This window comes from Anolis carolinensis, chromosome 3 (assembly GCF_035594765.1).
Source record: "Anolis carolinensis isolate JA03-04 chromosome 3, rAnoCar3.1.pri, whole genome shotgun sequence".
Taxonomy (NCBI): Eukaryota; Metazoa; Chordata; class Lepidosauria; order Squamata; family Dactyloidae; genus Anolis; species Anolis carolinensis.
Window position 1 is genome coordinate 127,309,750 of NC_085843.1, and position 576,716 is coordinate 127,886,465.

At 40.9% G+C, this 576,716-nt stretch overlaps 2 protein-coding genes and 3 long non-coding RNA genes across 8 annotated transcripts in view; 2 read left to right on the forward strand and 3 right to left on the reverse strand.

The window, feature by feature from the left end:
- The first annotated feature begins 21,348 nt into the window (after positions 1-21,348).
- On the forward strand, positions 21,349-310,056 carry LOC103278298 (uncharacterized). 3 transcript variants are annotated; one of them, XR_010004374.1, is made up of 3 exons: positions 21,349-22,474; positions 189,734-190,020; positions 191,573-192,078. It is a non-coding gene; the product is annotated as an uncharacterized LOC103278298 (long non-coding RNA). The 3 variants fall into 3 exon arrangements; XR_505943.3 differs by lacking the exon at positions 191,573-192,078 and adding an exon at positions 302,092-310,056 and having other exon boundaries at positions 21,350-22,474; XR_010004373.1 differs by lacking the exon at positions 191,573-192,078 and adding an exon at positions 302,092-310,056 and having other exon boundaries at positions 21,362-22,474; positions 189,734-189,932.
- LOC103278300 (uncharacterized) lies at positions 220,694-294,010 on the reverse strand. 2 transcript variants are annotated; one of them, XR_010004372.1, is made up of 7 exons: positions 293,803-294,010; positions 277,285-277,365; positions 272,558-272,638; positions 231,882-231,980; positions 228,742-228,853; positions 221,899-221,957; positions 220,694-221,154 (listed from the first exon to the last, which is right to left on the reverse strand). It is a non-coding gene; the product is annotated as an uncharacterized LOC103278300 (long non-coding RNA). The 2 variants fall into 2 exon arrangements; XR_010004371.1 differs by lacking the exon at positions 228,742-228,853.
- A 3,394-nt stretch (positions 310,057-313,450) lies between the features above and the next one.
- pou4f1 (POU class 4 homeobox 1) lies at positions 313,451-316,642 on the reverse strand. The gene is made up of 2 exons (XM_062975495.1): positions 316,294-316,642; positions 313,451-314,646 (listed from the first exon to the last, which is right to left on the reverse strand). The coding sequence occupies exons 1-2, from the start codon at positions 316,510-316,512 to the stop codon at positions 313,588-313,590; spliced, it is 1,278 nt and encodes a 425-aa protein (XP_062831565.1). The 5' UTR covers positions 316,513-316,642; the 3' UTR covers positions 313,451-313,587.
- A 30,438-nt stretch (positions 316,643-347,080) lies between these two features.
- obi1 (ORC ubiquitin ligase 1) lies at positions 347,081-378,471 on the reverse strand. Its single transcript, XM_003218692.4, has 6 exons — positions 378,193-378,471; positions 367,019-367,154; positions 365,815-365,906; positions 361,890-362,138; positions 359,132-359,220; positions 347,081-349,569 (listed from the first exon to the last, which is right to left on the reverse strand). Exons 1-6 carry the CDS (start codon positions 378,262-378,264, stop codon positions 347,997-347,999), a joined length of 2,211 nt encoding a protein of 736 aa, XP_003218740.1. The 5' UTR covers positions 378,265-378,471; the 3' UTR covers positions 347,081-347,996.
- A 36,279-nt stretch (positions 378,472-414,750) lies between these two features.
- The window catches only part of LOC134297577 (uncharacterized), a 227,084-nt gene continuing 65,118 nt past the window's right edge, over positions 414,751-576,716 (forward strand). Inside the window, exon 1 of the long non-coding RNA XR_010004375.1 lies at positions 414,751-415,094. This is a non-coding gene — a long non-coding RNA (uncharacterized LOC134297577). The remainder of the gene's footprint in view (positions 415,095-576,716) is intronic.

Consider the following 576,716-nt stretch of genomic DNA (forward strand, 5'->3'; position numbering starts at 1 on the left):
GATATTCTAGATGGAACATTCTGAGTAGTGGTCATAGAAGTCTAGTTTTAACAACCTGCTGTTGCGTTCTCTAGAAAATAAAATGGGTTTCAATGCTTTTTGACTAGCCTTTCAGTAAGCGCTTCTACTGGTAACAACAACTCCAGTGTGCTTAGCCATGTGTTGGCATAAATAGGTCATAAATAGCATCCCCAGAGTAAGCAAGGTGAAAAGATAAATAAATACAAAACTTGCATGTCTTGTTTTGAGCATTACAGTTTTGTCTCTCTGAGTTTGAAACTGAAGGATGTTATTGGTTTTTTTCTGCAATTCAGAGGCCAAAAGCAATGGAGCCATGTCTTGATATTTGAAAATTGTTTATCTCTAGAAACCCTCCTTGAGACCAAAGAGGATAGTGCTAAGAGATGGTGAACTGGTTCTTGTCATATCTCTGTTCCCTCTAAGGGATTTCAACACAGCTATAAAAATCACTGAAAAGCAATCACCAGGCAGAAAGATTACATCTTTGGAATATCAATGTCAAAAGCCACTGAACATTGCAAGTTATTTACACCCTACTCTCGCCACCCTTTTGACCTGTTTCTTCTTGTACCGTGAAAGGAAATGTAGTTCTTACTATTAGACTCTTGGGTGAACTGCATTGCTTGGAAAGTTATGTGAGGTCACAGGATGAGGAGTTCACCTCCAAATAACTGTAGAATCCATTGAGACATACACATTTTTAAAAACGACTCTGCATGATTTCTCACTCAAGGGTCACACGAACTATCACCAGCATACATGTGCATCCTAAACTGTTTGGGAAAGTAGCCAAGAAATACTTGTTCTTGTCTAAAAGAACATTTCTTAAATTCTAGTACAAACTTCTGCATCAGATTTTAGGCATATGTATGCACCACTTTAATTCATTCTGTTCTATTTTTCCCAAGGTGTGGGCTGAGGTTGAGTTAAAGGTGGCAGATGAGAGGCCAAAATCTAGGTCAACCAGATGTATATAGAGCCTACTATCATGAAGGTGCAACCAAAAACAAAGCAAATTCAGGCTGATTCAGAGACAAAATCTATAGGTGAGAACAGGTGAAGATGATTATTATGGGTTCTTTGGCTGCCAAACATTATAAACATTTAAATAGGAAGCACATACTATATTTTGATTGTGCTGGTAAGGGACACACCATTGGGAGTACATTGATCCATATGTTATAAAATGGATTTGGAGGCCATCTGGTCACAGGTGTCTGCTTCACCTTACATAGTCTTTTTTGCAATAAAGCTTGATCTCAGGTTTCGATTTGACATTCGAGATAGCTGCCAGTTTATAACCCAAATAAAGAAGAATTGTTACTTCTCTTTTCTTTGCTGCATAATCTACAAATGTCAAACATTTTGAACATCCAGATTGTAGCTATATGCATCTCTCAATGTGTGAGAAAGTAAGACTACCAGAATTTCTTATTTGTTTATTTTTGAGCACATCAACCATATTGGATTTTTTCATAATTAATGCTAATGGCGCAATGGTGAAAAAGATATTGGGTGCTAGAATTAGTCTATAACCTGAGTCAGCATTTTAAAAATTAGTTGGATCCAGATTTTGTCATTCTGAGAATAGGTTCCTCAATCAATGGGACTTCATTTAGCCTTCCCAAAACGTATAGCTTAATGAGTACAACTTAAAATATTTTGGAATTTGAATACAGACAGGAGAGGACTGAATAGATTTTACTGTTTTAATGGTTTTATTCTGTTGTCATATATGTTGTATGTTGTTGATTTGATATTGATGTTTATATATGTGAGCATTGAAATTTGCCATTGATTATTTTGTGAACCGCTTTGAATTCCTCACAGGAGTGAGAAAAGCAGTATATAAATGCAACAAACAAACAAACAAACAAATAGAGATTCCTTGGTGTCTCTTATTTCTCTTATAGTCATGTAGCCACTAGTAGCAAATACTATCTTGCTAATGTATTGGTGCAGGCCAAATTGTTTATTAATTGTAATTTTCTCGTAGGCCACAAATTATCTAACATGTCAACATAAAATTTGTTATATCTTACTCACCACGAACTCTGTAGATAATAATGAATAACAATGAACTTCTGTGAGGCAAAGAAGGTCTAATGTAGAAAGAAATTGTGTTTTTAAAAGAATTTTGTAAATATATGCAGAGTGCTATGACATAATAACAGTGCCTTGGCCCGCAAGAAGACCCAACTAGACCATATTCCAGGAGATAGTGCCCAACTGCTTGCTGGAGGGAAGGATATTGGAGGTAAAGATGAAGTACTTTGGCCACATCATGAGAAGACAGGAAAGCTTGGAGAAGATAATGATGCTGGGGAAAATGGAAGGAAAAAGGAAGTGGGGACGACCAAGGGCAAGATGGATGGATGGCATCCTTGAAGCTACTGGCTTGACCTTGAAGGAGCTGGGGATGGCAATGGCCAACAGGGAACTCTGACGTGGACTGGTCCATGAGGTCACAAAGAGTTGGAAGTGACTGAACGAATAAACAACATGACATAATAAAACCACCTGTAAAGATATTAAACAAATGAAAAAAAACAAAATATTTTGCATAGTTTTTAGAAAACCCTCTGGTTTTTTTTTCTCACACAACATGGAAAGAAAAAATGATTGTCTCCACAGATGTAGATGTTTTAATAATTTTCAACCAAATTTGGTGACAGTATTTTTCACCCTATCTCTCTAAAATGCAGAGTTTTTCATTTTTTATCAGGATCTTCAGTAGAGATGAGAGAAAAAAAATCACTGTCCCTCCACGTATTAGTTAGGGGCTCTGAAATAGTGGGGGATTTTGTTCCCAGTAGGCTAGAGAGTGGTATCACTCTTGTCCATTGGCTACAATTGTTTATTTCTTTTATGGAAACTCTCCCCAGACTGGTGGCTGATGGCTCGTGGACCACCACTAGTCCATGGGACACCACTTTGAGGAGCACTGCCTTGGAACACCTTGTGGGAACTCACCCATCATCATGACTGAGGAAGAACACCTGGAAAGCATTCTTTTTTTGTAAACCTTGTTAATTCATTGAGCACTCTTGGAGTATAGTTGGCTGCTGCCAGAGGGCTAACAGAATCTCTGGTCACAAGGCTAGGGAAGGGCTTGTCTCAGACCACGGAGCAAAATTGCAATCCCAGTTGGGTTAGTTGACAAATGTGACCCTACAGATATTTTTGAGCTACAACTCCCAGCAGTCATACTTGGCATTGCCAATTGCAGTCCAAAATGTCCACAACGACACATTTGCCCACTCCTGGGTTAGATATACGACTAGCTTCATGTGTCCATCAGAACCTGGTTTTGCTTAACCCTGTTAGGAAATGTGTTATTTTGGAAACTAGCTTCCACCTCCTGAGACTGTAAGATGTTTTGTTGCTGATGAGCCCACACTTTATGCTTTGCTATATTTCATATATAATTTAGTCTTATTTTTTGAGACTGTTCTGCATGATGAATATACAAAGAGATCTCTATAATTTATGCCACAACTAATTATACATTTTCTAGTCAAGGCTTACACCACACGACAGAGGGAAAACAGGACCACTTCCTCAGATAGATACCCCCAAAGAGACTCACAGATGTGTCTTTCCTTCTTCAAACACAAAGCTGATCCCAACTGTATATTAATTATAGCAACGGAGGCTTCTCCCCTGCACCACCACAACAATATGCAACAACTGCAGCTTACGTCCTACTGGGCACACTCTCCCACTGATAATTCATTGCTCTGATATCTGTACTAATTGGTTCAATGATCAATAACATTCTAAGCAGCTGCTAGGAAGAAAATCCCATTATATGGCAAATATCGAAGGCTTTACCAAGAGACAAATCTGACTGATAGCAAGGATTAGCTAGCTACCATGTTAGGTGAAACTGCAATGTAAAAGTTTCAAATATGATCTGATAGTTTGACAAAGTAGCTTAGTGAACAAAATACTCCAATGATGAGAAGCCAAGTAGTGAGTCTGTTTGAATGACAAGCTATAAGCAATTGTAAGTTGGGACTAAATGCGTGGCACTTAAGGAAATCAGCAGCTGGAGTATTTCGAAGCATCAGGTTTTGGCCCAGAAACCTCAGGTCTGGGCTAATCCTGAGTTGGTAACCCAAGGTACCATATTTGTGTTAATTATGTACAATTCGTCTTCCCCCCGGAAATTGTCAGAGAAACTGACTCAGTAACTAGAACCAGTCCATGGACCCTACCTTTTAATAACATTATTCAAAGTGCCCCTCAAAGCACGAGAGGGGTGGAAGATTACTGTTTTTGTCCTCCAAGTATGAATAAGGTTCCCACTCTCCAAAGAATTATATAAGTGATCAGAAGTCAAATCTGATTTTGTTAAAAAGGGAAAAAGCTCATGTAGTCTAAATCAACTCTGCGCCTCATTTTAGAAAACTGAATCCCACCTCCATAGCCTCTTAAAGATGCAAGGTATCTTTATTAAAGACTATGTGTGTGCATGTATATTGAAATGCAACATTCTTTCCTTTTAGAGACATACTCTTTCCTGCACAAGCCATGTGGCTGACTGTAGTCTTCCAGAGTGCAAAGAAGAATCTAGATCTGCAGCATAGCATAGCTTTGTGAAATGCCACTGCATGTGCCATTGCATCAATATGCACATATGTTTAATAATTTATCCAGTATTTCCATTTTGATGGAAGTAACAACATCTGATGCATTGAAAGTGTTCTTCACATACTTGTCTACAAATTCTGCATTCAGAATGAGAACTAGACCTTCAAATACAAAGATATCAAGCAAGAAAGAGACACAAGCCCAGACAGAGATAACATGTCCTTGATAACTAAGTTAATAAAGCCAGACTTTGTGGAGTAGATGCAAATACTTCTTGCAGTTGAAGTGTAGATGAGTAGTCAAATACCGAGTCAGCAAAGGTTGATGCAAAAATTAACTTTTCTTAGCATCCTAGAAGAGAGATTGTAAAGCTGCTGAGGTGACAGGGAATGGAATCCCTCTTGAATCCCACCGCTGCCACCAAATTGTACAGAACTGAGGGTGACAGGGAATGGAATCCTTTTGATCCTACCGCTTGCCACCAAATTGTACAGAGGTGAGGCGTCAGGGAATGTGTGACAGAGATGGAATCCCTCTGATCCTACACACACACACAGATACCACCAATTAATAAAGATGTTTTATGAGAGATGATGTTAATTATTTATTTGACTATCTTCTTCTTCGCTGCCACCAATGGAGACGTCAGGCAGATGGTACTGTTTCTTATAAGCTTTCTCTATTTGTTCCACTTCAGGTGTTGATGTTACTTAACTTAATATGAGAGTATGACAGAGGCTTGATTTGAATAAAATCAAAACAAGTTTATTGCAGGTACAGAGCTTGATGGTTTCAGATAACTTGGTAAAGGCACTTCGCTTAATGGTTACAACGGTTATGAGGTGGTTAAACTTTCAAAAATACTTCTTTCTTTAAGTTACATTAAACCCTGATCCTACTGGATCCCCTGGGATTAATGTTCCCTAATCCACAGACTCTACAACTGACCCTAGACAAATCACCTAACTTGCCTAGTCTGGTCTAACCTAAATCTGACTCAAATCTTTCTATTTAAGCCAGTCTGATTCTCCACACAAGAATCAGATCCACCACTGTGACTGGAAAATCAGAGACTGCTAAAATAAATCCTTTTATTTTAGGCCTGACCCAAATTCTTCTGAGTCACCTTGATTCTCTACCTGAGAATCAGTTCCTTCACTGTGGATGGAAATCACAGACTGCTGGGTTTTAAAACCTTCCCCTTTTTCTTTCCAAGCGGCGGTTGGCTCCGCCCCTGTTGCTATGGTAACCTGTTCTAGCATTCTAAGATGGCTACCTTCCCCCATACATATGGTCAATTGAAATATTCACCATTTTAACTTAGCCAAACCTGGCTGTATAAACAAAATTAAATACACATTTCATCTATATACAGAATATAATTATACACTTCTTCACAGAGATGTATGCAGAAGTTCTGAGTTGTGGTTACAGCAGACTGTAACAAATATTCAATTTTCAGTAGTTTCAAAGAAAAACAGAGTTAAGCACCCTCATTCCCCCAAATAATGGTTTCTAGATCAGTTGGAATATGTGTCAAATAGAAATGGTAGTAGTATGCAATGCTATCATCAGCAAGTTTCCATGGCTGATTGAAAATTTTAGAGTCCTCCAATCTTAATCCAACTCTCAAACCACTATACCATACTGGCTCTTTTTGGGAATGAATGTAGTTTAACACCACTTTAACTGCCAGGGTTCAATATTCAGATTTGTAGTTTGGTGAGTCACCAGCACACTTTGTCCAAAAAGGGCGAGGTAGAAATATTGGAAATAAATAAATAAATAAATAAATAAAAAGGCATTGTAAAACTACAGCTGCCAAGATTAAATCTATATTGTAAATGCACCCTTGGTACCCATTTGTACATAAATTCTGCTAAAATATAGTCATTATTCAGAATGATTTGTTATTCATAAAAGTATAATTACAAATTATATTTAAAAAATTAAAGTGGTGATTTTTATTCCTTTGCAATGTATTTTTATTCAATTTTCTGAACTCTCAAGAAGGTTTGATAAAGAGACTAATGTTGAAGCAAAGTACTATCAATGAACACAAAAGAATAATCCCATGGGAATGATAGTACTGTCCAGTGGAATGCCACAAAAGCAGTGATATTTGAGAAAATCCCATGCTTGTCTCTTAATCAGTTCACAATCCACAGCTTGGGAAAGTTAGGGGCTTTTTTTTGGACTACCACTCTTAAAATCCCCTAGGCAGCACAACCAGTTTTCATCATGCAAAGTCTCTTAGCTTGACATACGTGAGCAAAGATTTCTGCTGCAGTGGGACCTCGGGGATTTAGTAAGTATTTGTTAAAGTAACAGTAGCATTTAATCAAATGGAAAAAAACCCTCCTACCCAACCCTTGATTAATAAATAATGTGTCTCACAGAAAGTATAGGCAAGGGAGATAACAGGCAAGGTCCAGTAAATTTGAGCCTTGTGCTTGCCCTTCTGTGAAAGCGTAGAAACATGCCTGCTTGCTTACAAAGATATCACATTTGAAATATTTTATTGACAACTGTATTGAGATTCAAAGCTTCCATCAGCACATGTTGTTCTTCTTTTTGCTTTTTTAACCGTCTTTTTTTCAGGCTTATCCTTCATCCTTGGTATTCCCCTCCAGTTGAAATGTAACTTCTACCTTTTCCTAAAGATATATCTTTTTAATGCTCTTGTCTCTTAGATCCTTATTACACCAGTTTTAAAAACATGAGAAAAGCCTTCTTGAAAGTAGAGACCAAAGCTTTCTGCTTCCAGATATGGTCAGCTGAATGCCCCTAGGAAACTTATAAAGAGGACATGAATACAACAAACCTTTGTTGCTTTTGTTACTAGGCTCTGGTAATCTATCAGAGGTATACTTGTTCATTTGGGAATGTGAAGACTCCTGTTTGATAGTATCTACTTTGGTTTTTTATTAGATCCCTGAGATCTATCTACTGGAGGCAAAGATTTGCACAGTAACAAAGTGTAGGTGAGAAAAGTATTCATTAAGAATTAAATAAGGGTAAAGGGTATCTCTGAGAGCCAGTATGGTATAGTGGCTTGACCATTGGATTATGACTCCAGAGACCAGGGTTAGATTCAGTGCTGTGCTATGAAAACCCACTGTGTAACTTTGGGTGAGTCACACATGCTTAGCCTCAGAAACCCCTATGATAGGCTCACTTTAAGGTTGTCTTAAGTTGGAAACTTGAAGATATGCAACAACAGCAACAGTAAGGCATACCTTGGAACATATGCTTAGCACCTGTATCTGTTTTCACTAACTGAACTCAGTTCTCCGCCTTTTCATACAAAATCAATTCCTGGTTATGCCCTCAAATTTTATTCACTTCAACTTTTAGTATTATGAAACAGTTGGTGTCAATAGATTCTGGATAAGCTTCACCAAGTTACCCAGTGATCTATTCATTAATCATGATCTTTTGCAAGTTAAATATGTTTTAAATATGACAAAGTCTGTATCCAACCTAATAACAATCCAGTGTGGCGAGGGAGCATATTCTCCTGGAAATGTTCTTCTCAGCCTTCAAAATTAGATACTCTTCAGATGTTGTAGACGACATCTTCCATAATTCTTGACCATTGGACATGCTGGGACAATGGAAGTTGCACTCTGAAACCTGGCGGCATTCCACTGGGGAGACTGGGTTGATTTCTCTAAAAGAACACTGCTTTGCTCTGGGGAATGTAAACAGCCTTTCTACATCTTCCTCTCTGTCTCTCTTCGATTAAATATTGCATTTCATTTTTCAACAACAGCATACCTTCAAGAAACAATGAACAAATTGTTTGCCATTTGAGAAATATCCAAGGTATTTCAAGCCATTCATGCTGTTGCGATTTCCTGTCTCTGGGATAGAATGCATAATTTTGCTGTTCTCTTGTCATGTTGATAAAAAAGTGCAATAAAATGAAAACAAAACACTTTCCTCTACGGTATTTATAATATTTAAGACAAGACACCTCTCTCCTATCTCAAAAATATTCCATTGTGAATCAAGGTAAGGCAGGTATCAGTTCATATCCTGATTCTACCTGTGAATTTCCAGAGTGGAAATATGTGAAAAATATCCTGAGATACATGTCATCAGTCATTTGTATGTCTTTTGCTTATATGTAATTATGGATAAAAAGCAAACAATTGAATCAAAATTTGCTAAACTATAGTGAATATATAAAGAAAAAAACAGATTACTTTTATTGCAGTAGAAGTCTGGATGTAGATAAAACAAAAATATCAATTGGACCTTCAAAGAGTATGTCATGAATTACAGTGTCAATTTTGTACTAATTCATCTGTTATAGCTAAAGGTAAAGGTTTCCCCCTGACGTTAAGTCTAGTCGTGTCCAACTCTGGGGGTTGTTGCTCATCTCCATTTCTAAGCCGAAGAGCCAGCATTGTCCATAGACACCTCCAAGGTCATGGGACTGGCATGATTGCATAGAGTGCTGTTACCTTCCTGCCATAGCGGTACCTATTGATCTACTCATATTTTCATGTTTTCGAACTGCTAGGTTGGTAGAAGCTGGGGCTAACAGCAATAGCTCACCCCGCTCCCCGAATTTGAACTGCCGACCTTTCAGTCAGCAAGTTCAACAGCTCAGCAGTTTAATCTGCTGCACCACCCGGGGCTCCATATTTTATACCATTAAAAACAATGGTAACTGTAGCTTGCTGGTGGTTAATCATAATCCTTTCCACTAATTCTGAAACTACAGATCTTGAGGTTTTCTAGAAAAAAGGAATTTACTTTTTTCTCTTTTTCTCTCTAGTGATACATCATTTGTAAACCCCAAAATTTTATGTTTTATATAACAAGAAGTCACAGAAGTCAAATACAAGGGTGAGATGGTAGGGTAAATCAGTAGCACGTGGCTTGGGCTGAGACTTCACAGCAGTACCACTACCTTACCACTGGAATCTTACCAAAATGAGACCTCAGGAGTCATTAAAAAAAAGAAAGATTTTATATATATATATATATATATATATATATATATATATATATATATACACACACACACACACACACACACACACACACACACACACACACACACATATATATATATACACACATACATACACACACTAGCTTTGGCCGGCCACGCGTTGCTGTGGCTTATGGGAATCATTTGTTGGCCAGGTGGAATAGCAGTGAATAGCCTTACAGCCTCAAAGCCTGGCCGTTTTCTGGAGTGGCTGGAGTAGCACCCTCAATCAAAGAAGCCTGGCTTTCTTTGTAGAGGAATCATTGTTTGGCCAGACTGAATTGCACTGAATAGTCTTGCAGCTTAAAAACCTGTCTCCTTTCTACATAGGGCATCCTTGCTAGGCTAAGTTAAATGGGATGGAGTAGCCTCGTGGCTTCACAGCCTGGGGATTTTTCACCTAGGGGAAACCTTGGTTGGTCAGGTTGAAAAGCACTGAATAGCCTTGCTGCTTGCAAGCCTGGCCACTTTCTACCTTGCGAAATCCTTGGTTGGCAAGGTTGAATAGCAATTAATAGTCTCGGTGTGGCAAATATGAATGCTGCAATTAAACCTTGATTAGCATTTATTGGCCTTGCAGCTTCAAAGCCTGGCTGCTTTCTACCTGGGGGAATCCTTTGTTGGGAAGTGTTAGCTGGCCCTGATTGTTTCCTTTCTGGAATTCCCAATTTCCCTGCTTTCAGGGTGTTGCTCTTTATTTACTGTGCTGGTTTTAGAGCTTATATAGTTCTGTATTATTATACCACAGTAATTATTTCATATTATATTTATAATCTTATATTATCTGCTTAGAAGTGGATTATATGAGCCCCCTTCTACACAGCTGTATAAAATCCACACTGAACTGGATTATATGGCAGTGTGGAATCATGATAATCCAGTTCAAAGCAGATAATATAAGATTATAAATGGGTTATATAGCTGTGTGGAAGGGCCTTGAGTCTACTCTGCCATATAATCCAGTTCAAATCAGATAATCTGTATTTTATAGGCAGTTTGGATCAGGCCTAAGTGCACTCTGCCTGTGCCCTGGATGCCATTTTGACTGAGGCTAGGACATGAAGAGGGCGGGGCACAAAGGCAGCGTGGGGTGGTGGTGGGCTAAATGCATCAGAGCCTTCCTTTCTAACTGGCAGTTACAGGGAGAAAGGCTCTTCATCCTCTGTAATTTGGACTATTTTACTAGGTTTTTTTTAATTGAAAGACATTCAATTTGGCATTAGCATCCACAGAATAGATTATCACATGCCATCAGACGTATGAAGAACTCTTTGCAGATAGAGGTATAGAGACACAGAACTCTGGAAGAGAATTCTAAGCACATTGAGAAACTGCAAATCTGAGGCATGTGCAAGCCTGTGCCATGGTGGTTAAAATGGCATCAAAGTCCTATAACTGTGTAGTGTGAAAGAGACTTCACATTATTATCATACACAGGTCTGTTTGTGACAGCATGAAACATTATTTTTTTTTGCAAAGTATTCAAAATATCCTTTGCAGTTTGAATAATAAGCTTTGTGAGAAAGGCAGTTGGTGCTGGTGAGTAATATGCTGAATATGCTCAAACCAGGAGGCTCCTGTGGAGACCCAAATACAAAGGAAACCCAGTCTTCTGTAGTTAAACCCCTGAGGTAGGTTAGGTTATAGAAAGTGGTTCAACAGTGAGTCTACAGGAGATGCTTCGCTTCCTCCTTTCCATCATAGCTTGGACTATTTGGGCCACACTGTCCAAAGAGAAAGAACCCCTTGCTGTACCCCTGTTTCTTTGTTTGTTATCAGTCTCTGCTGATCTGGTTTTAAAATTGTTCCAGAATTCTACCAGGCAGGCTAATGTGTCAGAAGATCATGGTAATTGTTACTGTAGTTCTTGTTTTTTTTAACATTTAATGTTATTCTTTACTACAAGTGGGCCTATTTTTAATTTTAAGACAGTATCAGAACAATATAGTCCCTCCCCTTCTCCTTTCTTTTTATTATTTTAGTTATTCCAGCATTATAGTGAATAAGTGCAATAGCAATGGGTTATAAAGTTCTAACTCTAAATAAAATCCAGGGAGGAGGAGGTGGATTGACTCTCAAAACACAGGATCACCTAACAAACCATCTTCAGCTCCAGTCTAAAAAAAACTCACAGCCTTAATCCATTTCAAACAATTTGCTATAAACAGCATCCCAAAAGAATGGATGCAGAGGTTACAACAGCCAGAAAAACTCATGAAGCTATATGATGAGAACAAAGACTTCTTTAGACCAAACTGCAAAAGCCCTCAGATGAAAGAAGCTGTATGGAGAGAGTGGGAAAAAAAACATGCGAAGAAAAGTTGAAAAAGCTGGGCATGTTCAGCTTGGTGAAGAGAACATCGAGAGATGATGGAATTGCCCTCTTTAACTACATCAAGGATTGTCACACTTCAAGGGAGCAGGCGTGTTTTCTGCTGTCCCAGGGGGTAGGATCAGGTCCAATAGTAGAGTAGATCTCAATTGAACATTAAAAGGAGCTTTCAGACAGTAAGAGTGGTTCAGCAATAGAACCAATTGCCTAGAGAGATGGTGGGGTCTCTTTCTCTGGATGTCTTCAAAAAGAGGCCTGACAGCTACTTGCTTGGAATGTTTTTGAGGAGATCCTACAATGAGCAGGAGGGGTAAGACTCAAGGCACCTTCTAACTCTGTGATTGTATGAATAAACTGGATACATTCTTGGAAGAACTTGTAAAAAGAGCATTGGACCCTCATCAACTGAGGACAATACAAAGGGGTTCCACCCAATCTGAATAAGGTATTCTTTCATCTTGATTGGTTCATAGGAATGTGTTGTGTTGTCATCTGCCTTAAACTAGTTATTAGCTTCTGTCAAATCAAGATGTTGCCTCTCTTAGGACCTCATCAGATGCAGGTGCCTTCCCATTTCCACACAACTTGCCATCAAATGACATTTCACGACTTTTGGGATTCATCTGTGGTGTTCAGTCCTTGAAATGGTTTTGAAGTGTATTGAAAGGGAGAGAAGAGGAGATGGGGAGAAATTATCTTCTGAGTACCCGATGTGCACAAAAATGCTTGAAAACTCCAAAATACATGGGGCGGGAATCTGTCAGATTCACCAGTTGCAATTTGTTTCAGTGATGTGGAGCAGTGGGCATTCCTTTGCACATTATTCTTGGGGACATTGACACACTGAATCTTTTTAAAAATGTAATTGACGGAAATTGCGGAATAAAAAGATGTCAGTATTCTGATATACCTGTGTATTATGTTCTCCCTCTGTAGTTGAAGATTTTCCTGTTTTTTAAAAAGAATACGGAGTGGGTGGAGAAAAAGCTTGCCCATATATTGGTCCAATAGGGAAAAAGCCTGGGGAATGTATGCGTATGATGGGAGCTGTTAACATAAATGATCCGCTTTGGGATGAAGCGCTATGATTTGCTGCATGGTGGAGATGATTCCCCCCCACTTGCCTCTGCTCATGTGATGAAGTCCTACACTCCCTTACCCTCCATTTATGAAAGATGTTCTCATTGCTAGTTGGCGGATACATTTCTCTGAATGTTCTGCAGTCCTTAAGTAGTTTCTGAGAGATGCTGATGGTCATGATAGCAGGGCTTCAACTTAAATCATTACAACACCTACTCCTTGTAATCAGTTTATTTTCCTCTGTAAAGTCACATCACAATTCTCACTCAATCAGTAATAACTTAACTATTTTTGTCAGGCTAATGTAAGTTATAGTTACATTTATAGTTATAGGTTTCAATAAATGGTGGAAAAGGAATATCACCCAAGGGTGCACACTGTAGTATTAATGCAATATGACGCTACTTTAACTGTCATGGCTCACTGTTATGGAATCATGGGAGTTGCTGGTGCCTCATCAAACTACAACTCCCATGATCCTACAGTACTGAGCCATGGCAGTTAAAGTGGTGTCAAACTACATTAATTCTACAGTGTAAATGCATGGTTCAGATGCTGCCACCTTATGCTCTATTGTGAGTTTTGAGATAGGTAGCATTTGGTTTTAAAAAATCAAACAATTTTTTAAAAAAGTACATAGAGAAGGTGACCCTTCACAACAACCCAAGCTGACCCTTCTTTCTTCATAGAAACGGGAAAGAAAAACATTTCTTTATGCAACTCCTGTGGTATTGGAAGCTTTTATAATTATCAGAGATCACTTTAAGTTACATTGCAAAGTAACTTCTCAGTCTCTGGGCGGTAGATCTCTACATTCAAATCTGATTTGTTTCCATCCCAGGAAGAAGTAATAGAGAGGAAAGTTAATAATTTTGGTGGGAAAAAAGCTGGAAGGAGAGGAGAGGATTAAAATGCTGTTCACTCCCCATATTTGATTTTCCACTGCAGATTGCAACATTTGGTGATGGCAGTGGTTTTGTTTAAAAACCGAAGATGACAACACTGGGGAATCAATGCAGGCAATTGCACATTGTGTGCCAACTGCCCCCCCCCCCCTTGGTTGTGCTGGAGAGAAAAAATGATGCAAGGATATACTGTAATGTGCCCTTGGGACAGGGTAGGGAAGATATCTAAATAAAACTGAAATGAGTTATTAACTTGGAAACAATGACTAAAGACTGCTCAGCATGAGATGGATGTTGGTGAGATCATAAAAATCTCCACATCAGGAAAGCATAGTGGTATGGTTTTTTTTTTTTTTTGGTTTGTTTCTACGTGGAATTTACTCCATGCACTAATTAATTCTGATGCCTGTGAATGCCAGCACTGTTAATTTTCTTCTGATACTTAGAAACTCTCTGAGTAATTTATTTGCTTTATGAATTCAATTAGAGGCTGACGTTTGCACTAAGCTGCACCCCGGGTTACCCGGCAGGAGACTATGGAGCTGCGTTGGCTCTGTAAGTTGGTGGGAAATTTACCCTAAAGTATTTTATCATCTTCCCCTTCCCTAGTGTCTTTTATGTAGCATTATTTCTCTACTTGATAACAGGAGCTGAGGTGGAGGGAAGGAGCTGGCATCTTAAAAGCTTGAGAGGCAGGAATGATTGCTATTGACAAGCCGTGGAGGCAAAGTGAAGTGTCCTTGTGGAGAGAATCTTGGCATGTTGATCTGAGGTTTATTTTTCTGTATGTTTATTCAAAATCAAAGGGGTAAAGCTTTTCCCAGCCTGCACCACCAGTTAGGAGGGATTTGAAGGTTCCTCCTGCATTTTGCACAAACAAAATTAGCACAAGAGAGATATAGAGGCTCCATGGTCCAGACTACAGATGGACAAAATATAACCTGTGGGCTGTATACATACCCCAAAGGCCAATTGGTAGTCTTCAGGTCTCTTCACAGATTAAAACTGGAACATAGGAGGACAAAATGGGAAATTTGGAGGTAAAGAGATAAACTGGGAAATGTCCAAAGCAGCTGAAAAAGAGGGAAGTCAAAAAATTAACTGCCACTGTTCCTGACAATTTGGAACAGATGGAAGGTATGGGTTTCTTGCTATCTTCCTGCAAATAAATAAAATGTATTACTTATATTTTTTGTGCTCCTGGCTGCTCTGAAGTACTGGTATATTTACATGAGACGACACAGGTATTTCCGGGCCAGATCTATTGAAAGTCAGCCCTCAGGTTTTTCCCTTATATCATGATGTAAAAGAAGATTTTCCTCCCTGGATGGAGTATGCCAGGATAGGATTATCTGTAGTCTGATGGGTTAAAAGTGAAGTGATTTCCATTTTGGTTCTGCTGAGAAAATTTAACCTGTGGAAGTTGGTATTGATTGACTGATATTGGGATTTTCAACCCAGACTAAAACTCTCCAGGTTTCAGTCAGGCATTCTTCCAGCTCTATCTGAAGATGCCAGGGTCTGAATCTGAGCTAGTCTTTATATAAATCACGTGCTCTGCCACTTTTTTTTTGTATCAGGAGTAACTTGAGTCACTTCTGGAGTGAGAGAATTGGCCGTCTGCAAGGACATTGCTCAGGGGACGCCCAGATGTTTTGATGTTTTTACCATCCTTGTGGGAGGCTTCTCTCATGTTGCTGCATGGAGCTGGAGCTCATCTGCACTCATCCGCACTCTCCCCGGGTGGGATTCGAACCTGGCAGCTTTCAGGTCAGCAACCCAACCTTCAAGTCACAAGGCTTTAGTCCACTATGCCATCGGGGGCTCCTGTGCTCTGCCACTCACATCTTACTAGGATATTTCACATCTTTTTGTGGGAAGTGATCGCAGCTAAACTTTCCCAGACCTCAACCAAAAATAATGTGAATATCCTTGATTTGCATGAAAAAAATACAAAGATAAAACTCTTTCCTTCTAGACTTGCAGGTTCAACTTCTTTACATGGTTTACAGTGTTGGAAATGCACCAATACCTGGGTTTAAAGACTTAGACCCCATGTACACCCCATACAAATCCAGATTATCTGATTTGAACTGTTTTATATGACAGTGAAGTCTCATATAATCCAGATCAAAGCAGATAATCTGGATTATTTGATTTAATAATTACATGGCAGTGTAGATCCAACCTTAAATATTTCTTAAAGCAGCAGCAGCAGGTTAAAAACCGTTTTAGTGACTGAAAATCCCCTCATGTCTTATCCTCCTACTGTAACTTCTCGACATAGACTGATATTCTTAGGGGTCACTCCATCTCTTTTTTCTCATTCCTTTTTGTTCTCTTATTGTTCCAAAAGTAAAACCATCTTAGTCCTCTTTCTATTCTAGTTTAGCTTAGTCTAACCCCTTTAGAGAGCCACTGGTGTCAATGCTCCTTAGTTGTAGAAGCTAGCGATTAAACATATGCATTCTGTATCAAGTACCACTTTAATGAATGATGTGCCTCCCTTTTGATCACTCATTAAAAAAATGTTGTTCACACTTGAGACCAAACTATGCATGAGATGAACCGGTGCCTGGAGGCAGAAACTCTTACATGGCCTGGCTTGTTTACAGGCTATTTGAGTTAATTCAGTAATGCGGAAACAGAGTAAAGAAGGCTAGGTATAAAATGTACTAAGTGTTTCAAATAGAATGCAGCAAAAATAAGCCTTTCTGCAATTGATATCTTTATTATTCCACTATTTTGATATAGCACCAAAATCCTCACTGATCCTATGAATTAATTATATTAACCAAAATCCTCACTGGTCCTATGAATTAAGAAGGAGGTGGGACAGAGAATCATACAAATATTATGTTTTTTGTTTTTATAAACACTAAATGGTGTGGACGTTATCCCCCATTCTTAGCCCTTAATCCTCACCCTTGGTCATTTTCCAGGTTTTAAAAAATCTTAACCCTCTTGCTTGAATCTGCACAGAAAGACAGTTTGTTTTCATAGCTCTCTAAACAGAAAAATCCAGAACTTTCTCATTCTGTCCTAAGCTGAATCTACACCGTCATATAATCCATATTTCATTATTTTTTGTTTCTGGGTTATAAATGTCAATTCCTAATTGGTTCTATTATAAAAACATGGAAAAGTTTTATTAAACTGCAAAAACTTTGTTTTTGCAGGACATCCTGAAGCACATTTTGCTATCGTTTTCTCATCAAGTCTCAACCAATGCAACATAGTCTGTGGCAGCCACAAAAACTAAGATTTTGGGTCAGTTCCCCCCCCCCCCAAAAAAAACTCCACCAGTATTCAAAGTTGGTCATATTGGGTATTTGTGCCAAGTTTAGTTCAGATGTATCAGCTACATGCACATTGCTCTGTTGATGTGGGTGAACTATAAATCAAAACTTCAGAGGTCAGTCCCCACAAAACCCAACCAGTATTCAAAGATTGGCATGTTCGGTATGTGTAGCAAGTTTACTATGTAGTTCCATCACCAGTTTTGTACTGGGTACTCTCTAAGTGTTGGTGAACTACAACACCCAGAATTCAAAAACAGCCCCCCAACCCCAACCCTGTCAGTACTCATTGTTGGACATGTAGGTGGTGTGCCAAGTTTGGTGCAGATCCATTGTGGACTGGGTTCACAGTGCTCTTTGAATGTAGGTTAACTATACATCCCAGCAACTATAACTCCCAAATGACAAAATCAACTCCCCTCTTCCCCACCCGTATTCAAACTTGGGTGTTTTGGGGTATTTGTGCCAAATTTGGTGCAGTGAATGAAAATACATCCTGCATATCAGATATTTACATTACGATTCATAACAGTAGCAAAATGACAGTTATGAAGTAGCAACAAAAATAATTTTATGTTTGGGGGTCACCACAACATGAGGAACTGTATTAAAGGGTCATGGCTTTAGGAAGGTTGAGAACCACTGGCTTTGATCAATGGATTATATGGCAGAGTAGAAGGGCCTTAGGGCCCTTCCACACAGCCATATAACCCAGAATATCAAGGCAGAAAAATCCCAAAATATCTGCTTTGAACTGGGTTATCTGATTGCTCACTGGAGTAAGGCACTTGGAGCATACAACCCCCGTTGCATCAGCTCCACTGGCTGTCAGTCTGCTACTGAGCACCATTCAAAGTGCTGTCTTTATCCTATAAAGCCTTAAATGGTTCTGGCCCAGCTTACCTGTCTGAATGTATCTTCTAGAAACCATCTCGAAATTTGAGATAATCTGGGGAGGCCTTGTTCTTGGTCCCGCCTTCCTCACAGGCAAGATTGGCGTGGATGTGTGATGTCCCATGGCCCTCTGGGTCGTGACCCTGGCGCCATTATGGATCACAGTGATGAAGAAATAGGATTTCTGCCGTTTCAGCAAGAGGCTGTTCCTTTCCAGATGCCTTTTGTTGACAATTCTAGCCCGGAGCTCATTAAAAAGGACCTTGAACAGGCGCCTATTCCCAGCACCTCTCCCCCCCCCTTTGCGAGAAGGGAGTTTTGGGAAGCTAGCCGCTCAGAGAAAGTGCAAACACGAAAAAGCGCCCGATTAGCGGCCAGAGAGAGTGCTAATTAGCTCGTTTCCCCTGAGAGTTCTCAGGGAGGATCGCATCTGGACGAAGATGTTGTTTCAGTTCTTTTCCCTTGGGAAAAGGAGCACTGGACACCTGCTTTGTAGAAAGATTTGAAGTTCTTTAAAAGTTCCCCGCACTGGCTAGTCCTCGCGGAGTCAATGTGTGAATTTGGAGGATTAACTTCGCTTCCAGCCAAGTGTGGACTGCGTTTAAGTCCACTGCCTTCCAGCCTTGTCGTGCTTTGCCAAGCCATGTTCCTTGACTTGTCTTGCCGTGAATCCAGTCTTGTCTTGTTGTGTCGTGTATTCAGCCTTGTCTTGAATTCCTTGCCTTTGGACTTGTTTTGAACTCTAGTGGAAGATTTGGACGTTTTTCCCCAGTCAAACTGCTTGGAAGTTTGAGTGCGTTTCGGTTTTGGATTACAAACTTTGAACTCTAATATAAAATATTGGACAATATATTTCTGGACTATATTTGACTTTTCCTGAAAGGACTATTGATGGACTATATTTTCTACTTGTTTTCATTTTAATTCCTTAATAAAGATATTAGATTGTTTATTGGCCTCAGTGTATTGGTTTCTAGTGCTCTCGCAGCCAGGGGCGTCACAGGATGAGAGACAGGGCCTTCTCAATGGTGCCCCCCCCCAGCTATGGAGTTCCCTCCCAGGGATATTAGATCAGCCCCCGCCCTTCTAATCTTCCGCAAGAGACTGAAAACGTGGCTTTGTGACCAAACCTTTGAAGAATTGGTGTAATAGACATATATGGAATGATGTGCAATGACTTTTGGAATGGCCCGGATTATGCTTGTGGATTACGTGATTAATTGTCAAAGCACTGTTTTTAAATGTGTTTTTAAAATGTATTTTATCATTCTCTTTTAATGTCCATTTGAATTGTACACTGTTTTTAAGGCATCGAACAATTGCCTATGTGTAAAGCTGCCTTGAGTCCCTTCTAGGGTTGAGAAAGTCAGAGTAGAAATGTCGTCAATAAATTAATATCTGAGTCCACACTGCCATATACTCCAGTTCAAAGCAGAAAATGTGGGATTTTATTCAGCTCTGTGGAAGGGGCCCTAGAGGGGACCTTAATATCCAGTGCATAATGACTCTGACTGGCAGCTCAGTCCACCTGGCACGAGTTATGAGACTGGATGGACAAAGGGAAGACCATTGGAACAAAGGTTTTTAAAGACTCAATGGGCAGAAATGTTAGGGGGAAAAGAAAACACTTCAAGGATACCATCCTTCCATCTTGCCATTGGTCAGCCTCTCTTCCTTTTTCCTTCCATTTCCCCAGCATCATTCTCTTCTCCAAGCTTTCCTGTCTTCTCATGATGTGGCCAAAATACTTCATCTTTGCCTCTAATATCCTTCCCTCTAGTGAGCAGCCGGGCGTTATTTCCTGGAGTATGGACTGGTTGGATCTTCTTGTGGTCCAAAGCACTCTCAGAATGCCCCTCCAACACCACAGTTCAAAAGCATCTATCTTCCTTCGCTCAGCCTTCCTTAAGGTCCAGCTCTCACATCCATAGGTGAATACCATTGCTTTAACTATGTGGATCTTCGTTGCCAGTGTGATGTCTCTGCTTTTCACTATTTTATCGAGTTTGGCCATTGCTCTCCTCCCAAGAAGTAAACGTCTTTTGATTTCCTGGCAGCAGTCTGTGCCTGCAGTAATTTTCATGCCTAGAAATATAAAGTCTGTCACTGCCTCCACGTTTTCTCCCTCTATTTGCCAGTTATAAATCAATCTGGTTGCCATAGTCTTGGTTTTCTGGATGTTTAACTGCAGCCCGGCTTTTGTACTTTCCGTGGTCTGTTCTTACTGTGGCTACTTGGTCTTTATATAGATTCCTCAGGAGACAGACAAGGTGACTTGGTATCTCCATACCACCAAGCACATACAAATAAATGGCAAACATCCAGTTCCACAATTTCCTCATTAATATCAAAAGTATAAGATGACAATAACATACATGTTATAATAAAAATTCCACATTAGAAAAAACAATAAATGTAAACATGACAATCAATAAAAACATTATTGCACAGAGCGAGCATATAAGGTAAAGGTAAAGGTTTCTCCTGACGTTAAGTCCAGTCGTGACTGACTCTGGGGGTTGGTGCTCATCTCCATTTCTAAGCTTCCATAGACACCTCCAAGGTCATGTGGCCGGCATGACTGCATGGAGCGCCATTACCTTCCCGCCGGAGCGGTACCTCTTGATCTACTCACATTGGCATGTTTTCGAACTGCTAGATTGGCAGGAGCTGGGGCTAACAGCGGGCACTCATTCCCCTCCGGGGATTTGAACCTGGGACCTTTTGGTCCTCAAGTTCAGCAGCTCAGCGCTTTAACACACTGTGCCATCAGGGGCCCCAAGTGAGCGTATACTTGGACCAATTTAAGTGACCAAGTTGTTGAAAATATTGGCAATTTGGTCTTTTCTTGTTCTGCCGTTTCAAAAACCAGCTTGTACATCTGGCTTTAATATCCAGCACATCATGACTCTGACTGGCAGCTCAGTCCACCTGGCACGAGTTGAATGGGCAAAAGGAAGACCATTGGAACAAAGTGCAGGGTTTTTAAAGACCCAAGGGGCAGAAAGGGGGAAAAGAAGCGCATGAGCCAGAGATAAAGGAGGAGGAGAAGCAAGAGAAGGACGGTTTTGATTTCGCAGCCGGGGAAGAGGCAGCGCTTTCTACGCTTTGAATTCGTTGGGAGCCCTTTAAAAAAAAACAAAAAAAACCCCAAAACTTCAGAGAACTTTTTGTTTTTCTCCAGACCCCAGCTCCCGAGCCTGCTTTGCAATCCGACTGCGTCTGAGAAGGAAAGACTGAAAAACTCCGCTATGTGACGTTTGGAATCTGGGGGAAGAGGAAGGGAAAAAAAGAAAGAAGGAATCAAAAGTCTTGTTTTTTTGTTGTGTGTGTTTTTTTGCTTGCTCCCTCCCTCCTGCCGAAGAAGAGAGAAAGGCCCTCCTCTCCCCCTCCTCCCCGTTGCTCTAGAGCAGAGCAACCCGGCTCCAAACCTCATCTTCGCCAGGCAAACAAAGCATCATTTTTTAATGACTCTCGGAATACATTTGGCGGCGCGCGCGCGCCCGGGCTGGCGCTCGTGCTCGCGGGGCTGCTTTGCCTCGCCCCGCTTGTCATAATGGTTGCTTCAAACGCTTTGGGAAGCCTGTGATGTTCAAGGCCCGAGCCTCTCTCTCTAGCTCTCTCTCTCTATCTCCCCCTCCCCACACACTTCTCTCTCTCTCTCTCTCGCCCGCTTGCTTTTTATGTGTCACACTTGTCAAGGAAAATAGAGCACCGCGCCTTTGTTTCGAGATGGTACCTGATCAATATCATCAATCCGTCTCCCTCCCTTTCTCTCTCTCTCTCTCTTGCACAAACACACACCCGGGCGCACGCTCCCCTCTTCTCTCCCTCTTCTCTCTCTCTCCCTCTCTCTCTCTCTACAGCTGTATCCATTTCCTCCTGGCAAAAAGGGACTTTATGAATAAATGATACTGAAATGCTGAGGGTTCAGATACTAAATAATGAATTTCACCACCAAAAACACAACAACTTCTCCAATCATAAAATACCGCTCCTTCCATATTGATTGGGCTTTGGCGACTGGATGCGAGTGCGAAGCCTCTCATGCGCCAAGGTGCTGCTCACACCAAAAATAAGAGACCAAACCAGGGGCTCGCCAGGGTTGGGATGGATAGGATACCATCCCAGTGGCTAGCAACGCCAGCGAGTCTCTCGCCCGCCTGTCGCTTTTTTTTTATTTGTTTTGGTGGAAACTCCAAATCAAAGTCGCAGCACTGCAGCCGGTCCTAAACTCCTTTTTTTAAAAGGAGCTGCCCCTTTTTTGGCAGGGGATGGAGTCCTGCAAAAGCTTGCCTCTCTCCTTGGGATGGGAACTTTGGCTCCTTGGGACCTGACCGTAAGTGTGCCGTCTCTTCTGGGCTGCTGTCGGGGCGGGCTTTGGCTCAAGGAACAGCTTGGGAGAGAAGCCGGCGGAGGGTGGGGAGGGGAGGGTGGGGTGTGCGTGCCTGTGTGTGCCTGCGAACACGCGTGGGGTCCTGTGCCAGGACAGTAGTGGCTCAGGTCAGAAGACGGGCAGCTCCCTTCCGTGGCTTGTGAGCACTTGCCTTCTTTTTCAGGGGAGGGGATGCCTCTGCTTGGAGGAAGCCGCCCTGGGACCAAAGGTTGGGGAGCCTGCCTTTTGGGCTGCCCAGGTGCTCCCAGCTTCCCTGCGTGTGCCAGGGAATGTCAGGACCTGCTCTCTGGGAGAAGGCTCAGGGTCAAGGCAGGCAGGGAGGAGGGGAAAGGAGGGCCGGAGTGGCGGAGGTTGGCACCAATCTCTCTCTCTCTCTCTCTCTCTCTCTCTCTCTCTCTCTCTCTCTCTCTCTCTCTCTCTCTCTCTCTCTCTCTCTCTCCTCTCGCTGTCAAGTTGGAGGCGAACTTTTTGGACGCGATTGTTCCGCATCTGCCCATAAATCTCCTTTTATTGCCTCTTCATGGCAGAGAAGCCTCCCTCTCTTTTGGTTTGTTTGCTTCATTAGCCGGAACGAGGAGAATTTAACTATGTGTTGTCGAAGGCTTTCCTGGCCGGGATCACTGGGCTGCTGCGAGTTTCCCGGGCTGTATGGCCATGCTCCAGAAGCATTCCCTCCTGACGTTTTGTCTGCATCTATAGCAGGCATCCTCAGAAGTTGCAAGGTCTGTTGGAAACTAGTCAAGTGGGTTTTATATATCTGTGGAAGAGAAAGAACTCTTGTCTGTTTGAAGCAGGTGTGAATGCTTCAACTGGCCACCTTGATTAGCCTTTCAGTTTCCAGATCTGGCTGCTTACTGCCTGGGGGAATCATTTGTTGGGAGGTGTTAGCTGGTCCTGATTGATTGATGCCTGGAATTCCCCTGTTTTCTGAGTGTTATTCTTTATTTACTGTCTTGATTTTAGAGTTTTTTTAAATACTGGTATTTTTTATTTACTATGTAAAATTTACTGTCTAAAATCAGGACAGTAAATAAAGAACAACACTCAGAAAACAGAGGGATTCCAGACATGAATCAATCAAGACCAGCTAACACCTCCCAACAAAGGATTCCCCCAGGAATTAAGCAGCCAGACTTTGAAGCTGCCAGGCCATTCAATGCTAATCAAGGCGGCCAGTTGCAACATCCACACTGGCCTCCAACAGACAAGAGTTCTTTCTCCTACCCTGGACCTTCCACAGATATATAAACCTCACTAGTTTTCCAGCAGACCTCACAACCTCTGAGGATGCCTGCCATAGATGTGGGTGAAACATCAGGAAAGAATGCTTCTGGAACATTGCCATACAGCCAGGAAAACTCACAGCAACCCCATGCCTGCTCCTCTTACAAGCTTTTGGTTCTCCTTTAATACCTCCCCCTCCTCCACTTCTCCTCCTCTTCTTCCTCTTCCTTTACCTTCTCCCTTTTCTTCTTGTTCTTCTTCTTCCTTGTCTTCATCCTCCTTCTCTTTTTCTATTTTCCTCTTTTCTTCCTCTTCCTTTTCTTCTTCCTCTTCTTCTTCCTCCTCTTCTTTTTCTTTCACGGCCTCTTCTTCATCTTCTTTCTCATTTTTTCTTCCTCCTCCTCTTTCTTCTCCTTTTTTCTTCTTCTTCCTCCTCCTCTTCTTCCTTCTTTTTCTTCTCCTTTTTTCTTCTTCTTCCTCTTCTTCCTCCTCTTTTTCTTTTTCTTCTTCTCCCTTGTATTTCCTCCTTTTCCTCCTCCCTCTTTCTCTTTCTCTCTTTTAATTCTTTATTATTTTTGGTATGCATATCTTCAGAGCAGATCAATACAGAGCAAAGCCGGGCAAATTAAGAATCCAGAAGTATTTGCCTTACTATTTTCATTGGGTTGCTATAGATAAATGGAACAATTATCATCAATTTGGTAGTTACCAAAGACCCCCCCCCCCCCAAAGGAAAAAAAAAACAACAGAGAGGGTTTTATATTAAGCAGCCAAGGAGAATCTCAACTCAAGGATTGTGCTACCTGAAACACTTTTTTTATTCTTTGCTTTCTGTTTGTCCTAGGTTTACCTGTTTATTCAAATGAGGTTTTCTAAAAAATATATATTGTCTGCCTTGGTTTATTTATTTATATTTTTCTTCTTCTTCTCTCTTTCTAATGGGCAAAGAAGAGAAATTGAAGGCATTAATTTAGAGCTACTGATGCAATGAAATGGAGGAATATATTTAAGCCATTAGCTGCTTCAATCTCATGCCCACAAATAATTGATGAGTTTCTATTAAAGATTGACAAGCTAGCAGGCTGTGAAGCATTTTTACTAGCGCTGGCTGCATAGGCAGACAATATGCATTGTGCTCCTTATCCTAATGCTTTGGATTCGCCTCTTCTAGAAACCAAGGGAGAACATATTTCTTCTCTCTACCAATAAGAGTAGCTCATCTCAAGCTTGCAATAAAAGAAGTCATAGATATTTTTTTCTTCTGCTCAGAATTGAACTAGCACCAAGAATAACAGCCCCCCCCCTCCCCGCACAGAACATTAAAAACTGCCAACTTAGTATGACTGAGAGTAGATCCCCACATTTCAGTGGGTTGTTTTGAGTTGCAGTGGCCTCTGTAGAGTAGAATATCCCACTCTGTGGAAGGAGAGGTTTAGCACTCTTAGACATGTTCAACTTTTCTGTTAGCTTGTAGGAGTGTTATCATTTCTGAGGATGTGGTCAAGATACAAAATACGTCCATAGTGAATTTATTCTATCAGGTATTCACTTGTATAAAAATATTTATCAATACCAAAACAACTTTGCCGCTTTCATCATGTGACTGAGGAGAGGCAAAAGTGAGCCACATTACTCTGCATTTTGGAACTCCAAAAAGTGCATGTAATATTCCAAGAAATATATGAGAAGTTAATGAAATAATATAAAGGGCTGCAAACGAATCGCCCAAACTGATGGATGTTAATGAAGATATTATGTCCATGTGTAGACAAAAGTAAATACATTTTTTGTGATTTCCCTCCTTTCCAGATATCTGAACCACACTTATGCAAAGTTTGCTCCAATATGCCCAATGGGATTTACTTCCAAATAAGTCTACATAGGGTTCTAAACTTACAATAGCCTTAGGGTTTTTAAAAGATTTTATTCTCAGTTTATTGTCTTTACTATTCATGAAAATAATAGGTCTTCAAAGGTAGAAATGTGAGAAACTTCAAATGAAAAGTAAATGTTTTAGTACTTGTAGATTGGGATACCACTGAGCCTTATTTGGCAATTATAAACCCAGTGGCACACAGTGAGAATGTTGGGCTATCTGAGCTGTTAGGCTCAAAAATAACCCTCAGAAATACACCATAAATATACCAGAATACCAGAAGTAAACTTCATAACCAGCAGAAACTTATGTGTAGTGAGCTAGGATAAGCTTCTATTCCTCTAAATGGTTTAGGATTGCAGAGTCAGAACGTTAAGTTCAAAAATATTTATTGAAGTAAAATACATTCTTGATAGAAAAAGGTCTTGGAGCTAACTAGCTTAATAAATCTGGTCTTCTAAAGAGGTAAAAGGGTAAAAAGTCAGTGCAGCTACATTTTGCCTAGAGAGGGGTAAAATGTGCATCCTCTGTTTTTGTATGTGTTGACAAGAAACAAAATAATTACCTGTTTTCATATCCATGAAGGTTGGAAGTCTGGAAAGAATATTAAGTACCAACTAAAATGTTTAATTAAATATATATGTGTAACTAGCTGGAGTAAATTGTTCAATTTGATCATCTGTTATGAGGAATTCCAATTCTGCACCACATTATTCAAAATAGAGTGTACATTGATCATCAAGCAAATCTGCATCCAGCATTTTACACTTGGTTTTAAGTATTAACTAAATGCATAGCAAATAAATATAGGTTTTAAAGAAAAGTACTTCTAGTACAAATAGAAAGATAAATAAAGATGCCACATGAGTAGATAACTAACTCCTGGATCCAGAACACATTACACAGTTAAGCTGTTGATATTGCTTACGGTTGTTATCATACTGCCTAGTGACATCCTATTAGTGATATATACCAGTGCAACTCATGTGTATGTCCATGTATGTATGCATATGTGTGTGCTCAGTGACCACTTGCTGCCTTAAGTTCACCCTAGTCATGCTCTGGGGAGACCAGCAGAGAAGCATTTAGCTAGATACCTGACACTTAAGTCATACTCCAAAGTATTGCCAATGTGTGTCTGACTGCCCCCTCTTTTCCACAAACCACTATATGGTGTGACCCAGGTGAGGTCACACATTACTTTTAAGGGAGGGGAGACACAGGTTGTAGTTCAACTTTGATGGACTTTTATGTTGTTTTCTGATGCAGAATCCCAGCCAGGGACTTACATAGACATTAGTTGTTGGTATCAACCCATAATAATCTCAATCCCCAGGTGCTATATGTGAGCAGTAGCACCATGTGCAAACTTTCCTTGACTGGACGCAGCCCATTCATCTGATGCAATTTTGCGGCATGTCGCCAAATCTAATTTTAAAGATGTAACAAGATTCTTTGTCACAAGAGATTAACATAGCTATCCTTCCCAACAGATTTGCCAATGCATTTCTCAATGACTGGGGAACCATCGATACAAAAGTAGATGCTGTTGTGGAATTTGTTTCCAAAAGATACCAAACAAAAAAGAGAAGAAAAATAAATTATAGGCAACACATAGGAGTAGAATACAGTGTTCCCTCACTACTTCGCAGTTCACTTTTAGCGGATTCGCTGTTTCGCGGTTTTTCAATAAATTCTAAAAGACTATTATAAATCATAAAAAATTACAATTTACAGCCTTAGGAAGGGAGGAAGGAGAAGCCAAAGGTAGAGAAAAGGGCCGGGCTGTGGCGCAGCTGTTGAGCAGCTGCCTTAAATCACTCTGACCATGAGGTCATGAGTTCGAGGCCAGCCCGTGGCGGGGTGAGCACCCGTCAATTAAAAATAAAAAATAGCCCCTGCTCGTTGCTGACCTAGCAACCCGAAAGATAGTTGCATCTATCAAGTAGGAGATAAGGTACCACTTATAAAAGTGGGGAGGCAAGATTAACTAATTTACGACCTGGAATGAGGAAGTGCCGTCAGTGTGGATGATGAAGCAGCTGCTCCCCCCTGTGGCCAGAATCGAACATCCCCTCAGAAGAAGGTTAACTTGCCTCTGCGTGTGTCTCTCAGTCTCTGTTTGATGTGTTTATGGGCATTGAATGTTTGCCCTATGTGTGTTATAATGTGATCCGCCCTGAGTCCCCTTCGGGGTGAGAAGGGCGGAATATAAATACTGTAAATAAATAAATAAACAAATAAGTGGCAATGGGAGGAAAAGGAGGCGATTTATCAACACACAATTGGTTGATAAAGACTTAAAATAGCGTATAACTACTAAAATAATGTATAAATATTAAAATAAATATAGTGTCCCTACTTCGCGGATTTTCACTTATTGCGGGTGGTCCTGGAACCTAACCCCAGCGATAAGTGAGGGAACACTGTATTATGTAAAGTCAAGACTATCAAAATGTATCAAATCTCTTGGTTACAAGACCTGGACAACTACATTGTGTAGCAAAAGAATACATGTCCCCAACACACTTCCTTTTTTTTCCAATTCCTGTAAAATTTGTTCAGATGAATGTGGAGCTTTTTGGGAACAAGCTCCATGTATGTTTTATTCCCCTTCCAAATATTCCTAACAGAATATGCACATCTACAACAACTTGTAGAAAAGTTATAAATCCCAATCATTTGGAAGAGCAATAGTAGGGGAAACATTCAATTACCCCACTCTTCCTTTGGGATCAATGAATGTACACGGATCTGGAAACACAGCCCCCTTTGCTTTACATAGATATTCAGCCCAGTTTACCAGAATTGGTTAAAGTTGCGTTTTGAACCTATTTAAACCTTTTAAAATGAGATTCCCCTAGCCAGCAAAGTGCATGCTACTTTAGCGGTCCTAAGCAATGTAATTTCAAAAAATTACATTTATAATCTCTCCAATTTACACAGACAGGACAAAGCAGGTGTTAAGTTATTATTCTTGCTTGTACTGTACTCTTTTTGCTGTCCAAATTAAGACTTACTGGTTTCACCATGGCAGGCATTCAGGTTGTGCCAAATTGTAGCTTTTCAGGCCCATTCTACACTGCCATATAATACAGATTTTCAAAGCAGAAAATCCACATTATCATTTTCGAACTGGATTATATGAGTCTACACTGTCATATTGTAGTTCAAAGATGATAATCTGGATTTTATATGGCAGTGTAGAAGGGGCCTTAGTTACAGCTCTCAGACTAATGAGAATGTTCACAGCAACAATGGCCCATATATTACATCATGGTTATATAGAAAAAATTCCCCATGCAGAGTTATTCATTTATTATACTGGAGTCCCTGGTGGTGCAATGGGTTAAACCCTTTTGCTAGCAGGACTGCTGACTGACAGGTCAAAAGTTGGAATCCTGGGAGAGAGGGTGAGCTCCCTCTGTCAGCTCCAGCTCCCAATGCAGGGACATGAGTGAAGCCTCCCACAAGGATGGTAAAACATCAAACATCCAGGTGTCCCCTGGGTAACGTCCTTGCAGAAGGCCAATCCTCTCACACCAGAAGTGACTTGCACTTCTTCAAGTTACTCCTGACACAATTTTTAATTATACTATGCATTTAGGACAATTAGCAATTCCAGGTTAACTATTCCTCCAGTTAACATTCTTCAGGCTGTTGGTACCAAGAATAAAAGAACATTTGGTTCAGTGGTCAGACTAGTAATGTAGATCCAATGAGCGGACACAATATTATTAGAGTATAGCTGTGTTATACCCACTACTGCAGTTTAATAGACATTACAGGACATTAGTAATCTTAAACTATGAAAGATAATGCAAATATTCTTTAACATGGAAACTATGGGATCCCAGTGATTAGACATAAATAACTGGCCCAGATTGGCAGCTCCATAATAAATGCTGGATTAACATATGCAAACTTCCAAGTCTTACAATTGGCTCTGTCTCTTTGCAACTAGGACGATGGTGAAACTGGATCTTGTTATCCAGTTTGTGTAGGAAGAATTTTTGCCTTGCTTATGCTTGCAGCTCAGTGATGTGAGCATGAAACTTATTTGCAAAAATAAGTGACTGGTTGATCATGGGAACTGATAGATATGAAGGAGAAATCATGCTCTTAACTTAGATTTTTCACATACTGCTATGTTGCATTGGGTACCTACTACAACACAAATCGCTCAGGTAAAATGTTGAGAACAGTACAGTCTCAACATGGCAGGAGTGTACTAGACTGCGAGGCAATATCTTTGTTAGATATCATTTTACGGGCTACACTTGCTAGCTTCATTTTGTATTTATGAATATATTTTCAGGAAAAGGATAAATAGGTGAAAATAGTTCACCACCATGTGATTTTTTTTTATTATCCTAAGGCATCGCCTCAGGTTACTGACACAGCCCTGGCTCCTGGTATGGAAAAAGTGAAATGTGCAACAATGAAATTTTTATTAAAATGTTCATTAACCCATTACAGGATGTTCATTTTCAATTTTTTGCAAGAAACCACAATGTATCATTTTGTGTGTGTCATTTGGAGAGAAGGAGAGAGAGGGAGAGAGAGGGAGAGAGAGAAAGAGAGCAAGAAGGAGAGAGATGAGCCCAGCAGAGCACATGGAATGTGGGAGGCGGAGATTTTAATATGCTGAATTATACAAATGGCACGATGCACAATTGGCATTATTAAAATAATTTGTCATTGGATTAAAAAAAGAAATTTCAAGTTTTCTTTGAATATTTTCATTCTGTCTCTCCCTGCACTTTTCCCATTTCTCCCCACCCCATTATTATTATTTCTTTTTAAAGACCACAGCTTTTGTACAGTAAAGGCAGACACATTTTCAGGCAAAACCCATTTCAGACCAGAATTTCTGAGAGCCCTATTAATGTTTCATGCTAATCAAGGAGAGCAGGAAATAGAGCTGACAGGTGCTTCTACTCTGCTTATTCCTGTCTTCCTGCATTAGACGTTACTAGCTAAAAACAGAGCCAGCGTGGCTCCTTTCCAGCACTGACTGTGACAAGGGCAGGGATAAAATGGTTCTGTCCTTAAGTTTACAGTTGTTTTCCTTATTGCCTCATCTGACGACATCGCTGGTTATGTGGCAGCATTGATTATTAATCAAACAATTTGATTTCCTTCTATGACCTCAACAAGGATTTTAGTTTCCTTTCTTGTCATACATTCATCGAGCATCGATGATCGCTACGTTTGTTTTGCCCCACGATGCTCTCACTAGGGAGCAAATGGAGACACTGTTGTACCAAGTAGCAACATAACTAGACTACACTTGTAACTTATTGGAAACCTAGTCATTTATAGCATCCTGCCTAATGTTGGGGTGGGGAGAATGATTTTTCTTCTAATTTGGTTTTTATCCACATAAAATGCAGCATTTTCATGCCACTTTAATGGTTATGGCTCCTTTCTATGGAATCCTGGGATTTGTAGTTTGGTAGAGTACTAAGAATTCTCATTTGCTCATCTGCATTATTAGAGCTCTCAGGCAGAGAACCCTGAGCACTACATAAAACTACAAAATTCAGCTTCCTGTAAAATGGAACCATGTCTGTGTCGGCTCCTGGGCAGCCTTAAAAGGGCTGCTGGGGCCTGGCCCCATCCAGGCCTGGCCAATGGGATGGTGAGGCTAGGCCTGCCAATGATTGGCCAGTTGGACAAGTGGCAGGAATATTTCCTGCCATGCAGGGGACTCCTGGGAAGAAGAAGCCCCCTGCCATCGCCATGTTCCTCTGGGGAACACCCATCCCTGCAACAGTCCTCACCCGGTAAGTCGGGCAAGGCATGGTTTTAATCTCTGGTTTGATACCACTTTGATACCACTGGAAATATGTCATGTGGATAAACTTCAATTCTGATGGAAATAGGGCGGTGGCAAAAGTTTCCTCAACATTTGGATTTGTATATTCGAGCTTTCCAAACAGTGTTTTGCAACACATTCGTGTGCTGGGCTACACTGTGTAGGTGTGTTGCGCAAATGTAACAAGAAATGACAAAAATCTTGGAACTGCATGCTATTATCTTAGAAATCATATATGTTTACAAATATAAATGAAAGCTTTTCATCAGAGAAGTTGTGTCCCCATACATTTCATTCTTACTGTTTGTGTTCATATCTGTTCTAAGAAATTGGTTTAACATCTGGTTTGCTAGTAAAACTGAATTGCTGTGTTGCGAAGTAATGCATGTGTAAAATTTTTGCCAACAACATGAAATGTTTGGAAATATTTGTTTTACATGATGAGTTTGCTCCTCAACTAATGAGATATATTCATACTGATAAGTGGTAGCTTACATTTGTCCATGATCTGGCTGAACCACTGTCCTTGTCACATTTTGTAGCTTTGTTATCAGGCACAGAATTTGTCTGCAGATGCTTCTAGATCCAATTGCTAGCCATTCCATTTAAATGGATCAGTGGTTGAGTTGAAAGAACTTTAGCTGTAATGCTGGAGAAGCACAAGCAGTCAGATCTGAGAATAATGAGCTAAATTAAGAAATATTGTAAGGTAGCTTCTTTTTATGAAGAGAGCTGTAGTTTAACATTGAGGCACATCCTTTGCTGGGAGCAGGTTTTATGTTCATCTCCAGATAAACCAGAGCAAGACCCCTCTTGAAACCTGGTAAACTTCTGCTAATTCTAAAGTAGGCAGTTAGTCACAATACTGAACTAGAGGGAACAGTGGTCTGACTCCCAGGTTCTTCTTATTTCTAATTTTCACTTTTCTTCAGCATAACTTCAGCATATGTGAGCTTTTGAGACACTCAGAAGGAATTTGTGGATTGTCTCAGGGTGGCACAGGACATTAGAAGAGACATGGAACAGTCTCTTTGTTCCCTTTCTCTGGGCATTCTCATTTTGAACAATATGTGATGTGATATTAGTCTGTGGTGTATTCCCTTGTTTCTTCCTCAGATTGCTGACTTTCAGAAGGCAGAAAGCAGGAAAAGCACACAGCAAAATGTCACTTCACATATTGTGCTGAAAAGTATCATCCTGAAATAGATTTTTTTAAAACTCTCCTTGTGAGCAGATGATAGAGTAAGTGGCAACTGTTCCATTGTTGTATCTATACCACACAGTTGATAATTTGGTACTGTTTGGCTGTCCTGGTTCTATTGTTTGGCATCACTGAATTTGAAGTTTGGTAATTAGCTACCATATAATTAACTTGCCCAAGTGGGTTCCAAAATGGAGAAGGGATTCAATCCCTGGTCTCCTGAATCAAAGTCCAATGCTCAAACTACTACCCCGTGCTGGCTCCTTGCCAAACTACAAATCCCAAACAACTGTCATAGTCTGGGATTTGTAGTTTGGCAAGGAGCCAGCACGGGGTAGTAGTTTGAGCATTGGACTTTGATTCAGGAGACCAGGGGTTGAATCCCTTCTCCATTTTGGAACCCACTTGGGCAAGTCACACTTAGCATCAAATGAAGGCAAAGTCTAACACCCTCTGAAACAAATCTTGCCTCGTGAGAACTTCACTTTGCAGTCACCATACATTAGAAATGACTTGAAGGCACAAAACAACAACTATTTTCCAGTTGAGAATTTTTTTTAAAAAAAAAGAGAGAACACTAGTGTGTCCCCTATATTTAGCACAGAGCTGTCTGTCTAACATATACTGTAGTTAATGTTTAGACCAGGGACCGCTTTCACCAGGGACTACTTACCAGGGACCATTCTCCAACATTAGTACCAAAAGGGTCATGAATCAGTTTTTGGTCAACTTTAGATTCAGTTTGGTTATTTGGGGTGCTGATTCAGAAAATTGCATTGGTTAGACCACATCGGCTCTAGTTTCTGATACAGAACATATACCATTCAGTAATTGCCATCTGCTTGCCCACAGAAAACCACATTTAATAATCTAGAGCTGATGTGGTCTATCCAATGCAATGGTCAGCTCTGGAGAAAGGAGTGGAAATAAAATTAATAAAATAAAATAAATAAATCAAAAAGGGAAGGAGGTTCACGGAACAGGTTTTTGTTCTCGTGGCCCACTGTTGGGCCACGGCACACAGGTTGAGAACCACTGCTATAGGCTCAAGGAAAAGCATACTGCTGCAGCTTCTCCTAGTTTGTGAAGTCTTCCTCATTAATAACTCTCACTATCTGGATCACAATGTTGCTTGGCCCCAGTTTTACTCTGTAAAATGTTGGAGGGTATGCACGGTGGGGTTGTCTTGAAGTAGAATCACCATATTCCAGAAGCAGAAATACTTATTTTTGGCCATTTTTTCCAATTTGGAGAGATTGTTTTGGGAATATATGGGGAATACCTGTGGCCTGCAAAAACAGACCTTGGGTGGCACAGGATTTTCACACCTGTCCTTAACTATGTGGGAGATATTTCTGGAGACTGTAGTTTTTCAACTGTTGTAATATTTTTTTCATCTAGATGTTAGAAAACCTCTTATGTTGTTGTTTTAACAACTCAGAATAAATTTGAAGGGGGGAAAAAGGGCTTGTATCTCATGGGTGTTTATGATCAGTTTAATTAAATCTGTTTAAAATAAATATATTCAAAGTGGTGCGAACCCCTGCTGTAGGCATACTTACACTTGTTTGATCCTTGTTTACATTACTCAGTGTCAGGCAAATGCCATCTTCAGTATGGGTTAAATCAGGTGGCAAGAGAATTTTGCTGTACATGAATTATAGTCATAACAGCTATTGTTTGGCTAAATTATCTGACTCTTTTCATGTCGAAAAGACCTAATCTGATTTACAATGTAAAATTATTAGTGTTATTTTTAGATCATACAGTCAAATTTTTGCATATGCTCAGCTGCAGAATAGGGAAATCTGCGAATATATGTCCTTATTCAATGTTACATCTGAACCATGAACATTTTAGGGAATTACCCCAGAGAACTGGGTGCTCAAATGTCCCTCCTCTCCAACACTACCATTTATGACAGTACAGACCTTATCAGATGAGCAGGGGTAAAGAGGGGGACAGCGGAGGAAAGCGGGGGAAAGCGGGGGACAGCAGAGGGAATTGTTAGACTCTCTTCCCTCCCATTGGGTTTCATGTTCTTTGTTCCCACATTGTTTACCCATCTATCTATGCTTTCTCTTCACCTCTCTGTCCCTTCTTCAATGAGGAGTTGGGTAAACATCCAACTTCTCTGGGCTCTGTTTCTCTCCACTGCTGCAAGGCTGCCACAAGAGACCCATGGTGACCCACTGGAAGTAGCCTTGAGACATGTGATATGATACCATGGCAGCTGAAGTGGAATCATATCACTATGACAGTAATGTCGAAGAGCCTTACACTTTCACTAGAATATGCCATAATGCCATGTGCAAAAACGACTAATTGATGTTTGTTGTAACCAATATTCAAAGGGATCTGGTAGCATCTTTCAAATTGAGAGAAATATGTTTGCAGCATAAACCTTTCTAGGCTGGATCTACTTCACCCATCTGAAAAGCTATGCTACAAATATCTTTCTCTTGGTTACTCTCAAAGGTGCTTTTGCATGCTGATACAAGTTAACTTGACTATATCTCTTTTCTAACCCAAATCAGAATCTGAAACCATTGTTGCATCTTCATTTGTTACGGGAATGAAATAAGGGCATTTACAAGCCACAGACTTGCAGTAGCTCATTCCTGATTGCTTAACCAATGGGTGAAGAATCACAATCCTGCCAGACCCAATTTTCTGCATCTGGCATTCTCTGGAATTGCGCAAAATATCAAAAATGTCCATCACATTTAATATAAAACCAAAAAAGTCCACAACATTTTTTAAAAATGTGTGGAGAAGGGCAGAGATGGCAACATATTTGAAAGGTGAATGGCCATTTCCGGATACTTATAGGAGATGCAATTCACCTCTTTTATGCCTGGTTGTCTGGCAAATTTTCTGGGGTCAAGCCAGGGACACAAAAACCCCATTGGGAATCACATGTGCTTGAGGGTTGCACTCTGACCTTATTATTTATGCTAAAGGTGGGGAACCTTTTATTGTTATGGTTAATGGGGGTTTCATTTGTTGTCAACTGCTGTTAAGTTGACTTCAACTTATGGCGACCCCATGAATGAGACCTCCAAGTCACCCAGTCATCAACAAGCCTAACTTGCAGACTCAGGGCCGTGACTTCCTTGATTGAGTCTATTCATCTGTAATGCAGCCTTCCTCTTTTCCTATTGCCTTCTACCTTACCAAGTATTATTGTTTTGTCTAGTGAGTCATGCCTTCTCATAATAAGGCAAAAGTACAGCAGTCTCGGTTTAGTCCTCCTGGCTTCTAGTAAGGGCTTAAGCTTGATTTGCTTTAAGATGCATTTATTTGTCTTTTTAGCAGTCCACAGTATCCTTAGAACTTGTCTTGAGTACTTTTCAAAATTCCTGGATTTTTTGATATAGCTTTATTTTCTGTCTGCTTTTCACAACCATATTTATACATGGAAAATATTATGGTATGAAGACAATTATTTTTATAAATGGGAAATGTGATAACTCTTTTCTTTCATGGCTCCTGTATAGAATCTTTGAATTGTTTCATCTTCTACCTCTGTAGTTGGAGCATAAACTTGGATGGTGGTTATATTGATTGCTTTCCACTGAAGTCTTATTTATATTTTATGGTCAGAAGTTGCATTATATAATTTGACTGCTTTTGCTACATCAGTCCTCACTATTACTGTCACCCCATTTCTTAGATTTTCACTACTCAACATTTCCTATTCCTGTAATCTATAGTTCACTCATTTCAAGGATTTCAATATTTATATGCTTATCATATTCAATGGTCCTATTATATGTGTTGTGCAACTTTGAACTTTTGCCTCTGAGCATATCAACAACTGAATGTCCTTTCACTTTGAGTCCAGTTGCTACTTGGGGTTGTCCTCTGCTGTACCCCAGTCGCTTGTTGAGTGCCATTGGATCTGGGAGTTTTATCTTTTGGCATTTTCCTTGCTTTATTTTGGAATGTCTTATCAGTTTTTGTGAAAAGACAATCAAAGTGAGTTTACTATGCCTCCTACACAGTATTAAAATATAACAACATTTTCTATAACAACAATGTTATAGAACTCCAATATACTGGTGATAATGTAGTTATACTAATTCAGAGGAAGGCCTACAGGCCACTTTAAAAACCTTTGCAGAAGCATATGGCAAGTTTAGCCTCTCACTGACCATCGAGAAAACCAAAAGCGCTCTACTAGCAGGCACCAACCAATCCCTCTGGATTTCAGCAATATAGCTTAATAATGTAATGTTAGAAAATGTTGACCATTTCCACTCCCTTGACAGCCACCTCTCCAAAAGAGTCGACATTGATGTCAAAATACAACATAGTTTGAGCTCTGCAAGCACAACATTTTTTCAAATGGAGCAGAGAGTGTTTGAGGATTGGTACATTGTTTATAAAGCTATTGTCCTTCCAACTCTATTATATGCCTACAAAACCTGGGCCATCAACAATCATCACTCTCAACTTCTAGAAAGATTCCATCAACGTTGCCTTTGAAAAATCCTGTACAGCTCTTTGGAAGACAGACAGACAAAAATGAGCATTCTGTAAGAAGCAAAAACCACCACCACAGAAGCATGGTTTTCTGCCATCAACTTCGCTGGACTGGCCACATTGTCCAGATGTCCAGTCCCCACCTCCCAAAGCAATATCCTTATTCTCAACTTAAGAATGGAAAACAGAATGTTGGTGGACAACAAAAGAGTTTTAAAGATGGGGTTAAAGCTAACTTTAAAAAATGTAATATAAACACCAAGAACTGGGAGGCCTTGGTGCTCGAGCTTTGTCAGTGGATGTCAGCTATCATCAATGATGCTATGGACTTTGAAGAGGCATGAATAGAGGGTAAAAAAGATAAATGTGCCAAGAGGAAGGCGTGTCAAGAAAATCCTTGTCATGACCACCTTCCATTTGGAAATCTATGTCATCAATGTAAAAGACCATGCAGGTCCGGAATAGGTCTTCACAGTCATTTATAGACCAACCGTCAAGAGTGTATCCCTGGAAAACAATCATACTATACCACGGGTGATTGCCCATGACTAAAAAGTGTTAGCTATTTCCTTTTTTATTTGCTACGCTGACTGAGGCTGAGGGGAAATGAAGTCCAAAACAACACGATAGGCAAAGTTTCCCTATTTCTATATTATAAAAGGGGAGGGCCTCTTTTTACCCACGTTGAGTGGTTAAATACCTGCAGTCCCAATGTTTTGAGGAAAATGGGATACAAATAAAAGAACAACAACAACAACCCACCCCTACCACACCATACATGATATTGCCTATCAAAGATTGGCTAGGGTGAGGTGGAGGATGGGAAGTGAACAGAAAACCCCTTTCTCTAAGGAAGGGGAGAATGTTTAGGTTCTTGTGAATTTACAGAGCAAGACTAAGAAAGCGCAAACTGTTTCTGTCTTTTGGAAACCAACATCTAATTGCCTAACCCTTTTATGCTAATAATCACTTGAGTCTAAAACAAAGCAAGGCATATGTGTTACTGTATGCATGACTTGTAGTACAACTTTAAATTATATTATTTCAATCAATAAATAATTTAAATTTACATTTACACTGTGAGATTACTAATCAAGGTAGCCTGTAAGTTCACACACCTATTTTTAAAGAGTTTTCTTGGAATCCAGTTCAATGAAGTTCAGTAATATTTTCTTGAATTATAGTAGAACTGGTGTATTATAGCATTAAAGGAAATAACAGAACTCTCTCACACACTGAGATCAGGTCACTTAGACATGGCAGGCAGTTCAATGAAGGGATGTAGTAGAATTTTATCAGTTTCATTGTTTTTGTACAGGCACAGCAAATCTGCATCTGCCAAACCTATATATGAACCAAAATGAACTTATACAGAGACATCTTCTGTTGTGACTGCGCCTTCGGGGATTATGGTTGATGGTGATGGGATCCGAAGAGGAAGAAAAAACCCTCGTGATGCGGGTTCACTGGAGGAGTTGCACAGGAAGCGACTTGGAGAGCTATATGGGGGATCTTCTGAGGAAGATTCAGATGGGGAGTTTGGGGAAATGGATGCTGAGGAACAGGTGGTGGCTGGGGAAGTGGGCACTGAATGGGCACAGCCACCAGAGATGTCTGGGGATTTGGGGCCTATGGATACTTCTGAACCTGGGGTTTCTGCAGGAGCTGATCCCACTTGGGATGCTTGGAGAAGGGAGGATGGTTCTTTAAGTGTTCATGGGGCTAAGTATGGGCAGGATGATTGGGACTCCGATGAATTGCTAGGTATTCCAGATCCATGAGCTCTAGCTGTGTGGAGTTCGGACTCTGAGTAGATTTGGGACACCTGGTGTTTGGGTGTGAGTGTTTGGTCACCCAGGAGGAAGGGGAATAAAATGGGAATGTTTGGCCAATGCACTTTGCGTGTGGCAAGGTGTTGCTGAGGCGCCATTGGGATCTCTGTGTTTCCGTGAAGACTGGACTTGGACTGTGATTCGGATGTAAGTTATCTGGGACTGCTTTACAGCAGAGGGATGGAACTGTGTGGGTTTCCCTGGACTGCATTCTGATTACTATTTCTAGCTGCTGATACCATCTGGCTTGGCTCTCGCTGTGTCTTATCGTGGACCTGGTTTGGTTGACTGCACCCTCTTCGGACTTTGGATTGAATTTGACCTGGCTTCTGTCTACATTCCCTGACTGACGACTACTCCCGGCTTCTGACTTCTGGAATTTGCTGCTGCCTCTCGACCTGACCTTGGATTCTCCTGACGACGGCTATTCATCATCCCTTTGAAGCTTTGGCTTTATCTGCACCGTGGAAGCAGTTTACTGCTCTTTTAGTTTGTTTGTTTTTAAGCCAGTTTGCTGTTTTTCTTTTGGGAACTGTCCCTTTAACTCCGCAGAGCCGGCTGTCTGTTTTCAGAAACGGTTTGGAGCTAAAAGAAGCTTTTGCACTTTCTGTTATACTCTGCAGCTTTTGGAAGGTTGCAAGCCTTCGTTTATTTTGCATGTTATCTTGCAGTCAACTCTATTTGTTTCTTCTAAGCTGAATTGAAGCGTCCTTAGTTTTTATTGAATGCCAGCATGGAAAAATAGCATGGCTTGTTTTTGTGTTATTTTTGGCTTATCTTCAGAATAAACTCTGTTTTGTTTGTTAACTGGCGTCTGACTCTTGACATCTTCACTCTTCAGAATGTTACAATCTGTTTCACATTTTTAAAAAGGCACACAGGATGTGAATATTGATGAATTTGCATATAAGGTATTTTCTAGGGAAAATGGCTCCGAAAAATGCAAGAATGGGGAAGAAATGCTTAAATATTGCTGCATACAGTGGGTGTAAAAATGATTAGATTAAGCAACTACACATTAAAATAAATACAAACATTGTGACAATCTGGGGGGGGGGGGACATATTTTGTTGTCTTTACCTGCTGTGAACATCATCCAAACAAACTTTCAGTCAAAGAATGAGAAAATTGGTGGAACCAAAATCTGTGGTTTCACTCACGAAGCATATTGCCACATTGTGCCATTCAGTGCCATTCAGAAACTTTATAAATTGTAGAATTATAGAACTGGAAAAGACCACAGGACCATCTGTTTTAAACCCCTTGTCCTGCCATGGAGAAACATACTATGAAAGCACGCCATCCTGCCTATTTAAAAACATCCAGAGAAGGAGATTCTGCTATACTCCGGGGAAATATATTCCACTATTGAACAGCTCTTACTGTCAGAAAGCTATCATTGATATTTAGGTGGAATCTCTATTCCTGTAGTAATGACCTAGATGAAGGAAAACGGAAAATGCTCATCATACCTGTAAATGACACCAAGTGTTGTGGATGAGTCTCTGAGTAGTAGTAACAACAGGGAGTTGGAGGTTAGGCAGTCAAAACGGTCTACTTGGGAGCAAGACTCTATTGAAGAGCAACAGCAGAAGAGAATGCAGCAAATACTTACTGAACCCACTGAGGAGGGGTTTGCTGTGGATGATGGGTTTGGCAATGAAGCAGTTTCTATGAGAAGTGATGGGAGTGACACTGATGGGACTGGGGATGAGATGGATTGGACAAAAGTAGCAGAAGTGAGAGAAGTGTGCGAGGAGCCTACAAGTAGTGACACATTCAGAGGGTTTGCTGGGGATGGAACTTGGGGGAGCATGATCTGTCTGCTGTTTGGGAAGATGTAAGTAGAAGCAGGAGAAGGGCTGCTTGGCAGACAAGGCAAAGAGAAGCTTGGACAGCACAACTGGCAGCTGAGCGTGGGGTGTTGTCTGATTCTAGTTTGGAGGAGAATGCAGGAGCAGCTGAGGGTGGGGCGTTGTCTGATTGCAGCTTAGAGGAAGGTTTGTAATATAAGGTGGGTTGGTTGCAATGGGGACTTTGTGACTAGCAAAGTGTATGCTGAGTTGCCTGCTACGCTGGGTCGTGACCTCAGTGAGTCCTGAACTTCGTGGATCCTTTTGGGATGTTGCTACTGTTTTGGCTGGGACCTTGGATCACTTCTGGATATCGCTTTCGATCACTGGCCCTGACCTTGGACTGGACGTTTGACGCTGTTGCTGTAATCTGTTTGCTGTGGTTGACTCCTGGACCAGCTTGACTACGACCTTGTTACATCCTGGAACGGGTTTGCTGAAACGACAGTGTTTTCTCCTTGCTGTGTATTTTGGTTATTGGGTTGGGATTTCTTAGGATTCTGGGACTCTTTGTTTTGCCTCCATTTGGACTAGTTGGCTGTGTTTTGTTTTTGGAATACTATTTTGCTGCTGTTAGGCATTTTTTATTCTTTTGAGTTGTATCTACAATAAACTGTGGCTACTTTACACTTGGGACTGATTTGTGGCATCTGTACCTTGACACCAAGGTTGGAGAGCTAGTTTATATTTCAGAAGCCAGAATTAGGATTCAAGATAGCTGATTCCCAGAAACCAAAATAAATTTCAACAAAATGCATCGCAATAGTAAAAAGGTAAGGTTATATATTTGCAAGAAAAAAATAGAACAGTAGAGATAATAGAATGTATGAAGAAAATTTAGGAGTTTTTGTAGACTCATGTTTGTTTGGAGATGTATTAAGTGATATAGCAGCAAGTAAACTAAAGGCACATTAACATTGACCACTTAATATGGAAGGGCCATGCATCAGCTTCAGGTGACCGAATGGTGCACAGAGGGTGGTGAAGGATATGGCCACCTTACTATGGCCTTGTCCCATATTAACCAAAGTTGAGGAATAGCTTGATTTCTGGCCCAGAATTTGAAGTGTCCTCCAACTTTGGGCCCATGTTCACAGTTGGGCCATTTCCAAGGCAGAAACAACCACAGTTATTTTCACTACCATCCTTTATTTCCATTAAGTTGCAAATGGAAGTCCCAAAAATGTAAGAGGTTGCATCCACACAAACTATATAGGAACATATGGCCTCAACTTAAAGCCATTGAAGCAATGCACTTTGTGTCATTTGGTATTTTAGGAGGCAGGGCCGGTCCAACAATGAGCCGAATTAAGTGATCGCTTCGGGCACAAAACATACGGGGGCGCAGTCGAGACTGCTTTTTCTGTTGATTTCTTGTAAAACATGATGTTTTGGTGCTTAATTTGTAAAATCTTAATGTAATTTGATGTTTAATAGGCTTTTCCTTAATCCCTCCTTATTATCCAACATTTTCGCTTATCCAACGCTTTTATTTTTCAGTGATTGGTTGGGGGGGGGCGCCAAAATTCTGTTTGCCTACACTTGAAAAATACCTAGGGCTAGCTCTGTTAGGAGAGCATTGATCATATTGGTAAGGCTAAATATGCATTTTAATTAAAGAGGAAATTTGGTTTATAGCCATGCATACTTCATTTAAAATGGAACCCGGTAGAACCTTTCAGAGGTGACTCCTGTTTTGTGGAATGTAGACGTCCCCTCAAAATGTCTTTAATTTTTCATTTCTGACACTTTGTTCCTTTAGCCTTTTGATCAAAGCATAGCTTTGATTCATCTGAGCGTATTTTTAGATTTTGGCCTGAGTATTTTAGTCATCTGCATGTTGCTATAGGATAGTTTTTCACTGTTGGCTTTCCCCTGCATGCTGCCATGCAGATATTTTGGACTATAACTCCCAAAATCACTAACCATGTAGGATGAGGTTCATGTGAGCAGAAGTCCAAAACTTCTAGTTGGGGATAATTATTCTATACCTGATGGTGTCTCTGTTGTGGGTCTTTTTTCCTAATGTATGTTAATTCTGTGATGAGTATTGATTTTAACTTTTTTATTCTGATGCACTACAGTTGCTTCTTTACCATTATATGCAATGAAGGAAGAGGCCCTCCATTAATGCTCAGAGAGGGAATAAGGGATATGACTGATTGGCAGTTTGTTGAATTCATGTGAAGGTTGTCATGGACTTTGACAGAAATACCTTCTGCATCTTTCTGTAGCATTAGGCCCCACTTATCTTTTTAATATGCATACAAAATCTCTTAACTCATTGATTCCTTGGCTCTTGTGCTGCAAAATGAGCTGCACATAATCTTTTTACCAGCAGAGTGAATACTTCTTTCCTCATTGTTATGTGTGAATAAATGCATAAGGATGCCCATGATTTCCTGCATGCAATCTTACATTATGTTCAGTATTAATCTGGATTGAAGTGATCCTGCAGTGAACCAATGACAAAAGATTCCAAGTTTCAATTGAAACAAATTAAACTGTTTATTGATACCTAGTTCCTAATATAAAGACATTAACAAAATAACAGTATGAACTTAAATGATTATGTAATACGGACATAAAGGAAACTCTGCCAAAGTACACAATAGGACTAATCAGGGCAGAGCAATGTGTCTGAATGAATAATGAACAAGACAATTTAATAGGACCAAATTGCCATGCAATATAATGAAACAGCATTTGAATAAGAATAATGGGCTGAACAAGATGTACAATCCTGTCCTGTATCTTGTGTTGTTGTGTTATTATTAGCTGTCAAGTTGAGTTTGACTTATGGTGATCTTATGAATGAGAGATCTTCAATAGCCTGGGTCATTAACAGATCTGTGCAAGTCTTGCAAGCTCAGAGTGATAACTTCCTTGATTAAATTGATCCATCTGTAATGCTGTCTTTCTTTCTCAACTGCCTTCCATTCTGCTAAGCATTATTACCTTTTCCCATTGTCTCATGATCCGTCCAAAGTATGACAGCCTCTGTTTAGTCATCTTCGTTCTTATGAGAGTTCAGGCTTGACCCTCTCATTTTATCTTTTTAGCACTCCAAGGTATCCACAGATCTTTCCTCCAGCATCACATTTCAAATTCCGTGTTAGCTGTCTTCACTATCCAGCTCTCACAGCCATATATTTTGCATGATAGCCTTACATTTTGTAGCCTTTACAATGGTCTCCCCAACCTATTTAGTCTGAAGCAACTCAATATGGTGCTACCCACTTGTGTTAGATTACAATTCTCATCATTCCTAATTAGTATGTGCCTTTATACGATCCTCCTTAGAGTGGAAACAATAGCAATTTTTGTTTTTCCCTATTTTTTAATTGTTTAACATCTCAAATTCTTTCAATCCCAAACATGAAGAAATTTGAACATTTGTATAACTGCTCTGAAAATAATCTGAACCAAAAATTTCCACCATTTCCACTGGCCAAATTCAATAAATAGGTATTCCCACCACAGAAAGGACAATGTGGTGGTTTCTGTCAATATAGATGTTGAAGAAGTGTCCCAAAACCAAAGGGGTGGCAACCCTAATAATCCTAAAATAGTTGACTACAAAAGAATTTGAACTCTCAGCATGGATTTTAGTAGAGAATTATTGCAAAAAGAAAATCTGAAATTAAATTCTTACTTACTCCTAGTGCACAACATTTTAGCAGCAAACTCATAACTACTTTTAATTTTTTTTTACAGCAGGTGAATGTTCTATTTCCAACAGTATACATGGAAAACTGAGAAAAACAAAGAAACTGGTATTAAAGTTAAGAGAAAAAAGTAATGAGCTTTCCCCTTTGGATATAGAAACCCTTTTTTATGTTTATGAGATGAAAGATCAGACTTTTTATTTTGGAAGTGCTTAGTTCTATTTTTATATGTGACCAAAATTTTCTTTGCTGGTTGGGTGAGAGTTGTTTTGGTGTCACCTCTTCTGATGGTGTCACCCATGCACCTCTTTAGTGATGCCACTGGCCTTTATACAGCCTCTTTAGCTAAGATTTCTGTATGAATTTCCAAACAGGAAAATATGTTTTCTCTATATGTGTATCTAAGGGTCCATCCAGACAGGTCTTTAAATATGGGAGTTCCCGTTACAAAAAGAGGGGAGGCTGGCACAACGTCAGCGCTAAATGCATGCTGATTCTGATCAACTGAGGGAAACCGTGGGATAGAAATGTCCCCTTTTATCCTGTTTCTGGCTGAAAGATGTGCATCTTCCTATGTCTGTGTGGCCCTACAGCCTTAAAAATGTGTTTTCCTTCCTTCCCCCCTGTGGAGACTGCTCCAGCTGATTTCCATCCATTTTAAAAAGCCTGAAACAGCAGATCAGCTGATTGGACTGTCACATGGACACACAGATTATTGAAAGGAAGCACAAACGGAGAGCCAGTAGAACTCTCTGAAACTCTTTATTTAACATTGTAAACTCTGTAACACTGTAAACAGAGCTTTAATAAATAATTAGGGAAAGGGAGAAATCCGGCAGAAGATTTTTTTTTAAATTCCTGTTATGTGCTGATCTGTATATGTGCACATGCTTGTATTTATTATATTTGCATGTACACATGTACAGATCAGCACATAACCATATATATATATATATATATATATATATATTCAAAAATTTCTGAAGAATGTCTCCCGTTCACCCTCCATTTTATCCCAAGACACTGAAGGGCTGTGAGGATGGTGGGGGAAGAAATCCTGAGACTGGCAGGTCTGTGTGGGGACCTGCTCTGAGGTCCTGGGTTGGTTTTTTTTTGTTTTTTTTTGCCCCTCTTTTTAATTCTGCGTTTTGGAGCTGTGTGGAAGAGTCCTAAATGAAAACCTGTGAACTGTGGACAGTACTTAATTCATCATGACAATACCAAGGGCTGTTCCTAGTCTCAGGTTTTGGCCTAGAAACCACAGGGCCTGGGAAAATCTTGAACTGGTAACCCTAGATAAGGACCAGGGTGGGGATGGCTGCTGTTTTCTTGTTGTTTGTTTAAATAAAGAACAAAAATGAAGAAAGGAAACTTTTCTTTCCTTTCTTCTCCATTTGCACTTGCCATTGTAGAGTTCTGACTTTGTAACAGAAAACATGTATGGCAACCCCCCCCCCCCCCTCCAATAAATATGTAAGTAGCAAGTCATGATCTGCATATAAACTGTAGGATTAATGCCATTTGACACCACTTCAGTTGCCATGATTCAATGTAATGAAATCCCAGGGTTTGTTATTTGGTGAAGCACAAGCCCTCTTTGGCAGAGAAGGCTAAAGGCCTCATAAAACTACAATTTCTATAATTCTATAGCATTGAACCATAGCAGTTAAAGTGGTGCAAACTGCATTAATACTACAGTGTAGATATATCCATAAAGTATTTAGGATATTGAAAAACCAAACTCAGACAGAATCATTTAATCTGAGATTGGTATCTTAGAAGATCAATTGGCCATAAGCTCTGCTGATATCACTTGAAACTGACTTGCTTGCAGCTGATAGAAGGAGCAGGCCTAGTGTCTGAAATAAATCATTAATGAGCATGTAGCAAGATATGTTTTAATGATTAATTAACATTGCATGGGGTGTTTTTTTTAAAGAAGCCTATTTGTAACATCTCTGTATATCAAATGATAATTGCAATATTAAAAGCCCTCTGATTAAAGCAATTAATTATATGCTTAATTTATTTACTAATTAAGTTTTAATATATGTATAGTTAAGTAATTGCTAATGAATGTTTTGCATTGGTAAAACAGCCCCAGCATTAATTACATAAGAACTGCTATAAAAAGTCTTCCTCTATGGTCTAGATGAAATATAGAACTTCCTCAATTAAAAAGAAAAAAAATATGGGCACACCTGCATTTATTCAGTAACATTGACTGTGGGCATGATACATCAAGACAGTACCAGCTCTGCAGACAACATACAGAAATTGATAGAGTACAGAATTATACATTGAGCCTCCACAGTTACTAGGGTTAGGAACACAGGACCACTGTGGAAGTGGAAATAATGCTTTTTTTAAAAAACAAAAACAAAAAACCTAAGACATATTTCTAGGAATTTCTGCTGGAAGTTGGATTTTATGTTATTATATAATTTTGTTTGACTACATGTAGTTTAATTTATTGATGTTAGGTTTAATTTACTGATATTTGGCTTTAATTTGATGTTAAGTTTTAATGTTATTTTCATATCTGGGGTTTCTCTGGGATTTATGTCAGTGCTTGTTTGCCATTGTATGTTGGAATCCACTCTGAGTCCCCTTGGGGAGATAGGGAGCAATACAAATAAAGTTTATTATTATTATTATTATTATTATTATTATTATTATTATTATTATTATTAAAGAATTGTACTGGAGTAACTAGAGATTCCTAGAGAAATGAACTCTAGGGACCTCATCACATTGAGGGGGGTATTTGCTATGGATTGTAGTGAATCCGGCTGGGCCTGGTCTGAAGTGTGTGGCCTCATCCCTCATCTCATCCTATGGGGGGGGGAGTGTTGCTGCCTGGTTTCCCCTCATTTTTTCCTATGCAACACGGGAAGCCTCCTGTGTTGCCGGTGCTGTCTCTTACAACACTTTGATTTCACTTGAGGCACAGGGCCTTGCTGGAAGTATATCGATGTCATGTGATGGGAACCAGCAGGCTCTGTGCCTCAAGTGAAGTTTGTTTGTGTAGGTGATGGGATTTGTAAAATCTGCTACAAAGAAAGGTATCAGGATAGCAGGGAACCATTTCCTGAGCCTGACTTGTCTGGACTTGCTGCCAGGTCCCACGATTTGGAATCCCACATATTCAATCTGAATTTTGACACTGTTTGGAAGCACCCTTAGTGTCACAGGCTGCCTGCCTTGCAGAAGAAGCTGCCCTAATAGCTATTACAACTTGGGTTCATTGTAATTGCTCATTTTGACTATATTAGCCCCATATATTGTGTGAGGAATCAATTCAGAACTCCTTACTTAATGTGATTTTCATGTAATCTGGTATCCTATTTTTCTGAAATGAATTATGGCTTTCAGCTGAAGCAGAAAATCACTCTGAAGGACCTAGAAAATGCCTAAAAGGAAGTGTTCTGCCTAGGCTTCCAGCAGAAGTCTATAGTCTGGTAGAACTTCTAGCAATTTGTTGATCATAGAATTGCACTGGATGCCTAAGAGAAAATTCTCAAAGCATTTTTTTAGGTTCCCCAAAACAGTTCTATGATATTCAAATGTTTCCACATACAAATGACACCACATTCAATGAGATTTCATAACAACTGAGTCTATTGTACTTTTCACAGGCTATTCTAACCAGTTGATGATGATCAAAAGTGTAGAACAAACAGAGGTGAGGGGTCACATGTTCTCCAAGTCTGACATATGTAGATCAGAAAATTTGGCATTACTTTATGCAGAAATGCTCAGTGTGTAGGACTGAGCTTTATTTTACCACTTTGTAATGATAGCAGACAGGGGCAATTGATTTTTCCTTCTATCTCCCCTTTAGTTCAAATCCTTCTGATGCAGAGTAACAGAGAACTAAGAAAAGAGCTAGTGTAATTGTGTTGATGGCCTGAATCATGCTCATGGTATGTAGAGAAAACCCTTCAGTAGGTTCAGAGAGTCCAGCTGTCCCCACAACCTTTGCATTCTACAAAATAAAGAAGGCTATAATTCAGTAATAAGCCATATGCTTTGCATGTGGGAAGTACTATGTTTTCTTTTCAGGATCTCCAGGTAACATACTCTTAAGAAAAAACACTTGTCTAAAATAGTGTTGATCTAGGTTGTGTAGGCAATGATGTCCTGGAGGAACACAATGCTATCCTGGCTTTGTATAGTACATCTTCATACATTTCATCTCCTAGTCTTTTAAATAGGCACAGTTCAGGGTCCAGTGAGGTGTCAAACCGAATGTCTGGCCAATGTTATTTTGTTTCTGCATTCCTTCATACAGTTATTTCTACTGTGGCATTGGGCTACAGGGATCATGGCTGCTGTGGTCTGAAATATTTAGTTCTGCAGGTATTTTTGGCTTCAGCTGTCAGGATTACAGACAGTTGGCCAGGTTGGCTATATTTCTGGGAACTAAAGCCCCAAATACCTGGAAGACCAAAGGTTTGCAACCAGTGATCTAGAGGGGGCAAAGTCAGGAGAGAATACTGCAATCCATAGCCAGTGGGAGTGATTGGTACAGTGGATCATAGGGGTGAATAAGATGGAGGAAGATCATATGAGTGACTTTGTTCAACTTCCCGTCACCTCCACAAACAAGCATAGAAAAAAAATTTAAAACCATTCGGCTTGTATGATTATTTCTGTTTTTAATGGAAGTTGGGCATCAAAGATTCAGACACAAGTACTGTATAGTTTTTTAAAAAATGTGTTTCCTGGTATGTTTCCATTTTAAGCACACATGATCAAAACAGAAGGGATGTTACTGCCGATTCTTTAAATATCTTCAGACAAAGAAAGAAAGGATAGGCTAATCACTCAGCGTACTATTCAGACAGATATACATTTCCTTAAGAGCATTATCATATTGCCTTCTTCTATTTTGGTAACAAAGTAGGATCATAAATATTGAATTATGAAAAGTGGTGGTGAGACTCTCGGAAATCAGATGCTTAAGGTGGCGCTTATGTTCACTTGCTCTTTTGTCTGTTGCGTTAACCGCAGCTGTCAGTACTTCATAAGCAGCTCTTTTAACATTATAAGGTTCTGTGTGTTTTTGTGGGGTTTAATCATTTTATTTATTAACTCCTAATAAATGTGAAGGTTTATTGTTGGTGCTCAGTGTTTTTATAGCCAGATGGTTTTAAATATATCTTGGCTAAATAGCTCTTGTTCGTTTCTTTTAATCTTTTTGAATAATTTCCTTGTGCTGATAATTTTGCTGTTGTTGCTGGCTTGTTATTCCAATCTGCAGAGATCTGCTCCCAAACAAACCCCCCTTGGAATAAGAATGTGCAAAACTGTCCCCATTTATTTTTATAGACATTGTCGCTTTTCAAACATTTGAATTGCATATTTAGGGCATTTGTTTGCAAAAATAGATCAGTGCTTTTTTTCATACCAGATGACTTTTGATGGTTTCTGAATAATTATTTCACATGGTGTCTTGCAACATTCATGCAAGGGCACTGCATGAATATACCTCACAACCTCTGAGGATGCCTGCCATAGATGTGGTGTAAATGTCAGGAGAGAATGCTTCTGGAACATGGCCATACAGCCCGGAAAATGCACAACAACCCAAGGGCACTGTGATTCTGAGATACACAAAAGGGCTGTATTACTTGGGTTTAAGAAAAGTGCTCCAAAGCAGATTTAAGTTCCCACACCCTGGGAAACAGATAGCTTTTCCCATGGATTGTCCTCATTGCAGCATAGTAACTACTGCAATGGGGACAACCCAAATCCCCCCCCCCCCAAAAAAGCTTTAAAATAAAATAGAATCCTTCTGGGCCACCATTAGGCCTCTCTGGAAGCTTCCTGGCATGTACCAATGTTACGCCAGGAATCAGGGGGGCCAAATGGTTCCTGGCCACCCCCTGCTTCCAGGCACAACATTGGATGGCCCTCACAGGAAGCTTGGCTATTAAGATCAACATAGTGTGATGGTTTGAGTGTTGGATTGCAATTGTAGGAGACCAGAGTTTGAATCTCCTGTTAGAAACCTACTAGGTGATCTTCAGCACATCATATTTCCCTAGCATTTCTGTAAAATAATAGCAAACCCCCTCTGAATAACTCGTGCCAAGAAAACATGTTTCTGCTATAAGTCAGAAATGGCTTGAAGTCACACAACAAAAACAATAACAAAAATGGGCATTAAAGGTCACTTTGGAAAGAACTTTTAGTGGAAATGCTATACTTTTATTCTCCGTTTTATTTTAATGCTTTTAATCCACTTTAAATTATTATGGGCACTTGGTATCTACTGAGGTTTGGTTTCAGGACCTACTGTAGGGAACAAATTTTTTATGATTACTCAATTCCCATTATATGCAATGGTATAGTAAAATGATGTTCCGTGTGTGTGTGTGTGTGTGTGTGTGTGTGTGTGTATGTATGTATGTATGTATATATGGGGCCGGGCTGTGGCGCAGGCTGGTTAACAGCTGCTGCAATAAATCACTCTGACCATAAAGTCATGAGTTCGAGGCCAGCCCGTGGCAAGGTGAGCACCCGTCAATTAAAAATAAAATATAGCTCCTGCTCGTTGCTGACCTAGCAACCCGAAAGATAGTTGCATCTATCAAGTAGGAAATAAGGTACCACTGATCAAAAAAGTGGGGAGGCAAGTTTAACTAATTTACATTGTTGGAATGAGGAAGTGAGGAAGTGCCATCAGAGTGGATGATGAAGCAGCCGCTCCCCCCTGTGGCCAGAATCGAACATCCCCTCAGGAGAAGGTTAAATTGCCTCTGCGTCTGTCTGTCTGTTGTCTCTGTTCGATGTGTTTATGGGCATTGAATGTTTGCCCTATATGTACATAATGTGATCCGCCCTGAGTCCCCTTTGGGGTGAGAAGGGCGGAATATAAATACTGTAAATAAACAAATAAATAAATAATGTGTGTGTGTGTGTGTGTGTGTGTGTGTATATATATACACACACACACACACACACACACACACACACACATTATGTAACACCGGAACCCCCGGTGGCACAGTGGTTTAAATCACGGAGCTGCTGAACTTGCTAACTGAAAGGTCAGAAGTTCAAATCTGGGGAGTGGCGTGAGCTCCCGCTGTTAGCCCCAGCTTCTGCCAACCTAGCCGTTCGGAAGCATGCAAATGTGAATAAATCAATAAGTAGCACTCCAGCAGGAAGGTAACGGCGTTCCGTGCAGTGATACTGGCCAAATGACCTTGGAGGTGTCTATGGACAACATCGGCTCTTCAGCTTAGAAATGGAGATGAACACCAACCCCCAGAGTCAGTCACGACTAGACTTAATGTCAGGGGGAAGCCTTTACCTACCTATGTAACACAATTTTTGTTCCTGGGTTGTATGTCATTTCCTAAGTGGTTCTATCATAAAAACATGGGAAAAGTTTATTAAACTGCAAAAACCTTGTTTTTGTGGGATATCCTTTAGCACATTTTTTTATAGTTTTCCAGTGAATATCTCACAGAGTCTCAACCAATTCAACCCAGTTTCTGGAGTATAACAACTACTGTACTTTCAAAGTAAGTAATGCACAATTAAACAGGAAATAACACTTTCAAACCAGGAACAGATTTTCTTTTCAAATTTTGTTACATAGTTTAATGGCAAAATCAAGCTTACTTTTGAGAATTAATTTTTTCAAGCCATGGATGATCAAGTCCATCGATATAGAATGTGTGGATACTGACCTTTTAAAAATAAGACAGTTTACTTCACTGTTTGTAAATGGTTGTTCTTTCCCCTGCATTTTGTTTTAATTTATCTTATAAGATGCTTTGGATTCTGTGTTGGAAAAAAGGCAGGTCATTAATCAATCAATTAATTAATGGAATATTTTATCACTCCTCTGTCTTCTCTTTAGATCAAATAAAGCCATCTACTTCAATTGTGACCCACAATGCTTGGTTTCCAAGCCCTTTAAACATCTTTACTGCCCTCATCTGGACACATTCCAGTTTGTCAATATACTTCTTAAACTGTTTACTATATTATTATTTGTTTACTAATCCAAACATTGAATGAAAAAGCCACACCCTTCCTCTGCCCATATAGAGGTTGTTTTATACTCTATATGATTCAGTTATTGCTTTAGAATGCTGTTTTGCATATATGAATATTTTACCACTTGGAGCCAAACCGGATTGGCACAAGGGGGTAGCTTAGCCTGAATTCTGCCTGTGGATGGTCAGGGACCTTAGTGTTTTTTCCAAAGGCACAGCAGCATCTCATTTAGCAGTCAGCAATCCTCTCTGTGCCTCCTTTCGTTTTCTGCTCTCCGTCTGCCAGTTTCACCACTGATCTTGTGCAGTAAAGTGTGCCTGTCAACAAAAAATGTCAACCAAGTTTTAAAAGATAGTCTGAGTTAAAACACACACTCACGCGCACATACCCACCCTAAAAAGTAAATTATTTAAGTAGAGTTGTAGTTGCAACTTGAAAGAATTCTGTTTGGTGGTTTTCTTTACATCATCTTGCCAATGGAAGAAGAGATCTTGAATGTCTAACTAGCAAGTCTCTGTCATAACTAGGGCTGACAGTTCACATTGAAAATTCTGTTTTCTTCTTTCCCAGGAAAGCAAGTCAAAGTTAAACTAACAAACTATTGTTGGCAAGTGCCTTTACCTTTGTTTTCAGAGCTTTTTATAAATTAGCCATTTGGGACTTTTCTAGGTTACCTTGACAATATGTTTCTGAAACTGGGGGCTTTTCCTTCCGTTGCCTATGTCATTTTAAAAATAGTAAGTGCTTTTAAAAAAACTGACAACAGGAAGGGGAAAAAGCACAACCATACACCAGAGCACTTAGGTTTGAAACAGATAAGAAGCCAGATTGGGAACATTTGGTGGCACTGAAAACTAAAATGAGAGACATAATAGTCAATTCAGTGTTAAAATGTGAGAAATACACACACAAACACACACACATTTATTCTCACACACCAGCATTGTGTCTTTAGCTGTAAAAACAGAAATAGCTGAGATATTACAATTGCAATGGAAAAATCATATAGTCCAAAAGATCTAGAAGGGACTGTTCCAATTAGTCTTCTGTTGTCCTCTTTTTTCCAGCTGTTTTTTAAATGTCCCTATTCCTACCATTTTCTCCCTTTTCTTCAGTTGCTACAAAATGCAAAAGCAGTGTGGGTGGAGGGGGGCAGAATCTTGCCCTTCTCTGTATACTCAGGCAAAATCAAACTGCCTCAGCCTTCCGAGTCTTAATAATATTGAACATCTTGCTCACACTCTGGCATTGCTTTGTCACACATGTCCAGGCAAACCTGTCACCAAGGGGATGGCTTACGGCTTCAACGCCCACCCCCCCCCTCAATTTTCAGGTTAAAAAACCCCTGGTTTAATCATGAATTTCAACTGGTTAACCAAAGTCCCATGCTATTTCTATCTGAAGCAAAAATAGAACTTCTCCAGAATTGCAAGCACCATCTCAACCAAATGTGATAATTTATTCACACTATAATTACCTTCCTTTCCACCAACAGCAATAGGCAACATACTCGAAGTGAGAACACTTGAAGAACTAAAAAAAGAGTCCCTTCTACAACAGTAAGACTTCTTTCCAAGCTGGACACCTTCTTTTAGCTGTTTTGAATGCTGAATTTGTAGTAGTCCTACACATCCTAAGAAAGCTTATGTCATCATCCCTTCTGTTTAGCAAAACATTACAAAGAGTAGATATGGACATTTTCTGTAGTGTACAACATGTTGACAATCTGTTAGAAAAGGCCAGGGAGATGGGTACAGAAGCTGTGAAAGAATTTCAGGAGATGTTTGACACAGCAAGATCACTGGTGGAGTCTATGGGTGTAGAAGTTAGGATTCCACGCATCTGTTCAAGGCAGATTTGTAAAAGCAACATTCAGGCAACTTTTCTAACACTAAAGGAATATTATAGGCTAAATGTGTACATCTCATTTCTGGACTTTTTCTGCAATCAGCTTCAAGAAAGGGAAGTAGTTCAGGAACTGTAAGTGTTCTTCCCTATTAATTGCGGACATTTAAAATGCAACTTGAAAAAGTGAGCAGAACTTTACAATAAATGCCTTCAAGATACTGACACACTGATGGTGTATAAAATGGAAAAAGATTACATCTTCAGAAAAAATATAAAATGCGCTAGAAGCGTATCATGACTATGATAGACAATTTTTTTCTGAATGTGAAGAAAGTTCTTCAGGGTCAACAGCTACAAATAAAAAGTCACTTTCAACTATTAAACATTTCAAAACATACATTGGAAGCACAATAGGGCAAGAAAAACTGGACTTGCACTCCAGGCAGTGGAGCCTGATTTCTGTTTAAGTGTATTGACATAATTTTCTAGTATTTCTAACAAGCATTGATGTATTCCTTTGTAACCACTAAATTACCAATTAAGAGTCATTTTCAGGGTTTTTTTAAGACTTGAAACTTTGTAGCTAAAATACAAATTTGATTTAATTAAGTCTATAATAGTATGAGTCATAGAATTTAAATTACTTTGTGTTATGGGTCTACTCTTCATGACTTGCTAAAAAATAAATGTTTAACCTGCCCCCCCCCCCTCGAATTTGACTTTTTTTGTTGGCTATGAGCCTGTGTCCAGGTCATTCTATGTGAAGTGTTGGAGGGCATGTGAGAATAACATTAGGTTGACATCAAATGGTTAGGCTTTTGGGGGAGGAGTTATACTTGCAAATATAATAAGATAGCCTAATTTTCAATTATCATAGTGACATGTGTGTGTCACCTCCCTCTTTGGAAGCCAGAAGATGATAGAAAAAATTAACCTATCATTCCATGATGGATGAACTTGGGGAATTGTGGTTTGTTTGTTTAAAGCATAGTTAGTGAGCACAAGCCAGGATCAACCCAAGGTTTCACATCCTGTCTTATTTTGAAACCACAGTCTAAACAATAGATAAACAGTCTCTGGGGCATTGGTGCATTTTTCCAGTATTGCACTAATTTTCAATGAAACTAAAAGTGACTTATTTTGAAGAAGAGTTGTTTTCTCTTGGGATCCCCAGTATATATGTATTTATTTGCTGTGTGTTACATGATTTCCACCTCTGGTCATTTCTGTGGCATCTTGCTTGTATATTTTGCTCCCATTCTTATAGAGCATCATACACCATTTCTAGAAGCTTGGCCCCACAAAAGATAGGGGAGAGTAAAGTGGAACTCTAAAGATGTTATAGCACTTCCTTTCCAAAAATTCTATAATTCTAAACTATACTGGGGCTGCGAAGAGTTTTAGTTACACAACCAGTCAACAATCCAGTCACCCAGTGGTGGCTAGTGGCTCCAATGTCAGTGGCATAGTGAATCTGCTACAGGTTTCATTCTGAGCTTTTAAGGAGGTGTCCAAGGTCCTGGAGTGATTTGGGAGGTAGAGTTGAACATCTTGGACAGTTCCTTTGAAAGTTCAGATTATAACTAGAATCAGTTAACCATCTTACTGCCACTGCTGTCACTATGGGCCACATGAGTTCACCCTTAGAAGGAGCGAGAGTATAAATGGGAGTGGAAATGCTGAAAATGAGAGATGATTCCTTTCTTCATCTCCAGTAAAATTTGTTACTGAGCTAAACCCTGAGCAAGGACTTTTCTGCTTACAGCTTATAGTCTCCACCACTACATTATTCCTGTTTAAGATTTTCTCCAGTGGAACTTATTCTGTCATTTCCATTCATCCAGAATTCCTCTAACCCTTTTGATCTTTTCATTTATTTTGAACTCTCTCTTTTGAAATGCAAAATATTTTGGAATGGCTTTGCCTTGAATGTATAATTAAGACCTATTCCTATTTGTTTGTTTTCTTACTGGATATCTCGCCTTCCTTCCCACAATGGGACTTATTGCAGCTCATAAAAATCCCAAAACGTATAACACAAATTATAACATAAAAGTGCATTACTCAAATAAATAGAATTCTTGGAGTAAAAAAGCCCTTTCCTCTGCTACCAAAAGCTTGGCTGAATCAAATGTATTCAACTGTTAGTTTAAGAACAATGAGGGAAACAGCTTAACCTCCCTTAGAAGGGAATTAGGCTGGATCTACACTGCCCTATATTCTAGGATCTGATCACAGATTATCTGCTTATCCAAAATTATCTAACCATCTAGCCTCATGAAATCCAGTTGAAAGCAGATAATCTGGGATCTCCGGGGTTATAGGGCAGTGTAGATCCAGCCTTACACAGTCTCACAGAGGTTTAAGAAAAGACCTGCTTTGGGTGAAGGTGAAGAGAATGAGAATGGGTGTGCTGATGTGAGTCAACACAACTGACTTTCTTTGTACATGTGTCTAGATGGCATTTAATGCCTACCCCTCTAAATTTGTGCTGTTGTCTGTAGTTGCTACAGTGCAGTGTTGATGCACAGTGCCCGTTATATTTCTAGTCCTTTTTACTTCCCAATTAAGACAAGGAACCGAGAAGATTAAAATTCAATAGTTTAATTCTGCAGAGTAACTAAGGGGGGTGGTCTTCCAATCAATACAAGCCAAGATACCATCAAGAAAAACTGTTTGACTGTCTCTGAATCATGGGTTTTATAGTCTCAATTGACACAAACACACACATATATACAAGCCAAGAAATCAAAACTTTCTTTCTTTCTCTCTGAAATTTTCCTTCTCTCGGAGCTTATTATTTTAGCACTGCTGTGTCTCTATTCTGTTCTGTAATTTTTTCCCTTTTTCTGTAAACTTTTTTTGGTGTTCTAAAACACTTTCCTGTGCATTCTGCTCATTCTTCTTCCCCTACCATCTTGTCAGGTCAGCTTTATCCCTTTCCTGACCTTCTACACACTTCTCCTTAACAACACCTTACCTATCTACATTCCTTCACTCCTTGCTCCTTTTCATTTATCCTCCTTTCTCTTGACCCATTCTAACTTTGTGAAATTCACTTTACATTTTCCTGGTCCCAACAGTAGCATTATGATATATCTTTGGTGAAAAAAATCAGTCCCACAAGGAACAAAACTGGAACAAAGTGCAGGATCTTTTAACTGGAACAAGGGATCCAAACTGCAAGCTTTCAGAAACAATGACTTGGTAATCCAACATCCTCAGGAGTAATAACAGGAACTGGAACAAAAATCAAGATACAAGGCTACAGGAACTTAGCATGAAAGACCTCAGGAACATGAAACAAGATTCCATGAAGCAAGAGTCCATGAAACGGGCATGAAACATGAGTCCATGAAATGGGAAAAACACTCTCAATGAAAATCTCCCTCAGAAGTGGTTCCTCTTAAAGCTGAAATCAAGGCCTCTTTCCATGGGAAGTTTGCTCAAAATCCTTTCTCATTAGCAATCGTCTGCTCCTTCGCAAAACCTCCCTTTCTTGTCTTTGTTGACATATTGCTTTCTTTCTGTCAACCTCATTATTCTGGGATGCCCATCTGCTAAGGAATAACTTGACCTTGACTCTCCCAAGGAATGTGGTTCAAGCTGTCTGCTTGAAATCATTGTATGCCTGCTCCCAGAATCCTCTAGAACAAACTCTGGCTGCCCAGGAACAGCAGCCTCATCCAACTCTGGCTGCATGGGAATCCTAGGCCCCAACCCAGATTCATCTGACAGGTCAGGTGCAGGTGCAATCACAGGCTAAACAGGCTCAACCTCAGGCTCACCTGACAGCTCAGGTGCAGGCTGGGATACAACAGAAGCAAAGATGTTGCCACTTTCGACAAGACTGAAACCTTGAGAACCTTTTATCCTATGCTCATCAGGCAGACCTGTGGGTTGTAGCATGCTCTTGTCTGTATTCTAATAGAAATGGTGCATCAGCCTGATCCGATGTACTGTTCTGGGAAGTTGTGGCTACTGCTGAAGGCTCTTCTGCAAAAACTAAATTAGGCTAGCAAGACTGCTGGGAGCTGCTGGTCTCTAATTCCAACACCGGCCTTTCCAACAACCCCTTATCTTCACTGTCAGAGCTGATCAGGGTACTAACTTCCTGCTCACTTAGGCCTCCCCTGGGTTTAAGAAGTGAAGTGAAAACATGGGGGGAATGCTCTAATTCCATTTACAAAGCGTGGATGGGGGCCAAAATTCTTTTCCCCCAGTAGAAATGCAGTGAGGGGTATGCAGCCTATCTTCTGATACAATAAAGTGCCCCCCAATCTCCCACAGTTGTCCACTCTGGAGACAGAGGGGTGGCATGCAATTCAAGAATCATTGCTATTGTGATAGAATACCTAATGCAACATGACCCACCAGCTATGTGAACTGCAGGTTATTCTGTTAATGTATTGTCCTAGGTTATGTAAGTGTTATTCTGTGTAAGGAATTTTTTAGAAGCACTCTCTCATATTTTCACATTTGATTTTCCCAAACTGGGGTCTTCAGCATTTACATGCATCACCTTTTACCTTGATCAGAAGAATCACTTAGAGATAGAAGGTGAACAGGTAGACTGTCTTTTCCCCAATTGTATTCTCAGGGTACACAGATTTATTCCACAAGAACACCCCAAATTTCTCTCCAATCCACTGGATTCACAAGGGAAGACATTTGCTTCCATAGTTCAATGCACCTGTATACTGAATGACGAATATGATGATTTATTTATATAGTGTAATCAAGGAACATATATACCCATGTCAAATTCAAAAATAATTTTTATTTAAAGGAAGGAAAACGTGACTTACATTGTTAACATTATAACATTTTGTACAAAGTATTTTGTAGGCCTGCTTTTCAACAATTTGAGTATAGTTATGTTACATAGAGGTCATAAAAATTCCCAGCTCAGTTCTTCCTTGGGCCCTTTTCACACTGCACAGTTATAGTACGATGATCCCACTCTAACTACTATAGCAACATCCTATCGAATGCTAGTATTTGCAGTTAAGGAGATCATTTAGAATTCTCATCAAAAGAGCTGTGGCATTAACTGCATCTCAGGGTTCTATAGGAAGAAGCCATAGCAGTTAAGGTGAAATCATAGCATGACTACAATATATCAAAGGGTTACTAGTGGCCTTGCTTGAAGCCTACTGAAATTTTGTCCCAATTAAGGTGGACTCATTCAAACAAATGATACTTGCTACACTAGCACAACTGTTGTTGAATAGTGGATTGATGTAATTAAATTCCAGAGTCTGGGACCATCTGCACAGGAGGAAGGGATTTCTGTCTCTAAGCCACCTTCTTTCTTCCTCTTACATTACTTCTCTGTTGTTTTCTTCTAGCCAGCCTCCTTTAAACCACTCAGATTGGATGTGGTTCAGATTATGTGACCCACTTTAGAGTTATGCACTCAGAAAAAAATTGTGATCTTAACTATCATCAAGGCAGTTATTAATACTGAGGTCTAATCAAGCTTGTCAAAAAATACCATTTGAAAAGATGATAATTGACAGAATCCCCCAAATAGTTATACTTTCTAAGGTCTAGTTATAACAGTTGTTTTAGAAATAAAAACAAATTAGGCAATATGAGTGTGTTGGAAAGTTTGAAAGATAATCATGGATCTCTTTCAGAGTTAGCAAATTGGCATGGCAGAAGCTGAACCACAGCCAGTCCCACACTCATGCCTACACATACACATGAAAATAATTATGTTTTGACTTCTATGTAAAATAGATAAATTAATTTTGTTTACAAATTACTAACACATAGTGAAGTGTATGGTCTGATGGAGGTGTGAAAGAGAGATTGAGAGAGAAGAAGAATGCTTAAATGTCAGAGTGATGCAGGAAGAGAGACACTGGAGTAAAGCAAACAAATAGAAAGTCAACATAATGCTAACATAACACAAACTAACAATTAGTAAGTTTAGGCATACAAAAGATGCTCTTAACAATGCCACATCTGTGATAATCCATTAATCTCCCAATAAATTCTCCCCCAGCTGCTGTTTCTTCCCACTGCATTGATATGACAAGAAAGCTAACAGATCTGGCTAGAAAGAGAGAGACACATTTCAAAGAGTCGACTTATGATCATTGGTGTCATGATATGGAAAACACTCTTTGTCTCTTCTCTGCCCTTAAAATACTAGAAATGGTAGGTTGTGATCTCTCCCCACACATCTGGCAGTTTTCCTTCCTTTGGTATTTCTAGGTATGTAATCTTGCATCCCTCTATATTTTACATCTGGAGAGGAAATTTTAATGGCACACTTTGCTTTTTCTGTTTATTGAGATTTGTGTGCGTGCATATATATAGACAGCTCACCTCTCCCCTCCTGCTAACTGACTTTATCAGCATAGGTTGTAATGTATGCCTGGCCAGTTCATTAAGGTTAATTTGTTCAAAAATATTAGAAGCATTAATTTCTGGCTGGTAGCTAATGGGCTGCCCCCAGCCAGTGTCTTGTTTTGTCATTAGTGTCAGCTTGATTATAACTCACACCCAACTGGTTCCCCCCCCCCTTTTCTTCTTTTCTTTTACACCACCTAATAGAATCAATGGATGTGATGAGTTGACAAGGTGCTTCCTCCACCCCCATCCTTTCTTTCGTCCTTTCTTCTTCCTTTTTTCTTTTTTTCTTTTTGCATTTTGTCATCTCACTAATGCACATGGCTTCAAGGCATTGGCATCCATAATGTGGGGGCAGTGTTGCAGGCAGGCTGGAAGAGGCTGAAAACGGCAAAGGGCCATTTTCATAAAATATTAATGCCATTGAAAAATACACTGGGGTTGAAGGCTTGTCTGTGCAGTGGAAGGTAAAAAAAAGGAGGGGGAAGAAAAAAATCCATTCTCCCCTGCCTTTCTGATGACTGTAATTAGCAGCCCTAATTAAAAATTCAAACTGGGTGTATATTTGAAAGCATGAATCTTCTCTGAGCGTCATGTTTATTTCCTTCTACAAAGTATTTTATTTTACAATGCTAATTGAGGGGGATCTTTTCCTTTAGCCTTGACAGCCACAGCTGGCTTGATCCAGTTTATATATCCAGTGGTCTCCCTAGACTGCTTCCTTTTGTAAGCAATAAAACATCTTTAAAAAAACATGTATATGCTCTCTGTGAGCCATTAACTCTGTGTCCTCCACAACTACTGCAAAACTCCCCATCCACATCCCCCCACTCCAGGTCCACATAGGCACAGGCATTTCCTTCACTTAAAAGTGACCTCTTTGGGGGGGGGAGCTGCTTTATCTCCCTCCACCTGTCCCAAATCTTCAATATTTTATGTGGATTTACTTACATTAAATGACCACCTTTTTAAAGAAGTCTTGGCCCCATTCGGATATTATTTATGGACATCATATGCTGTTAAAAAAAAAGAACAAGTGGGGAAAGGAGGAATCATCCGTGAACACACATTAGTTCTGCTAGAGAAATCCACTTTTAAACCTTACTCGGTGTACTCATTTTGAAATTTGTGGGACAGGGGATAAGAGCCCCACCAGGGATTAGAGGATTTCAGCCAAAGTTCAGAGGGTTATAATCATATTCCTTCAAGAAGGCCAGGGAGCAGGCAAGGGAGGTGGCTGTGTGTGTCTCCACAGGTAGTGAAAGGGGAAAGAGATAAGTTTTGAAAGAAATAATTTGTGGGCTTTCAAGCTTGTGACAAGAACAACTGCACTCTTGTTAGTTCTGATCTAGAAATTGGAGTCAAAAAATCAACCCAAAAAAACTGAGTTGACCTATCTATAGATCAATGTAAGTACTGCATACTTATATTAAAAACCCCCAAACCATTGCTTTTTCTGAATAGAGTGGTGAAATATGAGAAGTTAGTTTGTCCCAGGAGAACCTCAAAGAAGCCTCTATCCCACTCACTCTCTCTGCCATGGAGCCATTTCTGCCCCTTTTGAATGTCTGGGTAGGAAAAGGTTGGCAGTAGTAGCCATGAGAATGACCCTTAACTTATCCATGGGTCATATCAAAATCCATACCCTTGGCCCCAAAACAGCATAGGCATGATGTCAACTTATACATCACTATAAATTGTAGCTGCTTATTCAAAGACAAATATTTAATACACTTTCAGCACAATGTAGGAAAACCTGAACCATTTTAAGTCCCACTGATTTTTCACTATGAATGGAAGCTCCTATTTTTCTTAGAAAAAAACCCCCCAGAAAAAATGGCTTACTTTGTACCTATGACTCATGGAGCGATTACGCATTTTAATTTTATATCCCCTTTGCCTTTTCTCACTTGCTTTCAACATTTTATTTATTCTCCTTGGACATAGTGTCATTTTGAACAATTTAGCATCTTCAGAGTATGATGCTATTGTAGTGATTACATTTATTTTGGTGGATGAAAAGACAAACCTAAGCCATACTTCTCCCAATGCATTCTGGTTCATCTTGGTTTCATTGTATATTAGCAATTTGGTGAGGGTTGGTGCTAGACAAAGTGCTTGTGCCTTAGAGAAGTGGTGCTATAGTAACTTCCCCTGTGTTCTTGCTCCTGTTTCCTAAGCAGTAGCTTCCAAAGGGATATAGAAGACGAGAGCAATGTGTGACTATTCTCAAAGAGTGTGCTTTCTTAAATATTCCTCTGAACACCAGTTTTCTAGTACCTGCCTTTGCCTCTGTACATTGCAACTTCATTTCCTCATTAATCCTGTTATTAATATATTCCGTGTTCACTATTCTGGACTTTTTAAAAGGAAGGGTATCAAAGCTGTTTTAAATAAAGAAATATTTTATTAACCCCTTGGGTCAATATTTTGTAATGCAATGTCTTTATAATGTTTGGGTTAAAGTCCTATACTTGCTTGGAATAAGCACAATTTCAGAACCCTGAATGTCTCCCTGAAGTCAGGAATAAACTCAGAATAGATCCAGTATTGACATGGAAGCATCTTGCATCTGAAGGCAACTGGGAAGTTTAAGGGTTATTGGACTAACTATAGGGTACACACAAGTCTGTGCTCCATAAGATAACAGGCCAGCAGGATCAAGTGCTGAAAGTTACTGTTGGGTGCCTGCATTTGTTCTTTAAAACAGCGATCCTCAAAGTGTGCTCCATGGAGCACTTGAGGCTCCATAAAGCATCTTGAGGGGCTCCATGCTTTCCTCCCTCCCTTTGATTGTGCTTTTCCTGCATGTCAGAAGGGGGTTGGATTGGATGGCCCCTGGTATCTTCCACTGATACCAAGTTTATGTTGATCAATACACATTTGTTATGGCTCCAAGAGAAACTTTTGCTTCAAGGCCTCCATGGTTGAAAATGTTTGAGCACCCCTGCTATAGATAGTTGCCACAAAAACAGCCTGTGTTTTACAGATTAAAGCAAATACTTTGATTATATAGACCAGAGTTTCTCATAGCCCTTCTAGACAGGCCCAAAACACGGGACCAGTCACAGGTAAGCCTGAATTAATCTGGAGTTAACAGGGATTTCCCAGTTTACTCCAATTAATTTTACACCTAGAAAGATCCGGATCTTAATGTAAGATCCGGATCTTTCCAGGTATGGACCCTGTATGGATTGACTCCCAGGACCACTTCTACGATCCTGGGTAGTCAATTCTCACTGCGATCTCAGTTCTTTGGGCTCCTAATTCAAATTGCATTTTAGAAAAAGAGGGAAAACAATGATAAAGTTATTTATGGAATAATCTAGCAAATTGGTTCCTAACCTCTGGTGCTCAGGCATTCTGTGAACCTAAACTGAAAACATCTCAAAGACAAAAGGCTGAGAGCAATTGATTTAACTCATTTTAAAAGGATAGGATGTTACCCTTTACTGAGTTAGTTCAGTATTTGCTTTCATTTGGTGTGAAGCACATGGATGGACAGCTTTAACTTTTTATCATTATTTGGTTCCTACTATACTACGCATTTACAGAATCAAACCACAGAATCAATCTTCTAGACTGCTCTGGGGAATGAAGTGACCCATGGAATCTCCTTTGAGTTTTTTGAACAAAATTTCATGTGGTGCAAATAGATATATGAGTCAGGCTTCGTGTGAGTCATGTTGAGATTTGAGATTTTGGTAATGTTCAGCTCATTGAGGGGTGAGATGTTCCTGCTGAAGGGTCTACATATCGGCCACAATCCAGAGCACATTTCTGTCACATCTGATTGAAATCAATGGGGCTCAATTATGTTTGAGCCTGTGCTTTTTTTTTTGGCCACAATGCAAACTCCTATGAAATACATTTGAGGTACTGGCATCCCGCTAGCAGAAAATAGGGCCAGAGATTTCTAAAGGAATCAGAATGAGCCTTGTACATTTTTCTATGCACTTTTTGCTTACAAATACTGAATGGGGTTAGCACAGCAGGGGAAAATATTATGCGCAGATGTGCATACAGGCAGTAAAAATGGTACAGTGCTTTGTTACTGCAAGGTCATATCAACCATTGTACCTTTTCAAAGAATTTTATTTTGATACTTTTGTTGTTTTTAAAAGAGACAGATCATAGTTTTTTCACTGGGTCTCATTCTGCTTGCTTTGAATTTATCTAAGGCATCATATGATACACACTTTTCTGCCTGATTCTGTGTCTGTCTGCAGCTTCTAGTTTTTTTGAGTCATTGCCACAGTGAAGTACCAGATTGGTCAAGATGTGGCCAAATAGATTACATATATCTTCCCTTAATCATTAGTGTACTTACATATCACTTCATTATTGCCAGTCGTGTTGCTCCCACTGTCCCCAAAATTCTGCTCAGTGATTCTGCTCAGGAGCATGATATATGGAAAGTGTCTTTCCCACCAACAGAATCAAGAACTTGGAAAATATATTCATACCTTTGTACCTCTTAGACCGTGGCATTGTGATTGTGAAGCTGCAGGGCAGTTGGTCTAAAGAGCCAATGCAACCAATCACACGTGGTAGGACCAGCAAACTGAACTCAAACCAAGGCTGTTGTGGTGAAGAAACTCAGTTATACAGCATAGCAAGACAATGAATACAAGGTTGAACTACAATGTTCCTGAATGAAGGACCTTAATAAATAACATGTTTGGAGGCCCCCTTTCCATCCTTGCACAAGCACAATGATATTTCATTAAAGATCAGGATTATGCCTATTTAATTTCTGTATATACACACATTAAGTGGGCACGGTAAAAACCCTTTACTTAAAAGTGACATATCAAGAAAGATTCAGATATTTTATTTTCCACTGAAAACCTTTAAATCGTTTTAGTAATAAAGGTGACACTTCTTGAGCTAATCATAGAAAACCTGGCATCCATACTCTATATGGATGGGATTGAAAATTCTACAAAATTCTCAATTGTACAAAAAAGTTTAATGGTAATTTTCACATTGACACATTTACCTTTCTTTCCCTCGGCCCCAGCATATAATATACTAGCTATGCCCGGCCACGCGTTGCTGTGGCGAAGTATGCTGGTATGGGAAATAAAGTACTGTATTGAGGAATTGGTGGTAGTTAAGGTAAAGGGTAAAGGTTTCCCCCTGACATTAAGTCCAGTCATGTCTGACTCTGGGGGTTGGTGCTCATCTCCATTTGTAAGGTGAAGAGCCGGCGTTGTCCGTAGACTCCTCCAAGGTCATGTGGGATGACTGCATGGAGTGCCGTTACCTTCCCGCCGGAGCAGTACCTATTCATCTACTCTCATTTGCATGTTTTTGAACTTTAGGGTTGGTAGAAGCTGGGGCTAACAGTGGGGGCTCTTTCTGCTCCCCCAATGCAAACCTGTGACCCTTCGGTCCAGAATTTCAGCAGCTCAGCGCTTTACCATGCTGCACCATCAGAGGATATTATTTGCTAAAGGTTGTGAATATACAATATTTTTGATTTTATTTGTCTGTTAGCTGGCCCTGATTGTTTCCTTTGCGGAATTTCCAATTTCCCTGCTTTCAGAGTGTTGCTCTTTATTTACTGTTCTGGTTTTAGAGATTATATTGTTTTGTATTATTCTATCACAGTAATTATTTCATATTAAAGTAGAATCTCACTTATCCAACATTCACTTATCCAATGTTCTGGATTATCCAACACAGTCTACCTTTTAGTAGTCAGTGTTTTTGTAGTCAGTGTTTTAAATTCATTGTGATTTTTGATGGTAAATTTGTAAATACAGTAATTACTACATAGCATTACTGCATATGAAACTACTTTTTCTGTCAAATTTGTTGTATAATATGATGTTTTGGTGCTTAATTTGTCTAATGATGACCTAATTTGATGTTTAATCAGTTTTTCCTGAATCCCTTCTTATTATCCAACATATTCACTTATCCAACTTTCTGCTGGCCTGTTTATGTTGGATAAGTGAGACTCTACTGTATATTGATAATCTTATATTATCTGCTTAGAACTGGATTATATGAGGCCCCTTCTTCACAGCTGTATAAAATGCACACTGAAGTGGATTATATGGCAGTGTGGAGTCAAGATAATCCAGTGCAAAGCAGATAATATAAGATTATAAATGGGTTATATAGCTGTGTGGAAGAGCCTTGAGTCTACACTGCCATATAATCCAGTGCAAATTAGATAATCTGTGGAAGAGGCCTAAGTGAGGCCTAACTCTGCCTGTCCCCTGGGCTGAGTGGGTTGCTAGGAACTTAGCCTTCTAACTGGCAGCAATTGGATAAAAACAATTATTCCTCTCCCTCTAATTAGGACTTTATTTTTCTTTTCTTTTTGTTGTATCAACCTAGAGGCATGGATGATGGGTTGTGTTGTCAAATTTCGAGGTTGGGGGGCCTGTAGTTTTGTTGTTTTGTCAGTCGCCAGGATTCCATCACTCTTTTATATATATAGATTTCCATCAAATTTAGGTAAAAATAATAGATTTATTTTTTTCAGATTTTTCAAGGAAGGCACTGGTCTCTCCCTGGTCTCATGAAATTTTGATTAGAATTAAGGTGTTTACATCACAGTAAAACATACAGCTACAACTGCTGCAAAAAGTTATCAAATGCATACTAACTAGGGCTGTGTGGTTGATAAAAATGTTTCAGAAGTCATTACAAAATTAGAGGGCACTGGCATTTTGTTTCTAAAGTATTGTTAGTGAAAATTTCATCACTTTAATGAGAGTAACAAAATTTTGTTACTTTTTCATTACAGTAATTGTACAGGTGGGAAAATTTCAGAAACTCATTCTCCCTCATTTTACAGCTGTTGAGGTGAAACTTGCTACAATGGTAGAACACATTTGCCACCATTAGCCCATCAAGTTTCAGAAGGTTTCACTTATCTATGGATTTTTGAGGATTTTTCCAAGTTTTTATAAACAACATTAAAAAATTACAAGAGCTATCTATACATTTTCTATACAATGACAAAAGATAAGAGGGGATCATTCCCCCCAACTTTCAAAAATATTCATACATCTACTGATTTTAGGGATTTTTTTTTTTGTTTTGACAAGAAATTTTTTTTTCCAAAAAAAAAAAAGTCACAGCAGCTATCTTATTGAATGTCTCTCATATTGACCAATAATACTTACATTTAGGGATTTCTTCCCAGCCCAGCACTGAGATTTACTTACTAGAAGTATCAGTCAGTCCTCCTCTTTGCAGATTCAACAAGTTATGGAACTCTGGCTGGCAGTTGCTACGGAGGGACAAATCTCTCCCCTATCCTGATTAGGGCTTTCTGATGCTGAGCAGACTTCTAGGAAATGTAGTTTAGGGCAGGGCCTTTTGAATTTTCTGGCATAGGGTTGTCACCTTTCCAAGCTACATTTCCCAGAATTCTGTGATTTCTTAATCTCTTTCCCAGCGAACTCTGCTTTCTCCCTGCTGCTTCCCTCTCCAAATAGCAAGAGGCAATTAATTTAAAGGGGAAAGGATTCCTTTTTTTTTGGCCTTGATTTGCTTCCTTGCACTGAAAATGAAACAGACTTTGTGAGACTTTCAAGATTTACAAAATGCAAGCAAAAATGTATTGGGTAAGTTTTGATTCTTAAGTTTTGGCACGTAAGTATGAATTTAACAAATTTGATATGATTTACAGACTAATGAAAAAATTGCACACCACTAATGCTCACTTTTATTTTGCATCTTGAATGTTAAGTTCTCTAGTATTTTCAGAGTTGTGTCATATTTCAAAGGGAATCTAGAGAATTATCTGAGTAATGCATATTTCTTTAGCTGTGGAATGCAACCTTGGAAAAGCAAACTAATCATTTTATATGGATTATAGTAACTCTGTACTAAGTTTTGTGAGGCAGTTTTGAGGAGAAAAACAGAACTGAGAGAGAAAACAGAAAAGGAAACCACAGTAGGAATTATTTGGTGTAAACTAGCAGACATCATTTTAAGAGGAAGTGCTTGAACTGAAAATTAAGAAATATATTCTACTGGCATCTGTATGAAATGCTTACTGCTTTAGTTGTAGAATATGACTATCATATTAGTGAGACACATCTTCTGCAGTTTCATCAACTGTACGTTTTAGAAGGAATATAATATGTGGGGACTTAGCAATGTGTTTTTTATTCACATACCCACATATTCTTTTGTTTGTTTGAGGAGTGCATTAAAAAAAGTGAAAGGAAGACATGGTGATTATACTGGTCAATGTCATGTATCACATAAGTCAACTTTCAAGAAAGAAAAAACACATTTATGGAAAAGGTGGCATTGCCAACATGAAAACCAAAAGATATTCAGTGATTAAAGATCTGTTAGACACATCAGCCTTAGCTTTCAAATTGTGTTATGGAGCTAGTTCCAAAGTGAAATAAATTTGGGTACTTATCTGGGCAGAGGCCACCAGGGGGTGGTAGAGATAGGATAGTTCATTTTAGTGGTGGGGGAGTTGAAGGAGGAAAACCATTTTCCTTGCTATTCCCCCTTCCCACTTCCTGTGTCATAAAGGAGGGTTGTTTCCATGACAGGGACATGGGTGGTGATGGGGGAAATGACAGGAAAACAGAGGGAAATGGTTTTCCTCCTTCAACTCACCCGCCACCCCCATAAAATGGACTATCCTCCTCACTTTAGCACCCCCTAGTGGTCTAAATTTGATTCTAGTCTAACGATAAGTGTTCCAAATACTGAATGTAAATATACCCTCATGTGCTCTCAAATCAATTTCCGAAATTTCTGTGTGGTGGAGTTTCTGAACTGTGTAAATAATTATATTTTGTAATCCCACTCCCATGAAGCTGTAAATCTTTCTTCGTTTTATTTCTGTGCAAAAGATTGGGATTTTTTTTTTAAAAAAACTCCATTTTGTAAGCATGATTATGAAAGCAGTTTTCTTCATGTTTTTTTTTTTTTTTGCATTTGGGGAACTTTGGGAAGAGGTCATTTATGAAAATATTATTTTTTAAAAAAATTACAATATTTTATACAAAATATTTATATTTTGTACAAATGCAACATGCAAAAAATAAATTATTTTATATAAAAGTATTATTTTGCATACATGCAGCATATGTTAGCAGGAAAATGTTTTAATTTAGACAGACATGTTTTTTGTCAAAAATGAGGAGGAACCCCCTCCTCCATTAGAAATGAAAAAAACTTCTCATAATGTTATCAGTTTGGAGATTTTTTTTCTTGTGTCAGGAGTGACTTGAGAAGCTGCAAGTCACTTCTGGTGTGAGAGAATTGGCCGTCTGCAAGGATGCTGCCCAGGGGATGCCCGGATGTTTTGATGCTTTTACCATCCTTGTGGGAGGCTTCTCTTCTCTCATGTCCCTGCATGGAGCTGGAGCTGATAGAGGGAGCTCTTCCATGCTCTCCCCAGGTTGGATTCAAACCAGCAACCTTCAGGTCAGCAACCCAACTTTCAAGTCATCAGTCCTGTCCACACAAGGGTTTAACCCTCTGCACCACCAGGGGCTCCAGTCAGGAGATGAATTATGGCCTTTCTGGAAGGAAAAAAATACTACTTTGAAAATGCAGGTTAGCTTTTGAATTATGAGCATGCCTAAATGTAAGTACTGTCTCCAGGATACAGTCATGTGATGACTACTCATTTAAATATCAGTGGATCTGTTGGTTGACATGCCATGTCTAGATCTCAAGAACTTGAGTTAATATGTCTGTTTCTAATGTTCCTAATGATGGAACTTCATGGGCCTGAATTCAACAAGAGCTTCTGCATCATGAATATGAGATTTGCAAAAATCATAAGCATAAGCTGAGCACAGGAAAAAGGAGCACCACATACTGCTGCGTGATAAAGGATCTACCCATTAGTTGTACTCAGTTTGTTTGCATTTTGGTTCACTGCTCATTCATCCATGATATTTTGCAGTGTGACTTTTTATGTCTCACTGTATTTTCTTGGACTTGACCTTTAGGAAATGGAAAACTGCAAAAGCTGACATTATGTGGCTTGATCATTAATATGTTTGTTAGGCAAGGGACCTTGTGTATAGCACAAACTGTTCTTCTCCTGTTAAGTGCATTCCCTAGCAATGAACACAAAGTGTCACTGTGACCACACACTATTGTTTAGTCAAAAGTTTAACAAAGTTACTCTAAAAAAGAGGATTTTTAATTCCTTCTCTCTGTGTCCTGATTTGTCTCATTTGGGATTTTCTGCTAAGGTTGGTATTCTGTATTTTCCTCATGTTTGCCATTTGTTAGCCAAACTAACCCTGAGTTAGCTAGGTCCGTTTTGTTCAAAGTATTTTTCTCAGATAGGTGTACATATGCACACTTACCTAGGAATAAGCTCTGTTCAACACAGTATGACTTAATGTCTAAAGGAAAATGTACAGTACTGTTCTACATAGTAAAGGACTGTTTTAAACCCAAGTCTCTGAAAAGCAATGTTTTGAGTGTATACATGCTGGTTGCGGGTTTCTGGGAGTTATACTACAAAAAATAACTTTTTCAGGTGCTGTGTGGGGGTCCTCTTAGGTGCACTGCAGCACAATGACGGCAAAGGACTCAGGATGAGAGCACACCTCTCTAGTGCCCCTTCCACACAGCTGTATAAAGTCCACATTATCTGCTTTGAACTGTATTATAAGGCAGTGTGGACTCAGATAATCCACTTCTAAGCAGATAATATGGATTATCTGCCTTTATATTCTGGATTATATGGCTGTGTGGAAGGGCCCTAGGAATCTCTAGGACCTCCTATGCCATCATTGGAGAACCTAGGCATCCTAAGAAGAAAAATCTTAATCAAATCTGTGAATAATCAAATCTACAAAACTCAGACCCATACATCTGGAAATATGACTGTCCTTACTACTGGTCCAAATTATATAGATATGTGTTGTTGAAGGCTTTCATGGCCGGGATCACAGGGTTGTTGTATGTCTTTCGGGCTGTGTGGCCATGTTCCAGAAGTATTCTCTTCTGATGTTTTGCCCACATCTATGGCAGGCATCCTCAGAGGTTGTGAGGTATGGATAAACTAAGTAAGGAAAGGAAAGAATATATATCAGTGTAGAGTCCAAGAGTGGCAGTGTAGAGTGGCAAGAGTCCTTTGTCACTGGGAAGCCAGCATTAATGTTTCAGTTAATCACCCTAATTAGCATTGGAAAGGTTTTTGTCTCTTGCCTGGGGGCATCCTTTGTTCAGTCATTAGCTGTCCTCTGCCCTCTGAGTGCTGGTTCCCATCTACTGTTTTGATTTTAGAGTTTTGTAATATTGGTAGCCAGATTTTGTTCATTTTCATGGTTTCTTCCTTTCTGTTGAAGTTGTCCACATGCTTGTGGATTTGAGTGGCTTCTATGTGTAGTCTGACATGATAGTTGCTGGAGTGGTCAAGCATTTCTGTGTTCTCAAATAATATATTGTGTCCAGGTTGGTTCATCAAGTGCTCTGCTATGGCTGATTTCTCTGGTTGAATTAGTCTGCAGTGCCTTTCATGTTCTTTGACTCTTGTTTGGGCGCTGCGTTTGGTGATCCCTATGTATACTTGTCCACAGCTGCATGGTATCCGGTAGACTCCTGCAGAGGAGAGAGGATCCCTCTTGTCCTTCGCTGACCGTAGCATTTGTTGGATTTTCTGTAGATATTTTGTTGGGTCTGTAGATAGTTTGTAGGTTGTGCTTATTCATCAGTTTGCCTATGCGGTCAGTGGTTCCCTTGATGTATGGTAAGAACACCTTTCCTCTGGGTGGATCTTTGTCTTGACTCTCATGGCTTGTTCTTGGCCTTGCAGCTCTTCTGATGTCTGTGGTGGAGTATCCATTGGCCTGTAGAGCCCAGTTTAAGTGGTTGAGTTCACCTTGGAGGAGGTGAGGTTCGCAGATTCTTTGTGCACGGTCTGTCAGGGCTTTGATTGTGCTCCTTTTTTTGACTTGCGTGATGGTTGGAGTTTTTATGAAGGTATCTATCTGTGTGTGTAGGTTTTCTGTAAACTGTGGCCCAATTGTTGATTGGGTTTGCGGATGACCAGAACATCTAGAAATGGCAGTTTGCCTTCCTTTTCTTTTCCATGGTGAATTGGATGTTTGGGTGGATGCTGTTAAGATGGTCCAGGAACTTGCTGAGTTCTTCCTCTCCATGGCTCCAAATTGTGAAGGTGTCATCTACGTATCTGAACCAAACAGTTGGCTTTTTGGTGCTGTTTCTAGGGCCTGTTTATATGTCATAAAGAAATAATTGATCCAAGTGCAGGTGATGGCTATTTGTTCACCCCACTTGTTGACTGTTGTGATAATTATGATTCGACTCCAGTTGCAAATGTGGCAAGACTCGGGTAATCTGTAACAAAGCCTAGTGCCTGAGTTCCACAAGCAGGGAACAGGTTGCATTGGAGCCAGAAGTCTTTGCAATGTTAGAGACTTCAATTCCCTAGCCTGATGTGCCACCTTTATGGAAAACAAATTGATCTGTCATAGACAATGTAATTCTAACACCTTGAGGTATATCTCAGCGATGTCTTCTGTGCATAATCAGTGTGCCAAAGGGAAGAGAGTCTGTTCATAACAGTTAAGAGATAGAACAATCAGAAGATCTGGCAGCAGAAGGGGAGATCAGTGAGAAGATTCAGATGTGTGGATTATTTTGTCAGGAAGGAAGAGAAATGCAACAAGTTATACACTATAAACAAAGGCTGAATTGAAAGGGAAGCACATTTCATGGAAACTTTTCACTCATTGAAAAAATACCCTTTCATTTTGATTATTATTTGTGTGTGTGGTGATAACTAGTGAAGTGACTTTGCTATTAAAGGGGGGGGGGGCAAAGGAGAATATCTACCATAGGGTTACAGACAACTACTCACACCTTCAAGAGTAGGCAGATGGTCTAGTAGACTCTCATATCACTTCTTTTCAGCAGTCTGAGTATATAGCGGTAGGAGTACAGCAAACCTTGATACACAAACTTTCAACATAATCCTTTGTGACAAGAAAAAGGAAGCTTACCTATACTACTGTCTCGACTTCCTTTAGTTTTATCTCACCAAGAGGGCGAGGGACCCTCCTCCCTTACTACCCCTTTGACTTACAGTCACATGTCATCTCTTCATCAAGATTGAAGTACTGTTTCCAGGACTAAAAGAAATTTTGAATTTCATATTAGTAATTGAACATAGAATTGACAGGTTTACTTTTAATGCTTTTATTTACATAGGTCATCATTTAGCATGCAGTGCCTACTGTGACACATTTCCATGGTGAAGAAGCAACATTCACAGGCTGACTTTGCAAAATGAGCATGTTCTCATAAAGCTCTACAGGAATCCTGAGGAGTCAACACATAGCTCTAGCTGTCAACCCAAAATATTAAATACTAGCTTGGGGAGGACTTGTCTTGAATCAAGCAGTGTATTTTAAGCAACGAAAGAAATCCAACAAGTGATTTAGCTTTAAAATGTGATTCAAGTATATCTAAAAATATTGTTAAATCCATGTCAAAATTGTTCAGTGGATCGAGGCCCTTTGGAATTCCCTTCCTCCCCAAATCTAGAGTAAATTCTAAAATCTGCTTGAAAGGCTTTATTCATATGTGCCTAAAATATTTACTCTTAAGAGATATTCAACCTGTCTGAAGTACATATGTTTTATCCCAGAAAAAAGTAAAAGGAATATCTTGTTTATGGACAGAAAGAATATTTCAATATACAGTGTTCCCTTGCTACTTTGCGGTTCACTTTTCGTTCCCTTGCTGTTTCGTGAGTTTTTAATAAATATTAATGTACCCATTTATCACAGTATTTTTGCTGTTTCGCAGGTTTTTGCAGTGTGCAAAGGGTTTTGGAAGGGGGGAAGGGAGAAATTAAGGGGGGGAGGGAAGGGTTGGAAATAAAAAGGGTTATTTAGCTTCCATTCTTCTTCTCTGCAGGTATACTATATATTGTAACTGCTAAAATAAAGTACAGATTGCATTGCAGTAAGTGGTCTGAGGTTTGCTCTCCTCCACACATAGAATAAATATAGTGTCCCTACTTTGCGGATTTTCACTTATTGCAGGTGGTCCTGGAACGTAACCCCCGCGATAAGTGAGGGAACACTGTATTCCCAAATTATCAAAAACATGTTTCTCAAGTAGAGAAACCTTGACAATGACAATTAATGTTGGATGAGAATCTTTGAGATTTGGGAATTATTCTGTGTAAAATGTAGTTGTTTTGCACAGATAATATTTCTTTCTTTGGTCAGAGGTTGGTGGTGATACAGTACAGCACTGCTGTGATATCCATCCAAACAACTAGTTAGCACCTTTGAGAGCCCCTGCTCAGCTCCTGTGGAGACTTGAATCCTGACAACTTTGCAGTAATACTTGCGCCTCATGTATATTTGTTCTGAGAATGTGGAGGTCTAATGTCACTAGTAGGCGCAATGCATCAGTGGGGGCTTGGCTTACTTTAGTGAAGCTCCTCTAATTGGCATCGCAAACTAGATTTAGGCCACAATATCCTAAATGCAAGTTGCATCATGACTTCACATATGCAATTGACATTGGAGATAACAGATGACGTTGCCTCTCACACTAGGTTACTTCCCTTTGGAATTGGGAGTTGCAGTTGCTCTCCTTGAGCTTGGTCAAGAAGTCAATCTTGTGGGCCAGAAACATCTTGTTAGTTCTAATTAGAATAATAATCCACTGACTCAATGTTTGGTGGATCTTCTGCTGCTGTGGAAATGTCACCTCTAGTTGCTATTGTTTTGTGCTCCATACAATTATCCATGCATTGAATTAAAAAACTCTGTATACATATGCATAAATCTAGACATTTTTGTCAAAAATCAACCCCACAAAACTGTGTTGGATCAATGTGAGCACTTTACTTAACTCTTTTCAAAAAAGAAACCACCCCTTTCTCTGAATGGAGTGGCAAAAGGCAAGAGAACTTAAAAGAAGCACTGACCCTTGTCTGTTCTCTATGCTGTGGTGACTCTTCTCGCCTTTCTGAATTCCTGGGTGAGAAAATGGTGCTTGTAGTGACCAGGGGTGGATAGCGCCTTAGGGAACACTGGTATTTTCCTTTCTTCATAGAATTACCCTCAATTTCTCCATTGGTCATATCAAAATCCATAATTTTGGTCCCAAAACCTGATCTCAACTTATACATGAAGTCAACTTATATGTGAATACTGTATATGCGGTATATTATTTCCAGGGCTGTCATATGGCAACCAAAAGACTATCATCCTACTAGGCCATATTTTTAGGGGAAGCTGTTTGTAGTTTAGTGTCATTATTGAAAAAGCTCCCAACTAAGCACCTGTACAACTCAGAGTGGCTATTAAAGGCACACCAGTGAAATCCAAATTGATTTACCGCCTCCATGGTGGCAAAGCCACTGTTTGCCCTTGTATTTAACCCCATACTGATCCAGTACTGAATCTATTCTAGCTGGGGCTGACCAACTCGATGCAGGCAGGCTTTCATCTTTTCTGAGCTCTAAAACAAGAGGAATGGGTATTTTGTCTAAGAAATAAATAAGCTATGTTAGTGTTGGACACTTCAGTGCCAACAACGCAGCTGGTTTGGTTTGATGGTTAGAATTGCTATCAGGTTTTTTTGTGATAGCGAGCAGACAAGAAAGTCTGTTCCCCGGCTACATACATACCCTTGAGATGATCTTTTTTTTGGTTACTTTATTGAGACGAATGTTACCACAGAATCCAACAAGACACAAATATGCTTTAAACTGTATTCATCTAACAAAAATGTCATGGAGCTGTACAGGCATATTTAAGACCTGCCAGTATCTATTTATGCAAGAAATGCTCGGAGCATTCATAATTTACAATAGATCATAACAGTCATCCCCAAACACACTTGGAAAAAATGCTCCCAACTTTAAAGTAAATACAGCTCAGAATGCCTTATACAGTTGCCTTGTAAGTATTGAGCAATGCATTTCATAATTACTATGACAATGAATATGAAAGTCTTTATTAAACCTAAAATGGTTTTTAATAAAGTGATCCTCTGAGCACAAATTGTTGGCGTTAATCTACTTCATATGTTTTGCTGGGGAAGAAAGGGAGTGCATATTTACTTCAGCTAAAGTATGATAAATGTGTTTCCACTAATTTCTTGGTTTAAACTTTGCTTAATTTGTTTGCATAGATAAAGCTGCTGATTGCCTCTGTTCCGGAAAAATGCCCAGAAGTTTTTCTTTTTTTAAAAAAAATGTAGCAGCAGGAAATCATAAATGAGAGATTCATGACACACATTCTGAAATGGTTTGCTCCTTACCTAGAGGAATACATGATGAGATGAGTACTTGGGGAGAAGTTATGTTAGAAAGTAAAACTGGCAAGAGTTCTGCAAGAATGATCCATAAAGAAGAGCAGCAGGAATCTACTGTCGTAAAATGAAGGCTAGGCTAAATATTTTCCAGTATCAGTTTCTAGATTGGATCAAGCTATTTCAGAAGTATGGACACATTTCCCGGATAACATGTTGAAGAATATGTTTTGGATCAGAGATTAAATCTTGAATTACTCCACCCAATTTAGAGTCATATGTTTAATGGGATGGTTTGAATCATTCTGGTTGAATCTCCAGTAGGGAGTTTGCATTTCTATATGTAGTAGTTCTCAACTTGTGGGTTCCCAGATGTTTTGGCCTACAACATCCAGAAATTCCAGCCAGTTTACCAACTGTTAGGATTTCTGGGAGTTGAATGCCAATAACAAATTTTATTTATTTTTATTCTTTTTTTTTCAAGAAAAAAAGATATATATGTGGGGGGTGGGGGAGGAAGGGGACACAGGTAAGAGGAAAGGAGTATAATTCCAGAGAAAAATTCATATCCATTTGTTCAAATCCCTGGCTTGTCATATATAACACCAGGATTCAAGAAGTGTCTGCAAATAAACATTTTAATCTCACATTTGTTAGCTCAGCACTTCTGCTCTATGTACATTTCTGTATGGTAGTTGAGTCAAGAGGACCAATTTTAAGAGATTTTTAATCTGAGTCAAAAAGATGTGGCGGAGGCAGTAATGAGATATCTAATGACACATTCACTGTAGAAACAATTCAGTTTGACACCACTTAAACTGCCATGGCTCAATGCTATGGAATTATGGGAGTTGTAGTTTGGTGAAGAACAAATACTCTTTGGCAGGGAAGGCTAAAGAGCTTGTAAAATTACAGCTCCCTTGATTCCATAGAATTGAGACATGGCAGTTAAAGTGGTGTCGAACTGCATTAATTATATAGTGTGGATGCAATTCTACAGTGTGGATATAGATGAATAATTGGTGTAAGCCTTTTTATAGTTCTCAATAGCCAAGATGTTACATGCACATAGTTCCACTTACACAATTCTGTATCCTCTCACCTCCTGGCAGCTGTCAAGGCCTAGAAGGAGCTTCTGCTACTGTTACTTATGTATGGGAAGAGGAAGGAGATAATTTAGACCACAGAGAAGCAGTTTGTCTCAGCTTGGTGGGCAAGTGAAATTAGGATGTTGTCTTCAACAAAGTGCACCCACATTTCACTTTCCCTGAGAACCCAAAGAATTGAATTTCAATGTCTGAATTGCTCCTCCCTCTTTTCTTCTTGAAGTAAGTGACAGCAGCAGAGGTTCCCACCATGGATTGCCAGTTGCCAAGAAGTGAGGCATTTTGGGGCATATCAAAAAGGCAAGAGTATGTTGCATTTATGCATGTATAAGTTATTGATGGGTGCTGTTCCAGTTGTGTTCTATTGGATGACCAGCCTCATTATAATTCTATTCTGAATGTTTTTAGGTTCCTTTCATTGGGGTATTTTAATCTAATTATTTTATCTTATATTGCTGCTATAGTCCCCCCCCCCCACCTTTGAAGTTGACTGAATTGCATTGGTGTTTGATATTATTACTGTTGTATAAACCTTTGTTTTAACTTCTGTTTTATCATCTTCTTGTGTTTTAAACTGTGTATATTGTTAATGTATTTGCGCTGTTACTTTTGTAACATTGTGAGCCGCCCCGAGTCCCCAAGTTTTTATTATTATGCATATAGGGGATTAAAATCTAAGAAACTCTGGTTTAAAGAAAAGTTTAATTTGGCCCTGTTAGTAATGCAGTCATAGTCATATCTTTTCAGACATGTCCCATATAACTCAATATGGCTTATTCCCAGGTAACATCTATATGGAATTACAGCTTCAAAGGGATGCTAAGCATTGAGGATTTTTGCTTCTGCTTGCACACGGATTTCCATACCCAGAGCAGCTGTGTTTTATTCAGATTTCTGTGACAAATCTCTTTTCCTCCTCCTCTTCCACTAATAATTACACTCTTGTCTGAAAACCTCTGAAATGTGCCTAATACGATCCTGCCCATTGGAGACCTTTTACATCATTTTCCCAGGCGAGGGTGACCTGATCAAATCATGTTGTTGACACTGCAGCTGAAACAGCCCTCCAATAAATGAGGCAGGATTAGCCAGACCCGATGGCAAACATCAGCTCATAATATGCATTGGGAAATGTCCATAGCACACCCAATCTTTGCTTTGGAAGATGTGCACCTTGTGCCCGATATGCAAGCATGCATTTCCCTACATGATTGCTAAATTTTATGAAGGGCAAGTAGGCGCCAAAGGGGTGACCGGAGTATTCTGCGGTTTTATAATTACATTATGAAGTGTGGACATTGATACTCAGCATGTTGTGTGGGGTGAAGAGGAGAGAAAGGGGGATTATTAGCCTAAGTACGATAAACCAAGATCCTGGATTAGGAGGTGTATTTTGCTTGCATGACTACAATATATATCTCACTTATCCTTAAACCCACATTTTTTCTCCTTGAGCTCCCCAATGCATTAATGACGGAGTGGGAGGGGGGGCAATATCAGAGAAGGTGGACGTGCAGCAGAAGGCATTGTTTGGCATTTGCAGAGTCTTCTTAAGGTCCCCAAGGATTGATGTCATTACTAGATATCAAAACACAAGAAAACGGTTGGGTGCTTCTTGGTTATTCCCATCAGTCTCTAGCCACTTGGAATTGGGTGTCCACCGTATTTTTCTATCCCTTAAGACCATAATGCTTGGTTTAACTGAAAGTTCTCTGATGAAATTGAGTTGGGCCACAAACATGGCTCAACAGCTAAGACTAGTCTAGAATATGATAGTATTTTCAGTGTGTTGGTTCTCTAGGAACATATACCAGGGTGTATACATACCTTGAAAGTATTTTAGCTTTAAAGTAGGGTGGGCAACTGTCTGTGGGTTAGGAGGATGCTTTAGCTCAACAGGAGACCTTGAAGGGTCATACCAGCACTGCAACTTTTCAAAAATGCAGTAAACAAATTGCCACTCAAAGGCTTCTAAATGGATTTCGGGAACTGCTTTTTACACCAGGAAAAGATATGGAAATCAGCTTCTTCATTTCCTCTTAGGGAAAAATGACCTCATCTGAGCCCCATGTCCCATCTTTGTATAGTGAATGTGCCCTCATTTCCCCAGGCAGCATTTAGGACTTTTTTCAGAAAAAAATGGACTCTAGGTGGGCCTGGACACCATAACATTGACCCTGTGGTGCTTCATACACCTGATGGGACACATATTTCTGAGCAATGTTTAAAGTCAATCTATAATATAATCTTAGATAAACAAATGTCTCACTAATTTTTAAGCGGTCAACCTTGTCTACCACTTTCATAACTTCAAAGTTTTCTACCTAGCTGAGCAGCCCTCCAGATCAGCAGAAGCATCTACCTTGTCTCTGGGTAGCCCAGTTCCATTGGGATCTCCAGCTTTGCTACACAAACACACACGCACATGCATACACACAGCTCAATTTGCATTATTTATGTAGGTGACAATCCTGATGCTCTGAGTATAGAACTGCAGGTTTTTTAGTGCAGAGTTTGCACAGCCCCCGGCTGAAGACTTTTTAAAAATATGTTTTGTTGTCCATATTCAGATAAAAATTGCTGCCTGTTCCAGAGGCATCATTTTCAGTTGCATCATAGTTGTAAACCCACAGTGTTCCATTTCAGGAGAGTTCTTTCTTTTTTTCTTCAGGTTTTTATTAGTTTACTCACTTGAGCTTGTATAATGTCAGAGGAAAATAAATGTGTTATGTCTTCCTTACTTCCCTGAGTAGTGAGGATTTCTAAGGGCACTGATGTTCCCTTTTCTGTCCTTTATTTTGGTGGAGAGAATGGTGAAGATGTGTCTTTACAAAAAAGCTTGAGTATTTGAAATGCTTGGGACCATATTTTGTATTTTTTTAAAATATAGTATCTTTTTGGAATATCTGAAATGGGAGATAGAGTGCGGATCTGTGGAATGATGGGAAACCAAAACTTTTTGCCACCAGCTGCCCGCTTCCACCTTTGAAGTAATGAAAACAGTGTTCCTATTTATTTGTTCCTTAGATTTACAGTCTCTCTCCAAATTTGGAAACATGATCCTAACGAGAAAATACAGATCTGAAGGACGTCTTGAGGCAAAATAGGGTGACAAAAAGGGAAAACAAAAAAGTTTGGGGGAGGTTTTCAGATTTCAACTGTTGGAACAAAGGAGTCTTAACCTGTGTTGCCTTTATTTGCAGATTCATAAGCAGAACATACATGGAGGCAGACACATGCTCCTACAAGGCAGAGGATTTTCTTTTAATGTCCGTTTTGAAGTACAATTGCAGAGCTGTTCTCAAAAGATTTTTCTTTCTGTAGTTTCTGCCATTGTGGCACCTGCCAACTTCCCTGGCAATTAGGTGGCCTTCAGTGGCACAAAAATGGGAATATTGGGCTGATCAGATCAATTTGTGTGGCTGCCATATTTTGTTCCCATAGCACTGTTGCAGGTATAAGATGGTGGCTGCCTGGCACCAGGTAGAGCTAGTGAATGCTTGGATTGCAGCCTGTCATAATGTTACTAGCAGGTACTTCCCATGTGTGTGCGTGTAGGCTGTTGAGTGAATACAATTTAGTTAGGGAAAGCTACACTTACATTTTGTATTCAGTGGCATCTGGTGGACCTGATGTGAGTGTGAGTGGTAAATCCATTCCAAATGTAAATCTGAATAAGAAGTTATTCGAGATGCAGAGACTATTCTAGGAACAATGTTCAGCACCTTGAAGAGCTCCTTTAAGCACTTTTAGTAAAACTTATGCTATTGTAACTCTTATGGGCTAATTGGTTCTGTGAATTGGATGGGAAATCCTTAAGGAAGGAGTTTATGTTAGAAAGTGAGAGCTGGAGAGGAAAGGAGGTCTCCAGTTTATCAGATTTCAATTGATGTTTGCAGGAAGGAATGCAAGAGTTAATGCTCCATCTATGCATTTATACCTATTTCTACATTTATTTTTTTTCTATACTTTAAAAAGTATATTTTAAGGATTTACTGCTGGGGAAATAGTTTTGTATTTTGGATCAAAGTTCAGCAAAGTTCTGGAACTGTTGCCCTTACTTTTGGAGTAAAAAAAAAATCTTTATGGGTCTTTTCTGCAAGCAATTCCTGCATTGGTGCTTAGGTAGATGGCACTCTGGAGATATCTTTCTGTGTAACATCTGGTTCGAAGGATATTATATTGCTATTGCTATTTTAAAATTAAAAATGCTAATTCTGGGGACACTCTAATTGTGCTCACAATATATCCTTTTTAAAAGCTTCATAGAACCCAAGTTGTTGCTACACCTAAGAAACGGTCTGGAAAGACAAAAACGTTATCTGCTTTTGAGACAGAACCCAACAGACCAAAAGTTACTACCGCAGGGCCAGGGTGATTTTGAACTTTAATGGCAGGGTGGACATCATGTGGCCTGTCTGTAGTAGGCAGCTCCTGGACCCCACTTTTGTAGTCTCTACAACCCACACCAGTTTTCCAAAGCCCCAAATGCTCTATTTAAAAATTGCTATGCTTTTCAGCCAACATTTGTTCCCAAAGTACACAAAAATCCCCTGAAATGCATGAAAACATTAAAAAATATTCCCACCCCTGAACCATGTATTATTGTCAAGTACTCCTTTTGTCCAATCCAGTCCTTCTCAAATGGCAGCAGAGAGAGATACAATCTATATATATAAAAGAGTGATGGCATCACGGCGACCCACAAAGCAACAAAACTACAGGCCCCCCAACCTCGAAATTTGATGACACAACCCATCATCCATGGCTCTAGGTTGATACAACAAAAAGAAAAGAAAAATAAAGTCCTAATTAGAGAGAGAGGAATAATTGCTTTTATCCAATTGGCTAAGCTCCTCCAACTTGGTCTCCTGGCAACCCAATAAAAAATAATAAAAAACACTAAAAAATAATTAAAAACACTAAAAAATTAATACAATAAAATACCATAATAACAAAAAATAACTAAAAATTATACAAGAAAATAATAAAATATAATAAATAAAAAGATAACTTACAAAAAAATTAATTAAAAAACACAAATAACGTCAAATAAAAATTTCACAACAATTTTTAACCAATACCACCACCACTTTGCCACAGCAACGCATGGCCGGGCACAGCTAGTCCCATCTATATGCCATTTTGAGAAGGACTGTAGAGGAAAGCAGGTATTTGGGCTTGCTGTGTGGCTTGCAGGGAGGTTAGAGAGGTAATGGCCTTGGGTTCCCATGTAGTTCCTCATCCCTGCTGCATGGACATATGAGTAGGCAACAGTCTGTTTTTGAAGTAATTATGTTCTATTACTGAATGTCAAAAAACATTGTTCTGGATTTCAGTGCTTTTTCTAACATTTCTGTTTTTTCCCATATTTTACTGGCGTAATCAAAGGAATAACTGACCAGTAGTTGAATCGCATGTTTAATACAAAATAACATGGACGGTATGAATGATATGTTGGTGATTATGTGAGTGATACAGGAACTCATTGGAGACTTGTTTCCATTTCCCACATATTTTCTTTTAAGACTGTCATTTACAAAACACTACGCAGAAGCCTGACAGGTCTGCATGATATTGCCACAGAAAGGTTTTTGGTGCTTGTTGCAAATTCATATCACATGTTGAAACCTGCTATAAATTTAGTTTATACTGTTGTAATTAGCATTGACACGGACAGATTGTCTTAATATTCTCACTCCTCTTGCTTAGAGGAGGTCCTTCACAATTTGAATGCCACAAAATATCAATACCGATGTTTTATGGCAAGTTCCCAGCTCAGCCTCAGGGACAAGAAGGAGAGAAGTGATGGCAGTTTTTGCTAGAGAGCAGAGTTTGTTCGGCCTTATAAGACATTTATGAGGTCAGTTGTATGTCATCTCAGACACCAGTAGAGAGAAACACATTTAACCTCTACACACACATACACACAGAGAGTTTTTCACCAGTATGAGTGAACTGTATTCTTTTGCCTGCTAACATTGATTCTCTGGGTAGAAGTCTAAGAGACGTGGGTCTCTAGTGAAGACTAGAGACAGAGAATATATCCTGAGGGGCAAATCAGCTATCAATTATACTGGAATTCCAGGGAAATGGTGGAAGAAAGGCATGATGATTTCACCTGGATCAGGTGAGAGATTGAGACTTTTATTAAATGCTTCAACTTTTTATGAGGTATCTCAGTCCAGAATGTGATTTTTCATTGTAGAACACAGACATAATATTTATTCACAGATAGGAACTCATTAAAATCAACTACATTGACAATTAAATTGGAAACTTTTCAATGAAAAGTTAAATTACTTTTTTTAAAAGACTTTCAACCTCATCACATGTGAAAAAAATAAGTGTCCTAGATCACTTCTACCCCAGTTCACTCATGGAGCCCCATGCTGCCTATCAGATAACACACGGCAGTCTGACTTTCGGCAGGGCTCTGTGAGTGAACTTGGGGGGGGGGGGAGCATTGTAGGGTAGGATGCTGCACCGTCAACATGGTAGCCTCCCCGTGTTCTTTTAGGAACAACAGGACTACTGTGGGATTAAGCCGCTCAGTGACACTTCCTTATGTGTGATGGGGAAGTGTCAGTGGACAGCTAGGGTACCGGGATTGCCCCATTGCCACCCCAATTCCCTGCTTAGGCTGGGAATCATGATGCTGGACCTTATCCATGTGATGAGGTCCTTAGTTGCTTGATTGAAGTTGGAATTTCAGCATTGCCTTAATTCCAGACTTGTTACTTTATTATTTAATTCAATAACTCAATGCTATGTAATCATGCAGGTGGTAATTTTTCAAGCCCTTTAGTCTTCTTTGTCAAACAATACTAATACCTCACCAAAACACAAATCTCAGGATTCCACAGCAATGAGACATGGCAGTTAGTGGTGTCAAACCGTATGAACCCTTCAGTGTAGATGCACCCTAAGGAAACTCCATTTGATTATATTTGTTACACATTTATTATACATATGTAACAATTACAAATGAAATTGCATAAATATATTCTTTGGATTTGACATTCAACAAACTTTCCAAACTCTGTACAATTTAGTCTAAGTGTAGTGTAGTTTGTTTAAAACTTTGTTTAAAAATCATACTTTAAAAATCAATAATTGCTCTATATATCAGGGTCTGGTTAACTCTTTAAAAGAATCTTTAAAAGAATGTAAATTTCATATCTCTGTCAAGCATAGAGTGCTATGTATTATTCAAGTCTCGCTTTCCAATTCTTCTTGCTCCTATGTATACTAGTAGTTTAAAATCGCCTCAGGTGTTCATCTTTGTGAGAGAAATGCAAGCATGTCAATATTTCAGATATAGTACATAGGACCTTATAGTATGACCTCCATACCTATTGGACTGGTACCTGTGGGTTCACATTTCTGTATCCAATAAAATATATCTTCTCTAGCATTTTTGGGTCCTTCAGATTTTATTATATACTTCTGCCAGAAGTTACCATATAGTTGCCTCTATAGGACTTTGCATAGATTTTCCAGCATGACTCTATAATAACTTCCAGTGCAACACATTCATTTCAATAGGGTTTCCACAATATCTTCAGGAATATACCATCCATGGTGATGGTGGGTGTACTGATTTTTGATTCAGATATGCTGATATCTTCCTTTAAAAAATTAATATTTTCAAGACTAAGGGTGATTTTCACATTGTATATTTAATTTATAGCATTATGATTACACTTTAATACCCAAAATTCCATCTGACAAAATCTTAATATTTGCCGTTTTCAAAGGGGCATTTAGAATTCCCAGCCAGAAAGCTCCAGCACCTCACAAATCTATAAACTCTAGAATTTAATAGGATGCAGCATTGATAAGTAAAATGAATTCTAGCACTATAATTTTAGTGTTAAAGGGCCCCTAATTACTAAAATTATAATTCAATAACATAAATCATAATTATAAATTTTATAGTTTATATTTATGTCCAGTTTTTCTTTAAGTGAGTTCATGTTGGTGTCCATAGTGCTGTTCTTCTACACCTCACAACAACTTCGTGGCGGATGTTATAGCAAGAAAGAACAACTGGTTTAAAACCACCCAGTGGCTCAGTGTCTTCTTGTATATTGTCCTTACAAGTCCTAGTACAACACTCTAACCACTACACCACACATTGAAAACTTTGCTTCTCCACTTTGATAAGGAACTAACACAAATTTATTTTCTTTCCAGAAGAACCTTGCTTGGATATTTGATGTTGCAATGGAAGGAAACAAGCCTAGGACTAAATAACATAGAAAATTATAATATTTATGAACAATATAAAATAAAAATGAACATTTCTCTTCCATTGGCACATCAGATAGAGGCATATGTTCACCCAAGGTGTGCCTGTGACTAGCCTCTCATCTTTCTAGCTTAGCTTTTCCAGACTACTGTTACTAGTCCTTATACACAAAAGTCCACTTTTCATTACATCATAGTTATGACCATAGGAGTCTATCTAGAGCAAGTTAGCAGGCCTTGTGACTCAGTGAAGACTCATTTTATTCCTTTGTAAGTAGTTACTGCAGAAGGATTTGGCCCTTATATATCCTTAGGAAAACCACCTATGGAATGTCAAAGGCATTAAAAATATTCAAGGCTACATTTTAAAATATTTCGCTGTTTTGCAGGTATTGTTCAGCTGACCTGAATAAATGCATTCTTAGCCATGAATGTGTGAAGAAAAATTATGTACCCATAATTGTACCCTTAGATATTTTTCTGAAACTTGCTTCCACTTCAATGAGACTGCTTCCAGGGGAGAATTTTGTCTGGGTAATTATGTATTTTTTTCTGGTCAGCAGTTCTTGTTTTCTCTTAAGAAGTAAATATGGATGTTAATTCAGATCCCAATTCATGTTTTTAAGGGCCTTTCCTTTGAAGAAAATGAAACCACTTATTTTGATGTAGAGTTTGCAATTCCAAATCTGATTTTGTTAGCCTCAATCAATGCAAGAATGTCTTTTTGTTCAATGAAAAGGTGGAAATTAAATTCAAATGCTAGTCTCAGTTGATCTGTGATGTGCATGTTTCTAATGTTTCCTGATGCTACTATTTTTCCATTCAGAAGGTAAGCACAAATTCATTTTCATTTAAAGCCTCCTTTGTGCTTGCCTAAAGGTGTGTGCCATAGATTGCAGATACTGCACCTTTTCTCTTTTTATCCCTGGCATTGCAGTTTTCCTGAAAAAACACTTTATCATGTTCAACACCTAAGTAAGACTGAGGTAAGAAAAGAGAAAGCAAAACATGCATTTTAACTCTTCTCATGCCTAGATTACTATCTAATACCTTTGTCTTGCTGTCAGATGTCTGTTTTTGAAGGTATCCAAGCCATTAGTGTTCAGCTGGAGCCTTTAAAACTACACAATTGTATTGATGTGGTTCCACTTTAATTACCTTGGCTGCATTCTATGGAATCCTGTAATTTGTAGTTTGGTGAAGCACAAGAGCTCTGTGGTAGAGAAGCCTTAATCCCGTTCTCTAAAGTTCAAATTACAGGATGGAACCATGTGTAGTAACAGAACTATGGTTTTTTTTAGTTATAGAGCTATCATTTTATAGTATGAAAGGGCCCTTGCTGCTGGGCATCCACAACAGGACAGTGATCTGCCCTAAAGTAGGCTGGTAATAAGAATAACAAGATGGGCCTTTTAATTCACATTTAGATTGAAGGTGACACCTAGTTCTGAAAAGGTTGAAATAAGTTGGATCCCGATTTACTCATAATTAGAGTAAAGTCAAGTTGATTGTGTGGCTGAATAGATTAAGTCCTATTGATTTTCATGAGTATTTTTCTGCTTTGAGGAGCCTAAACCTAGATCCAGTTTTATGATTCTGAGGACTTCATCACACTAGTCTGTTGTCTCACAGTGACCCTGCTATTAAAGCAAATGGCAATACACAGGAAATCACTTTCATACCTGTCTGAATTGTGCTATTGTCCTCCTGTTCCTTTGCGTCTCTTCTCATTTTTTAGTCCTCTCTTTTCCTGGTTTTTATAATCTTCCGCTCCTTTCTTTCTGTAGAGTTTATAAAATGGGTCTTTCCATCTAAAAAAATTAGAGAAGCAGATGTGGGTCTTGCTCTCTCTTTTTCTTTCTTTGAATACCCTTAGCTCTATCAGAGGAACCAACTCTGTTAGCAATAGAGGAAGGAAAGCAGTATGTAATACTTAAGCTCAAAGAAAGATGACATTGGTTTAAGGAGGGGGGTATTTCTGGGGGGCAGGGGAAAGAGGAATGAAATTAGAGCTAACCTTGTTGAACCTTTCTTTTCCTTCCTCAGAACACACTTTTCCTACTTAGGAAAAGCAAAGGGAAGAGGGAGAGAAAAAGGAGAGAATTACATCTACTTACTCAACCATTGAAGGTTTTTTCCCCTATCAATGACAAGATGCACTTCTCCTACAATGGGAGAGATATGACATCATATGATAAGTTCAGACTACAGACTATTATTCTGCTCTAATTACAGTTTACCAGTCTTGTGTAACAAAATCCTAAATCAGGGTTCAGGGAATTGTAACATTTCAGATGTTGCTAAATTATAATTCTCTTCAATCCTCACTATTGGCTATAATGACTGATGGGAGATTGGTGGCCAATAACCTCTTAAGGTCCACAGTTTCCCACCCTGATTTAGCAAAGAGTGAGTATAACTTAGGCCCCTTCCACACAGCTGAATAAAATCCCACATTTGCTGCTTTGAACTGGAATATATGACAGTGTGGTCCCAAATAATCCAGTTCAAAGTAGATATTGTGAGTTTTCTGCCTTGATATTCTGGGTTATATGGCTGTGTGGAAGAGCCCTAAGTTAAGAAAGAGTAAAACTCCCAAATAGCTACAATCTCTGGGTGTATTTTCAGAGAAAGTGGCAGTATGGCCAATAGAGTTGTGTGCAGATCTGTTTTTAGCCGTTTCCTTTCTGCCAATCTGGCTCCTTCGGTTTATTCAGGTGCATGAAATGGCAAGGGCCCAGGTGTTACCGATTCCACCTGGCAGCCGATCTTGGCTCTTCCTCCGCTATTTTGTTTTTTAAGGAAGCCCAGGGAAGATAGCTCTTCCTTACCTGGAAGAGGGAAGCCTCCTTAAAATACCTTAGAAAGAGAGTGTGGTGCATGGGGCAGGCCCGGGAGAGAAAGCCTGCCTGCAGCATCTCTCCTCTAGAGTAGGACCCCCTCCCCCCATAATGGGTCAGATAGAAAAAAAATCTTTTGGCACCTCAGAGCAAAAACGGATATCTGCCCTCCCAAATTCAGGTGGTTCCCAAAAAACCCAGATCGGGGCTCCCATTGGAACTGGGGACACTGAAACAGATTGTGGTTTACTCTTATTGCACAAGCCTAATGGCCAATATAATAAATCACTTGTTTTCCAGTAATTCATACTAGCCTACCTTGAAAAGTTGCTGTGAAATATATAATTATGACATTATGATTTCTATAAAACAAAGGTAAGTTAGAGCTGGGCTAAATTAATTCTGGAGTGAAAATGCCTTCAAATGATAGTTTATGTAGTTATTGCAATTATGTGATGGAAAAAGAGTTTGAAATATCTGGTTCAAGTTTCACTTACGCCATGAATTCAGCAGATGGATTTAGGTTATTTGCTTTGTATCAGCCTTTGCCTCACTCTATCCATGCATGTTGGGGGTGGGATAACATTGAGTTACTTTGCAGGGTTGTTTTAAGGATTATAACTAGATGATACCTGTAAATACTTGAAAATGCTACACGGATGTTATGTGAACTTCAAGGTACATTTGACATCTAAATTTTATAATTCTATAATCCAGAAATAGCAGGATTTCTATAAAAAGAGCCTGTAATCATATATTCATCACTTCATTTGCTCTATAAATGACCTTTTTATAAAAACTGCTGAGCAATTTCTTTCATTCAAGTTATCTGAGAGATGCTTTGAAATCTAGACTAATTATGGAAATGTGGCTAAAAAAGAGTAAAGGTCAGAAAAGTTACTTGTTTGTTTTACAGCTCCCAGAATTTTCATCCAACTGAACTAATGATCCTGCTGGCTGAAGTATTCTGTAAGTGGTGGTCTAAAAATTACTTTTCCAAGCTCTACAAGACAGCAACACTGTCTGAACAAGACAGAAGTTTTGATAACTGAGTCCAAACTAATCTGTTTAAATTCCAATATTGTGTTAATTAGGTATTGGGGAAGCACAATCAACTTGGCCTGAATCAGTAAGAGGAAATCTGTCTATAAGTTTGCCATATCTTTCCCCCCACATTCATTTGGCTTTGCTTGATTCCAGCGGTTACCAAGCATGTTACTAAAGGGAACGGAAATCAAACCTGCTAACCGATTCTCTGTCAGCACGTCAAGAGCCCTAAGCTATTTTTACATGCCAATTTCCCATTTCAATTAGAGTGGATTTTCCAATGGTGTGAAAAATTATCTCATTTCCAGGGCATGAAACAGAGCAACAGAGAAAGAAGGAGAGAGAACGACTGCCGGTGAGGGGGAAAGACGTGGGCTCGCCTTTCCTGTGGTGTGCCATCTCTATTAGACTTTGTAAACTGCAGCAGTTTGAAATCTTTAACCAGCCATTACTAATAAGCATATGTTAATTGTAGCAGAGATCATAAGCAGGTCAATTAGGAGGCAAAGACTGGAACGGAATGAAATGTTCTGCTGGAGGGAGAATTCGGGGCAGGTGTCGGCCAGCATGCACCACCCTGGCAGGGGCTCAGAGCATCTTGGGCAGAGCTCATTTAACGTTTTGATTTGCTGAATTTGCATTTCAGATTTCCATCCCCTAATAGACAATCTAGGCAGCCTTTGTTAATGAGGACTCTGATTACATGGGTTGTTATAATTGGGAATAAGCAGGCCAGTCTTATTTAGGAGATTAAATCCCAAATAAATTGGATTAAAGACAATACTTCAAGAGATACCTTCCCTTCTCTTATCTTATTCTTTGGAGCCAAATCTCTCTCTCTCTCTTTCTTCCTCTTCTCTTTGAATGTGTGAGTGGGTTGGTGTAAGCCTCCTTTTGGTTGGTGCATGTGGCTTTTAATTTTATTTGTGTATTTAGATGGTTGTTTATACTGTTTTCAAAGCTGTACCTGCTTGCAGTTCAAAGGTGAAAAATCTCTGTATTGAGCTGAATGAGTCTGTGAAAGTGATCTAGTGATTGTTAAAAGTATTTGTTTGCTAGGGAAGTAAGGTTAACATGTGTTTATATAAAAGAAGTTTTTAGCTTTTAAAGAACCCCTTTCTAATAGTTGTACAGTACTTGTATACTGAAATTTAATACAAGCTTTAGAATTAAAGACGTTTGTTCCAGATTATAGGTACTGGGGGCCCTTCCACACAGTCATATGACCCAGAATATCAAGGCAGAAGTATTCCATAATCCCTGCTCTTAACTGGGGTATCTGAGGGCGCATCCAGACAGCCCTTTAAAGGTGGGAGTTCCCGCATTTTAAATGGGGGCATCCAGATGATGTGCAAGAGAAATGTGATTGCATTCGCCACAAAGCAGGAAAACACTGCTTTGCGGCAAGATAATTTGATATTGGGTTTCTTCCCCACCTTCTTGAAAGATGGAAGGCAAACTCACTATTTCTGTTGTCTGGACTGCTCCCTTAAAAGTTCTGGACTTTTGAGGGGGCAGGCCAGACAGTAGTTCCACATTTTGCATGTGCTTTTGCAGCTGTTGTGTGGACTACAGTCCACCCTGATCCAGGTTTTTAAACCTGAGTCGAAGCAAACTTTACCGCTGCGTGGAACCGTCCATACTGCCATAGATTCCAGGTCAAAGCAGATAATGTGGGATTTTATTTAGCTGTGTTTAAGAGCCTTAGGGTAGCCACCAGAGCTGGCCCTAGGTATTTTTCAAGTGTAGGCGAACAGAATTTTGGCACACCCCCCCCAAACCAATCACTGAAAAATAAAAGTGTTGGATAAGCGAAAATGTTGGATAATAAGGAGGGATTAAGGGAAAGCCTATTAAACATCAAATTACATTAAGATTTTACAAACTAAGCACCAAAACATCATGTTTTACAACAAATCAACAGAAAAAGCAGTCTTGACTGCGCCCTTGTATGTTTTGGCCACAGGCGATTGCCTAATTTGCCTCATTGTTGGACCGCCTCTGGTAGCCAGTTTAGGAACATTCAGGGCCATGAGATTTTGGGGCCAAAATCTGAGACCTGAAGAGGGCCCCTGGTAATATAATTAACTGTTATTCATTTAGTGTCAGTCACGGTTACCCACAACATGTCATCAGATACACACAGAAAACGTATTTCCTGTTTGAAAATTAACATGAAATAAGGATAGTGACCACATCTCCTATTATGTACCTGCACGAACTTTATGATCCACCAGGGAGGCCCTTCTCTCGCTCCCACCATCGTCTCAAATGCATTTGGTGGGGACGAGGGAAAGGGCCTTTTCGGTTGTGGTGCCCTGGCTCTGGAACTCCCTTCCGAAAGAAATCAGACTAGCGCCCACACTTCCTTCAGGAAAGATCTGAAAACCTGTTTTTTTCAAACCACTTTTAACTAAGAAGAGCATTAGAGTGAGCCCCTACCGCTATTTGTATCCCAACACTTTGCACCTTATCGCTGTCCCATGCCATTAGAAATTACAATACATTTCACTTTATTAAACTTATTCCTTGCCCCTTAGTCTGAAGATTGAAGTACCAATTATATTGCTCCGTGTCATTGAACATGTTTTAAGTTGTTGTTGCTGTATGTTTCTGATGTATTTTTGGTTGTGTTTGGATTTATTTTTACTGTTGCATTTTATTATACTGTTGGGCTTATTATTATTATTATCATTATTATTATTATTATTATTATTATTATTATTATTATTATTATTATTGTATTCTTTCTCTCTTAGGGCTCTTCTACACAGCCATATAATCCAGATTAGCAGAGCAGATAATTCACATTATCTGCTTTGAACTGGATTATATGAGTCTACACTGCCATATAATCCAGTTCGAAGCAGATAATCAGGATTTTATATAACAGTGTAGATGGAGCCTGAGTTAGGTAGATTGGATAAGGAATACTTAGTCACCATCTATACTGCCATATAAAATCCAGATTATCTGCTTTGAACTGGATTATATGGCAGTGTAGACTAACCTAGTTCAAAGCAGATAATGTGGATTATCTGATTTGATAATATGGATTATATGGCAGTGTAGAAGCGGATTTAGTCTAGCCTATTAGGCAGAAGGTGGCTGCAGAGCAAAACAGAACAGATTGAGAGGAGACTGCCTTCTGTGTTTGATGAGTGTTTTTAAAATATAAGAATCGGGTGTGATGGGGTTACCATGTATACTGTCTGAATACAGTATACATCCAGTCCTAAAAGAAATATATGCGATGCATACTGGTATGAATGCAATATATCCCAATGTGATATGGTCCTAAGCAAATACAAAGTGTCTTTTGAAAGTGCAGCAACAAAGCAAATAAACCATTCAAAATTGTAGCTGAGCAGAGATCTGCACACAGTCATATTTTGCCAGGATAGAATCATCGAATCATAGAATCATAGAATAGTAGAGTTGGAAGAGACCTCATGAGCCATCCAGTCCAACCCCCTGCCAAGAAGCAGGAAATCGCATTCATAGCACCCCCGACAGATGGCCATCCAGCCTCTGCTTAAAAGCCTCCAAAGAAGGAGCCTCCACCAGTCCGGGGCAGAGAGTTCCACTGCCGAACAGCCCTCACAGTGAGGAAGTTCTTCCTGATGTTCAGGTGGAATCTCCTTTCCTGTAGTTTGAAGCCATTGTTCCGTGTCCTAGTCTCCAGGGCAGCAGAAAACAAGCTTGCTCCCTCCTCCCTATGACTTCCCTTCACGTATTTGTACATGGCTATCATGTCTCCTCTCAGCCTTCTCTTCTGCAGGCTAAACATGCCCAGTTCTTTAAGCCTCTCCTCATAGGGCTTGTTCTCCAGACCTTTGATCATTTTAGTTGCCCTCCTCTGGACGCTTTCCAGCTTGTCAACATATCCCTTCAACTGTGGTGCCCAGAATTGGACGCAGTATTCCAGATGTGGTCTGACCAAGGCAGAATAGAGGGGGAGCATGACTTCCCTGGATCTAGACGCTATTCCCCTATTGATGCAGGCCAAAATCCCATTGGCTTTCTTAGCAGCCGCATCACATTGCTGGCTCATGTTTAACTTGTTGTCCACAAGGACTCCAAGGTCTTTTTCACATGTACTGCTGTCAAGCCAGGTGTCCCCCATTCTGTATCTTTGCATTCCATTTTTTCTGCTGAAGTGAAGTATCTTGCATTTGTCCCTGTTGAACTTCATTTTGTTAGTTTCGGCCCATCTCTGTAGTCTGTCAAGATCGTTTTGAATTCTGCTCCTTTCTTCTGGAGTGTTAGCTATCCCTCCCAGTTTGGTGTCATTTGCAAACTTGATGATCGTGCCTTCTAACCCTTCGTCTAAGTCATTAATAAAGATGTTGAACAGAACCGGGCCCAGGACGGAGCCCTGCGGCACTCCACTCGTGACTTCTTTCCAAAATGAAGACGACACATTGGTGAGCACCCTTTGGGTTCGTTCGCTTAGCCAATTACAGATCCACCTAACTGTAGTTTTGTCTAGCCCACATTTTACTAGTTTGTTTGCCAGAAGGTTGTGAGGGACTTTGTCAAAAGCCTTACTGAAATCCAGGTACGCTACATCCACGGCATTCCCTGTATCGACCCAACTCGTAACTCTGTCGAAAAAAGAGATCAGATTAGTCTGGCATGACTTGTTTTTGGTAAATCCGAGTTGACTATTAGCAATGACTGCATCTGTTTCTAAGTGTTTGCAGACCATTTCCTTAATGATCTTTTCCAGAATCTTGCCTGGTATCGACGTGAGGCTGACCGGACGGTAATTGTTTGGGTCGTTCTTTTTTCCCTTCTTGAAGATAGGGACCACATTCGCCCTCCTCCAATCTGCTGGGACTTCTCCCGTTCTCCAAGAACTCTCGAAGATAATTGCCAGTGGTTCTGAAATAACTTCCGCTAGTTCCTTCAGTACTCTTGGATGTAGTTAATCTGGCCCTGGCGACTTGAATTCGTTTAGAGTGGCCAGGTGTTCCTGCTGTCAAGCCAGGCATCCCCCATTCTGTATCTTTGCATTCCATTTTTTCTGCCGAAGTGAAGTATCTTGCATTTGTCCCTGTTGAACTTCATTTTGTTAGTTTCGACCCATCTCTCTAGTCTGTCAAGATCGTTTTGAATTCTGCTCCTTTCTTCTGGAGTGTTAGCTATCCCAATACTGTAGGATCCAAATACTGTCCATCAAAACTGAGAATTTGGACCCTTGTTTTCAATCTGAAGATTAGCTACAAAAACTGATGACTCAGGCCACGCCCTGAGATCTGGAAGCCCCAAATGTGACTGACTCTTTCATTAACATCAGTTCTGGGACAATTATGTCTGTTCAAGTCCAATTGGCAGTGTTGCTACACTCATCAGAGTTATCAAGTTTCACAGTGACCAAATTTTCCAAATTATGTTGAATATAGTGTCTCTTAATGCCAGTTTAATTGCCCCACTGACATGGAAAACGCTAGCTGTGAGTGCCTGATTGCTGACTCTTTAAATGCTATTATTACTTTCAACTTATCCTTTTCCACTCAGCTGTATGAAATCCACATTGAACTGGATTTTATGGTAGTGTGGACTCAGATAATTTATTTACGGTATTTATATTCCGCCCTTCTCACCCCGAAGGGGACTCAGGGCGGATCACATTACACACATAAAGGCAAACATTCAATGCCATGACATAGAACAGAGACAGAGACAAGACGCAGGCACTGGGCTGGCCTCGAACTCATGACCTCTTGGTCAGAGTGATTTGTTGATTTGTTGCAGCTGGCTTGCTTTCCAGCCTGTGCCACAGCCCGGTCCAGTTCAAAACAGATATACTGGATTATCTGCCTTGATATTCTGGGTTACAGTATTACTTAGGGCTGTGTGGAAGGGCCCTAAGTAATACTATTGAATCATTGGGTTTACCTGGTGTTGACTCACCATTTAACTTTAGATCCAGTAGATCTGCTGTACCTGGGACTAACCGATTGAATTCAGATCCCTGTCTGCACCTCAGTTTTCCTCACACTCATTCACCTACTTTGCCTCTGTTTCCCAAGAGGAATACTTATTATTACTTCTGTATCCCTCATTTTCATGAATGGTTATTCTTTCTTATCTCTTAGCTCTCCCCTTTTTTACCCCAGCTTGTCACGCTTGCTGACATTATGGGATCCAAGTCTGCTGTAATTCCTCCCTCCTTCCCTCAAGCATTTTACCAAGCCATCTGTTAAAGAAAACCCACACCATAATCCTCTCAGCTCCAAAGTAACTATTACCCAAAGACAGCTGAATGCCCTCAAACTGTCTCCTAATGGCTCCTGCCCTTATGTTTGCTCTAAGGCCTGTTTCCTTGGAACTCTTCACTTACATTTTATAAAATAATCGAAACCTCCCATTAAGTGAGAGCCATAAAAACAAAGCTTAATTTCCTGCTCTCTCGCACTCTCTGTTCCTTGAAAACCATGCTTTTTATTCTTTATGAGGATTTGGCATTTGCTGACTTTGTAAATTCCTTGAAACATCTTGCTTTGTGGCTGTGCTCCTTGTTTTCTTCTGCCTCGGCTTCTAATTAGTATACATCAGATGTGTTTCTTGTCACGGCAGTATAAGTAACATTAGGAAGCCTGCATAGTCAATTTAAGATGAAGGATGCTGATGGGGGCAGAGGTGGGTGGGAAGAAGAGTCATGGCCTCTGTTAACTTCTGAAGAGATGGAAAAGGCATCTGAAAAATAAAGAAAATTCCTAATGGATGTGCTTTATTTGCTTTCAAGAGCACACCAACAGTGGTTTGGCCAACAGAAGAAGGCTACCAGTTTAATGTCACCAAGATACCACGACTGATTAGTTTAGTGGTTCTCAACCTGTGGATCCCCAGGTGTTTTAGCCTAAAACTTCCAGAAATACTGGCCACTTTACTAGCTGTTAGGATTTCTGGGAATTGAAGGCCAAAGCATCTGGGGACCCACAGGTTGAGAACCACTGGATTAGTTAACGCACCCCATAATGTTCCTTCCAGGTTTAGTCTTCGGTTTCTGCAGGAGCTGCATTTGGGTCTGGGAACAAGCTATGAACTTGCACAAAGCCTTCCTTCTACCACATCACCCAGAATAGCACACAAATATGGCATAGATGTCTATCTATCATCTTTGTATGCATGGACTTGTAACCAGAAAACATGTCCCTTCTGGGCCATGTTGCAGTCTATTCTTGTTATTTTGTTCTGGGCTTGAACTCTGGAGTTCAGGATTTCCCACTCTTTTGACCCTTACAATAAATAACCTCCAGATGATTCTATAATCTGTTTCTGACAGAAATTACCAAAGAGTTGACCTGGATGCCCTAGCAAATTTCTAGAGAGAACAGTTATTAAGAATTTACTAGATCCTCCAGGGTGACTCTGTGGTAACTTCTGATGAAAGTTGTTGATTTCAGTAGATTTGCTATCTAGTGGTTTCCATCTTCATGGTTTTTGTTCTCATGGTAATTTCAGAAACATATCCTGGCTCCCCTTCCCATGGATATGGGAGTCACACTGTACAATTTAAGTATACGAAGAGTGGAAGCTCATCTGGACATCTTTCATGTTCTTTATTAAACACACTTCTATCCCATCTTTCCTCCAATGAATTTAAGAAGGCATACATGACTTTATTTCTCCTAATTTTGTCTCAAAACAGCTCAATGTATAGGTTTGGCTGAGGAATTGCGTGACAGGCCATAGTTACCCAGTTAGTTTCACGGGTGGATAGAGACTTGTATCTTGGGATCAAACTGATTCAATGTGTTCCTGGTGCCTTGTACATCATCATCATCATCATCATCATCATCATCATCATCATCATCATCATCATCATCATCATCATATTTATTTGATGGGGCAATTAAATCTCTCCCTTCTTTTATGGATAGGTGGATGTGGAATAAAGCCCCCACAGTTTCCATCACTTGCCGTAACATTTAATGGAACCACATAATTCTCCAACATCCTCTGTCCAAAGTCAGACAGGACTGAGTATCAATCTGGACAGAATCATAAACAGATATTCTTCTCTAGGAAAGACCTTGAGTGTTTATGTTTACAGTGAAATGCTGAAGCACACGTCTTAATGCTTCACAATTTCCTTTCATCCCAATGTCATTCCCTTCGAAAATAAAATAAATGCTTTTACTGCAAACAGCTGCAGGTGGGTACTGACAAAAGTTAGCACCAAAGGGTTTCTCACAGCAATCTCTTGAAATGCATACCACCACTTGCAGAGACAGCATATATGTATGTGGTGGGGGGCAGTGTGTGTGTGTGTGTGGGGGGGGGGAATTACTCATGTAAGGGCTCTTCTCATTCCTTTTTATAAAAATTGACACAAAACTTACTTTTTAGCCCCTTAAATCTAGGGATGTTCTGATAATAAATGATTGGGAGGGTTCTGCCAGGCACCAAAAATATTTTCTTTAAAATCAGCAAATGCATTATATTTTCTTCTAGCATTCACTCAGTCTTAGCCAATTTCTAGTATAGGTTAGCACTATATCAAAAACGCTCCTGAATATTCAAATAAAACTTTCTCTCTGAATATTCAAAACATTTGATTATTCAGATAATTTATGAACTTTCATGAACTATCCAGTATCTGTCCAATGATAATATATTTCAACTTTACATCATGATACATGGTCTCAGTAATAAATATTTAAATACTGATACTCATTGATATCTGATTGTTGATAACCATTTAAATATTTGAATATTTAAACACATTTTAATATTTGATCATATCTAAAAATTGACGTACAATGAAATTGTAAATATACATACTATTTCACATCATATTTGATGTGTACCAGATTTCAAAGTACAGTAGAGTCTCACTTATCCAACACTTGCTTATCCAACATTCTGGATTATCCAACACATTTTTGTAGTCAATGTTTTCAATACATCTTGATATTTTGGTGCTAAATTCATAAATACAGTAATTACTACATAGCATTACTGCGTATTGAACTACTTTTTCTGTCAAATTTGTTATATAACAGGATGTTTTTGTGATTAATTTGTAAAATCATAACCTAATTTGATGTTTAAAAGGCTTTTCCTTAATCCCTCCTTATTATCCAACATATTCGCTTATCCAACATTCTGCCGGCCCGTTTGTGTTGGATAAGTGAGACTCTACTATAAATCTAAATCCAAGGTATTCAATTTTTTTAACTTTCCAAATTCAGATTCATAAAAATGAACCATCTGAAAAGAAAACCCTACTGTCTGGGTAAATATAGAACTTTGCAGACACTAAGTCCAGTTTTCTATATCACTTTTTGGAAATAATGTTGTACAGAATGTTTTACAGATGGAAGACTATTTTTTACCAGAAGTCCAATGGCATGGTGTGGCCATTCCATCTCTTTTGTCTTAATGAAATTTCTGCAACAAGTTGACAGAAGCAGTAGAAAACCAGTAGAGAATTATGACTGAAGAATGGCATCCTGAAGCCCTAAGTAGCCATGACAAGATAATGGAGGCTTCTTCTTTGGGGGCTTTTAAGCAGAGGCTGGATGGCCATCTGTCGGGGGTGCTTTGAATGCAATTTTGCTGCTTCTTGGCAGGAGGTTGGACTGGATGGCCCACAAAGTCTCTTCCAACTCTATGATTCTATGATAAAGGTCTGACCTGAACCCTCTCAATTTCTTCCCTAGCTCGTTTCCTTTTTGATCAAACATATTTGGAAGGATTTTTCTAAGTATCTCATGATCTCCAATGTCTTATGAACATAGGACTGGATCCAGATGAAAAATTGTTTCCAGTAGCTGTCACCCCGCTGATGACATTGATGGGCAAAATTTGGAGGAAAATGAACTTTAGAGAGAACAATGAAAAAATAGGGATGCTGGGGATCTGAATATGGACCATGAAACTTTCCTTACCTTAAATCTATAGAATAAAGAAGGAAACAGCTTGGTTGATCTTCCTCACATGAAAAGGCATGGGGAGAAGGAATCTGTGAAAAATAACCATCTTGGGGTGTATCCATACTATACAATTATGGTGTTTCCATACCATTTTAATTGCCACGGCTACATCCTGAGAGCCCTATTTGAGAAGATACTTCAAATTTGCTGCTAGAGAGCTGCAATGCTATGGTTCAGAGACTATGTACACTATGGAACTTTAAGTATCGTACCCAGCTACAAATCCCAGGATTCATAGGATGAATACATGACACCTAAAGTGTTACCAAGCTACTATAATTGTGCCATACATATGCACCCTCTATTTCATAGCCAGAAGCTTCTAGCGATGGGAAGAATATTCAAAGAGGTATTTTGCAAGTTTAGATAAACACTGTCAAGAAGAATCCTCAACTGACAAGAGTCTTCAAAGTTCATGATTTATTCTGTGTAAAATTTACACATGATTGTTTTGCATAGAAAACAGCATGTACTGTGCACAAAATACTGTTTCCTATGCAAAACAAACACATGCAAATTTTGCACAAAATATGCCTGAAGTACAACATGACTCACATATTCACAGAACCAGTATCTGTAGAGTCATTTAACCATGTCTGACAAAATATGCCATCTGTAGACATTTTCTAGGTTCTCCAGTGTGGCTCTATGGTATTCTTGGACCAGAGAACTTTCATTTCAATAGGTTTTCTATTTGCAGTTTCTCAAGTCCATGTAAAGTCCAGGAATATATCCGTTATGGTGGTTCTACTGTAGTGATTGAAAATAAATGCAGGATCTCTATTTCTAATAGAGAGAAGGCATTGAACAGCTACTCCATCTCTCTCTCTCTCTCTCTCTCTCTCTCTTTCTTTCTTTTTTAAATAGATTGATTTTGGTATGGAGAAAAAGCAAAATAAATTGTGGGAAAACATTGGAAGGTTACAAATTGTTATCTATGGTAAGTGCCATGTAAAATTCTGAAAGACCTGTAAGCTGCCTTGAGTCCCCTTGGGTGGGAAAGGTGGGATAGAAATTATGTAAATAAATAAAAAATTAATAAGTACTTTGGTGTGACTGTCCAATAATGGCTACAACTTGAAAGATTGCTTTTTGGACTGACCATTGCCCATGCTGGCTAGGGATTTTTGGAAGTTGTAGTTCAATCCTCTCCCTCAAGCACTGATGAAAGCGTCACCTATAAACATGGATTCATCTCTGAAATAATTGTTTGAAGAGAATGCATGTCTTCAGAACTTACGGCTTTTGCAGTACTTTCTCAGTTCTGCAACCCCTCCCTCATCTTGTCTGCAGTCTAAAATGCTAGCTTAATAAGAATCAACTATCAAATGTTTCATAAGGGAAGGACTGATGGTGCAGTTTAAAAAGCTTCCCCCCTAAAAACCAAAAACCAAAACTGGTTAATCAACAAGGAATACCAGATGACTTTGTGCAGCAGCAAATGCAGTGAACCCTGACTTAATAATTTACCCCCAAAACATTTTAATTGATACTGTAAAGCTTGTGGCGGTGTCTGGGTGCTCAATGCAGATTTGGAAGGCTTTTAAAAGTATAAAAATAACCCTGCAATGAAAGGAAGCAGTTATTGTGTGTGGTTCTTTTGCAGGAGGAAACAGAGGCTATGACATAGCATCTGAAGTCAATAGTCTAGTTGTTATTATTTATACATGAGTAAAGATTACAAATGCAGGCAGTGGCTCAGATCTCTCACCCCCTGGATCTGTGAAACCTGTCACTCAGTCTCCTGCGGTGGTGTCTTCCTGTCTCCCAGCCATTGGACCACCTGCTGCCGTGACTCTCATCTATTCCATAGCCCGAAGGCCTCGATGATAACAGCATTGATTCCAATGTACATCTAATTACTTCTCATAATCTATTCATTTCACAATAGTGTAGTGAAACATCTGTCACATCATAAACCCTTTAGTACCCTTATCAAACCATCAAAACATACTCGCCTGCCAATTGGCAGCTCCTTAGCTCTCTTTCCCCCTTATTAATATGATGCAAACATTGCTGTGTCGTTTTTGTGGGTCGCCTTCCATGAATTTCCTCAATGGCTGGTGCAAACATTGCATTGGGCAACGATTGCTTGTGTCGGCTTGCCCCGTTTCTAAGAAATGCATTTATGAATATCCTGGAGATATAACCCTAAAAGGACTTTTGTTTCTTCATAGATAAAAGGCTCTAAATCGGGTTCTTAACTTTTACAGCCTTGGAATGGATGGTTCTTTTCCTTGGCTCCAAGTGATGGATTCATTGACTAAAATAAGCATCTCAGAGATTATTGTATTTTAGTGGTATCTTGTACAGAAAAGCCTTTTACCTTTATGGTTTTTACTTTACCTATGGGTAACTAATGCCCATACTCTCTACCAACTTCCAAGTGAGAAATCAAAAGCAATGAGACCCATTAGCGCATTTTTTTTATTATGAAACCGTAGTGATTCTATCTATCCCAACAGTATTGTGAAAATAGAGGTACATCTAATAAAAGGCACTGATTAGTGCACTTGGGGGGGAAATGCGGGGGAGCAGCATGGCAAATAAATGCAGCAAGCCGAGAGGGTTTGGTTTATCACCACTTCCAAATTATTAGGAACAATAAATCTTCCTCCATGGAAATGAATTGTATATTCAGACTGGCTTTCCTTTCTTTTGAAATGGAATGATAAGAAGGATTCCTATTTATTTGCACACTGCAACAATAGAAATGCCCCCAATGTTTTGAGGGATTTGTTTGTATATGTGCATGTGTGTTTGTGTGCTTGTATAAGCACCATGGGATAGGTCAAGGACCAGCTATCTTTGAGGCATTGAACCATTTGTCCCCCTTTTCAGCCTTGAAGGGAATGCTCACTACTTAGAAGCTGTCATCGCCAGTATGAGATATTAGATGAAGGATATTCAAAAGTGCTCTGGAAATGATTTCTATTATGTAAAGAAAACAAGAATTTTGAGCTCCCACTCATTTCATATTCCTGTTAACAATGAAATCAAACACATTTATTTGCTGTTTACTCTGTTATATAGATGTACTCAAGCATTTCACCCTAATGGGCTACGAAAAGGCTAGCATAGAATCTCCTTTTTCACATGCTAATTTTGTGCTTGCAGACAGCACATTAAGTTTTGGAGAGACAGCAACATATAAAAAGCTTTTGTATAATGTTTGTTTTTTTTACAGAGGCAAAAGAAGAAGAAATTGAAGGATTCTATGTGTTGTTCATAAAAACTTTTTTAAAATCTCAAAAATCAGTGGATTTGTGAAATGTTCTGAAACTTTGGGGGTAGGGTGGGCACTGGGAACTGATAAATGTATTCTACAATTTTAGCAAGTTTCATCCCAATAACTCTAAAAATGAGAGAGAAAGGAGCCCTGGAAATTTCCCCACTTGCACAATTACATAATGAAAAAATAATTAAAATGTTGTTATATTGTGATAGTTATGATACAGACCCCTTACAATATTTTAGAAACACTTTAGAATCAATTCACCCCCCCCCCAATTTAGTAATGAGTATTGCAACATTTTTTTCATTGATCGCACAGGCCTAGTGATTATAATCCTTTGAGAGGAGCAAGAGGAATAATAACACCTAATTTAAAAGAAGTCAAGGATGGAATGCCCATTGCTATGCTGCTATATAATTAGCAGAATCAAATGGTCAAGCTTTTTCTGGACTAGACCACTTTAGATCTACTAGGCCTGTGCGATCAATGAAAAAAATTTCAGTACAGTTTTCATTACTTTGCGGTTCACTTTTTCACGGTTTTTCAATAAACTCTAAAAGACTATTATAAATCATAAAAAATTACAATTTACAGCCTAAGGAAGGGTGGAAGGAGAAGCCAAAGGGAGAGAAAAGGACCCCAAGCGGCAATGGGAGGAGAAGGAGGTGATTTATTAATATACAATTGGTTGATAAAGACTTAAAATAGTGTATAACTACTAAAATAATGTATAAATATTAAAATAAATATAGTGTCCCTACTTCACGGATTTTCACTTATTGCGGGTGGTCCTGGAACCTAACCCCAGCAATAGGTGAGGGAACACTGTAGTCATTAATAAATTTGAGGGGTAAATTCATTTCTAAAGTTTTTCTAAAATATTGTAATCGGTTCGTATCACATATCCCCTGATTTTTAGGAATTTTAAAAAGTTTTTATGAACAACATTTTTTTAAAAACTGCAAGAGCTATCTCCTTGAATTTCCATTTTCAATGATTCAACATAACCAGGGCATCATTCCCACCAAGTTTCAGAAAACTTCCCACTCTAAAGGCTAAATGTGAGTGTGGTATCTGCCTGCCTCTTCCTGGGCTGGCCATGTGCCAAAGGGACTCCCCTCTTTGGGGAAAGAGTGGGGATTCTCCTTCCACCCTGGCCTCACGATCATCCTCAGGGCTCTTTGGGGGAACCAAACCCAGCCCTTTTGAGGGAAAAGCAGCGCCTGTGACAGAGACCTGGAGCTATTTATGAGACTTACATAACTCTTCAGAAAGTCATAGATCAGTGTTTTGAATCTTTTTTTTTAGGCCGCCCCTCCTGTTCTTTAATATTTCTTCATTTGTACAAATCTCACGAAATAGACACGACAAACAAATTGCAAATGAAGTTTTGCACAGCTCTAATATCCACATCATATATGAACCTTCTTAAAGGCATGGTGAAAGACGAGCTGAGAAAGCTCTACCCCAGACATGGGCAAACTTCAGCCCTCTGGGTTTTTTGGACTTTATCTCCCACCAGCTGTTAGGTATTGAGGGAGCTGAAGTCCAAAACACCTGGAGGGCCAAAGTTTGCCTATGTCTGCTCTACCCCATTTTCTTTTGGCAGTGCATTCAAATATACATTTCTCTTTGATCTTTCTCTGCAGACCCCAACTGCAGTCTCTGAAGTGACATAACCCAAGGATAGGCTTCTCCCTTCAGTCAAAACTAGGTCTATGCTGAGCAGCTGTAGGTTCTTTTCTGTACTGTTCAGTTGTCTTAATTTCTAGGCTGGCAGCTTGGGGAAACAGATGTGCTTTGTGTGCAGCAACAGAAAGTCTCCAGACCAGCTGCTCTTATACTGGGAAGCGGGAAAGGAATGGTGTGTGCACATCTGGCTTACATGCCTTCTTTTATAGGAGCATGATGGCCACAGATCCTAAATGGAATTACTGTTGCTCTAACACAGAGTTCCACTACGACAGGATTTGCAGCTTTGAAGCAAAAGATGCTTCTCCCATCCCTCTAATTTGGATTTTATTGCATTTTACCCTGGATTGCTTGTCATTTTTGGCCACACTGTAAAACTGAAATCTTTGAATGGAATTGCCAGATGTCTGGTTAAACTGAAGTTTGAAGTTTAAAATCATCTAGAAGACTGCTATCAAACAGAACATGGGGAATAGGGTTGTTTTTTTAAGGTATAGGGGGCTTAAGGGAATTGACATCATTTTATATGAATACAGGAGGCTTAAAACCAGCACTATAGATTTTTGACTTTGAAGTAAAGAAATACTTGCATCTAAGCTCTATGCTATGTATTTAATGTAGTATGTAGTTTAGCCCACAGAAGACCAGTAATGGTCCTCACTGGTAATTCTTAACACATTCATAATGTCAGCCAATACTGTTTTCTGAACCACATTTCTCTATGAACGAAACTTCCTAACATTACAATAATATTTCAAAAGCCATTTCTGCCATAGGAACCAAAGTGCATTTCAACCTGAAAGTATTCTGGAATAGGATTTTAACAAATCTCAGGGTGGCGTGGATTGTAGCAAATACATAAAAGTTTCTGGGGCTTTTCCATGTGTACCCTTATTGTGAGGGTGGACTGGATGGAAACTGGCTAAGCATATGGTTATATAGATACATAAGGCTTTGTTGGCAGCAAAATGACATGTATTATAAATACCAAAAATTCCAATGTCCTTGACAGGAAAGACATGGTTCACACAGACAGCTGAATTAACTTCTCAGAAAAAATAATTTAATGACTGGTAAATTATGTGTATTTTATATGTAAAAGTTTCCTTGAATTGCTTTGGTCTGGTTTCGATTCAGGCTTGATATATTGTTAGCTTTATCTGATTATGCCACGTTGTGCTCTGGGCTGGGGTGGAATCTGGGTGTTTTGTTTTCCAAATAATGTATTTTTATTTATGAACATTGAATATAATTTAAATTTTAAAAGACCCCAGCCTATATACCTCAAATGCACTTTCTTCCTGTAGTAATTTAGCTAGGATGATGGTTAGAGAGTTTGTGCCTGGCAAGTGTATGCTAACCCATTTAGGCCATACAGAGAAACCAACTCACCGGTTTTAATATATATTTTTGTCTATTTAGATATATAGCTTTTGATTAGCTCAAATTTACAGGTCTGTACCCAACAAATATATGGATCTTAGGAAACAAAGGTGTAAGACTCAAGGGACAAAGGTGCTGAACTTGGGTAATAATCAAGGGCTTGGCTATCAATAAAAGAGTTAAGAAATGCACATACTCTAAGTGGCAGACTCTCAGTTTCAAGTGACTTGTATCAACATTTGGACTGGCAAAGGAAGTAACCTACCTTTGCATGCACACAATGAATCTGATGATTATCTATCTTCAGAAATAGCCAGAGGGATTTGCCCAACTTTATCCATTCCCGGGAGACTATCTGAACAAGGACACAGAGGGGTGACTTTTTCTAAGTTACATTTTGATATATTTCTAAGAAGCAGTTTATATGCATTTCATATATAAGAAATAGATACAGTACACAGTTGAAAGATACAAAATCATAAAGTAGATGTAATTTATTAAAGGGTTAGATATGATAGAGTTTAGAGGTTTACAGCTGCTGCTGGTTCGGTTTCTATCTTCTGATGTTTTGGACTTATGCAAGTCAAGAAAGTGTCTGAAAAAAGGAAAAAGAAATGATTTCTTAGCCCTTTGTGAACTAAAAATCTTCCGGGGTGTGCGCGTTACTGTGGCTCAATAACATTCATGCTACTACTTAGTTTGCAGGGGGCTGGTATACTCTTGCAGTTAAGTATAGACTTGTAACAATAAGCAGACATGCAATGTTTCATGAAACACAATTTGTTACTTGTTTATTTGTTTTTTTCTGATTTGTTATGTTCTGGGAAACTTGCTGTTGCTGCTAATCTGTTTCAAATGGAGCAGAAATATGCATACTAAAGGTGTGTGTGTGTGTGGAGGGGGGGAGAGAGAGAGCTTTGGTTTCCTACAGTTAGAATCTAAGCTGGTTTGAAATAGCATCCAGTAAACAACCAAGTGATATTGATCCAATATTTTAAGAATCATAAACTTCCCAAAGTCATAGAATTTGAGAACTTACTTTAAATATATACTTTTGTTACATTATACTCTCCCCAGGTAGTTTATTTATTTACTATACTTTTACCCCGCCCTTCTCACCCCAGAGGGGACTCAGGGCGGCTTGACAATGTGGCAGTAATTCAATGCTTTCAAAACAAAATTCAAAGAAAATCATTTAAAATACACATTAAAATACAATTAAAACACAATTAGAACCATTAACATCACATGATCCAAGAGCAAAGCTCTAAATAGTTCCGGCCCAGCATATCTGTCCGAATGTGTCTCCCGCTACGACCTACCTCAAAGCTTAAGATCATCAGATGAGGCCCTGCTCACGGTCCTGTCAGCCTCACAGGTGCGGCTGGCGGGGACGAGAGACAGGGCCTTTTCAGTAGTGGCTTCCCGCCTATGGAATGCCCTCCCCAGTGAAGTCAGGCAGGCTCCCTCCCTCCTATCCCGTAGGAAGGTTAAAACTTTGTTATGGGGCCAGGCTTTTGAATAATAATTGGCAGCGTTAATTGTTATCATGTACGCTGAACTCAATCGACAGACCCAGTTTGTTTGTTTGTTTGTTTTTTTGAACTGAACATGCCTACCTGTATTTTATAATGTCTCACCTCTACAAGCACCTTGTCCACATCCTTGAACTGAACCAATTGAAAAGAATCCATTAAAAATAGACAAGCAGATGCTCGTGTTACATCCTCAGAAACTGCTGTTAATATGGTGTCAAAGTCGGAACGGATCAGAGGGACTTTGTCCGCAAAGAACCAAGCAAATGCTTCACAACAGGCTGTTGAGTTGTCAGGGATCCTGTCTTGGGAGATAGGATTTAACAAACCTCTGACAACTTGGAACAGCTCCACCAGACAGTTCTTTGCGGATGCAATATTAGCCGCAAAGAAAAATTTCTTTGTGGCATCTATTGCCGCAGCATATGCCCTTAAATAGGAACACAGCTGTGTTTGGTCTGATTTGCTACGCTCTAAATGCCACACGCACTCTAGTTCCCTCTTCTTTCACTTCACCGCTGCCAGTTCCTTGTTGAACCAAGGAGCTGGTTTAGCTCGGCTATTCGAGAGGGGACTTTTCGGAGCGATCATATCTATTGCCCTAGTCATCCCCCTATTCCAGAGAGAGACCAGTTCATCAACAGGATCTACTACCAAGGTGGCAGGAAATTCCCCAAGAGCCGCCAGGAATCTGCCTGGATCCATAAGCCTCAGGGGTGGACCATTTTAATAGGTCCTCCACCCCTGCAGAGGTTAGGGGGTGCAGTAAGCCTAAATCTGATCAGGTGATGGTTAGTCCATGGCAATGGAGCGATGGTCAGCTCCTCCACACCCTTCCCCCCATCCCTGGCAAAAAAAAACAAGTCTAGTGTGTGCCCTGCTCTGTGAGTCGGATCTGATACTAGTTGGGACAGGCCCATGGTTGCCATCATGGCCATGAAGTCCTGAGTCACTCCAGATAGGATGGTCTCAGCATGGACATTGAAGTCCCCCAGCACAATGAGCCGTTGGGACGGCTCGAAACCACCCCTGCTAGCTCAGGCAGGGAGACTGTAGTGCAGCGGGGTGGTCAGTACACTAACAGAATCCCTAATCTGTCCCAGTCACCTACCCTCAGGTGGACACCTTCAAACAAGGTTGACTGCAGGATGGGGCACCTGGTCAGGATGATGGAATTCCTATAGACCACCGCCTCCCTGCCCTCCAGATCTTGGTTGGTGCTGCACGGCATAACCTGGCAGGCAAAGCTGGGTGAGGTTAGCTTCCCCAGCCTCATCCAGCCAGGACTGCGTTATGCACACCAGATCTGTACCTGTGATGACCCATGGGCCTTGTAGTCCTGCTCAGGACATTGTAATTCCTGATGAAGATGAAAACTTGGGTTTTTTACCTTCCCAGTCTGAACTGGATTCTTCTCAGCCAGATCTTTCCCAGGCAGATCTGGGAACCTTGCACCTGCAAGAAAGTTGTCTCCCAGAAGTATGTCAAACAAGCCCAGAGCCTACTTCTCCCGTGTTCTTGCGCCGGGAGTTTTGTAAACAACAGAGAAGTTTGGAATCAGCTTCGCGCAGGAGTGCGAGGATTGCAGCTAAGAATGTGGCCAATTAAGACTGCTTCTTGTGAGAATCTTTGGGGAGTCTCACATCTGGTCTCAGAGTTTAGCTTTCGGTTCTGATTCCCAGAGAACTGCTTCGGCGGGAAAGTTAGACTCTATTTAGGTGTTTTACCCGCGTAGTAACTTCGCGGAGTCAATTCGTCAGCCTACGGAGCGAGTTGTGTCTGGACAGCGCGCTCCGATTCAAGCCTCGCTCCTGCTCAAGCCTTGCCTTGCTATCCAGCCTTCGCCTTGCTTCCCAGCCTTTGTTTATCTACGGACCTTGCCTTGTTTCCCAGGATCAATCCTTGCCTTGTTCCACGGATTTTATCAAGTTATTCCACGGACCTTGTTCTTGTTCTTAGTTACCTTGTTCCACGTTCAAGCCTTGTTTCAAGTATCAAGTTATTTCCTAGCCTCGCTCAAGTTTCATGGACTAAAGGACCTTGTCATCTCCCCTCACTTTGCTTGGCAAAGTGAGTGTTTCGGTTATTGGATTACAACTTTGGACCTTAATATTTCTTATTGGACATTGCTTTTTTGGACTAATTCTGACCTTTCCTGAAAGGTCTAATACTGGACTATTTTCTACACTTGTTTTTATTAACTTTATATATTCCTTCAATAAAGATATTAGATAGATTCTGGCCTCTGTGTATGGTTATTGGTGCTCTGCAGCCTGGGTCCTGACAGTTTGACTCCGCCAACCTAAGCACCAATTAACCTCGGCCAGAATGTCTACCGGAGTCGTACCTGGGCCGAGCGGCCAGCCGATTACCTACACCATCGACAAGGATGAGGTGGACCGAATCCGTGATAAGCTCAATGCACAGGATGGAGAAATAAGGGGTTTGAAGGAACGCGGAATTCGTCTTCCGGCCATGGCGTTGCCAACCAAGTTTACTGGAGAAGCTTCTAAGGTTCATGTCTTCCGTCGCCAATGTCAAGCTTATCTAGAGGCCCGTGCTGCCGAGTTTCCCCAAGAAGACATCAAAGTGGCATGGGTTTACAGTCTTCTAGACGGGCCAGCGGCCAGCTGGGCGACGGCCCTGTACGACCAAGCCTCTCCACACCTAAGATCAGCGCAACGCTTCTTGGACCACCTCAAGGAGACTTGGGGAATCGAGGACAATTTGGAGGCAGCCGGTCACAAACTCCGTCGCCTTTTCCAAGGAGACAGACCTATGTCTCAGTATATAGCCGAGTTCCGAGTGCTGGCCCACAACACCGGCTGGAACGATGTAGCCCTCAGGGGACAATTCCGGGAGGGTCTCAACATTGAAATGCTGGAAGAAATCTCCAAGGTGGATCCTCCCCAGACCCTCGAGGCACTCATTGATCAATGTTTACGGGCTGAAGTCATGATTGCCAACAGGAAACAGTGGGTTCGAGGCCAGGGCGGTAGAGCCGGGGCAAAACCCCCCGCTCCCGCCAGCGTTCAGCCACGTCCGGTCTGGAGACCCCCACCGCCAACCCCATACCCCAGAGGAAGCGAGGAGGTGCCGATGCAGTTGGGCAATGTGCGTCCCAGACTAGATGCCGCCGAGAAGGCCCGTCGTCAACGCTTAAACCTCTGCTGGTACTGCGGGAACGGGGGCCACTTCGCCAGAGAGTGCCCAGCCAAAGGGAAGCCTGCCGCCCGTCTTGCGGCGGCGTCCTCCACGGAGACGAAGACGTCTGAGCCGACTGGCACACAGCCGGCGGGGGAAGCCAACGACCGGGTGTAGAGAGGCTCGCCAACCCGGTCAAAAGATCCATCCAAGAGCCGCCAACCGGGGTCCTGTTCCTTCTCGTGGTCACATTATGGTCAGCAAAAAGGGGACCCGTCATGATCCACGCCATGATAGACTCTGGAGCTACCAACAATTTCATCGATAGAGAGTATGCCGACTCTCTGGGATTACAATATCATGATTTCAAGAATGCCCGTGTGGTGCAAGCCATAGACGGCCGCCCCCTCAAGACGGGCCCCGTAAGTCAGTGGTCGGAACCCACCAGGATGTGGATAAGGGAACATATGGAAGAGATTTCCTTCTTTGTTACCGAGGTCCCCCATTTCCCTGTGATTTTGGGAATTCCATGGCTGACTCTCCACGACCCTAACATCTCCTGGTCCAACAGAGAACTGCAGTTTGCTTCACCGTACTGCCAAAACCATTGCCTCGTAGCCAAGGTATGCCACGCCACAGACACCGAGCCCATCATCACCTTGCCAAAGAAGTACTCCGAGTATTGGGATGTATTCAATGAGAAAGAAGCCGAAAAATTACCCCCACATAGACCTTATGACTGTGCCATTGACTTGGTGGAGGGGGCCCCGATCCCGCGAGGGCATCTCTACTCCCTGACTGAACCAGAGCAAGAAGCTCTCAGGGAATTCCTAGAGACAAACCTTCGCAAGGGATTCATCAGACCCTCTCAATCCCCAGCCGCCTCCCCAGTGATGTTTGTGAAGAAGAAGTCAGGGGAACTACGCTTGGTGGTGGACTACAGAGCATTGAACAATATCACCAAGCGGAACAGCTATCCCCTGCCCTTAATCTCGGATCTACTGGATCGGCTTCGAGGAGCCAAGGTTTACACCAAGCTGGATCTTCGGGGGGCTTACAACTTAGTTCGCATCAGGGAAGGGGACGAGTGGAAGACCGCCTTCCAGACCAAATTCGGATTATTCGAGTCCCGAGTTATGAATTTCGGTTTATGCGGAGCCCCCGCAACGTTCCAGCATTTTGTCAATGACATTTTTCAGGACTATCTAGACAGGTTCTTGATAATCTACCTGGACGATTTTTTGGTGTTTTCTAGATCACAATCAGAACATGAGAACCACGTCAAAATGGTGTTACAACGATTGCGGGATCATGGACTTTATGCCAAGCTGGAAAAATGCGCCTTTGATCTGCAAGAGGTAGATTTCCTTGGTTACCGCATCTCGCCTCTAGGGCTTTCCATGGATCCAGCCAAGGTTTCAGCAGTATTGGAATGGCGGGCGCCAACTAACAAGAAAGAGGTGCAGCGTTTCTTGGGGTTCGCGAACTATTACCGCAAGTTCATTCCAGATTTTGCCCGCTGGTCCGACCCCATCACTAGCTGCATCCGTGGAAAGCAGCCTTTCCGCTGGACTGATCAAGCAGAGAAAGGGTTCCAGCAACTAAAGAAACTATTCACCTCCCAGCCAATTCTACAGCACCCAAATCCTGGAACCCCTTTTGTGGTGCAAGCGGACGCCTCTGATGTGGCAATTGGGGCTGTACTCTTACAACCGGTGGGAGATCACCTCCATCCCTGTGCCTTTTATTCTCGTCAACTAACCACACCAGAGAGGAATTACACCATTTGGGAAAAAGAACTACTGGCCATAAAGGCAGCCTTTGAAACTTGGAGACATTGGCTAGAAGGGGCCAAATTTCCCATTGAAGTCCACACTGATCATCGTAATCTAGAACATCTAAGAACTGCCCGCAAACTAAATCAGAGGCAGCAACGTTGGGCTTTATTCTTTGAACGTTTCAACTTCCAGATCCATTATGTGACCCCAGCCCAAACCAAGCAAGCAGACGCCCTGTCACGTAAACCGGAATACGCTGCAGGACGCAAGGAGACCTTTGAATCCCAACTGCTACAACCCGAGAACTTTGCCACGCTCACGGTGGGGAACACCAAATCCATTCCCATTGGTTCAACTTCCCCTACTCCAGGACCCATCTGTGCTCAAGAAATCAGGGCTAGTCAGCAAGCAGATGCCTGGGCGCAGGACCAACTTCGCCAAGGTCTGCATTTTCCCTTTTCGCTTAAAGATGGACTGCTTTGCTATAGAAATCATGTTTATATCCCACCCGGACCGGGCAGGGAAAAAGCGCTTCGTCTGTGTCATGACTGCAAACCAGCAGGACACTTCGGACTATTTAAAACTATGCATTTGATCCTAAGGGATTTTTGGTGGCCCAAGATCCGCAAGGATGTGGAAAAATATGTCAACACCTGCCCAGTATGTCAGCGCTCCAAGATACGAAGGGAGAAGCCCTCAGGGCTTTTACACCCCCTTCCTACCCCATCTCGCCCATGGGAAATAATTTCCGCGGATTTCATCACTGACCTACCACCTTCCTGTGGATTCACCACGATCTTGGTGGTGGTGGACCTTTTCACCAAGTTAGCCCATTTCATTCCCTGTGAAGGCCTCCCCACGGCCAAAGAAACTGCGGATCTATTTCTTCAACATGTTTTCAGACTACATGGATTGCCCAAGAGTTTAGTCACAGACCGTGGATCTCAATTCACCTCTCGTTTTTGGAAGGCACTACAAAAACTATTGGGCATAGACTCTCGCTTATCTTCAGCTCATCATCCCCAAACAGATGGGCAAACGGAGCGCACCAATGCCACTTTGGAGCAGTATCTTCGCTGTTATGTAAACTACCAACAGGACAATTGGGCTTCTCTGTTACCACTGTCTGAGTTTGCCTACAACAATGGAGTTCAAGCTTCTACAAAAGAAACGCCGTTCTTTGCAAACTACGGCTTCCATCCACGTTTCTTCCCCCCTGTCATTGAAACTTCAGAAGTTCCCGCAGCAGAGGATTGGCTGCAGGAACTCACAGCGGTGCAACAACTTTTGCTCCAGCAACTGGATCAAGCCAAGGAGGACTATAAACGCCACGCTGACAAACATCGCCAGCCGGGCCCCGAAATCAAGGTAGGAGATCGGGTTTTCCTGTCCACTCGCTTTCTGCCCTCCCACCGCCCTTGCCGGAAGTTAGATGCCCGTTTCATTGGCCCCTATCCAGTGGTGGCGCAATTAAACCCCGTGACTTTCAAACTCCAACTTCCGCGTTCAATGCGCATTCACCCAGTGTTTCACCGTTCCCTGCTCCTTCCGGCGGATGGTGTGCGACCTGATACAGACCAACCGGCCCCCCCTCCTGTTTTGATGAATGGGGAGGAGGAGTTCGAGGTTGAGGACATTTTGGATTCTCGCTTTCACCGCCGCCGCCTACAATATCTCATTGACTGGGTGGGTTTTGGCCCTGAGGAACGCTCTTGGGAAGACGCCTCCACAGTCCATGCTCCTGATCTAACCCGTCGCTTTCATCAGACCTATCCCACCAAACCGCGACCTCGCGCCTCGGGGAGGGGGCCCCAGTTTGGGAGGGGCCTTGAGGAGGGGGATAGTGTGATGACCCATGGGCCTTGTAGTCCTGCTCAGGACATTGTAATTCCTGATGAAGATGAAAACTTGGGTTTTTTACCTTCCCAGTCTGAACTGGATTCTTCTCAGCCAGATCTTTCCCAGGCAGATCTGGGAACCTTGCACCTGCAAGAAAGTTGTCTCCCAGAAGTATGTCAAACAAGCCCAGAGCCTACTTCTCCCGTGTTCTTGCGCCGGGAGTTTTGTAAACAACAGAGAAGTTTGGAATCAGCTTCGCGCAGGAGTGCGAGGATTGCAGCTAAGAATGTGGCCAATTAAGACTGCTTCTCGTGAGAATCTTTGGGGAGTCTCACATCTGGTCTCAGAGTTTAGCTTTCGGTTCTGATTCCCAGAGAACTGCTTCGGCGGGAAAGTTAGACTCTATTTAGGTGTTTTACCCGCGTAGTAACTTCGCGGAGTCAATTCGTCAGCCTACGGAGCGAGTTGTGTCTGGACAGCGCGCTCCGATTCAAGCCTCGCTCCTGCTCAAGCCTTGCCTTGCTATCCAGCCTTCGCCTTGCTTCCCAGCCTTTGTTTATCTACGGACCTTGCCTTGTTTCCCAGGATCAATCCTTGCCTTGTTCCACGGATTTTATCAAGTTATTCCACGGACCTTGTTCTTGTTCTTAGTTACCTTGTTCCACGTTCAAGCCTTGTTTCAAGTATCAAGTTATTTCCTAGCCTCGCTCAAGTTTCATGGACTAAAGGACCTTGTCATCTCCCCTCACTTTGCTTGGCAAAGTGAGTGTTTCGGTTATTGGATTACAACTTTGGACCTTAATATTTCTTATTGGACATTGCTTTTTTGGACTAATTCTGACCTTTCCTGAAAGGTCTAATTCTGGACTATTTTCTACACTTGTTTTTATTAACTTTATATATTCCTTCAATAAAGATATTAGATAGATTCTGGCCTCTGTGTATGGTTATTGGTGCTCTGCAGCCTGGGTCCTGACAGTACCTTCCTCCAGGGTTAAATCCTGGATAATAGCTGTTTTTCCATTTACAGATCTGGCATTCAACAACATCACCTTTAATCTAGAGAGACCGCCATCCTGGGTACTCAGTTTTACCATGCCAGGAGACCGATTTGGAACTATGAGTATTCTCTCTCTTTCCCTAGGCTGAATTAATTTAGGTATCCCTTTCCTGTATCTCCCCCTCCCAGATATCACTTCTATGGGGGTCCCCGACCACTGGAACTCCCCTCCCCAATGCCCCACCTCCCCTATGATCTCCAGGCTGCAGCTCCAGTCACAAACTCCAACCTCCACAAGGCAGCCAGGCCATGACTCCGTAGAATGGCGAGGATGGCAGGTGAGGGCGACAGGCCCATGGTGAAAGGCAAGCCAGAGAATGGGCCGAGCAGGGCGAAACAGCCACAGACAGCGGACATGGATGCACGGCAGTTGCAACAGGTGACCCCAGCAGCATCAGTGCAGCAGAATGGTGAGCAGACCCTCCTGTCTAGCCAGAGCAATGGAGAAGGGCAGCCCTGACTTGCAGCAACAACTGGTGGTAGCTTTCCTTAACCTTAGGTGTTCGATGTTCAGGCCCAGGATCACAACAAGGCCAAAGCAGGGACCAGGCACCAAGTAGATGATGTCGAAGTTGTTAAAACTTTGGATGTTTAGGGAACTTTGCAGAGCGAGAAACAGGGAACGTTTCGGCCGTGGTTTAATGGTGGCCGCGCTCTACCCTCGCTCTACCTGGTCTTCTTCTTCCTTCTTTATTTGTTGTTTTACTGCTCTAATATGTCCCCCCAAGACCTCCTCCGAAGCCGCGGGTGGTCATATAGGCAATCAAGAAAGATATTTGTTGAAGGGGTGACCCAGGAGGACAGATTACTTTGGATAGAAATTACTTTTCCTCAGAGCTCCTGCAAGTCCCTATTGCCTTGGCACCATCTGAGTAGGCCTGCTCAGCAGCAGTTTTTGCACTTCTTGTGGTTTAGAAGTCAGGCAGCAGGAATGCTGTTGCAGAAGCTCTTACCTTCTGGACTGTTCTGGACTAGTTAGCATTATTCTACTATTTCTGTTTCATTATTCTACTACCCTAGGAGCCCCGATGGCGAAGTGTGTTAAAGCACTGAGCTGCTGAACTTGCAGACTGAAAGGTCCCAGGTTCAAATCCTGGGAGCGGAGTGAGCACCCGCTGTTAGCTCCAGCTTCTGCCAACCTAGCAGTTCGAAAACATGCCAGTGTGAGTAGACCAATAGGTACTGCTCCGGCAGGAAGGTAACGGCACTCCATGTAGTCATGCCGGCCACATGAGTTTGAAGGTGTCTACGGACAACGCCAGCTCTTCGGCTTAGAAATGGAGATGAGGACCAACCCCCAGAGTCAGTCATGACTGGACTTAACGTCGGGGAAACCTTTACCTTTACCTTACTATTTCTATGTCCCATGTTCTTAAGTGCTGATAAGATAGTTATTTTATTTTAAAAGCCCCTGTATGCTACAGTCTGCCCACTTTTACTATCTACCTGGTTGTTGCCTGAGCACCAACAATATAGTGAAGGCAGAAGCACCAGACAAAACACGAGCCAGCATTTCAAATATGTAATATCCCTCTACTATTATTTTGTAAATCCATATCCCCTTCATTGTATATGTAAATGAAACAGTTATAACATAAGAGGGAGTGAATTTCCCATTTATGAGCTGAAATCATTTTGGTTTGATTGGTTAGATTGGATCCATTCAATCAGTTGCTGAATGATGAGTCAATACATAGGTAAATCTAATTAGTTCAATGGGCCTACACTGATGGGAATAGCCAAAGGATTTAAGCTATTAAATTATAATGATAATGTAGTTATATCTTCACTATTGTAAAAATAATTAATTACAGGTAACATTTTTGTGCAGTGCCCGAAGATCCAAAATAAATAGTGGACTAGACAGTGAAGTAAGCTGATAGGAAGAAAATCAACTCATTTTAAGGGAAGCTTTTTGGATGTCATGGACTACTGAAAAGACAAATAAATGAGTCGTAGAGCAAATCAAACCTGAACTCTCCCCAGAAACCAAGATGATTAAACTAAGATTGTCATACTTTGGTCATATCATGATAAGGTATGACTCATTAGAAAAGAAATAATATTTGGCAAGAAAGAAAAGAGTAGGAAAAGAGGAGCGCTGCATTACAGATAGATAGCCTCAGTCAAGGAATCCACAGCCTTGAATGGGCAAGACTTGAGCAGGGTTGTTGATGATAGGGTGATGTGGAAATCTCTCATTAATGAGGTTGCAATAAATCAAAGTTGATTTTATGGCAGTTAACAGCAAAATAAATACTTTAATAAATAAACAGGATTTACTCAAAGTATGAAAAATTGTTATAAAAACAACATAAAGCTTGTTACATTTTTAATTTCATCCAGTGAGCTCAACTCTGACACATGATGCTTAGCTTTTATCCTCACAAAAATCTTAGCAACTCAAGTAGGTTAGACTAAGAGATAACTATTCTGTGTTCACATAGTAATAATTTTGTCAATGAGTCCTGATTTGTTCCCAAGACCAATCACAGATTTTCTTTCACCTAGAAACTATGACTGTGCAGCTTAATAGACATAAGAGAAATATGAAGACTTATACAGTTGTAGCTTTCTGTATTTGGACTGCCTTATTTTACCACATCAGCACATTAACGGTATTTCCTATGGTTCCTTCTGACACCACCACAGAACCCTATAGCAAATGATACCTATTTAAATGTGAGCACTGTGTCAAACTAATATGAATAATGGAGGGAGGGAGAGGAAAAACAGTATGGTGTAAGCACTTTGTGTTTATCTTGTATGTGTTCCTTTTAATATCTAAAATATTGTTTTTTTAAAATGGAAAGAGTGGATTGATGTACGTCTGTTCATTGTCATGTCTAGACATTTCAAAGGCTTTCTACACAGAACTAGGAATCTAGGAATAAACTGCAATATATATATATATCAGAACTGAGAAACTAGAATATTAATTTAAGATTACCCCCACATATACTCCTTTTACACACAATTCCTTAAATAAAGGGCCACAGGAGAGGCTACACAACTGCCTTGATGATAATTCAAGTTATGCGACCTTAGGAAGAAAGATCAGCACCCTGGTCCCAACAGAGATCATATCATTTCAGTAGAATGTAGGACTTAACTTCCTTGCATATCAGAGCAAGCCCTAATGTTAGGTAAAGGGAGGCAACTGCCCCAAGAAATAGGGGACAAGGGCACTCTTCCAGCCATTCCCATCTGCAGGAGAACAAAGCAGTGTGCAGCATATGGACCATGCTTCAGCTTCCATATTGTCCTCAGGAGCAGTATAGAAAACAGAGTCCTGTCTCTAGTGCCCAAGTAACATTCAACTGTGTATCCAAGTCAGGTATTGTGCATCGTAGAATGAGGGATGAAGCATTACCCTTTGCCTCAGGCAGCACAAATCCCTGATACTGGTAAAGAGATGTCATAAAGATGTCATTTCTGTGTCAGACTCCTGTTAAAAGTACGTATGAGAGCAGTGGTGTGGATGGAGGCAACAATTTTGTTTTGTTGTTATGTATAGCCTCAGATCAGAAAATTATACCTAAACTTAATAATCTCATCATTACACACTCTGAGTCTCAAGTGCCCTGTCCAGGCCAAGTTAAGTTGTGCATCACTAGAAAAAAAAAGTATGTGAAAAGGGAAAAAATAAATAGAAATTGAATGCTTGTAAAGCTGTATTTTCATGCTTTCCATCAAAGGAAAAGCTTCTTTGCTCTTATTTGTACTTTTGTAATTCCCTCTTCTCTTTTGCATCTCTCACTTCTCCTTTGTTGCCTTCATTTTTGATCTGTGGAGAGTCAAGTCAAAATCCCATTCTCTGGGCTCCTCTTGTACCTGGATCTAACAAAACAATTGTGGAAATAGCGTTAGGATCATGGGGAGCTCTTTTCTCCCTCCTCACTCCCTAAGCAAACTTTTTTCTTTTTTCCAACCCCCCCCCCCCCCCCCCAATATCTGTGTGGAATCCAACAGATGCACCAACACTATATCTCACCTGATTCCTACTTTTTTGTCAGTCTTTGAAACTTTGGTTCAAATCTGGGGAGCAGAGTGAGCACCCGCTGTTAGACCCAGCTTCTGCCAACCTAGCAATTTGAAAACATGTAAATGTGGGTAGATCAATATATACTGCTCTGGCGGGAAGGTAATGGCACTCCATGCAGTCATGAGCACATGACCTTGGAGGTGTCTACGGACAATGCCGGCTCTTCGGCTTAGAAATGGAGATGAGCACCAACCCGCAGAGTCGGGCACTACTGGACCTAATGTCAGAGGAAAACCTTTACCTTTACCTACCTATTTGTCAGTATAGTCCAATCATGAGACTTTCAGTGATGGTTTCAGTGATGCCTAATTCACCATATTTGTTTCATTTTTAAAAGAGTTCCTCTTGCTTATTTTCTATGTCATTAGTGTAGAGACATCTAAGACCAGTAATCAATTCTCGTAGCTGGTTATGTTAGTTTTTTCTTCCTTTCCCACTGTTCTCTCTATAACATTTGAGCTATTATTTTGAGCACTTGATGAATTCCTGCCCTCAAGATTATTGTCCCCCTCCCCCACATAACTCAGTTTAAAGCCCCCTGTTCAGGCTTATGAAAATTATTATGTTGATAGTGCCAGGCTGAGGTTGATGGTGAGGCAGAAGTTAGTGAAATTATGATGAAACTGTATTAAAGTTAGCAATCCTATGAATAGATTTGACTTGTGGCAATTATGTCACCCTATTTTCAATAGCCCTGCTCAGGTCCTGCAAATTCAGAGCTGTGGCTTTTCTTAACTTAGTTTATTTACCTGCAGTGTGTTGCAGATCTACGTTAAAGTATACTGATATTTTCGGGGTTTGGAAATAAATTCAGCCACCAAGCAGAAAGATATTTTCCCAACCTTCATCTAGATTTCCATTCACACATTCCTTTATGGATGCTGTAGTGATCAAATGAAGAATATGCACATGGGAACTATCCTTCCTTGGCAAGTGCACCCTGAGAAATGCTCCATTTCCACTGCTTTCTGCTTATCCGTTTGCTTCCTATTGTCTGAAATGAACTGTCTGCTTCTAATCTTGCATTTGAATGCCCGTTTGGATTTATGTTTTGAAATATTTCCTTTGTTTTCCAGAAGCAGAAACCCTTCTGGAGCCTCTATTTATTTTGACATTTCTTTTTCTTTCCCTGTTTTTAATACACATCATACACAGAAACTCTTGTCAAAGCTGATATCATAGGAGGCTCTGGGAATGAGGACTATTTAAAGCAGAGGGTTTGTTTTTAGAAGTTCTGCACTACTTTCTTCTTGCCTCCCTGTCACCATGATTTAAGAAAAACATACTTACGGGCAGGGAGCAGGCAGTAAGAAAGGAGCCAAAAAGAAAGGAGAAGAGAATTAACAAATGAAAATCTTTTGTTCTTAATGACAGGATATAATGGAAAACTAATCTCGCATGCTATATTATTATCATCAGGCAAACTAGTTATACATATAATAAGGTTTTCCTCGTATAAATTATGAATGGAATAAACCAGCCTGTCACCATGGTGTGCAAAGAATACACCACATGTTATATGTAAATATATTAGTCATCTGCCTTTTGTTTATGTGTCACAGGATTCCATTTCTTTTGTGCAGTATTCTCCCCCACCCTGCATTCTTCCCTTTCCTCAGTGTCCTCAGTGAAATCATTTCATCACGTCCCATTCCTTTAAAGTGGAATTAATCTAGAAGCTGTTGTTGTGCATTTTCTGCCCAGCTTTGAGAATGCCTTAATGCTTGCGCATGCATACTCTGGTTTCATTTGAAGCCACACATAATAACAGCCAGGAAAGGGGGAAGCAGTAGGAAAGGCGGGGGAGTGAGAAGAAAGCTGTATGCTCTGATGTTGCAACGCAATACAGAAAACCTCTACGAGTTGCATTTGCACATGATCAGTTGCGTTTTTCTTTTAAAATAAAGCTCCAGTTTCATGTGATATTATGCATGTATAAAGAACACAGGTTGTGCATCTCTTGTCTAGAATTCCAAAATCCCAAATTCTCCAAAATCCAAAAATTATCTAAGTAGGTGCCTGAAATAGTGACATCTTTGTTTTCAGATTGTGTATAAAATTTCCTTCAAACTATGTGTATAAATCTATAAAATATAAATGAATTTTGTGTTTAGACAGGAGTCTCATCTGTAAGATACCTCATTATTGACATATATTTAAATACTGCTATTCCAAAATCTGAAACACTTCTGGTCCCAAGCATTTTTAATAAAGGATAAACCTCTATGGCCACACAAAAGCCAATGCTCTTTCACATTTTGTTTAAACTGGACCCATGAACAAAGTTAGCCTTCCATCATGGTATGATCCCGGGCTATCACTTTTCGCTAACATGAAGAATCCTGTTTCCATATTACATCAGTCATAGAGGGATAGAAAAAAAAAATTAGTAAATATCCAAATTCCAGATGAAAAGGTGGGATTCTGAGTGTCATGATTTTTTTCACATAGATCTTTTTGCATAGAAAATTGCATGCGCAGAAAACAGGTTTTATAAGCAAAATATTTTTTTAATTTGGGGTTTATTCTGGAATTTTCACAGAATAAATCCCAAACGGAGATTTTAAATGATTCTTTAGAGCATGGAAAGGATAAAAATTTCTTTCTAATGACACTGACACCTATGATAACCTATGATGATGAAAAATCAAAGTAAAACCTCTTCTGAAAAAGTCCAAAAATATGTAATAGGTTTGGATTAGGGTCACTTAGGTCAGAAATGACTTGAAAGTATGCAACAGCAACAAGAAAGAAAAACTACAAAATGTTGGAAAGAAAGCTAAAGCATTTAATTTTTATTTCAACAATGATGCATGTTTTGCTTTACTACATTGAATATATTGGATTTCTCATTAAACGCTTGGTACAGTGTCTCATTCCACAAAACTATTAATGAAAGGGTTAATACTTTTTAGGGATACCCTTTATATTGCAGTTCACAACCCAACATGTGTCACGACCCAGGCTGCAGAGCACCAATAACCATACACAGAGGCCAGAATCTATCTAATATCTTTATTGAGGAAATATATAAAGTTAATAAAAGCAAGTGTAGGAAATAGTTCAGAAGTAGATCTTTCAGGAAAGGTCAAAATTAGTCCAGAGAAACAATGTCCAATATGAGATATTAAGGTCCAAAGTTGTAATCCAATAACCGAAACACTCACTTTGCCAAGCAAAGTGAGGGGAGAAGACAAGGTCCTTTAGTCCATGAAACTTAGGCAAGGCAAGGAAATAACTTGATTCTTGGATACAAGGCTTAATTCAAGGCAACAAAGAACAAGGAGCAAAAACAGGATCCGTGGTAAATTCGTGGCGAGGTCAAGGAAGGCAAGGCTGGGTCCGTGAAGCAAAACAAGGTCCTGGGAAGCAAGCAAGGCTGGAAACGGGAGCGTAGTCCACACACAACCTACTCCCGTAGTTGACGAATTGACTCCGCAAGATTCCTACGAGGGCAAAACACCTAAGTAGGGTCTCGGTTTCCCGCCAAGAGCAGATTCTCTGGGGAACCAGAAGCGAAAGCCATTCTCTGGGTCCAGATGCATGACTCCTTAAAGTTTCTCATGGGAAGCAGGCTAATCAACCATTTGTTTGGCCGCGATTCTCAGGCTTCTGCGATTAGCCTGTTGAGCTCCTCTCTGTTGTTGACAATAATCACGGCGAGAAAAAGGGGGAGATTTTGGCTCAGGGCTTGTTGGGCAAACTTCTGGAAGGCAAACCTCCTGCAGGTGCAAGGGTTCCAGTTCTGGCTGAGAAAGTTCCAATTCTGACTGAAACGGAGGAAAACCTAAGTTTTCCTCTTCATCTGTCACAACAGCGCTAGGAACGGGACTACATGGCCCATGAGTCATCACACTATGCCACTACTTCCAAGAGAAGGACTGTGAAAAGCAGGTCAAACCTGGGAAGCCTTACCATTGTGGAACTTTCTTTCTTAAAATATGAATATGTGTATTGTATTCTAGTCATATATGTGTGTGATATATTTTCAAAGGAATTTCTTAGTAAGGCAGCAGTAAAATGTAAGGAGAAATAAAGATATCAACAACTGGAACATGTCCAAACAAGATTATCAGATGTCTAAAAACCAAGTCTTACGAGGAACAACTGAGGGAACTGGGTATGTTTAACTTGGAAAAGAAAAGAATGAAATGTGACAAGACAGCCGTCTTTAAACATCTTAAGGGATATCATGTCAAAAATGGAGTAAGCTTGTTTTTTGCTGTTCCAGAAACTAGGGCATGAACAATGGATTCAAATTGCAAGAAAAGAGATTCCACCTTTAAACATTAGGAAGAACCTTCTAATAGTAAGAGCTGTTTAATAGTGGAATTAACAACAACAATGGGTAGTAGATCTCCATTTTTGGAGGTGTTTTAACAGAGATTGGGTGAGAATCTTTCGTTGTCAACTAGATTGTCCTTGTGAACCCTGCCAATTTTCAGATTCCATGCTTCCATGCTACCTTTGAAATACTTGGTGGCCCTCTCTCTCTCTCTCTCTCTCTCTCTCTCATGCATGCACACACACACACACACACACAAACCCTCACAATTTCAACTATTATCAGGGCAGTGTACAGAGCACTTCCCCATTTTTGGACTCATGGTAATGGCCCTATGAATGTAGTGTAGTGTAGATGAGGCTGCAAGAAAATGATTGCTCCAAGGTCACCTAGTGAGCACACTATACTACCGTTATGCCTGGGCTAAACCATCTAAATCAAAATAAAGCACTGTGCAGGGAGACAAGTCAGTTTGGTGATCAGTGGCTAGGATACTGCTCATTTCTACAGCGAAAGGAAACACATTGCAATTATGTCGCTCTTGGTCACTGAGTATGTTTTTAGATTGTTGATGCTGTATGTTATACTTTGATGTATTTATTGTTGTGTTTGAAATTGTTTTTTTAACGTATTTTATTGTACACTCACCCCATGTGAGCCGCCCTGAGTCCCTTTGGGGAGATGGGGTAGGATACAATAATTTAGTATTATTATTATTATTATTATTATTATTATTATTATTATTATTATTATTATTATTTTATTATAACACAGCAAACAAGATAGATATGCTGGATTTCATATCACAAAATCACAGGTCGAACACTTCCCAAGTGTCTAGGACTGTGTGATGTATTTTCAGATGATGCACGCAGATCCCAGCAGGGTGGCCTTTTGCAGTTGGCAGATCATAATTTTGTCAATGTCTATTGTTTCCAAATGCCGGCTGAGATTTTTTGGCACGGCACCCAATGTGCCCATCACCACCGGGACCACCTGCACTGGTTTCTGCTAGAGTTTTTGAAGTTCAATCTTGAGGTTATTATTATTATTATTATTATTATTATTATTATTATTATTATTATTATTATTATTATTATTATTGGAAGTTCATTTATTTAGTTCCAGTACTTGGGGTTCTGAGCTAGGTCCTTGCCCTAGCTTGCAATGTTTGGGTCCTCTTTGGCTTTTTTTCACATCATATGACCTCGTCATATGATTTTCCCAATGGCTGGAGTCCCAAGCCAGACATCAAACAATGTTGTGTGACTTCTGGTGGAGATCCCACCCCCAGCTGGGATGAAAGTGTCACTGGATCTTTCCCCCAACACAGGAAGCTTCCATTGGAGCCAGCATGGGGCCTTGTCAGTAGGGTGACACTTTCCCCATGTGATGGGGAAAGCATCACTTGAGAGAAAAAGTTGCATGCGGAGTGACAGATTCACCCCACAGCCCATCTCTTTTCTCCCGGATGCTGCCTTTATGATGAGGCCCTTACTGACACACACTTTATGCAAACATACTCATAATATCCAGAGAAGATGGCTATTGGCACTGCTCTTATGTCTCTGCCCAGCCCTTGTGCCAGTGCATTCCGAACTGGGTGGTTAAAGGTTCTTATGAGGCCAATGCCATCTTTATTTTGAAAGGCGATTAAGTGGTCTGTCTCTTTTCTTACCCAGAAAAGAGGGAAAATATGCTCTTAGTTGTCTTGATATGCAATTTTCTCTCTGCGCAGGACTTGGCTGCAGAGACAGTGGTCTGAAATGAAATACAAGAAAGAGCCCTCTTACTGCCTACTTGCCCACAAAGTGGACTGTGGAATTAATATATGAGATGTTATTTCTAATTTATTTATCAGTGCACAATTTCTCCCTCTCTCCTTCCCTCTCCCCCTCTCTCTGTGTAGCATATGTACTCTCAAAAGCACTTACATATTTGCAGTCTGGAGCAGAGACAGCAGCTAATGGGAATTGGTTTGCTTGTAGAAGCGCTCTACTTGAGTGCCTAGAAGAGGCTTCTTTTATCAAATATTTCACTTGAAATGTTTTACAGCATCTTCTCCATGGCATACCACAGAGTACAATAAAATCTATGTTTTTTAATGCTCTCTACCTGTATTTTCCCTTTGATGATTAGATCCAAATTCATAAAAGACCTTATTTCAATAATAATAATAATAATAATAATAATAATAATAATAATAATAATAGAATTCTAGTGTAATCTTTTCATTAATCCAGTCCTGTTTGCCTGTTATTAATAGACCACTATACAATAGATTCGGCTGCAAAACTCCACCAGGCATGACTAATTCAGATAATTAATTTGCCAGAACATTAACACCATCAAATGAGCCTGCTAAACCGGTAAATTTAAAGTAAATTAAACTTAATTTGCAGGTTATTGCAATTAAGCCTGCCTTGCCTTTCTGAGGGATTTTGACATCCTGAGTATTTAATAGGCAATCATCATGCCTGGAAGTGGGCGGGCCTTTGGGCTAATTAACGCGGGAGCCTAATCTGCTTTTCAATTAGAAAAGGTGGGAGGGATGTTTATAATGTTCCGGTGACAGTGTTGCCATTCAGGGCCGCCTAACAGGGATCGCATGGCATAATTATAGCTGAAAAGAAAAGCTCACACCGGGCCTGTTTAGGGGTTAATGAGACACCGGCAGCTTCCCGCTGAGGAGATCGGGCCTGTTTAGTGCGGCTTCAAGAGGAAACCACCCATAGGGGTTTCCTTTGAACTGTCAAAAGGTCCCCTTGTTCTGGGTGGCTTATGTTTCATTTGTCTGAGTGGCATATCAAAAATGGATGAGCTGCCAGACGCAGCCTTCATGCCATTAATTCACCAATTGTGTATCTAATAGTTTCATCCTTAAATACATTTGGGTGAAGGTAAGGCTGAGGAAAGGAATATATATATATATATATATATATATATATATATATATATATATCACAAAGGGCTCCACAGTCCTCAAGAACGGGGTCCGGCCTTGTGTAAACCAATCGGCAGCAAATGTTAATGATGCAGATGACCTACTCCAGGTGTTATTAGCAAGAGGAAGACAAAGATGCATTGTGGCTCGTCTCTGAACTGCATTCAGATTGGAACAGTGACAAAGGGATGGCATTCATCGCCACAGAGTTTAAAAGGAAGGGGAAAGAGGAGAATAGGACAAATTTAGCCTCTTTCTTTCTCTCTTCCTTCCTTCCTTCCTTCCTTCCTTCCTTCCTTCTTTCTTTCTTTCTTTCTTTCTTTCTTTCTTTCTTTCTTTCTTTCTTTCTTTCTTTCTTTCTGTCCTTACCTCTATTAAAGATATTCTATTCCTTTCCCATAATTGTCTGTACTGTGCTGTACTGTATCAGAAGAAATGGCTTTATATCCACAAAGGCTCATGCCAAAATAAGCTAGCTTTAAAGGTAGTGCCCCCTTCCTTTTCTCTCTCTCTCTCCCCCCAATTCTCTCTTGGAGGTATTCAAAAATCAGGAATACAAGAACTGGTTAGAGCATGGGCAAAGTGCTAAGACTATGGTTGGTTTTAATAAGGAGATCTGGCCTCCTAGTCCTCTGAGTTGCCCTCTAAAATTTAACTTTCTTAGTTCGAACAGAAAATTCAGGATTGTATAAGATGTTTTATACAATAGACAATATCCAAAATTTAAACTTTGGGTTAGCCCAAAACACTTATTTTTTTACTCATGATGGCATTGGACATCCATCTTGATATATCCATTTAAGCATTTTTGCTTGGTTCTGAGCCACATTGGCTCTCAAATTAATCACAGTACATCTGCATTTCCATATTCCCAGTCTTGGACTATTTCTGATCTCCCCATGTTGTCAATTTCTATCAGCAAGGAAGAAGATCAAGAATTACTGGTAAAGGAGCAGGATTCTACTTCCATCAGAGTGAGTCACCATTAATTAAGAACAGATTCCAGTATAGCTGCCAGGAAACCAGAGGTGGTTGTTGGCTTCCATGATAAGGATATGTGTGAGTCCATTACATTCTTTAGTCTTGAACTTTTCAAGAGCTATTGTCTTAGTTACTCTTAAATTCTCAGCCCAGTATGCATAATGAGATTTGATCTGATCTGCTTGTGTAGAACAGTAAGGAAGAGGTCACTTCTATCTGAATCTGTATGTTTGGGGCTTATTGGGACTTGGTTTCCACCAACTCTCTACCTATATGTATTATCCATATATTTATTATTCATTTATTGACCATTTGAACTAAAATTTCAAATAAAAATGTGTTATACTTTCCAGTTTCATGGAGTTTTTAAACTCTCATTTAAAAACACAGCTATAAATGCAGGCCATAAAATTTCTTGTGCTAATTAGCATTAAGAGCAAAAACCTTTTCACATAAATAGATAGCAGCATGATGTTGAAAGCTGTACAATGAAGGGGCCAAGCTGGTCTCAAGTGGAAAGGAGATTTGCAAATCAGGTTAGAAGTTTTGCCTTTTGTAGCAATGCCTCTCCAACAGATTAATGAATGGTAAGAGGCACATTAATTGGGGCCCTTGGTGGCACAGTGAGTTAAAGCGCTGAGCTGCTGAACTTGTGGACCAAAAGGTGCCAGGTTCAAATCCCAGGAGCGGAATGAGCACCCGCTGTTAGCCCCAGCTCCTGCCAACCTAACAGTTCGAAAACATGCAAATGTGAGTAGATCAATAGGTACTGCTCCGGCGGGAAGGTAATGGCGCTCCATGCAGTCATGCTGGCCAGATGACCTGGAGATGTCTATGGACAATGCCGGCTCTTCGGCTTAGAAATGGAGATGAGCACCAACCCCCAGAGTCAGACATGACTGGACTTAACGTCAGGGGAAACCTTTACCTTTAAGAGGCACATTACAAAAGGCATTCTGGACCTTGAAAGATAAAGCTGTCACCACAAGTTAGAACTGGTATATTGGTAGCTAGCATAATCATGCTAATACAGCATGCCATATTCTCTGTTACACCCTTCAACCAACCCAGAAGAAGCCATGCTCTCCACTAATTAAATTAAACAATATTCCACACAAAATATTTTCAAGGCTAGGACAGCTTGACTTAAAGTATATTATAACAATTTAGATGGAGGAGTAAAATAGTGCTTTCTGCGTATATGATATGAGCAACTGGGATCCCCCCCCCATAAAGTGCCAGTAACTACTCCCATAATTGTACCCAATGGCTACATCTGTCATTTTTCTTTCCTGCAGATTGGCAGTTGTGTGGGTGGGACCTGTCCACAGAACATTCTGAATAGCACTGACCTAGGTCATAAGGAAGAGAAATTGAAGATAAGAGGAAGGAAGAAAATAACTGACTAGATCAGTGGTTCTCAACCTGTGGGTCCCCAGAAGTTTTGGCCTTCAACTCCCAGAAATCCTAACAGCTGGTAAACTGGCTGGGATTTCTGAGAGTTGTCGGCCAAAACACCTGGGGACCCACAGGTTGAGAACCACTGGACTAGATAGTTTCACTGATACTGTGTCTCTGTGTTCACTTTCAAGTTTAGGTGTCCATGATCCTGAAAAATACCCCCAAATAGGTTCAGCAGTTTGGATACTTCCTTTAGCATTTAGACTAAACCTCACAGTGGATTCACAGTTCAACTGACATCAGAACCACCAGCCATCATTGGATGACGGCCATTCAAATATTTCCTAAACCACTTCCATCACCTGTGCACCTAGTTAGATGGTAATAGCCAGGAAGATTCCAAGATCTTTGATCTTTTATGGATGTAGCATCATTCAGAATTTAGAGTGGTCCAAAAGTTCTGCAAATACTGAATAAGCATCTTGGGTTAGCATTTAGCTTCATTTTCTAAACTTTGCTCCAGCCTATCAGAAGTCACTGTTTTTTCTGGCCATGATATAAATGGAAGGAAAGGACCTGGGAGTCACCAGCATTTTAATGGCTTCCTGATGCAATAGTTTACAAGTTTCCAGTACCTTTGTTCATATCACATCTCATAGGATAAATCTCATGAGATAGTACAGGCTTCTGCCATCTGTTTCCTAGAATGTGAAGTACTGGGCATGTTTAGAAGAGGACAGCATACTCAACTAGGGGAAAATAAATTTTCAAATTTGTATTGTTTTATTTACATAAATGCACATGCTTTCACTTGAGATAGATGTACTATAACACTCTATACACCCCACTAATTATTACTGCAGTCTGGGAGCTGGGGAAATCAGTTGCAAAGATCAGCGAACAAATTGGTGTTTGTGAGCAAATTGCCTTAATAATCCTCCATTCCAGCAATGCATTGATGAGGATTAATATTCTTGTTGAGTAAGAGTGCAGAAATTCAAGACTTTTCCAACATGATTAGTCTAATTGTGGGCAGAAGTGGGGCATTTTTTGTAATACTCCCATTGGAATCTTGTATGAAACAATTTGCTTAAAGAGCAGCTGATGCCTTCTGGAAAACTTTGAAAAATGTTTCTGTTAGAATCAGTTTGTCTGTGTGTCACATGCTTTCTTATTCTTAGCTCATCATTTTTATTCTCAGGAACAGGAATATACTGAATGTTCACGGGGTTTTCAAAAAAGAAAAGAGTAATTACTCAATTTCTTTTTACCTAAGATTCATTTGTCTTTCTTAGGGCCCTTCTGCACAGCCGAAAAATGCAAGAGGAAATGGGATTTTAAATCCCACTTCCTCTTGGGATGGAGGCCACATAGCTGGACATATCTTTGGTTTTTTGGGGGGGATGCTCACCCCTGCTGATTTGAGATTGGCATTGCTAGCTTCCCTTCCTGCTCTCCATTTTCCCTTGCACTTACCAGGAGAAGACTCCGACAAGGCCTGAAAACTTTTCCCCTCACTCCCCTGTTCCTTGAAAGAGTTGAAAGAAGTCTTTGGAAGTGGAGGGGGGTTTCTCCCCTTGTTGGTTCTTCTAGGGAGGAGGAAGAGGGGGGAAAGATTCCAGGCCTGCATCAGAGGAAGGCTCCAGTAAATTGAGAGAGAAATGGTGGCCATGGAGGTAGTCTACAAGGGGGAAGAAAGAAAAACACATGTTTTCCATGCCTGCAGGGATATGCAAGCATAGAAAGCTGATTTTTTTAAAACAAGGAATTGGGTTTAAAGGGTACCTTTCTAACACATGTTTTCTAGCCCTTAATCCAATTTCTCCTGATTCCTCCCACATTTTGGCTAAATGTCATTTAGCCACCCCCAACTCAGTTTAACCTGGGTTATAATACACGTGTAGAAGAGCCCTTAAAATTATTGAATGAGCTCAGTCTCTTCTTAATGCAGGGTACACAATGTATCCTTGATGTAATTGTAATGCACATGTTGTATGTTTTCTCTACATTGACCAATAGGAAAAGTGTTTCTGGGGTAAAAAAAAGACCTTAAGTAACTGCTAAGCTACAGCTGGGGGCCCCTGGTGGCACAGTGCGTTAAAGCGCTGAGCTGCTGAACTTGCGGACTAAAAGGTGCCAGGTTCAAATCCCGGGAGTGGGATGAGCGTCCGCTGTTAGCCCCAGCTCCTGCCAACCTATCAGTTCGAAAACATACAAATGTGAGTAAATCAATAGGGAAGGTAACATGCAAATGTGAGTAGGTCAATAGGTACCTTTCTGGCGGGAAGGTATCGGCGCTCCATGCAGTCATGCCAGCCACATGACCTTGGAGGTGTCTACGAACAATGACAGCTCTTCGGCTTAGAAATGGAGATGAGCACCAACCCCCAGAGTCGGTCACGACTGGACTTAACGTCAGGGGAAAACCTTTACCTTTACCTTAAGCTACAGCTGAAACCTTAGGCTAGCTAGTAATCCATCACCAAAATTTGCATAACCTTTGCAAATGAAAATTTATTGGTATTTGGGCAGTAATTTCAGTAGTAAGAAAACATATCTCAGTTTAGTGGCAGGATTATAGCCAAGTGACCTGTGTGACTGCAAAGACCAATCTCTATCTGCTTTGTAGTTGATGGAAAAGATCAAGATCTATATTCTCTCTTTTTTTGAGTCCTTGTCTTGAACTTAAGTGAGTCTTCAACTGGACAAGACTTGGGGATAGAGCAAGATTGCTGACAAGCATCCCATGGGGTATTTACCATGCTGATCTCGCTTTGTCATTTCTGCTGAAATGAGTACTGCAACACAATTTTTCAAACTGTGATATTGTCAATATCCTTTGCTATTGTCTTTGGAAATGAGATCATGATCTTGGAATCCTCTTGCAGTTTTGTTACCACAAGGAGTGAGCATGGTCTGGATGCTGCGCATGTACAGTTCCCAGAATTCACTAGCAAATGAGACCAGTTCTAATCACTGCCCCTGTGTCTGAAGAAAGGGAGGATGAGAATAAGTGAGTTTGGATCACACAATGGCAAACCATCTTTCGTTGGGGTGCTTGAAATGAGCCTCTGTTTCTCTTTCCAAGTGCATTCTATTCTGACTGGCAGTGGCTTTTCAGAGGCTCCAGGAAAGGTTTCCCGTCGTATTGTTAGTTGGAGACCAAACAGTGCTCTTCTTCATGGAAAGCACTCAGTCTTCCTCAGAGTTCTGCCTCCTTCCCAAGATGTTACAGAGGGAAGGGGAGAGGAAACTAGATCTACCACTTCTAGGACCATATATTTAAGGTAGCATTTACTTTGCCCTCAAAACATAGCGCTACTAGAATGTTTAATTTTCCATCTGCTTTATGTAGGTTGTGTATGAGCTGTAGGGTAACATTAAAGAAAGTGGCAAGGGGGAAATTTACTGAAATGGTTTTGGAACCTCTTAAAGGGCATATATTTTGGTGTGGGTTTTATTTATTTTTTATTACTATTTTTTGTTTGTTGTTCTGCCTGCAAGGTAAACTTCTGCTTCTTTGGTTAGGAGTGTAAAAAGAGGAAGGCAGATGAAAGCAACAGTCTTTTTCTTTCTCAGGCTGTGACAGAAATCAAATGCAAATAGAGCTCAGTTCAAGACTGTTTGTTAAGTGTCACATCGGTGAGCATTAAATGCAGTTTATGTAGTTTTACAATGAGCAATACTGAATGAGAATTTTATTGATTTTTTTTCAAAGAACATACACAGAATAATATGCCCCTTTCAGTGCCAACTTACAAGTGTATCTTTATATTTGTGAATGCATATACAGTAGGCTTGTGAATTGTGCTCCCTTGTTCTATCACCTTGTTGAGGTGATTTATTTCATGGTTCATATTATAAAAGAAAGGGGGAATGCCTCTCTCTCTCTTAGCAAAGCTTTGTCTTCCCTTAGAGCCATGGTTTTCTAGCTGTGTTCCAGGGAACTATGGATGCCCTGAAGTTTCTCATTTTTTGTGACAATTGCATAGCATTTCTAATGAAAAAACAACAGTAATTTGCGATTTATTTATTAGGAAGACACCATGAGCTCTCAGTTAGGCTGCAAGCCCCCCGGTGGCACAATGGGTTAAACTCTTGTCCTAGCAGGACTGCTGACCAATAGGTCAGAGGTTTGAATGTGAGGAGAGCAGGGTGAGCTCCCTATGTCAGCCCCAGCTCCCCATGCAGGGACATGAGAGAAGCCTCCCACAAGGATGGTAAAATATCAAACATCTGGGCATCCCCTGGGCAATGTTCTTGCAGACGGCCAATTCTCTCACACCAGAAGCAACTTGCAGTTTCTCAAGTCACTCCTAACAAGAAATAAAAAGTTAGGCTGGGTCTACACTGCCAAACAATGCAATATAAACACATTTCTTACGGATATCATTACACAGCCCTACTGTTAAAGGTTTCCCCTGACGTTAAGTCCAGTCGTGACCGACTCTGGGGTTTGGTGCTCATCTCCATTTCTAGGCCGAAGAGCCGGCGTTCTCCATAGACATCTCCAAGGTCATGTGGCCAGCATGACTGCGTGGAGTGCCGTTACCTTCCCGCCAGAGCAGTACCTATTGATCTACTCACATTTGTATGTTTTCGAACTGTTAGGTTGACAGGAGCTGGGACTAACAGCGGATGCTCATTCCGCTCCCAGGATTTGAACCTGGGACCTTTTGGTCCGCAAGTTCAGTAGCTCGGCGCTTTAACACACTGTGCCACCAGGGGGCCTACTGTTAGACAGAGTTAATTGTCAGCTTTGGGCAGCAGCTTTGACAGGGCAGGGTCATGAAAGGACAGCAAGTTGTTGGTTACTTACATTATGACTTTGATCTTATTGCTAGAGATAGAGTGTTTTGTATGCCTTTCTGATTCAGGTGTCAAAATAAGCAGGTGCCAGATGGGTTTTATTCACCTTGACTTGGATAAGCGTGGGTACCATTTGCTATTCTGCCTCAGGCAGGGAAGTACTTTGGGCTCGCCCTGTTCAGGGAAAACTGTTCCTCTTTGTCTCCCTCTGGACACCTATCAGCAGCAAGATCCAGGATGAGATATTGTAAATCCATCCTTGAAGCAGACTCCAAAATACTGATGTGGAGAAACACAATCTATCTATCTGCAAAGTGCATAGCGACACTCCCACCCTGAAACTCTCACAGGGTGGTTTTCACATTGATTTTCTTTGTGAATATACTTCAGGAAATAATCTTTTAATCTGCAAGAAAGATATGTTTTTGACAAGCTTTTCATCTTTACTTGTTGATAAGAGTGACATTAAACCAACAAATCATTAATCCAGGTTCTCTTATGCTTGTATCAGAACAATTTCTTTCTACAGGAATGTTATGAGCTGATGGCAGTGTTGGTGGGTTTTTCTTTTCTTTTTGAAGTGGGGGATAACTCATACTATTTAAAATCATATTAACAATATTAGCTTCTGTATGTCTCCCTAGAACTAAGTTCCACTTACTCCCAGATAATTGTGTATGGGGTGCTGCCTAACTGCAATATGTATCTCTTTGCCCACTTTTGATACCATGTTCTAAATTTCTTTGTGATTGATAGATGCTCTGAGCTTGCCTAAGGGCCCACTCACACATATATGTAATCCCTTGATTTGATGGTTCATGGCTCAATGAACAGAAGTCGCTTGAGAAGCATTCAATTAGAGTTAATGCAGGACTGGGAATATGTGGCCCTCTGGATGTTTCTGGAGGTCACCCCTCATTACTCTAACCAGTGGGTAAGGATGATGGAAGTTGCAATCCAACAACATCTGAAAAGCCCCATGCTTCAATTCCTGAGCTAATAAGAAGTGATTTCAAGAAATGTGATGTGTGACATCTGGTGTTCCTCGAAAACAAAGTTTTAATGGCTGTGAGAGTCCTAATCCTAAACACTTGAATGGTACTGAAGTGGGAAAGTATAGTTTAAACAGTCTGATCCAGGCTTTCTGGACAAACAATGGCTCTGTACCAAGGATCTAGTTCTTGGCTTGTCTCTGACTGAAAAATGCTATTTTTTCTTATGTGACTTGTAAGATGATTAGTTATTTCTGACTATAAGGGTAGATTTACACTGTAAATCAATGCAGTTTGACACCACTTTAATTGCCATGGCTAAACACCATGACACAACTCACAGGAGTTGTAGTTTGGTAAGGCACCACACTATTTGGCAGGGAAGCCTTAAGACCTTGTAAAACTACAACTCCCATGATTCCATAGCTTTGAGCCATGGCAGTTAATGTAGTGTCAAACTGCATTCATTCAACAGTGTAGATCCAGCCAAAGAGTGTTTTTGCTCAAACTGACAGTCAGACTGCCCAGATTACGATAGCTGCAGACTTGTTATGTGGGCATGTACAAATTTAAAAAACAGATGATTTTTGTGTCTTTTTTCCTTCAGCGAGGCAGACCTTGTGATTGTTGTATGCTTTTGGTTTATTTTATGAAAGGAAACAAAATACATTTGCACAGAGTTTCTGTTCAAAATTATGGAAATCCTGACATGAAAAACAAAAAGGAATCATTCTCATGATGGAAATAAGAATTTTTGCAAAGATGGCACCTGTCTTGTTAAGAATGAGAAATGTTTTGATTGTGTTCTGAAACCTTGGCTAAATTAAACCATGGTCTGTCCTTCTTGAATAAAACAACAATCCACTGTTGGTTTAAAACTGGATATAGATGCTCCTGATTTCATTTTTATTGTACCAGAAACCATCAGAATGTGCTATATTATAAGCTTGTGCAATTTAGCCAAAAGACATGCCATTTCGAGGCCATTTTCGGCTAACCCCTTATTCTGTTTACTAAGAAGTTACTCAAATTGGGGGGAGTGTTGCCGTTTTCATTTGGCAAAGATTCAGCTCATTGGCTATAATGGGAAACATTAAAGCAATGATTCCTAAAGTGGGTGCTACTGCCCCCTGGTGGGTGCTGCAGTGATCCAGGGGGCGGTGATGGTCACAGGTGCATTTGCCATATGCATTAATACATATATCTTTCTGTTTAATTGCTATTAAACATTTTTTTAAAAATTAATTTCCAGGGGGCGCTGAGTAATATTTTTTCTGGAAAGGGGGCAGTAGGCCAAATAAGTTTGGGAACCACTGCTTTAAAGGCTCAATCCTTAGTCATTTCAAGGCCTATCTGCATGAAACCTCAGTTTTAGACCCCATTTACAATTGCAGGCCTTCCAAGTTACAGAACAATTAACCAATCTACTGATTTTTAAGAATTATTTTAAGTTTTTACCATAACATTTTAAAAAATAAGACAAACTGCAAGAGAGGGTTCTGGTAATTGTAGTCAGCGGTTGTGTCTATTCTCAGCCAATCAGAGCATGGACACAACCAAGCCTTTTATTGGCTGAGGAACACACACACAGAGAAACTTCAACTCCCATCATGTTCCACTATATTTGTAATGTTACTTTTAGGAGTGATTTAAGTACAGTTTCTTAAATTCTGACATTCTGTTTAGTTCTCCATACATTCCTGTTTGTTATTCATACTATTTTTATTTATTTTGTAATTATATTTTAATACTCTTTATTTACACTTTTTGTGGTTACCTTTGAGGTTTATTTGGTTGTGCTTGAGACCCTGACCTTCCTTCTGTGTTTGATTTAAATTGCTTCATTCCATATACATATTTGGGCATAGTATCTTCAATTTCCAAAGAATTTATTGTGACCCTGTTGTGGTTTTTAAAAAAATAATAATTTGTTTACAGTTATCTCTGTGCAGTTCTGATTCCTTTGTTTGATTCTAAAGTTCCCAGATGCAATCAATGTTGGAGGGCAGCGGAAGGTGGGAAGAGGTCAGACATGCAGGATACATACAAATGAACCATGAACCCTTCAAGTTTCCATCTCTCCAAAGAGGCAGTAAGAGGAGAGGCAGGAAACATTTCAACAAGGGATGGACTATATTTCAAAGAAACATTTAGGAATACAAGTAGTTATCTGGTTGAGAAATAGGAGTAATTCATCAGTTTGATTTTTTTTTCATGAATGTTGGACCTGCTGAACCTATAAGGGAACCTCAATGTTATGATGCACAACTCAAAAACATTTTGCAGCTTTCTCATTATTTTTGTTTTGGTTTTACCTACATTTTCATGGTTTTGCATCCAAACTCTTTCCTAAAATATCCTGGTTATCCCTTAGTTTCTCCTCTCTTTTGTCTGTCCTCCTCCCACCACTGATCATGCATCACATTAAAACTCTGACAATGTCCACTTGTTTATTATTATTCTGCAATTATAGTAAAAGTGTTAAAGTGCTTTAGCAATATTACACTGGATTAAGCACTGGGATCATTTCTTTCATTTTCTTTCATTGCTATGATTTCTCTTTTCTGCACTTGAATCAGGATTCTGGGGGAAAACATTGCTGTGCTTCTTAGTAGTGATCCTCTTAGATAGTTCTGGTATAACACAAATAGCTAGCTGTGGAGAGATTCCATTTCAGAAATAGTGGGTTAATTTAAACTGACCTGGGGAGTGGATCTGAAAAGTCGATGATAATACCAGGATGGTGCAAATGTCATGTAGATGTCTAAAGTAAAGTAAAATCTGGGACTTTCAGAAACTTTTTTATTGTCTGGAAAGGCTCATAGATAAAATACCTTATTATTAATGAAGGTAATTTGTAGTCAGAAATTTACTTCATTTATTTACAGTATTTATATTCTGCCCTTCTCACCCCGAAGGGGACTCAGGGCGGATCACATTATGTACATATAGGGCAAACATTCAATGCCCATAAACACATTGAGACAGAGACAACAAACAGACAGACGCAGAGGCAATTTAACCTTCTCCTGAGGGGATGTTTGATTTTGGCCACAGGGGGGAGCAGCTGCTTCATCATCCACTCTGATGCACTTCCTCACTTCCTTGTTCCAACATTGTAAATTAGTTAAACTTGCCTCCCCACTTTTATAAGTGGTACCTTATTTCCTACTTGATAGATGCAACTATTTTTCGGGTTGCTAGGTCAGCAACGAGCAGGGGCTATATTTTATTTTTAATTGACAGGTGCTCACCCCGCCACGGGCTGGCCTCGAACTCATGACCTCATGGTCAGAGTGATTTATTGCAGCAGCTGTTTACCAGCCTGCGCCACAGCCTGGCCCTTGATTCTTATTGCTATATGAAATTCAACCTTTTGTCCTAGCATTTGCCTACAAAACCATCTCTACTATGTCTGCTCCAACTGTTATCCTGCTCCTTGGCAGGGACTTGGACTGAATGGCTCATGAGGTCTTCCAACTCTATGATTCTATGAGTATGTTACCAACTCCTATTGTTTCTGTGGGAGGTTTCTTAACCTCTCTCAATGAATTTTTCTTTGCTTAAGTTGATGCTTCCGCTTTCTGTCTCTATTTCATTCACCTTCCTTTAGGTTCCATCTTGCAGATCACTGCTTACCCCTTTTCTCTTAGCTTTGTTGTCTGTGGTGTTCACAACCCCTTCTATGTTCTGGACCAATGCCCCTGCTGCTTCTTGTACCTGAGAGAGATGTCCTTTCACCCCAATAGCTTTTTCTTCTTTCAAAGGATCTATCATTCTTCCTATCGCAAAAATGTCTTTTAAAATGGCAGATAAAAAAGACTACTCTCAGTCTGGCACAGGAAGTAGAAAGTAGAGTTGATTGTTGCTCTAACAATGAAATCTAGTTTATTAATTTACCCAGTGTCAGAGCCACAGTGGCACAATAGGTTAAACCCTTGTGTCGGCTGAACTGCTGAGCTGAAGGTTGCTGGTTCGAATCTGCAAGACAGGGTGAGCTCCTGTCTGTCAGCTATAGCTTGCGGAGATATGAGAGAAGTCTCCGATAACACACCTGGGCAATGTCTCTCATACCAGAAGTGATTTGCAGTATGTTCTCAAGTCACTTCTGACATGATACAAAAAATTATCCACTGAAATCGTTGTGTGGCAATGAATGTATCTTACAAATCTTGTATCAGTTTCACCTTGGAAGAATACTTTCAAGATTTACAAAAGTAAAATCTACCAGTTTAGGGTGACAAGTGGCCCTGCAAATGTTAGATTGTAACTCCTATCTCTCGTTGTCATTAGCACTGCTGGCTGCAGCTGATGGTTTCTAAAACCCAAAGAACACAGGTTTGCCACTACCCCAAGTTACAGAAATAAACACATAACAATGTGCATACACATCATTATAAAGGATTTTTGATAAGTGCAATTGTCTATAATTTCACTGCTCAGATTTCAGTGTTTCTTGAAAATGTCTCAGAACTTAGAGCATATCTATCTACTTCCATTATACTTATTACTTGTGGGATGGCAGAAAGTTTTAGTTGCCATTGTTACTAAAATTCTACTGCGAGCCCTTCCCTTGCATAATTAAGTTCATGTGTCAATGTTCTATGACATCACAACAGTTCAGCCAATGATAATATCAGTTACTTCTTAGGCAGGGTGCAAGGTCATGATTTTAGCTTTCTGCTGATCTTGTATTTCCCTAGGTTGCACATCAGCAGATGGTAGAACATAATGATAGGCAGCTGATTATTTCCCCCAGCTTTTGCTTTTTTACACACATGGAAATCAGGGTAAAAATTGATATAGCTGATGTTGCTACAATATAAGTTAAATCATATATAAGCCCATGAATATCTTGCTATCACATTGGCATTTCATGTGAACCAGCCTTGTAGCTTAAAACTAACAAAGAAACAAGAACGTAAGTTGAAATATAACCATGTATGTTGACTTATAAGATGCATTTTCACTGCATTTTCTTAATAATAATACTAAAACCTAAACCTTTTTATTTTACAAAAGACGCCTCTTAAATAAATAAGCCAGATTGGGTCCAATATATATAATGCCCATCACCCACTCCAAGAGGAGCTGAACTTGTGTGAAGCTTCCATTTCCAACTCTTGTCAATTTGTAGGAGCTGTTGTGTAAAAGCACTTTAGTAGGAAAAAGCAGCAATCTCCATGCATCAAAGTTAGATGGTGGCGGGGTTATCACTCCGTGAAAATCACATAAACATTCCCCATATGAAATATTATTCATCAGGGCAAAGCTCTCCAAGGGTTTCGCTGATGACAATGGTGTCAAGAAACCCCTTTTTGAAAAAGAGAAGAAATGTATTTTATTTCTTGGATTGCTTCTGCAGCCTGGCAGCCAGCAGCACCGTGAAGGAGGGAATGAACATAATTGAGTTGAGAATTAGCAAACCTTAAATATCTGTCGCTGCAATATCATTACCCATAAACTTGCCCTTTTCCCACCCCTTTTCTCCCCAAAGACCAGCATCCCATAACTGCAGCAAGACGGAATATGTTCTTTCGAACAGCTAAATCAACAAGGTCTCACATGAGTAGTGCTGAGCTGGTGTGGTTGACTGGTTTCATGAAAAACTAATCATGTATTCATCATTGAGATCAAACACTCCCCAAGTAATTACTATCAAAACCAATCTGAAGGGGGAAATACTGAAGAGGTAGCATGGCTGATCTAATCAGCTGGAGAACAGAAATAGTTCTCCTTTTTTCAACATAAGATTAGGTTAAAAAAATAAATAAATCACAAGATGGTAATTGTATTTTTATAATTAAAGAAGAGAAAGCTGTCTTCTAGTCATCAATTTCTTCAAACCAACCATTATGACTTTAGCTTCAACTGCTTGCGTTCATTATGATCACACATTTGCGAACTGATTTTTTTTCCTTACCATAGCATGTAGCTAATAACATTCATGGAAGTAGTGTGTTTTGCTATGACAGCTTGCAAGATAAAAATATTGAGAGATCAGAAAGTTTTCTGATGAAAACTAAGAGCTGTGGAACTGAAAGATGCAAGTCTTCACAATGTTATGCTAGACCCCCCTCCTTTTTCTGTACATCAGCATGGTTGTTGTTTTTTTTTTTAATTTAAAAAACCCTTAATGGAATGATATGGAATTCTTTATGTTCAGTCTCCCATCATTACACAGTCTCAATATTATTCAACAATAGATTCTTTTTAATAAGATGACCCACATGTGTGTGTTTGTTATGTAAAATGTGCAATAATATTTTCCCCAGAGAGGTGCATGGTAGTGAGTCTCCTCTCAAAATATAACTCCTATAAGCAAGAGGCAAAAAAATAGTTAACCATCAGTTAACCATCAGTGAAAGTAATACAACACCTAGCAGCATGCATTTCCCTCAACATTTAATTTTACCTACAAAGCAGCTACTGAAGCTGACAAACTGATATTGGAATTTCTCAATTGAGCTATACCATGCCCTGTAGAAGTGAAGAACCTACCAGAGCTGTGCAAAAAAACCCCACCATTTGTGCCTTGTATACCAAATCTATTTCATAAGATTCATACATACAATGTGATATTAAGAAACCCAAGTGGCGCCCACACAAATACCTAAGATTCAACACTCCAATCTATGATTTTTCAGAAGAGTTATGTAAGTCTCAAAAGTGGCTCCAAGTCTCCATTGTGGGCATTGTTTCTCCCAAAAAAGGAATGGGTTTGGTTCCCCCAAAGGGCCCTGAGGAGGATGGCAAGGCCAGGAGTTGGGGGAGAAGCCTTACTCTTTCCCCAAAGGGTGTGCAGGCAGGAGGGAGGCCTGTCTGGATGGCCAAGCAAAGAAGAAGCCCTTCTGGTACATAGCTGGCCCAGAGAGACACAGGCAGAGACCATCACATTGAGGCTTCAGTGCAGGCAGCCCCGGTATTCTGAAGTGAGCAGAATTCTGGGAAGTGCTGTTTAAGGTGGGGCCTTTTGAATTCTCTGCCACAGAGGTCCTTGCCTTCCCAAACTACATTTCCTAGAATTCTGTTCGCTTTAGAATACCGGGGTTGCCTGCATCAAAGCCATCTTACGTCCCCTCCTCCTCCTCCCTGAAAGTTTTGGTGGGGAAAAACCTATGTTCATTCTCTAAAGGATTTCAAGATCAACCCTTTGATGTAGGCAAAGTCGAGAGGTAGTAACTCCATTTCAAAGGCTGAATGGGCATGTGCTGGGGATGTGTTGACCATGCTTTTCCTGCCTGGCTGGATGGGGTTGGACTGGATAGTACTGTTAAGTTTATGTTGGTTAAAATTCCCTAAAAACCAGTGGATGTACAAATCTTTCAAAACTTGGGGGGGGGGATGATGCCTTGGTTATGTTGTATCATTGAAAATAGAAATTCAAGGAGATAGCTCTTGTAGTTTTTTTTAATGTTGTTCACAAAAACTTTTAAAATTTACAAAAAAATGTGGATATGTAAAATGTTCTGAAACTTTGGAGGGTGATAACAGTGGTAAATGTTCTACCGTTATAGCAAGTTTCATTCTGATAGTTCTAAAAATGAGGGAGAAAGGGGCCCTAAAGGCTTCCTCGTTTGTGCTATTACCAGGGCCGGCCCTAGGTAATTTTCAAGTGTAAGCAAGCAGTATTTTTGCCCCCCACCCACCCACCCACCCAAACCAATCACTGAAAAATAGAAAGTAGAAGGTAGAGGTGAATAGAATATATACCTCTGTGTGTATAACACACACACACACACATATGAAGCACATATGGTCCCAGCATACACATATACACAATGGGGAGAATATGTGGCAAGGTAGACAGATAAGTAGGGTGCCACGACGGAGGAACCTTCCCGGGAGTAAGGCCTAATAATAATAGTATTCAATCACCCCAACAAAGGATTCCCCCAGGCAGGAAGTAGCCAAGCTTTGAAGGTGAAAGGCTATTCAATGCTAATCAAGGTGGGCAATTGAAACATTTACACCTGCCTCCAACAGACACGAGATCTTTCTTTCTCCCACCCTGGACCTTCCACAGATATATAAATCCCACTTGACTAGTTTCCAACCTCTGAGGATGCCTGACATAGATGCAGGCAAAACATCAGGAGAGAATGCTTCTGGAACATGGACATACAGCCCAGAAAGCTCACAGCAACCCACTTGTTTTTACAAATGTAACACACCTCAATTTTGGCATAGCCATTTAGGCAAAAAGGTGTGGCTGGGATTGATGTAAATATGGTAGTTTTAGCCTTCTTACTCAGATAGAAGCTTGAATAGGGCTACAGTAACTAGGCTTTGGCATTTTTGAGAATATGCTCAGCATGATAACTATGGTCCTTTCCCTCTGCTGAGCATGGGAATGATGAGCAGACCTTCTTCTCAACCTCTGACAACTCTGATGGCAAGGCTGGGGTGACTTACTTGAAGTGGCAACAAAGTTAGTAGATGTGGGCTAAACATCAGTATTTTAAAAACTCTAAAATCAGGACAGTAAATAAAGAACACCACTCAGAAAACAAGAGGAATTCTAGACAGGAAACAATCAGGGCCAGCTAACACCTACCAACACAGGATTCCCCCAGGCAGAAAGCAGCCAGGCTTTGAAGCTGCAAGGCTATTTAATGCTAATTAAGGTAGCCAATTGCAACATTCACACCTGCCTCAGACAATAATTCTTTTTTCCACCCTGAACATTTCACATATATATAAACCCCACCTCACAACTTCTGAGGATGCCTGCCATAGATGCAAGTGAAACACCAGGAGGGAATGCTTCTGGAACATGGACATACAGCCTGGAAAACTCGCAGCAACCCAGTGATTCCAGCCACAAAGCCTTCAGCAGCACAATAAATTTATCATCATTCTCCTCCTAGTTATGAAGAGATGGGTAATAAATGTATTATTATTATCATTATTATTATTATTAGGCTAGATAAGGAGAGACAGTTAATACATTTATTATTATTATCACATCAGATAAAGACAAGGGGTAATAAATTCATTATTACTATTATGGGAGGGAGGGAGGGAGGGAGGGAGGGAGAAGAAGAGGAAGGAAGGAAGGAAGGAAGGAAGGAAGGAAGGAAGGAAGGAAGGAAGGAAGGAAAGAAAAAAGGCAGGAAGAAAGGAAAGAAGGGAGGGAGGGGGAAAAGAAGGATGGGAAGGAGGGAGAAGAGCAAGGAAGAAACAAAGAAAGGGAAGAGAAGAAGGAAAGAAAGAAAAAAGGAAGGAGAAAAAGGGCTTCTGCCTCCCTTCTGGTCCTCCGCCCACAGCGCCCTCTGCCCAGGCACGGCCTCTCGCAGGATGGTGAGTGGCGCACCGGTGGCCCAGCTGAGGGTGGGGAGGGCTGAGCTGTGGGAGAAGAGTCACGCGGGTGGTCAGGGGAGGGAGGGAAGTAGAAAGGAAGGAAAGAGTGAAGGAGGGGAAGAGAAAGAAGGAAGGGCAGAAAGGGAGAGGAGGGAGAAGAGGGAAGGCGTCAGGGGATCCTCAGCCCCACCCCACCTCCTCCTCCCCTGGCAGGCCACTCGCTCAGCACTAGAGGTTCCAAGGGACTCCTGCCAGGAACCCCGGGAAGGAAGGGAGGGAGGGAAGGAGTCCCTGCTCACCCTCTCTACCTCCCTCCATCCCTGGAGGTCGCTCTCCTGCCCACACTCCTCTTCTCCCCTGGCTCAACCCTCTGCGCCCTCGGCTGGGCCCCAGTGCACCACTCACCGTCCTGCGAGAGGCGGAGCCTGGGTGGAGGGCGCTGCGGGAGCTGTGGGAGGAGAACCAGGAGGGAGGCAGAAGCCCAGCAGTGGCAGTGGGAAACAAAAGACTGAGCTGCTGCCCCTGCTGCTGCTGCGAGTGATGATGTGGGTGTTGGAGGGCGGAAAAGAGAGAGAGGTGCCCCGGGGACATAGTTAAAGGGACAAGGTGCAAAGGGGGCAGGGGAGCCAGGGAGGGAGGGAGGCGCCAAGGCACCCCTCAGGCACAAGTTTGTGCCCCCTAGCCGATTGTGCCTTCCGTAACCACGTAGTTTGCATATAGCTGGAGCCGCCCCTGGCTATTACATAGCAAAAAAGTAACAAAAAGTAATGTTATATTGTTATAGCTGCAATACGGACTCCTTATGACATTTGAGAAACACTTTAGAAACAATTTGCCACCACCCCAGTTTAATAATGATTGAAACAGCAACCCAGTATTGAAACATTTTTTTCATTGATCACGCAAGCGTAGTACCTATATTTTTTCATAGGATAGAATGCTGTGCTAATGCAATATGAAGGTGAGTGAAGAATTTTTAGGGCAGGGGACAAACTGAAGGAAATAAACAAGATAGGCAAGCTTGTGCCTATCATGTATATTTCCTTCAAATCCTAAAACAATAGTGCAACATATCTTAAGAGCTTGTTTTTGCTTCCTCCATCCTCAGTATCTTGTCTAAGTGTCAATATATATGAGTTTGGGTGAAAAACACCTTTCTGTTTTCACAGCTCCATTTTCAAGATTTGAAAATGGGAGGACATTTTTTATTATTTTCTCAGAGGTGAAAAATCTAGAAGTTTGGGGAAGGGTAGAAGGTCCTTTGATAAAGCATTAGCGCATTCTGCCCTTCCACACTTCCTTCACAACAATATTCTTACGTATCAAATGTTGTTGTTATGAGCAGAAAGAAAAAACTGCTTGTTTCCCCATAATAAATACTTGTATGATTATTTAGACACAGGCTGCCAACTTTCAGTAACTGAGCAAGTCATTAAAGGTATGGCTTGCCTTCCTCTGCAGAAATAAGTAAGAATAAGTTGCACCATGTATGTATATGCTAGCAATGTCTGAGCCTAATATTTAGGACATTCATTCTCAAAGACTTCCAATTCTAACCTCATAGTGTGCTTTCCTTCATGAATTGTGAAATTACAAAACTGAAAATATATATCACATTTTGTATTTAATAAAGAGGGACATTTAAATGCCATAAAATCTTCACTGGCCTTTCAGTAAACTCTGCCCAAAGGAAATGCAGATCTTGGTTGACAATTAAAAAGGAAAAAAAATCTATAACACAGAATCATTTCTGTCTTTTGTAACTAATGAAGAGCTTTTAGTATTGACCTGCTACCAGGCTAATAATGACATTGACTCCACTCATTTAAGTCATAAATTTAAAGACATGGCAAGACCTATATTAGTATAATAAACTCAAATGTTCATTTCAGTTTAAGAAAACATCTGGAAACCAATTGAGCATTGCGGATACTCATGTTGCATTCATTTCGATAGCACCATATGGTTTTAACAAATGGTGTAATTCTTTCTTTCTTTTTTTAAATAGCAAGAGACAGATAACAGTTGTGTGTGGATTTTCCACTCACCCAATAATTAATGAAAACTAGGTGAGGTGTAATACTTGTAATTACACCATAGAATAGGCTCTACATCAGTGGTTCTAAACCTTCCTAATGCCACAACCCCTTAATAAAGTTCCCCATGTTGTGGTGACCTCCAACTATAAAATTATTTTTGTTGCTACTTCATGACGGTAATTTTGCTACTCTTATGAATCGTAATGGAAATATCTGATATGCAAGATGTATTTTCATTCACTGGATCGAATTTGGCACAAATACCCAATACGCCCTAATTTGAATACTGGTGGGGTTGGGGGGGATTGATTTTGTCATTTGGGAGTTGTAGTTGCTGGGATTTATAGTTTGCCTACAATCAAAGAGCATTTTCCACCAACGATAGAATTGAACTAATCTTGGGACACAAAACTCCCATGACCAACAGAAAATATTGGAAGGGCTTGGTGGGCATTGACCTTGAGTTTTGGAGCTGTAGTTCACCTACATCCAGAGAGCACTGTGGACTCAAACAACAATGGATCTGGACCAACTTTGGCACAAATACCTGATATGCCAAAATTTGAATACTGGTGGGGTTGGGGGGGGGTTGATTTTGTCATTTGGGAGAAGGACAGGCAGAGAGATCTTCAGCATCCTTTGCCGAAGGGGTTCCTAAGACCATCAGAAATATGTGTTTTCTGGTGGTCTTTGGTGACCCCTCTGACACCCCCTAACAATCCCCTCAAAGGTCCCGACCCCCAGGTTGAGAAACACTGATCTACATGCAGTGTTTCTCAACCTAGGGTCCTCAGATGTTTATGACCTTCAACTCCCAGAAATCCTAAAAGCTGGTAAACTGGCTGGGATTTCTGGGAGTTGTAGGCCAAAAACATCTGGGGACACCAGGTGAAGAACTACTGCTCTACAGCCACAAAACAGGACATAAATATGTGAGCAAGGAAGACAAATGCAGTCTGTGAGATCAGTGGGAGTCAGCCCTGCTTTGGGATGAGATCCATACTTTATTAGATGCCTGGGGTGGATTACAGGATGCAAATTGGGATGAAACTATTTAGTTCTTCACTAAGACTGTTCCAGAACTGACCTAATCACCTGATCTTCAGGCAAAACATCCCCAATTCTCATAATCATTCCTTATAGAATTTGGTTTCCGAAGTACTTCTGGTCATCCATCGACAAGAACCCCATAAGTGTAGACCAAGAAGAAACAAAGCCCCTTTCCCCTTGAGATTTTTGCTAATTTCTAGGTTGCTCACCATGTTGACACCTGATGTAGCTACCCTATTGGGTTAGTTCTGAATGGATCTTTGTTCAACACAGAAATATGACTTACGGAGTCATGGCAGCTGAATAGATGCTCTGAAGAAGCAGCTCCTTTTGCTGAGTTATTGCTTCCTTCCTTTTTCCATTTAAGGAGATAATGCTGCTATGAATAAAGGGAGCATGTGGTTGATTCTAGAGTTCCCCTGGTTATATATTGCATGTAAATTTGTGACTGGAGGTGGATTCGTTAATAAAGTCAATAAGGAATTTATGTCCTCGACCAAGGCAGACATAACCATCAGAGACTATTTCTATGGAAGACATTTATGAAATGCATTTAATTTGCTGATTTTATTTGAATGGAATAATTATTTAGGGGATTTAAAGTGATGTTTGTAAAAAGTAAGATATATTATGCCATATGAAGATGGAAAGGCCTACTATCTCAACAAAAGAAGAGAAAATAAAAAAACTGTAATAGATACAAATTTTTAAGAGCAGATTAATGTGATATGAATGAAAACTTCAAAAACACTCATTGTTGAATAAATATTAATTGCAATTAGTTCCTTTTCATAAAAATTCCAGTATGATTATATTTCATTATGACTGTAGCATAACAAAGAGGAATTCAGTAACATTTCAGTTATGTTTATAGTTAAGGGCAGTGGTCTCACTAAAGTGTGGAAGAGGAATATCACATGTCTCCAGAGCTTGGGAATAGTTTATTTTTTACATATGGTAATTTACAGAATCCCAGTGGGAACTGGTCCCAATGGGAGATGTCATGCATCCCCATATTGGGAGGAAGACAAGATAAAAACAAATAAAAAGTAAATAAATAATGTATTGATAAATCTACTCAGAGTTTTAATCTAAACATTGAAGTTATGCAGTGAATTGAATGTATCCCCCATATAGATTCAGCACCTTAGATAGCTCCCTTAAAATTGATATTGGAGTCATTAATCAATGCTAGAATTGGAAAGGATTGGAAAGTATTGAGAAACCTTAATGATGGGTATCATCACAGGTCAGAAGTTACTCTGAACAAACTTTGCACAGGGTTAATTTGCACAGAAAACAGCTTTTGTGTGCAATAAAAAGCATTTTAACTATAAAAAACAATATTTCAATGCAAAAATATTCATTCTTGCACAGAAAATGTTTTCTGTGCAGAAAATACTGTAATTGGGGTTCATTTGGCATAACATTTGCTAATGGTTGATCTGCATGGCAGAGGGTTGGACTGAATGGCTCTTATGAACTCTTGCAACTCCATGATTCTATGAAAACAGCATTTTCTGCATTGTGATATCATATTTCACCCAGATATTGTTGTTTTGATTTCAAAGAATGGGTTTCCCACATATGAATTCTGACAGAAAAAATCTTGAATCATTAATAGCACTTAAAGGGTGCATTGTTGTCAAAGGTGTTCTTGCAGTGAGAGAAAAAAGCTACCTTTGAGAAGAAACTTAGGCCCTTTCTACACTGCCATATAATACAGATAATCAAAGCAAATAATCCATTTTATCTGCTTTGAACTGGGTTATATGAATCTGCACTGCCATATAATCTTGGTCAAAGCAGATAATCTAGATTTTGTATGGCAATATAGAAGGGGCCTTAGTGAAGAACAATATTTCTAGTCATTACTGTAGAATCATTTAGTCAACATGACCACAATGTGTGAAATTATTTTGTTGGCTTTGGATGGATTCAGGTCTAAAGATATTACCTCCTGTATGGTTTAATGAAGCTAAGTAGGTCTGCATGTAGACCTATGTTATGCTGAACCATAGATTACTACTCTTTACTTATTGAAGAGTCTCTAAACCCTCTCCCTTCCATCCATTCTTTCATTCATGGGAAGCAAGCAGGATCACTTGAGTATCTGGCTACATTAGCCAGACATAAACGATTCCAGGAGTGCTGAAACACCCAGAGAAACACAGACATATCTTAGTGATTATACCATCATTTGATGGCTAGCTATGGAGAGACATTTCTATAATCTTGCTTGCTCACCTCAAAGCAGGGGATGGTCATGGAGGGAGGCTTCCAGGGATTTTGAGAACGGTAGAAGGTGAAAAACCCTTTCTTAAATGCTTGGAGATGTATTCCCTGATTGATTGTGGCGCTCTAATTTCCATGTGTATGAGTGTGTACCCATGCATACACTTTGTATTTTAGTTATCAACATCTGGTATTTCAACTTGCTGGATTTAAGCTTTTGTTGTATGAAAGATCATCCATGGAATAGCTTAGTGGCTCTTATTTATTCATCAACTTAAACCCTGAACCATTTTGTTTTTTTCCATATTTGACACCAGTAGGTGATATGGCCCCACCAAAATCTCTTTTGTTGTGAGATAGTATTAATCTGAATAAAGTTGGTATAGCTTTTTTATGACTTATGTGGAATGATAGAGTTAGAAAGGACCTCTCTGTTTATGTAGTCCAAACTCTACCAATCTGGGAAAATCTACTGCTATAATATATAGGTTTCCACTGAGCCTCTGCTTAAAATCTACAATGAAGTAGAGTCTACTATCTTCTAAGGTGTTCTACTATCAAACAATTGTACCATCAAGATCTTTTTCCTAGTGTTCAGCCACACTTCCTTTTCTTGTCATTTAACCCCATGAGTTTGGGTCCTCCTTTAATCTGGACCAATAGAAAACAATTGGAAAGAAATTGCTGCCTTATCTACGTGGTGGCTCTTTAAATATTTGAAGATGGCTATTTCCCCTTTCATCTCTTCTCCAGGCTAAACATACCAATTCCTTCCATTTTTCCTCTTGGGACATTCTCCAGGCCCTTCCCCATCTGCCTCACCCTCCTCTGGACTTGTTCCAGTCTGTTAATATCCTTCTTAAGCTCTTCAGAAATGGGCACAGTACTCCAAGGGAGGCCTGGCCAAGTATACAATTAGTGTATGCTGCCCAGGCAATTTAAGTAGAGGGGGCACTAAAATGTATTCACTCATGACTGAGCCAAAAATATGATTCTCATGCTGGAAAAAGGGGGAAAGAAAAAAATAGCATTGACCTACTGAGCTGTCTAGCACTAATGAAATATTAACATCCTTTTAGTAGTGCAAGGGATATTTAGAATTATTAGACCTGTTCTATGCCTCCATAACTTTTCATTTAAGAATGTGTTTTTTCTCCTTTTTAAAAATTGGCAGCTAGGGGTCATGCTATCCATTTTTGTCCTTATATCCAGGCAGTATAGATGATTCAGGCTTCAAACTGGAGAGAATTACAGGGCGCGTTCAACACCTCTGTTTAAGGAGCTCCATTGGCTGCCGTTTATTTTCCGGGCCCAATTCAAGGTGCAGGTTATCACCTACAAAGCCCTAAACGGTTTGGGACCCACCTGTCTTAGAGACTGCACCTCCCCCTATGAACCCGCACATTCTCTTTGCTCGTCGGGGGAGGCCCTCCTCTCGCTTCCACCACCCTCGCAGTCGTGGTTGGTGGGAACGAGGGGGCCTTCTCCGTCGTGGACCCCCAGCTTTGGAACTCGCTCCCCAGAGAAATCAGGCAGGCCCCTACCCTCCTTTCCTTCCGGAAGAGCCTAAAAACCTGGCTCTTCCAAAAGGCCTTCGATGATTTATCGTTGTAGGTTTGATTTATCTGCCCATTCAACAATAGCTCCATCGATAATGCTTTGCCATTATTATATTGCACTTTATTGACTATTTTAGCTGTGAAACTATCTCTCCCCATTTTGAAATATTCTGCACTTTGGCCCAGATCCGTGTATTAGTCTCCTGTTTTTAACATTTTATTCTGTATGTTGATTTTTATGACTGTTTTATTGATGCTTTTTTATTGTTGGGATATTTGTTTTATTGTCTTGTTGCTGTTGTTATATTATTGTGTTGGGCAAGGCCCCATGTAAGCCACCCCGGGTCCCTTTGGGGAGATGGGGCAGGGTATAAAAATAAAGTTATTATTATTATTATATTTTCATGCATGCATGCATGCATGTAGGACCCTCTCTCCTCCAAGGTCCCCCCAAGTAAACATATTAAGTAATGGCACTATACAGGATGAGAAACAATCTTTTATGAGTCTAAACTTCTTTTCTGTAGAGTCCTATTTCAGTTGGTTTATACATTTATTCCCATCTATAGATCTTAATTTCAAGCAACATCTGGGAAGGAATCATGTGGTCCAAGAACTACATGCAACTTTTTTGTAATGTTAGGTGTAGTCCTTCAATATTTTCTGGCTGTCACCCCTATTTATTTTTGGTCAAAAAGTTTTTGGGTTAAAAATACTGTTTAAGAGGCTGAAGACCTTGGCGCAGCTGTAGTATAATGGGTTACTCTTGTGCCGGCTGAACTGCTGATCTGAAGATCTGAAAGTAGGTGGTTCAAATCCACAAGATGGGGTAAATCCCATATGTCAGCCCCAGCTTCCCATGCAGGGACATGAGAGAAGTCTCCCACACGATGGTAACACATCCGGGCATCCCCTGGGCAACATGTCTGTAGACAGCCAGAAGTGACTAGCAGTATATTCTCAATTTTCTTCTGACATGATAAAAAGACCTTGGTGTTATGGTTGACTCCCCATCTTGAAACATTCCTCCAAAATATTTGAGAAGTAACTGAAAAAACTGAAAATGATGACTCATCACTTCCAATCACTCAAAATTGTGGTTATGGTGATATACTGTGGCCTGTGAAATTGCATATTACAGAGTGCAGTCCTCCATGCTCTGGGTCATGTCCGCCTTTCCTCATTTAGATCTTTATCTGTTTTATCAAGGTAAATGGATAGGTTTTAGTATTTCAAAAAGGCTTAGCCATGGGCCAAGCATGCCAAGGAGCACAGGACTCCATATTGCATGGAAAGCCTATTAATGTAGAACTCTATAAGAACATGCTTTTAAAAAAATCCTATTTGGACCTTGACCTATAGAATATGATGTGACATGGGAGTCACATGGAGAGCTTCACTGGAGCAAAGACTAGAAATAAACTCTATTATTATTCCTGGCCCAGTAATTTCTCCTGGGATCTATCCCATACTGGCAACATGAAATGCCATAATGGAGGAAGTCCCTGGTTTGGATTCTAACATACTTCTCAGGCTTTTCAGTTCTTACTCTTCTGATGGGTAAAATGTGAGATACTTTCTTGGTGGCTGTGGGCTTGTATGCATGTACATACACACATAGGCTGTAAAGCTGGAGAACTGATTCAACAGGATCTGGTTTAACTGCATTGTAGCTATGCTGATTCTAGGATTCTGGGAGTTACTGTACAAAAAAGTAACCTTTCAAGACTTTGGATATACTCATTGAGGACAGGGCTTAGGCATTTTCAGAGCATTTCTACCATTGTCACTACAGTGTACCTCACCATCTTTCTTGTCTGATCCAGGGCTAAGGCTGATACTCAGAGTGAGGAATTCTACATACATTCATATCTAATCTATCCCTTTCTATTCAAAGGCAAGACCAACAATACAGTTCACTCATAGTCCATCCTTGTTTTTTAATCTTAAATTAAATGGAACCCCAACATCACTGGGATAGAGATTATGTCTAATTATTTTCCTGAAATCACTCCCCAACATTGCGGCAAAATCCGAAGACTAACCACATTTTCACATGGGGCATTTTTGCCCCATTTTGCCAGTTTGCTTCGCAGCAAGGATAGGGGCTGCTGGCGACTTTCCTCCCAAAGTCAGGGGAAGTACCAAAAGGTGCTTCCTCCACAACTACAGGGAGGAAAGTGTATTTTGGCTAGCTCCAATGGAGCTAGCCAACTTTCCACACTTTCCCTTCCATTTCCCGTGTGATGGCAGAAAGGGCAGCAGAGCAATGTACATTGCCGTGCATTGCCACTTTTTTGCCATCTGATGAGGGGAGGGAAAGGGTGCCAACACACCTTCTCCCATCCTCTCCATGTAATGAGGGGAGGAGGGAGAGCAAGCAGACATCATGAGCCGCCTCGTGTGTCTTCCTTTCCTTCAGCCAAGTGAAGAGGTCCTTTATTAAGTCATAGCACAAATTCTCTAAATGAGAAGAGTGTATTCACATTGCAAAATTGAAGCCACTTTAACAGCCATCTTAGGGCTGCAGAGTAGTTTTGTGATATATTTCGCCCTCTCAATCCAAGTATTCTACTGCTAGTAAAGGTAAAGGTAAAGGTTTCCCCTGACGTTAAGTCCAGTCAAGTCTGACTCTGGGGGTTGGTACTCATCTCCATTTCTAAGCTGAAGAGCCGGCGTTGTCCGTAGACACCTCCAAGGTCATGTGGCCAGCATGACTGCATGGAGCACCGCTACCTTCCTGCTGCAGCGGTACCTGTTGATCTACTCACATTGGCATGTTTTCGAACTGCTAGGTTGGCAGAAGCTGGAGCTAACAGCGGGCGCTCACTCTGCTCCCGGGATTTGAACCTGGGACCTTTCGGTCTCCAGCTCAGCGCTTTAACGCACTTCGCCAAAGGGGCTCCTCATCATATTGCTACACCAAGATGGCAAAGACCATATTCAAAGTTGCCATCTAAAATGTGCATTTCTTCTCTTTTCTCTTTGGGCTTTTAAAAAACCATGGAAGCTCTGTAGTAAAGTTTTCAAATAAATCCCAAACATTTTGGATTATATTGTGGAAAAAGTAGACTACAGGGAACATTACAAAATATTAGTCACATATTTAGATTTTCTAAGGAGGTGGGAGTCATTTCCAAAGCTGGCTGAAGTAACTACAGTTCAATGCTGCAACTGTCTTATGGGTGCCTTTTCCTTCACTGCCCTTTTGGTTGAGCAGTCCTTCCCCCACCTCTTTCCTCTCCATCCTCCATAACAACAGGATGCACAATGAAAAGTCATGTTTACAAATCTTGCATGCAAATGACTTGTGAAAGAGCCATGATATGCAGCAATTTAAATTTGTTGACAGAGTTGCCTAGATACGACCCCTTTTGATTCTCTGAAATTCTGTTTGATACCGCTCTGTGCGCTGACAACTGAAGTTATTGAACAAGAGTGAGGACTCTTTAAAAAGGTGGGGAGGGAGGAAAATCCTGACATTTGCTATGTTTTTGGAGCCTGTAACACAACATAGAATTTTTCTTTGGGTGTCGGTTTTACTCAGGTTGGATTCGACACCGTGCTGCTTTTCAGCTTCCCTGTATGGTAATAAATGGTTTGAGCACTGAATTCCTCTGCTCCTCCCACATGCATATAGTTGCTTCACAAAGGATTTATGAATCTCATAAGGTTCTTTGACATCTCCCTTTTAAGTCTCTGTATTTTTACTAGGTGCTCTTGAAATATTCATTCTCTAACATATGTACATATAGAGGCTAATGGGCAGCAGGCACTACATTCTCTGCTTTCCCTGATCTCTGATTCAGGAAAGAGGAAGGAGAGAGATACTCTTCTCAAAGAACGATATGCATGTAATAATAATAATAATAATAATAATAATAATAATAATAATAATAATAATAATAATAAGTCTCAAGACATTTTGCAGCAGCAAATGGAATTATGCTCTATAATAGTCATCAGCCTTCCATAACCACAGATTCTGCATCTACAAATTCAGCCATCCATGACTTGAAAATATTAAAAGAAAATTTCAAATAGCATGCCTTGATTTTGCCATTTTGTATAAGCAACACCATTATACATAATGAGACTTGATTATTCATGAATTTTGGTATCCACAATAGATTCTGAAACCAAATCTCAGTGGATACAAATGCCCCACTGTACTCAAAGCTGGCTGAGTTGTTCTGGCATATTTGATTGCAAAATAGTACAAGCTCCACATCTTCTCCTGGCAATTACAATACAATAATAACAGATTAAATAGATAACACGATGATGCCCTTTCATATCATCAAAATCTGCTGCCTGAAGTTGCTCTTCCTACTGTCCAATAAAATAATGAGGGGTGGGAAATCAAATTGAGTTCAGTCCTTTGGCCTACATGAACATTATTCTCAGTTTTTTAAATACCTTCATAAACAATAACATGTTTATCTGCTTGTTAAAATGGGAAATAATATCTATGGCACCTAGAACTGAAAGTATACTGTTCTGTTTTATATGTGGATTGAATTTAGAGAGGACAACATTTTACTGTCTTTGTGTGTTATGTGATAAAGTGCTTCAACAATGGCCCCTACTACACTGCCATATAAAATCCAGATTATCTGCTCTGAACTGGATTATATGGCAGTGTAGACACATATAATCCAGTTCAAAGCTGATAATGTGGATTATCTGCTTTGATAATCTGGATTATATGGCAGTGTAGAAAGGGCCTAAGTGCACACTTACACTGACACTGAGGCAGTGTCAGCCCTGTGGTGTCTAAATGCCACATGGGGATGATTTGACCTAATTTTTGGAAGGGGGGAGCCAACTTAACACAGCTTTTTTCAGGTTAAGCAAACTTGGCAGAAATTGTTTAGTAAAATTATTTCGTACAAACTGGATGTGTATATTCATACTGGCTGAAAATTGAAGTAAAGATGCCAGTTTGCAATTTGACATTAGAGAACCATGCTTTGTTTTTGAGCTAGGACATGGACTGAGTTTTGATGTTTTAAAATCAAAAACTTTTCTTCATTGTCCCCCCTGAGCCTTCCCCCCCACAAGTGATTGCCAATGTCACTTGTTTTATATATGTTCCTTTTTTCATTGAACTGCATCTCCCATGTTACTTTTATGGGGATGGAGCATTCTAAGCTAATGGATATATAAAATAAAAAGACACCTGGCAATCCTAGGAGGGGATAATATGGTAGAAAGGATAAAAGGCAAAGCTCAGATTTTGACCCGCTTCCTCAAAGTTGCCCTTTTAGCATCAGTTTATCACCACCATTCATCTTTAAACACACTCATAGTGCAAGAGAAATGCTGGAAGCTCTTCTGGTGTCTGGATTCCTCCCCTCCCTTGCTTTTTTGCAAGAGAAAGGAAATTGAATGTGGCAGCTTGACTAGGAAGCACTGCTGGGAGGGCAGAGGCGGCAAGGATTGTGAGAGCTGGCAGAGAAAAGCAGAGCCCAGGTAGATAGGAGGAACAGGCATCACTGGCTTCCCGCTGAAATATTCAAGAATGATTTGAACATACACCTTTAAAAGGTGTATGTTTTTTTTCTGCCTTTGTCTTTGTTTTCCATTAAGGTAGAGATTACTACAGACAAAATCTATATTGTAGGTAAATTCATGAATATCTATCTGGTGAGAGCCACTTTCGTAGCTCAGGCGCTGTTGGTGGTTTGGGGCATTTTGGAGATCAGGGTTAAACTCCCCACTGAGCCATGAAATTAGATCTTAGAGACCAGCCTTTCTCCCATTCTCCTTTTCTCTTGCTCATTCACTCACTTGACTTACCTCACAGGATTTTTGTGAGGATGAAGGTGTGGGGGAAGAAAATACTGAGGAATGTACACAGAGGTCATTGGAGAAAAGGTGAGATATAAGTGTAAATGTACAAATAATAAAGGGAGTTTGCAAAAAAGTCACTGAAATTATGAACCACCCCATGTGCATGAGGAAGATTTCTGGAGATTCTACTTCCTGCCTTCTGGCAGATGATTTTTAGTGATACAGTAACTTTTTCAGTGAACTCTGTAAAAAGGAATGACTTCTGCCAAAAGTTACCATAGAGTCATTTTGGAGGACCTAGACAGTTCATAGGGAGGTATCCTATGTAGAAATTTGCTGGCATGACTCCATTATCTGAAACCCAGACCCCAAAAACTTGGAGCCCCAAGAACCCCCTGCTGGGAAGCTCTGTCTGTCTACACTCAATAGGTGTAGGTCAGCAAAAAATTAAGAACTTCCTAATCAGCCTAAATCCTGCTTCTTGGCAGGGGGTTGGACTGGATGGCCCATGAGGTCTCTTCCAACTCTATGATTCTCTATTATTGGGCTGGGCTGAGGCGCAGCTGGCTAGTAACCAGCTGCAACAAATCACTACTGACTGAGAGGTCATGAGTTCAAAGCCCGGGTCGGGTTAAGCCCCCGACCATTAAATTGCCTGGCTTGCTGTTGACCTATGCAGCCCCGAAAGACAGTTGCATCTGTCAAGTAGGGAAATTTAGGTACGCTTTATGCGGGGAGGCTAATTTAACTAATTTACAACTCCATAAAACTGCCAGCAAAACACGAGGAAAGGAATGAGGAAGTACAGCCACTAGTGGACGGTGAAGCAACAGCTCCCCCTGTGGCAGGAATCATGAAGCTGGAAAAATGTTAAATGCCTCTGTGTCTGTCTATACTGTATGTTGTTTGTCTGTTGGTATTGAATGTTTGCCATATATGTGTTCATTGTAATCCGCCCTGAGCCCCCTTCGGGGTGAGAAGGGCGGAATATAAATACTGTAAATAAATAATAAATAAATATGATTCTATGATTCTAACATCACAGATTGGGATGCAGATAATCGATCAGTTGGCAAGTTAATTATACAAGGGCATAACAAATATTCCCCCAAACTCCAAAACACATCACTGCAGCCCCATTCCCCATTGTTCCATTAAGGGAACTAAGGATCATTCCACCCTGATAATGTTCGCTGTCATTATTGTCCCCAAATAACACTCATTTTCCCTCCCAGAAACCCCCCCCCCCCCCCCCCCCGGCCAGCAGAAGGAGATGGACGCAAATGCTGCAGCAAACTCAGGTTTTTAATCTGATAATTTTTATTAAGGTTCCCACCATACATATCCACCAATCACAAGCCACAAAATATGACAACAATGAATGTACATTAAACCAAGGAGAACATGGATCATAATTTGCACCAATCAGAACAATGTCTATTATTTTGAATGTCTATAAAATGCTGATGTCTGGTAATGAAAGGCATGTCAGATCTTGAAATTTCCCTTGGCATTATTTTCTGATCACTGAAGCAATAAAGGTGTCTTTGATTCTGCTCTCATCTATGTATTTTCTGGGTTGTTGTGTGTTTTCTGGGCAGTATGGCCATGTCCCAGAAGTATTCTCTCCTGACATTTCGCGCACATGTCAGGCATCCTCAGAGGTTGTGAGGTATATGGAGAAACTAAGCAAGGAAGATTTATATATCTGTGGAAGATCCTGGGTGGGGAAAACTCTCGTCTCTTGGAGGCCAGTGTGAATGTTGTAATTAATCACCTCAATTAGCATTAAATGGCCTTCCTAGCTTCACCTCCTGGCCTGGGGAAATCCTTTGTTCAGAGTCGTTAGCTGTCCCTGGTTGATTCATGTCTGGAATTCTTCTGTTTTTAGCGTGTTGTTCCTTATTAACTGTTCTGATTTTGGAGTTTTTTTTAATACTGGTAGCCAGATTTTGTTCATTTTCATGGTTTCCTCCTTTCTGTTGAAATTGTCCACATGCTTGTGGATTTCAATGGCTTCTCTGTGTAGTCTGACATGATAGTTGTTGGAGTGGTCGAGCATTTCTGTGTTCTCAAATAATATACTGTATCAAGGTTGGTTCATCAAGTGATCTGCTATGGCTGATTTCTCTGGTTGAGTTAGTCTGCAGTGCCTTTCATGTTCCTTGACTCGTGTTTGGGCGCTGCTGCGTTTGGTGGTCCCTATGTAGACTTGTCCACAGCTGCATGGGATATGGTAGACTCCTGCAGAGGTGAGAGGATCCCTCTTGTCCTTCGCTGAACGTAGCATTTGTTGAATTTTCTTAGTGGGTCTGTAGATGGTTTATAGGTTGTGTTTCTTCATCAGTTTGCCTATGCTTTCAGTGGTTCCCTTGATAAGAACACCTTTCCTCTGGGTGGATCTTTGTCTTGACTCTCATGGCTTGTTCTTGGCCTTGCAGCTCTTCTGATGTCTGTGGTGGAGTATCCATTGGCCTGTAGATCCCAGTTTACGTGGTTTAGTTCACCTTGGAGGAGGTGAGGTTCACAGATTCTTTGTGCACGGTCTGTCAGGGCTTTGATTGTGCTTCTTTTTTAAATTGGGTGATGGTTGGAGTTTTTATGAAGGTATCTATATGTGTGTGTAGGTTTTCTGTAAACTGTGTGGCCCAATTGTTGATTGGGTTTGCAGATGACTAGAACATCTAGAAATGGCAGCTTTCCTTCCTTTTCTTTTTCCATGGTGAGTTGGATGTTTGGGTGGATGCTCTTGAAGTGGTCCAGGAACTTGCTGAGTTCTTCTTCTCCATGGCTCCAAATGGTAAAGGTGTTATCAACATATCTGAACCATATAGTTGGTTTTTTTGGTGCTGTTTCCAGGGCTTGTTTTCCAAAGTATTCCATGTAGAAATTTGCTACTACTGAGCTGAGAGGGCTCCCCATGGCCACTCCATCTTTCTGTTCATAGAATTCATTGTCCCACTGAAAGTAACTTGTGGTGAGGCAATGGTGAAACAGGGCTGTGATGTCTTCTGGGAAGTTTTGTTTGATTAGTGCAATGGTGTCCGCTACCGGGACCTTAGTAAATAGGGACAAAAATAACTAACTGTATGGTAACTCCTGGTGGAAGCATATAATAGAATTGCCTGGAGGACCTAAAAATTGCTAGAGATGGCATATTTTGTCAGGTGTGAATATGTGAAACTATGGGTACAGGTCCCGCGGGTGCAGAGATTGTTTGTATACATACCACCAATTAGTATGCACCTGATGGAGCAAGTATTCATTTAGGGTTTCACAAAAGATTTGCAACTATAAGCCCTCCTGAAGAAGAGTAGGAACCCTTTGCCACAGCTTTCCTCAAGCTTTTATCTCATTATTCAGAAATTTGCTAGTTCAGAAATTTAGAAATCCTACTATTAGGTAGAATGGGTGTCAGTTTCAAGTTATTGATGTTGGGAAGCAGAAGCGAATTACTAGAGGAGAAAACGGTGTGCTAAGAAGCCTGATGACCACTCACTAAGCCAGTCTACTCCCTTTGGCTATGTCTGAGGATGATCTTCCATCACCAGTCTTGAAGAAAGATTCAGCTGCCAACCTTCTCAGTGGTTGTACATGGAAATGAAGGGGATCCCCTCTTGTTCCTTGCTTCAGGCAGGAAAATACCATGGAACAGCCCTAGAATTTGCTCTGTTCTCTTAGAAATGAATGGTTAAGCAGAAGATGAATGCAATAGCTATAGCTCTTTTTGAAAGTGCCTTTTTTAGTCCTTCCTGCCTTTTCCCTGTGATATGGGACACTCTTGTGCTACTGAAAAAGTTGTGATGTATGGTAGGCATGCATATTGACTGTTGTTCTATGTCTTAGAACACATTCCTAATTGGCAAAAAATGGCCAAGGAGCAGCTCAGCTAACGCAAAAGTTTTTTGTATATAGTTGTTGGAAAGTGCTTTGGACTCGACTCATCCCAGTATTTTGGATAGATCCAGCCTCACCTTCTCCCTTCCCCTTCCCCTTCCCCTTCCCCTTCCTCTGGCTTTTCTGTGCTCAGATCATACGTAGCACAACATTTCTGCTGTACAGATCTTTCTCTTGGCACATTCTTGAAATTGGGTGGAAAGGGGTGTTTCTCCTGGCAGAAGAGTGCTTTGTCTAATCCGACTGTCCCCTCCCCAACTGTCCACATTGCCCACTATAAGAATCCTGCTGGATCAGAACAAAGACCTCACCTGTCCATCCCCCCAAAGTATATAATCAGAAGAATCTTGGAAATATCATGATCAGGACATGAGTGAAACCCTTGCCTGCTGGTATTGTTACCTAGAAATGGATTTTCCACCATTGGAGAACCTTATCCTTTGCCTCCACTACAAGCAGACATTGACAGACATGAAATCACTAATTCTTCATCCTTTACGAACTGGTTGTTGTTTATTCGTTCAGTCGCTTCTGACTCTTTGTGACCTCATGGACCAGCCCACACCAGAGCTCCCTGTCAGCCATGGGAGCTCTGCCTTGGGTTGGTCCATGAAGTCATGAAGAGTAGGTCACAAAGAGATTCTACCACAACTGGTAGAATCTCCATTTTAATGATCTCTAAGTTGGTAGTAATAACTCCATCTGGTACAACATAAATTATATAGTTTAACTGTGTGCTGTGTGAAGCTTTCCATTTAGTTACTCTTTTCTGGCATACTACAGTTTAGTCCTGTGTGAGCAAGCTTCACAAATAGTGGGATATATGTTCTAAGGAAAAGTTAACAGATTAATGAAATGGTGCTGGAAATGTGACACGTATTTGTTCCATGGGCTGGATATGTTCACTTCTCGTGTAACCACCAGTCTACAAGTGCATACTCTTAACGGTACAAAGGAATGTATTGATCACTGAATGGTATGGATCCAAGGGAAGTGTGATATTCTTTTACTCATATGAAGTCAGAGGCAGGTGTGATTACCATTATGGAGAAATATAAAAACTATTCATATGTGATGTCTTCTCAGCACTTGCCTCAGTATGCTAAAGTCACATTAGAGCTTGGAAGCTAACCAGGGCCAGCTCTGGTTAGCAATTAGATGAGAGACTCTCTATGAATACCAGATAGTATAGGCAGTGTTTCAGAGGAAGGAGGTGGCAAAACCCTCTCTGAGTATTCCTTTCCAGAATGCTTCTCTATACTGGCAAAATAAACTACTCACTGTGAATGCAGTGCTGGCTATCTTCACAAATGCATAGCAGCCTCCAGGAATATTGTAGGGTTGTTATTTTTTGTGGGTTTTGTGGGTTTTAAACCTTGTTTGAACCAAGGTTGGGGGAATATTCCATACTCTGCTGAAAAATTGGGAGTATCCCTTGGCTTTGGGCAGTCTGAACAGTGGTGTTAGGTCTGATTTGGCCCAATCCACTCTCCAGGTTAGACACCAGTGCCATCACTTTTTCCCTGCACTCATCAGTGCATGGAAAGGTATATGGGATCATTCTGCTGCCGTTGCTTCTCTTAGCCAGCCAGGAGTTTCAGCCACGCTCCTGACCATTGTGAGTGCCTCTGTTTATGTCAGAGCAGGGCATCCATATGACAAACATGAAGAAGGTGATCACTCCACTCTTTCTTACTGCTGGTGAAGGCATCCATTCTGACATCAGCAGAAGCTCCCACCATGGTCATGAGCTTTGCTGAAACTCCCTAGCTGGCTAACAGGGCCGGTTGTTACTAGGCGGCCGCGTCAGCGGCCGCCTCGGGCGCAGGGCCCGGGGGGCGCCGTCAGGCTTCCCCCCTCCCAGCGGGGACCATGAGCTCACTCGCCGGCGAACAGGAAGGCCTGTTCGGTGACGAGCGAGCTCATGGCCGGCTGGGATGGCCCTGGATGGCCGGCCTGTGCGCCCTGGCCCCGCCTCTCACGTTGTGTGAGAGGCGGGGTCGGGGTGAGCTGCGTGGGAGGCGGGGCCAGAGTTGGCCCCGCCTCCCGCGCAGCTCAGCCTTGCCCGTCTGGCCTTTTCCAGGCGGGCAGACTGCACCGAAGGTCCCTGCAGGCCGCGATCGCGGCCTGCAGGGACCTCCGGTGCAGTCGGCCTGCCTGGAAAAGCCCAGGCCGCGCGGGGCGGGAGGCAAGGCCCCGTCTGGGCGGAGCCCTGCCTCCCGGCCTGTGCGCCCCGGCCCCGCCTCTCACGTTGCGTGAGAGGCGGGGTCGGGGTGAGCTGCGTGGGAGGCGGGGCCAGGGTTGGCCCTGCCTCCCACGCAGCTCAGCCTCGCCCGTCTGGCCTTTACCAGGCGGGCCGACTGCACCGAAGGTCCCTGCAGGCCGCGATCGCGGCCTGCAGGGACCTCCAGTGCAGTCGGCCTGCCTGGAAAAGCCCAGGCCGCGCGGGGCGGGAGGCAAGGCCCCGTCTGGGCGGAGCCCTGCCTCCCGGCCTGTGCGCCCCGGCCCCGCCTCTCACGCTGGGTGAGAGGCAGGGTCGGGGTGAGCTGCGCGGGAGGCGGGGCCAGCCCTGGCCCCGCCTCCCGCGCTGCTCGCCGTGACCCCGCCTCCCACGCTACGTGAGAGGCGGGGCCAGGGAGCAGGAGGCGGGGCCCGCCGGCGCCGCGGTAGGCGTGGCCATGTGCCTCCCGCGGCACATGGCCACGCCTCCCGCGGCGCCGGTGGGGGGGGGCGCAATTTCCCCCCTCGCTTTACATATAAATTTATCTCCGGCCGGCCCTGCTGGCTAAGAGCACCTGTCTCTAGTATGGTTTACTTCAGTGTTACAAGAAGGGCCCAATTAGTGTTTGTTTGTTCACTTGGTTTTGCTGAAAACAACAACGTTGTTTGTTTGAAAGCCTGGCATAATTATTAGCAACCATTCTTTCCATTTCCATGGCTTCACGAATAATCTAACAAGCAGCTGCCCTATCAGAGATGTGGGCTGTATGTACATTGGTTTTACATTGTGTGTGTTAGTGCTTTTGGCTGAAGATTTTTCCTACCAAGAGAGTCTTTATGAATAAAAAGTGAGAAGATCTCTCAGCACCTGCCAAGGAAAATGGGCACCCAGCAGAATTAACAGACCTTTGGCTTGGAGGGCACCTGCTCTTTTTGAAAGGGTTTTGATCACAGTGCTTTCTTATTCAGATTTGACTTCACATTATAGTTAATCAATACCTTGCAACTGCCCAAGTCCCTGGTCAGGCACGCATCTCACCATCAGGCAGGAAAGCCTCCTAATTGAAGAAAAGTCAGAGACACAGGTACCACTGCCCTGGGGCCATCTTCCTGCCTCTGCTCGCTCCTTCTCCTTCACACGCCATTCATCCTCCTCTTCCCTCCACCCGCACAGAATCTGGGAAATGGTGGAAATAAAATTTAGAGACATGACAGGAATGGGAAAGAGGGATCAATTCCTGTCACTTGCCACCAGTGTTTACTGCTTGCCTATGTCCGCAGAGGTTTTTATTTATTCCCCATCCTCTTTGCCTCCACCCTCCCTCTCTTCTGACTTAGAGGAACTTAACCTTTTGTAAATGGGAAGCTGGTATCTTCATGCATTTTAAATGGCCTCATCTCCCAGTTTCAAGATGAGTTCAGTTTTCTGTGAGGAAAAGATTGGAACGTTGGCATTTGTTTATTAAGATGTTCACCAAACATTTTGCCCTTCACCCCAATCCCCACCTCCAAATCTGCTGACATCTGATGCTTCAAGATCCTATCCATGATCATCCAAGGAAATCTTTTCTGTTAACTTGATGAAACTAAGCTGAAGTCACTGTAGAGTGCAGTGTAAACAGAGAAGTGTATCATCTATTCTCTTCAGCTATTCCTTTTCCCAACTGTAGCCTGCTTGGGGGCGTGAGGATTGGCCTTTGTACAAATCAAACATAATTTTCCCTACATGCCTTTCAGCTAGGAAAGGATCCTTTTTTATTCTGTCATTTGCAGAACACTCTTTCTGAATTTTTATTTTCATACACATTTAGTGTGAAAAATAGTTAGCAAAATAGGACACATTTTTCAACATGCTAGAGTATAGTAATGCAAAATCACAGACACTTAATTGTAAATGCAAAAGCCTATTTCTTCCTCCTCCGGTCCTTTCAGAAGTAATGCAAAGTTTTCCACAGGAACATATGTAAATGTCTCTGCAACTGTTGAGCGCAGCAGACCATTCCCAAACATTCACATTTACTGCTGAGTAAAGGAGAACACTACCTCTCTGTCAGAACAAAGGAAAATCCAGTGGCATTCTGTGGCAGATTCTATGACAACTAGCAATCAAATTAGCTCTCTAATTAGAAATGTGGGAAAGTTAGGGGATCAGTACTTGTGTACAGTGATAGTAAAGATATCTGCTACAACACTCAGTGGTAGTGAAATTTTCATTCCTTTGAAGTGGCACTATTTTTTTTCTGGGTTAACATTGTAGGCATCCTTGATCTTTACATTTTCAGAGGTTTACATTTAGGCTATACCCTGAAATATATATACTAGAACACATACTATGCTTTTTAGGAGCAACCCTACCATTACACCAAGAGAAGTAGCTGCATCAGGCAGCTGATATGATATGTCAGCTGCCACTGCAAGGAGAAGATGGGGTGATGGTGACAGGGGATAGGGAAAAGGCAGAATTGCTTAATGCCTTCTTTGCCTCGGTCTTCTCACACAAAAAAAAGCCATCTTCAACCTCAGCAACATGGAATGGATGAAGGATTGGGGGAAATCCAACCCCAAATAGGGAAACAAGTTGTCCAGGAACACTTGGCTGCTCTAAACGAATTCAAGTCGCCAGGGCCAGATCAGCTACATCCAAGAGTATTGAAGGAACTAGCGGAAGTTATTTCAGAACCACTGGCAATCATCTTCGAGAGTTCTTGGAGAACGGGAGAAGTCCCAGCAGATTGGAGGAGGACGGATGTGGTCCCTATCTTCAAGAAGGGAAAAAAGAACGACCCAAACAATTACCGTCCGGTCAGCCTCACATCAATACCAGGCAAGATTCTGGAAAAGATCATTAAGGAAGTGGTCTGCAAACACTTAGAAACAGATGCAGTCATTGCTAATAGTCAACACGGATTTACCAAAAACAAGTCATGCCAGACTAATCTGATCTCTTTTTTCGATAGAGTTACGAGTTGGGTCGATACAGGGAATGCCGTGGATGTAGCGTACCTGGATTTCAGTAAGGCCTTCGACAAAGTCCCCCACGACCTTCTGGCAAACAAACTAGTAAAATGTGGGCTAGACAAAACTACGGTTAGGTGGATCTGTAATTGGCTAAGCGAACGAACCCAAAGGGTGTTCACCAATGCGTCGTCTTCATCATGGAAAGAAGTGACAAGTGGAGTGCCGCAGGGCTTTGTCCTGGGCCCGGTTCTGTTCAACATCTTTATTAATGACTTAGACGAAGGGTTAGAAGGCACGATCATCAAGTTTGCAGACGACACCAAACTCGGAGGGATAGCTAACACTCCAGAAGACAGGAGCAGAATTCAAAATGATCTTGACAGACTAGAGAGATGGGCCGAAACTAACAAAATGAAGTTCAACAGGGACAAATGCAAGATACTTCACTTCGGCAGAAAAAATGGAAATCAAAGATACAGAATGGGGGACGCCTGGCTTGACAGCAGTGTGTGTGAAAAAGACCTTGGAGTCCTCGTGGACAACAAGTTAAACATGAGCCTACAATGTGATGCGGCAGATAAAAAAGCCAATGGGATTCTGGCCTGCATCAATAGGGGAATAGCGTCTAGATCCAGGGAAGTCATGCTCCCCCTCTATTCTGCCTTGGTCAGACCACACCTGGAATACTGTGTCCAATTTTGGGCACCGCAGTTGAAGGGAGATGTTGACAAGCTGGAAAGCGTCCAGAGGAGGGCGACTAAAATGATTAAGGGTCTGGAGAACAAGCCCTATGAGGAGAGGCTTAAAGAGCTGGGCATGTTTAGCCTGCAGAACAGAAGGCTGAGAGGAGACATGATAGCCATGTACAAATACGTGAGGGGAAGTCATAGGCAGGAGGGAGCAAGCTTATTTTCTGCTGCCCTGCAGACTAGGACACGGAACAATGGCTTCAAACTACAGGAAAGGAGATTCCACCTGAACATCAGGAAGAACTTCCTCACTGTGAGGGCTGTTCGACAGTGGAACTCTCTCCCCCGGGCCGTGGTGGAGGCTCCTTCTTTGGAAGCTTTTAAGCAGAGGCTGGATGGCCATCTGTTGGGGGTGCTTTGAATGCGATTTCCTGCTTCTTAGTGGGGGGTTGGACTAGATGGCCCATGAGGTCTCTTCCAACTCTACTATTCTATGATTCTATGAGTCATGGAAAAGCAGCAAGATACTTTAGTTTTACCATAATACAGAGAAGTGGTGGTTCTTGTGGATTTTTTTCCAGCTATCCAGATAACTTGAGTAGCTTTCCATACTGAGAATTTTAACTTTTCAGGGTTAAGAGGTATTTGCTATGGTACCTTGGACAGTCCTTCTAGGAATTAAGATTAATTTAACACAGAGGGACTTTTAGTGAACATGCATAAGAAATGAAGCACAATTACAGCACAGTCCTGGAGTTCTTTACTCAGGCCTCATCTACACTGCCATTATAATGCAAATAGAACTGCATTATATGAGTCTACAGGGGTTCCCAAACTTATTTGGCCTGCCTCCCCTTTCCAGAAAAAATATGACTCAGCAAGTTGAATTGTTTATTGTACTAGCCATAGACCATGACATCAGTAATATACAACCTTTATAAGCACTTTTCAATATAAACATTAAAACTTATTAAAAAATTAAAACTAGCTCTTTAAAATTATGATAGCAGCAACATAACAATGACAGTGTCTGATTTGTATCATCCAAAACCATCACCATTTCCATTTCTGACCTCAAGTATGGATTTTGCTACTTTAGCTCTGATCTTTTGGGCTGCAATTGCAAATCAGCAACCCCTGGAAGGGGGGCATGGCTTAGAGGGGTGGGCTTGGCTCCTGCTCAAGAGGGCGGGGCTGAGCCTCTCCCCTAGTCTAAGATGCAGGGCTGCGAGGGGAGGTGGGCAGGGCCACAAATGGGTGGCCAGGACTGGGATGGGCGGAGTTACAAGCTCTGAGGCAGGGTTGAGCTTCTATCTCTGTTCTGCGGTGCTTGCCAGGACACAGGAGGCAGGACTAGAAGATGGGTTGGGGCCTCTTCCCAAGTGCCTGATGGGGCTGAACCTCTATACCCCACCCCCGTGTTCTAACAAGCGCCTCAGGGAAGGTATACAGAGGCTCAGCCCTGTCTCGTGCTCTTGGGAAGAGGCCCCGCCCCCACCCCTAGCCCTACCCTTTAGTCCTAAAAGGCCTCTCAGGAAAAGTATAGAGGCTCAGCCCTGTCTCGGGTTCTTGGAAGAAGGCCTTGCCCCCTTCCCTAACTCCGTCCTCTGTGTCCCAACAAGTGCCTCAGGAGTGGTATAGATTCTCAGCCCTGTCTCGAGCTCTTGGAAAGAAGCCACACCCACTCCTCTAGTTCTGCCCCATGTGTCCTAACAGGCGCTTCAGGTGCTCAGCCCTGTCTCCGGCACTTGGGAAAAGGCCCCGCCCTTCCTCTGGCCCCACCCCAGTGTCCTAATAGGTGCTATCACTGCCCCCCTGGATCGCTCCAGCGCCCACCCAGGGGGCGGTAGCGCCCACTTTGGGAATCACTGGTCTACACTGATCATGTAATGTAGTTCAATCTGCATTATAATGGCAGTGTAGATGGGGCCTCAGAGATCAGTCTCCGGTTTGTTTATTGTCACAATTCAAAGTACTGATTGTTATCTACTAGAAATGGGCGAATTTATCAGAATCGTCATAAATCAGAATAAAATCAGATTAAATGCACAATTTTGAAGTGTTTGAGCCCATTCTTGTAATGGGCTCATTATTTGTTCGGAAATAAAGCAATGCATTTTTGAAGCAACCAAACTTGGTTTTCAGGGAGGTGCAGCCTAGCCTGGGCTTGCCTCCCTGACCAATTGCTGTATCTACAATGCTCTGTACAGCTCAGATCCAAGCTATCTGAAAACCATATCTTCCTGTATGAGTCTGTCTGTGTTCTGAGATTTCAACAGATCACCTTCTCAGTGTCCCACTAACCTCATAACTATATCTAGTGGGAACATGGGAAAGAACCTTCTTGGTAGCTGCTCCCAAGCTCTGGAACTCCTTTAACATTTACTGTTATTTTTAATTGAATGTTTTTAATAGCTTTTATTTTGACATAGTGTTCCTTCAAGTAATTTCTGACTTCTGACAACCCAAAAGCAGAAGGGCTTTATCTTTGTCTTCCTCTAACTCTGAGTGACTGTGACTCACCCAGTGGGTTTCCATGGTTGATTCGGGATTTAAATCCTAGTCTATGGAGTTATTTTCCAGCACTATGCCATTCTGGATGTCTACTTTTGTAATTTAACAATGGACAGTCCCATTCTGATACTCATTCTGTCTTGTTGTAGTAGAGTCAAGGATAAAATGGCCAAATTCTCTAACACTTTTTGATTAGCAGGTACTCTAAGGTTCAATTAGTTAGGTGCTCTAACTTCATCTGTCCTTTTCCCTTGATTCCTGTTTCCTCTGAAATCCTTAAGGAGAAAAAATGTACTGTTATTTTTGTTGCAATCTAAATTTTTGCAGGTGATTTGATCTTAGGAGCAAAATATTAACTTTAAAAAAGTCCTTCTCTTGGCAGAAATAAAGTATCTGAGAGAGAGAGAGAGAGAGAGAGAGAGAGAGAGAGAGAGAGAGAGAGAGAGAGAGAGAGATACTCACACATTACAGTATGATTGTTCCTTAATGTGGCATAAGGGTATGGAGTTGGGAAGAGCGTATTTTGTTTCACAGTCTTATAGCATCCAGGATGTTTTTTTTAAAAATAATAATAATAATAATGGTAAGAACTATTTTGGCCTTTTTGACAAATAGGTAAGCAGTTACTTTAAAAAAGCAAAGAACTCTAATAGCAAAATTAAAAACATACAAAAGGTCAACATTACAATCAAATTAAACTAAAACTTGTATTAAAATATACACTCTAAAAAGATTTTAAAGTTAAACAATGTCATGGAATTTAAAGCAATACAAATCTTATGCAGTTCTGGATCATTTCCCCTTCTTTTTTGGGGTGGGGGTTAGGGTGATGAATTGCGACTTTTTAAATCAGTCCACAAGCGGCCACCTAAATGCAGAAATAGGAGAAATTGGACGAACATCTCTGTACTCCTAGGAAGTCACAGAAATCTCTTATGCTTCTTTTGCATGGATGTAATGCTTTGCATGGGACCTGGCTTTAGATTGGCCTTGGTTTCAACATTTAACTTTGCTGCATGTCAGCACTGCAGAGCTTAGTCTACAGGAATATCTCCCAGAGGGTTGTTCTTTAGGCCTTCATCTGCAAACAGCCCTGTTTATCCCACATGAGCAAAAATCCATGCATTCCTAAATTCAAAGAAAAACTGCAGGCTAGCTTGCCTGTTAATTCTTTCCATTATATTTTTGTCAGCTGGAAGGAATCAATTGACAAGAAGGTTTTCTTCGTGTTTCTTCTTCCTCCAAGGAGAAGACCAACAAAGTTTTCTTTTACATAGCTTTACTTGACCACTTCTTTTGGGGTGTTTCTTTTGTTCTTCATTTAAATTGTTCACATTTTGCACTTTTAAAAGAAAATTTTAACCCCCTCCCCACTAAGGATCCCATTAATTACATTCCATTTTTTCCACTTTAATATCTCATTAAAATCTTATAAATGATCATGCAGTGACCTTGAAGGGCATGCATAATACATGAAAGTAAACCTGCAGTAAAATGTATTCTTTCACTCCTGACTGCCTTCATCCCACATTTCATTCTCCCATCCCCAATGACCCCAATATGGAGAAGCAGTAGTTAACGCTGGCTAGCTGCACCAAGGCATGCGGTGGTGTGCGAAACCACCAGTTCCATTAGCTTTCCCCTCCTGATGACAGCTGCAATATGTTAATGGGCTTGTGTGTTTGGATGCAGTGGTGGCCGCTGCTACTTAGGGCACGATGCTAATTACCATAAGATGGTGACAACAGGTGCAAGTGTCACATCGAATCAGTGTCAAGTTGCATAAGAAAAAGAGCTTACAGCATCCAAGGGGAATGCACAGAAACTTTTGCCAACAGCCTGTGATTCTCTGAAGAATCCTCCATTATAAGGATCCATATATCTGGAAATATATGCATCAGTCTTTCTGTCTGCCTAATTGCCTTCTGTTTTGAATTTCATTGCTTGTAGAGGAAGCAAAGAGATACTTAAGGACCTCCCTGCACACTCCTTCACCTTCAACCTTGGGCAGGGCCACTTCTCAATGTCCATTTCCCTGCATATAGTTCAACTGGAAGGAATGCGCTTTCATTATGCCTTTGCTCCCTCCATCAGAAATATCAGGCAGTCTTTAACGTTTTTGGGCAGGAGTGGGCATATTACCATTATTTTCTTGAATCCAATTCATTTTCAATTCATGGCAACCTTATCATGGGATGCAGTTCAGAGAGGAGTAGCTTCTACTTTTCTCTAGGCTGAGAAAAGCCCCATCTTGACAGCCATATAATGTGGTTTGAAATTGCATATAAAGTCAGTTTATAATGCAGTTCAGTGCATTAGATAATTTCAAACTACATTACAGGCAGTGCCTGGATTATAAACAAGATACATTCTGTAGGTTTGTTCTTAAGTTTAATTTGTATGGAGGTAAGAATAGGTCCATTTTAAAAGTGATACTCCAGTTTTTCTATCTACATCCCTGTTCAGAAGATTTCATCTCACTTTCTGTCCGTGTGGCAATTGGATTTTGAAATTTTGGGACTTTTTGTAGAAACAAGAATTAGCAATAAAGCTTCATTAGAGACACCTTTTCCCCATGGTAACTCTTCTAGAAGTAAATTTCCCTTCCTTGGGTTAGATTTTGCCCCACTTCCTGATGTCTCACCCCCATTCTTAACTATGAGTCATTTGTAAATCAGATATTTGTAACCTGGGGACTGCCTCTATATTGCAGTGTATGACTTGTACAATGTTATATAGTGGGCTTCCATGGCTCTCAGGCTGGATCTACACTGCCCTATAACAAAAGATCTGATCCCAGATTATCTTCTTATTCCAGAATATCTGACAATGTAGACTCATATAATCAAAGCAGATAATCTCAGATCAGATCCTGGGATATAGGGCAGTGAAGATCTATCCTTACCTTTTGGACTTTCTAATGCACATGCACTCTGGTCAGGCATTGGATTGCTGTCTGAAATCCGAACAGAGGATGGGTCGGAGATGTCAATGCCTTGGTCCTTTCATTACAGGCTGCTACTTCCTGACAGATGTCAGGTGATGCAAAAACACTGCACAAGAATTTTATGGACAATCATTTTGGTGTCACATCCTCTGACGGTGTCACCCAATGCTGCCCACATCCCCTTACAGACACCACTTGATGGAAAATTACATATCTGAAGATCAATTCCCAAAATTTCTTGCTTGGAATAGCAACAGTAACTTTTCCAAGCTCTGTATTTTGCTTCATCCTGCTTTCAAATAGTTAGGTGAAGGTCTGTACTAATGCACCTCTTTGGAATTCATGGCGATGCCTTCATGAGCGATTTAAAATTGTGTTTCAATAGCATTTCTTTATGGGGTAGGTCAAACCAAAGGCAGAAGGCTGGAATTTATCCAGGATGGCTTATTGAATAAAAGTTTTCCTAAACTACATTTATGGCCATGTTAGAGTGGACATAATTTCACAATTGATGGAAATGTTCTGCCCATTGAATCTTGTGCTCTTCAGCTCAAAACCCACATTATGCAGAGTTGTATGATTCCTCACCATATGCTTAAAACAAAGCGACGTGGGATTCTGACAATCAAGATAACCAACCTGGTATCCTTCTAGTATTTTAGATTACAAAGCCCATCAGTCTGAATCAGTATGGCAAGTAGGCAGCCATTATAAGAACTGTACTTCAAAACATTAGGGAGGTAACAGGTGACCTACTGCTGGACTAAAGAGAGAACAACCAGAGAGAAAATGGTAATTCTTCGGGCTCCATATGCTGCTTTCCCCCCTCACAGTAATGAGGAAAATGCTCCATATTCTTCATTTCTCTTTCTCAACAGTTGGCAAAAATGCAATTTGCAAACACAATCTGTTGTTCAGGATGATGGAAGCTTCTTGTAGCTACTTTGGTGTGAGACTTTCCTCTACTCAAATGATAAGCTGCTGCTGGAAAAAATGTATAGTTATGCAGTAGAATTTGCCACCCTAAGAAGGACTGTGACTGCCAATTTGAACAGCATTCAACCAAATTCATGGAATGCTTACTAATCTTTAAGGATAAAAACTCCTTTCAGTACTGGAAACTATGGTCCATATAATCTACACTGGCATATAATCCAGATTATCAAAGCACATAATTCACATTATCTGCTTTGAACTGGATTATATGAGTCTACACTGCCATATAATCCACTTCAAAGCAGATAATCTGGATGTTATATGTCAGTGTAGAAGGTGCCTATACTTCAGTATGGCCATTGCTGGGATTACTGTCCTGTTCACTTTCCATGATAAACACATTGACCACTACGTGAAGAGAATATTGGACCATATAGTGTCTTTTTATTCAGTAATATCCCTTTCAGCAATATACAGTATATCAATTGATGCTGAAAGGAACAATAAAGGAAAACATGGAAAGTGCCATGTTGTTCTGACAATACATATCTTTAATTTGGTTCACTTTTGAGGTGCTACTTTGTATTCACTAAACCTGTTAAAAAGCGTCACAGACTGAACATTTGCAATTCTCCCCTATATACTTGTGCTGTTCTGTACTTTTCCAGCGATTGTAGGCAAAGAAGGAAGGCTATTCAGAACACTGACTTAGGTTTAAAATGGTTCCAATCACCTTTTTTTTGGGAAAGAAGTTGAAACCTATCAAGAGCACCCCACTGATTTGGGAAGCTTGGCCACAGTGTCAAAACTTGCAAGAATGCTAAATTGTGATTACATAATTGAAACATTTGTTAAGAAAAAAAAAACCCAAAACCTTGAAAAGAATTGGATTGTCTTATAGATATAGAGATCATAGGCTGATGATCAGTCATACACAGTGTGTTTTCATCTAACTATATTAACACTACTAATTAAGTTGTTTAGTACTATAATGTAATAGTACTAAAAATATTCAGTTTTATTTATTTTCACTTGGGCTTGTGAATTTTGTTTAGTAAACATATTAACTACCTAAATTTGATCAATGTTTTTCATTTGTTTTCTTTTGTTCTCACCCCAAGTTAAACCTAAGTCATTTAAAAATATTCATTTAAAGAAAGTAAAGTTTGATATGGATGATAAGGATGATTTAAGGCGTATTAGCGCAGGAGATGAAGAAATTTGCCAATATTGTTTTGTTGCGGCAAGACTGATAATCGCAAAAACATGGAAGGGGGAAGAAGAGCTAAGTATTAAAGACTGGAGAGACAAACTGGGGGGTTACATCCAAATGGCCAAGCTGACAAATAGCAACAGAGGAGGAAATAATGAGGAGTTTGCAAATAAATGGAGGCTGGCACTTGGGTATTTGGAAAAGAAGACAAAGGTAGATTTGACGACAGCCATAAAGGGGATTTAGCGAAAGAAGATACAGGGGTAGTTGACGGTTAGTTACGTGATTCTTACTGAGGGGTATCGGAGGTCTAGGGGGTCGGGTTCACGGGTGAGGGGCAAGGGGGACAAGGATAAGTTAAGGTACAACAATGGTATAGCAAATCTGTGATCATCCATTAGTTTAGCGACATTACAGTGCAAATTGTTATACCTGTCTGTGTCTTCTTCTTTTTTTTTTTTCTTCCTTTTTCTTCTGCGGTTGTATATGGATACATGTTACTCTATTTTTCGTTTTTCACTTTCATTAATAATAAAAAAAAGATAAGGATGATTTAAGCATGGCAAACTGAATATACCAGGCTCAATATCAAATCTCAGTGAGAGGATGGAGAAACGCATCTTCCCGTGATCTGTTGCCACTAAGGGCACTTCCAGACAGCACCAAAACCCACGTTTGAAATCAACGACAAAAATCCCTGGACCTGAGAGCAGGTCCCCTCCATCCTCACACACCTCTTTTGAAACAGATCAAGATGGAGGATGAACGGGGGACATCAGATGGAAGATTTTTTAAAAATTCACTCTGATATGCACTCAACTGTATATGCGTACATGCAAATATCTTAATATAAGTATAAGCAGATTCACATGTGCAGATATGAGGTCCACCGCATAAAGGAGGGAAGTTTTTTTTAAAAAAACTTCCTTCTGATATCTCTCTTCCCCCAATTTTTAATTCAAGCTCTGGTTAAGACTATAAAGTGTAAAATAAAGAGTTTCAGAGAGTTCCAATTGCTTTCCATTGGTGCTTCCTTTGAACCACCTGTGTGCCTATTTGATAGCCCAATCAGCTGATCAGCTGTTTCGGGCTTTTTAAATGCGGGCATGTGCTCGAGCAGTCTACATAGGGGAAAGGGAAGGAAAGCATGTGTTTTTCATGACTGCAGGGATATACAGTGATGCGAATATGCACATTTTTTGACTGGAATTGGCATATAAGCAGACCTTTTAAACACAGGGTTTTTTGTCCATTGCTGTGAATCAGCATGGATTTATCATGTCATTTAACCACCACCCCTTTAACCCTACACTGACAGAGAAATGAGAGAAGCCTCCCACTGGATGATAAAACATCAGCGCATCCCCTGGACAATGTCCTTGCAGACGGCCAATTCTCTCACATTAGAAGTGGCTTGCAGTTTCTCAAATTGCTCCTGACATGAAAAAATTATATACACTGACCATTTAATGCAGTTCAAAGCTAGCTTCAAACTCCACTGACTAGACAATGAATTCCCATAGAAGTGCATGAAAGAAAGTGGTTAAAGGGCTGCAGTGCTTTGTGGTTTCTATAATCACCATTGGGTCTGAAGCTGGTTTCAAGATTTCCTATGGAATCATCTGCACAGTGAAACCCCCTATCTTCAATACTGGTTTGAAACTGCATTAAATGATCAGTGTAGGTTGGAACTTTCGATGGGGCATACAAAAACTAAAATAAATTCTTGCACATATGTGGCTAGGACACAAAAGAGAACATCCAGTCACTGAAAGGGCAACCTTTGGTCTTCAAGATGTTGATATGTGAAAAATCCCTTAATTTCAAACAAATAGCTGTTAAAGCAAGGACTGCTAGGAATTAGAGTCCAACAACATCTAGCAAATCACAGCTTCCTCACCTCAGGCTCATTTTCTGGGACATATTTGAAGTGAGGCAGCATTTAGTCATAAAGGCTTCAGCCTGCATTTTGTCCCAAGATGGCTATTTCTTGTAAATCATGACTGCTCATCACATTTGATCTTCAGAATAAGCAGATATCTAGCTCTCATATATTATTCTTTTTTAAAGTATACTTTTTACATATAAAGAGGTTATGTATAGCTGTAGAAATCAAACTTTTTTTCTAGATTATAAATGTGATCCTGGATACAAACTGAGCAATGGATTGTGGTAGTATTTTTTCATGGGCCCATTTTTATTCCTGCACTTCTTTGCCTTCAGTTATGTTTCATCCTTGGATTCTTTTTCTAAACAAATCAAAGCTCTTAAGGAGGCTTCTTCATTCAAGAACATATTCTGTTTGTATAATTTCTGGAATCAGATTGGTCTCTATTTTATTCCCCCTGATGAGCCTGAGACAGAATGAATTGTAATGGCAACATGTCCAGCCATTTGGTAAATAATTTCCATTATTCTTTCCATCGTCACAGAAGCCCATGTTATGTGCATCAAGCTTTCACGATGACACATGCTCCCCAAAGCTATTGATTCTGCTGCAATGAGGGTTCTTGTGTGGGCAATATTGTGACATAATTTGTCTCCAATTTAACACCTTGCTAATTTATGTACGGTAATCTTCTACAAGGTAGTCAACATCCTTTTGGGTGAAAGCTAACATTTCCCTTTTACGGTTCCTCATTATTTTGCATATGATTACATTGTGCTCATGTGATTCCAAGATCAGCACAATTTTATTTATCAAGATGGGCTAATTTCCTAGCTGTAGGTGCAGAGGCGCCTCTGATCATGAAGTTCAGTCAATAAGCTGACTTGAGTAAGTAAGCAATTATGCACTGCCTCTGGGAACACTCTCCCCCCACCTTACCGATTTTTGCATACTTTTTATCCCAGGAAAGTATCTGAGAAATTAAATTTTGCCATGATCAAAGTTTCTGTTTTTTCTTATCAGGATTTCTTTCCTGTAAACAAGGCACTTGTTACACTTACTCTCAACACAGTTTACAAGCTAAAATGTCACGAGTGTTTATTATATCACTTTCCACAACAACACCATCTTGGTGCTTTTAAGAACACATCCATTTTAGTACTGTGTTGTATATAGGTCTAGGTAAGCATGCACATGATTTTAAAAGGGCAAGTGCATTAAAAGTGCAGGCATTTCTGTTTTGCTCATCTATTCAGATTTCCTTTTAAAGCAGTTGAGTTCAAGAATATACATCCTGATACTCTTACAAGTCAGACACCATCTTTCCCAGAGATGGGTCTAGATGAGCAGAAGGTTTATCAAGGGCCAAGTGAAAGATCTTTGGGTGATAAGAAATAGATTAACAGGAGTTCTTGACCCCCCAGTTAGTTCACAACAGGAATTACAAATTAACTCCCAGATGATTTCACAACAAAATTATGTGGAAGAACTGTAGGCTTTTATTCATGTCACGGAATGTCTGTTACAAATATGAGTCACTCAGAATTTTTTAAAGGGACATTTACGTTGTGTTATAGTTCTAATTTCATGAAGGATTGAATCACACCTTTTGCAATAGAATTGTAATTTTCAAATTACAAGTACAGGAAGGTTAATCTCACTGAATGGTAGAGAAAGAATGATGCCAATGCTGCTTTTCACTGTTGCCTCATGGTCATTGTGAGGACCACAGATAGAGAACCCTGCCCAGGGAGAGATACACTATACCAGATCCTTTTCAAATCAAAAACACACTCACCAGGGTTGAAAGCAGCCACAGAGGTTTAGTCACAATCCGACCAGAAGGGATACATTCAAGGCTAGAACCAAGAATACATGCATAACATGGATACAGAGGGTGCAAGACTTTATACATTTGACAGCTATTCAAAACTTCCTGCTCTGTCTGCTCCCTTCCCTGATTGGCCAGCAGGAGGATAGGCTATGATCCCATTGGCCACTACTTTGATGACATTGCCGCCTCCAGACAGGGATTCCCTGGTGGAAGGGAGAAGTTGAGGGGGATTGGCCTGAGGAAGACCAATTAGCTGTTGAGGGGCAGCTTTTCTGGGAGGAGGCGAGCCCTGGAAAAGTCTGAATCCCTCCAGGGATTCAAATAAGTCTTTGATTGTTTTTTAATTGTCCTGGTGTTGGATAAGGGGAAGGTTTTTTGGAAGAGGTGAGGGTGAGGTGCCCTGAGACAAAGGGTGATGATCCCCTTCAGTTAAGGCTTAGGTGTCAGACAAAGGGACCTGATATGTGTGTATCCTTGGGAGTTCCAGTTTTCCATGGTTGGCTCAATAGAAGCAATCAGTAGGTGAGCACTGGCCTGTGGTTATCTGATTTTGCAGAGGAAGTTGTGTGTTGTCCAGCCTGTGTGCATAATGGGTCTCAATTGTCACCTTTGTCTCGGGATGTGCCCTTCCAGATGTCCCAGGAAATTCCTTAGATTAATAAGGGATGATGCCTTCTGTGCCTGGCGTTGTGCATAAATCACATTTGATGAATATATTTCATAAACTAGGGTATAGAGGTAAAGGGTACAGTCTAAGCAGATCGTATTAGCTACATTTCATTTTAAGAAACATTGTTTCTATATTTTTTGTTATTGCTCTGCTCATGCACCTGTATAAAACTATAGGTAGACATATAAAAGTAATGGTTTCCCCATTGGTTCGACTGTGGGGTGGTGTTCATCTCTGTTTCTAAGTCAAAGAGCTAGCGTTGCCTCCAAGGTCATGTGGCCAGCATGACTGCATGGAGCTCCATTACCTTCCCACCAAAGCGGTACCTATTGATCTACTCACATTTGCATGTTTTTGAACTGCTAGATTGGCAGAAGCTGGGGCTAACAACAGAAGCTCACCCCGTCTGTGGATTCAAACCACTGATCTTCCAGTCAGCAAGTTCTGCAGCTTAGCGGTTTAACCCGTTGCACCATTGTGACCCCTATAGGTAGACATATAGGCATATGGGAAAGAAAGCGAGGGAAGACGGGACGTGGCGTAGGAATAGATAGGAACGAATGCCTTGGAAGAAGGGAAGGATACCTTTTTTCAAAGAATGGAGGATTGGGTTTGTAGTATAAGATCTGCTCCAGCAGATTCTCTTTGCATGTTCGCTGGTATGCATCAGTGCATTTCCATGGATTTTAATAAAAATATATATAAATGGAAAGAAGGCCTTGTCTGAGGTACTGTCTGCTGCTGGTCCACAGCAAGGTTGCAGAGGATCTGTGGAAAAGGAAAACATTTTATTTCTTTTCATTATGATATCCTTGGTGAACTACAAATCATTTGGGGTGAGAGGTGCTGTGTTCAAAAACAATTGCAGTTGCTAAGATAACAACCAGATAGACAAAAAGTGTTTTGTATCTCAAGTTAGAGGCTAGTAGTTTTCAGAATTTTACTTTTTGAAAAATGGGCAAGAAAAGAGTAACAGTTGGACCTCCATATCTATAGATTCTGTATCCATGGATTCAACCATCCATAGTTTGAAAAAAAAACCCCAAAGCGCATTATATTTTTGCCATTTTATATAGAGGGGCACCATCTTATGACACCGTTGTATATAATTGAACTTGGGAACCCTTGGACTTTGGTATCTGTGTGAGTCTAACCCCAGTGAATACCAAGGGCTCACTGTACTTCTAAAATGTAACTATAATCATGAGTAATTTTTTTTGGGGGGGGGGAACTATAATTATTTTGAAAAGTAGCTTTCCAACATCTGATTCCATTCTTCCAACAATGGCAACAACAAAACCAAACTTCAGGCTTGGAAATCTGTTATTCTGAATGCTTGTCACTGGTTGTAGTATCACATAATTTTCTCTGTGTGTGTGTTTAAATATGCAAAGATCACTGAAAAGTTATTATTGTGACAATCCCATCTCACTCAGAATTCTGGAAGTTGAAGTCCACAAAGTACTGGTAACTTTCTCAAGATCTGAAAAGTAGATCTAACAAAGCCACCACGTTTCCCCTCTGGAAACACTGGGGGCCTTCTACACTGCCATATAAACTCCAAGTTATCTGAACTGGATTATAACACAGTGTAGACTCATATAATCTGAATCAAAGCAGATACTGTGGATTATCTGCATTGATAATCTGGATTATATGGCAGTGTAGAAGGGGACTGGGTTAGGGCTATCTAAGTGGTTCTTGTTTATTCTGGAGCCTCTACCTCCAGGAAACTTAGGTGTCCTTTTCAGAGCACTGAATTATAGGAACCTTTTCTATCTGACTTTTGCTTCACATAGATATGCAATTCTTTTAAAAATTTAGTTTGAAGGTAAGACTTACATTTTTTGTTATTATTTGTAATCTTTGTTCTTTGAGAAATTAGCCAGCAAATGCCTTACATCAGTGATTCGCAACCTGTGGGTCCCCAGATGTTTTGGTCTACAACTCCCAGAAATCCTAACAGCTGGTAAACTGGCTGGGATTTCTGGGAGTTGTAGGGCAAAACACGTGAAGACCCACAGGTTGAGAACCACTGCCTTACATAAATACATGCATTTTTAGACATCAGCCTAAAAGAGCTCAGAATGCAACCCATGAACCTTATTGACATTTCAAGATTTTAATGAAACTGATTTAGACGAATAAGAGATGAAACTTCCTCCATCTTCCTTCCTAACATCACCCCCAGCCAAAGCATCTTCGCTAATCTTATTCAAGATTTTTAAAAAATCCTTCAGCATTTCTATAGATGTTTTCCCTAAGTGACACCCTCCCAGTTCACCTCAGATCTTGCAAAATCAGCAACAGCAAGAGATGTGAAGAATTCCTCCCCTGAGAAAAGTGTTTCTGATCTTATTGAAATCCTTCGAACATTTAATTATTGACCCCACTCCAGAGCAATGGTGTTGCCTGAGTAGTCGTCTCTGCATTCTCCACTGGTTTCATGTGTGGCAAAAGCCACTGTCTCATCTTAACGGGAACTCTTTTAACATGCCATCTGAGCTCTTGTAGAGGTTTCATTTGAGGAGGGCTCTCAAAATGTCACTTTACAGTTTTGACATTTATAGAATTGTGGAACAATCCTAACAGATTATTTCATAGGACCACTGATATAGGGTGGGCTGCTCATGGTACATGGGTTGAGTGTGGGTTGGTCCAGGGCAAATATCTTCCTAGTGTAATGGAAGTTTCACCCTGGCTAGAGACTTCTCCCTATAACGTCTACCACCAAATGATCATGTCCAGAGAATAGTTTGCTTCCCCTTCCGACTACAGCAACTAGCTACTGTGTGTTCAACATTATAGCTTCCTGCAACCATTGATGCATATTGAAACATAAGATGAAACTCTTGGCAAGCTGTTTCAAGCACTCGTTCCCCTCCTCCTGATTGCCTCCTTTATCCATCACTCTTTTCTGCAATAGGCTCAGTGCCAATTCTCTTGATTAACTTGTCAGTCTTCACAGTATCATTCTTAACCTTTGACCCAGGAGACAAATCACTGTCTTGTTAGCTCAGCTCCTTTTAGAGACATCACTATTTAAAGCGCACATGGCTTCTATGGCCGATCTTTCACTCTCATTTCATGCCGCCACTTTCTCCGACATAATTTCCCTTCTTTGTTAGTGTGCTCAGCACTTGCATTTGCAATTCAAATGCTCTCTGTTTGTCTGTTTTCTACAGCTGTTATGTCTTTTAACATAAGGTGAGTGGTGTGAGTCTTCATGAAAAAGTAAGTGAACATGGGGTATGATAGAGGTGCATATACTGATATGTGACTTGTTCTAATTTGGTAAGGGAATTTTTTTCAATCCTGTCTCATAAAACTAACACTTAGGAACAACTAAAGAAGCTGAATGTGGGGAATTCAAAATGATATCTTGGTGTTTCATATAATTAACTAGCCATGCCTGGCTACATGTTGCTGTGGTGTAGTCTGGTGGTATGCTGGCCAACAAAGGATCCCCCTAGGTAGGAAGCAGCCAGGCTTTGAATCTGCAAGGCTATTCAGTGCTATTCAGACTGGCCAATTGCAACATTCACACTTACCTTAAGCAGAAAAGAGTTCTGTCAACCACCAGTGGCTTGCAGTTTCTCAAGTCACTCCTGACTCCATGGCTAGGTCTCACGTGGCACCTGGCCAACTCCTTCGCAAGGGATGGCTGTTTTTTTCCCCTCGCACGGGGGGAGGGGTGGCAGGGCCAGAACAGTAGTTTTCCCAATTGCAACATTCACACTTGCCTTAAGGAGAAAAGAGTTCTGTCATACCAGAAGCGGCTTGCAGTTCTTCAAGTTGCTCCTGGCTCCATGGCTAGGCCTCAGTCGGTGCCCGGCTCTCATAGCAGGGATGGTCAGCTCCTTCGCAACGGGTGGTTGGTTTTCCCTTGCAAAACAGGGGGGCGGGGCTAGAAAAATCATTTTTGAGCATTAGCTGTAATGTCTTCTTGCTCTTTGGGGGTTTTAAGTCCTTGTTGGGTTTTGGTTTTTTTTTGAGTGATGGTCACACATTGGATTGATAGGTGTGTTGTGGCCAAATTTTGTGCCATTTTGTCCAGTGGTTGTTTTTTTTTAAAGTTATGTGCATCCTAAAAATGAACAATATAGATAGATAGACAGACAGATTATATAGTGGGACCCACTATGACATGAAGTAGCAAGGGCCATCATCTTGGATATATTTAGAAAGGGGGTAGACAAATTCATGAAGGATAGGGCTATTAATAGGTAATAAACAAATCACATAACATTGCTTGTTAAAAAAATTATAAAGAAAATGCTATTGGACCCATGTCCTGTTTGTGGAATTACCATAGGCATCTGGCTTGCCAGAGTGGGAAGAAACTAGTAGTTGTGGCATGCCTTTCATCTCAGCCTGCAGGACTCTTCTGATGTTCCTAAGCAGTAAGCTGCCCAGAATAAAATCATGTCATATTCTGAGGAATAGTCACATCTTGTGTCTATTCATATTACACGATTATAACATTATTATTCCACTTTCAGTGCCATAGTTCTATTCCACAGAATCCTGGGATTTGGAATGGAGGGATCAGGATTTAGAATACTCAGCCAGAGTGCTCCATTGCCTCCCTAAACTACATGGAACCATGGCAATTAAATGGAATAATTATGCCACCATCACCCTTTGACATGTAAGCTATCGTCCCTCACTGTAAAAATGGCACCCTTACAAACAGCCTATAGTTTAGCAGGAACTCATAGCATGGTATTCTTAGTGGATCATAATGTGTCAGGGTGGAAGTGGCATTGAAACTCCTGTTAAAACTGGACACTGTTACTGTCCATAAAGCAAATACTTTGGATTATCCGAATTGCAGACAATTCCTGAATTTCAAACTAGTCCCAAGAAAATAGTTTAAAGTTCTCAATGTGGTCTTTGGTGTGCACATCCCAGAAGTCAGTGAGGGCAATACATGAGACTTTCTAAGGGACTCATTTGACATTTGGTTAGGTTTAATAGTGGAATAACATAAGAGAGAGATGATATCACCTTTGAGCTTTGCATTAGTTATACGATGTCAGGTATGAACTTTACCATGATGAGCCACTTAAACTTTTATAGAACCTCACTGTACAGGCACATGAGGATGGGTGTTTTACAGTCAGGATAAAAGTTAATTTGCTCTGTTGTATATTCTTAGCAAGTAAAGTAGCATATATAAAATATATTATTCTACATAGAGCAAGGGGTTATGGAGGGTTTTTTTAAATTCATGTCAAATGACAGGCTAAACCGTAAGTGCATTTCTCAGAATGGGGTTGTTGAAAGAGAGCCAACTAACATAGTTATCCAGGGTTTGGCTACTCAGTTGTAAGTCCCATTGACCTGAATGGGGGCTTACTCCCAAGTAAGAGGATTAATGTAAATTGTAGGGGCGATGCAGATATTTGATTTGGTTCAGGATCTTGACCCCTGTTAACAGCTTCCTTATTTTAACTTTGGTTGTAATGTGGATTGTATGTTGTATGTGTTAAATGTGTTTGTCAAATGTTTTGATAGGCTAATCAATAAAATGTATTTGTAGGATATAGAATTGCAACACAATCTTTTTTTCTGAAGAAGTCATTAACTGTACTCTATACTTTATGTGTTTAATTCATAAATAAATATTATGAATATTATTGAACCTACCATTTCAATAATATTTTATCAGCATCTTTGGGTACCAAATTACATTAAAACACACGTTTTTTATTTGTTGCATTTATTTTTATTTACTTTGGAATTTCAAAGTTATTTTTAATAATCAAAATACAATTTTAAACCAATAATATAATAGCACAGTTTAACTGATAAACAAACAACAATGTAGACCACAGTGTTGCCCAATATGATTCCAACCTAATGCCATGGTTAAAATCCTATTGGGCAACTTGTAATCAATCTATTGGCCTTGAATATTTTGAAATTCTGTGATTTTTTTCCAATAAAAATAGTTCCCGTGTTGATACCGATAGATTTAATTCCATGTATAAATGCTGCAACAATTCTTACTTAGTAACCATCTTCTTGGTGATGAACCTACAAAGTGGAGTCTCACAGACTGGAATTCAATGACACAGCTGTATTATTCTAGATCCGTATGCAAAGGGATCTTGTAGTATCTTTTGAGACTGACTGGAGAAAGAAATTGGCATCACAAGCTTTCATAGACAACTGTATTGTGCATAAGTTGCATTAGAAATACACTCAAGTCTACAAAAGCTTGCATTTCCAAGTTCTTTTCCGTTAGTCTCAAAACTGCTACAATTCTGTTAGGCTGGAATTGTATTGGTACACAAAACACAATACAGTTGGTTATGTATGTACTTGCACCCCTCTGTGCTCACAGAAGAATTGTTGGTGGGAGCTGGGAGAAAAGCAGAATATCTAAGCCAGAGGTCCCCAAACTAAGGCCCGTGGGCCAGATGTGGCCCTCCAAGGTCATTTACCTGGCCCCTGACCTAAACTTTAGACTTAGGGTTGACTTAAGTTTGAAACGACTTGAAGGCACACAATGACATCAATCCTAATCCTATTTCATCATAGTCTGGCCCCCCAACAGTCTGAGGGACTGTGAACTGGCCCTCCACTTAAAAAGTTTGAGAACCCCTAATCTAAGCTTTCAGCTCCTCCAATTCATAGCTTCAGGAGCTTGTTTGTTTTCAGAGGAAAGGTGCTCTGGGGAAAGTCATGTGGACAATTGCCCCTCTCTCTCTCCCTCTCTCTCTCCTTCTCCAACTCTCACGACAACTGTTTGGTTGCTGCTGTTGTCTCCGCCACCGGTGGAAGAACCCAAAAGGATTTTAGCCATAATCTAATTCCAGGTGATACTTGATGCTTTTCTTCAGCTGGTGTAACCTTTGAGAACTGGTGATCATATTAATGGTACAGTAAGGTAGTGGAGTAGTACGTTTTAGAGAATTAGTGATCACACTAAATTTGGGTTAAATTGTTCCCTTTTCCCAGTTTAAACATTTCATTAAAATGATTGTTTAAAATCAAATGACTGCTACTCCTTTAATCTGAAGCTACATGTCTGTGCTTTCTTTCAAATGCATTCTGCTTCTGGAAGTGTAAGAAAATAACAGCAATGCTACATGCTTACCTTGGAGTAAAACTTATTGAATTCAGTGGGCCTGAACTCTGAATAGACATTTTTAGGATGACTTTGCTTATTAAATTTGCCTGTCTGTATAGAAGATGGAATGCTATATGATGTCATGTTTCAGAATGAATGATTGCAAATGTGAAAGAAGAAGCAGGACATAACATAGTCTTTTTTTCGGCACCCAAACATACACTTCATCTGGTATATACAGTACATTTTTATTTACGGTAATCAAATTTAGAAAATTGTGTAGCAAATTTCTCTTTATATGTACAGGAGGGGAAGATGAGGCCTGTAATGACAAACCCTGTGTATTTAGTTCATGGTAATCTATGCATTGATTTACAAAAATTCAGTCCTCTAGGGAATGCCTGCAAAATCGCATATTTTCACCAACCGCTAGCTTTTACACTGGATTCTTTTTTTGGCTGAGATTTATTTTGTAAAAATAATAATAATAATAAAATCTTCATGCAGCCAATTGGTTCTCTAGTGACTCAACATCTGAAGAGGCTCAGTAGCGCAAGTGATTCCAGCAATTCTATGGAATAAATTACATTTCTTAATGCATTTTCTGATCAGACTGTGGAATAATTTATTCTGTCAGGCAGAACTAGCTAGATTTGCAAATCTGAAGAGAAATGTTATTTGCAAGAGAGGAAAATCTAAGCAGTTCTGGTGTATAGAATGTTTGTACTTAGGGTGGCTAAACCTGTAGCTTGTTCAAAGGCAAAAGTTTTGCAGGATGGATTTGTGAGTCTACATCATTGAAGTCAAATTTAAACACTGCTAGGCTTTCAAATATCAAATTTTAGTACTGCATGCTGCTACTTCAATATGTAATTGTTTCAGTTGTGTGCAAGCCCAGTTACAAATATTGGAATGCAGAAATATGGATGCCTATTACCTCAGTCTTTCAAAATGTGTCCAAATGAATAACTAGGATTCTCAGTCCTGAAAACTAAATTGAGGATTCTCACGTTTGAAGCCTCAATTTTGAAATACTGATGTTTATACTGAAATCCAATAATTAAGGTCAATTTGGGTCATCCCAAATCGGTTTTCAACTTTAGGACAATTATTTGGTTATGTCATCTGCCCGTTAACTGGTGTAATAAAGTAGCTAAGATGTTCTTAGTCCAAAGCTGACCCCAAGTAGGAATTTTCATAGTGGCTCCAGGTGAGATTATTTTACCTTCCCCACACCCTTGGAACTATCCTACTTCCAAAATTGTAAGTTGCTGCTTGGTGTCCCTTAGCTGAAAATGTATAGAATTTGAGAGAGTTCTGAATATTCCAGTGGGAGCAGCATACCTCACTCATCACTGAAACACCCAAATACAAAAAGTTGTTGACACAAGCAGCCTGTGCTGACCTCATATGCTGCAGATTATATTGACCAGGGATGTTTTCACATGACCTAATTGTAACACTATAATTCCCCTTTAACTACTATGACCACATTCTGTGGAATCCTGAGATTAGCAGACTGGAGAGGCAATGGAACAGCTTTCTGGCTGATGTTTTGGTTATCTATCAATCCTGACATAGGCTATCAATTGTTTATTTCTGTAGGAGCAACTTATTGTGTCAGGAAGCCACTGATATATCTTAAATGTATCTTCACTTGCTATCCTAAACATTTCTGGAAGAATTCTATATTATTATTATTATTATTATTATTATTATTATTATTATTATTATTATTATTATTATATTGAAGCCTATAGCAAAAGCTAAGGCAAAGCTATGTTAGATATTTTCTCCATGAAAACCACGGCAGTCAAAGTGGAATTATAGCTCTATAATAGTGCAGTGCTAAAGAACCCAGAGTTTTCTATAGAGATAAGGGCAATTAATAGGCAGAGCAATAAATAAATCACAGAACAATTACTGATCATAGGTAGAGCACATTTTTGGGATAGATGACATGGTATTTTTCTTCTCTATAACCTCAACTATTTGGCATAACTTTCCAAGGAAGTAAATTGGTTATTGGTAAGTGTAGGAAGTCAATCATACCTTTTTGTGAGGAAGGATGATAACTGTGTTGTCGAAGGCTTTCATGGCTGGGATCACAGGGTTGTTGTATGTTTTCCGGGCTGTATGGCCATGTTCCAGAAGTATTCTCTCCTGACATTTCGCCCACATCTATGGCAGGCATCCTCAGAGGTTGTGAGGTATGGAAAAAGTAAGCAAGGAAGGTTAATATATATCTGTGGAAATTCCAGGGTGTGAGAAGAACTCTTTGTCAGTTGGAAAGCCAGTGTGAATGTTGAGTTAATCACCTTAATTAGCATTGGAAAGGTTCATCTCCTGGCTATTTCTGCCTGGGGGCACCCTTTGTTCAGAGTCATTAGCTGCCCTTGTAACTCTTCTGTTTTCCGAGTGTTGCTTCTTATTTACTGTTCTGATTTTTGAGTTTTTTAATACTGGTAGCCAGATTTTGTTCATTTTCATGGTTTCCTCCTTTCTGTTGAAGTTGTCCACATGCTTGTGAATTTCAATGGCTTCTCTGTGTAGTCTGACATGATAGTGTTTGGAGTGGTCAAGCATTTCTGTGTTCTCAAATAATATACTGTGTCCAGATTGGTTCATCAAGTGCTCTGCTATGGCTGATTTCTCTGGTTGAGTTAGTCTGCAGTGCCTTTCATGTTCTTTGACTAGTGTTTGACCTCTGAGGATGCCTGCTATAGATGTGGGCAAAACGTCAGGAGAGAATACTTCTGGAACATGGCCATACAGCCCGGAAAACATACAACAACCCAGGATGATAACTGGTCACATTGGAGGAAATGGGTGTATGAACATACCTTAAGAAAGAGTGTAAAGGTTATTAACCAGTTGCAGAAATCTCCTTGTGGAACAAGGATATCAACAATGCATTGGGAGTCTAGGCAGATGAGCTGGACTTATTTCTGATTCAAGATCTAAGTTTGTCCGCACAATAGCCTTGATTGTCATTCTAGAGTGATCTCTGTTGTGAAATAACCTGGCTGGGATACTACTATCAGCATTCTTTTGCTCTTTTTCTTCAAACTGCCATGGGTTTCTTGCTCATGCACTTTTCCTCACAACTGAAGCTTTATTTTAAAAAGTGTTAGAAAGTTATCAAGAAAAGTACAAATTTCAAGCTACAGTAGAGTCTCATCCAACACTCGCTTATCCAACCTTCTGGATTATCCAACGCATTTTTGTAGTCAATGTTTTCAATACATTGTGATATTTGGGTGCTAAATTCGTAAATACAGTAATTACAACATAACATTACTGCGTATTGAACTACTTTTTCTGTCAAATTTGTTGTATAACATGATGTTTTGGCACTTAATTGGTAAAATCATAACCTAATTTGATGTTTAATAGGCTTTTCCTTAATCCCTCCTTATTATCCTACATATTCGCTTATCCAACATTCTGCCTGCCCGTTTATGTTGGTTAAGTGAGACTCTACTGTACTTGCTTACAATCCATTATGACTGAGCTTCTTAAAGGGAGTATGAGATAGCATCCTATAAATAAGAATTGACAGCTTATCCAAAGTTTTTTTTTCTCTTATAAGGCAGAAATGAGTCATGCCATAATATGAAGACCTGGAGATGAATCATTGAGGTGAAAATGGAGAGTATGGAAGTGAAGACACTGACTGGAACATTGCTTCCTTTGAACATGAATGTGCATCAAGCATTATCTCAAGTACATTGTGATGAGTCATCCAAAGCCAGTGCTTCATTTGAAAATTTCCTCTGAGAGTTTAGGAGGTAAGACCAAGCAACAGACTGGAATCATGATGAATGTAGGCGTATCCCAAAGTTAGCAATATGCCATCATTAATGTCTTCATTAACAGGTAAGTAAGTTTTGTTATATATACATCAAAACATAACATCACATAGATATGAAATAAATAATCTGTTGCCTGAATGGCATTGTTGCAGTCTATGAATAGAAGAGAGGGAGGGCATTTCAGGCAATGAATTAAGACCTTCCTGCATGCAAATGATCATTATATGCCCATGCAGGAACCTAGTTGCCATTAATTCTGCCTGATGCCATGTGCATAGTAGAAGAAGCAGTTCATAAATTCAATCCAGGATTCAGTTGGATATTATTTCCTAAAGACATAGGCAAGGCATGTAAAGAGTATTCTCAATTTTTCTCATGCTCAATGAGAAAGGGCACTTTTTGAAATACACACAATGATGAATGTTGGTTTATGCACAAAAAAATTATGGTTCTGCGCACTTTTTCTCAACATTTTGGTGCCAAAATCTTTTGTGAACTTTTTTGTGAAAAGTCCTGAAAAAATACAAAAATTCAAAATGAACAGGGATTAAACCTTTGAAATGAATACTTATTGAGTGTGAGAATAAGTAAATAAGTAAAAGTTTATATCCCTAGCATTGGCTAATATCTACACCTCCTTGGCATTTAGAGATGGAATAGTATTTCTGCTTCCTTCAACATATGTCAGATCCATCCTACCATTGGGCAGAATAAGCTTCCTACATTTAGTAGATGTGGGTTTTTATTAATGGGTAGCAAATTATTATTTGCTTTACTAGTGCTGTATTTTGACTGGCATGTTTGGTGGGGTCTATCCCTCATGTGTACCTTCCATCATTTCACTGAATGGTGATGAAAACTGGGACACACGTGGCTAATAATATGGGCTCCTTCCACACGGCTGAATAAAATCCCACATTATCTGCTTTGAGCTGGAATTTATGGCAGTGTGGACTCAGATAAGCCAGTTCAAAGCAGATATTGTGGGATTTTCTGTTATGGTTGAGCCTCATGGCTCTACTACTGGGAGACGTGGGCGTAAGACTCCTCGAGAGTCAGATACTCTCGAGGAGCGAGAAAGGAAGCGGCTGCGAGATATCTTTGCAGAACCATCTGACGAAGATTCTTTTGAGGGGTTTACTGAGAGAATGGAGGAAGAGGTGGTTAGCTCGGAAGAAGATGATATGGAATGGACTCGGGTAAGGGAGGATTTGGGTGCCACTGGCAATGATACTATGGAAGACGATTGGGGACCTTCAGGATTAGACCCGTGGACAAGCTGGAGGGATGGGACGGGATCCACAGCTGGGGATGCTGTGGGGCGTAGTCAGAGGTGTTCCAGTTCTGATGAGGAAAGTGATGAGGAAACGCCCGGGCTAAGGAGAACAGCTGATAGTGATGAGGACTTGTAACTGGCATAAAATGGGGTTTGGGAGCAATAGCAAATTGCGTTGGGCAAGGTAATCTGGACGAACGCTTGGGATCTGTGTGGGAAGTTTTCCTGAAGACGGGTGTGATTCGTTTGCTGACTACGTAAGTTATCCTGGACATTGGGCTCAGACGGCGGGAGGAATTGTGTGGGGTTTTGTTGTGCAACCTCTGCTTAATCTTAATAGCTTTGACCTTCCGTCGTCTTCTTGACGGACGCCATCTGCTACTCTGGATTTACGGACTGAACTGACTACGGCCTCGGATTCTCCTACCTGTGTCTGTCGTTGGAACTGGTGAACTACAAACGTCTGCATCTGCCTTACGACCTTCGGAACGGACTGGGACTACGCTGACTGCTTCAACCCTCGTCTGCTGTGTTTGTATTGGGAATTTGCCTGCTGTGTGGAGGAGTAACCTCTAAGTTACTCAAACATAGTTTTTGGCAGCAGAGAAGCATCTGCTGCCAATTAGTTGCATTCTTTTGAACCTTTTGTTCACCAGCTTCTGTTTGTTTAATTCCAGGCTGAAGCAAGCTGTTTTGATTTAGTCCGAATTAAACTCCGGTTTAATTCGGTTTATCTTTTGAACGTTTTTCTTGTCTCTTTTTACTTTTAAGGCCAGTGTTTGCCTAGCCCTTGTCTTTTACGGGCATTTTTGGTTCTGTAACTCCAATAAACTCTGTTATCTTTTATCTTGTGGCGTTCTGTCTTTGACATTTTCTGCCTTGATATTCTGGGATATAGAGCTGTGTGGAAGGGCCCATGGTGAGGATGGTAAAAGTTATTGAGAAAGAGCACACATACTAGGAGATGCTGGAGCAGATTGCTTTTGCTTGAGCCTAGAGGTGATGATGGCTGTATTTCAGAGGAAGAAACTAGGAAAACCAGCTCTGAGTATGCCTTGCCTAAAAAAAAACTATGAAATGTATGGGGTTACCACAAGTTGACTGGCAACTCAAGGGCAAAATTCCATCTCCCTGTCTCTTCTCCACTAAGTTGAATTAATTGAGTGCAAATTATTTTTGTACTTGAAGTAAGCTGAGGACAAAGGAAGAATGTGGGAAGAAAAGAGAGAATGTGGGACATGTTGAAGGCAGATGAAAAAGTAGAAGGACATAAGATTAAGAGTTATTCCTGCCAAATCAGGAGAGTTGGAGTGAATGTTCATGGACCAAAATAACTTGTGGTTAGCTTTTAGTATTCAGCACTTTGATTTGGATTTTTCAGAAGGAAGGCAGTAGGTGTGCCATTGCTGGCAGCAAAACATTTTGGCACTATATACAGCGGCTGCTTCCTTGTCAGATTAAAATTTGTTGATATATAATCCTGCTTTCATATGTGTTATGTCAACTCCCTTAAATCATAGGTCTGAATCATACTGTTTGTCTTAGGTAGAGTTAGGACTGAGAGACTTTACATAGAAGTCACTCATCATTCAACAATTGAGTTAATTGGTGTACTTTAGTTGGGACGCTATGTATTAAATATGTTATCCATTTCAAGTTTTAATCTGGACCCCAGTGAACTGGATGCCTCCAATGAACCTGTTCTCAAACCATTCAGGGTTTTGTCATTTAAATCCAGACATTGTAGATCACATACAGTACAAGCAATATATTCTGGCTCTCTTGTTGCAGTCAACAACATTTTGCACCATGTGATGTTTCTGAGCATTTCTCAGGCTCCTTCTACACTGCCATTTAAAATCCATAATATCTTATTTGAACTGGATTATATGGCAGTGTAGAACGGGCCTCAGGCTGGATCTACACTGCCCTATATACCAGGATCTGATCCCAGATTATCTGCTTTAACTGAATTATATGGGTCTACACTGCCAATTGATCTGTGATAAACAGATAATCTGGGATCAGTTGCTGGGATATAGGGCAGTATAGATCCAGCCTCAGGCCCCGTCTACACTCCCTTATAAAATGCAGATTATCTACTTTGAACTGGATTATATGGCAGTTTAGACTCAAATAATTCCATTCAAAAAGCAGATCATATGGATTATCTGAATTAATAATCCAGATTCTATGGCTGTGTAGATCCAGCCTCAGTCAGTCATCATAAAACCATGAATGCCTTCCTGTCCTCCAGTTTTATACTGGTAGCCCCCATACCCAACCACCACTTTGCCATGCAACACCTCTTTATGCCGCTGTGCTACACGTGGCAATGATGTGGCTCTTGCCACTGATGTACCACCAACACAAATTGCTGTACCAACATATAGACTAATGATCTTCCACAAGCCATAAGACATTACACCAAGCTGTTGCACCCAAGAATATGAAAATCTCCACAGTGATTTCCAGAAGCTCATCAGCATTTCCATCCAGTCCTGGTTCTATAGAAGAGTAACTACATTTCTGTTTTTCCACAAGGAGAAATCTGCATAATTTGGTAAACATTTTCCTAAGGTATGCACACCTGTATGCATTTTAGACTGAACAATATTAGTATGTACCCTTATTTTGTGCACAGTTGTTCTTTGCCAGAATATATTGAAGGCCATACATATACCCAAGAAAACAGACACTCTATCCCATTGCCAATTCAGGAATATTCAAAACTGATATTTTCCTAGAAAATGTAAATGGCTGCAATAAATTTCTTTTCCACTTCATGTCATCCACCCACTCCGCTCCATTGGTGACAATTACACCTAAACTGCTAAACAATGGATCCATAATGGCTTAAATAGAGCAGCCAGCTATAGTTTGTTTGCTAATTAGGTTAGCCAATTTAACACAGATTGCTTGAGTGCATCCATTCTTTCTATTGACAATGACAATAAAACACTTTACAGTTTCACCCAAACCAGTTGTCCTTTGTCTATTTTATTGAAATAGCCACAGTCAATGCCATAGCCAAGGTAGTGTGTGTTTTGGGTTCAACTCCCCTCCCCCTGAAATTTTTCAGGTTGAAAGAAAAATCTGTTTTACTCATAATTTTTTAATAAAGTTTTTAATTGAAGTTTTACAATATTTGATAAAACAGGGAAGGGAAGAAAAGTTGGATTAGGGGGAAAGGAATGGATTGGAAAGGGGAGGGGAATGGTTGGGTATAAAAGGGGATGGGAAGATATAGTGACTAGGGAAAGGGAATTTTATACTTCCGTTCTTCTTCTCTGCTGTGTAGTCTTGTTCTATTAGTCTTTAATTATTTTTCTTTTTACATATCATTTTCTCCCCAATTCATCTTACAAAATAGTCTTTCCTTCTTCCTTAGTCTATTCTTCTTTTATTCAAATTGCTTGGGGACCCGGTGGTGCCCGGGTTATTAGTAGACGGCATTGAGTTGTTTGGGGATGTGAGGAAATATCACTTAAGTTTTGTCCAGATCCGTCATCAGCTGGGTTCAGTGCTGTCTGTATAAGGGTAAACTACAACTCCCAGAGCCAAAGGACAATCACCCCAAAATCCTGCCTGTATGCTCAGTTGGGCATGATGAGGCAGTGTGGCAAGTTTGGTCCAGATTCGAAGTCGGCTGGGTTCAGTGCTGTCTGTTTAAGGGTGAACTACAACTCCCAGAGCAAGAAGTTAGTGATGCTACTTGGTCCATCCTCCCCCAATCTGCTCCAGGACAGAAAGGGTTTCATAGGGTTTCTGTGTGCCAAGTTTGGTCCAGTTCTGTCACTGCTGGGCGTCGCAGTGGCCTGTGGGAATTGTAGCGATTGAAAGTACTACAAATCCCAATACCCATGGGCCATCGTCCCCCAAATGGCACCAGGCCATAAAGTGCATCATGGGGGTTAAGTGTTCCAAATTTGGTCCAGATCCGTCATTCCTGGTGGTCTCAGTGGCCTGTGATAGTGGCGACCAGTCAGAAAGCTGGCACATACACAGATACATACATACATACAAACATACATACAAACACTGACTTTTATTATATATGTATAGATTTGTCTCTTTTTGTCTTGTTTTCATATATTCTTTGAAAGGTCGCCAGTAGTTTACTCATAAATTTTAATTGGTTAAGGAAATCTCCATGCTAAGTCTATGAGAAGTAAAAATTAGAGTTTTTTCAGAACTGCAAGCACTATCTCAACCAAATTTTGATAATTTATTCACACTATCAATACCTACCTTTCTGCCAATTTACATTGCAGTATGTGCAATAGCTGACAAAATGAAAGCAACCAAGTTTTGACATTGTGAATGCTTAATCATCATTTTCAATGTGAAGGCAATGTAATCCACTGAAACTGACATCAGAATTGGACTCCTCGGGTCTAACTCCATAAGAAAAACTTAAGTTTAAGTACAGTTTACGATGTCTACAGATATATAACTGTTCCGTCCCCCAGGACGATGGTTTGCCTTACCTATTGGTCGTTTGTTTGTTTTCCCTCCTTTACATTTTGTTTGAGCCTCTGGCTGCAAAGGCCTAGGAAAGGTGGCTTGGAATCTGCAAGAGCTGGCTGCAGTTTTCTTTGCAGTGATTGGTCAAAGAGTGCAACATCTTAGGACCGCCCTTTTTACCAGGGTCTAGTCTCCATTTTGGAGCTTCATTCTGGCTATAGTCTTCCAACGTGCTGGAGCTGTGCAAGGCTAACTGGGACAAATCATCCTCAAAACCAGGCCAATCTAAGCCTATCTAAATTAGATAAGTATTGAATTATATTGATCTGGAATAGGAAATCTAGTTAGAGGAGCAGAGTTATTCCATCGCTTCTAGAACTAATCTTTGCTGTAAAGATAGGGAAGGAAAGAGTTTCTCCTTCTAATATAGGCAGCGTGATTAGGGTATAGTGGTTTTATAATCACTTTTGCCTTCTGGAACCAGGGATAATTCTGCAACTAAAACCTATGGAAATTTGTTTCATTTTCTGCAACTTTAAGATCTGTGCCAGGTTTACAACCTTGTATGAATAAACATCCTTTTTTGAAGTTATCCAGACTCAGTCGTTCAATATCTATAGGACAGCTTATAGGGATTTGCAGTTCGCCCGGATAAAGGACAGCACGTTTCAGTTTTATAGCTTTTTATTGTCCGGCGGACGGCACAGTTTTGAGGTCGATCAGCGGTTTTTCCGCTTCAGCTAGCTTGCACGGCTTTATAGTTTTTATAGTTTAGGAAGTTTTAGTATAGGCTGCGGCTTTTCCGCCTGAGCTCAGTCTGCATACCTAAAGACTCTACCAGCGTCTGAGGCAGTGGAGCCCGCTCTCAGACCTGAAGGAGTCAAATAGTGGGGCTCTATTTCCTTGCTATTTGGCTCGCGTGTGCGCACGTGGCCCAGTGGCTTTCTGGGTTTGCACAGGCTGTGCAGTTCCCAGCAACGTCCAGGGCTCCCTCGGCGGTAGACCTCGAGCCGCGGAGCACCAGCGACAGTTCTTTGGCTGGCTCTGAGGCGTGAAGCCCACCAGAACCAGGCTAGAACCTGGACAGGCCTGGCAACGCTGCTGCGAGTTCGGCCGGAGCACTCGGCCGGCTTCGACCTGCCTCATCGTCCTGCGGTGGTGACCTGCCTCATGGTCCGGCGGTGGTGACCTGCCTCATCGTCCTGCGGTGGTGACCTGCCTCATCGCCTGGCGGTGGTGACCTGCCTCATCGTCCTGCGGTGGTGACCTGCCTCATCGTCCTGCGGTGGTGACCTGCCTCATCGTCCTGCGGTGGTGACCTGCCTCATCGTCCTGCGGTGGTGACCTGCCTCATCGTCCTGCGGTGGTGACCTGCCTCATCGTCCTGCGGTGGTGACCTGCCTCATCGTCCTGCGGTGGTGACCTGCTTCATCGTCCTGCGGTGGTGACCTGTTTCATCGTCCTGCAGTGGTGACCTCCCTTCACAGCGGGGAGGAGGCGTCTCTTCTCTCCTCCTTTCCAAAGCCAGCCTCGGTGCTCCTTCGGCGGCAGGCCTCGAGCCGCAGAGCACGAGGTGCTTGAAAATTTGGCGAAGTCGCCATTTTGGCAGTTTACGTCACTCGGGCAAGGGAGGTATCAAGTGGCAAGTTGCTGTCAGTTGGCATTTTGCAGCTTGCCCACTAAAATCTGGCGCCAAAGGTCACAATCTTTGTAAAGTATAGTTACTTAGTGATATATATTGCTATGGTTAAGTGTTGTGCATTGTATTATATGTTGTATTTGCTTTTGTTGTAAATTTACTTGCTATTAAGAATACATAATGTCTATGCAATTTCAAGATGATACAGATGGTATACCTCCTTCTGAGGCTGAAGGTAGGAATGAAAGGCCCCAAAGGATAAAGCACCCTTCAGCCAAAATGCTAGCCCATCTAATAGACGAAAAGGAGCTCCTCCATGTGAGGTTAGGTTCGGCATGGGAGCGCATCACAACATTAATGGACAGAATTGAGAGCTTGGGTATTACAAGGGTGCCATCCATATTACAGACAGACCTTGAAGAGACCTTCGGTATTTGGAGGGGTTTGGTGTCTAAGATAGTCCAGGTCCTCGAGCGCATTAACGCCAAGGATTCAGAGTTAGAAATAGTGAGTGTCTTAGCTGACACTAATGAGAAAGAAAATAAGGTGAGGGCAATTCTAGATGCCTTGGAATTTAGTTCTCCACCTGTTAATCTAAGGTCTGAGCCAAAAGGAAATCAGTCTTCCTTATGCAGCCATGAGACCAATCTTTTAAAATCACCTGCTGTGGCACTTAGTCTTAAGTCTAACCGCTCTAGCCAGGTATCTAAACTAAGGGAGTGTGCATCATCTAAACATAGCCACTCTAGCAAGTCTTCTGCTGCTGGGAGTGCCATCTCTTCCCTAGCTGCCTTGCACATTAAGGAGGCTGCACGTCTAGAGCTAAAGAGCAAGGTAGCGGGGGCGGAGGCTGATGCTAAGGCAGCTGATCTCACCCTTCCCTTTAAAGAAGAAGAGCAACGACTGCAAATAGAACAGGCCCGTAGACAAAGCGAAATGCAAATGGAACAGGCCCGTAGACAAAGCGAAATGCAAATGGAACAGGCCCAAAGACAAAGCGAAATGCAAATAGAACAGGCTCGTATAGAGATGCTTAGAATAAAGATGGATGCCGCAGCCAAAAGGGTAAGGGCTGAGACTTTGGCCAAGGCCCTAATTGAGCCACTCACAGAAGAAAATGTAAGCCAGTTACCAATACAGGACCCTTCTGCCAAAGTGTTTGCGCACCTTGGCAGCATGTACAGCCAGTTTTCGGATGAGGAACAGGAAGACTTCTCTCCTTACCCAGAGCAGGGCCCCAAAGTCACGTTTGAGTTTCCTGCAGAGCAGAGCGTCATAGCGGGGAGCTCACCCTTGCTCGAGCTACCTGTGCCTCCTGCTAAAACCCTAGGTCAGTCAATCAGGGCCCCAAGGCCGAGCGCTAGTTGGCCCCTACAGACAGCTGCACAGGGAACCATCGATTCGTCAGTGGTCGATGTCATCCCTCCAAGAGGCCAAAGGTTGACGCAAGGTACACGGTGGGAGTCCACTCCACAACAGCAAACTCCTCAATTGTTCCCTTCGACGCCAGAGTCCCAGCTTGTCTCCATCATCAGAAGCCCCAGAAGAGATCTTAAGGACAAGGGTGTCGAAAAGTTTTCGGACAAGCCTGAGGAATTTCTTCTCTGGAAGGCCACCTTCCAGAGAGCAATCAGAGACTTAAAGTTATTGCCTGAGGAAGAACTGACTCTTCTGGCTGCATGGTTGGGCCCAGCCTCATCCTCACAAGTTAAGAAGATCTACGCAGCCCACGTAGCCGATCCCGACAAAGCCCTGGAAAAGGCCTGGGCCAGGTTGCAGCAGAGGTATGGGGCCAGCACAGAGATTGAAGCATCTCTTATGGACAAGCTCCAAAGGTTCCCAGCTTTAAAACTCAAAGACTTCAAACTCTTGTGGGACCTCAGCGAGCTCCTTGCGGAATTAGAGTCGGCCAAGGAGAATCCAGAACTGCCCGGTTTGAAGTGCCTCGATCAGCACCTGTCCCAGAGGCAGATCTTGACCAAGCTGCCCTTCACTTTGCAAGAACGCTGGGGACAGGAGGTCTTCAACTACAAGGAGGCCCACTCCCAGGCATACCCTCCATTTTCTCATTTGGTCCAGTTCATCACCAGGGCAGCCAGAGAAAGGAATGATCCACAGACGGGCCTCCCCACCTTATACCAAGGGATACCAAAGAAAGCCAGAGAAGGCACCTGAAGTGGACAAGAAACCACCTAGAGAGGCCAATAGACCTGTCAGCGTAAAGGCAGTCGAAACTCAACACAAGACTGACGAACCCAGGTCGGAGGTAAAGGAGTTGCTTTGCCCTATTCACCAAAAGCCTCACAGCTTGGCCAACTGCAGGGAGTTTAGTAGAAAGACGTACAAAGAAAGGCAACAGCTAGTTCAAAGGCAGGGAATCTGCTTTAGATGCTGTGGAGCAACTCCACACTTTGCATCCAACTGCAAAGAAAACATCAAGTGTGAGAAATGCAACAGCCTCAAGCATTGCACCGCAATGCACAACTCCAATATCATCTCCCACCCCAAAGAGAACGCTTCACCAAAAGAAAAGTCAGCAGTCGAAGACACCGACAAGCCAGCCGCACCAGAGATGCAGGTGGAAGTTTCAGCAGTCGTCTGTACAGAGCTGTGTTCTGACTCGCACCAGTACAGAGTTTGTCATCCTATCTGCCTAGCGGATGTATATCCAGCCAAGAGCCCTTGGCTTAGAAAGAGACTCTATGTGGCCCTGGATTCACAGAGCGACGCCTCCCTGGCTACTCCAGAGTTCTTCCGCATGTTTGACCTTAAAACCAAGATGGTCGACTACACTATGACTACGTGTGCAGGAAAAAAGAAGTTGCAGGGTCGCATAGCATCTGGCTTTGTTGTCTCTTCTTGCGACCAGAAGAGACAGTTCAAGTTGCCAGACCTGATTGAGTGTTCCTCCATCCCTCGGAACAAAAAACAAATTGTAACTAGAGAAGTTGTGGAGGCTCATCCACATTTGCGACGGTTAAAGAATGCCATACCAGCCTTTCAGCCAGATGTGGACATTGCCCTTCTGCTTGGTGCGGACTGTCCGAACTTGTTCTATGTGAACGACCAAGTTAAGGGACCTCCAGGGGCGCCCATTGCTCAGCTGCTACCACTAGGCTGGACAGTTACAGGCCCAGTGTGCATAAACAAGATGCACCCACCATCGTCGTTGGACTCCAATCAAGCACAGGTGCTTAAAGGTGGACGTCCTACACTTGTGCGCAGTTGCCTAAGTCACATCTCAGTCTACTGCCAAGCAATAACTCCAGAGTATTCCTCCATCTTCAAAGTCTCTGAGAGAGACGAAGCCACAGCGCTCTCGAAAGATGAGCAAAGGTTTTCGGACATTATGAATGCTCAAGTCTCACGAAGTGCAGAGGTGAAAGTTTGCAAGATGACCACAGAAATCAAGATGGGCCAAAGATCTTGCCTGGAACCACACCGTTTTGAACGTTTTTCGGAGTGGCACAGTCTTCTTAGAGCAGTAGCTAGGCTTATACATCGTTTAGCTTGCAAAGATAGTGAGCCTTTACAGGTCCAGGATATGATAAAGGCTAAGAGCGTCATATTCAAGTCAGTACAGAGATCTGCTTTCAAGCAGGAAATAGCTAGGCTAGAGCAAGGGCTCAACATCCCTAATCAAAGTCTTCTAAATGAGTTAAACCCATTTCTAGACAAGGAGGGTATTTTGAGAGTTGGAGGAAGGTTAGCCAAAGCTAAACTCAAAGTGTGTATAAAGAACCCTATCATTGTACCCCCCAATAGCCATATTGCTTTGTTGTTGGTTCGTCACTACCATGAGAAAATCCATCATCAAGGTAGAACTCTGACTGAGGCGACCCTTAGAAATGAAGGCCTGTGGGTGGTAAATGCTAAAAGTTTGGTCAGCAGTGTTATTTTTAAGTGTGTCAAATGTCGGCGACTCAGACGTAACTGTCAGAGTCAGCTGATGGCTGAGTTACCTCAGGACAGGACTTTGACAGACCCCCCCTTTTCCCATGTGGGAATCGATGTGTTTGATCCTTGGGAGGTTGTCACTAGGAAAACCAGGGGTGGTGTTGTAAATAACAAAAGATGTGCGGTTTTGTTTACTTGTTTGTCAGTACGAGCTGTCCATATAGAGGTTGCAGAGGGAATGGACACTTCATCATTCATAAACGCATTGAAAAGGTTCATAGCCCTCAGAGGGCCAATTAAGTCAATTTGGTCGGACTGTGGCACCAATTTTGCATGTGCAGACCTTAGCCAACCACTTCTGGAAGAGGTGGAAGGCCGAATACTTAAGCCAGCTTCCAACCAGAAGACTCTGGCAAACCCCAAAGGACAATGCCAAGGTGGGAAACCTTGTGTTGCCAAAGGACAAAGACTTGCCCCGCTATGCCTGGCCTATGGGCATTATACTAAAGACCTTTCCTTGCCCTGACGGTAAGGTTAGAAAAGTTCAAGTAAAGACTCATAGTAAGGACAAAATGTCTGTCCTGGACAGACCAATTAGTGACCTCGTGTTGCTTATTGGAGATGTTTAAAGTTTTATACTGTTGTATTGTTGTGTATACAAAGGTGTTTGTATGTTTTTGATTGGTAAATTCCCACATCCTGGGAATTTAGCGGGGAGTGTTCCGTCCCCCAGGACGATGGTTTGCCTTATCTATTGGTCGTTTGTTTGTTTTCCCTCCTTTACATTTTGTTTGAGCCTCTGGCTGCAAAGGCCTAGGAAAGGTGGCTTGGAATCTGCAAGAGCTGGCTGCAGTTTTCTTTGCAGTGATTGGTCAAAGAGTGCAACATCTTAGGACCGCCCTTTTTACCAGGGTCTAGTCTCCATTTTGGAGCTTCATTCTGGCTATAGTCTTCCAACGTGCTGGAGCTGTGCAAGGCTAACTGGGACAAATCATCCTCAAAACCAGGCCAATCTAAGCCTATCTAAATTAGATAAGTATTGAATTATATTGATCTGGAATAGGAAATCTAGTTAGAGGAGCAGAGTTATTCCATCGCTTCTAGAACTAATATTTGCTGTAAAGATAGGGAAGGAAAGAGTTTCTCCTTCTAATATAGGCAGCGTGATTAGGGTATAGTGGTTTTATAATCACTTTTGCCTTCTGGAACCAGGGATAATTCTGCAACTAAAACCTATGGAAATTTGTTTCATTTTCTGCAACTTTAAGATCTGTGCCAGGTTTACAACCTTGTATGAATAAACATCCTTTTTTGAAGTTATCCAGACTCAGTCGTTCAATATCTATAGGACAGCTTATAGGGATTTGCAGTTCGCCCGGATAAAGGACAGCACGTTTCAGTTTTATAGCTTTTTATTGTCCGGCGGACGGCACAATAACAACTACGATCATTTGTGTTTGCTTTAAAAGTTTATACTGTAATTTTTCCTAAAATATCAAGTATTTTTATATAATCAGGTACCAGATTAAAGGAATTTTATGTAGTTTCTAAAAATGGCATAATATGTGTGGGTCATACATCTTGATTTTTCGATATTCCAATTTAAAGTGAAAATATATGTATACGAGCTCTTTCAAAATGCTGTACCTCTAGTTCTAATCAACATTTTTCATGACATTTTAACACAATTACAGATTTTATTATGTAGTTTTATTTGTTTTTACCCCATGTAATTATCTTTAATAGTTTTTGAAATATTATTTTAAAAAACCCTGAGAGTAGTCATGTCACTGCTCTCTTGGTCTTCCCCCTTTCAGAGGTCTCTCTTATGTCTACCTTTTTGTTCCTCCCACTGGGGTATAAAAGAAAGGCATGAAAGCAGCTGTTGGTCATTCCAAACACAGTTGTCTTAGTGTACAATTGTCTGCTAGCTTGAGTTGTTATTTTGAGGCTTAAAGCCCTGTTTGTTGTTGTTAGTGTTTCCTTTCATCCACCTGACTCTAGAAGATGCCTAAACGTCTATCAAAGCAACTGAACATTTAAAGTTTATGGCAAAAAGAAAAAAAAGCGAAACATTGAAGACCAAGAAGGTAGCAGGTTGAGAACCACTGCAGCAGCTGATACTGATGAAGACCCCAGAACATGCAAACCTGGACTGCAGGTGAAAATTGTGGCAAATGAGTTGTCTACCACTGGTTCATCTAATCCAGTGGTTCTCAACCTGGGGTCCCCAGAAGTTTTTGGCCTATAACTCCCAGAAATCACAGCCAGTTTACCAGCTGTTAGGAATTCTAGGAGTTGAAGGCCAAAAACATCTGGGGACCCAGGGTTGAGAACCACTGATCTAATCCAAACCTTGCCAAAGAAACCATGGAACAGGAGCAAAGACAAGATATAAAGACCTTGGACTTTATATCAATAAAACTGTTTCTGATGACCAATCCACAAACTCCATTGCCAGGATGCATATTTCCTGTGGATAAGAAGAGCCAGCTAAGTTTTCAACCAAAGGGTTCAACAGATTTCCCTGGATAAGAAAGGCTGACTGAACTTGCAGTGTCCACCAAAGTTTATCGATGGAGCCTGATTTCTTTCAAAGTGTATTGACACAGCTCTGAAGTGTTTCCAACAGGCATTGTGGTATTCCATTTGTAATCACTAAAATACCAATAAAGAGTCATTTTTAGGGTTTTTTAAAACTTGAAACTTTGTAACTAAAATCAAAATTTGATTTAATTAAATCTATATAAAATATAGAATGAGTCATAGAATTTAAATTATTTTGTGTTATGGATCTACTCTTCATGACTCGCTAAAAATAATCATTGGTTCAACTTCCCTCCTCCTGAGGCTACAGGCCTGGGCACAGTTCAATGTGTACAACCTTTGTAATTTATCATAATTTATTGGGCTATGTACTAATTAACCAAATTTTTCATCCAGTTAGCTGCACTCCTATAATAGATGAATTAATATATCAAACACTTCTTGTGCCATTCCTTATTCTGGACAGCTACTAAAAGAGGCTTGATTATATTCTTGGAGGCAGACTAATTAAACATAACATTGCAGTTGGTAGCATCATGATGGAAATATGATGGTCCTGTTTCAGCAAGCCAGGGGCAGATGTCAATAGATTCAGCTAAGATTGTCAAATGAGCATCTGGATATACACCTGAGTTACAAATCATCTGGGCCCTGTTCAGCTTGCACTGAGCACTTGATCTATTTTTAGTGCATATGAAGTTTTTCTTTCCCATCTGGGGGATATGACTTGATACTTGCAACAAAGTTCCAACCGCTTGGATTTTCAGGGAAGGAATCATGCTGGCATATCTTTTCTACAGTTTGTATAACTCTACCAACCTTCAAATCTTTGTCTTTCTCAGATTTTGTACATGTACAGGGAGGCTTGGGGACCCAGGCAAGTAGAACTTTGATCTATAGCCGCCTTATCAAATCCAAGTTACCTAACAGCATCTCCAGAACACAGAATCCAAAAAAGGCAGAAACCCAAACAGAATTAAGCAATAGAGACCAGATATGGATCAAATCTATCTGTACCTGTCTGAAATATGCCTGAAAACCTACTGGTGCTCAATCCATATACTGGCTTGAATCTGCTACTTCCATTTAGAGTAGATCCTGGAATCAATGAAAATCTAAGAAGGCAACACTTACCTAGACTCCACTTAGTCTGTTTTAGTTGGGACAGTGGGGTTTAATGAAAATGTCGATCATGTCCCTTACTCCAGCTGTTTATGTCATTCTCAAGCACTCTTGATATTAAGAAATATTTGATGAACAGACAAAAAAGAGTCCCCAAGTGACAATGAGAATTCTCTGATGATGATAATGTTTGCAGTTTGTGACTTACCTGTGCAAGTATTTTATTTTTATATGGTGAAGGAATAAAAGGAACTCAGAAATCTGCTAAATAGACTCATGATGGATCACTGTCTATATTTGTGTTTCTAAAACTAAAGCTTTCTAATCAATAAGTGTTTTTATTTTATTGAGGTAATGGTTTATTGTATTGTTCTATGTCTCTTCCTTCCTTCACTTCTGGGAAACTGAAGGCTACTCTTACAATGTGTATGTTTTTTAAAGAGATGCTGGTGCATTTGAAAGAATTTATTTACAAAAACAAACATGGAACAGGCTTTATTTTGAGGTAAGAGAAAGGAACAAAGTTGAAAGAGCAAAGCCTCACACCAGAAACACCAACACAGATCTCCAAATGTAAAACCAAACTTTCAGTCCCCATGTGTATGGTTTCTGTGAACTTCCTTTATTTTATGCAGTAAACAGCAATAGAAGCATACAGAAAAGAAATCTTAATATTGTGTTGTTGAAGGCTTTCATGGCCGGAATCACAAGGTTGTTGTGTGTTTTCCGGGCTGTATGACCATGTTCCAGAAGTATACTTTTGGAACACGGCCATACAACCCAGAAAACACACAACAACCCAATCTTAATATTGGCATAGCCTCCACTGCAATTTTCCCCAACCACTTTTAGATTCCTAGAGTTGGATCCAGAATTTGTCATGTATACATTGTGTCCCAGTGGGCCTCACAAATACGTGTAAATCTGGGTTGTAGTTTAAATCACAAAGACATCCAAATGTTGGCTATCTCTATAAGAATCAAAAGGATACACCTTACATTCTTTGAAATGCCCTCCCCAGAGAGATTTGGCAAGCACCCACGCTCAGGAAGGAATGGAAAACTTGGCTTTTTAAACTGGCTTTTGACAGTGGCAAAATGTAAGAACACTCAATAATTATCAATCGGATTTTATGGCTTATTTTGCCATAGCAATGGCTGGGATTTTTAATGTTGTTCTAAATGCTTTATATAATAATTGTTTATTGATGTTTTGCATTAATTTTTTTGTTTTATCTTAATTTGATATGTTATGTGTTTTGTTTATATTATCTAATATGTTTTATTTCATGGTTGTAAGCCACTCAGAGTCCCTTTTTGGGAGATGGGGTAGGGTATAAATAATAATAATGATGATGATAATAATAATAATAATAATTATTATTATTATTATTATTATTATTATTAAATGATCTTTGTCTTATTGATTAATTGTGTCCCTGAAATAAATAAAAATCCCAACAAAGCCACTGTATTAACATTCTTTATGCAGGAACAATCTGATTGCTTTTCCCCTTCATTTGGCATTGTGTAAAACCTGGCTTGTGAACAGTTTTGTTACCATTTGTGTCAACAATAAAATGGTTTATTATTACAAAATCTGCCCAAGGGCTCCTGTAGCCAACCTATATATTACAGCTTGATTTTTTTGAGAAATATAAATCAATAATATATCTGCAAGTTCCTTTTACCCAAGGGATTGAATACCATTGCAGGTTTAAGTGGCTTTCAGGTACTGTGGTTATTGGAGCTGTAGGAGCAGACATGAAAAAAATGCACAAAGGACGTCAAGATAAAAATCCTTTTAAACATCCATTTTCAAAAAGAGAGAGAGAGAGGGAGGGAGGAGGGATCATGAAACAGATCCAAAAAGCCATTTCAGTCTTCCTGATCAATCCTGTGCTGCACATTTTATAACCACCAATAAAAGGATTTTTAATAATCCCGTGGATAGAAAATGCAGAGGTTATAATTTTGGTTACATCTGCAAGGCTCACACTGTACAATGCAATTAAAATGCAAAATTCATACTAGTATTCGGGGACCCTTCAATTGTATGCATGTCTCATTGACATTATGCAGAATTATGTAGCATGGCACAATCACAATGCAGAACATACATTCAATTGCTCTGCTTTGCTTTTTTGGGACAAAAAGGGCAAGGAGTCAGATTTTGTTCTTGGGGGTTTGTTGCAATCTCTCAGAAACCTTGTTCCTGGTTCCCCATTTGCATATTTCTTGAGGAGATTGTTGTCACTCCTGTTACCATGATGTAAGTTATTAGCTACGAGTAGCTTGGTGAAAACAAAAATATGAGAAACTAAAGTCAGATTGGAATAACTGGAATCCTACACAATAGCACTCCTTATATCATATATTGGCTGGGATCCTGTTGGCCTGTCCCAGACAAAGGAAATTATTTCAGCTCATTGTTGATTAACAAGTCTGCACACAGGAAACTGATTAATTCAATTGTTCTGCTCCATTCGAGATGAACAACAGGATTTAGGTGATTGTTATTTCTCTAGATGATTTGGACTTCAACTTCAGTGAGCTCTGACTAGCATCCCAATGATCAGGAAATCTCAAAGATGTAGCCTAAAACATTCAGATGGCACTGTGTTTTACAATACACTTAGAATCAATGGCTGGAATTCTATTGGAATCTTAATTTTTCAAATGTGGACTTGCATCTGCAGGAGATTGAGCCAAGCAGTTCCATAATGTCCATATCTAGTTAAGAGATATGGTTACATTACTACATACATACTACAATGGAGTGTGCATTGATTGTGCATCTATTGTGTCATGTGACCCTGGCTAGGGAGAGCCAAAGCACATTGAAATATTCTTACCAGTGTCCCAATACATATTTTCACAATTCTCTCTAACAGCATTTCTTAGCCCCTTTGCAGTATAGCTAAGTATACATAAAGTTATGTAATGTACACCATGACAGATGATTCTGGCCAACTTGTCCACCTCTCCTAAAAGTGCTGGTTCAAAGTAACAAATTCAAGCAATAATGTGCATTAATGTGTTCTGATTTTTGATGTTGCCATTTGTCACAAATCAAATAGAAGTTTGGCCTAGTTTGTAAACCCATCTTCCCCACTTGATAACTGCATATTCAAGTGAGGATTTGAATGTATGAAAGAACTCTTACAAAGCACTTCCAGATGAAATGTTTGTACTTCTCACGTCACTTTAATTGTAGTGCTTGGATCCCAATCCCCCCCCCCCATTGCTCTGTAGTGGATCATATGATAATCCATAAAGTGACTTATATAGGCAGTGTGAATTAGCTCTTGAATACCATATTTTCTCGAGTCTAATGCACCATCGAATCTAATGTGCATCTCAATTTCCAAAACCCGGAAACAAAAAAATGTTGCCAAATGTAATGTGCAGCAGCAAAAAGTGCACTCTGTAATTTGCCCAAAAAGGTGTGCATTACAGTTGGTGCCTACTTAGGATTCTTTCTTTAAAAGTAAAAGTGTTAGAACTCCATAGCTTCCAGGATTAGGGGGAAAAAACATTAGGGTGCATCTATGCTGCAGAATAAACCCAATTTAATTACCTTGGTTCAATGCTATGGAATCATGGGGGCTGTAGTTTTATAAGGTCTTGAGTCTTCTCTGCCAAAGCATACTGATGCCCTACCAAACTACAAATCCCAAAAATGCATATCATTGAGCCATGACTATTAAATTAGAGATGATGTCCTTGAAATATGCACCATAGGTGCTCCTGAAGCAGCTTCCCCTTTTGCATTGGCTCTGCACTAAGATTATCATATTACAAGAATTTAATGAGCACCCTAATTTGGGTGAGGTAATTAAGCTAAAAAAGGTGAGCATGAGATTTGAGTAAATAGAGTGTTTGAAGGAGTTCAACCCATCAGATAGCTATGTCAAAACTCACAAGCAAACCACACAAATTGTATTTTCTCTGCAAAGTCTGTAAGGTCACCAGAAAAAGTTATACTGGACATCCCTATGAGGAATCTCAAAGTTGAAACTGGCAAAGATAGTGACATAGAAAACTGCCCTATATTGAATCAGACCACTGGCCCATCTAGTCCAGTATATTCAACTCTGGAATTTAGTTAATCTTGGGGAATTTAGTTAATCTTTCCTATCACTATCTAAAGAACCCTCATTCACTGGGTACAATCCCTGTTTAGCTTCTGAAATCAGACAAAATCTTGTGCATTCAGGATGGGCATCTGCTTTCCAAGCAAGGGGAAGAGCTCTAACCCCCACATCATTTTGCCTGCTTAAAGAAGGAAAGGAAACAGGTAATCAGATAATTCAGACAGGACAGCCCTAAGTCCATGGACCACATGCAGTTTGAGGTACTCTTAACACTTTCCTGTCTCTGAAAGGTTCACATGGTTCTCTTGCAGTCCAAGCTGGGAGAGACCAGAACAATGCTTCCAAAATGTATGTATGTACCCTGTTTCCCCGAAAATAAGACAGTGCCTTATATTAATTTTTGCTCCCAAAGATGCACTAGGTCTTATTTTCAGGGGATGTCTTATTTTTCCACAAAGAAGAATTCATATTTATGGTTGAGTTGTTTAAAAATGAAAATGTATTATCTACTGTACAGTAGTTGTCATCACAGACCAGCATAACCAAACTGTGAATCCTTTCAAGAATTTCTATATTATATTTAATTGCTATACTGTTTTTAAATTATTGTTTTAAATTTCTGTTTGTATGTAAATTTATGCTGTTGTTGGGCTTGTCCATGTGTAAGCTGCCCTGAGTCCCTTCTGGGAGATGGAGATGGGATATAAGAATAAAGTTATTATTATTATATTATTATTATTATTTCTTGTTACTACCTTTCTTTCCATGTACAACAATCTATGGTATGCACATTTACCAATCCTGTATGCTTCCAAACAAAAACTTTACTAGGTCTTACTTTCGGGGGAGGCCTTATATTTATCAATTCAGCAAAACTTCTACTAGGTCTTATTTTTTGAGGATGTCTTATTTTCAGGGAAACAGGGTATGTATGTATGTATGTATGTATGTGCATGCACATGTATGTTTAAAGGGGTATCCACCATGAAAAACTCTTAATATCCTTGTACTTGTTGTTCTGGCCATCAGAACTCTATATTCCCAGAAATAAAACACATTAAAGCCTTTTACTGAGACAGAAATATATATACTGCAGGTTCAGTGGACTGGATACTGCAACACCTTATAACCATTATTTCCAGTCTGTTTGAAATAATTCATGGAAAGGAAATGTATTTGGCAAGCCCCCCCCCCCCCACTCCCAACTGCATCCTTCTCTGCAGTCTTACATGTCAAGCACAAAGGTCTGAAATGAGATTTGAAGTGTCCTCACTTGAGAATACATAGAGTCACATTCATAACTTCATGCTGTTGCAGCTTAAGACATTTTGCTGCCTGACCCACCGACAGCAGCTCTTACTACACTCTGTTGTATCATGCTCTACTATTTTAATGAGTCACTGCATGTGTTCTGGGTTTGCATCTGATTTTTAAAGGAGTTATCTAGAGTCTTGACTGCTATTCCCAAATAGATAGACCACATATGGAGGTGGCAGGTCATTTCCAACTGTTAGGAGCTAGATCGTACGACACACATATCTCACTCCTCCAAGAAATGGGAAAGATGAAGAGGTTCTGAGGAAGAGAGAGAATCTGTCACCTGGAAAGTTGCCTAACCGTTGGACTACCACAGTGCTAATCAAAGGCCAAGAGTGGAGGTAGTGAGGATGGGGACTGGAGTAACATGAATTATATGTGTGGCCCATAATGGCTTCATACAATATTTTCACACCACTAGAAAAAAACAAACAAATTAACACCCGAATAGATCTATTGTCCTACCTGTCTGATACATATCCTGCTAATGTCATCCTAATTGGCTCATAGACAAAAATCTCGCCTGAAACCATTTGGCTATTTTTAAAACATATCAAACTCCACAATTGTGCCCCTTGAAAAGTTTGGTAAAGCTGGCATTTTGACACATTTCCCAACTGCTACTTTTGACTTGGCACTTCAAATGTTGTTGTTGTTTTTTTCACTTTCCCCTTTCATCATAAGACCCTTGTTAATGCAATCAACAACCTCCAGGATTGCTGAAGGAACTGTTAGATGAAGAATGAATAATTAATTAAATGAACCAATAATGAGGTGAATGTGTGCTGAAAGTTGCTAAACATAGTTGAATAGCTTGAATGAATGTTTTGGCTTTGGGAACATGTGTCTTAAACAGGTTACAAGACATATTCAATGTGCAGTTGAATTTTTTCCCTAACAGTGGACAAAATCAGGCAGAAGTAATGAGGCGTCTGATGTTAGGGTTCAGTAAATCTGGGCTTTAAAATTTGTACACCTGAGTATTGTCGCAATAGATATATTCGTTCTATTTTTATTCTGCTTTTGAAAAATGGCACCAGACCCCATCACAATGCTTACCTTATCCTGCTAAATTCTCATCCATTATTTTCTAGCTTCTGCTCTAGGAAAATTCTTGAGCCACTTGGTTCTCTCTTGTTATTCCATTAGGTTCTACTGCAACTTTGTCCAAGGTCACCTAGATTCTCTCTAGCTGAACTCTCAGCCTGTTAGTCTTTGTTCCTATTCCTGACCTGACCTTTGTGCCCGTGTTTAGGAGACCTGTATTTTAGTATCCAAAATTTGTCAGTTTCAACTGAAATACATGCAATTGCAAACAGTGCCAACAAAGAGAAAAAATAAGAATAGTGTAAAGAAGCCAGAATGGATATCCAAAGAACTTCAAACTGGGTTAAGGCTCAAAAGAGACATACACAAGAAGTGGAAAAGGGGAGAAATCACCAAAGAAGAATTCAAATGAATAACCAACTGTAGGGAAGAGGTTCACAAGGCTAAAGCGAAAAATGAGCTCAGGCTTGCCAGGGACATTAAAAACAATAAAAGAGCTTCTTTGCTTACGTAGGTAGGAAAAGGAAGAACAATGAGGTGATTGGACCTCTGCGAGGAGAAGATTGGGAAATGTTGACAGGGGATAGGGAAAAGGAAGAACTATTTAATGCCTTCTTTGCCTTGGTCTTATCACAAAAAGAAAGCCATTTACTTCTTTGCCTCAGTCGTCTCACAAAAAGAAACCTCAGCAAAATGGAGTGGATAAAGGATTAGGAAAAATCCAACTTCAAAAAGGAAGACAAGTCATCCAGGAATATCTGGCTGCTCTAAATGAATTCAAGTCCTGAGGGCCAGATCAACTACATCCAAGAGTATTGAAGGAACTAGGGGAAGTTATTTCAGAACCACTGGCAATCATCTTTCAGAGTTCTTGGAGAACAGAAGAAGTCCCAGCAGATTGGAAGAGGGCAAATGTAGTCCCTATCTTCAAGAAGGGAAAAAAGGACGACCCAAACAATTACCATCTGGTCAGCCTCACATCGATACCAAACAATAATAATAATAATAATAATAATAATAATAATAATAATAATAATAATAATACTCGGTGCAGCTAACACAGGACCAAGCCCAAAGGACATAATGTAAACAAGATAAAATATAAAACAAGACAATAAAAACAAGTAACAAGCAATATAAAACACAAATGAATAAAGGCACAATTTTAACAAATACATAAAACAATATAAAAAGTTTTAAAACAATATCAGCTTCAACCACCAAAGGTCAGGAGAGTGAAGCGGGTCAGAGTAAAGTGCATAATAACAAGGTTATCTCCTAAAGTGCCTGGCCGAGGTGTCCAAGGTTTCCTTAGATGACGTTGGGGGTAGGATGGGGTGGGGTCAGAGATAAAATACAGAACAGCAGCATGGTTGTCAAGGGGTCTATAGTGTCTGACAAGATTCTGGAAAAGATTGTTAAGGAAGTGGTCTGCAAACTCTTAGAAAGAAATGTGGTCATCGTTAATGGTCAACATGGATTTATCAAAAACAAGTCATGCCAGACAAATCTAATCTCTTTTTTTTGATAGAGTTACAAGCTGGGTTGATGCAGGGAACGCCATGGATGTATCATATCTGAATTTCAGTAAGGCCTTCTACAAGGTCTCCCATGACCTTCTGGCAAACAGTCAAATGTGAGATAGTCAAAACTACAGTTAGGTGGATCTGTAATTGGTTAAGTGAATGAACCCAAAGGGTGCTCACCAATGCTTCCTCTTCATCCTGGAAAGAAGTCACGAGTGGAGTGCCACAGAGTTCCTTCCTGGGCCCAGTTCTGTTCAACATCTTTATTAATGACTTAGATGAAGAGTTAGAAGGCATGATCATCATGTTTGCAGATGACACCAAATTGGGAGGGATAGTTAATACTCCAGAAGACAGGAACAGAATTCAAAATGATCTTATCAAATAAGAGAGATGGGCCGAAACTAACAAAATGAAGTTCAACAGGGGCAAGATACTCCACTTAGGCAGAAAAAATGAAATGCAAAAATACAGAATGGGGGGGCACCTGGCTCGACAGCAGTATGTTTGAAAATGATCTTGAAGTCTTCGTGGACAAGGTAAACATGAACCAACGATGTAATGAAGCAGCTAAAAAAGCCAATAGGATTTTGTCCTGCATAAATAGGGGTATAGTGTCTAGATCCAGGGAAGTCATGCTCCCCCTCTATTCTGCCTTGGTCAGACCACACCTGGAATACTGTGTCCAATTCTGAGCACCACAATTTAAGAAAGGTGTTTACAAGCTGGAATGTGTCCAGAGGAGGGTGACCAAAATGATCAAGGGTCTGGAGAACAAGCCCTATGAGGAGCAGCTTAAAGAGCTGGGCATATTTAGACTGCAGAAGAGAAGGCTGAGAGGAGACATGATGGCCATGTATAAATATGTGGGGAGAAGTCATAGGGAGGAGGGAGCAAGATTGTTTTCTGCTGCCCTGGAGACTACGATGCAGAACAATGGATTCAAACTACAGAAAAGGAGATTTCACCTGAACATTAGGAAGAACTTTCTAACTGTGAGAGCTGTTCAGCAGTGGAACTCTCTGTGTGGTGGAGGCTCCTTCTTTGGAGGCTTTTAAACAGAGGCTGGATGGCCATCTGTCAGGGGTGCTTTGAGTGTGATTTTCCTGCTTGGTTGGACTAGATGGCCTACAAAGTCTCTTCTAACTCTATGATTCTATGCTTTCAGTATGCTTTCTGCTTTTTCTTGAACAATCATCCCCATCTTCAGAACCATTTATGGGTAACATGAGCTACTCACACTGGGTAATAGCAGAAGGAGCTAAATAACAAAACCTATAGACTATATGAACTGTGGTTTAGTGTATTGTTTGCAGGCACTGATTTTTTTGCCTATTTATTGTAAGCCTCCTTGAGTCCTCTCGGGTGAGAAAGGCGGGGTGGGGTAAACATACTGTAAATAAAATAAATAAATAAATAACAGCTGAATGCTCCCAGGTCATTGGCCAGTGAACCTATTTCAGGTTTACAGAACTTATATAAGGCTGGATCTATATTATTCTATATCACAGGATCTGATTCCAGATTATCTGATTTGAACTGGATTATATAAATCACTGCTATATATCTAGGATAATCAGATAATCTGGAATCTGGATAATGTAGATACAGCCTTAGATAAGTTCTGCAAACTTGAAATAGATTTTGATGTTAAATTTATGTTGAAGGGTTGTTTTCAGTAACATGGATAGTTCCTTAGACTAAAGCATGGAGGGGATTCTTTATCCCATTGATTCAGAAACCACTAGCTGCCACTGTCTAGAGATAAGTAAAATGTGTGTGCATATTTCAGAAATGTAGTGACTCAAAATCAGAAGCAATACAGAAGGAATGCAAAAAAAAAAAAAAAAAAACCACTCCTGTTCAGGAGTCTCCACCAAAAGATTCATATTGTGAATTAACAGGATATAAGTTATTAGATCACTCAAAGGAGGGAACATAGTTTCCAAAAAGGAAATCGAATACTTCTCTATTCAAGATACACAATTTTCCATCATATGAAATTGGGACAACTCAGATTAGGTAACATAGCAAATATAGCTCTAACCATTCCAGGCCCCTCGGCATTTGCTAGTGGGACTGGCTGCTCCATGGTAAGACCACTGTAGCAGGATCCCAAATGCAGTAGGGCTGTCTAAGCACATTTTAAATGGAGCTCCCGGTCATGCAATGGGTTAAACCCTTGTGCCGGTAATACTGCTGACCAACAGGTTGGCGGTTTGAATCCGGAGAGAGCAGGTGACCTCCCTCTGATAGCTGCAGCTCCCCATGCGAGAGAAGCCTCCCACAAGGGTGGTAAAACATCAAACATCCAGACGTTCTCTGGGCAATGTCCTTGCAGACAGCCAATTCTCTCACAACATAAGTGACTTGCAGTTTCTCAAGTTGCTCCTGACATGAAGGGAAAAAAGCACATTTTAAAGGATTTGAAGTGTGAAAAATTACTACAATAGTGGAAGCTGTTTCAACAAGTGAATGTAATCTTTTTCTTTCCCCTCTCCTACAAATCCTCTTTTTTTCTCCCTTTCCCACTCAGTTGTGCAGCATCCATAAGACTATTTACAAGACTGTGAAGGAACTTAACAACCAATGAAGATACGAGCCATTCAGTTGTGATCAATTGCTCATTTCCAATGACTCTTAAAGAGATTTGAGTGATATAATGTGCTTAAAAGAGGCCTGCAAGGCATTGCCATCAAAATGACAACAAAAAGCATAATTCACACTGGGGCTTTGGTTTGTTTGCTTCTTCCCTCCCTCCCTCCTTTCTTCCTTCCTTCCCTCCTTTCTTTCTTTTATTGTGGCCCTTGGGTTCTAACTCTTGATGCTGCAACCTCCTATTTCTACCATCCCCCTTCTTGACCGTTAATACTGATAATTATATCTGTATTTCTTAAGAATATTATGAGTTGCCATTTCTGCATAGTAGCAGATTGAATTTATTCACCTTACGGATATATTATTATCACAGATAATAACTGCAGCATGATAATTATCATTAATTATTCATTTGGATTAAGAGGCAAATCGGCTCCCATTCAAGATTCTTCCAGAGAATCAGCTCATTGTTACAGGAGCCCTGTGTGGTACTATGACATACATACATGCATACATACATATATATATACACACACACACACACACACACACACACACACACACACACACACACTTTTTTCTTCCACTGACATTTGACTAGCCCTTTATGTATTCATTAGAAAATATTAGAAGAGGAATAAATGTCTAATTTTGAGGACATGAGCACTAAACGAGACAGATGGGTTCTGGTTGTGCTTTTTGAGAAAGGACGTGGAGCTTTCGATTACAAGAGCTGTGTTCCCAGAACATTGTTGCAATAAATCTAAACAGCAAACCCTTTCCTGAGGCATGTGCTTTTTAGACTGGCCATGCTAATTTGATAGCTTTTCATGCAAATAATAATCAGGTGGGAAACAGTACATTGTGTCTTTTGTTGAAGACTTCAAATTGGGGTTTGCTGTTGTTAATTTACAGCCAATGTGAAGATAAGCAAGTCTGTTTGGGTAGATGGGATGTTGGAAGGAATATTTTTTTTAAAAAAAAAGAAAATAATAATAAGGGAGCAGGAGAATGAAAGGATTTTCAGCAACACAAAGATATTGCTATGGACTCCTTTCTGATTGACAAGCCACTCTCTTCTTGACCACTTGCCCACAATTCTACACAGACATAATCTTAGCATATTGTTATATAAACTATTTTAAAGGCAAAAACATTTTTTAAAAGTGAGGATCTCAAAGACAGGTCCAAAAACATTCAGAATGGCTTTTCATTATGCAGTGGCTGAACAAATTGGTGTCCAAGTTTCCAGAAATAATCTGTTTACCTGATTCATAATTTGGACAGCTCTTGGTTATTTTGCATAGTTAATTCCAGTGACAAAGAACGGCTTTTGAGCTTTCATTTCTTTTAGCCAATTGTTTGTGCTTGTGCAGAACACAGAAGTGTTGTTTCAGGAATATATGGATGTCTAGCACAGAATCTAGTTTTTCTAAAAGTGCAGAATTTTGCTCAGGCCATTGAAACTCAACAAGAGGGCATGGTGGCAGAGTCCTAGGTTTTTATCACATCAGTCTGTTGTCTCACAGTAATCTTATTTTTTAAACAAATGGAAACAATAATTTTCATACCTTATATCCAATAGTGTTTTGATGCTGCTTCAGTGGTGTGTGCTCCTGCAATCATCTTCAGCCATGCCTTCCTACCACATCCATCCTACACAGTGCATGTGATCTCTTTAATGTTTTTTCCCTTATGCTGTGATTGTGCAATTGTGCACTTTTAACAGTTCTTGCAAATGGAGGGCAGCGTCGTAATCATGCAATGGCAACTCATCAGCACAGTGCAATTCTGCAATTGTGACAAAGCAAATTTTAAAAATAAAATAAAATCGGGGAATGGAGTTAAAGCAATGTTGGTCCTATACATTTTTTTGTCCGGAAACCTGATGTGGCATGACTTCACTCTGTGTGGGGATAAGGAAGGGACAAATGGGAGAACCAAGCCCACTTACATCACATGACTGCTGGCATATCAGAAGTGCAGTGGGATGAAATGATAGTTCCAAAAACAATAGCTGAATAGCTGTAATATTGGAACCAATGAGAGTTTTTTCCTATCAGTGAAAACATATAATCCAACAATTATGGAAATGAAAAACAGCAATGGGAAAAAACATGATGTCATGGGATAAATCCCAGCCAAAGATGCTTTTATCCTGCTGTAATTGCGATTTACCACTCCCGAGTGATAAAGATCACACATGATGAAAGAGTAGACTATACCATTTCAGATTGCAACTGGGGTTACCTTTTTTGAATTCTTTTCTATGGGGAGAAGGCTTCTTGAAATAAAATAAAACTCCTAGAATATCAGAAAGAAAAGCCTTAGGCTAGACAACATCCTGTTGCAATACTTTTTCTAATTGCTTGAAGCTGGTTGTGTAGAGGGTAGATATAAACTATTTGATCTACTATCTACATTCTGAAGCAACAGAAAGTATTCTAGGAATGTGATACTATGGCATCTGAGCTCTCTTGAGTTTGTTTTCACATGTTTTTCATATGCCAGATAGAAAGGAATTAACGTATCTTGGTAGCTTTTTTTAAAAGACAAATTTAACAGATATAGCTATTTTTAGCATGAAGAGGTCCATTATTAACCTGACTGCTGGGGATATGAGAGCTAGTTGGGATTAAAAAAATGTGTGTTTCGACCACAAATAGAATCCCTTTAGCTCAATGTTGTGGTCCTGAAAAATTTGGCAGCAGTAAAAATTTCCTGAACATCCCTTAGGGCCTCATCAGATGGCTCATCCTACATTGCTTTCACCCCTCTTCAGGCACAGAGCCTATCGGCTCCAATCTCACAATGTTGATCTACTTCTGGCAGAGCTCCGTGCCTGAAGAGTGTTGAAATCAGTGTTGGCCGTAGCAACATGGGAAGCTTCCCCTGTTACATAAGGAACAACAGGAGAAAGCCAGGTGGTGGATGCTTCCCTCCGTGGGATGGGGTAAGTAGCAAAGCGGACAATGCAGGGTGTGGGGCAACAGGTTCCCCACACCTCATAATCCATGGCAAATCCAGTGGTTAATGAGATGAGGTCGTTAATGGTTGTTTTAGACATTTACATAAGTCTCTTGTGCAGTGCCTGCAGTAGACTCTGCACAATATGCTTCAGTTGTACTTAATAAAAAAGAAAATTGGCCTGTTCTGAAACCCTTGCAAATACTGCTTTGTTATCATTAAATATATGATTTTTAAACTTATTTTACATACCTATATGCACAAAAATTTCTTGGGCCAAAAGGCTTCCCAAATCGAAAACCAAAGTCTCCTAGTAAATTTCATGGTCATCCAAATGTGTGTTTTCCCTGGCTAAACTCCATTACACCATCCTTACCCGTTTATCATTCTAGGACTGTCAGAATTCTATTATGTCCAAAATCTGCTCAGTCTACATTTTGGCATGAGGCAGTTACTATGCCAGAACTGTTAACTGCAATTGAACGCAAAAATATTTTTGAATATTCAGTACAACCCAAACCCTGCCTCCACATAAAAAGATTTATCATTATTTGTTTCCGATTTTAAGAAATTGCCTATTTGTCCGCAGCTATTTCAGTCAGTGAAGTTTTCCCATTGTAGCTTGCAGATTCAGAGAACTCTCAATGTACAAAGAAAAAGGCATTCCAATTATTTAGGTGAAATTGCTTAGGAATGAGACTTTTCAGTTCGCCTCTAGTATCTGCTAATCAGGGCCATTAAGAGAGGCTTCTTAGACGATTTTTAATTTATTTATGGAGAGAGGTATTTTTGCATGAAAACCCAGTTAAGCTTGACAGCTTGTTTACAATAGGGCCCTGAAGACACATTATACAATGCACAACAATATAAATATACATTTGAGATGCACACTTGAGCTCATAACATTTGTTAAACATCTGAAGTGCATAGCGATCAGGTATTCAGGATGGGCTAATTCCCCACTTAAATATGATGTTGGTTAGGGGACTGCTTTGTGCCTTGATAACACCAGAATGATGTGTTGCCAGGTGTGAATTTCCTGAATAACAACTATTAGTCATGGCAGATACAGAAAGAAGCCAAAGAACTGGCAGGGTATTTCAGATTAAACACATGTAAAAATGCACCTCTTTTTTGACTAGAACTATCTTTTATCACCTCTTTCCCCAAATAACTTGATCCACATATTTCTCCATTTCTGTCATTTCTATGTTCATCCAGAAGTCATCTGATTCCATTTTGCACTATTCTGAAATTTAGACACCATCTACATTTAATGCAGTTTCAAACTGGTATTGGTTTTGCTGTGCAGGTGGTTACACAGGAAATCCTGGAACCAGTTTGAGATCAAGATGGTGATTACACAAACCTCAAAGCACTGTTGTGCATTATGAACATTCCTTCTCACACTTTTGTCTGAGTTTATCAGCCACTGCAATTTGAAACTGCATTAATGTTCATTATAGATGGGACCATACAAATACGTTCATATCACTACCACAGACTATCAGACTAGTGCCCACCCTGGCCATATTCCGAAAAGAACGGAAAACATGGCTGTTTAAAAGTGCATTTGAATAAATCAGCCTATACTTGACTGCACAATTCCAAGTGCTCTTACTGGATTTACTAGCACTTTATGCCACCATGGTCCTACTCCCATGTTGCACAGCCTGCCCCGCCATGCAATCTGAAAATTCTACTTCATTTTTAATTGATATGGTTGTGTTATTTTAAGATGTTTAAATAACTGTTGTGTTGTATTATGTCAATTCTGTAATGTGTCTTACGTTTTTAACTGTATAACAACTGATGTTTTTAGGGCTTGTCCCCCTGTGAGCCGCCCCAAGTCCCTTCGGGGAGATGGAGGCAGGGTATAAGAAATAAATTATTAAATTATTATTGTTAAAATATAACCTGCACTATGTTTGAGCAAAGTCCTTCATCTCCACCTATAAAATAGCATGTTTCTATACACAATTTACTCTAAAGTGTATGTTATAAGTTTCTTGAGACACCTTAAGGACTAAAAAAAGATAGCAGTCTTGTGAGAAAATGGAAAGATCATTGTTCTCATAGATTGTGTGTATAAGGGAGCATCTGTTCTGATGTACAGGCTGAGTCTCTCTTATCTGAAATGCTTGGGACCATAAGTGTTTGGGATTTTGAACTTTTACAGATTTTGGAATACCTGCATTTGCATAAACATGCACAATGAGAAAACGTGGAGATGGGACCCACGTCTAAACATGAAATTTATTTAAGATTCATATACACCTTGCACACAGACTGAAAGTGATTTTATATACATTATTTTTAATAATTTTATTCACGGAACATAGTTTGCGAACCATCAGAAAGGAAAGTTGTTACTATTTCATCTACCTTGTGGACAACTCTGGAATTTGGATTCTTTGGGATTTCAGAATTTTGAAGATGGGATGTTAAGTGTGTGCCAGCCATTCAGATAGCAGGCGAGTAGACAAGGCAGACAACCATTATTTAAGTTCCAATGTGTGAACCAGTCTTCGGATAAACTGAAACATTGATAATGTGAAACCTAAATTCAAACAACTTTACATTTTCAAGATTAAAGAGTTTTCAAGTTGGAACTTCTTTCACTGGATTCCAGTGTTCTTACTAGAGCTTTGTGTGATGATTTGTTCAGGTCCATGTAGAAGATTAGCAGGATTTAGTATCTGGAGAGGAATACAAGGGTTGTTTTTGTTTTGTTTTTTTAGTTTGTCGGCATCTACAGCTATATATTTTAAAAGAAAACTTCTAGCCCATGTGACTGAAGACAGGCTTTAAACCAGTGGGTGACTCAGTAAACTTTCCTATGATGTGGCATGAGGTTTTATTGTCCTGCATAGTAACCAATATATTTTGCAAAATATCATTACTGGTTGTGTACGCATTTCCATGCAAAAGTGTATGTCCAAGCACTCTGGTGTATTTCTACAGTGGCATACAATCACAATTTAAAGGAGTTAGAGAAAGGTAGAGAAAGGCGGGGTATAAATAAGGTAAATAAATAAATAAATAAATAAACAAAAGGATATCCTATATGGTTAGCTGTGTCAATCATAGTATGTCAATCTGCTTATTCTGCGTAATTTGTACAAGTCATGAAATCTGGATACTGTGTGTACAGAACTTTCTTTCTTGCTTGCTTGCTTGCTTGCTTGCTTGCTTGCTTGCTTGCTCAGGCAATAGACCATATAACACTTTATACAATATCCTGCTCTGCATAAATCATACAATATATGTTATGGGTTCATAAATGTACCTGGCCTGACGCTTGCCATAGGTTTTATAGGAGCTGTGTGACAAAATTTATATTTGCACACGTGAGTGCTTTCTGGACTCTGTTTTGTTCTGCAAATTTTCATGTTTCCAAATCTTAGGTTTCTATCAGTTTGGTTGAGAATATTCATACCTACCCATTTTCAGTATGTACCAAAGTATTTGCTGCCACGGTGCTGGAGCTGCTTTCATAGAGCTGTGTTGGGAGCAATAGCAATAGAGTTAGAAATGTTCATTATAAAATTAATTGAATAATTAAGCAAACGGTGACCTCTTTGTAGATATTTTGTGAACACAGAAGACCGTTAAATTCTGTGTGCTGAATTATTTATTGTGAATGATCGAGACAGATCTAATAGTTCTTAATTTTAAGTGCTTTTGGTTAAGGAAACAGCTACATAAATCAGTCAACAGTTTTAATCCATTTTGAAGCAAACTGGATATTCCTGATTCATGCACCTGTCACTTCTGCATGTGCCTTGTTCTCTTGCCACCTCTGCAACTCCAGTGAATTGATCTTATTTGAACAATTAGCAGAAGGGACAGTCCTTCTAATCTGTAAAATCTTTCCTATGGTTTCTATGCTGCAATTCATAGATGGAGGCATAGTGGAGCCAGTCTTGCAGGATCACTGTCCCTGGACATCTTGATATTTTTCATGTCAGGAGCAACTTCAGAACCTGCAAGATGCTTCTGGTGTGAGAGAATTGGAGGTCTGCAAATACCTTGCCCAGGGGATGCCCAGATGTTTTGATGTTTTTACCATCCTTGTGGGACGCTTCTCTCATGTCCCCGCATGGAGCTGGAGCTGATAGAGGGAGCTCATCCATGCTCTCCCTGGGTTGGATTCGAACTGGCAACCTTCAGGTCAGCAACCCAACCTTCAAGTCAGTTACAGTGGTCATAGTAGCTGGAACATTTTTACCCCACCCCACAATCATCTTCCTTTTCCTTCTTTGGTTGCTGACTCCACAACTGCATACCCTTAATCTCAAACATCTTTCTGGATTAACCATTGTTTAATTATTTTTGGTTATCTACCAAATCTGCAGAATGTCAGCTGATGGTGCTGTTAATAATAAGAATGATGGCACCAGTTTTCCTTGAGATTTGGTTGGAGGTTCTTAGAACCTCTCCTCGGAGGCTTGAAGTAACGAATAGCTTGCAATTAATTCCTTTTCTCAATAAGAAATGGTGTAGCTTCTTTATCTTATTATTACAAAATAATAAGGCAATAATTTATCTTAATAACTTATCTTAATAACTGTTTGCATTGAGAAGAAATCCTCCCCTCCCCCCCCTCTCCCCGATTCCAATGGCAGGTTTCCTTCCAGCATAAAGAGCATTTTTGTAAGAGCTCATATCTGGAATTTAGCAGTTTAACAAAGTGTTACGTTTTCTCTTCTTGCATGATGTGATCTTCGCAATAAGCAATAGCAGCAACAGCTGCTACCACAGTATATGCATCAGGAAAATACTAGTACCTATCAGATGCAAAGGCCTTTAGGGAAGCTATTCCTTTTAATCTTGGTCTCCCATTGGAAATAATAATGCTGATGTACCTTTTTTATTTTAATCTTGAAATTTTGTTTATTTCATTTTCCCATGAAAAACAACAACGATTTGGACAAAATTACAAGAGACTGGACATTTTTGATGATTTCTCAGGGGATAAATTGGAAAGGGAGTGTAAGAAACACAGCCCGGGCTGTAGTGCAGGGGGGAGAGCAAGGCAGTGTAATTAACTGTAATGAATCACTCTGACCAGGAGGTCATGAGTTCGAGCCCCGCTCGGAGCCTATGTTTGTTTGTCTTTGTTCTTTGTTAAAAGGCATTGAATGTTTGCCTATATGTGTAATGTGATCTGCCCTGAGTCCCCTTCGGGGCGAGAAGGGCAGAATATAAATGCTGTAAATAAATAAATAAATAAATAAATATTTTGCACAACCCTCATTTTTCAAAAATGTGTTATAAATGTCGGGCTAGCATAGCAGGTTAAACTGCCTGCTATAGAAGATCCTGCTGACCGGAGGGTTGGCAGTTGAAGCACGGGTCAGGGTGAGCTCCCGCTGTCAGCCCAGCTTCTGCTCACCTAGCAGTTCAAAAACAACAATGTAAGTAGATGAATAGATATTACTTTGGCGGGGAGATAAAAGGCAACCTGAAAAAACATGTCGACAGAATCCAACCAAGAAAAGCATCCATGGATGACAGGCAACTTGGCATGGAAAATAAAACAACAGCACCTCCCCATGGCCAAGTCGAGCACGGTCAGATGTTGGAGATGAACAAAGGGAAGCCTTGCCTCTGTTTATGTACTGTCTGTCTCTGTCAATTGAATATTTGAATATTGAATATTTGCCATATTTGTGCCTGTAATTCACTCTGAGTCTCCTCGGGGAGATAGAGAGGAATATAAATGAAGTATATTATTAAATGTCATCAAATGTGAAAATGTTTACATGCTACATTGGAGTATACATGCTACATTGGAGAAAATGTTTACATGCTACATTGGAGTATTTTTATACAAGGCATCTCTCCTTTGTCATGATGGTCATATTTTCAGATCACTAGACACAACTAGGTTCAGTAACTCATGGTGGCATCCCTATGGATCTCCCCCCCCCCCCCCAAAAAATACAAGACCATACCACAATATTGCAATAATAGCAGAAAATTTGACAAAATCAGTGTCTATAAAAAGTCTGTAGTGATGAAAATAACACTATGGGCTTGTAATGCATGCGGGTGAGACCACCTGATTCAGACAGCTCTGCCCAGAGTACATGCACATTGGAAAGTTTGAAAAGTAAATTGGCATAAAGTTTTAGTGTTGTTAGTATATTGATCGAGCACATGTAAATTGGGCTTAGGAAAATCTTTCTTGTGATTATATCAAACTATTTCTAACCAAACTCCATAGCTTGACCAGGGAGAATCTTTTTTAAAAGGGAGAGTTTTTTCAGAGTGATACATTTCTAGTGGACACTGCAGAAGAATACAGCCACAGGGAACAAGTGGATTTAACCTTGTAGCTCTTTATTTTGCCACAAATACAGAACACAACTGTCCAAAAGCATTCAGAGAGTATGGGCACTTCCCTCATCTTATATATAGCTTTAATACTCCAAGAAATAAAAATGCTGAACTGGGGCCTTATATCTCCCTATGTGTCTTAACTATCCTGAGTTAAAGACAACAGATGTTCTATGGCTGCAAAAGCTTTCATCCAGCACAATCATAGAGCATTTCCATTAAAAGCTGAAATCTAACTATGGCGGTCCCATTGCTGCATGATTAATTACTTTTCTAGGTGACACAGTGCATTAGGGAAGTGTCTAGTGCCCTCAGGGTATGGCTTTTCTGGCCTTTATATGTTTGCCAACCTCTGTCTCTGTTTTTTCTGCTTTCTTTTTTATGAACTCAAATATTAAGCAGGCATCAAACTGTTGGCAAGTTGGCTTCCTCCCTTTCTTCCTTCCTTCCTGCCTTCCTTCCGTTGAAAGCACTTTTCTTGTTTTGAATCTTTGTTTGTTCATTTATGGCACCGTACAAAATAGCAGCCACTTCCAGTTTTCTAGTGGGGGAAAACAGGCTGGAGTGGAGAAAATATTGTGGGATGCATCACAAATGTTTGGAGCAAAAACTGGGTGTTCAAGACAACACAATTAGTGGAGTGTTGGGCTGGATTCCAAAGTTTGTATCCATTCAGCCATGGTATTGTGGCTCCCACCTTTGTCTCTTTAGACCAAGGGACCATTTGTCTGGTAACTTCTATCTGTTTGGAGGTTAAATTATGCAAAATATATACTGTCCACATTAGCCTTCTTTAACAGTGAAAACCCACTTTGTGACCTTGAGGAAGTCCCATTTTCTTAGCTTTAAAGCAACACTATGCGAAAACTCCTCAGAATAAATCTTGCTAGCAAAGCATCCTCCCTATAGTCCTGATCTTGCCCCCATAAGCTGTCACTGCTATTGTCCCCTCTCTTTGTTGCACACCAAGGAAGTTACAGAGGGGGCATATGTGCAAACAAGCACATTTGTAAGGAGAGCACAAGCCTGAAGAGCAATTGTAATAGTTGTCATTGTGTATCTTCAATTCATTTTTGACTTATGGTGACTCTATCATGGGGTGTTCATGCCAAGGATATGTTCAGAGAAGGTTTGCCCTTGCCTTTCTTTGAGAGAACATGACTTGCCCAAGGGTTCTAGTTCAACACTGAAATCACTACACCAAAGTCATTCTTAATTAAACATTGAGTGGGGCATTTCTATGTGTTGCACTGGACTAGACTGGGCAATTTGGAAAGTGCTGAATAGATTGCACTCTGGCACCACGAGATGCAGAGCCAACCTTAAGAAATGGGGCCACAAAGTGGAGTCCACGACTGGTGTGGACTGGTGTGGAGTCCACGACTAGTGTGGAGAAGAGCAAACCACATTACAATGCAGTCTGAGTCCTGCCACATGCACAATGAATGACCTTCTTGTAGCAACACTAGAGGCACTCCAAGTGGCCAGCTACTGGTCAAAAGACATTTAATATAATGCCAAGTTTTTAACTCTGTATTTTTAAATACATTACAACTGTACCCTCAGTTCGCTTCTGATACGATAAATAAATATTGGGCTGCTGAACTCTAAGCTGTATTCCTAGACTAAATGTGTTAAGACTTGACAAAACAGTGTCAGTTTTGCCCACCTAGGCCCGTTCTACACTGCCATATAATCCAGATTATCAAAGCAGATAAACCACATTATCTGCTTTTAACTGTTTGTGCTTCTCTTGTTAGATCCAAATCCATATTTAGGGACTCCTGAAACTGAGACCCCTTCTACACTACCATAAAAATCCAGATAATCTACTTTGAACTAGATTATATGCCTATGTAGACTCAAAAATTCAGTTAAATGTGAATTATTTGCTTTGATAATCTGAAGTATATGGCAGTGTAGAAGAAGCCTTCATTTCAGGAGTCCCTAAACGTGATGGGTCTGGATCTAACGAGAGAAGCACTAACATGCTGTTCAACTGCCATTAAGAAGTGAATCAGCATTGTTCATCTTGCCAGCATACAACTTAATAACAGCTAACCTTCCAGTTGCATTCTCCCATATATTGATCAGAGTAGTTTGAAAATGTGAGTGTAATTATTCTAACTAACTTCTTGGAGGAAACAATGGGTCATTTAAATAATTTTTTCCCTGCAAGAAAGACATTGAAAGCAGATCAGTTTTCAAAGATTAGTTGTAGTTTGAGCTTTTATCCTTGCCTTTTCTTACACTGCTTTGAGTCCCCCCAGGGGTGAGAAAAGCGGTATAGAAATGCAATAAATAAATTATAAACAATAAATAAAAAAAATGTGTGTGTATGTGTGCGCATGTGCGTGTGTTTGTAGAGAAAACAAAATTTTCTCTGGATTTTTTGTGTGCAAAAAAGCCCTGTGTAAATACAGAAGCATGAAGGTTCTTCTCAATGCAAGATTCATCTTCCTAAGGTCCACCAACACTTGAGAAATATGTTTTCCAGAAACTTTTTGATTTTATAAAAAAATACTCTTTTCAACTTTTTTAAGCTTTAAAAAGTTCCAAAGTGTGTGTTAATGTGTGTACTTTTACAATATATGTTTTAGAATATTCTACAATACAATGCATTAAAGATACAAATTTTACATTAAAATGTGTATGAAATGAATATTTGATAGAATATGAGAAGAAAAATACATATTTATGGGGAAATTAATATAAAATGTGTATTTTATGAAAAACCAGGAATATAATACTTGCAAATTTTAATACAGATTTTTCCACCCTAACTGGAAAGCTCAGCAAATGAATGCAGAATAGAAATGTGACAGACATAGGAATGGATACATAAAAATAGTCAAATTTGTCTATCCCTATGTACAACTTTATTTGAAGCTACAAAGAAAAATATCCTAAAATGCAGACTTGTATTTTGTATATATTAGATGAGCTATGAGCTATACACTCATGATCTGTATAAATGTTATGCTAATCGTATTTGGAAATTAGATACTGTTTTGAGTCAGGAACAACAAAGTGACTTGAGGGTATTTTAGAACTTTGACACAAAGAAAACATGTTTGTAAAACTCAAGGTATGTTCTGACAAAAGTTCCAGGCATTATATAGAGAGAAGGGGGGAAGGGGTTTCTGAAGGTGCACACCAAGATTACTAGTTCTTGTTATAGTAACCCATTTTAGAACAAGATTACTAGTTCTAGCTATAATAACCCATTTTAGATATTAATCAAAACGTTCACTCAAAACATTCTACTAGGTTTAATTAAGGTTATGGTTGTTCAGAATACCTGATAATCAGGACATAAATGTTTAACACTGCATGACAGCTGAACTATTTGTAGCAAACTATGAATTCAACCTTTAATGAATTGGGATGATAGAAAAGCACAGAGTAAAATTTACATCTTTGAAGTTCACAGGAGATAAGCAATTCATAATTCATTATCCGGCATCCATAAAAGTGTAATTTGCTGTTTAGATTATGGACCTCCTCATTTGTTTAAGGCATAATTCTGTTTTTGGTGGCTTTTGACAAATGTTAGCTAAGGGCACCAGTCCTATATTCATTGGGTTTCCAGGTAGGTTCTCTTGGTGGTGAGGCTTATGGCAGAGGTCATCCACAAGTAATTATGTGATTTGCACAAAATGACTGGTCCAGTGAAATAGTATTCTTGTCATTTGAAAAATAAAGATGGTAGGTAATTGACACAGAGAGAAGTATGAAGATCCAGAACTGGAATCAGTGTGATAGGATTCTGAAAGCCTACTAAAGATACTGACTGCTGACACGATCACTATGGTGATTTTTAATAGAAGTAGATGGGGCTGACTCAAGGCATTTTGTTGTCCAAGGCAATATGGTACAAACCACATACACACACACACAAACAAATTACACATACAATTGAAACAGTCAGTGAATCTTACTTCAACTCTGGTGACAGGATAGCGTGGAGGGCAAAGAGAGAATTGCATAGGCCATTCAAAGCCCTATCCCCCAACAGCTTGGCACCAATCTGTATACTTCAGAATCTGTTGCCTGAAGCAATAATAATAATAATAATAATAATAATAATAATAATAATACTTTATTTATATACCGCCCTATCTCCCGGATGGGGCTCAGGGCGGTTTACAGTCATAAAAGCAACACAAACATTACATAACAACATAATACACATTATTAAACAAAGTAAAATAATACAATTATAACAATAAATCACACTTACATGACCAGATCAAGGGGACGGGAACCATAAAGGGAAATCTTATGCAATATATTCAGGCTCAGAAATCGGCGGTAGTCCAATATAATTACTCAAAAACCTGCCGACACCACCAGGTCTTCAGTTCCTTACGGAAATTGGATAATGTAGGGGATTGCCTGATCTCTTTTGGCAATGCATTCCAGAGCCGGGGGGCCACTGCCGAGAAGGCTCGTTCCCTCGTCCCCACCAGCCACACTTGAGATGGTGGTGGGAGCGCGAGAAGAGCCTCCCCGGAAGATCTCAAGGTCCGCACTGGCTCATAGGAGGAGATGCGATCACGGAGATAGGTAGGGCCCAAGCCGTGTAGGGCTTTATAGGTCAAAACCTGCACCTTGAATTGGGCCCGGCAATTTATCGGCAGCCAGTGGGGCTGCTTTAATAGGGGCATTGTGTGCTCCCTATAGCCTCACTAATGATAGATCCAACCTTGACAATGGGGGGGAAAAATCTTGACATTCTCTCTCTCTCTCTCTCTTCCCACCCTTTAGTGTTCACACACACACTTTTAGCCAATGAGATTTTGGGTTTCATTTAAGGTGCCAGTTCTTTATTATTCATCTTGGCCCATGGGAAATACTGTATATCTTAGAGAGCTCTTGCCTATTTTTTGTCAATTATTGTCATCCAGAGAATGCTGTTCTGAGTTTATTCTTTTTAAAAGGTAATACCACCTTCTCCGAGGTTATCTTATTGTGTTGACATGAACCAGCTAAGACATTCAAGGTTTCTCATTTATGAAAAGCTGTGGATCTTCAAAGGGAGGAACAGATAATGTTCTTTATGCTAGCATATTAGATCCCTAGGGTCAATCAGCCCTCTGCCCACATCCCGCAAATACACAGCCAGACCATGACCGCAGGGTTTTCTGAAGGGGAGAAGCAAGAAAAAAGCATGTAGACGCCCTCACCAGGAGGCATCAAGACTAACCTGGGAGCAGCCCCAACAGCAATGGCAACATGATGCTACAAAAGAAGAAGAAACTGGAGTGTTGACACCTCCACCACTGCATCATGGGAGGTAGTGTGAAGACTTCCTCTTTGTTTCACCTGGTCCTGCATAGTTTTGTTGATGAGTGTCAGTGCATCAGACAGCAGGGACTAGTCAGCCTTTTCACTCAGGAAATCAGGAAAAAATCTCCTTTCTCCTACTGGAGACCAAGGCAACTCTCACCGGGAAGAAGGGTCCATGATACATGTGACACCAGGCCCTCAACTTCCACTGTCGCTTCCTGGGAGCGACACCAACTTTAGTGATGACATTAACCCATAGATATGCTGACTGAGGTTTTTTGAGTTGATTTTTTGACCATTTTTTTTATTTCTGCATGAGTGCATATGGTAATTGCAAATATTAGAGGTTTGTTGTTCTTGTGTGTCTTCAAGTCATTCATGACTTGTAAAGATCATAAGATGACCCTATTATGGGGATTTCTAGATTGAACATATATGGTATTTGCCTTTGCTTCCTTTTGAGCCTGAGTGTGGCTTGCTCAAGGTCACCTGGTGGGTTTCTATGGTTGAGGTAGATTCAAACCATGGTCTCTAGAGTCACAGTCACTACAACATGCTGAGTCTCTGTGAAAATTTAAGTGACCTAATTTTTTAAGAAATAAAGAAATTTAGAAACTGATTTGGAAACTGGGCTGTTTAAACCTGAAAATGGAAAAAATGAATAGAGAATGATACACCTTTTTGTATGCACATATAGATCTACACATCTGCCTGCCCATGAACTAGGAATCTAAATCTGCACTTGTTTATTCTCACATATGAAAACAAATTGTTTTGAAGTGGTTCCCACACATATACACTTCATATGTATATGAAACCAGCCATTGATTAGCAGATTACCAGTTATATGTCTGCAAATGGATATCGAGTATTTACTTATACCAAGGGTATATTTGTAACATACATGTATTTGGATAAACTGTATGGCATGATGCATGTGAGGTTTTTTTTACTGTTTCTTCTTGAAATGTTGCCATTCTTGGTCCAAATATATAATTGAGAATTCACTTTGCTAGGATTTATAACCAGATGTTAATGTAACATGTCCATCTTTATTGTAATCTGTTCAAACTCTTGCTGATTAGAATATGCCCAGATTGTGCCAGAAGATTTCAATTCAATCATTACACCAAGCTATTAACTTCATCATCTTTTAAGCAACCGTCTTACAAATTAGTTTTCTTTTCATTATAAATGCCATCCCTCACTCTCCTATTATCCTCACCAGAGATCCTAATGGCATGTCACACTTCTCACCATGGCAATAATGTATTTTGTTGATTAGCTCCTCCAAAGGATGCTCTGTGTGTGTATGTATGTGGATTAGAGGCAGGCACATTTCTATGAGGAATAGAGAAGCTTTTAAAAATATTTCCCCAAATTACAGCATTGGATCCACTTTTTTAAGAAAAGCATGGCAACTTTCACCGGGCAGAAAAATGTTTGTTTCGGGGACGGTAAAATTTACTTTTCACAAAAGAAGCCTACAGTAATAATAATGCATTCAATTCTATTTCCCAGAATGCTTCTTAAGTATGTTAATAAAGTCTTTATTGTGTCTGCTTATAAAAGTCGCCACCATTTCCCATTAGAAAGTCTCTGTTTATTCATCAAACATTTACTGACAGTGACTGCTGGGAGCAAGCTCAGATTTCCACTCCATTACACGTTTGTGGCATAAAGCACATTAATTATAGATATATTACAATATTCAACTCATTGAGGAAAAATTAGATGATCAAGGCTCATTTTCCTTGACAATAAGCAAGTTAATGAAAATACTAATTACCTGATGATGAAGTGGAGCCTCCAGGATTGAATGTTTAGCATCTGTAGAAGAGGTTGGTGAATCTAGTGCTGCATATTAAAGCCAGAAACATGGGCAAACCTGAAAGATGGTTCACAAGGTCATCAAGAGTTTTTTAATCACAAAAGGGGAGAAGTTTGTTTACAGCATCAACCTTTATATATATTGACTGCCAGAAGCCATGAACTAGAATACAAACATTATACACCTTGCTTTGGGTTCCCATTACGATCAAAATTCTCTGGCTTTGCAGTAGTTTGTTACCAGAGAGATGATCAACATTTTCAGAAGGGCTGGAGTCCACCTTGGGTTGAAGCACTCCAAGACAAGTGTGTGATGGGATGGAGGTCATGCATCTTCAAAGGTCTCTTTTCCTTTGGAATCTTAACAATGGCTATTATTCTGTCAGACATGTAATTTTTCTACATTTAGAAAAGCTTCAGCATAGGACTTGATCCAACCATCCATTCCCCTAACTGTACTCTTACTCTGAGATAAAGCGGGACCTTCTGATTTTTTTAGAACACATAAGATAACAGTATGCAATGAAATCTTGTAGCCCCTTTGAGGCTAGCTGAGTGAACAAAATTGGTAGCATAAACTTTCACAGAATAAATCCTCAGATGCATGACTAAATCTTGCTCAGGACAGAGGCAGAAGAAAGTATGAGCAGCTAGACATCACAGGCAAGAGCAAAATGTTATGAAAGCAACCCTGTCCCTTCAAGGGGCTTAGTTGGACTCTTCCTGGAAGAGATGGGATAGGGGAAGTATGAGAACATTAGAAGAAAATTTCAAATGTGAGCCTATGTCATCAAATATTTCAAGGAAGTTCAAAGAAATTGTCACCAGTTGGACTGCTAGTAATGGATAAAACATGCTTTGTCACCCTCCCGATTTTGCATCATTGAATCTCATCAGTGTGTATGTTGGTGGAATACAGCAAAAATCTTTCTCTCTTCAAATACAGTAGAATCTCACATATCCAACATAAACGGGCCGGCAGAACGTTGGATAAGCGAATATATTGGATAATAAGGAGGGATTAAGGAGAAGCCTATTAAACATCAAATTAGGTTATGATTTTACAAATTAAGTGTCAAAACATCATGTTTTACAACAAATTTGACAGAAAAAGTAGTTCAATACGCAGTAATGCTATGTAGTAATTACTGTATTTATGAATTTAGCACCAAAATATCATGATGTATTGAAAATATTGACTACAAAAATGCTTTGGATAATCCAGAATGTTGGATAAGTGAGACTCTACTGTATGTCATATCATTATAACATATTTTAATCAATCTGACCTTTGTCCTGTTAAAGCCTTGATGTGTTATTTGGAGGTTAGGGACAAAGTCCCAAGAACCTTATTTAGTCATGCAGACTCCCTCCTTCATATGAAACTTCAGTTTTGGATAGTTATGTCTAAAGCATTGTAGGAGATAGGCTTGCAGGGGTCAATTTTGGCATGCACTCCTTTAGGATTGGAGCAACATTTATGGTAGCAGCTATGGGTTTTAGCACACATAACATACAGCACATTGGGAGGTGGTATTTGACAGCCTTTCAATGCCACATGTGTAAAAGTTACTGTTTAGGGATGTTTAGCTTTTGTTCAATGACTACATTATCACTCCGGGGCTTTAAAGTGGGCAGCCCCACATTTCTGCCATCTGCAAAATTCTAGTTTGAGAAGGAAAGGGCCTCTGTAGTAGAGAATTCAAAACCCTAAACTACATTTCCCAGAATTCTGCAGACAGCAGAAATGTGGGGCTGCCCGCTTTAAAGCCCTGGTGTGATAACATGGTTTGTTTACAGTGACTGTGATGAGTCCTCATCTGTGGACACAGTTTGATGGAGTAATCCTGCACAAGGGCATTGTGTTCAGCAGCCAGAGCTGTACAGGGCCGATGGGGTGCACCTGTCAGAGGAAAGGAACATGTTGTTCTTGGATATTTTCAAGGAAGAAATCAAGAACATAGTAACTAGTCTGGTGGGGAAAAGTACAAAGCAGACGCCTGCCCCTTTTGGTGGCTTGTAAAAGGTTACATAGTCCTGGTAGGCACCATGACACCCACCTTTGTGGGTGAATGGGGGCTTCCATAACAGTCTCTTTAGGACCAGGTTTTCTGTCTCGGGGGTGGGAGTGAGGGCTTCTCATTCTTAAAAACTTTGAGGTTTGGAAGGGAACATCCTCAAGATGACTGAGATGTACAGCCAAAGATTTGGGGTAGCCCTCAAAATCTTGGTGCTAGTACAAGGACAGTCCTTGGAGGTGGTAAAACGAAATGACACCTGGCCAAAGGACCTTTCCCCCAGATGGCTGAGAACAAGTGGTTATCTCTTACAAGGTCTTTTCCCTGACAAGTTAATTCAGCTTACAGATTCTCACAAAAATTCTAATAAATAAACAAATAAGTCAAGAAATTTCCCTTTTAGCACCATGTTTTGTGTTTGGTCTCTTTATTTCATGGTGGGAATTCAACCTCTTTACTACAAGCCTAGATTGACAAAACCACATGATTTGAAATGTCAATGAATGCATTAGAAGGTTCAAAAAGAAAATTAGCATTGCATTCTAGCCTTGTAGGTATAGGTTGAAGATCTCTTATGCAAAATCTGAAAATACACCAAAATCTGAAATGATCTGTGTAGGTGGCTAATAGGGTGACACCTTTGTTTTCTGATGTTTCAGTGTTCACAAACTTTGTTTCATGCATACATTGCTACAAATATTTAGTATAAAACTACCTTCAGACTATTTGTATAAGATATATATGAAGCAGAAAATAATGTAATGTTTAGACTTGGAGCCCTTCTCCAAGATAGCTCATTATGTATATGTATGCAAATACAGCTATTCCAAAAAAAAAAAATAGAAACAAAATAGAAAACTTCTTTCCTTAGCATTTCAGATCAGGGAGACTAATTTAGACAATGCATGTACATGTAAGCTGGGTTTAGGAAAAATGTTTTTGTGGTTACATAAATTACAGGGAAGTTTTTATTTTAAAGAATACATTTCGGATGAAACACTGCACATAACATTTTTATACACTCGTTTTGTTATCACCCCTTTTGATGGTGCCTCCCAGTATTGTTTGCACACACATACGCTCATAGCCCACACTTCCCCAATGATGCCATTGCATCAACCTTGTGTACTACTCAAGCTGCCAGGGCTGCAGCCAAGGAGGGGGGGGGGGACAGGAGTTCACACCACCCCCCCCACCCCCCCCCACCCAATTTTTTTCGGGTTAAAAAAACCCTGGTTTACTCATTAAAAAAACCCTGGTTAACCAAATCCCCATGGGTGTCCACTGAAATTTATCTGTCTTGAGTGTCCACTGAAGATGATCAATGAAGCCTGAATTCGAAATTATTTTACATTATGGAACTACTCTTCATGATTTGCTAAAGCCTTGCAACTTGCATATTACTGTACTGTACAGGTCAACATATACTATACTGATGCAGTGCATTTCCTCTTAGAGCTTAGCTGCAAGGTTGGTCTAGCTTAAGGTCTACTATATCTTTGCCTTCCATTTCCTCATTTTGTATTAGTTTCCTCATTGCAAAGAAAAACAGACATAGAGAGAGCCCTTTTTTATTTACCCAAAGAAGAGGGCTTATGTTTTTGAAGCAGCTTTTCTCAGAGAAGTCAAGAACTACCATGACACATGATTATGTTACACACAAAGAAATTATCAATAGCCTGAAGCAATTGCATGAAAGAGGGCTAAAAGCTTGTTCCTACTTCTATCTGAGCACGCTTGTCAACTGCTGAGACTCCAGTGAAAAGTGACCACTAGGGATAGGCTGGAAACAGATGGTAGGGGAGTCCCTTTTGTTTTTATGACAGATTATTAAGATAGGTTCCTGCCTCAACTACCATTTGCAAATATGGTATCAGCAACCTTTGAATAATATTTGAGCTGTAATCCTATCTGCTTACCTGGGAGTAAGACCTTTGATGACAAGTGGGACTTATGTCTAAAGAAACAGGCCTAGGACTAAAAAACATGTGCTTTGCAGGTGTTCAAATGGACACTTCTTTGATTGGAGTTGGATTAATGCATGCTAATTTTGTCTAATAAAGCCAGCTAATATGTTTGACCACCATGGGACGGATCTATATGCATATTCCAGTAATAATAATAATAATAATAATAATAATAATAATAATAATAATAACTTTATTTTTATACCCCGCCCCATCTCCCTGAAGGGACTTGGGGCGGCTTCCATGGGGCCTGGCCTGATAAAACAAACAAATAACAGTAACAAAGCAATAAAACAATTATCCCAGTAAAAGACACCAACATCAATAAAAATAATCATTAAAATCAACAAGCAGGATACAGTGTTAAAAACAGGAGACTAATTCGTAGATCCCAGGCGAAATGCAGACTGTTACGAAATGGGAAAAAGAAATTTCACAGTTGAATGGACAATAAAGTGCAGTATAAAATGGCAAGACAACAAGAATGGGACTATTATGGAATGGAGTGGGTCACTCCAGATCAGCATTGCTGGAAGCTAAACTTTATGCCTCCAAGCCAGTTCAGGAGCTGATGGTGGGTGCACTGCATTGCCCTGAACTGGCCCAGCAGTTGGATGGTGGTTATATGGCCAAGCAGCACTGGAACAGCAATCCTTCATTGTCAATCTGCTGTTTGCAGTGCCTGCCAGGCATGAAAATGATACTGGATACCACTCCTTGTCTGGTTATCTTAAAACCAACAATACACTCTTAAGTGGAAATACTACTGTATGTTGTTCTAAGAGACATGGAACTAGAAGTAGGAACCCTTTTGCCTACCTGATGGGGGAAGGGAGCTAAGCAGAAACTTCTCTCTTGTCTTTAGCATGTAATGGAGAGGGGGAGGGAAAAGTTACAGATACAGTGAACATCTTGGCACCCTTTGGGGGGTGTTGGAACTGGAGGCGGTCTGCCTTTGTAACTTTCAATGAAGGGAGGCCAGGTAGTTGAACATCAGGTGTGACTGCATCAGAAAGTTGAACATCGGGAGTGAAATTATAGAACTGAGAAATACGTGGACCTCCCCACCTTCTTCACACAGTCTCTTTGACATCAAGGCTCAATCCACCCTCCTGCCTCATTACAGTATGAGTTTTACTGATTTCTTCAGGTATGGGTAGGAACTTTCTCCCTTTTACCTTTTTTTGTCTAATCTACATTGTATGGGGGGAGCTTTGTTAATCAGATAAAGAGGGAGTCTGTCAGCAGGTGGTCACTTGGCAATTAGTGGAGGGAAGGAGCAGCAAGTATTTGGCATCTTTTTAGTGAATAGAAAAGCTCTGCCTCTTTAAGTCCTGAGACTCGGGGAGGGAGGAGACTATATTTGGGGCTGGCCTGGGGGTTTTGTCCTCACTTTAAGTCCTACAACTTGGGCGGAGGGTGTCCTCTGGTATGTTTTCCTGTAGATGGCTAGATGGGAACCATCCAGTATTGGATTGCCCTTGGGACTCATTTTCACCTGGGGAAGTCTGAGAAAGAGGTCAAGGAATGACCCCTCCCTTAGCTGATTCTGCACTAGGTTCATTTTTCTTGTTTGCTTCTTTTCAGGTTCAACACATTTTAAATTGGCTCTAGATTAAATAACCCAGCATTTTTATTTGGGTGGCCAGAATTGTTTATATAAATAGCTGGCGAGAGAGGCTTTATTTGGTCGCTCCCTTCCCTTTTGTTCTTCTGCTTACCTTTTGAGTTGTGAGTAGCACACATGGATATAGTAGGATCACCTAGTGCAGAATCCCATTTTCGCCCAGCGCTAACTTTTATTTTAATATTTATTGTCAGATGTGCTGCTGCAACATATCATAAAATGTGTTTCTCCAGCCCGCTTTCACTATCCTCCCATTGGCAATGCTGCTAAACAATGTCCAGATAGACAGATGATGGGGAAGAAGAGGCACCATAACAAGACCTTATAAAAAGGAACTTCTTTATCAGAGGCTTTTATAAGGGTGTGAGTGGCTGCTTACCATTTTCATGTCTGAATAACACAAACTTAGGAAAGAATTACCAGATAAAAGGAAAATAATAATTTTGAACACACTCTCATCAGGAAATGTGGGTGTTAAATAATGGAAGAAAAATAATCACATTGTGTTGTCCAGGTTTCAAGTGCACGATGGAAGGAAACCAAAAAGGTACATCAAACAAAGATATGCACTGGTCATCTGGGGACAGAGCATGGACTATTAGGCGGCATTATATAGCCTTACTATGGATCTGAGATTCCATCATAAAACCACTGTTGAGACATCTGCGGATTGCCATGATTGACTGTTGTGTCATTTTATCCCCTGGCCTTCCCTATTTCTTCACTTTGGGGGATATCAACAGTAGGAATAATCAGGATGGGATCAATTGATTATCTTAAAATTTTGCTTTTGTCCTTGACCACAATAGGGGAGAGGGGAGAAATCAGCCTCTGAATTATTCAAAATGAAAATATACACAGAAGAAATCAATAGGGCACATCTGATATTAAAGACAAATTAAAGCATGCAGTATAGGCCGGCCTAGGGGCATTGGATGCCTGTAAAGATGCTACTGAGGAAGCATTTAGTGATTTTTAAAAGACAAGAGCATCCCCTTCTTTTGTTGTTGTCATAGTAGGGGCTTAAGTGGCCCTCTTCTAACCTGCTTCAAAACCATCCTCTTATGAATGGAATCACTTAAGGCCTACTTTTTTGTCATATTCTTTGTAAATGTTGAGATTTAACTCCAGACTGTTGCAATCATTTCTTTGTATCCCCACAGTCCTTTTAACTGAGCTGTAGCACACCATGCTGGAGGGTTAAAATCACAGAAAAATGTGCAGGTCTGGGGAGAAAAATAACACATGAACAAATATCTACAGCTAGGCATTTGGCCTCTGAAGAATTAGAATCTGTAGGAGATTAGTGTAGCAAAACATCTTTGCTTCAAGAAGAGTTCCTGTTTTAACATTAGGGGAATCTGCTTATTTGGATAACAAGAATTTTGCTACCCTTCAAAGGCATGTGTGTTCATGTGTTAGGGCAGGGTTATCTACCATTCCTCTCTTAAAATTGTCTCCCTCTCTCCCTCTCTCTCTCTTGCAAACCACAGTGAAATTAGCACTCCAAAGGGAATTCACCTCCTATCGCTTCCCCAACCCCCAAAGCATACTCTACTAAGGCTAAACTAAACTAATTTTATTAGTGTTTGATATGATTAGTAACTTGGAAGGCTAAAATGAATATTTGATGGGGACTGATAATTCATTTCCATAAATTCTACAGTTCTGAATCTGTAAGATTTTTCTCAAGTTTGATAATTTTCTACTAGTTAAAATATGGGTAGGATCAGAGCTTGAGCAGAAATCGCAAATGAAGAAGAAAGGCTTGAAAGGCAGTGTGCATAGAAGAGAATGGGTTGTGACCATGCTCACACAGGAATTGTTCCTGAACCATATATCTAGAAACTATTCATCAAAATATTTTTGAATTGTGATTGGTTGAAGCTATGGATACAATTCCATAGATTTGAAGGGGTGACTGTACCTTGTGTGCATTTAGACGGATATGGGGAAGTGGCAAAAAGAAACTATTTTGTGGCTAAGGTTCAAATACTTTAAATTTTAGACTAAAGTTTAGAGTAGAGTCATCATTACACTGACAAGGAAGTCACCAGCTACCATGACCTCAATCCTTGAAAAAAATTAAAGAAACAAAAAATGAATTTCCATGCAATTCCCCCTTACATGTACAATTTCTCCTAATGTGTCCATTTTTGTAACTCTTATTTTTGTATACTCTTTATCAGTTGCAGAATTCTACTTTTGCTGGCACAAAATGTAATTTGTTGCACAGATTGTGTTTTTTTGTTTGTTTGTTTGTTTTTAAAGCAGACTTATGTATTACTCAAGTTACTGTGTCTATGATCATCTTTGAATGTAAGGTGGTTATTGATTCTGTGAAGGTTCTAAAAGTCACTGCTTTACACTGCTGGCATATGGTCGCTGGCTTAAGTTGTTCCAGCTGACAGCTGCCTACCACCAGGTTGCAACTTCACCTATCAATCAGATGCTGTTTCCCATTTCCACTCAAGCCTTTCCTTCTTAGATGTCTGCAATGAGAAAGGAAAAAAATATCTTTGAAAATGCAAAATGCAGTCGATGCCAAACCGGGGGGAGGGGGGGTCAGATACCCTTATAATTTCCTGGAAATAGCATTAATCCTACAGTACAGATGCATCCACAGACTAGGAACCATTCTGTGAAGGCGATGATGGCATGATTTACAACAACATCAGGTAAAGTGTATATTAGGGTGTATATTGGACTGCAACTCCCATCATCCAAAATAGACAGTGATGATGGATGATGGCATGCACAGTTCAGGAAACATCTGGAGGGCTTCAAGTTCTTGTAGGTAAAGGTAAAGGTTTCCCCTGATGTTAAGTCCAGTCATGTCTGACTCTGGGGGTTGGTGCTCATCTCCATTTCTAAGTTGAAGAGCCGGGATTGTCCAAGGTCATGTGGCTGGCATGACTGCATGGAGTGCCGTTACCTTCCCACCAGAGCGGTACCTATTGATCTACTCACATTGGCATGTTTTCAAACTGCTAGGTTGGCAGAAGCTGGAGCTAACAGCAGGCGCTCACTCCGCTCCCGGGATTTGAACCTGCGACCTTTCAGTCTGCAAGTTCAGCAGCTCAGTGCTTTAACAAACTTTGCCACCGGGGCTCCTTCTCTTTGTCTTTGCGGAGAGGGGAGCCATTTATTTATTTATTTACAGTATTTATATTCCGCCCTTCTCACCCTGAAGGGGACTCAGGGCGGATTACAATGAACACATATATGGCAGACATTCAATGCCAACAGACAAACAACATATATAGACAGACACAGAGGCATTTAACATTTTTTTTCCAGCTTCACGATTCCGGCCACAGGGGGGAGCTGTTGCTTCACTGTCCACTAGTGGCTGTACTTCCTCATTCCTTTCCTCATGTTTTGCTGGCAGCTTTATGATGTTGTAAATTAGTTAAATTAGCCTCCCGCATAAAGCGTACCTAAATTTCCCTAATTGACAGATGCAACTGTCTTTCGGGGCTGCATAGGTCAACAGCAAGCCGGGCTATTTAATGGTCGGGGGCTTAACCCGACCCGGGCTTCGAACTCATGACCTCTCGGTCAGTAGTGATTTATTGCAGCTGGTTGCTAGCCAGCTGTGCCACAGCCCGGCCATCCTTGACTCTGTAATAAAGGTGTGGATAGGAACCAGTGTCACGTAGGGCCCTGGACTACGATTCTGGAGAACAGAGTTCGAATCCTGTTCAGCCACATACTCTCAGCATCAGGAAAAACCCATCATAGGATCACCATAAGTTGGAAACTATTTGAAGGCAAACAGCAACAAGAGCCCAAATGCAAAAAAGAAAAGAATAGGACTTCTAAATCTTTGATAATAAATGAAGAGGGAAACTCAAATAGACAAGCTACATCTCTTGAATTCTATTATGTACCTATTAAAGGGATAAGGAACTCCCTGAACCTCACCTGATGAAGTTTTTGATATACTTGGTTTTATATATATATTATTTTGAGTGTGTTTTATCAGAGTTGTTATCTTTTATGATGTTTTTTATTTTATTTTTTTATTTTTTAGTCTTTATTTTATTTAATTTTGTTTATTAAGTTACAGTTACCTTGTTTGTATTGTCTAATGTGCCTTGTATTGATGTAAACTGTTTATATGGGTTTCTTTTAGCATAGAATGGTTGCCATATACTGTAGTTGGAAACTGCCCAGAGTCCCTTTGGGGAGATAGGGTAGTCTATAAATAAAGATTATTATTATTATTATTATTATTATTATTATTATTATTATTATTATTCATGTTCTTTGGTTTTGTTATAACTTTCTCTTTACATAATGCTGGGATTAATGCAGCTTGACACCACTTGAACTGCCACAGCTCAAGGCTGTGGAATCCTGGGAGTTGTAGTTTTACCGTCAAGAAGATTGCTCTTAGGTTTAATCAGAATGTCTTTTCCTGTGGATTGAAACCATGAAATGCAGTCTGAACTTCAACTGCCATGGTTCTAGGCTATGGAATCATGGGATTCATAGTTCGGTGAGGCACCAGTCTAGAGAAGGCTAAAAGACCTTGTAAAACTACAACTCTCAGAAGACAAGATGGAAATGTCTTCCCAGATTCCCCTCTTTGCCCCAGAACATTTGGTTGGCCACTGAAAGGGATAGGCCTTTAAGAAAACTCTTACCACTTCAGACAAACTTTTTTGTGTAGAGATGTAATTTTGTGTAATTCTTCAGTAATTTTTATATTTAAAGGAACAATTAGTCATTTCAACAATTTTCTTCCCTCTGAGAGGAAGCCATCAAACGCTATGCAGTTGTCAAAGCATCATCACAATCCAGGACATTGTAAAACAAAATGTGGCTGTTTTGTGCAAGGAACAGCATGACCTGAGGATTAGAAATATTTTCTGCACAGAAAATTCTGTTTCCTATGCAAAACCATCTTGTGAATTTTTTTCACAGAATAATTCCTGATAACAACCTTTTCTGTTTTCTGTGCAGATCAACCACATGCTAAATTTGTGGAGAAAATATACCAATCTGCAATGGACTCTTCCTGTCTGGTTCTCCAGACACTCAAAAATATGCTTTTTCAAATCATTTCATAAATATTTTCAAATATCCTTTCCATCACTATGCCTTATACAGTCAAAGGAAATATGAAGGGGGTTGTGTGATTGTAGGGGACAGCCCTATCCTCCGCACACCTCCAAGAGCTGCATGTGTCTAATGTTAGAAGGGTTTTGCTATATGTCCCAAAATAGGTGCATAGAAAAAAAATAATCTGAAATAAGTAACATGGGGGAACTTCCTATGGTCTTAGATGTCCCTACACTAACGAACAGGGTGTGAAAAATAAACAAGATGAGATTGTACTCTTACTTCAGCAAAGCAAACATGAGACCAAGAGAAGTTCCAGCAGACTGCAAGCGGGCAGATGTCCCCATTTTCAAAAGGGTGGCGGGAAGGACCCATATTGTTTCTGTCCAATCAGCCTGAAATCAATACCAGGAAAAATCCTAGAGTAGATCATTATACCTAGCAACTGGTTCATCTTAAAAGTTAGTATTGCACTGCCCATCTGAATTCTTGAATAAAAAAAACAGTATTCAATTTAATGCAGAGAACAATATTTTATAGCTTAAAAGTTAAGGTTGTAATCTGATGTCCAGTTGCATGGGCCCATTTATCTGATCACACTGAGCTATGAAAGAGGTCTGAAGCCAAAATTTCTATGTCTCCTTCATTTACAAGTTAAGTTAAATATACAATTGCATCTTACCAAAACTAATTTAAGTTTCAGGAATTGTAGATTTATCTTGAAAATGTGAAAAAAAATACAATATAAACTTAGTGGAAATATTCCAGTTGATTAATGCTCCTCCCTGATAACAACAGCCTTTTCGGGGGGGGGGGGGGAATTACTGCTGCATCTTCACTGTGAGATCAATGGTATCTTTGCACTGATTTGTGTGACTGTTTTTAATATAGTAATTTGTAAAAGTCTGCATAATATGACTTTTTCAGTGACTTTTGTGTCTGAACCATTTTTCAACATCACATTTTGAAACCATTTCAAATATGAGTTAAGATAGAATATTATGCCTTCTTTGTTTAAATATATTGGAAAACCTGTGTAACCATCTCACAATAATACATAAAAGAAAAAAGAGTTGCTGCCAGAACCGTTTGCTATAAATATTTTCCATACTTTGAGGAAGGCCTCTTTCGTCAAAACTGATATTATCCCAAAAATGCTATTTTGAATATATTTTTCTATAAACTGTATAAATTTTGATTACATTATTAAATTTATATATTTTCATGTATTAGTGTTGTGTGTGAATTTCAATTCTTTTGTCTTTAGTTTTTGGCACCTCTGGTGCCATTACTATTGTGTTATTTTTTTTTTACAAATTGGTTATTTTTACAAGCATTTCCCAATATCAGAATACACCGGGACAAATTGAATTGTTAATTGCAACAAATGGCTCTATCTGGCTGTATAACTATTTATTCAGAGTATATATGCACTGTAATTGGACTTTAATTCAATAGTACAGAAAACAGTAAAATTTGTCTCTGACTAATCTGCAAGTCTGAGTGAGATTCAGTCTGAATCTCAGTTCAGAAATTCACATCTTTGTGACTCCCACTGAAAATCAACAAGGGACTATAACCTTTTCATGGATGAATTTTGCAAATATGGCAGTGTCTCAGGATGAGATTATGAATATTAATTTATGAGAAATTGATATAGTTAAGTTTCAGAAGAATAACATCCAGAAATTTTTGTGTAAGTGTTGCCTTTACTATTTGGATATTTCCAGTAGGGAAGGTACTTACAATTCTAGAGATTGTGCGGGTTCTTGTTCTGAAAATTGTATGAAGATTTAAGAAATATGCAAAATTTCAGAAGGACGGGTGAAGAGGTTAGAGTGATGACAAATGTAAAAAAAACTTAAGGATTTTAATGTACAGTAGAGTCTCACTTATCCAACATTTGCTTATCCAATGTTCTGGATTATCCAATGCATTTTTGTAGTCAATGTTTTCAATACATTGTGATATTTTGGTGCTAAATTCATAAATACAGTAATTACTGCATAGCATTACTGTGTATTGAACTACTTTTTCTGTCAAATTTGTTCTATAACATGATGTTTTGGTGCTTGATTTGTAAAATCATAACCTAATTTGATGTTTAATAGGCTTTTTCTTAATCCCTCCTTATTATCCAACATATTCGCTTATCCAACATTCTGCTGGCCCATTTATGTTGGTTAAGTGAGACTCTACTGTATTTTGTTTACTAACACTAGATTAATAAAAAGTGCCATAGGACAGGGGAGATTTTGATATACTCATGCCTAGGAGAGCTATTTCTCAAGTGGAGGAATTGAGGCACAAAGCTAAACCAATGTAGAGGGAATTCCAAAAAGATGTGGGCCTTTCCTCTCATGTTTGCATGTAGCTGGGCAAAAGGGTCATTAGTAAAGCTTGTCTGATATTTACTGATGTTTTTATACGTCAGTACCAATTCCCTCCCAGTATAGTTTATGTTTGCTGGTTATCAGTGGTAGTTTCCATGTCAGTAGTAATGAATGTTGTCTGGGTTTTAGTCTCACCACACACTGGGGGGAAAATGTGATGGCCAAGCTAAACTCCTTCTCCTTTTCATGTCTTTTTCTCTGTATAGAGATTTCTTTTTATAAAGGAATGTTCAATTTATCTAATAACTCATCTGTCCTCTCTAGTGGTACAATCTAAAAATAGTTCTCCTACCCACTGTTCATGTACAGCAAGACGGAGCTCAAATTTGGAGCTGATTCCCACCTCAAATAGCAGCAGACGGAACTGGCTGTTAAATAGATTATACCTAAATAGTTTAATGGTAAATCCATTGAGCACAAAGTAAAAGAGTAAATTGGCAGCACCAGCTCAGATTCCCATGGATAACTTATTTATAAATCTCTCTGTGATTTATTATTAATCTCCTTATGCAATAATCACTCATGCATATAAACGTGGATTAGCTTTAAAAAAAAATAGATTCTGCTTCATGTTTCTTTACAAAAGAGATGTTTTGACTCTACATCTCAGTTCATCACTGGTTTGAAGATTTTAAAGACATTAAAGTCTGAAATTATGGCGGGGGATGTAATTTTCATTAGTTCCAGGTTCGTTTATTATTCCATTCCCCCTCCCATTGCCATAAATGCAATTGCAAAACCATTGCCCTTGATCACTTCAAACATTCCTCAACCCAGCTCTACTTGTTTTAATTAGGATTAGTTCATAAGAATTTAAGCAATTTAATTTTAAATTAGGAGGGAAGTCCTCAAACAAATAAAAAAAAGTGCATATGTGAGATACACACACACATATATATGGAAAGTTTTTCCCTCTCATCAATATTAATCACCCTCTTATGTTGCAAACATATGTGTGATATGCTCCAATTATTTTCAAAAAAAGTAGGTCACTGCAATTTACTTCAGTTTTCTATATTCCCTGGATCACAGAACATGATCCAATGTATGTTTAACAGTCATGACAAATTCAACTATAAAAGGACTGGGCATAAAGAAATAAACTCAGTGGCTCTGAAGGTTTACAATTGCATCCCTATGAAACAATCAAGAGGACCAAGTGGCTTCAGATCTTCTGTAATCTCTATAATGACAGTGTCCTTTAAGACTGTGCTTTTGTTGTTAAAGGCCAACTTCACCACCAACTTGAATAGGAAATTGAAACTGAAATTTCTTGGGGTCTGATCATTTTTTAAATCACTTTAAAAAGAACCCCAAGAGCACTATGAATGTATAAGTACCATGAACTTTTAACGCTAGATGATCCAGTAGATTCCCTGAAGTGCCAAATTTAAGAGTGTGGGCGGTACAGTTGGCCCTCCATATCCACAGATTCTGGCTTGAATTTTTTTTAAAAAAAATCTAATCTTTGATATAAGGGAAACCATTTCACTACATCATTCTGTATAATAAGACTTGATTATCCAGGATATTTGGAAATACCTTGAATCACAACTGAACTTGCATGCTGCCAACCCTCTAGGGACCTCTTCATACGGGGCTAAATAGCCTCATTTTGGTGCCTTTGCCCAAGAGTTGGCCAGGACCTGCTGAACGCCATCAGATAAGACTCGTCATGCCCCACCCACATTCCTCCAAAAATGGAAGGGAAGCACCAGAAGGCACCCTTTCCTCCACCATGGGGAGGAAAGTGTTTTTCAGATAGCTCAGACAGAGCTACCTGCACTTTCCTCCCCTTTTCCTCATATGATGGGGGAAAGGGTGGTGGGGCAAAGCATGTTGCTGCACGTTGCCACCCTTTCTCCCATTTGATAGGGACAGGGACAGCACCCTGTGCCGTTCCCACCCCGTATGCTTTCCCTTTTGCCAGTGATGGCTGGCTTAATGGCATGGTCCCTGTGGGCCATGTGAAGAGATCCTAGGATGCGAAGTTAAGCATCAATGTCCATTCTAGACAATCACCTTTTCTACTGCCCATTCTACACTGCCATATAAAATCCAGATTATCTGTTTTGAACTGGATTATATGGCCATGTAGATTCAGATAATCCAGTTCAATGCACATAATGTGGATTATCTGCTTTGATAATCTAGATTAAATGGCAATGTAGAAGGAACCTACAATTGCCTGAAGTGAGGCAAATACCTAATAGTATGGGATTTTTGCATTCTAATGTCCTCTTTTTCATTCTAATAAGAGGATTGTATGCCAAATTTGTAACTAACGAGAAGGTGGGGAATCACATTATCTCCATAAAAAGATGGCCTTAAATAACACTGATTTTTTTTTTGCTTCTTTAATTTGGAATCATTAGTTTTCATTTTACTCTCACTATGGAAAGTTTAGAGTGCATCTACACTCTTGGATGAATGCAGTTTGGCACCTCTTTAACTGCTGTGGCTGGAGCCCCTGGCGGCGCAGTGGGTTAAAACGTTATGCCAGCAGGACTGATGACTTGAAGGTTGGGTTGCTGACCTGAAGGTTGCCGGTTCGTATGCAGCTCAAGGAGAGCGCGGATGGGCTCCCTCTATCAGCTCCAGCCCCATGCGGGAACATGAGAGAAACCTTCCCCAAGGGTGGTAAAAACATCAAATAACATCTGGGTGTCCCCTGGGCAACATCCTTGCAAGACAGCCAATTCTTTCACACCAGAAGAGACTTCCAGTTTCTCAAGGCTCCTGACATAAAAAAACTGCTGCGGCTCAAAGCTATGTAATCCTAATATTTGTAGTTTGGTAAGGCACTATACTCTTTGGCAGGGATGGCTGAAAACCTTGTAAAACTATAATTCCTAAGATTGTGTGTGTGTGTGTGTGTGTATATGTATGTATGTATATGTGTGTGTATACATATATATATATATATATATATATATAGAGAGAGAGAGAGAGAGAGAGAGAGAGAGAGAGAGAGAGAGAGATCCCACCCCCATATATAGAGAGAGGGGGTGGAGATTTTATAATAAAGACATTGCCCGAGAATTCATTTATTTTCCATTCTTGATGGATACTCACAGAGCATTATGAGATTTCCTTCTAAAACATATGCATTAAGTTGCATGGAAAGATAGGAATTATGTATTAGATTTACAATGACTCATATCCCATCCGTCCACAATTTATGGCACCTGATTCATAATACTCAATAATCAACCAAAATGTAACTTGCACTGATGTGCACACTATATTATAGCGAGCAATAAGTATTTATATAAAAAGCATATCAGATAATGTATCTATAAGAGATTTCAATTACAAAAATGCATTAAATATTGGTTAGGGCTACCAATTAAGGGAGAAAAGTTCTATGAACTTGTTTAGTTTAGTCAAGTTTGTATAGTGTTAGAACTTTGTGGTGTGTGATTGTTTGCCTTTTCTAATAGTTTTATGTGGTCTTCTATATAAGAAATCTCATGTTAATTCAAATAATTTTTAAAAACCAAAATTTCTCCATATCTGGGATCTTAAAAAATAGAATGTGGGAGAAAGTGGAATTATCTATCTCACTTTGTAAATTCTCTATACAGAGAGGCTGGACAAGTTATTTTCAGATCCCAGAATCCTTCAGTTGACTGGGAATCTGGGGGAGTTTTAGTCCAAAATAGCCCATTCTCTGCATTTACTGTTTCTCAAGTTGTCACTCCTCTGCACAATTTATCCTAGAAATTTGCACTCTGTTTATCTGGCTATACCTGGGAAGAAGTCGTAAGATAGCATGATGCATGGGCTTCACCCTTTTGTGCTGTCTTCCTTCTGAACTGAGCACTTCTCATACTGTTTTTTTTATCAAAAGTAGGCCTGCTCAGTTCAGTAAGATGTTTTGCAATGACAAGCTGTATAAGCAAGAGAGGGAAAGAGGGAGAGAGAGAGGTTTCTACTAGCTGTCAGAATTGTGCATGATTTGCAGGTTACACATTAGGTTTGATCGGAAGTAGGTCAGTCTCCAGGAATGAGATCTTCTGCCTTTCTTTTCCTGCTGCTCAGGTTTTATATCTCACTCATCATTACGGTGTCAGAGTGTGTAGTGTAGCCTCAGGCCTTTATATGAGGCAGCCAGATGTAGTCAATGGTTTTCTACCACTCCCTCTCCAACATCTGTCAGGAACACTGGAATCAGAATACAACATTGTTCTGAACTCAGACATATACCTGTAATCCTACATGGCAGGATATCTTTTGGGGGTGAGGTAAAGATGTAAAGCCATAGGGATAAAAAGGCAGCATCTAAGAAGCTACAATTTTTTGTGACTTTGGGGGCTAGTCATAATGGTCTCTGCTTATATTCAGAGCTTGGAAAAGTTAGGTTTTAGGACTTCCAGAAGCCCACAGCCAGGATGGGCAAAGGAAATTAAAAGAAAATGAACTACATCTGAAAAGTCAATAGGACTTCTTAAAAGACTTAAAATCTGCATTTCTGTATCTTTTTCCTAAATAATCAATGGGGCATATTTCTATATTGATGTGTATAGGGTTTGCACTGTTGATTATACGGCATTCCTAAGCATAATTACTTCTGAAGGACTTAGGGCTCCATTACATGGGCATTAAAACCCACTTTCCCCCTCAGTTGGTGCCTGGCTGTCTTCACAATGTTCCTCCACTTCTGGTGAGTATTGTGGGTTAATCTGGGTTAATCGGTTTTTGTCCCACTTCAGAAAAAGTTGGGAGAGTGCTACAGAGTTTGCTTTGGGGCAGTGTGGACAGTTGAATCGGGTCCCATTTGAACTGATCCACTTTTCACATGAGATACCACCAGTGTCACTTTTTCTTTGCCCCATTCTAACATCAACAGAAGCATTGGCTTTCATTCTGGACATACGGGCACCTCTAATGAGGTTTCTGGGTTATATTATTTCTGCCTCTGCTTCAGGTGCACCTTTTCTGGCATGACCTTGGACACCATCTAATAATCCAAAGATAACAATAACTTAATTCAGTGGGATGTGATCCACAACAAGCATGTGTAGAACTGGTCCTCCCTGATTGCAATTGGGCTGCCATATTTTTCAGAAGTTGACCTTTATATCATGCCACCCTATGGAAATCTTTTATTTTGTTATTGAAAATTTGCAGCACCACATACATACACAAAGTACATGAAAGTTCTAGTTGCCTCCATCTACAAAGACTGTTACCTTCAGTTTGAGCTTCAGCTAGAGCAGGCATAGGCCAGCTTTTTTGGCTTGGGCAGCATCGCCGGGCCAGAAGGGAGAAGGGCCATTTGCATGCTGGGTGGGGCGGGCCTACAAGGGGTAGGGGCCAGGAGGGGGGCAGGGCTAGGCCTGGCAGGGCCGGTCCAACAATGAGGTGAATTAAGCAATCACTTCGGGCGCAAAACATATGGGGGTGCAGTTAAGACTGCTTTTTCTGTTGATTTCTTGTAAAACATGATGTTTTGGTGCTTAATTTGTAAAATCTTAATGTAATTTGATGTTTAATAGGCTTTTCCTTAATCCCTCCTTATTATCCAACATTTTCGTTTATCCAACGCTTTTATTTTTCAGTGATTGGTTTGGGGGGGGGGCAAAATTCTGTTCGCCTAAACTTGAAAAATACCTAGGGCCGGCTCTGAGGCCTGGTCATCCTCAGGTTGTCCTCACAGCATAAGAATGGTGCTTCTTGCCACATCCTTATGCTGGTAGTAAGGTGGGACACGCAGCAACTGCCCCAATCCTCCTCCCCCAATCCTCGGGCTGTCTTCTTAACATTATGCCAAGAAAGTGAGACAGGAGGTGGCTGAAAATGCCTTCCTTGAGCTGTCTTCCTGGCATAAGAATAGGGCTTTTTGCACCATCCATATGCTGGGAGAAGGGCAAGACACACAGTGGCTGAGAGTGCTCCAGAGGGCTCTCAGCTGCTGCGGGCTACTGTGTCCCAATGCTAAAAGAACAGGGTAAATGAGGAGGCCTTGAGGTAAATGCCCTGGGGGCCACAGCCAGCCCCCAGGCCTTAGTTTGCCCATGCCTAGATAGAGTGACCAACTCTCCTATATTTCTGCTATTTTGGGGATCTTCCCAGCTCTCATATTGCTCTTCCATTTCTTCCTTATGTTTAGAAGTACAGACTTACTAGGGTTACAGGAGACAGAGAGAATGAGGGGAAGCAAAAAAGCGAAAGGGAGAAAAGAAAGGAAAGGAAAGGAAAGGAAGGGAAGGGAAAGGAAAGGAAAGGAAAGGAAAGGAAAGGAAAGGAAAGGAAAGGAAAGGAAAGGAAAGGAAAGGAAGGCAGGCTGACTTACTTACTTCCAGGGGAAAAGAACCCACACATAAGCCCCTCCTCCTTTTCCTTCCCTTCCCTGTTGGAGAAAACCCGGAAGGCTCCCCTTCACTTGCTTCATGCCTCTCCCCTGCCTTGAGGAAAGCAGGCAGGACTTATGGTGTCTCTTCCTAAACCCACACAAGAGGAGGAGGAGGGGGGGGAGGGAGAGGAGGAGGAGGAGGAGAAAGAGGAGGAGGAAGAGGGGAGAATAGAAAAGAAGAAAAGGAGGCGAGGATAAGGAGGGGGTAAGAGAAGAGAGATGCAGGGAGGGGAAAAGGAAAAGGAAAGGGAGAAAAGAGAAGCAGAGGAAGAGGAAGAGACGTTTCCATGCTCCCAAAAACTTTTCATTTGTAACTAACAAAGTACATACATGAAATGAAACAGCCAGTGTGGCTGCAACCCAACACTGAATATCTATGTTTATCCAGGCCTATTTCACAACCCTCCTAATGCCGGTGGTAATAAAAAAAAATCTAGCTAGGCAGAGGACAACGAGAAAATGTGAAGTAGGGCTGCTGGGCAGCCTTTGTTTAAAAAAAGAGTTTAACTGCCAGAGAATTAACAATGAATTTTTTTGTTTAATATTATCCATTCTATGAACATTCACTGAAGTGACACCACTCTGCTAAAAATGTGCAAAATCTGTTGCGCCTAAATCTCCCTTAAATTCATGGCTGAAAGCTGGTCACCCTAGCCTCAGCTATTACTCAAAGAACAGTGTGAGAATCAGCTATCTGTGACTTTTCTATATGTGAAGAAGAACATGAATTATTATACGTCATGTTATTCCAGGTCTTCCAGTGTCACCTACTTGGATCTCCTGTGTGGTTGTGAATGAAGCTAAATATGGTGACATATGAGAAACTGAATAAGAAAGCCACAATGTTCTTAGAAAGTCCCTACTACTTGCTTGTATAAATACATATGCTTAAAAACAGAAAAAAAGAATAGTACTAAATTATCAAAAAAATAAAATCACTTAAAACATTATTTTGAAACACAGGATAAAAACAGTACATCACCTTAAAAATCCCTTTCTTTAGAAAACAACCTCCTTTCGAAACTTTGCTGGAGTCAAAAAAGTTCTACATAACAGCCATTCCAGGTCAGGGCAACCTGGAGACAGTGGCGTTTCCTATTCTTTTGCAAATGATGGATGTAATGGCACAGTCTTGGGATTTGCCAGGCCCCCAACAGAACACATTGTCTTGATAGCTAAAATAAATAAATAAAAATCACAATTCAAAAATACATACAAACAGTTTGGGTGACTGCTGTTCGGAGTTTTCTTCGGAGCACAGCATCACAGCTGCTCTGTCTTCCCTCACAGCTTTCAAACATGATTAAATACATGGCACATAAAAACCCCCTACATTACTCATCTCATTTCGCTTATATGACGAAAAACCCTAGAGGTGAAGGGAATTAACACACCGATCTATTCATACAGTGAGAAGAATCTCATTGTTCTGTTGGTATCCAGTGAGAACTGCAGTTGAGTTAATTTCGGATAACCATTTACCAAACCTTTCAAGTGTCTTTCTAACCTTGATGGAGACAGCTTGAACTTCTGATGGTTGTTGTTTAATTGAACTTGAAAGAAACTGAAATAGAAATGTCCCCCCCCCCCCACAACCCAACAGTCTAAGTGGCTGTAACCTAACAGTGTAGGGCAGCGTTTCTCAATCTGGGGGTCGGGACCCCTGGGGAGGTCACAAGGGGGGTTTCAGAGGGGTTGCCAAAGACCATCAAAAAGCACATATTTCTGATGGTCTTAGGAATCCAAATCCCTCCAGTATTTTCTGTTGCTCATGGGAGTTATGTGTGGGAATTTTGGCCCAATTCTATCGTTGGTGGGGTTCAAAGGGCTCTTTGATTGTAGGTGAACTCCCAGCAATTACAATTCCCAAATGTCAAGGTCTATTTTCCACAAACTCCACCAGTGTTCAAATTTGGACATATTGAGTATTCATGGCAAGTTTGGTCCAGATCCATCATTATTTGGAATCTGGAAGTAGGTGATCTACAACTCCAAAACTCAAGGCCAATGCCCACCAAACCTGTCTAGTATTTTCTGTTGGTCGTGGGAGTTCTGTATGCCAAGTTTGGTTCAATTCCATTGTTGGTAGAGTTCAGAATGCTCTTTGATGATAGGTTAACTACAACTCCCAGGAACTGTAACTTCCAAATGACTAAATCCCCCCCCCCCCAAACCCACTAGTTTCAAGTTTGGGCGTATCAGGTATTTGTGCCAAATTTGGTCCAATGAATGAAAATACATCTTGCATATCGTATATTTACATTATGATTCATAACAGTAGCAAATTTACAGTTATGAAATAGCAATGAAAATAATTTTATGGTTGAGGACCACCACAACATGGGGAACTGTATTGAGGGGCCACAGCATTAGGAAAGTTGAGAACGACTGGTGTAGGGAGTTGGTCTTTTATATTGAGTCAGGTCATTTGTCCATTTATTTGTGAATTATCAACTCTGATTTACAATAGTTTAAGGCAGAACCATTTGCTAGCCGGTGGCATCACTAGAGTTGGCATCACTCTCTGTAGGAACACATGGTGTGTCGACATTGACTGTCCCATCCCTCCACATTGCTCTGCCCATAGCATAACATACCATAATATTGTAGCTAAAATACCAGAGAACTTGAAAAAAATCATGACTTTAAAAAACCATAATGAAAACAATAGTACGTGCTCATAGCGGACCTCCATTATTTTGACATTTTGAAGGTGCTAGGAGACATTGAGAACCTCATAATATGATGTTAGGGTCACATGCATTCATTGTGCTGCATTTTCACCACCCTTTTCTTATTACCTCTCAGTCTCATCATCCTGTGATCTCATTCTTCTGGTGCAAATGAAGTTGTATTTGTGAAAACATAAAAATTATTGCTGGGGGGGAGACAATGTAGCATTCAGTTTTGCAACCAGTTGAAACAACCAGTTGAAAAATTGATTGGCCACAACTTTTACAAGAACAATGTGCCTAGGGACTACAAGAACAAATGTTTCACTGTTTGCACATCTGAAATAACCAAGTGCTTTTCTCCATGAATATTACATTGGATTTAGATCATAAATATCTACACTGTTACTTTAGACAGAACAGTGAAGAGATGGGACAGAAGAGTGGATGGAGGAATAGGAAAGAAATTGGTTTAGTTATATTACTTTCATTTAGAATCTTTCCCCAGCAAATGTGGCCAGTGATCAGTGTTTCTGGGAGTTGTAGTTCAACAACCTCTCTATATAAAAGATCACAGGTGGTATTCAAGACAGAATGTGGTTTCAGGGCATGAGTCTTAGTCACAGTATGGTAACCTATATCATGGAATAGACTGAATTACATGCACATGAAGCCAATACAGCCAAATGCCCATTATCAAGATCTCCAGAATGGGTCTGCCATTTGCATCCTCTGCCTCAGGCCCCCAAATGTGTTGGGCTAGTTTTGTGCAGATGGCTGGAGCAGCTGAGCCATCCAATAATGCTGAGGAGGCTGGGAAAGTGTCCAGTGTCACCAGCCAACCAGGTCTGTGAGGGAAAGACACGCATTATGTCATTAAACAGGCTTGGACTCCCACTGAACAAGTGGCATGACTGTAAAGGGCTTGTTTGGAGACCAATGTTTTCTTGTTTTAAAAAGCATAGTTTTCTCCCTCAATCAGTTTGTTGGCAAGCCATTTGACACCAAATTCATAACAGATGGGGTTTAAATTGCTGCTAACCACTCTGCTGAAAATTGCCACAGGCTTTACAGTGGAATGGCAAAGTTTAAAATGAAGATGGGATTAATCACATATTTCTCTTTTCTACAAAAGCCAATACTTCATGTGTAATGTAAAAAACACATGGCAAGCTTTAGACAGTACATTCTGCAGGCCTGTGTACACTTACTATGATTCAAATACACAAACACTTTTTTTCTAAATTGCATTGTATTGTTTGAATGTAATTGGCCAATAATCAACTGAAACTTAGATCAGTGAAAATTAAATAGTGGGGGGATTATCTCCTCAGATCTATACCCTGTTGACCTGCCATGAATAAGTTCCTGCATCTTTGATTTTTAGGGACCTCTGAGCATAAGCAAAATGCTCTTCTTACTTACTGGCAGCAGATATGCCAACCAGGAGATTGTGGGTGTTGTTATAATACCACAAAATAATGTTTCTATGGTTTGTTCTCATGACCTATATGATATTATCAAGAAGACAAATCAGAGTAAGGGAAGCAAGCACTGTCCTCAGTTCATGTTGGTTTCATTAGGGCACCAAACATATTGAAGAAAGCATATTGTTTACTTCTTTGGGAGTATCATTTTCTATGGCAAATTATGATTAGGTTGTGCCAAACAATTGCTACTGGCCCAGTCAATTCTGCAAGTCTACTGGTATGGTGATTTCATTAGAAAACAATTTTGAAAACTCTTTCAATTATTCCTAGAAACATTTGAACTTGTAATTAAAATAATAGTCCAATCTGAAAGGTTGTTTTTCCCTGGGGATTCAAATGTGGAGAAGGATTGTGCATGAAGCAAAAAAACATAGTTATGATATTTTGTGAATATAATAATGTGGAAGAGTCAACCTTGCCCAAATTTGTGTACTTACTGACCATAATGTTATCGCTAGACTGTGGGATACTTTTTCTCAACACAAGTAATTGCCTGAAGAAGTAGGATATAAGTGGGACAAAACGGGGCAGCTTGTAATGCCTGCTGTGCTCAGACATTAGAATCTAGAACAAAGAATACCAGTTACTGTTGTGGCTCAGCCTTTGCCTTTGTGTGATTCTGATGTGCCTTTGCATGACTCTGATGAAGATTCTGGGTTATATGTGCATAATGATGGGATTCAGGATGATGGGATTCAGGATGAATTTGAGGATGGGAATTATAGGAGCATTCCAGCGGTGGGAAATGAAGAGCAGGGAGTTGTTCCCATGGGAATAAATCATGATGTTGTTTCTAACGAGGAATTTCAGGTGCAGGGAGTGGAAAGGGAGGATAGCACTTTGCCGCCTGATGCCAGTAATGAGCTCAGTGGCGTTGACTCTGGGGATCTCGATTGGGCTACGAGACTGAAATTTAGAGGGTTGCGGAGAAGCCTTCGCATAGCCAATAAACGAGAGTTCAAAGGGTAAAGGAATGCCTTTACATCATGCTTTTAAAACAGTATGCTCGCAGAGAGCTCTCTGTCAATGCAACTCCATCGCTTGATCTAGAAGCAAGCCTGTTTTCCTGTGCCAAGTTTGCCTTCCTGTAATATCTTGTGGATATATTCTGTTTGCTGGGACTTTTGGCTTCCATGAAAAAGAACTTGTTCTATGCTCTATGTTCCTATGGACTTATTGCTTACAGCCTTGGTTTTGTACCTATCTTTTAGAACTTATCTTTTACCCTTTTATGAACTATCCTTTGCCTATTTTCTAAATAAACTACAAAAGACTACTTCCTGTGTGTGGCTTGGTGTCTTTAGCAAGGTGAAGCTAACCTGAGGTGTGACAGTTACTAGCAAAGATTGGGTTCTGAACACTGCTATGATAATTCTGCATTCAGCAATGGCAAGGAAAGCTTCCAAATGCATAACCTATTTGAGAATATTATTAACTACAAGGAAGAAAAAACAAACTACACCAGAAAATGCAACATTAGGTAATATTATAGACCAGCTCATCCTTTCTCTGATTTTATCACTTCTCAATTATAGTCAGAACACTTCCTACTGGGAAATATGCTTGTCACTTAACGTTTTGGAGGTTTTTCCTGTCCTCTAATTGGAGCTGGACTCCCCAACCATAACATGTGGCTTTGAGCCAATGGAGAGCATGTTGCAGATTTCTGCCAAGGCATGCAGAGGTTTGCACATCCACTGTTTTCTCTTTTTGAGAACCACAATAAATTTCTAAATAGAACAATGTTCTCAGTCGCTGTGGCATTTTCTTTGAAGGAAGCTTATTGGGAGGGGGTCCCTGCTGTGTTGCACTAATGCCTAAAAGCAAAGACCTTTCATTTATCTGTTCAACAGACAACCAAAGGAACTTGTAATGAAGGAAGTGGAAGAAAAATGTTTATTTTAAAATTTTAATTCAAATGTGTTTTAATATTATATTTTTCATCATTACAGATTTTTATTTTTATATGGGTTTTTAAAAAATACTTGTTTGTGAGTAGTTTTGTGTCCCACTTAGTCCCAGTGGGTTATGAATACAAAATGCATACATACATTTGTATAGAGATTTGAATTATTGCAGATCCATCCCAAGGTAGCAGACGGGTAGATGAACAATGAACAAGCTCGTCAAAATAAAAGAAGCCATGTCAATCATCTCTACTACCTGCAACTATTCCAACATAACATCACAAATCATGGATGTTAAACCATCAATTACACGCCAGTCAATATGCAGGGAAGTATTTTGGAACATGGTGGCAGCTACACTAATGTACCTGAGATGAAACTGATTTTCAAGTTGGTCAGCATTTTACACATCATACCACCTGAGCGCTGATGGTTTCCTAAACAAATGCCAAAGAATCTGAGGATGAAAGAAATAGCAGACAAGGCAAGGAATGCAAAAAGAAAAAGAAAAAAAGATGGCAATAATTTCTGAAAGCCAGAATCGATGCAAGAAAAACTTTCAGACATAACGGAGCCATAATATTGCAGACAGAACATGATTTAGAAAGCAGAACAGCTTCTTCTGCACTCCCTTATATCGCAGTACAATTTGTTTGGGGTTGTTTGGTTGCTTTTGTATCTAAAATGTAGGATGTAGCCACATCCCTTCTAAAAAAAAACTCTTGTGTGTGTGTTTTTTAAAGTGTGTTTCGAAAACCTCCCATCTTACATTTTGTTTCAGTCAAGAAATGCCAACCTGTTAGCCTCAGCACCAAGAAGCAATATTGCATTTTGGTCATTTTTGTCTCTGAACTGAATTGCTTTAGAGGGCCTTCCACAACCACACATATATAAATGACGGCATGCATTGAGCATTGGGCTACAACTCTGGAGAACAGGGTTTTAATATATGTCTGCCATGAAAATACACTAGCAAGTCACACACTCTTACCCTGAGACACCCCTGTGGTAAATACACCTTAGAATCAGAAACAAAGGCACTCAACAATAAAACAATGTATTTTTTGCTATTATTTCAAAATATGATAATCAGGGATAAGTGGACTTGTCAAGTTTCCATTCTCCCACATTTTCTTTTTTTAAAGAAACTCAAATTTTGGCATCCTGTTTTCAAAGGACCTCATCACATGAGGAATTTTTAGCATTATAAAATGCTTCTGCCCCAGTTCAGGGATGGAGGAGCATGCAGCCCATCACAGGATATCCTTCAACTTCTAGCGGAGGCCCTGCCCCCAACTTGCATGGAAGCATCCTCATCAACATGGGAAGTCTTCTGCCCCAGTTGGACGATGCTTCCTCTGTATAATGGAGGAAGTGTTGCTTTGCTGGAACGGTACATGGAGAGATAGAGTCATTTCACGTGCCTGCCATTTCACCATGCTTGCTGTCTAAATGGCACTAGGGTGTCTGTGTGTGTGTGTTTGTGTGTGTGTGTGTGCATGTGTGTAATAAGATTGAAAGAGTTTGGAAAGTTTTAACCTGGAAAGAATGTAATTCTCACCTTTCCCTACTGTTGGGATAATGGATTATGACCTGTTAGGATCATAACCTATTGGGTAGCAGAGTTACAGACGTGTTCCTTTAAGTATTGGGTAATGGAAAATCACTGGGCGTGTAGATATTTTTTTCTATTTGATGCTTTCAGCAGACAAAGATTAAAGTAGACTTCTTTAAAACAACATGTTTTACTCATAACTTCATGTGTTTATACAGGTACATTTCTTGTCAGGTTAAGCTTTAAAATGTTGTTTCTTTAACTTATAGTCTTGAACAGTCTCTTCAAAACGATATTGCTTTGTACAACTCTAACAACTTTCAAGGAACTCAAGCTTCATCTGACTGATAACTTCTAACATTTGCTTCTGTACTCAAACAGACTTAAGCCTCAACTGACTTCTGTCATCCTTTTAAAACTGAACATTCTAAACAGTCACTTAACCAGTCACATGGTCTGCAGCCCATGTTATATTTGGAAACTTAATGGAGCCCTGAATTTTGGCCTCAAGGCTTTATCCCCACTGTACTATTGGCACAAGGGCTTCAGGCAAATTTCCTTTTTTGTGCTTTTCAACCAAAATTTAATTTAAAACTACAACCATTCCCTTTTAAATGGTAAGAGCCAACTGTGAATACTTTAATACAGTGAGGCGAATTAAGCGGTTGCTTCGGGCGCAAAACATACGGGGGCGCAGTCGAGACTACTTTTTCTGTTGATTTGCTGTAAAACATGATGTTTTGGTGCTTAATTTGTAAAATCTTAATGTAATTTGATGTTTAATAGGCTTTTCCTCAATCCCTCCTTATTATCCAACATTTTCGCTTATCCAACGCTTTTATTTTTCAGTGATTGGTTTGGGGGGGGGAATTCTGTTCGCCTACACTTGAAAAATACCTAGGGCCGGCTCTGAGTGGAATATGGAGGAAACAAGTGTTTCCTATACTTTTCCAGTTCTTTCCCACTGTACAGTCCCATTGATTCATTTCTACATTCAGGAAATATAGTAGCATTATCATAATATATAAGTATCTCTCTTGTACTATAGACTTGCATTGGTTTTATATCATTCCCATTTCTGAGACAACTCTGATCAAGAGCAGCCCTAGGTTTTTTTTAGTAATTAAATTACGCCCCCCCCACTCACCCACCCAACTTACCAGTGGCGGCAGCAGCGGTGGCGGTGACCATTGGGTCACTCGCCGCAGAACAAGTACTTGGTATCCTCGCAAGATTTCTGCGAGATCTCATGAGATCTCACAGAAATCTCGCAAGATCTCGTGAAATCTCGCAAGAATACCAAGTATTTCCTTGTTCCGCTGCCGCCGCAGCTTCAAGTGTGCCCAGCAAGGACTGCACCCAAAGCGGTAGCTTCAAGGGCCTCTATAAAGAACCAGGTCTGACTCTGATAACTGCAGGTTTGCATCATAAGTTAAGGACTTCTCATAGGGGTGCCCTAATACCCTCACAAGGAACAGTTTATTTTTGGAAAATTGAAATAGTCACAGGAATTTAAAACCAATTTTAAATCCATTCTATAGTATTTGTTGTATTCCAGATAAGATGAAGTATCGGCACTTTTCTTTTTAAGTGAGCATTGTGCTATTGAAATGCAACTTCCAATACTCTTCAGCATTGGTTAAGGCTACTGGAAGATGCACTTTAACAACATTTGGAGGGCCACAGAGTTCCCATCCTGGCTTCAGAACAATCATTCACCTCCTCTTTCTTTATAGTTCATGCTCCTTAAAAAGATAGGGGATACTTTTCTGCAGCTCTTGACTAATGGGCTTATTTAGTGCAGCATGCTATCTATAACAATGACCACTGACTGTCTTTTCAAAAATTTGCAAGCACATTCCTTGAATATATCTGCCAGGAAACATCTATCATCTCTCTTCTGCAAAGAATGCTGTGAGTAAATAGAAGAGAACTCCTCAAAGAAACTGGCATATAGCAATATATCAAAGCACTAATTTACAGTGACAAATTAGTTATACTAAGTGCAGGATGCGTCTATTTCTCTTCAGAAATAATTCCCATTAAGCTTAATAGATCTTACTCCTAGGATTGTTGTCATGCTTGAGAGCCATGAAGTAATTTCCATGTTATGGCAGACCATAAGGCAAATCTATCATGGTGATTTCTTGGTCAAATTGTTCAGAGAGTGGTTGCCTTTTGAGTTTTGCTGAGGCTGAGGGAACATGACTTGTCCAAGATCAGCTGGTGGGTCAGCTTGCAGGCACAGACACATATGCAAGGCAGCAATGTCAATGTTTAACGTTTTCATGGTTCAGACAATCTTTAGACCTGAAATTTCCCAGAACACATGCACCCTGTCACTCTCAGAATTACATGAAACAAGGCATCATTAACCAACCACCTTACCACCCTGAACACGTGAAGATTACCACAAAACATCATATTCCTTAGCAGACTAGGAAAGGCCTTTGCCTGAAAACCCATTGATGGCAGTCAGAGTTGATGTTATAGGGCTTGATGGGCTAATGGTATGAAGCAGGAAGACCTATTCTTATGTGCCTACTAATAAGTATTTGATAATATTCCTGGTGTCTCCTTTCAGAAAAGATCCCACAGCTCCTCGAGATGTTTCTTGCCTGCTTGTGAACTGTGTGTGAATTAGTTTAGGATTCAAGTCAGCTTGTGGTGGCTCCACAAATTTGGTAGCAAGGAACAGTCAGGGTGGGTTTGCCTGTCCCTTCCTCTGAAATATAGCCTTCAGCTTCTGGTATTTGTGGGCAGTCTCCCATCCAGGTACTAACCAGAGCTGAGCTGCAGCTTGGTGTAAATGTGGGATTTTTGCTATAGGATGCCAGCGATTGTGCTGGGACCGCTAAACTTATTTCACTTAAGATGACAAGCTGGACCAAGTGAGAGGGCCCTGGGGTGAAAGGCTACTTCTTTATCCACTAAGCTAGGAAAGTAATTTCATTTTTTCTATTAAACAGCAGCGATGGGAAAGATTGTTCGGTGACTGAAAGTGCACCGCAAATATCAAGGTTACCAAAAGTCACAGAGAAACCTTTAAAATAATTTAAAGTGATGATAGGACAAGTAATACATTGCATTTGTACTGATGCAGCAGTCATTAACCCTACACCTTCATTCTTACTTTTGTTAAGAAAAACAGGAGGCTTCCATGAAAGGGAGGTGTTGCTTATTTTGCAAAGCCATGAGGCAGGAAAAAATGTATTGCTTTGGAGTATGTGTTGTAAGGAGTACTTAATGTCTGCCCTGCATTCCAAAGCAAGGATTATTTTACAGACCCACTCCATTGGTCTAATATACTATCTCAAAGGTTGGTTTCTACTTGCACATACCTCATTCAGTCTCTTGCCCTTGACTACTGTACATTGCACAGACAGCAGGGAGATATATTAAATCTAGGTGGACAATCTGCCAATGTTCTATTTCTCTCTCATTCTCATATCTTCTATTTCTAATCTTAAATTAGAATTCTAAATTTGTTTTTAGCATTGATGAATTATATCTGTTTCACAAATGAAAATAGTATTATTAAAAGGGGGGATTTTATTCTGAGTTTGATTTCACCCAAACCTTGGGGATTTATTTGGTGTTAAATTTAGTTCACCTAGAACATTTGTATCAAACTTCATTGTATCTTTTGCTGAAGAGCGAATTTCAACAGATACCTGAGTTTTTGGTTCATGCATTGGGAACATTTCTGAGAACTTTATCCCATGCAATAAGTAAAGTGTTGGGGATCGTTGTTTTTCCCTTAAGCTTTGCAATACCCCATTTGGAAATTAAATACCGTATATACTCGAGCATAAGCCGACCCGAATATAAGCTGAGGCACCTAATTTTACCACAAAATACTGGGAAAAAATTGACTCCAGTATAAGTCGGAGGTGGTAAATTTCAGAAATAAAAATATATACCAATAAAATTATATTAATTACATTTGAATATTTACATAAAGCTCAAATTTAAGATAAAACTGTCCAACTCTGATCAAATCATTATTCTCATCTTTTTCAATGTAAATGTGCTTATGTATCCTTTTAATAATAATAGAGTAACATAATACATGTAATAATAATAATAATAATAATAATAATAAATACAGAAAAATAATACATGTAATAATAAATAGAGTAAAATAATAAATGCAATAATAATAATATCAGAGTGAAATAATAAATGTATTAATAATAATAATAAAAATAGAGTAAAATAAATGTAATAGTAGCAACAATAATAGAGAAAAATAATAAATGTAAAATTACCAATAATAATAGAGAAAAATAATAAATGTACCATATATTCTCGAGTATAACCTGACCCGAATATAAGCCAACCAGGACCCTCAACCGAGTATAAGCCAAGGGGGATATTTTTCTATGCTGTATTACAATTTATAAGTACAGATACCTTTCAATTCAAAATGTAACTCTATTGATTTACATTGTTTTTAAAAAGATATAATTTACTATTCCTTCCCCCTCGGTTCTAAAGATTTTGACAGAAGAAAGGACTCTATACTACCCATCTTGGCTCCTCCTTCCAGAACAACATAATAGTTAGCTTTACAAGTGGACAATGGAGAATTCTTATCACACGTTACATTTCACATTTTTACACATCTCTATGTGGGGAATTTAAAAAGAAGTTGATTGCTAATCAACTTAGGAAGCGTAGGAAAAAACCACTTTAGAAACAGCGAAATACCTGTAACCCATAGTACGAGCTTGTGTTATCTGATGGGCTCCATCAGTAGCCGTTTCTTAAATGTGTAGAAATGCCAATTTTATTGAGTGTGATGAAGTCATGAGTGAGATATGTGAAGCCCCAAGGCTGATTTTTCAGCCCCTCAAGACACTCACCCCTTTCTAATTTTTCATTTATAATTATTCAAAATTCCTTCATGCGCTCCAGAAATCATGGGGCAATTTCAACATGCTTTTCCCCTTGAGCTGTACGGGGAAAGGCCTCACTTGAGCCTAAAACACTACAGGAGGAAACCATAGCAAAATTATACATAAAGAGACGAGCTGTGGGAACTGTCTCGCAAGTGCTTGGAGGCATTACGAGTAAAAACATTTCAATGTCTATTTAAACAGGGTATACAGGGAGGAGGGTAGCCTTCATTGATTGAGAAATGATGCATGCAACCACTAAAAGTAAAAATGAGGTAATCAGATTCTCTCTCATGCTCATAAATTTAAATATCCCCCATCCTCTCCAAAACTTAGAGTAGTGGGAATTTTGAAGAATGCTTGTGTTTTGGTTGGTGTGTTCATTCAACATTAGGTAATAAATGCATTTTAACATGCATGCATACATAACATAGTTTGGATTGACTTCTCTTTCAGCCAACTTCTCTTTCATACACAAAGAATAAGGCACATCTAAGAACACTGAGGGAAGAACTAGTAGAAACTGGCAATTTCTGTTGGCCAGACTGGAAATCTAGTGTGAGCAAAAAACAAAAATGCTACATATCCTGTACATATAATTGAAGTACCTAATTTTGTTACATAAATGTGACAGTTTAATCACTACAGCAAAGGGACTTTCTTAAAACTGATGGTGGACATACTACTGCATAAATATATATACCAGCCTTTTCCAGTTTAGTGCTCGCCAAATGTTTAAATTTTAGCTCGCATGATCATTCACCATCCTCCATGTATTGGAGCTCCCTGCTCCAAAGCATCTGGATTAAGATAGAAAAGGTTAATTTAAACCAATATGGATTTGTACTAACCTGATTATTTATTTATTTATTGCAAGCATTTATATCCCAGCCTTCTCACCCCCAAGGGGGTGGCTCAGGGCGGCCTGATGCCCCATTGCCTGAGTTATTTGTTTCTGAACCAAGGGTAGCACTGAAAAAATAGCAAATAATTTCTTGATTTAGTGCTAGTCTTCTTATGGCTGTTTCATGTTCAACAGAGGTGAGTAAAGCATCAAGGGAACTCCTATTTAATTTGTCACAATTAGAAAAAATGGTAAAATAGGAGTGCGTTTGGATCCAATGGCTTGCCACCATTTTGGGACTTGCCCCCTCAAAACAGACTGAGAATGGAGCATCTTAAGCAAAGAAACATATTTAAAAGTCTGTGAATGCTGAACAGATGTACCTTAGAGTACTCTCAAAATGTGTAGCCCAGTTATATATTAGTTCATTTGTATATTACTTTTATGGAATTTGCTGCCAGCCAATTCTTCATGGTTGGATTCAAGTGGAGCTGGAGAGAGCATCTAAAAATGGATCTAGTGGAACATTATTGCATTAGAGCTTTAATGCCAAGAAAGAAACTGCACTAGAGTGGCAGCATCCAGGTGTTCTACTTAGTGCATGTCACAGCTGGTTAGGTTGCTATCCTACACATATTTGTCTGGCAGCAAACCTGTTTGAACTTAAAGAGACTGTCTTCTTGCTAGATGTGCATAAAATTGCAAATGCTGTATACATAAGGAAGTATGTCTGTTTTGGTATTTTGCGTGGCAGTTTATGTAGTTTGCGTTTATGTATTGGGTTTTTAAAATAACGGACTTTTACATTTTCTTACCTTTTTGTCATTGGATTGCATCAGCCACTCAGCCAGGAAATGCTCTTGAAAGGCACTTAAATTTAATAAATAAACACAGCCACCAAGACTCACAACCAGTGATGCTACTGAAGAACATCAATGTTTGCAGTGGTTAACTTGTTGCTAAACTGTAACTCCCATCAGGCCTATGGAGAATAGAGAATGATGGGGATGATGGGAGTTGCAGCCCAATAAGATCTGGAGGGCTAGTAGACTAAAAGAAAGTTGTTTCTCTCCTACAAGCTTTCCCAGATCTGGTTAGTTTAATTCTTTGAGAGTTTCAATCCCAGTCCAACCTTTAGGAAAAGACAAGACTATAATACCAGCCCTGCAATTCCAGTTTAGGTTTTTGTTTCTGGTGTTAACTGGGTAGAATGTCTCTTGGAAGCTCATGAGTGTTCTATTTAGTGATCCATTTGACTACTATATGTTGGTGCATGTTTTGTGTAGTAGCTATCACATGACAAGTGGTAAAAATAATTTGCAAGAAATAGGGGGCAGTGATAATTGTTACTGGCTATGACAGCTTATACTTCTATCATTCATGCACTATAAAATTACAAATGTGTTGTTTTAATTTAATGAAAAAATTAATTTCCAGGAGAAGAATGACCTGGGCTAGAGGGAAAAGAATAAAACTATGAAGCCCGTCATTTTCAATTAATTAGAACTGTGCTAATGAAAATAAACAGCAAACAAGTCCCAGCAAGAAAAAAGCAAGGCTAAAATTAAAGCAGTAGGGGTGATTTACAGTAAGAGGCTCAGAGACATGACAGAAAGTCTCAGTACACCAAAAGGAAAATCTTGTTTGCTCAAATTATTTGTTTCTTCTGTCTAATGAACGTAATTCTAATATACAAGTGATAACACTGGCATTTCTTTGAAATGTTGATTCAGTTTAATTATAAAAATCACCAAGGTATTTTCTGGCTGCTGCATCCCTCCCTGTACTAAGATTAATCACATCAACATCATTCATTTAATCTTCAAAGAGGAAGCAGTTGTCCACAAAAGCCTTCAAATAGCTTCATTAGTGCAATTTTTCAGACTCAAACACTTAGCTGGCAGCATATGATTGAGAGTGAGGAAGGTCATTTGATTAATCTAGTTCCTAATCCAATTGACTTGTTTAATGTTTTCACATTTCCCTGCAAAGCTCTGAGAAGCCTAAACTCTAGATTTTCTTGTTTTGGATTCCTTTTGTTTCATGGCCTGCCCAACCCACATCACCCCTTGTTTAGAGACACCATAGAAAATGTTAGTCTGTGATCCTGAAAATGAAACCGAATGGGGCTACATCCTTAAAATCTGTCAGACTAATTATAGCCAAATTGGCATGGAACATGTCAGTGTGGATCCAGTAAGGAGCAAACATTTCCATTTAGATATTGGCTTGAAAGAGAAGGTGTTCAACAAGTGTTGGTCTATGAGATAGCAAGAAACAAGGAACAAGGCCACAGCAAGGTCTACTGCAAGCTGGTGTCTAGAGACCTCACGCAAGACCTCATACCAGAGTAAGAACAACGTCTTGCGATACAGTATACTACCAGCCTTCACCTCTCCTGCTGCTCCTAGAAGTGTACTTCTAGATCTCCCTGTAGTAAAGGTAAAGGTTTTCCCCTGACATTAAATCTAGTCGTGTCTGAAGTTGGTGTTCATCTCCATTTCTAAGTCGAAGAATTGGCATTGTCCATAGACACCTCCAAGGTCATGTGGCCGGCATGACTGCATGGAGTGCCGTTACCTTCCCGCCGAAGCTGTACTTATTGATCTACTCACATTTGTATGTTTTTGAACTGCTAGGTTGGCAGAAGCTGGGGCTAACAGCAGGAGTTCACCCTGCTCTCCAGATTCGAACCGCTGACCTTTTGGTCAGCAAGTTCAGCAGCTCAGCAGTTTAATCCACTGAACCACCAGGGGCTCCGAATCTCCTTATATTCACTCCTAATAGGGCAAGATCTGCTAATGGTTTGTTTTTTATTGTACATGAGGAGGATAGTGTACGGACACAAAGGACAAGGAAGAAAGAGCAAAGTAGAGAGGGAATAGGCTGGATTTACCATTTCCTTTTATCTTCCCTACCATCTCAGTAATTGGCCCTTTGAAAAGATATGCTGTCTGCCACACGTGGTACTGGCATAGTTCAGCTATATGCATGGGGAAGTAGCAAGGAGAAGGAGGTTGGCCATTAGTCCGAGTGGAGCAACTGCTTCAGGTGTCAGCAGTACTCACCAATAACTTATCCTGAGCTCCACTGCCATCAACGCCATTCTTCTCAATGTCTAAAATAGCATGCAGTCCTGAGGCATAATAGAGGGCATAATCCCTTCAACGATGTTGAAGTAAAATTCAGCTACCAGACTTGTACCAGAACTTGTACAAATGAAATTATTGTGGTACGTGAACATGTGTGTGTGGGAGAAGGGACAGGACCATCTTCATCATGTGTCTCAGTCAGCTAAATGCCATGGAGTTGGTTTGCTGCTGCGTAGATCTATTCTCTTCCTCCCATCCACTCCTGTCTTCATCCTGCAGCACAACTTCTTATAAACTATGTACATGCCTACCTCTCTAAATACATAGCAATGAGCTGAATCCAGAAGAATAGTGTCACCCAAAAGTCTTCCAGATACATTTGTATACTCAAGCCTTGTTAACAATGTTCTGTAGGGGAAAACCCTAACCCAACTTGATTTTCCTACATCATCTGCTTATTTTCCCCATTCTCTTATGACTTTTGAAATAAATCATTTTGATAAAAATAGAGATGTTTCATTTGCTTTTTTAAAGAAAAACAAATTATTACCTATTTTGGAATATTAAATTGGTATTCAGTTATGAAAAATGACATCCGGTTAACTGGGGCCAAATACTTTTTTTCCAGAGTTGTTCATTGCCTGCCCGCACTCCTCGGCTGAGACAAGACGGTCTTTCACAATTATTGTCTTTGAATGGTGCTAAAACACGCCGCTGATCAAAATTTACTTAGCCTTATTATCGAGAAGCAAAACTGCCACTATGATTTTTACACGCTATAAAAAAGAGAGGCTTCATTAAACTTTCTGCTAACGTACTTGCCAAAATTCATTACCCTGCAATATTCAGTGAGTCTGTCTGAGCAAAAGAATAAGTAAGCTAACCAAAGGAGCAGGAAATGTAATGTAACCAAAAGCTGATCATGCTGGTTCAAAGCATTTAAAAATGTGCAGAACAAACATGCCAGCCGTGAGTTAAGTGTACACCGAGTTTAGTGTACATTTAGCTGGTTTGTGTCCACTGAAATAGAGTTAATTTTGCAAACAGCAACTTCTGGGATATCTTTGCCAACATGACCACTGACCAAGCTGGGAATTGAGATCAGCTGAAGCAACTGTTTGTGTGTCTGCGAAGGATGTGATCCATGGTTGTACCAGATGGGACAAGGCCTTGTCAATAGCCCCACTTTAAATGTCTATCCTGGTGATCATTCATCTTACTGGTACATTGTGAAAACAACATTCAACCATTAAAAATGTATATATTAAACAAATAAACATGTACATCTAACAAGAATGTTTTTGTGCAATAGTAAGACAATACAGAAAGCACGTGACTCCCTTTTTAAAATAGTTGCACTGGTTTCCAATTAATATAGTGTGCATTGACATTAGGGTTTAGAATTAGAATATCTCAAGGATTTTGCTTTCTCATGTGGGATGATTGATCAAATCAATCCAGTTTGGATAGTTCCTTGTGAAATAAATATGACAGGCTGAATATAACACAGGTAAGTAGGAGAAGAATGATGATCTGTATCCAAGAGTATCATCCTACAACTGCTTAACCACAATTCTGGCCCTACTTAGCTAGATAACTACCTTAGTTACACAGCTAAGTGCTGCCTTCCAGTCTGATCTCCCTTTTACCAGATAGCAACCACTGGGAACAACAGGAATCTGTTCTCCTATTGACTAGAAAGCAGTTGACTGAGCAACATTCAGAAGCAGGGTTCCTATTACAAATCATTTTTACACTGGAGATTGCTTGTGGGAGGGAGGTGAACATATCAATCAGCTGTTTCTTGATCAACAAGGAAACAGATCCCTGTCATTCTCAGTATCTGCTTAAAAACTAGAAATGGTGACTCTTCAGTTTTAGGATGAATATTAAAGAAGGCAAAACCTCAAAGGGAATTGTGACTCCATTCACATGTAAGCCATTGCTGCTGCAACCTACATCTCCCTTCCAAAGGTTCTGCATACATGAAAGTGATCTCCTTTCAAATTTTTCACTGAATATCACATCACACATTTTCCACCAAAAAGCAAAACACATGTTTTAAGAGTGTACAATGGATAAACTAGCAACTGGAAATGAAATACAAGTCTGATTTCCTAGCAAAGACATCTAAGATCTACACCGGTCTCCTAAACCTGATACCCTATAGTTGTGTCAAACTACATTTTTCAGTTATGTGTAGCCAACAAGGCCCTGCTATTTTTATTATCATGCCAGGAATGACTTGAGAGATTTCAAGTCACTTCTGGTGTGAGAGAATTGGCCGTCTGCACGGATGTTACCCAGGGAATGCCCAGATGTTTGATGTTTTACTATCCTTGTGGGATGTTTCTCTCATGTCCCCACATGGGGAGCTGGAGCTGACAGGGGGAGCTCACCCACTCTCCCTGGATTTGAACCACTGACCTGTCGATCAGCAGTCCTGCCAGCACAAGGGTTTAACCCATTGTGCCACCAGGACCCTGCTGCTTGGACATAATGGGGATTGTAGTCCAACCCATCTGGAGGGTGCCAGCTTGGAGAAGGCTACTCTGCATTGTCAATGCTCAAGGCATTGTCAAGGCAACATAATTACATTTAATGAAATATAGTATCATCCTTGGGTTCTCACCTGTTTGTGAGAACAGATTTAAACCTCTGCATTTGTGGGAAATAGTCATGGAAATACTTCCAAAGTAATGTCCATCAGAGAACAACCTTACACATTTCTTGAAGACAAAACCATAACTGGAATAAGTGTCATACTGGTGATAAACACCACGGAGGGAATGCTGCTATTTTTCCCCTTAGTTTTTTCCCCCTAAATGCATGCTAATTCTTTCCCCCCCCCTTTCCCATTTATATTGACAAGAGTTAGGTTATACCATCTTATCAGCTTATCTGGAAATTAAACTCAGTAGGATGTACTTTTGAGAAAACATGTATAAGATTGCAAATTATTGTCCCCTACCATAGAGGGGAATATATGCAGTCCAGGCAGCAACAAACTTCAAAAAACAAATTTGACATTTGGTTCTTCAAGGGGTCAGTCCCTGCCTTTTTTTTTCATTAACTAATATTAAGCATATGCAGAGTTTCAATCACACCAGGAGCCTAGAGGAAATGCCTCTTCACAAAGCTAGGCAATACTGATTCACCTTTCTGACCACTCTCTTTTCTGCCTCCTATCTATCCTCATCAAATATTTACCATTCTCTTGAATGACCGGTCTGATTATCCTTACCCTGCCTTTCACATTCTCTGGTGATGTCACAGAATGTTAAACCCATTATGCTAAGTTAGTGCCTCCATCCCGCCTGACCCACTGACATCAACCCCGTAAGGACAGTGTGGCATTTTTGCATAAAGGGCCCTCAAGAAATAAACACAAAGTACACTTTTAAAAGCCACACTGGTAAATAATACTGAACAAAGGCCACATCAAAATAATAACTGCGATTCATCCAGCATTGACTCAAAAGTCAAGGAATAAAAGGTTTGTTAAAAGGGATCAATTTATTCAGAAAGAGGGGAGAGAAATAGAGGAGGGAGAAAGAGAAAGAAAAGAAAAGAAAAACTGTTTATGTAAAAAGATAGATGAGTAGAAAGCCAGAGGTAATCTTTAATCACTAGATTGATTGACTAAAGCTGCAAATGCTTTGTTGGTTTGGATACATATTAAATTGACAGAGCACACAATTTCTGTATGTATTTTTTTTATTCCTCTTTTCTCCCAAGGCTAGGATGCAGGACTTCCAACATAATTGAAAAATACTTTAAGTAAAAACACAATAAGCATATATTAATATACAAATTAAATCAACCATACTATTAAAACAAAAATTAGATTGAAATAATTTGAAATCCCACCCTAATAATAAATCGAAATTGAGATATCCAAAAGTCCAGCACATACATTTACAACCTCTGAATGTAATAGGGAGCCAGAAAGGAAGAACAGAAGGGCATCAGGAAAAAGACAATTTTAGCCTGCCTTGGAAGGGCACTCAATGGTGTGGGAATAGCCATTGCGGTCTAGTCTTGCATTCTCTTTTACCTCTGAAGGTATCCGGACCAAGACAAGGCCAAGGAAGGTTAATATGTGAACCTTATATTCAGCAGGAGTGTAATCTTAATTTCCTGGCTCTGTTTCTCAGCAGTCATGATTAGTTTTCAACTTGTTCACTCTCCTCCATCAGATGTTGGTTTGGAACTAGAATAGCCTTTGCATATTTATATGAGGTTGTTATTTTTATAATATACTCTGTAATGTTTCTATAATAGGATATTATAATGAAGTGTTGTATGGGTGTGATCTAAACATAGCTGTATAGCGTATGCTAAGCAAAGTTGCAAATGTCTGGAAGGCACACCACATCGCAACAACAGCAACAACAATACAATATAAGCTATGTTTCACTATCAGAAAGGGGCATCTGAAGTGGATAGAACTCATTGCATGGTTCCAAGTAAAGATAAAGATTTTCCCTTGACATTAAATCCAGTCGTGTCCGACTCTGTGGGTTGGTGTTCATCTCTATTTCTAAGCTGAAGAGCTGGCGTTGTCCTTAAACACTTCCAAGGTCATGTGGCTGGCATGACTGCATGGAGCGCTGTTGCCTTCCCGCCAGAGCAGTACTTACTGATCTACTCACATTTGTATGTTTTCAAACTGCTAGGTTGGCAGAAACTGGGGCTAACAGCGGGAGCTCACCACGCTCCCCGGATTCGAACCACACACCTTTCGGTCAGCAAATTCAGCACCTCAATGGTTTAATCCGCTGCACCACCAGGGGACTCCATGCATAGTTCCTATAGTACCCTAAAAGATATATAAATTGCAGTTTCTTATTTGAAGTTTAGATAACTGATAAACTAAAAAATCTGTAAGATACTGACAATTAATATATACCCCACGCACACATACACATGTAATGATCTTAAAAGTAATGCTTCAAATCAAGCATATATGTTAATTAGAAACCAAAGTTTAGGGGGCTAAAGTATGTTTTCCTTCCTGCTTAACTGCAGTCTTGCTCAGATGAGCTCTTGCTATGTAGATCTTAAATGTAATACGTAGTTCCAAGTAGAACCTGCATGTCAAGATACTGCACTCAATTCCACTGAAGAATGAGTTTTGGATTTATAAACAAAATAATGGCTGTATTTGCCAGAGAAAGACAAAGTCAGAAACAACAATGTAAGTCTTTGTTCTGTAATAGTATTTTAAAAAGGATGTCTCTAAGGAGTCTGTTAAGAATACAGTTATTGAGACACTAGGTATTCTAAGCTTTCCATGTAGTAGAGGGAATTCTGTTAGGTGTGGCTTTTCTTACTCCTCCTTGGGACTACCTGTCAGAAGTTACTTTCCAATATCACTTTGGAAAGGTCATAGAGAGTCTGCATGAGCAGACTGAAGTCACCCTGAAATCACCTTAACCAGCAAATTCCTTCCGCTGTTGCTTATGAATGGAGCTAGTAAAAGTCCAGCAATTGGGTAATATATGTGCTGTCCAAGGCTCTCAAATTTTCAGGGCCAGGGCAATGAAATGAATGTATAGCACATGCTATTTAGAAAATATCTCATTAATTTCCTCTCCTGCATAGCATACATTGATGAACCAGGAGCCCAAGCACCATTGGTGGAAATGTGAGAGAGGGTCTTCTCCTTGCCTAACTGTAGGCTCGGGAACTCCTTTTTGGGAGTGGGGACAGAATGTGCTACTTATTCCTTGTTGCCCTTCCAGTGGCATATATGCAAACAGGCTTTTAAAACAGAATATTTTTTTTCAGAACAGGCTAGGGGTGCTGTATAGTTTTAACTGAAGTCTTTTAAAGAACCTTTTTATCTTTTTATTATCCTTTATTCTGATCTGAATTGTTTTGATACTGTAGTTAGGGTCATTGTCTGGTTAGCTAAATATACTTTTACATGTGCTGTTCTTTTAAATGGTGAGCTGCTTTGAACCTCAATCTTGGTAGAAAAGTGGAATATAAATAGATATCATAAAGAGGAAGAGGAGGAGAAGGAGAGGAGAAGGAAGGAGAGGAGGGGAGTGGAAGGGGAGGGAGAGGGAGGAGGAAGAAGAAGGGGAAGAAAAAGACCAAGAAGAGGAGGAGGAGGAGGGAGGGAGGGAGGGAGGGAGGGAGGGAGGAAGGAAGGAAGGAAGGAAGGAAGGAAGGAAGGAAGGAAGGAAGGAAGGAAGGAAGGAAGGAAAGCAGGCAGGAAGGAAGGAAGGAAGGAAGGAAGGAAGAAGAGGGAGGAGGGGGAGGAGGAGATAATAATAATTATTGTATTTTTGGATCCCATCTCCATCTCCCCGAAGGGACTTGGGGTGGCTTACATGTGACACAAAGTGCCTAAAGCAGGGATCCCCAAACTAAGGCCCGGGGGCTGGATGCGGCCCATCGAAGCCATTTATCCGGCCCCCACGGCAAAAGGGCAGAAAGGGGGTTGGGCTAAATAACCCAAGGGGTCTCTTCTTCTCTTACAACCCTTATTATTATTATTATTATTATTATTATTATTATTATTATTATTATTATTATTATTAACATTGAGGCTGGGTGGCCATCTGTCAGGGGTGCTTTGCTTGTGCTTTCAGTGCACAAAGGCAGAAAGGGATTGGACTCAATGGCCCAAGGGGTCTCTTCCAATCCTTCTTCTTCTTCTTCTTCTTCTTCTTATTATTATTATTATTATTATTATTATTATTATTAACATTGAGGCTGGGTGGCCATCTGTCAGGGGTGCTTTGCTTGTGCTTTCGGTGCACAAAGGCAGAAAGGGATAGGACTAAATGGCCCAAGGGGTCTCTTCCAAAACTCTTTATTATTATTGTTGTTGTTATTATTATTATTATTATTAATTGTTATTATTATTTATTATTATTATTGCTCAGTGGCCAACTATAGTCCGGCCCTCCAACGGTCCGAAGGATCGTGAACTGGCCCCGTTTAAAAAGTTTGGGGACCCCTGATATATTGTATGTACATACAACTTGTAAGCCGCTCTGAGTCCCCTTCGGGGTGAGAGAGGGTGGGGTATAAATGCAGTAAATAAATAAATAAATAGTTGTTGTTGGGTTGGTTTGGTTTTTTTTTTTTTTGCACTACAAATAAGACATGTGCAGTGTGCATAGGAATTTGTTCGTATTTTTTTTCAAATGATAATTCAGCCCCTCAACAGCCTGAGGGACCATGAACCGGCCCTCCACTTAAAAAGTTTGAGGACCCCTGGCCTAAAGCAATACATAAAATAAACCCACAGTATAATACAAAAGTAAAACCAATAGTATATAAAGCAACAATTTAAACTGAGAACAACGTCCAATAACATGTAGTGGCAACTGCCGTAAAACATGGCCAAACTGTAAACAAGAGCAACGGAATGGGATAGTGCAAGTTGTAGATAAAGAACAGGGGCATAGGATGAAAGTGCAGTGCTGTGTCACTAAATGTGGACCATTGGGGCTGGACAGTATTTATTTATTTATTTATTTATTTATTACATCATTTCTACCCCACCCTTCTCACCCATCAGGGGACTCAGGGCGGCTTACAATATAAAGACATACATAAAAACAAATTACATCACAATTAAAAAATCCATTTAAATAAAAAAAATACATTAAAATTAAGAACCTATATTAAAAACCTGCATAATTATGCACATAGACATTCTCAAAGGTTTGTTTAAACATCCAAGTCTTCAAATCCTTCTGAAAGGAGGATAGTGTGGGGGCCTGTCTAATCTCCCGGGAGGATGTTCCAAAGCTGGGGGCCACCACCGAGAAGGTCCTCTCCCTCGTCCCCACCAACCATGGCGGGACCACAAGGAGGGCCTCCCAGGCAGATCTTAATGCTCACACAGGTACATGGGGGGGATGGTGTCATGAAGATAGGTAGGCCCCGACCCATTTAGGGTTTTATAGGTAATGACCTGCACTTTGAATTGAGACCTGAAACTTATCCACAGCCAATTGAGCTGCTTTAATAGGGGCATTGTATGCTCCCTATAGTCAGCTCCAGTTAGTAGTCTGGTTGCTGATCTTTGTACCAATTGCAGTTTCCAAGCTGTCTTCAAAGGCAGCCCCATGTAGAGTGCATTAAAATAATCCAGTCTTGATGTAACTAAGGCATGGACCACCATAGACAAATCCGGTAGGGTCGCAGCTGCAGCATAAGCTTCAACTGTGCAAAGGCCTTTCTAGACACCACCCACACCTGAACTTCAAGTGTCCGTGCTGAGTCCAGGAGGACCCCCAGACTGTGGACTTGTGTCTTCAGAGGAGGTGTAACCCTGTCCAGCACAGGTAGCCACCGAATATCCCTATGACCTCTGGACTGACCAGGAGGACCTCTGTCCTGCCTGGATTAAGTTTCAGCTTGTTAGCCCTCATCCAGTCCATCACAGAGATGGTGGAAGGGAGGTGGTGGTGGAAGAGGAGGAAGAAGAAGAAGAGAAGAGGGGGAGGAAAGATTCTTATCTCCTTCCCAACCGGTTCCCTCGACCCTGCCAGCCAATGTTTGCCCTTAATTTTGTTTCATAGAAGCGAAAGAGTCAGCAAAGAAGACGCTAGAAGGGGAGGCGAGTTTCAAGCAATCTCCTTGGCAGTCCTTAAGGGACTCCACGACCAACTAGCTTTCCCCCCGTCCCCTCTCCAAAGCAAACAGCCTCCGTCCAGGTAAAAGTAAGATTGCCTTGGATAATAACTTTATTTCCATTACGCCGACCTGGGCATTATTCCGAGGTCCTCTCTACCCTCCTGACATAGCATGTGCTGTGTGGAGGGCGTTGAACCTATATATCTCTCTGGCTATAAATCAGCTCCCTGACTTTATAAAGTTTCTGGCAATTCAGGTCTTTCCTCCATCTGTCTCCGCCGCTTGGCTTTTTAAAAAGATATATAACGGTGGTTCAACAGAAGTTTGCACCGGATGACAGCCTGTAGGGGACAAGACGTGAAGGCCAGATTCTGCTGTGCGAAGAGGAGGGTTTTCTATGGGCCTTCTCCCTGTGCTTTTGCATTTCAAGGCACGGTGCTTAGATTCTGCCTAACATTTTTGGCCCACGGATTTTGTCGAGGAGGCTGCCTTTGGCCAGACTAAGGCGGTGGCGAAAGCAGCTCAGCGGCGCCCCATAGAGGCGGGCCTTTGCAAAGACAAGGCGAGGGACGGAATAGTATGGGGGCTCTGGGATTGGTCTCTTCTCCTGCTCCTTTTCCTTCCTATATAAAAGACTCTTCCCCCACTTCTCCCTCCCTCTCTTTCAGTCTCAATCTCCTCTTCTTACCTGACCACTTCCCAGCTTCTTTCCTCTAAGGGTGCAACTACATTGGGTTCGAATTCCCCCTTCAGCCAGGGAAGCCCACTGGGTGACCTTGGGCAAGTTATACTCTCAGCCCCAGAGGAAAGCAAAGGCAAACTCAAGAAAACCGAAGAGGAGTCATTAGACGTAAATAATACCGTGATTTGCCGTCGGAAGCAGTCTGGTAGCATCCAGTTTGGAGATGGCATGCAGGCGGGATCAAACTTCATTGTCTTAGCCTAGAGAGAGAGTTATCACATTCAGCAATTGTCCCTCTTGGAAGAGACGATGCCTTCAAGGAGCTCAGGGTGGCCTACATGGAGTTGCCCCCCCTTTTTTCCCACAACAACCCTGTAAGGTAGGTTAGGCGAACCAAGAGTTATGTTCTGGGTTGAATATTAGAGCGACTCTCCGATTCATAGATTCATAGCGAAGGTCCCTTTAAGTCTGCGCAATTCTAGGACTTTGGTCCCACTCCAACTGCCAGGGCAGCATCTTGCAGAATCCTGGGATTTGTAGTTTGGCGAGGGGCTGGCAGGGAATTCTAAGTACAGACACCTCCGTATCTACGGATTCCACCATCCGCTGCTTGAAAATACCGCCCCCGCCCCCCCAATAAAAACTTTGCTATTGTATAGAAGGGGCAACATTTTGCTTCACTGTTGGGAGAATAGGCTTAAAATAACCCTCAGTTGGGGCAATTCCACCAACATATAGCAGGTCTCCTTGAAGTGACTGGCATGACCTTGAAGGAACTGGGGACAGCGACGGCCGACAGGAAGCTCTGGCGTGGACTGGTCCATGAGGTTACGAAGAGTCGGAAACGACTGAATGAATAAACAACAACATAGCAGAGTACTAGGAGTAAACTCCTTAATAAGCTTCTATTCCTTAGGATGGTTTAGGATTACAGAGTCAGAATTTTAGGTTCAAGAATATTTATGGAAGTAAAAGAACTACTTGGGAGAGATAAAGAAACGAAGTGGGGCATAAATATAATAATAATAATAATAATGTATGACCCTGAGGAAGTTTTTTTTAAAAAAAAAATCTAAAGCAGAACAAGAATTCTCAAGCTGGGTTGCAGTGAGTCTTCCAGCCTGTATGGCCATGTTTCAGAAGCATTCTCTCCTGACGTTTCGCCCACATCTATGGCAAGCATCATCAGAGGTTGTGATGCTTGTCATAAAGGCGGGCGAAACGTCAGGAGATAATGCTTCTGAAACATGGCCATACAGCCCGGAAAGCTGACAGTAACCCAGTGATTCCGGCCATGAAAGCCTTCCACAACACAATTCTCAGGCTCCCTCCCCCCCCCTTTTTTTTTATTTACCCCGGTTCAAGGCTATTGATTTAAATACTACTGAGTAAGGGCAGGCGAGCCCGAGGGTGGCTTTGCAGCATCACAGAGCTCCTTAGCCCCCTCCTCTTTTCTCGGAGGAGTCTGGCTCTTCAAATGGGCCGACCTCATTAGCACCGGTTTAGCGCTTGAAAGGGCGGCTTTCGAGGCCCCAAATCTCTTCTCCCCGTGGAAGCAGCCATGCGCGAAACCCAGGACACCCGCGTTGAGCAAGGATCCGTTCCGAGAGGGCTCAATCCGTGATCAAGCCCCCGTTTGTATTAACAGAGCTGGATTGCATCCTGGAGAAAGGCGCCTTCGCTTCAGACGTGCTCCTTCCCAAACACAGAGACGTCCTCAAACATTTTAACTCTTTGATTCTGTATCTGAACCTGATCTTACTGCTGTATGGCCACACTGTATGGCCATATTCGAGAAGCATTCTCTCCTGACGTTTCGCCCATATCTTAGAGGTTGAGAGGTTTGTTGGAAACTAAGCAAGTGAGGTTTATACATCTGTGGAAGGTCCAGGGTGGGAGAGAGAACTCTGGTCTCTTGGAGGCAAGTGGGAATGTTGCAATTAATCGCCTTGTTTAGCATTGAAAAACCTTGCAGCTTCAAAGCCTGCCTGATTCCTGCCTGGGGGAATCCATTGTTGGGAGGTGTTGGCTCTAACAACTACACAGAGAAGCAATTGAAATTCACAAGCATGTGGACAATTTCAATAGAAAGGAGGAAACCATGAAAATGAACACAATCTGTCTACCAGTATTTAAAAAACTCTAAATAATAAAGAAGAACACTCAGAAAACAGGGAATTCCAGACGGGAAGCCATCAGGGCCAGCTAACATCTCCCAACAAAGGATTCCCCCAGGCAGGAAGCAGCCAGGCTTTGAAGCTGCAAGGCCATTCGATGCTAATCAAGGTGATTAATTGCAACATTCCCACTTGCCTCCAAGAGACAAGAGTTCTTTGTCACACCCTGGACATTCCACAGATATATAACCCCCCCTTGCCTAGTTTCCAACATACCTCACAACATTTGAGGATGCCTGCCATAGATGTGGGCGCAGCATGGCCATACAGCCCTGGAAACTCACAGCAACCCAACCTCCTTGTTCCTAATCTTCCAAATACTTTGTATCCTGAAATACACTTTTAGGGAGAAAGTGGTTAGTTAGGTTTGTTGTTGTTTTTGGCTGGGACTTTCAACTGAATCCTTTCATCCATCATATTCAGCAAAGGATGGCTTCCTTGTACAAAGCACCGACCCTCCTCTCTGTACAATTTAATCACCCGATATTTAAAATAGACATTTCCATCTAAAATCCAATCAGAAACCCACACCTTACCCCGAGGCAAGGAGACGTTCATCTCCACTTTGCATTTGTAAACTGGGAGGAATAAATGGGACTTGTGGATACCAAAGAGGTCAAGTGCGGCTGCTCAAATATTTTTCTTACAAAATGACGGATTTATTAGACAAATAAGTAGCCCGGCGGATGCAAAACCCCCAGTGATTGAATTTTGACGTTGAGTCAACAACAACTCGGACTACATCGGTGTGCCAAGATTTAGTTATGATGGTAGAGATTACTGAACAAATAGGAGGCAGAAATGAATACAGATTTCCTGGGATGCGCCCCTGGCAGCCTTCCCCTTGACATTCTCCTCCATATGCTACCCCCTCGTTCCCACTGTATTCTAATTAAAGGACTAGACGAGGACTTGGGGTTTTACAAGAACTTTTAAATAATTAGTCGTGAGTGTGGGAGATAGGGGAAGAAAGAGAGAGACAGAGACAGAGAGAAAGAAAGAAATCTTTTCTCATTTTTCCATCTATGCAGATTCAGAAATGCCTCCTGCATGCATTAGAACTCGCCCAGGATGCAGCTGCACGTGTAATGAATGCAGTTTGACTCCACTTTACCACCATGGTTCAATGTTATGGAATCCTGGGAGTTCTGCAAGAAGTTGTCGAAGGCTTTCATGGTCGGAATCACTGGGTTGTTGTGAGTTTTCCGGGTTGTATGGCCATGTTCCAGAAGAATTTTCTCCTGACGTTTTGCCCACATCTATGGCAGGCATCCTCAGAGGTTGTGAGGTCTGTTGGAAACTAGGCAAGTGGGGTTTATATATCTATGGAAGGTCCAGGGTGGGGAAAAGAACTCTTATCTGTTGGAGACAACTGTGAATGTTTCAATTAATCACCTTGATTAGCATTGAATAGCCTTGCAGTTTCAAAGCATGGCTGCTTCCTGCCTTGGGGAATCCTTTGTTAGGAGGTGTTAGCTGGTCCTGATTGATTCATGTCTGCAATTCCCCTGTTTTCAGATTGTTGTTCTTTATTTACTGTCCTGATTTTAGAGTTTTTTAAATACTGGTAAAATCTGAGGATGCTTGTCATAGATGTGAGTGAAACGTCAGGAGAGAATGCTTCTGGAACATGGCCATATATCCCGGAAAACTCACAGCAACCAGTTCTACCTTCTCTGTCAAGCAGTCTTGGTGTCTCACCAAACTCCCAGCATTCCATAGCATTGAGCAACAACAACACTGGCCAACATAATTTTGGTGCCTCAAACGTTAGTCCTGTTTCTGAATATATTTGACCGGCTGATTCCAAAAATCTCACCAGTTCTCCCATATCAGCTCTAGTTTTTGAGACACAGAACATTTGGCATCTACCAGTTGCCCTCTTCTCGCCCATAGAAACCCATAATAACCATACCTAAGAAACCAAAGCTGGTGCAATTTTATCCCAAATTAGTACCCCAAATAACCGCAGGAACAGGCCTAAAAACCAAGCCACCAAGAAAAAAAGTTGGACCGTGTAATAATAATAATAATAATAATAATAATAATAATAATAATAATAATAATAATACAGTAGAGTCTTGCTTATCCAACTATCTGAATTATCCAACGCAGTCTGCCTCCCTCCTGGATCCACAGCTGTTTCTCTAGGCAGCAAGGATTGAACCTTTTACGGATTTAACTTCCAACAATGTTATTACTGTAAGTTCATCTTTATTTGTAGTCAATTTTTGGTAGTCAATGTTTTTGTAGTCAATATTTTCAATACATTGGGATGTTTTGGTGCTAAATTCGTAAATACAGTTGTTAATACATAACCTTACCATGTATTGAACTGCCTTTTCTGTCAATTTGTTGTAAAGCATGATGTTTTGGTGTAAAATCATAACGTCATTTAATAGGCTTTTCCTTAATCCCTCCTTATTCAACATTTTCGCTTATTCGACCGTTTGTGTTGCATAAGGGAGACTCTACTGTAATAGAATCCTGTTCATCTTTTCTCTCCTGTGTTTGCGTTTTTGAAGAAGGAAAACTGGGATGTAAAATAGTTTCTGACACAAACATGATTAGGATGCATCGTCCTTTCTTCTCCTCCCCCTCAGCTGGACTGAACCGCACTGATCCACTGATCCAAACTGGGCCCAGCCCTCCTCTCTGTTTTCTTCTCGCTGTCCCTTTCCTCCTTTTTCCACGTCTGCTCCCCAAAGGCTCCTTCCTCCTGGAGGGGGAGTCGTTCTCCGGCAGGGAGCTGTCCAGCGTGCTGAATGGCGAGGGAGAACGCCCTGTTATTCCTGCTTCATTTCCCTTCCTTGAAGCGCGCTCCTTTTACTTGCTAATCACGGAGAGGCGCTTGAATAATTGAGAGTACGTTTAAGCAGAAAGCAGCCCCGCTTCTAATCTTTTCAGGGGTAAAGGAACTAATGTGTACCTGCTGTGAGAGCCTTTTTAAAAAAATATCCGTGCATTGCTTCAATCCTGAACTGGACCACATACATCCTATTGCATTTCAAGGAGATTTCGTGTACAGACGAGGAGTTTGTCATTTCTCACAGTAGGATTTTAGCCTTGCTGAATGTTGGCCTCCAGCTTTGGTGCCACTGTTTCCAGCAGAGCAAAGAAAAGAGACTAACACAGGGCAACTTCTCTCCAGGCTGATTGGTTTTCTGCTACCAAAGGGAAAATGTTTGCCCAATCGTTAGGAAATGAGAAAACTTCTTTCTGATATTATTATTATTATTATTATTATTATTATTATTAGTATTATTGGAGCCCCTGAAGGCGTAGTGGACTAAAGCCTCGTGACTTGAAGGTTGGGTTGCTGACCTGAAAGCTGCCAGGTTCGAATCCCACCCAGGGAGAGCGCCGATGAGCTCCCTCTATCAGCTCCAGCTCCATGCGGGGACATGAGAGAAGCCTCCCACAAGGATGGTAAAAACATCAAAAACATCCCGGCGTCCCCTGGGCAACGTCCTTGCAGACGGCCAATTCTCTCACTCCAGAAGCGATTCAAGTTGCTCCTGACACGAAAAATTATTATTATTATTATTATTATTATTATTATTATTATTATTATTATGTTGGGGTGTCTGCATAACGTGTTGTCGAAGGCTTTCATGGCCGGGATCACAGGGTTGTTGTATGTTTTCCGGGCTGTATGGCCATGTTCCAGAAGTATTCTCTCCTGACGTTTCGCCCACATCTATGGCAGGCATCCTCACAATCTCTGAGGATGCCTGCCATAGATGTGGGCGAAATGTCAGGATAGAATGCTTCTGGAACATGGCCATACAGCCCGGAAAACGTACAAAAATCCTGTCTGCATATCCCTTGGATTCCGATGCTTCCAGTGCTTCCTCTAATGGCTTTGAGTCTCCTGCAAGAATTGGTAATTAAGAAGAGTAATTAACTGTGTTATCGAAGGCGTTTTTCATATTATTTGACGACACCGAAATGCTGGACCACTCTAACAACCACCATGTTAGACTACATAGAGAAGCCATTGAAATCCACAAACAAGCATGTGGACAACTTCAACAGAAAGGAGGAAACCATGAAAATCAACAAAATCTGGCTACCAAAAAACTCTAAAAGCAGGACAGTAAATAAAGAACACCATTCTAAAAACAGAGGAATTCCAGACATTAATAAATCAGGGCCAGCTAACACCTTCCAACAAAGGATTCCCTCAGGCAGGAAGCAGCCAGGCTTTGAAGCTGCAAGGCCCTTCAATGCTAATCAAGGTGGCCAATTGCAACATTCACACCGACCTCAAACAGACAAGAGTTCTTTCTCCCACCCTGGACCTTCCATAGATATATAAGCCCCACTTGCCTAGTTTTCAACACACCTCATAACTTCTGAGGATGTCAACTATAGATGCAGGTGAAACGTCAGGGGAGAATGCTGCTGAAATATGGCCATACAGCCCAGAAAATTTACAGCAACCTATTTGCCAGTCGTTAGGAAATTAGAAAACTTATTTCTGATATTATTATTATTATTATTATTATTATTATTATTATTATTATGATCTTGGGATGTCTGCATATCCCATAGATTTCTGATACTTCCAGCGCTTTTTCTAATGGCTGTGAGTCGCCTGAAAGAATTGGTAATTAAGAAGAGTAATTAACTGTTTTTTGAACCCCTTACTTCCTTAGGAATGCAGACTAGCAACCTATCCATCTAGAACTATGATTCTATATGTGGTACTAAAGCCCATGGAAGTCAATGGGATTTTCTTCTGAGTAGATTGCTCAGTCGGTCAAACATAAATGTCGCAAAAAAACCAAACAGGCAAGGCTTTCTAACAAGGAAATACTGTACTTTCAGTCGTTCTTTTGTTTTGTTTCTCTTTCTTAAACACACACAACCACTGCAACTCTTCTCTTTGGGGATCTGTCTGCCCATCTTGCCTCAGAGATTCGCTACTGTTAATTTTCAGACTTCTGTGGCCGCAGCCTATTTAGGATGCAAAGGTTGGAGAGAGAAGGGGAGGGGGAGAAAAATCCTGTCAAATTAAAGTGAGCCTTCCTGTCTTGCCTGCTTCCAGCAAATAACTCGCAGAACCTAATAAATCCAGATGGAGTCCCTCATATAGCCTAGTGCCGAAATAATAATTGTCCTGCTTTGTTTCATGTCAGGGGCCTCTTTGGCTCATCTGTCATGAAACCAATTTCACTTTATTTACATCCATTTGCTAGTTTAATTACTGGGCTGATGAATAGCCCCGAGGAATTAAGTTACGAGTCTTCGGAAACCTAAAGCGACAGATATATGGGCTTACCTTTTAACGGAGATGGGGGGTGGGGAGAATAAAAAGGTTGGAATTAGATGCCAAAATTTAGAAGGAGAAAAAAAGTGTGTGTGTGTGTGGGGGGGGGGGGGGGCATAAGCGCCTTCCCCGACCTGAAAGGGAGCGCAATCTCTGCCTTTCTTCCTGTGTCATTTATTGGATCTCATCCTATATTCATCTCTATCTTGATGGGAGCCTTTGCTTGGGGATACTCGAACAGGCTTCTCTGGTTTGAATAAAATGTTCATTAAAGGAAACATATGGTTAGAAGATGGGCACCGCAAACCTGAGTACTAATCATGCGACAGACCAGAAATAATCGATCATCAAAGACTAAAATAGGAGAAAGACAGTTGGAGGAGGGGGGCGAACTTACTTCTGAAGCTATCCGCTTCCTCTGCGTGGTGGACAGGCGGCTTTCTCCAGGCACTTTCTAGATGCTGCCCTCACTTTTCCAGGCCTCGGGCATCTTAAATGTTGGAGGCATCAGTCCTCCAGAACATATGTTGGAGGGTTTGGCGCAAATGCCAATGCTCCTGCCGCTATCAAGAGGAAATCCTGGTCTTTGGAAGGCTGTTTGCCTTCCCTCCAGGGATGAATTGGTTTGCCCTGAATGCTGGTGCGACCTTCTGAGAATCTCACAGTAACAATAACATCAACAACAACGTCGTCGTCACCATCATCATCATGATCAAAAATATTTTTCTTGGTGTCTAGGTTTTTAGGCCTGTTCCTGAGACTCTGATTCTGAAAAGTGTATAAACCGTATCAGTTCTAGTTTCTTAGATATGTTATCATGACCCTTACGTAGATATCATGCAGACTAATCCAACCAGACAAGTCTGCCATAGCAGAGCACTTGATGAACCAATCTGGATACAGCATATTATTTGAGAACACGGAAATGCTGGACCACTCTGACAACCACCACGTCAGACTACACAAAGAAGCCACTGAAATCCACAAGTATGTGAATATCAACAAAAAGGAGAAAATCATGAAAATGAACAAAATGTGGATACCAGTATTTTAAAAAACTCTAAAATCAGGACAGTAAATAAAGAGCAATACTCAGAAACCAGGGGAATTCCAAACAGGAAACAATCAGAGCCAGCTAACACCTCCTAACAAAGGATCCCCCAGACAGGAAGCAGCCAGACCTTGAAGCTGAAAGGCTATTCAATGCTAATCAAGGTGGCCAACTGAAACATTCACACCTGCCTCAAACAGGCAAGGGTTCTTTCTCCTACCCTGGACATTCCACAGATACTGTATATAAACCCCACTTGACAACATAACTCATTGTCTCTGAGGATGCCTACCATAGATGCAGGAGAAATGTCAGGAAATAATGCTTTTGGAACATGGACATACAGCCCAATAAACTCACATCAACCCAAAAATATTTTTCTTAGTGTCTTAGTTTTTAGGTCTGTTCCTGGGACTCTGATTCAGAAAAGTGCACAAACCGTATCAGCTCTAGTTTCTTAGATATGTTATCTATGGCGAATGGTAGATGGCACATGTTCTGTATCTCAAAAACTAGAGCTGATAGAAGAAAACCGGTGTCGTTTTTGGAACTAGCAGGTCATATATACTCAGAAACAGGGATAACATCGGAGACACCAAAATGTGTGTCAGCCAGTGTAATAATACCTTATGTATTAGGTATTATTACACCAGTGTAATAATACCAATACCAGTGTAATAATACCAATACGTTCTACTGTTTTCCATGGAGAGGACTTTTCTCCTTAATTCTATGAACAGAAGTAAATGTCATTGACTTCTACGGGGCTGAGTCAGGACCATGGGATCGGTCCTTCACAAGGAATCGTGCCCTAAGTTATGGATGAATGATAGAGTATTTATATAAAAACATATATAAACATCTCTGCACAGATGCCCACCTTTGCCAAGATCTTTCAGTGATCATTCAAAATCCCTTATGCTTGCATCCCTGTAATAAAGGGCGCCGATCATAACATTGGTCTTCCGTTCTCAGCTTCTCAGAAAACAACAAAGTTCAAGTTCATTCGGATCACACCATTCTCTGCCCCAGGGGTCAAACATAACAAAAGAATCCAGGGTTGTCTTCCCTCTCGGTATCTGAAACCACAGTCTGCCCGGCTTGGAGATCTAAGGAAAGTTTCCTCTGGACACCGTCCTTTTCTTTAGATCTCGTTTCTGCCTGCTCTTAACTCTTGCCTCCTAACTTGAAGGTGTGCACAAGCACCACGAAAATCGATAGAAGGTGCACCATTGACCTCCGAGGGACGTAAATTTCATCCTTAAAGGATTCCCTCCTTCACCAGATCTGGGTTCAGGTCTGCCAACTTTCCTTCCACTGAAGGAGAAAGAAATTCTGACTTGCATTTCCACCGCATACTTTTTTAGTAGGATGTATAGGAGTCGTAAATAAGTGGATAAATTAATTAAATGTCTGCTCACACTTAGGTGGAGTATTTTTTTTATTAAAATGGTTAATATCTTCCCTTCCTGAACACAACTGAACACAACTTTATTATATCTCCCTATGGGGAAAAATGCAGATTCCCACAGAGATACCCCGCGGTCCAATAAGATCCAGCTTGTCTCCTTTCAGAAGGAAACTCGCCTCCTTCTCTCTAGAAATAAATGCTCTGTTTGGGTTACAGGGGAACATCAAGGTTTCTTTGTCTTTCTGCCGGTGGTAGTTTTTTTTTTACACTTTTTTTAAGAAGTGGGGGAAAAGAAAGAGAGAGAGAGAGGAAAAAAAGAAGGGGGAAAATATGTAATAAAATAAGGCGGGGGTTTGAAGAGCCTTCTCTTCTCTCTCTCTTTCTCTCTCTCTCCCCTCCTTTCCCTTCTTCCTCCCTCTCCCTTTGATTAATAGATCCATGTGGCTAACGGCCTGACATATGGTGTGCGAAGCAGCTTGAGACGCTACCTTAGGCATCCCCTACGGCCATTAACATATTAGAGGCTTCTGTGCAGTCAGACAGTCAGGCTTCATCTCCAGCCCGGCGCAGGAAAAGGCTGCGCCCCAGAGCTGTTGCATCCAGGCGTTCAATAATGCATCAGGCCGGGCGGCGGCGGAGGGAGCTGTTCCTGGTGCTGAAACGCCCGCCGACCCGCTAATCAGCTCCCTCCCGCAACAAAAGAGCCACCGAAGGGGGCGGCAAACTGGGGGAATGGTGGCTGTCCCTGTGTGTGTGTGTGTGTCCCATAGGCGTGTGTGTATATCCAATATATGTACATTTCAGACCTATCGGGTGGCACGCGTGGGCGAAAAGAAGGGGACAACCCAGGGGAGGAAAGAGGCCTGTCTCCCGAAACTAGCTAAAACCTTCCCTCTAAAAACCACACAAACAGAGTCGTTCAAGCCTTTCTAGAAATCAAGACAAATGGATTGTGTTGGGTTTTTTTTCAATACACACCAAGAGCTGAAAATAATCGTAGAACACCCAGACATATACTTTGGTGTTGACTATGACTGGACCTACACTGGCTTGAACTGCATTATATGGCCAGTGTAAATGCACTGAACTGCATGGTGTGGATGCACATCAACAATATAATGCAGTTCCAAACTGCATTAAATACTACTATGTTATTGCTGATAATTAGCTTATTCGCAGGTTTTACTGCATTTTGGGAATTTTTATAATTCTTATATATATTTTTACTGGGATTTTACTTACAATGTTGCTTTTATGCTTATGTTATATATTTTATATTTGTTTACTTGTGTACTGTGTATTGTGGTTCAGATGCGGCACTACAGTGCTTCTGTGAGTCGCCCTGAATCCCTCTGGGAAGATGGTGGCGGGGTACAAATAAAGATTTATTATTATTACTATTATTATTCTCATAATAATAATAATAATAATAATAATAATAATAATAATAATAATAATAGAAATAATTTTATTATCCACCTCTAATTGAGGATTGAATGTAGATTAATTGTTTATATATAGATATAGATATTTTAATGTAGCTGCTCTGTTTCCATTGCATTGTATATAGGAAGACAGGTGGAATAAAAATAAAGTAAGTAAATTAATCAGTGTTGATCAACATAGATAAAACCATATGAAATTAAACTATATATATACATACATATACATATATTCGGACTAAGACCCACCTAGTACTTCTGGGCAATGGTCATATTATCTGTTGTAAGCCGAATTGAATCACAAACTGGGGAAAAGGTAAGATGATGATGATGATGATGATGATGATAAAATAATAGAGGAAAATCACTAAAATGAAGTTGTCTTTAAGACATGAAGTTTGATTCTAAACCTGTCTGAATCCTTTGAAGTCAATGGGTTTCAGGGAGGTTATATCATAGTACTACTGCAGAAGAGAAGGCTGAGAGGAGACATGATCGCCATATACAAATATGTGAAGGGAAGTCATAGGGAGGAGGGAGCAAGCTTGTTCTCTGCTGCCCTGGAGACTAGGAAGCGGAACAATGGCTTCAACCTACAGGAAAGGAGATTCCACCTGAACATCAGGAAGAACTTTCTCACTTTGAGAGCTGTTCGGCAGTGGAACTCTCTGCCCCGGACTATGGTGGAGGCTCCTTCTTTGGAGGCTTTTAAGCAGAGGCTGGATGGCCATCTGTCGGGGGTGCTTTGAATGAGATTTTCCTGCTTCTTGCAGGGGGTTAGACTGGATGGCCCGTGAGGTCTCTTTCAACTCTACGATTCTATGATTCTATGATTCTACCTCTATAGCTATTTACTTGGAATAAATGGGTGCATCTACATTGTAGAATGAATGCAGTTTCCCCCCACTTTAACAGCCATGGCACAATGCTGTGGAATCCTGGGAATTGTAGTTATATAACGTATTTAGCCTTTCCAGCCAAAGAGTGCTGGTGCCTCAACAAATTGCAGCTCCCATGATCTCACAGTTCAAGCGGTGTCAAACTGCATTAATCCGACAGTGCAGAGCCAATCTCTTTTTTCACCTGTTTCAATACACACTAAGACATATACATATACATTCATCTGCAGTTAAAACTGTATGTATGTGTTTTTATATCTGTTGCAAACCTCCTTGAATCCAAAACTGGGGAAAAGATGAGATGAGGATGATGATGGTGATGAGGCGGACGATATCAGAAAAAGCAAATTAGAAAAGAAAGAAAATGAAGTTGTCTTTAAGGCGTGCGGTATGTTTTCAAACACTTCTGACTCTCTTGGGTTTCAGGAAGATTATATCACAGCACTTCTCCTATGACTATTGCCCGGAATTACTTGGTGGGTCTCAGTTTGATGTTCATGTATGTAATGTATGTATGTATTCGGACTAAGACCCACCTAGTACTTCTGGGCAATGGTCATATGTTATATTGAATACATCCTGACCCTAAATCAGGATGCTGATCTGCTCCTTTGTCTCTCCCTTCCTCCCTAGTGCATTCGTCCATTCACACGTGTCATTATATAGGGATACCACAGCAGGATAGTATCTATCAAGTGGATCCTGCATCTTACACAATGTGAAACGTGTCTAACAAAATTATATACGAACCCTGTGAATCTCATGTCTCCGCTGTGAAAACAAGGAGGAAAGAGGAGGATGAGGATTTCTGGTCCCCATGACTGCCCTTGCTGTGTTGTATAGCGAAATGTATTGAAGCCTCGGGGTGCATCTACACTGTAGAATTAATGCAGTGTGCTATTATTTTAACTGCCATGATGGAATGCCGTGGAAACCTGGGAGTTGCAGTTTGATGGGGAACCAACACACTTTGGCTGAGAAGTTCAAAGACCATGTAAACTACAACTTCTATGATTCCATAGCATCGATCCATGGCAGTCAAAGAGGTGTCAAAGTATTTATTCCACAGTGTAGATGCAATTGGGTTAACCAATGGACTGCTTTCCCACGTGACGATTTCCAGAATTAGTGTTAACGAGAAGCAGGCTGAAGTTGGTTGATTTGGGTTCTCTTTCGCCTTAAGAGGGAAGGAGGGAGATCTGCATATTAGCTGAAGCCAAGAAAGGAAGTTGCCAGCATCTCAGGTTTCAAATCAGTTGCAAGCAGTCCTACCCCTGACGTCCCTTGCCTCCGACTTCCACCAGATTAAATTCAAATGCATTCCTGTGCCTTGAACCCATATTTTGGGGACAGACGTGAAGAGCAGATATGTATACACGATTCATTTGCACGCACCCCCCCCCCCCCCACACACACACACACTTCTTCCCAGCTCTTATAGGGTTCCTGTGTCTTTCAAAGCCTAGCCAATATGCCAATAAATACTTTTAAAAAAAATCTAATGGCGAATGAGTTTTTCTACCAGCCCCTTAGTTTCACAACTTTGGAAAGTTTGCCTGTCACAAAGGCAGAGAAGCACTATCAGGGTAAAAAATTGGCAACGTTGTCAGCCAGGGTTTTTGGTTCACATTGAGTTCCCATTTTTCACTTCCGAAATGAACCATTGAGGGTTATGAAGGACAATGAATGGCAACTCCACCAGTGTCTTTCTTTCCCTTTATACTCCTCTCCTTCTTAACCTCGCAGAATGTATCTACACTGTAGAATTGAAGCGATTTAACACCATGTTAACTATCATGGAAAATGCTATGGAATCCTGGGATTTGTAGTTTAATTAAACATCAGTACCCTTTGACAGAGAAGTCTCAAGACGTTATAAAACTACAACTGAAGTGGTGCCAATCTGCATTAATTCTAAAGTCTGCAGGACCCACAATCAGGGCCAGCTAACACCTCCCAACAAAGGATTCCCTCGGGCAAGAAGCAGTCAGGTTTTGAATCTGCAAGACCATTCAATGCTAATCAAGGTTGCTAATTGCAACATTCAAACCTGCCTCAAACAGTCAAGAGTTCTTCCTTCCACCCTGGACCTTCCACAGATATATAAACCCCATTTGACTAGTTTCCAACAGACCACACAACCTCCTAGGATGCCTGCTATAGATGTGGACGAAACGTCAGGAGAAAATGCTTCTGAAACATGGCCACACAGTCCGGAAAACTCACAGCAACCCGACTTCACATTTCCTCAGATGTAAATTCAGTTTAATTAAGGAGGCGAACTCTCAGGGCAGCATTAAAACATTTAGAAGCTCTAGTCACTTAAAAGATTGTTGTGCCCCTATAAATATCTTACTCAAAATATAAGCCACAAGAAACCATAAGACAAAAGTTTATTTCTGGAAATGAAAGAAATAATGTCTATTGTTGATCCCCACTTTGTTTTTATTTGAAAAACTTTCTCCTACTTTTTTAATTGCAAAGTTTTTTATGTTGGGAACCTCTTCTTGAGAAACCGGGTTCTACACCATTGAAGTCGAGGTAAATCTGGCAAAAGGGGCCTCTACACTGTAGAATAATGTAGCTTGATCCCACTTTAATAACTGCTATGGCTCGATGCGATGGAATTCTGGGCTCTGTAGTTTTTCAAGATCTGCAGCCTTCTCTGCCTGTTGGGGAATCTGAGCTGTTAGGCTCAAAAATAACCCTCAGTTGGGGTGATTCCACCATAAATATAGCAGGGTTCAGAAGTAAACTTCATCACCAGCAGAAACGTGTGTGTGGTGAGAGGATAAGCTTTCATTCCTCAGGACGGTTTAGGATTGCAGTCAGAACTTAAGGTTCAAAAATATTTATTGAAGTAAAAGAAATGCATTATTGCTAGAAAAGAGTCTTTGAGCTAACTAGCTTACTAAGTCTCATTTTCTAAGGAGGTAAAAAAGGTAAAAAGTTCATAGAGCTACATTTTGCTTAGAGTGATGCAAAATGTGCATCCTCATACACGGAAAGAAAAGCAGAAGACTGAAACGTGAGGAATGGCCACATGGCCAGCCCAGGGCACTAGAACTTAGAAAGTTGTCTCACAGAATTGCATTGCTACATCATCAAAGGGGGTGGGGTGGAGACAGTGGCTAGTAGGGAGATGAAAGACAAAGCCCTTTTGGGGGCAAAACGTGCGTCAGAATGTAGGGAAAGGAACCCCTCAGTTTGTCCCTGTCTCTAGACTAGCTACTCATTGAGGACTGGAAACTTGATGACTCAAGAGACTTGTGCAGTTCAGAGATGAAACCCAACAACAAGGTGCACCCACAGTCTTTCTTTAACCTTGGAAACGGGGTGTGTGTCTGCCAAGGCACAGTCCACTCGGAATTACTAGGACCTTTCCACCAGTGAAAGAGGGAGGACACCTCTCTGGTGACGTCACCTGCCGAAGCCCCGCCCCACCCGTCCTCCTTTTCTTGTACTGCAAACCCCACGCCACAGCTTTCAACCCCAGTAACTGCCTCTTCCGAACTGTGGAAATCCACGGGACCCACTTCTAAAGGGATATGAGGAGGGTCTGGATTTTGAGGTACCAGATTCTTCCTGGTCTTGGAAGCAAAGCAGACTCAACCCTGGCTTGCCCTTGTATGAGAGACCGCCAACGAATCCTTCAGAGGAAGCAACTGGCCAGACCACCTCTCAGTATTCCTTCCCCGATAAAACCCTACGAAATGCATACGACTTGAAGACTCATGCACATGCATACACACAGAACACTTAAAAAAAGAAAATAAGCTAGATTGAAAACCCTGCTCCCTTTTATCCAGGCAAAACAAACTAACCAAGTCTAGGTCAAGACCTGATCCACCAACTGATGTCCAAATGATCATTGAGCTTTTTGAGTGTTCTTTGGATCGCTTTAGAAAATGAGTAACAGGACTAGACTATTTGCTGTCCCGGATTCAAATTCACATCCTGAAAGTGAGGACCCCAATCCCGTATTATTATTATTATTATTATTATTATTATTATTATTATTATTATTGTCATCACCATCATCATCATCATAACAATAATCATCATCATCATTACTATTATTAGTTGCGTTCTGAAGCCAGCCGACTACTTCTCTTTAACCTCCCCTCCCAGTGCTCTCTCTCTGCCTCTCTCTCTCTCTCTCTCTCTCTCTCTCTCTCCTCTCTCTCTCTCTCTCTCTCTCTCTCTCTCTCTCTCTCTCTCTCTCGGTCTCTCCAGCCTGCCTTAATAAAGTCACCGAAGTGGAGTGGAATTAACATAAATCATTATTAGTTCTTCGGATTTGCTCCAAAGGCACTGCCCCATCGAAAACAGCTGCTCCCCCGAGCCGTGGAGCCCCCCTCCCGGCCCTTTTGGGGGGAAGGGATCTCCAGGCCTCGGCTGGCCACCCCCAAAAAAGCAAACAAGCCCCCTCTGGTACCCACCTCCTTGGCCTCTCTCTCTGCCTCTCTCCCCCATTCTGCCCTCTTCCTCGGGATCTGTTTTCCTGGGCTCTCCGCCGCTCGAAGAAGCTCAATAGCCGCCTGAAAATATTGCGTTTTATATCACCAAAGGGCGATTAATATTGCATTAACTGTATTTAACATTTTTTCCATCTCTCTCTCTCTCTCTCTCTCTCTCTGCCTCGCTCTCTCACACACACACACTTTAACCAGCAGCAATCTGAAACGAGTTAAGTTTCTGTTTCTAAAAAAAGGTAAAAGGAGGGGTGGGTGGTTGAGGAAGGGAAGAAAATGTCAGAAGCGGCGCAAACAGCTGCAACTATAAACAGGTTATTTTGTTTCCGACTTTGTATATGATTTTTTTCTCCCCCTCGCCATATATCTAATGTTAGGGGTCTGGCGTGTTGGTGCTTTTGAAGTGAGGAGGACGCCTCCATGCTAATGGTCTGTTTAAAGTATTCTGACACTGTCTGGAGACACCCGAGACTCTGCCTTCATTAAATGTTTATTGTCAACACTTCAGTGAGGAGGGGAAGGGAAGAAGAAGAAGGCATGGAAAAAAGGAGAGGGAGGGAGGGGAGGAGAAGCAGAGTCTTATGTAAGGGGATTTACACCCCTCGGCTGCTGTCAACGCTTTGTTATCTTCGGATCTGCAGTGTACAAAAAGAGTGTCAAAGTGAAGCAGAAGCGAAACCCAGCCAGGGGTGGATCTACACTGCAGAATGAATACACCACTTGAACTGCCACAACTCCATGCTATGGAATCGTCTGGGTTGTAGTTTAGCAAGTCTTTAAACTTCTATGTTTAAGATTGTTGGTGCCTTACCAAACTACACACCCCATTATCCCACAGCAGAGAGCCCTAGCAGTTAAAGTGGTACAAACAGCATTCATTGAACAGTGCAGATGCACACATTGTTGGGTTATCTAGCAATCATGCATGCATTTTCAATGTGGGATGGTTTATGTAGTTAGTTTTGTTTGTTGCTTAGTAACCTAAAGCCAAAGCTGCATTCCAGAGTTGATGGCACCATGAAAAACCCGCATGTGATGTAGGAAATGGGAGTATACTTCCTGGAGACATACAGGAAGTTACATATGCCTTTAGAATTTGGGGAATAAAAGGGGAGACTTTTTTTGTTCTCTCTCTTCCTGCTTTTTGATCTTGCCATGTTGATGTTACTTCTTGTTAAGAGATATATAGTATCCTGAACTGTATTCTTTTGGAACTAAGATGTTTTTACCTGTATGACCATCCTCATACAAGATTGTGAGTAAACATATTTTTACTATTTTACTTTTGATGTCTCTGATGCTTATTTTATGCACATGACTCTTTAAAGGGAAAGGGAGGCTGGCTATTTTGTTTTTTCTAACCTCTGCTCACATAAACCCCTAGACTTCTGTATTTTTGTTAATCTGCACCAATATCTGACCATATTGGTATCATAATCCTAAACAGGTTATGAATATATTCCTAATAGACTTTCTCACCCCTGGGGGAATTCAAGGCGGTTTACAGCATATTAATGGCAAAAATTCAATGCCAACATACATGTAATAAAATAAAATCCCAATAGCTAAACACTGAGATATAACTATAAATTAAAATCCTTAAAACCATTAAACATCTGCCTATACAACATGTAAATACTAAGACAAATTTTAATATTCTAATATAAATAGACTATCCCTGCTCAGTTATTTCAGTGACAGTTTGGAACCCTTTGAGAGGTAATGTCTTATTACCTCTTATTACTATTCTCGTATTATTTGAGAACACAGAAATGCTGGACCACTCTAATAACCACCATGCCAGACTACATGGTGAGAAGCCACTGAAATCCACAAGCATGTGGACAATTTCAACAGAAAGGAGGAAACCATGAAAATGAACACAATCTGCCTACCAGTATTAAAAAAAACCTCTAGAAGCAGGACAATAAATAAAAACAACACTAAAAAGGGGGGAATTCCAGACAGGAAACAATCAGGGCCAGGTAACACCTCCCAACAAAGGATTCACCCAGGCAGGAAGCAGCCAGGCTTTGAAGCTGTGTGGCTATTCAATGATAGGCAAGGTGGCCAATTGCAACATTCACACTTGCCTCAAACAGATAAGAGTTCCTTCTCCCACCTTGGACTTTCCACAGATATACAGTAGAGTCTCACTTATCCAACATTTGCTTATCCAGAGTTCTGGATTGTCCAACGCAGTCTGCCTTTTAGTAGTCAATGTTTTTGTAGTCAGTCTTTTGAATACATTGTGATGTTTTGGTGCTAAATTCGTAAATACAGTAATTACTACATAACATTGCTGTGTATTGAACTGCTTTTTCTATCAAATTTGTTGTAAAACATGATGTTTTGGTGCTTAATTTGTAAAATCATAACCTAATTTGATGTTTAATAGGCTTTTCCTTAATCCCTCCTTATTATCCAATGTATTTGCTTATCCAACATTCTGCTGGGCCAGATTATGTTGGAGAGAACGCCTCTGGACCATGGCCATACAACCTGGAAAACTCACAGCAACCCAGGTAATGTCTTCTTTTCTTTCAAGAGGTTGCCATTCAGTGCTCCTTCTGTTGCATGAGGTCTTTCAGTCTTTATGCCCCCACCCCCAGTTCAACTCTAACACCACCATGCTAGCAATTCTGCCAATTGTTATAATTATTTCTACCATAGAGCAAGCATCCATTTGAGCATTGGACTGAGTTCAAGTCCCTGCCCAGTCACTGAAAACCACTGAGTGACCTTGGGCAAGTCACACTCGCTCAGCTTCAGAAGAAAACAGTGGCCAACCTCCTCTGAACAAAGTATTCCATGAAAACCCAGTGATCGTTTCTGCTTAGGGTCATCATCAATCATAGATGATTTGAAGACACAAAACAACTAGTAACCCTACAAAGGCACCTAATTGCTCCATCCTTGACATATACTGGTATTTCTCTTTCCTTCAAAATTTTTTACATGTAAGCAAAGCTCACTCCCACTGTCCCAATACTACATCATGATCACTGTCCTCATCTTGCTCATCCTCAGATTCTATTGAATCACCTCCCTTCACTGTTTAGTGATGGAAAGTGCTCGATGTTTAGTCTGCAGAGGGATAGAGTTCCTCTCTGTCTGTCCTGCTGATCTCATTAAGCCTTTTAGTAAATAAACAAACAAAAATTGGCTCATATCTTCATCTGTCACTGTACAAAAGTATCTAATCATCTCTTAGAAGCAGGAAACAATGATATATTCCACTAAAGCAATCTTCACAGATGCCCATTTTGTCTCTGTTTTAAGACCTCAAAAGAACAGAGTCCACTACTCCTAAAACAACCTATCCTATTGTCAAACAGCTCTTAAAGGGAAGACATTCTTCCTAGTGTTTATGTGGAATCCCTTTTCTTGTGTTTTGAATCCACTGGTTTGTGTTTTAGCCTCTGAAGTATCAAAAAGAAGCTGGTTCCATCTTCTTCATGACACCCTGTCAGATATTTAAAGATGGGTCACTTTGATGTCTTTTCCGCCCCAAACTAAACATACTCACCTCTCAAAAGGCATTTTTCATAAAGCTTGGTTTCTGGATCTCTAGCCATCTTGTTTGCCTTATCTGGACCCATTCCAGGTTGATAATATTCTTCTTGAGCTATGGTGCCCAGAACTGGACACAGTATTCTATGTGAGGCCAGAAGAAAGTGAGATTGCTACTTTCTGTGATCAAGACATTACACTTCTATTGATGCAGCCTAGAATTGTATTTCTCTATTGGAAAGTATGCTGTATGTATGCTTTTGGCCATTGTTATTATCCACCCACTACACAAAACAGGCCTACAATAATGATAACCTTACTTAATAAAACTCATTGATTTGGCAATAAGCCAAGCCCAAGACGTTGGTTGTGGTGAAGTAGGACATTTAAAACATTTCAACAGTAAGGCAAAAATATAGTATTGTAAAATCTTCAAGTACTATTGCATAATATAGGTAGGTCACAGTTAACAAAGCTTTTGAGAAAGAGGGACCCTTTTATAAAGTCTCTGTATGACTATTCAGTCCCTCTTCATCTTCTAATTTAAAAGTTAGAGGGTTTTAAAGGGGTTACAAAGTAGCATAATCATGGGAAGGGGTGAAGGAAGACTGGACTAAGGCAAACTTTTGGTATCAGGTTTCAGCAGTGTACTGTATTTTAGTAAACAATGCAATGCACAAAGCTTGAGCTGGGAAAAACTTATCCTTCTGTTGCCATGTGCACTTTCTTGCAACAAGCCAGATAAACAACCTCAAATCCCTTACTGAGCATAGCAGATAAAGCCTGGTTACTGCAGCCTCAAATATGTCTCTTAAAGCATAGCTCTCAAAATTTGGCCACCACAATGAAAATGATAAGAAAAATAAAAGCTGGTGCAATAAAATATCATTCTTGGGTGGATTTTGGAATACATGATCTCTAGAAAATTCTTGTGTATTCATGCAAAGCTCACCTGGCATAGTTGTGTCATTTCACATTTGCATATCTTTAGTTCTGACAAAAATGTTTGCAGGGACATATTCAAGTTCTTCTTCTTTTTGTGGGATAGAAACCTATCCCCAGACTTTTCATATCTTTCTGACTATGGCACCAAAGTTAAAGAAACACATTTGCTTCATTAAGTGAAGTATACCTGTACTATTAATTGACTACTCATTAAAAATGTAAGCTTTTGAGGCCTCCAGGGCTCTTTTTTAGGAATGAAGTTGCAGAACTTGGGATGCAGAGAGAGAAAAATAGTTCCCCAGATCATCCTGGCTTTTCTGTTTCTACCCTTATCCCAAGTTCTGTCATTTACCGTCTTTTTATTGATATTTGGCTGATCTAATAAAGACATTCTCCAGCACTGATTCTGGGTGTAATGCATGTTTAGAAAAGTTATACCTTTCCTCCTCTAAATGTCTTAGCCTGCATTTTGACCTCTAAATTTGTGAAGTCTGGCTGGGGTTAATCTACATAGAGTACAAAGCCTTCTGCTCCAAATCAAACATACTTTCATAACAAAGACTGCACCGTGCATGCTAATTTTGCTGTTCTAATTGCAGGCCTGAAAAAACTGCTTTCCTATCCAGAGGTCAGATTTAGACTCCCTCCCATCTCATCTGCCTGATTTTCCATTTAAAAAAATTATCCCCACACTTAAGCACAGGTCTAGATATTTTGGCTTTGATGGGTCAGCTGGAACCTGACAACCTGTCCAGCAGAGCTGGCCCTCTCTTGAAATGTCAACACATACAATGGACACACAATGGAGGGAATGAGGCTGTTCAAGCCCAAAGTGTGGGGAAATGTATGAATGAAACAACCCCCAACAACAACAAAAATATTATTTGGGGTGCTGATTCAAAACATTGTATTGAATAGACTGCATCAGCTCTAGATTCTTAGATATGGTTATCATGGTTTTCTATGGGTGAGCAGATGGTAAGTGGTAGATGGCATATGTTCTGTATCTCAAAAGCTGGAGCCCAGAAGGGAGAAAAGCCCACTAGTGTTCACTTAGAGCCATTGAAAGGTGTGAGTAGGCGACCTAACAAGATATCTTTTTGTTGGCTGTTGTTTTGCACTGTGGAAACAAACAGGAGGAATATAATGGAAGCTGTGGAAGGGGAATCACTCCCGTTGCAGTGAAGTGGAATCAGCACCAAAGCTTTGGACAGCTCCTGCAAAGCAAAGGTTTCTCCTTTAGGGGGGACACCAGCTTCCACAAGGGCCGGATCTACACTGTCCAATATAGTGGGCTGTGTGTGGGACGCCCCCTGTGGGACTGATCCGCCTCTACACCGACCTAAGTGGCCAGTACAGATGTGGTCAAAGGAAACCTGCCTCTTTTATGGGGTGAGAAAGATCTGAGGTGTCTGTTTGCATAAAAATAGATCCACTAGTTATTAGGGAGATCTTGCTGATTTTTTTTAAAAGGCAAGAACAAAAGGGTAAGACTCTGCCAGTCAACATTTTTCTCCCCTCTGGCAGAAATGCTAGGAGTTCTGATCCTTGCATTCACCCAATCAAATTTCGGTTGGGAATTCGGGAGTTTGACTTTTAAATGCTAGAGATCTCTGGGTGAGCATTGTAAATACTTCTCCCTTGGCAGCCTGTGTCAGAAGTCCATGAGATAGATTGAAAAGTGAATATTGTTACAGTTGTGTGGTGTGAAAGGTCCTAAATGGCAATCGCCTACTTCAATAGGTGTGTGGTTAGATTTGAGAAGGGAGGAAGTGAAATCAATTCAGACTGCATAACATAACATAACATAACATATTTACTATAAAGCTTAACATCCACTGAATATAGAACAATTTCCTTGTAAGTCAATATATCTATTCTAATCATTTGATTTCTTGCAATGTAGGAGATTTGCCACTTCTCTGGATGTGGTTTAATTTCTGGAAAGCTTGAGGCCAGTTTCACTTGCCTACCCACTCCTCTTTGGGGAAGAAATCCCACTCCTACAGGAAGAATCAATGGGTTGGAACCAGGTTTAGGCCAAAATCTCAAGCGTGGCAGTGGGGTTGGACTGGATGACTCTTGTGGCTTCCTCTGACTCTGTAATCTCTGATTTTAAGCGGAACAGTCTTATCAAATTCTTCACTGAAGTGGGAACAAGATTTATGTCAATCCCATTAATGCAATGCGTCTACTCTACCTGGTAGTTGTCACTGCAGCTGGACAGGTAGAGTATGTTGCAGAATGGAACAAAACAGACTAAGGCTTGTTCTACACTGACTATATAATGCAGTTGAAACTGCATTGAACTGCTTCATATGGTCAGTATAGAACAGTGGTTTTCAACCTGTGGGTCCACAGATGTTTTGGCTTACAACTCCCAGAAATCCCAGCCAGTTTACCAGCTGTTAGGATTTCTGGGAGTTGAAGACCAAAACCTCTGGAGACCCACAGGTTGAGAACCATTGATGTAGAACCATATATACAGTTTGAACTGCATTGAACCACATAGAACTAAATGATATGGTCAGTGATCATATAATGTAGTTTGAACTGCACTGAACTGCATTAAATGGTCAATGTAGAAATCATGTATGTGTTGAAACTGCATTGAACTGCATCATGTGGTCAGTGTATATATATATAGTTTGAACTACATTGAACCATATAGAAGCCATTGATGTGGTCAATGATCATATAATGTAGTTTGAACTGCACTGAACTGCATTATATGGACAATGCAGAAACCATATAAGCAGCTGGAACTGCACTGAACCACAGTGAACAGCATTGCAAAGTCAGTGTAGAACCATATCATGCACTTTGAACTGCACTGAACCACAATGAACAGCATTGCAAAGTCAGTGTAGTCACTAAAGTACACAGAAATCTATAATACGTGTAAAGATACAGTTGTCCTATTACTAACTAATATACAGAATAGAACAATGGTAACAGACAAATTATAATCCTGCGCCTGTAAGGATTATAATTTGTCTGTTACCATTGTTCTATTCTGTATATTAGTTAGTAATAGGACAACTGTATCTTTACACAAAGTCAGTGTTGAACCAAACCATGCAGTTTGAACTGCACGGAACCACATTGAACAGCATTGTGTAGTCAGTGTAGAATCATATCATGCAACTGCATGATGTAGTTCTACACTGACCATATAATGCAGTTCAAAGTGCAGTGTATGGCCAGTGTAGATCCAATGTATCTTAAGGTTTGAGGAGATCTAGTAGGGGGGAGGAATGTGAATCCAGCCCATTCCTGCCACCTTCTTGTCCTCAAAGAGTCACTTTCCTTACCTGGGTCCTCCTTCCCCAGGAGCAACAACCACAAAACAACAGGAACTTTTTTGGGGGGAGGGATCGAGAGAAGCAGGAAAGGGAGGGGAGAGGAAAGGAGGCGAAAGGGTCTTGTTGCAGCAAGCCTCCCATCAAGCCGTCTCGACAACAATTACTAAAGTTTTTAATTAGCCTCTTGTTATAATTCATTTTATTAATTTTCCAAATCTCAGCCCATGAATTATGCAGAGGGCGGCAGTGTAATTGTGTTTGCAGCCGGTTCTTGGGGGAGGAGGGCGGCCACGTGACCGGCTCGTCTCTCTCTCTCTCTCTCTCCCCCCCCCCCCTCCCCATAAGTCCTCCTGGCTCCACGCCCAAAGAGGCCCGAGTTCGAGTCCTGGCGGAGGAGGAGGAGGAAGGACAGGGGCTTTAAAAAGCACAAATATTGTATCAACCTTTGAAATCACAGATTAATTAACGCTCCTCTGTGGTCTGTCTCTTGCAGGTGGGAGCAGGTCCCCAGGCGTTGGAGGAGATTTGCGGTAATTTGGAGAAGAAGGGGAGACAATCAATTAGGATTTCCCACCTTGAGTAAAGCGGGGAAGGAAGCAGTAGGTGATTAAAAAAAAGACATGAAGAAATGTGCTAAGCTGGGAAAATAGGAAGAGGGCGCTTTGGAGCACTGGAGGAAGATGAAATCGCCTGGAACAACCGGGAAGTGTCTCCTATTATGATCATTGAATATTATTTTCTTTTGGGTCAGGGAGGGAAAGTGGGGGTAAGGAATACAATTCACAGACCTACAAAAAATATTGGCGTTTTGTTTTTTAGGCCTGTTTATGTTGGAAATAGCAACCTCCCAAGCCACTCACTATTTGTTTTCTGATATATATATGTATTTGTTAACCTGTATTCTATGTGTATGTTGATTTGCCAGTTTGACTGACCTCTTTGGTGTGGGAGGGGTTATAGACATGTGATTGTACTGAGCATGTTCAGACTCAAGACTCCATTTTGTATTCACTAAGAGTGCGTTTGGTCTTCAATGAATTCAGGCGTATGTGTCATGTCCAGACCCCATTGGAGGTGAATGCATGTTGCTGTTTAGAGACTTTAATGGATGCATGTATGTTTATGGACTTCAGTGAGTACAACTATACTAAATTATGGACTATCGATTAAGAATGATACCCTGTGTACTCAACACAGAGACGCTTCATCCTATCTATAACTAAACTTTAATACGAAATGTGCCTGTATGGTGAATTAATACAAGATGTTTATGAGTAAACAAGGTATGTTATTTTTCAAAGAAGACTTTGTTTTTGTTTTTTAATCTCTTAGTGTATATTTTAAACCAAGAGGTTTCAAGGGAGTGTATATGTTTTGGGCAATTACAACTGCAATGTCAACTGCAAAGAAACAACCATCCTTTGCTAACCAAATATATTTTAGTAGTGGCATGTCTTTGTCCTTGGCAGTTTAAAGACATGGTTCTTCAGTTTAACAGCTGAGTTACCTGTGTGCCATTACATGAATGCTTATTAATATCACTAGTTCAAAGAGTTGAATTCTAACAAGATCATGCTTTTCTCTACTAGTGGTTTTCAAAGGTGGTCTCCACATATTCATTTACCAAAAGGATATGTGCCCAGAGACTGGGTGCAGTTATTTTCCAATAGTTTAGTGGGTTCTTTGGGGCATTAATTCAGAAAATTGTATCGGTTCTGGTTTCTTAGATAGGGTTGTTCTTGTTTTCTATGGGCGAGCAGATGGCGACTGGTAGGTGGCATATGTTCTGTATCGCAGAAACTGGAGCTGAGAAGGGGAAACTGGTGCCATTCCTGAAATCAGCAGATCAAATATACCTAGAAACAGAGCACCAAAATATGCATTGGCCAGTGATGTAGTTAGGATTTGGGGGCCTTTTCTGATTCCTTGAAGGGGGAACCTTTTGACTTGTTGAACTAGGACCGGATTCGGCGAGAATGGAAGGAGAGAAGCCGAGAAGGAGGGAGGGGGGAAAGAAGAAAGGGAGGGGAAGAAAATCAATACCAAGCCCCGCAGTCGGGTCTGTCTATTATTCATTTATGACGGTCTAATCTAAGTTGAAAGCAATTTCAGAACAAGTGTTAAACAGACATTCCACAAGTCTGAGGGGGACGCGGGAGCAAGGACAGGCTGGCGGTGGGGATGGGGTGGGACTGGCCAAGGAGGAGGCACCGGAGGAAGCTGCCCTGGCCTGGAGGTGGGTCTCAACGCCCTTAACCCGGGGCAACGGGGCACCCGACTCTTTCAGGCCTCGGAGCAAAACTAGTACCATTGACGGAGTGGCTCTGACTTCCGGGAGGCTTTGCAGGCTCCGGGTGAAGAGCCAGGGTTTGGTCACTGAGCCCAGAAAGAGGGCAGGAGCCTATTTGATCTGCACAGTCCCAGGGAGAGTTACTCCGAATGCGCTCCTACTCTCACTAAGACCCCACTTACCCACTGAATGCAGTTCCAAGCCAACTTCAAACTTTTTTTTTGTGTCAGGAGCAACCGGAGTTGCTTCTGGAGTGAGAGAATTGGCCATCTGCAAGGACGTTGCCTAGGGGACGCCCGGATGTTTTGATGTTTTACCATCCTTGTGGGAGGCTTCTCTTATGTCCCCGCATGGACCTGGAGCTGATAGAGGGAGCTCATCCACACTCTCACCTGGTGGGATTCGAACCTGGCAGCTTTCAGGTCAGCAACCCAACCTTCAAGTCATGAGGCTTTTATCCCCTAGGCCACCGGAGGCTCAACTTCAAACTGCGGGATCCAGACACAACAAACACAAAAGAAAACCCTTAACACGCACCAGTGCTGTATGGGTTGTGTCATCACCATTTGGGCCTCAAACTGGTTCCAGGACTATGTGTTGGGGAATCTGAGCTGTCAGGCTCAAAAATAATCCTCAGTTGGGGTGATTCCATCATAAATACAGCAGAGTACCAGAAGTAAACTTCATCACACGCAGAAACTTAGGTTGTGGTGAGCTAGGATATGCTGGCTTATCTAAGCAATCATGCATGCATTTCCAATGTGGGATGGTTTATGTAGTTAGTTTTGTTTGTTGCTTAGTAACCTGAAGCCAAAGCTGCATTCCAGAGTTGATGGCACCATTTTAGGGAAATGGGAAATGTGGGAAATGGGAGTATACTTCCTGGAGACTTACAGGAAGTAACATATACCTTTAGAATTTGGGGCATAAAAGGAGATAATTTATTTTGTTCTCTTTGGCTTTCTTTGGCTTTTCATGCTCTTCCTGCCATGTCATGCTGATGTTACTTTTTTGTTAAGAGATATGTAGTATCCTGAACTGTATTCTTTTTGAACTAATATGTTTTTGCCTGTATGACCATCATCATGCGGGGACATGAGAGATGCCTCCCACAAGGATGGTAAAACATCAAAACATCCGGGCATCCCCTGGGCAACGTCCTTGCAGACGGCCAATTCTCTCACTCCAGAAGCAACTCCGGTTGCTCCTGACACGAAAAAAACAAACAAACAAAAAACAAAAAAAATCATACAAGATTGTGAGTAAACATATTTTTACCATTTTACTTTTGATGTCTCTGATGCTTATTTTATGCACATGACTCTTTAAAGGGAAAGGGAGGCTGGCTATTTTTCTTTTCTCACCTCTGCTCACATAAACCCCTAGTCTTCTGCGTTTTTGCTACTCTGCACCAATATCTAACCATATTGGTATCATAATCTAACAGGTTATGAATATATTCCTAATAGGATAAGGTTTCATTCTTCAGGACGGTTTAGGAGTGCAGTCAGAACTTTAAGTTCAAAAATATTTATTGAAGTAAAAAAGAAATACATTCTTGATAGAAAAGATCTAGGAGCGAACTAAAGAGGTGAAAAAGTAACATCCATGAAACTACATTTTGCCTAGAGAGGAAAAATGTGCATCCTCACAGGGAGAAAGGAAAGGCAGAAGAGACCCTTTACAAAAGGTGGAGACCACATGGCCAACACAGGACGGTTTAAATGGAAAAGGAAGTTCCTTCATAGAAATCCCATTACTAAGTCATCAAAGAGAAGGTGACAGTGCCTAGCAGTGAAGAATAAAGACAAAGAGAAACGTGCATAGGGAAGTGGGGGAAACACTTCCTCAGCTTGTCCCTGTCTCTAGACTAGCGACTCATTGAGGACTGGAAACTTAATGACGCAAGAAACTTGTGCAGCCCAGGGATGAAACTCAACAGTTTGAAACTACAGTAAATGGTCAGTGTAGATGGGGACGGAGAGTATTAAAATCCTAAGGATGAAGACATGGACAGGCATCCCCCTCCCTGCGCTTTTAGAACACATCTACACCTCCAGATAAAATCCAGATTATCATCTTTGAACTAGATTATATGACAGGGTAGGCTCATATTATCCAGTTCGATTCAGATAATCTGGATTTCATCTGACAAGATAGAAGGGGCCTAAGCCACCTTTGGAGGACAAGTGCCAGTAAATTCCAACACAAGCAACTTTTAAAGAAACTATTTCGAATGGAAGCAATATCAGTTTGGAAATAATACACCACCGACCATTCTCCCCAGCTTTGGTAGTTCTGTACTGACAGAGGAATTCCAGACATGAATCAATCAGGGCCAGCTAACACCTCCCAACAAAGGATTCCCCCAGGCAGTAAGCAGCCAGACCTTGAAGCTGAAGGCCTATTCAATGCTAATCAAGGTGGCCAATTGCAACATTAAAACCTGCCTTAAACAGACAAGAGTTCTTTCTACCACCCTGGACATTCCGCAGATTTATAAACCCCACGTGACTAGTTTCCAGCACACCTCATTACCTCTGAGGATGCCTGCCATAGATGCAGGCGAAACGTCAGGAAAGAATGCTTCTGGAACATGGCCATAAAGCCCGGAAAACTCGCAGCAACCCTATATAGTGCAAGTTCATATAATCCATCATGCATGGCAGTTTATAACCAGCGTTTGCGTTTAGGATCCAGTTACTGCGGTCTTGTGTGTAGTTATTTCAGACTGGATCCCAATGAGTCTAACAAATCTTACTTCCGAATAGGTGAGGGCTACTTTATTTTCTCTGAACCATTTTGCTTGTTGATCCTTATGGGTAGCGCCTTCATTTGTCTTAAGAATGCATACACGAAAGCTCCTTCTATTTTCCCCCAACACTACACAGAAAAGGATTACTTCTTAACCATTTCTCATTAATAGTAGATCTGGAAACAGCGCAAAGTTTTGATAGTTACATCTCAAACATGCTTTCCCCCTAATTATCAACAGTATTATCAACACAATGGAAATCCTGCAGGGCTCCTTTTCTCGAGTATTTGTCGATGGTGACCTATCACACATTTGAATTGGATAGTGAAAATAAAAGATACGACTAGATATCCATTTTATGTGGTCATTCCCGGTTACTCAGAATCATGAGATCCGACAGAACCCGTGTATAAAATCGTCTCTCTTTTAAAAACAAATCAATTTATTCAAAAAGTCAGAAGACATTTCGAGTTCATGACACAAGAAACAAATCTAATTTCGGTGAAATAATTGTACTTTTTTTTTAGAATTTTTTTTAAAAAAAAAATTTAAAGGAAAAAAATATTTAAAGTGCAATCATGTGCATCTCTACTCAGAAATAAGCCCCATTTCGCACTTCAAGCAAATGGAGATAGGATTGCAAACTCCTTTTGCAATTTGTGGATGGAGGTTTAATTTTTTTAAATCACAGCCTTTGAGGACTGTTAGTTTTAGTTTACCAAGCCTTTTGAGTCACAGCTTTGCGGCCAAAATGAAACGAAATGCGCTAAAAAGAGAAGTCACCAAAGAAGTAAAAAGATCCCACCTTGGAAGCCATGTTTCTTGGCGCAGTTTGGAAGCACCCCAAAGTCAGGTTCGCCTTGTGTTGTGGAAGGCTTTCATGACCGGAATCACTGGGTGGCTGTGGGTTTTCCGGGCTGTATGGGCATGTTCCAGAAGCATTCTCTCCTGACGTTTCACCTGCATCTATGGCAGGTATCCTCTGAGGTTGCGAGATCTGTTGGAAACTAGTCAAGTGGGGTTTACATATCTGAGGAATGTCCAGGGTGGGAGGAAAAACTCTTTTTTGTTTGAGAACACAGAAATGCTGGACCACTTTAGCAACCACCACATCAGACTGCACAGAGAATCCATTGAAATTCACAAGCATGTGGACAATTTCAACAGAAAGGAGGAAACCATGAAAATGAACAAAATCTGTCTACTAGTATTAACAAGCTCTAAAATCAGAACAGTAAATAAAGAACAACAGTCAGAAAATGGGAATTCCACACGTGAATCAATCAGGGCCAGCTAACACCTCCCAACGCAGGATTCCACCCAGGCAGGAAGCAGCCAGAAATTGAAGCTGAAATTCTATTCTAATCAAGGTGGCCAATCAAAACATTCACACCTGCTTCCAACAGACAAGAGTTTTTTCCCACCCTGGACCTTCCACAGAGATATAAACCCCATTTGACTAGTTTCCAACACCTCACAACCTCTGAGGATGCCTGCCATAGATGTGGGCGAAACGTCAGGAGAGAATGCTTCTGCAACATCCCGGAAAGCTTTCGACAACACATTGCTTTACTCACTTTGGAAGCACCCCAAAGTCAGGTTCGCCTATTTGAATACTCTTCCAGTTCAAATGAGCCCCAACAGCCACAGCCTCACAATATTTGCTCCCAAATGAACTTCATAGACCTAGTTCTGTTTCAGACCGAAGCTAGAAAGGTATATCTATTTTCCTGGACATTTTGGAGAACCTTTGTCCAGACTTATTTTCGAAGAGAGAAATCTGGGCGAAAACCACCCCCAAGATCAGCTGAAAGCTCATATAATGCAGTTTGATCTACATTATACCGTTTACATCAGTGGTTCCCAATCTTTTTTGACCAGGGACCACTTGACCAGGGAACACTCTCCAACATTAGTACCAAAAGGGTTACAAATCGGTTTTTTGTCAGGTTGGTTATTTGGGGTGCTGATTCAGAAAATTGCATTGGATAGACCACATCAGCTTTAGTTTCTGATACAGAACATACGCCATCCAGTAGTTACATCTGCTTGACAGAAAACTGTATTTAATAATCTAGAGCTGATGTGGTCTATCCAATGCAACTTTCTAAATCAGCACCCCAAATAACCCCAGGAACAGACCTAAAAATGAAGACACCAAGAAACATTTTTGTTGGGTTGTGTTATTATCCGTAGTACTAAGACCATATTTTAGTTCTTGCGGACCAGGGGAACCACTGGTCTACATTGACCGTATAATGCAGTTCCAACCGCATTATATGGCAGTATGGATCCAGCCCAACTGCCGCTGGCCCCGGCCCCCTTCCCTCCCCTCCCCTTGAAGAGAAAGAACTGCTGGCGACCAACTCCACAGAACAACATCCGGAGAGCTCCGGGTTTTTTTGTGATTTTCATATTTATTAACCAAAAATAAAAATAACTTGTCCATTTATGTTACATCAGGTGCAATATATATATCAGCCGAGAGAGCTACTCTAACTTGGTTCGCTTACAGATATTTTTGCGGATGATGAGTCGCAATCCTATCAGCAAACTTTTGCAAACAAAACACAAAGGGAAACAGAAAATCCTCAAGAAAGAAACCATATTTTTAAGAGATCCATTTTCATTTTTGGCCTTTTCCAAACCTGGGTTTTTTTTCTGCACTGACACCGAAGAAAGGTCAAGAAACACACTCGGCGAATATATAGAGTTCATTTTATTCAGAGCATCCACTTCCACAGAAGAGCTCTCTTATCGTCAGGAGTTCTGAACCTTGCAGAAAAATACAACTCTCGATTTGTTAAAAATTGTGGGTTGTTGTTTTTTTTGGTAGACTCTGTCTCTCATTCTTCTCTCTCTCTTTTCCTTCTCTTTTCCTAATTAAATTTTTTTTTTAGCAGCTGTGTGTCGGGTAAAGGGGGGAGGATGAGAAAAGGAAGCCCTTCGTAAAGAAACAACGAGGAATCGTAATCACTTGTTTCGTTTTGTTTTGTTTTCCCAGGTTTGTTTTATTCGTACACATCTCCCTGCTGTACTGTTTGGCATACAGAGATACTGCCGATGGGGATGAAAAGGTGGAGAGAAAAAGAAGCCCCAAAGACATCCAAGAAGACCAAACCAAGGAGAAAGCTCAGCACACGGACATGGATCAGATACATCCAGGCAGACACTTGGGTGGCCTGTGGGCTCTTCCTTCCTAGCCATGATTTGCCCCTTCTGTGCATTAAAGAAAATATTTACAAACATCTTTTTTTCCTTTTTTTAATCAGTTTTTTTGTTGTCGTCTCTGTTGGTTAAAAAATCTAAATACAAGCAACGTGAACAAGGACTTAGGTGTGTTTCTGTGTCTGTATTTATGTGTATTTTCGTGTCTCTGTGCATTATGTGTGTTTTCGGTGTGTGTGTGGGGGGGGGGGGGGGGAAACAGGCAGCCGACTGTGTTACAATCACATCCATCCTTCTCCAAGAAAGAAAGAAACAAACAGAAGGGGGTGGAATGGAAGAAAACATTGTCGGAAACTAGTCTAAGTCTTATTATTATATTTTTTGTCTTTTTCTTTTTGTAGTGCTCAGTTTCGAATGCATAGAACGTTTGCTCTGCAAACAATGAATGGTACACACGAAAAGGACCAACCCAAAATATAGATATATATAGATATATATAGATATCTCATTCGACACGCATAATAAATTATTAAACCATAAATAAATCGAGAAGTCAATAAATAAATAAATTAACTAACAAATAACACGTCCATCCATCCTCCCGAGACCTGATCATTGAATCTTTCCAAGATTTCCCTTCTTTTCTTTTCTTTTCTTTTTTTTTCTTTTCCAGGGCATGCATGCATCATTTCCATCTCCCTCCCCGACTTTTTCTCCCTTTTGGTGATGAAAACAAAAATTAAAGCATTTCCTGTAAGAAGATCCCAAACATTCTCTTTCCATCGTTCTCCTTTGCCCTCCCTCCACCCCGCCATCGTTTCGCTGTACATTAATACCGTTTTTGAAAAGAAAAAAAAGTATTATTGTGATCACTTTCCAAAAGTGAAATAAAAAGTCATCGATTCGCTCTGCTTTGTCACCAGCCTTTGGAAGTACGACCTCCCCCCCCCCCAACCCACCCCTCTTTTGGGTCAGTGCAAAATTCCTTGGTCCTCAACATTATCTCTCTTGTCTAACACGTATTATTTTGGAATAGAAATAACCATCGCGTCCCCTCTCCACTTGCTTTTTTATTAAACCAAAAGGCGGTTTGGTAGAAGGAGGTGGGCGAGTTAGTTCCCCTGAAAGCAACAAACTCCCCCCCCCCCCCAGAAGTCAGTCTCAAGGAATCAATGGGGTTTAGGAAAAAACTGGATGGGGCTGAAGCCTTCCTGCATCAAGACCAGACCAGACCAAGTCACAAGGAAGAACTGAGAAGGGACGTGAGAGAAGCCTTCCACAGGATGATCAAACATCAAACATCCCGGGCGTCCCCTGGGCAACGTCCTTGCAGACGGCCAATTCTCTCACACCAGAAGCGACTTGCAGTTTCTCAAGTCTGCTTCTGACGCGAAAAAAAAAAAAACCCTGTGAAGACATACTCCAACAACTTGCTTCTTGTGAGTTTTCTGGACCACATGGCGATGTTCAAGAAGCATTCTCTTCTGACCTTTCACCTGCGTCTATGGCAGGCATCCTCAGAGGTTGTGAGGTCTGTTGAAAACTAGGCGAGAGGGGCTTATATATCTGTGGAAAGTCCAGGGTAGGAGAAAGATATATAAACCCCTCTTGCCTAATTTTTAACAGACCTCACAACCTCTGAAGATGTCTGCCACAGATCCAGGCGAAACTTCCGGAGGGAATGCTTCTTGAACATGACCATACAGCCCGGAAAACTCACAGCAACCCAGTGATGCCGGTCATGACAACAACGTGCTTCTTATTTCAAGTTACAAAAAGAGTAGGTCAGCTCTACTGGAACCAGCTTTTCTGACTTCTAAACCACGCGTTATCCATTTGACAGGAGACAGACCACGAAGAGCCTCAGTCAATGTCTAGTCCCAATAGTAGTAGATCTATGAAATCAACGGGATTTCCATATGCATTGTCGAAGACATTAATGGTCGGAATCACTGGATTGCTGAGAGTTTGCCGGGCCGTATGGCCATGTTCCAGAAGCATTACCTTCTCATTCGCCCACATCTATGGCAGGCATCTTAGGAGGTTGTGAGGTGGGATAGGATTTAAAGCTCTGACTAAACTCGTTGGGTACATTCTGTTACAGGAAGTATTTTAAAACAGAATGCTTCTGGAACACGACTATACGGCCCGGAAAACTCAAAGCAACCCAGGGATTCCCATAAATCAACAACTGATTGTCAGCGGATCGACTCCGGTTGGGATATAGCAATGGCATTATTTTAAAATGAGTCTCAGGCTGGATCTACATGACCATATAATGAAGTCTGAACTGCATTATATCGCCACTGCGGACCCATATAATGCAGTTTCAACTGTATTGAGTTGCACTATATGGATTTATATTACACTGACCACATGAATGCAGGGTTAATGTGATTTTTTTGGGCTGTATGGCCGTGTTCCAGCAGCATTCTCTCCAGAATGTTACATTTTTCCGTGTCAGGAGCGACTTGAGAAATTGCAAGTCACTTCTGGTGTGAGAGAATCGGCCTGTCAGCAAGACGCAAGACGTTGCCCAGGGGACGCCCTCATGTTTGATGTTTTACCATCCTTGTGGGAGGCTTCTCTCCTGTCCCCACATGGGAAGCTGGAGCTGACAGAGGGGAGCTCACTCCCCGGATTCGAACTGCCGGACATGTCGGTCAGCATTCCTGCCGGCATAAGGGCACAAGGGTTACACCCATATGCTACTGGAACATGACCATACAGCCCGAAAAACTCACAGCAACCCAGTGACTCTGGACATGACAGCCTTCGACAATACATCTGAATGCAGTTTCAACAGCATCTTATGGCAGTGTAGAACCAGCCCTCGTTTCTGTTTGCCACAAAATCAGCCAAGAGACTTTCTAACCACATTTGGTCTGACAACGCTTCTCTTCGCAAAGCTGCAAACTCCAAACCGCCACCAAATTAAAAGAAAGGGAAAAAAGATAAATCCCAAAAACTTCGCTGAAAATAAAATTGGGAGCCGGGCAAACATTCAGGGCCCTTCCACACAGCCCTATAACCCAGAATATCAAGGCAGCTACCCACAATATCTGCTTTGACCTGGGTTATCTGAGTCCACACTGCCATATACCCCAGTTCAAAGCAGATAATTTGGGGTTTTATTCAGCTGTGTGGAAGGGACCTCAGGAAACAAATAATGGAAATCCAACCAACAATAAAAAGCAAAGGGAGACAAACCCTAACCGCAGTTTGACTGTGGGAGACCTTTCCTTTCCACTGGGGGGAGGGGGGGTGGAGTGTCCCGCGTGGCCCTGAAGGGGACCCGGTTCAAAGCAGGGGCGCCCTTTTCTTCCCTCTCTCCTCCTTCTTCTCCGCCTCAGAAATAATCATAATCATAGGAACAACCACACACACCAAATTTGTAACGACTTGGGATTCTTTTGGGGGAGCGATGCCGGTGCCAGTGTCCCTCCCCCTTCTCCTTTGACCCCGTCCCTCCCCTATTTCCCCCGCGGTCCTTGGTCCTTGTTTTCCTCCTCTGAAGAGTCCGAAGTCCAAACGAGAAATCCTTCCTTTCCCTTCCTTCCTCTCCCTCAAAATATTTTCCCCTCTCCAAGAGTGAGTGAGTTTGTTTTGGGGGAGGGAGCGCCTTGCGGGAAGAGTTGTCTCTGTCTCGATCTATTATCTCTCTCCCCCGCCCTTTCGTTTTGTTTTGAAAGTTTCTTTTCGTGCGAAGGTGCGAAGGAGGAGTGTTTTGTTCCGTCCTGGGTGGGTCTGCCGGCGGGTCGGTGGGTTTCCCCGGCTCAGTAGGTGGCGGAGAATTTCATCCGCTTCTGCTTCTGTCTCTGGTTGCAGAACCAGACGCGCACCACGTTCTTTTTGAGGTCCAGCTTCTCGGCGATGGCGGCGATCTTCTCGGAGGAAGGCCGCGGCTGGACGGCGAAGTAGGCCTCGAGGGAGCGCTTCTCCGGGGCGGCGATGGAAGTCCGCTTGCGCTTCTTCTCGCCGCCGTTGAAGAGCTCGGGCTTGTTCATCTTCTCCCGCTGCGCGCCCTCGGCCTCCTCCAGCCAGGCCTGCAGGATGGGCTTGAGCGCGATCATGTTGTTGTGCGACAGCGTCAGCGACTCGAAGCGGCAGATGGTGCTCTGGCTCAAGGAGCCCACGCCGGGGATCTTGAGGTTGGCCAGCGCCGAGCCCACGTCCGCCTGGGTCACGCCCAGCTTGATGCGCCGCTGCTTGAACCGCTCCGCGAAGGCCTCCAGCTCCCGCGGGTCCGTGTCCGAGTCGCACAACGAGGCCAAGCCCGCAGCTCCCGCCGCAGCCGCCGCCGCAGCCGCAGCAGCTGCCGCCGCCGCCGCCTGGCCGCCCGAGCCGCCGCCTCCGTGGTGCGCCGCCACCAACCCCGCGTGGGTCAAGCCCGAGGGCATGTTCATCGCCGCCGCCGCCGGGTGCGCCAAGTGGCTGAGGCCGTGCATGTGGGAGTGCGGGTGCGGGTGCGGGTGCGAGGAGGTGGAGATCAGGCCCCCGCCGCCGCCGTTGGAGCCTTCGTGGGCCCCGCCGCCGCCCCCGCCGCCGCCTCCGCCGCCACCCCCGGTCATGAGGGCCAAGGAAGGCGAGGAGATGTGGTCCAGCAGGTCGCCGGGCTCCAGGGCCTGGTGGTGGTGGTGGTGATGGTGGTGGTGGTGGTGGCCCAGCGGGACGGTGGAGGTGGAGGTGCAGGGCACGCTGTTCATGGTGTGGTAGGTGGCGTCCGGCTTGAACGGGTGGCTCTTGCCCTGAGACACCGCGATGTCCACCGCCGCCAGCGCCTCCGCCCGGGCCAGCAGGGACTCGTCCAGGCTGGCAAAGAGGTTGCCCTGCAGCTGCGGGAGGGAGCGGGAACGGGAAAGGAAGGGGAAAGGGGAAAGGAAAGAAGGAAAGGAAAGGAGGAGGAAGGGAAGGCAAGAAGGAGAGAGAAGGACAGGGCAAAAAAGGAAAGGAAAGAGAAAAGAGAAAAGAAAGGGAAAGGAAAGAAAAGGGAAGTGGAAAAAAAAGGGAAGGCAAAGGGAAAGGAAGGGGAAGGAGGGGAAAGGACAAGCAAAGAAGGGGAAAGGGAAGGACAGGAAGAGAAAGGAAAGGAAAGAAGAAGGGAAGGGAAGGGGAAGGAGGGGAAATAACAAGAAAAGTAGGGGAAAAGGAAGGACAGGAAGGGGAAAGCAGAAGGAAGGGAAGGGAAGGAGAGGGAAGGGCAGGACAAGGAAGGAAAGGATGGGGAAGAAAAGGGGAATGGAAAGGACAAGAAAAGAAGGGGAATAGAAAGGACAGAAAGAGAAATGAACGGAAGGGGATGGGGAATGAAAGGAAAGGAAAGAAGGAGAAGAAAGGGAAGGGAAAGGAAGAAGAAGAAGAGGGAAGGACAGCACAGGACAAGGAAGGAAAGGAAGGTAAAGGAAAGATAAAAGAGAAAGGGAGGGAGGTTAAGAAAAAATAGAATAGGGTAAGGAAGGGAGAAGGAAGGAAATACGGAGAGAAACAAGGGAGGAAGGGGTGAAGGAAGGAAGAGGGGGAAAGGGAAAAAGAGGGGAGAAGGCGGAGGAAGAAGGAAAGAATGGGGAAGAAATAAAGAGAGAAGCAAGGGAGGAAGGAAAGAAAGAAAGACAGAAGGAGAGGGAAGGAAGGAAAAGGGTGGGGGGAAGAAGGAGAGACGGGAAAGGAAAGAGGGGAAGAGTGAAGAAAGGATGGAGAGGGAGAAGGAACGAAAGAAGGAGAGGAGGAAGAACGGGGAGAAGAGGGGGTTAGGGAAGGAAGCAAAGGAGAAGCAGTAAGGGAAGTAAGGGAGACAGAAGGAAGGAGGGAATAATAGGGATGAAAGAAAAAAAGGAGCAAGGGGAGAAAGAAGGCCGTTAGAAAAGTGAACGCGGCGCGGAAGGGGAAAGTCAAAAAGACAAGAAGGCAGCGAGGAAGGGAAAAGCCCAGAACAACAACAAGAAGGGGATGGAAGGGAAGAAGGAGACGGAAGTGGCAAGGAAAAGCGGTCGCGAAGGGACATGGTGGCAGAGAAGGAAGGAAGGAAGGAAGGAAGGAAGGAAGGAAGGAAGGAAGGAAGGAAGGAAGGAAGGAAGGAAGGAAGGAAGGAAGGAAGGGGAAGAAGAGGTGAAAAGGCAGCGGAGGAGAAGAGGCGGCGGGAGAGAGATGGAAGGGGATCCGAGAAGGACGGAAGGGTACCAGGCGGAAGACAAGGATGTGGGGAATGTGGATGAGGAAGAGAAAAAAGAACCCCGTGGTTAGATGGAAGGACTGTGTGCGGAGAACTTTTGCTTTGCGATTGTGAATCGAGAAAGGCGGGCGACACGCTGCGAGAAAGCGCCGGAACCGAAGAGGAGGGACTGGCTCTGGGTCGCGCAACAAACAAACAAGCAAACAAACAAACAAGCCCCCCACAAGACCCAGAGAGAGAGCGAGAAGAGGGAAGACGGGGCCGCGAGGTGTGAGGGGGGTCCGCGGTCTGGCGGTGGGTCGGGCGGGCTTACCGGCGGCGTGGGCAGGCAGGCTCTGCGGATGGCCTCGGAGCTGCTGTGGAGCGAGGGGTACTTGTGCTCGGGGAGGGTGGGGTGCATGGCGAAGTGGGGCTGCTTGCTGTTCATGGACATCATCTTGGCGGCGGCTCGGAGGTCGTCCAGGCAGCGCAGGGCGAAGTCCCGGCCGAGGGGTGGGGGTCCGCCGCCGGCCCCGCCGCCTCCGCAGCACATCCGAAGCGGAGCCGAGCCGGAGCCTGAGCCGAGGAGAGCCGAGCCGAGCTGGGCTGCGCTGAGCTGCGCTGGTGGGAGCTCCCCGGGAGCGCGCGCGCACGCCCTCCCTGCCGCCCGGCCGCCCTCCTCGCGCGCTCTCCCGGCGCCGGCAGCCGAGGCGCTCGCCTTACACCTGCGCCCCACCTCCCGCGGGCTCCCGGACGGGTCTCCCTCTCGCGAGAACTCGCCGCGCCGCTTTTGACGGACGGGCCTCCTTTCCCTGCCCCCTCCTCCTCCCTCCCCTCCCTCCTCCTTGGCCCCGCCCTCGCCTCTTCCTGTGCTCCTGTGTGTGTGACAAAGGGAGGGCTCCCGCCCGCGCGTGGGACGCTCTCGAAGTGCCCGGCCTCCCAGCTTATTTCCCCCCTCGCTTCCTTCCTAGCTTGTTTGCTGCCATTGTTACGTCATCGCGCCCATTCTTTTGCAAAGTGGGAGCCTCGAGACGCTCGGGTAGGAAATCCTTTCTCTTTGCTTTGTGGTCGTCCTGAACGAAGAGCGATGGAAAGGGTCCTTCTTCATTCAAGCCTCAAAGGGCGGTGCTTCGGTTGGCTCCCTCCTCGCCATCCCGCCGGATCTTCGGAGGATTGTTTCCCAGGGATGTTCTTCCAAACCCTTCTTGGGAATGAGCTTCCCTGTATTGGCCAGGATTCAGAATGAGCAGGGGCTCCCTTTTTAGGCTACGGATTGTTCTTCCTCCGGATTGCTTATCCCCCATAAACCCTTGTTAAACCCTTGTTAGACCGGGTTGTTGCGCATTTTTCGGGCTGTATGGCCATGTTCCAGAAGCATTCTCTCCTGACGTTTCGCCCACATCCATGGCAGGCATCCTCAGAGGTTGTGAGGTCTATTGGAAACTAGGCGAGGGAGGTTAATATGTCTTTGGAAGGTCCAGGGTGGAAGAAAGAACTTTTGTCTGTTTGAGGCAAGTGTGAATGCAATTGGTCACATCGATTAGCATTGAATTGCCTTGCAGCTTCAAGGCCTGGCTGATTCCTGCCTGGGGGAATCCTTTGTTGGAAGGTGCCTAGTTTCCAACATACCTCACAACCTCTGAGGATCCCTGCTATAGAAAAAACCTTCGACAATACAATGGGACTTATAATAATAATTTATTGTGTGGGGCTCAAGCCCTCTCTGGTTCAAAGGTCTATGATGAACGTCTTTTCAATTTCTTGGAAAATTCTGCAATGAAATGTATTGCTTATGACTTCTTCTCATGTACTCATTCTTTTCCCTTTCTAGGTTTCTTCTCTTTTCCTAAAGGGTATCACCTCATTTGGACTTCTCCCACAAAGCCTGCCCTGGTGAATTCCCTCCTTTTCTTTTCTGGGCCCAATAAAGATAATATTCCCATTTATCACTCACTGGGACCTCGCTTTAGAGAATGAATGAATGCTTTTTTTCCGACGTGATTTTCTAGAAGGGAGAGGGAGGCCCTTGAAGGTCAGCCCCTCTGTGGAGCTGAATACACTTCCTTCCCAATCTGTAGGGGCAGCTACACTGTAGAATGAATGCAGTTTGACACCATTTTAATTGCTATGGCTCAATACTATGGGATCCTGGGAAGTAGATTTACATAGTCTTTAGCCTTCTCTGCAAAAAGGGCTCCTGCCTCAGCCAACTACAGACCCCAAGCTTCCATTACATGGACCCAAGGCAGATAAAGTTGTGTTAAACTGCATTCTTCCCTAACTTCCTCTCTGCAACACATATTCATTTCCTAAATGGTCAGAAGATAACACAAGAGCAGTGGCGATTATTGCAAAGGAAGGAGAGGATAAGGGCGGAAATAAACCCAAGTATTCAACTGAACTTTAAAATGCAGAGAAATATATGCAACAGGCAATTACTCCAGATCAGGCAAAATGGTTTAAATAAAGGTAAGAGGGAAAGAGACAATGCAAGTCAAGGAGCGGTAGAGAGAGACACGCAAAGACACTGCAACAACCCACGCTTCCCTCGCAGGCCTTCCTTTCGCCTTTCTTCTCTCTCGGAGAGCTCTTATATTCCTTGGGTTTCCTCACTTCGGATTGATCTCCGTGAAAGGATGTCCATGGAAAACAAACATCTTGATCCGTGTTGAAGAGTGAGGGCTAGGAGAGGAACACTGTGGTTGATCGAGTTAAACTTAGATAGTTAAGGATGTCTTCCTTATTTTAAAAAGCCAGGACGGGCTCGAGAGACCTTGGGTGCATCTACATTGTAGAATGAATGCAGATTGACTCTACTTCAATTGCCATGGCAAGGATATCGATCATGGAAGATAGAATTCTTCAAGGTCTTTAGTTTTCTGTCCCAAAGCGTTCTCTCCAACTGTTCTCCAACTCTTCTATGATTCCATAGCATGGAGCCAGGACAGTTAAAGTGGTGCAAGTCTGCATTAATTCTGCAGTGTAGATGCACCCGTGTCCCGGTAAAGGCACAAACCGAAGTTGTGGGGAAAAACAAATATTCGAGATCCGGAGAAATGAACATCAGATTCACTGGTTACATTTTTTTTTATGTTTTGCTAATGACAGAAGTTTTTGCTTGCTTTGTTCGTCGCACAATTCGGGCTTCACTTTAATAAAATCCGATCACCCATGAGACAAGGGAACAATATGCCCATTTAGACCTTATTAGTGGCTGGAGATGGTCGGTGCATTAAAGGAGCTTGGTAAGTGACTGACATGAATTCTCGAAAATATATTCAGCACAGAGTCTTCAAACAGATGGAGTAAGGAAGTGAACGATGAATTATGAGATCCTTAGCTGGAATTCCCTCTCTACCAAGAAGCTTTAAACCAGCCACTGCCTTCTAGCCTCAGTCTACACTGTAGACTCGATGCAGTTTGACACCCCTTTAACTGCCTAAGTTCAATGTTATGGCATGATGAGGGTTGCAGTTTCACAGGGCCAAAGTGTGTGGGTGCCTCGCTGCACTACAACTCCCAGGATTCCATAGCATTGAGTTCTGGCAGTTTAATTGGTGCCAAACTGGATTAAGTCTACAGTTGTATACACCCTATGTCGCCGGGGCACAATGTGTCTAATTTGTTTTGCATTTGATTGGGTTTTTGAAAGGATTAAACGTTGATAATGCAGGCTAAACGCTTTGACTATGTTGTCCTTGTTGTTGTTGATGATGATGATGAACATTAAATTTATTTACATCTCCTTTTTCTTCCAAAATTAGAACTCTGGATAGCTGATGGGTGGGCAAGATTCTCATCCTCATTGTCATCATCATTCCTACCAAGAGTGAGATCTGTTAGGAGACGGAGCCTCTCCTCAAAGTGAAGTCGAGGCCTTTTCAGGAGTTTTCACTGCTGGACAGCTCCCCGTTTCCTCTGGTAGAACGAATGAAGTTTTACATCCCTTTAATTGCCATGACCCAAAGAGATGGAATCATGGGAGTTGCAGTTTTGCAAGATCTTCAGGCTTCTCCGCCAGGAAGTGATGATGCCTCATCAAACTAGAAATCCCAGCATTCCATCGGATTGAGCCATGATTTTATGTTTTCATCTATGTGTTGTAACTCAGCTGTGCCCGGCCTGGAGTCTTTAGATGAGGCGGGTAAGAAGTAAAAGATGATGACGATGATGATGATCATTATGAAAACTACATTTCCAGTTTCGATTTGCCTTGCCCTTCTGTGGACTGGATTCCCTAAACCATCCTCTCCTCAAAGCCTTTCCCAAATCCCCCCATCCACAGAAACCAGGAACTTGGCTGACCCGACGCCTGGCTCTCCCCTGGGCCTCCTAATCTATTGTAATACTCCCTGTTATCCCTAATGGGGAGCTCTTCTGTGCTCATGAATACTGATGGCTATAAACTCTCAGGCTTGAAGGGCCTGCCTTCATCTGCTGAACTGGAGTCCATATATGTGTGTGCGTGCTCAATCAAACCAGTAAAATAAACATAGCTATTTCACACAGAGCTTTATTTGGATGCAAGTCCCGAAGATGCAGAAGGAATGCAGTTTTACACCACTTTAACTGCCATGGGTCAGTGCTATGGGATCCTGAGGGTTGTAGTTTCACATGTTTTTCGCTTCTCTGTGTCGCAATAAACGACAACCCCCTTCCCCCAAGGATTCCATAATATTGAACCATGGCAGCTAAAGCGGTGTCAAACTGCATGAATTCTACAGTGCAGATGCACCCTTAGTATTAGAACGCCAACCCAAGTGTGCCTACTCGGAAGTAAGCCCCAATTGGAGCTTGCTCCCAGATTCTATGCACTCCTAGTAAGAAGTAAATATACCCCATTACAATACATTGCTTTGTATGTGTTTGAGAAGTACAATAGGAATGACATTTCCACAAATTTCCACTCTGAAGCTCATCTAAGGCCAATAGGGATGTGTTGGAAGGTGTTAAATGGCCCTGATTGTTTCTTGCCTGGAATTCCCCTGTATTCTGAGTGCTGTTTTTTTATTTACTGTCCTGATTTTAGAGTTTTTTTTTAATTCTGATATTCAGATTTTGTTCATTTTCATGGTGGTTGTTAGAGTGGTCCAGCATTTCTGTGTTCTCAAACAATATGCTGTGTTCAGAACACAGAAATGCTGGAGCACTCTAACAACCACAATTGTCAGACTACACAAAGAAGCCAGTGAAATCCGTGGACAATTTGAAGTAACAGCGGACAAGAGTTGTTTCTCCCGCCTGGACATTCCACAGATATATAAACCTCACTTGCCTAGTTTCCAACACCTCGCAACCTCTGAGGGTGCCTGAGATGTGGGCAAAACGTCAGAAAAGAATGCTTCTGGAACATAGCCACACAGCCCGGAAAACTCATAGCAACCCATCAAAGAAAACTATTATTAGAGACCTGGCCATTATTTTACCTAGGGATGAAACAGCCTCAGAGCCATGGATATTAGAGGAGGACTCCACAGATGGATTCGCCATCTCTCAACCAGCCATTTTTGTGACCCTGGGAAAGAGAGATAGTCCAACGCAGGCCTGCAAGTAAAGTGTGAAAAGTCCAGGGATGTCCCTGGGAAGCTGTCTTGGGGTGGAGAAGGGCGGGGAGGGGCCCACGACCCCTGCCTTCAAGCAGCCGCGTCTGGTTGAATGAGCAAAAAGTCTTTCCATGTCCTAATGAGGATTTTCCCTGACAACAGCAAGGCCTGGCTCATTAAAGCGAGGCGCAAGCTGCAACCACGGCTCGGGCTGCCAAAGTGTAGAATGTTGTCCTATTAAATATGGAGAAGCTGGGTTGTGATTTCCAAATCCCAGGCCGGTCTCCCAAATCCCCTTCAGGGAGGGGGGCGCCGAGGGCGGGCGAGGGCTTTCGGTCCAAAGGGCTGCTTCTGTGTGCAAGGGATGCGTGCCAATGGAAGGATGCGTTTCCCACAAACACAGCACAGGCAGCAAAGGGAAGGCTGGCTGGCTGGCTTCTCCACAGCCCCATCCCATAATCGCCTTCGCACAAGTTGGGAGTTCAGAGAGGTTTGATCCCAAGGTAGCAAGCGATTGTCCAGATGTGACCCTTCATCTCCTTGGGATTCTTGGAATTGCAGGTCAAACCACTTCTTTCCAGAGCTGCCAAATGAAATAAGAGACATAGGTCTTCTTAGAATTTCAGCAGGCGTTGCTTGTCCGCTCAGGGTAAATCTACACTAATGCAATTCGTGCCCTTTAACATTGTAGTTTTGCAAGGTTTTGAGCCTGGTGCCTCACCAAATCTCAACACAACATCCAGCTATGGCAGTTAAAGAGCTGTCAAGCTACATTCATTCTCTAGTGTAGATGCACTTAGAGCCTTGACAATAATGTCGAATCTATAAAGTTCTGACAAAATAGTTTGATGATGATGATGATGATGATGATGATTGAATATCACAATATCAGTTGTTCCACCACAAAACCCATACTGAGCTGACTTACAGGTAGGGCTTCTAACTAAAGTAATTACTTAGCATTGAAGTAGTGTCAAACTGCATTAATTCTACAATATATTGCACCCATGACCTGCTAGCATAGAAAAATAGTCACCTATCCTTTCAAGCTGACAAATAAATTCGACAGGCAAGCTTCGAAGTCCAGAGTTAATTCAAAAGAGGATTCACACATGCAAATCCATCACTATATTTATCTTTCCAGCCACTGGGACTTGAACAGAGAAGTGGGAAATGATCTGATTGAAAAATCAATGAGTCTGAGGGGATAGGACAGCTCTGCATTGCTTTGTTTTCCTCTCCAGGGCCCTTCCAGTCAACCACTCACAGAAATCTTCACTGAGTGTTGCAATATCCAAAAGTTAGACTTGTGTGTATCAACCATCCTTTGTCCTACCATGAAGATGAAGGAAGTAGTGACTTTTATTATTGGATTCCTAATTCCCATGAGTCCCAGCCTGCACCACTAATGGTTAGGGATGATAGGCACACACAGCTGTTATCACCCACAGACTCCCCATATCTGTTGTATGGTTCCCAGGATTAGTGCTGTCCAGGTGTTGCAACTTACACAGTCAAAGGGTGATGGGAACTATAGTTTTACAGCAGATGAAGCAACATGTGGAGATCCCATTTCTCCTGTGGAGCCATCCAAGTGAAAGACTTATTGTAGGGCCATTTTATTTTTTATCTATCCTCTGTTAGGACTAAAGTAGCAGCATGGAGGTTATACCAGGACTATGGAGTCCAAACTGCCTTCTCTCAAGTCTCCGAGGAAGACAATGGGAACAGAGAACAAATCTTGCCAGAAACATTCTATAATATTTCACTCTTGTGTCTGTCTGTGTCTCTAAGACCCCTTCTACACTGCCATATAATCCAGATTATCAAAGATGATAATCCACATTTTCTGCTTTGAACTGGATTATATGAGTCTACCACATAATAACCCCATATGATCCAGTTCAAAGCAGTTAATCGGGATTTTATATGGCAGTGTAGAAGGGAAGGGGCCTGTCACCTGTAGACATATGGCAGACCTATGGATTTTAAATAATTAGGGTTTTCTTCGGAAGAGACACTCAGAGGTGGTTCTGATAGTTCCTTCCTCTGACACACAGCCTACAGCACCTGCTGTTTGAAATTGTCAGTGGTCTCCCACCCAAGCTCTAACCAGAGCTGACACTGCTTAGCTTCCAAGATCAGGCAGGATCTGGTGCCTTTAGGGCTGCATCTGCACTGTGGAATTCATGCAGTTTGACCATTTTAACTGCCATGGCTCAAGGTGGGAGAAAGAACTCTTCTCTGTTTGAGGCAGGTGATTAGCTGTTTGAGGCCACCTTGATTAGCATCGAATAGCCTTGCAGCTTCAAGGTCTGGCTGCTTACTGACTGAGAGGATTCTTTTGTTGGGAGTTGTTAGCTGGCCCTAATTGTTTCCTGTCTGGAATTCCCCTGTTTTTGAGTGTTGCTCTTAATCTACTGCCCTGATTTTAGAGGGTTTTTTTAAAAAATACTGGTAGCCAGATTTTGTTCATTTTCATGGTTTCCTCCTTTCTGTTGAAATTGTCCCCATGCTTGTGGATTTCAATGGCCTCTCTGTGTAGTCTGACATGGTGGTTGTTAGGATGGTCAAGCATTTCTGTGTTCTCAAATAATTTGCTCCGTCTAGGTTGGTTCATCAAGTGTTCTGCTATGGCTGACCCCTCTGTTTAAGTTAGTCTGCAGTGCCTTTCATATTCCTTGAAAGGCACATATTCCTTGCCATGTGTTCATGTGCAAGCAGTCAGACCTTGAAGCTGCAAGACTATTCAGTGCTAACCAAGGTGGCCAATTGCACCATTCACACTTGCCTCAAGCAGACAAGAGTTCTTTCTCCCACCCTGAGCTTTCCACAGATATACAAACCCCACTTGCCTAGTTTCTATCAGACCTCACCACTCAGAGAAGTTGAGGGGAAAGGGGGGGCTGAATTAGAAGGCGAGATGTAAACACAATACCGGGGAAGCAGGGGGCTTGTCCAAAAAGTCCAGGAGGAACCAGCCCGGCGCCCTCCCGCCCCCTTTCCCCCTCCCTCCTCGCCTTTTTGCCAATCCGAATCCATTCAGGGGGAAGTCGGAGCGAGGAAGGGAGAGGCGGAGGAGGGAGGGAGAAGCCTGGGCAAGAGTTGCTTTGTCATGTAACACATTGCGCTGATTTATTATAAAATTTTAACGAAATCATGCATATTTTAACAGCCTTTAATCACTGCATGAAAATTTAATTCATGAACTGTAGCACGTTTAAATAAATGAAGTGTTAATTCATTAGGATTAATTAATTTGTTAAAGGATTGTGGGCAAGGTTAAGGTGGAAGGGAAACTCTTTTGTTGGTTTCGCGCGGTTTCCTCGCCAGGTTTTGTTAGCAGTCATAATAATAATTAAAGAAAGGGAGAGAAAGAAATGGGCTTGGAAGAGCGGGATTCAACTCCCTCGGAAACAAGACAAACGTCGGGGTTAGAGGGGGAAATACACGGATCGATGGGGTACCCAAACAATCCATATCCCTCCACACTATGGAATGAGATTGGGGGGAACCATCCACACCAATAGTTCTCACCCTTCCCAATGCAGCGACCCCTTAATACAGTGTCTCATGCTGTGGTGATCTCCAACCATAAAATTATTTTCGTTGCTCCTTCATAACTATCATTTTGCTACTGTCATGAATCATAATGTAAATATCTGATATGCAGGATGTATTTTCATTCTCTGGACCAAATTTGGCACAATACCCGATATACCCAAATTTGAATACTGATGGGGTTGGAGAGGGATTTATTTTTTCATGTGGGAATGGTAGTTGCTAGGATTTATAGTTCATCTACCATCAAAGAGCATTCTGAACCCCACCAAGGATGGAATTGAACCAAATTTGGTACACAGAACTGCCATGACCAATAGAAAATACTGGAAGGGCTTGGTGGGCATTGACCTTGAGTTTTGGAGTTGTAGTTCACCTACATCCAGAGAGCACTGTGGACACAAACAATGATGGACCTGGACTAAACTTGGCACGATTTCTCAATATGTCCAAATGTGAACACTGGTGGGGTTTGGGGAAAATAGACATTGATATTGGGGAGTTGTCGTTGCCGGGATTTATAGTTCACCTACAATTGAAGAGCACTCTGAAACCAGCCTACAATGGATCTGCACGGAAATTGGCACACTACCTACATGGCCAACATTTAATACTGATGGGGTTGGGCGGGCTGTTTTTGAATTCTATTAGGAATATATTCATAACCTGTTAGGATTATGATACCAATATGATTAGATATTGGTGCAGAGTAACAAAAATACAGAAGTCTAGGAGTTTATGGGAGCAGAGGTGAGAAAAAGCAAAATAGCCAGCCTCCCTTTCCCTTTAAAGAGTCATGTGCATACAATAAACATCAGCGACATCAAAAGCAAAATAGTAAAAATATGTTTACTCACAATCTTGTATGATGATGGTCATACAGGTAAAACATCTTCGTTCCAAAAGAATACTGTTCAGGATACTACATATCTCTTAACAAGTAATAACATCAGCATGGCAGGAACAAGAGAGGATGAAGAGGAGAAGAGCAGAAAAAGAGAGAGAACAAAAGAAAGTCTCCCCTTTTATGCCCCAAATTCTAAAGGCATATGTAACCTCCTGTATGTCTCCAGGAAGTATACTCCCATTTCCCACATTACATGCAAAACCCCAAAATGGTGCCATCAGCTCTGGAATGCAGCTTTGGCTTCAGGTTACTAAGCAACAAACAAAACTAACTATATAAACCATCCCACATTGAAAATGCATGCATGATTGCTAGATAACCCAACAAATTCTGGGAGTTGTAGTTCATCAACACTTAGAGAGCACTCTGTACCAAACTCGTAAACTTGCCACACATACCCAACATGCCAAACTTTAAATACTGGTGGGTTTTCAAGGGGACTGACCTCAGAGGTTGGGAGTTATAGTTCACCCACATTGACAGAGCAATGTGCACCCAATTGATGGATCTGGAACAAACTTGGCACAAATACCTAATGTGACCAACTTTGAATACTGGTGGAGGTTTGTGAGGGGATCTGAACCAAACTGGGTATACAGAATACAGGTGGGATATTGTATTCTATATATGAGAGTTGTAGTCCACCCACATCCAAAGAGCACTGAACCCAGCTGAGGACAGAACTAATAAATAGCATTACAAATTACCTAAGCTGCTTCTGCTGCTGCTGCTGCTCCTGATGCTGCTGGGCTACTCTCAGTCCCATGTCATGCGGACTTCTCTTAAAGGAATTGGACTAAACCTCCCTCCAGTGGAGCATGCCTGCTCTCCCCTTCCCTCTTTGAGTCTCAGAAGCAGCCCTCCCCTTGGCTGAGAGGCCAGCCAGTCACAGCAGAGGAGGGCTTTTGGTGGGAGGATTTGAAGTCTGGTTCCAAAAGGAAGAGAAGGACAGACTAAGAAATCTTCAGCCTTTTCTGCCAAAGGGAGAGAAATATGTGTTTTCAGAAGGTCTTTGGTGACCCCTCTTAAATGAACATTTGACCCCTCCCCCCGGTCGCGACCCCCAGGTTGAGAAACGCTGATCTATACTGTAAAATTAATACAGTTTGACACCTCTTTTACTATCGCTTAATGCTATGGAATCCTAGGAGCTGTAGTTTTACATGGTCTTCAGTCTTTTCTGCCAAAGAGCTCTGGTGTCTCACCAAACTGCAGCTCCCAGGATTCCACAACATTGAGCCATGATAATTAAACCACTTTAGTTCTACAGTGTAGATGTGGACTAAGACACAATCTTTGGAAATCACCCTATAAATATGCTTGGATTGCAGTCTAAATTACATACTAGAATCAATTGTGGGAAGAAATCAGATGAGAACATTGTTGCTCGCTGTCACGACCCAGGCTACAGAGCACCAATAACCATACGCAGAGGCCAGATTCTATCTAATATCTTTATTAAGGAAATATATAAAGTTAGTAAAAGCAAATGTAAAAGTTAGTCCAGAAGCAGACCTTTCAGGAAAGGTCAAAATTAGTCCAAAGAAACAATGTCCAATATGAAATATTAAGGTCCAAAGTTGTAATCCAATAACCGAAACACTCACTTTGCCAGGCAAAGTGAGGGGAGATGACAAGGTCCTTTAGTCCATGAACTTGAGCAAGGCTAGGAAATAACTTGATACTTGAAACAAGGCTTGAAACGTGGAACAAGGTAACGAGGAACAAGAACAAGGTCCGTGGAATAACTTGGTAAAATCCGTGAAACAAGGCAAGGTTTAGTCCTGGGAAACAAGGCAAGGTCCGTAGGTAAACAAAGGCTGGGAAACAGGAGCGAAGGCTGGAAACAAGGCAGGGCTTGAGCAGGAACGAGGCTTGAATCGGAGCGCGCTGTCCAAACACAACTCGCTCCGGAGGCTGACGAATTGACTCCGCGAAGTTACTACGTGGGTAAAACACCTATATAGAGTCTAACTTTCCCGCCGAAGCAGATCTCTGGGAACCAGAAACGAAAGCTAAACTCTGAGACCAGATGTTTGACTCCTTAAAGATTCTCACGAAAAGCAGACTTAATTGGGTACATTCTTAGCTGCTATTCTCGCACTCCTGCGCGAAGCTGCTTCCAAACCCCTCTGTTGTTTACAAAACTCATGGCGAGAGAACACGGGAGATGTAGGCTCAGGGTTTGTTTGACATACTTCTGGGACACAACTTTCTTGCAGGTGCAAGGTTCCCAGATCTGCCTGGGAAAGATCTGGCTGAGAAGATTCCAGTTCTGACTGGGAAGGTAAAAAACCCAAGTTTTCTTCTTCATCAGGCATTACAATGTCATGAGCAGGACTACAAGGCCCATGAGTCATCACACTATCCCCCTCCTCAAGGCCCCTCCCAAACTGGGACTCTCTCCCCGAGGCGCGAGGTCGTGGCTTGGCGGGATAGGTCTGATGAAAGCGACGGGTTAGATCAGGAGCATGGACTGTGGAGGCGTCTTCCCAAGAGCGTTCCTCAGGGCCAAAACCCACCCAGTCAATGAGATATTGCAGGCGGCGGCGGTGAAAGCGAGAATCCAAAATGTCCTGAACCTCGAACTCGTCCTCCCCATCCACCAAAATAGGGACAGGGGCCGGCCGGTCTACATCTGGCCGCACACCATCCGCCGGAAGGAGCAGGGAGCGGTGAAACACTGGGTGAATGCGCAGTGAACGCGGAAGTTGGAGTTTGAAAGTCACGGGGTTTAATTGCGCCACCACTGGATAGGGGCCAATGAAACGGGCATCTAACTTCCGGCAAGGGCGATGGGAGGGCAAAAAGCGAGTGGACAGAAAAACCCGATCTCCTACCTTGATTTCGGGGCCCGGCTGGCGATGTTTGTCCGCGTGACGTTTATAGTCCTCCTTGGCTTGTTCCAGTTGCTGGAGCAAAAGTTGTTGCACCGCTGTGAGTTCCTGCAGCCAATCTTCTGCTGCGGGAACTTCTGAAGTTTCAATGACAGGGGGAAAGAAACGTGGATGGAAGCCGTAGTTTGCAAAGAACGGCGTTTCTTTTGTAGAAGCCTGGACTCCATTGTTGTAGGCAAATTCCGACAGTGGTAACAGAGAAGCCCAATTGTCCTGTTGGTAGTTTACATAACAGCGAAGGTACTGTTCCAAAGTGGCATTGGTGCGCTCCGTTTGCCCATCCGTTTGGGGATGATGAGCTGAAGATAAACGAGAGTCTATGCCCAATAGTTTTTGTAGTGCCTTCCAGAAACGAGAGGTGAATTGGGATCCACGGTCTGTGACCAAACTCTTGGGCAATCCATGTAGTCTGAAAACATGTTGGAGGAATAAATCTGCAGTCTCTTGGGCCGTGGGAAGACCTTCACAGGGAATGAAATGGGCTAACTTGGTGAAAAGGTCCACCACCACTAGGATCGTGGTGAATCCACAGGAAGGTGGTAAGTCAGTGATAAAATCCGCAGAAATTATTTCCCATGGGCGAGATGGGTTAGGAAGGGGGTGTAGAAGCCCTGAGGGCTTCTCCCTTCTTATCTTGGAGCGCTGGCATACTGGGCAGGTGTTAACATATTTTTCCACATCCTTGCGGATCTTGGGCCACCAGAAATCTCTTAGGATCAAATGCATGGTTTTAAATAGTCCGAAATGCCCTGCTGGTTTGCAGTCATGACACAGACGAAGTGCTTTTTCCCTGCCCGGTCCGGGTGGGATATAAACATGATTTCTATAGCAAAGCAGTCCATCTTTAAGCGAAAAGGGAAAATGCAGACCTTGACGAAGTTGGTCCTGCGCCCAGGCATCTGCTTGCTGACTAGCCCTGATTTCTTGAGCACAGATGGGCCCTGGAGTAGAGGGAGTTGAATCAATGGGAGTGGATTTGGTGTTCCCCACTGTGAGCGTGGCAAAGTTCTCGGGTTGTAGTAGTTGGGATTCAAAGGTCTCCTTGCGTCCTGCAGCGTATTCCGGTTTACGTGACAGGGCGTCTGCTTGCTTGGTTTGGGCTGGGGTCACATAATGAATCTGGAAGTTGAAACGTTCAAAGAATAAAGCCCAACGTTGCTGCCTTTGATTTAGCTTGCGGGCAGTTCTTAGATGTTCTAGATTCCGATGATCAGTGTGGACTTCAATGGGAAATTTGGCCCCTTCTAGCCAATGTCTCCAAGTTTCAAAAGCTGCCTTTATGGCTAATAGTTCTTTTTCCCAAATGGTATAGTTCCTCTCTGGTGCGGTTAGTTGACGAGAATAATAGGCACAAGGATGAAGGTGATCTCCCACCGGTTGTAGGAGCACAGCCCCAATTGCCACATCAGAGGCGTCCGCTTGCACCACAAAAAGGGTTTCAGGATCTGGATGCTGAAGGATTGGCTGGGATGTGAATAATTTCTTTAGTTGCTGGAACCCTTTCTCTGCTTGATCAGTCCAGCGGAAGGGCTGTTTTCCACGGATGCAGCTAGTGATTGGGTCAGACCAGCGGGCAAAATCTGGAATGAACTTGCGGTAATAGTTCGCGAATCCCAAGAATCGCTGCACCTCCTTCTTGTTAGTTGGCGCCCGCCATTCCAATACTGCTGAAACCTTGGCTGGATCCATGGAGAGCCCTAGAGGCGAGATACGGTATCCAAGGAAATCTACCTCTTGTAGATCAAAAGCGCATTTTTCCAGCTTGGCATAAAGTCCATGATCCCGCAATCGTTGTAACACCATTTTGACGTGGTTCTCATGTTCTGATTGTGATCTAGAAAACACCAAAAAATCGTCCAGGTAGATTATCAAGAACCTATCTAGATAGTCCTGGAAAATGTCATTGACAAAATGCTGGAACGTTGCGGGAGCTCCGCATAATCCATAATTCATAACTCGGGACTCGAATAATCCGAATTTGGTCTGGAAGGCGGTCTTCCACTCGTCCCCTTCTCTGATGCGAACTAAGTTGTAAGCTCCCCGAAGATTCAGCTTGGTGTAAACCTTGGCTCCTCGAAGTCGGTCTAGTAGATCCGAGATTAAGGGCAGGGGATAGCTGTTCCGCTTGGTGATATTATTCAATGCTCTGTAGTCCACCACCAAGCGTAATTCCCCTGACTTCTTCTTCACAAACATCACTGGGGAGGCGGCTGGGGATTGAGAGGGTCTGATGAATCCCTTGCGAAGGTTTGTCTCTATGAATTCCCTGAGAGCTTCTTGCTCTGGTTCAGTCAGGGAGTAGAGATGCCCTCGCGGGATCGGGGCCCCCTCCACCAAGTCAATGGCACAGTCATAAGGTCTATGTGGGGGTAACTTTTCGGCTTCTTTTTCATTGAATACATCCCAATACTCGGAGTACTTCTTTGGCAAGGTGATAATGGGCTCGGTGTCTGTGGCATGGCAGACCTTGGCTACGAGGCAATGGTTTTGGCAGTACTTTGAAGCAAACTGCAGTTCTCTGTTGGACCAGGAGATGCTTGGGTCGTGAAGCGTCAGCCATGGAATCCCCAAAATCACAGGGAAATGGGGAACCTCAGTAACAAAGAAGGAAATCTCTTCCATATGTTCCCTTATCCACATCCTGGTGGGTTCCGACCACTGGCTTACGGGGCCCGTCTTGAGAGGGCGGCCATCGATGGCTTGCACCACACGGGCATTCTTGAAGTCATGATATTGTAATCCCAGAGAGTCGGCATACTCTCTATCAATGAAATTGTTGGTAGCTCCTGAGTCTATCATGGCGTGGATCATGACGGGTCCCTTTTTTGCTGACCATAAGGTGACCACTAGAAGGAACAGGACCCCGGTTGGCGGCTCTTGAACGGGTTTCTTGACCGGGTTGGCGAGCCTCTCTACGCCCGGTCGTTGGCTTCCCCCGCCGGCTGTGTGCCAGCCGCCTCAGACGCCTTCGTCTCCGTGGAGGACGCCGCCGCAAGACGGGCGGCGGGCTTCCCTTTGGCTGGGCACTCTCTGGCGAAGTGGCCCCCATTCCCGCAATACCAGCAGAGATTTAGGCGTTGGCGGCGGGCCTTCTCGGCGGCATCTAATCTGGGACGCACATTGCCCAACTGCATCGGCACCTCCTCGCTCCCTCTGGGGTATGGGGATGGTGGTGGGGGTCTCCACACTGGACGCGGCTGAACGCTGGCGGGAGCGGGGGGTTTTGCCCCAGCTCTACCGCTCTGGCCTCGTACCCACTGTTTTCTGTTGGCAATCATGACTTCAGCCCGTAAACATTGATCGATGAGTGCTTCCAGCGTTTGGGGAGGATCCACCTTGGAGATTTCCTCCAGCATTTCAATGTTGAGACCCTCCCGAAATTGTCCTCTGAGGGCAACATCGTTCCAGCCGGTGTTGTGGGCCAGCACTCGGAACTCGGCTATGTACTGAGACATGGGTCTGTCTCCTTGGAAGAGGCGGCGGAGTTTGTGCCCGGCGGCCTCCAAATTGTCCTCGATTCCCCAGGTCGCCTTAAGGTGGTCCAAGAAGTGTTGCGCTGACCTTAGATGTGGGGAGGCTTGGTCGAACAGAGCCGTCGCCCAGTTAGCCGCTGGCCCGTCTAGGAGACTGTAAATCCACGCCACCTTGATGTCTTCCTGGGGAAACTCGGCATCACGGGCCTCTAGATAAGCTTGGCATTGGCGACGGAAAACATGAACCTTAGAAGCTTCTCCAGTAAACTTGGTTGGCAACGCCATGGCCGGAAGACGGATTCCGCGTTCCTTCAAACCCTTTATTTCCCCATCCTGTGCATTGAGCTTATCACGGATTCGGTCCACCTCATCCTTGTCGATGGTGTAGGTAATCGGCTGGCCGCTCGGCCCAGGTACGGCTCCGGTAGACATTCTGGCCGAGGTTAATTGGTGCTTAGGGTGGCGGAGTCAAACTGTCACGACCCAGGCTACAGAGCACCAATAACCATACGCAGAGGCCAGATTCTATCTAATATCTTTATTAAGGAAATATATAAAGTTAGTAAAAGCAAATGTAAAAGTTAGTCCAGAAGCAGACCTTTCAGGAAAGGTCAAAATTAGTCCAAAGAAACAATGTCCAATATGAAATATTAAGGTCCAAAGTTGTAATCCAATAACCGAAACACTCACTTTGCCAGGCAAAGTGAGGGGAGATGACAAGGTCCTTTAGTCCATGAACTTGAGCAAGGCTAGGAAATAACTTGATACTTGAAACAAGGCTTGAAACGTGGAACAAGGTAACGAGGAACAAGAACAAGGTCCGTGGAATAACTTGGTAAAATCCGTGAAACAAGGCAAGGTTTAGTCCTGGGAAACAAGGCAAGGTCCGTAGGTAAACAAAGGCTGGGAAACAGGAGCGAAGGCTGGAAACAAGGCAGGGCTTGAGCAGGAACGAGGCTTGAATCGGAGCGCGCTGTCCAAACACAACTCGCTCCGGAGGCTGACGAATTGACTCCGCGAAGTTACTACGTGGGTAAAACACCTATATAGAGTCTAACTTTCCCGCCGAAGCAGATCTCTGGGAACCAGAAACGAAAGCTAAACTCTGAGACCAGATGTTTGACTCCTTAAAGATTCTCACGAAAAGCAGACTTAATTGGGTACATTCTTAGCTGCTATTCTCGCACTCCTGCGCGAAGCTGCTTCCAAACCCCTCTGTTGTTTACAAAACTCATGGCGAGAGAACACGGGAGATGTAGGCTCAGGGTTTGTTTGACATACTTCTGGGACACAACTTTCTTGCAGGTGCAAGGTTCCCAGATCTGCCTGGGAAAGATCTGGCTGAGAAGATTCCAGTTCTGACTGGGAAGGTAAAAAACCCAAGTTTTCTTCTTCATCAGGCATTACAATGTCATGAGCAGGACTACAAGGCCCATGAGTCATCACACTCGCTTATGTTTCTCTTTGCGTCCATTACAATATACTTTGGGATTTAACTACTTATTGTGGATATCCTTAAATAATCCTGAAACTATACCCTTGCGAAATTGCACCACAGTAACATTATAGAGTTGTGTGTTTTCTGGGCTGTATGGCCATGTTCCAGAAGTATTCTCTCCTGATGTTTCGCCCACATCGATGGCAAGCATTCTTAGAGGTTGTGAGGTATATCCTGTGATTCCGGCCATGAAAACCTTCAACAACACATATAGTAGTCTCACTTATCCTACATAAATGGGCGGCAGAATGTTGGATAAGTGAAAATGTTGGATAATAAGGAGGGATTAAGGGAAAGCATATTAAACATCAAATTACATTATGATTTGACGAATTAAGCATCAAAACATCATTTTTTACAACAAATCGACAGAAAAAGCAGTTCAATACATGGTAACGTTATGTAGTCATTACTGTATTTATGAATTTAGCACCAAAACATAGCAATGTATTGAAAACATTGACTACAAAAACATTGACTACTAAAAGGCTGATTGCGTTGGATAATACAGAACATTGGTTAAGTGAGGGTTGGATAAGCGGGGGTTGGATAAGTGAGACTCTACTGTAGTAACATTATAATCTCCAAATAACATCCACTCTTCTCTTGGAAAAAAGTTAATTTTGGGACTAAAACTCCCAGAAGCTAGGATAGCTGGGGGATATGGAAAGTTCACAAAAGAATTTACATTCTAAGAGTTTTCAAAGGAAAGGGGGTCAGGGATATCAAAGTATTTTCTCATGAACAACATTTCCTATGTGTTGGGATGCATGGGTGACATGACAATAATGTGGCATAAATTCAGTATAAATTTGGCCAGTGATCATGCTCTTAAACATCTATCAACTGAACTAGCATTTCTATAACTGATTAAACCAGGCTTCAAGGATGTATATCATTACTATGGACACACACTCAAGGAATATCCTTATAACGTGTACAAATATTGTGGGCAGCCAAATCCACATTTTCTCTTCCAGCAGTCACCAGCCAATTCTGCAATGCTAGAAATACAGCTTAATGGAATAACATTAGAAAATGTTGACCACCTTTGCTACCTTGGCAGCCATCTCTCCACAAAAGTCAACATGGACACTGAAATACAATACTGCCTGAACTCTGCAAGTGCAGCACTTTTCTGAATGAAGCAGAGAGTGTTTGAGGATCGGGACATCCGTAGGGACACTAAGGTGCTTGTTTATAAAGCTATTGTCTTCCCAACTCTGTTATACACCTGCGAAACGTGGACTGTCTAAAAATGTCACACTCAACTCCTGGAACGATTCCACCAACCTTGTCTCAGAAAAAATCTCTTGGGAAGACAGGCGGACAAATAGCGTTCTGGAAGAAGCAAAGTGATGCTCCTACTCCATCAACTCCGCTGGACTTGCCACGTTGTCTGAATGCCCGATCACCATCTCCCAAAGCAGTTACTACTCAACCCCCAAATCAAGAATGGAAAATGGTATGTTGGTGGACAGAAAAAGAGATTTAAAGATGGTCTTAAAGCTAACCTTGAAAACCGTGGCACAGACACTGAGAATTTGGAAGCCCTGGCCTCTAACTGGAGGTCAGCTGTGACCAGCAGTGTAGTGGAATTCAAAGAAACACGAATGGAGGACGAAAGGGAGAAACATGCCAAGAGGTAGGTATCAAGTCAATCCTGACCAGGACTACCTTCCACCTGGAAACAGATGCCCTCATGGTGGAAAAACATGTGGGTCAAGAATAGGGCTCCACAGTCACCTACCTATCCACCGCCAAGACACTACATTTGGAAGCTAGCATACTTGGACAATGAGGGATCGCCTAAGCAAATTAAGATGCTGACATGATGACACTGTGGATGGGAGAAGAGTCCATTTTGCATCTCAGAATAGTTGTTTGTAGTACTCAGCTTTTAAAAACCAATTACTTTGGCCAAGCAGGGGAAATAGAGAAAAATGGTATCTGTAAAAGCACCACATCCTATTTGTTTTTGGAAATTAAGCAAGGTCGGCCCTCTTTGGTACGTAGGTGGGAGACTGATAAATACTATGAGTTGTAGAGTGTCTTTCAAAGGAAGGAACTGACAAAACCATCTCCGCATGCTCCTTGCCTAAGATAGCTCTAAAAATGCATGGGGTTGCTATAGGATGTCAGGGAACAAAGGCACATACACACACAACAGTAACTTATAACTCAGGGGACTGACTGTATGATAATAACTAATTAGAGTTAGAAGCCCTACTTATGAGTCAGCACAGTATCTTGTGGTGGAACAGCTGATATTATACAACTTACAAAAGAAGAAAATGCACAGGCTAAAGCCTGTCAGAACACTGCAGATTAATCATGGTGGCCAAGGTTCTGTCTTCTTGGCTATTGTTTTGTTATCGTCAGTTATTGCAATAACAGCACTTTGATTGGTCAGTCTTCATGTCTTTTGCTTGTGATTAAACTGAGTGTTATTGTTTCCACCATATTAGAGGGCATATGGATCTACAAAAGGTTATTGTTCACCTGGACTCTGTGCTAAAATCCATCACTTTACACCAGATTACACATATAATTTTGGGGCTTGAATCGAGCATCTAGAGATGTACGGTAAAAAGGGATGCAAAAGCTTTATACAGTGTTCCCTCACTACTTCGTGGTTCACTTTTTGAAGATTTGCTGTTTTGCGGTTTTTAAATAAACACTAAAATAATAGTATAAATCATAAAATAATATTATAAATCCCTCTTTCTACTTCCTTTCTAAGGAGAAGCCTAAGGAAGGGAGAGAAAAGGAGGCTGAAGCAGCTTGTTTTTGTCTCACAAGGCAGTGGTAGCAGTGGGAGCACGCACGCATGTGCTTGAGAGGCGAGGAGGGGACAGAGACACTACTTGCAAACAATGCAAATATAGCATCCCTACTTAACGGATTTTCACTTTTTGTGGGTGATCCTGGAACGTAACCCCTGTGATAAGTGAGGGAACACTGTAAACCAACTTGGGTATAAAAATTCTTCAATTACATTAAATCGTATAACGCCTTTCTAGTCAAAATTCTGGAGAACCTCTGTTTCTCTCATCTTCTTTAAACAAAAGCATAGTATATTTGATACCATGAAGGCAATACTTAGTGATTCTCAAAAGACGAGACAAGACATGCCATGTAGCAAGATGAACCAATTTGCTTCTCATGACTACCTGGTAGAAGAAACTGGTATATGACAGCACAGTTTTGTACATGCCCACTTGAAGCTAGTGAGACTTACTATAAGGTAAGTGGAAATTAAATTACTATCTATTCTGCCTTGGTCAGACTACACCTGGAATACTGTGTCCAATTCTGGGCACCACAGTTGAAGGGAGATGTTGACAAGCTGGAAAGCGTCCAGAGGAGGGTGACTAAAACGATTAAGGGTCTGGAGAGCAAGCTCTATGAGGAGCGGCTTAAAGAGCTGGGCATGTTTAGCCTGCAGAAGAGAAGGCTGAGAAGAGACATGATAGCCATGTACAAATACATGAGGGGAAGTCATAGGGAGGAGGGAGCAAGCTTCAAACTACAGGAAGGGAAATTCCACCTGAACATTAGGAAGAACTTCCTCACTGTGAGTGGAACTCTCAGCCCCAGAGTGTGGTGGAGGCTCCTTCTTTGGAGGCTTTTAAGCAGAGGCTGGATGGCCATCTGTTGGGGGTGCTTTGAATGAGATTTTCCTGCTTCTTGCAGGGGATTGGATTAGATGGCCCATGAGGTCTCTTCCAACTCTACAATTCTATGATTCTATGAGGACAAAGGATGCTCCTTTCTTCCTCCTTGGTGGTAGTACTGTTTGTACTCTAATTCAGGCAGGAAATGCCATTAGCTGCACTCATTAAAAAAATCATAGAAAACTGATTGCTCAGTAATAGTTGAGACTCAGGGCTCATCAGATAGACTGAAACATCTTGAAAGCCCCTGGTTTTGTTCCTGTTCTTTTGTCTTGGAAATCTACATTACACCTCTGCCATTCCAGTTTCTCAGGTCACTTTAAATTAATCCAGTATTTCCCAAACTGAAATGTTTCTCTCCATGGCTGCTTGTCTGTGTTATCCCAGACCTAGTATACATGGCTGTCAACAATGCTTCATATACACCAGGAAGATTGCTCCAGTGTGCATCTGTCCAAGAGCATTGGCCTTGCAGGGAAGTCACCTTATCCTCCATATTGCCACCATTTCTCTACACCAATCATGGAGTTCACTGTGAGCAATTATTGCTGGTTATGTGGGCACTTTGTTCTGAAATCAGCAGACATGGCATGTGACGGCTAGATGTTCACAATGAGCTCCATCGCGGCGGAGAGCAGCACAACAACATGGAGTATGAGCCATCCACTTTGTGTTGATGAGCACAGGGAAAGGGTGGTAGCAATGCCCATCTAGACAGGAAATCAATCTGAAATACATTTGATCCAGCTTTCCAAATTGCCACAATGTTTTATTCAGATTCCAGAGTCTCCCTCAACGTTGTGAGGCAAAGTCAAGTTAAAACCAGAAAATCTAGATTACTCACCAGAAGTCCCCAAGTGTCATGAAGGCAGTCAGGTGGCAACTCAAGGTGTCTCTGTTTTTGTTTTGTTTTGTTAGTACAGACAAACTTCAGGGAACATAGTGACATGTTCTCAGGACAGCAAAATTTGCAGAGATTGAGGAAAGAGGAATGGTAGCAATAAGAGGAAACAATCCTAATGCACAACTAGTGCACTATTGCGTTGATTATAATGCTTGAATAATAACTTGGTGGAAATCAGTGAAAGTCAATTTCTGGAACATTATTGGTGTCTAGTGTGACATGTTATCAGTGGGAGATCTTTCAACCTCTATCATTAAAAAGTATGATTCTAAGGCCTCTTTTACACAGCTGTATAAAATCCAGATTATCTGCTTTGAACTAGATTGTCTGGCAGTGTAGACTCAGATAATCCAGTTCAAAGCAGATAATATGGATTATCTGCCTTGATATTCTGGATTATATGGCAGTGTACAAGGGCCCTAAATCGGGGGTTCTCAAACTGTGGTCTGTGGAGCCTTTGGGGCTCCACGGATAATAGGGAGAAGTTCTGCATGCGGCACCATGGTGCTTCCCGCCTCCTCCTCTTTTCTCCTTCTGGGAAATGCAGGAAAATTAAAGTTTTGAGCTGCTGAAAACAACAAAAGCATCAGCATCCTCCCGGAGCACAGACCCTTTCCTTGCTGTTTATCCAGACCCTCGCCACCCACTTTCTTTGCTTCCAAACCCATTTCCCTCCCACTGCTCAGGGGGTGCTTTGTATTTTTCCTGCATGGCAGAAGGTAGTTGGTTTGGATGGCCTCTGGAATTTCTGCTATTGTTGTTGTTGTTATTGTTATGATGGCTGGATGGCCATCTGTTGGAGGTGCTTTGATTGTGTATTTCCTTCATGGCATTTCATTGTCACAGCCTTGCTTGTTCATGGGAAGGAGGGTCGGAGATGTCATCCACCTAAGCCTTGGTTGCCAGCAGAATGCACCTCTTTTGCCTGATCTGATTGCTGACTTTTAGGTAGGGCTTGGGGATAGGTTGGGCTGGTTTGACCCCACCAAACTAAGACTCTTGTAGCAATGACAGAGCGTTTTCCCAGTTGTGTACTCCATTTATGGAATGCCCTTCCCAAAGCAGCTGGTCTGGCAGCCACATGATCCTTTGCTGTGAGCACTGTCTCTTGCAGTTCGCTCTTTGAATTGTATCTGTTTAAGTAATTGGGGAATGTTGAATTTACAATTGGTATTTACTTCTGTTAACTGACCTGTTGGTATGTGTTGTTCTTATTTGAACTTTTGAAATGTTCTAAGTGAATCATAACTGAATTAATTTTAGAAAGCATTACAATTGTAAATTTTGTTATTTGATCTGCTTGTTTTTGTGAACCACTTTGAGCTCAGCATATCATGGAAAATGGGACATACAAATAAACTGATTATAATTATCTTTTTGATATCGAGTAAAGAGATTTGTGTTTTTCCAAGCAATGTAGATTTTAAATGTTTATCACTGTAATGTTATTTTCTGCAGTCTTTTACATTTTGAATTAAATTTTGTTGCTTTTAATTCTTTTTGAATTGTTTTTATTGTGCTGGCCCAGCACAATGTGTTGTTATGTGATAGTATATTGTAGGATTCCCACATCCATGGTGGAAATGTTCCAGTACTTTGTGTGGGTAAGTGAAACCACTGATAATAACAAACCATATTAAAATAAAATACTTTTGCTCCCACTGAAGGCCCTAGAAAATGTTAGAGAGCACATATTTTGTTGAACATGGATAAATGAAACCATAGACACCAGTGTCGTCAATTTGTGTGTGAGTGTGTTATACCCTAGCACTGAGACACCCTTTCACCCAGAACCACACCATAGTCCACTGATACAGTAATAAAAAGTTTATTGAAGCAAGTATATAAAAAGAGAAAAAAGGGTAAATCCAAAAGAGATAGTCAGAATATAAAATGCAATCCACAAAATAAGCCAGGGTTCAGTAGCAGTAATAAAAAAAAAATGTCAGGGTAAACCCCAAAACCCAGGAATGCAAGAATACAGAAATAATCCAAGGTATTTCCATGAACATGAACTCAGGAACCTCTCCAAGGTAAACACTCCAAAGGTACATAAGCACAGACAGGAACATGAAACAAGAATCTTGACAATATAGGAACTCCTGAGAGGCTTTAAACCAAACCACTCGATTTAAGCTCATCCAGGCACCCATGGCACCATGCCAAACACATCTGGATTTCAAAGTCTTATCACAAACCCATTGGAAATATCTAGTTTGCCTGCTTTTCATGCCCTGTATTCTCAAGTCCAATCTACACTCCCTTGAAAGTCTTCCCAAGGCTGTTTCTCAAGGGAACTGGTGCTTTCAGTTTCCCCTGTTGCCTGGGAATGATCTGAAGAATTCCAAACCTTAGCCTCGTCTGCCTATAATTCCCCCTGAACACTCACAGACACCTCATTTTGAAACCCAGCATCCCCCTCATCCTCTGAACATTCAGAAAAATCCTGACGCTTGCAAACCACAACAGTGTGTGTGTGAGAGTGGGTGTACATTATAAATATCAGTTCATAAATGTAGATGTTATATATATTTTTAGTGAATGCTTCGTTGCTTGTTCTAGTTTGCTTTGAAATCTTTGTGTATAAGTGCTAGCTAAACAATAAGATATAAATAAATATGCAACACAATCACTTATCAATCACATTTTATCCCATACAATAAATTTTGGATTTGGGAGAAGAAAGAACTCTTTTTGTTTCGAGTTAAAAATATTTTGTCTGCAGTCCAAGTTCAAAATTGTCCTCAAAAGACACCTTTACTTTCTGATGGTTTAATGTACACAGATTTTCATGCAAAAAATATTAAAATATTGTATAAAATTACTTGTAGGCTATGTGTATAAGTTGTACATGAAACATAAATGATTTTCATATTTATACTTCAGTCCCATCTCCAAGAAATCTCATTATATACAGGTATTCCAAAGTAATAAGAAAAACCCAAAACATTTCTGGTCCCAAGCATTTTGCATAAGGGATACTCAACCTGTATTTCCTCAAAACGGCTATAAACAAGTATCATTTTCATCATTCTAAAGGGAGAGCACCACAACATGAACAATCCCAGGATATTCAGCCTGGAGAGGAAGGTTCAGTCAGTCTGCCACATTATGATGTCTATGGCCCACAATGCTCTGCAGTTTAACACAAGCAGAATAAATGATGCGGAAGTGATGAGAATAATTGACATTGGCTTGAACATTTTCTTTTGAAAGTACCATTTGCCAAACTCAGTAGTTCTATCAAATATATGTAGTTCTGGTTCCATTAAAAATTAGGAATGTCATCACCAATTTTCATATGCCATTTCTTCCCCTCTTTTCTAAGGCAGGTTGCTAACATTATTTCAATGTACCAAGAGGGCATTCCCAATGAATTTGGATAGAATGTTGTTCACCCCATTGTTGTTATCATCAATCATGGCTGGTTGCTCTTATCAGTGCAACAGTGAATCTGCTCTATGCTTTCCAAGATACAGAACCGAGATTGAGGACAGGGTTCAGCACCTTGGCTAGCTGCTTTAAAGTTTGGACTAATACCCAGAGCGGACCTGTCAGCACTATTGGCATGGAAACCATCAGCCACACTGTGCACCATTGAACCAAAGCCAAACATTTTGATATCCACAACCCTTCAAATGCTTACCTGAGAATAAGCTCCACTGAACTCATTTTCACCACCACGAAAAGATGCAGATTGAGCTGCAGATTATGAGGGGGGCAAGATTTAAACCAGAAATGGAGAATATCAAGCTCTCAGCATAGGTTAGCCATTAGTGGTGGTGGTGAAGAAAGAAATGGAGTTGCTATCACCTTCACCTTGCCTTTCTAACAGTGAATGGGAAGAAGATGTTTACTTGAAGGCTGAGAAACTGTTGTGTGTAAATGCAACTGAGGAATCTGCTACGTATAATTATTGAGCTCTGGTTGAAACCCACATTCAGCTGTTCCACTTGACCATTGTAGCAAGTAAAACCTAGCTTACTGCACCAAGCACATACTGTGAGGCATGCATTCATGGGCTAGAATCAACCACATCAGACAGAGAAGTGGTCTACTGTAGTCTATAAAAGCCAATATAGGCTCCAGGATGTTTTGCTGGCTGGGTGGGAGAAAGGCAAGGTTTGTGCAGGCTGGTATCAGTAATCTCTGTATGTGTACTCAACCACTATTGCTGCTGATTGCTCATTTGCCTCTTCCTCTGGGCCCAGCCACTATCACCTCAGAGGAAGAAGATAAGCTACCAAGAAGTTGCTGCTCCTTCCCTTTGACTTATCCACATATGGGAAATGGCACAAATTTTCTCCATGGATTGGCAGTGTCTCCACTCTTTTAAGCTGGGACACAGCCTCATGACTCTGACTATGCAGCTAAGAAAGTTTTGGACTGGAGTTTTCTAATGGAAGTGTCCACCATGTCATATGCCAATTTGCACTTTCAAGAATTTGCAACACTATTATCAGTCACCTTGTGTTTACAATATTTATATGGTGTACCTTACCCAGTCTACTTTTACAACCTCTCAGTTTTAATCCATGTTTTTATTAGTTTTTGTCATTTGTTTTTATTGGGTAACATTTAAATTTTTATAATTGTGCATGTCTCTTGTCTATTGTTATGTTTTATATTGCTATTGTTTTTATTCGGGCTTGGCCCCATGTAAGCCGCCCTGAGTCTCCTTTGGGGAGATAGAGGTGGGGTATAAAAATAAAGTTATAAAAAAATAAAGTTATTATATGCCATGTCTCCCTTTTAGTTGGATGCAGATAGAACAGGTATCTTTGGCATCTCCATGTGAGTTTATTGTAGGCCTTGGTAGAGCTAGTTGGTATAGATCAGCTTCGATCAACTTGTAGAGTACCATAACTCTCATCATTCCAGTCAGATATAGGAGTTGTGGCCCAAAAGATAAATATCCAAGCTAAAGAAGACTAGTATAAATAATATTGCCTCATATAGGCAACAGTATAATGTCATTAACACTGTAGTAGAAATGGAAAAAAAATCAATTCAAAGGGGGAAAAAAAACATATTCCATTAAGCATGCACATGGCCTTGAGCAAACTGAAAGTAGTTCTTTGGCTCCTGGGCAATCACATTTGGAACTCTAAATCTGGCTGTACTGTTTCTTGATGAGCAATGGCGCCCAAACTCCAGATGAAAATGAAAGAGGGTCTAGTGAGCCAACACTGTGCTTGTCTTTTCCATTTTGGTGAATGCTTATAGAAGACGAGAATCAACAAAACCAAGACAGCTTTATTCTATGCTATTAGGATGACATGCAAACCACCATGAGAACTTTCAATTACTTGGCATGGTAATTTTAAATTAAATATGTAGACTCAAACAGGGTAACAATAGTTTTTGATATTGGAAAGCATGCAGGTGGTCAGAGGAAGAATCAGACAAGCTCTGTTTGTGTAACCGGGGTAGTCCTGCATTTGTAGTAACTATTTCGATACGCATCAGTTTGTGTGCAAACTGTACGTGATTAAATATTTAAACAATGTGCACAGAGATGAACATGAAGCATACGCTATGCCCTTGAGTGGGTCATGAAAGGGAAAGATTTGAATTTAAAGTGGCTATGTTAATGCTGTTGTTTCCATTTGTGTAACCCTTTTCACACCTGGGTTAAAAGAGATGCATTAATTCTTGTGTTTGGTAAAGAGATATATTGTTCAATCAAGGAGAACAAGCTCTGGATGTGAAAAGACTCAGCTTTACTTTCTGACATAAAAGTGCCAGGTAAAGGGGAATGTCGAAAAAACACTGAGATTTTGGGAAACAGATTTGCTATATGGCTTCTCAATCAACAAGAGCTCCTGAATAATAGAACCTGTATAACCACGTCCCATGTCTTAGTAATCACTGAAACCATGACTTAAAGGCATGGTGATAACCATATATGAGAGTTCCCAAAAGGCAAGTAAAAAGTAGATATTATCATCAATCTTTGAAAAAGTCCACGACAATACAAAATAAGTTATTCAGAGGCAGTACTTGACTATGAACCTTGCCTCTGCTCTCAAAGTGGCCTTGGGCTAGTTCTGCTATTTTGGACTCAATTCTCTATCTAGAATACTTTCAGAAGCCTGCTGTGTTTATAGGGTTGTGATTGCATGTGAAGTTCTTAGGACCCAAAGGTATTACATAAATGCCAACTCTAACCACTATACTCAAGGTTCGGTGTTGTAATGTAAACCTCATAATACAGAAGCTCCAGAGATTTCTCATGCAGACTGGATGCATTCGAATGTTACAAAATGACTAACTCAACACCTGGGGAAAATCTTATCCCTAATTCATGGATTACTGCAAGAATTCCAAACCCCGTTTGCCAAAACGAGGTAGAGGAAAATCTCTAACACATGGATTGCATATAGCATAAATTGAGCTGAAGTGTGTGTGTCTTCAAACAGCCTGACCACTTCATATATTTCAGAGGGTTTTCTTAGGCAAGAAATATTCAGAGCTGGTTTTGCCAGTTCCTCCCTTTGAAATGTAGCCTACAGCATCTAGTAATAAGTCTAAATCTGTGTATGCTTACTGAACAGAAGTTACTTTCCATGTGTATGTAAATTAGATGAATCAGATAATACTTAACTGCTACTGGAGCCAATTGGTAATTCAACAGTTTATTTTGTATGTTCATAATGAAATGGAACATACTTAAGTTTGGAAGACAAATGTAGGAGCTGTTTTCTTTTGAAAAGCAATTGAAACATTCAATAAATTTTGAAGGCTGGCAGGAAAATTTTTGTGACACAGGGTATCTTCCACATGGGTTAGTTGCAGAAAGACAAATCCAGCTCATCAATGCAACAAATGGCAGGGGCAACAGCAGGCATACTGAGATCACTTCTCTCTCCTTCCTCAACCGCTATGCTAAATCACTGGAGCATGTTGTACATGAACACCCTTCCAAAAAAAAAAAAAAAAATGAAGTCCTGCTTTCGGCCATATTGACTGCCACAAGAGAGCACAAGGAATTTATGATGAATCAGGTTGTGGGATCTCTGTGAAACTCTGAACAACCGAACGGGGAGTTTGGAATCAAGTACCTCCTGAACATACACTTTCCAGTTAATGATCTTGGATGCTTCACAATTGGTGCTATTGTTCATATGGCCAATTGAATGGCCGAAAGCTGTCAACACCAAAACAGCTTTTTCTAAGTCATGGGTAGGAATCGTGTGGTCCTCAAGATGCAGATCAACTTCATCTCTCAACATTCCTCCTGATAGCTAAATAGACTCAGGTTACTGCAGTAGTTCTCAACCTGTGGGTCACCAGATGTTTTGGCCTTCAACTCCCAGAAATCCTAACAGCTGGTAAACTGGCTGGGATTTCTGGGAGTTGTAGGCCAAAACACCTGGAGACCCACAGGTTGAGAACCACTGGGTTACTGGTTATGCTTGTCTTAACCACATCTGCAGGCCTGAAGGATTCCTACAGCTGCTGTTATGTTCCTTCTGTATCCTATTATAACGCACTGCCACACAAGGAAACAGGAGAGATTTGGTGTCATTTGCTACTGCTAACAGACCCAGTATGATATCCACCACTCATTTCTGCATTCTTCCACCATCTGGCTGCTTTCCATTTATAGAAAGCTGGCAGAATAAAGAAAATGTCAAATTGGTCAGAAGAAAGAAAAAGGGTTGGGGGGGGGGAGGGAAGAGGGGCTACAAAGGCACAATACTTCCCAAGGAGTCCCCTAAACCTCAGAGCAACCTGTTTTGCTGCTGGAACAAGGGCTATGGAAAAAACACACATATGTGATGAGCCATATATGATCTGCTACACATTGTCAGTTGACATGGGATCCAAACTAGATTTTATGATTCTTCAGAGAAGAGCCTTTCAAATTAGTGGCATATATATTGAACCAATACTAATTTACATCCAAATGATTTGAATGTGCAAGTATTATCATGAATAGGCTGGGAGCACCAAATGTTCTTAGACTGTAATTCCCAACAGCTCTAACCAACAATGAGGAATGTTGGGAGTTGCAGTCCAACAACTGGAGAGTATACAATAGTTAGTTGAGGCAGTCATTCTCACTCTAAACCCTTGTTGAAAAGGCTATTTTCAACATTAACCTTGATTCTCTATTTATCATCCTGATCTCAACGAATCTAGTAACACAAGCTAAGTATTCTTATGTGGAATTCCAAAATCTGAAAAACTCTAAAATCTAAAATGTAACACATGTATGGTTAAGAGAATAGCACTTTTGCTTTCTAATGGTTCACTGTATACAATTTTCTCTCATGCACAAATTTATTAGAACTATTGTGCATACATTTACCTTGAAGCTATGTGCATATGGTGTATATGAAATATAAATGATTTTCATATTTAGATTTGGGTCCCATTCACAAGACATCTCATTATGTCTATTCAAGTACTTCAAGAATAATCTGAAATATGGATTAGTGATGCTTAAACCTATAGTAGTGTAGTAGTAGTAATTATTATTAAGAGATATCAGATGCATAGTAGAAATCTAAGACCACATTTGACCAATCTTAGATGTGTTCCTTTTTACAGAATACAGTCTGATCAAAAAAATAAAAATAAAATAAAAATAATCACAAGCAATTCTCAATCCTTCCTATGCTAATTCAATATCTGAGGCAACAACACCATGGATTACGGTGCTTGTGACTTTCTTTTTATTCATTCCACATAGAAAAGCATGCAGTATTAATGTAAAACAGTACAGTATTCATGTAAAACACTCAGTGCACATTCAGTAAACAAGCCATTAGCATATCAACTCATTTTTATGAACTACATGGGCACAAATAACATGGCCCTGTACAAGTGGAGCTTTTTGTCTTTTTGGGAAAAACCAAAAACAGTGTTTAATTAAAAAGAAGAGACGAACACACATACACAAAAAACAACTGGGTTCTCCGTCTTAACAAAATAATTTCTTTTCCAGATGAAAATTTGCCAAAGAAAGAAAGATACTAACAGTTAGACACTGAAAGCTCAGATGCAACAAGAGAGAGGGAAAGAAAGAGAGAGAGAGAGAGAGAGAGAGAGAGAGAGAGAGAGAGAGAGAGAGAGAGAAAGAATGAGAATTATACAGGCATTTTTTATTCTGAAAGCCATATTGTGCTCAACAGAAAGTATCAACACATTTCTGCACAGGTAAAGAATCTGTTCTGTAGTCTTCACCCCAGTAAAGACTAGTTTCCATAAGAAACCAGTTTTGAAGATTTGTCACGCTCACCAACAGGATGTTTAAGAGCTCTTCGCAAGACAGAAGACTTCATATAACCCGATTCTAAAACAATAGCAAACTTAAAGTATCTAAAAGTGACAACAGCTATGAAGTAATGGATGCTGTGAAGAGTGCACCCTCAGCAAAATAGCTTGAGACTCTAAAAAGAGAATATTGTCAAACTCCATCACTCAGTACTGAAGAAGTGGACAGACTGAGATCAAAGGAGAAGAGGGGAAGGACTCCCTGTGGGGTGGAGGGTGGGGTGGGACTGAAGATTTCACATTGGCACTAAATATATTTTTACTTAAGAAAAAAGAAAAGTCAACAAGGGAATCAGTTCTTGGTGGTTTTTGATGGGCTGGCACTAGACAAGCTACTGTGAATTTTCCTTTTGGCTGAGGTGTGCATATTTTTGGTTTTTTTGTCTGGTACAAAGGAAGATGACCAAGGAGACTGGAGTTGGCTTTGGAGGTTTTGAAGCTCAGGAGCCACTTTAAAGAGAGGAGAGCCAAGTTTGTGCTCTTCAAATGATCCTCCTCGAGAGTTGTTGAAGAGAAAGCTTGGAGAAAGCTCTCTTTGAAATAAGAAACTCTGAGGCTTTATTTCATTCACTTCAGAAGTCCGACTTGCAAAGAGTGGGAAAGGCTCAGTTATGTCTAAGGCTGTGGGAGAAAGGATTGAAAAATTAGCCGATTTCCACTCGTTCCCCTCTTCTGAATGATCTGCAGGCAGAGGACATTTGAGGGAATTTGGCTCCTTCCTTTCTTTCATATTCTTCTCTTTTTCACTTAAGAGATCAGGAGATGGCGTAGACTTACAACCATTATCCAGGTCAGAAGACGGCTTGGAGGGATAATAGGGGCTCTTGCTATTGTCCGATTCTGACATCATGGAATCCAGTTCAGAAATTTTGTCAAGATATGCTGCATCCATAGAAGCCTCACTAGATGTTCTGGTGCGGTTTATTTCTGCAGAACGGACAGAATGGAGTTTCTTCGGCACACCGGGAGTGCGTATTTTCTCACTAGATTTTGACGAAGACTCTCCAGAGTCACTTGAGACCACGTTTGGCTCTGAGCCTTCAAAATCCAAGTTCTCATCATAGCGGGACTGACAACTGTTCCAAAACACCTGCTTGTCGGTAGCAAAACAGGTTGCCTTGTTATCGCTGCTCTCAGAACTGCTTGCGCTGTGCTCTGGGGAGTCTTTGTTACAGTCGTCAGATGCCTCATCAAAATCCTCAAATTCCAATTTCCTGAGAAAGTTCGAGGGCTCCCTCTGACTCTCCTCTTTCACTGTAGGACTGTCCTTGTTGCTAGGAGTATTCAACTGGAGGCAACTGAGTGATAATGGTGTGCACGGATCTGGAAGTTCATAAAGTTCTTCTTTATATGGTACACAGTCTTCAATTTTATCCCATGTTTGCTCCGAACAGGTGTCCATATCCGAGCCTGCAATATCCAAGAGACCCTCCCGTGATCCTGCAAAAACGTTCCTTTCATCAGAGCCCTGGGCAACAGATTCATCCGAACAGCCCTGGCTGGTAGAATTTAAGCAGACATCATTGTTGGTACTTAACAGTCCACTAGCCGTTGACGGCTCAAGATCGTCAGGGGCAAGGCTAGCACACAAGCAGTTTTGTTCTGTGTGCTGCTCTTCTGGGTTTTCAAGCAGCACAATCTCACTGGGTGCACATTTGCTCTCTTTCTCCTCCATGGGAACAGGAACATCACTTTCAGACTGTGCATTTTTCCTCTGGTCACGTTCCCTTTTGAGCTGAGAAATCTGCAACTCCAGGTCTTCTATATAGGAATCACTTCTTTCCAGGGCTTTCTTAAGCCGGTTCGTTTCACGCTCGCACTGTTCTAGCTTGGACTGAAGTGCTGCTACAGTAAACCTCCCATACCTGCAAGAAGCCAAAAAGACAAGAATCTGAATTCTATTAAAAGTAAAAACAAGGAAAATAGCAGCATAGGGTGGGAATCAGGTGATGCTCTAGATTTTGTGGGACTGCAATTCCCAGCATTCCACTTCATCGGCTATGTTAATCAGGACTGATGGAAATTACAGTCCAACTCCTACCTGTCATTAGGAGGACTATATACATATTTTGACCTTCATCTATGCTGGAATCTAATGTATCTTCTTTGTTATGCTTCACTGAATTGGGCCTTGTGTCTTCAAAGTAATATGAACTTTAACTATGGGTTATTCAGATGGAGAACCCAATAGACTCTCATGGCAAATCATGCACACTTTGGTACTATGCTAAAACAAGAACCGATCATGTCTGCACTTTTTCAAATTAACCAACACCTTGTGTTATAACGCTGTCAAAAGCCTTACCATTGTGCTCCCATTAGCATAAAATCCCTTTTATTATAAAAAAAGGAACACCCCTCTCCACTTCCCAAAAAGTCTACGGTGGAAAATTAAACCATTAGCAGAGCTAAGGCAATAACAAGCAGAAGATTACCCTTCCAGGGACTGGACCTATCAGTTCGACTCAAATATGCATGAAGAATTATCCCCTAAAACAATGGCAGAGATTTATGATAACATTTGAACAGCAGTCCACATCTTGAAATATTTACATTCAATCATTTTCTTACAGCACAGCAGCATTTTACAATATACATTTCATCCACAATGTCACCTTGTCAAATATAAAAATGCTAGTATGAAATTCAGTAATTGTCACCATCCTTTAGAGGTTTTTTTTTTTAAAAAAGGAGATTCATTTGGAGTCTTGTGATTATATTCCCCTCTGATGTATAGCTTTTGCTCAGCCTCCATGGGGATAGAACTGCTATATATATAATAAAATAAAACACAATATCTGTTGCTGATTTCTTTGTTCTCTGCCGAGAACTTCAAAAACATAGCAGCCACTTGTGCTTAGAAGTGTTGTGAGAAGGGTTTACGTCGATTCTCAGATTACTTTGTTTTACAGATTTACTTATTTACAATATTTCTGGCCTCAATGTTAAAAGCTGGTGGTTGCCTAAGGCTCTTTCTATCCAGATTATCTGCTCTAAATTGAATTATATGGCAGTACAGACTCATATAATCCAGTTCAAAGCAGGTAATGTGGATTATCTGATTTGATAATCTTGATAATATGGCAGTCTAGAAGGGGCCTAAGTGAAGGGTGGGGGAAAAAACAGCTGTTTTGGCCTAAAACCCACATCAGCCCCACCCATCCAGGCCAAGAGTAAAGGATTTGGGAATTTGCAACCCAAAGTAAACCCATACAAGAATGGTCTTTAAGATTCTAAAAACCTGCAACTGATGAATGAAGACTGCGGGGAAACAAACTTTGACTAAATGTCAGGAAGAACATCATAACCACAGGAGCAGTTTTGATAGTGGAGCCAGCTTCGAAATGGGAAATGACAAGTTATCCTTCATTGCAGGTATGGGAGAAGAAGCATGATAGCTTCAGCATAGAGGATCCTATAATATACTTGTGTGTCTGTGCTTAGTCCAGGTGACTTCCAAAGTCTCTTCTGATTCTCTGATCTTCAAAAGTTCTCCTTAAGTACCACCAGAAGCTAAAGATGGCAACTGGGGAGGGTATTGGATATGAGGGGTGACTCATATCCAATGCCTCCTTAAAGCTGAGCTAAGATATTTTTCTCCAAATCTATCAGGTCTCTGAAAATATCTGGCAGACCCATTAAGTATTATCTCATACTGTGGATCATCTGCAGGGGAAAAATCAGTCTAAGGGATCATACACCTTGATAGCTGACCTCATGCGGTAATTCAAAAGTTGAGGCACTTCCAGATAATCTCAAAGGAGGAGTGCAGAAAGCAAGACCCTAGGGTTGGAAGTAGCTTCCCCAATACTGTTGTTGGGGCCCATGACTGACCCAGAAATCCAGGAGTACCAGGTCTCATTTCAAACAGGGTGCATTATTTGTTGTTTGTTTTTTTAATCCAGTTTTTCAAACGAAATAGTTAACTTCTTGTCAGTTCCATTTTAGTCAACCTCCCTCACCTATTTTTGGGGCAATTTTTGACAGCTCAAATGCTTCTCCTCTGTGATTGCGTGGAGGCAGAAAACTGACCCCCAGAACTGCCAGAGTTGCCTATCTTTGAGCTTGAGGCTGGTAAAGTATTCTCCAAAATAACCAAACTATTTGAAAAAGGCAAGGGATGAGAGATGTGTACATCAAGCTTGAAAAGGCAAGGAAATAAGTATGAATCAAAAAACTTCCACACTAGACAGAAAAATAGATGAGTGGAGAAGTTTAAAATGCAACTTTATGAGAAGTTTATACCTCAGTGAAAAATCTAACTACAGAATTATAGAATCATAGAGTTGGAACAGACCAGGGGCCATCCCACTGCCAAGCTGGAGAAGCACAATTAAAGCATCCCTGACAGATGGCCATCCAGCCTCTGTTTAAAAGCTTGCAAGGAAGGAGCTGAGGCAGAGAATCCCACTGTTGGACAGCTCTTGGAGTCAGGAAGTTCTTCCTAATGGTCAGGAGGAATCTCCTTTCCTGTAATGTGAACCCATTGCTCTGAGTCCTAGTCTCCAGGGTAACAGAAAACAAGCCTGCTCCCTCTTCCTTAAGACTGCAACTCAACATGAAGATCACTCATTGTCCCTTGTTATACCTGAGGCAGATGCCTCACTTCTTTTTCTGCTGACAGTGACTAGACAGATGATCTCAGAATCTCCCAAACGAAGTTATGATAGCAACTTCCATTCTGGTTGTCCATTTCCAGCCTGAGAAAATTTCTCCACTTTCCCATTCAGTTTCTCTCTCATTATAAAATCCTAAGCATGACTTTTCCCAAAGCAAAAATTGAGTGTCACTGGATTGTCTGTCTTTATTTCATTTCTTTTTAAATAAACAATCAATGTTTATGTAAATCAGAAATATGGTTGTCGTATAAGACATAATTCAAGAAAATTATGTGTTGTTATTTAAAAAAACACACAGAGAGAGCAACCAATACCGCAAAACATGCAACAGATAAAACAGTTTTAAAAAGCAATGATTAAAAATGCCCAGGGAAACAAAAAGTTTCCCAGGATTCCATAGCACTGAGCAATGGCAGGTAAAGTAGTTTTAAACTGCATTAATTTTCAATGTAGATACACCTTTAGTTTTTCTAGAATAACAAGTAGGCTGAAAGGCATTTCTAGTTTCACCTGACACTCATTCCACTTCCCTGCAAACATTCCCATTTTTGAAAAAAAACAACAACAATGATACCTCGAACAGGCTTCCATCAGAGAAATCATTCTTCAATGCATCAGTGCCTTCTGTTTTTAGAAATTTAGATCTCTTTCTTAGAATTCAGCAAGGTGAATGCCTCTTAGAACTGATTAACAGATTCCCAAGGGGAGAAGGGAGGGGTATTTGCATCTTCCTTGTTTCAACATACTGAAGGAAAAGAAAGTTTCAAAGGACAAACACACACATGCAGGGATATATATACTTTCTTTCCAGCAGGCTAGCCAACCTTATTCCATTCACAGTTAGGACTAAGACACAGGGGGGGATATTGCTAGTGGAAGGAATGGAGGAGATGACATTTCCACCAATTCCCATCCCCCCCCCCTTTCCTCTCATGCAGCCCCAACACAAATTTTGCTTAGGCCAGTATCACACTAGAGCTGAAAGAGAAGGTGAATAGTGTGAATCCCATCTGAAATCCTATAGCTGCCTCTTGCAGAATTCTGGGGCTTGTAGTTTAGGGGAGGGGCCTTTTAAATGCTCAAGCAGAGATGTCCTGGGTCTCACTAAACTACAAGCCCGACTTCTGAGGGGGGATTTCTGATGGAATGCTTACTCTGTATAGTCTGATAACACAGTTAAACACTATCCCTTGGCCAGTAATAAAATCAAATCCCTATTACTGAGAGGACCAACAGGGCATCTGGGTTGACATGCATTCTCTTCCAGGCCAAGTCAAATGGAAGATGGTCTCCTAAGGCTAATACAGTACAGAACAAAGAAGAAAATCAAATTGCACAAGCATGAGCTATCTGCCACCTCATAGCTATAAGAATTGTAGAAGCAGGTTAGTAACAGAGAAAAGTCAATTCCTCCATCAATTCCCAGACTTCACAGCCACATCCAGCCTTAACTACAAAGCAAATGCAAAGTAGTATCCAACAAAGTCACTAATATAAGCTATCTCTTTCACTCCACTGGACAGGTGTTAACATTTCAGCAGGATGCTAACAGGGACTCTAAAATCCATCTGCCAACCTAGATCACTGCAACGTGTTTTATTCTCTGTGCTTCACCCTTACGATTCTTTGCTGCAAGGCAGGATATAAGGCTTTTAACAAATAAATATGGGAAAATTAGTTTGTAGTAGGGTTAGAACTGCTTTGACCCTTTCTGAAGGTGAAAATCTGCTTAAAATCCAGAGGAATACTAGTACTGTCTAACCAACATACTGTTTTATTTTCAACAGTTGTTGGCTTCCTGTGGAGTATTAGGTGATCGTTTTCCTTTCACAATGCCCTACCCATCTATTCCAATGTATATACATATAGTCCCCGAATTACAAAAATGCCCAACTTACAAATGACACAGCAGTGAGATAGCAGGAAGTGAGAGAAATCTACCCCTCGGAAGAGAAATTCACTCCTGAAAGAGCTATCATGGGGAAAAGGGGACTAAGTTTTATCACCAATCCTTGTTTCCACAATAAGCCAAATTGGTCAAAATCTAATTATCACAGGAACAGAAAGCGAAGTCTTCTGAACAGAAAAACAACCACCACAGGGGTGTTAACCCTTCCCTATGCTATCCAAAGCTAAAAAATAAATATTTTAGCTGTAATTACACTTAAAATATGTACCTGTTCTGATTTACAAACAAATTCAACTTAAGAACAAACGTATAGAACCTATCTTGTTCATAACTTGGGGACTGCCTGTACAATATTCCCATCTATATGCTGCATTCCCATCTATAATACAGCAATTACTGCCTAACCTGATACGATCTTTGTAAGGAAGAAGTAGACTGTGCTATTCGAAAGTACTCTGTGAAAGCATAATGGGTGAGAAGACCCAAGTTGATCGTCTATGACTAAATCATGGCCAAAGAACCAACTGTAGCTCCTGTGGAAAAGTGAGAGTTGACGATTAAAAAAATTGCAGAAGTTTAGGATAATTCACTTATATGCAGATACAGCAAAAATTCTCAATGGAAGAAATGTGTAATATGTTTATTTAATGCAACCTGCATTAGAGCCAACCTCTAATTTGCTCACCAAGAGAAAGCATTGTAGTCTCAAGTGAAACCTCTCTTAACAAGTAATCTTCAGCCAAAAAACTGAGGCACATTCTCCAAAGAGAAGAGCCAAAATTTTAGCAGCCTGAAGGGAGAAATCTAGAAAGCATGGATTCAGAAGTCCTACCTCAGCATTTACTGGCCTCCCATCAGGATATTTCCAGTGAATTAAACACTGGAACGTATCCGCACATGACCCTACATAGTGTTTTTCAAGTTGAAAACCAAGTGGGAGAAAACTATAATCTCTCTTGTGTTGTCATTTTAAGAGGTAAACATTTTAAGCCAACACACTGAGATGAGGGGACTTCTGGCACTCTAGATCAGCAGTTCTCAAACTTTTCGGTCACAACCTCTTCCGAATACTCCCCCCCCCCCCCGCGGAATCCTAACTCTGGCCCTAATCACAGTGAACCCACAAAGTTCTTCCATCTACTCTGGCCATCAAGGAAGAGGAGGAGGAGGAAGAGGACAAGCGGCAGGGCAGCGCAGCCCCCAAGTGAGGCTTGCATGCTGCCCCCGCCACTGTTGCTGGCAATCCTCCTCCTACTACTCCTACCCCTTGGCAGGCTGGCCATCGAGGAAGAGGAGGAGGAAGAAGAGGACAAGTGGCAGGGAAAGCGCAGTCCCCAAGTGATGCTTACATGCTGCCCCCACTGCTGTTGATGGCCATCCTCCTCCTCCTCCTCCTACCCCTTGGCAGGCTGGCCATCGAGGAAGAGGAAGAGGAGGACAAGCGGCAGGGAAAGTGCAGCTCCCAAGTGAGGCTTACATGCTGCCCCCACTGCTGTTGCTGGCCATCCTCCTCCTCCTTGGCAAGCTGGCCATCAAGGAAGAAGAGGAGGAAGCTTCTGCTGCCGCTGTGCCTTTGCCGTCCGCCTGTACTCCCTCGCTTGCTGGCTCATTCCCCGGGCCAGATCCCGGCAGCAACGGCAGAACCAGGACCCAACACAGTGAGTGAGTGAGTGAGTGAGTGAGGGCGGGCGAGCGAGCAAAGGAGGGTGGCAAAGGCCCTCCCTCCCTCGCTCGTTCATTCACCGGGCCGGGTCCCAGCAACGACGGTGGCAGCGGTGGCAGAATCAGAACCAGGCCTGGCGAGTGAGCAAGGGAAAATGGCAAAGGTGGTCACTGCCGCCACCTTTGCCACCAGGAGGAACGGGGTCGTGAGCTGGGGGTCCGAGGAGGCAGGAAGGCGAGGCCAGGCTCCTGCTTCTGTCGCTGCTGCCGCCTTTGCCACCCGCCCTCCCTCGCTCACACAGAATCAGGACTCGGCTAGCCCAGGAAGGCAGGTGAGTGAGCGAGCATGGAAGGGCCCTGGGCATCGGATAATAAGGTGTGGCAGATGAGCGGAAGTCGGATAAGTAGGACTCTATTGTACTTTGAACTTCAACAAGATCTTCATACTGTGGCATGGACTTCCAAAAAAGTTCTTTAAAAGGATTTTTGTGGAATCCCTACAACACTATTGTAGACCCCTTGGGTTCCACGGAGCACAGCGTGGGAACCGCTGCTCTAGATGTTTAGGACTACAGTAGAGTCTCACTTATCCAACGTTCTGGATTATCCAACACATTTTTGTAGTCAATGTTTTCAATATATCGTGATATTTTGGTGTTAAATTCATAAATACAGTAATTACTACATAGCACTACTGCGTATTGAACTACTTTTTCTGCCAAATTTGTTGTCTAACATGATGTTTTGGTGCTTCATTTGTAAAATCATAACCTAATTTGATGTTTAATAGGCTTTTCCTTAATGCCTCCTTATTATCCAACATATTTGCTTATCCAACATTCTGCCGGCCCGTTTATGTTGGATAAGTGAGACTCTACTATACTATTTTCTTAATTCTTTCCATGCTGGGTGGTGCTTCTGGGAATTAATGAACAAAAGCACAGCCACCTTGGATTGGACCACAGGTCTTTCTCTTCCAGCATTCTATTCAATGGCCAATCTGATGCCATAGGAAACTCTCACATGAGGACAATCCCTTTTGCTGCCTTTGAACCTGGAAGTACCATACAGCTGTAATAACTAGTAGACAATGACTAGTATATGCAAAGAACTGAGATATACTCTTCTATATTCTGTACTGCAAATAAAGCAGTCATAGGCCTCATAGATCAGACCATAAAGCAGATGGATTTTCCCCCCTCTATACAATTATTGCACATTCCTATGGGAACCCTGTTGATCAGATGAGCAATTACTACTAGTAGTAGTGGAACTAATAAATAATAATAATAATAATAATAATAATAATAATAATAATAATAATAATAAAACACCTGGGCCATACCTGTCATAAGATGCACTGCTGGCATCATAAATTGCACACAGGTGGAACTGGACAATTTGGACAGAAAAACAAGAAAACTCATGACCATTCATCATTCACTGCACCCTCGCAGTGATGTTGACCGGCTATATCTGCCTAGAAGATCTGGTGGCAGAGGACTCTTACAAGTAAAACAAGCAGTCAAAGAAGAACATGCTTTGGCAGAATATGTAAAGCAAAGTGAAGAACTTGCTTTGATTGAAGTCAAAAATCAGAAACTCCTCAAAGCACAGCAGACAAAAAACCAGTACAAGAAAACCGCACTAAAAACTAGAGCTGACAGCTGGCACAACAAAACATTGCATGGAAAGTTCCTTGACAAAATTGAAGGAAAAGCTAACAAGGAGAAGACCTGGCTATGGCTCACAAATGGGACACTGAAGAAGGAGACAGAAGGCCTGATCCTTGCAGCCCAGGAGCAAGCCATCAGAACAAATGCAATTAAGGCCAAGATCGAAAAATCAGCTGATGACCCAAAATGCAGACTGTGCAAGGAAGCTGACGAAACTATTGACCATATCCTCAGCTGCGGTAAGAAAATTGCACAGACCACAAACAGAGGCACAACTATGTGGCCCAAATTATTCATTGGAACTTATGCTTCAAGTACCACCTCCCTGCAATAAAGAACTGGTGGGATCACAAACCTGCAAAGGTAATGGAAAATGAACACGTAAAGATACTGCGGGACTTCTGAATCCAAACTGACAAAATTCTGAAACACAACGCACCAGACCTCACAGTTGTGGAAAAGAAAAAGGTTTGGATCATTGATGTCGCCATACCAGGTGACAGTCACATTGACGAAAAACAACAGGAAAAACTCAACCGCTATCAGGACCTCAAGATTGAACGTCAAAGACTCTGGCAAAACCAGTACAGGTGGTCCTGGTGGTGATCGGCACACTGGCTGCCATGTCAAAAGATCTCAGCTGGCATTTGGAAACAATAGACATTGACAAAATTACGATCTGCCAACTGCAAAAGGCCACCCTACTGGGATCTGCGTGCATCATCCAAAAATACATCACACAGTCATAAACACTTGGGAAGTGCTCGACTTGTGATTTTGTGATACAAAATGCAGAATATCTGCCTTGTTTGCTGTGTCATACAATGTTGTTGTGTCAATAATAATAATAATAATAATAATAATAATGATAATAATCAATGAGAAGCGACTGGAAATGCTTATGCGATACAAGGATTTAAAAATTGATCTGCAAAGACTCTGGCACAAGCCAGTAAAGGTGGTCCCAGTGGTGATCAATACACTGGGTGCAGTGCCTAAAGACCTTGGTCAGCACTTTAAAACCATTGGCACTGACAAAATTACCATCTGTCAGATGCAAAAGGCCACCCTACTCGGATCTGCATGCATTATTCGCCGATACACCATATAGTCCTAAACACTTGGGAAGTGTCCGACGTGTGATCCAATACAACAGCTAGCATAGCGATCTTGTTTGCTGTGTACTAATCTTGTTGTAAATAATAATAATAATAATAATAATAATAAACACCTTTCACATATGGACTGCTCAGCTCTTGGATGTGTTGAGTGTGTTGGGTGTTGGCTGTATACTTTACTGGCATACTTCCAAGTTGTGGTCTAATTCAGATTTCATTCTGAATCTGCCTTTTACTAATTTGAAGTATTATGGACACATTTTCAGATAGAAAGTTGGGCTAGGCATTAAATAAGTAAATAATTTGCTGATGCACCCCCACTAGAAAGGGGAGCCTGACCCCAGCTCTGTGTCTGACAGGGTTGTAACACTGTGTTATGGCCCTTCAAGAGTTAAATATGGTCAACTGAATAATGCATGATCAGGTTTAAAATATTTACATACTTCTGGGGCGATCGGCTTCCAACCTCAGCCTTTAGCCGCAAGTTTTCCCTCACAAGGCTCCCATTTTCAAGCCTCAGTTTCTTATTTACCTATATGGAAGGAAGAAAATGAAAGCATAAAACCACCGCCAACACCACAGCCAATCTCAACATAATGTAACTAACATTTAAAAGGAAAACTGCTGGAGATTTTAAAGAAAGGACATATTTGAAATAGCAACAGTTAACCACGACTGCTTTCCCTCCTCCCGCAATCCCGCTCCGCCAGACAGGGACACCACTTAAAAATTACCCTGGGAAATGGCTTGCAAAAACTGAAGAGAGAACAGGCATTTTTAATTTATATTCCCAAAATACGCCGCAAGGCTTCTATCCAGGGAAATAAACAGAGCCGTGTTAGCTCAGTCTGACAGTCATTAAGGGGGATATACTAATGGCAATTCCATGTTTCCCCCCTTTTCCTCCACTTGACTAAATACTTTAAATGCATTAACATTACAATGTGCAGGTATCAGCAAAATGAATGTTGAACAGCTTCTTTACTCTCCCAACTAGACTAAGCTTGCTCAATGGCTTTACAACTTTTTTTTTTTAAAAAAAGATTAAAATGAATGCCAAGGAAATCTATGATGACAACTTCTTTGCCATTTCTTTTGCTTCCAGAATGTTGCTATTAATAAGCCTCTTGACCCTCTTGCCTCACTCAATGGAGCCATCCCAATATTCCTTCCCCCATTAGACCCAAATTCAGAAAGGACAATAATAAATTGAGAAAAAACCCTCATCTTCATCATGATGTCACATTTCTTTCAAAAGCGGAACTCAAGACAGCATACAATTTAAGTCTATTGTTCTGTTTCTTTGCTTAAAACTGGATGCTCCCTCCAGACATTGCTAGACTGCAACATCCATCATCCCAGTCAGTGGGAAAGCATTATGGAAGCCATTGGTGGGCTATATAAACAGCCTTGGGGAGCGGTGTATGCCCAGTGGATTCACATTCCTGATTTAGGCCAATGATTTGAAGACTACAAACAAGAAGTTAGAATGCCCTGTCTCCCAACATCCTGTACATACCGTGTCAGGGAACAACTTCTTCTGAATGTGCTTATCTTCTACATCAAGATCTCTTTCTGAGTGAGAATGATTCAACATGTCTCTTCCAGACCAGTATCACTTTGGTACACTGTGGCACATTTTCCAGGGTTCAAGAAAAGCCGGGTGCTATTTGCTGAGTCCTTCTCCACTTCCATAACATGTTTTTGCAATATACCAGTGAATGTGTATGTTTATATAGTATTTAAAATAAATACTTTACAACTGCTTATGTTTTGTATACAAGGGTATGTTTTAGTTGCCTTGTAGATTGCTTTATACCCTCTTCTATAAATTAGGTTTTCCTAATTATTTTCTCTTAAAATATATGCTTTGCCATTGTGTGCTTTCAAAAGCATTTGGTGTGATTTAGTTTGGTTTCTGACGGCTGCCATTTCGTATTATTTGTGTTTGGTTTCTTCATAGCCACTATACTATTATTGTCTACACTGGTGCAGTTATACCGGCTTAATGCATAAACAGAATTCTACCCATTTCCTACATCTTGGAATAGAAACATTATCATTTGTATGAACTTGACTCCAAAGCAGTATCTCTTCCAGAACTGATGTGTGTTGGGTTTCATTGCAAAACTTGGAAAGTTAGTTTGGAGATTAGAGTTCCCTGGAGCCCAAAAAAAATTAACTCTTTCAAGTGCTATCCATGAACTATGTACATTTTTATATCAGCTCACACATTTCCAGTCAACCAATGACAGCAAGAATGTATGACCTTTCCCAGCCAACTGGACAACATTTGCAAATCAAAAGGATGCCTATCAGATACATCTCATAGATTATTGGTGGAACGAAAGGACATGAAAAGACAGTCTGATACAATTAGTTGGACTGGCAAAAAAAAAAGGTCTGTGGACAAAACAGACAATTAGTGACACAAATTGTCAATGTCTGGCTACATGTTGTCCAGAAGGATGAGGAGGGGATCAACTGACTGATCAAACATTGCTACAGCACTGAAAACATTAATGAACATTTTGACAGAGCTGTTGTTCCCAAAAGCAAGCAGACTGACAATCTTGAGTGTGTCTCCTTAATTCAGTTTTCTCCCCAGAGGTTTGGGTTCAGAGCTTCTGTGATATAGAATTTAGGCTGTGAACGAGCTGCAGCTTTTATTGGATAGGAATGACTTGGCTACCATGTCTCATGAGGCCACCATAAAACTAGTTCTCCCCATTCTCTACTTTTGGCCAAGGTCCCAGCTCAGTGGGGGGAAAGTGGAGGAGAGACACAGATTCTCCAGAATCAAAATGACAAAATGACTCCTGATTCTCTATTCTCACCAAACATTCTAGATCTCAGCAGCTTAACAGGAAAAGAAAAAAATATATAGTTCAACTACTGAGGAGCAGAAGCCTTCAGTGATCAACCATAAATCATCAGGAGTAATCCAAAAAGTAACTTTTTCAAGCTCTGCTAAAGAACATTTTTAAAGTGGGGCTGTCACTTATGCAGAAGATTTTTTGATTTCATTGAGTTATTTGACTGTGGTCAAATAACAGAAGGTCAACTGCCCAGCATCCAAGCCTTATTTTGCTTTCTGAAATATCCAGGAATTACTCAGAGGTCACACAGTCCTTTGCCCCCGCCTGTCCAATATGAAATATTTAAGACAGCTGCCCAATCAGCTTAGCAGACATTTATTACCTCGATTAACTTGTCCATGTCATCCTTCACTTTCTCATACATATCATTTGCAGCCTGAAGCTTTTGAGTCCACGTTGCCAAAGTCTCAGGGTCGACTCTATGCTCCTCGGATGAAAGCTCAGGACTTTCTGGGGTTTTGTCCGACACCTCCACTGTCAAGGGCTGCAAGACAGATTTCAGCTGGGATTCCAAGCTGGAGTTTTTCTCTTTCACCTCTTCCATCTCTTTTTGCAAAGATTCAATTTCATCCTTCAGAATGCAAACAAACCAATTAACAATTGTGTTGGAATTTGAGTGCTTTTTGTGATGGCAAAAGAAAAAGATACACAACAACATCACAAATTGTTTGAAAACAGAGATAACTACATGACAGCCAAGGAACTGGATAGGAAAATATAGTTCAATCCCAAAATGAGTCAGAAAATTGAGGAACATCCTTCTTTTCACTTGCTAACTATCAACACTTGTGGTAGTTAGCAAGTGAGGTTGCGAGTGGGATTTTTTGGAGCGGCGAGATTGGGTGTTTTAAAATGAATTTGTATTGTATTTATTGTATTTTAACTGTATTATAACCAAACACACACACAGCACTGTTTAATTGGTTTTTTTTTTTTAATTTTTGTATTTGCTTTGTTTTAATTTGATAAAACTGTGTCACTGTTATTCGTTTTGAGTCCCCTTGGGGAAGAAAATGGGATATAAATAAAGTAAGTAAATAAAAACCATTCATCTCCAAAACTCTTCAACAGCTGCTTTATTTTTAAAAAGGATTTGGAAGGCAAACCTATCTTGACTCTGAGGGTATTTATTATTTGCTGAGAAGCTGCAGACTTCTTGTGGATTTGCTTGTTTTTGCAATTAGCAAATGGTTATTTTTCTTTGGTGGTGTCATTTATCACTGGTTTATATGTGAATGTATGTTTTGGCAGTTCACTGACATGCTTTCTTTTACTGAAGTGGAGCTACTTCACATAAATAACATTATTAATGATTCATATTAACTGCATTTATACACAAAACTGGAATTCAAGGTGGCTAAGGTAGAAATCTTGTTTCCTGTCAATGGTTATTATCACCCTGGCTATTGTGTAGATTTTGCAATTATGGCAGGTGTCTCTTTCCCTGCCTAAAGATTAGGATCTACTGGGAGGGTTGGCGCCTTTGTGTCCCATCAGTGAAATCAATACACTGTTTTGTTGGGACATGGGAGCCATGGCACCCAAATTGTGGAATGCACCAACAATCATATTCATGTGTTGTTGAAAGCTTTCATGCTCAGGATCACAGGGTTGTTGTGTGTTTTCTGGGCAGTATGGCCATGTTCCCGAAGTATTCTCTCCTAACATTTTTCCCACATCTATGGCAGGCATCCTCAGAGGTTGCGAGGTATAACTATATTCATTTTGTCAAGCTTAAATGTGGCTTTTCATCAAATAATAATAATAATAATAATAATAATAATAATAATAATAATAATAATAATAACTTTATTTTTATACCCCGCCCCATCTCCCCAAAGGGACTCGGAGCGGCTTACATGGGGCCTAGCCCGACACAACCAGCAATAAAACAATGAAACAAATATCCAGCAATAAAACATCAGTATCAATAAAACAGTCATAAAAATCAACATACAGCATAAAATGTTAAAAACGGGAGACTAAAACACGGATCTGGGCCAAAGTGCAGTATATTTCAAAATGGGAGAGGTAGTTTCACAGCTAAAGTAGTCAATAAAGTGCACGGTAATAATGGCAAAAAATCCTATTATTGAGTGGGCAGATAGTTCGAACCTACAATAATTAATCATCAAAGGCCTTTTGGAAGAGCCAGGTTTTTAGGCTCTTCCGGAAGGAGAGGAGGGTAGGGGCCTGCCTGATCTCCCTGGGGAGCGAGTTCCAAAGCTGGGGGGGCACGACTGAGAAGGCCCTCTCTCTCGTCCCCACCAACCGCGACTGCGAAGGCCTTTGGGCCTCAAGAACTCACCCAAAATATGATTTTAAACTGTTTTAGAATTTGAAAACCTGTTTTTAGATTATTTAATTTTATTGTTTTAAATTGTGTAACTTGTTTTAATGTTTTGTGTAAGCTGCCCTTACAGGGCAGGGGGAGCCAGTGTGATGCGGTGGTTTGAGAGTTGGACTAGGAGAACAGGGTTGAAATGCTTGCATGAATAAAAACTAGGTGACCTTTGGCAAGTCACACACTCTTAACCTCAGAAAAACCCATGATAGATTTGCCTTAGAATTGCCGTAAGTCAGCAATAACTTGAAGGCAAACCACAACAACAAAGATTTTTAATACATAAACAATCAATCAATCAATCAATCGAACAAACATTGGGTAATATTTACTTGTCTATTCCTTTACGGTTTTTGTGCTACACCTTGCATATTTGTCTGCCTATTATCAATTCTGTACTTATTTCAGGTCAGCACTTTTAATGGGATCTGATGTGGAAGAGTGGCAGGGCTTTCTTTACGTTATGTCAGGGACTGGCACCAGATTTCCACCTGCTGACTACGACTCTTTCTTTCTTTCCTAGAAACTCACCATGAACAGTCAGTATGCTGTCGTTTTTTGGGCATTCTCTCCTGACATTTTGCCTGCATCTCTGAGAATGTCTGCCATAGATGCAGGTGAAACATCAGGAGAGAATACTACTAGAACATGGCTGTGCAGCCCAAAAAACTCACAGCAAGTAGCTCACAGGCCAGAACTGGTCACAGATCACCATACTGTGCAGCAGTGCTTTAATATTTGGAAAAGCTTATATAATATTTCTGTGGAATGACCTGCTGGAAAAGATTTGACAGCTAAATCACCTGTCAGTATTTAAGAGAAAAGTGAAGAGCAATTTTTGACTATGAATTTTAAAGTCACACCCTGTCTACTGTATTTTAATCTTTGTTCTGTGTATTTTAATATACATTTTATAGAAATATGCTATAATATATGTATTTTACTGAATATTTTATGATGATGTGTGTTTAAAATATGTTGTGCCCCACCTTGAGCGATGAGGCGAGGCAGGTAAGAAATAAAATGTATTATTATTAGTATTATTTCTATTTTATGTTGTTATTCAGATAGATATTTTTCTGTGTGTGTGTGTGTGTGTGCGCACACACACCTTCATGTTTCCTGTCAAACTGTGGAGGCCGCATGCATTTCATGGGGTTTTCATAGACAAGAAATACTGAGAACTTTTTGCCAGCTTCTTTCTTCAAAATATAGCCTATGGCACCTGCTATTCCTTTGCAATCTCTCATCCGAGTACTAACCAGAGCAAATCCCTCTTAACTTCCAGAGAGGATTTGGTGCCTTTAGGATATTTTAGGCCTTTACTGCTTAATGTTCTCATCCACAGTGGGCATTTTTGTCTGTTTACTGCTTATTCAATAACTTAATGTATTATCAATATCACAGTTGTATATTTCCTTATGTATACAGATGAATGACATGCTTGACTAAATCCAAAGTACATAAACCTGTTTGAATACAGCAACTCATTTTCTTCTCCCAATATGTGCAAGTTTCTTTCACTTGATCCTCTACATTAGGGTTGTTGATCCTCTGGTTGTTGCAGGACCGCAGGTCTCAGCACTCTACACCACTGGATATGCTGTTTAGAGTTTCTGGGGGGTGCAGTTTAACCACAACCGGAGGGTCACATGATTGTATGCATAATTTACATAAAATGGGCTTCCTAAAATGCTTCTATCTTAGCAAACTAGTACTATTTGAAACACTTCTTGAAAAGAAGTGCAGTCTCCTTGACAAAGTCATTTAATCCTCTAGTCTAAAAGATGGAGGGAGGGATGAAGGAGAAAAAGAGGGACCATGTCCCAAAATAAACACTGTAACATAATGAGATCTTGATGATTTGCCACCTTTTCACCTTCACCTCTGCACACTTTCCTACCTCATATTCTTTGTGGAGTATCTCGAGCCTTGTCTTGCGGAGGTGTTTCCTGATCGCAGGACTAAAGACTGGATTACTTTCGCTTGTTCCTCCTGCAGAGACACGAAAATGTTTGTCTGACAATGTTTGCTTCAAAAATCCAACATGGACAAGAACACATTTTTTTCTTAATAAATACTTACCAACATAGCCATATCCTTCAGGCCACCCTCATCCTAATCCCAGTTTCTGTTCACTCTGCAGTTAAGTGAGTGACAGTGTATACAGCCCGTGACTTCACTGCAAGGTATTAAAATGTTTTATGATGGTGAGACCATTATAAAAATGTCTGGCCAGGACTAGATGGGAACGATTTCCAAAAGCTCTCTTTGTACTGCTGCTCACATTGATCTGTTTGGTCCCCAGCAACCCACTGCATACAAGAAACATGACAAAAAGGTGCTGATTGAGCATGACTGCATAACACAGGGTAATTAAAAAGGGATTGTATGCAAATGTGTGGGTGTGTGTGTGTAAGAGAGACAGAGAGGAAAGGAATTCACTTAGGGACATCCACATGTGTAAGTGTTCCTTACACATGTGGATCTCCTTTTTTGGGAACTAGAAGGTTGGTATTACTTTCCTCCTTTCACAACACCCTAAAACACCTTCCTCCCCTTACTTTAAAGCCCTGAATGTACCTTACATGTTCATTACATTTTTGCAGTTAGCAGACAGGGATGTGGGAATGTCTGACTACATCATTGTAGTCAGATGTAGAATGATGACATAAGTGCTGAGACCCCTGGAGGATCCTGCAGATGACTCCAGCTCTTGTCCAGCTCATTTGAAGCATGGAATGGCTGTGTGAAGCAGCTTCAAGGATTTACAATTAAGTCAGGGGGGTTAGGAATATGGCTTAGCACAGAATAGGTCCACGTGCAAATATTAATGCTATACTGAAGGATATTAGACTGACACATCGGAATGTTAGAAGAGAAAGAGTCTGAGAGAGACGGGGAAGATGTAGAAATAACAGCAGGAGCGAGTAGATAATATGCTACCACATCCACCTTTGCTTTCAACATGTTCATGTATGGCTTCAGCTCCACCGATTGGGGTCTGCAGCTATTGACAAAAAACAACTTTTCCCCATCTATACAATGGACATAAAAAGCCTTGTATGTATTCACTGGGGAAGGTTGTGTAGGAAAGGTTATCTTACCTAGAACCTCTTTGCAGGGATTTTCAGGGGTGATGGGGATCCTACAAGCAGGACACTGGCTGTTGTTCTTCAGCCACACTTCAATACAGACAGAACAAAAAACATGATTGTTGGTGCAGATGACAGGCTGGCGGACCTTGCAAGTGAAAGAGAAAAAAAATCATGATTAAAAGATTTTCTTACAAAACAGCTACTGCTAATTACCCCAAACTTTCTTGACTAAGGACTCATTTTGTTGCTTGTTTCAGATGTTACTGCCAGTCAGGGTAATATAATAATAATAAAACTTTATTTCTATTCTGCCCTATCTCCCCGAAGGGACTCAGGGCGGATTCCAACAAACAACGGCATACATTCAATGACGTCAAAAAACAGATAAATATTGGCATAAATTCCCAACAAGACCGCACATATGAATACAGCGTTAAAAATCTAACATCAAATTAAACCTAATATCCATGAATTGAGTATAACATCAATAACGGGTACCGTGGAAACTCTGATTTATTGTGATTATATCAGTTAACACTTGCCACCCAACTTGGACCAGAAGCAGATAAGCAACCCAAGGACTTTAAGTTATGTTTTTTGAGATTGATGAGAAAACCTGGAAGTTGTTGATGCAAATGGCTTGTTTCTTCGTCTAATAGTGCCTCCCTTTAGGGCCACAGTCTAGTTGTAGGAGCCAGCCTGGTAAAGTGATGGAGCAGGGCACTGAGAGACCAGGAATGAATCCTGCTCGGCATAGAAACCCAGTGGGTGACTTTGAGCAAATCACGCTCTCTCAGCCTCAAAGGAAGGCATTGCCAACTCCCCTACAAACATCTCTTGCCAAGAAACTCTTGTGACAGAACCACCTTAGGGATGCCATTAGTTGGAAATGACAGGAAGGAGCACAACCACCACCACCATTTTTGTATTGACTGATGTAGAACTAGAACTTTTCTTTCTACAATTTTACATGACACCTAGGAGTTTCTAGCTTTCCAGAGTGCACGAGGAAGGGGCTGGAGGAAGGATGTAGACTGCAAATTCTGGTGAAGACAGTAGGATCTACTGAAAATCTTGCCTGATGTTTTTTGTTCCTTTTTTCTCTGACTTTCTGAGGATGGGACAAATCAGACCATCAACGGCTATTAGGTTTGCAACCTAACGAAGCAAACCAATGACCAAAGGCCAAACCTTATTTAGCCATTGCAAGTGGGAAGGACTGAGCAGAACACACCTGCTGCTAGTTCATGAGAAGCTAAAGTCCCCAAGATCCCTGGCTTAGCATGACATGAAAATTTACCGTCTACAGCAGATTACTCAGCTCTAACAGTAATTTCTGATCTAACTTTTTGTTGCCCAAGCATAATGGATAAGAACAGCAGGTACATCCTCCGTTCAAATTTCACCTTTCTCATGAACAAAATAGATGTGTTTTAAAAAGTCTGTATGTATTTCAGCCTCCAACTGCAAGACTGGAAAGAGGAAGGGCCTACAAGTTCACCTTTCAGAGCTGAGCTATTGTGAGAGTCATGACAAAACACAAATGAAACATTCTGAACGTTTTAAAATGTATACAATGTATACCAACATCATTATTGCAGCAATATAAATCCCATACAACATCTTCTAGACATTTTAAACTTCAGCTTCCAAAGTCCCACCTAGCACAGTTGAAGATGAGGATAAGATAAGGAATTATGAGATTTGTAGCACCAATCATCTGGAGGGCCAAAGGTTAATCATACATCATAGGAAGAAGATAAATAATGCATTGATCTAAAGCAAACATCTGAACATTCCTTTAGGTACTGGAAAGATCTAGTTTCTGCCTATCAACATTTAAATAATAAGTTCATAAGTACTTTCAGGGTGCTTCACTGGATGCTTCATTGTTTTTCTTACAGTGGCGTATCTCAATTTGGCTTCAAGGACTGGCATCAAGCTGAGGACTAGACCCTTGTAGAAAATAAATGAAACCTAGGACTCTTTAAAGCTTAGGTTCAGTGCTGGGTGTATTTTGCATAATCCTAATACAAAAAAAAAGTATAGTCACTAGCCTCAAAACTCAGCTTAATACTGAAAAATCCACAGGGCAAAACCTCAAAATACTTTGTCTTCTACTTGAAGACAAAAGTGAGAAAAGTTTTCCTTGGGGGACAGAGAGGTGTTATCAACCCTGCTGAGATGTTCTGTGCATTGATACTTAGCTAGTCCAACATGCTGTATTGCATAAAAGGAAAAAAACAGAAGCAGCTATACCACAGAGGATTGGCTTTCCAGTGTTTATAACTTAACAAGATACTTATGTATTTTCCTAAAGGACCAAACAGTTTACTGAGATAGGTTTCTAAAAGAAATATTACTAAGAAGATCACTCTTTAATTGAAAATTCTGCTTGGAGTTGAGTCCTGGGATTCAATAATGAACTAAAAAAAGAAAAAAAAACCCTCTATATTTCATAATGTTAACTTTGCCTACCACAAAAACATTTATTTTGGTTTCTGTAAAGAAGTCTTTCAAGGTCTTTAGTAATGTGCAATTCTGAACTCTGTTTTGCTTTGAAATGAGAAACCAGTGTCTGAAAGCTGATGATTTGTGATGATATTTTTATCACCACCATAAATTTTCAGCCACTGTGTTCTGATATTCTTTCCAATAAAAACAAATGTAGACTTCAGTAATGCTTTCTGAGAACCCTAAAGTTGCCAGTTAAAGTGGAGAAGGTTACAAAAATCTGTTTGTGAATTGCTTGTTTGGAATTCCTTGGTGAAAAGGTGTCAAGGTCCAGGTAAATATTTTCTGGTACCATCAGAGAAACAACTACACCAGCATTTTTGGTCTTTACAACACATATTCTGCTTGCTATATGTCAACAGAAACGTGTAGAAAAGGCTAAGGAGTATTAGGAAAGGGGGTGGGAAGGTTGAGAACAGTCATTTTGTTTGACTGCATTTGTAGTCAATACAAATTCTAAGTAATGAGGTAGACTCTTACCATCTCAAAAATATAGAGACAAGTGCAATCATGAAAGGAAGAGAAACAACTATGGTGGTAATAAACAGGGAAATATGCAAGAATTTTACTCGCATATATTTGGCCTTCATTACAGTCCAAATTATCATACTGTCTCTTTCTGGGGAAAAGGTGGGCTGCCTTTTCTGAAAGCAGCAAATCACCTTTTAAATAGGTACTGGGGTCATTCTATACTATTTTGCCACCAAAATCTGCTAAATTAAAAAAAAAACAACCAGAAATGGATTTCCAACCCTTTCTAGATTTGCTTTGCTTTGCTTTTTGGAACTTGAGCAGCCCGTGTGACCCCCAGGAGGTCCTGGATCCATTTCCCATCCCTAAGATGGAGGCCCTTTCCACACAGCTTAATAAAATTCCACATTATCTGCATTGAACTGGAATATGTGGCAGTGTGGACCCAGATAACCCAGTTCAAAGCAGATATTGTGGGATTTTCTGTCTTGATATTCTGGGTTATATGACTGTGTGGAAGGGTTCGGAGCTTGAGCACTCAATCTTTTCAATTGCCTACTCTTGAGATAGGAGTTCTAGCATTCAATCTCTTCAGCTGGTCATCATTGAAGTAGGATGTTCAACTTTTTCAGTTCCCCACTCTTGAGGTAGAGTGCTAGCACTTAAGACTTGTTCCAAAGGCAGCATGGTTAAGGAGAGACACATAGGACCGCTCACAAAATAGTACTGTGTGAAGTGCTCCTGTTAGGGGTTTCAATCTAGCTAGGTTCTCTTACTCTCCATTTCAAATTGTTTTTGTTGCTTCCCTCAGAGAGTCAACAATCTACACCCACTAAGTATGCTCAGTTTTTACCAGGTTATTTGCATTTTCCTCTTTTTGTGTTTTTATATAAACACATAGACACTTCTAAAAACCCTATTGTGTCTGCTTCCTCTACCTGCCCTTTTGTGCACAGATGGTGCTGTTTTGATCACACAGATTCAAATCTCTACAGAAGATAATTCACTCTCCCTGAACTCCACACTATAAGTGGACATCAGAAGATTGTATGCAATTTGGGAAAGCACAGCATGAGGAACTGACTATTTATTTTGACTACTCCTGAGAGGCATTACAGTCTCAAGTAAAACAAAAACAAAAAAACAATGCAATAGGGCACATCAATAAAAGTCAACACAACAAAAATCCAGCCATGCCCACCCTGTGCACCTGGTCCAGGAAAAAAAATTGTGCCCCATGAGCTTCTGAGAAGAGGATTTCAAATCCTTTCTTCTAGTGACAGAAAAATCCATTTATAGGATTATATGATATGTGAAGCATACTTACAAACTCAGCTCTCCTTCAGGTGGAAGCTTATACAAGAGCTATCCAAAAGTCTATGGCCTGCAGGCTCAGCAATCTCATGGAAGGTGAGCAGATCTGAGTCTAGTTAGTGTTGGGATGGAAGATCCTCTGTCGCTCCGAAGGACTCAGATTGACATCAGAGCTGTGATAAATACTTAACGTAATATGTCAGTATAAACCCAACTACATGGTTGTTGTATGTCTTTCGGGCTGTGTGACCATGTTCCAGAAGTTTTCTCTCCTGGAGAGAATACTTCTGGAACATGGTCACACAGTCCGAAAGACATACAACAACCCTGTGATCCCGGCCATGAAAGCCTTCGACAACACAACCCAACTACAGTTTCCAGCTGGCTCCCCGCTTCAATGAGGAGAAATAAACCTGAAACTATGGCCCCTTCAACACTGCCATATAAAATCCAGATTATCTACTTTGAAATTGGTTATATGGCAATATAGACTCACAAAATCTAGTTCAAAGCAGATAATGTGGATTATCTGGATTGATAATCTGGATTATATGACAGTGTAGATGGGCCTGAAGATTCAAGCAATCTTGGTAAGGTAGACAGAGATTATTTTAATCAAGACCACAAATTTTAACCAAGAGAATAATGGTTTTAGCTAATTAAGACCAATCAAGTGGGTGGGTGGAAAAATGATACCATTGAAGTCAGGGCAGGCAATACACAGACCTCTTAAGGGTTGTGCAGCTCTCTTCCCTGCAGCGGTGAGTCTTGAATGCACTTGTGAATCCTAGGCACTGCCCTGTGCTAATTTTTCCTCTTTCAAAAGGAGAATTATTCTTTCTGGAAACCTAGAAGAGTCATGATTCCACTTTAAAACAAGGTGAGCACCCTCCATACACACACGTCTTGTTTTGCTTTGAAAAAATATTTACAAGCAAACCAACATCCAGCACAAATCTCAATGTGAACTTCTGGCTACTTCCATTTTTTTGGGTGGTGATTTGGGATGGGGAAGTCATAGTCAGGTGACGCTTGTTTATTTTAATAATATGACTGTTTATTTCAGTTCCTTTGCATACTGAAACAGGAACACAGTGAGTCATTGCTTACACTTCGTAAACAAGAGCTCTCATCTCTAAGCCTCAGCCTCTACTTCTTTTCCTTAGTTTTTATTTCAAACAGTGGCTTTATTTTCACCCACTGTTAAACATTAAACATATTTTAAATTCTTTTCAATAAATATGAAGTTTTCAAAAGTAAAAGAATGAAGAGTTCTAGTGTTTCCTTTAATATCTTAAAAGAGGCATCCATGCTCAGGACTAGAAATAATGCACATTTCAACTGATAAAACAAGCAGTTCAAGGTGGCAATCGGATGACAGATCTATTTTAATATGCACCAGTTTCTTACTCGTTTCCATATCTGAACACCTGTCATATACTTGAATGAAATGTAATTTACGTTTATGAGGGCAAATACAGGTCAGTATGGGTTGTGTGTGTCTTGAAGACAGGAAAGTCAGGAAGACCATTCCTACTCATAATGATCCAGCAGCAAGTCTTACTGAAGTTGAATAGCCTTGGCATCCCAATATGTGGGCACAGGATTGAGGCACTGGCACTCCTGTACCCATAATGTTGTTGCCACTTGAGATACTTCAATATAAGATCAATTTGTTTTTAATATTTTTTAATTCTAAGAGTATGTAATATCACATTGTGATCTCAACAAAAAGGAAAGAATGCCAGTTTCCCAATTCAGAGCAGAAATGGAGAAAATGTAGACACCAAATGTTGTTAGATGGCTAGTCCTATAAGAGGACAGCACTGATTGTATATATTTTGACATGTACCTTTTTTTAAAACACACGAAAAGATGAGAACAGGGATATAAATATTTCAGAGAAGGGAGCTGAAATTGGATTTGAGTCACCACAAACAAGAAGAGAGGTTCCATAAAGTTGAAACAACTCCCTTCTAAGTCAAAAACTATTTTGGGAGTATGGGGCACCTTATACATTTTGTGGGAGATCTGGGGCAATTTAGGGCCTGAAGAGACTTTTTTTAGAAAATCCCAAAACTATGGGATTTCTAACGGGAGCCGGCTATAGGGAGCACACAATGCCCCTATTAAAGCAGCTCCACTGGCTGCCGATAAACTGCCGGGCCCAATTCAAGGTGCAGGTTTTGACCTATAAAGCCCTGCACGGCTTGGGCCCTACCTATCTCCGTGATCGCATCTCCTCCTATGAGCCAGTGCGGACCTTGAGATCTTCCGGGGAGGCTCTTCTCGCGCTCCCACCACCATCTCAAGTGCGGCTGGTGGGGACGAGGGAACGAGCCTTCTCGGCAGTGGCCCCCCGGATCTGGAATGCATTGCCAAAAGAGATCAGGCAATCCCCTACATTATCCAATTTCCGTAAGGAACTGAAGACCTGGTGGTGTCGGCAGGCTTTTGAGTAATTATATTGGACTACCGCTGATTTCTGAGCCTGAATATATTGCATAAGATTTCCCTTTATGGTTCCCGTCCCCTTGATCTGGTCATGTAAGTGTGATTTATTGTTATAATTGTATTATTTTACTTTGTTTAATAATGTGTATTATGTTGTTATGTAATGTTTGTGTTGCTTTTATGACTGTAAACCGCCCTGAGTCCCATCCGGGAGATAGGGCAGTATATAAATAAAGTTTTATTATTATTATATTATATTATTATGGTGAAAGTGTTTTATTTTTCACATAAAGTACCCCAAATTACTCTACGTTATCTAAGAAGGCAGCAGCTTATATCACTTAGCCATTCTGAACTCCCAAACTTTTGGAGGACAGGGACGGGACTGACACCCCTGAAAACACACAAACACACACCAGCCAAAAATCACCCTAAATAATGATAAGAAATTATTCTGTGTAATTTATGGTGTAAACCATAAGATATGTGTCAAAGTTGGCCCCTGCCACCTCTGCACAACTGTCCCTCATTTTAATGGTTTACCAAAAAATTTCCTGTATAACAACAACAACAACAACTTTATTCTTATATTCCGCCACCATCTCCCCAAAGGGACTCAGGGTGGCTTACATGGAGACCAAGCCCAACAGAAACAGAAATCAAATATAGCACAAATTAAAAACATTACATATCAATAATTAAAACAATAAAACCAACAACAGACATCATAAAAACAAAGTACAACATTAACCATCAACCAGTAGCCGAGAACAGCGGGCATGTTCAGATCTAGGAGGGCGGGGGATACAATGTATGAGAAAGGGGAACACAATGCTCCCACCAAAAGGTGGACCAGCCTCATGTATATATTATTTAAAGTCTTTAGCTTGAGCGGAGCTATCAGGGTTGAAAGACTGCATGCCCATGGGCAATGCAAAAGATAAAATAAGCATGTCAGGACTTAGGAGCATCTGTCAGGATGTTATTAGGTCTTCGGGTGCTGCTGTTGCTTCAAGAGACACCCATGACAGAGACCGCAAGCAAGAACAAGGTTGTTAACCTTAGAATATCCATACAGAGTAAGCTCAATTGAAGGACTGGGAAAACTGCATGTCCTAAATCCCAAGGAATCCTGTTTAGATACTATTACATGAGAAAGAGGACAAGATAATCGAAGGGTTATCCATTCCCAACTGCCTCACTTTCACACACCCCTTTTAAAGCATCATACATGGTGTATGATAACCACGTTTTCATTATTTATGTAAGTGTAAATTCTGGTTTGGGAATCCACTGAGTAATGAGATTCATCCAGTAAGCTTGGGGCAGTCATTTTCTCTAAGGCTGACCTACATCACAGGGTTGATGTGGGGATAAAGTATGGAAGGGGGGAGACATGTATGCCACATTGAGTTCAATGAAGGAAAGGAAAGCAGCAGCAGCTGGCAGCTCCCATGTCAGCAGATAATGAATCTGCTCTGTTTTATATTTTTATTAAGTAAGCAAGCAAGACGTAAGGTAAACGTAAAGGTTTCCCTTTAACATGATGTCTAATCGAGTTCTAAGCTGAAGAGCCGGCGTTGTCTACAGACACATGTCATGTGGCTGACATGACTGCATGATGTAAGCAAGACGTACAGGGTATAAAATGAACAATAAATACAAGGTACAATCAATGTCACTGTGCAGATCGTATCACAACACAAACTCACAGTATTGTCCGAAATGATTGTTTACATCATAAAAGTACATCACTCCAAATGTTCCCATGGGGTGGGAGATTGTTGTTAGTACAGGCAGTCCTATAATTACAAACATCCCACTGGCTGGAGTTAACACTTAAAAATGTACCTGTTTCAACTTACAAATTCAACTTAAGAACACATCTATAAAACCTATCTTGTTCGTAACTTGGGGACTGAATGTATAGCTAATAAAAAAGCCAAATGTCTACAAAATGTCTGTGTCTATGTCTCCATTACATTCCTTAACGTTTTGCAATACAGCAAGATCTCAGACTTCACATACTGTTAGCTGTTCTTTAGATAGTCAGTTGTTTTCTAATTACGAACAATGTAATGTGAATTTGAAGGAGCTTATGCTAAAGACCATGAGCCCCCAGCCCCAAATAGGTTCAGCACCATGGATAGCTCCTTTAAAGTTCAGACTAAATGCTGCTGTAAGAACACAAGCACCACCAACTGATAGAGTAAACAAATAAACCAGCACCTGACTAAAAGTATCTTATGAAGTGAATGGGCATTTACTCCCACTCCCACCCAACAAACATTAAGTAAAATTCTTCTGAGGTTTAAATACCCTGAAGGCACCAGATCCTGTCTGATCCGGTAAGTTAAGAAGGGTCAGACCTGGTTACAACTTAGATGGGAGACAAACAATTAAAACCTGGGGTTGTAGATTATACTTCAGAGAAAGAAACTGGCAAAAACACCACTCAGTCATAGAGTTGGAAGAGACCTCATGGGCCATCCATTCAAACCACCTGTCAAGAAGCAGGAAAATCGCATTCAAAGCACTCCCGACAGATGACCATCCAGCCTCTGCTTAAAAGCCTCCAAAGAAGGAGCCTCCACCACAGTCCGGGGCAGAGAGTTCCACTGCTGAACAGCATTCACAGCTAGGAAGTTCTTCCTAATGTTCAGGTGGAATCTCCTTTCCTGTAGTTTGAATCCATTGTCATATGTGAGGGGAAGTCATAGAGAGAATGGCAGCAGAAAACAAGCTTGCTCCCTTCTCTCTATGACTTCCCCTCACATATTTTTACATGGTCATCATGTCTCCTCTCAGCCTTCTCTTCTGCAGGCTAAACATGCCCAGCTCTTTAAGCCCATCCACATAGGGCTTGTTCTCCAGACCCTTGATCATTTTAGTTGCCCTTCTCTGGACACACTCCAGCTTGTCAACATCTCCCTTAAATTCAGAATTGGGACACAGTATTTCTTGCCTACAAAAAACTCTATAAAATTCAATTCAACAAGTGGCTTGAAGGCACACACAAGCAGTATTCTACCAAGCCAAATATTTCACTGTTCAAATTACGTGAAGACGGAAATGGTGGACCAGGATTAGGGCATAGCCAGGACCAACCAAGTCATTCTGACAGAAGATAGTAAAAGCAAAAAGGCCAGGTTAAAGAGCTTAGGATCACAAACCACAGAAAACAAAACTGCAAGTTCGTAGTGAACTAAGGGCCCTTCCACACAGCCACATAACCCAGAATATCAAGGCAGGAAATCCCACAATATCTGCTTTGAACTGGGATATATGGCAGTGTGGACTCAGATAACCCAGTTCAAAGCAGATATTTTGTGGGATTTTCTGCATTGATATTCTGGGATATAGGGCTGTGTGGAAGGGCCCCGAGCTTCTTAATTCTGAGAACAACAATCAAGAAACCACATGAGCATCAATAAGTGACATGTGTGATGAGCCTGTGACTCATCACACTTGAGCATTTATCCACTCCTGCAGAATTCTGGGGTTTGTAGTTTGGTGAGGCCCAGGAACTGTCTGGCTGAGCTGTATAAAGCCCCCTCCCTAAAGTGGACTTAAACTGGATCCAAACTCTAGTGTGATGAAGCCCTAGGAGAACTGATGGTTTCCATGGCTGTGTTTAAACCAGGCATGGGCAAACTTTGGCCCTTCGGGTGTTTTGGACTTCAACTTCAACTGAGGGGAAAAGGAAAGGACCCGAGGCCAGGAATTGTGGGAGTTGAAGTCCAAAACACCCAGAGGGCCGAAGTTTATGGTCTAAACTGCAGAATGAATATAGCTTGACACCATTTTAATTGCCATGGCTATGCAATCATGCAATCTGTAGTTCTACAAGGCCTTCAGCCTTTTATGACAAAAAACGACAACTCCCAGGATCCCACAGCACTGAGCCATGGCAGGTAAAGTAGTCTCGAACTGCATCCATTCTACAGTGTAGATGTACCAGCGATGTTATCTGGCCTGCCTTGTTATGGGCACCCGTTATAAAACCTCCATTCAAAAACAACAATGGCGATACAAGGAAGTGGCCTGAAATTGTTCCAAAATACTTGAAAAACAAGGCCCTTCCACACAGACCTATATCCCTGAATATCAAGGCAGAAAATCCCACAATATCAGCTTTCAGCTGGGTTATCTGACTCCACACTCAGATAATGTGGGACTTTCTGCCTTGATATTCAGGGATATAGGGCTATGTGGAAGGGCCCCCATTGTTACAAAACACTAGGATTTAGGAACAATGGGTTTCGTGTCTGGGAAGGGTGGTTTCTTTTTTTTTTTTTTTGGTCAAAGGATTTTGAACCTTCTCTGCTGCGAGAAGGGCCATGTGGCCAGGCTCATAGACAGCCTCCTAGGGAGTGGCGTGGGAGTGGAGTGGCCCCGCATTATTCCCTCCCGAGCGCGAGTGGGGTTACCTTTCCCAGGCAAATGTGACAAGTGATGGGCAGCGTGAGAGACAGTGTGACGTTCTGAACGCTCTGGGCCATTGCGGCGCGCGCGAACGCTCCAAGAGGCAAGCAAGCAAGCAAGGGAGGAAGCGCCGCAGCTCGCGGCCAAAGGCGGACGCGGCTCCCCGGCGCTCACGCGGCGCTCACGCTGCCTCGAGTATGGCAAGCCGGCGAGGCCAATCTTCCTCTCCTGGAACGAGGCCGCGCTTTCAGCGTTCCCCTTCGAACCGGGAGGAGGAGCTGAGCACTTAGAGAGTGAACGGCGCGCGCCCTTTCCCCCGGATTTGGCCTCCTCCCACGGCGGGGAAGGGGAGGGGGGGAGGAGGGAGCAGCGCGATTGCACCAACAGCAGGAAAATAAAGTCACTCCAATCACTCCTGTCAGACCTTGAAACTGAAAGGCCATTAATGCTAATCAAGGTGGCCAATTGCAACATTCACACTTGCCTCCAACAGAGTTTCTCCCACCCTGGACCTTCCACAGATATATAAACCTAGTTTCCAACAGACCTCACAGCCTCTGAGGATGCCTGCCATAGATGTAGGCGAAACGTCAGGAGAGAATGTTTCTGGACCATGGCCATACGGCCCGGGAAAGTCACAGCAACCCAGTCACTTAAAAAAAACAAAAAAACAAATGGCATGAATTGTTATGTACTTTTCTGCACTTCTTTTTGAAATCGAAGGGTCCAAAATGTAGAATTAATGCATTTTGACACCGCTTTAACTTCCTGCCGTGGAATCAAGGGAATGGCAGGTTTACAAGGTCTTTAGCCTTCAAAGTGTTGTCGAAGGCTTTCATGGCCAGAATCACTGGGTTGCTATGAATTTTCCAAGCTGTATGTTCCAGAAACCCCAACAGGAGTTAACGTTGGTCATGATGGGTAAATGTGCCAGGTTTGGTCCCAGATGCATCGTTGGTGGGGTTCATAGTACTCTCTGATTGTGGGTTGATAGGATTGCAACTCCCATCAAGTTAGGTCAGTTCCACCCAAACCCCTCTGTTGGTCATGCAGAGCCTGTGTGCCAAGTTTGGTCCAGATCCATTGTTTGCGCGAGTCACAATGCTCCCTGGAAATGGGAACTATCTTGGGAAATAGATACATAGATTAGATACAAACTTGCATACATACGCGTACATACATACATATTTTCACTTTTATATGAAAAGAAGGAGAGAGGTCTTGAGACCACACTCAGGGAATTTCTTCTTCCCTTTTTCCTCTCGTGTACAGTTTGAAAGTAGGAAAGTTTTCTAAGTACATATGAATGGAGATTTTTCATTTTAAAATGTAGTGATTAGTTAACAACATTTTTAAAAAGAAAAATCACTGTATCTTGTTTTCATTATTTTTTTAAAAAAATAGAGTTGAAATTGCAATTCCTAAGAGCTCCTTCCTGCCACAATAAAAGCCCTCCCGACAGATGGCCATTCCACCTCGACTGAAAAACCTCCAGAAAAGGAGACTCCACCAGACTCTTAGGCAGCATATGCCACTGTCTGAAATGACTTGAAGGGACACAACAACAATCCTAATTAACTTGACTATCTAATCAGCCAAAGCAGGCCCCCACTTTCCATTGAAAGACTGGTACTTTTATGTTGGTTAAACTTGTTCTTCATTTTATGTATTGTATTGCTGCTCACTGGACGGAAGGATATTAGAGGCAAAGATGAAGTACTTTGGCCACATCATGAGAAGACAGGAAAGCTTGGAGAAAAGAATGATGCTGGGGGAAATGGAAGGAAAAAGGAAGAGGGGCCTTTTTGACCTTGGAAGGAGCTGGGACGGCTGACAGGGAGCTCTGGTGTGGGCTGGTCCACGAGGTCACGAAGAGTCGGAAGTGACTGAATGAATAAAAACTACACATTATTCTTGTACTATAAACAGGACATATGCAGTATGAATAGGAATGCATTCATGTTTTTTCCAAACTATAGACTGGCCTTTCAGCAGAATAAGGGACCGTGAACTGGCCCTTGGGTGAAAAAGTTTGGACACTCCTACAGCCTGACTATATACTGGGGAAAGAAGTTGTTCCATTATGTTGAATGTCCAATCAGTCAGTTTGAATGGATGTTCCCTAAGGGTGCATCTACACTGTAGAATTAATGCAGTTTGATGCCATGGAATCATGGGCACTGTGATTTTACAAGGCCTTTAGCTTTCTCTGCCAGAATATAGGGATGCCTCACCAAACTCATCAAACTACAAATCTAATGATCTCATCACTTTGAAACATGGCAGTTAAAATGTTGTCAAACTGCATTAATTTATTTATTTCGTGTCAAAAGCATTACATAATAAATACATTTTAAAAAGTAACGAAGTAAAGGAATCACAAGCAGCTAAATAGTTTTAGACCAAAAGCGGGCAACAGCGACAGTGTAGATGCAGTTTATTTTATTATGAGAGGGAGAGAGACAGAGGGAGGGAGAGAGGAAACACATACATCCAGTTTCTCCAAACCACTGTACAGGCAGTCCCCTAGTTACAAACATCCAACTTACAAATGGCTAATAATTGAGAACAGGAAGTGTGAGAAATCTACCTCTAGGAATAGACTTTCACTCCTGAAAGAGTTATCATGAGGAAAAGGTGTTTCAACTGAAGCTTTATCTCCAATCCTTGTTTCCACAACAAGCCAAATTTTTCAAAATCCAATTCTCACAGGGACAGAAAGTGATGTGAAATCTTCTGAACAGGGCCGCGGACAGCAAAACAAACACCACAGGGGTGTTAAACCTTCCCTGTGCTAGCCAAAGCTAAAAGATATAGATATAACTTACATACAAACTCAACTTAAGAACAAACCTACAGAACATATCTTATTCACAGCTTAAGGACTACCTGTACTAGGTTCATCATTTATTCACTTTTTTCTTAACCTGAAGGAAAAACAGTTGCAGCTCGAATCTTGGCAGCAACAGAGCAATGGAGGTGGAACTTTTAGATTTTGCTTGCCAACTGGCCAGCAGCAGTTTGGAGAGTTGCATGTGCATATTGCTTGGTTTGGAGCACTGATGCTGCCAATGCTCAGCAGGAAAATTTGCAAATAAGCAGTCCCATACATAGTTGAAGTCTGAAGGTTTGGGAGCCCTTCCCTACAAGGGATTGCACTATGTCATTACTGCTGCTGCTAATTTTGCCATTGAACACCAGCAGTTTGGTGGCATGAAAAATATCAGTTTTTCCGCCTTTAAAAATGCTGTCTTGCCTCTTGACAAGCCATGGGTTTCTCAATGTATCATGAGTACAGCCAGTCTTTCGGGAAGGTGGTTCTGCTAGTCAGTGAGATTGGCAGCAAGTCCATGCCTCATTTAGAGCCAAAATAGCGCTTTGAGAGGAGAGCGGTCACATATAATAATAATAATAATAATAATAATAATAATAATAATAATAATAACAACAACAACAACAACAACAACAACAACTTTATTTATATACTGCTCTATCTCCCCGAAAAGACTCAGGGCGGTTTCCAAAATAAATACAAAACAACAAACAGTAGAGTCTCACTTATCCAAGATTTGCTTATCCAAGGTTCTGGATTATCCAAGGCATTTTTGTAGTCAATGTTTTCAATATATCATGATATTTTGGTGCTAAATTCGTAAATACAGTAATCACAACATAACATTACTGTGTATTGAACTACTTTTTATGTCAAATTTATTGTATAACATGATGTTTTGGTGCTTAATTTGTAAAATCATAACCTATTTTGATGTTTAATAGGCTTTTCATTAATCCTTCCTTATTATCCAAGATATTCGCTTATCCAAGGTTCTGCCGGCCCGTTTAGCTTGGATAAGTGAGACTCTACTCTACAAGTAAATTAACACAACAAATAATACATCGTAAACAAAACACAGCAAAATCAGTTAAAATAGCAGTCACAGTCAAGGCCTTCAATCCAAGGAGCAGGAATCATTGGTCAGGGCGAGGCTGGCCTTAATCCATTTTTAAGAGTAGATAAGAGCTTATACATGTATCTTAGGGGCAGGAGATGGGCAGTGTACCAGAATCTAATTTGAATGATGAGACTAATCTTGGTCAAAAACTTGTTGAAACCACCAGGTTTTTAGCTCTTTACAAAAAGTGAGTAAAGTGGGGGCCTCTCTGATCGCTTTAAGGAGAGCATTCCAGAGTTGGGGGGCCACTACCGAGAAGGCCCGTTCCCTCGTCCCCACCAGTCACACTTGGGACGATGGTGAGAGCAAGAGTAGAGCCTCCCTGGCCGATCTCAAGGCTTCGTAGGGGGAGACGCGATCACAGAGATAGGCAGGGCCCAAGCCGTGTAGGTAAGTACCTGCACCTTGAATTGGGCCCGGCAGTTTATCGGCAGCCAGTGAAGCTGCTTCAAATTTTATACTACTGCAGCTCTGCATTTCAACAGAATAAATGGTGGCAGTCATTATGTTCATATATCAGGATTCTTAAAATCCTCCCCCCAAAATGCAGGTTCACCCGCAGGTAGAGTTTAAAAAGCCTGGAACATCTCCCCCCAAAAATCAGAAAAACAAAACCAGTTTCCACCTTTGTTTTTCCCCAAAGATTTTTTCTACACTTACAAAAATTGGGGGGAAAGGGAATAATTTCTTTTAGAATGATAAATACAATGTTGAAGACAAAGCTTTTATATCTTGAGTGCTCGAAAATCATTTCTAAAAACTATGTAAGAAAAATATTACATCTAAGACAATGTACAGTAACAGATCGCTATAACTGCCATTGAACTGCATTATATGAGCCTACACTGACCATATGATGCAGTTTTAAACAACATTATATAGCAGTATAGATGGGCCTCACGCTTCCAAGCAATGGCTTGGAGGAAGATGCAAACTCCACCAGTCTTATTAATGCACAGAGTGTCAATCACATAAAGTGCAGAATATGAACTAATGCTTTTATATGGGACTTCTGCATATGGCCACCATGGTTAGTTGTAGCATTTCCCCAACTTTATTTTCTTGGAAAAGATCCCACTGACCATAGCTGTTTATGATTGAGGGCCATATAACCCAGAATATCAAGGCAGAATAACCCATAATATCTTATTTGAACTGGGTTATCTGAGTCCACACTTCCATATATCCCAGTTCAAAGCAGATAATGTGGGATTTTATTCACCTGTGTAGAAGGGGCCTGAATATACTTCTAGGCTATTGGATTGGGTTTAACTAACAGAACAAAAAACACTCTATATCTCTCCAGGAATAGGGTATCTACACACACACATTTTAATTTAGAAGTTGGTGTGGGAAGGGGAGAGAAAGATTGTTTGATTTCAGTTTAGAACGAGTGCGCACACATATAAAAATTGAAAGCATGCTATTTTTTCTGAAGTTAAAAAAATAAACTTGGATCTGAAATCAATATTTATGAATCTGTGATTGACTGACAGATGAGAAAATGATGACAATGCCAGGTCTGAAACATCTACCCAAATGGATTAGCTCTGATTCATACACACGTATATACACTAAATAGGTCAATGAAAAAGTGAAGTCAATCAATTTTTAATAGCACTTAAGATTTTATGATTTTTAAACTTTCCTTTTAATAATTAATCAGAAAAATGAATCTAATTTACACAAGGTGGTGGAAGGTGTTCTGTATCTATTTGATGGTGTTCTTAATGAGGGAATTCAATTAAGGTGGACTTTTCATAATAAATCTGTTAGGATTAATGGAGTCTTTTGATTGGATGAAAACATTTCAGATGGGAAAGATCATGAAGGCAGACTCAGCAGATATGATAGTAAGAGTTCACTCATGTGTGTGTATATGAATACAAAGATACAAAAATATACCACACAAAGAATGTTCTAATTTCAGTTTTATTGGCCTTCCCACTTTTTTCTTTTTCATAAATTTGTAGGATAACATTTCAGTTTTGTTATATTTCAGAAAAGCACTGTATTGAGCTAGGCTTGAAACTTGAGGATTTTTTATGACTGGATATTATATGGTGACCTCACAGTAAAATCTCTACCACATTCTAGTGGTATGTATTTCTTAACATTAGTAATACTAATTGGTACCTTCCAAGATGCTGCAGAGGCAATGCTGGGATAAAGTGTTTCTATTATTAATTTATCACGTATGTCTGTAAGTTTGATCAGATGATTAGTCACATAAATCTTTAATTGACAAGAGGCCAGTTTTGATCACCTAAAGCAAATCTAACCTATTGGTTTGGTTTGTTATATATATTTTAAAGGCTACTTTTATGCAGTTGGGTTGCTGTATTTTTGGGATAATTCATTTTGATGGGTTACTAAACTATTATTATTTAAGATATCCTGTTGAAAAAACACTCAATTTTATTTTGTAATCTGAGGTATTGTCAGTTCATCCCATAGGACTTTCTTATGAGTATGAAGGAGACTTCACAAATCTACCATGATTGAGTTTCAGCGTGAATCAAATGCTAAGCATTTTGATCAGCTATTTTACACATTTAGCTTTGACACACATTAATAATACAGTTTGTGAATGACACACATGTGTATGCTAGCTCAAAGCTTGGAAGTAACTACCGTATATACTCGAGTATAAGCCGACCCGAATATAAGCCGAGGCACCTAATTTTACCACAAAAAAACTGGGAAAATGTTGACTCCAGTATAAGCCGAGGGTGGTAAATTTCAGAAATAAAAATAGATACCAATAAAATTACATTAATTGAGGCATCAGTAGGTTGCCTACTGAATATTTACATAAAGCTCAAATTTAAGATAAGACTGTCCAACTCTGATCAAATCATTATTCTCATCTTCTTCAATGTAAATGTGCTTATGTATCCTTTTAATAATAATAGAGTAAAAATAATAGATGTAATAATAATAATAAGAATAATAATAATAAATACAGGAAAATAATAGATGTAATAATAAATAGAATAAAATAATAAATGCAATAATAATAATAAGATCAGAGTGAAATAATAAATGTAATAATAATAATAATAATAATAATAATAATAATAGAGTAAAATAAATGTAATAGTAGCAATAATAATAGAGAAAAATAATAAATGTAATAATACCAATAATAATAGAGAAAATAATACATGTACCATATATTCTCAAGTATAAGCTGACCCAAATATAAGCCAACCAGGACCCTCACCCGAGTATAAGCTGAGGAGGGCTTTTTCAGTCTTAAAAAAGGGGCTGAAAAACTAGGCTTATACTTGAGTATATACAGTAGTTATTTGTAATTATGCCTTTTCTCAATAATAAAGATATAATGTATAATTTAATGAAATGATATCTTTATTATTGAGAAAAGGCATAACTTGGTAACAATACTCCTTCCATGGGTGTGTATGTGGGTGGGCTTTTCATGCCCCTCAATGCCCCTTCTGTTGTCATTACTATTCAGATTTCTATCTTCCTTTTAAAAATGTTGCCAGTACTTGTGCAATTTTGAGCCTTTGAAATTCTGCAATTGCGCAAGTTTTAATTTTTTTAATTAAAAAAAATCTTTGAAGTGGGCACTTTGTGAATGACCGATTGGGAGGAGACAACAGCTGCCTGTGTGTTAAGGAACACAGCACGTGGTTTACCTATAAATGGGCAAAGGCGCGCATCCTGTGTGAGGGGGGTGAGTAAATTCTCCATTTTCTTTCAAGATGGAACTCCATGGAACTCAACAGGAAAAAGATGCTATCTCCACCCCACTCCACCCCCAACCCTCCCTGGTGTGATGAGGTCCTAAATGACTAAGCATGTGGGTGTGTTTGTGTGTACATACACATATAGTAATTGTCATCAGGCCCTTCCAAGAATATTAAAACCTGCTTGCACATTTACTTGGGTATCAGCTACCCAGAACACATGCAGGGAATTTCAACATATATATTATGCTTGGAAAAATCTTTTGTTTAAACATGTTTCAGTAGCAATAAATGGGGGAATAATCTTTTTTCTCTCTGCAAGTACTTGAGAATCGATAAAAATAAAAATAAGCTGGCTTCTGAAATTGAGTTTCTGATCTCCTCCACTCATGCCTTCCCTAGTGAAAACAATTCTGGCCTCAGAAGTCTCTAGTGACTATTCAAGTTATTTTGACTAGAAGAAGCTGTCCTTATTAATATAAATGACATCCGACACAGTGCACTCCCTGGTCATCAAAGGAAGTCTTGTAGTGCCTTTACAATAGACAGCTTTACTTTCAGATGAGATGTCATAGAATGTGATCCTTGGATTCATGGAGTAAAATATTCAAGCCTTTAGGTATATATGCCAGTCTACTATTGCCATGTACATTGGGCATGTATACCTGAAACTTGAATATTGTACTCTATGCATCCAAAGAAGTGAATTACACACACATGGATAAGATCAAGGTAAAACAGGATGCAGAATAATGGCAATCCGTACATTTTCAAATGGGTAATTAGCCAAAATATTATAGCCTGGATCTACAGTTAGCAGTAGGACTATGCAGTTTTGGTTGTGGACTCTGTGTGCAGAGAGACATCCTTTTGCTCTTTTTTGCCTGGGAAATGCAACAGGTCATCTTAGACACTAGTTAAATGCTCCGGTGCAGTTTTTCATTAGCCAAACCTCTGATTCATTGGCCAACGGGGAGGACTTAGATCTTCTAGCCAGATGCCAAAAGGGCTCATCGTGCTGCCACCATGCTTGCCACTTCCATGGAGGAGGAGATGAGCATATTCAGGGATTGTTGTATTGGCTATGCAATAAAATACAAAAATGTACAAAGAAGTGATGTTTTTATTAGTAACAGGAATAGTGGCCAAGAAGTCACAGAATGAAGAGGCAGGGGCCAGTGAGCTGGAGAAGGAATAACCTTTGACAACACCATATCCAAGGGACACCTGAAGTCTGCCAAATGGCCCTGTCCAAGATCATCAAATGGCAAGTGACTTTTCAGTTACCTGTACTCTTACATTGAATGGATCATTTGGTTTAATTTCACATGGTTAGAAACAGTTGCCACCTAGATCATGATTGTAGATGATCTGTACTAGATTTTGGCAGCTCGCAGTGCCATTGGCCTTGCTATAATTTTGTTCTATGTATCTGGGTTCCTTGAGTAAGAAGTACTGCTTTCAAGTGCTTTTTCTTCTACAGAAAATGATGTTCAAAGTTCATTCCTCTTTCTCATTGCATCTGTCCTGCTGAATTATGTGTGTTGAATTTGAGTATAATGCTTTTGAATACCCACGTAGAAAACATAGAGTGGAGTCACTTGGAGTTTTGTAGCCTGATGCAATTAAATGACATCACACAGTTATATTTTTCCTTTCCTTCTGCTTCACATCTGACAGGGCTCTTCATCATGTATGATGGCCTGAACTAAATGAGTATGAATAAATAGAATTTTAATTCATACAAGATGGAAATATTAATGGTTGGGGCAGTGACTGATGTCCGGATGAGAAATATCCTTCCTTTTAATAGAACTGGACTCTCCCAGGATTGCAGCTTGGGAAAATGCCTAGATTTGCATTCTTCTTTGGACATGCAGAAAAAGTGAGGCATGAGTCCTATCCCCCTAGCTTTGACTGGTTCACCAGAAATGTCCCATTAGGAAAGCTAAGGCTCTAAGTCACTTCCATGGACACTTGTAATTTCTGCCCATCTTTTGATAATGCAGCCTATATAGAATGTAGTGTTTTTAAATTGCCCTGGTTCCTTATTTGTATCACAGTCCAGGTCATTTTAGTCATCATTAATTTCCTGGGTTTTGTGATATCTGTGGCAATACTCCCCTCCTGAATCTAGTACAATAGTGGTTGATTTTGCAATGATGGTTTCCTTAACTGACTGAATTAAAGTTGTCTTCCACAAAGAATGCACCTACACTGCAGAATTAATTCAGTTTGACATTTATTACTTTAACAAGCATGGGTCAATACTGTCCTGGAAATTGTAGTTTGGTGAGGCATCAGTATTCTTTGGCAGAGAAGACTAAAGACCTCAAAAAACGACATCTTCCATGATTCTATAGCATTGAGCCATACCAGTTAAAGAAGTGTCAAACTGTATTCGTTCTACAGTGTACAAAATGCACCTATACAATGAAGTCTCTTCAGCCGGATAAACTCTTGCTTTATTTGTTTGTTACATTTCTGTCCCCTGCTTTTACTTTTAAAGAGGTCAAGGTAACTCGTGCATGGTTCTGCTCGCTTTACCTTCATAACAATGCAGTGAAATAGGCTGGAGTGACTGGCTGGCCCAGCATCGCTTAATGAGTGTCACGGCTGAGTGGGGACTTGAACCTGGATCTCCCACTGGCTTTCTGATAAAATACTATGCAAGGGAGATCTGTCAGGCTCAATTGTTATTTACACGTAATTAGTGAAAGCTCATCGCTTTCACAAAGTGTTTTATGACCTTAGCGCTTTTTATTACCCTTTAGAGTTCCACATTTTATTGCTAGGTTGCTTCTGCTAGTTTTAGGTGTTCTAGTTTTTGCATTTGACTGATTTGGCTATTATGATCGATCCATTATCCTCTTGATTCCTGCATGATTGATCCTTTAAAAAACAAAAAGCTGCTATAATAGCAATTTTTACTAATTTTCACTGATTTTTAAAAGGGGAGGAATAATAAAGTTTTTTTTTAAACCTAAGCTTTTGCAAAAGCAATGAAGTGTGAAATGCACAAATACGCCTTAATCAAGGAGATGTTTCTGCTAAACCATTTAAACCAATGGGTTCCTGCTAATTGGGCAAAAAGGGAAAAAATCATGTTCTCCATTCTTAGGGCTATAAAAATGGTTCATCTGTTCAGTCGCAGGCCATTTAATTTTGGATGCATCATTGCCAGTTGGTAACAGTAATTAGCATTCCCTGTACTGTGGCAGCTTCCCTGAAGCTATGCTAAGTAGGGTTGCCCTTTTGTGTGGAAACATAAGCAGGGTTGTGCAAATGAGTCTGGCCACCCATCTTAGAGACAGACGCTCCAGCTACTGTTTCTTGGCTCAGGACCGGGTACCTTCAATGCCCACCTGCAGATCTTATTTACTGATTATTAATGACAGGAACTGTCGGCAACTTTGAAAGGCACAGCATGGCAACATGAAGCTTCAGTCCCAAACTATCCTCCACAGGGCAGCCGTTTCTTTGAATGACATCTGATTTTAATTTCCCCCCTCTTCCTCATCTCTTCTCCTAATCCATGTTTTTGGGAAGTGAAAGGTGAGATGTGTTTATTCCTGGGAATCTGCAATATGTGTTTGCTTTTTTGGTTTAGTATTGCAATGAAATTTGCAGCATGATTAATTTAAGATCTCCAAAGAGCCTCAATATTCCATCAAACTGAACAGGATTTGCTAGCAATGCCATGTGCTATGGTTGCCTTGCCTTTGCACACCCTCCAGCTGATTTGGCAAGCACAAAAATATTAATCTTCTGTCTTGCTTTTTTAGCTGATTTTGAAATGTCCCTGTTTCTCTCTCCTTCTCCCACTTCCCCCAGTCGTGCAATGGGTTAAACCCTTGTGCCAGCAGGACTGCTGACTTAAATGTTGGCGGCTTGAATCTGGGGAGTGGGGTGAGCTCCCATCTGTCAGCTCCAGCTTCCTATGCAGGGACATGAGAGAAGCCTCCCACAGGATGGTACAACATCTGGGTGTCCCCTGGGCAACGTCCTTGCAGACGGCTAATTATCTCACACCAGAAGCAACTTCTGACATGGGCCACCACTATTCATCCCCATATCAAATTCACAGGCAATATCAATTCCAACAGTGTAGCAAATGTGAATGTAAAGGTTATTCAAGATAACAATAAACTGATAGTCAACAATTACCGAAAACTCTCCAACAGAAATGCATTTTTACATTATAGCAGTTACCATAGTTTACCTCTAAAAAACAACTTACCATTTGCACAGATGTTAAGACTCAAACGTAACTGCACCCTACCACAAGACTTTGAATATAATTTGGAAACAGTGAAAAATCAAGTGGCCTCGAGAACCACTATATTAGAAGACAAGATCAGACCTAGAGATAACAAAGTAGAGTGCTCTCTTACATTGACCAACTTATCTAAACATGTAATAAAAACAGTGAGAAAATACTGGAATTTGGTAAGTGACATACCAGGTTGTGAACATCCCCTCTTATTGCCCACAGTAAAACACAAAACATCAGACATCTTGATTCATTCAGATTTAGATTCCAAACAATACATTACTAAATCCAACTTGATAGGTAATTTCGCTTATCACCATTGCTCCATATGTCCACAATTCATACAAGCAAAGTTTTTTAAGAATCATCACACTAAATTTCAATATGAAATAAACCATTTTGCTACTTGCTCCACTGAGGAGGTAATTTATGCAATTACGTGTCCCTGCTCATTAATGTACAAAGGCCAAACGGGCAGGGAAGTCAAACTCCTCATTACAGAACATAAAAGCAAGATCAGGAAATATTCTATTGATTTGATTTTCTATAAGCATTTTGAAGATTTAAAACACAATCTGGATTCACTCTTGGTCCAGATTTTAGAGGTTGTCACACCTTCCAAGGACATTGATTTCCAGACGAAGCTCCTACAATGTGAATCCTTTTGGATTTTCACGCAATGCACATTAGACATGTATTCTGAGTGTTGATTGATACCATACTTCTGTTTCCTGTTGCTCATACCATTCTGATCAGCTATTATAGCCATCAAAATAGAAAATATTAAGCTCCAGTATCAGAATGTGTCTATCTAAGGCATGTTTTTCAGCCTGGGAACCAAATTCCAATTTGATTATGAAAATTAATCATATTATTAAGCAATAAATGTAAACATTGGATTAAATCATCCATAACATTAAATGTTTTTAAAACTACATTTGGAAAGCTAAATTACCATCAAAAGATAAGGAGTGATTAAGGCAGAAGTGCCTCAGAGGAGACCACAGTCCAGCAATGGACTACAAGCACAGAGCCGGGCCAGAGTAGAAACATTAGAGCCAATGTTAATTCTTTCCTAATTTGGACATGATCTCAGCAAGTATACAAAGTGCAGCACATCCTTGCTCAGGAGTATAGCCCAGGGCAACATCTTCCTATGTTGCAAACAGAAGTCATTTATATACAGTAATTCCACAGGGTGCAAATGAGGGCTCACGTCCACATAAAAACAACATCTCAATATGCCAGTAGGAGTGCAGTTCCATGCAACAACTTTTGGAGATTCAAACAAGCCCTTATCTTTGACAATGACTGAAGACACAATACAAGAAGCTTATCGCTGATGGAGACTTCCCAAGGGCGGAATCTAACCCCAGGGTTGGAGTTCTCCATCCTCGATTTAAAAAAGCAAATGATAATTGTTATCAGTAATCTACCATGGCTTCCCAGGATTTGTGAAGTTTGGTTATAAGTATTGAAAACTCTATTAAACAGAGACCTAAACCCAACTGAGACTGTTATACATCATAGGAAGGTATGATTTATTAAATAAGACACCAATGCTTAGTAAGGTAAGAGGCAGTAGGACAAGAGGAAGACCACCTTATAGGTGTGGAGACTCAGTCAAAGAAGCCATGGATCTGAGTTATTGATGACTTGGCTGTCTCCCATTCATAGGGTTGCCATAGGTCGAAGTAGACTTAATGGTCATTAAAAACAATGGCAAGCTTCTCTCTCAATTCTTGTGGTTCAGGGGCTGAGTGGCTATAAAAGCAGTTAAAACTGCACTACAGATTTTCTGGAAATCAGAGCTGGCAACCACATTGGAGGCGGGGCTTAATCCCTCCTCTGAATCTCCCAGTGTGTTGCATCACTCCAAATACCTCAGTGTTTCTCTGCAGGCTCTCTCAGCGTGCTAATAGAAGTGAAATCCCACTGCCTCCTGCTTCCATTTTGTGAGGTGGTGCAGAGCAATTGGGGTATTATATGGGTTATGGAATGCTTGTAGGGGGTAGTAGGGATGCTTTGCATATTTGCATGCATTTGGGAAGCCCTACATGGTTTGAGGGCTAAAATGCCTTAAAACCATGTTCTCCTCCCAAATTTGGAGAAGGTCGGATGACTTTGGGGCAGTTGTAGGGGGCTCCAAAGACCACAAAAGTGGAGTCTAGGAATCAAATGTGGCCAGTGCGCCACATGTTGCTCACTCAGGCAAAATTTAAAAAGGGGCATTCCTCCCTTGTTTGTCTGTGATTGATTTATAGAACTAAAGTGTTATACCATGAAAAAGAGAAAGCTGCTGGCAGTGATGGAATGCCATCTGGACTGAAACAGATTTTTGTGTCTGCCTGCAGATAGTTTCTGTCAGTGCAGGTGCTGTGTGCAGCCTACAGTGTGATAATAACACCAACAAGTCACCTTACAGAGACAGACATACACATGAAGGATGATTGTTTTTGTTACAAAATAGGAGACAGGAAATTGTAAAAATGGGAATAAGGTAAAGGGTAGATGGGAAAAGGCTTGTGTGTTGCAAAGTTGACATGCATCTACCTTTATTCAAATTCAGCATATTATAATTAGAGTAATTCGCAAATAAATGAGCTACAAGGCATTCATTGCAGAATATGCAAAAAATCAGAGATGACAGGAACACCGTTTAATAATACATATACCAGTGTTAAATCATCTCACGTACCAGAGGACTAGAAGTAAGTCAATGGAAGCTGAAATTTTAAAAATCAGATATAGTAGAGATCCAGGAAATTAACGCTAAGAGCCCAGGCCCAGTTTCTAGTCCTGACTAGCACAGACCAAATAAATTGATGGAAATATTCAAGCATTGTGTTATGCAATTCAGCGATCGATTCAGTGGATTTTCTTAAGTTTGGTGCCTCTTTTTAAACGCTGGACAAAAGAACAAGCCGTTCTGTGAGAGCATCAATATGAAGTCTGCAAATGATAATACTGGTTTTCTTATTTAAGATTATTTTCAAAGACATAACCTTGTTAGTCTCCTGCAGCACAAAATAGTGCAGTGGTTCTCAACCTGTGGGTTTCCAGGTGTTTTGGCCTACAACTTCCAGAAATTCCAGCCAGTTTACCAGCTGTTAGGATTTATAGGAGTTGAAGGTCAAAACATCTGGGGACCCACAGGTTGAGAATCACTGAAATAGCGGAAGAGAAGAAAGTTGCTGTCACATTTCCTTTTTCTCCCCTCCCTTTTTTTGGAAAATCTTTTGAAAGGGTCATGAAGCAAGAGGATAAACAAAAGACATCATCCTAATATCTTAGAATTAGAAGGAATCCTGGGGCTATCTAGTGTAACCCTCTGCCATGTCGGAATACACAACTAAAGCACTGATGAAAAAAAAAGGCCCATCCAAACTTTGTTTAAAGACAACAAAAATGTCAGAGTCCACAATACTCCCCAATATGCAATCCGTTTCACAGTCTAACAGTTCTTACAGAAAAAGGATTCTTCCTAATGTTTGATGGAATCTCATTTTTTGTATTTTGCATCCATTGGTTTATATTCTGATCTCTAAAGCTTTTAGAAAACAAGTTGGTTCCCTCTTCTCCATCACAGGTGATGTCACCTGTTCTAAGCTAAACATCCCTCCCTAACTCATTCCTTAAAGGGCTTGGTTTTCAGATCATTGATTGTCTTGGTCACCCTCTCTAGATTGGCTTGTCAATTTCCTTTTTGAAATGTGATGGCCAGCACTAGATACAGCATTATGATTAATATCTCTTATAATATCATTCATATGATAAGTTATAGGCGTATATAGAGAACTTACAAAAAACCTTGAAAAATTCCTGGATGGGTTTAACAAACCTCTATGTGTTAATCATTAATTGCTTTAAAAACAGGCATGGAACAGGCAATATTTAACTTTTATAAATAATCTGGTGATGTGAGTAATTGTGATGTAGTCAAAGTTGTGGTTGACATTCAGGATGGTAAAATCCAAAGCAGATGAATATTCCCAGATAGCTCCCTCCAAAATGAGACAGTGGGCAATGAAAGGCCGAGCAAGATATCTGTATGTCTATAACTATGCATTTAGAGCAAGTTTGCATAACCCACCCACTTTCTGCCAAAAATGGCATTCAAGGCAGCTTACAAGAATATCAAAGTGCAGCAGTTGACAACAGCCACAAAACAGTGTAAAAATAGAATAGATCCAAAGACGGAGAGTGCAGAATGATTTTCAAGACTAAACATCCTCATTTGCTGTAGGAATTCTAATATCATAAGAGGTTGCATTATCAATATTTTGAAAAATAATTAAGAAATGTATTGTGATAGACCCTAATTTTGATATGAGTCATGTGGTCACAGAATAGGTGAAATCCACATGGAGATACAACTTGGGATAGAAAATGCTTTGAGCCAATGAATTGGGGGGGGGGGGGTCAAAAATCAAAACAAAAAACAGGTATTATGGATGCTAGTCTGCTTTCAAACATGAGGGGAAGTAAATTAAGAGGCTTCCCAAAACAAACCTGAAATTCATCAGGGCACAGTATGCAAGACCTGGACAAACTGGTGTTGCCATACAAATTACCTGTCAACTTTTTTTTTATCCTCTGCAAGAAAAAGTTGGAACTCACAGGTCCAAAAAAAAAGTGCAATTCCTATGAGTTTGCATATGATTGTCTGATATATATGTCTGTATGTAGTCTCTGTGTTACCGGTGTACGTATTTATAAATGGTATGTGTGTGTACGGCAGCTAGTGATTCCCATGTTAAAAGGAAGACAATTCTGGTCCAAGTGTTAATTTGAGCGTTAAAGGAACTATCCAGAGTGTTGAACCTATTTAAGAGATGGAGTTCAAAATGTGGAGATCTTTTTTTTTAAAAAAAAGTTTAGACGAAATCCCAAAACACAATCTGTATGTGTGTGTGTCTTCAAGTCCCATGACAATTTATGGTGACTACATGAATTTCAAACAGTTTCTTAGGCAAAGAATACTCAGTGGTGATTTTGCCAGTTCCTTTCTCTGAAACATAGTCTGAAGCACCTGGTATTTTCTTCTAAATATTAAAAAGAGTTGACCCTGCTTAGTTTCTAAGATCATCAGGGAACTGGTGCTTACAAAAATAAAAAAAATTGCAAATAAGGATAATTTATTGAAGTCATATAACTGAATGTGGATTTTGTTGTCGTTGAGATAATTGGTACAAACTATACCTATGTATACACATGCAATGTTGTAGCTGAAAATTCCAAACCCTCCAGAGATGGTCAAGGTGGGACATGGGAAACTTTTATGAGGATGACTGATGACTGAAATTGACTGATCCTGTTAAACCAACCTTGCTAGCAAGGCCTCACTTCTAAAGATCCCAACCATTTTACTTTACAAGATAAAGACTATATCAATATGCTGTTGATTCACAGCCATTTTGGAGAACTGTGATGTTATACAATAACACACCATGTGAGATGTCCCATTGTCCAATAGAGCTCCCATTACGCAATGAGACCCTGCAAAATTTGGGGACATTTTTCCAGCATGGCATAGATACCTGTGGCATTCCAGTGCACTCTTTTCTGAATTACCAGTGCCCTGTGCAGGCCATTGCCTCCTCTATCATTGAACCAGGGGAGCTTGCCCAAGAAATGGCTATAGTGTGGCACATTGCAACTACTGCATAACAGTTATAATGCTCATTCTGCTTATGCAATGGACCAACAGCTCAACTATAACTATGCTCCCCTTCTTGGATTATGCCAATTATTTAACACCATGATCCTCTACTATGCAGTTGTATGTTGGTTTACATCCTCTCCAGTCATAATACCAGTCAAAATGATCTACAAAACAAATCATGGTTCTGTTCTCCCACCCCTCTATTCCAATCTTTTAATGGCTCTTGCAAAAATATAGTGAGCTGACCTAGTATAAAAGATTGCTATACATTTATGTAATTTGTAAAATACTAGGGAGGAGGAAGTTCGAACAAGCAGGTGAGTATGAAAATATGTTGATTTTGGAAATAGAAGAAGTGTATAGTAGTGTGTTATGCATATTAGTCTTCAAAGGCAATGGTGGCTGTATGGTTTGGGCTGCAGAATCTATCAAAAATGAGTCCCACACAAATGTTTTATCAGTTTACGTATTCAATAAAATAGACTGATTGGTATAACAGAGTTTATATGGCTCTATGATGCAGTGATTCTTCTGAACCAAGGCCATTTTCAGTTTGGCCCACTCCTGGATACCTTGAACACCTTACAGGAAAGATTCATCTTAGATTTATAACAGTAAAAGAGAATAGCAGTATGTCTGTGGCAGCCATAACTCCTCAGGGTATTAAGCTAGTCACCTCAAAATTTGACAGTGTTTTTGCCTGTCATCCAAGGTGCAGTGCTGAAATTCAAGCTGAAATTCCAAACGTACTTGCTTGAAGCTAGAAAAGAACAAGACAGAGATGGTACAGCCATGACTCACCAGCCAATCATAGTAACCACTCAAAATCTGCCAGTTTGGTTGGTATCTAAATTGCACTACTCTTTCAAGACAATCAGTAAAAATAGGAGACTTCCCAAAAGAAAAAAATGTGGGCTGCTATAACTTATCTGGAATAGTGATAGAATCTCCAAATAGGATGGTGTTTTCAGTTGTCATCCAAAATCACTAGTTGTCACTAGCTTCAAGCCAAAATTCCAAAGAGAATTACTTCCTAGTAGGAAAAACAAACAAACATACAAACAAAACAACATCACAAAACAGAAGGATCTATCATAACTCATTGGTACATTGTGGTATATGCCTCATAATTTGACAGTGCATTTTTGGATGTTGTGTAAGTTGCTCTGTGGCCAATTTCAAGGAGACTTTCTAGGAGAAGAAAACCATAAATCTTTTTTTTTTTAGGAGTGGATTAAAAATAGGGGAGGGCTTTCTGAGAACATGGCATGTGACACAGATGGATGGCAGGCTATTTAAAGCCTGGTGGTCCTTTCTAGTGTAGCTTTGATTGTGGGGATTGTGCTCTCACTTATGGGGTCCTGGAATTTGAGTGCGAGGGCCCTGGAGGAACAACCTAACTATGGGACTGCCCTCAGAGCTCAGGTGTTGTGCCCAAAGGAAGGCTGAGGAAGTAATCTAGGATAGATACCTGGCTTAGCTGGACCCACCTTGGATTGCTACCGCCTCTTGCTTCTTTCAGATCTGGTTTTAGTAGGATTTAGGTAACTTTTATTTAACCCAACTTACTGTGTCTGATCTCATGATTACATGGTTGGTCATCAATTGGAGAGGGATCTTTGAAGTACCACCAGAGAATTCCCATGGTAAAAAAGAGGGGCAATCCCAGGAACATTTTTGGGTATTAGGTTCAAAACTGGGCAGAACTTAGGCACAGTTTGCTTAGAAAACAAGAGAGAGCTCTCCACGACTGCTGCTTAGATTCCTGAGGCAAGAGGGAACAGCAGGAAAACATTATAATTGTTGCTGCTGGCGGCATTATTTTCCTATTGCAAATCTCATCCTGAATTCTCTGGAATGAGAACCACAATTTTCCCAAAATTGCCATCCAGAGAAAAGAAATTGAGAATTATCGCAGAAAAACTGTTAAAATTAAAAATATAATGACAGGAAAGCCAAATTTTCACTTAGAAGCCTTTCAAGAACTTCTTTCCCATGAGGCAGCCATAACATGTGAAAATGAAGTAGTCCATGAAGAGCTAGACAGCCTATAAAACGGCATTCTGATGTATGGAAATATACTATGACTTGGGAGTGCTAAGAATAGACTGGTTACATTCTAAGGGATTCATCATGAATCCAATAGATTCCCATGTGTCTGCTCTACACATGACCCCATTTGGATCAAATCCAGTGAGGTTTATTAATCAACTATTTGTATGACAGACCTGTTTCAATTTAAGAGAGTACCACGCTCTTTCCCTTTTTACAAAATAATAATAATAATGCTATTGAGTTTTGAACATTTTCTGAGCTGGACTGAGAAGCAAATTCGGCATGACCCCCCCCCCCCCCTTAAGGAAGAGACCCTCAAGAAAGATACAGCTCAGTTTAAGATACACATCCTATATATTTTCAGCTCAATGGACCAGGCACCAGGTGATGGGAAAGACCCATGCCTAAAACCCCAGAGAGCCATTGCCTGTCAGAGGAGACAATACTGGGATAAATGGACAAATAGTCTCATGTAGTGGAAAACAGCTTCCTGTATTCCTTAGGGAAAACATAAAATGGTGCTTCATCATGAATGATATCTTGCAACCTTTACAGAGCAGCCTTGGATTTGCAAGGTAATGGCTGATGTGTATTCCAAATGGATTTTCCAGTTTGAGTTCATTTTATTCCATATCTTAGAAAAGTTGCTTTTCTGGGCTATAGAATGAAAAAAGCAACTTTTCTAAGATCTGATCTCAGATCTCCATACCAGTAACATCAGTTAAGTGAGTAAATAAGTAAATGTGCATCATCTGAAAGCATTTTCACACATTGTAAGTAAATGTGTAGCAGCAACATTAATAGAAAGTATGCTAGTAAACCATAAGAAAAAGTGTGTATAAAGCTGTAGATCAAAGTGAGGAGGGCTTCTGTAGACCATCCTAGGTCTACTATATAATTAGGTAGACAAAATATGGCAATACTCCCAGGGTGAAAGAGCAAACAACATGAAGCTATGTATGGATGTATGTATGTATGTATGTATGTATGTATGTATGTATGTATTTTAAGAAGCAATTGGGAAAGGATTATTGAGTGGGCAAGCAGCCAGAGGCTTCATCTTTGCATCTTTCATCTTCCGCAATAACTCTTTTTTCTTCTGTAAACTATTCTGCAAGGTGATTTTTCCACTCTGGTGTTTCAGATTCATATATATTCTCACAAGGGTGTGTCCTGAGTCCCATTAGAGCAGGGGTATCAAACTGAGGCCCCATCTACACTGCCATATAAAACCTAGGTTATCTAATTTGAACTGGATTATATGGCAGCATAGACTCGTATAATCCAGTTCAAAGCAGAAAATTTGGATTTTATATTGCAGTGTAGATGGGACCTCAGGCTGGATGTACACTGCCTTATATTCCAGGATCTGAACCCAGATTATCTGCTTTGGATTATATGAGTCTACATAGTCATACAATCCAGTTCAACGTGGATAACCCATGACTGGAAATTGGCAGTATAGAAAGAACCTCCCATTTGTAATTCTAAGACTATATAAATGTAATTATGTTGCTTTGACTATGAAAGCCTTGCGGGCCACATAAAATGATGTGACAGGACACATTCAGCCCACAGACCTTGCATTTGACATGTGTGCACTAGAGGTAATGCTTATTTTTATGTGAAAGAGACAGAGCTGATGCAAGAAATCAGTCAAGCAAAAAATATTGCGCACTCTGAGAAATCTTGATTTTCCTACAGTGGTTCTCAACCTGGGGTGCCCAGATGTTTTGGCCTTCAACTCTCAGAAATCCTAACAGCTGGTAAACTGGCTGGAACTTATGGGAGTTGTAGGCCAAAACACCTGGGGACCCACAGGTTGAGAACCACTGAGCTAGAAACTCTTTTCTCCTCCTTCGCCATTGAACTGTGGATGCATTTACACTGTAGAATTAATGCAGTCCGAAACCTCCTTAACTTCCATTACTAAATGTTGTGGAAATATGGGAGTTATAGTTTTACAAAGTCTTTTGCCAAATAGAGCTGATTCCTCAGTAATCAAAAACCCACAATTCCATAGCACTGAGCCATGGAAGTTAAAGTAGTAGAATTAAACTGCATTAATTCTACCATGGGAATGCGCCCTGAGTCCTTTTCTGCCCTGGTGTTTTACAGAAGGGGGTGTTATGTGCAGGTGAGAATGATGGGAGCTGTTGACACACGTGTGACTGCTGTGCTCCAAGACCAGTTTGAGGACTCCTGAGCTTCCGGTCTATCAGTTCTCATTTTGTAGCTAAGGCCCTGTAATGAGCAGCCTGTGGAAGAGAAGGTAGATAAAGCTGTCATGCCCACTGACAGTAGCAATAGTGCCTCTGCTTGTGTTTTGTTCCTCCTTGGACTGCAGATTTAATATAGCCCGCCCATATTTTGCTCCTTCCAGTTAAACATGTACCAGCTGCTGGCTCCCCTATTCTTTTAAAAATGTGTCTTGTCATATTGTTTAGCACAAGGCCTGCTTATTGGAGTCGGGAGGGAAAAAGGCACACACAGAAATAGCATCCTGCTACAGTTGACAAGATTTTTTATTTTCATGATTACTTCTGTCCCCCTTCCCTTTCCCCTCTCCCCCCTTTCTTTTTGCCTGCAGGCAAAGGTTGGCATACATGTCAAGAGAATGTTCTCCAGCTGGGGTCTGCAGTATAGAGAATTGTATATACCCGAGCGCTCCAGGGACCTTACACAGACTATTATGGTAATATTGGAGACTGTTGTCCTCTCCCTCCCACAGCTGGGCTGCCTCTCTGATTGTAAGTATTGAAGCAATATGTTTTGCAAATTATACATTGGGAACAACAGGGACCCAGTAAAGTGAGCTGGAAGAGAAACACTGTGTTTCATTTAATATAACATTTTCCTTTCTTCATCAAGCAGAAAAGGGGAAAAAAATAAAGCTTTAATTTTTTAAAATTAAATGAAGATCATATATCGGAGAGTGGGTATACTAGAGTCGTTAGAAATAAAACCTTAATACTGACTTTATTGGATCTGAGTTTTAAGAAAATACTGTTATAGGCAGATTTCATGCTCTTCCACTGCAAGGAAGCCAGTCTTGGAGGGCACAATGGCTGTTTTCTACTGATTTTCCAAAATCCTTTTGAGTCCAGTGAAATGGGATTAGCCAAAAAAGAGCCCAAAACAAAGCAAGCCCCTGCACTCAAAAATATAATTTTAATTAGTGCTAATGGGATCCCGTCATGGTCCAGCTGTTTCTTACTGGATGCAAATCTGTATCCTTTTATTAGCAAAGCTATCACACAGAAAATATGTCTGATTTTTCACCAATATAGTATTTTAGAGACATATATTTAACACTGATGTTGTATTCCAAGATGATACATACTTTTCCCTTTTCAAAACAAATGAATAAAAATAACACAGAACTCATCAGAGTCCCATTCCTAGCCAAAACATATTTATTGTCACAACCTCTTCAGAAATGGGAACACAGAATTTATGGACGGATTGTTGTGCTGCTGTGATTTCCAAGATCATCTGGCAATAAAGAACTTTCATCTGGATTTTACATCTGGGAACCTTTCTACACTGCCTTATAAACTCTATGTAGATTATCTGCTTTGAACTGGATTATATGGCAGTAAAGACTGAGCCCCCTTCTACACTGCCATATAATCCATATTATCAAGGTGAATAATCCACATTTGAACTGGATTATATCAGTCTACACTGCCATATTATCCAGTTCAAAGCAGATGTGTATTAACTGCTTTGATAATCTGGATTATATGTCAGTGTAGAAGGGGCTTGGGTCTTTGAAAAGGTCCTGAACTCAGACGCATTACATATTTGTACTACAAGTCTGAGATTCTTGCAGCGATTGGATTTGCAGTCCAAACAAGGGAATTTTCTGAACTTTGTAGAAGTCTACCAGGGTGCTATCATATCAGTCTTCCTGAATCAAGTAGTTCTGTAGGGAAATTCCAGGATACCAGATCAGATTACCAAAGCATTTAATAGATTACTTTAGGGATGTGGGACTTTGACCTTCTGGGTCTTTTAGATATAGCCTTCAGAAGACCCAGTCAGTATAGCTAACAGTAAGTTATGACCAAACTTCTTGTTCAAAACACCTGATGGCCCCAAAATGTCCTTTCTTCCTCTGTCAGGTCCTTTGATAAGGTCTTCATCCCTTCATTCAAAAGCTTGCAGATCTAGCTTGCAGATCTAACTTCCTTCCTTGTAACAACAAGATGAATAACAAGCACCATCAGATTGCTGGGTGATGTCACATTGAGATGGGCATAAAATATCACTTCTAGTAAAAATAGTTTTCTGCATATCGCAAACTAACATGTCAGGGAGAAGGTTTGGGCATGTTCTTCCTGACTTTCTAGTCTGGCAGATGAAGGAATCTATAGTTGCGTGTAAGAAGAGCTCAGACACCTATTGCCCCACTGACAGCCTGAAATAGTACAATCTCTATCAAGAGCTAACATTATTCAGAATGACTATGAGAGGCATTCTACTAAAGAGGTTCTTGTACCCTCTTGTGTCTTCCCCTTACTTGCTCTCAGGTCTTGTCTTGAACTGCCTTGTTTCCTGTGTTGGGAGCACGACTGGATGTCAGAATGTTGCAGAATGAAATGACCATAGAATATAAAGACAAGAGAAGAATCTGAATCACTTCATTTAACATATTATAGGTTTGCTACATCTTAAGGCACAAGCTAAAGTATGTTTCCTATACTCTGGCACAAAGAATCTTAGGATCAGCAGCACTGGAGGAGGAAAACAATCCTATTTTTGTATGTGGGGTGCTTCCCCATTCCTTGCGGGCACCAGGGCTCCTGACAAAACATGAAGTTACTTGTATGTACTTTGTGTTTGTACAGTCTGGGCATTATTTGAAAATATTGTGCTTTGACTCATCACACCACAAAACCTGACTGATCCCAATACATTCAAAACCCCCCTACGTCACTCCATGACCTTTAAAAAAATGGTGCTGATGGAATGCATAGAGATTTTCCTATCACACGCAAAAAGAGTGCTTCAGCAATGGAAAAACCCATAGTATTTCAAAAGGCACAATTAGAATTCCATCTGCAAATAATCAGTTTCTGTGACTCTTTCTGCGATCCTACGGAATACTGTCAGGATGGGGCAAACATCATATGATGGGACGTGTTCAAAATCATTCTCAGTTTCAGAAATTGATAAGGTCTATAGGCATACCCTCCACTCTGCTTTCAATTCTGCACCCTCTACTTCACTGGGACAAACTGCTGTGTAGCTTCTCTACTCCTAGACCTAATTCCCTGCACCCCCGGTCTAATTTTTCTACTTGATCATTTGAACAGTTATGGAATACTGATTATGTTAGAAGTGGCAATTGAATTGGCTAATTTATATTTTCTCTCTTCCCCACTTGTTTCATGTGTTTTGGATGTCACATCCAGGAGGGGGAAATTGTTTTCTGCTCCTCTGGAGACTAGGACAAAGCGCAATGGATTCAGATTACAGGAAAACCAAAACAGTAGGAAGAACTTTTTGACAGTTAGATCCATTCAGCATTGGAATATGCTGCCTCGTAGTCTGGTAGAGTCACCTTTTCTGAAGGGTTTTAAACAGAGCCTGGAATGCTGTCTGTTGTGAGTGTTTTGATGTGTGTTCCTGCATGGCAGGAGACTGGACTGGATGGCCCTTGGGGTCTTTTACAACTCTATGATTCTGTAATTCTATTAGATTATATGCTATTCATTTAGACTGCAAATCACTTTGTACACACTGAAAGAAAAAGGGTATATAAATAAGATTTTTTTCTTCACTGACCTGCTAGGTTTTTGTTTTTATTTTTATATATGTGAGTGGGTACAAATCATATTTTACCATGTCTTGTATCACATTTTAACCATTCTCTGTACTTTCTTGACAGTCATATAAATTAGTAATGTCCTATGATATGATCTTTAAGAGGAATATGCTCAATTTAAGGTTATTATAATGCAGCCTTGCATTCATGCACAAAAGCCAAGTGCTGCACCTTAGACATCTGAACATATCTCTGAATTAAGCATAAGCAGTTGAAGAAAATGTTGCAACTCAGTTCTGCACTCAATTATTTTTATGTCCCTTATCCCAATTGAGACGTCTGGCATGAACCATTGTTGTACATTTATTTTTAATAGCTTTATTCCTTTCGTCTGTGTTCTCTTAAAAGGTTTTGCCATGTATAACATTGGTTGCATGCTGATATATTTATCAAGTATGTGATTCAGCTGGGGTCATTCTCTAGGACATAAGCTTGTTCCTATATGTATTGATGCTGTGGGTGTTCGTTTCTGACAATACTGTTTGCAACATAGATCTCTATAAGGCAAATTAAAAATCTCAGTGAGTTTTAAGAATCAGAACTGTAACTAATTTTTATACTCTGTCATGGCTTCCCCAAAGAAACATACCTCATATCAGGTCAGAGCCAGGTGAGAGTAGCAGGAAACAGTATTAGACCCAGGGCAAGCCCCCACCTAGCAATGAAACTTACTGGATGACCTTGGGCCTCTCTCTCTTTCTCCCTCTGAAATTAATCTACTTTATAAGTTAGTTGTGAGGAAGCAGTAGAGAAGAGAAAAGCTTTGTACTAAGTTGGAGGAAAAGTAAGATATGGAGTGAGATTTTGCTGCCTTCAACCCACCATGAAAAACAGAGTAACATGTGAATGCTTTAAGAAAAGAAATAAGTAAAATGTAACAAATATTTTAAATGTTAGGTGAATAAACAAAGGATTTCACTACATTAGCCTTTCTTGTTTGGTGCCTTCCAAATGTGCTGGATCACAACTCCCATTGTCTCTAGCCAGGATGGCCATTAAATACAGTACTCTGACCACAGAACGAAAGCAAATTGGTAGAGAAAAACTGTCTGCTCTCCGTACTGATTTTGACAAGGAAGAGAGGTCTATCCTATCACCTGTTATCTGATCTTATTTTACTGGAGTGAGATATCTGGACTGAATTTGAGATCTTTTCCATGCAAGAATGGGGTGTGTGTCGCACCTCAGACTAAATTCACCTTGCTAAGATACCCAGTCAACACACAATAGTCTTTTAAAGTCTTTATTAAAGCAAAGCAATATAGATGAAGCAAGCAATCAATGATAAGTCCAAATATAAAGAGAATGTCCAAAGGTAGCAAGAAGTCAATAAAGCATAATAGTCCAATAGTTCAAGAGGCAAGGTCCAATGATTCAAAGGCAAAATAATAGCAATAATCCATGAGGCAGGGAGTTAGTCCAAGAGATCCAAAACATAAGATCTTAAATCCATAGAATCCAAAGACATGAAGTTCAGAGCACAAAGTCTTAGTCCACAGGATCTATAGTACAGGTTCCAAAGGCAAGAAACAGGGTCCAAGAATGCAGGAAGTCCCAGGGCAAAGAGTAGTCCTCAGAAAGCACAGCACAAGGGTGAAGCGATGAAATTGCTCTGACAAAGATATGGTCCGAAGAAACTGCTTTTTAAAAGCATCCCAGGAAGGCGTTCCTTTTGCCACAGCTTGAATCTTTTGACAGTTGACTTTTGCGCGCCAAGCGAGCGCTTCTGCAAAGCTCCGAGCCCCGCCAAGACAAACGGTCTTCCCTGGACAACTCAGGGTCACTGTTATCTCGCACCTGGTCTTCAGTTGCCCCGGCTCCGTCATTATTTGTTAGTCCTCCAGTTACCTCCTCATTATTTCTCATAGCTGCCGAATCCTCCTCAAAAACTCCCAAAGGAAGAATGTCAGCTTGACCGGTATCTGACTCTTCTGGAGCCAACAGGTCATCTTGCTGAAAGTGAAACTGCATGTCTTTAACAGAAGGCTCAGAGTGCTGCAAAATCCCCAAACCAAAATCCTCTTCTGTTTCATCTTGGAAACCAAAATCCCCTTCAGTGTCATCATCTTGAACGTGACCATGGCCAGCCTGTGGCTGGGATATAACAGTGTGTGAGCCCCAAAACAAAGAATGTGGGAACTAAGTAATGCAGAATACCCAGCTGGGGTCTATTCCAGCATTACTACGATAATGTAGGGAGGCTATTGTTCATTGTCTTCTTGGGTCAGCCTGCAGGCTTCAGGCTATGGGAAAATAAAGGAGTCATCATAGAATCATAGATTTGGAAGACACCTCATGGGCCATCCAGTCCAACCCCTTGCCAAGAAGCAGGAAAATCGTATTCAAGGCACACACCCCTGCACAGATGGCCATCCAGCCTCTGTTTAAAGCCCCCAAAGAAGACGCCTTCACCATACTCTGGGGAAGAGAATTCTACTGTTGAACAGCTCTCACAGTGAGGAAGTTCTTCCAAATGTTCAAGTAAAATCTCATTTTCTGTAGTTTTAAACCATTGTTCCGTATCCTAGTCTCCAGGGCAACAGAAAACAAGCTTACTCCCTCCTCCCTATGACTTCTCCTCACATATTTGTACATGGCTCTCATCATGTCTTCTCTCAGCCTTCTCTTCTATAGGCTAAACATGCCCAACTCTTTAAGCTGCTCTTCATAGGGTTTGTTCTCCAGACCTTGACCATTTTAGTAGCCCTCTGCTGGACATATTCCAGCTTGTCAAGATCTCCTTTAAATTGCGGTGCCCAGAACTGGACACAGTATCTATTCCTTATTCCTTGATATCACCATTAGAAAAGAAGACAAAGTAAGGCACACATAGTGTGACATTTAAAACAATTATTAAAACTGAAACAGAAATTCAACCCATATAACTATTGTGGGAGAACTGAAGTGTGGTTGCTCAGTCTGTTGATGGGTAGTTTTGACTTCAAACTTCTTAGGCTTCTTTAAGCTGGAGATATCATCTGATAAAGAACACCTGCAAAGAGAGGACTATGCTTGGGCAGTCCTTCAAATAGGCCACCATTTGTGGGAGTATCCTTCTCAAGCCATTTTGGGGGAGGACAGCGAGGGCAGAGGGAGTACTGAGGCTATGGACTTGTACTACATGATTTGATAGCATTGAGATGGCCTATAAAAAACATTACAAAGGCCCCTAAACCAGTGATTTTGCTCCAGAGTGGAATGTTTAGGGCCTCATGCTAGCAACAGACAGGGTCACTGTTGACATATACCAGAGAGAGGGTGGGGGGGGGGGGGGAGAGAGAGAGAATGAATAAATAGTATGGGGTCCCCACTCTCTCTCACTCACTCATTCACACACACACACTGGTTATTTTCATGTGCTCTGGGGTTTAGTCCAGACTTTTTTTTAAAGCTGTCCACAGTACTGTGAACTTTCAGCACCTGGATGCTTTCATTAATGCTCAAAGTAACAATTGAAGTGGATTTTTCTCCCCACTGACATGGGAGCCACTGCACACAGACATCTTTTATCAATATGTATACATGTAACACAGAGACATAGACACAAACCCACATATAATCCATTCCCCCTTTTTGGCAAGGGATAAGATCCTTAATTCTTTCTTCACAAGTATCAATTTCCAAGGTTCCCTGGGAAGCAATCATGATTATGGAGTATTTTTAATGCCAACACATCTACAGAAATGAAGGAAACCCTGATACATACTTATCCTGTTCATGACCTGTAAGTGTTGATGTCTCCCAGTATTATCTCTAGGTGACCAAAAAACCCCCATAAATATTGTTTTGTTACAGATGAAGTAGTTGCCTAAAACCACATAAGCATATATGCTCAGCTTTCTGTATTTTTCAATACTGAGAAAACTGAGCAGAGCTAGTATTTACAAAGTTCAAACAACAAATGGAAGTGTAGAAGAGAGATTGGGAGCCCCGTCCCTACCACTTGTGTTCCTGCCACATATTTTCTTTCCTTACAAGAGGCACATGTTTGCTTCACATAAACTGTGTTATAGGGATACTGATGTTTATGTACAGCAGGGGTCCCCAAACTAAGGCCCGGGGGGCGGATGCGGCCCTCCAAGGTCTTTTTCCTGGCCCCCGCCCTCAGTTTTATAATATAATATTTTTATATCATTTTCATAATATATTGTATTGGACCAGTCGACGCTAGAGATAATAATATATTGTATTTACATATAATATTGATAGTAATATTATAATGTTATACAATATAATACTAATACCATATAATAATATTAATTATATGTCATATATTACATATAATATTACAGTATAGTGCAGGGGTCCCCAGACTAAGGCCTGGGGGCCGGATGCAGCCCTCCAAGGTCATTTACCTGGCCCCTGCCCTCAGTTTTATAATATAATATTTTAATATCATTTTTAGTAATATAATATATTGTATATACATATAATATTGATAACAATATTATAATGTTATACAATATATTAATAATAATATCATATAATAATATGAATTATATGTTATATATTACATATAATATTACAGCATAGTGGTATTGTTCAATATAGTAATATATAATGCTATATTGTGCTATGCTAATAATATAATATATTGTATGTACATACAGCTGCTCTGAGTCCCCTTCAGGGTGAGAAGGGCGGGATATAAATGTAATAAATAAATGTAGTAAATGAATAAATAAATAATTTTAGACTTAGGCTCGCCCAAAGTCTGAAATTACTTGAAGGCACACAACAACAACAATCCTAATTCACTTGACTATCTCATTGGCTAGAAGCAGGCCCACACTTCACATTGAAATCCTGATAGGTTTATGCCGGTTACAATTGTTTTCATTTTTAAATATTGTATTGTTATTTCATTGTTGTTGTTTTGCACTACAAATAAGACATGTGCAGTGTGCATAGGAATTTGATCGTTTTTTTCCCCTCCAAATGATAATTCGGCCCCTCCACAGTCTGAAGGATTGTGAACCGGCCCTCTGCTTTAAAAGTTTGAGGACTCCTGATGTACAGAGCCCTTCTATGTAGGGGACCATCCTCATTCATGTATGTATAATCAAACCAATGCAAACTGGCCACAGGTTCCCTTGTCAGAGGAGCTCTGTGTGTGGACTGGACAGGGCCCGTTGTCCTTTCTGCTCCCAAGGGAAATTTTAGATGCTTTCAATGTGTCATGAGCAAGTGTTGAAACATCCTATGATGTGACAGCACTATATTCTGCATTTCCTGCTTTCACCCTGCTACTATATAAGTGAGGGAAAAAAGAAGAGAAGGAGAAAGAGAATTCAGGACTGCTATTTTCAGAGGAGAATGTACCCTTCCCTGAAAGTGCCATTTCCTCATCCATTTGCAAGTCCAAAGACACTGCCTGTGGCTTTTGTTTTGATTTATGTTTCATTAGCAACGCTTAGTTATTGAAGTTGTGCTGGAATTTGCAGCAATAATAAACTTGCATTCCAAGACTTTGTTATTCTCAAAGTCTGGCGATGTTACTTCTTGGATTACAAACCAAGAATCCTCCAGCTTTCAAAGTTACTTGTGTTATCACCTCATTCTATTGCATGCGTATATCCAGCCACAGCCTGAAGGAACCAAGGTGCCATGGGCAGGAATTTGAGGGAATGAGAGAGAACATTTGCCAAGCTGTTATTTTATAATGTGTTGTATCCTGTATTCTTGAGACCTAATTACTAGCTCAGCACTCATTCTCATTCCTTTACCTGAAGCATGAATCCTCTACACCCGCCACCCAACCCTGCTTGCCTAGCTATCCTTCAGGGCAAATTATCAGTGGTGTGCTTAGCTGTTGGCACAAATGATTTGCAGCATTTCCCTTAATATACATGATGATACCAGTTCCTCTGCCAGCTATCAGAAATGAAGTACGGTTCAATCTGGAATAAATGTCTAGATCCCAGTCTTTGTAGAGAAATGCAAATCATCTCCTGCTGGCACCCAAGGGAGAGAGATGGGAGCAATGGTTTTATGGGTTTGGAGTGTCTCATGGCAAGAAATGTAAAGATGAGAACAGTTAAAAACCAAAGCCATGGAAACATTTAATGATTAGCTGTACAGGTGGGGAGGGAGGCACTCTGCTATTTAGATAAAGCCTTGGACCCATTATAGATAACAAGCCTCAGAAGGCCATCAAGCATATATTTTCTACTGCATTTTAAAAAACTTAAAATTGAGAAACAAATCAAGGAACCAGTAATATGAATTTGTGGCTACATGTTACCATCTTCCAGATGAGGAAGCTGGTTTTCCATATATGTTATAAAGATTTTACTTCATTTGGATGGTATATATATACAGTAGAGTCTCACTTATCCAACAGTCGCTTATCCAACATTCTGGATTATCCAACACATTTTTGTAGTCAATGTTTTCAATACATCATGATATTTTGCTGCTAAATTCTTAAATACAGTAATTACTACATAGCATTACTGCATATTGAACTACTTTTTCTGTCAAATTTGTTGTATAACATGATGTTTTGGTGCTTTATTTGTAAAATCATAACCTAATTTGATGTTTAATAGGCTTTTCCTTAATGCCTCCTTATTATCCAACATATTCGCTTATCCAACATTCTGCCAGCCCGTTTATGTTGGATAAGTGAGACTCTACTGTACTATTGAGATTTGAAACAAAAATCAGCCACAATATTTTTTTTATCTGCATATTGTCTCAATGAGTTCAAAGTACTTTGCACACGCAGTTTAGTTTACTGTTCCTTACAGCAACCCTGAGGCTGGGACAGAGCAGCTTGCCTAAGTCAGGTGATGTGGTGAGTGCTGAATGAGGTATTATACTATTTATAGTCTCTTAGTCACTATGTTGTATTGTTCTCATGGACCTTATTCCACAAAGGTGGCAAATCAGCATTGAAGCAGAACTGTCACCCCATGATGCTGTGCACAATCCATTATGAGTCTTCCACCTTCCCTACTTCATCTCATCCCCATCTCATCTCTCCTCTCCAGCTATATTTGTTGTTGTGTGCCTTTAAAATCATTTATGGTTTTCTGAGGCTGGGAGTGTGTGACTCACCTAAAGTCACCCAATGAGTTTCCATGGCTGAGTGGTGAATTGAACCCTGGTCTCCAGAGTCCTAGTCCAATGCTCAAAACATTATCCATATAACTTCTGATGTTTTATCCCTTGGTAGTTGGTGGTATGGCAGTGTCAGTATGGCAGTGTATTTGCTCTAACATTTTGCTCTAATGTTTTGTCCACACTTTGTAGGAACTGTTGAAAATGCTGAATAAGGTAGATGCTTGCATAAATCTTTTAAAGTTCTGACTAAAACTGCTGTTCTTGCATAGAAACCACCAGCCACCATTGGTTTAATCCTTAACAAAAAGAAAAGACTGGGTTTTTCAGCAGAGCACTTTGCCTTAAGATATTGAGTTTTGTGTGTTGTGGTGTTTAGCTGATGTGACGTCAGCATTATTGATTGTCATTGGGGTTAAAAATACTTCAAGCAAATGTCATTTGTGTAGGTCATTGTCAACAGAACAAAAACAGTATATATGAATTTAATATTTTTGTTGTGATCAAACCTGCTTTAGTATTAGATAAACCTGCCCCTTGAAACACAGAAGAAATGTAACCATTACTTTTAAAGCTTTGATATGATATGACTCAGTGAGTTAAGTGAAATTGAAAATTATTCATGAAAATAGTATCAATGGGGATATGGAACTGACTGTTGAATTACATTGCAACTAAACACTACACTGTACGGCATACAACATGTTCCCTGGAGTTGAATTTTATTTTCTAAAATACACCTGCATTTAAATTAATTCAAACTGGACCTTAAATTTAGGCACTCCCTTCCAAATCATTTTTCTAGTTGAGTTTACAGCTTTTCTGGCTACATTTTTGGAGGAAAATAAAGTCAAGAACAACACCTTGTCACACACAACTTGGTGTTCCACACAGACCCCCACTGGCAATATTTACTTCACATCTATAATTAGTTTACTTACAGCAGTGTTCCCAATCTTTGCTCCTCCATGTGTTTTGGACTTCAGCTCCCAGAAATCCTAGCCCTCTTACCAGCTGTTAGGAATTGTGAGAGCTGAAGTCCAAAACACCTGGAGGACCAAAGGTTGGGAATCACTAACTTAGAGCAAGCAGGGAAGGCATGGAATTTTCAACATTTCTGGATTGCAACTTCCAACATCCCTCACCATTGGCTATACTGGCAATTGCTGAGAGTTGCAATATGAAGGAGACGGCTGAAATGATTTCACTTGAGCTAACTTAGAAATTTGACAACATATGTTCCCCTCTCCTGAATGGATAAATTGACCATAAGCCGTCTTAACACTGCTTTCAAAATTTGGCTTGCAAGATTTGGTACAGAAACTACCATTTCTGGAATTTCTTGGTATCTGAATTTTTTCTCCTCTTCCTCCTCCATCTCGTCCTCTTTCCGCTTCTCCTCCGCCTCCTCCTGCACCTTCTGCACATCCTTCATTTTTCCAAATTAATAACTCTCTAACTATCATGGTTGCAATTAAAACTCTTAAAACTTACTGATTCTTGAAAGATTGCAGGATTTGGGAGGTATACATTTCTTGTGTAGAGTAACTCATTATTTGTTCTCCGTTGAATGTTTTCTTCTGGACATTCTATGGACTTGGTATGTATGTGTCATTATGGCTTTTAATAATCCAGTTAATTTCTGTTGCTTAGTTGAGATAGGTCTTATACGTATTTGTAGGAGAATTCCAGGAAAATATACAATTTGCGAATGAAACAGTATGCATATAGGATTCCAGCAGGAAACTATTTTAATTATGACCAATGAAGGGAGTGAAACTGTTAAAGAGTCTGCTGCTCTCCTGGCCATAGCATCCATATCTGAAGGTGAAATCCAGCCTTTTTTTGGACTTATTAAATTACATTTTATGAAACATCCATAGGAACAAATCAAAATTGAATGTTTTGCCAATATTAATCCTCTAACAGTGGTCCTGACAAAGAGTCTTCTCGCCTGGGCAGGTCCAGTTCCTTAGGGAAGTAAAGGGAGTCAATGATTTACTGATAAATCTGCCCAGTATATACATCATCTACGACCCATACATCAATGTCACAGGCAACAGCTTGCTTTGCTAAGTGATTCTGTAGAGGGAGATTTTGGAACTACTTTGTCTTATACATGACACATCCCACAAACTAATGTAAATACTGTCATTGGAGCATACACAAACTTTAATTGGCAGTTGATTGAGGACATACAAAATATGATGCTTCTTCACGTAAGTACTAGGCAAATTCAGAGACCATATACTGCCATGTATAAAGACAATATACTTGTGAATAAAATATTCTGGGGACAAATAATGGTAGAACATATGACTTTATGGGCATCTGAGAGGGAAGATATTCTTACTCTTTTTTGACATTGGGTTTCCTGTTGTCAATTGAATGTAGCCCTCAACTTCTTTCTCACAAGAAAAAGATGTGCACATAAAAACTTTAGAATTCTGGGCATATCTGACCTGCAGATGTGTACAGATTTACTGCAGTTTCTCATGGTTTCCCCACAGGATTTTAGGAGTTGTGCTTTAGTAGGAGTGCTGAAGAAACCTCTTTAAAAAAAATCTCCAGCTGCCTCTAAGAATTTGCTGACAAATATTCCCAGGCAAGTGAAATACAAGGCACTGCCATTCAGTTACGTCACATTTCTAGTATAGATATGGCTTATGAGACATACACCACATCTGAATAAAGTCCTACTGAGTCAAGCTGGTCAACAGTGCAGCCCACTGCCCTTTCTCAAAAACTACTTTGTCCCTGAATATTTTGGTCTTGGCTTTCTGGGCCAGGCAGGAGCTGTCCAGCAAATTCACAGAAGAAAAGAAGTTGCCACAGAGCTAAACACAGTTCTCTAGAATTCCATAGACTACAATGTCTGCTCAAAGTATGTCTAATAGTCAATCTATTCCTCCTCAAAAGCTAAAGTTCTACTGCATCCATGAAGATGTATTTCTTAGTGATTAAGTGTAGGACAGTCTTTCCCCACCTAGATGTCCAGATGACATTGGGTTGTGATTCCCATGCTTTCTGGCCATCATGGTTAGTGGTCAGGAGTGATGGGAATGACAGTCCAAATGTTGGTGGAGCTTAGGCTGTAAAAGGCTGTTTTAAGATTTCAAAGCTGTCTCAGGTCAAACTGCTGAATGATAATAGTAATTAACATTTCAATAAATAACATGAAGAGAACTACAAAGATGGAAAACAAAAAAGCAAAAATGTTGGCTCATCGGTTAAAACCAAACCAGCAGTTGGACAGTGTCTCTGTTATGCACAACTACCCTGGCATCTGGTAGACATTAAGAGATGTGCTGTTGCCATGTATGTATGTATTATATAGGCTTACCTTGGATAGATATATAGACACACAAACACACACAAATATACATTCTAACGTTTTTATTTACACATCTATTTTCTATATATCTGTCATCTGTCTATCAATCAATCTTCCTTTGAGATATCTCCCCATTCTTGCTGCAAACTTTCCTTAAAAGGGTTTTAAGAGAGTCAACAATAGACTACAGCCTAAGGAAGAGATCTTGTCTTCAAATACATTCTTGAGATATTTAGGGGAGAAGTAACATTTCGATATTTTGAAGTCCTTCTGTAAGAAACCCTTAGTTTCCATATCACAAATTGAACAGGGTATTTCCATCATTTTGGAGGAAATTTCCCCAGCCTGGTTTCTGTATCAGTGCTTATTAATAATTTGTAGCTGAATGACATCCTACTTTGAGGACAGGGACCTACTCAGTGACCATTATTAGCACTTCCATATTTTGGAATTACCTCTATTAATAAATGCATTCCACCAATATGCACATGCTATTTTCTTCTTTCTCTTCTCCTTCTCCTTCCTGGTGCAATATTACCCAAAGCATCTCTTCTCTCCCTGTACACAGGACCAAAAGTGCAGGCACATCATTTATTGATAAGACAAAAAGAATGTAATGAAATTATCAATGTTCTTGAATTAATTATGAACATGATTAAGAAAGCTAAAATCTCAGGAGCCTAGATCTCATTACCCATTCAGTCTTAGGGATTGCTTTCATTCAGCACGGCAAAGAAGCTTTGAGCAGCCCTACAATTGCCTCGCCTCTTTCTCTCCTTTTTATTTGTGATAGCAGCACTAAGGCTTATTTGTTTTCTTGGTGTGCGCGCCTTCTTGAAAAGAGCTGTCTCTTCTCATAGTCCTACTTTGAATGCCACATCCTTCCTGTGTCCAAGAAGAGGCGTCCGTGGGGCCTATGTGATTGTGAGGTCCTTCTGATCCTACACACCTCCTTGGGAAGGCAATTCATGTCGACTTACATTGCTGGAGGAGTTCCTCGACATCTTTTCAAGGTAAGCCTGAGACTGTGTAGCCAAAAAAAGAAAAAAAGTTCTTCTAGATTTATGTCTGCAGCTCACTGCTAGGATGATCTTCATTTCCATTCAGCTTGGAAGTTTTAATGACATCATTATTACGCTGTCTGAACTTGATTTAACTCAGAGCCTGTTACTGATCTTCACTTTGGAGGAGAATGAATTCTTTAAAGTTCTTTTAAGACAAACTAACAAACCACTCTCCTCTACATTTCCATAAATGAAACCCTAGAAATTGGAGCAGCTGCAGCAAGCCGAAATACAAAGCTGGAATAAATTCATAACTGCAATCCAGAAGTAGTAATTGGGTTATGAATTTTCTCTCTTCTGCTTAACTGTATCAGTCGCATCTGCCACTGTCCTGATTTTGCTAAAAGAGTTTTAAAGCAGCGTTTGAATAGAACACCTTCTTTTCCTTGTTTTTTTTACAAGGCCCCTGTGAATTGAACATTGCTGTTGCTGCTGTTGTTCTTGTTGCATAGTTTGGCCTGAAATGATTGTCGGATGTCATGTAGGAAATAAAATGGGATAATTAGCTGGCTTCAATTATTGTGACTTGATTGTAATAAAATCAGTGTAAACAGTGGCAGTGTGAGGTTTAAATTACCCTGAGTGGTTGGTGAATGTTTTGTTCGATGTGACTCAGAGTTTAATTTTAGACACAGGCTTTAATTTTAAAAGTAATCTGGGCTGGTAAAGAAGGGAGGAATAGGGAGACGTATATTAATGGGGTCTTGACCGAGTCTGGTATTGTGGAGCAAGGACATTAAAGACCATACTTTGGGTCATTTAGCAAGTGCTTCATGGGACAAATGAGCACCACTGACTGCAATTATTTTCCATGTTAGTTGTTGGATAGATAGCTTAACTACTCTGCTAGAGTGAGAACAGAGCGAGAGAAGTGGGGGTCAGAGAGAAATTAGTTCTCTCAGTTAATTTGCACAGATGGTACTCGCTGGAAAGAATAATTCTCTGTAGAAATGGAGGACAGAATGTTAGCATTTCCCTTACTTAAATCAAACTTTTAAAATATGAAACTGAATGGGTGACAGAATGCAAATGACTTAATACTGACAATTGTAGGACCACATTATTATCATGAATTTGCAAGCAGGTAGAAAGCAGTCTCAGAAAAATTATGGATGATTGACATTTCTAAAAGTAACAGGGAAATACTGAATTCATGGGTTCAATTTCTTTAGCTTGCTTCAGGTTGTTTCAGAAGTTGATCAGCAAAAAGCTTAGAAATACTGATAGGAGTTCTATCGTAGTTTTATAGGCCTAATTATTTTGCTTTTGTGCTAATCACGAAAATATTCTTTTTAGCCATGCAAATAGTCCTTTTCTCTGCCTGAAAAATTATGTTACATTCATTATGTGGGGAAAAAGATTTCGAAGTACTGTAAAATTAAAAATTATCTATCTACCTATCATCTCAGCCTATCATGAAAGGAAATACTCTGAAATGCTATTCTTTAAATGTGTTAATCAAAGAGCAAAAGAAGGATTTATAGTACATTTTTTTAAGGAAGAACAATTTGATACACCCCAGGAGTGAAGTTTACTATATTAGTAGTACGGAGTTGTCCTTATCAACAGTGAGGCCTCTTTTACTTCAGGAGGGAAAACAGCAAGGAAAGCTAACACAATACAAATAGGGTAAATACTGAATTGCTATTGTCAGTGAATGGGGCTTAGTTTCTATAGAGAGCAAGAGAATGCAAGAAGGCCTCTCCACACCTTCCCAGACTGGATGTTTCTGCACTTTTAGAAATGTTGTAGTTAGTTACATTTATCATTGCAAGTTCACAGAGCTGTTCTGACGTTCCTCAAAATTTTGAAAGTGACAGGAAGATCTACTACACAGCTAATAATGGATGTACATTTAAATGGGAGCACAGATGTACAAGAGCCTGGAAATATTGAAAATTCATAGTAGTGGCCAGCTACAATGGCAGATATATAAAGGATTGTGTTTGTTTTGTAGTTGTCTTTTTACAGGAATGAACCTAGTGAGTAGTAAAAACACACACACACACACACACACACACGACAGTACTTGCTATCTGTCAGGACCAGATACACTCCTCCTCCAAGATCCCAAGCCAAATGAAAATGAGGAAGAATAAGCATAAATCTGAGGTCATAGTCATAGGCAAACTTAGGGACATTTTGCTTCAAGAAGCTGGCTTTTCTGTTATCACATTTAAGACCAGGCTTTAAATCTTGCAACAAGAATCACAAAAATGGGAAGAGATGTTTAGAGAATTGTAAGTTAACTATTTTTATGATAAAGCCACTGATTCTTTTGGTAAGGAAAAAATAATAATTGCAAGTCGTGGGAAATATGATTGGGTGTTTGTAAATGATAAACTGGCCTTTTCTTTCTTTTGAACTAATGTAATGCTTTAGCAAATGACAACCAAACTCTGAAAGAAGAGAACATCTCCTAGTTGCAGGGTCAGGAAGTGGAATTGAGATTTGGCTCAATACTTATATGGCCATATAACATATGCAGAAGCTGCATAGTTCTTAGGACTTGGTTATTTTCCCCAGGCTATCCAGCCTCAGTGGTTTCTCTTTAGAAGTAGGTTTTTTGCAGTCACACTATTTGCTGGATCCTATTTGACATGGCCTGGAATATACATAAACTTATGAATATCTGCTAACCACAAATTATTGCTTTCAGTGGGCATATATCTTTGAAATCATGTCTCCATCCTAGCTGTGTTGGAATTAGTTACTCATCCATCCATTTTTCTTTTAAAAATTTGTCTTACTTAAAAAAGGCCTGCCTTTAAAAAAGGCACTGGGGAGTTTGGCAGTGTTGTCTGTAATTCTGATATATTACAAGATAACAAAAATGCAGCCCCCTCTCTATAGATTGACCAATTGAAAAATTCTCATCCAAATTAGATCATAACCCAGAAGCAAAACAAACATGAAAATAGTGGAATATCTATATTTGTATGCATTTGATTAACAGCACATTTCTGTACGCAAGGCCTAGCAAGTTCAGGGTGGCAACATTCCTAGAAACTGTTCACAGGATTAAAGGAAAACTCTTTACTTTACAGACAGTGTAATCATTATTGGCAGTCCCACCGTCGAAAGAAAAGAAATCAGCTGCAGCCATTTCACCTGTGACTATTATGGTGGCTGCAATTATTGTAGCAGAATATTCTTATCTTGTATGTTGGTCTAGTTCATGAAACAGATAACTTTGATCAATTTTTTATGTTTGCACTTCAAGTAAACAAAAATTGCTGTTTTCTTTAAAAATGATGTTATTCAATTATAGTTTGATTTCTTAATAGCTTTGCCTGAATGTTAGAGGCAGGGTTTTGGAGATAGTAGTAGTAGTAACAATAGTACCAAAATAGTGCAATTTGCACACACCCTGATACTCACCCTCTCAATCAGTTGATGTATTCTGTAGACATATGCTTCATCTTGCAACCTGTTGTACCATCAAAACAAGTATTTCCTTGTTGTCAACATTTGCTGAAGGCAGTCATGCCAGTGTGTATTTGGGTCTGGCTGCTTGCGTGTTATCCTTCACTTTAAATCGGTGTCAGGAATCTCACTATAATGCTGCTGGTTTCATGTTTTAGAGATAACATTTTCTCTTTTTTGTTTGGTTTTTGCAATTGCCTGTAAAATATGCACTATGCCTGTTCATGCTGAAACAGCTGCTCTTCTGTTGTAGTTGCTTTAAAAAACACATTGACCTTATTGCTTCACTATTTCCCCATTTTAATGGGGATGTTTTATTCCTCTTTTTAAACCTGTTTTTAAAAATGTTTTAATACATTTTTACATTGTTTTAATTGTTTGAAATTTAATTGTGAATTTTTTTGTAATTGATTGTTTTGGGAAGCTGCCTTAGGCTTCACTCTGGGAGAAAAGTGGCATAAAAATGTATTAATTAAATGTAAATAATTAAGGAGCATGATACTACTTTCAGAGCACCATGTACCATCTGAAACCTGCCGAAAAAGAAAATATCATTTCCAATAGGAGCTTGTCAAAACAGAGAAAGGGGCAGATCTCTCTGCATCTGTAGAAGTTTACAGGCCAAATTCTGTGAGCGAATGCAGTTATGTCTACTTCAGCGCCATATGTATTTTCCTGGTAAAAGCTAAATGTGCTGTTAGAAGTTGAGCATTGATCCGAATGGGTTAAAAACAGCCCCTTGCTTTAGATTGATTTAAATCAGTAATGGATCTTCTCATAAAGCTGCTGTTACTAGATATTACGCTTCTATCTCAGTCCTTTGATAGCACCGATAAGAAGTGCTTACCACGAAGGATGCTCCTAGAGGACAGATATTGTTTCCTGTACCGCAGGGAGTAGAAAGCCATACTGCTGGATCAGGAACTTTTCCTAACAGCAAGTAAATTCAGGCCTTATCAAGTTCCAGCACAAACTGCACTCTTGTTTTATTATTCTCATTAGAGATTTAAGGGCTAATTCCAGTTGTTAGTGCTTAGCAGTTTAATGTTTTCCATAGATAAGAATTAAGATTCTTCTGGGGGATTTTTTTATTTGCTAAATCTTGCAGAGCATAGTCCTGGATATGTAAGAAATCCAAGTACATTTAATCAATGTCCAGAATGTTTTTGAAGGTATACGATACTGTTTTTAAAATAAATTAATTAATTAATAAATAAAGATCTAGTCAATGCTCTAAATATTCTGCTTTAATTTATGAAGAGATTTTTAATACTGAAAGCAGAGCAGAGCATTTGAAAAAAAAGAAAAAAAGTGAAAATATTTTTCATGGAGTTTTATGTGTTTTACATGTGTTTCTCTATAATTAACCCTTTCAAAACAAATTAAAATTGGCTTAAAATGAAATTAGAACACGGGAGACAGATGCTAAAATATTTTCGTTTGCCCACTTTCTTTGGTAATTGATATCTTTTAAAAATCAATAAATAAAATAACATGCAAGCTACATTGCCTACACATTCTTTAGTAGATAACAAGTGCTATAAAAGCAGTTGCAATGGGGTGAGTATTATAACATAAAATAATCAACAAAATGTCATAAAATATTCTGAAAGAGCTAAATAGAAGCTCAGTTAAGATTATTGTGCCAACCACCTTTTGACTAACTATTGATTCACCTATTGATTAGGCTTGTGGATTTAGGCTGAACCTCACTCTATTTCTGCTATGAATTTCAGGGGACCCGTTGACCCATTTTTGCATGCCTCCCAAAAACAGATGGCCATCCAAATGTCCATTTTTGGTCCGCAGATGGAAAATGCAGCTAGATCCGGCCCATAGGTGGCAATGGGGGGCTTCACAGGCTCCCCTTCCTGTAATTTTTAGGGCTACCCGAATGAAAATGGCCACACTTGAAGGACACATCTACCACTGCTGGCTGACCAAGTTTTATAATGTTTGGGTCATCCCCTGATTTTTAGGAATTTAATTTCTTTTTAGAAATAAAATCTTAAAATTCCCAAAAAGGTATTTTCTGTTGGCCTTGCCCTGCAACTTCTCCAGGAGCAGCAGCAGGGCACCATTCCTTTCTGCCAAATGTCAAAGAAGCACTTCTACATCACACAGCCCACTGTTAAATTTTCTTTACTAATTAAAAAACAACAGTAACGACTTCCAAAATTTTGCATTTCTTGTTCTCACAACATACTGGAAAAGGCCAGAAGCCCACGATCCACAAACAAGCATGCAAGCAGCATGTCCCCTTATTAGAAAAACACTCCTGCGTGATTCACTGAAGTATATAGAAGAAATAATAATAACAATCTTTTATGTCCTGATGGAGGTTGGAGCTAGAGACGATGGGTTCTGTTGGCTTGAGAAAGCTTGCACAGAAGCCTATTATTATTATTATTATTATTATTATTATTATTATTATTATTATTATTATTATTAGGCGGCAACAGCCAAATCATCATCATCATTATCTTCATCATCATCATTATTATTGACATAAAAACATAGTATGACACAGCAAACGAGATCTATATGCTGGATTTCATATCACAAAATCACAAGTTGAACACTTCCAAAGTGTTTAAGACTGTGTGATTTTTGGATGATGTGTGCAGATCCCAGCAAGGTGGCCTTTTGCAGTTGACAGATTGTACTTTTGTCAATGTTTATTGTTTCCAAATGCCTTCTGAGATTTTTTGGCACGGCACCCAGTGTGCCAATCACCACCGGGACCACCTGTACTGGTTTATGCCAGAGCCTTTGCAGTTCAATCTTGAGATCCTGATAGCGGCTGAGTTTTTTCTGTTGTTTTTCATCAATCCGACTGTCAATAATCCAAACTTTTTTCTTTTCCACAACAGTGAGGTCTGATGTGTTGTGTTCCAAAACTTAATAATAATAATAATAATAATAATAATAATAATAATAATAATAATAATAATTTATATCCTGCTTTTCTTCCTGAATGGGACCCAAAATGGTTTTATTTATAAATCCACCCTATCTCCCCGAGGAGACTCAGGGTGGTTTCCAAACAAAAAGTGGCAATTTTTTCCTATTTTTTTCTCTTTTCTCTTTTGACTTTGATTCTTTTTTGAGCCTTTTTAAAATGTTTACACTGCTACTCTGATATCTCTTTATTCCTACTATTCTTAAACTTATATGTTCCCCCACTTTTATTATAAAAAGAAAAACAATCTTTCTCTTATTCTTTTAGTTACTCTTTATTCTCAATAAAAATGATTAAAAAGAAAAACTGGCAAACATTCAATGCCACAATGAAAACAAAAACCAAATCAAACCAATGAATGAAACAACATCAATATAAGCTTATAATAGCTAACCAAAAGTAAGTAAATTAAAACAAAATAATTAATTAAAAACATAATAAAATCTCATCAAACTCATTTACATTGTAATAAAATCTGACCACTAAAGCATATTAACAGTGTAAACTGGTTTACAGCCACCAACAGAACCAAGGTGGGTTTACAGCATCCAAACGAGGTTGTATATTAAGATAATTTAGTCCTTCTCTTCTGCATAGTCTGAAGCCCCAAGATGGGGTTTTCAAAGCTTTTTAAGGGAGAGGAGAGAGGGGGTCATTTTTATTTCTTTGGGGAGGGAATTCCAGAGGTGAGGGGCGATCATAGAGAAGGCCCCCTCTCTCGTTCCCACCAATTGTGCTTGACACGGGGGTGGGGCCGAGAACATGGCCTCCTCCACAGACTACAGCGTCCGTAGTGGTTTATATGTGGATATGCACTTAGTCAAATAGCCTGGGCCTGAACTGTTTAGGGCTTTATAGGTAATAACCTGCACTTTGTATTTAGCCAGGAAGCGGACTGGCAGCCAGTGGAGCTACCACAACAGGGGAGTGGTTCTCTTCCTATATGGTGCTCCAGTTGGTAACCTGGCTGCTGATCTCTGTTAACTGAAAGTTCACCATAGGATCATACTGGAGGACCTACAAATGCATAGAGATAAGGCTTTAGTAATCTCTAGGTCTTCCAGAGTGATTTTGTGTTCAGCATTCAGTGGAAGATGAGCATAGAATTGCACTGGGGACTTAGAGATTCCCAGGTATAATACTTAAGTCAAATCTGCAAATAATCAAATCCACAAAAATTTTACAAATATGGAGGGATAACTGTAATTAAAATGGACTCGTTACCACTGATGAGAAGGCCACCATTCTTTGCATAGATTGCTAGAAAACAAATGAAATGACTATACGTAGCTCTCCAACTATTCAGCTCCTCTTCCTTTCTCCCATGTGCTGTGCCCAGTGTTTTAGCTTATACCTGCCAGAGATCTAGGATTGGTTCAAATTGTGGCCTCTTCAAATGATCAGTCTCTCTGGGCTTCTCATTAATCTGATCATAGTTTTACGTTTGAATCAAGAGACTGTTGAGAGGGTTTTCTCCCCTCTTTGCTTGCAAAAGGTGAGGAGCCTAAATTCCCAGGTATTATACCGGGTGTTATCTGCTTCCTCGACAGGAAATAAATTTATTATGAAGAACTCCCAGCAGAGAGCTTGGAAAACTTACACAGAGCTGTGCTGCCTCCAAAATGCTGCTCAGTCGATTTTTCCAAAGCACCCAGGTAACAGCTGGCACAGGCCATGTGCCAAGCCTGACAGCCCATATGCTCTCTTTAGTGCAGTAATTATCTCAACACAAAACTCTGATAACCCAGCCTATGGGGTCCAGTTTCACCAGGTTAAATTGACTCAGTGGCTTTGTTAGTCAGTTCCTTTGGCACAGCAAGAACTTCATCAAGAGTTTAAGCATTGTGGCAGCCTTCAGAAAACCAAGAGGGCTGTTAGTTTCGAGGCAGGTGTCTTATTAACCCAGAGAGATTGAAAGTTTCCATTCATTAGAATGGCACCCGGCAGCAGGCCTGTAGTTAATGTTCTGTCATTGTTTCCGCTGGGCATCCCTGTCTCATTTTTTTAAAAAAATAATAAAAAGGTGATAGGCCCCGTACAGTTTTAAAGGCTTTGGGTAGATTTTAAATGCATGAGTACCCAGCTTGAAGGAATTCAGCCAAAATTGATTGCCATTGCTCCCTCCACCCCCAATATACTCTTGAAAATAGATTGGAGAAGGCTTTTAGCAGGAACAAATAACAACAGTTCATTTCTGTGAATTGCAAAAGGCTGCTTGCTTGCCCCAAAATCTCTCCAAACCTGAGGTGGGACATATGTAGCTCTCCAATTGTTCTTGGACTGTGGGTGCATCTACACTATAGTATAAATGTGATTTGACACCCCTTTAACTGCTATAGCTGAATGCTATGGAATCCTGGGATTTGTATCTTGATGAGGCACCTGCACTCTTTGGCAGACAAAGAGTGTAAAACCTTGTAAAACTACAAATTTGACTATTCTGTAGTATTGAGTCATGGGAGCTAAAGTGGTGCTAAACTGCCTTCTTTTGCCAGTGTGGAAGAACTCTATGAGTGAATTTTTAAGACACAGATACATTAATTTGCTACTTTTGAAAATGCCATGGCACCATCCTATAGTTGTAATTTGCTTGGAATTTTCTATTGGAAACTCCGGGGCTGCAGTGAGTGGACAAGAATTTTGTATTACAATACAGAATTCTCATGAAAGATTGTATATGTCCATAGACTAAAGATTCTTATAGACATATACAATATCCTCCAGCATTCCACAAATAGAAATGGGACACACGTACCCATTAGAATGTGGGCAAGATGTTAAAAGTTATTAATGAGAAGAGTAGCCTGTGTATGATTACAGCTGCCATATTGCCCTACATACAGAAGTGAAAGTATATGGTTATTCTGTCACAAGAAGATTGGTTGATGAAATTACATAATATTGTAGACAATGATAAATTAACAATAATAATTAGAGAGATGGCATTAAGGAGTTTTAAAGATTTGGAACTAGTAATTTGTTTTTTAAGGGGTTATTGGGGAAGAACACCAGCTTTAGGATTTGAAGACTATATGTAAAGCTAAAAGTTTTCCCCTGACATTAAGCCTAGTCGTGTCCGACTCTGGGAATTGGTGCTCATCTCCATTTCTAAGCTGAAGAGCCAGCGTTGTCCGTAGACACCTCCAAGGTCATGTGGTCGGCATGACTGCATGGAGTGCTGTTATCTTCCAACCGAAGTGGTACCTATTGGTCTACTCACATTTGCATGTTTTCGAACTGCTAAGTTGGCAGAAGCTGGGGCTAACAGTGGGAGCTCACCCCACTCCCCAAATTTGAATTGCTGACCTTTCGGTTAGCAAGTTCAGCAGCTCAGCAGTTCAACCTGCTGTACCACATGGGACTCAGTAGTAGGATAATAATATGTAGAAATTCATATAAGGTTTATAATTAGAGATGGTAAGATAATTGACTAATTAGAACTATTAGAACCATTAACTGAATACTTGGAAGTCATTGTGTTTTTCCCTCCTTCATTTTTTTGTACTGTGAAAATTTTTGAGTTGGTAAGTTCAGTTGTGTAGTGTTGTTTTATTAATAGTATATGCGTGCTTTGTATTTTGCCTTTTTGTAATTTCTCCTTATATCTTGCTTTATGTTATATACAATTTTGTTGTGCAATAAACATATTTTTAAGGGGCAACTAAAGCTCTGAACAACAGATTCCCCCAGGCAGGGTGAAGCCAGGTCATGAATCTGGCAAGGCCATTAATGCTAATCAAGGTGATTAATTAAAACATTTATACTGGCCTCCAACAGGCAAGAGTTCCTTCTCCCACCCTGGACCTTCAACACATATATAAAGCTTCTAATATGCCTCACAACCTCTGAGGATGCCTGCCATAGATGTGGGCAAAATGTTAGGAGAGAATACTTCTGGAACATGGCCATACAACCTGGAAAACACACAACAACCCTGTGTTTCTGGCCATGAAAGCCTTCAACAACATATTTTAAGGTTATTAATGAGAAAGAACACATGCTGGGATAGGTTAGGTAAAGGTTTTCCCCTGATGTTAAGTTAAGTGGGGGTTGGTGGTCATCTCAATTTCTAAGCCGAAGAGCCAGCATTGTCCGTAGACACCTCCAAGGTCATGTGGCCGGCATGACTGCATGGAGCGCCGTTACCTTCCCGCTGGAGCGGTACCTATTGATCTACTCACATTTGCATGTTTTTGAACTGCTAGGTTGGCAGGAGCTGGGGCTAACAGCGGGCGCTCATTCCACTCCCGGGATTTGAACCTGGCACCTTTTGGTCCGCAAGTTCAGCAGCTCAGCGCTTTAACATACTGTGCCACCAGAGGCCCCCATGCTGGGATAGACTTCAGCAATTTGCTTTTGCTTGAACATAAGAGAAGGCGAAGACTCCATATACTTCCCACCCCTCACTTCTGCTGAGCTAATGGAGTACAAACTATTTTTGCAATTTGAATAAAATTTGCAGCAGTTGAAGAGAGCTGTGGCTAAAGTGGAAAGTGGAGGAAGAGAGTATTACTTGGAGAAACTGGGACACTTTCAAAATGGCTGAAACCTGGGATAGAAGATTAATTGGGGCTGTCACTGCCAAATTGGATGTCCCTAATCTTGTATTATTCCAGTGGATATGCCTGACAGAGGGGCAAATGGTCACATGTTTTGCTATGTGAAATCTGGGGGAAGATAAACTCAGGGATACTCACAGATATTTTCTGTAGACACTAGCTTGCAGGAATATTGTTTGGAAGGAAGGGATGCATCCACCCTAAAACTCATTTAGGATCTCATCACATTGTGATCCCCAATCTATGTGATGGGGGATCTGCCTTGGGGGGATAGCGGGGGGGGCATGTTTCCATGAATCATGGCAATCCAGCGGGTCCCGGCATGAGGAACCTGTCCCCCTGCATCACTCCTCACCTTATTCTATGAGAGGAAGCATTTTGGCTCGGCTTCCTCCTGTTGTTTTCTTTGCCACACGGGAAGCCTCCCATGTTGCCAGCGCTGCCTCCTGCAATGCTTGGACCTCTCTTCGGGTACAAAGACCCACCTGAAATATTGACATCATGTAATGGGATCTGGTAGTCTTCAAGATCGCTTGAAGAGAGATCCAAGTGTCATAGGATGGGCAATTTTGTCCATTTGATGAAATCAGTAATCTAAAAGAAGAAAATGATATAAATCAAGGTGATCTTGAGACTTTTTGTCATCACAGAGAATAAATCAGGGGTTCAGGAGAGAAAACTCGTTGTTGTACCTTTTGCTTTGTCTTTGTTCATAACCTAAAAGGTAAAGGTTTTCCCCTGACATTAAGTCTAGTCATGTCCAACTCTAGGGGTTGGTGCACATTCTCCATTTCTAAGCCAAAGAGCCAGCGTTGTTCATAGATGCCTCTAAGGTAATGTGGCCGGCATGACTGCATGGAGCACTGTTACCTTCCCACTGAAGCGGTAACTATTGATCTACTCACATTTGCATGTTTTCGAACTGCTAAGTTGGCAGAAGCTGGGGCTAACAGTGGGAGCTCACTCCGCTCTCTGGATTCGAATCACCGACGTTTCGGTCAGCAAGTTCAGTAGCTCAGCGGTTTAATCTGCTGTGCCACTGCTGGCTCCCGATTCATAACCTACTAAACAGAAATCTACACTGCCATAAAGGTAAAGGTTTCCCCTGACGTTAAGTCCAGTCGTGACCAACTCTGGGGGTTGGTGCTCATCCCCATTTCTAAGCCGAAGAGCCGGCGTTGTCCGTAGACACCTCCAAGGTCTTGTGGCCGGCATGACTGCATGGAGCGCCGTTACCTTCCCGCCAGAACGGTACCTATTGATCTACTCACATTGGCATGTTTTCGAACAGCTAGGTTGGCAGGAGCTGGAGCTAACAGCAGCTGCTCACGCCGTTCCCGGGGTTTGAACCTGGGACCTTTCGGTCTCCAGCTCAGTGCTTTAACGCATTGAACTGGATTATATGACCCTATGATGCAGTTCAATCTGTATTATAATGGCAGTGTAGATGAAGCCTGAATCATAAGTGTTGCTTTAGATTACTGATACTTTCAGTAAGTAAATTTTTACTCTCCTTAAGAAATCAAAATCTACTTTATGTAACTTAGAACTGCTAGAGAGAAGAAATGAGAATATTAATGCAAGACAATAAATTGAATTCTTTTATCCTATGCCTTCTGTTTACCAGGGTTTTCCCCATGGTACAATGGGTAATGTGTATGCCGTATATAGGGGGTACTGAACATTTACATTTTAAGAACGTTTGGGTTTATTATTCAGAGGTATTTAGAATCTGCGAGGTGGGGGTGAGCTCCCGTCTGTCACCTCTAGCTTGCGGTGACATGAGAGAAGCCTCCTAGCAGGACGGTAACACATCTGGGAGTCCCCTGGGCAACGTCCAATTCTCTCACAGCATAAGCTACTTGCAGTATGTTCTGAAATAGCTTCTGACATGATAAAAAAAGTGAGTAGATCCCCATAATCCCTCAGGCAGTGCCAGTTGGGAAGTGCAGGACTATTGATCAACACTATGGAGAGGGACAAAATATAGTAAAATGGCCATCATTGAGATCTAGTGTTTTGCAAATTCAGCCTGTAGAATTGCCTTCATCCATAAGAGTGACATGAACTCACATTTCTAATGCAGCAAACAATATATATTGGTGACACCTTTGAAGCTATACATTTTTTTTCATTTTTCTAAAAATGAAGGTAAGGTTTGTCATGTCTGAGACTGTATTCAGATGTAGGGTTTTTTTTTTCATCTGAAGCTATAGCTGGCTATCTAAGAAACAACTTTTAAAACAGAGATCTTTTCCACCATTTTTTGTATCCAAATTGATAAATTCTTATCATACCTACCCTGATCTTGCTCTATATCAGTGGTTCCCAAACTTATTTGGCCTACTGCCCCCTTTCCAGAAAAAATATTACTCAGCGCCCCCTGGAATTTTTTTTAAATTTAATAGCAATTAAACAGAAAGATATATGTATCAATGTTTCTACCTTTTTCGTAAAATATAGTGAAGAAAGCTGTAAATTAGAAACATTGAAGTTTGAAATTATGAAACTATTTTTTGAACTCAGAAAGGTAATACAAAAAAAGTTAAAACGTGTGGCCATCACCGCCCCCCTGGATAGCTGCAGCACCCACCAGGGGGTGGTAGCGCCCACTTTGGGAATCACTGCTCTATATCCTTACTGTCTATTGTCCAGACTACTAAATCAATCTTGGCTCTACATTCTCACATATTCCACAGCTTCACACCTCCAAATAACTATTTGCCAACTGCCCAGCACCAGGTTCAGTCTTCTCAGTCACTCCACTAATCTGCAGTGCACACTCTGATACTCTAGATCAGTGGTTCTCAACTCCTTTGAATAGATTTTAGAATAGATTTCTATGGCACAACCCCTTAGGCCTATCCTATGCCGTACAAGTTAATGGTGTCGCGGAGTAGTGTTATGGGAAATGTAGAGGATTAGATAGTAAAGGAATGTAAATTATAGAGATACCTAAACAATTGTATTTTAAAAATTTTGAAATTTACTATAATATCTTCATTTATTCTCAACTACCACCAATACACCTGATATTGGGCCCGGGCTGTGGCGCAGGCGGGAGAGCAAGCCAGTGAAATTAACTGCATTATAGGTTATGCTTTAAAAACATTATTTATATCATTGCCATGAGTAGTTACCAAATTTATTGACTGGTACATTCTTCTTTGCAAATAAGTTCTACCCTAGATTTAGTCGTATTATAATTAAAATGATGGGGTCTTTAATCTTTTATGAATTTTTAAATTACATTTTGAATATAAATATACCATTCAATGGGAATTAAATTCATCACTGTCAGGTAACTGTATGAAAGATGAAATATTTCTCTCTGAATATGATCAGCCAATAAAAAGCTCATTATTCCCACCCTGTGCCCCCACCCCATTTGGGCCCAGCAGAGTACAGAATTCTGTTGCCCCCTTTTCCAGATGCTTTTATTTAGAATTTAGTTACATGGCTGAGAATCTGGAGCACAACTTATTTCTGCTTATTTCTGAGTGCTTACCTCTTCGATCAGCATGGATGGTGGTCAAAAGAGTTGTTATCTCCTAATTGCAGGAAACCGTATTTTGATAGTACAAAAAAAAATCTTCCAAAAATCCCAAGGGATATTCCATCCTGGTGTCTAGAAAGAGGTGTTGGTGTATTTTGGTGTAAGGGTGAAATGTTAAATCAAGTGTTTTGTTGTTGGAGTTTTTCAACTGTATATTCCAGCATGCTTTCCAGCAGCACACGGGTTAATGGCAAGCCAGCTTGAATGATAGCCTGCCTAGCCAATAGGTCAAGCCTTCCAGTCTCAGAAGTGCAGACAGGACGTTTGTCATTCTGCTATCCCCATATGAGGGACTTCAGTGTACTTCACACCTTCATCCTGCCAAAAAAAGCCCCTCAAATAAAGTGGAGATTGATCTTTATAAGCAACACACTAAAAGAATATGTTGTTTATAATGCTAAAATATCAGCAATACCAAGTTATAAGGCATGGAAGCATCAAATGGGACATTTCATATTTTTAAATATTGTTTCACAGCTCAAAAAAATATATTATGATGTCCAGCTAGCCTTCCTTGTCACATGCTAGTTTTTTTTATTGTACTCTATTTTCTAGATCAAATTCAGCCTCATGCATTTTGCTTCTCTAAAGCAAAACCAGATTCCTTCTGTTCTTGGTTTATATGCAGGAGGGATCCAGCGGATTTTATGACTGGAATTGGGAGTCTTTTAATCACATGGTTTCCGGCTAGATTCATTTTGGAGCTCGCATTGGGAGTGGAATGTTTACTGGACACACAAACCTTGAGCCAGCTTCAAGTCAGATTTTAGTATCTGTGAAGATGGGGCCTCAGAGAAGCACTACAAGCACTACTTTGGATGATGCTCTGTGAAGTGACACCACAGGAAACCTCCATGTATGTTACTGCATTTGCAGAGCTCATCAAAGAAATTTGGTTATCTAAGAGTGCATGTACACTGTAGTTTTATAAGATCTTTTGCCTTCTTTGCCAAAGGATGCTGGTGTCTCAACCAACTACAAATCCCAGTATTCCATAACATTGAGCCATAGCAATAAGTAGTATAAAACTACATTAATTCTACAATATAGGTGCATCCCTAGATAGCATATACATTTTGGTTTTCATCTGTAAAATTTTTGACAGTGTAAAGTGACCATTTACACTTTTCAAAAAATGAGGACAACAGAGGAAATCAACTTGTATAAAATAATGTATGCAAATTTATGGATAGATGCAAAATTTAAACTAGTGTTTTAACAGAAACAGAATTATAATGCATCTCTTCCCATTAGAAAAGATCATGACCTTCATGACTAATGAATCTGCTGACCAAGTACTTACAATAGATAAGCAAAAATTAAAATTCCTGTTCTCTTCTCTTAATGGAGTTATTTATTCTTGAATTAGATCAGGATACCCTTCAAAGAGAGGGATATGCCAAAAAGAGCACTGATCTTGTACAGCACTGCTTATTAAACTGTAGGTCCCAACCCTATATGGGGTCCCTTTAGCTCAATGTTGGACTTGTGAAATTTTTGGCAATATTAAAAAGTTTATGAATGCCACCTACTGCCTCATCACACTAGAGCATGAATCCACTTTAAATCCAGTTTCTGCCTCCTGCAGAATTCTTGGGTTTGTAGTTTGGTGAGGCCCAGGACCTATCTGGCTGAACTGTTTATAGCCCCCTCCCTAAAGTGGATTTAAAGTGGATCCAAGCTTTAGTGTGATGAGGTTTCTAGACTTTTACACACTTCTGTTAGCAACAACATGCCGTATTTACAGTGGATTCTGCAGAAAATGCTTCAGCTGTATTTTATAAAAAAGAAAATCGGTATGCTAGAAAGCCTTGCAAAGGCTGGTTTATTATTAGTATGTTTGGTTTTTAATATCTATTTTATATACCTATATATCCAGGAGTTTATGAAAAAATGTATTGGATGGAAAGGGGTCATGAATGGAAAAAAATTAAGAAGACCTATCCTCGAGAACTGATTTCCAAAAAGAGGCCACATGGCCACACTAGGGATAAATGAGCAGCCAGCACATTGACATGCTATTTTGTCACACAAACAACCGCATGCACACACGCACACACCCAGCAGGTCTTGCTTTCATTTGCTCTCCTGGGGAGCAACTGCAATCAATGGAAAAAGCTCTCCAGGCCTTTGCTGTGAGTCTTGAAAGAAGACACTGGAGGTTTAAACAAGACTCTTCTGGCAGGTCTCCTTTGTGCTGAAGGATTTGATTAGGTGGAAGAGTATCATAATGTTCATGAAGTCCCGCAAAAGGGAGAGGACTAGAAAAGGAGTGCATTTGCAAAAACCCCTTTCCATCCTCTGCTCTCCCCAGCCCTCCCCTGCTCTTCAATATCATTTCAAAGAGGAGGGGGCGAGGCTGTATTCCTTGGAGTGCTGTTTAAAGTCAGGAGGAGCAATATTTAAGCACATGGTAGGGCAGGCGCGTTTGAAATCCATGCCTCCCCTTTCTGGTGTACTGATGTGCCTTTAGGGGATGCTTGCCTGTTTGTAGTTTGTTTTCTTTTGTGTAAGGTTTCAGCTAGTGCATTGACTAATGATTATATAGCAGTAAACTCTCGTCCCTGCTAAATTCAGAGGTAATGCCTCAAAAGCATTTTCCCCCTGTGTGACATAAAACCATAAAAGAACGAGACAAACCCCTTTGAGGAAGAATCATCCTTTGTTTAAAGAAAGAAAAGGCACTCTCTTGATGCCAAGAGTTGGCGGGTGGGTGTCGAATTCAAATCAAAGATAGAGCTAATTGATAAAAACATAAAATAAAAGGCACGCAAGCTGATCCTTCAGAGGCAAGTTAGTGGTGGAAGGCTGTTGTTTTGTTTTATTTCTTTGTATGTATGTGCATGTATCTTTGGTGATAGCAAAGCTGGCGATATTAGCTTTGTTGTTTTTGTATTACAATAGAGATTTATAATTATATTTTTTGTGGATTTGGTTTTCATCTCACCTTCTAAACCAAGGCTGGCGGTATTATACGATCTTGCATTCACACTAGGAATTAGAACATTATAACCAATATCACATCTAAATAAGAAAATTCTTTTCATTCCTCAAATCTAATATATCAATTTTCACTACAATGGATGAATGAGAGATGTAAAAGAAGATACATATTGCCTCAATGATAAGCAACATCTTACCAGTTGGGCAGCTTCATGAATAGTTTTAAAAGGATCAGTTGTGAAAAAAATACTTTAAACATTATTATCCAAATACACACGTAAATGGCATGCAAACAATCCCCTTTTCAAAACCAAACCCCAAACCTTATATCATTGAGTATGGTTGAAAATATATCATCTCTTTCTGTTACATAATGAAATCTGGCACAAAAGGAAATTAGGACCAAATATTTGTTTTCTTATTAAGCATTTATAAATATTTTTACTGTTATATTTGCAAAAAAAAAACATTGAATAGGAACTAGATGTATTTTTGTCATTAATAGTCTAAAAAGAACTGTCAATTCCTAATTAAAGTAGAGCTACAGAACTACATTCATTCGATGTTTAATAGCCACTTAGTAGGCCTGCAGTAGTAGATTGTGTGCAGTTGTGTAGTTCTGTAGTTGTGCAGTTCTGTAATTCTGTAGTTCTGCAGTTATATATATAACTGAAATTCACTTCTGTGTGATTTTTTTTACATACATTTGTATGTAAGAATAATGAATATGTGTGAATTATAAAGTTTTAATAGTACTGTAATTACACATGACAATAACAACACCATACTTCACTCATGCAATGATAAAGTGAGTGAACAATCCCACATTCTTGAACGTGTCACTTCAGGTGTGACAGCGAAAGTCGTACAGAATCAGCTTTTTCGACCTGCAGTACCTATATGATCCCTCGACGGCTTTGTGTATATACAGACATGATAGAGGGGAAATATACTAGTGCATCATACTACTTGGCATCTTTACTGTGTAAAAATATATGCAAGATGGTTTTGCTTATTTCACACAGACTTGAAATAATCAATTGGAAGCCAGTGGAATTTATCCACTATAACTCTGAATTTGTTCAGCTATTAGTTCTGCCCTCATCACTGCTACAGACCCATGGCATACTAAGGCAAATGATGGGACTGCTAGGTGGCCTAGTTTCATAGCTTCTTTTGGGACTCTGCATATGTACATTTCTTCAAGTCACCTGTGGATGTACCGTGATTCGATGATTTTCATAGGGTCGTCTTAGGCCAGGAGTACTCAGATTGCCTTCCTCTCAATATAACCTATGACACTTGGTATTCTTTGCTGGTCTTCCATGCAAGTATTCACATTGGCTGAGGATAGCTCTCTTAAGGGCACTGTGCCCTAACTTTCCTTACATGAGATCTTAACTGACAGCCTACAGTTCCTTCTCTCCCTTCCATCTTGCTTGTTGGAACATGGGCTGAATCTACACTGTCATACATGCAGTTTGAATCTGCGTTATATGGCCAGTTTAGACCCTTATAATGCAATTCAATGCAGTTAACTTGCATTATATGGGTCTACACTGACCATATAATGCAAATTTAACCAGCATTATATGGGCAATTTAGATCAAAGCATAGATTTTTAACTCAGCAATCAACCAACCAGAAGTTATGTTGTCATTGCTTGTTTTATCAAAAATGCAGAACTTGGGACTTTCAGGTTTTGAAAAAAAAAAACCCCTGATTTACTCATGAATTTTAACTGATTAACCAAATCCCCATGAGTGCCCATTGAAGTTTATCAATGGAGCCTGATTTCTAAATTAGTTTGCATTATGGAACTACTCCCCCCCCCCCCGGGGGCTATGGTTCTGATTATATATAATGGTGTAGTAAATTGGCTTCCCTTATATAAAATAGCAAAAGCATGGTTGGTTTACTGGATTTCTGAAAAAAAAAATTCAAACTTTGGATAGTTGTATCCATGGAAGCAGAAACCGCGGACAGAGAGAGCCGACAGTAATACTTGACACAAATAACTAGACAATGCAAAGAATAAAACTAGAAAGGCAATTGAATAATTCTTGTGCTCTCAGAGCTGTCTCCAGTCATGAAGAACAGGAACTTTAAATTCAATGCTACAATGGGAATGCAAGGAGTAAATACACCACATGGATAAGCAAAGGGGACCTTAATGGGGAGTAAACACCAATCTAAAGTATAACTGCTAAACAGTTGCCAGCTCTGTTAGTGTAGTGGAACCAAGGCGCATGGGGTCAATGTGCTAGTATTTTTTAAAGTATTCTTAGCAGGTATAATAAGATAATTGCTGCCTCCCCCTTTCTCCTTTCCTTCTGAGATTAATAAGAGTTCTCATAATGTGAGGTGGGGATTTTCCTCTGAAACAACCCATTATTGTGAGCTCTGCCTTTCTCTTCCTGTACTTACATACACGTACAAGTATTCTTTTATATGGATCACTGCATCCGCCTGCACTTTTAAAAATCTTCTTGGTGATTCTGGGGATTGATGGGATGAGCGACCACACTTCAGAATTTAGTATACTCAAATCAAGGAAAAGCTTCAGGAGAACCACCACTCTTCTAAATGTTCCCCCAGCAACAGCAAGAGTATCCCTGTGGGCAGCTAAACCAAGCAATCCCAACTGGATGGCCGCCCCATGAGGGTCTTCCTCCAGGGGCAAACCAAGAATGGGCAACTTGGAAGTCACTGAACAGACTCAGAAGCAGAGTGGGCAGATCAAAAGACAACCTGGCAAAAAAACAAAACAAAACAACAAAAATAAAACACTACCTAGAAGAATCCTCCACCTTGTGGAGCAAAACAAACAACTCTGCATATGTATGCTTGTCCACAATGCTCTGCCTCATGCACAGAGGAAGAAATGTTTAAAGCCACAGACAATGCAGTTGCTGTTGCCCGTTTTTGGTCAAAAATTATTTAATTGCTTGTGTTCCCTCTATTTTTCTCAGTTTTATACTTATTTATGCAATGCTTTTGACACAAAATAAACTTCAGAATTTTCCCTTATGCTGTCCATTTCTCTGTTTAAATTTTCAAAGGGAAACAGTGCATTCAAATAGATAACCAAAGAGCCTCTCCTTTTCTCCACTACACTGAATAAAATGGTATGTCCTTCAAGAGATCATGGTAGTGTTTCTAAAAATGGGACACAAAGTAAACAAGACCCTTCATAGAGAAGGACTCTCTTCTGGCTCCTGAACCCAGGTAAGCTGCCATCATGATTGAGGATGGCAAGCAGTCTTTCACTAACATACCTATCAATGTGACCTTTTAGAGCTGATGCCTGACTGTGAGTCTGTGTTCTTATTCTGATTCCTGTGCATCAGGGGTGGAGTTTATGCTGCCTTCCAGATGTTGTTGGACTGCAAGTCCCAGCAGCTATAACAGCATAGTCAATGGTATATCATTGTCCACAACACAGAATGCAATAGAATTGAAGTAATGAAATCATACAAGTTCAATTAATTATAATTAGCAGGACAAGTATAGGAATCAAAAACAAGAGACATATGTTCTAGTTACCTTAAGTGAGATATAATATACTAATTGCCACTCCATGTACAGATCGCTTGATTGTGGGCTGCAGGCAGCTACTGTTTTTGATTATTCCTGGACTCATTCCATCTTTGCTGTAGGTGGTAGATTATAGTAGATGGCAGGCATCTGGCTTTCTTCTTCCTGCTTGCCTTCCATTGCGCTGACGGCCAAGAGCTCTTTGTCTCCATTACCTGTTAAGTGAACTTTAAGCTGCATGGGAGAAAAAGAGAGATGTCAAACAGCACGGCAAGAGCAGAACAGTGGGAAAAGACTATAGAAATCCTGAGTGTTCTTTTCTGTGGATGAGAACATTACTAGAGAGGACGATATTCTCTCCCCATTATATTTTTTGATAAGTGTTTGTGTGTGTGTTGGGGGGAAGGAACTAAAATGTAGGCTGTAGTAAAGGTTGTAGTTGTGTGTAATTGGCACATCTGAGGCAATTGGATTTGCAATTAGAAAGAGAAAATTAATTTCCAGAACGGAGACTTGGAATATTACAATAAAAAGGGTTGTATTTTACCAGCAATTAGCTGAATCGCACAATTGCTGGTGCTGTGATTTTAATTACTAGAGGTGCCTCAAAATCTTAGCATGAAATCAAGAATCTGCTGAAATTGGTGGCAATCCTCCCTTAGCTATGTAAGGCTTTATCACACCAGCCTGTTGCTTCATAGCAATCATGTTGTTTAAGCAAATGGAAAGTTACTGATATAGGTAAAGGTAAAGGTTTTCCCCTGACATGAAGACTAGTCACATGCAATTCTGGGGATTGGTGCTCATCTCAATTTCTAAGCCGAAAAGCCGGTGTTGTCTGTAGACACCTCCAAGCTCATGTGGCTGTCATGACTGCATGGAGCGCCATTACCTTCCCACCAGAGCGGTACCTATTGATCTACTCACATTTTCATGTTTTCAAACTGCTAGGTTGGCAGAAACTGGGGCTAACAGCGGGAGCGCACTCCACTCCAACTTTTCGGTCAGCAAGTTCAGCAGCTCAGCGGTTTAATTCGCTGAGCCACCGGGGGCTCCTAGATACTGGTATGGAAATGGTCAATTTCAAATCTTCTCTGCAATAGTGCCATGATGCTGCTTAAGTGAAATATGTTTCTGCGATCAATTTTTTGTATCATTTATTTATTTATTTATTTATTTCCATCATTTCTATCCCGCCTTTCTCACCCGAAGGGACTCAGGGCGACTCACAATCTGGCAAAATTCAATGCCAATATACAGTACAGAAAGATAAAACATAAGCAATTAAAACAATTAGATAATTTAACAAAATACAATAAATAGATTTAAAACCATACATTATAAAATACTTGAGCCATTCGTCCACAAGACCTTCACTTGATTCTACTATCCTGTTGTGACTGCACCTTCGGGGATTATGGTTGATGGGGATGGAATTCGAAGAGGAAGAAAAAACCCTTGTGATGAGGGTTCACTGGAGGAGTTGCGCAGGAAGCGACTTAGAGAGCTGTATGGGGGATCTTCTGAGGAAGATTCAGATGGGGAGATGGATGCTGAGGAACAGGTGGTGGCTGGGGAAGCGGGCACTGAATGGGCACAGCCACCGGAGATGTCTGGGGATTTGGGGTCTATGGATACTTCTGAACCTGGGGTTTCTGCAGGAGCTGATCCCAATTGGGATGCTTGGAGAAGGGAGGATGGTTCTTTAAGTGTTCATGGGGCTAAGTGTGGGCAGGATGATTGGGACTCCGACGAATTGCTAGGTACTCCATATCCACGAGCTCTAGCTGTGTGGAGCTCAGACTCTGAGTAGATTTGGGACACCTGGTGTTTGGGTGTGAGTGTTTGGTCACCCAGGAGGAAGGGGAATAAAATGGGAATGTTTGGCCACTGCACTTTGCGTGTGGCAAGGTGTTGCTGAGGCGCCATTGGGATCTCTGTGTTTCCATGAAGACTGGACTTGGACTATGATTTGAATCTGCTGTTATCACCTAGCTTGGCTCTCGCTGTGTCTTATCGTGGACCTGTTTTGGATGACTGCACCCTCTTCAGACCTTGGATCGGAATTTGACCTTGCTACTGCCTTCGCCCTGTGATTGATGACTACTATCGGCTTTTGACTCCTGGCTTGCTCTTTGGACACCGCTGTTATCTCCTGACCTGACCTTGGAATCCCGGACGACGTCTTTTCACCATCCTTTTGGAGCCTTCGGCTTTATCCACATTGTGGAAGCAGTCTACTGCATTCTTAGTTTGTTTGTTTCCTGACCAATTTGGTGTTTTCTTTTGGGAACTGTTCCTTTGAAAACTACAGAGCCGGCTAGCAGGGCTTGGACTCAGAAAGTTTGTTTAGCTTTGTTTTTACCTGCTTGTGTTGCTGAATTACATTTTTGTTTGAACTGCTCTTGAAGCACTGATAGTGAAGTGTTTCAAAGTTTTTTCTGTGTTAACATTACTTTTTGGCTTATCTGCTGAATAAACTCTATTTTTGTTCGCTAATTGGCGTCTGACTCTTGACAATCCTACTCATGCATGTTTATAATTTTCTTTTTCTTTTTGCATAGTTTTATCACTTTCCTAATGGCGTTCCATGCAGTCATGCCGGCCACATGACCTTGGAGGAGTCTATGGACAACGCCGGCTCTTTGGCTTAGAAATGGAGATGAGCACCAACCCCCAGAGTTGGACACGACTGGACTTAACGTCAGAGGAAACCTTTACCTTTACCTTTACCATCACTTTCCACAAAAGGAGGGTGCTGCTATATTTTCATAATTTGCAGTATTCAACCCCCACCACCACCAGTGGTATAATTGTGAAATTATGACAAAACTATGAGTTTCATTACTCAGAAAGTAATGAAGCTATATGACTTTCCCCTACTTGGAGTTATGGAGAGAGAAAGGAGATTAATGTCAACACACACCACAGTACTGCAAAAATGTCAGACATGCAATTAAAACTATTGTATCAGAAACAATGGTTTCTACTGCAATCATATTGGAGCCATTGACATATTTTTCCTGTTAATGAAAGATGCGATCAATTGTCATGTGCATTCAGGGCAAACCTTGATGTGTTTTGTGTCCCAGCTTTCCTTGAGGGCAGATATTTGTTCTTCTGTCTTTGGTGCTGAAAGATCTGTTTTCTTTTGGCCCATTCTTGGGGGGGGGGGGCTTCACCTGTAGTCGAGTGTTGAGTAAGGAGCGCTGCGAGGCCCAGGCACGTAGGCCCAAAGCCTGCACCCATAGGCCCAAAGTGCCGGGTTACCTACAGCCTGGAGCTTTGGGCTTACGTCGATCCAAAAAGCAGGCTTGGAGTCAGTACCTGCTCCTGCCTGCTTTTCGTATTGAGTTGATTTTGGTTTTAGGAGGGGCCTTCCCGTTTCGTGCCATCTGAATGGACAGTATGAAATAGAAACATGAATCAAACAGATGAGACAAATTTCGGGCCCATGTCTAATAATCAATTAACGATGGAAATGCAATACAACAATGGGAGATCAAAACAATACAACATCATAATGAAAATCAATCACAGAACAAACACAGTCTAATTGTACAACAAACCTATTTGTGTGACAAAGTCCAAGGACCAAGAGCCCAAACTGTGTAAAAGTGAGCTTGGAATGTTAATACAGTAGAGTCTCACTTATCCAACATAAACGGGCTGGCAGAACATTGGATAAGCGAATAAGTTGGATAATAAGGAGGGATTCATGAAAAGCCTATTAAACATCAAATTAGGTTATGATTTTACAAATTAAGCACCAAAACATCATGTTATGCAACAAATTTGACAGAAAAAGTAGTTCAATATGCCGTAATGCTATGTAGTAATTACTGTATTTACGAATTTAGCACCAAAATATCACGATGTATTAAAACATTGACTACAAAAATTGGATAATCCAGAACGTTGGATATGTGAGTGTTGGATAAGTGAGACTCTACTGTACTTCAAAGTAATTTGATGTATTTCTTATTTTGCAATCTTTAGAGTCAACGGATTGCTTCATTTATTTTGGTTACCTTACCACTGTAATTGTGTTGCCATCAATTTATTTATTGCTGTGTAGGATGTATGCTTTATTTCAGTCCATAAAATTGGTGGAAAGGATGTGTTTTAAAAAAAGAAAGTTTACTTTAAATAAAGCTCCTGCTTCCAAATTCCATCTCAATTATCATGCAAATTAATGTAGAATGATGTTATGCACAATGTCACAGTTTTACAAGGTTTTTATCCTCTGCCAATGAGTTCTGGTGCTTAACCAAACTACAAATCGCAAAATTCCATAGCATTGAGTCATAGCAATCAAAGTGGTGTCAAACTGTATTAATTCTACACTGTAGATGAAGCTCTTGTCAGCATGATGTGACAGGTGTGGAAAGTGCAAGACAACTGACCCAACTGATTTGTCCATTTTACATAATTGGTTTCTATTCAGTATTAACTTTCTTGTTCATTGTATTCCATGTGTTCAGTGAGTTGTAAAACTCACTCCTTTTTTTTCAAAACCTAGTAGTTTTTTTCCAATTAAGATTGGTACTCTTTAGGAAGATACAAGCTAATCTGGGCCTTAAATCTGCAGTTCTCAGCTTTGTGAACGGCAGCTCCAAGCATCAGCTGTAAAGCTCTCGATAAGAAAGGTAGGGTGCAAGGTGCAGGTCCCTCTGTGATAACCTTCTGACTCCGACATTATAGGTCTTTCTGCTAGAATTGAGTTCTACATCTTCCTCGATAGGTTATTGTCATGGATGAGTAATGGATACTCCCCCTCGCTCTCCCATGGTACTGGGGCCAGTCCATCAGGCCATCAAAGAGGCACAGCTGTGAGCCGCAGGGGCAGGCAGATAAAAGAGAGGGAGAGGGGGAAAGAGAGGCAGAGAGTCTGTTAAAGCTACAAGGACCACCAGTGAGTGCATGGCATACCTTCATCTCTCCAAGTAACATATCAGATCTCCCTGTACTCATCTGAAACTTCATTAATCAAACTGCTCCCTGGTTTTGCATTAGGATTTAGATAAAGTAGGTAAATTTGTGGTGGGGGAAGGAGGTAGAGAGATACACAGTCCATGGTAAGAAAATCTTCTGGATAAAAGCACTTCAAACAATGAGAACAGAAGTGTGTGCCTTTCCTTTGAATGCTTAATTCTAAGTACAGGGAAATATCAATACAAAGAAAAGGAAGTTGTTGGAACATGTGGGACTGAGACTAGAACACTCATGGTTGAAAACCCAGCATTGGCCTAACTGAAATGAGCTACTTCATGGCAGTGGTGACAGACAAGAAATCATTCTTCTTTGCAACCATTATGTTTGCACAGTGTCACCCAGCGGAGCTGTCTCATTTTGTCAGGACTTATACATTCTGCCCTACAGAAGAATCCTAGAGGCTACTTGGCAGCCCGCTGTGAAGAGTTTACGTGACACTTTGGACATACAATGGCATGGATACACTCCAGCTTGGATGCTGTAGTTGATACAGGTCCAGTGGATGTATTCTTAACTCCCGCTTATCCTAGGTTAATGGATATGTTTCAATTTGTGCAACCTAAGGGTTTGGAAAGCACCCTTGAAGAGCCACCACACATGCATTGGACCCTTGCCCTTCTTGGCTTATAAAAGGAATCTGAAGGGGACTAGCTGAACGGGTAACAGGAGTAGTTAGGGCCTCATTGTCACAATGCAAAGTTCCAACTTTTCCAAAAGAAGCTTTTGTGAGGCCCCTCCTTAATCTGACTACATTGGATAACTACTGGCCCAGTCCCCATATTGCTTTCCTGAGCAATGTTCTGTAGCATGTGGTGGTCTCCCAGCTCCACACATTTCCGAATAAAATTGACCCATTTCAATCTGGCTTCAGCCTGGCTATGGGATGGTGACAGCACTGGTTACCTTGGTAGATGATCTAAGCAGAGAATTTGACAGGAGAAATGTATTCCTGTTGGTTCTGCTGGACCTTTCATTGGCTTTCCACAACACTAACCATGATATCCTCTTGAGGACGCTGCCTTGGAGGGACTGTTCTGCAATTATTGTCTTTGAGGGGTGGTGCTGGCAGACTCCTGTTCATCTGCATGGTCTTTGATATGTGGGGTCTCCAATGCTATTTAATCTTAGCATGAAACTGCTGGGAAGGATTATTTGGAGTTTTGCAGTTGAGTGTCAGTTGTATGCTGATGATATCATATTCTATCCCTCCTTTCCATTCACCAGTGTCTGCTGTTGGTAATTGACTGGATTAGGGCAAACAAATTGAAACCTAATCCCGTCAAGATGAGATATTCCCAATCAGTCAAAAGCCAGATCAAGGAAAAGGGATTCATTCTGTGTTAAATGGAGGTTACACTCCTCCTGAAATCTTTACAGCTTCAGTGTTTGGACAGCTAAAACAGGTGTGTCTGATGTGCCAATTCCTTGAGACATCAAATCTGGCTATATTACTTCCCACTTGGATTACTGTAACATTATTGCAGTGATCCAAGTGAGATTACTATTTGAGAACTTCAGAAGGTCCAAAATACTGCATCCAGATTGCTGACTGGTGCATGTCTTCCTGCCAACAGGTAGCCTGGGTTTCAGCAACAGGGATAAGAAAGTACATTATCCGGCCCATTATGAGGGGACTTCCCAGGCTCCCTTTCCTGTCATTTAGGCATTATTTGTCCTTATATCCTTCATTAATACCTGGATTAAAAGCATCTGAGTGAAGATACCATTCTTTCTGCAATCCTTTCCTTTCTGTCTGTAGAGGAGACCAGGTTTAATGCTCCATTAAAGTTATTTCTTTCTACTCTAGAGGAGACAGGCTGCAGGTGTGCATTGTCTCTCCCTGCATGCCACTTTCCAAGGCATTTAAGGAGGCTTCCCAATTCCCAGGCAAGAAACAACAATTGACCTGGAGTTATCACCTCGGGATTCCTGTAAAAAGTCCTCTCTTTTCTTTTGATTACAGCCCCCCCCCCCATACTTTCTGTTTCAGGTTTAATGCTTCCTTAAAGCTGTTTCTACTTTCTACTCTAGATGAGAGATAACTAGGTGATAGTAGTTTTCTGAGAATGAGCCTTTTCTTTTTGTTTGCTGGGATTACTATTATTAATAACTGTTATCTTTTAGAAGTATTTTCTGAAGGAGAGGAGGGGAGTAGAAAAAGAAGCTAAAAGGGTGACTCTCCAAGCCCCCAAACACACACACACCTATCCCGCACATTCCCAACTCCCAGCCAGTCCCACTAATAAAAAGAATCTAGAAAATAAAGGAAAACCAAAAAGATTCAAGAGAGGCCAAGCCAAGGCAAACCATTAAGCCTTTGCCTGCCACGTGCTCCCGAAAAGCAGAGGAGGAGCTGTGATCAGCTGTCACGTCCCATTTCGGATGGGAAACTGTGATGGCTGAGCCCTTGCCCTTATGGCCACAAGGCCAAGCTGAAGAAGCCAGATTGGCTGAAGGAAAATGGCTAAAATGGATCCATGCACAAGCCTAGAAGAGATGATTGAAGGAAGCTTTTGGTTTTTAACAGTGTGGGAGACAGTTTTTAAAGGGGTTATGCCTTTATGTTATTATGTTAAAATGTTTTTGTGCTGTTTTCAATTAGCTATTTTAAATTGAAATTTAGTTTGTTTTAACTTTTGTGTTAAATATTTTTAAATCTATGTTTTAAACATGTACCCCATCTTTAATCCTATGCTGGGAGAAATATGGGCTATTAAACGAACAAACATATTCAAGATGATGATGCATCTTATTTAACAGCTTATCCAGCTCACCCATTTCTTTTGGAGTCACCCCCAATGAACACCAAACTGAATATCATAGAATAATAAAAGCAGAATCAACCATGTAAAAGGATTTCTGATTTTAATGTATGATGGTGAAACCTGAAAGGAAGAGAATCTATGAATTTGAAATGTGTTGGAGTGAGTTCTACAAATGCCATAAACTGGCCAAAAGAAAAAAAAATGGGTCTGAGAGAAAATGAAGCCTGAATTCATTTATTTCTTTTATCTTTATTTTTATTCCATCTTTTTCCTGATATAGGGACCCGCATAGCCTGACCTTGTGCACTTCTAATCTATAATTTTAAAAATGTTTTTAAAAGCAAATTCTAAATTTCAGATATTGTTAATAAAAAATTAAATACTCTAAAAATACTGCCTTGGGAATAGCGAGGGGAAGGGGAAGAACCCCACCTCCTGCTATGACTTCAGTATCAATGTGTTGGTACAGAAGTGGAACAGCCCCACCCCACAGGTATGATTGACCGCTATTGATGGGCTTGGGCAGTCAATAGCAAAGGATTGGTTAATCATGGGAAGGAGGCAGACCAGCAATTGGATGTACATGGTTGCAATGCCAGCTTGCTTTCTCAATGTAATTAAGTCCAAAATATCTTTGACTATCCCCTTTTTTGTCCACTACTGTAGCTTCCCTGTCTCAGTTTAAAACTGTGGTTCCCAACTAGTGGTCCATCAACCACTCTTGGTCCCTAAGAAACAGTCACAGATGCATACCCCCCCCCCCCCCATGCACACACACATGCTTCTTCTCCTTCTTGCTCTCCTTTCCTCCTTTGTCCCATACAGAGCCTTGGCTCTTGCTAGCACCACTGGCCCAGCCAAAGGGAGATGAGAGTGCCCATGTGCTTCCTTCCCTTCCCTTGCTTCCTCACAAGAAGCCAGTGATGATGGAGTTATCCCTGGCTCACACCTTCACTGACCTACAGGCTTAGGCTGCCTCCTCCTCCTTGCAGTCTAGGCTGAGAATGGGGCTTCCTTTCTTCCCTCAAGAACAGGTAAGGAATGAAGGATACAACACCCCTTCCTTTGCCCAATGTTGGATACTTACTTCCTTGCTCATAGAATCATAGAATCATAGAATAGTAGAGTTGGAAGAGACCTCAAGGGCCATCTAGTCCAACCCCCCGCTAAGAAGCAGGAAATCGCATTCAAAGCACCCCCGACAGATGGCCATCCAGCCTCTGCTTAAAAGCATCCAAAGAAGGAGCCTCCACCACGGCCCGGGGGAGAGAGTTCCACTGCCGAACAGCCCTCACAGTGACGAAGTTCTTCCTGATGTTCAGGTGGAATCTCCTTTCCTGTAGTTTGAAGCCATTGTTCCGTGTCCTAGTCTGCAGGGCAGCAGAAAATAAGCTTGCTCCCTCCTCCCTATGACTTCCCCTCACATATTTGTACATGGCTATCATGTCTCCTCTCAGCCTTCTCTTCTGCAGGCTAAACATGCCCAGCTCTTTAAGCCTCTCCTCATAGGGCTTGTTCTCCAGACCCTTAATCATTTTAGTTGCCCTCCTCTGGACGCTTTCCAGCTTGTCAGCATCTCCCTTCATCTGCGGTGCCCAAAACTGGACACAGTATTCCAGGTGTGGTCTGACCAAGGCAGAATAGAGGGGGAGCATGACTTCCCTGGATCTAGACGTTATTCCCCTATTGATGCAGGCCAAAATCCCATTGGCTTTTTTAGCTGCCGCATCACATTGTAGGCTCATGTTTAACTTGTTGTCCACGAGGACTCCAAGATCTTTTTCGCACACACTGCTGTCAGGGCCGGTTGTTACTAGGCGGCCGCTGACGCGGCCGCCTCGGGCGCTGGCCGCTAGGGGCGCTGTTGAGGCGTCGACAGCGACCCGTAGCGCCACCGACGCCTCCGGTGTTGGCGCGGGCCCGCGGGGCTTCAATCCCCGCGCCCACGCCAAACCGCGACAAGCAGCTAGGCCATTTTGCCCTTAGTCAACAAACTAAGGGCAAAAATGGCCTATCTGTGCTGTGCGCATGCGCACAGCCAGATAAGCCATTTTTGCCCTTAGTTTGTTGACTAAGGGCAAAATGGCCTAGCTGTGCTGTGTGCACGCGCACAGCACAGCTAGGCCATTCGGGCCTTACTTCCTGGTCGCGGCCAGGGCACGCTGGGCGGGGGGCGGGGCCAACTCTGGCCCCGCCCCCGCACTATTCGCCCTGGCCCCGCCTCCCACACAGCGTGGGAGGCGGGGCCAGGGCACGCTGGGCGGGGCCAGGGCGTGGGAGGCGGGGCCGGTGGCGGGGGCGCTTTTTAGCACCCCCGCTTAACATTTAAAAATATCTCCGGCCGGCCCTGACTGCTGTCAAGCCAGGCGTCCCCCATTCTGTATCTTTGATTTCCATTTTTTCTGCCGAAGTGAAGTATCTTGCATTTGTCCCTGTTGAACTTCATTTTGTTAGTTTCGGCCCATCTCTCTAGTCTGTCAAGATCGTTTTGAATTCTGCTCCTGTCTTCTGGAGTGTTAGCTATCCCTCCGAGTTTGGTGTCATCTGCAAACTTGATGATCGTGCCTTCTAACCCTTCGTCTAAGTCGTTAATAAAGATGTTGAACAGAACCGGGCCCAGGACGGAGCCCTGCGGCACTCCACTTGTCACTTCTTTCCATGATGAAGACGACGCATTGGTGAGCACCCTTTGGGTTCGTTCGCTTAGCCAATTACAGATCCACCTAACCGTAGTTTTGTCTAGCCCACATTTTACTAGTTTGTTTGCCAGAAGGTCGTGGGGGACTTTGTCGAAGGCCTTACTGAAATCTAGATATGCTACATCCACGGCATTCCCTGTATCGACCCAACTCGTAACTCTATCGAAAAAAGAGATCAGATTAGTCTGGCATGACTTGTTTTTGGTAAATCCGTGTTGACTATTAGCAATGACCGCATTTGTTTCTAAGTGTTTGCAGACCACTTCCTTAATGATCTTTTCCAGAATCTTGCCTGGTATTGATGTGAGGCTGACCGGACGGTAATTGTTTGGGTCGTTCTTTTTTCCCTTCTTGAAGATAGGGACCACATTCGCCCTCCTCCAATCTGCTGGGACTTCTCCTGTTCTCCAAGAACTCTCGAAGATGATTGCCAGTGGTTCTGAAATAACTTCCGCTAGTTCCTTCAATACTCTTGGATGTAGCTGATCTGGCCCTGGGGACTTGAATTCGTTTAGAGTGGCCAGGTGTTCCTGGACAACTTGTTTCCCTATTTGGGGTTGGATTTCCCCCAATCCTTCGTCCATTCCATGTTGCTGAGGTTGAAGATGGCTTTCTTTTTGTGAGAAGACCGAGGCAAAGAAGGCATTAAGCAGTTCTGCCTTTTCCCTATCCCCTGTCACCATCACCCCATCTACTCCTTGCAGTGGCCCTATCGCCTCCTTTTTCTTCCTTTTTCTACCAACATAAGCAAAAAAACCTTTTTTGTTGTTTTTTATGTCCCTGGCAAGCCTGAGCTCATTTTGCGCTTTAGCCTTGCGAACCTTTTCCCTACAGGAGTTGGCTATACGTTTGAATTCTTCTTTGGTGATTTCTCCCCTTTTCCACTTCTTGTGCATGTCACTTTTGAGCTTTAGCTCAGTTAGAAGTTCTTTGGACATCCATTCTGGCTTCTTTGCACTTGTCTTATTTTTCTTCTTTGTTGGCACTGTTTGCATTTGCGCCTTGAGTATTTCACTTTTGAAAAACTCCCATCCATCCTTAACTCCCTTGTTTTTTAATATCGGCGTCCATGGAATGCCGCTCAGTAATTCCTTCATTTTTTGGAAGTCAGCTCTCTTAAAGTCCAGAATGCGTGTTTGACTTGTCTTAGTTTCAGCATTCCTTTGTATTGCAAACTGCAGGAGCACATGGTCACTTGCCCCTAAGGATCCAACCACTTCAACTGTATTGATCAGGTCTTCCACATTTGTTAAGATTAGATCAAGAGTTGCTGATCCCCTTGTTGCCTCTTCTACCTTCTGGACCATAAAATTATCTGCAAGGCAAGTGAGGAATTTGTTGGACTTTGTACTCTTGGCTGAGTTTGTTTTCCAGCAGATATCGGGATAATTGAAATCGCCCATGACTACTATATCTCTTCTTTGTGCCTGTTTGGTCAGCTGTTGACAGAAGGCTTCATCAAGTCCTTCATCCTGACTCGGAGGTCTGTAGTAGACACCCACGACAAGATCTTTTTGAGTCCCGGTTCCCTTGATTCTTATCCAGATGCTTTCAAGCTGGTTTCCCGGATTACAGTCTTGCATTTCTTCTGCAACGTAACTGTTTTTGACATATAAAGCTACTCCCCCTCCTCTCCCCTTTGTTCTATTTACGTGAAAGAGGTTATAGCCCTCAATGGTTAAATTCCAGTGATGGGAGTCATCCCACCAGGTTTCAGTGATGCCTATGACATCGTATGTGTGGTGCTGTGCTAGGAGTTGGAGTTCGTCTTGCTTATTTCCCATGCTCTGAGCATTAGTGTAAAGACATGAGGAGGCTGCTGCTACCAGAGCCCCGTTTGCAATTTCCTCTTTGCAACCCAGCTCCGCACTGCCTGGGCCTGTAAGGAAAAAAGGATCCAACATCAGGCAAAGAGAGGGGGGCAAGAATGGCAGTGTTGGATCCCTTCTTCCTTGCCTGGGCTTGAAGATGCTGTTGCTAGAGCCCCATTTTCAGGCCCAGGCAGTGGGGAGCTGGACTGCAAGGAGGAGATTACAAACAGAGCTCTGGCAGCAACAGCCTCCTCAAAAACAAGAAAGAAAGTAAGTACAGTAGAGTCTCACTTATCCAACATAAATGGGCCGGCAGAATGTTGGATAAGCGAATATGTTGGATAATGAGGGATTAAGGAAAAGCCTATTAAACATCAAATTAGGTTATGATTTTACAAATTAAGTACCAAAACATCATGTTATACAACAAATTTGACAGAAAAAGTAGTTCAATACGCAGTAATGCTATGTAGTAATTACTGTATTTACGAATTTACCACCAAAATATCACGATATATTGAAAACATTGACTACAAAATGTGTTGGATAATCCAGAACGTTGGATAAGCGAGTGTTGGATAAGTGAGACTCTACTGTACCAATGCTGGGCAAAGGGAGGGGTGGGAAGGGAACTATTGGATCCTTCATTTCTTTCCTGGGATTGAGCCAAGAAAGGAAGCTCAGTTGAGAGAAAGAGGAGGCAGCTGAAACCAGAAGGTTAGTGAAGGTGGGAGTTGAGGGAAGCTCCATTACTGGCTCCATGTGGAGAGAAAAGGGAAGGGCCAGGGAAAGAGGAGCTCTCAAAGCCCATTCTCCTGGACTAGCTCTTGAAGCTTAAGTGCTAATAGGAACCTGGGCTCTTTTTGGGAGAAAGGAGGAAGCTGCTGAAGCCAAAGGGAGGCCTTAGACAGCCACACTGGTCAGAAAAGGCTAGGGATTCAAGTGAGACCTGGTTTCTTCTGTGCTCCTCGAGTCTAATGTGCACCTTGATTTTGTCAAAGTAATTTCACTGTTCTTTGGGCTTGGCCCCATGTTAGCCACCTTGAGTCCCTGTGGGAAGATAGAGGTGGGATAGAAAAATAAAGTATTATTATTAATAATAATTTATCTTTAAAAAGATACAATTAGACTCATTGTGGTGTTTTGTCTTTATATCACAAAAGAAAAATGTATATTTAAATATTAATATTATTAATATATTCTAGTTATTTAAAAACTGATTTTATTTCTTTGTGTGCAGATGGTGGGGAGAGGGGTTGATTGATCTTGATGGTCCATGATGTATCCAATTTTTGCTTCAGTGGTCCACGGTTTCTTACAAGTTGGGAACCACTGGTTTAAAGGGAAGGACTCAAGTACCTGGATGTGGAACTTCTGGCCAGAGAATGAATCAATCAGGGCTAACACCTCCCAACAAAGGATTCCCCAAGGTAGGAAGCAGCCAGAAACTGGAAGGCTATTCAATGCTAATCAGGGTGGCCAATTGAAACAGGTCTTTTAGCAAAAATCATGGTGATTGTATGTATAAGTGCAAGTTGGAGGCATCAGTCCATGTTTTAGCATCTCCAGTTCTTCCCTGCCCGCCAATGGACCTTTTACACTCTCACAGATGATCTTACAAGGCCCATCAGACATCTGAAGGAATGTCCATGCTGTTGCTCATTTGGAAATTAACTAAACAATTATAAATTTGACCCATAAAAATGTCAACATCCTCAATACATGTGATACAGCCAATGAGCACCAAAGCGTCTTTATATTTTTTCCAACACTGTGTTTTTCAAAGTCCTTTTTATACATTGTTTATCACCAATAATAATCTATTGTATTTAATGGTAAATGGGTGCATCTAATGTTCTCTCCTTCCCCACCCTTACTGCTCTCCCACTCTTTCCCTGCCCAAGCGCTGAAATGTTCTGCCATGTTTGCTGCAAAGCAAGTAAGTTCTTGTTTGGGCCGAAGATATAAGAGGGATATATATTTCTGCCGAGCAATCTCAGGCTTCTGCATTCCCTAAAGTGTATCCCCATCTGCTTTGGGGAGCTCTCATTGCAATATGCAGTGATTGCAGGATAAGCACACCATTTGCCTGTCAATACTTTCCTATTAGCCTCTTGGATCCATACATCATCGTCTTGCTAGCCTGCAGTTTGCTTATCTTTGTCTCCGAGGCTGCCTTTGATTTATCTAACGCCCAGGTTAATGAGGCATGGAGCCCAGGGTGGCTCCAAGGATAATGCACTCTTGTATAAAAATGCTTAAGGAAGGGATCAAGTGATAATCCATTCTAGACTAAAAGGCCGAGCTCTTCAACAAATGTTGTATTTCTTAATCACTAAACTAAGACGATAATAGCTGCCCCTTAAGCTGCTATCATTCATAAAAATGATATTGCCAAACCTCTTAAAATTTAGGAGGAGGGGCAGGAAGTACAGAAAATGAGATTTCAATTCAAGTTTTTTTTTAAAGGGAAAAAGAAATGCAAAAGAGGTTCATACCTTAAGAACAGTTATTATCATTATATGATGTTGCTCTTATGGAAAAATAAGTTAGCTTTAATATTTAATTTAGCGTAATAGTTTTTTATTCCCTCCTTGGGACCTCTGTTTTTGTAAAGACAAAAATAACAGAAGGAAGAATGTTACTATGGCAGAGATAGATCAATTTAGTGATTTCAATAATGGAGGTAATTACAAAGTGTATATATGACAGAATGTACAGAGTAGTTAGAAGTTGTTTAATTAACATAAAATTTCATGCTTGGCATTAAGGGTTTTTGGCAGGGGAGAATCACACAAAAGCGCTATTAAAAAGATATCTTCAAATAGTCACACCTGTTTTCAGACAGTTTGTAAAGCTGATACATTTTTTTACATTCCTTTTCTGTTTACTTCCCTTGGATACAGAAGTGTTTGAATGACTTTTGGGATTATGTTGAAGGTTCTGAGAGCGATTCCCCATTCTTATAGTATGCCTCGGATAGCCTTCTGCCTTTCCTGGCCTTGGCTCATCTTTTCTACTATTGATCTGCTCAAAGATTTTATGGGAGACCGCCCCTTTTCCCAGAAATGGCTGCTGTCCATATAGCACCCAAGGGAAGATATTTTGCTTTATTTTGTACCTTAACTATCCTGGGTTCATCCACCCCTCAAAGGACCTGACCCTAAGTAATAAAGTCCCCTACTGGTCACTAACCTACATTATTGAGATTTTCATGACATGACATTGTTACGAATTGTTATTGGGATGCAAATGATCTTCCTGTAGTTTATTTAATGTGCACAGGGAATCCCTAGCTTGGATTGGGCAATAGCTATTGATTATCCTAGCAATTAAGAAAACAAAGCAAATAAATTCTAGCATTTGAATGTGATCTTTTTAAAAGGCACTAAATGGTGAAGAACAATGTAGCAGATCCCATAGGCATCATATGTTATGTATGTGTGTGTGTGTGTGTGTGTGTGTGTGTGTGTGTGTGTGTGTATGTGACTTGAGATAGTTAATCCTGATAGATTTGGGGTTATAAATTATTTTTTTCTCTATTGAGTTTGGAAAAAAGTTGATTTCTTGGACAAAACCCTTGAAACCTTCCAAATACTAGGCATGTCCGATCGATGAAAAAAATGTTTCAATTCTCACTTCTAAAGTAGGGGGTGCTGGTGCTTCGTTATAGAAACTATTTCCGATTTTTTCCCCTCAAAATTTTCGGATATTTACGAAAATTCATAATGTTTCTAAATGTTTCTAAAATGGCAGATGCGCAATCGCCAAAAAAACAGCATCCAGGGGGGACTTTTACAGGGCAAATTTTCATAGCTTTTATAATAAACTATTTTTTAATAATTGAAGAAATCTGTTCCTGGTTTGAAAGTCTTATTTCCTGTTCAATTGTGTTTTTTTCACTGTGAAAGTCCTTCTTCTACTTGTGTAACTTTGTTTCTGTGGCTGGAAATCCATGAAAATGGTGGACATTGGTGGACACAGGACACCCCCCTGCCCCTATCTAAAAATAAACAAGCACAATGCAAAGTAACTTTGGAAACTAGATATTCCTTTTGTAATAGTTTGGTTAAAAGGACACTGGAATTCAATGGTATTTCTTGCTATGCCCTCCCAGAATGTCCAGCCCAGTTCCTTGTTTTGGGAATGGACGAGTGTTTCAGCAAGGCAATGCTCCACCAAGCACAATGCAAAGTAACTTTTGAAACTAGATATTCCTTTTGTGATAGTTTGGTAAAAAGGACACTGGAATTCAATGGTATGTCTTGCTGTGCGCTCCCAGAAGGCAAAAACTCAATGCCTTTTTTAAAACTTCTCTAGGTAAAACAGGTGTGTGCAATCTTTTCCTTTAAACAGACAATAAGATATCTTGGGACAACTCTGGGCGGTTTTTAACTTTTATCTTAATATGCAGAGAAGAGTGTGTGAGAGAGAAAAACAAAGACATTCTGGAGACTGTAGTGAAGATGAGATTGTTGTTTGTTGTGGCTGCCTTGGTCCTCTCCTTTGCTAGTAGCATTGCAGGTGGTTACTGCTCAACATCCAGTATAGTTGTCGTCTTTGTCTGGGACATAAAAGTGATACTCTAAAGGGCATGGGTTTGCTATCAAAGGAGGTGACATGGATGGGAGATTGTCCTTTTGGAGAACCACTTGAGGGGTAAACAAGTGCAAGGATCTGTCCTTTTGCCCAACAGAGTCAATATATCGTTTGCTATCTGCTCTGCCTGTCCCTACATTGTATTGGTTTGTATTCGAAGGCTTTCATGGCTGGAATCTCAGGGTTGTTGTGTGTTTCCCAGGCTGTATGGCCATGTTCCAGAAGTATTCTCTTCTGACATTTCGCCCACATCTATGGCAGGCATACCTCAAAAGCTCAGAGGATGCCTGCCATAGATGTGGGCAAAACGTCAGGAGAGAATGCTTCTGGAACATGGCCATACAGCCCGGAAAACACACAACCGCCATTGTATTGGTTGTTTTAATAGCTGTTTTTTCATCTATCCAATACAGGAAGCATGTGTTTCTTGTATTGGAAGAAAGACATGAACAGACAACCCTTCTCTTGTTTCCCCCTCATTTTCTACATTTTCCACAGTTAAACCATCATATGTCTTTTGTGAAGTTTTCCTAGATGTATCACCACACCTCCTAATAATAATAATAATAATAATAATAATAATAATAATAATAATAATACTTTATTTATACCCCGCCACCATCTCCCCAATGGGGACTCGGGACGGCTAACATGGGGCCATGCCCAGAACAATACAATATAACAAAATATAAAACAACGTAACATAGCACCATTAAAAATACAATAAATGATAATAGGCATTACATCAAGAAATCAAAAAACAGTAAAACAAGGGCAGGCCACGTGAACACAAAGATAAAACCTGGAGTGAGAGGGACATAGGGGTACTCCACTGCGGGCAGGGACATATGGAAGTGGGGTAATCTAGAGGATAGATGTTCGGGGTGGGAGTAACACAGAAGTAACAGAAATTACTCACCAAAGGCACAGCGGAAGAGCCATGTTTTCAAGTCTTTCCTAAAAGCTAACAGCGTGGGAGCTTGCCTAATTTCAGAAGGTAGTGAGTTCCACAATCGGGGGGCCACAGCAGAAAAGGCCCTCTCCCTTGTACTCACAAGGCGGGCCTGGGATAAAGACAGTGGTGATAACAGGGCCTCCCCGGATGATCGTAAAGATCGGGCAGGTTTATGGAAGGAAATACGGTCACGGAGGTAGGTGGGTCCCAAACCGTTTAGGGCTTTATAGATGATAGTCTGCACCTTGAATTGGGACCGGAAAATGAACGGCAGCCAGTGGAGCTCCTTAAACAGGGGAGTGGATCTCTCCCTGTACCTTGCCCCTGTTATTAATCTGGCAGCCGAGCGTTGGACCAATTGTAATTTCCGGGCCGTCTTCAAGGGAAGCCCCACGTAGAGCGCATTACAGTAGTCCAGTCTAGAGGTAACTAAGGCATGGACCACCGTGGTCAAATCAGACTTCACGAGGTATGGTCGCAGTTGGCGCACAAGCTTGAGTTGTGCAAAGGCCCTTCCGGCCACCGCCGACACCTGTGCTTCAAGCGTCAACGCTGAATCCAGGAGGACCCCCAAACTGCGGACCTGTGATTTCAGGGGGAGTGCAACCCCGTCCAGCACAGGTTGCCACCCAATACCCCGATCCGACGCACGATTGACCAGGAGGGCCTCTGTCTTGTCAGGATTGATCCTCAGCTTGTTCCTCCTCATCCAGTCCGCCACAGCGGCCAGGCACTGGTTCAGCACCTGAGGGGCTTCCTTGGAGTCAGATGGAAAGGAGTAGTGGATTTGCGTGTCATCTGCGTAGAGATGGCAGCGCCCTCCAAAACTCCGGATGACCTCTCCCAGCGGTTTCATGTAGATGTTAAATAGCATGGGGGATAAAATAGACCCCTGCGGAACCCCACAGGCCAATGGCCAGGGGTCCGAGCAGGTGTCCCCCAGCTTCACCATCTGGGAACGACCCTCCAGGAAGGACTGGAGCCACAGCAGAACCGTGCCCCCGAGCCCCATCCCGGAGAGCCTCCCCAGAAGGATACCATGATCGATGGTATCGAAAGCCGCTGAGATATCCAGGAGAACCAGCAGGGTCACACTCCCCCTGTCCAGCTCCCTGCGGAGGTCATCCACCAAGGCGACCAAAGCCGTCTCGGTGCTGTGCCCAGGCCTGAAGCCCGACTGCGAGCGGTCCAGAAAATCAGTGTCATCGAGGAACTCCTGGAGCTGCGTGGCAACCACCCGCTCCAGAACCTTGCCCAAAAATGGGAGGTTGGAGATTGGTCTATAATTGTCACAAACCGATGGGTCTAGCGAGGTCTTTTTTAGTAATAGTTTTACCACCGCTTGCTTAAAACAGGATGGAAATGACCCTTGACCCAAGGAGGCATTTATTATAGCCACAAACCACTCCAACAACCCATCTTTGGCCAGTTTAACCAGCCAAGAGGGACAAGGATCCAGAGCACAAGTGGTCGCCCTCACAGACCCAAGAATCCCCTCCACGTCATCAGGAAGAACAAGCCGGAAAGAATCCCATAAGATCGAACCGACAGGTGCCTCGGTTACCTCCGCTGAAACCACAGTCAAGCTGGAGTCCAACTCACGACGTATCTGAGCAACTTTGCCTGCGAAATAGTGTGCGAAATCGCTACACCGAGTCGCCAAGTCATCGGGAAGCTCCCGGGCCTCAGGAGGCCGCAGGAGCTCCCCAACAACTCGGAACAACTCCGATGGCCTATTGGCTGCAGACGCTATGCGGGCAGTCGTGAAAGCTTTCCTGGCTGCTCGCAGAGCCACGGAGTAAGCCTTAATAGTGGCTTTAGCCCGTGCTTGGTCGGACACATCCTGAGATTTCCTCCAGATGCACTCTAGTCCCCTCCTCGTACGCTTCATCACGGCCAGCTCCTCAGTGAACCAAGGAGTTGACGTGACTCTACGCAGCGAGAGGGGACGTTCGGGAGCGATCGTGTCCAGTGCCCTTGCTAGCTCACTATTATAGTGATCAGCCAGGACATCAACAGGATCGCCAGTCTCCAGAACAGGAAGATCCCCAAGAGACCTCAGGAGTCCATCTGGATCCATCAGCCTCCTGGGGCGGACCATCTTAATGGGTCCACCACCCCTGCGGAGGTTAGAAGACACAGCGAAACTTAAACAGATCAGATGATGGTCAGACCATGACAATGGAAGGATGTTTTGTTCTTCCACTCTGACTGTCCCACCGTCCACAATGAAGACAAGGTCCAACGTGTGTCCCGCCTGATGTGTGGGCCTAGATATAACTTGAGTCAGCCCCATGGTCGTCATGGCAACCATGAAATCCTGAGCTGCACCTGTTAATGTGGTCTCGGCATGGATGTTAAAGTTTCCCAAAACTATGAGTTGTTGGGAGACCAAGGCCGCATTAGAGACCACTTCTGCTAGTTCAGACAGGGAGACTGCTGGGTCGCGGGGTGGACGGTACACCAACAGAATCCCCAAGCTGTCTCGGGCTCCCACCTTCAGCAGGACACATTCAAACCTCGTAGATTGTGGAACGGTGCATCTGATCAGGGCGATGGACTGCCGGAAGATCACCGCAACTCCTCCTCCCCGCCCCTCAACCCTGGCCTGCTGATGGACCCCGAAACCCGGTGGACACAGCTGAGTGAGATTCACCCCACCCAGTTCATCCAACCATGTCTCGGTAATACATGCCAGATCCGCCCCCTCATCCAGGATCAAATCCTGGATGATAGCTGTCTTACCATTGATGGATCTGGCATTCAGAAGCAGGACGTTAAGGTTGAGGGGTCTGTCCTGAAGACTACCACACCTATTCCTCTCCAGGGTCGCAATAACTCTGTTGCGCTTCTCCCTGGGTCGTTGGTGACCGTTCTTCCTTCTTCCTAACCTGGCTAGCAAAAACAAGTATGAGCATATGAGGCAGTTCACATTACTTAGCATGAAGTTCTGTAGTGCCAAGAGTATATGCTTTAATACATTAAATGCCAAAGCCCTTGTCCTTGTCCAAAGATATGTTGCTTTTACATCTTTGTTGTACATGTTTCCAAAACTAAAATATTATTTAAAACACCAAGAATGATTCAAAAGCTTCTTTTAATCAATCCAATATCATTCTTCTCAGGATATTTTTCCCCCTTTGGTTTTCTCTTCTGAAAAGATCATTATGCCGCACTTTATAAGATGTGACAGACAGCAATGTTCAAATCTTCCTTGAAGCCAAGACAGTTTTCTTGATCTTAAAATTCTAGCCTTAAATCAGCTAGTGGGATGTTTGAGCATGTTCCGTATCATTTTGCTGACTTTTTAAAAACTATTAGGTAGAGGAATAAAAACATCTCTGGTGTTGGGTTGGCCATGAATAGGTGTGAGGAATGGGAAGCCAGAACTATATATGTGTGTGCCAAATATTGCCAGTCTGCCCTACTCCTAAATACAAAATATATGTGCATATATGTATGTGTTGTATGTATGGGATAACTATCTTAGAAAATTGCCTTGTCAGATATGGAGCTAAAAAAGTAAAGTCAAGGAAAATAGAGAATGGCTAATTTCTCAAGGGCTCCAACTAAGAGGAACCGTGTTACAGATTGTGACATGGAGATCCAAGTGTGGGGATGTAGCCAATATCATCAATGGGGATTTCAATTAATTTTTTCAATGATAATTTACAGGGGGAAATCAAAACCACACATTTCCTTACATTTGCGACAGAAATCACTTGAAAAAGATAAAATTTTAAAAGAAAGAATGTTAAAAACTTACTTTAAATGTTAATGTTAGTAAAATTGAAGCAGATAGATTTGTTCAATAAGGCAAAGGGCTGCAACTGTTTACATTTTAAACATCTAAGCTTGGATGCTATATGCAACCATGCTAATTCTGAATTGGGGCATCTGTCTCCTTTTCTTCCTTTTTAACTGAAATATTTCTTACCTTTCACACACATATGGCAGATATGTCTCCCTCTAGGCCTGAAAAAGTCATACCTATGGGGTTTCCTGAAGAAGAATGCCAAAATTCATAATCAGGACAGAAAGAACTAGAAAGTTCTTTTTTTTTTTAATGTATGTGGGGGGGAAGTAAAACCAGTAGATGTTTTTCATCCCTGGTTAGGAAAATGTAATATTTTTCTCTTTGGGATTGTCTACATTGAGCCATGAAAGGACCACTGTCTGTCTTCATGACATGCAGCAGCTTTTGGTGAGTATCCGTGGTTTTTCAGCTATCCTCCAACTTTACCCTGTTTTAAGGAAAATTGTTGGGTGCTCTGGAATTTGCTTAAAACTTCACAGCATCCTAGAGATCAAGTCCAATTCACTCCAGTTCATTGTCTAGTTGGACATTACTGCTATCCCACTGCTCAACATAGGGAAAGGTGGTGACTCATGCCCATGTCATCAGCATCACTTCTTCTAGTTGGTCATAGCAGACACCTCTGCTGATGTCAGAATAGGGTGCCCATGCAACCAGCAAGAAAGAGCAGAGATCAAACCCCTCTTTGATGTTTGCATGAGGGTACCATTCTGACACCAGCAGAGGTATAAATGTGGCCAGAAGCTCATAGAGCTCCATGGCTGGGTAGGAATGATGTCAACAGCAACATGGAGGAGATGAGAGCCCAGCTGGTAGATGTGGTACCTGGCTGTCTGGACAATGGCCCCGGATTCACTCAACCTGGCCAATGCTTACATGCCCTTTGTAGAGCTGTATCCTGCATATATGCTTGCTGTGTGCTGTCTCTTGATATTTGTTCGTCTCCAAGCATCCAATAATATGCAGTCCCTTCTCTTCTTTTACACATTTGTCTGCTAGCACATACCAATCGTCATCACAGTAGGACATTTTCCCCAGTTTACAGTATGCATCTTTTTCTTACAGGCAACTATCCTTTAGAATTTGACTTTAAGCAGGAATCTGCCTAATATGAAAATATATAATGCTGGATGTCCTGCTCCCTATTGTCTCTCCCTATCTTCCCCTTGCTTCTGGCAGGTGTATGCTATAGTCACTGACTGCTAAATACTTTGTAATTAGTATGCCTGGGAGCTCTCACTGTCATCTTACATCTGTAACTGGAGCGAGGGCACTGTTAGCATGACTCTGTTCACTTCTCTTGTGTCCCAAGCCTATAGACCTATACAAGGCAGCCTGAAGGATAAGTGTTTGATGTGTGAACCTCAGGCAGACCTCAGAAATGTATCTCATTATATTCGTAGCTGACTACACTCTTATAGCAAGATGTATTATTCATAGATGGGGCAATGAAGGCAGGGTGGGAGGGGTGGGGAGACTTGGCCATTCAAGGATTGGACAGTCCTGTGTATATCATCAATTATAAAGTTCAGCAATTGTTTGTCTATATCCATTTAACCTGCAGTAAACAGTTGTGTTTGTGGTCTATTCCCATGGTCCTAAAGGGGATTACAGAGAGGCTGGTCCTTAATCTGGTAACCTCCAAGTCTGCTACTGGAAATAGTCACATATAGGTGCTATGTGTATGAAAAAGTATGAAGGCTGAATATTTGGCTATCACAATCAAGGAAGCATTTCTGAATCAGTTCCAAGATAGTTTACACAGCCTCCCCACCTTCTGTTTTATGTTATGATGGTTGTGAAAGTGCCAGATCAGGAAACAAACATCCTTGGGATGGCTCATTGTGATGTCACAGAATGGACGTAGGAATAGAAAACATCACATTTAAGAAATGAAGATGCACACACTTTCTAGGTCAGCACTCTTGCCCTGAGATTGCCCTCTTTCCCTTTAAGAATTGAGGGAAAGAGTTCAGACAATGAAATCTTAAAGCCCTTCTCATGGAGAGAAGAAGAGGGAAAGAAAGCAGAGTAGAGCCGCTCTGCAAGATAGCTTTTATCACACTTGGTCTTCAATGGCTGGTCTTCCAGTAATAGCTTTTATTACTGTGCTTGTTTTCAGTTCACCTGACCTAGGCTTCAAACATGGTTTACTGCTTTTACATCTTGTGCTTCTTCTGTTGTTTTTGCCTTTTCTTGATTTTGTTGCAGCTTCTCCACCTGCCCACCCAGCCTATGGCTCATATATTTTGCCATTTTTATTCCTGCCCATAATGAATTACTGGGTTTTTTAAATCATCAGAAGACAGGCAGCCCACCCACCCCACCCCCAATGAACTTCTTCCCATCTAGGAATCCAGACCCATGATTTTCGCTCAGCACAAACTGAGGACTTATTGCTTCATTGCTTAGATCAGGGCTTAATTTTTTCCACTCATGACCCCTTTCTACCTAAGAAAAAAATTGTGAGCACTTTCCGCTCGAGAATTTTTTATATTGAGGTATAGGTTAGGTATAAATATCAAAAATTTACTGATAATAAAGGAGCATTTGCAACTCTTGCTAAACAGTCTGATTTCCCCCCTTTTTTGAAGTACAGCTGAAGCAATTTCTACAGAGTCCACTGCAAGCACTTCAGGTTCTTACTAACACAATTGTGTAAATTTGTAGGTTCAAAAACCTTTTACTGTGGCCAATTTTTTCATGACCCCAATATTGAGTTAAGGGGATCCCATTTGGGGTTGGGACTCACAGTTGAAGAAGCAGTGGCTTAGATCTAGGGGGTCAAAGGATCTCTAATAATCTGCCCTCTTCTATTGTAGTAAACAAAACATTTCAAGCTATTGACCCATGTACAGGCTTGGATTTTGTTTTTGCTTGAAAAAGTCTTGTCTAAATGAAATGTGTCTTGCGGAAAATCATGCACATTTTAAGAGCTCCTCTGTAAAATATTTCCTCCACCTTTGCTTGGACACAATGAGTTGCAAATCAGGTGTGAAGTCTTTCCATTGATTGTTTCTTTAAAGTACAGCGTTGATCACATGTATTTTAAAGACAAGAAGTGGCAAAATGGACATGTGTATACACACAGCCATACTTCACACCTCGCATATACTATGCATATTTTCCACTTCCTCAAATTTCAGTAATACTTACTGACAACATGGTATTTTTCTTCTCATACCACATTTTTATCTCTTTTCTAATTCAGCATTTGTTTGTATGCACCTTCATTTTTTCCTTTGTTATTCTTTCTTTTCTTAGAGTGAACTGTCCTGCTTTTAAATCTCTTTAAATTCCTCACACTTTGTGCTCAGGGGATTCTCTGCACTTTAAGAACACTTGACATTCTGAAAAATACTGTGAATGTATGTGTGTGTGTATCTGTAATCAATGGTGACACAATATTTACAGCCCAAAGGCCGAACATAGGGTATTTCTTTAGAAAGACTAGAGCTCAGAGGATGGCTGTTTGCTGCTAAGCTGTAGACATCAAAAGATGGAAACTACACAGTTATAAATTCAATGGGCTTGAATGGTGTCTGACATCATTAAGTAAAGAAATTGGTTCTTTTATGGCTCTTTAGGCAGCAGAATAGATAAAAGCATCCACAGCTTATGGGAACCTAGCAAACTATTGTGGTCTGGTCTAAGTTTCATATCTTTTGCAACATGCACATTTACAGATGAAGAACAGGTTTATGCTGGTGAAAGGTTACGATGCTTCCCATTATTATTAATAGTTTTGTTGTCCTTCTTTACCCCTTCGTGGAACTTGTTCAAGAGCCAGTTTAAATGTTACACTTGTAAATGCGGTTAGCTTCTCATGGTAGGTTTCACATTTCCAAAAACTAGAGATATAATTCTTCAGGAATTCTTGAATGAAGCAACAAGTAATTTTAGAAGTTTTCCCCCTGATACAATAAAGTTTCTATTATCAGTTCAGGATTTGATCTGTTCAAAATTCACATAATTGTTGCTCAGGAAAAATATTTCTGCATTGAAATCTTATCTTTAATAATAAAATACCTGATCCTGTGCATGTATTACGGAAACCTGGTTGCAGGAGGGCGATGAGGTCCTCCTTCAGGAATTATCATCTCCAGACTTTGTTATCACCCACCAGATGCAGGGAGACGGGGGGGGGGGGGGGGAGTGGCAATGCTCGCACGGGACAATTTATCTCTGAGGGCGGCTCCCACTCCGAACATTTCTGGTATTGAAAGTGTCTGCCTTGTGTGGGATTCACAGGAGAGTATAGCCTTTCTACTGGTGTACCATGCGCCTAATGCACCAGTGGACAGCCTATCACAGCTGCTGGAGGTTGTGTCGGAGTGGGCCTTGAGGTTCCCCAGGCTTATTGTTTTGGGGGATTTCAATGTCCACACTGATGCAGGCTCTTTTTCCTCAGCAGCTGAAGACCTGGTGTCGACCATGGCGACACTAGGACTCTCACTTTATAATACGGAGCCTACACATCAGGCTGGTCACACACTAGGTTTGATCTTCGGAGTTGGAATCCAAGTGACACTAACCTCTGTTCTGGAGATTCCATGGTCTGCGCCCTAGGAATCCGTATAGAGCATACCACCTCACCCAGTCTGGGCACCGAACCTATCTGGGTTCGCCCGAAGAGACTTATGGAACCAGTCAGGTTCCTGAATGCTCTGAAGGCCATGGAACCTTTCAGTGACTCACTAGACGTGTGAGTGGATACTTGGAACATCAATTTATCCAATGCACTCGATGAGATCACCCCTAGACATCCGCTCCGACCCTGCAAGAATCAATCTCCTTGGTTTACTGAGGAGCTCCGTACGATGAAATGGGAAAAGAGATGGCTAGAGGTCGTGTGGTGGGAATGCCGTGACGAGGAATCGGAATCAGCTTATAAAATTTTCAGAGTCTTATGAGCAGACTATCACCAAGGCAAAAAATTCTCATTATGCTTCCTTAATAGCGTCTGCGAGTTCACACCCAGCACAATTATTCAAGATTATTAGATCGCTGACAACAATTTCTTCTGTCCAAAACAATAATGAGCTGGCCCCTTCTGCTGAGGTTTTCCAGAGCTATTTCGCAGACAAGATCTCGCTGCTCCGCCAGGAACTCCCTGCCACGATTGATACAGTAATTGAACTTGAGACCCCATGGCCACTTGCTGGGCCCATCCTGGACCGGTTTATCCCGCTGGATACGGAGGCTGTCGATAGGATCATGACTGCAACTAGACCGACCACCTGCTCCCTCAATCCGTGTCCCTCCTGGCTAGTAAAATCTTGCCTGGAGGGATTACATGAACCTCTGTTGAATATAATAAATAGCTCCCTTGAGCAAGGAGTTTTTCCAGAGGGTTTAAAAGAGGCGATGGTATCTCCACTGCTGAAGAAACCAGACTTAGATTGTTCAGTTCCCTCTAGCTACTGCCCAGTCTTGAATCTTCCGTTTCTGGGCAAGGTGGTTGAGAGGGCAGCAGCGGAACAGTTGCAGCAGTTCCTCAATAACACAGCCAGACTTGATCCCTTCCAGTCCGGCCTCCGTAGGGAGCACGGGACGGAGACTGTGCTAGTTGCCATCACAGATCAGCTTCGCTGCCAAAGGGATCAAGGCGGACCGGCACTGCTTGTGTTATTGGATCTCACAGCAGCATTTGATACGGTCGATCACAATCTATTGACCCACCGCCTAGCCATGACGGGGGTTAGGGGGATACCCCTTAAATGGGTGTCCTCCTTCCTCCAGAATCGGGGACAGTGGGTGGTGAGGGGAGGGATGGTTTCCGAGTGGTCTCTGCTAACTTGTGGGGTCCCACAGGGAGCTATTCTCTCTCCTCTATTATTTAACATCTATATGCGACCGCTTGCCCGACTGGTGCGGAGCTTTGGGCTCGAGTGCCACCAGTACGCTGATGACACTCAGCTCATTCTGAGGATGGAGGGCCGGCCGGACTCCGTACCCGATAGTTTCCATCAGTGCCTTGAGGCCGTTACTGGATGGTTGCGTGCCAGCAGGTTGAGGGTGAATCCAGCGAAGACGGAGATCCTTTGACTGGGCCATCCGGGTGGGAGGGAGATCCAGCTGCCTACCCTGGATGGCGAGACACTACGTCCATCATCTTCTGTAAAAAGTCTTGGTGTCTTATTGGACCCTCTGCTCACAATGGAGGCCCAGGTCTCTGCTGTGAGCAGATCTGCGTTTTTCCATCTACATCAGGCTAGGCGACTGGCTCCCTACCTATCTAGGAACGACCTGGCTACGGTGATACAGGTGACAGTCATCTCGAGGCTCGACTACTGTAACGCCCTCTACATTGGACTTCCTCTGTCAGTGATCCGGAAACTGAAGCTGGTGCAAAATGCGGTGGCTCGTCTTCTCGCTGGGGTGCCAGCGAGGTGGCGTATCACCCCAATTCTACAACAGCTGCACTGGCTACCGATTGAGTACCGGATTACTTTCAAGATACTGGTACTAACCTTTAAGGCCTTATATGGTTTGGGGACGGCGTACCTGAGGGCCTGCTTATCCCCTTACCAACCCCAGAGATTACTTCGGTCCGAAGACCAAAATTCGCTTGAAGTCCCTAACATACGGATTGATCATTTGTCTTCTACTAGGCAGAGAGCCTTCTCGATTGTAGCCCCTCATTTATGGAATGCCTTGCCAGTTGAAACTCGAACTATCCGAGACCTACTTGCCTTTAGGAAAGCCTGCAAAACCTTTCTCTTCTGACAAGCTTTCGATGGGTGAAAAATTCGAGGCTATGTCTGTTTTTATTGTTGTTTTTATTGTTATTTTAAAGCTAAGTGTATTGTTTTAATCTATTTCTGTAAACTGCTCCGAACCAAACTGGGAGTAGCGGTATACAAGTCTAATAAATAAATAAATAAATAAGTCCCCAACTATGTCATTTTCTGCACATGAAATGGCATGTTCTGCACAGAAAATTATTTTCTTTACAGAAAGTGTGGTTTTCTGTGCAGAAAATACTATCATCTTTGTGAACCATGTGCAAATCTTGCATGGAATAAATTTAAAACTGTGAAGATTCTCAACAAAAGAAGGGTTCTAGCTGCCTGAGTTTTCTGACACTTGAGGAACTTGTTTTTATAAAATATGTTTGCATCCCTAACATAAATTAGGATCACTATAGAAAAATGGTTCAAACTATTATATAGAATTGGTCTAAAGACATGGCCAATTTATTACTTCATGACCTCTCTGTATTTAGGGGGCACATTGCTATCAGGATAGGCATTTTGTCCTTTTGCTTGTGGTCATGTTCCATAACAAAATTAGAAGAGACAGAAAAGGACAGTTTGGAAAAGTGTATTTGTGGGACTACAGCACCCACCATTCTCTCAGCGTCCATGGTGGCACTGGCTACAGGATTCTGGAAGTTGTAATCTAAAAGGATTTTCTCCAAGGTATTATCGAAGGCTTTCAAGGATGGAAACACTGGGATGCTGTGAGTCTTTCGGGCTGTATGGCCATATTCCAGTAGGATTCCCTCCTAACGTTTTGCCTGCATATGTGGCTGGCATCTTCAAATGTCCCAAGCTTTCTAGAGAAAAGGGAATGGATTCCTGTTTATCACAGCGGCTGCTTCCTGGTATGTATGTATGGCGCAGAGAGCAGTAAGGCTAGCAGGGCCGGTTTGACCTATGAGGCCCGCTAAGCCGTGGCCTCGGGCGCAGCCGCTAGGGGGCGCTGTCGACGCCGTGGGAGGCGGGGCCAGGGTTGGCCCCGCTTCCCGCGCTACACACCCTCGCCCGTTTGCTGTTATTGGAAACGGCCGGGGCCTGGGCGGGCGGTGAAGATCTCGAGGCGCCGCCGGGAGATGAAGCTGGAGTGGCCCATGCTCACGTCCACCGAGCCCTGCGAGGAGTTACGGCCGATGGTCACCGAGCGCTTCTTCATGAGGTATTCGAACTCGCGGCCTTCCAGCCGGGCCACTGCCGCCGCCGCCGCTGCTGCCGCCCCCGCCGCCATCTTGGCCGAGACAGGGCACGAGAGCCTGCCTGCCAGCCAGCCAGTCAGCGCGCTCACGCAGCCCCCTCTCCTCCTCCTCCAAACCCGAGCGCGTGCACGGCCCCCCTCCTCCTCCCCTCGCGCACCAGCCCCAGACACCGACAGGCACAGGCAGCGGCCGCCCTGCAGCCTATGCTCACGCAGATCCTCCTTGCAAGCCTTTGGAGCTGCTCCCGGTTCGCCAATCACGAGCGGAGCCGGGACCAGCCAGGGAGAGGGGCGGGGGGGGGGGGGGTAGGAAGCAAGGTAGAGTACACTTCGCCAGAGGCAGCCAGGCAGCCTGGGCGGTGGAAAAACGTGGTCTGGCGTTCTGAAAATATTCGGAGAGGGTCCTGCTTGCCGAGAGTCCCAACTCGTTGGAAGTAGCCTTCAAGAAGAGTTGAAAGTACATGAGGCGAGGAAATTATTTCCATGCTTGCGCACACATTTCTATCTTTATTTTATTATCACACAAGCATGTGGATACTGAGTTGCTGTGTTTTTTCCTGTCTGTATGACTATGTTCCTGAAGCATTCTCTCCTGACGTTTCGCCTGCATTTCTGGCAGACATCCTCAGAGTTTGTGAGGTCTGCTGGAAACTAGGCAAGTAGGTTTATATATATGTAGAATGTTCTGGGTGGGGGAATAAAGAGGTTTGTGCATAGTGATTCTATCCTCAGAAGTTGTGAGGTCAGGAGGAAATGTTTTCATGTTTCATGTTTTCCTCCTTTCTGCTGAAATTGTCCACATGCTTGTGGATATCAATCGCTTCTCTGTGTAGACTGACACGGTGGTTGTTAAGAGTGGTCCAGCATTTCTGTGGGGAATTCCAGACTCAGAAACATTCAGGGCTAGCTAATACCTCCCAACAAAGGATTCCCATATGCAGGAAACAGCCAGGCATGAAGCTGCCAGGCTATTCAGTGCTAATCAAGGTTTATTTATTTATTTTGTGTCAAAAGAATTGCATGATAAATAAGTTTAAAAGTGATAAAATAAAGGAATCACAAACTAATCAAGGTGGCCAATTGCAACATTCACACTTGCCACAGGCAGACAAGAGTTTTCGCCCACCCTGGATATTATTATATAAACCCACTTGCCTAGTTTCTAACAGACCTCACAACCTCTGAGGATGCTTGCCATAGATGTGGGCGAAACGTCAGGAGAGAATGCTACAGCCCGGAAAACTCACAGCAACCCAGTGATTCCAGCCATTAAAGCCTTCAACAACAGCATGTAGACAGTTTCGACAGAAAGGAGGAAACCATGAAATTGAACAAAATCTGACTACCAGTATTTTTAAAAATAAAATCAGGCCAGTACATAAGGAACAACACTCTGAAAACAGAGAAATTCCAGACATGAATCAATCAGGGCCAGCTAACACCTCTCAACAAAGGATTTACCCTGGCAGGACACAGCCAGGCTTTGAAGCTGCAAGGCTACTCAATGCTAATCAAGGTGATCAATAGCAACATTCACACCTGCCTCAGACAGACAAGAGTTTTTTCTCCCACCCTGGACATTCCACAGCTATATAAACCCCACTTGCCTAGTTTCCAACAGACCTCATAGCCTCTGAGAATGCCTGACATTTATGTGGGTGAAACGTCAGGAGAGAATGCTTCTGGAACATGGCCATACAGCCAGGAAAACACACAGCAACCCAGTTATTCTGGCCATGAAAGCCTTTGACAACATACCTTTATTTCGTTTACAGTGAGGAAGCATCAGAAACAATTAAGGATTATTTGTGACTTAGAGTGCATCTTCTACACTGTAGAAGTAATACAGTTTGACACTGTTTTAACTACCATGGCTCAATGGTATAGAATCATGGGAGTTGTGATTTTACAAAGTAGCTTTCTCTGCAAAGAATGCTGGTTCCTTTTGTTGCCCATACTACACTTCCCATAACATTGAGCTATGGCAGTTAAAGTACTGTAGTACCAGACCATTCATTCTGTGGTGTAGATCTTCCATAAGTCTACAAAGATGACTACAGTATTGTCATCCACATTTTCCAATGTACTGTAGCTCCCTGGCACAGCACCCACTTTGCATACGAAAAAGTTTCAGGTGCAAACATATCTTATGTTGCCAGAAGAGTGAATACCATCTTCTGAGTCTTCCCTGGCAAATTGAAAAACAGAGTCTTGTACAATATATCTGTGATTTATTTCAGACATGCTTGCTTAACACTTCTGTATACCCTTTTCCAGGTATAAACAGAATCCCAAAGCCATTTACAGAAATTTTAAGGATAGCATTTAAATTCAATCAGTAATGGAAAGGCTAGCAACAATAAAATGCAAATTCATATTGTAAGTACAATAATCATATGTACTAAAAGCATTCTTTATAGTGAGCAACTGTGGCCCTGTTTGTTGCGTTGTCTCCAAGCCATTTCCAACTTATGGCAAACCCTAAGGCCAATGTATCACTGAGGCTGAGAAAGTGTGACTCACCTAATGTCACCCAGTGGGCTTCCATGGATCAGCAGGAACTGAATCTGCTGTTCAGCAGGAACAACTCTAGAGTTGTTGTCCAGTGCGCAAATCACTAAAGTACACTGGCTGTTGTGGCTCCCTTAATTGCTCAGTGTTGACTGTATTGTCCAGGACTGGTTTAGGAAATGGGCCAAAACATGTGGAGGGACACCAGAGCTCCTCATCTGAAGCCTAGGTAAATAGCAGGGGGGGAAATCAACTGGCTAATGTTCCAGAGACAAGGGGCCACAGTGGCTAAAACCCTGTCATCAGTCATGGCATACCTATCCAAATGCAGCAAAGGGATCTACAAAAAGACCTTTGATGTAGGTCCTAACAGTAAACAAATGTATGTGGTGGGTGGTCTGGTTTTGAAGTTATTTAAGGAAAATTGGCTTGCATCACCACTCCTATGGAGCCGCAGTGGCGCAATGGGTTAAATCCTTGTGCTGGCTGAACTGCTGACCTAAAGGGTTAGTTTCTATCTGTCAGCCCTAGCATGCAGGGACATAAGAGAAGCCTCCCAGCAGAATGGTATCACATCCAGGCGTCCCCTGGGCAATGCCCTTGCAGGCAGCCGATTCTCTCACACCAGAAGCAACTTGTAGTATGTTAGCTTCTGGCACAATAAAAAAACACTATGGATTTCTGTCTATCCATAGATAGACATCTGTGGTGCAGTCTTATGTGTGTTTACTTCGCAATAAGTCCTATAGAATTACAGTATGTCTGCTCTCAAGTGTATATGCATAGACAGACGGTTTCAAGGTTTCAAAATACTGGGGCTGAATTGAGTGCTGGTACAACTTTTTCAAAACAGGTAGATTGTGTTTCTTTCATCAGATCCCAATAAGTAACCAAGTTTCTGGAATATGTAATACTGTATATATCTAAAATTCTATTAATATATATTACTAGCTTTGCCCGGCCATGCGTTGCTGTGCCTTATGGGAATCCTTTGTTGGCCAGGTGGAATAGCAGTGAATAGCCTTGCAGTCTCAAAGCCTGGCCATTTTCTGGAGTAGCTGGAGCTTTTTGTTGTATGAACGTAGAGGCATGGATGAGGGGCTGTGCTGCCAAGTTTAGTGTTTCTGGGATGTGTAGTTTTGTTGTTTTGTCCTAGGCTGAAATTTAATTACTCTTTTATATATATAGATGAAAGTGGAATTTTAATTATAATTAATAACACTTTTTATGTTTACATGTGACATTTGAATTTTAGGAAATATCTTTCCTGTTTGTGTATCGTAATACATAAATACTGTATCTTCCCTCTCATTAAATGCTTTACTTTCCTTAGAGAAATAGTAAACGAACTCACAATTTTCTTACAGTAGCGTGTATACATAAGAACAAAACGTCAAACATAAAACAACAATTATTATCATTATTGTTATTATTATGTTTCTTTGCTTTTAAGACATGCTTTCCTCCCATACAAACTAAAAATGGGGTGTGTCTAAAAATGGGGTGCCAGCTAGACCAGGGCGCACTGGGCGGGAGGCGGGGCACCGTCAGGGCGGTGCCCCGCCTCCCGCCCAGCGTGCCCTGGTCCTGCCTCCCACGCAGCGTGGGAGGCGGGGCCAGGGCACGCTGGACGGGAGGCGGGGCCAACCCTGGCCCCGCCTCCCACGCTACTAGCCCTGACCCCGCCTCCCATGCTACGTGGGAGGCGGGGCCAGGGGACGCTGGGCGTGAGGCGGGGCCAGGGCGCGGGAGGCGGGGCCCGCCGGCGCTGCGGGAGGCACATGGCCACGCCTCCCGCGGCGCCGGCGGGAGGGGGGGCGCTTTTCCCCATCCCCGCTTACTATTGTAAATTTTCTTCGGCCGGCCCTGAAGGCTAGAAGTAATTATGCAACCATGTAACTATGGTGGTTGCGCATTCATAACCCTCAATAGGATTCCAGCTATTACTTTCATTCCTTACTCAATATGTTTTGAAGTACACAGTTCCTTCTTCAGAGGAGCTTTAAGCTTGCATGTTTTACAGAATGGCTAAAGAAGATGGTGTCAGACTGATAGTCAAATCTTATTTCAGCAATGGAATGTCATTTTTCATTTCATCTGAAGGTAGCTACGTAGATATTTAGAGAGTGTAGGATAGAACGGAGTGTCAGGACCTATCCTAGCTTTAGTAGATTGAGACTATTACCTGAAGCAGCAGATATTTGGTGTTATGATAAGAAATGGTAATTTATTCTGCTATTTACTATTTGTAATTTGAAATAGTACATCATTTATGGTGGTTATTATATTTTTGTGCTAATGTTGATCTCATTCTGGTACCTGGATTTTTATATACAAGTCAATGAAGCGTAAAGACTTCACCCAACCCATCCACAAACATATTCTTAAATTGCTTGAATGTTAACTTTCTAAACCATGTAATTGTTTAATATTCTTCAGAATGTTTCAATGACTTTATTGTTTTACATTTTATTCTCTCATTTTGTCCCACATTTTAAATTGTCCAGCTTATTTACTATAAGCTACCCAAAGATCTTATGAAATGGAGATAGAAAAATCGCAAATACTTTTTACTGTTATGTACTTTGAATATGAAGGCACTCTTGCCTTCCATCAATACAGAGACATACACACATAGCATATCAGAACAATGAGTTAAATTTGCTATTGCCAGAATATTTAATGTTCCTAGATTAATTTTGGCTAGAGAACCAAAAAGGAAAAAAATACTGCTAGGCATTTATTTCCTCATTAGAAACCATATTAAACATCTAGGGAATACAGTGTTATTTGGCTTGTACATTTGACCTCTCCTCATTATTAGTTGCTCTTTACTAAATCAGCAGAAAGAGATAGGTCGGTAATGACTATTACTGAGCTAATAATAAGTGTAAGAGCAAAACACGGTTATTGATGTTTCGGACATAATTTCATATGCTCTGTTCCTCAGTCACTGATTTGGTTGTTTTGATCCTCTTAATCAGTGGGGTTTATTTTCATCATTATGAGGAGTGAACTCTCTTTGACCTGTCATTTGCCATTCTAAGGTGGATCACTTGCTCAAAGTAGTTAACTATGAGACCTTCTTTTGATATTGCAAAGGGTGCAGGGGCACTATAAACAACTACACTGTGACACTGAATGAGGATTCCATTTCACGGCTCCAAAAGGAAGCATAAAAAACGACAACAGAACATTAGGAGGAAAGTATTGATCGACAAATGGTTCAGATTTTATTTTATTTTTTGAACCAGCCAGAATGTCTAGGAGCCGGTTTGGAAGGAGGGAGAAGTGGAGACAGAGTGCAACAGTAAGAAGTGGTATCCTATCTTCTTGACATTCTGATCTTCCTTTGTTCCTTCTGCTACTTCCTTTCAAGTTGTGGATAATGGGGAAGTACCTAGAAATGATCGTGTCTGACTTGTGAGATTTTCCTGTAGTCAGCAATTGATGAGAGGCTGACAACATGATCTGCGAGGAAAGGCTTGCTTTCAGATCCAACACAATCACACGCATGTTTGTTGGGGACACAAGAAAAAGCCTTCATGGTGGCTGCTGATCTCAAGTTATGGAGTTCCCTCCTAGGACTCTCTTTCCAGGCTGTTCTCTTTCTATATTTGGCTCCAAACTCAATAGATGAAATATCTTTTAATGTGATGTATTGCATTTTTATGAGCCCCCGGTGGCGCAGTGGATTAAATCGCTGAGTTGCTGAACTTGCTGACCAAAAGCTCAGCAGTTCAAATCCAGGGAGCAGGGTGAGCTCCCGCTGTTAGCCCCAGCTTTTGCCAACCTAGTCGCTCGAAAACATGCAAATGTGAGTAGATCAATATGTACTGCTCTGGCAGGAATGTAACGGCGCTCCATGCAGTCATGCCAGCCACATAACCTTGAAAGTGTCTATGGAAAATGCCAGCTCTTCAGCTTAGAAATGGAGATGAGCACCAACCCCCAGATTTGGACATGACTAGACTTAATGTCAGGATAAAACCTATTGTGTTTTTATCTTTAATATTATGTTTTACATATGTTTGTGCTTCAATAAAATTGCTTGTTTCACTACAAAAAACAACTTTAGGATAGTTAGATTTTAACTGTACAGTATGATCCCTGCAGGGGCCTCTGGTGGCACAGTGTCATAAAGCGCTGAGCTGCTGAACTTGAGGACCAAAAGGTCACAGGTTTGAATCCAGGGAGTGGAATGAGCGCCTGCTGTTAGCCCCAGCTTCTGTCAACCTAGCAGTTTGAAAACATGAAAATGTGAGTAGATCAATAGGTACCGCTCCGGCGGGAAGTCATGCTGGCCACATGACCTTGGAGATGTCTATGGACAATGCCAGCTCTTCAGCTTAGAAATGGAGATGAGCACCAACCCCCAGAGTCGGACACGACTGGGGTTAACATCAGGGGAAACCTTTACCTATGATCCCTGCACCTGAAGGACTAGTATCCATGGTTTCACCTACTCTCATCTGATTAATGGAGCTGTGGTAGCACAATGGGTTGAACCCTTGTGCTGACTGAACTGCTGATCTGAAGGTTGGGTTGCTGACCTGAAGGTTGCCAGTTTGAATCTGTGAGATAGTGTGAACTTCTGTCTGTCAGCTCTAGCTTGTGGGGACATGAGAAAGTCTCCCAGCAGGATGGTAACACATCTGGGTGGCGTCGCCTGGGCAATGTCTCTGTAAACAACCAATTCTCTCATACCAGAAGTGACTTGCAGCATGTTCTCAAGTCGTTTCTGATACGATAAAAAAATCTGGTTAATACACTTGGAAGTAATGAATCCAGTTTTGGAAGTTTGAAGCCTTCTATAGTACCAGATATTCATAGTAAAAGGGAAAGGTTTCCCCTGACATTAAGTCCAGTCATGTCCGATTCTGGGAGTTGGTTCTCATCTCCATTTCTAAGCCGAAGAGCCGACGTTGTCCATAGACACCTCCAAGGTCATGTGGCCAGTATGACTGCATGGAGTGCCGTTACCTTCCTGCCAGAGCGGTACCTACTGATCTACTCACATTTGCATGTTTTCGAACTGCTAGTTTGGCAGAAGCTATAGCTAACAGCTTATTCTGCTCCCCGGATTCAAACCTGCGACCTTTTGGTCCGCAAGTTCAGCAGCTTAGCGCTTTGGCACACTGCGCCACCGGAGAAGTTTGCAGTCTTCTATAGCAGCCAGATATTCATAGATAGCCTCTTTACCTGTTCTGTGCTGCATTTCTTTTGCAGCAGCATCTATTTTACCCTCTCCAAGTTGAATATTGTTTTTTTGTTTTTTTTGGTTGAAAACTTAGGTAAAGAAGTTGTTGGGCAGTTCTGCCTTTTCTCTGTCTCCTACTAGAACTTTGCCACCATCTCTATGCAATGGCCCTAGCATTTCCTTGTCCCTTTGCTATGGACATAACCAGAAAGCTCCTTTAAAATTGTTTTTATTTTCTCTAGCAAGCTTCAGTTCATTTTGCATTTTGGCTTTTCTGGCTTACTTCCTATACATGCTGACTTATTCATTTTGATTCTAGTTTGGTGATTTCTTCCACTTTCAATTTCTTGTACATGTACTTTTTTTGTTAGCTGGACTATATCACTACTGCTAGCAGACCATAAGAAATGGATGGTGAGTTGCATTTACCTTAAAGGATTTGTTAGTCTTAGTGAATGAAACCAGACTGGAAGATGACCTCAGTGAGAAACTATTCTTATTGCATGTGCATGCACAATTTGTACAATCTGTCCTGAATCTGATTGTTAATTCCAATTAGAGTAGACTCAATGAATCAATGGAATTTACATAAGTATTGACTCACCATTCAATAATTGATTCAATGAACAGTCATTATTTGAGATTATCAATAGGATCCAGGCTATTGTGCCTCTGAATATATTATATAGGGATATGCAAGATATCTTCTCTGGAAGAATTTTGAGAACAGTATTGGGTACCAGTAAGAGAACATGCTATATTCCATAATCCACATATGCCAGCCAACTGCAGAAACATCCAATACAATGCACATACATTGTATAAAAATGTATGTATTTTAAAAGCACACAAAAATATGGGACAAATATACTTAATTCAGTGGAGGGATGCATAAGCAGTATGTACTGCAGGGTGAGTATAGTGTATCTGAAATGCTTGGGAGAAGTGTCAGATTTATTTTGGATTTTGTAATACTTGCATTTACATAATGTGATATCTTGAGATGGAACCCAGATCCAAACACAAAATGCAATTGCATGTGTACCGTATACATATAGTATAAAGATTATTTTATACACAATTTTTTAAATCAAATTTGTGCATGAACCAAAGTGTGTCTGCATTGAAACATCAGAGAGGAAATGTGTCAGTATCTCAGCCACCCATATGCATGATTTTGGAGTATTTGGGAATTTGGAATTCCAGATAAGGGATTCCCAACCTGTAGTGAGAAAGTATGCACAAAAATGAATATATTTTCAAAAAGCACCCACATCTCTTCAAGGGGGTGGATTTTGGCCTATAAAAATAAAATAAAATGAAATCAAGTGAACAAAATGAGGCCTAGACATGGAGATGAAAAGGTTTCTCTTTTACAACTTTCATAATCCCTTAGAAGCTAGGATCCCAAAAAGTATATTTTCCCAGCTCTGAGAAATGAAGGAGGCCATGGACGTGGGCTTGATCAATATACACAATACTCTTCGGAGTGTCATTAAAATCTCTGTTTTATAGAACATTCCTCTCACTAGTATACACTTATACTGATAATAATGAGGAGGAAACAACCCAAGCGCCATCTCCTCTGCTTCTTAATGAGCAGTGCTGCTCATCTGAAATGACCTCTGCTTTCCTAAACACACAGCCATCTAATCTGAACCAGTGTGCCAATTACGGGCCTCTGTGGAGCACTTTGCCGTGAAACAATCAAGTCACAATAGGATTAGAGTGGTGTTGGAGGAAGACCACAAGGGAAGGAGGAAGCCAACATAACTGCCGGCTGGTTCCTTTCAATTGTCAGTAAACACAGCCTTGATAGCCACTTCAGCAGCACCTTGCTATGGTTCCTTCATAAATACTCAGCCAAACAGCACAAAGTAAATAGATAAGAAGAAATACATCATTGTCTCTTTACTATAGCATCCATTTTTCAAATAACACCCAGAGGCACTGAGTTCTATTATATGTTAAGAAGTACAGATATCCTGAGAACCAATGTTATATAGCAATCTGAGTTTTGGATTAGAAAACCAGAAGACAATACTTTACTTTAGACGAAGGGTTAGAAGGCACGATCATCAAGTTTGCAGATGACACCAAACGGGGAGGGATAGCCAACACTCCAGAAGACAGGAGCAGAATTCAAAACGATCTTGACAGACTAGAGAGATGGGCCGAAACTAACAAAATGAAGTTCAACAGGGATAAATGCAAGATACTTCATTTCAGCAGAAAAAATGGAATGCAAAGATACGGAATGGGGGACGCCTGGCTAGACAGCAGTACATGTGAAAAAGATCTTGGAGTCCTTGTGGACAACAAGTTAAACATGAGCCAGTAATGTGATACGGCTGCTAAGAAAGCCAATGGGATTGTGGCCTGCATCAATAGGGGTATAGCGTCTAGATCCAGGGAAGTCATGCTACTCTGCCTTGGTCAGACCACACCTGTAATACTGTGTCCAATTCTGGGCACCGCAGTTGAAGGGAGATGTTGACAAGTTGGAATGTGTCCAGAGGAGGGCAACTAAAATGATCAAAGGTCTGGAGAACAAGCCCTATGAGGAGAGGCTCAAAGAGCTGGGCATGTTTAGCCTGCAGAGGAGAAGGCTAAGAGGAGACATGATAGCTATGTACAAATATGTGAGGGGAAGTCATAGGGAGGAGGGAGCAAGCTTTTTTCTGTCGTCCTGCAGATTAGGACATGGAACAATGGCTTCAAACTACAGGAAAGGAGATTCCACCTGAACATCAGGAAGAACTTCCTCACTGTGAGGGCTGTTCGGCAGTGGAACTCTCTCCCCCAGACTGTGGTGGAGGCTCCTTCTTTGGAAGCTTTTAAACAGAGGCTGGATGGCCATCTGTCGGGGGTGCTTTGAATGCGATTTCCTGCTTCTTGGCAGGGGGTTGGACTGGATGGCCCACGAGGTCTCTTCCAACTCTACTATTCTATGATTCTATGATTCTATGATACTTTGACTTCTGCTGTGCCATGGAATCTCACTCATGGACCTTAGGCAGGTCACGCTATCTCAGCCCCAGGAGAACACAACTTCTAACTTCCTTTAAACAAATCTGGCCAGGAAAACCCCATGATAGTGTTACCTCAGGGTTCCCATATGTTGGCATCAACTTGAAGGGGCATAACAACAACAAAAGCAGAGCCCCCTGTGCCTTTTGAGTTTAGCAGTAATCCCCAAAGGAGTTGGAAGGGAAATGGATTCTCCCACAGCAATGCATTGTTATGAGCTATCCCTGTTTTAAATACTGTTTTAATGATTTGTATAGTACAACCCTATATCCGTGAGAGAGCTATTTCAGGACTTTGTGGGGATATGCACAAAACTGTGGGTAACAGGGAACCTGACTGAGGCACCATCCCTTTACTCCATCAGAAGAGGCATGGCCAGGATGGCTGCACCTGTCTTAGCCAACTGCAAATAAGGCTTTGGCCAGACCTCACTTGAAATATTGTGTCCAATTCTGGGCATCACAATTCTAGAGGGACATTGACAAGCTGAAATGTGTCCAGAGGAGGGCAACTCAAATGATCAAAGGTCTCAGACCATGGGAGAGGCAATGGGTTAAACCCTTGTGCTGCTGAATCTGCTGACCTGAAGGTTGTTCGTTCGAATCTGCAAGACGGGGATGAGCTCCTGTCTGTCAGCCCTAACTCCTTGCCATCCTAACGATTGAAAACATGAAAATGTGAGTAGATAAATAGGTACCACTTCTGCAGGAAAAGGCAAAGAAAATAGAGAAAGAGCACCTTCCAGAGCCAGAAATGAGCACCACTTACAAAGCCGGAAATGAAAGGAGAAGCATTTGCCTTTTTTGTGTTTGTGTTTGTGTAAAGGCATTGAGTGTTTGCTTATGTATGTAAATGCTATAACCCACTCTGAGTCCCCTAGGGGAGAAGAGCAGAATATAAATAAAGTGTAGTAGTAATCCATGTTCTATGAAGAGCTGGGTATGTTTAGCCTGTAGAAGTGAAGATTGAGAGGAGACATGATAGCCATTCATAAATATATGAAAGGGAGTCATAAGGATGAGGGAGCAGGGTTGTTTTCTGCTGTTCTGGAGACTAGGACTCAAAGCATTGGGTTCATATTACAGGAAAGGCGATTCCATCTGAACATTAGGAAGAACTCATTACCAAAAGAACTGTTCAACAGTGGAACTTTCTCCCTCAGAGTTTGGTGGAGTGGATGGAATATGGTTCACAGAATCTCTGGATCCAACCAAATATTTAAAAATTATTGCCCTTATTAGTATCTGAAGTCCATCAACTTTCATATTACATTGGGAAGAACTTAAAATGTGTATGCTCATCCTACATGCTAGACACAGCTTTCAAAGTGCTGGTTTTATAACTTCACTGTGTTTCAATGATAAATCATGCTGTGAGCTGTCTTGAGTTCCAGTCCAGGGAAAATGATGGGATACAAGAAAAATAAATCAATGAATATTAATTTATTCAGATTGATTCACAGACTGTCCAGTATGTCAGGGGGGCAAACTGAAATCTCCCATTCACATTAATGGGAAATCGACAAATAGCCTTTTTACTATGTGAGAGAGTTGGGTGACATTTGCAAGCAGAGAAGGAACACAAACTGCCACATTTAAGACAATATGTACTAGAAATCTTTAGATTTATTTTTAGGAATTGTTGATGACTTTTACAATAATTCTTGAAGGATTGAATGAAATGTCTTCTTTCTCAGACAATCACAACTAGCATATTCCTAACGGTTAGGCTTTTGGGGAGACATTCCGGTAGAGCAGAAGGCCAGTTACTTCACTGCTATGATAAGTAATTTCTTCAGTTACTTTTAAAAGGAATTTGAAAGGCATTTTGATAGCTATTTTTCAAGCTTCATGTTATTCTCTTCAAAAGAGGGGTTGCTGTTAGTACTTAAATTGTGATACTTTAATGGCTGTTCCCACCATGCCAGAGTCTCAGAGCTACTCGAAGTCATGGCTTAGTGGCAAGGCCTGCACTGATTTATCCAATTGCCAGTTGTCTGACATATTTTACATATATTAGCATGTACCATGTTCCATATACTAACTCATAACTTTAGTCTTCCAGCTGTTGCTGTGAATTGGTATTCTAGGACAGTCAAGGAGGATATGTATTACCTTCCATATTGCCAAGTGGCTAGGAATGAACATTTCTACCCATTCCCAATAGTATGATTAGGAATCTCACTCAATGCTTCACAACCAGATGAACATCTGAGCATATGATAGAAGGAATCACATAAAGGAATCTATGGCTGAAAATACGGATGTCTCCCATTTAATCCCATGCTGGAATAAAGGTGGTATATAAATCAATCAAACAAACAAAAATACTAGCCAAGTAAGCGAACAAACAAATAAATAAATGGGACATTTATTTATTGCAGTTGCAACGTTGTAGATAAAAAGTATCAATGTGAACTCAAATTTGTGGAATTTTCAGAAATAAATATGCTTACCGATTGCCATGTGAAGTGGGGAGATAAAGGGTCAATACTTTTAGGGTTCATTGGTTTTAATGGAAGGAAAAAACACACATACACATTTGCACTAAACTCTTCTGTCCCAAACAGAAAAGTAATAGACTGGAATAGCTTAGTCGAGTTGAGATAAGATAGCTAGAGCTTAACGAGAGGATGCTTGGTCCTCCGGAAATTATTTAACACAGACATCCAAAAATGTTGATGGGAACTAAAGCAAAACATCTTGGACTGCCACACATTCCCCACTTTTTCTGGTGATACATCTAGTATAGATTTAGACGCTTTGGTTTTCTGTGTACTTCAGATACCCATCATTTCTTAACATGGGTCATGTGCTGTGGCTAATGAGGTAGCGCAAATCATTTTTAGACCTTGTGTAAATAATACTGCATGGATGATTTTCTTTCCTGATTTGGCTGCATCCATGCTGTTCTTTAAACATAGCTGCATCCCCACCAACTGGCCACATAAGGAGCATTGTGTGGTGCTGAATTTTGCTTCACTTTCTTTATCAAATAGCTGGGCCATCTGAATCTGATTTTTTTCTTAAGCAATTATGTATGCACAGCTCTTGCTGCTGTATACATGTTCTATTAGATCAAAATCAGCATCTTTACTGTATCTAAAAAGGCTCATGTAATCAGTCTGAATTAATATCTGCTGGTCAGATCAGTGTTTATACACTTCTCTCTCTCTTTCTCTCCCCCCCCCCTTCTTGAATATCATAATATTATTGAAACTGAGAAAGTGTCCAGTCTAGGAAAAAGGAGTAAAAATAAAACCAATCATAAATGTTCTTGCTCACTTGAGTATCCACAGATGATGAATATTTGATCTCTTAATTGTAGAAGTACCCTGAATGACATTTTAAAATCTCTGATTTTATTAAGTTTCATCTTAATAATTTAATTAAGAAAAAAAAACTAGATAAGAGGTTTAGTAGCATGCATTTTGAAATTAATGAGCTGAGTGCCAGAGGATGAACTGTATATTACAGGCTAGAAGTGCATATACAACCCTAATTAATATAATCTAGCTTTGGTATAAGTGCATTTGATAATCCTACTGTGTGCAGTACTTACATCTACTTTACAAAGAGCAATCAGAAAGCCTGAAATAATGAAGGCATAGTTCAGAGCTGTCAGCATAGAAAAAAATAATTGTTTTTAATAAGCAATTCCAAGATTAAAGAAATATAAGGTTCTCAAAGTTTTGAAGTCATTTTTATTTTTAATTAGAGTGGTTACACAAGCTTTGCATTCGATTTCAGAGCCTTGCAGACCTATCAAAGCTTTCTAGCCATGCAAACCACATTAAAGCAAGCAATGGAAGGTTTTGTTTATTAGATCAGTGAGAGATGAAAATGAGGCCATAATAACCTAAATGACTCTGGATGTTTCAGCCTTGTAAAAATAACAACACTGCCCATATATTGAAGATCTATATCTATGGATTTATCTATATCTTCAAATTATACACAGTGTGTGAATGTGTGTGTGTATAATCATTGCAACCTTGAGACAAGGAAACTAAAAGAGAACTCAGACAAATTCTAAAAACAACCTCTTTACAACAATAAAGGCAAAGAGCATGGCTTCGCTCTTTCTGTACAATCCATTTAAGAAGACAAGGAGGAAAGGTAGGTCTTCAAGAAATATGCACTCATTATTATTGTTTTTTCCATGTAAACCTAATAGACACAATCCTGGGCTTTTAAAAATCTTATTATGTAGGATTTTATTTATCTCCTTAGTTACCTTATCCCAAAATACTTGTATGGTCACACCGGTCCACCACATATGGAAGAATGTCCCTTTCTGTTTCCTACACCTCCAGAAAATACCTTGTTGTGATTTGTTTATTTTTACCAATGTTGCTGGGGTGATACCAAGAAATATACCAACATAGCTTTGCTGCGGCAAGATTAACTGTAGCCAAATACTGGAAAGGGGAAAAAGGTTTAACTAAAAACGATTGGAGGGAAAGAATGTGGGAATATATGCTAATGGCTAAACTAACCAATAATAAGAGGAACAAAAGTAATGAGGCCCTTTTGGAAAAATTGAAGTTGCCCATGGCATAGCTGAATGGAGAACCAGTGATATAGAGGAGCTCCATTAGGAATTTAGGATTACAGTAGAGTCTCACTTATCCAACATAAACGGACTGGCAGAACATGTTGGATAATGAGGGATTAAGGAAAAGCCTATTAAATATCAAATTACTTTATGAATTTACAAATTAAGCACCCAAACATCATGTTTTACAACAAATTGACAGAAAAAGCAGTTCAGTAAATGGTAACGTCATGTAATTACTGTATTTACGAATTTAGCACCAAAACATTGCAATGTATTGAAAACATTGACTACAAAAACATTGGCTACTAACAAATTGACTACAAATAAAGATAGAATTGCATTAAATGAACTAACAGTAACAACATTGTTGGAAATTAAATGCGTAAAAAGTTCAGTCCTTGCTGCCTAGAGAAACAGCTGTGGATCTGGGCGGGAGGCAGACTGCGTTGAATAATCCAGAACGTTGAAAAAGTGAATGTTTGATAAGTGAAACTCTACTGTACTATGAACAAGGATAGATAATTTGGCTTAAAGGCTTCATAGTGCTTCAGCATTTCCAGGAGGTATACAATGCTGTTTATAATAATGCCTTGAGAAAGCTGAAGGAAATGTGGCATATACGTCTAACTAGTAAATTAAAATCAAAAGCAAATACTTGTGTCTCATCAAAGACAGGAGCAATAAAGTACTGTTAAACCTAGTTGTCCAATGATTTAATGTGAACGTCTCCCAGAATCGAAACAAAAAAACAAAAGAATGCATCCGAAATAAAACTACCTTTCAGACATAGGAAATTTCAAAGCTATGTGATACAATACGTTACTTTTAAAAGCAAAATGTGTAGTCCAACACATTTTACAATAATTTGTTGCAAAACTCATTAACAACCAGAAATGAAGAAAGTTAAGTCTTTGCTGAGGAAGGTTATCTGGATGGTTTTTCTCTTTAAAAAATCTACCAGAAAATGTACACTTTAACATGAATTTAACACCTTTTCTCTCCTCCACTCATAAATTTGAAAATTTGTTGTGAAAAAAATGTGCACTCATAAATTTACCATTTTGTAAAATCTAAACCGCTAGTGATGAGTACAAATATTCCTAATTCTACTAAATTGGTACTACAGACTGGATATTGCCTTCCTTTCCAGGAGGTATACAATGCTGTTTATAATAATGCCTTGAGAAAGCTGGAGGAAATGTGGCATATATGTCTAACTAGTAAATTAAAATCAAAAGCAAATACTTGTGTTTCATCAAAGACAGGAGCAATAAAGTACTGTTAAATCTAGTTGTCCAATGAATTAATGTGAACGTCTCCCAGTACCAAAACAAAAAACAAAAGAATGCATCCGAAATAAAACTACCTTTCACACATAGGAAATTTCAAAGACAGATAGGTGCTTTGTCTTTTGTAAGATCAATTTTACCAAGATTAGTACTTTATGCAGTATGTCAAAAAGACATGGAATAAATCTATCTATATAATCCTGCCTAAATGTTAAGATCCTGAGTAGAGAGCTTTGGGTCACTTTCACATAATCACAGGAACATTTGGTGAGGATATGGGCAGAAGCTTCCTGGTGGCGGCTTTCAGGATCTAAAAATCCTTGTCCACGGGAGGTTCAGTTGCCTCCTCAGGCCCACACCACTTTCTTTTCACAAACAAGCAAATATACTTTTATGCATGCCTTTGGCTCTTAATTCATGTGCGGGAAGTGTGTTTTTAATGTGGCATGCTATACTTTTTTATTCTAACCCACTTTTATCTTTTTCATTATAACCTACTTTTTATTGCAGCCCACCTTTCCCTCACTGGATCTTTTCACACATACTTATACCCTGTCTCTGATGCCTCCTGGTGTCTACTGGTCCTATCATATGATGCAAGGTCCATTTCACTAGACATCCATAGCCACTTGTAGGCAAAGAATCTGCTGTGTGTACGTTTTGTAAAATGGGATGCAATCAACTGCATTAAATTGCTCCATGTGTGTAAGAAGCACATTTTTTTCTGTGTCATGGGTAGACCCACCTGTAGCTCGTTCTCTATGCTAGTGACGTGTCTTTCAGGTTGTGTTTTCTGGACAGACGTTTCATTCCATTTGATTCTCCTTTGCTGAAATGGCTGGCAATTCAGTTCTGGTGGCAGTCAGAAAATGACTATGAGTAAATCTATAAATGTTTTCTGTTTTCCCATTGTTGTTTTCCTTTTTTTAAAAAAAATAAAGAAATAAATTTCAGAACTGCTCAGCTCTGTAGAAACAAAAAGTTGATTTTATGTTTCTCCAATGGGACAGAGGTCACCAACTTGCGTGGTTATATAAGATCTGCCACCCTACCCCACCCCCCACCCCCCGGAAGAACATGGCATGGTTTGATAGCAGTCAACATATGGCAGCTAGATCATTTTGCTGGCCAGAAACAGGTTTCTAGAAGTGATATCATCAGCAAGATTCTGCTGGGGAGCTGTTTTGGTCGGTGAAACAGCAGTGGTCTTCAAGAGCACAGGACACAGATGTTAATGTGCTGTCAGTCTGGCTAGCCATATGGACTGCAAAATGTATTTGGGATTCTTTCATGCTTATATATGTGGACTCCCCATGGTCTATCTGGGGCAACTTTGGAGTAGACTCTTAGATCTCATACCATGAGGAAAGTGGCATATTAAATAAATCAATAAATCATCTTCTGTTACCGTAGAATAATGCTGCTGGGTTACCTGCTGCCCTCCACCCCATGCATTTTTCCAAATCTTGTCATCTTCATTTTCCATATATAATCACTGTCTGAAATTAGACGGATGGTTACATGGAGAAACGATCTTCTTAGTCATGATGTTCTAGAAATACCTTCTCCAGTATATACTACATGGCAGAGGCCCTGATGTTCTTCTGGTGTGAGGTGAATCCTTTTAAATTATCATTTGCCCACAATTTATATTGTGGTGTTGAATGGCCTGGTTGCTTTATGAGATGACAACACTGCTAGTTGTGCTAAAGCTAAACATTGCTTATTGTATTGTTTTATTCTTTCAGCACCTGCTCTGGAAGTCTGTCCTGAGAGGCACTTTATCAATTTGCTGAATAAGTTAAATATAATTAAATACCCAGAACAATTCATTTAAAGTGTTATATGCATTACACACCTCTTTATAGTCCTAGGCATGTCTATTAAGGTCTAGTCAATGTAGCTCACTCATTTGTAAGTGCTTACAGTGTAGAGTTAGCCTGAAATATCAGCCCCACAGTATCATCCCAGGTAGGACATGAAACTACGATGAGCCTTGAAACTAAACAGGAAGGCAGATAAGATTTTATAGGTCTACAGAGCTATTGAAAAAGAGACAAAGTGTGCATGAGCAATTGTTGTTGTTTATTCATTCAGCCATGCAGTCATGCCGGCCACATGACCTTGGAGGTGTCTACAGACAACGCCGGCTCTTTGGCTTAGAAATGGAGATGAGCACCAACCCCCAGAGTTGGTCACGACTGGACTTAACGTCAGGGGAAAACCTTTACCTTTTACCTATTCATTCAGTCACTTCTGACTCTTCGTGACCTCATGGACCAGCCCACACCAGAGCTTACTGTCAGCCATCGTCGCATGAGCAATATCTAGTGCAGAAGTGGTAATTCTTATCTAAGGTCTATGAGACCTGCACAGAAAGTTTATGACAATGTTCTTAGGGTCTGGCACTGTAGTCATAACATCAGATGGGGTGGCTGGAAGGTGTCTTCCTAGTGGCAGGAAAGCAAATGCAGAGAGGAGGGGGATATCTGCAGGAAGGTTCCTTAAGCCCCTCCCCTCTGCCAAAAGCCAGGGACCCCAGCCAGAACCAACTGGTCTTTTGCAGGGGGATTCAATTGCTCCCCTCCAGCCCTTTGGTTGGCTCCTTTTGTCTGGAAGTGCGTGTTACACAAAGAAAGAGCATTGGTGTGCATTAAGGGCTTTCTTTTGTACCATTTTGTAGATGTCTAGCTGCTGAGGTTTGAAGCCCATCAGTGCTCTTTGTTTTGTGTAATTACTATCTGTGTCTCCAACTGATTCTCGGATTTGCTGTGTAATCATCTGCACAGAGACACTACTTTCTTCAATACTGGTTTCAAACTGCATTAAATGGTCAGTGTAGATGGATCCATCGTCTGTACAGCACACAGGATTGCATCCAAATGTTATTGGTATGAAGTTTTAAAGTAATGTGCTTTCAGATTTATATGTATGGAATCCACAGGCCAGATTCACTCTATATTGGGAATGTGATAATTTAGACAAATTCGTTACAGTGTTCAACAAGAGACTACATGCTTTCTCAATTATTCTCATGGGAATGGATCCAAACTTATCCATATTTAAGATAGATCTCTTGAAATCAATTGGGTCAACATTAAGTTTGTTGTTCTTGTTTATAATTTCGTTTCCCTCTTCCTTCTGAATAAACATTTCAAACATCTCCACAGTGTCTTTAGGGAATTTTAGAATTGGAAATTGGTTCAAAAAACATTAATCTTATCCAGATCTGGCAGTATAAATCAATGTAAAAATTATGAACATGTACTTTTTTCTTTGGAAAAAGTTCCATGTTAATTACCTTTCAAAAACACTTTGACTCTCTTTTTAAAAAATCTGTCACTAATTAAATGTAAAAAGGGAGAAAAGGGTAGGAATGTAACAGCACTTTTTAGACTTTTTTTATTTTTATCACAAACTTTCATCAATATAACTTTTTCAGATGCATACAATGATATTAAAGTCTTAGATTTTAAAGCATATTTATACAGTTGTGGAAGTAGGACAGAATATAATAGTATTCAGAAAGCTACAAATTATGCCCCTTCCCTAAATGTTAAAAGGCTGGGTGAGGAAATCCAGGTCTTAATGTCAGTTTGTGTTGATGTGTCAAAGCAATAAATCAGCTTACCAAAACTCAGTTTCATCTGGTTCAAAACTGCAAAGATTCCGTTTGTTATATGTGGAATAGCAAGGGAACTGGTATAAGTGCATGTAGTGTGCCCTGAAGTCATTGCCTTGCTTCTACCTCTACAAATGAATTGGAATTTGTGGATATAATTAAATTAAATCATCTTTGTCTTCCTTTGTAATTCCTTTGTTGAAGAACTGCAACTTGTAAATTCCTTACTGTATGTCCAAGGAAGGTTAATATTGTTCTGCAACTAGTTTTTGGAGTATTGCCATTTCTAATGTCAGATTAACCTGCAGTATTGCTAGTATAAATTGCTATATATCATATTGGAGAAAGAGCAAGTAAATGCACATTTGATGTTATTGGCACCTATAATATTACTCCCAGAGTTGATATGGGGACAAAGGTGGTGCCCAAGAAAGTCTGGCAGAGGGCCATAATCACATCTCTAGAACTGCTGTAGAAGAGGGTTACAGGTGAAAATAGAGTAACAAAACCACAGATGCTATCTCTGCGAATTGATGCAAAGAGAATCCCAGAGTGAAAATTTGGCTTTGACAATGTTGGGTGCGAATTTGCCAAATATAAAATTTGGTTTTTGCATAGACAAACACACTTAGTTAGAAAGGAGAACTGATTCTGTGAATTGAAACTGAAAGGAGAACCGAAAGTAGCCATGGCAGACTATATTTATTGTTCAAGATTTACTATGTGATATTACTGAGTTTTAATAAACCTATATGTGCGTTTCTTTTTAAAATCTTTCTTTGGCTGACTCTATTACACCCAATAAAAAAAGAGTTAGGACCACACCTACTATAAGAAATACAGCCACCAGTCCACATTTAAAGGATCACTTTGAGGTCCAGGAAGCCTATCCAGGATTCAGTGGGAGGAGGAGTGGCGAGATCCCTGGGAAAAGGGGTCTGCCACAGGCAGGGTCCCAAGGAAAGAGAATTTCGTAAGCAGATTTATTACTTTCATAAATCAGTTCTAACTGACCACTCTATGACTTTACCCTTTAAAAAATTATGGCAAGGGATATGCCAGGCATGGGCAAACTTTTTTCCCTTGGGGTGAGACAGGCAATATCTGAGATCTCTCCAAAGGGCCCTCAGCCACTGCATGCCTTCCTTGGGCCATCCTCTTGGCATAAGGACAGGGCCGTTTGCCCCGTCCTTATGCTGGGGGGAGCCAGAGACATGTGGTGGCTGAGAGCGCTTCCGAGGGCTCTCAGCTGCTGCGTGCCTTCCTCCCCTGTGCTTTCTGCATAAGGATGCAGCAGGCCACTATGTCTTTATGCCAAGAGGACAGGAAAAATGAGGAGGGCCTTAGATGAGTGCCCAGGGCACTGCATCCGGCCCCTGGGCCTTAGTTTGCCCATGACTGGGATATGCATTCATCCTATTACATTTTGTTCTGCTCCCACAACTATTTAAATGTGTTGTATAACTTGAGGCTTTAATATTATTCTGTAATATTATTCTGAGGAGGTGAATTTATATCCACAAACGCTCATACCAAAATAAAATCTAGTTAGTCTTAAAGATACTGCAGAGATCTAGTTCTCCCTTGGTATTCTGCGTTTCACAGGGGAGTTTTTATGGGAGTTATCCAAAGTGCTTAACCCTCCTCCAAGAATAGGTCCTGCACTGTGGATAGCTCTTATAAAAATGTTCTGTATTCTCCCATGTAAGCCTATCTGTGCTTTGAGATTGGCAGAAGAGGCTCTTTTCTTAGTCTCACCACAATCAAACTACAGAGGTGTGTTTGTGACAGTATAGCCAAACCCCATCCTGTCATTTCACCAGCAGAAAAAGATTTTGACACAGACCTTTTGCAACTGACAACCAGCCATCATCTGAGATTTCAAAACTGAAGTGCTGGGCTTTTAAATATTGTATTGTTTTTTATTGTGAGAAAGTTGGACTATAAATATAAATAAATAAATACACTGAAGTAAGTCACATTGAGTTGAAGAAAACCTCCTTCTCTGTTGACATGCATAGGATCACACTGTTCTTTTTCTCCCTTCCTTCCTTCCTTCCTTCCTTCCTTCCTTCCTTCCTTCCTTCCTTCCTTCCCTCCCTCCCTCCCTCCCTCCCTCTCTCTCTCTCTCTCTCTCTCTCTCTCTCTCTCTCTCTCTCTCTCTCTCTCTTTTAACCTAGCATAGAGGAGTAATCCAGAGACATTAAGACCCCAAGCATAGTTGGCATTCTCTTACCTTACACCCAGGACAGTTATCTAACCCTAATACCAGACTTGCTCTAGTTTGTAATATTTGCTTGAGGGAATCTGTCTGTAATATTTTGAATTAGTCAGTTTCAGATTTAGTCATATTTAGAGTACATCTGTTGTAATTAACTGTGGAGGGAGGGAAGTCGCTGTAGCAATCAGTAGTCATGGGCCTGAAATTTGTCTCATTTGTTTAATTCATGTTTTAGTTTTGTGCCATTCATTCAGAATGCATGAAACGGTATACCCTTTTCCAAAATGGAAATATCAGTGAAATGGAAAAATGTGGAAATGGTAGCTGTTTGTTTGGCTGATTTTCGATGCGCTGGCAGGGCCTACAGCCAAGTGCCGAGCGCTCGACTCTCGTAGGCCCAGCTGGCAAGTCCTGGCTTGCAGGGCCTACAGCTGAGTGCCAGGCACTGGGTGCCTGGTGTGCAGCGCACTCAGATGTAGGCCCTGGCACTTTGCCGCCAATGGGCTGAAAATCTTTGGGTTTTTTGGACCTTGGATGGAAAAGCTCATTTGCATAGGCACCCATTTCTAGAAGTGGAGGACGGAAATGGGGCCATACGAATGGGGCAAACAGAAATGGATAGAGATTCCATACAAATGCATGTGACTAGTAATCAGCCACAGGAAGACATTTGGAAATACACTGAAACATGTGCAAAAATAAATGGATTATGGAAATGCATATGGATACATGCACGTGTAAAATCACACATGATGGAAAATGCATATGTATTTTTCTTACAAAAGTTCAAAATACTAGAGAGTCTTGTAATTTGATATGAACAAAAATTTGGAAAGGAAAGAAGTAAAATTTCAATGAAAATGAAACTGCAACGTTTTCATATCTTTATCATGTCAGCACATGTAATGAGCCATTACCACAGGGCTGAAGGATAGTGAATGGAGGCGCAGCAAACCACATGGAACAGAAAGCTCTGCCCATTTGGTGCCTCTTCGTATTTGCTGAGACAACTGTCTCACTCTGCCTGATGCTGGAGCCAAACCATTCTTCCACCTGCATGAAATTCTTGTCTCTGGCTTCCATGCAAGGGTTGAAACAGAAGAGCCACTAGTCTCCTATGATATTACTTTGTAAAACTGAATATTACAGATAATTGAAAGGTATTGTGTAGGCATCAGGGATGGGCAGATGAACAAAATCTCTGCCCTTTCATGGTATGTGAGAGTCTTTCCTCTATCATTAGAAATCACATCTGTTTTACTGCCTTGTTTCCTCAAAATTTTATGTAGAATTTGCAAACAATGACACTGATATAATCATCATAATCTGAAAGAAAATGCTCCCTAGGTCCAAGCCTTGTAAATTTTCATTCTTCTAAATTTTCATAGTGGAGTAAATTTTTACAGCTGAGCGATAAAATCCAGGGTTTAAAGAAAAGGCAGGGTTTATATTGGAAAACACTGACAGACCTTTCACTATAGTGGCATGACTGGTGCTCCTATAATGAGCAAAACTATTGCTTGGATTCAGTAGAGCTCTATTCTTCTCTGGGCTTCTCTCGTCCCAACCCCCCTGGAGTACCATTCCAGACAATGATGAACTATGGTCCCAATTCCCTTATTAGCTGTAAGCCCTAAAAATTATATGTGCAATTAAAAGGCAAAATGCTGATATTACTCATAAGAAGCCCTTTGTACATTAGCAAGGTACCAAAGTCTGCTGACACTTTGCAACCGAGATAGTCAGCACCGCAGAAGATTAATAGAGCCTCATAAATTTGCAGGGTGAATATAGGAGATAGAGGCAGAATAAGCATGTTGTGTTAGAGATAAATAAAGGGCACAGCCATCATGACAAAACATTTAACAAGAACTACAGTCCTTTCTCTTTTCGGCAATTTGCTTGGCTAGCATGATCCTATTTTATAGAACCACACTGCAGCCATTCCAGCCAGTATAACTATGGCCAGATTACAATACTATGCTCCACAACAACATAGAGGAAGAATTGGCTTAAAAGGAATACCAGCAACATTTTTTTGGAAGAACATATATGCGTATTATAATTATATGGGAACACACAAGAATTCACAGAATATGATGCCTGTCTGAGAACATCAGGACAGTCTTAGCTTTCACTTTGTTGAGAATTCCTCTTTTTATCCTTGTTCAATTAAAGGAGCCCCGGTGGTGAAGTGCATTAAAGCACTGAGCTGGAGACCGAAAGGTCCCAGGTTCAAACCCCACGAGCGGTGTGAGCGGCCCCTGTTAGCTCCAGCTCCTGCCAACCAGCAGTTCGAAAACATGCCAATGTGAGTAGATCAATAGGTACTGCTCTGGCGGGAAGGTAACAGTGCTCCATGCAGTCATGCCGGCCACATGACCTTGGAGGTGTCTACGGACAATGCCGGCTCTTCGGCTTAGAAATGGAGATTAGCACCAACCCCCAGAGTCAGACATGACTGAACTAAATGTCAGGGGAAACCTTTACCTTTTTTATCTCAATTAAAGGCTGGTTAAAAGATCGAGCAACAGGAATGTTGAAACGCAGCTTGGAGAAGTTACTCTTTTGGACTTATTATGCTACATGGAAGATACTCTGTAGCTTCATCCAAAAATATATATCATTTCTATAATCCATCCTGAAGTCATCCATTCACACATTTGAACAGCAGACTGAGAAGAATTTAGATTGATATAATATATGCCCCTCTCATGACTTGTATTATTATTTATGTTGAAGTCTACATGTAAATTTGGACCTACACATTTTAGATAGCATATTCAAATATTGTGCAAATCTGTATACACCTTCGGTCTCCTTTTGGTGATCCCTTTCCATTCTTTTGGCAATGTGTAAATGATCATGGTATTTACAGAAGTCTCATGGAAAGCAGGGAATTTACTACATAACATTCAACATCATTCCCAATATAAGATAGCTCATATATATTGCAGAAAACACACACACAAAGGCAGCCAATGGTTCCTTTGTCAGTGATGTGGTAAATCTGCTCTTGATTTAACCTTTAAAGGACTTATTCAAGGTGCTGAATCCTATCTCCAAAATAGTTCAAACTAAAGGCTGGAGTGGCTTTATGGTTCCAGTACTGTGGGAGTCACTCTTTTCCACTGCTTTCCCATCAACCTCACAAGCCAGGTTCATCATAGGATGAATCCAAAAACATTTATATCACACTTTCAATGCTCTAATGTGCATGCTGTCTTCAATTGCAATGATCCTTGCGTGGGTGATGTAGAAAGGATTAATCAAATTTGAAAAGGCCTCACTTTCTTTGACTAATAGCTCTCAAAAGAGTTTGTTCAATCATGCATACCTATATAGCAATTTTATATATACAACCTTTTTTTTCTCCAGTTTGGAGAATTCATTAAACTATTTGTAACCCACCTCTCTGTTCCCAAAAGTGTATCAAAGGCATCTCTCAAAGCAATGGGAACAGCACATAACCCTGCATCACTGACTGTTAGGCATTTGTTTGGTAATGACAAAAAATCAATAGATCTATCAGCTATTTCAAGCAAATCAGAGACAGTAGTGAAGTAGAGAGAGAGTATCAGCTCACTTGAACCAATGCTTTTTCTTCTGGACCTTGGAGGCGAGCAAGCAATGATCGTACCCAAAGTTTGGGTGCCACCATTGAGGAGGCCTTGTTCCTGCTCCCTATTCAAGTTATGACACATGGAGACATAAGCTGTATAGAGCGCAGAGCTTGATAAAGTTGTCCCTGTTTTTTGATTACAGAATCTCACAACAGCTCAGTTCCAAACTTTGGTGGAGGCAGTGGACATGGGCTCCAACTCAACCTGAACATTTTCCACTTTTGCATTCCCACTCCCTTCCAGTCTTATATTTTCTGCACTACTGGGGTTCCTAACCACAAACATGCATCTATAGCAATAAAGAGATCAATGCCTTCTCAGCATTTCCCTCCCAAATCTTCATACATAATATGTAAATACTGGGTATGACTGAGTGGAAGTGCATTCTTAGGAGCATTGAAAGCACCACCTATATATACTATATACTTGCAGGTTTAAGCTGTATGCCAAAAGCTGGTTGCATTATGAAAACAAACAAGAAACACAGAAACCCCCTGTTTCCAGGATATAGTGCTTTTCTACTGTTTTTTCTGACCTATATTTCCATGCGATTACCATATTTATCTGCAGATATAGAATTATTCCAAATACTTCCAAAATCCATATTTAAATGCATATCTATCTCACAATATATGTTTAAATCCAAGTTTTCTACATATAGAAACAGCTACAATTCAGGAATGTCATACATAAATTAGGAAAGGCCCAGAAATGTATCCCTATTGCCTCTTTTTGTGAGCCGGAGGTAGTCAGCAAGGTAATAATCCTGCAATCAAACCGTTTTCGATTTAATTTGTTCAAAAGTGCTACTTTCATAGGTTCTAGAAAGTTATCATAATTGACCTTAAGTTTTTAAAGCTATTTTGTTAAGTAAAGAGAAATTATTTATGAGGTTCTTTTTTTAAAAAAAGTCCACTTGAAAACCCACCTTGTTTTTTCACTCCAGAGGAGACCTGTTTTGTTAAACCCTTCCAATGAACTTGTGCTTAACGTTATTTGTCAACAGTAAGCATTCTTTAAAAGGCTTTTTTAAATTTATGAACTAAATAATGTACCCATACTTGGGGAATTGGTGCACATTAGACTTATTGCAAGTGACATTAAAGAAGAACTATAACCATTTACATTTTTAAATAAGGTTGTTATGCTAAATATAATCAGTGCCTGTGTTGATCGGCTTGTTCTAAATATGGCTGGCAAAAAGCCTCAACTAAAAATAACATGACATTTCATTTGTACAAGACAGAATGCTTTTTACCCAAAGAATAGAAGCTTAGGAGCACCTTGTTGCACTGACTCTTGCTTAATATGGTCTGAATTTAAGCAATTAATTGGGTCCATTTATGAAGCCTCTGTTCAAGATTTGTGGAACTTCCAATAACAGGTTTGGGGTCAAGATTCATCTAGAGCTCATTGTCTGGAAAGGAACACTCCAAAGCAAGATGGTATTGTGCCATGGCTCTGCTATTCAGTAGTCAACCATTTCAGACCACAGTTGGTGGCAGACTGTTACACTTGAGCATTAAGATGTGCCATTCTGTTGAAAGATTGTGTTTGGGCTTCCTTAACTAGCCCTCCACCTCAGGTGCCACAAACAGGATGATTCATTTTCCAATCCCTAGTTAGCAAGTGTACATGAAATTGACACAGGACACTATTCGTCCTTAAATTTAGGAAGCAAAATATCTTTAGCTCACCCTATGGAGTATCTTCCCCATCACAGCTGGTATCTAGGAAATGCCTACAAATTCACACCATGACAGTAACTTGGATTTTTTCCCGAATGAAATCTTTCATTGCTATAAAAAGTTGGGTAAAAATATCTTTTATATGTTCAAAGTTTATATGTATATTTTTATATAAAATATGTTCAAAGAAAGGCAAAGGTACAGATTCAGTAGGATCTACTCCATATCTCTGAAAAGCCAATATATGGATAGATCATAAAGGTCCAACTGGAAGAGATGTGGAGTGGAAGGTCACTGATCAAAATTTGCATGAGTTTCTTAAAATCTAACCACAAGGAGGCTCCCAAATTGGATTATGGTGAAGATTAAATATGAAATGCACTAATAAGGGAAGTTTATGAGCATATTAAAATGTTGAATTTATTGTTAGCTTGAGATGCTGTTTTATGCTGAATAATACTGATTTAGAAGGATATAATATAGGTAAGCTAAATGAAGGTAGGGAAAATATTAATATTAGGATTTGGAAATAATATTTAATTTCCAACTTTCAAAGACACAAGAGTTATTTTGTTGGGGATGAATTTTTTTGATGTCTGAAAGAAGTGACTGCAGCTTTGGGGATAAAAGAAAAAGCTTGGTAAAGGTACTTTTAAAGATGACAACTCCCAGAATTCTCAAATCAACATGGCAATGGTTGGTAACAAACTACAGTCCAAAAAACGAGAGGGAACTTTGCCAGGCTTTAGAAAAAAAAGGCCTATTAAATGCAGCACTGCAGATTATGGCCAGCTTGAGCTAGGCTCTCTCTTCCCAAAGTTGGGTCTACAGATATATATTTTTTCCTTTTTGCATTAGTCCATTATTTTTCTGGCATTGTTGGGGATGGTGCTTGTGAGTTTCATTTCTGTAATAGCTTTTTGGCAATCAAGGAGCTCTCGCTAGCAAATTTCCATCCATTTGAAATCCCGGGGTGAGCTAGAATGAATGTTTGCCTTGCCATTATTTTTAAAATGTGAAAGGCCTGAGTGAAAAGGCTCTTCATGGCAAATTGTGCTGCAAAACATTATTATGAGCGTGTTTCTTCCCCCAGAGCCCGTCTCCCATTCTTCCTCCTCTCCCCTGAGGGTGGCCTTCCGGTGTTAAACTGTCACGTTGGCTTTGCAGGTACCGTAGTGAGTTCTTTTTGTCATTCCAACTTTTAAGCATGCAAATAAAAGCTTTATATATAATGCCAATCTCGCTTGCTCTCAACTACCCACTCCCACATGGCTGATAAAAAGGTAATTGACTTCTTCAAACTCACTTAGCCACGTTCCTCTTGCCTTTAATGGAGTTACTCAAGGGACAAATTCAGATCCACTGTGTCCTATGATAGAAACCAAAAAGATATTATCCACAATTGTCTTCTGCTGTGTCTTTTCATGAACAGAGTTAGAATATAGGAAAGATCACATGCATGTCATCATGGAAATCGTTTGATCCTTATTTTCACTTATTTTAGTTTTGTTGATTATGCTTCACATGTTTGACAATTGAACTACAACTCTGGAGATCAGGGTTTGATTCCCCACTTGGCCATGAAACCCACTGGATGACTTTGGGCAAATCATACACTCTCAGCCCTTAGATTCACCTTAGGGCCATACATTGGAAATGATTTGCACACAACAACAACAATAACAACAACAACTACTACTACTACTCAGGGCTGTTTTTTCTATAACCCAGAGTATGATAGCAACTCCAGGCAGCAAATCCTTTTGGATGGCAATAGATCATCATTTCCCCATGTAGGGGGATAAAACTGTATATGTAACACAGCCTGTTTTGTTCCACTAAACTGGCCTGCTGCCCTCAGGTTTGGTGGATGATACTATTCCATTGCCTGTATTTAATTGGTAGTTCACTCAACATCAATGTGTAGAATGTGTGTGGGTGCACTCCATCTTATCCATACTGGCTCTAGACAATTGTCTAAAATGTTCTACATGTAGAGTATCTGGATTATTAGTAGGGATGCAGCTCCATTAAGGAAGCTATTCGGCTAAATTTCATGTTATCCTCTCTTACTGTTCATTGATTTCTCAAACTAGGTCCCTTTTTTTACTACAGCATTGCTTTTGTAGTCTTAAAATTTTCAAGCACTCAGTCATTCTAGTTCTGTGCATTTTCTCTGTGAATCAAGTCTGGGAGGTACCAAAGAAAGCTGCCCATCACAGCACCACTCTGATGCCCCCTGTGAAAATAGATGGCTATGATTGATCAGAACTGTTTCATTTCATGTTTCTCTGCTGATGCCACTCACTATTACAGCTAGTGCATACTACTGCTCACCTTCATAACATTATTAGGTGAATGTTATCAGGCTGTGGTTCTACTGCCACATGGAACAATGAATCCACTTGGCTTTGTGCAGGAGACATCTAGGTGCTGGGCCATATTCTCATTCAATGCCATTTATTTTCTAGCAAAATGTATAGGATAAGCATTACTCCATATTCTAGAGGTACACATGGCATGGTTAATTAGGAAAAGGAAGAGATCCCTTTCTGTCACAAGATTCAGGAAATAGAACTCTCAGCCATGTTGTTTGGCTACATCTCTCAACTAAAGTCTGCATTTAATCACAAAAATGCACAAATACAGAGGTATAAAATGGGAAATACTTGATTTAGTAGAAGTGCATGTAAAATGATGGGCATCTGATGTTAAAAAGAATATAGACATGTTGGAAGAGGTTCAGAGAAGGGCAACAAGAATGAAAAGAAAGAAAAGAGAACATTGAGGGAAAGTTGAAAGAAGTGCCATGTTCAGCTTGGTGAAGAAAAGACTGAGAGGTGACATGACTGAACACTTTAAATATCCAAATAACTATTTATTTATTTACAGTATTTATATTCCGCCCCTCTCACCCTGAAGGGGACTCAGGGTGGATCACAATGCACATATACATGGCAAACATTCAATGCTATTAGACATACGGCATATAACATTCCAGCTTCTGGCTTCATGTCATGCCCAGGCAGCGGAGCACTAAGAACCAAACACGGAGGCCAAATAAAATCTAATATCTTTATTAAAGAAATATTATAGTAGAATAAAAACAAGTAGAAAATGTAGTCCAGCAATAGACCTTTCAGAGAAGGTCAAATATAGTCCAGAAATATATTGTCCAATATATAATATTAGAGTTCAAAGTTGTAATCCCAAAACCAAAACACACTCTACTTCCAAGCAGTAGAGTGGGGAAACATCCAAAGTATTTCTAAAGTTCAAAGTAAGTCCAAAGCAAGAACTGGAGACAAGGCTAGATACTTGAGACAAGATCCAAGGCTGGAAACACAATGAGATAGTTCATGAAAACTTGACAAGGCAAGGCAAGGCAAGGAAACTGGAGTTGCAGACTTAAAACGCAGTCCACACTATGCTGGAACCGAAGTTAATCCTGAAGCTGATCTGTTGACTCCGCACGGATTCCTTGGTGCGGGGAACTTTTAAGGAAGTTCAATCTTCCTGCAGAGCAGGTGTCCAGAGCTTCCTTTCCCAAGGGAAAGAGAAGCGAAACACATCTTCCTGCAGCTGCGTTCCTCCCTGCAAATTCCCAAGAGAAACTTAGCTAATTAACGTTCTGCCTGGCTGCTAATCTGGTGCTTTTCCTTGTTTGTTCTTTTTGACCCCGACTCGCAGCATAGGACTCTTTTCTCGCAAAGGGAGGAGAGGCGCTGGGAAAAGCTTGTTCAAGGTCCATTTTAATGGGCTCTTGGCAAGAATGGTCAACAACCGGCATCTGGAATGATTCCGTCTCCTGCTGAGATGGCAAAAAATCCATGTTGTCATCTTCATTATCCATGATGGCGCTAGGGTCAGAACTCTGAGGCCCATGAGACATCACACTATCCCTCCCCTCAAGCCCCCTCTCCTCAAAGGCCCCACCTCGAGATCCACGGGGATGTGGCTTGGAAGGGTAAGCCCGGTGAAAGCGGCGGACTAAGTCAGGGGCATGCACTGTGGAAGCATCTTCCCAGGAGCGTTCTTCAGGTCCGTAGCCCACCCAATCAATCAAATATTGAAGGCGGCAGTGATGCAAGCGAGAATCCAAAATGTCCTGGACCTCGAATTCCTCCTCTCCGTCCACCATTGCAGGGGGCGGAGGTGGGCGTCTCACATCTGGATGGACGCGCATGGAACGCGGAAGTTGGAGTTTGAAAGTCACAGGGTTAAGTTGAGCCACCACTGGGTAGGGACCAATGAACCTGGCATCTAACTTCCGGCAGGGGCGTTGGGAGGGCAGGTAGCGAGTGGATAACCACACCCGATCTCCTACCTTGATCTCGGGGCCAAACTGGCGATGGCTGTCAGCATGACGTTTGTAGTCCTCCTTGGCTTGATCGAGTTGCTGGTGTAGCAAATCCTGCACTGCCTTGAGTTCCTGAAGCCAATTCTCTGCTGCAGGAACTTCCGAAGTCTCCACGAGGGGAGGGAAGAAGTGGGGGTGGAAACCGTAGTTTGCAAAGAACGGGGCTTCCTTGGTTGAATTTTGGACACCATTGTTAAAGGCAAACTCCGAGAGAGGTAACAGCGCCGCCCAATTATCCTGTTGGTAGTTGACATAACAACGGAGATATTGTTCTAGAGTGGCATTGGTACGCTCAGTCTGCCCATCCGTTTGAGGGTGATGGGCTGAGGATAAACGTGAGTCAATGCCCAATAGTTTTTGAAGAGCTTTCCAAAAGCGAGAGGTGAATTGAGTTCCCCGGTCTGTGACCAAACTCTTGGGCAGGCCATGTAATCGGAATACATGTTGAAGGAAAAGGTCTGCGGTCTCCTTGGCTGTAGGAAGCCTCTCACAGGGGATAAAATGGGCCATTTTGGTGAACAGGTCCACCACTACTAGGATCGTGGTAAATCCGAGAGACTGTGGCAGGTCTGTAATAAAGTCTGCAGAGATTATCTCCCACGGGCGAGATGGTGTGGGAAGGGGGTGCAAAAGTCCTGCAGGCTTTTCCCTTCGTGTCTTGGAACGTTGACATGTTGGACAGGTGTTGACATAGTTCTCCACATCTTTACAGATTCTGGGCTGCCAGAAATCTCGTAAGATCAAATGTATAGTTTTAAACAGTCCGAAATGCCCAGCAGGCTTGCTGTCATGACACAATTTGAGGGCTTTCTCTCTCTCAGGCCCCGGAGGAATATAGACGTGGTTTCTGTAGCACAGTAGACCGTTTTTTAGTGAAAATGGGAATTGTAGTCCCTGTCGGATCTGTTCTTGGGCCCAAGTATTGTGATGACTCATGGGCCTTGTAGTCCTGTTCCTAGTACTATTGTGACAGACGAAGAGGAAAACATGGGGTTTTCGCCGGTTCAGCAAGAGCCGGAGTCTCTTCACCTGCAGGATGTTGATGTTTGCCCTCAAGAATTCAGCCAAACAGGCCTTGGGCAGAACTCCCCCCCCCCCGTTTCCCAGGAGGGAAAATTATTCTAAGGATAGGGGAGTCAGGGAGGCTAATCGGAGAAGCCTGAGAATCGCTGCCAAACAAATGGCTGATTAGGTCTGCTTCCCTTGGGAAATTCTAAGGAGTCATGCATCTGGACAGAGTTGGGTTTCGCTTCTCGTTCTCTAGGGAAAGAGTTCTGTTGGCGGGAAAACGAGACCCAATATAGGTGTTTGGCGCGAGAGATTCTTTGCGGAGTCAATTGATCAGCTTGAGGAGAGAGATCGTGTGTGGACTTCGTAATCCCAGTTCCTTGCTTCCCGGATCAAGCTTCAAGCCTTGCCCTATCTCACGGTTCTACCACGGACTGTGTTTCATGCTTCATGTTTGCCTCGTCTTCAGTCACGGATCTAGCCAAGAATCAAGTTTATTTCCAGCCTTGTTGTCAAGCTTCATTGGACTTTAAAGACTCTGTTATTTCCCCCACACTATTGCTTGGCAAAGTGTGTGTTTCGGTCAAGTGGATTAAAACTTTGAACTCTAATATTTTATATTGGACAATACATTTCTGGACTATATTTGACCTCATCTGAAAGGTCTGCTTCTGAACTATATTCTTCACTTGTTTTTATTGACTTTATATATTTCTTTAATAAAGATATTAGATAGAGACTGGCCTCTGTGTAAGGTTATTGGTGCTCTGCAGCCAGGGTCCTGACAAGTATCTGCCTGCTGACTGGCCTTGATTTCTCGAGTAAAAGGGGAGTCTGCGGTCATGGGGTCCGGAGTAGATGAAGTTGGCTTAACTGAAGTAGATTTGGTATTCCCCACAGTGAGTGTGGCAAAGTTTTCTGGTTGTAGCAAATGGGTCTCTGGGATGTCCTTTTGCCCTGCTGCATACTCCGGCTTCTGTGATAGGGCGTCTGCTTGTTTGGTCTGGGCAGGAGTCACATAGTGGATCCGGTAATCAAAACGCTCAAAGAACAAAGCCCAGTGCTGGTGCCTTTGGTTTAACTTCTGTGCAGTCCTTAAGTGCTCCAAATTTCGATGATCAGTATGAACTTCTATAGGGAAATTAGCTCCTTCCAGCCAATGCCTCCATGTTTCAAAGGCTGTCTTTATGGCTAAGAGTTCTTTTTCCCAGATGGTATAGTTTCTCTCCAGAGCTGTTAGCTGGCGGGAATAATAAGCACATGGATGGAGATGTTCTCCCACTGGTTGCATTAACACCGCTCCCACAGCCACATCTGAAGCGTCTGCCTGAACTATAAAAGGGGTCTTGGGATCAGGATGCTGCAGAATTGGCTGGGTCGTGAACAACTGTTTCAGTCTCTGGAATCCTTCCTCTGCCTGCTCAGTCCAGCGGAAAGGTTGCTTTCCCCAGATGCAGCTGGTGATAGGATCAGTCCAGCAGGCAAAATCTGGGATGAACTTTCGATAGTAGTTCGCGAACCCCAAGAAGCATTGTACTTCTTTTTTGTTGGATGGCGCCCACCATTCCAATACGGCCGTTACCTTTGCCGGGTCCATGGATAGCCCCAGTGGCGAGACGTGGTATCCCAAGAAGTCTACTTCTTGCAAATCAAAAGTGCACTTTTCCAGCTTAGCATAAAGCCCATGGTCCCGTAATCGCTGTAGCACCTGTCTGACGTGCTGGTCATGTTCTTCTTGGGATTTCGAGTACACCAAAAAATCATCCAAGTACACCAGCAGGAAACGGTCTAGATAATCTTGGAAGATATCATTGACAAAATGTTTGAATGTGGCGGGGGCGTTGGACAAACCGAAGGTCATGACTAGGGACTCGTATAATCCGTATTTGGTCTGAAAAGCGGTTTTCCATTCGTCCCCTTCCCTCATACGGATCAAGTTATAGGCCCCACGAAGGTCCAGTTTGGTGAAGACTTTTGCTCCTCAGAGTTGGTCTAATAAATCCGAGATCAATGGCAATGGGTAACGATTCCGTTTCGTGATGTTGTTCAGAGCCCGATAGTCCACACAGAGGTGCAGTTCCCCTGACTTCTTTTTTACAAACAGTACAGGAGAGGCAGCCGGGGATTGAGAGGGTCTGATGAACCCCTTGCGGAGGTTTGTCTCTAAGAACTCCCTGAGAGCTTTTTGCTCTGGCTCAGACAGGGAGTAGAGGTGTCCTCGAGGAATTGGGGCCCCCTCTACAAGGTTGATGGCGCAATCATAGGGTCTGTGCAGAGGTAGTTTCTCGGCTTCTTTCTCGTTGAACACATCCCAAAAATCCGAATATTTCTTGGGCAAGGTGCTGATGGGCTCTGAGTCCGTGGTATGACAGATCTTGGCTACTAGACAGTGGTTGTGGCAGTACTTTGAAGCAAACTGGAGTTCTCTTCGGGACCAAGAAATGTTTGGGTCATGGAGTGTTAGCCAGGGAATCCCCAAGATCACGGGGAAATGAGGAACCTCAGTGACAAAAAATGAGATCTCCTCCAAATGCTCCCTAATCCACATTCGAGTGGGCTCGGTCCATTGGCTAACTGGCCCTGTCTTCAGCGGCCGACCATCGATGGCCTGCACCACCCGGGCATTCTTGAAATCATGATATTGCAACCCCAACGAATTAGCATAGTCTCTGTCGATAAAGTTGTTGGTTGCTCCGGAGTCTATCATGGCATGAATCATGACGGGCCCCTTTTTGACTGACCATAGCGTGACCACCAAAATGAATAGGACCCCTGTTTGCGGCTCTTGGGTGGAGGCATTGACCGGGTTGGCGAGCCCTTCTACACCCGGTCGTTCCCTTCCCCCGCCGGCTTCGCTTCGACTGCCTCAGCGGCCTCCGCATTCACAGAGGACGCCGCCGCCAAACGGGTGGGAACCCGCTTCTTCGCTGGGCATTCTTTGGCGAAATGTCCCCCATTACCGCAGTACCAACACAGGTTCAGACGCTGTCGTCGAGCCTTCTCTGCAATATCCAGCTTGGGTCGCACGTGGCCCAGTTACATCGGCTCATCCTCGCTCCCCATGGGAGTGGAGGCTGGTTGCGGGGGTCTCCAAACCGGCCGAGGCTGGGGATAGGCAGTGGAAGGGGTTTTTATCCTGGGCCTTCCACTCTGGTCCCGGACCCATTGTCTCTTGTTGGCGAGCAGGACTTCTGCCCGTAAACAGTGGGCGATAAGTCTCTCAAGGGTCTCTGGGGGGTCCACCTTGGAGATTTCTTCCTGCATTTCATGATTAAGACCCTCACAAAACTGGCCCTTAAGGGCTACATCATTCCAGCCTGTATTTTGAGCCAGTACACGGAACTCGGCTATGTACTGTGACAGCGGTCTGTCCCCTTGGAATAGGTGCCGGAGCTTGCGGCCAGCCGCTTCTTGATCATCTTCAATTCCCCAAGTGTTCTGGAGATGGTTCAAGAACTGCTGTGCAGAGGCTAGGTATACGGATCCTGCATCATATAGCGCCGTCGCCCAGGTGGCCGCAGGTCCATCCAAAAGACTGTAGATCCAAGCCACCTTAAGGTCCTCCTGCGGAAACTCTGTGTGGTGGGATTCTAGGTATGCCATACACTGGCAGTGGAATACGTGGACCTTGGAGGCTTCTCCGGAGAACTTGGTTGGCAACGCCAGAGCTGGGAGCCGAACCCCGCGTTCCTTTAAGCCGCGAATCTCTCCCTCTTGCTCCTGGATCTTGTCTCGAATCCTGGTGTATTCTTCTTGGGAAATGGTGAAACTGGGCACGGGGGGCCCGGTCGGCACACCTGCTCCGGCCCCTGCCTGATCGGTCATATTGGCCTTCGGTTACCTAGTGCTTTAGGGTGGCGGAGTCAAACTGTCACGCCCAGGCAGCGGAGCACTAAGAACCAAACACGGAGGCCAAATAAAATCTAATATCTCTATTAAAGAAATATTATAGTAGAATAAAAACAAGTAGAAAATGTAGTCCAGCAATAGACCTTTCAGAGAAGGTCAAATATAGTCCAGAAATATATTGTCCAATATATAATATTAGAGTTCAAAGTTGTAATCCCAAAACCAAAACACACTCTACTTCCAAGCAGTAGAGTGGGGAAACGTCCAAAGTATTTCTAAAGTTCAAAGTAAGTCCAAAGCAAGAACTGGAGACAAGGCTAGATACTTGAGACAAGATCCAAGGCTGGAAACACAATGAGATAGTTCAAGAGAAGCGAAACACATCTTCCTGCAGCTGCGTTCCTCCCTGCAAATTCCCAAGAGAAACTTAGCTAATTAACGTTCTGCCTGGCTGCTAATCTGGTGCTTTTCCTTGTTTGTTCTTTTTGACCCCGACTCGCAGCATAGGACTGTTTTCTTGCAAAGGGAGGAGAGGCGCTGGGAAAAGCTTGTTCAAGGTCCATTTTAATGGGCTCTTGGCAAGAATGGTCAACAACCGGCATCTGGAATGATTCCGTCTCCTGCTGAGACGGCAAAAAACCCATGTTGTCATCTTCATTATCCATGATGGCGCTAGGGTCAGAACTCTGAGGCCCATGAGACATCACACTTCATGAGGGTATGCTCGATTCCGGCCAAAGGGGGAGCTGCCACTTCACCGTCCATTTGTGACACCGAGTCCTTGATGGAGTACTTCCTCATTCTTCCGCGTGCTGCTGGAAGGTTTTATGGTGTCGTAAATTTGTTAAATTAGCCTCCCTGCATAAAGTGGTACCTAAATTTCCTATTAGACAAACGCAACTGTCTTTCGGGCTGCTTAGGTCAATAGCAACCTAGACTATTTAATGGTCGGGAGCTCAATCCGAACTGGGCTGGCTTCGAACTCATAACCTCTCGGCCAGTAGTGATTTATTGCAGCTGGCTACTAACCAGCTGCACCACAGCCTGGTCCAACTATGACAGAGAGAAGGGTGCAATGTTGTTTTCTGTTGCCCAAGAGGTATGGCAAGGTCTGATGATTATAAGTTAAAGGAGGGTAGATTTCAATTGAACATTACAAGGAAGTTCTTGATGGTAAGAGCAATTCAGCAATTGAACCAATTACTTACAGAGGTGTTGATTTATCTTTCTCTGAATGTCTTCCTCTGATGCTCTAGCTCTTGCACTGGTAGAGGGGTTGGACTCAATGGTCCATGAGGTTCCTTCCAGTTGTATGATTCTGTGCTTAGATGATGATCATATGTAAAAAAAATGTTAAAAGAAATTTAAACTCAGCCAATTAAGACTTGTTTCTCACTACTTCGTTAATTAAATGCAATGTTTTTAGAAAGAACATTTTTTTTAAATTGCAAGAACCTTGGGCCATTTGAGTGAGGCTCTGCCTCTATTTTAAGGAGATTGGAATAGATTTCTTAGATGCAACATGTCTGGGCAATCTTTATAGCATCTGGAGAAACAATTGACATGAAAGCTTTCACAGCCTCAGGACCACAGAATCGGTAGCCTATTTCGTAGTGATGGATCTTTCATTCAATAAATGAAAAGTGTCCACTATGCACTAAATCCAAGCTATGCAGAGACAGGTTCCCCAAAGGAGATGCAGGAATGGCTCAGTGAGGGACCAATTGTTCCATGCAATTGCCTTGAAAAAGGTTTATCTCGTAGTGCAATTAGACAATTGCCTCCAGGGATCAACCCAAGCAGTGGGTGTCATTCCATGCCTTCCATCCTGACAGATGTCATCCATAGGCCTGCCTCTTTAGGTATCTTTCCTTACAGCTCTCAGAGACTAGATACTGTCCTAGCACACAGAGATCAACAGGCCTAATTTAAACATGCCAAAGAAACCCTGTGGCATTCTAGATGCCCACATAAGGTTGGTAAGGATTTGGGAAGTAATATGTTAAAAAGTAACACACTCTTTTTGTTTTAGCAAGGAGAGTTACTCATATTATTTATAAGTATTATGCAGTACAGGTTGAGCACCCCTTATCCAGAATTCCCAAATCCAAAATATTCCAAAATTTAGTGTCTACATGGATGACTGTGGTAGTGACTTTGCTTTTTAATGATTCAACATACAAAAACTTTGTTTTATGCACAACATTATAAAAATTATGTATAATATTACCTTCAAGCTATTTGTATGAGGTGAAACATAAATTAAATGTTGAAACATAATGAATTTCATGTTTAGACTTTGTCCTGTCATCACAACATCTCATCATGTATGTGTATGCAAATATAAGTATTCCAGATAACAAAGGAAATGCAAAACACTTCTGGTTTCAAGCATTTCAGATAACTTATATCACACTGCAATGAAAATGATGTTACTATTAGAAATTGTTTATTAGTGCAGAACTTTATTAGTTTATTAGTGCTTTGGAGAGGTTGCAGGCTAGTCGTTAGAGTATTCTCTTCTTTTTATTTCTTTTACAAACACATTAATGTATTACATGAGTAGGAAATAATGCACTATTTGAAAGATCTATTAAGAAAATACTTACTGTGTTGTCGAAGGCTTTCATGGCCAGGATCACAGGGTTGTTGTATGTCTTTCGGGCTGTGTGGCCATGTTCCAGAAGCATTCTCTCCTGACGTTTCACCCACATCTATGGCAGGCATCCTCAGAGGTTGTGAGGTATGGAGAAAACTAAGCAAAGAGGTTAACATATATCTGTGGAAAGTCTAGGGTGAGAGAGGTCAGTGTGAATGTTGTGTAGTTAATCACTTTAATTAGCATTGAAAAGCTTATCTGCTGTCTTCTTCCTGCCTCTGGGGCATCCTTTGTTTAGAGTCGTTAACTGCCCTAGGTTGATTCATGTCTGGAAATCCTCTGTTTTCAGAGTATTGCTTTTTATTTACTGTTCTGATTTTTGAGTTTTTTAATACTGGTAGCCAGATTTTGTTCATTTTCATAGTTTCTTCCTTTCTGTTGAAGTTGTCCACATGCTTGTGGATTTCAATAGCTTCTCTGTGTAGTCTGACATGATAGTTGTTAGAATGGTCCAGCATTTTTGTGTTCTCAAATAGTATTCTGTGTCCAGGCTGGTTCATCAAATGCTCTGCTATGGCTGATTTCTCTGGTTGAATTAGTCTGCAGTGCCTTTCATGTTCTTTGACTCTTGTTTGGGCGCTGCGTTTGGTGGTCCCTATGTAGACTTGTCCACAGCTGCATGGTATCCGGTAGACTCCTGCAGAAGAGAGAGGATCCCTCTTGTCCTTCGCTGACCGTAGCATTTGTTGGATTTTCTTCGTGGGTCTGTAGATAGTTTGTAGGTTGTGCTTCTTCATCAGCTTCCCTATGCGGTCAGTAGTTCCCTTGATGTATGGTAAGAACACCTTTCCTCTGGGTGGATCTTTGTCTTGACTCTCATGGCTTGTTCTTGGCCTTGCAGCTCTTCTGATGTCTGTGGTGGAGTATCCATTGGCCTGTAGAGCCCAGTTTAGGTGGTTGAGTTCACCTTGGAGGAGGTGAGGTTCGCAGATTCTTTGTGCACGGTCTGTCAGGGCTTTGATTGTGCTCCTTTTTTGACTTGGGTGATGGTTGGAGTTTTTATGAAGGTATCTATCTGTATGTGTAGGTTTTCTGTAAACTGTGTGGCCCAATTGTTGATTGGGTTTGCAGATGACCAGAACATCTAGAAATGGCAGTTTTCCTTCCTTTTCTTTTTCCATGGTGAATTGGATGTTTGGGTGGATGCTGTTAAGATGGTCCAGGAACTTGCTGAGTTCTTCCTCTCCATGGCTCCAAATTGTGAAGGTGTCATCTACGTATCTGAACCAAACAGTTGGCTTTTTTGGTGCTGTTTCTAGGGCCTGTTTTTCAAAGTATTCCATATAGAAATTTGCTACTACTGGGCTGAGAGGGCTCCCCATGGCCACTCCATCCTTCTGTTCATAGAATCCAGTGTCCCACTGAAAGTAGCTAGTGGTGAGGCAATGGTGAAACAGGGCTGTGATGTCTTCTGGGAAGTTTTGTTTGATTAGTGTGAGGGTGTCAGCTACTGGGACTTTGGTAAAAAGGGACACCACATCAAAGCTGATCAGGATGTCCTTGGTGCTTAGATTGAGGTTGCTGATCTTTTCTATAAAGTGTGTAGAGTCCTTGATATAATGTGCAGTGAGCCCAATGTGGGTTTGTAGCTGTGTAGCCAGAAATTTTGCCAGGTTGTAAGTCGGCGATCCAATGGCACTTACAATGGGTCTGAGTGGGATGGAGTCCTTGTGGATTTTGGGGAGTCCGTAAAGCCTGGGTGGGAGGGCTTCTGATTTGCACAGCTGTTGGCGTATGTCAAATTTAATGGAGGAGTTCTTGATTAGAGTGCTGGACCATTCTAACAAAAATGCTGGACCATTCTAACAACTATCATGTCATACTACACAGAGAAGCCATTGAAATCCACAAGCATGTGGACAACTTCAACAGAAAGGAAAAAACTATGAAAATGAACAAAATCTGGCTACCAGTATTAAAAAACTCAAAAATCAGAACAGTAAATAAAAAGCAATACTCTGAAAACAGAGGATTTCCAGACATGAATCAACCTAGGGCAGTTAACGACTCTAAACAAAGGATGCCCCAGAGGCAGGAAGAAGACAGCAGATAAGCTTTTCAATGCTAATTAAAGTGATTAACTACACAACATTCACACTGACCTCTCTCACCCTAGACTTTCCACAGATATATATTAACCTCTTTGCTTAGTTTTCTCCATACCTCACAACCTCTGAGGATGTCTGCCATAGATGTGGGTGAAACGTCAGGAGAGAATGCTTCTGGAACATGGCCACACAGCCCGAAAGACATACAACAAAATACTTACTGTTTTTAATACTTTCCAAGCAGAGTAAAGATTTCTTGCTTATCAGCACACTAGGATCATCATGGGTGTTGGATCATCATGGGTCTCATCTAGTACATCAGGACCTTGTTTATTAGCCCACTAAGGCCAACATGCCTGTCATGAGTCTTGGAGAAGCTGTTCTGTGGTGCTCCAAACAGCATTGCTATTTAAATATGTAGTAGTGGGAATATAACTGCATTGTTTAGGAGCAGTAAAGGGATAGCATATTATATAAGGCGATAAGCATGAACTCAGTTCTACAACAGCAGACTAAGGGCTCTTGAAGAAGAATCCAAAGGGCTCCTCAATTCAGGTATGATTAGATATCATCCAGTGGGACACCAGGAATTCTTATAGAGAAGTGCTAAATCATGTTCCTCCACTCTATTCCATATTACTACATATCCAATCTCAATTAATTTGTGAAACTAAGAAGAACTATGCGTAGCTAGTACAGTATGACCCCCATATCTATGGGGGATATGTTTGCAGATATGCAAAACTACAGAAAATAGCAAGCCATATTAAAATGAAGGATATCTGCCTGAAGAATAACTTATAGTCTTACTGGAGGGCATAGAAAATGGCTACAGGACACATATTTGATTAAAAGCAGTTACATGAAACCACTGATGCTGGGCCTGTATATATGTGGGTCATACTGTATGTACTTGGATGTGAGACTGTCAGGAAATACTAAGGTTCCACAGATAAAGACATGAAAGAATCTTGCCTGAAGCACTAGCAGGGCACTCCTAATCAAATTGATGATATTAGGCAGATAGAACAAGATTATCACTCTGATACAGCTGGCCTCTTTAAAAAATACCTCAGTGCTAGCATAACCTCTTGAGGTAGGTTCAACTTTTGGACAGAAAATAGTAAGAGCATTTGAGGCTTCTGTCATTTCATATGTCAGGATAATCCCGGCCCTTCATGTTTGTACCATTAAGAGTCTAGCTTATTCAACTTTTGAAAGACAAAGAATATAGCTTTGTGTTCAAATGGGTGATGTTTGTTTGTTTGCTTTATATATGTTTTCTCCCAAAATGAGATTCAAAGAGGTTTACAATATATATTTTTAATTAAGAGCATGTTACAGTAGTTCAGACTGGATGTAATAAAGAAATGTGTAACTATTGCTAGATCTGACTTCTCGAGTAATGAATGTAGCTGGCATGCTGGTAAAATACCCTGTTGACCACAGTTAAACACTGGGCATCTAGACTCAAATCCAAGTCCAGAAGTATACTCAAGCTGCAAACTTGAGATTACCACTTTGAGTTTTATGGCAGCCTTTACAGGAGCTATTGGGGTGCAGATCCATATTCTTAACTTAAATACTTCCTTTAAACCAGGCCTGCACAACCTTTAACCCTCCAGGTGTTTTGTACTGCAGCTCCCACAATTCCTTACCTTTGAACAAGCTCCTAGGGCTTCTAGTAGTTGTCAGAAATATTGAAAATTAACAGTGTATTTTTAATTACAAAAAGTGATGTACAGGCACTTAAAGAGTTAAAATGGTGCAATGACTAAGCAAAACCAGTAGGATAATATAAGCAGGTGTGCCTGTGAGTTAGTGGCTCCTCCTGTGTGAAGAATGCTTCGGTGTAAAGAGTGCTGTGTTTGGCTGCTCCAATGAGAGAACTGCTTCAGTTTGAAGATTGAGAGAGAAGCCCAGCTTGAAGGCAAGAAGCTGAAGCAAAGCTATAACAAGAAAGTATAAAGAATTTTGTTTATGTTATGGAAACCTTGTTTTTGTTAATAGTACAACCATATTATTTTTCTACAAGAAAAGCCTCTGAAGGAAGATAACAATAGTCTGTGTGTTTTTATTTCATCTTATACTGGCTACTGGTTCTGGGTCACGCTGCTGCTGCTAAATAAGCTATTCTGCTGTATAATTTTATGGTTGAGGGTTTTTTGTTATTAAGCTCATTTGCCAAACAGTAGTTGGAGATCCAAATACCTGGAGGGCCACAGGTTATGCAGACCTGCTTTACACATTATATTCACAACACTGCTGACATGGAAGAAACTGGAGGTCTCTGTGTACTGCTGTTATTTTTCATGTTCAACATCTACAAACATGGTAGATAAATTACTGAAAATGTACAAAAAGAGGCCAAGCTGAATGGGCAACTGGCTTTAGAACTCCAATATATGACATACTGATTTTCATTTTTTTAAGAAAAAGATTTAAAAGTTAATAATCTGCCTCATACATCTCACCTCAACAACAAAAACACCTAAGGCAGCTGTCATTCAGTGAGACAACTGATTATTTGATGGGTTATTTCCTAGCTGGATTTTCCTTCCTTGGAGAATTGGAAAATGTTAACAGGCCTGATAGCAATTGCCCTTCTTCTCCAATTCACCTCCCCCGCCCCCAATACACTACTTTGTTTGGGCTGCTACTGGACTAGGAAGAGACTGAGTGCTACCATCTGTCCATATTTTGGCTTGATGATAGCCACTCATCTTAAGAAGCATCACTAAGATTTGAGAAAACACTGCCCTTTCCAGTTGGTCCTTTCATGACTTACTGACGTTATGAAAATTGATGCTAAAGTGTGCAGTCTTCAGTAGGGAAACCAAAGAATGCTGTTTATAAGTAATTTAAATAGCTGAAACAAATTTGGTTCATTTAATTTAAAAAAAGAACAACTAAATGGTCTAAACCTTATTGCACTCTATTCAACTTTAGTAAATTCATTGAATCATAGAATCATAGAGTTGGAAGACACCTTCTGATATGCAGGAATACACAGTCAAAGCTCTCCTGACAGATGGTGATCTAGCCTCGGTTTAAAAACCTCCAGAGAAGGAGGCTCCATCACATCCTGAGGAAGCATGTTTCACTGTCAAACAGTTCTTACCATCAAGAAATTCTTAATATTTTGGTGGAATACCTTTCCCTTCAGTTTATGTCCGAATCTTTGAAAAAGCAGAAAACAAGCTTGAGCCATCTTCAATATGGCATCCTTTCAAATACTTAAACATGGATATATATATATATATATATATATATATATATATATATATATATTCTTAACTTTAAGCTAAACATACCCAGCTCCTTAAGCCACTTCTCATAAGGCTTGACTTCCAGACCTTTTATTATTGTGGTTGCCCATTTTTGAACATGTTCCAACTTGTCAATATACTTCTTGAATTGTGATTGGGCATAGTATTCAATTGTTGAATAGTGCTCAACTTACAGGTTGAGTGAAAGGGTTTACTCTAGCTTGAATGAAATGGAATTTAAGAACCCAGCATTTCCAATCAGATGCAATGTACTTCCAACAGCATATTGTTGTTTGTTCAATAGGTGTATTTTTTCTCCAGTAGCATATGCCAAAATGAAGAAGGAAGAGCCTACATTTCAAAGAAAAGTTAAAGTACTGTTCTTCTATTAAGTGAGGGTGTTTCCAGACAGCACCAAAATGCGTATTTTAAATCTAGGGCAAAAAATCACAGGACCTGACAGTAGGTCCACACACAGACCTGCCAGTCCCAGGAAAAGGTCCTTCACCATCCTCACAGCCTTCCTTTGCAGTAGATGAGGATGGAGGGTAGATGGAGGACATCCAGTGGAAGGGTTTTTTTAGATTACTCCGTTATGCGCTCCACATGCCAATATTTCAATGTAAACACAAGCCAATTTGCATTTGTGCATATGAGGTCCAGCGCATAATGGAATGATTTTTTTTAAAAAAAACTTCAATTGGATCTCTCTTTTCACCCAATTGTTAATTCAAGCTCATTTTAATATTATAAGAAAAGAAAAAGAAAGCGTCTCAGAGAGTTCTAATGGTTTTCAATTTGTGCTTCTCTTGAGCCATCTGTGTCCATGACTCCATGTTTTGACAGCCCGATTAGCTGATCAGCTGTTTTGGGCATTTAAAAAGTGCACGTGTGCTGGAGCAGTTCACATGGGTCAAGGGAAGGAAAACACGTGTTTTGCATGATTGCAGGGATATACAGTCATGCAAAGATGTGCATTTTTCGGGTGGGATCAGATTTTAAGTGGCCCCTTTTAACAGGTGCTTTCAGCTGTTAACCCGATTCCACCTGCACTTTGACTAAATGTCCTTTAGCCACCCCACCACCCTTTTTAACCCAGTTACTTCCGGGGTTTTAGCCATGTGTAGCCCTGAGACTTTATTTCTCAAAGATATTTCTATCTTTGCTTTTTGATTCTTGTAAAAAATTAATATGTTCTAATACTACTGTTGGTAGATGGTTTTGGAATGTCAAACACTATTTAAAATTAATGTTCCAGTCCAGTGTCACGCTCACTTCAAAGGATCAGTCTGAACGCAGATCAAAGATAGCTGCTCTCAAATCCAATCTTTATTGAAGAATACATGACTTTGGAAAAGTCGAGAATGACCTAATGTTTACATACATTCAATTTTATCACTTCTGATGCAACGTAATAGCACACGCAAATATCATCATCAAACCCCACCCTCCGGATCACATTACTACCATTCCCACACACTACATCAATTATAATTGTTTATACTTTCAACCCTGAGTTCCCAGGCTCATTTTATCTTCTCCCGCCAGGTGCTTGCAGGGTTGTTTTATGTTATGAAGCCAGATTCAGGGCTTGGAAATCCAGCCCTGGGATTTGGCTCCATGACATGGCGCCCTCGTTTTCTTCGTCCTCCTCTCCGGTTCTTCTTTCATCATAGTCCTGAAACAAATCAAACAATAACTCTATGTGTCCATTTTGTCCAAAGTCCCCATATACTTTTTCAGTAAGCTGCGATGGAATACTGGGTGTATTTTCCCTAAACTTTTTGGCAATGCCAACTGGAAAGTTACTTCATTGATAACACCCTGTATTCTGAATGGTCCAATATATTTGGGGCCCAATTTTCTCGAAGGTAGCCCCAATTTGATGTTTTGGGTACTTAACCACACTAGATCTCCTTTATCCAATTTATCGCCTTCCACCCTCTTTCTGTCTGCGAACGCTTTATACTTTTTGTGTGCTTCCTTTAAGGATGCAGTCACTTGACTCCAGCATTCTAGCATTTGCGTTTTCCATTTTCCTGCCTCTGTTTCCTCATTCTCTGTCCATCTTGGCAACTGGGGCAAAGGCTGTATTTCATACCCGTAAACTACTTCAAAGGGGGTTTTATTTGTTGCTGAATGTATAGTCGAATTAAAAGCTAGTTCTGCAAAAGCCAACCACCTAGACCAGTCATTTTGTCTCATGTTAGAGTACATTCGAAGGAACTGCCCAAGTGTCTGCTGAGTACGTTCTACTGCCCCGTTTGTCATGGGGTGAAAAGCAGAACTTAGACTCCTTTCTGCTCCTAGCATTTCCAAGAATTTTTCCCAAAATTTTGCTGTGAATTGTACTCCTCTGTCACTGACCACTCTACTGGGACATCCATGCAGTTTGTAAATATGGTTTATGTACAATTCAGCTAGTTTCTCGGCCGATGGTAGTTTCGTCAGTGCTATAAAGTGGGCCTGTTTAGAAAACAGGTCTAATACTGTCCAAATATAACGATGTCCTTTGCTAACCGGCAGTTCCCCCACAAAGTCCATAGCTACACATTCCCAAGGTCTGGTAGGTTCCGCTACTGTTTGTAATAATCCCATAGGCTTCCCTCCTCTCGATTTATTTCTGGCACAATCATCACATTGAACAACATGATTCTTTATGTCCTTCCTCATTCCTGGCCACCAACAATGTTTTGCTATTGCCTTCGTTGTTTTTGTAATTCCTGTATGACCAGCGCTCTGGTTATTGTGAAAACGATGCAAAATCTTAATCCTTAATATTGCTGGGATATACAGTTTCTTGTTAACAAACCAAAATCCCCCCTTCTGCTCCCCCTTTTCTGCGTTGGATGCGATCCACTGATCTCCTTCATAAGACTGTTTCAGTTCGTTTCCCCAATTATCTTCCCCGTCGAGTTCAACAATAGCCGTGTTCTCCTTTTGGGTTTGCGCTCTTGTCCTGACAGCTAAGCCCCATTGTTTATCAGAGAATATTGTCCCCTCTTTTGCTGTGGTTATGCCTTCGTGTTGAGGCATGCGTGAAAGAGCATCTGCCAAGACATTCTGCTTCCCTTGAAAAAATTTTAATTTATGATATGCTTCAATTAAATCCAGTTTAGTAAATATGCTCCCTTTCTTCAATACGGTAATTAAATCCTTTACTAAGGGCATAGGGTATTTATTGTCCTTAGTAATTGCATTTAAATTTCGATAATCAATGCACAATCTTAGGGAGTTGTCTTTCTTTCTCCTAAATAACACTGGGGCCCCGAGAGGAGAATTGGATGGCTTAATGAAGCCTCGCGCCAGGTTTTTATCAATATATTTCCTCAATTCCTCCTTCTCCTGCACAGACATGGGATACACTTTTGGTTTTGGTAAGTTTGCTCCTGGGGTTATTTCAATTTCTACTTCTATATTCCTTTTGGGAGGTAATTTACTTGCTTCTTTCTGATTGAAAACATCCACAAAGTCTCTGTATTCAGGTGGCAATAGCTGTGGGTCTATTTCACCTGCTTCATCTCCCTCGTCCTCCTCTTCTGCAATTTTGCTTATCTCCCATTGCGTCTGCTGTTCTTTAAATGCTAGGCTCTTTCCTCTCCAATCTACTTCAGGATTAGCCTGTTCGAGCCATGGTATCCCTAATATTACGTGGTATGCGGCAATAGGGGCTATCACAAAGGATATTCTTCCTTCCCATTTGCCTATTTTACATGGGACCCCCCGTATTTCCTTTGTAGATACTTCCCCAGCAGCAACTGATCCATCTAGCTGCGAAAATGCAATTGGGGAGTCAAGCGCCATCTGCTGGCACTTCAGCGCTCCTGCTAGTTCCGGAGTTATAATGTTCCTAGAACAACCACAATCCACGAATGCCTTGCAGGTGGCCCGATTCTCTAGCCCCGAGATGCAGATTGGCACTACTATCATGCGTTTGTCCCGACTCACCAGTTTTTCCGAAGATTCTGGGGCTTGCACCTCCTCCTCCGCACGCCTCCCGGTTGCTGGCTTGGGTTTTGAGGGTTTTGGTGGCTCCCCCTTCCGTGCCCAACATTCTGCTGCTCGATGGCCCGTCTTCCCACACACAAAGCATCCCGGTTTAGGTTTGTTGTCGTCTCCTCTGGAGGGAATCCCCGGCCTCCCTCCGGACCTTTCCTGCTTCCTCGTTTCTCCTCGGCCTCTTGCCACCGGTCTTTGCTGGCCGCCGCTGCTCCTGAAGCGCTTCACTTGGGCCAGGGTGGACTCAACGCGCCCCGCTAGTTGAATCCATCCCTGGAGCGTTTCGGGGTCATCTCTGTGCGCTGCCCAGCTGAAAACCTCGGGGCGTAGTCCCTCTTTAAATATTTCCACTTTGGTCACTTCAGACCACTCTGGTACCCTTTCCGCGAGGTGGAGGAATTCCTCTGCGTACTCGGGCACCGTTTTGTCCCTCTGCTTTATTCCTTTAAGCTGGTCTCGAGCCCTCAATTGCTCTAGCCGGTCTCTGAACCGGTTTTCCAGTGCGGCGAGGAAGCGGGGCACTGACCTCAGGCATGGGTCGCGTCTGGCATGTAGTTGCACATACCAGCTTGCAGCTCCTCTCTTTAGTGTGTTGCCGATGGCTCGAACCCTGCTTGCTTTGGAGGGGAATGTGTGTGCATTGTCTTCCATGTATCCTCTGATGCTAATTAGAAAAAAGTTCAATTCAGCTGATTCCCCTCCGTATTCTAGTTTGAGATCTTCCCTCCTTGGCATCCATTCTGCGGCCCGTTGGTGCTGTCTGGGAGGCAGGGGGAAGGGTTGCATCGGGTTTCCTTGGACGGCCCCTCTGAACACGCCGCGCCCCACTCCGGTGGTCATTCTGCGCGGCTCCCGAAATTCTGCCGCCGCTGTCGGCCCTTCCACCCATCCGCATACGGGCCTCGCTGTAGCCCCCGCATCTCGTCTTCCCTCGTCGTACAGCACATTCTCCTCCTCTTCCTGGATCTCCTGCTCCTCTCCGCCTTCGTCTGCTAATCCACTGGACCCGATCCCTGGCCCCAGTGGTCTTTCCACCCCGACGCCCATTCGGGGGGTTGGGAGCTCTGTTGGAGATGGCGGCCTCAGAGTTCCCAGAGCTCGCTGGCGCTCCACTTCGCGTGCCATTCTGTCTCGGAACTCCAGCTCCTGCCAATATTCCTCATCTCCCTCGCCCCTCGCCGCCATGGGACTCTGCGTTGATGCTCGCTGGCCCCTCTGGCTCCAATCTCCTTCTTTACTTGGCTCTCTCTCGGCGCCATATCGGATGGGCTCCTTTTGGAGATTCTCTTCCAATAGTGGCACCAACCTCCCTACGGTTTCCGACAGCCTGGATAAATTTGTTTCCAGGATGGATAACCGCAGGGCCACGGTCTCCGGCATGCTTCCTCCAGATCCCCAACTGGTTTCCGCAGCCGCAGAGACGCCTCTTCCTCCCCTGGGAATCCTCTGGGTCACGCCGTCCGGCCTGGGGTACCCCGTAGAGGAAGCTATGGCTTGCAGCGTCTCTTCTCCCAACGGCCGGGCCCCTTGCAAAGGCCTCCCTGCTCCATTTGGGCTTTGATCTCCTTCTCCACTCATTATCACTTCACTGCGAATTCCGCAGGAGGGTGAGAACGGGATTCTCGACTTAAATGTCACGCTCACTTCAAAGGATCAGTCTGAACGCAGATCAAAGATAGCTGCTCTCAAATCCAATCTTTATTGAAGAATACATGACTTTGGAAAAGTCGAGAATGACCTAATGTTTACATACATTCAATTTTATCACTTCTGATGCAACGTAATAGCACACGCAAATATCATCATCAAACCCCACCCTCCGGATCACATTACTACCATTCCCACACACTACATCAATTATAATTGTTTATACTTTCAACCCTGAGTTCCCAGGCTCATTTTATCTTCTCCCGCCAGGTGCTTGCAGGGTTGTTTTATGTTATGAAGCCAGATTCAGGGCTTGGAAATCCAGCCCTGGGATTTGGCTCCATGACAGTCCAGTATCTCCTTCTTGTTGGGAAAATAGAAACAACATATTAAGAAGGAAACAGAATAGCCAGAAAATTGTGATGTCGAAGGCTTTCATGGCTGGGATCACAGGGTTGTTATGTGTTTTCCGGGCTGTATGGCCATGTTTCTGGAACACGGCCATACAGTCCGAAAAACACACAACAACCCAGAATAGCCAGAAAATTGTTTCTTCATACAATCTGTTTGAATTTTCAATTAGCTGTCTAAGGATACATCTACAGCACATGTGTCAAACTCAAGTCCAAATCCAGTCTGCCATGTCATTTTATGTGGCTGTTTAGATGCTGGACTACAACTTTTGTATTCTTCAATAGACATGACTAATTCTGATGGAAATTGTGATACAGCAACATCTAGAAGGATGCAGTATGTTCTGCTTCGTCACACTAGTGTGGTTTGAATTTAGATAAAGGGCTTGTGAATATGATGTCTGGCTTCAAAATGTCCTTTGACCTTTCTCTAACATCAGAGTCACAAGTGCTCATGGGTCACAATTCCCATTTTCCCCAGTCCACATGGCAGATAATCAAAAGTAATGGGAGTTATTGTTCAGTAACATCTGAGGACACAAATTGGGTAGAAACTAAAGAGCACTAACAACTATGTAAAAAAAAGTATCATTGGCCCTCTAAATCCATGGATTTTCTGTCAGTGGATTTAATAGTCCTTTGAAGGCAACCACAAAGCTGTTGTGGCTCTCAATTAAATTGTGTTTGATATCCCTGATCTACACTGTAGAAACAATACAGTTGGACACAACTTTAACTGCTATGGAGTAAAGCTGTGGAATCCTGGGAGTTGAAATTTGGTGAGGCATCAGCACTTTTTGGCAGAGACGGCCAAAGACTGTAAAACTACAACTCCATAGCATTGAGCCATTGCAGTTAAAGTGGAGGTGATAGGGCAGGATAAAAATAAAGTTAAACAATTAATTAATTCTACAGTGTAGATCAGTGGTTCTCAACCTGGGGTCCCCAGATGTTTTGGCCTACAACTCCCAAAAATCTCAGCCAATTTACCAACTGTTAGGATTTCTGAGAGTTCAAGGCTAAAAACATCTGGGGAACCCAGGTTGAGAACCACAGGTGTAAATGCACTCCAAATCCTGAATTTGTTTTGGGGATGGGCCTCAGCTAAGGGAGCTAAGTTCAGAATAGACCATAGAATGGATCCTCCAACCGAAAGAAAGGGAAGCTAATATTATCAACTCTCCTGGAAATTATGCTATCCCACCATGCTTTAAGAATTGTCCCATGCTGATATTGATAGCACTTGATATTGTCTCCTTCTTTTCACCTTTTATGGCATGTAAAGAGCCACCATCCTATATCCTAAAAGAGAAATAATCAACAACAAAAAGAGCGAGAGAGAGCAAGAAGGGGAAAGGAGAAAGGCGGGGAGAGTAATCATGTCAGGGTAAGGTGGCTGAACAGCCCATGTTGTACAACTGACATGTTTGAATTAGTATAATTTAAGTAGTAATTAAAATTTGATAAATTAATGTAGCCCAGAGAACTCAATGAGCTCTCTGGAAACTAGCTAATTTATCCAGGCTGAAAGGTTGCCATTGCATCTGCAATAATCTTGGAGCCTCAAGGGACAGCTAAGCTTCGGCTGAGATTCCATCTTTAGATCAGTGTGAAGTCTTCCCCTTCTCCTTTTTTAAATCCTCAAACTAAAAAGGTCATATTACTATATCTATCTATCGCTCACATCATTTTTTCCTCTCTTAAAAAAATAGTGAGTGATATCAAATGAACCTCTTAAATACTTTTTGACAGACTAACAGCAGGCAGCTTGTTGACCTTTCACCTCATATTGATTTGCCTTTCAGCCGTTATTCTTTGGTGATTTCTACTTTTCCTGCCTGCCCTTTCACTGAAGAGGGAATCTGATAATTTCCTTCTTGCAGGAATGGCAGCAGCAGCTACGACATCTTTAGCAAGAAGGCATTGCCCAAATATATCAAAGTCTTTCTTCTTCTGTGGCATTTGCTTTTCAAAACAATATACCAGTCTGTAAAGTTGAATGGACTTACATGAATGTAAGCACCATTAAATACAATGGCTTGGCTTGCATTGTTAATCTCTCATCCAAAAATACCCCAAGTATTACAATATTAAAACCATAGTAAAACTATACACATACACAATCAGAAAGGCAATACAACAAAGAAAAAATGTTCCATCCCTTCCACCCTGATAAATTCCTGTTCAAATGCTTGGGTTCATAAAAACTGCAAAACCAAACAATAGACAGACCGGGTATTATGAAAAAGAGAAGAATTTTGTTTTAATAAAAGCTTGCCATATTCATCCTTCTCCAGCATTTATCTGATCACTATGCAAATCAGACCATGATTCTCAATGATATTTGCATTTCTTTGGGGTTTGCAATGCAGCTCTCATACCCACCCCCCTCCAAATGCATTGAAAATTGTGTATATTGTGGCTAATTTTTGAATATGTGAAAAACTATTTTTTGAAAACGGAAAAATGCATAGAAATTAGTAATATCAATATAAAATTGGCCCCAGGCAAAGATTGGATATGGATTCAAGATGGATTTTATAAGCAATATAATATAATATATTGAGAGTAATTGAACCAGTGCACCATATATAGTGTTTTTAGTATGGAATGCTTGGGCATATTATACAACAGAGAACCTATGGCCTTTTGGATGTTTTTTGGTCTTGCTGCTGCCATCCCTCACCACTGACTATATAGCTGAGACTTCAGGTGTAGTTCTCAGCAAAATTAATCTCCGCACCCCTATCATTTTTTACAACATGGCAGACTGAAGCCAGATAGCAGATTGTTGACAAAGTCATTTTTAAAAATATTTCCAATATGAAAAGAACTTCAGTCATTCTATAGAATGAGTTTAGGAATGGAAAACTGAATGCTTATGGTGATGGGGGAGCCCTCGGTGGCACAGGGGGTTAAACCGCTGAGCTACTGAACTTGCTGACCGAAAGGTCAGTGGTTTGAATCCAGGGAGTGGGGGTGAGCTCCCGCTGTTAGCCCCAGCTTCTACCAACCTAGTAGTTCAAAAACATACAAATGTCAGTAGATCAATAGGTACCATTCCGGCGGGAAGGTAATGGCGCTCTATGCAGTCAGCCAGCCACATGGCCTTGGAGGTGTCTACGGACAACGCCTTTACCTTTACTTATGGTGATGGGATGGAATAGCTAGGAAAAGAGCTCAGGGTGCATCACAATGCAATATTTGCTACAAGTTCCATTTGTATCAACACTTTCAACAACCCAATGGGATTTTGAAATTTAAGATTGTGGTTGCCATCTTTATGTGGTTCATGTGTGGTATTCATATTTATGATAATTACATCCTTGTCACAATAGTGAATGCCACCCAAACTTATTTTAAAATCCTGAGAACTTTACCAAAGAACTGAGTTCAGTAGAGAACTGAAAAATGATATGTTCAGCCCTCTCTCACTAGTGAGTAGTTGCACAAAGAGCAGTTGTAAGAAGACTTCAGAGGGCTCCCTGTTTCTGCTTGTCACACTGTTGCTTGGTAGCAGAAGGGTGTTAACTTGCTCTATGAACTCATTTATTTGTCTTTTTAGCAATCCATGGTGTCAGCACCACATTTCAAATGAGTTGATTTTCTTTAAATCAGCTTTATTCACCATCCCGCTTTCACAACCATATCTAGAAATGGAGAATACAGTGGTATGAACCATCATAACTTTAGTATTTAATGATATACCTTTACAGCTCAGTATCCTTTCTAGTTCTTTCATAGCTTCCCTTCCTAGTCCTGGTCTTCTGATTTATTGAATATGGTCTTTAGTCTAATTAATGACTGAAGCAAGATATGGGAAATCCAGAATGATTTCAATATTTTAATCATAGCTCCTCACCCAAGTTATCTCACACATTCTGCTTTATAGTACCACTTGTACTGTTATTTTATTTTGTTTTCAAAGATCTCCTAATACCTATTTCCTTAGTAGGGTGAAACACAGGAATGTCTAGACCCTGGTTTTCACATTATGCATGCTTTATTGGAAGAGATTCCCTAGATAATACTGTTTTTATGCAAACAATTTATAATGTAAACTAAGTATAAGAAAGCATCATAACTTTTGGTATCATAACACCCATAAAACTCTGTCAGTAAGGCTAATGTTCAGAAATTTTAGGAGTTGCAGTCTTAAACATCTGGGAAACCTCTTGTTACCTACTGTTGCCATTAAGGCTATTTAAGGTTTATATTAGAAATAGCATTGGAAACTATAGCTCAATATGCTTTATTATCATCGCTTACACTACCAAGGAAATATGAAGTCTTTGGCCCCATAAATACAGGCACCGTACTCCTGCTTGAAGCAAGATTGAGGTTGAGGTGTCCAGATAATATTTCCTCTTAATGTGACCTCCAATTTGCAGAAACAGCCTGATAAAAAGACTCACTAGAAATTCCAATTCTAGACAGAAAATATTGTTGCATCTTTCCTGTATCTGAAGAAGGCTCAGGAAAGAGTGAATGCCAAATATGGAACTCCCTGTAGGAAGGTAAATGAAGCCCCCCCCCCCCCCCCGGCCAGTGTTCCCATGGGAATGCTCGAATCTATTGCCTTGTTTTACAGAGATGTAAAGCAAATTCTGGAAAGCTGTTTGCCAGGAGGTAAGGAAAAAAGGATTGTGGTGGAGGATCAGAATGTGGCTTAAGAGGTATGTGGATTCTCTTTGATCTTTCACTCATTTCCTGGGGTGCCTGTGTAGGCACTCCAGAGCAAACCAGATCTCGTAAATCCACATTCTGCCCTGAATTCTATAGCTTTGTGGAAGGATCCTTTCTAATAATGAGGAATTATATTTGCAGAGGTGATTTTTCTCCCCACAACCTGATTCCTATCAAGGTATGATTATGTCCCTTAACATGACTAGTGTCCTGATCGTAATATGAGGCAAGGCTCTTCTACTTTGCACTTTTGTCATTTTTCTTGAAATGGGAGGTGGGATGAAGCATTTTCTGTCTGTACTTTTACATGCCAACAAGACAAAAGTGAGAAATGGAAATTATCCAGATCACACCTAATTAGCATAGCTAAGTCCATAGCCAAGAGAGCCCACTCTCCTGTTCTTATATAATACAAAGAAAAACACAATCCCTCAAAGGTAGCAGCATCAATATGCATGGTTAATGGCTATTTCCTTCAAGTAATTCTATTAATAAATTGCTGGAATCCTAAATCAGAATGTAACAGAACCTAACAGGATTATTTTATAAGCTTATGATCCAGCTTATTACTTAAGATCATGTTTTGTTCTGATTGTAATTAAGGCTGCTAATTAGGTGTGATTATACATTCTCAATTACTAGGACTGCAGTATTACCCAGGTGATCATATTTTACCTGGAATCTAGACATGCTGCCTAGTGCCTGGATTCCAAAGTTTCATCAAAAAGGCAAGTCTCCAACCCTTGAAATATGGGGCAAATCTTACAATCAGTAGCCTGATTCAGCTATTTTGATCAAATATAGGTAATGAGGCAGTGACTGATTTGAAAGCCTGGACAGCCACCTGTTCTGCCCAACCTCTTCCACCTCCCCTATGATCCAATGAGAATTATGCATGACAAAATTGTTTCATTTGTTTGGCACCGACAAAGTACTTTATATGGTTTACCTCTATGCATTAATTCCCATAATTTAAAACAGAATTCTCGCGAAGCAGGGGATTTGAACTTGAGTATCTTGGTTTCAAGTCCAGCATGCTCACTATTACACTATATATTGGCATCTTTACACCAGCACTTACTGTATAAATGATACCATGTTTGGAAAAAAATGCAACAATTAATGTGCTTAATTTGCATAAAATGCAAATATGTACAAGTGTGCAGTTTAGGCACCTATGCCTGAGGAACTGGAACATATTTCATCTCTGTTTCTTACAATATGAAGTACACAGAAGACTTCTTTGATGCCCCCATCACTGTCCATGTTGTTCTCTCAAATGATGCATGATAATTACTAAATTTAATTAGTATCTTAGTGATGTTTAATTAGACAATGGAATGTCAAATAAAACAGTATGTGCAAGACCCTAGTAGCAATGTTTATCTTTACACACGGCCAGGTATTTGCTGACCATAGTCAACCTAATTTATAACAGTATTTACACAGTGGGCACTGGTGGGATTGAATGGTGATGACAGCAGTGGGTGATATTGCTTACTTTCCAATTGATATGCATATGATCCTTTGCCGCAATATATTGTTGGCAAAATGATTGTCAACAGTGTCTTAAGAAAATCTCTCTGCCTTTTGTATTGGAAGATTAAAATTTGATTCGGAATGACAGACATCTTGATGATACACAGTGTTTTATGTGGTTCTTTTGCCTTAGTCCGAGTTGCTGTAATTTCCATTCACTGCAGGAGTAGAAGGAGAGAAAGAAATATCAAGTTTCACAGTAACCAAAGGGGACAGATCTGTTTACTTGACAGCATTAATTGATTAGTTCACTTTGCTGCCGGGTCACTGAGTAGTTCTCCCATCAATGAAATGATATCTCAGGCTGGAGTTTAAAACCTTTCTTTGGTGTTGCCTTTCGTTAGATACATCATTGGGAGAAACCTGCAATGATTTTTCTTTTTAAAATATGACAAAGATAATGGGCAACCAACTATTTTAACTAGCAGATGATATTAGAAATAATCAAACCTCCAAAAGCTTTGACAAAGCAATGCACTCTATGAGGATGATAGGATTTCAATGCGTCACTCCATTTTAGATAGAGCGAGTGATCAGGAGGATTGGGGAACAGCCAAGAATATTTTTTTCTGTATGTAGGCAACATGAGATCAACACTGCTCTATATTAATAAAATTATAAATTACTTAAATGTTGTTAATGTTAAACACATATCACAGCAAGTAACACTGAATGGTGACACTTGTTGAATGAAACATACAAGCCAGACATCTGTCCAACCTCCTATGCCACACCAATCCACAAAGCAAAAAATAGAAACTGCAGTGAAAAAGTGAGTTTGTAAAACTTGGAGAAAAATCTAAAAGAAGCATGTTCAGTGTTTGTTATAATTGTTTGTTGTGTGTTTCTTTTTAATTAATTAATTAATTAATTTGTAAACACAGGTTGAATAATTTCAAAATTAGTTGCCATTTCAAAATGCATACAGAATGTTGTTCTCTTGTTACTAAATATGTGTAATATTATACAATGATAAAATATAATTGTAATAAAAATATTAATATAATATAAATTTTGTTTCTTGAGTGTTCCTATAGCACTGGAATAAAGATAAGTTTGGAGTTCTTTTCTTTTTCTTTTTTGCTAAAAATAACTGATAAAACTGAAGCAGCAGAAAATAGGGTGCATGTCATAGGTAGTAGAACTATAATCTGGTGATAAAAGAATTGAACAATATATGTTAATGATTGCCAAGGGATCAAGTGGATGGCCATCCAGCTGTTGGGCAGGTTTCTCTGTTCAAAGATAGATTAGCCATTCAGTGCCTTTCATTTAGCTTTTGAAACATGAACATGGAGAACATTCTTTGGAAAAATCCTGATACATTTAATACTGCAAGGTGTTGACTTTTGTGCTGTACATTGGTCTTGGTAATTGATCCCTTGTACTCAGGCAATACAAAATGCCTTGGGCTGAAAGATTTTCTGATCATTTGTTGCCAAGTTTCCCATAATCCCCCAAACCCCAGAGGAAAAGGTGGAATCCATCAGTTAGTACAGTGCTCAGGAAAACTAAGTACAAATCCTTGCTTAGTTTAAGAAGCTTAGAGGATAAATCTTTTGCTTAGGGCAAATCTTAGCTTAGGCCACTTTAGAAAGTTGATGGGAGGCTGAAATATCAGTTTGGTAGTACAAATAGAAAAGACAGAAGAAAACAATATGGATTTTTCAGGTGCTCATAAGATATACTCATATTTATTATGGAGAGGAATACAGTTTTATACCTATACAAATATTCAAAGACATAGCTGTTTTAGTCTGGAATATTAGGATGGAAGGAGATCTTTTAGCACCTTAAAGCCTAACTAAGAAAACACAGTTGGTAACATAAGCTTTGATAGATGAGAATCTTATCTACACTGGGCAGTTTAGCCCAGTGGCAAGGTACCTTGAAGAGACCCAAGACCCAACATTTTCATGTCAATGCTGGGGCTGTTGTTCATCTGGCTGGGGAGCATAGCTACTCTGCTGGAGTGGTACAAATCTTGTTTCCTCCATATAACTACCACCACTTCTAGCTGGCCATTGGTAGAGGTGCTTGTGTGAGAAGGCAATCTCTCCTTCTTTTTGGTCATAAAGGTGTGCCTGCCAATGTCAGAAATGAGTATCTGGATACATCATAGAATCATAGAGTTGGAAGCGACCTTGTGGGCCATCCAGCCCAACCCCCTGCCAAGAAGCAGAAAAATCTCATTCAAAGCACCCCTGATAGATGGCCATCCAGCCTCTGTTTAAAAGCCTCCAAAGAAGGAGCCTCCACCACATTCTGGGGCAGAGAGTTCCACTGCTAAACAGCTCTCAGTGTCAGGAAGTTCTTCCTAATGTTCAGGTGAAATCTCCTTTCATGTAGTTTGAAACTGTTGTTCCGCATCCTAGTCTCCAGGGCAGCAAAAAACAAGCTTGCTCCCTCCTCCCTATGACTTCCCCTCACATATTTGTACATGGCTATCATGTCTCCTCTCAGCCTTCTCTTCTGCAGGCTAAACATGCCCAGCTCTATAAGCCGCTCCTCATAGGACTTGTTCTCCAGACCCTTGATCATGTTATTTGCCCTCCTCTGAACACACTCCAACTTGTCAACATCTCCCTTCAATTGTGGTGCCCAGAATTGGACACAGTGTGACTCCAGGTGTGGTCTGACCAAGGCAGAATAGAGGGGTAGCATGGCTTCCCTAGAACTTGACAGGCTAAAATCCCATTGGATTTTTCAGCTGCTGCATCATATTGTTGGCTCATGTTGTCCATGAGGACTCTAAGATCTTTTTTTTACACAAACTGCTATTGAGCCGGGTGTCCCCCATTCTGTATTTTTGCATTTCATTTGTTCTGCCTAAGTGGAGTATCTTGTATTTGTCCCTGTTGAACTCCATTTTGTTAGTTTTGGTCCATCTCTCTAATCTGTTAAGATCATTTTGGATTCTTCTCCTGTCTTCTGGAGTATTGGCTATCCCTTCCAATTTGGTGTCATCTGCAAACCTGATGATCATACCTTCTAACCCTTCATCTAAGTCATTAATAAAGATGTTGAACAGAACTGCACCCAGAATGGAACCCTGCGGCACTCCACTTGTCACTTCTTTCCAGAATGAAGAAGAAGCATTGGTGATCAAGAAGAAATAGGGGGGATTGCCTCCCTACTTCATGCTAGTCACGTGGGTCCTTCTGATGTCAGCAAAAGGCACTTGAGTTAGCCATTGAGCTTCATGGACAGCTAGGAGTGGCATCATCATGGCTTAATCCATCCCCTTTCCACAGAGGAAAGGGAGATGGCACCGGTGTCCAGTCTGGACAGTGGATCAGGCTGAATCAGATCTGATCTTGTTTCCAAGATAATCTTAGTTTTTTGCAGAGTTTTTCTCAACTTTGCCTGAAGTGGGGAAGAATGAGATTAAATCAAAAACCCTTGGGATACTCACCAGAAGTAGCTGTGCATCAGTCTTCTATTTGAGGTGAGTCTGGGGTTATTTTTGTGTGTGGCTAGTACAGATAAACTTTAACCCCGCTTCCTCAAAATCCCTTTGCATATAGAAATGTTGCTCATGATTGTGAATGTGGAAGGGGAATGGACTGTTTGCCAGAAGTAAACATACTTCAGATCCCTAGCCAGCATAACTAAGTTCTCTTTCTCTAGAAACTTCTCTTTCCAATACAACCAGAATGGATCTATAGTTTATAAGGTAGAGAAACCACAATTGCTATTAGTTGGATGAATAGCCGAGACTCACACCCACAAAATTGTGACAAAAGTTGTTCTCTGGAAATGGTTCCATGGCTTTGAGAGGTTGAATTTTGGTTTATGAATCAGCCTTTATTGGTTAGAGCCAAATGATCCAAACAGAGTTGCCTGGAAAGACACATACATATTTCTCAAGAGCAGTGGGAGTCATCCTCTCTATTATGGGTGGAGTGAAGTATACTGAATTTGACACGCCAATAATGCATGAAGAACCCAATAGTCAACCTCATAAGAATTCCTATGTATCCTAGAATTATACCATAGACTATGTCCTATGATGAAATTGTTAGTCTTTAAATGCCACGGGAACTCATCACTGGATTTGCAGCTAGACACTAAAGCTACTCTTCTGGAAGCAGCTCTCTCCTAGTCTGAAGTGCTGCAGTTCCTTTTGAGGATTGTACCATCTGTCACATTATTAGGTTTTTTTGTACAGTGTGCATATTTAGTTACACCATTTTGGAAAAATGCTAGGGTAAATCTCTGGAGGACAGCCAAGAGCTACAATAGGCATAGCGAGCCAAAGTTAAGCTGCTTTTAAGCCCCACTAATTTCAGTATATAAAACTTTCTCAATGAAAGAAGTAAGTCTTTAACTGGTATATGGCATAGTGGTTACAACTCTGGAGAACAGGGCTCAAATCTCTGTTCAGCCATGAAAACCCACTGGATGACTTTGGGCAAGACATAAACACTAGCCCCAATAAACCCTGTGATAGAATCATCCTAAGGTCTCCATAAATTGGAGACAACCTGAAGGCACACAACATTTTAGATCTGTATTTGAGATTTTAACAGATTTATTTCACATGGAAATTAAAAGTCCTTCACTTTGGCTGAACTATGTCACATTTTAAAAAACTAAATTAATTTAATCATTTTCTGACTTTTCATTCTGTTCCAAAAGGACGGCTGATGTTTTCAGTTATGAGGAGTATGATGGTTGAAGATAGTGTTGAACAAACAAGACTTGTTTTTCTTCTCACTTACTGCAACATGGGTAGTTTTTTTTTTTTTAAAAAAAGAGAGAGATAGAGATTGTATTATTCTCTCCCTGTATGTAGGGGTCCAAATAAAAATGAATGCAACCAATGCTTACTATTAAATAAACAATTCATATTGTGATTGAAAGCCAATTATTTAGGACTATAGATACTTCAATCCTTAAAATGACCAGTGAGGGCAGTCCGAGGGGCATCTGAATCTCTATGCATAAGGCATACTACTTTCTGCATAGCAATAATGTATTTCCATTTTATTTTGTGGAAAGGATATTCATTGGCCAACTGCCTTCTGTCCCCCGCCTTCCCCCCATTCTCCTGGCTTCAGAAACACAGCATTAGTGAAATGTCAGTTTGTGTTAAGATCAGCAGTGGCCTTTGCCACACACCATCTCCCATGTTTCTGCACAAAGATAGCCAAGCACTGCGGAGCCTCAGCTCCAGAGATCGATCGGGCCTTCATGTCTGATATTAACTTACATTGCGAGGGCCAGGTTGGATGTGAGGAAGGTGGGTTGGGATGGTGTCTACGCACTGAACCTTGAGGTGCAGCTTTAGTGAATGGCTGAGCTGCTTTGAGTTGCTGAAACAACTGCCGTTTGGGTTCCTGTTTCCCCTCCTCCTCCCTTTCTAGGGTTTGCAGTGATAAGAGCAGCTCTCTGAGGAGTTGAATGTCTGAGCGATCTAAACCCAGGGCAGCCAAGCTGAAGCGGATGTGTGCACTAACCTGTTTGCACTGAATCATCTCCATCAATAATTTACTGCCGTGACTGCTCGCTATTATTACAAAAAAATAAAAATTGCATTTTGACACTTGCATCCTACTTGTAAGTCAATAGACACTTTCTGCCTGACAAATATAGACCATGGGAGGAAGCATCTAGCCATGCGTGTTTTGTGACAATGCAATTCACTGGAGGGAGCATGGTGGGAAAGTATGAATGATTTCTAGCAATTCTCCTTATCATCATTTCTTAACTAGCATATACATCCTTGGTTGATTTGTATTTCCACTCTTTTGTGCTTTCACTTGCAAACTCCAGGGTTGTTTTATTAAATAGCCTTCTTTTGCTGTAGTCATGAAGTAATGTATTCCCCTTCAGGGGGTTCTGGGGTAGGACACTCATTCAGCTTCCAGGCCCCAAAGACTCCTGTCCCCAAATCAGATTTAGTGAACAAGCAGGCTATAACAGAACTCAAGATTACAAGGTGGCTTTCAAATGGTATGGAAGGAAGCAGTCAGTACTTCACCTGAAGGCTTGTTGGAAAACAAGTGTTAGTCCTGAAGGCTTGTTGGAAAACATTAAGAAACTATTTCATTATGATTCGATTAGACCTGAAAAAGTATTGCTAGCATTGGGGATACAGTTCTACTTATATTTTGCCAGTGGGCTTCCCATTGGCAACTGGTTAGCCACTATAGGAGCAGAATGCTGGACCAGATACATCAAGATATGCACCTTCTGGAGCCCAGTGTGACAACTGCCTCTATATTTGGCTCCTTTAGTATTCTGGAGATTTCAACACACAATTAAAGCTGCCATTTTGGGCAACTGGAAGCTAAGTCTTATCACTTCCTGTTGCATTTTGAGATTCCCACAAATAGTAATGCAAAGACTTTTAAAGTTTCTGTGCAAGGTGGAGTGGGGATGGAGCAGGTTGGTAGGAGTCTGCAATAAAAATATGGATGAATGCTAGGGCTGTTGGGGCACATTGGTAGAGGTCTCAAGGACTGAGCTGGACCTCATAAAAGGACCAAATGTGGTCCATAGACCACACAATTCCTATTTCCAAGAGACATTGTTAGTCTGGTCCAACATGACTGTTCTTGTGTTTCCCATGGATTTGGCAGATTATAGAGTTTCTACAAACTCAGACCTTTTGAAATGAGCTTTTCTTTTGGCAGGAATTTGAGAAAACACATTGCACATATATTATTTAAAGAACTTTGTTGTTGACGACCATGCTTTTTAAACATATAATACAGATTTGCTTGTTCCTACAGAACTTTTTCTGAAAGGGCATCTATGGGTGTTTCTACACACACACACATTATAATGTAGTTTGAAGACAGCTCAAGGGCGGGGCATCCCCAAAACAGGCACCCCTAATGTAGCACAGATCAAGCCAGATACAGCATGTTTCAAAAAAAAGTCATCAGAAAGTCTGGAACAAGCCAGATAATGTGTTGTAGCCAAAGGAGAAGTTGAAAGGAGGGAGACACAAAGCCGCAGCTTTCAGAATAGCTATAGGACTACCATAATATTTTGTTGGATGGATGCTTTCTAAACTTTTGCCATCAACAGCAAACAAAGAAAATAATTCTGGCAGGACTCATCACATTTAGAACAAGCATACAAAAATAATACCCTACACACACCCCAAGGAAGAAAAGAATACTCCAATCCTAACACTGAAATTCTGTGCACACTGACTTTGGACTTCTAATATTATTTCCCAGCAAACTTGCATGGGCTTTGAATGAACAAAAGGCAATGGATACTATGAAATGTATAATTTGAAATAACAGTGTTCTTCCCCAGAATGAATCAATCAATCTGGTCTCTGAGAAAGCCAAGTATAATGACACACAAGGCTGGAGAAATGCAATGTGGCTTTGCACTTAGAAAGTGAAATTACTTTTTCTTCCAATGGGAAAAGAGTGTGCATAAACGACACTGTTGTAGTATACCATCTTTGTTATCGATTGCGAGCAAAGTTGTTTGGTACTGTTTGATTAGGCACATTTATAGGCAACCAGGGACCACATGTATATTTAATAAGAGTTTCCATTATCAGAACAAATGCTAGGGGGAATACAATAACATTGTTTTCCACTTTCTCAATACTCATACTAACTGTAATAATGTTGTAAAGCTTAAGTGATATCTTTATTGCAAGAATAAAGTAGGCCTGAGGTTGTGTGTTCTGCAGTAGAATAAACGGCTCTGATCAAACCACAGGGTCCATTATGGATGAGTGAATTATATTATTCACAGCAGGAACTATCCAAGAAAATTTGGTACATACCAGTCCCATCAAAATGAATAGTCATATTCCAGATGCCGATACAGATATAAGCAAATTGGTCAATTTCTGTAGATAGGGCCACTGGTCCAATGTTGACCTAGGGCAGTGGTTTTCAACCTGTGGGTCTCCAGATCTTTTGGCCTTCAACTTCCAGAAATCCGAATAGCTGGTAAATTGGCTGGGATTTCTGGGAGTTGTAGACCAAAACACCTGGGGACCCACAGGTTGAGAACCACTAACCTAGGAGCTAGTGTTAGAAAGGACATCCACAGAAGAGAATAAGTGGTTTATAATTTTAGACTAGGTTCATAGAGATATTTTTGTTCCCATGCACCCTTGATACATATCACAAAATGTGAGCATAACATGGAGAGGGATTTAATGTGCCTTCCTGAACTTCTTAGATGGAGGGTGGGAGAATAATGTAAGAACTTAATGCTTCAAGGTGGTCAAAAAGGAGATGCTTTCTTCTCATGTCTATTAAATAAGGATTTGTTATTTACTTATTTGTGAATCCTTGGGGGTGTTCTCCCAGGTGGCTTACAATAACCAAAGCCAATTATTAGATATTAAAAGCAACCAAATAAGCACACAGCAATATAAAACATAACCATATGAAACAACTTCAGCAACGTTGTTATTTAAATGTACACTCACATCATGCAAACACTGACTGGAATAAAAAATGAGCATGGATCTGGTGAGCAGGAGACTTGTGCATTTAAGCACACACTCTCTTTATGCCAGGAAATGTAGGCAGGGAGTTGATTGAGGTGGAAAGATGCAGTCTGTAATGGGTTATGTCAGCCCCCAAAGCTGCTTCCTTCTTCTGCGCATGAGCTGATTTTTGTACTGTTCTTAGCATGTAAGTAATGTTGCACATTCTTCTTGTTCCTCTTGCTTACACTAGTTTCTGAATTAAATATTTGTTTTTAAAAATACTCTTTAGTATTGAAGATTAGAAAAATACTAGAAGTATTTAGAAGTACAGTAGAGTCTCACTTATCCAACACTTGCTTATCCAACGTTCTGGATTATCCAACACATTTTTGTAGTCAATGTTTTCAATATATCGTGATATTTTGGTGCTAAATTCATAAATACAGTAATTACTACATAGCATTATTCCGTATTGAACTACTTTTTCTGTCAAATTTGTTGTATAACATGATGTTTTGGTGCTTAATTTGTAAAATCATAACCTAATTTGATGTTTAATAGGCTTTTCCTTAATCCCTCCTTATTATCCAACATATTCGCTTATCCAACGTTCTGCCGGCCCGTTTATGTTGGATAAGTGAGACTCTACTGAATTTAGAAAATTCTTTCAACACTTCAGCATTTTCTCACTGGGTTATCTCAATGTCTGTGTATGTGTGCTCTCTTCAAGTTGTCTTTTGATTAATGGATATACTGTACCATGAATTTTCTTAGTCAAGGAATACTCGTGAATGATTTAACCAATTCGTTCCTCTGAAATATAGCCTACAGCACCTAGTATTTACTGGTAGTCCCTCATCCAAGTACCAACCAGAGCTGACCCTGTTTAGCTCCCAAAATCTAATCTGCTCTACATGTACATAAAACCTTAACTGCTGAGAAAATCTGAGAATATTTGTTGCATTTCTACTGTGAATTTGACTGGACGCCGTAACAACAGAATACGGGGTTAAACAGAGCTTTTGACTGATTTCATAGGATGTTTCTTTCACTCCCACAAACCCTGAATGAAGGTGGGCTTCTTCTCTGTTAGTTGGCTAGATACATACCGTCAATTTTCATGAGCTTCTGTTCAGAGGTCTGCCATGTCCAATGGGTTGGACAGTTTATTATAGGACACTTTGACACTATGGTACATTCATCTGCTGCTTTGAGTCACTTTTAAAAGAGAAAAGTGGCATATAAACTACAAAAACAACAACAACAACAACAACAACAACAACAACAACAGCCACAATACCAGAAATGTGAAGTTGTATTTGGCCAAAAAAATGCTCAAATTAAATTACACTCACAAAGACACGCTGCTGCATTTAACAAACACAAAGTTGTTTGTGTGATTTCTAGCTCTCCCTATTGCTGGGCTTAGTCCTCTAGTCCATGAATAATTTGCTATTATTTTCATGGACTCATCTCCACAGTTGTCTACATTATCTATATTGAGCACCTCTGATATGAAGAACACAAGCTAATTCTGAGCCCTATTATGCACATCATTCAAAGTTAGCAATTATATCCAGAGGTCAGGGGCTTAATAAAAACCCAGTGGCTGGAAAGCAACGCTTCTTAGCAACACAGAGATATAAAACAGAATGCTTCCTACATGTTATTATTAGAAAAGTCTCTTCCCACCCCCGCCAAATACAACAATTAAGTACAGCATCCCTGATATATAATTAGGCATAAGCGGAGTTTATTCTGCCGACTTTTAAAAACATATCTTAACATTGCTTATAAAAATTCTTCCGGAAACATCTCATTTTAATCATCAGTCAGCATTTTATTATATGATAATCCTTAATTGATTGACGTTTAATCACAGTCTTCGTATTTTACTATCCTGTGTCTCATAAGAGGCAATTTTCTCTTTACTGTAGTTTAACAGCTGATGAAAAAGATTTAAGGAAACCTATAAACTTAAGATTGGTTAATGGTCCCTTATAAAAGAATATTACACTTCTAGGATCCATTGCACAGATGTGATACTCAATTGTAGAAATGTGCATGGGGTTTATTAAATTACAGCACAAATCTTCAGCCTCCTGAATTATTGTGCATGTTGGTATTGTTAGGCAAATGGGGAGACACATTATTGCTTCCAGTTGTTCACATTACTGTGGTATAATACGGGCAGAGACAGCTGGCGCATTTGCTCCAGGCAAACGTGGAGCTTGAGCAGCTGCAGAATTCGGGGCCCCCAGTGAAGGTCCAGCACCGCTGAGTCAGTATTGGGTGTTTTATCAAAAATGTCCAGAAATTAAAAGTAATTAGTGCCTCCCATTGCATGTTAAGCAATGGAGATCTGTTTTACCCTTTCCTTTAATCTGTCACATCCTGGAAAGCATGAGAGCAAACTTTTTCTTAATCTTAATCTTATTGTTAGCCCAGTTGTGGACAGAAGGTGGCTCTTGAGAGTCCATCTTGTGGACTTATGATCTTCTTTAAAGGTTCACAATTTGGGGGCATAAACTACTCAGAATCACAGCCACATTTAGGGGGTTTGTCCCAGTGGCCCATCCATTCCTCCACAATCTTCATCCCAAATGAAGCAGCCAAATAGAATTCAAAAGTTAAAATCAGAAGTGACATGACTCCAAAGCAGTGGTGCAACCCCCATAGCAGATGTAGGTGTGAAAAATTGCCCTTTTGCAGTTGGCCACTCCTATGTTCATCTCAAATGGAGTATACTTATTGCCACAGTGGGATTTCCCTATTTCTTGCATCACTATTCAATGATTATTCAAGAGGCTTTCTCCAGCTGAAAGTCACCAATAGGATTAAGGTCTATATGTGCGAAAATACCTCTAAGTGCCCCAAGAAGACTTCCTAAGAGATTTCCTGACATAGAAATGATCTACCCAAATGCAACCACTAGGGCCCCTTATACACTGCCATATCATCCAGATTATCAAAGCACATAATCCATATTATCTGCTTTGAACTGCCTTATAATCAAGTTCAAAGCAGATAATCGGGATTTTAGATGGCAATGTAGATGGGACCTAAAACAAAAACTTTTTTATTGTGTCAGAAGCAAATTGAGAATACACTGCAAGTCGAGAGAATCGGCCGTCTAAAGAGACATTGTCCAGGAACACCCAGATGTGTTACCATCCTGTGGGAGTCTTGTCTCATGTCCCCACATGGGAATTTGGAGCTGACAGACCAGAGCTCACCCTGTCTTGTGGATTCGAACTGCCAACCATCATATCTTCAGGCCAGCATTTCAACTGGCACAAGGGTTTACCCCTTGCGCCACCATGGCTCCCTGACAAACTAGAAATTGGGAAGTCAGTTGAAATGTGTCAATATTTACTTAATAACAAGGTAAAACAAATTAAATTGATTACATTAGAGAAAGAAATTTGGTATTACATTTTGTGTTCAGTTAATGTTTAAATTTATGTGAAATGCCTTAGCAGAATGAAACTGAACAATTTCATACATGAATGTAATAACCTACCATCCCTGTTTTAACCTTGGGAGATAAGGAAACTGTTATCAAGAGACAAAAACCCCAAATTATGCAATATATAAAATGTTAAATAAAATAGTAACCGCAGATACACCCTCTTCCAAGCTGTCATTATTACTCATTGGTTTTAAAAGGTGGCATTTACAATACAGTAGAGTCTCGCTAAGAGGTAACGACGTTCCATGCAGTCATGCTGGCCACATGACCTTGGAGGTGTCTGCGGACAATGCCGGCTCTTCGGCTTAGAAATGGAAATGAGCACCAACCCCCAGAGTCGGACACGACTGGACTTAACGTCAGGGGAAACCTTTACCTTTTACCTAGATACTGGAGCTGCCTGTTCTGTACTTCCTGATTCTTCCTCATTCAGAGAGTAAAGGAGCTTTAGAGGTGGGGGGAGGGGCTCATTCCTCTCAAGCTGCTTGTCAGGCTAAGTTCACCTTGCTATAGATACCCAGTCAGACACAAGGAAAGTCTTTTGAGGTTTTTATTAAGCAAAGCAGGGTATAATTCAAGCACGCAATCAAAAGGTAGTTCAAAGTTATAAGGAAATAGTCAATAAGAATCGAATTGTTCACAATGCAAAGAAATGTCCATTAATCAATGATGCAAGGTCCAAAAGTCCAAAGAGCATGGCAAAAACAATCATCCACAAGGCAAGGCAATAGTCCATTGAGTCCAAGAACAAGATCCAAAATCCAGAGGTCCAATAGAGTCCAAGAACAAGATCCAAAATCCAGAGGTCCAATGGAGTCCAAGAACAAGGCCCAAAATCCAAAGATCCAAGAGTCCAGGAACAAGGCCCCAAATCCAAAGATCCAAGAGTCCAAGACCAAGGCCCAAAATCCAAAGATCCAAGAACACAGACGAAGAGAGCATCCACCTAGATAAAGCGAGGAAATTGCTCTGACAAGGAGCAGTCTGCAAAGCATCCTTTTAATAACAACTTAGAAAGGTGTTTCTTTTCCCACAGCTGGTTTCTCTTTTTCGCATCAAACACTCACTTCTTCGAACCTGGGAAGCCATCCAAGACAAACGGTCCTCTCTGGATAGTTCATTGCTTGTGCTACCGTTATCTTGCACCTGGCATGGAGCTGAATCTACTCCCTCATTATTTCTCAAAGGAATGTCAGCCTGTCCGTTATCTATAGCTCCTGGGTTCAGCAGGTTATCTTGCTCAAACTGAAACTGCAAATCTCCGGCCTCTGAGCCAGACTCCATCTCTGAACCAGCTTCTGCCTCTGGCAGTTCTTGAATCTCAAATCCAGAATCCCCTTCATCTTCATCATGAATCTGAACAGCTCGTGGCTGGGTCACAACACTGCTTTGCTTCCTCTATGCTGGGAGGGGGGGTAGAAAACAGAGCCCAAACCCAGCCCTACCAAATTGGCTTTGACATGGCTGGGTTATCGGGCCAGTGTTTCACAGTGGAGGTGACTCAGGACAGAGCAGGAGGATGGTGCAGGGAGCACTGTGATTCACTGTGTCAAATGCCTTTGCAAGGTCAATGAATGCCATGAACAGAGGTTGATTTTGTTCCCTGCATTTTTCTTGGAGCTGTTGTGCAGTGAATAATAATAATAATAATAATAATAATAATAATAATAATAGTAAAACTTTATTTATACCCCGCCACCATCTCCCCAATGGGGACTCGGGGCGGCTTACATGGGGCCATGCCCAGACACCATACAATATAACAAAATAAAACAACATATCATATCACAATATAACAGTGCAAAAATAATCATATACATTACAACACAAATCAGAGAAAACAATAAAAACCAGGGCAGGTCACATGAACACTTAATTAAAAACTCGAGAGAGAGAGACATAGGAATAAGGGAACAGGGATATAAAATGGTGGAGCAGTCTAAAGGATAGAATCCAAGGGGAATAACCAGAGTGATATATTACATTTACTCCCCAAAGGCACATCGGAAAAGCCATGTTTTTAGATCTTTCTTAAAGGCTAACAAGGTGGGGGCTTGCCTGATCTCAGTGGGCAATGAATTCCACAGTCGGGGGGCCACAGCAGAAAAGGCCCTCTCCCTCGTTCCCACAAGACGGGCCTGGGATAAAGGCAGTGGCGAAAGGAGGGCCTCCCCGGATGAACGAAGGGATCGGGCAGGTTTATGGTAGGAGATCATGTCCACTGTTCCTCTGGAGGGGCATCCAAGTCCTTGAAGTCTTCTGGGATTTTTCTTGGTCACCCACACTTTTTCAATGAGCTGGTGGAGTTGTATCAGCTCAGGTCCACCCTCTTTAAAGATTTCAGCAGGGATCCCATCAGGTCTGCTGGCTGTGTTATTTTTTTTGTTGACTTCCTCCAGACTAAGAAGCACTGCAAGCTCATCCCTGGTTTGTTGTTGCGGGATTTGTGAGAGAACCTCTTCAGCCACATTGGAGCTGCGATTCAGGAGGTTGTGGTAGTGCTCTCTCCAACTTAGTGCGATTGATTTTTTGTCCTTCAGAAGTTTGGTTCCATCTGATGAGTGCAGAGGATGTATGCCATGATTTCTTTGTCCTTAGATGATCTTTGGGGCTTTAAAGAATCCCTGAGCATCATGGATATCTGCCAAGTGTTGGATTTTTTCAGCCTTTTTTGTCCACCAGATGTTCTTGAGCTCTCTGGTCCTTCTTTGGACCTCAGCTTTTGCACTAGTGTAGATCTTTTTCTTAGCAATGCAGTTGATGTCTCTCTGCCCTGTTTGGACCATCCTCTCTCTGGAGTTGGTGTCTTTCTGAACCATCCTCCAAATATCGGATGCCCTGACAAATTTGTGAACATCCTGCAGTTCCTCCATGATGACAACGGTCTTGGACAGCAATGGCTCCCAAAGTGACCCATTTAAGGTGGAATCAGGTGTAAAACAGGGATGTGTTATTGCCCCAACCTTATTCTCCATCTTCATCATTATGATACATCACTATGAAGCTTCCCACTGGAGTGGAAATAGTCTATTGGACCAATGGAAAACTATTTAATCTTAGCAGATTGAAAGCCAAAACTAAGGTCACAATAACATATGTTATAGAGCTCCAATATGCCAATGATAACATTGTCTGTGAGCATTCAGAAGAAGACCTACAAGCCAACCCTGACTGGGACCGCTTTCCATCTGGAAACGAATGTCTTCACTGTGGAAGAACATGTGGGTCAAGAATAGGGCTCCACAGTCATCTACTTACCCACTGCCAAAACACTACACATGGAAGACAATCATCTTCAGACAACTAAGGATCACCTAAGAAAAAGACTCAGGACAGACTTATGTGGCCTCCATATGGCTTGGAAATGGCATTTTAATGACAGTTCTGAGCTGTATTTTGTGCCTATGTGGAAGTGCCCTAAGATGATGTCTGGCTTCTTATCATGATTTTTCTTTTTGCTGTCATGTTCCTGACAAGGTTGATTGCAGAAACCACTCAAAATGTATTCTAATTATTTTCCCCCAGATCCTGGGATGGGAGACAGAGTGAATAGCTTGAATCTGAGTCTGTTTGTATTCAAATAATGAGCTCCAGACCTGGACTATAGTTATTTATTTCAGTATACAGTAGGTATGTCCAAAAAATAGTTTTGAATCTTATATCAGATTTATATCGGATTGTTCTCGCTTTTTGAGATGCATTCCGAGACGTCGTCTCACGGCGCAACCGGCAATGTAATTTGAACCATCGTTGGCTCATTCTCTAATTGTCTCTTAATGTTTCGTTATTTTTTCCCCCAAAATTTTTTAAATATATTTTTTAAAATATTTTTTAAAAATATTTTTGTTTCTGCAGCCTACATTGCCAGGGCATTGCTTGGCGTGCTCACTGGTCCAGTGTATTATAAAAAATTATGAAAATTCACCAAAAATCATAGGAGACAGGAAACGTTCTGCAATTTGTTGAGCTAAGAGTGTTGAATGTGTTCTCCCACTGTACCAAATTTGATGAGAATAGCTCAAGAAATGAGGGCGGGAGAACCCTGTAAAATTCCCCCCCCAGGTTCCTTTTTTTGGCGATTGCGCATGCGTGTCCGCCATTTTAGAAACATTTAGAATCATTACGAATTTTTGGAAATATCCAAAATTTTTGGGTGAAAAATTTGGAAATACTTTCTATATCGAAGCGCCAGTGCCCCCTACTTTAGAAATGAGAATTGAAACATTTTTTTCATCGATCGGACATTCCTAGTATACAGGTTCAATTTTTTGCTGTTCACATTCATTTTGATAGTTATGTTATCATTTTTCTGTCTTGTTATCTGTTGCCATCAGAAGTCATCTGGTGGTCAAGAAAAAGTAGGAATAAACTTGACTTGTTGTCCAGAAAGATGTCAGTAGAAGTACAAGGAGAGAGAAAAACAAAAACATTCAAGAGTGTTAATCCCATTGAACCACATGTTTCCAATCCCCTCATGTGAAAAAGGTCTCTGCTCTCAAGGTAAAGCATCAAACTTGCAGTCTTCCACTTGCAAGGGTTATGTTTGCCTCCCAAAATACACCAGCTTTTCATGTGCAAGGGCAATGTTTGTTCCCTGAGCTAGGGCTCTTCTCCAGCTACCTGCCCTATCACAACATGAGAAAAGAAAAGACCTTGAAAATGACTGCCTGCAGCATTATTGTTTGTTGTCTGAAAACTATGCATGCTGCCATACACCTCTCCCCAGACCCTTTTCTAGTACCAAAGCTTAGAGTGTTTGATGGGAAAGCTTTATTGAACTCAGTTGTTAATCTCAGCCAGCTACATGGCACTAAGGGATGTCCAGAGGCTTCTTCATTCTTTTAAAGACTTTCCCATTTGCTGTCTATAGTATCTGGTCCTAGGCTTTCTCAGACTTTGGCCCATATTTTTCCCTGGGCTGTGCTTGTTGAAGTTGGAAGCAAAAAGAGGCTGATGTTCAGCAGTGACTTAATTTATATCCTAATGATGGACTTGGCAGATATCTGCCACCTCTGAGGTCTACCATTGAATGCCCACCCCTGTTGACCAGCCAGCTTGAACAGGAGAGGATTTCTGGCCCACACTGTGGCTGCACAGCTGATAGGAAAATGAAATCCTGCCGGGCACAAGCAAGCTATGTTATCTCATCCCACACAGTTTGCAAGCCATCCTATAAAGGACTGACAAAAGTTGTTGGTCTAAACTCACAAATTGCATCACAATCACCAACAACATCAAAGTATATTAAGAATGCCAATGGCTATCTGAAGACAAAAAAAAATCTGCAAATTGGGAAGAAGGCATGTTTGTTGCAAAAATGGCTATTGGGACTACCTGTAGCTCATAGATGTATCTTTGACCACCCCTGATTTTATGCTGAACAGAGATCTTGAACAGGGCTCCATGCTATTGAGGAAATCATCAAATCTGAGAACAGGTTTCTGGAGCCACTATCGATCCATTTTGAGTGTTTTCTCGTTCTAATGCCCCCTTCTAAACTTCTGCCAATATGAACAGCTCTACCACCTGATCTTAAGTCTGATACTCACCTTAGCTGATATCCACCTTAGCCCTTTCGTAGGGCCCAGGAGCCCAAAAGCTCAAGAGGGTACTCACCCTCTCACCCCAAACCCCTAATTTCACCTTGAAACCTAAATAAAACTTACCTGGCTGCCATTACATTCCTCCTCACACCAGGAGGGTGCAAGGAAGAATGTAATGGCAGCCAGGTAAATTTTATGGGTACATTTGGGGGGCTTCGGGGTGGCTGCATGGCATCCTGATTGCAATCGGGATAGCATGCAGCCAACCCCCCTGGGAAAGCCCAGGTTTTGGGGGGCTCATGAGAACAATTATCCATGCCAAAGTGAGTTTTAAAAATCTGCTTTGTTGTAGATTTTTGCGCTGTGTGGAAACACTTTTAGTAGGGGCTTTTCTCTTTACTTTGTATTGGTTATTTGGAGCACTTTTTGGTAGCAATTGATAATCAATTTTAGCTTGGGCTGAATTGTTCAATTTATCTTTTTGTGTAGTTAATTTGGATCCTGTCATTACTGAATATTATTTCCAGGGAGTCTGTCCAGCTATTCTCCATTTAACACCTTTACTGCTGTTGAGAGTAGATTCTCATCCCGAATTATTCTCCATCATTTTGTGTAAATTATTCAACTGCAGAAACCCTTATGCTACTTCTGCCTTCTTTCCTTCCTCTCCCATCCTGTTATAACTTTTTCTTTTAAAAAATCAACTTAAAACAGAAAGAGCACAAAACTGTGTTCAGTCCTTGAGCCGGAACTATGGTATCACTGTGTGAGCACAACTTTTTTCTTTGTTGCAACTGTTCCAGTGTTTCAAGCAGCTATTGAAGCAACTTGCAGGTACACTTTGAAGCAAACTTGCAAGTCATATTCATCCAAATATGCCTTACCTAGCTACTTACCCCTTCCCCATGCTCCCTAACCTGTAAGAAAACTTTCAATTCTGTCTGAACAGAGACAAAGGGCCAAAGCCATTGTTGTTCTGTTTCCACTTGGCATGCAGTTCTCTTCCAGCAGGTGCATACTAAATTGCCTTCGACTTAACACCAGGAATCAGACCGCTAATTGGATGCAAATGTGAGGGATTTCTCTCATTTGAGGCCTGAATTGCAACACTTTACATCCCTTCAGGCAACCCGTCACCTTCTTCTTCTCCCAAAGCAACAGCGCTCCCACTTGAACTAGAGGAGTATTTCCCTCTGCTAAAATAAGAAGTACTTAGTGAATATCCTGTTTCTAGGCTGTAAGCCACTAGAGGAGAAAATCTTTATAGTCCCTCAGTGATTTAGAAGCAGTATAATTATTGGGTTCTTTATTTTTGCTCTTTTCATTTATTTTTAATTTTATGTGCTTTGGTTTCAATAAAATATGGAATTTATCTCACTTTCTCCTCTACCATCCAACACTCGCTCATAACAGCACAGAGCATCCCCAAATTTGGGAAGAAGATAAAAATTCTCTCCTCTTCCTTTTTTAAAGTTATAAAAGCTCTATACATGCTGTGCCAAAGGAGCCTCTCTCAGGAATTTGGGAACAATTGTAAAGATCCTGATAGTTCTTCCTGGTTTGAATGTTTGAATAAGATGCACGCCTGGCTCCCTGACTGATTCTTCCAAAGCTTTCCCCAGAATACTTTTACCTAAATAGCTAGACAAGATATTTGAAGAACATGCATTCATTTCAAGCAGAAGAGTGACAGATCAGGATTGTCCACAAAAAACAACACTCAGTGCAGCTGGTAGCAAAAATAATAGAAACTCAAACATGAAATAAATTAATCATGATATTTTCTCCTACTACCCTACAAAAGCAGAAGGGCTACACTGAGACCACAGAAAGGGCCATCCAGTCATCCAGTATTGCCACATTATCAAGGTGTTTGGTGATTTGAGCTGGTTCTGGAAACATCTCTTGACCCCAGGAGTTTCTACAGCCCATGTATCTTTGAGCCGTGGGCTGAGCGGAGAAAAGACCAAGAGCTCCTTATGTTAGGAGATTCAATGTTCTTTGTTCATGCCATAGTTGTTTTTCCTCTGCTGCCCACCTGCTGGGACTTATCTGTCCTTTTTCTGGGCAAGTTTGCTGCAATTAATGTAGTTTAACTGCTACGGCAACTTGCTACGGAATCCTATGATTTACAGTTTGGTGAGGCATCAGCAGAGAAGACTAAAGACAGTACTAAAAAACTATAGCTCCTTTGATTCTATAGCATTGAGCCATGGCAGTCAAAATGCTATTAAACTCTCTACAGTGTAGATGCATTCTCTAGGTTTGGTACTTCCTCAGCTGCATCTGAGGAAGTAGACTTATGAAAGCTTATGCTACAAACTTTGTTCCATCAGTCTCTAAGGCAGTGGTTCTCAACCTGGGGTCCCCAGATGTTTTTGGCCTACAATTCCCAGAAATCTCAGCCAGTTTACCAGCTGTAAGGATTTCTGGGAGTTGAAGACCAAAAATATCTGGGGACCCCAGGTTGAGAACTACTACTCTAAGGTGCTACAAGCTCCCCTTGCTTAGTTAATCATTAATATGCTACAAATCTAATTGAATTACATTACATAAGATATGGGGGAAATAATCCACTGCAAGCATGTGTAAGTGTCATGGAAAGTATATCGTAACCCTTACCAGAACCCTTAGTGGAATCAAACTGAAAAATAACGTTGGTGATTTTGCTTATCCTCTTTTGTTTTTATCTTCAACTTAGGAAAGGAGGAAACACTAGTGTGAATTTTTGAAAGCCCTGTTTCTCATCCAGCACCAATAGTAACAACAAAATAACCTCTCCTGCTTTTTTATTTTCCTTTGCTTATAGTCTCACTTCCTCAACCTCCCCTTTTCTTCAGTTTACTGATTCTCAAATGAATCCTGGGATAAGAGCTTCACAATTCAGTTTTCTGGGACAGACAAGGAATTTTCTAGGTGATGTGAAAACACAGAAAGACCACCTGAGTTTTGAAAAAAAAATCAGACTCATTTGTTCATTCAAAACCCTTTAACCTTGAAATTATCTTAGTCAAAAGATATATTCCCATAGCCAATCACATTGACTAAAGGACCATCTGGGAAATGTTAAAATGTTGTGGGATTTAGCTTAGTTTCTTTTTTTATTACTAAATGGTTTAATAAATAACTCGAATCACCAATTAGGTTAGTGTTGACAGTCTAACCTAAATCAATCAAATTAAGTTAAAAATAAATTACGGTAAGTTATCCCTTTTGTAAGTTCAAACTTAATTGATCTTAGTTAGCTCCTATGACTGCACACAGAGTCATATACTTTCAGTGTATTGGCATTTTGAATATTTGATTCTTTTTCTGCAGATGAACAAAATCATACAACAACAATAAAGCAGGAAAGGGAAATAAGTAATTTTTTAAAATATCAACAGCCAAACATCTTCATTGAAATACTACTCTCCTGAGGGAGCTAAAGATAAAATGTAAAAGCAAATTCCAAATGCACCTATGGACACATAGAAAAACACACAAGGCAATTAAGAAGAATTGAGAACCATATGCATTAACCAAACCAAAAAGCTATTAACAAATAAACAGCAGGTTTAAGAAGCAAAAAACAACAACAAAAAAACCCGTAAAATAAACTGAGACTCGGTGTCTGGCTGAAAGAGACACAATCAAATCAACTCCTACCGCAGTCCATAAAGTTCAAACAACTTTGTCAGTGGCTGGCTACTAATATGACATCTCACTTTAAGAAAAGAAAAAATATATATCTGGGGACAGTGTGTGTGTGTGTGTGGGGGGGGGTGTATAATTTAAATCATTTACACAATTGTTTCCCAAAAGCTATGTGAGTGGAAATTGCTGGTGAGATTTGTGCTCTTTATCAGAAGCTAGAGCTGTCTTTTAGTAAACTGTCATCCTATTCAGCCATTTCACACTACCCTGGCATTGTATAGGAATTTCCCTCTCTTATGCCTCTCAAGCAACGCACTGAAGTATTTCAGATTGCTTCAGACTGGGGTGGTTGTCCTGAAGCTACATTGGATATAGTCAGCTAATCTGGAGCCAGAGTTGAGCCTATCTGGAGCAAATATAAAGAAGATCGGATCAGTTTGTGATTTGAGATTTGTCCAGAATACTTGCAGAACCCTACTGCAAACCTCTTTGCTGTTCCTCATAATGGTATGAAAGTGGAACTAAATATCTGAAATATGGTGGGATACAAGCCACATGAAGATTTATAGATGTGATGGATCTGAAGAAGATCCCACTCCATTGAAAGTAGTAATTACACCATAATAAATACGTAGGTCTTTGAAGTGTTGCTCTTGTTTTGTTTTGTTGAAAGTGGCTTGTGTTGCAACAAAGTCATCAATTTTAGCCACATGGAATGGGAATCTATGTTCCATCTGATGAAATGCCCTCTGCTCTATGAGAGCTTTTTCATAATAAAATTGGTAGTATTTAAGTATTGCTAATGTCACTGTTAGTTCATTGTTGCTGTATTCCTTGTCATTTTCATCTTAAGGAGACCCTAAGGTAAACTTATCCCAGGAGTTTGCCTTTGCTTTCTTCTGATTAGTTGAGGTTCTGCCTGTGCTGGGGAACCAGGGCCCGACACACTGGGAACCTGAGTGAGTTCAGCCCCTTAAGAAACAGAGTTGAAAGAGGGCAAACCATTTCATATAGGCTTTCAAAAGAATACAAGACAGCAAGAAAGAGACTTATGCAGATTTCCTGTGGTTGGGAAAATTCATGGTATACAGAATTGTTGCTTCCTTCTTTTGATTTTGTTTTCTATTCAGTCTAGCCCCATAGCTATGGCTGATTCTTGGCCAGTACACAGTTACCTGTAACTGCAGATATGACCCAATGACACTAAATTATCTTACTTCAAATCCCAGCATATCATAGACCTCTTCTACACTACCATATAATCCAGATTATCAAATCAGATAATCCACATTGTCTGCTATGAACTAGATTATGAGTCTACACTTCCATATAATCCAGTTAAAAGTAGATAATCTGGATTTTATATGGTAGTGTAGAAGGACCAATAGAGGTAATGCATATTTATAAGCAATAGAAGCTTCTAAGCAGTAGGAGCTTAGTACTTGTCTATTCCTGGCATGATAGGGAAGGATTGCCTGATGTTGGTGATTAGTCACTGATATGACTCTATCCGACTATAACATAGAAATGGCTAAAAATCAAAACTGTTATTAAGGTAATTTGACATACAAAATTCTCAAGTATTTATGTAAAACACTTCCACTCTTTAATATATGTGCATGTGTGCAGAATATTGATTTACCAAAAAGAACCCCCCATTAATTTTTTCAACAGCTCGGGTACAGGGAAAGCATGATGTGTCATCCAATTTTACCCATAGGCAAATTAATTAGACCAATGGGATATTCATCTAACTTCAAAGTTATACAAAAGATAGTTCCCGAAACCCTTAAAATGATTGAATAATTAGTTACAGCAGAACAATTCATCAAGCAAGATGACATAAAGTGTTCGACTCTTGTTAGATAACTTGTATATTGCACATAAAGCTTGGAAACATGATCTTTGCATTCCAGCTTTCGGAACCCCCCAGCTAGTATCAGCCATGACTAACTATGTTGGTTGGAGGGTTCTGGGAGATGTAGTGCCAACAATTACTTTCCTAAGCCATGGAGCTTTGTCAAAACTTCTTAAGAACTTGCAGCATCAACCTCTCAAAATTTAGCAGTAATCCTGTGTCAAATTTGTTCTATTCCATAGCAATTCCCATCTCTTAGGTTACTTTCAAAATAGAATTAATATAATTAACCTCTGGGGGGTTTCTAAGGTGTTTGGGTGATTGATTACTGGTGCTGTGCATTTGTATAGAATTGCCATTTGTTTTGTGTAGTTTCCTGTGTGTCATCTTATTTTCGTATTAGTATCCTGCTAATGAAAATGGGCCACCTATACAATACAAATTTTTGTCTGGCTTATGAAAAAATGAAAATTTTCAGACCATTGGCTGCAATGGGAGGGCTTCCAAGGCTCACACCCCCCACCCTCGGTTTTGAGGGGTGAAAATCGCCACACATGGAAGACATTTCGACCCCTTGGGGGAAACATTTGGGTTTTCCCCGAGTACTATTGTTGTTATTGTTGTTGTTATTATTGTTGTTGTTGTTATTATTGTTGTTGTTGTTATTATTATTATTATTATTATTATTATTATTATTATTATTATTATAGAGAGCCATCGATACACATCGGATGTAATTGGGAGGCACTGCTCTCCCAGACTCTGCTTAGGGTGCCAGAATAACTGCTGTTCTTAATATTAATATAAATATTATTATCAAGACCCATTGATACTCATTGGATGTAATTGGAAGGCACTCCTCTCCCAGACTCAGCTTAGGGTACCAGAGTAACTATCATTACAGTAGAGCCTCACTAATCCAAGCTAAACGGGCCAGCAGAAGCTTGGATAAGCGAATATCTTGGATTATAAGGACTGATCAAGGAAAAGCCTATTAAACATCAAATTAGGTTATGATTTTACAAATTAAGCACCAAAACTTCATGTTATACAACAAATTTGACAGAAAAAGTAGTTCAATACGCAGTAATGTCATGTTGTAATTACTGTATTTATGAATTTAGCACCAAAATATCACGATATATTGGAAACATTGACTACAAAAATGGCTTGGATTATCCAGAGGCTTGGATAAGCGAGACTTGGATTAGTGAGACTCTACTGTATTTATATTAATATTTTTATTAACATCAATTAGTACACATCAGCTGTAATTGATGTGTCAGTACCTGCTTATTGTTACTACCTGCTTATTGTCAGTACCTGCTTATTGTTACGGGGCCGAAGTGAAAGGAAAACTAAAGCAAGCATGGTAGGAAAAGGAAGAACAAGGATAGGGCCTCTGCGAGGAGAAGATGGGATAATGCTGACAACGGATAGGGAAATGGCAGAACTACTTGATGTCTTCTTTGCCTCGGTCTTCTCACAAAAAGAAAGCCAGCCTCAACCTCAGCAACATGGAGTGGATGAAGGATTGGGGGAAATCCAACCCCAAATAGGAAAACAAGTTGTCCAGGAACACCTGGTCGCTCTAAACGAATTCAAGTCTCCAGGGCCAGATCAACTACATCCAAGAGTATTGAAGGAACTAGTGGAAGTTATTTCGGAACCACTGGCAATCATCTTTGAGAGTACTTGGAGAACGGGAGAAGTCCCAGCAGATTGGAGGAAAGCAAATGTGGTTCCTATCTTCAAGAAGGGGAAAAAGGATGACCCAAGCAATAACCGTCTGGTCAGCCTCATGTCAATACCAGGCAAGATTCTGGAAAAGATAATTAAAAAACTGGTCTGCAAACAATTAGAAACAAATGCAGTCATTGCTAATAATCAACACAGATTTACCAAAAACAAGTCATGCCAGACTAATCTGATCTCTTTTTTGATAGAGTTACAAGCTGGGTAGATTTGGAGAATGCAGTGGATGTAGTGTATCTGGATTTCAGTAAGGCCTTTGACAAGGTCCCCCATGACCTTGGGCCAAAAAAGCTAGTCAAATATGGGCTAGGAAAAACTACTGTTAGGTGGATCTGTAATTGGCTAAGTGAACAAACCCAAAGAGTGCTCAACAATGTGTCTTCTCCATCCTGGAATGAAGTCACGAGTGGAGTGCTGCAGGGTTCTGTCCTGGGCCCGGTTCTGTTCAACATCTTTATTAATGACTTAGATGAAGGGCTAGAAGGCATGATCATCAAGTTTTCAGATGACACCAAACCGGGAGGGATAGCCAATACTCCAGAAAACAGGAGCAGAATTCAAAACGATCTTGACAGATTAGAGAGATGGGCCGAAACTAACAAAATGAAGTTCAATGGGGACAAATGCAAGATACTCCACTTAGGCAGAAAAAATGAATTGCAAAGATACAGAATGGGGGACGCCTGGCTCTACAGCAGTATGTGTGAAAAAGATCTTGGAGTCCTCGTGGACAACAAGTTAAACATGAGCCTACAATGTGATGCGGCAACTAAAAAAGCCAACGGGATTCTGGCCTGCATAAATAGGGGTATAGCATCTAGATGCAGGGAAGTCATGCTGCCCTCTATTCTGCCTTGGGCAGACCACACCTGGAATACTGTGTCCAATTTTGGGCACCACAATTGAAGGGAGATGTTGATAAACTGGAAAGTGTCTAGAGGAGGTCAACTAAAATGATCAAAGGTCTGGGGAACAAGCCCTATGAGGAGTGGCTTAAAGAACTGGGCATGTTTAGCCTGCAGAAGAGAGGGCTGAACGGAGATATAATAGCCATGTATAAATATGTGAGGGGAAGTCATAGGGAGGAGGGAGCAAGCTTGTTTTCTGCTGCCCTGCAGACTAGGACGCGGAACAATGGCTTCAAACTACAGGAAAGGAGATTCCACCTGAACATCAGGAAGAACTTCCTCACTGTGAGAGCTGTTCGGCAGTGGAGCTCTCTGCCCCAGAGTGTGGTGGAGGCTCCTTCTTTGGAGGCTTTTAAGCAGAGGCTGGATGGCCATCTGTTGGGAGTGCTTTGAATGTCATCTTCCTGCTTCTTGTAGGGGGTTGGGCTGGATGGCCTGTGAGGTCTCTTCCAACTTTATGATTCTATGAATCTATAAAACTGTAATTGGCCAATTAAAATGATGAAAATACATTTTGCAAACTTTTAAAGCATCACTGGATTTTGGTTGACCAACAAAGGTGTCACTTTTTGCATATTTTATATTTTGTAATGTTTTGCTGCCAAACCAAGATAACTGTCCCTGAATACCTAATCCCTGCTTGATGATGTGCATTTAAAAAGTAGCCATAATCAGTCACATAGAAAGTAACAACAGAGCTCACTGTCTACCTCTTTGTAAAATAAAGTTGTTTTATACAATAGAGCTGACAGATTTCAGTCAGTGCAGAAATTATGCCACCTTCTGGCAGACAGTGATATTCACAGTTCTTCATACTATTTTCAAAACATGCCTTTAAAAATGAAACTACAATCGTTTCAAACAGAACCTTGTCATTTGATATTATTGCTTTTAATACATGTAAGAATGTGCAGACACAAAGAATTAAAATACATTATGACAGAAAAAACTTGAGAACTTACTGCAATGGAAGTGATGACATTCTTAAGCTGGATCTACACTGTCCTAAATTCCTAAATTCAGATCCCAGATTATCTGCTTTGAACTGGATTGTATAAGTCTGCACTGCCAGATATAAGCAGATAATAGGGGATCAGGTCCTGGGATATAGGGACGTGTAGATCCAGCTTTGGATGAGAAAAAAGGCTGGTTTTACACTGCCATATAATGCAATTTGAGTGCATTGAACTGGATTATATGAACCTATACTGCCATATAATGCATTTCAATGCAGTTAAACTGCATTATGAAACTGCATTATACAGCAGTGTACACCCAGCCAAAGGCTTGCACCCAGTTAAGCTGTTACAAATGCATATACTAGATTTATGCATTCAAAATTGTTTGGTATTCATGTTTACAATCATGCTAGTATTGCCATGTTTGCAAATGCCTTGCATGCCCCGCCCAATCTGTCTTATTAACCGCAGTCCCATCAGGCAATGGAGGTCAGTTCTGCTGGAGATTAGGGAACAATGGGATGAGATTTCCAACCTCTTCCTCCCAGTGATTTCTAATGTGAGAAAGAATTATCATAGGGGTCCTGCTTCAGATCATCACCAGCTCACTTTCTGGTGGGAGCAGGATGGAAACCTCATCCTACGGGACTCCGATCAGCAGCAGAATAGACCTCTGTTTTTGGTGTCAAGATAGATTTGAGGAATTGGGTCAGGAGAAGATATATAGTTACACATTTGTAACTACATCTGTGATGCAGGCTATCAGCCAAAAGTCTTTCTACATCATTTTGTAAGGTTCCTGGACATTTAAAAACTAAATTTGCACTATAAACAGGATGTAACACATTAATCTGAATGTGTAGATAAATGGCATTTATCAGGCTTTGGTTTGTTTTGAATTATTTCTTCAAAGCTTAATAAAATATTAAATGTGAAACAGTAACACAATATCATACAAAAAACATCAAAGAGATCCCAGAAAATTTACGTCTATTTCCTAAGAGGCTCTTAACAGAATATTCTAGGAATCTACTTTCATGTTTAATGTAAGGCTTAGCTTTATTTTGAGTAAATATAAAAAATAATAAATATCAACCAATCAATATAAACAGATGCCTCAACTTTATAGTTTGAACAAGTCTATTCAAAAGCATTCCCTATGAAGTTTGGTGGATCTTAGGAAACAATCCACAGTAAAAGTAATTTACAGGCGTACGTGAATAAATATCATTTCCTTAACATATGGAGAACTGTAATACCAAGGACACAGAGTATACTTTATCTCTCTGATCTATAATCATTGTTTCAGATTAGATTGTTAAAAATGCCTCCATCTTTGGTTTGTAGTATAACACATGCCAAATGGAATTCTTAATAATATCAGACCATACTCTGGTTTGTAAACCTTCTAGTCCAGGCATGAGCAAACTTCGGCCCAATTGTGAGAGTTAAATTCCAAAACACCTGGAGGGACGAAGTTTGCCCATGCCTGTTCTAGTCTCTGGCAAGTTTTCGCCTCTCAATGATAAATGTTTCAGGGCTCAGATGCCAGCAGATCTCATAGTACAGTTTTAAATTAATGAAGGCTCTGTAGGTTTATGTCAGTGGTTCTCAACCTGTGGGTCCCCAGATGTTTTGGCCTACAGCTCCCAGAAATCCTAACCAGTTTACCGGCTATTAGGAATTCTGGAAGGCCAAAACATCTGTGGACCCACAGGTTGAAAACCACTGGTTTATGTGCTATTGAATGGGAAACATGTAAAGCCTTCATTCAAGATAGAAACATAACTTACTCTTCTTACAGAAAAGTTTAAAATTAAAAAAGGAAATCATGAACAAGCAATTGAAGATTCTTGTATATCACTTTCTCCATCTGAACAACCTTATCAAGAACTGAAAAAGGTTAAACATGAATTGAATAATATTGTGTCACAACAAATTGCATTTGCTTTGACATGTCTATGACAAGCATTCTGCGAAAATTAGGGACATCCCAACATCCTGGTGTCTTGCCCTATAAGCATCAACAGCAACACTATATTATTTCAGCTATCAACACTGAAATCTATGATTTATATACAATACAGATACACAATTTTTGAAGTTTGATAAGAAAATTCATCAGCAGGATATGGGGACTTTCCTTTCTCATGTTAACTTTTTCCATCTTAGCATATCACAGCAACAATTTCAGAATTTTAGAGGAAATTATCAATATTTTAGCGAATATGAAACATGGGTGGCCTCCTGATAAGATCCCAACAGAAGGATAAAAAGTGCTTTCCCCAGTCTGTTATTGCTTCAACTTTACAAACATATTGCAGAATCCATCTCCCTCTCTTTCTTATTAAACAATATCTGATACCTAAAGCTGATAAGAACCATATAAGAACCCCTCTATTCTGCCTTGGTCAGACCACACCTGGAATACTGTGTCTAATTTTGGGCACCACAGTTGAAGGGAGATGTTGACAAGCTGGAAAGCGTCCAGAGGAGGGCGACTAAAATGATTAAGGGTCTCGAGAACAAGCCCTATGAGGAGCGGCTTAAAGAGCTGGGCATGTTTAGCCTGCAGAAGAGAAGGCTGAGAGGAGACATGATAGCCATGTACAAATATGTGAAGGGAAGTCATAGGGAAGAGGGAGCAAGCTTGTTTTCTGCTGCCCTGCAGACTAGGACACGGAACAATGGCTTCAAACTACAGGAAAGGAGATTCCACCTGAACATCAGGAAGAACTTCCTCACTGTGAGAGCTGTTCGACAGTGGAACTCTCTCCCCGGGGCCGTGGTGGAGGCTCCTTCCTTGGAGGCTTTTAAGCAGAGGCTGGATGGCCATCTGTCGGGGGTGCTTTGAATGCGATTTCCTGCTTCTTAGCAGGGGGTTGGACTAGATGGCCCATGTGGTCTCTTCCAACTCTACTATTCTATGATTCTATGATTCTATGATTTGTAGTGCTAACTAGTACTGCCCTATATCCTTACTTGATATTGGCTTTTTTGGCTAATACATTACAAAAAGTTATTTCATCTTTGTTAAATCTTGAGTAGATGATGTTTGTAAAAAAAAAAAAAAAACAGGCAGGGAGCCAATAATACTTGATTACTTGTGGATTTGATTATTCTAAACTCAGATAGAATAGCCATTTGTTATTTCTTTAGATGGCCTTTGGGAAGGCCTTTGATAAAATTTATCGATCATTTATCTCTATAGTAGCTGCTAATTTGAGGTTAGAAATTTTATAATCAGCACCAAGAGCATGGGTCATGGCCAATAATTTTTCTCATCCTTTTAGGAACTATTTATTTATCGTGTCAGAAGTGAATGGATATAAATGCAGTTATAATGGATATAAATACAAACAAAGTTAAAAACTTGACATTATACTAGCTTGTAGTAAATGGTCTGTGGTTTGCTCTTCTCCACACTCTCATGTCATGGACACTTAAGGTTAGCTCTGCATCTCGTGGTGCTAGAGAGCAGTTTGTTTAGTGCCTTCCGAGTTGCCCAGTTTCTCATCCAGTATCAGCCATGGATTGAGATTCCGGGTTTTAACCTGCTACTTTTGGACTCTCGCTTGCTGAAGTGTTCCTATGGTCAGCCTTGGAGTCTTCATTTCTGATACCCCTTTTTTAAATGGACATTACTTAGTTCTCATTTTATTTTATTTTTAAAGGCAGTGCTTAGTCAACAATTTCAGTAGTTAGCACTGTGTGGCAAATACTATCTTATCGATTGCAGTGTGGCCCATTTGCTCATGCCAAATTGACCTTCTAGGGATCAGGGAGAAAACCCACATTCAAGAGGATGGACTGGAAAGCTCTTGTGGTTTCTTCAAATAATATGATTTGATAAACATTTGTTACAATGCAGATTTAGTCCCTCAGCTTTAAGTGCAACTGAGATTCTGATAATATTAGCGACATTAGTAGAGTCAATCAAGTATCAAAGCCATATCTCTCTCTCTCCATCTCTCTCTCTCTGCTATCTATAAATAAATTCAATATGCAAGGATTATTGCAAGAATAAAATAGTGAATTGGAATACCTAATTCTGATTAATCAATGGCCATTGGTTTTAACATCTATAGCTAGTGTAGCTGTTCCGTCCCCCAGGACGATGGTTTGCCTTACCTATTGGTCGTTTGTTTGTTTTCCCTCCTTTGCATCTTGTTTCAGCCTCTGGCTGCAAAGCCCAGGAAAAGTGGCTTGGAATCTGCAAAAGCTGGCTGCAGTTTTCTTTGCAGTGATTGGTCAAAGAGTGCAACATCTTAGGACCGCCCTTTTTACCAGGGTCTAGTCTCCATTTTGGAGCTTCATTCTGGCTATAGTTTTCCAACGTGCTGGAGCTGTGCAAGGCTAACTGGGACAAATCATCCTCAAAACCAGGCCAATCTAAGCCTATCCAAATTAGATAAGTATTGAATTATATTGATCTGGAATAAGAAATCTAGTTAGAGGAGCAGGGTTATTCTGTCGCTTCTAGAACTAATCTTTGCTGTAAAGATAGGGAAGGAAAGAGTTTCTCCTTCTAATATAGGCAGCGTGATTAGGGTATAGTGGTTTTATAATCACCTTTGCTTTCTGGAACCAGGGATAATTCTGTACCTAAAACCTATAGAAATTTGTTTCATTTTCTGCAACTTTAAGATCTGTGCCAGGTTTACAACCTTGTATGAATAAACATCCTTTTTGAAGTTATCCAGACTCAGTCGTTCAATATCTATAGGACAGCTTATAGGGATTTGCAGTTCGCCCGGATAAAGGACAGCACGTTTCAGTTTTATAGTTTTTTATTGTCCGGCGGACGGCACAGTTTTGAGGTAGATCAGCGGTTTTTCCGCTTCAGCTAGCTTGCACGGCTTTATAGTTTTTTATAGTTTAGGAAGTTTTAGTATAGGCTGCGGCTTTTCCGCCTGAGCTCAGTCTGCATACCTAAAGACTCTACCAGCGTCTGAGGCAGTGGAGCCCACTCTCAGACCTGAAGGAGTCAAATTGTGGGGCTCTATTTCCTTGCTATTTGGCTCGCGTGTGCGCACGTGGCCCAGTGGCTTTCTGGGTTTGCACAGGCTGTGCAGTTCCCAGCAACGTCCAGGGCTCCCTCGGCGGTAGACCTCGAGCCGCGGAGCACCAGCGACAGTTCTTTGGCTGGCTCTGAGGCGTGAAGCCCACCAGAACCAGGCTAGAACCTGGACAGGCCTGGCAACGCTGCTGCGAGTTCGGCCGGAGCACTCGGCCGGCTTCGACCTGCCTCATCGTCCTGCGGTGGTGACCTGCCTCATGGTCCGGCGGTGGTGACCTGCCTCATCGTCCTGCGGTGGTGACCTGCTTCATCGTCCTGCGGTGGTGACCTGTTTCATCGTCCTGCGGTGGTGACCTCCCTTCACAGCGGGGAGGAGGCGTCTCTTCTCTCCTCCTTTCCAAAGCCAGCCTCGGTGCTCCTTCGGCGGCAGGCCTCGAGCCGCAGAGCACGAGGTGCTTGAAAATTTGGCGAAGTCGCCATTTTGGCAGTTTACGTCACTCGGGCAAGGGAGGTATCAAGTGGCAAGTTGCTGTCAGTTGGCATTTTGCAGCTTGCCCACTAAAATCTGGCGCCAAAGGTCACAATCTTTGTAAAGTATAGTTACTTAGTGATATATATTGCTATGGTTAAGTGTTGTGCATTGTATTATATGTTGTATTTGCTTTTGTTGTAAATTTACTTGCTATTAAGAATACATAATGTCTATGCAATTTCAAGACGATACAGATGGTATACCTCCTTCTGAGGCTGAAAGTAGGAATGAAAGGCCCCAAAGGATAAAGCACCCTTCAGCCAAGATGCTAGCCCATCTAATAGATGAAAAGGAGCTCCTCCATGTGAGGTTAGGTTCGGCATGGGAGCGAATTGTAACATTGATGGACAGAATTGAGAGCTTGGGTATTACAAGGGTGCCATCCATATTACAGACAGACCTTGAAGAGACCTTCGGTCTCTGGAGGGGTTTGGTGTCTAAGATAGTCCAGGTCCTCGAGCGCATTAACGCCAAGGATTCAGAGTTAGAAATAGTGAGTGTCTTAGCTGACACTAATGAGAAAGAAAATAAGGTGAGGGCAATTCTAGATGCCTTGGAATTTAGTTCTCCACCTGTTAATCTAAGGTCTGAGCCAAAAGGAAATCAGTCTTCCTTATGCAGCCATGAGACCAATCTTTTGAAATCACCTGCTGTGGCACTTAGTCTTAAGTCCAACCGCTCTAGCCAGGTATCTAAACTAAGGGAGCGTGCATCGTCTAAACACAGCCACTCTAGCAAGTCTTCTGCTGCTGGGAGTGCCATCTCTTCCCTAGCTGCCTTGCACATTAAGGAGGCTGCACGTCTGGAGCTAAAGAGCAAAGTAGCGGGGGCGGAGGCTGATGCTAAGGCAGCTGATCTCACCCTTCCCTTTAAAGAAGAAGAGCAACGACTGCAAATAGAACAGGCCCGTAGACAAAGCGAAATGCAAATAGAACAGGCCCGTAGACAAAGCGAAATGCAAATGGAACAGGCCCAAAGACAAAGCGAAATGCAAATGGAACAGGCCCAAAGACAAAGCGAAATGCAAATAGAACAGGCCCGTAGACAAAGCGAAATGCAAATAGAACAGGCTCGTATAGAGATGCTTAGAATAAAGATGGATGCCGCAGCCAAAAGGGTAAGGGCTGAGACTTTGGCCAAGGCCCTAATTGAGCCACTCACAGAAGAAAATGTAAGCCAGTTACCAATACAGGACCCTTCTGCCAAAGTGTTTGCGCACCTTGGCAGCATGTACAGCCAGTTTTCGGATGAGGAACAGGGAGACTTCTCTCCTTACCCAGAGCAGGGCCCCAAAGTCACTTTTGAGTTTCCTGCAGAGCAGAGCGTCATAGCGGGGAGCTCACCCTTGCTCGAGCTACCTGTGCCTCCTGCTAAAACCCTAGGTCAGTCAATCAGGGCCTCAAGGCCGAGCGCTAGTTGGCCCCTACAGACAGCTGCACAGGGAACCATCGATTCGTCAGTGGTCGATGTCATCCCTCCAAGAGGCCAAAGGTTGACGCAAGGTACACGGTGGGAGTCCACTCCACAACAGCAAACTCCTCAATTGTTCCCTTCGACGCCGGAGTCCCAGCTTGTCTCCATCATCAGAAGTCCCAGAAGAGATCTTAAGGACAAGGGTGTCGAAAAGTTTTCGGACAAGCCTGAGGAATTTCTTCTCTGGAAGGCCACCTTCCAGAGAGCAATCAGAGACTTAAAGTTATTGCCTGAGGAAGAACTGACTCTTCTGGCTGCATGGTTGGGCCCAGCCTCATCCTCACAAGTTAAGAAGATCTACGCAGCCCACGTAGCCGATCCCGACAAAGCCCTGGAAAAGGCCTGGGCCAGGTTGCAGCAGAGGTATGGGGCCAGCACAGAGATTGAAGCATCTCTTATGGACAAGCTCCAAAGGTTCCCAGCTTTAAAACTCAAAGACTTCAAACTCTTGTGGGACCTCAGCGATCTCCTTGCGGAATTAGAGTCGGCCAAGGAGAATCCAGAACTGCCCGGTTTGAAGTGCCTCGATCAGCACCTGTCCCAGAGGCAGATCTTGACCAAGCTGCCCTTCACTTTGCAAGAACGCTGGGGACAGGAGGTCTTCAACTACAAGGAGGCCCACTCCCAGGCATACCCTCCATTTTCTCATTTGGTCCAGTTCATCACCAGGGCAGCCAGAGAAAGGAATGATCCACAGACGGGCCTCCCCACCTTATACCAAGGGACCCAGCCAGAGAAGGCACCTGAAGTGGACAAGAAACCACCTAGAGAGGCCAATAGACCTGTCAGCGTAAAGGCAGTCGAAACTCAACTCAAGACTGACGAACCCAGGTCGGAGGTAAAAGAGTTGCTTTGCCCTATTCACCAAAAGCCTCACAGCTTGGCCAACTGCAGGGAGTTTAGTAGAAAGACATACAAAGAAAGGCAACAGCTAGTTCAAAAGCAGGGAATCTGCTTTAGATGCTGTGGAGCAACTCCACACTTTGCATCCAACTGCAAAGAAAACATCAAGTGTGAGAAATGCAACAGCCTCAAGCATTGCACCGCAATGCACAACTCCAATATCATCTCCCACCCCAAAGAGAACGCTTCACCAAAAGAAAAGTCAGCAGTCGAAGACACCGACAAGCCAGCCGCACCAGAGATGCAGGTGGAAGTTTCAGCAGTCACCTGTACAGAGCTGTGTTCTGACTCGCACCAGTACAGAGTTTGTCATCCTATCTGCCTAGCGGATGTATATCCAGCCAAGAGCCCTTGGCTTAGAAAGAGACTCTATGTGGCCCTGGATTCACAGAGCGACGCCTCCCTGGCTACTCCAGAGTTCTTCCGCATGTTTGACCTTAAAACCAAGATGGTCGACTACACTATGACTACGTGTGCAGGAAAAAAGAAGTTGCAGGGTCGCATAGCATCTGGCTTTGTTGTCTCCTCTTGCGACCAGAAGAGACAGTTCAAGTTGCCAGACCTGATTGAGTGTTCCTCCATCCCTCGGAACAAAAAACAAATTGTAACTAGAGAAGTTGTGGAGGCTCATCCACATTTGCGACGGTTAAACAATGCTATACCAGCCTTTCGGCCAGATGTGGACATTGCCCTTTTGCTTGGCTTGGACTGCCCGAGCTTGTTCTGTGTGAACGACCAAGTTAAAGGACCTCCAGGTGCACCTATCGCACAACAATTGCCATTAGGCTGGACAGTCATAGGCCCAGTGTGCATAAACAAGATGCACCCACCATCGTCGTTGGACTCCAATCAAGCACAGGTGCTTAAAGGTGGACGTCCTACACTTGTGCGCAGTTGCCTAAGTCATATCTCGGTCTACTGCCAAGCAATAACTCCAGAGTATTCCTCCATCTTCAAAGTCTCTGAGAGAGACGAAGCCACAGCGCTCTCGAAAGATAAGCAAAGGTTTTCGGACATTATGAATGCTCAAGTCTCACGAAGTGCAGAGGTGAAAGCCTGCAAATCAACCACAGAAATCAAGATGGGCCAAAGATCTTGCCTGGAACCACACCGTTTTGAACGTTTTTCGGAGTGGCACAGTCTTCTTAGAGCAGTTGCTAGGCTTATACATCGCTTAGTCTGCAAAGATAGTCAGCCTTTGCAAGTTCAGGACATGTTGAAGGCTAAGGGAGTAATATTCAGGTCAGTTCAGAGGCATGAGTTTAGTCTAGAAATAGCCAGGTTAGAACAAGGGCTTGACACCCCCAGTCGGAGTTTCTTGCGTGAGTTAAACCCATTTCTAGGCAAGGAGGGTATTTTGAGAGTTGGAGGAAGGTTAGCCAAAGCTAAACTCAAGGCGTGCATAAAAAACCCCATCATCATACCCCCTAATAGTCACACTGCATTGCTGCTCGTTCGGCATCACCATGAAAGGATCCATCATCAGGGTAGAACTCTGACTGAGGCGACCCTTAGAAATGAAGGCCTGTGGGTGGTAAATGCTAAAAGTTTGGTCAGCAGTGTTATTTTTAAGTGTGTCAAATGTCGGCGACTCAGACGTAACTGTCAAAGTCAGTTAATGGCAGAACTACCTCAGGATAGGACTTTGACAGACCCACCCCTTTCCCATGTGGGAATCGATGTGTTTGGTCCTTGGGAGGTTGTCACTAGGAAAACCAGGGGTGGTGTTGTAAATAACAAAAGATGTGCGGTTTTGTTTACTTGTTTGTCAGTACGAGCTGTCCATATAGAGGTTGCAGAGGGAATGGACACTTCATCATTCATAAACGCATTGAAAAGGTTCATAGCCCTCAGTGGGCCAATTAAGTCAATTCGATCGGACTGTGGCACCAATTTTGCATGTGCAGACCTTAGCCAACCACTTCTGGAAGAGGTGGAAGGCCGAATACTTAAGCCAGCTTCCAACCAGAAGACTCTGGCAAACCCCAGAGGACAATTTCAAGGTGGGAAACCTTGTGTTGCTAAAGGACAAAGACTTGCCCCGCTATGCCTGGCCTATGGGCATTATACTAAAGACCTTTCCTTGCCCTGACGGTAAGGTTAGAAAAGTTCAGGTAAAGACTCATAGTAAGGACAAAATGTCTGTCCTGGACAGACCAACCAGCAATTTCGTGTTGCCTGTCCAAAGTGTGTAAGTTTTATACTGTTTTATTGTTGTGTATACAAAGGTGTTTGTATGTTTTTGATTGGTAAATTCCCACATCCTGGGAATTTAGCGGGGAGTGTTCCGTCCCCCAGGACGATGGTTTGCCTTACCTATTGGTCGTTTGTTTGTTTTCCCTCCTTTGCATCTTGTTTCAGCCTCTGGCTGCAAAGCCCAGGAAAAGTGGCTTGGAATCTGCAAAAGCTGGCTGCAGTTTTCTTTGCAGTGATTGGTCAAAGAGTGCAACATCTTAGGACCGCCCTTTTTACCAGGGTCTAGTCTCCATTTTGGAGCTTCATTCTGGCTATAGTTTTCCAACGTGCTGGAGCTGTGCAAGGCTAACTGGGACAAATCATCCTCAAAACCAGGCCAATCTAAGCCTATCCAAATTAGATAAGTATTGAATTATATTGATCTGGAATAAGAAATCTAGTTAGAGGAGCAGGGTTATTCTGTCGCTTCTAGAACTAATCTTTGCTGTAAAGATAGGGAAGGAAAGAGTTTCTCCTTCTAATATAGGCAGCGTGATTAGGGTATAGTGGTTTTATAATCACCTTTGCTTTCTGGAACCAGGGATAATTCTGTACCTAAAACCTATAGAAATTTGTTTCATTTTCTGCAACTTTAAGATCTGTGCCAGGTTTACAACCTTGTATGAATAAACATCCTTTTTGAAGTTATCCAGACTCAGTCGTTCAATATCTATAGGACAGCTTATAGGGATTTGCAGTTCGCCCGGATAAAGGACAGCACGTTTCAGTTTTATAGTTTTTTATTGTCCGGCGGACGGCACAGTAGCTATGGATCTATGACTACATCTTATGCAGCAGAAATTGCTCTTTCGGGGCTATTGGCTGTCACAATGTTTGTTCAAGAAAGACTTCCTAAATCAGCAATTTGTTGTAGAAATAATGCTGTAATAAATGTAATATCCTTAATGCATATGTTTTGGAGTTGTTTTAAAGTAGCTACCCTTTGTGAAGAAGTGATCACATAAGTAAATTTGGTATTGAAAAGCTCTTTGCTATTCAGGGATGTGCTTGTCCTTCTGAATTATTTACCTGTTTTCTTGGAAATTAACAAATAACCAGTGGACATTTCATGACTTTTTGAGTGCTAAAAGATTGATATTTTGTTACCAAAAAGATCCTTTTTCTCCATCTTTGATCCAATAGATAAAAAAATCTAACAATACTTCTAAACATTTGAAAGAATAATGTGTAGACGAAATGTACAAAAGACATTTCTTTGGGCTTTTGATCAGCTTTTTAGAAACTTCTGACTAATGTGGTTGTTTGTCCTTCTTTTGTATTTTTCTATTTTTCAGCTTTTGACATAATGGAATCCTATAGCATTTAACTGAGAACTTAAATACCAGCATTTTTCAGTGAGGCTTGATTCTGGTTACACTCCACTTTGGTGAAAGAGATCTTCCATATGAAAGAGCAGATTTCTGCTTGCATATCATTTGCCAGATTGGGAATAATGGATGTTAATCCCAATTTTGATCCAGATGTTCATGGAGAATGGAAACTATTTATCAACATTCTGTTTCTATGGAATATGTCCATAGTGTGCATCACCACCAACATTCCAGAGCTGGAGAATTTACTTTTAAAAGTAATTTAAAAGTGAATTTTACTTTTTAAAGTTATCCTTCCAAGTCCATCCTGTGTCTAGTAAACATTATAGTGACAATTTTAAAATAGAATTTTACTTCCTAATTTTTCAAATGTAATTCAACTACTTACCATTTAGTTTCTTTTTAAATAAACTTGAATGCTACAAGCTGCTGCCCTGTTATCACTTTCCTGCCCGCAACAGAGCATAAGGCAGCAGCATGAAGCACAGCATGAGCCCGCATTTGAACTCTATGAAGTTCCTCCTCCAGCATTTGGTGAGGCCTAGCCTTTCATTTCAAAGGTAGGTAATGGTTGTCCTTCATTAAGCCACAACCAAAATGTGATGTGGTTATAGCCATATCTTCAAATGAATTAATTAACTAATTAATTAACTCATTGAAGTTTTTTTTTATTATGGTAAGGTTTTTCCTGCTGATTTCACCTAACTTGCCAGATTACCTAATTAACCCTAAAGTTTGAAAATATGCTTTTGTGAGTGGGATCATTAAAAATTAGGTGTTTCCCTTTGTCAGATGCAGTAGAACAAGGAAGGCCTGCTGTTTCAGGAGAGGAAATGTTAGAACTGGATGTTACGTGTTTTTATGTTAAGCAGGCTAGGAAAAGAAAGAGACTTTTCTAGAGTCCAGGTCAAAGTTACAGGAAAAACAACAAACAAATGCAGGAAAGGTTTTTAAAAAGTCAATTTTGGAATGGAATGGGGAGGGGGATTTATTTGGAAACCTTATCAGAGTAAGCCCTTGTGCCTGCTGAACTGCTGACTTGAAGATTGGGTTACTGACCTGAAGGCTGGCAGTTTGAATCTGCGAGATGGGATGAGCTCCTGTCTTTCAGCTTGCGGGGACATGAGAGAAGCCTCCCAGCAACACATCTGGGCATTCCCCGAGCAACGTCTCTGTAGACTGCCAGATCTCTCACACCAGAAGCGACTTGCAGTATGTTCTCAAGTCATTTCTGACACAATAAAATAATCAGAGTAAAGATTGAGTAGTGATTGTGCAAGAAAAGGTTCTGCATTTGTTCAAAGTCCCTTGAAACATTTCTGGTAAAGATGAAATTATCCATCATTCACTGATTGATTTGTAGCTCCCCCCCTTTTTGATACACTTATGGTGGATCACTGATCTCAAACTGTAAGCTGTTAGGAAAATCTAGCATCCTTTCCCATGCATCTCTTGCTGTTAGAAGAATTGAGGATTAGTTAAATCCTTTCTGCTGCCTTATCTCATGTCTCCTTTGCTCTGATCTCCATTGAAATATATACTTTGTGTATCTAACTAAATCATGTGATCTGAGAAACTCCTCCTCATTTGTCAAATATTTTTCTTTTTGCTTCTCTCCTATGTTTTTCACCACAAAATAAGTTAAATTTGAAACTCGCCGAAGCTCTTGCTTTTTACCTAATATTTTAATTAATTGATTAGAATGTAGGATTTCAGTATTTTCAATGTATTCAGTGATGAGTTAACAAGCAGTGGTCCTGCACTGTAGAATGCAAGAAGAAATGTTATGATGAAGGAGCTATTTCACCGACATGATATGCAGTCATTTTGTGATGATGCACAATTAGGCACTATTGCCTCCTGGGGCAAACCAAGAATGGGCAACCTGGAAGTCCCTGAACAGACTCAGAAGTGGTGGGCAGATCATAAGACAATCTGGCAAAATGGCATTACCTCAAAGAACCCTCCTTCTTGTGTGACTGTGGAGCAGAGCAGACAACTCCGCATCTGTATGCTTGCCCGCAGTGTCCTGCCTCATGTACAGAGAAAGAATTGTTTGAGGCTACAGACAATGCAATTGCTGTTGCCCATTTTTGGTCAAGGAGCCACTTGTGCTGCTTCTATTTTTATCAGTTTTATACTAATTTATGAAATGCTTTTGATATGAAATAAATAAGTCCCCTGTGAATAATGGGACACTATGCACAAGATGTCTTATGCAATGAGGGCTCCAGTACACAACAGATTTACTAGTGGATTACCAGTGTCCTGTAGTCATCTTGGCAGGGGGTTGGATTGAATGGCCCGTGAGGTCTCTTCCAACTCTATAATTCTATGATTCTAAGTTGTTGCCTCCACCCACAACATGCTATACTATTGAACATTGCAACCTTTGCATGATGGCCACACAGCTCACTCCACTTGTAAAGTGACCCTGATGGTGGATGGTGGCCATCTGTTGGGGGTGCTTTGAATGAGATTTTCCTGCTTCGTGCAGGGGGTTGGACTCTATGATTCTATGTGGAGCTACAAAAATGCTGCCCTCCTGAAAATATGGCTGCTATACCATGCCATAAGTCTAAAATAAATAGTCATAAATGTGGATGCTGGCCATTCACTTACATTAAGCTATTTCAATTGTTATTGTTGGTGAAATAAATTAGTTTCCTAGGCTGGAACTCATGATTGCAGTTACAGAGGCATAATAAAGTTACACATTCTGAACCTACTCATATACAAAACCTCTAGATATTATTATGCAGGGACTGTAAAAGTTCCCCAATACTGATTTATCAGGCAGCAGCTTCTGTGAGAGATGGAGGTCTGTTCTCCTACCAGTTAGGACACAGCAAACAAATGTTGCTGCACATTTGCCTCCTGTTAGCAATCTCTGTGTCAGCAGGAGAATCCATGTTGTAATTTCTTCTCACATCAGAGATCGCTCACTATCATTCCAGAAAGAGATGGCTTGCAATGCCATCCTCCCCTAGTTGCAGTACTTATAGCTATTTGACTCAATTGTAGTGTCACTATCCTTCGTTAACTTTGTGCTATCATTTTGTTTTGACCATTCGTCTACACAAAGCGACATTTTAGTAGGAAACAAGGAAATGATACAAAAATGAAAGCCGCAGCCATCATGCTTGCTTTCGTTTTCCTTTCGTACTGACAGAGAGCTGCTACTTTCCTACTACAGCTATGTGTAACAATGGGTCTGACCAATATGCATTGCCCAGCTTACCAGGCAAAGACTGTTGCGGCTCATCATGGCACTGCAGGAGGCTTCTTCTTTCCAGAAGCCCCCCGTGTGGTGGGAAATTCTTCCAGCACCTGGCCTCCTGGCCAATTGGCGGCAAGTCAGCCCAGGCGGCCCTGTTTAAGGCCACCAGGAGGGCCAGAGCAGGCATCGGGCCTGTTGGGAGAGCAGCGGCAAGGGCAGCAGCAGTGGCAGACCAAATGGCGGTATTTCTGTGGCTTTGGGGCCTGCCCCCCCTCCTCCCAGCATGCAAGGCCTGGGAAGGCCCAAGCGGCCTAAAGAAAGAAAAAGGAAAAAAGGCTTGAGCAAGGCCCCAGAGAGCCCAAGCACCCTCCCGTATCCACAGAAATACTTTTTCTGTTAGCGGGCTTCCTCGTACTCCCAACCCTTGCTAGGGCACTTCCTACCTCCCGACTACATTGGGATGGTTGCTTTGGCCTTACAAATAATAAATAAATTTGGCCTTTAAAATAATAAATAAATAAATAAATAAATAAATAAATAAATAAGAATATATAAATAAATAATAATTAAGCCTCGTTTTTCTTTTGAGGCCTATTCAGGGCCTCTGGCCCAAGCCTCCACCCTCTCCCGGCAGGAGAGCTACACCCAGCCCTTGTTAGGGCTCTCACCCCTGAGGCCTGCTAAGGCAACCTCCGACTCAGGGCCCCCCTTCCCCAGACCTTCTATCGCCCCACTTTCTCTTGGCTTGGGCCGAAATACCCTCCGTGGTGATGATTTTCACCACCCTAGCCCAAAACTGAGGGAGGGGGTGAGCCTCAGAAGCCCTCGCATTGTAGCCAATGGCCTGAAAAATTTTAATTTTTTTTGTTAGCCAGATGAAAATTCTTGTCATGTAGAGGCCCATTTTTCGTTAGTGGGACATGAATACAAAAATGAGACAACACGAATGAAACTACACAAAAGGAACAGTAATTCCACATGAATGCAGAACACTACTATCTACATCAGGCATGGACAAATCTTGGCCCTCCAGGTGTTTTTGACTTCAACTCCCACAATTCTTAACAGTCTAACCCCAAAACATCTGGAGGGCCAAAGTTTGCCCATGCCTGACATACACTGTTATACCAGCCAAAAGGATTGCAGCTGTAGAGTACACAATGTGCCTAGTCATGTGAAAAGTCGATTGCAACTCTGTTCCTAGGTCAAAGTGGGAAAGCTATGATATCCAGCATTAATACAAATGTGCCTTCTTGCTTTTAAGCTTTCCCCCTTTATTTTGGTTATTTCATAACACAGCAGTATATTAACTGTAAACTCTTAATTACGAATTAATTGCTTGACAACCCTAATAACATACTTTTTTCCTCTTGTGGGTAATTCCCTTGAACTCACAGTGTGTATCTTTGTTTTCTAATAGAAAATTTCATCTCAGCTCTTAAAACGCTTGATATTTTCATGTGGAATATGCTGCAGGATTGACTTCGGTCCCAGTAGTCTGAATTCTAAATAAACAATTTTAATCCTTGCATTCTAGCTAAATTCTAATCAGATATATTACCTTACGGATGCAACCCAATGGGAACTCTCCTGTTTAACTTTCATACAGATGAAAAGGATTTGAAAAAAATATAAATCTTATAATGAGTCTAATCTGAAGGGAAGGCCTCTTGTGCAGATTACACTGAAGTGTGTAATGCTCCATAAGGCCACTAGTCAGGTCAGATTACTCTTTAAAAGGCATAATTGTTTGAGTCCAGCTATGTGTCCTTTCCACCCAAGCAGAGCCGGCCCTAGGTATTTTTCAAGTGTAGGCGAACAGAATTTTGGCGCCCCCCAAACCAATCACTGAAAAATAAAAACGTTGGATAAACGAAAATGTTGGATAATAAGGAAGTATAAAGGAAAAGCCTATAAAACATCAAATTACATTATGATTTTAAAAATTAAGCACCAAAACATCATGTTTTACAACAAATCAATAGAAAAAGCAGTTCAATACATGGTAATGTTATGTAGGAATTACTATATTTGCAAATTTAGCACTAAACATTGAACAGGGATATAGGGCAGTGTGGACTTAGATAACCCAAATAGCCCTCAGTATTAAAAAAAACCCCTCTAAAATCAGGACAATAAATAAAGAACAACACTCTGAAAACAGAAGAAATCCAGACAGTAAACAATCAGGGACAGCTAACTCCTCCCAAAAAAAGATTATCCCAGGCAAGAAGAAGCCAGGCCTTGAAGCCACAGGGCCATTAAATGCTAATCAAGGTGATTAATTACAACATTCACACCTGCTTCAAAGAAAAGTTCTTTCTCCCACCCTGGACCTTCTACAGATATATAAACCCCACATACCTAGCTTCCAAGTTCCTACAGACCTCACAATCTCTGAAGGCCCCAAAGGTGGGCTTGCGTGGTGCGAAGGTGGGTCTGCGCTGGCCGGAAGGCCCAGCGCGGCCGCTGGAAGGCCCGAAAGAGAAGGAGGTGGAGAGTGGTGCCCTCCTCCCAGGACAATGGTGCCCCCGGGACGATGGCGCCACAGGCAAATGCCTATTTCGCCTTATGGTTGGACCGCTTCTGCACCCAAGTCATAATTGTAAGACACAGCTTAGGTCTAACCCAGTGGTTCTCAACCTGTGGGTCCAAAGGTGTTTTGGCCTACAACTTCCAGAAGTCCCAGCCAGTTTACCAGCTGTTAGGATTTCTGGGAGTTGAAGGCCAAAACATCTGGAGACCCACAGGTTGAGAACCACTGGTCTAAGCATATCCAAATCTACACTGGGTGGAAGTTTGGATTGGTGCACTGACATACTGCTCTGCCATATTGGCCTCATACACTACTTCCCAGAATATGCCTTCTCAACTTCTTTGCCATATTATATGGCATGGTCAGGACAGGACTTCTATTCATATTCACTTGAATGGAGAACTCTCCAGCATAACCAGGGAACGCTATGTCTTCTATTCAGTTTCAAATGAGTGAGAGTAGACTTAACAGCCCACCAAGGCAAGAAAAGCAATTGGGATTTGGGTAGGGGTACTGACTTGTTCCTATGAGCTCTCATGTGATACTGAAAATGCCTGCATAGAGCTATAGACTTCACTATAATAGTAGTTCACTACAACACGAGTTTAATATTAACATTATATGTGACCATTAGTTGAGTCAAGTATGCTCAAAGGAAAAGGTAAAGATTTTCCCCTGACATTAAGTCTAGTCGTGTCCAACTCTGGGAGTTGGTGCTCATCTCCATTTCTAAGCTGAAGAGCCGGCATTTTCCGTAGATGCCGCCAAGGTCATGTGGCCGGCATGACTGCATGGAGTGCTATTACCATCCTGCCAGAACGGTACCTATTGATCTACTCACATTTGCATGTTTCCGAACTGCTAAGTTGGCAGGAGCTGGGTCTAACAGCAGGAGCTCACCCCGCTCCGCAGATTCAAACCGGCAACCTTTCGGTCAGTAAGTCAGCAGCTCAGCAATTTAATCCAATGCGCCAAGTATGTTTACATTAATAGAATGCACTAGAACAACAAGGTAAAGAACTATATAGTTGGAAATATAGTTCTGTTGGATAATTAGGATGATATCTTGGTAGATGGTTTTCATAAAATACTCTTTTCTGCAACTTGTTTCTGCATTTTAAAGCTTTCTGTCTCCTTCACAGCCCAAGACGAATCAATGGTCTAAATTGTTTTGTCCTTCGGTCTCCCTAATTATTTTCAATTATTTTTTCACATTATCATCTCTGATCATTTATTTTTTATGCTTAGCTACTCTAATTAGGTTAAAAGCCTCTGGTTGCGAGCAGTATTTTACTTCATAGTGTTTTTAACTTATCTAATGTAGACAGTGACACTCAGCATATTTATAAATTAATAGGGTATATGTTTAAGACAACCAGCCAGTGGAAGATAAAAGAATAATATTAGACATTTGTTTATATGTTTTTGTTTTTGTTTTTGAAAAGAAATCCTTTGAAAGAAAAAAATCTGACAGCACAGAACGCAGATAATTAACAATGGATGAATAATGAGAATAAAATTGTGAGCTGAATACAGAAATTTGCCTTCATTTGCTCTTTTTCAAAACCAGAGTTTAGAAGTAAATAGTTAAATACAGTTTAAAAACAGCTATTCCCTTTTTTCATCTTCCCTATAACCATAGAATAAGGTTATTATATTATAATTTTAGGATAACCCCACTTCTGTTTGTGGCATAATGTAACGTTTAAGATTACTTCTATTATTATAGGTATGAAGGAAGAACATGACATGGTTCAAGAGCTGGCTTAGCTGTTGCCAGCCCTACTGTGTCATGTCATGCTCTGTTTTCAGTGCCCAGGCAACAGGGTGGTAAATGGGCAGAAAGTATGCAAGCACAATCATTTGTAATATTTTATTAGGATTTTTAAAGTGAGTAAAAGACAGGTGCTTTTCTGAGTCGGGATAAAGAACAATAACTAACTACTTTGGGTAACTAATTTCTTCTAAAAATAAGTTTCTAAATTCTCTTTAAAATTTCATCACAATGTTTTTCAAAGAAACATATTGGCTGAAATTCTGCCCCAGGAGATGTAACTATAACTTTATTGCTATGTTGTCCAATGCAATTCCATGAACCTGCCTTTTGAGCAATCTAGACCCTCTCAACATGGCCAATTTCCATTTTGATGGAGAGAAAGGAAGGAGCAGGGATGAGTACAGCTCTTTTCCTGTAACTGGATGTGCTGTTATAGACTGTTTCAGGGAACAGGAGTTTCCACTGTGGACCAAATATCTCTTATCCAAAAATTTTGGGACCAGACATGTTTTGGATTTGTGTTGCTGTTGGGCTATTTTGTTTGTTTTTAAATACCTATATTTACAGATATGTACATAATGAGATATCTGGGAGATGGAATCAAAGTCATGAAACTTAGTCATGTTTCACATATACTTGTTACACATAGCCTGATGGTACTTTTATACAGCATTTATAATAATTTTAGGCATGAAGCAAAGTTTGTGTACACTGAACCACCAGAAAGCAAGAATGTCATTATCACAGCCACTCAGGTGGACAATTTAAGATTTTGAAATTCTGGTCAAACGATATTCAACTTATAATGCCTTTCTGCAGCATGCAAGCTGAAACTACTCATGGTCCATAACGTGTGCTACTTCAGTGATACATGAAATAATTGAAGAAAATAAGAACCCAAGAACTGTTGGGCTGGACCAGTTCTGTCCAGTGTTATGTTTTACCTAAACCACAAAAAAGTGGAAAGGTGGCATAACTATTCATCAGTTAAAACCCAATTCTTCTAAGTGGGCTATAGTTTTAATCTGAAGGATCTTAGACCGACTGAAAAATGCTGAACTTTAAAGTATATATTATTTTAAAGTGCTGCTGCAGCAGATTAACATACTGCAGCAAATCTCATACTCCACTATTTCCCTATCAATGGCATTCAATGACTCCAGATATATATCTGTATTTTAATGTGAATTATAAAGGCCTTACCCAAAATGCTGAAGCTGTTTAGAAGAAAGGTTTAGCTTGGTAGCTGCTTTAAAGTCCAGTTTAAAACACAGAACTCATTCACTGCCACATTGGCAAGAGAGATCCCGTTCCCACTGTTTCACAACCGACCTATTAGATGTCTCTGAGCAAATGGAAGATACAATTGTTCTTCAACCATTGATATCCTGAGGCAAACTCTGGCAATTATAAATATCCATCACCACGCTATACCTGTATATAAAAAGGTAAAGATTTTCCCCTGACGTTAAGTCCAGTCATGTCTGACTCTGGGAGTTGGTGCTCATCTCCATTTCTAAGCCGAAGAGCCAACATTGTCCGTAGACAACTCCAAGGTCATGTGGCCAGCATGACTGCATGGAGTGCCATTATATACCTGTATATAAGCAATGTCATATATGTGGTATGAAGACGGCCCTGGACAATTCAGGAAAAAAATTGCATGGCCAGTTTTAAAGCTGATTTGAACCTCCTAAACTCCTCTCAAAAATGTTTCAGTAGGATGCAAATTGTGACATTACATGTCCTGAATAAGTATTTGAAAAGAGGGCTGAATCATTTAGAAGACCAATAGAACATGTGAAAAGTACCTGAAAAAAATTACTAATGTAGCCTTCCACATGGGGACAAAATGCGTTGTGTGGAATTGCTTTCATCCTATGCTTCGCATGGACCTCTGGCAAAGCACTTCTGAAATTTCTGATCTGCTATTGCTTGAAGGTTCCTAATTAGTTGAATGCTTCTCTTCCCACTGCCTCACATATGCATGCGCGCACACTTCTTTTGAACAACTAGCTAAATGATAATCCTAATTCTGTAGAACTAAAAAACTTGGCATTTTGCTTTCTGCCGATGTTCTTTAGCTGTTTCAAGTCCTGATTATTTCTCCCTTGTTTGTGTTTTCTTGAAAACTAACTGCACATCTGAAACGGTAGCTTTTAAATAATTCATAAATATCAGCAATCCGGAAGTGGCAAAACATCGGAGGAACCCAGTGAAGTACAATGTGTTTTGTTTTATTTTGTGAGGGATCAAAACAAAGCCGTTCTGCTCATTGGGATGCTCGTTTTATTCCTGAAGCACTTAATTAGCCCTGCCTGCCTGCTTCTTTGGCCTTGGGTTGATTTTCTCTGTTTCAAGAGTGCTTTTGACCTGGTGTTGTAATAAAATACATGGAAATGGTTCATCCTCAAAATGGATGTTGGAAACATTTGTAAACATTCTCCTTTTTAGTACTGGAAAAAGAAAATAATACATAACCCTGTAATCTCGCTGGCAAAATTCATACATTTATTACCGTTCTGCACTCCCCATCTCCGTGTGTCTGCATTTCCTTTTAGCATTGCCAATTACACCAGGTTTGTTCTGAGACATGTTATAATCCAGGCACTGAAATGCCCAGAAGAACCTTAACACAAATGCTTCCCCAAGTTTTGGAGGAGCTCCCACCCAGACAATTAATTGAACTAATTCATACAGTGCCTTGCTAAAGTTTATAGCTTCTGGAATTATCCCTTTGCTTACAGAAGCATTTTAAAGATTACATCCTCAAAACTTCAAAATCAATTATTTTACTGTAGAAGCACATCTCTTGTTTTAAAGTACCTCTTTTGTGCTGATCCACTATTTTTTCTTAATATAAGCATTTTAATGTCCCTCCCCCCCCCCTTTGCAGAAACTAATTAGTAATGTGCCCTGGAGAAAACTTTCTGTTGGTTTGTCCTCTTCTTATTGGTGGCAATGGGGGTGGGTAGAAGAGAAGATCTTACACTTTTTGTAGGACTCATCACACCATTTATTCTGAAATAATTGGACTGAACTTAATGTGATGACTCCAAATTAACTGCTTTTAGACATGGTAAGAGATGGAGGGGAATTTCTTGTGAAGACATATACAGGTGTAATACACATTACATATGATAATTTGTTTGACCAGTCATATGACCATTTCAAAGTGCAACATACATAAAAACAAGGCAAAAAGGGTGGGAGGGCAGCAGCTGACCTTCTGTTTGTCGTCAAAATCTTATTTTCCTGATTCTTCTTTCAGGAAATGTGCTCTTTTCTTGATAGCTTTCAGGATAAAAGGGCTTACTCTGATTATGGTGGATCTTTCTTGTCCTTGCAAGAGGACAGTCAGAAGATCATTTCTGTTGGGGGACCTAAAATTAGATAGTAATGGATGAAAATATCTGTGTCGAAGTTCAGCATATGCTGGGCAGTCAATCAAAAAATGTTTGATATCTTCCACTATTTGTTCTCCCCAGAGATGGAGATGGAGGGGAATTTCTTGTGAAGAGATATGCAGGTGTAATACACATTACATATACATCTTTTTAGATGTTGCAGAAAGAGGTATTTTGCACCTCCTTGTATGGTGCCCCTTGCCCCAGGAACACGGGAGCAGCTGGAGGTTCATAGGTGGAGCTCAGTCCCTTTGGTTACCAATCAGCTGTGAGAATTCTCCTTTGTGTGTTTTGGCTCTCCTTGAGCATCCAGGAAAGAATGAGAAACCTCTATAGATTTCTTCTTACCTTGAAGGCACCTGGAACACATAAACATATGTCCCAACAGTGCCCAAAGATACCAAGCCATCAATCCACAGCTGTTCTTGTGCACTATGGACAAAGGAAGTATTGTGCAAAGAAGTACAGAAAACTTTCTTCTACAATAGCTCAAAAACATAGTTGTGAATCATGGGGCTAGGTGTTACAGCCATGGATGTCACCACAGTTTTTGTATTATATACTCTTTTCTTAATAAACGTACTATTCTTGTTAAAAAAGAAAGAAAAAAAGGATCTAACCATTTTACACATATAAAAGTGGTGCCATCAGTCTTCCGCCACCTATCTAAGCTTATAGGCCAGGTTTAGGTTTTTCACTGACATTAAGTCTAGTCATGTCTGACTCTGGGGGTTGGTACTCATCTCCATTTCTAAACCGAAGAGTTGGTGTTGTCTGGAGATACCACCAGGTCATGTAGCTGGCATGACTGCATGGATCGCCATGGATCGCTTACCCCACTCCCCAGATTCAAACTGCTAGCCTTTCATCAGCAAGTTCAACAGTTCAGCGGTTCTAGACCAAGCTGGTTGAAATGGGGTACTGCAACCCTATAAGCTGTGAAGCATGTCCACTCCTGTCCTACAATGAGGATTTACATCACCTGTAAATGCCTTGTACTTAGTTCCTCCCCAACTCATTATCTTCATCATATTGCGAAGCATTCCATATTTTAAAGAGAGGCGTCATGGTGCAGTGGTTTGAGCATTAGATTTCAACTCTTGAGATCATGGTTGAAATCCACATATGGCAATAGAAACTTATTGGGTGACCTTGGGCAAGTCACACAAACATGCCCAACATGGTGTATATAAAAATGTACGTCATGGTCACTTTTAAAGGTATTCTTTAATTGAAGAGCTGCCTGGTTTGAATCTGAGGGAAAGATAAATAATCATAGGAATTGAAAGCAAAAGGAGATTAGGTTTTTTCCATCATCTCTTAGCCTTTGTCCAGCATATAGATCAAGTGCATACGTTACCTAGTTACAGTCTTCCCTGCTATGGTAAGACATATTCTATTTCTGCTTATAATTATAGTAATTATGTTTACATTAGCATCTTAGTAATTTTACATTAGCAAAATTACACATTTTAACTATCTCCTGCATACTGCATGCAAATCTATGTCCTCTTTGTTTGGCAGTGCAAGGCCATTCTAGAAAAAGTATCACTCCTACTCATAAATGCTAGATGAAACCAATGAATTCAAACAGAGACAATATACATACAAATATGTAATGCTGAGAACAAACAACAAATGTCTTGGGTCTGTACTTCCTGCACACATCATTTCCTGTTGTAATCTGCCCAAAAAATGTGACAGCCTATTGAATGAAGAGGATTTACAACCTGATTTAGGAGATGCATTATATTGCATTATTACAAGTTGCTTCTGGTGACATTTTGATGTCACAAAATGACTATAACATGGAAAATCTAGCAGTATTTTCGATAAATAGTGAAACTAGAAATGATTCATTTGGAGAAAAGTTCCAGAAAGCAAGAGCAAAGCCTTTGATGTTCATTTCCACTCTTTTTACTAGCCCAACTGGCAGTGCCTGGGCAATTTTCTTATGGGTCCTCCCTGCCATGAAATCACCAAATGTGTCCCAGCATTGCTCTACGTTATTGGAAGTGCTGTTCCAATGTTGACATACTTTAAAAAAAAGAAAACAAACATCCATCTGGCTCCTTGACTGCTGTCATCTCTCCTTTGTTTCCTCTCACACACCCCAGTCTCCAGTGAGAAGATGTTTGTCACTTAATTGGTGCTGCGGATCACAGATGATGGTTTATAGGTTTAGGCAAATTGCAGCCAGCACTTTGTTAACAAACGAAAGAGCACAATGATACTTCATAATTATCCTATAGAGCTCAATTGGCCCTTAACGGCACCTGCATGTACAACATCAGGGAGCCTTGTTTCTGCACAAAAGCTCCTTCTTGTTAATTAACCTGTGTGCACTTGTTACAAATGAAACCTATTTATTTCCACTTAATATATTTGCAGCTAGTTTAAATATTCATTTATTACTCAGCTTGTTAGCTGGGGAGGAGAGGAGAAATAGGACTTTTCCCATTATCTGGTATTAAAGTCACAAACAGATTCATATGTCAACTGTGTGCTGTGCATGAGAGTCTTTTTCCTTATGTACTCTATAGGTCCCATACATTGGGTGGATAAAAGCAGTTAGCAACCAACCATGCTGTTAGGGCACATGAATTGAGGTTGAAATGAGATGTTGGGAAACCATTTTGTGTGAAAAGGCCAGCTTCCACTTTCTCAAAGAAAGCAATCAGTGTGAGTGCACGAAAAGCAGTGTGTACAAGAAGGATTAAGCCATATTGATCTGGCTTTCTAGATTTCATCAAATGTAATCATTTTGTGTGTTCTTCACAGATTATTATAATAGGTACAGAATGCTGAATTATGTCAATATAAATGGCCCATGCACAAAACTGATACCTTTTCAATAGAAGTCTTTGACCTAAGAACTCAGCATGTTTCCTTTTCATACAAAACCACTCCCCATTTCTCTCTCAACCTGTTCCAGCACATAACAGCCTCAGCTATCTGTTAATATATCTTTCAGATCCACACCAGTTCACTCTCTGTCTTTTTCCTCACTCAGGCTTCAGTTTCTTTCATCTCCCCAGTTTGGCTAGGTCATCTCCATCCTAACATTTGTTTCTCCACTTCCTCTTACCACTCCATGAGATCTTTCCTCACCAATCATGATAGCAGAAGAAATGAAGTCCACCCTTCTCCTTGATGGTGGGGCTTCAACTGAGGGCATATCAAGGTAAACTACTGACTTCCAGATGACTTCTATCTTTAATTCCTAAGACTGGGGACTACATTTAGGAACATTCTTCCAATCACTCAATTCAGATGCAAACTTAAAAAAAAACAGACCACATTGAAGATTCAAAGGTACTTGTTGGTACAGTAATGTTCACAGTAATGTTCACAGTAACCCTGTTTTTCCATTAAGCAATTCAACAGGGATCAAAGTTTGACTTCTTAGACTTCTGAAATATTAAAATAGGAGTCTGCACATGTGGTCTCCAAAGCTGTTTTTCTGTCTTTAACCCTCCCATCCTCCTGATCCACCCTTTTCTGATTCCCCCAAAGGAGAAAGAATTTCTTCTTAGCACCCATCCAGACAGGTCCAAAACATGGGGCCTGTCTCAGTTTTACTTGGAATTAAAGCAAAATAAGCCAAGATTTCCCTGGTTTATCCTGCATTTATTAAACGTCTATTTATGAAAGACCCAGGTCTAATGAGGTGCTGGCCTGTAGGGACTGACTACTGGGATGCGTCACGCATTTCCCGGGGGTCAATCTCCACAGCCATTCCGCAGGGTTTGGGAGGGGGTGGGAACTAGAACTCACGTCAAAGCAAGTTACTTTAACCTGTTTCAGCATAGACTCCAGGAGAGGCTGTTTACTCCTTTTAAATAGATTGTAGATGAAATATTGGAATTTTTCAGATTACTTGCACACATTTTTACAATTCTATCCTCAGTGTCAGAACACGGAACCATAAAAAGAGCAACAAACTCCCAATAAAGCTCCACGTTGCCAAACCTTAGATACAATTCTATTTTTTCCTTCCCAAATATGGGAAAGCATTTTATTTGGAATTTGAAAAACTGGTAGTAATTCACTTGGACATATCCTACAGTAGTATTAATTTATTGTAATATTTATACTTGTGTCCCTGACAGATGTAGCAAAATCCCATAATACTGGTAATATAATCCTGAGTTGCCTCCTACACATTATGATTGCCATTCACACGCTGTGCAAAAAGGCTATACCTTTTAAAATGACTTTGTCTCCAGCATGGTGTCAGTCCTGCCAAATTTAATATTAATGTACTAATTCCACAGCAAATTAGTTATTGCAACTGTGTGTCACTTGCTGTTTAAAATACACTCAGCTATTGATGCAGGTAACAGTCCCACAGCACCTAATCAATGACTTTGATTCTTCTCTTTTAAAATTGGTCCAATAATGCATTTTAAAATAGGTCAATACTGCCTGCTATATGGAATAGTATGTCTAATTTGTTTCAATTCATCATGATCATGTATTTTAGACAAGCATATTTAACATTTCAACCTGCCACTGGGAATTAACAGTGCAGAGTAATCTTCAATTATTTTTCCCCTAGCACACAATATGTGTTCAGAGGCACACAGGGAAGTAAAGCAAGGATTCTAAACATATTTATTTGAAAATTAGTTTATCTTAACTCAATTGGTAGGCTATTGGGGGGCATATATGAACAGAGCTGGGCTGTTGGTTGTTATGTACATAACTCATGCTTGCTTTTCCATAGACTGGGCATTCTTTGACATTTTATTCAATGGGAATTTATTCATCTAGAATT

What these genes read in the sequence shown, in the direction of transcription:
- pou4f1 (XM_062975495.1), bottom strand. Translation starts at nt 316,512, where the DNA reads ATGTGCTGCGGAGGCGGCGGGGCCGGCGGCGGACCCCCACCCCTCGGC. An exon ending in CCTGCCTGCCCACGCCGCCG is followed by an intron (nt 314,647 to 316,293) that starts GTAAGCCCGCCC and finishes TCCCTCCCGCAG; the next exon opens with CTGCAGGGCAACCTCTTTGC.
- obi1 (XM_003218692.4), bottom strand. Translation starts at nt 378,264, where the DNA reads ATGGCCCAGAGCGTTCAGAACGTCACACTGTCTCTCACGCTGCCCATC. An exon ending in TACTCCACAAAGAATATGAG is followed by an intron (nt 362,139 to 365,814) that starts GTAGGAAAGTGT and finishes TGCATTCTGAAG; the next exon opens with GATGAAATTGAATCTTTGCA. An exon ending in ACATGGACAAGTTAATCGAG is followed by an intron (nt 359,221 to 361,889) that starts GTAATAAATGTC and finishes CCTTCCATATAG; the next exon opens with GTAAATAAGAAACTGAGGCT.